Raw genomic sequence first — 567100 nt, forward strand, 5'->3', positions numbered from 1 at the left:
TTCGTCGTGGTCATCCCATGCCGTCCATTCACAGCAGGGCCCATGTGTCCTTGCCTTTACACCACCGGGTCCCCCCGTCCTTGCAGGCGGACATGGCACGGCCTCACAGAGATGCACCGACATTACCCATTCACTGCACACTCGCTGGCTGGCCAACGCAATACTTCAAGGAGCCAAGCGCACAAGAAAAGAGCCCTGTTTCCCCCCCCCCCCTCCATCTTTGATTTGTAAATACCTCCGTTTGCAGTGCAACAACTTCCCGGCTTGTATCTTATGACCATCAAACATTTACATGAGAAAGTTGACAAAGGCTGAAACAGCGGAGGAGGCCTCGCAACAAAGAGGCCCATTTATAGAGTACAGTCGTGGAGAGACACGGAGAGGGAGGGTAGGAGGAGAAGCTGGGAGGAGAGTTGAATTAATGAATTAAAAATGTCGTGAAACAGCGGCTGTGTGAATACTTTTGGGTTTATATAGAGAGGCGTGCAGGGGGGTCCTGGAGGAGTGGACAGCGCAGGCTTCTTTAACTTCTCTCTGTCCGGACACACAGGGCTCCCTCTCAGCTTCACGTGCAGGAAGAAGGGCAAAACTGTGCTCATCTGATTACATAATGACCCAGTAACTGTGAGCCAGAACCGGTACGACCAGTACCAGTGTGCTGGGAGACACCGACTGACCGCTGGTTAATCCTCACCCCTTTTCTTGTTTCATGCTTTTTTTTCTTTATTTTTTTTTGTTAAATATATAGGATGACCACGACGTAGAGGGACCGCGGAAGAAAACAAACAATGTGATGTCAAAGTGAGAGGTGATGTAAGACATGGTTGAGCTGTCAACAAGTGCGCGTCGTTCAAAACCGTGAACTTTCTTTTTTCTTTTTGTCAATCTTTTTTTTCCCCCCTCCAAGACAGATTGAGTTGTCTGGCTTTTTCACATGTCTGCTGGACAGTGAAATTAATCAAATCTTCAAGTTTCAAAGCTGTGGTCCGAGTGAACTTCTGAACAACAGAAAGGTAAGAGGCACAAAAATGAGTCATTCAGTGTTATTTTTTGTCGCTAATTCTTCCTTTTCTTATCAAGACATGTACACAACTAAAAGTACTTATAGTGTGTCTGTCTTAGTGGACTTTTAAAGATTTATCTTATCTTCTATTTAGTTTTTTTTTTTATTTTCCTGTGATATTCCTCTAACATCACTTGTTTTTGGCTGTGATATTTTTCTCGAGTCCTTATCTTATTGATAGTTTTCCTATAAGTGTTAATCATAATCAGAGGAAACATACTGTTGAACTGTTTGAGGTTAACATTCAAACAGGTGCTCAGTCTCGCTGCATCTACTGTGTTGTGTTTACAGCGCGGAGGGATCTTAGTAGTGACAATAGAGAAGGTTCCACTGTCAAATCTGGACCACTAACTCTGACTGCTACACAGAACTATATGGGTCTATATTATTATATTAGTAGCATTAATGGTCTTATTGATAACATTTTATGTCGACGAATAATAATAATAAATACATAAATAAATTAAATAACAATACAGCCACAGAGCTTTTAGAAAGGTGCCGAATAAATGTATTTAAAGAAGCTTTTCCATAAAATAATATCATAATTGGGAATTTATTAGGGCTGTCTATCGATTAAAATATTTAATCCCGATTAATCGCATGAATGTCCATGATTAATTACAAATGTACCTTAAAAGGGAGATTGTCAAGTATTTAATACTCTTATCAACATGGGCAAATATGCTTGCTTTATGCAAATGTATGAATATATTTATTATTGGAAATCAATTAACAACCCAAAACAATGACAAATATTATCCAGAAACCCTCACAGGTACTGCATTTAACATAAAAAAATATGCTCAATTCATAACATGGCAAACTGCAGCCCAACAGGCAACAACAGCTGTCAGTGTGTCAGTGTGCTGACTTGACTATGACTTGCCCCAAACTGCATGTGATTATCATAAAGTGGGCATGTCTGTAAAGGGGAGACTCGTGGGTACCCATAGAACCCATTTTCATTCACATATATTGAGGTCAGAGGTCAATAGACCCCTTTGAAAATGGACATGACAGTTTCTCCTCGCCAAAATTAGTAGTGTAAGTGTAAGTTTGAAGCGTTATTTAACCTCCTTTGCGATAAACTAGTATGACATGGTTGGTACCAATGGATTCCTTAGGTTTCCTAGTTTCATATGATACCAGTATCTTCACTCTAGCTTTAAAACGGACTTTTAACTGGTGTTAAAAGGAATTTAGGTTATTATCACGTTAACTTTGACCGCCCTATAAAGAATACATCCCCAGAGCTTTAGAAAGATGCCAAATAATGGTATCTAAAGAAGCTTTTCCTTAAAAAAGTATTAGAATTGAGAATTAATCATTTAAAAAACTGTACTGGGTGCAACAGTGTTTTGCAGTCAAAGATAATTCAGCGTTAAATGAAACGCTTAGCTAAAGTCTCCACATCCTGCACCTGTTCTGCATGGATACCCATGATTAATAAATATAGTTTTCATAACAGTTGACTGTAAATATTTAGATGCAAAAGAGATTAAAAGTTAGGTGTCGAAGTTCATGAGATAATAATGCGTTAATGCAAATGTGTTTTAACGCCACTAATATCTAATTAACACAGTCGTTCTTTCGGAGGATGTAGCGGGATCAATTTTAAAGCTAGAGTGAATATACTGGTAATATGTGAAACTAAAAAACCTAAGGACTCCATTGGTACCAACCATGTCATACTAGCTTATCGCAAAGGAGGTTAAATAACGCTCCAAACGTATGCATGGCCATTTTCAAAGGGGTCCCTTGACCTCTGACTTCAAGATATATGAATGAAAATGGGTTCTATGGGTACCCACGAGTCTCCCCTTTACAGACATGCCCACTTTATGATAATCACATGCAGTTTGGGGCAAGTCATAGTCAAGTCAGCACACTGACACACTGACAGCTGTTGTTGCCTGTTGGGCTGCAGTTTGCCATGTTATGATTTGAGCATATTATTATATGCTAAATGCAGTACCTGAGAGGGTTTCTGGACAATATCTGTCATTGTTTTGTGTTGTTAATTGATTTCCAATAATAAATATATGCATACATTTGCATAAAGCAGCATATTTGCCCACTCCCATGTTGATAAGAGTATTAAATATTTGACAAATCTCCCTTTAAGGTACATTTTGAATAAGTACAATTCATTTGGCATTAATTGTGATTAAATATTTTAATCGATTGACAGCCCTAATTAAAACATATTTGGGCTTCTGCTGAACAATAGAAATTGTAGCACATTACTCATAGTAGTGGAAAATATTAAAAGTCTTGTAGAAAACATCATGGAAAGAACAGGTGGGATGGTGTTTCCTTGGCTCGGAAACTTTCAGTCACAACACATCACCATTGAGGGGTCCTCATCAGCACCACAACAGTAGTAGAGCAGTCAGATTTACAGCAGAGAGACGGACCGTTGGCTACTACAGACTGGCACGAAGATGGTAAAAGTCAGTCCTAACAGCCCGGTGGCCGAGAGCTGCTCTCTGTTGTTTAACCTGGGTCAATGTCGTAACTCCTCAGCTACTAATTCTGGGCCGAGGAAGTGGTTTAGATTTAGATGGTGGGTTGGACAGACAGACACATTGAGACAAACGTCTGATCACCATGGCAACTGATTACATTTGCCTCCTGTTGTTAATTTAGACATGAAGGTAAATTAACATGGAATACAGACGATGTAGTGGCCAAAATACAAATTCAAGTTGAAGTTGCACCTGTATATAAAGCTACTGTTCCTTTACATGAGCAAGTAAATTTAGGGGGAAACTTGATTGCATTTTCCCCCCACGTATCAGATGGAATACAGGAGGAACTGGAGGTGTCAGTGTGCTTCAACCAAGGTGTGTGTCAGATGGTCAAACAGCATCTGAAACCATCTCCCCCTCAGCAGAAACAGTGTTTTTTGGACCACCAGGGGCCTTTAAGGGGCTTCCACAGGGTCCTTGTGTAAAAGTCAAAATGACGAAAAGGAAAGCATTTACATTGTATCCTAGAAGTAGCCACAATTAACACCAAACAATTGATATCTATAAATATCTATATAAATAAAAATGATATGTATGTTGGTAGTTGGTTAGGTTAGTTTTTTTAAGGGGTGATAAGTCTTGTAAAGCTTTGTATTTCCAGATAAAGTGATTTTCATTTCATTTTAGCTTAAATTAAAGGCCGTCCAGTGTAATCTGTGACTCTCCAAATGTGGTTATTTTGAATTTTTCAGATAAACTGAAGAAGAAAGTGTTCATTAATGGGCCGTGAAAAGTCTCCTACCTCTTAAGATAAACTATTTAAAAACGCATTGGATCATCTGAAAAAGCATTGTTACAAAGCTAAAAAGAGGGCCATTTTGCGCCGACTCTGGCTCCAAATGACGTAATAATCTCAACATAGTAGCACACGTCGTCCATCTTTAAATACAGTCTATGACCTTGACCAACTAGGAAGTGCTCCGACTCATAATTTTGTGGTCGTGTCTAGAAGGTAATCTACAAACTTGCATTATTTCTAATAGCCAGCAGGGGGCGACTCCTCTGGTTGCAAAAAGAAGTCTGATTGTATATAAGTTTATGAGAAAATGAGTCTACTTCTCACTTGATTTATTACCTCAGTAAACATTGTAAACATGAGTTTATGGTCTCAGTCGCTAGTTTCAAGTCTTCTTCAATACAGCATGATGTTCATTTAGTAAATTATGGTCCTATTTAGAGTCAAATAGACCATAAAGCAGGGGATGCTTTAGGGCGTGACTACCTTGTGACTGACAGGTCGCTACCACGGCGTTGTCCGGTCTGGGAGTTGTCCGTGTTTTCGTCTTAGAACTTTAACCCTTTCACAGTGTGTTTTCAGTTCGTGAAAGTTAAATGTAACATTTTGGTCGCCTAAAAATGTCTTATTCAGCGTTCGGTTATACTTAGCGCCACCCTTTTGTGTCACTTCTGGTTGCAAAAAAAACAAGACGGTTACGGCCAAATTGCCGAACTCGAAGCCTCAGAACTGTTGTCCACAAACAAATGGATGACGTCACGGTGACTACGTCCACTTCTTATATACAGTCTATGGCTGCCAAAAGCTATTTCAGCTATTTGTAAGCTAGTTAATGCTGTAACTTTGTGTCTTTTTTAATGTGATATCTGTGGTGAATGTGGCTTTGAGAAATCTATAGTAAGCTGTGTGAACCAATCAGGACTGCGACTTATTACTTGTATATACTATAATAACAACCGGAAAAGAAGAGACAAAACAGGAAATGGAACAAATGCAAAAAAAGGTACAGCTAAAGAAGACTTAACGAGACTGTCTGAAATCATTCACTGAATATATAAAGACACGTTGACACAACAGCAGCTCATTTGTATGGCGATGTGCGGCAGTTTGCCTCCAGTGGTTTTGTGGTTTTAATGTCTTGTGTTGGCTGAGTAGATGCCTTCTTGGCATGGCCTGTGTTGATGTTTCGACAGTCCTTTCAGTGCGGTGCAGAGGCTGCTGTGGCATGGACAGTGGTCACAGCCATTCAGCTTGTGTTGTATTGAGTCTTTTCAGTGCAGTGTACTGGCTGCTAGGGGTTCTTTATGGCCGTGGACACTGGACAGGGGCACTGAGTGGAAGGGATTACTCTCTCCTCTGGAATACTAATGACCGTCTTTTGTCACCGATCTGTTTCCTCCACCTTCGCTCCACATACCCCTTTTTCCTCTCTCTCCTTCACCATCCATTTCCCTCCCTCTTCCTCTTTCACTCTCTTTGGTCACCCGATGCTCAATTCTCTCTCAATCCTCCCTTCAAAACCAATTATTCTCTCCCTTCTTCCCCCCCATATCTGCCCCCTCACAATGTCAAGCACTGCATACTCACACATGATCAAACACACTCACACACACACACTTTAACCCTCCGTACCGCTCTCCTCTCCCCGTCTAACTTGCTCTCTCTTTCACTCACTCGCTCACCCAGTCGTATTTTTCAATGGTGGCTTTTGTCCCTTTCATCTCCTCGAAAACAAAGGATTCTTGTGCACACAGGACAGAGGGAAGGAGAGGGACGGAGAGAGGAAGAGATCCTAACCTTGAATGTGGAAAAAGTCATTTTTGCAAGAAAGGGAATCCGACAGTATCGCTGTCAGCGAGACTGATACACTTCCCAAATATTGTTTTGTCTCTACTAGTATTGATATAACTTGCTTGGTACATTTTTATAAAACTAGTGACTGTAAATACTGATAAAGGATGAGGGGGTGGTGATATTCTGTATTTATCTTATTATAAAATAACCTCAGTCAGGCTGTTATCATACACCATTTGTAGTATTAACTACAGGAAAAGTAATGCACTGTAATCCTTACATATCCCACAAAATCATTTTGTATGTAATCCATTTAATCGTGAACCAGGAAGTATAAAGACCGACAAACGCAGCGTAGGTGGGAGTTTGGGGTGGATGGGTGGGTCAAAAGACACCGGACTTTTGCCCAGGAGACTGGTGTTCGTACCCTGTGTCAAACCAGAAGTCTACGTTGATTTATTTGCCTCCCAAACCACGATCTTTTCGGATGTGGTGTTGTTGCCTAAACCTAACCAAATTGTTTCCTGTGAAGACAGAAGATTATTTTGAAAAGTCTGTATGCATATAACGAGCAGTAATTGACACGTGTTGCTGGACATTCGTAGGAAAAAGCAGGAAAAATTTGGAATAACTTTTAGTAGGATACGTTGCCCATAAAAAGACCAACACCAACAATGAATCAAACCTCCAAACAATTATTGTCAGTTTCACAGCCTCTCAAAAAAAAAGCTCCACTAATCAATATTTCAACGTGATCTCATCCCTACTCGTCATATTTAGCCGCTTGGGCAGAAGCTGTCCCCATAATGGCAGCCTTTTATGTAGTATCTTGACGCTGAAGGTTTGTACATGTTGTGAAACGGTGGCGGATAAGTTTGGTAACAAAACCACCTAGTTAGAGTTACAAAAAACATCATGGTTTGGCTTAAAATAAGTACGCATGTAACGTAACGTAATAAACAGACGTAGCGTCACGTGACATAATGGTGTCTATAAAAATCCCTCAACTTTGGTTTCACACGTCACATGAACATACAGCATGATGTTCATTTAGTAAATTATGGTCCCATTTAGAGTCAAATAGAAAGCAGGGTATGCTTTGGGGCGTGGCTACCTTGTGATTGACAGGTCGCTACCACGGCGTTGTCCGTTCTGGGAGTTGTCCGTGCGACGGCCAAAACCATGATGGCGATAGCCAAAGACCAAGATGGGGACAGCCAAAATGCCAAACTCAAGGTTACAAAACCGTAGTCCACAAACCAACGGGTGACTTCGCGGTGACTACGTCCACTTCTTATATACAGTCTATGGTGGAGACCAAAACAGAGCTAAAAGGAGATTGAATATTGGATCATCAGGTGGCCAGAAGCATGACTCGAAAGAAATGCTAATGTTACTGTGTGTGTAAATAGGCAACAAGTTTGCCATAACAACTTTATATGGTGATCATTGTTGTGTTTACACCCTGTGGTGGTTCCCCCAAGTGGCCAAAAAGATCAGTTAATACTACAGTACTTAACAATTTTATGTGCTATTGCTCGTTGCTGCATTATTGTGAGTTAAGTCCTGGCAAACATTCCTTTGGACAATCAATGGTATTGTGTTCTAACTGTTCAAAAGGTCTATATGTCCAATACACGAGTGTGTGTGTTTACTGTATGTGTAGGCAGGAGCTACGCAGGGTTCAGAGTTCAGCTAGAGACGGACACGGCCAATCACATGGGCCTCCTCTTGACCCCGCCTCCCTCCCCTCTCTCCCCCTCCACAGCTTAGTATTCAGAGCACAGACATCAACACAGATCTCTATTCATTCACTCAGTGTGAGCTCCAGCATGGCGAGGGGAGAGAGAAGGGTCAGAAAGGACAGGAAAGGACAGAGCGTATCAGATCGTCGTGTTTCTTAGGCTTTTGTTTGTGTTGTTTTGTTTTTGGTCTTGTTGTATTCGCTCCGGAAAGCAGAGGCAGTTTGAGACAAAAGTCCCATTTAGTGAACAGTGAGAGAGAGAGAAGGAAAGAAAAAAGAGGATGTGGAGAAACTGCAACCCAGATGAGGGTAAAACTGTTAAGTGTCTACAGGGGAGACCCATAGAGTGACAATAAGTGTCCATGGCACCCGGGGGTGGGGGACTTCCCATTATGTCTGACACTTTGAAACCCACAGACACTTATATCTGATCCATCCCATCACATTACACCACCATTGTCTGACAGGCATTCACTTAGCACTTGTTAAATGACAACAAGCACTTAGCTTGAGTAATGAGTGATGTTGTAGTCATAAGGGGAATACAACTACATGAGTCATAGCCAAGGTTTTCTACATTTTACATCAGTGTTATATAAGTGCCACCTAAACCGAGACCAAGTCATGACTAATACCAGGGTGTATTGAGACAAGACCAAGATTTTGAGGGGTTGAGACCAAGTCAAGACCAAGGCCAGACCAAGGACAGACCACTACAAGTCCTAGTACTGTTGTTAGATTACCGAATATTTGGCTGACATCTCCTAAATTTTAGCAAGGAAAAACTGTCATGGCCATTTTCAAAAGGGGTCCCTTGACTTCTGACCTCAAGATATGTGAATGAAAATGGGTTCTATGGGTACCAACGAGTCTCCCCTTTACAGACATGCCCACTTTATGATAATCACATGCAGTTTGGGGCAAGTCATAGTCAAGTCAGCACACTGACACACTGACAGCTGTTGTTGCCTGTTGGGCTGCAGTTTGCCATGTTATGATTGTACCTATAAGGGTTTCTGGACAATATTTGTCATTGTTTTGTGTTGTTAATTGATTTGCAATAATAAATATGTACATACGTTTGCATAAAGCAAGCATATTTTTCCACTCCCATGTTGATAAGAGTATTAAATACTTGACAAATCTCCCTTAAAGGTACATTTTGAAAAGATAAAAAATTTGCAAAATTTGTGATTAATCGCGATTAATCATGGACAATCATACGATTAATCGCAATTAAATATTTTAATCCATTGACAGACCCACAAATAGTCTTGAAATAAAATCCTGAGTCCTCTTTGTCCGAGACCAAGACAAGACCGAGTAAAAATGCAATCAATTCCGAGACGAGACCGAGACCTTCAAAACGTGGTCTTGAGACCGCTCTCAAGACCACGACTGATCTCGATTATTACAACACTGTTATATAAAGATTTTGGAACCTGACTGCAGGGATTTGCTTCCATTTATTCACAAGAGAATCAATGAGGTCGCCAATGATGTTGGGTGTTAAGAACAGTCAGCGTTCCAGTTCATCGTAAAGGTGTTGGAAGAGATTGAGATCGGGGCTCGGTGCAGTTCAGTTTTCCACACTAAACTGGGAAAACCATTTCATTATGACCCTTGCCTTGTGCTCATATCATTTTATATACTGTATGCGGTTTCCCAGAAGTGGAGCTAAGGGGCCAAGCCAAACCATGACAAACAGCCCCATACCAAAAATACACAAAAGTCAGCTTTTGTACAGTTCTCTACAGCCAGATCTGACTCTAATGCACATCTGCCTGTCACATCTGCTGCATAATTAAAGTCTCTATTCAAGTAAAAACAGACCCATAAGTGAAGGGTTGTGTATAAAAACAGCTTTCAGAAAAATGGAAGAGGGTGGTTAAAGACTCTGTTTCTTAATGTTACTGGTGTCTCCTCATCTCGATTCAGTAGCAGTCTTGTGCAGCTCACACGTGAATGAGCCTGCACTATCACGCTTTTAATGTGAAAGAGCAGCTGTGCCTTCACACTGAAAGGAGGCTTTTATTTTGACAAGGCCAGCTGCCTCCATTGAAAGGAAACAGGGGGCTTAAATGGACCACCGTGGATAGCCACAACACTGTCCAGTTGAAAAATGTGCTTCTAATCCCCTTCTTCATTTTCTTCATCGTCATCCTCCCAAATGTTTCACTCCGTCATCTTTCTCATTCCCGTGGTTATCGAATGTTCTCTCTTTTTCTCCTTTCTCACACATCCTGCACCTTTTCATTTGGACTCACCTGCTGTTCTTGCTTCCCATACGACCTTTGCCCTTTTTTCCTCGCAGTCTTACCTCTCTGTCTTTTCATGTAAACCCTCTTTACCCACCTTTCTTCTTCTCTCTGTCTCCAACCCCCTGTAGCGCCGACCATGACCTCAGCCACCCCCCCCTCCTCTGAAAGCTCCTCCCCTCAGAAAGTATGCCACTCCCAGACGCAGACCGACATCACCAAGCCCCTGCTGGGCTCCACAGCGGGGGCTGGAGGTGCTGGTGCAGGTGCAGCAGGAACAGGAAATGGAGGGCCCAACGCTCTACGAAGGAGGCGCCGCGTCCTCTCAAAAGACGGACGAAGCAACGTGCGCATCGAGCACGTGAGCGGGCGAGGGGCGCTGTACCTCCGCGACCTCTGGACGACTTTCCTGGACATGCAATGGCGCTACAAGTTCTTCCTTTTCTCAGCCACCTTCGCCGGGACCTGGTTCGTGTTCGGAGTGCTTTGGTACCTGGTGGCACTTGTGCATGGAGATCTACTGGGTAAGGAGAAGGGAGGGATGGTGGAGCTTTGTAGAGCAGAATAAGAGGAGAGCTGCACGCTGTGATATGTGGTGAGCGCAACTCAAACCACCTTGTGTCACGAGCGGTCACAAGCATATATATCTATGTATCTATGGTCGCGAGCAGCTCTCTTCCACCAGGAAACGACATTTGGTGTCCCTCTATTGTCGTCCTGGAAACAGTCGGGCTTATATACGCTGTACAGTGCCAGAAACTGATTGAGATAATGAAAAGAAAAAAAAAAGGTGTGACAATTTACCACAAATCTGGAGAAATTTGGGAGAATTGTGACCCCGGGAGGAAACCGGGAGAGGGCAATGAAAAACGTGAGTCTCCCGTGAAAATCGGGAAGGTTGGCAAGACACTATTGGATAGATTTCCATGAAATTTGGTACAGATGCTCATATCCCCCTCAGGATGAATCATATTAACTTTGGTGACCCACTTAACTTTTCATCCAGCACCATCAAGTCAAGAGTGTGCAAGTAGCTTTGGGCGATATGTAAAAATTTTCCAGCCAGCCACCGTCAGCCCAACAAGCGGTGACTGTCGGTATTTTCGTGCAGGTCTGAGTATGCGATCAGGGTGCACATACAGTTTTGTAGTCTAGTTGTCAAATATGATTTATGAATTGACGTTGCTTTTCAGCACCAGTCGGACAGCAACCACTAAATACGTCCACTGCCCTGCTTTGCGAAAGACTCATCGGAAATCAGTGCAACAAGAACGTGCATAAAATGGCCCAACTGTAACTGCCAGTTCTTGTTCGTGCACGCTTTGAGTCACGCTTTACAGGTTAATTATTTAGAGTCAAATTCACAAGGACGACAAAATCGTCCCCTCTTAATCAAGTGACAGCCCTAAAATCTTGCTTATTGTCCCTTTAACCACATACATCTGAAATAAGAAAGTATTTATCCATGTCCTCTGGCTTTCTGTAAAAAAAAAAAGGAGTTAACAATGAAGAAAGACACATACGGTTTTACATTGCAGAAAGGGCATGAGAAAGATCCGGCAGGTCACTGAGAGAGGGAACAAAATGTTCCTTGATAATTTGTTTACACCCCCCAAACCTAAGATCCTCTGTTCATCCTGCCTTCCTCCAGAGTTTGACCCCCCCTCCAACCATACTCCATGTGTAATGGAGGTGAAGACCCTGACGGGAGCCTTCCTCTTCTCTCTGGAGTCTCAGACCACAATTGGCTACGGTTTCCGGTGCATCACCGAGGAGTGTCCCGCTGCCATTATCCTGCTCATCTTTCAGCTGGTCATCACCATGGTGATGGAGATTTTCATCACCGGCACTTTCCTTGCAAAGGTAGTCAGATGTAGTTTTTAGTTTGAAGTTTATTTCACACAAAACATCTGATATGTTCTTCCTTTAAAGTGTTTTTAAAGCAGTGTTATCTCCTATATACAGTATGTCCCTGTAATTTCACTCACATATCTTACCATATGTCTGGTTATCTTGAGCAGAGAAAGAGGAAATCAGGATCCCTGTAGATGATTACTGAAGATTATATGTGAAGAGTTTACAGTACGTAGTAACATGAATCATTATGTATCCATTTTGATCAACCGTGACATGTTTTCTATCATTTTCTTGTAGGTCGCTCGTCCCAAGAAGAGAGGCGAGACGGTGAAGTTTAGTCAACATGCTGTCGTATCCAATCACGAGGGTCGGCCCTGCCTCATGATCCGAGTGGCAAACATGCGCAAAAGCCTGCTGCTGGGATGCCAGGTATTGCTAGTTGCTTTTGGGTATTATTCATTTGAAGTTTTGTGCCTCTCATCAGAAGTAATTACAACCCCAAATGTCAACTGTTTTTGATGCACCTGATGTCTATGGAGGAGGGAACCTGCCAAAGATAAATCAATAAATCAATAAATTACTTGATAAATAAATAAACATATTGTTAAATGTAGTAAAAATAATATTAAAAATAAATGTATGATTTAATTAATTGATAAAATGTGACATAAATTGATATTTCTGTTTTAATTTGCTTCTTTATTTATTAATTTTTGTATTAATTCCCTTATTTATTTACTCTTCTGTTTAATTTTCCCTTTCATTTATTTTTAAATGTATTTATTTATGCATTTATTTATTAATTTATTTATTAATTTATGCATTAATTTTATATTTATTTTTAAATATATATTTTTTTGTTTATTTATTTATTTATGCACAATTTTCCCTTTGCATTTCACCCCTTACTTATTTGTCCGTCTTGTATCTCTGTTTATGCTTTTGAAGAGCTGTATTATTGTATTCAATACAATCCCATGATGGATATGAACCCCCTGACCCTGACACACAGTTTTTCCTGGAAGCCCATGAAGTGGAGCAAAATAACAGAAAAGAACCACAAGCTCTTTAAAGTTTAGTGCTTGCTTAACAGTAATAATCTGAAATGTAGTTAAAGACGCATTCAGTGACTGAGCATGTCAAGGACGCATCGATATTGTCCGTTGCAGGTATTAAACCTGGGGCCTTTTTGGTTACAGGATGCCTTCTGCAACTTTACATTTACTGACTCCATCTTGGCTCCCAGGTGACGGGGAAGCTGCTCAAGACGTCCCTGACGAAGGAGGGCGAGACGGTGCGGCTGGACCAGCGCAACGTGCCTTTCCAGGTGGACACTTCCAGCGACAGCCCCTTCCTCATCATCCCCCTGACTTTCTACCACTTCATCGACGACAACAGCCCCCTCAGGGCCTGGGCAGCAAAAGGTAGGCCATGGCTCTAACGTCAAGAAGAAACGCTACTTTTGTCTCTAGAGAATATGTACTGTACATTCAGTGTGTATGTGTACTGTATGTAGGTGTATTGGTATTTACGGTCATGTGCTGCGTGCTTGGCTGCCTCTAGCTGTCCAGAGTTGGGCTGGTTTGGCACCGGAGGAGAGGGTTTCTTTGGCTGGAATGTGTGCGAGAGAGATCGGCAGAGACACCCCTCATTAGAGCACAATGCTGTACAGTCTGGGGTGCTGACACGAAGCCCGCACGGATCCACTTACAGCAGACCTCTCAGCACCAGTGCTGACAAACTCTGATCGCTCACACTCATTTACTGTAGATGGCTTAACTTCCTTGGCCTCACTTGACACACTTGATTTTTTTATTATGTTACTATGAGTTTCCTTATGTCCTCTAATTACTGCACCTTTATGCTCTGCACATAAACTTTCATTTCTGCATGTTTTCTTTTAGTCATCATTACTTCCCCTTCAGCAGTTATTTTAATGTAGCCATATTTAAAGGATTATATTACAGCATACAGTACTACAGTAATCCGAACAGTGTCTACTGTAACAGTAGACCGTTTTTGTTGCCAGGTCCCCAGTGTTGCTTCATCTGGGTTGTTTCCTTGTTACATTAATCCAGTAAGTGGAGCTTAAAAGTGCCTATAACATAAAAAAAGTAAAGTCATAAAGCATAATGCTAATATGTTATTATTTTGGGACAATATGATGCTGCTTTTTTACTGAACTATTTGATCAGTATATATTGCAGACCGCTGTTTGTAGTTGCTGGTAGTTAAACTACATTCATATTTTCATAGTGATTCAAGTAGTTAAAGCTGCAGTAGGTGGGATCGGAGCAAATATGATTAAAAAAAGTTATTTTTATAAAACAATCACTATATCCTGACAGTAGAGCATGAGATAGCTAATCTGAAAAAAATCATGTTCCTCTGTGTCCTCCGGTGCTCCTAATGACATCTGCAAGATTTCACAGACCGGAGGAAAACAACCAATCAAAGCCGAGCTGGAGCCTTTCCGTCTCTGAGCAGCTGTCAATGACTCGCAAACTCTGATCAAACGGTCAAACTAGGCAGCACTGATCAAATATGAATCAATATTCTGATACTGTATTATCTATTTCTCTCCTCAAATGTTTTCAGAAACATCTTATAGTGTACTGTTTAGCTGTAAAAGGAGAAAGTTTGCTCCGGCTGGTGACTGACTAAACACTTTTAAGCCAACAATATCCGGGACCAGCTGTTTATTCATATTACAATAAATACAGTTATTTATGAAAATAAAAATCTTAATTTTTGTCTTAAAACCATTGTGATGTCTGATGTGTGTTGCGGTTTAATGGACATTTTAAAAAGTCTGCAGTTCAAAGACATACTTTCATGATGATCCTCATCACTGAGCATGCTTCTGTGCTAAACAGAGTGTTAGAGCTCCCTGCAAAGCTTGCTTTATGTTCGCAACATGTACTGACTTTAAGGGGTCTACTGCAGGGAACTGCTCTTGTAAACTGTCTTCCAGTGCGACAGTGTGTGAATCTTGTTGGCATTATGTGACTATGAGTCATTGAATGAGGAGAGCAGGACACTGTGGAGACGGTCTATAGGAGAGGCGTCATGTCCATCCAAACCACTGAGCTGGAATATCAGAACATTCCTCTTAGCCAGGTCTATACACTGACTGTACCACACAAGGCTGATGGTGAAGTGTGTGTGCAGTGCACACTGCGGGAAACAACATCGATGACTCATTCAATGACTTTTTATTTCCTGTAGAGCTGAGAGATCACAACACTCTGCTGTGGCTGGTGATAAAAACAATAAACCATGTTGGTTAAGAAAGGTGCATACGCTGGGACAGGATGTCAAATATCAAGGCTTTGTCTCGGCTGTGCAAGGCACCCTTTAGCACCAATATGAGGCGCACCGGGCTTTCCGGAAACTACAATGTAAACCGCGGCAACAGTAAACACTCAGAGAATCAGAAATACTTTGTTGATATTAATTGGGGCGTTACAGTTATTGTTATATAAAAATAAAGAAATGTAAGAAAATAGAAATAAAGGAGTATGTAACTTGTAAATTATGTACATAATGCAACAATATATAACACAATACATGTAGAGACATATAAGTAAATACTAAAAATAAGAATAAGAAATGAGAATATAAGAAATATGTACAAATATGTGCATTAAAGACATACAATATATAACATATAACCACAGTGCAAATAATTAAATTGCTGAGAAGTGAGATCTATGAAGTGTGTTAAATATAAATGCAAGAATGCTATAAATAAGAATTAAATAAGAGAATTTCTTCTATTTCTTTATTAATGACAGAGAACTGCACGGTTGAATTGTTGCACAATTTATTGTACAGTTAAGTCAGTGTTGTATATCACAGCTGGTGGGTGAAATAAGTCCAGTGCGCCAGGAGTGTGGTGACGTAGTATAAAGATCGAAAAGACACACATGGTGGATGGGTCCCCAAACACAGGGCTTCCATCCAGGAGACCGCTGTTTGTGTTCACAACATTCAGTTTCACTTTCACTGTACAAACGTAGTAGTTTTAAGCCCAATCATGTAGTTTTTCCTAGACCTAACTAAGTGGTTTTGTTGCCTAAACCTAACGTGACGCCAAGGGGCGTGACAAAGCGGCAGTACGTGACGAGTTGGGATGAGAACGTGTTGGCTGGAACACTAAATGTAACATCAGGGCTGGCTTTTGGTGCCCTAGATGGGTTAGTGTTCAACCCCTCAGAACCCTAACCCTAGCCCCGTAAACCACAACACACATCAGACATCACAATGGTTTTAAGACAAAAATGAAGACTTTTATTTTCATAAATAACTGTATTTATTATAATATAAATAAACAATTGGTCCCTGATATTGTTGGCTTAAAAGTGTTTAGTCAGTTTCACTACAACGAGAGTTTTGCAGGTATATGATCACATTACTGGATACATTTTGATTTTGACCTAATATTGGCGTTACATAAAAAGTAAGAGGATCACCAAAGTTATTACAGTTCATCCTGAGGTGGACCACAGATGTCTGTACCAACCCATGCAGCAGTAGCATCCCTATTATGCTGCTAAGATTGCTCCATAAATGCAGATGGACCGCCCACAACAGGCCAATGAAGAGAATCCCTCAACCAAGTTTGTCGCAGTGAATACAAGCGGTTGCGAAACCTGGTGTTTTTTCCCTGGTGGGAGCGATACTGGGTCTGGGTTAGGGTAAGGACTGTTTAGACAGATGACAGAGTCTGCATTCTGAGTGAGGCCTGTTGATGCAGGTGTGTGCTCGTTTGAGCGCATATGTCTTCCAGTGTGTCCTTTGTGCTTTGGGTTTGTGTGTCCATGAATGAGAAGTATATTCTGCTTTTAAAATATGAATGAAATGAAACATTTATGATTGGAGTGTTTCCAACAGGCGGTTTTGCTTTGTGTGTGTGTGTGTGTGTGTTGAAATGTCAGGAATAAGCTCTGTATATGTGTGTGTGTGAGGTCCGGTCAAGTGTTTTGGGAATCACGCAGTAAGTGGGGAGTTTTTCTGTTTTGGAAATTTCCGGATGTGCTTGTGTGTGTGCATGTTCGTGTGTCTTTTCTTCGCCACATACAGTACATGACTGTTTTTGTACAGAATGAATGAATCTGTGAACTATAGGTTTGCATTCTTTTAAATCAACCTAAAAATACAATGCATCACCTCATTGACAATCACATGAGTCAACTAACAGCCAAATCATGTTCGCCCAAATTGATGCTACTTAAAGGGATAGTTCTGGTGTTTTGAAGTGGGGTTGTATGAGGTACTTCATAATCAGTGTATTACCTACAGTAGATGACGGTCGTCACGGCCCCAGTTTGGAGAAACAGACAGGAGTTACCGCACGGAAGCAATGTACTGCTGTGGACGGGGGCAGCAGCAAAACGTATTTTAGCCACCTAAAAGAAATCAATATCAGTTCAAGTGTACGCTATACTTTGAATATTTTCGCCGCTTTATCTTGCCGTCAGACAGCCCTTTCTGACAGGGAACTGAAGCCGTCGTATCCATCTATGCTCTCGCCAAAGCCACTAGACTCCATTGAAAAAAACTGTAATTTTACCTCGTAGAACACAAGGGTTGCTGGTCTAACGATGCCTCGATCGGTTAGTTTGTTTGTGCTATTATGTGATCTTAGTGAATCCGAACTAACCAAAGTCACATAATAACACAAACTAACTAACAAATCAAGGCAGCGCTAGACCAACAGCTCTCGTGTTCTGCGAGGTCAAATTACAGAGTCTGGTGGCCTTGGCAAGAGCGTAGATAACGGTTTCAGGTCCCCATCGGAAACATAGACTATATAGCTGTCTCACAGCAAGGTAAACTGGTGAATATATTCTAAATATAGCGTACACTTTAACTGATTTTTTTAAGTGGGCCTTTCTTTTAGGTGATTAAAATGCGTTTTGCTGTTGCCCCCGTCCACAGCAGTACATTGCTTTGCCTCCATCCTGTCTGCTTCTCCAAACTGGGCGCGTGGCAGCCATCATCTACTCTAAGTAATACACTGACTATATAAGTATCTCATACAACCCCACTTCAAAACACCCAAATAACCCTGGGACACCCTTTAATAATGCTGTTTTCCATGTATGACAATGGCTTAAGTAACTGAAACTGTACATCCCCGGTCTTTTCAGTTCCCCTCAGCTCTAAGGAGCGTGTCAAGCTTATTTTAGCTCATTGTTATGGTTTACTGCACCGCAACTGTGTTCTCATCAACCCCGTTTCCAGCTGCATCAGCCAGATGTTTTCACCGGAAAAGCTCTAATAAACCCACTGTGCTCTCTCTGCCCGGCGCCAAACGTCAGACAGGCAAATTAAAGACTAACTGGTGAACTTAGTGGAGAATGTAGCAGCTACAGAACAGGATTTAGGAGTTAGTAGAGACCAAAACAAACTAATGGGACATGTCCGCCATAACTACTTTATAAGTTCATAATTCAGTATACCATATTGTGTTTACTGCTAATACCAAAAATTTGGAAAATGGTAGTGTTTTAGTTTGTTGTTTAACCTCAGGTCTGCTCCGTCCTCTAGGTGGCGGCTGGACAGACCCGGACCTGGCTGACTTTGAGCTGCTGGTGATCATGAGCGCCACGGTTGAGCCGACCTCCGCTACCTGTCAGGTCCGAACATCCTACCTTCCCGATGAGATCCTCTGGGGCTACGAGTTCCCCCCCGTCGTCTCCCTATCCCCCTCTGGGAAATACGTGGCCGATTTTGCCTTCTTTGACAAGGTGGCCAAAACCAAAACCCCACCCCTCTTCAAGCAGGCCCTGCCACCGAGCCCGCCATCGCAGGCGTCCTGCTACCACGGCGACAAGGAGGCTGGGACGGACCCGGAGAAGGTGCGACTGGAGGAGAACTACAGGGGGGAGGAGAAGGGGCGAGAAAGAGGCCGCATCAGAGATAGCAGCCCACTGAGTGTGCGCATTAGTAATGTGTGATCAAAGAGAGAGACAGGTGTCGGAAGTGGTAACTGAAAGTCGAAGTGAAACTGAGATACGGTAAAGCTGCTCACAAAAACATCTCCCCACACTCCGCCTACGCATATGAGAAGAGATACTGAAGATATCTGTGTCTTCAACCACCTTCAAATGGAACAAATCCAACATGTATAAAATGTACAGCACAACATCAAGTCATCCACAGAGGCCTTTTCTACACTTATATTCATTTTTCTTTTTTGGAAAGGACTTGATTTACTGTAACTGGAGGATACATCAGAACGGCAATACATCATCCAGAGTAGGCTCGCATGACCACGCCCCCTTTTGGGGGAAAACAAATCTGGTAACAGCGTAAAGAGAAGAAGTTGAAACATGTCTCCAAACTTCTACTTTAAACAAACGTAATATCGAAGAGTTGCTGTGTAGCTGGTTGCACCAATAATCCCCTGTCCTAAAAAATATATAATAGAGGGTCTTTGAAACACTTTGAGATGTCGGGAGACTAGAAAAGCGCTATATAAATGCAAGTCCATTTACCAAGTCTATTTAACTTAATCTCAGCCCATATATCAAACAGTTAAGAGGTTGGTTATTTACAGACAACATTTAGCCTAACGGGATTCAATCAAATATTTATAGAGGTCTGGACAAGCAATATCCATCCACTGCGTTGGACGGGGGAAGACTGCGATGAACCTTAATTTATTAAGGTATCTCAAACTCTCAGGTTCAGGCAAGATCGCAAAATAAATATTAGACAAGTGTCTAAAACAAACGTTTGTATAACAAGAGATGAATGCATACAAATTTGTCAAAATTACAATCCAAATATACGTCAAATTGCATTGAAGTCTATGGGATCTTCAGTTTTCTTTCTCCCAAAAGGGGGCGTGGCCTTGACCTTTTGCGAAGTACCCGTATGTACCGGTCTGATGTATACTCAAACACTGCAAAAAATCCTTCATCTTATGAGGTCATTTCTGTCTATAGTTTTGCCCTGGTGTTGTAGGAATAACTCAATCTGATTCCGATAGAAATCAACATATTTCAAAATGTTTCTAGAGCTGAGTGTTTCCTCCTTAAATAGTACATATATATAAAATAAGAACCCAACTATAGACGAATTGACTTGATAAGATGATTTTTTCTCAGTGTTTGGTATGGTTGTTAATCACTGAATCACAGTACTGTTTATTTTTATTATTTTTTTTTTAAATTAACATACCTGCAAAAGGTGGCGGAAATACTGGAACCATATTATTTTTTTAACGAAAGATTTTAAAGGAATGTATCATATTTTATGTACCCAATAGTTTCTAACAACATTGTTGCACCTGAAAATATTGTGCTCTTTGAATGTCTTTTTCTTGTTTATTGGGGGTAAATATGTTTAGTAATATTACTAAAAGCACTTTAACTTGAAAGAAAAGTGGCATTTCACATAACTGAACTAACTCTGATACTTAATGCACTGTAATAAATGATTAAATCTTGTGGTTATGTTTGGGGTTTGTGAGTGTACATCGATATGCTTGAAAATGGGTCATTTTGTGAGCGTTTATATGAACCTTTTTGTGAACGGTCTTAAATGTCATGTACAGTATGTGTGTTTGTGTGTTAATGTGCCTCTGTACAGTGTATAAAATATTTTTTCCTACATTCTTCATATCTTTATGTCCTGACATTTGATACACAAATCTGCATTTTCTGTAAAGTACAGGACGCCCATCTTTTTACTGCTGTCATTTTTTCTATACATTGGTTATGAAAGTGTTTTGTGGATTCTGCCAATGTGTGTCTAATCAACTGCATTTTTGTATTAGATAATTATTTGGATAAAAATGTAATTTTTCTCTTTTTACTCTACATGGAAATGGCGACAGACGCATCAAAATTAAATCAAATTATAGTACATGTTCAAGGGGACTAGTTAACTTATTGGTGAGCAAAAAAATATGTTTTAATTAAAGGAACAGTGTGTAACATTTCGGTGGATCTATTAGCAGAAATGGAATTTTATATTCATAAATATGTTTTCATTTGTGTATAATCACCTGAAACTAAGAATCGTGTTCTCGTTAGCTTATAATGAGCCGTGAAACTGTGGTAACATGAGCCGCAGAGTGCAAAACCGTGGTACCGCTAGACGCCGTCTGACTTCCGTTGCTCCTAAAGTAGTGTAATTATGGTAAGGATGGCCTCTGAGTGAGGTGAACACCGTTACCGCAGTTTTGCACGGCGGCTCACAAGGGAGGAGTGAGGTAAGGGATATCCAGTTGGTTGCAAACTGCAACCACACTACTAGATGTCACCAAATCCTACACACTGTACCTTTAAAGGAATGATACATCAAAAAGACAGTTTGCGAGGAACTTTTTCTACTCTTATTATAGTTTTTGTTTGAATGGCCAACAAAGCATGTTATTAAAAATAAGTAATATATAATATACATGATGATCTGTTTTAAATTTTGAGATCAAGTGCCACTTTTCAATTGAAATCCTCTGCTGCTCCAGACAAGCCCGATGAAAAGAATATTCAAAATAACTGAAAATATTTCAATATCAGTGCCTGGTGAGAGGTTGTGCTTGTTTATACTGTAAAGCCCGTATACTGTATATGGATCACTCACATTGGTCTAACTTTTTAAGTAAGCACTTTTTAAGTGGCTGTTTTAATAAATGTATTATTTACAATATGTCTACAGTATATGTGTGTGCATGAAAGCTGAACCAAATGATTCCTGTTTGAATTGCCTCCATATGTTACATTATGAAAGTTAAAAGTCACAAAACATCACTGACATGTTTTTCACTATCATCTCATCACTTTACATATTGATGGTGACTTCTGAATTATGGAGTATTTCATTTTATGAAGTTTTCAATTGCATTAAATGCACTTTAACAGGCTAGTGTTATAGACTACAGATATTTGTATCACAGGGATAAATTGTAACAGGGATAATTCTGTTATGAAAGAGCCGTGTTGGCGTGTGAAACTTAATGGTTACAGGATTAATTTGACTTTGAATTCTGTATGTGCTTTCATTGTGTAGAAATAATGGATTCAAGTAATTTAATTCCAAATGAAGTAAACTAAAACAACTAAGAGATGCATTCAAGTAATTTAGTTTTAAATAAATGTCCTACGTAAATAGGACTCAAATAAATAATAATAACTCAGTTCTTAATAAACATCAGAGGGGAATAAAAACACAGATGACACCTTTAGTTTCAACTCTCCGTTCTGATTGGTCCTTATCGCTGTCAGTTAGTGACAGCTGCTGTGATTGGCTGAGGTGAGGAAGAGAAGCATGGAGGGCGGGGCTTAGCGAGAGGGCTGCTAATTAGGTGTATTACTAGCATTAGCTAACAGTAGTAGCTTGTGTAACTGGGCAGAAGAAGAAACGAAATGCAGTTAAAACAAACACGAGCAGCAGGTTACAACTTTTCCCTACCTAACTTCAGTTAATAAGGCTGTGCAGAAGTGAAGGAGTCAAGTGTGAGCTTGGACCCCACGTTGTATTTAAGGTCAGACAGACCCCTGATGAAGACATGTGGGCGGTTCACGTGTTACAAGGTCAGCTACAGCCATGCTGCTGTCCTTTTCCCTGTCAGGAAACATATCTGTAAGTTAAACTTAATTTTCTTTTCCCTGTTTAAATGTTAGATGACTGTACAGCCACCAGAGCTACATTAAAGCCTGCAGCATGTTTTTATTTGGTGTGGATGTGTGTGCCCACTTGTTGTATGTTTATACCACAGTGAAGTGATGGTTTAGCTTTCTTTTGTTTTGCCAATTGGTGATGTTTATTGATATGTGTGAGTATTAATATTAATTTTAAAGGGATTGTTTGTATCTTCTTACACGTATAAATCACCCTGGTCGGTGTCTCATGCGCGCTCGCGTGTGGTTACGCTGTTCAGACTCAGACTCCAACACAAACTACACCAAGCACCAAAACCGCAAAGTTATATCTAGTGAAGTCCGTCTTGCAAAACAGTGTCGACCGCGGAGGAGACCGTAGCTTTGGTCTCCAGGGCCGGAGTCTCTGCTGTACTCTGCTCCTCTGCCTGCCTTCCTGCCTTCACTTACACACCGCGCGCGTTCTCGCTATTTTGCTCAACTCTCACGTGCATGCGCGCACACTACACACTGCAAAAGAGTTAGTTTAGCTCTGAGAATATCTAGTGAATGTACAGTGGAGGTTTGTGCAGAAGTAAATGCTGCAGCTCCTCCAGACCAACAGAGGTTTTCTGTGTCTTGTGAAGTGACGGAGCTCTGCAGCGAGAAAACGTTATCGTCTCCGACCGGGTGCCGGTGTCTCCCTCCGACCGCGGTCGGGAGGCTGAAGCAGGAAAAGCCAACACTATGTTTCAGCATTGATTCATGGAGAGACCTTCGTCTGGTCAGCTAACATTACTGCCAAGCAGGTGAAATATAGAGTGATATTGTGGTTTTAGCTGACATTGTCAGCTGATATTGTGTGTCGCCTCACTTTTTTGAGCGATGCTCGTTCATGTCTATTTAGAGCGAGCACAAGCGCGAGCACAAGCGCGAGCCCGACGCTGACTTTCGTTGACTTAACGGCCACAGGTGTCGCTGTTGACAAGCATTTTTGATTCTTACAAACAGTCCCTTTTTAAAGGAGTATTGTTGTTTTAAAGGGACCTTATAGACGGGTTTCTGTGCAATGTCATCACAGAGATGTGTGTGCAGCTAGGGGGCAAAAAGCACGGCATGTCTAGCAGAGCCAAGCTACAAAGCAGAAATGAAAAGGAGCTGTTATGCAGTAAACTGTACCAACCGCAGAAAATATGGATTGGATTGTTAAAGGGACTGTAAGTGAATAGGCTTGAATTTAAGTTGTGCATTGATTTTTGTCAGCAGGTTGTAATAATTCCACTTTTAAAAGGTAAAGCTTGTGGTAGCTACCTTGAGTAACAAACTAAAAAGCCACCACCATTCTAGTAAAGTCAGTCCAAAGAGTCTTAGACACAGCGTTGGGTGGTTGGGTACTACAATTGGTTGAGTTTATTATTTAAAAAAGGCAGTGGTGCACTAGAAATAATAGAGGACCAATTTCACAAGCTCGAAAGGTTTTGACAATTTTTGCCAGGATGAAACATTGCAAAGATAAGAACATGTAAGCTGACCACACATTTTACACGCAGTATTCAGAAAAATGGAAACAGTTCACTATACTAGAATGCAACCCTGCCATAAATCTGATCAACTTTGTCAGATGTTAAATTTTTATTGAGGCTTTGTCAGTGACATATTGATTCCACTTTATGGTCATTTTTGAGGGTATAGTTTGTGATAGTGGTTTATTATAAATACAGTCTACTTGCTGGGTGGTGAAACAATTTGACAAATGACACATTTATTACATTGTCATGTTTGCTGTAGTAAAGATGTGCAGGAAGTGACAGATTACAAGTTGGAAGTGAGTCAGTGTTAATCAGTAGACACTGTTCCAGAGGGTTGCCTGTTTTAATAACTTGCAAATTCGCATATGAGAATGACGTTGTTAAAACAGTCTTTTATTTGTTATTTCTCCAGGATACAACTCTAGAAAAATGGCTTGCAGGGATGCTGAAGTCAGATGGTCGGATGAGGTAAGGCGTTTTTTTCCCCCTCTGGTTAGAGATGTCCCGGGAAGGAAATATTCCCACCTGTTATTAAACTTAGCCTACCTCTGGTACATTTTAAAATTGGTTTTATGTTGTAGTCATCCCATCTTCAGTTAATCATGTCAAAGGGGTTTATTGTAACACATAGCCTATATTGTTAGTAAAAGTTTTAGAGATACACCAGAAATGCCTTTGCATTCTGTTTAGATGCCAAGGCAACATAAACAAACTTGCGATGGGAACTGTGACTTACAAAAGGACAAACTGTGTTTTGTTAGTGGTGGTATTTCTGTTGTACAACACTGTGGAAAAAAACGCAGCCATCTTATTCATTTGAATGGGATGAATGCGTTGCCACAGTGGATGTTTAGACAAAAAAGCACATGGCGAAAAAAGATGAATCTGGCTCAACTATTGCTGCAGCATCATCCGGTAAGGTGTTGTGTTGGCCAAGCAAATGTGTGCAAGTGCACATTCCTGGTAGATGACTTTGCAATGTGAGCGGCGTCATTTTGCTGCTTACCTCACAATCGTCGCGTCAAAAGAAAAAAATGTTCCCTGCCGTGATAACTTAATCAGAGTTGTAAAATCCTGTCAAATATAAAACCGCCGTGCAGTGTTGTTGTCTGATAAGCCTTCAAACTTGTGGATCTGCTACTTAAACTGGACTTCCTGGATCGTATTGTCTCACCCGCTAAGGACCATACTATTTAGCATCTAATCTGACTGATGGTGTCGTGCAGGTAAGTCTTTAAGCTTTTTATAGGTGACAGCTGACGAACCGATAGCTAGCTAGCCTGCAAACGGATGACAGCAGCTTCTTCACGGTTTGTTTGGTAGCTAGAAAGCTAATTTGCATTGCAGTCAAAGCTATAAATCTTTCTGTGCCCGTCTCATTCATAGTAAGTGTCAGCCAATAATGAAATGTGATGTTTTTTTTATTTATGCAATTGCAGCTTAAAATGAAATTGGATTAGCTGTACGAAAAGACGCTCTCTGCCTTCGAGAACCAAGAGTATTGAAAATGTACAAGCATGATTTATTTTTTCCCTTTTGAACACTGCTTTTCTCGCTCAAAAGAGAGCACAGGAAATGTAATTTGCAAATCAATAATGTATGCTGTATCAGAAAAAAACATGCAATATAAATAGAGTTGATCTTTACAGTTACAGGTATGTTTTTGTGTTTTCGGATTTGATTTAGGTAACTTTACATGTACTGGTAATTATGTTCATGGCATTGCAATTTAGCACAATGCTAGTTTTCCATAGTGCTAGATAAGGGTAATTTGGTCACCTTGATGGTACATTAGTGTAGTACATGCAAAATCTACCAGGGTTTTGTTCGACTGTATTTCAAAATTCCCACTGATCACATCTTCAGCAGGCAGTTTTTTGACCCATATTGCAGCCTTTGTAATGCACTTCAGTATGTATTGACATACTGTTGGTGAAAGGCAATTAGGATGTTCATACTTCGTCTCTGTGCAAGACTGACAATTAGATTGACTGCTCCATTTCCTACGCAAACCACATGAACAACCACAGTCACGTTGTTAGTTTGCGCCGTGCATTCCAAAACCAACCAAACGTACAGGTAATATGCTAACATCAACACATGCACAACCACGCGCTCCCTAAGACGGGGAGAGAAGAAATAAAGGAATTGTTAGGACATATCTCAGGAGTTGTAGCATTTATTTACCGACAAATAAAATGTACACATAATGCACTGCTACCTTCTCAGGTATAACATACTCACTGTCACAAACATGGCGGGCCGCCGGGCTTGCAATTCACTCAGGGAAACCCTGACAGAGTATGCCAGGTAGACACAGTTGACAACCTTGCAGATAAACTATGATACTTGCTGGAAAAGTGTTTGCATGTGTCCATAACAATGCACTTAACATCATGGCTGCTAACTCTCATGGACGGGTACCTGTTTTGCGCCAATCACAGCAACCCTGCATGCAAGACCGTATGCTTCCGGCTGTTTGCTTTGCTCTTTGATTTCTGGCACCTGCTACATTCATGGTTCGTTGCATCCATCAAACAGGAAACAGAGTTTTACATGGGTTCAACAGTTCCACAATCATTGACATTCGTTGAATTTTGAGTAGATTGAAAATGCTGCTTCTTCTGAGTTGTTGGATTATTGCAGGTAAGATGAATAACAATTGTATTAACATTTGCATGTTCATTGTCAGAACCAGTTAATCTATTTTTGTAACTATTTATATGAGGTTTCATAAATAAACAGGCTGTACAACTTTGTTCAGGGCAGTAAAGTATGATGTCACTTATGCAGTAGGGAGTGTTAAGTTAATATAAGAAATGTATTCGTTTTGGAGTTTTGACAAAGTTGCACTTAAGTGATTAAATTAATTAACTTGGCCTTTGTGCTACGCTTCTCATGCCACATTACAAAAACATTTTGCATAGAGAGCATTTTATTTAATCTGCTGAAATTTTACTCCTACAAATAGTGTAGGTGCCTCACAGTGTGCCCTACAAAATGTCCTTAACTGCATAACATACAGTTGTTTGCTCATCATTTTAATGGTTTAGGAACTCGAAAGTAACATCAGTGTCTGTTTTATTTTACATCCATGCTTATGACATGTATTTTAGGATATTTTTAGTCACATTATTGCCTCCAATAACATGTTTAAGTTAATATGCTGTAATGTATTTCAAGACAATTTCTTTTTACAATATTATCTACTGTTTCCTGTCAGGGATTACAGCAGAGGACCCGCCACCGAGGCACTACCAGGAAAACAGCTCATTATGTCTAAAAGTTAGAAATTCACCACCATATCCTAGTTGTTGGTGGAGTTTTAACGAGAATATAATTGTTAGGAATAGAAACATCGCATCCAAGTACGCAGACAAAGTGGAATATAATTCAACGGACCACTCCTTGTGCATCAAGAAACTCACTGAGGCAGACACTGGCATCTATACATTTTCATTTTTTATTTCTGACGTTCTGAAAACTGAAAACCACAGACTAATTTTTGAAGGTAAGTTCAAAATAGTTTTTTTTAAGTCGGTTAAGTTACGATAATACGATACGATAATACTTTATTGTCAGACAGGTCTGAAATTTGTTTTGCATAACAGCAGCTCCATTTGCAACATCACAAAAAGGACAAAGACAAGAAACAAGGAAACAAACATTTAAACATTACAATCACAGAAGACGATATTCTGTGATTGTAATCAGTTCTGGTTCTTCTTGGTCTCAAGATTTCATAATTTGAATTTCTATGGTAGTCTTAAAGATACATATGTTTACCTGGCAGTATTTATCTGTATCTATATTTTGTCAAACCTTTCATGGCATGAACAGGATGTATGTAATCACCCTCACCTACCCGTTTTAAATGCATACATTTGTTTTTAGGCTGTCAAAGTTACGCAAGTAACGCAAATTTGTTTTAACGTGCAATTTTTAAGTTGTGCAGGCTCAGCTTTAAAGCTAGAGTGAAGATACTGGCATCATATGAAACTAGAAAACATAAGGAATCCATTGGTACCAACCATGTCAAACTGGCGAGGGAGGCTAAATAACGCTCCAAACTTGCGCTAAATTTTGGCGAGGAAAAGCTGGCATGGCCATTTTCAAAGGGGTCCTTTGACCTCTGACCTCAAGATATGTGAATGAAAATGGGTTCTATTGGTACTCACGAGTTTCCCCTTTACGGACATGCCCACTTTATGATAATCACATGCAGTTTTGGGGCAAGTCATAGTCAAGTCAGCACACTGACAGCCTGTTGGGCTTGAGTTTGCCATGTTATGATTTTGAGCATATTTTTATGCTAAATGCATAAAATGCATAAAAGGCATTTTTCATTGTGACTTAAAAAAAAAAAGTCTACAGTTCAGTTTACAAATAAAGATCTCATAAAGATCCAAGTAAAATACACTGTAAGCATTTAACATTGTTGGTATCCTCTAGCCTTTGTACATCCCTGTTTATTGTCATATTAGTAAGTCATACAATATGTTTTTCCTCATATTTCCCTGTGTTTTCCTACAGTATGATTACAGTTTTAAGGCTTACCTTTTAAATGTCTGATAAAGAGCATGTGGCCCAAACCTTTATGGTGTTATCAGAGCCAGCAGCTGATATAGACCGTATAGGCAAATGTTAGGGATTCTGGGGTACTGTAGGGGCACACAGTGGACAGTAAATACATTAATACATTATGAAAAAACCCAATGCAGTTATATACATATAGTGGATGTGCACTTAATGTTTTGTATGAATGATGTTGTGATTCTTACTATTTGCCACCAGAGGGTGCCAACAAATTACCTAATGCCTTTAATGTATCTGCTTGGGCGGGTGTTGCAGAAACTGTTCCCAAACCTGTCATTAGGATGTCAGCACTGCACTCCAACCTGTCTGCTGGACTGTGCAACTTCACAGTCAACTGCTCCATCCAGGATGACTGGTTGTCGTCTGTCTGTGATGAAGATGGTTGCAGAACATCTCAGAAATCACTCAGGAAGGTCAACATCACCATCTTCACTGACAACAAATCTATTGTCTGCAGTGGCAACAACCACGTCAGCACAAGCAATGTGTCTGAAAGCATAGAGGCAACGTGTAAGTATGTGGTGTGATGATTTATTTATTTATTGCTCACTCAAAGACAGATAAACTTCACATCCAGAAAATCTATATTTTAGGAAAAACTGGCATTTTCAAAGGGGTCCCTTGACCTCTGACCTCAAGAAATGTGAATGTAAATGGGTTCTATGGGTACCCACGAGTCTCCCTTTTACAGACATGCCCACTTTATGATAATCTCGTGCAGTTTGGGGCAAGTCATTGTCAAGTCAGCACACTGACACACTGACAGCTGTTGTTGCCTGTAGGGCTTGAGTTTGCCATGTTATGATTTGAGCATATTTTTATGCTGCATGCAGTACCTGTGAGGGTTTCTGGACAATATTCGTCATTGTTTTGTGTTGTTAATTGATTTCCAATAATAAATATATACATACATTTGTACAAAGCAGCATATTTGCCCACTCCCATGTTGATAAGAGTATTAAATACTTGACAAATCTCCCTTTAAGGTACATTTTGAACAGATAAAAAATGTGTGATTAATCACGGTTAACTATAGACAATCATGCAATTAATCTTGATTAAGTATGTTAATCAGTTGACAGCCCTAATATATTCATTTCTTTCTTTAATTTTTGGGCCAACCCCTCATCATTTTGATAATTCAGTTGTTGCGGGTACTATCTGCTAAAATGTGTTTCCATGTCTTTCCAGGTTTTAGAAAATCTAATCCTGAACATGAAGAGACATCAGAATCACCCACTGTAATAGTAATAGTAATAGTAATAGTAATAGTTATAGTGTGTGTATCCCTCTGTGCTTTTACTTTCTGTGTGGCTAAGAGACTCTTTTCAACAGAAGACAATCGCTATCAGGTAAGCTTGATTTACTAAGCAATATTTAAATAGATCTTTGTGATATAACTTTAAAGGTACTATCTGTAACTTTCAGGAAATCCTCGTTATTAATGACACCTGTGGCCGTTAACTGCAGTCGGCATCCTGACATCCTTCCACATTGTCCATTAATTCCTGACAATGGACACCTCGTCGTGCATTATCCCTTACATAATGTTCTGTAATCTTCCCATATTTTATTTGGACCATTGACTCCATGATACTAACTAGCTTGCAGTTTGCAAATTACTTTATTAACTTATGTTACGAAGCAACCAACTGCAGATCCATGCCATGTAGCAAAGTTACAGCAAACTGGCTAACCTTAGCGTAAACACTCAAGACAGTATTTTGTTACGTTAGCTACACACTGTTAGAACTGTAGCTGAAGAGAGGCAAGGCACTCTGGAGCGCGCATAAACGTCATATTCTTTGGATTTTCCCGGCAAAACAATCCCAAGTCCTTTACATAGAAATCAGTCCACAGGCTGTTATAGGCAACCGAGAAAGTCGGGTTGCGTTACAATATGTTCACGTATTGGAAATACAAAGTGATTAATACATGTAAATTGTTACATATAGAACCTTTAAGGATGTAAAGATGAACGTGTATTTTTTGAAAAAAATGTTTTCAGATGAGTGCAACCAGTGTTTCCCACACACAGACTTTACTTTGGCGAGCCGCCCAGGTATATTAACGGCTGCACAAGTTTATTTGGCGATCCATTTTAGCATTTTTTTATTGCAATTTTTTTTTTATCCGTCCAAGAGAACGACGTCATTCGCGATCGATTAACTAGTGGTGTCAGGACGCCGCCGGGGAGCAGAGGGAGAGCTCCGGTCTCCCGGTGCAGCCTCGGGTCTTGCTGACTCATCTGTCGTGCTGCTGCACTCCGCACTTTGTTCCCACACAGAGCCCGCAGTGATTTTTTTAACAAATCTTGTAAGCAACTCTTTTACGGCTTAATCTTTCATTTAACGTAAGAAAGTAGAGATAAGTAGACAAGTGTAAAATAACATGACGCAGTCTTATTTAATTGCAGTACTGCACGCAGCAATTGATTCGCTTTGCGCAGCCCCTCCTTGCCTCTCTTATACACCCTTCCCCTGCCCCCCCGCCCCGTCAACGATAACCATAGGTAGAATTAAATTCTGTGGGAAACACTGAGTGCAACTAAAACCATTCTTCAAGATGGGAAATTGAGTTTTACTTTAATGCTAGGAGATGTCTTGTCATGTTCTTTTACAAGACTGAAAACCCATTTTACTGCATTATTTCTAGGCAGAGACCTCTACTGCTCAGATAATACAAAGCCAGCCAGTGGAGGCACAACCACAGTCTGTGCAGAGAGTCTCTTCCTCTTCTTCCAGTCAAGCTGAGGCCTTTTATGAAAACGTGGATGCCACACAGCCCTGCCAGACCATCAGCCCAACCATCAGCTCAAGAGAGGACTTGGAGTCCAAGCAAAGTCAGAAAGTAGATAGTGTCTACAGCGTTTTACAGGTACCAAAGGTGACTTCCTCTCTAGGCAAGAAGACACAAGAGGCATCGACTTCACAGTGTGTCACCCTGCATGAGTCAGAGCACCCTGGGCAGATTGACACACTCTACAGTGTGTTGCATAGTCCAAAAAATCTGAAGTCACAGCAACACCAATAGGTCAACAACAAGATTTTCAGAAGCGAAAGAGATGAAGATGAGAAGCGAAAGAAGCCCGTTACACTCTGTGTAAGCCAGAATGATGATATGGACAATAGAGGACACACCTTTGTGGATTATGCAGTTATTTTGTACAGTGTTTTGGTATTGTATTTGTTTTCTTTCAGAATAAATATGTGGCTTAATTATATATATTCTTTATAAAAAATTCATAAAACATGGATTATCTGTATTTTCTTCAATAATAATAACCACTTTCTATTATCATATGAATTTATGTACTGTGTTCATTGCAAGCAGATTAACCAAATTAACTTAAAACATGATGGAATTTCTAATGTGCTTGCATTTAGCAACTGAACTGAATTGAACTTGTCGTTCATTAATGACCCACCATCATAACATCATGTACTGTAACATCCAGTGTTGTCAATGGCAGCAGCTGAAAGCTACAGACTGTCAGCTAAACAATGCAGCTTTCTACTTTGTCACAAATATTTCAAACTCAATGAGGACCTAATGAAAATGTTTACCTTAACTAGCTGCTTGCACTGTAAACCAAGAATTAAAGTCTGGTTAGGAAAGCAGAAAACGTATTTCAAACAGAGCTTAACAGAGGCATTCAAATTTAAAATGGGTCACTCTTTCCATAAAACCTTATTTGGATTTGTTTTAGGTTGGTTCTGCTTGTGTACAGACTAGAGATGCATCCTTGCTGATTCAAATAAGCCTGTTACACTAATCACTAAAGGACTTACATTTTAGCATCTTACGTGATTTCAAAAGTTGAATATACAGTACAGGATTCCAATATGAGGATGTTTTTATTGAGTATGTTTTATTGTTTGACTTGTTAGACCCCAGTCACTGTGCAGTTAAAAAAGAAATGTCCATAAAGGACCACAGGGGGGTGTCAAACTACCCTGACTGATACCTACAGGAAGCAAGTACTCCTTTCTAAGCCTGGGACTAGGACTGCTGTAGTTATGTCCCAGGATGCCATGTCAAGGTGACTCATAATGAGCCACATTCTCAAAATGCTGTAGCACTCCATAACTTAACTTTTTTAACTCTTTCAATTTAAACTCGTCATATTGTTTGACTTATTTGACAGCTAAAAATATTATCCTGCTTTGCTCAGTTCCTGGGATCATTCCTGGTAGCAGTGTTCACATCCTTAGCACTGCACTAATGCATGGAGCTGGTTGATCCATCTGACAGACCGACCGACCGACTGATCTTGACAACGTCTATAATTAGAAACATGACATTAATACAAAATCAATGAATTTACTTGGACCTGCAGTATAAAAAATGAGGAAAAGCACAGTGGGAACCTTTATGTCAGATTTTCACAAACTCAACCTTCTGGTTTTGCCTTTTGTCTTCTTATGATACATATTGAGAAATATTGACCACTCACTTCAGACACCGTTGTATTCAAAACATTGTTATAAAAATTGTGCTTTAATTGCTATATTATCTATTACTGATGCATTGCACTTGACTACATTTCTACCACTTAAAACAACCTCATTCTACATCCTGTACAGCATAGGACCCCTCCTCCTTTCTGTGTAAAGAAACCACAAGCTCTGGTGTGAATGTGATGAAACCTGTGCATTTCTTGTTATCGTAGCAACACATCTTTTATGTGTGAAGAGGAACTGGAAAGTCAGACTCATGCTGAGAAGCATTGGCTTGGCTTGTTTCTTCTCAGGCTCCAGTTGCTATAAAGTAATCTTTATAGCACAATGGAACAAAACACATGCAACGGTTAATTTAGTGTTTTGTTCATTTGATTTCCTTAATTTCCTTTTTCTGTTTATATCTGAAGTTATTGAGGCAACATGAGGTAAAAACAAAGGCATCTCATATTACAGATATGTTTACTCCATCTTACAATGTAGCATCCCACAAAGTCTTCAAAATGAAAAGTTGGTATTAAAGTTTGGTGAGTCAAAAACACTCATCATTATTACTCTGTATCTACTATATATACAGTATCTACTTTTTAATTTCCACAAGTGCTCTCTTGTAGGGGTGTGACGATTCACTCAGCTCATGATACGATACGATACACGATATTGGGTTCACGATCTCAATACAATATTATAACAATAATGGCTTTGTGTCAGCCAGCTGATCAGTTTACCAGTAAGATACATGTCAAACTAATAATAATAATACATTTTATTAGGTGGCGCCTTTCAGGACACCTTACAAAGATTAAATTAAACATAGACAGATAGAACAACTGGACATGACAGAGACCCATTTATGTAGACACGTATGATGAACTGATGGACACTACAGAGAGTAGGCCAGTTTGAACAGGTGGGTTTTGAGGAGGGATTTGAATGATGCAATAGTGTCAGACTGCCGGATATGTGGGGGGAGTGAGTTCCAGAGCCTGGGAGCAGTGCGGCTGAACGCACTAGCACCCATGGTGCTGAGGCGTGAGGTGGGGATGGTCAGAAGACCAGCTGATGATGAGCGGAGGGAATGGTAGGGGGTATACTCCTGAAGGAGGTCAGTGAGGTAGGTGGGGGCAAGGTCGTGGAGGGCTTTGTAGGCGAGCAGAAGGTTTTTGAAGTTGGATGAGAATGGGGGGTGATGTGGTCGGAGAATCTGATGCGGGGCATGATCCGGGCGGCAGAGTTCTGAATGATTTGAAGTCTGTTGAGCAGTTTGGTGGGAAGGCCAGAGAGGACAGCGTTGCAGTAGTCAATCCGGGATGTGACAAATGCGTGGACCAAGATTTCTGTGCTGGAGTGAGACAGGGATGGGCGGAGTCTGGAGATGTTGTGTAGGTGGAAGAAAGCAGTCCGGGTGACGTTTTTTATGTGCGGTGCAAAGGAGAGGGTGCTGTCTTGACGTGGGTTAACCTAAACAGTAGGATTACACAGCCTACTGCCAGCTTTAGTCATTTAAAATCATTCACAACTCAACTAAATAACTTACACGTGTTTATAGTTAGCTGTTAGCCGCCAATGACGTTGCTTTCCTTCATGTTTTATCCGTTTCATTGTGAATTCAGTGTTTACTTGCTGAACAGGTGTAATAACGTATCTTGGCTTTACAGTTGCAAAGTTTTATTGCACTTACTAACAGCAATGAGGGTAGCGTCACCGTGGCCTCTCTGATCAGCTGTTCACTGGCTGCACTGTGTATGTTGATGTGTGTGGAGCTCCGACAAGGCCTATTAAAGAAGGCTGGGTCATGGGCGGACATGGCTCAAGGGGTATGACACATGCGCAGTGTAACTGAAGATATGACTTGTACTCAGCTTCCTTCCATAGGCCTTGAACAGCAGAAAGGAAGAGGCTGCAGCTGCCCGGAGCCCGTATGTACGTAGTACCTATTATGCCCTGATATCGAGATTCAGTTTTTCGTCTCGAGGATGCATATCGTTACGTTTTTATATCGCGATATTTCGTGGCACGATATTTCGTCACACCCCTGCCTAATATGTACCCATATATACACATACAACACAAACAATACAGGCAGTATATGCCCACAACATGTACTAAATAAACACAATAAAATGTTAGGTATGTATATGATGTGATATGATTAAATTAAATGTTTCATGGATGTGCAATACGTAAGTATGGATGTTTTAAATGTTTTTAGGTACCAGGCACAAACCTTTGCACAAAAGACAGGCTAATATATCTTTGCAGTGGGCAGGAAGTGTAAACTGCCAAACTATTCTGCGGTTAAAGCCACTAGAAGTGTCTCAGCTTTGTGCAAAAGGGAAGTTGGACAAAACCTTTGCTCTCATATTTTATACTATATATGAAATTGAACTTCTCTCTTTCTGTTGCATTACTGTTAATGCAAAGTAGAATAATTTCTCAGCAGAGCAGAGCGTGTCGGTGCTGGATGTGAGGATGGGGCACACTTTGCTCTGTGTGCTGGGCCTACTCTGTGAGTACATCACTGACTTTACAATTGTTTGATTTTCAAAGGCAGAATTGTGTTTTTTTTATCAACATGGTAGTTTTGTAGAGATTATCTTGGTTGCAAATTTGGCTTGGTTCAGACTGAAGGGCCGTGTTAAATACACCACTGAACTAGTAATTTGTACAATGCATGTATAGCATATGGTCCAAGGTATTGTTATGTATATAGCTTTTGAATTTAATTTATTGCTATTTATTGTATTTTATATATTTCATTTTAAAGATTTTTTTTTTATTTGTGCCAATTTACAGAATATCATCACAGAAATGGATGATACTGATGATTGATAAGCAACAGTTAATATTAATAATAATAATTACTGATTATAAATGCCTTTGTTTTTGTCTAATGAAGTTTTAATCTTTATTTTAGTGCTGAATACACCCCTCTACGGACAACATAAAGGTGACAATTTTTTTAATATTAATTTTATATAGATATTATAGGATATATATATTTTTGTTTAATATTTACTCACTCAATATTTATCTCTTATTTATCACATGCTGTATCACTCTTTGTCACAACCCTTTTTATGTTTTGCCACGTATGTATCAGTTTACTGTATGTATCAATACTGATTATTAAATGTCTAGATTAGTGCCCAAGAAATTGTATTTTCCTCACACATTTTTTCCAGTAATTACCTTTTCTATTTACTCTTTTTGAAATTGTGCAGTTTATTTATGTAGGGAGACCTGATGCTGTGCTGACCTTAATATCAAGCTGTCCGTAGAGTCTGTTACCTGTTTTTCACGCATTCATTTGATCATCTTAACAGATCAGAATGATGAGTCAGTTACAACAGTCTGCCCAAAGATATCAATAACAACGAGTTATGTAATCAATAATTACACTGAGGGCAGTTGAGTGTCGGCATGCTGTTCAAATGATCTCACTCAATTTGAATAGTGACATGGTGCGCTGGCTGCCTCAGTGGGGTTTTGTATCGACAGTGAGATTGTTTGGATACAAAAATCCTTCAGAACAGTTTCAATGCTCTATTGCATTGATTCTCTATTGGAGTGAAATGTGGTTACTTTTACATGATTTTCGTACTCACTCAGTGAGCCCATTGGGTTTCTACTAGAACATATTTACATGCTTTAATGTTAAAAAAACATTATTTTTCTCATCCTGTCTGTCTGGATATACCTGTATTCACGCTCTGTCTGAAACGCTCCGTTTTAGCGCATTTCAACGGAATGGCAACAGAATTGCGTTGCTAGGAAACAGCTTGGGTCCATGTTTACTTCCTGTCAGCTGATGTCATTCACATACACTGCAACAGGAAATAAACTGAGACACATTTAGTATGTTTACATTTAAAACTGTGAAATGGTCTAAATATTATAGATTTGTGACATCACAAATGGACAGAAATCCTAACGGCTTGTTTCAAACGCACAGTTTCTGAATACGGGCTGTGTGTATTTCTCCGTGTATTGAGTGTTTTGATACTTTCACAGTATTTATATATCACTTAAACCTGCTTTATAATATAAAAGACATGAAAATCTCACTTTTGAGGTCACAATATGGGACCTTTAAGGCTTTAGCATGTTCGTTCTGCTTCGATCTGATCTCAAACTCACAACCTCAGACACCAAGGGCAAGTCACTATCTTGGTGAGCTTACTGTCTGGGGGAACCTACTGGACACTGTAACTTCATACTGTGACTTAGGCAATTGCCAGGGTAGCATGTAAAGGTAGATTTAAAACTAGTGTCAAAAATTCAGTTTTTGAAACAAAGACATAAATATGAATTGCTCCATAAGTGACAAACTGATGTTTAAAAATGCTTGATTTTCATTGACTGCAGTGGTTTACATGAGGATAGAATTCAAAATACTGTCAAAAATAGTTTTTGAGATGAAATTCTGAAATTTACCACTGTGCAATTAGGCAGCGTTGATCAAATAAGAATTAAGATTCTGTTACTGTAATGCCTATTTCTTTCCTCAAATATTTTCAGAAACATATTTTAGTCTGCTGTTTAGCTGTAATAAAAGAAAGTTTGCTCTGACCGTTGGGCGGTGCTTGATTTTAGCTTGACTGTTTTAAACATCGTGGCCGGGTCACAAACTTTCTCATTTTACAGCTAAACAATACACTAAAATATGTTTCTGAAAACATTTGAGGGGAGAAATAGGCATTATAGTAACAGAATATTGAATCATATTTGATCAGCGCTGCCTAGTTTGACCGTTTGATGATGTTTTGACTTTGAGAGCAGTGATTGACAGCGTCGTTAGACAAATCCCCGGCTCTGATTGGTTGTTTGGCCTTAAGACGCAGTGGAATCTTGCAAATGCCATAAGGATCCCTAAAAGGAGACAGAGGAACTTGATTTTTTTCAGGTTATCTGTCTCATGTACAGGATATAGTGGCAGCAAATATAACAAAAAGTCATACTAGCTTCAGTGTCAAATCACAGCATGTTTATATTTTATCAATATTTTAAGTTGCACAAACTTAAACTCCAACCTGCATGGTAAACTAGACATTAGACACAAGACATAGGCACTGTTCAGACCTGGCATTAACATGCGTCTCGGGTGATCGATCACAAGTGAACAGCTTCATATATGTCTCTTCACACCTGGCATTAGAATGCATCTCCACATGCGTCTTGAGTGACCACTTGTGATCGGATGTGACTTCCCCACTCTATATGCAAATTCTAAAAAATAGGGTTAATGTCTACCAGCGGTCCCCGGGGACCTCCGTGCTGCCGTCATCGCCGCCTTTGAGCTTCAGAGAGCCGGGGATGACTGCGAGCGGAAGGGCAGGCGAGCGGATGTCAGCTCATCGACAGTATGATAATAATGCACTTTGTGTGCCTAGTCTGATAGTCTGAAGATATGTAGCCAACAAATAAGATATATTTTAATGAAATACAGTTGTACTGACAGGATACAACAGATCCGTTGCCATGCCGCAAGGCAGACAAGTGCTCGCGTCTGCTTGTATTCACATGAGACCCCGTGGATCCAAGCAGGACGTCAGTAGATTAGGCGGTCCTTAATGTGGCCCAGGACACATTCACGTACACACTGCTAAAAGAATGTGGCCATATGTGGCCTAGACCATCTCTGAATGTAGTCTGAGCGATCGGATCTCAATGTGACCTCAATGCATCTTGAGTGCGTTCACACCTGTACTTAGAGCTGTCCACTTGTGATCCGATCACTGAGGACACATGTTAATACCAGGTCTGAACAGGGCCTTACTTAATGTTCTTCCATATTGTTGGGGTCAAACTGTCTAGTCTCTGTACTAAATGCATCCTGTGGAAGGCTACTAGTATTTGTGGACTGTTGTGAGCCTCTGTAAACTCTTTTATCCTTGAGCAGCTGCTAGTACTGTTATAAAACTGCTTGGTACTTAACTGACCTTTGAGCAGTTTTTTTTACACAATTTGCATCATTATAATTGTTGTGTTATAGCTGTTGAGTTTATTTTGCTGCAGAATAGAACAGCATGCATTCACATCATTTACAGCAGAAATAAACAAGGATTGTAGAACACTGTTTAATTTTTAATCCTGTTTGTATCTTAACTGGGTATTTTTAATGTGAACAGTTCCCATCACGGCCACTGTGACCCTTCAACCCAACAGGCTTCAGATATACAGCAGTGAGAAGATCACTCTCCGATGTGAGATCCCAGGAGGTGGAGACACTGGCTGGACGTATGAATGGAAATCACCAGGCTCAAACACTCCTACAACACACGAGGAATACATTATTAGCAGTGCTACTATGTCCCACAGTGGAGAATACAGTTGCAGGGGTAGAAGGGACTATACCTTAACACAGTGGAGTTACACCAAGACATTGACAGTATCAGGTAAGTCTTTTATTCATACGTAACACTACTGTATTATTGAACAAAGAATGTGTCACTCACATGCTCTGTTTATAATGACTTTGTTATTGTTCAGAATGTGAGTATAAGTATTTAGTCTGTGATGAAATAAAAACACTTGAGTTGAGTGTCTTGCATTAGTTAGACCATATTTAATCCATCATGAAAATATTATCCAAATAAGGCAACAGAAAACACTTCTTTCATCAACAATTATGTAGCTCTCTTCAGGTCACGCACTAACAAATTCAGTTTTTTACTGAAAAGGAGCCAGTAATAAGAGAACTACAGCTTCTGAGATATAATAATTCACAGGGAAATGTACTGGACTGAATATCAAGACTATAAAGTAACTTATAGGTGGAACGATGGTACAGTTTAGCAGGTTAGGTTAATCATTGGTAAGGTTACTTTACATTAATCGCCTAATTGGCTAGTCTACATTGCCTGTAGGCGTTAAGCCTCCGTTATGCTTTCCGCAAGGACGGCCGCACAGACATGAGCAGACGTGGAATCGTGATGAGGAAATGTTTTGATCTTTTATTCTCCGTGTGGCTTTCTCCTCGCGGCAAACAGCTCAGTGTTCAATTTGGCTCTTCATCACAATTACCAATCAAATGCACCGATAAAATTATATTCTCCAAATTTTCTGAATCTGTCCAAACATCTCCTGTAATTCGGCAAACACATAATCCACCAAAGAGCAAGAGATAAAGTATTATTTTACCGTGTGTCAGTAACGTGAATGGACGCAGAGGAAAAGCAGTCCGGTGAGAGTGACTCTATTTTAATGAATATATTTTTACATTTAAACATTTTTAATTAATAAAAAAATAATAATTAAGTTCCATGTTCTGTCATCTATTATTCCATTACTTTCCCTGATGTTTTAGATTTTTAACGTGGTATCTCAGTATCTGTATCGAGCTATTTAGGCAGGGTATCGTATCAAAGTCAGAATTATGGTATCGTGACAACACTAGGTCTCAGTGATTAAAAGAGTATTTTCTGTGGCCATGTGACAGTTAGTTTTATGACAACCGCCAAGAATGGGTGAAATTCATTATGTATTCATTTTCATCAAGGTATTTTGATCAGGTTCATTCACAGGAACACTAATGACCTTTTTATTTCTCTGTTCTAAACTGAACAGCAAATAAACCAAAGGCTGTACTGAGTGCTGACAACAGAGACATTCCTGTAGGGGGCAGTGTGACCCTGACCTGCTCTGTGAACCCATCATCATCATCATCATCATCATCATCATCATCATCATCTGGTTGGGAATACTTCTGGTACAGAGGAGAAACATCGTCTAATCCCCTGACCACACAAGATGATGTTTTCCTGTTAACTGGACAATTCAGTGTCTCACAGGGAGGACTCTACTGGTGCAGAGGAGGGAGAGGAGAGCCAGTTTACTACACAGACTACAGTGATTCAATCCGTATCACCAAAAATGGTGAGTTTAGCATTTATCTCTGAAATGGAATTAAAGAACTGTTTTTATTCATAATAATTGATGGATAAAAAGGCTAAAGACATTATGTTTTGATATAGATTTAATGTTTCGTCATGTTTTGTAATGTTTCTGGAAATTCTTGAACATGAACAGTTGCAAAAGAGGCTGTTGTGACTCTGCACCCCATCTGGTCTAAAATATATAAAGGAGAGACGATCACTCTCAGATGTGAGGTCAAGAACGGATGAGACACTGAGTGGGAGTACGAATGGAAAACAACCAGCTCAGACAAACCTTCAAATCAAAATGAACACAGTATTAGAAATGTTTCTGCATCCCACAGTGGAACCTACAGGTGTAAGGGCAGAATGAAAAGTGCAGAGCAGTCTTCAACAGCTTGGAGTGAGGCCATCACATTGACAGTATACAGTGAGTCACAACACTATTCTTTCAAAGTGAATATTATACAATTCATTTAAGAGTTGTTTTGATTCATATATATTTTAATGTTTGTGTGTACTGATTGAACAGGATGCATTTGATTCATTATCATTACATGTCTTCATTCTGAAAAATCTATTTCCAACAGATAAACCTCAACCTGTCCTCACTGTGTCTCCATTATGGCTGAGTCCTGGAGACTCAGTAACTCTGAACTGCAGTGTAACAGATCCATCTGCAGGATGGAGGTTCTACTGGTATAAGGCTGTTCCCAAACCAGCAGACTACTACTACAGCTATGAGCTGCTACCTGGCAGCAACAGTGGGACTGAACAGGATTCCTACATCGTTCATGGACAGACGCACACAGCAGGATATGTGTGCAGAGCTGGAAGAGGAGATCCAGTGTATTACACTCTGTACAGCGAACATAAGTTTGCCTGGTCTGGAGGTAGGTCTGTTTCCGTCTGTCCTTTAGTCAAGAAGCAGATGTTATGTCATCACTTTGGTTCATCATTTTTTTGTCTGTGACCAACATATAATATCTTGAAAACTAATTCCTATATTGACAATTAATTAACTGTGATGATCTTTCATCACATCTTTACTCTCTCGCTAGCATCAAACCAAACTTTCTGCTTTCCACCTTACTGGGTGATTTTATTGGACTTGGAATTTCCTGGTTTCCTTCTGTTCTTACCTTTCCCTTTTTTAATTAATCTGATAGCATAAAACACCAAAAAGAGAGATATGAGGTTTTCGCTTAAACTTGCTGGTTATACTTAATATTTTTACTCATACAACATGCAGGTGTGTATAGTTAGAAGACACTATAATTTAAGAACTCTTTTAATGTATTAATTTATGTTTTATTTATTTATTATTATTTGTTATATTAATATTATTTTGCCTATAGGAGTTTGATTTGTGGAAGAAAAAGTGACAATGTTCATGTAAAAAAATCAATAAAATACTAATTATATAAAAAAGATAAACTAGATAATAAGATAACCTTTAACTTGTGACTTAGAGAAATGTGAATGAAAATGGGTTCTATGGGTACCCACGAGTCTCCCCGTTACAGACATGCCCACTTTATGATAATCACATGCAGTTTGGGGCAAGTCATAGTCAAGTCAGCACACTGACACACTGACAGCTGTTGTCGCCTGTTGGGCTTGAGTTGTTCATGCTAAATGCAGTACCTGTGAGGGTTTCTGGACAATATTTGTCATTGTTTTGTGTTGTTAATTGATTTACAATAATACATATAGTATATACATACATTTGCATAAAGCAACCATTTTTGCCCACTCTCATGTTGATAAGAGTATTAATCTCCCTTTACGGGGATTGTCTCTCCTGCGATTAATTTGCGGGTAATTGTGATTAAGTATGGACAATCATGCAATTAATCATGATTAAATATTTTAATCGATTGACGCCCTAGTTTGCACTAATCCTCAGCAAAAACAATTAGAGCACAGGAATATTTGTATTGTGGCAATTTTAATTTTAAGTTCCCTGTGCTTGGTTTGACTGCTTATTACATGTTGTTTTTCAGATGTTCATTCACCAGCATCTCTCACAGTGAGTCCTGACAGAGTGCAACACTTCTACTCTGACTCTGTGTCACTGATCTGTGAAAGAAACTCTACTGAGTGGAGAGTGAAGAAGTTTACTGAGCAGAGCTACCTATCCTCCTGCTCCTACTGGGGGACAATGAATGGATCCACATGCAACATAGGCAGTATCTGGCCTAGGGATACCAGTGTGTACTGGTGTGAGTCTGGATCAGGAGAGTTCAGCAACGCAGTCAACATCACTATACGGGGTATGGTTTCATTGCATTTTCTTTTTCTTTTATAAAGTAAGGCACACTGACATTTTAAGAGTTTGGCACATTACTTTGCTACATGGTATTATAAGTAATTGTAGGTGACTAACATTAACCAAAATATTTTTTTCTATACTCTATAGATTTAGCCTAAGTAGGTTCATCTTACCTATCTTATGATAATTAAATGTTAGTCTTGTTCATTAGTAAATGTCATCAACATTTAGCAGCACGTTTGTACACAAACTACTGCCAGAAAAAAATAACCTGTCTTTGAAAGTCTTGCTTTCTTTAACCGTCCACTCATAAAGCTCAAGAGCATTGTTTTATTTGGTCAAAGTTCACTTGTATAGTAAGTTACATAAGTTCTATGTACACAATCACTGATCACTCTGTAAAATAACAACAACGAAAAACTCAAAGTGTGATCTCTTCTTATCATTAAACATCCACTCAGTCTGGAGTTCTGCACCAGCTGATCTCTGACTGAAGCCTCATATTCTTTGACTGTTTTACAGAACAACACATTATCCTGGTGAGCCCCGTGTATCCTGTGACTGAGGGAGATGCTGTTAGTCTGAGCTGCAAATTGAGAAGGCAACAATTTGCTTCCAACGTGTTTTTCTATCGAAATGATGAACTCATCCAAAATGACACCAGATGGGAGCTAAATATCTCTGCAGTGTCAAAGTCAGATGAAGGCTTCTACAGGTGTCAATACTCACGACAAGTGTCACCAGAGAGTTGGATGTCAGTTAAAGGTGAGTAGGAATAAAACAAATGCTGCATTTTCTTTTATGCAAAACATAGTTCTGTCTGAGAAAGAAATATTGTCAAATGCTTGAATTTGAAGTAGCTTTAGTTTCAGACTGTTTCACCTGTTGGATTCAGAAAAAAAAAAATATGTTTCCTTTTAAGCTGCATCAGTGGTTGTGATAGTCACAAGTTATTATGAATGGCTAACACTAACACTCTAGTCCAACATGTGTATGTATATATTGTTTCGCTAGTGTTTACTTGTGTATGAAAATATGCATGGCATTGAAACAGGGATTTTTGTTGTGCATGTACATGCATGTGTGTTGTTTATACCTCTGGACTTGTAAATGTATGCTTTTGTATTCATGTGTATGTGTTGTAGATTTTTTTTGTATGTTTGTATGTATGGATTTTTGTCTTTACTGTATTATCTTTATTAAATCACTCTGTAAATTCAGTTGAAGAAAAGTGCTATATAATTTTATTAACAGTTATCATTCATTATAGCAGGGTCCAGGTCCAGGCCTGAAGGCTCGTCATTTCCTGTAGAGTTCGTTATTAGGCTGATGTGTGGAATCATACTTCTTCCTCTTCTGCTCCTTTTGTATTGCTACAAACCGTCCAAAGGTGAGACCTATTTCTTCTGTTATTAGATGTTTTGTGCATTCATTTCTCAAATACACAGATATATTCTGATCTCATGAAATCGAATGGCAGTATAACAACTTACAATACAAAACCATGTAACAGCAAATATCTTTTTTCACAGATTCATGCTTCATCAGGTTGGTACAACGCTCGTCTCCTTTTGAACATAAGAGAAAAAACATTCCATGTTCCTTTTTTGAATGTATTTGCTACACTTTGTAGGCCGATCTGTTCTGATAGCACCGATCGGGGCTCCACCACAAGTCACTTGGTCAACCAGAATGAGGCTGAACCCAATGAATGTTCCTCTCCTCTCGATGGTAAGCACAGGCTTGATTTATATACTGTATATATAAATCCATCCATCCATTATCTGTAACCGCCTATCCTATTCAGGGTCGCGGGGGGCTGGAGCCGATCCCAGCTGACATTGGGCGAAGGCGGGGTACACCCTGGACAGGTCGCCAGACTATCACAGGGCTGACACATAGAGACAGACAACCATTCATGCACATATTCACACCTATGGGCAATTTAGAGTCAACAATTAACCTAACCTGCATGCGTGTTGGACTGTGGGGGGAAACCGGAGCCTCTGAACTGACCTGTGATTGGTCAAAGACTTCTGTCAGGGCTAGATTTTTTAAAGCCTGAAAACAGAGCCATGAGGAGGAGCAGAAGTCTCGTTTTCTCTCAGAACACTTGAATTATAATATGCTGATGGTTATTATAGAATTTTTGCCCAATGATTCCAAAAAATGATGCCCACTGAAGCTTTAAGGGGATTGATAACAAGTGATTTATATAAAATCCTGTAACTAAATAACATGCGTATTTCAGATGCAGCTGATTCCCAGGATGTCACCTATTCTTTTATTGAACTGAAAGACATTGGAAAGAAGCGTGAGTACTCCCAATACATGCAATAAATAGAGAATACTTTAGAGATGTTTTGGCCTGAAGTGAATTTATTTTATTTTATGGATTCATCTGATCATTTAACAGGGAAGCAGCATGAACCAGAGGAGAGCGTTGATTACTCTGATGTGACGACAGAAACTGCAGGTACATCAGTCATGCTCGAAGTTTGTATTGAAATGTGTTATATCATTACACTCAAGGGAATTATGAGTTAGCAGTTCAATTAATCCAAGTCACCTCGGGTAGCTACTACGTGCTACTTGGCAGCCACCAGTGTTTTAAATTGTCAAATCTCACAGTATCTAGGGCCTTTTGCTCTTGTGTGTATTTCTATGTTTGTGTTTTTCACATACAGTATGTGAGTGTTTGTGTGTTATTTGATTTTAATATATCCACATCTCACAGGTAAGTCATACAGCTGAATTGTTTTTCTGTTATTGTTTTACTCATCATGCCGTTGCCTCTCCACCTTCTCCATTCCGTCTTGTACATTTTTTGCCACCAAATTGTGCTTTCTTTATGGTTGCACATACAGTTTTGTTTGTTTGTATTGCACAATATAACAAAAAAAAAAAAAAAATATGTCTGACGCTGCTGTACAGTCGTGAAAAAACACACCGTAATCCCACATTTCCATCCAGCTGTACAGAACAGAATATGTCTGCTGTACAGCAAACAAATCCTGAGATCTGGCTTTTGTGTTAGACAACAATCTGATGTATGCCCAAATCAACTGCTGTCAACTGTTTATTCTGAATTTAAACCAGGACCAGCTCTTGGTAATAATGCTGCCATATGATGTTTACACTTTAATGATTTATTTTCCAGATCATTAAATGGGTCTGAGTCAGAATTACATGTCAGAAAGCATCCTTGCTATATGAATAACGACATGTCTTTGTTTTTTCTGATTCTCTTCCAGGTCTGTAAAGAGAGCCGTATCGACAAATGGTTGAGAGCATTTCATGAAAGTCTTGTGTGCACCCCAGCTATCCAAATATTAGACATGCTCAGTATGTTGTACAGTTAAATGTGTTAGTAAGTTATATCAAATAATCACATCATGTGGATTTAATTACTCTCAGCACAAGCACAAGACTACTGAAGCATATTCTCAGTTAGTATTTATGCTCTGCAGTATTATTAATAATGATATGCTTCATTTTGTTATTTTTTTTTTTAAGTTGTTGTAGGAATTTGAGCTTTAGTAACCAGCTGTGCAGCTTTAAAGTCGGCATCGTTTTCAGTGTTGGATGAGAAAGATCCAGAACATCAGTGCTTACTTTAATATATGTAATAATCTGCTATCAAACAACAGATATTACTTGTAAATGTTTTCCTCTATCTATTTAAAAATGTATTGATAGCTACTATATGTATTTTATTTTTATCTGAACAAATTGTATATTTTTTGTGTTTTGTGTAAATCTTTTTGAGCATTTTATGCATAAATAAACTATGTAAGATGTCAGATGTGTTTTTAATTGTTTGACTGGACAGCCTAACTGGATAAGCACATTCCAAAGTATCCTGCTGACACTATAAAGCTTTGCAAAAGCCTTGAAGTGGACCTGGTATTGACGTTCAGGATCCAAGATCCAATCAGAACTGTTCACTGGAGACATTTGCTCTGGACATGCTATTGGATTCCTTTAACTAAAAAGCAATTGAACTTCTATTGTATTGGGGTAAAGGCAGAAATCTCAGAGCCAAATGCATACAAACCTAGTGGTATCTCATCATGAAAACTTTTACATGTGATGCTGACACATGCATCATGGGGTGGATGATAGAGAGAGGATTCCATGCACAGAGCACAGTGGGCATTTTCATTTCCCTACATTATTATAAAGAGGCAGAGTCCCTCCCCTTCGGGTGGACCCAATGGGACCTTATTTCAGAAACAATATGTACAGTAGTCAACGTTGAGAGACAAATATTTTTTTGATCCAGTTTGAATTGCGTCATGAATCACACATATGGTGTTATTGAGAAGGAGGCTAAAATAACGCTCCAAACTTGTGCTATATTTTAGCGAGGAAAAACTGTCATTTTTCAAAGGGGTCCTTTGACCTCTGACCTCAAGAAATGTGAATGAAAACGGGTTCTATGGGTACCCACGAGTCTCCCCTTTACAGACATGCCCACTTTATGATAATCACGTGCAGTTTTGAGCAAGTCATAGTCAAGTCAGCACACTGACACACTGACAGCTGTTGTTGCCTGTTGGGCTTGAGTTTGCCATGTTATGATTTGAGCATATTTTTTATGCTAAATGCAGTACCTGTGAGGGTTTCTGGACAATATTTGTCATCGTTTTGTGTTGTTAATTGATTTTCAATAATAAATATATAAAACTGGGGAAAAAAAGTTCAGAAACTTGTGTTTGGTGGATTATTTCTCTGTTGTTACAATGCTAATTGTCATTGTATTTTACATCTTTGGAAATCTGTTTATTTACCTTCACAATGATGTCCAACTTGTAAGGATCATGCATTTGTGGGATGAGCAGCACAGCTGATTATGTGGGTAGCGCCCAAGAAAATTTTTCCAAAATGCTCTGCCAATGGTAAACAGTGTTGCTGCAGTCCGCTCATCGGCGTATGGGCAACGGACTGCTGCACAGGCTGCATGACATGGAGGATGTTCTGTACTGGGTGCTTCGTCACCCCTCATTGGACTGACTTTTAGTGACACATTACGCACACACGACATTTGTTCCCACACAGAGCCCGCGGTGATTTATTTAACAAGTCTTGTAAGCCACTGTTTTACTGCTTAATCTTTCATTTAACATAAGAAAGTAGAGATAAGTAGACAAGTGTAAAAACTGAAGTCACAGCACCACCAATAGGTCAACAACAAGATTTTCAGAAGCCAAAGACTGTGAAAGCCAGAATGATGACATTCATGCAGTATTTACTTGAAACTGGAGGACACATCTTATTGGATTATGCAGTTATTCTGTACATTATTATTTTGTATTTTTTTTCTTTTAGAAGAAATATGGGGCTCAATTATATATATTCTTCATAAAATATAAAAATTTAATTTTCTATTATCATATGCATTTATGTGCTGTGTTCATAGCAAGCAGATTAACCAAATTTACCCTTACTAGCTGCTTGCACTGTAAACCAAGAATTAAAGTCTGTTTAGGAAAGCAGAAAACGTATTTCAAACAGAGATTAACAGAGGCATTCAAATTTAAAATGGGTCACTCTTTCCATAAAACCTTATTTGGACTTGTTTTAGGTTGGTTCTGCTAGTGTACAGACTAGCGAGAGAGATGGTTCCTTGCTGATTCAAATAAGCCTACTAAACTAATCATTAAAGGACTTACATTTTAGCATCTTATGTGATTTTAAAAGTTGAATATACAGTACAGGATTCCAATATACTGTATGTATAGAGCTGGAAGAGGAGGCACTACATTGCACTCACTACAGCAAACCTAAGTTTGTCTAATTTGTAGGTGAGGATGTTTTTTATTGAGTATGTTTTATTGTTTGACTTGTTAGACCCCAGTCACTGTGCAGTTAAAAAAGAAATGTCCATAAAGGACCACAGGGGGGTGTCAAACTACCCTTACTGATACCTACAGGAAGCAAGTACTCCTTTTTAAGCCTGGGACTAGGACTGCTGTAGTCATGTCCCAGGATGCCATGTCAAGGTGACTCATAATGAGCCACATTCTCAAAATGCTGTAGTACTCCATAACTTAACATTTTGAACTCTTTCAATTTAAACTCGTCATGTCCTTTGACTTATTTGACAGCTAAAAATATTATCCTGCTTTGCTTTGCTTAGTTCCTGGGGTCAAATTCCTGGTAGCACTGCACTAATGCATGGAACTGGTTGATCCATCCGACAGACCGACCGACTGACTGATCTTGACAACGTCTTTAATTAGAAACATGACATTAATACAAAATCATTCTGTAAATTGTCCAACCTATCAATGAATTTACTTGGACCTGCAGTACAAAAAATGAAGAAAAGCACAGTGGGAACCTTTATGTCAGATTTTCACAAACTCAACCTTCTGGTTTTGCCTTTTGTCTTCTTATGATACATATTGAGAAATATTGACCACTCACTTCAGACACCGTTGTATTCAAAACATTGTTATAAAAATTGTGCTTTAATTGCTATATTATCTATTACTGATGCATTGCACTTGACTACATTTCTACCACTTAAAACAACCTCATTCTACATCCTGTACAGCATAGGACCCCTCCTCCTTTCTGTGCAAAAAAACCACAAGCTCTGGTGTGAATATGATGAAACCTGTGCATTTCTTGTTATCGTAGCAACACATGTTCTATTTGTGATGAGGAACTAGAAAGTCAAACTCATGCTGAGAAGCATTGGCTTGGCTTGTTTTTTCTCAGGCTCCATTGCTACAGTATAAAGTAATCTGTATAGCACAATGGAACCAAACACATGCAACGGTTAATTTAGTGTTTTGTTCATTTGATTTCCTTTATTTCTGTTTATATCTGAAGTTATTGTAGCAACATGAGGTAAAAACAAAGGCATCTCATATTACAGATATGCTTACTCCATCTTACAATGTAGCATCCCACAAAGTCTTCAAAATGAAAAGTTGGTATTAAAGTTTGGTGAGTCAAAAACACTCATCATTATTACTCTGTATCTACTATATATATATATATACTTTTTAATTTCCACAAGTGCTCTTATGTGTTCTAAGCTATTATATTATCATCAAAATTGTCATTGCACTTTTAAGTGATAAGGAAAGCCTGTTTATTGACCTTCACAATGATGTCCAACTTGTAAGGATCATGCATTTGTGGGATGAGCAGCACAGCTGATTCTGTGGGTAGCGCCCAAGAAAAATTTGCCAAAATTCTTTAAAAATGGAAAACAGTGTATTCTCCTGTTGGTATTGACTCTTGTTTTGAGCACCTGTGTACATGGGGCCTGCTGGGTGCTGCGCCCTACTAAAGTGATCATTTGGTGTCTGCTCCAAGCATCGGCATGCCATGTTTATCTAATCTGGATAAGGCCCGTGCGATAGGGCAAGTTGAAGCTGGTGTTCCGCAAAACCAAGTTGCAGCATTATTTGGAGTCAGCCCTGGTACCATCTCCAAACTGAAGGCCAAGTTTCGTGAAACCGGTGATGTAGAAGACAGACCGCGAAGTGGGCGTCCCAGGAAGACAACACCCCAGGAAGACCGGTTCATCACCCTTACAGCACTGAGGTACCGTAGGCTGTCTTCTAGAGATTTGCAGGCAAGGTTTGCAGGACGTTATGGCATACAGATCTCTGATCAGCAATCAGGAACAGACTGCACACAGCCAATCTCAGAGCTCATAAGGCTACCAGGAAGCCTGCAATGATTGCCCCTCACCGTCAGGCCCGTTTGCGCTGGTGTCGACAACACAGACAATGGAACCTGAACATGTGGGGGAATGTCATGTTCAGTGATGAGTCCAGGTTCTGTCTGCGAAAGTTGGATGGCAGGGTCAAAGTATGGAGACGACGCGGAGAACGCTATGCTGATTGTTGCACCGATGGAGTAACAGCTTTTGGTGAGGGCAGTGTCATGGTGAGGGGCGGCATCTCCCTCACTGGCAAAACAAGGCTTGTCATCATTGAAGGCCATCTCAATGCAGTGAGATATCTGGAGGAGATTCTGCAGCCAGTGGCGATCCCATATCTCCACAATCTGGGACCTAACTTCATCCTCCAAGATGACAACGCTCGCCCCCACAGAGCCAGGGTTATCACAGACTACCTCCACAATGTGGGAGTAGAGAGAATGGAACGGCCTGCCAAGAGTCCAGACCTCAACCCCATTCAACCCTTGTAGGATCAGCTTGGGCGTGCTGTACGTGTTAGAGTGACCAACACAACCACGCTGGCTGACCTGCAACGAATCCTGGTTGAGGAATGGAACGCCATCCCACAGCAACGTGTGACCAGGTTGATGACCAGCATGAGGAGGAGGTGCCAGGCGGTTGTGTCTGCGTATGGATCTTCCACCGCTACTGAGGCTCCTGAAGGTGTATTAAATGAATAAAGTGTAAAATAGCCAATATATCTTGTTTGTTCCTTGTTACTGATAGAGAGTTCAATCATCCAATCCACCAAACAACTCACAACAAGAGTCAACTCCAACAGGAGAATACACTGTTTACCATTGGCAGAGAATTTTGGCAAATTTTTCTTGGGCGCTACCCACATAATCAGCTGTGCTGCTCATCCCACAAATGCATGATCCTTACAAGTTGGACATCATGGTGAAGGTCAATAAACAGGCTTTCCAATGATGTAAAATACAATGGCAATTAGCATTGTAACAACAGAGAAATAATCCACCAAAGACAAGTTTCAAAACTTTTTTTCCCCAGTTTATATACACATACAACACAAACCTCATCACAATATAGGCAGTATATGCCCACAACATGCACTAAATAACACACAAAATGTTAGGTATGTATATGATGTGATATGATTAAATTAAATGTTTCATGGATGTGCAATAAGTAGTTGTTAATGCCAATGTTTGAAACGTTTTTTAGGTACCAGGCACAAACCTTTGCACAAAAGGCAGGCTAATATATCTTTGCAGTGGGCAGGAAGTGTAACCTGTCAAACTATTCTGCGGTTAAAGCCACTAGAAGTTTCTCAGCTTCGGCAAAAGGGAAGTTGGACACAACCTTAGCTCTCATGTTCTATTCTATATGTGAAATTTAACTTCTCTCTTTCTGTTGCATTACTATTAAAAGTAGAAGAATTTCTCAGCAGAGCAGAGAGTGTCGGTGCTGGATGTGAGGATGGGGCACACTTTGCTCTGTGTGCTGGGCCTACTCTGTGAGTACATCACTGACTTTACAACTGTTTGATTTTCAAAGGCAGAATCGTGTTTTTTTTATCAACATGGTAGTTTTGTAGCGATTATCTTAGTTTATCTTAGTTGCGGATATGGCTTGGTTCAGACTGGAGGGCCGTGTTAAGTACACCACTGGACTAGTAATTTTCACAATGCATGTATAGCATATGGTCCAAGGTATTGTTATGTATATAGCTTTTGAATCTAATTTATTGCTATTTATTGTATTTTATGTATTTAATTTTAAAGAGTTCTTTTTTTTATTTGTGACAACTTACAGAATATCATCACAGAAATGCATGATACTGATGATTGATAAGCAACAGTTAAAGGAACTGTTTGTAACTTTTTAAGTGTATAAATGTACCGGTTCGGGACACATGCGTGCTCGCGTGTGGCCGGAGCCCCTCCTCCTCTGTCTGCTTGCCTTCACTCACACAGTTCGCGTTCGCTCGTACTCGCTCCACCTCTAGACGTGAACACGCGCACACTACACACTGCAGAAGAGTTAGTTTAGCTCTGAGAATATCTAGTGAATGTACAATGGACGTTTGTGCAGAAATAAATGCTGCAGCTCCTCCAGACCAACAGAGGTTTCCCGTGTCTTGTGAAGTGACGGGTGATATTGTGGTTTTAGCTGACGTGTGTCGCCTCACTCTTTTGAGCGATGCTAGTTCATGTCTATTTAGAGCGAGCAAGCGTGAGCCCGACGCTGACTTTCATTGACTTAACGGCCACAGGTGTTGCTGTTAAGAAGCATTTCTGAAAGTTACAAATAGTCCTTTTAATATTAATAATAATAATTACTGATTATAATTGCCACTGGTACTACTCCAGCTGGATTTTAAATGCCTTTTTTTTTGTCTAATGAAGTTTTAATCTTTATTTTAGTGCTGAATACACCCCTCTACGGACAAAATGAAGGTGACAATTTATTAAATATAAATTTTATATAGGTATTATAGGATATATATATATATATTTTTTTGTTTAATATTTACTCACTCAATATATATCCTATTTATCACATGCTGTATCACTCTTTGTCACAACTTCCTTTTGTGTTTTGCCACGTAGGTGTCATTTTACTGTATGTATCAATACTAATTATTAAATGTCTAGATTAGTGCCCAAGAGTGTGAAAGAACTTGTATTTTCCTCACACATTTTTTCCAGTAATTACTCTTTTTGAAATTGTGCAGTTTATTTATGTAGGGAGATCTGATGCTGTGCTGACCTTGATATCAAACTGTCTGTAGAGTCTGTTACCTGTTTTTCACGCATTCATTTGATCATCTTAACAGATCAGAATGATGAGCAAGAGGAGGGTGCTAAGGACTCTGGTGAGGAGACGAGACCAACAGGTCGTACAATCAGTTACAACAGTCTGCACAAAGATTTCAATAAAAATGAGTTATGTAATCAATAATTACACTGAGGGCAGTTGAGTGTCGGCATGCTGTTCAAATGATCTCACTCAATTTGAATAGTGACACGGTGCGCTGGCTGCCTCAGTGGGGTTCTGTATCGACAGCGAGATTGTTGGGATACAAAAATCCTCCAGAACAGTTTCAATGCTCCATTGCATTGATTGAACCTATGACTTCACACTGTGACTTAGGCAATTGCCAGGGTTGCATGTAAAGGCAGATTTAAAACTAGAGTCAAAAATTCAGTTTTTGAAACAAAGACATAAAGATGAATTGCTCCATAAGTGACAAACTGATGTTTAAAAATGCTTGATTTTCATTGACTGCAGTGGTTCACGAGGATAGAATTCAAAATACTGTCAAAAATAGTTTTTGAGATGAAATTCTGAAATTTACCACAGTACATCTACCATGACCTCAAAATGTTGTCATTTATTTTCATGAACATTGGGAGTTTTATTTAGTGAGAATTTGCAGTAGCTGTGTACAATACTGTTTACACTAAAACGTTTTGATGCAGTGTGGGCTCAGTTTTTGATAATGTAAAAATCTGGCTGGATCGTTTATGGAGGACTGACTGAAGATGCAGCGTAGCAAATTTGGTATCAATTGAGCAAAAAATGTGGGATAGGGTTAATAAGTTTTACAGTTTTTGAGAAAAACAAAGTGATGGACTTCATAATTCTTGCTAGTTTGAAGCATATAAACATTTCTGCACTCTTGGGCCTGTATACATTTTGGTGGAAATTGCATACTGTAGCTGCCCGGCCCCTAAAAAGAAGGGCAGAGTTGAGCTGTTCACATAAAGAGGTTCATATAAATTATAGGTTTGCTTTCACAACAAACCATCTGATGAATGTTTCTTTGTGAAAGTTGAATACAGGACTAAAAATTAAACCCATCCTCTGTGTCCTGCAAAAGCAATATTCTTCTTATAATTATTACAGTAATGTAGCAAACAGGGAGGGGGACTATAGAGCTGTAAGACATGGGTACATGTGCTTATTTAGTAAACATATTAAGTGTGACTTCTACAGCTTCTTCTAAATCCAACTTAATGTTTTGTGTTTGAATGTTCATGACAGTTTACAGATATTATATTCATCAATGATATCATATCACACTGCTAAATCACTTACATGTCAGATGAAGTGTATGTTCATTTGATTGAGTTTATCAATAAACTGATGCTCTACCTCTGTTACATAGGTGCTAAGGCAATCCTGGAAAGTCCTGCATTCACTTTGTTTGAAGGAGACTCGGTGATTCTGCGCTGTAAGCATCCTACTACAAGAAATGAGGCGAAAGCTACATTTTTCAAAGGCAGATCAACCCTTCAAAAGGACCCAAACCATCAGCCAGCAGAAATGGCTATTTTTCCAGTATCCGTGTCACATAAGGGCTGGTACAAGTGTAAGTTCGATGAGGGGGCAGAATCCGAATCAAGACAACTGAAAGTGAAAGGTAAGTAGCTGTCAAATTGTGATAAAAAACATTAATATTTATAGTGTTACACCAACAATCCCAAAAATAGGTTACAAAATAATCTAAGACGTCTAAAGCATCCACTTGATGTATTTCCTGAGCTTTAAGTTGTAGTTCACTGTCTATATTTAGCAAAAAAAATGTTTAATCTTACAATAAATGCTACATAAAGTAAGCAAGTTCTGAACAAGTGAATATTTTTTCTGCATTCACCCAACCAATCACTAAACAGACAGAAGTCTTCAAGTTCAACAGATTCTGTCACAAGGGGCCCAGAGAGCTCAATGCACTGACACTTAAGAAAATGCTGCAAATACATAAAGTATTGTATTGTATTGTATTGTACACAACACAGTGGAAGTTTCCAGGGAAATCATACGACTAATGAATACCTTAACCATTTGTCAACAATTTTGGAAAGCAAGCTAATTCTAGATTTCACATTCTGATTGCATGATTTCATTATTGGATATATTGGATACACCTAGCATCAGACGTTTATTGACTACTTGTGTCTCCCCTAGAAATTTCTTTTGTATTTAAACTTATGTTGCTGTGTACTACTCTTCTCTATTTTCTTGTGTTTTCTGTATTTGCAGCCGTGTACGTGTTGTCAAACTATGTCTCTTAACTTGCTTTTGTTCTGTCTGTGTTTTTTTCTTAAGCTGCAGTTTGTCGAACTTTCTCTGCCACCAATCAAGGGGCTCCAGACATGTACATGTAGAATTCCCTAGTGTCTGGAGATCTATTATGTACAGAAAAGTGCAAACAAATCGGTTCATTTAAACAATAATAATAATAATGTGAAACAAAAGTGTTTCCTTTGTGTTATGTAAACATGTAAATACATTTTTGATGCTATGTCCATTACAGTAATTTCCTTGTTTTACTGTTTTTCTAAACTAAACAGAACGTAGACGTCAGGTCACACTGACAGCAGACAAGACAATCATACCAGAGGGAGGCGATGTGAAACTGACCTGCTCTTTGGAGGACCCTACTGACTTAAATTATGAATGGTTCAGACGTACTTCAGACTCTTCTGACAAACTTTCTCTTCAGACTGAAAATGTTAATGAACCAGACAGAACCATCTCAGCGGGAGGCAATTACACCTGCAGAGGATGGAGAAGGGAACCAGATGTCTCCACACCTGAAAGTAATGCAGTCATCATTCAGGAAATTGGTGAGTTTATTAATTTCCTGCTGAATAAAACAACCGACAATTTTAATGTTCTTAAACAATTCTTGAGGCGTGGAAGAATTGTTGTTTAGAAGAAAAAGAAGAATGAATAAATTATGTTAACTGAGAAAAGTTCCTTCATCATGGCAAGAATGGGCCATCTATTTGGACTTCTTCATTTTGTATAGACACAATAGAGGGATTGGGGGCTTCCTTAAGTCTGTTCAGTTTTATTTCTAAATATCTGGAATCCGTTAAGACATCACTTGACATTGAACACCATTCTGCTGATTTTTGTTACAGTAGTTGAAATGGTTTTGTCTTGTTTTATTCTAGATTTGAAATAGGTTGGATGGCTCCTATTTTGGATTGTTTAAATATATTTGAAGTTGAGTGAAGTTCGAGTCTATAATGTCAAATCAACATATCCCTGCTAAAAATATATTTTTGTCATATTTGACAGTAGCACATCCATGACACAGTTAATATGTGAACAAATCAGCTTCCTTTGCCTCCTTTTAGTGCTCATTATGGCATTTCCAAGGTTCCCCTGTGCCTGAGTGAAAACAACCAATCAGAGCCGAGGATTCGTCTAATGCAGCTCACAAACTGCGACCAAACTGTGAAATTAGGCAGCGTTGATCAAATAAGAATTAAGATTCTGTTACTGTAATGCCTATTTCTTGCCTCAAATATTTTCAGAAACATATTTTAGTGTACTGTGTGGCTGTAATATAAGAAAGTTTGCTCCGACCGGTGGGCGGTGCTTGATTTTAGCTTGACTGTTTTAAACATCGTGGCCGGGTCACAAACTTTCTCATTTTACAGCTAAACAGTACTCTAAAATATGTTTCTGAAAACATTTGAGGGGAGAAATAGACATTATAGTAACAGAATATTGAATCATATTTGATCAGTGCTGCCTAGTTTGACCGTTTGATGATGATTTGACTTTGCGAGCAGTGATTGACAGCTGTGTGAGACAAATCCTTGGCTCTGATTGGTTTTTTTGCCTTAAGGCGCAGTGAAATGCCATAAGGAGTCCTAAAAGGGAACCTGATTTTTTTTCAGGTTATCTGTCTCATGTACAGGATATAGTGGCAGCAAATATGACAAAAAGTCATACTTGCTTTAATGTCAAATCACAACATGTTTTTTATTTTATCAAGATTTTAAGTTGCACAAACGATCGGATCTCAATGCGTCCTCAATGCGTCTTGAGTGCGTTCACACCTGTACTTAGAGCTGTTCACTTGTGATCCGATCACTGAGGACGCATGTTAATACCAGGTCTGAACAGGGCTTTACTTAATGTTCTTCCATATTGTTGGGATCAAACTGTCTAGTCTCTGTACTAAATGCATCCTGTGGAAGGCTACTAGTATTTTTGGACTGTTGTGAGCCTCTGTAAACTCTTTTATCCTTGAGCAGCTGCTAGTACTGTTATTAAACTGCTTGGTACTTAACTGGCCTTTGAGCAGTTTCTTTTACACAATTTGCATCATTATAATTGTTGTGTTATAGCTGATGAGTTTATTTTGCTGCAGAATAGAACAGCATGCATTCACATCATTTACAGCAGAAATAAACAAGGATTGTAGAACACTGTTTAATTTTGAATCCTGTTTTTATCCTAACTGGGTATTTTTGATGTGAACAGTTCCAAACACGGCCACTGTGACCCTTCAACCCAACTGGCCTCAGATATACAGCAGTGAGAAGATCACTCTCCGATGTGATATTGAGGGAGGTGGAAACACTGGCTGGACGTATGAATGGAGAACACCCAGAACAAACACTCTTACAACACACGAGGAATACATTATTAGTGAGTCCCACAGTGGAGAATACCGTTGCATGGGTAGAAGGGGCTATACCTTTACACAGTGGAGTGATGCCAAGACATTGACAGTATCAGGTAAGTCTTTTATTCATACGTAACACTACTGTAATATTGAACAAAGAATGTGTCACTCACATGCTCTGTTTATAATGACTTTGTTATTGTTCAGAATGTGAGTATAAGTATTTAGTCTGTGATGAAATAAAAACACTTGAGTTGAGTGTCTCGCATTAGTTAGACCATATTTAATCCATCAAGAAAATATTATCCAAATAAGGCAACAGAAAACACTTCTTTCATCAACAATTATGTAGCTCTCTTCAGGTCACGCACTAATAAATTATTTTTTTTTACTGAAAAGGAGCCAGTAATTAGAGTACTGCAGCTTCTGAAATATAATAATTCACCGGGAAATGTACTGGACTGAATATCAAGACTATAAAGTAACTTATAGGTGGAACGATGGTACAGTTTAGCAGGTTAGGTTAATCATTGGTAAGGTTAGTTTACATTAATCGCCTAATTGGCTAGTCTAAATTGCCTGTAGGCGTTAAGCTTCCGTTATGCTTTCCGCAAGGACGGCCGCACGGACATGAGTAGACGTGTAATCGTGATGAGGAAACGTTTGGATCTTCTGTTCTCCGTGTGGATTTCTCCTTGCGGCAAACAGCTCCTCAAAGCTCTCCATTTTCTCTGCCCATCCGCATCCATGTAGTTAGAAAAATGTAGATGTGTGTGGACAGGTGAAAACCCCTGCAAAGGGCCGTGTCTGATGGTGTGACATCACTTTGGCTGTGCGGACACTCGCGACTCTGCGGCAAGCATAAATCAAGCTTTAGTGTGAATGTTATGTTATATATTAGCCCTGTGATAGACTAACAACCTGACCCGGGTGTACCCTTGCTCTTGCACAATGAGAGCTGGGATAGGCTCCAGCTTTCTGTGAGCCTGCAAAGGATAAGTGGGTACAGATTATGAATTAATTGATAGTTTGCATTATACAGTTGTCTTCCAAAAAAGGAAAAAACAGTGAAAGTGTTCAATTTGGCTCTTCATCACAATAATTACCAATCAAATGCACCGATAAAATTAGATTCACCAAATTTTCTGAATCTATTCAAACATCTCCTGTAATTCGGCAAAAACATAATCCACCAAAGAGCACGAGTTAAAGTATTATTTTACCGTGTGTCTCAGTAACGTGAATGGACGAAGAGGAAAAGCAGTCCGGTGAGAGTGACTCTATTTTAATGAATATCTTTTTACATTTAAACATTTTTAATTAATAAAAAAAAAAAAATTAAGTTCCATGTTCTGTCATCTATTATTCCATTACTTTACCTGATGTTTTAGATTTTTAACGTGATATCTCAGTATCGGTATCGAGCTATTTAGGCAGGGTATCGTATAGAAGTCAGAATTGTGGTATCGTGACAACACTAGGTCTCAGTGATTAAAAGAGTATTTTCTGTGGCCATGTGACAGTTAGTTTTATGACAACCTCAAAGAATGGATGAAATTCATTGTGTATTCTTTTTCATCAAGGTATTTTGATCTGGTTCATTCACAGGAACACTAATGACCTTTTTATGTCTCTGTTCTAAACTGAACAGCAAATAAACCAAAGGCTGTACTGAGAGCTGACAACAAAGACATTCCTGTAGGGGGCAGTGTGACCCTGACCTGCTCTGTGGACCCATCATCATCATCATCATCATCATCATCTGGGTGGAAATACTACGTCTGGTACAGAGGAGAGACATCCTCTAAACCCCTGACCACACAAGGTGATCAATTCAGTGTCTCACAGGGAGGAGTCTACTGGTGCAGAGGAGAGAGAGGAGAGACAGTTTACTACACAGACTACAGTGATCAAATCTATATCACCGAAAATAGTGAGTTTAGCATTTGTCTCTGAAACGGAATTAAAAAACAGTTTTGTATTCATAATAATTGATGGATAAAAGGCTAAAGACATTATGTTTTGATGTAGATTTAATGTTTTGTCTTAATTTTTGTATCCTTTCTGGAAATTCTTGAACACGAACAGTTGCAGAAGAGGCTGTTGTGACTCTGCACCCCATCTGGTCTGAAATATATAAAGGAGAGACGATCACTCTCAGATGTGAGGTCAAGAACGGAGGAGACACTGAGTGGGAGTACGAATGGAGAACAACACCCAGCTCAAACAAGCTATCAAATCAAAAAGAACACAGTATTAGAAATGTTTATTCATCCCACAGTGGAACCTACCAGTGTAAGGGCAGAATGAAAAGTGCAGAGTGGTCTTCAACAGATTGGAGTAAAGCCATCACATTGACAGTACCATACAGTGAGTCACAACACTATTCTTTCAAAGTGAATATTATACAATTCATTTAAGAGTTGTTTTGGTTCATATATATTTTAATGTTTGTGTGTACTGATTGTACAGGATGCATTTGATTCACTATCATTACATGTCTTCATTCTGAAAAATCCATTTCCAACAGATAAACCTCAGCCTGTCCTCACTGTGTCTCCATTATGGCTGAGTCCTGGAGACTCAGTAACTCTGTACTGCAGTGTGACAGATCCATCTGCAGGATGGAGGTTCTACTGGTATAAGGCTGTTCCCAAACCAGCAGGCAACTCCTACAGTTATGAGCTGCTACCTGGCAGCAACAGTGGGACTGAACAGGATTCCTACATCGTTCATGGACAGACACGCACAGCAGGATATGTGTGCAGAGCTGGAAGAGGAGATCCAGTGTATTACACTCTGAACAGCGAACATAAGTTTGCCTGGTCTGGAGGTAGGTCTGTTTACGTCTGTCCTTTTGTCAAGAAGCAGATGTTATGTCATCACCTTGGCTCATCAATTTTTTTTTGTCTGTGACCAACATACAGTATCTTGAAAACAAATTCCTATATTGACAATTAATTAACTGTGATGATCTTTCATCACATCTTTCCTCTCTCGCTAGCATCAAACCAAACTTTCTGCTTTCCACCTTACTGGGTGATTTCACATATTGGACTTATCTTTTCCTTTTTTAATTAATCTGATAGCATAAAACACCAAAAAGAGATATATGAGATTTTCGCTTAAACTTGCTGGTTATAATTATTATTTTTACTCATACAACATGCAGGCGTGTATAGTTAGAAGACACTATAATTTAAGAACTTTTTTAATGTATTAATTTATGTCTTTTATTTATTTATTATTATTTGTTATATTAATATTATTTTGCCTATAGGAGTTTGATTTGTGGAAGAAAATGTGACAATGTTCATGTAAAAAAATCAATAAAATACTAATTATATAAAAAGATAAACTAGATAATAAGATAACCTTTGACTTGTGACTTAGAGATATGTGAATGAAAATGGGTTTTATGGGTACCCACGAGTCTCCCCTTTACAGACATGCCCACGTTATGATAATCGCATGCAGTTTTGGGGCAAGTCATAGTCAAGTCAGCACACTGACACACTGACAGCTGTTGTTGCCTGTTGGGCTTGAGTTGTTTATGCTAAATGCAGTACCTGTGAGGGTTTCTGGACAATATTTGTCATTGTTTTGTGTTGTTAATTGATTTCCAATAATAGATATATACATACATTTGCATAACGCAAGCATTTTTGCCCACTCCCATGTTGATAAGAGTATTAAATACTTGACAAATCTCCCTTTACGGTACATTTTGAAAAGATAAAAAATGTGCGATTAATTTGCGATTAATCATGATTAAATATTTTAATTGATTGACCGCCCTAGTTTGCACTAATCCTCAGCAAAAACAATAAGAGCAAAGGAATATTTGTATTGTGGCAATTTTAATCTTAAATTCCCTGTGCTTGGTTTGACCGCTTATTACATGTTGTTTTTCAGATGTTCATTCATCAGCGTCTCTCAAAGTGAGTCCTGACAGAGGACAACACTTCCACTCTGACTCTGATTCACTGAACTGTGAAGGAAACTCTACTAAGTGGAGAGTGAGGAAGCTTACTGAGCAGAGCTACCTATCCTCCTGCTCCTACAGGGGGACAATTAGTGGATCCACATGCAACATACGCAGTATCTGGCCTAGGGATACCGGTGTGTACTGGTGTGAGTCTGGATCAGGAGAGTTCAGCAACGCAGTCAACATCACTATACAGGGTATGGTTTCATTGCATTTTCTTTTTCTTTTATAAAGTAAGGTTCACTGACATTTTAAGAGTTTGGCCCATTACTTTGCTACATGGTATTATAAGTAATTGTAGGTGACTAACATTAACCAAAATATGTTTTTCTATACTCTATAGATTTAGCCTAAGTAGGTTCATCTTACCTATATTATGATAATTCAATGTTAGTCTTGTTCATTAGTAAATGTCATCAACATTTAGCAGCACGTTTGTACACAAACTACTGCCAGAACAAAATCGCCTGTCTTTGAAAGTTTTGCTTTCTTTAACCGTCCACTCATAAAGCTCAACAGCATTTTTGTATTTGGTAAAAGTTCACTTGTATAGTAAGTTACATAAGTTGTATGTACACAATCACTGATCACTCTGTAAAATAACAACAACGAAAAACTCAAAGTGTGATCTCTTCTTATCATTAAACATCCACTCAGTCTGAAGTTCTGCACCAGCTGATCTCTGACTGAAGCCTCATATTCTTTGACTGTTTTACAGAACAACACATTATCCTGGCGAGCCCCGTGTATCCTGTGACTGAGGGAGATTCTGTTAGTCTGAGCTGCAAATTGAGAAGGCAACAATTTGCTTCCAATGTGTTTTTCTATCGAAATGGCGAACTCATCCAAAATGACACCAGATGGGAGCTAAATATCTCTGCAGTGTCAAAGTCAGATGAAGGCTTCTACAAGTGTCAATACTCACAAGAAGTGTCACCAGAGAGTTGGATGTCAGTTAAAGGTGAGTAGGAATAAAACGGATGCTGCATTTTCATTTATGCAAAACGTGGTTCTTTCTGAGAAAGAAATATTGTCAAATGCTTGAATTTGAAGTAGCTTTAGTTTCAGACTGTTTCACCTGTTGGATTCAGTAAAAAAAATGTTTCCTTTGAGCTGCATCAGTGGTTGTGATAGTCACGAGTTATTATGAATGGCTAATTTTACACTGTAGTCCATCCTGTGTATGTATATATTGTTTCGCAAGTGTTAACTTGTGTATCACAATATCTATGTCACTGAAACAGGGATTTTTGTTGTGCATGTACATGCATGTGTGCTGTTTATACCTCTGGACCTGTAAATGTATGCTTTTGTATTTATGTGTATGTGTTGTAGATTTTTTTTTATATTTATGGATCTTTGTCTTTACTGTAATATTTATTATCTTTATTAAATCACTCTGTAAATTCAGTCAAAGAAAAGTGCTTTATAAGTTTATTAACAGTTATCATTTATTATAGCAGGGTCCAGGTCCAGGCTTGAAGGCTCGTCATCTCCTGTCGCGTTGATTATTGGGCTGGTTTGTGGAATCATACTTCTTCTTCTTCTTCTGCTCCTTTTGTATCGCTACAGACCGTCCAAAGGTGAGACCTATTTATTCTATTATTAGATGTTTTGTGCATTCATTTCTCAAATACACAGATGTATTCTGATCTCATGAAATGGAATGGCAGTATAACAACTTACAATTCAAAACCATGTAACAACAAATATCTTTTTTCACAGATTCATGCTTTATCAGGTTGGTACAACGCTCGTCTCCTTTTGAACATAAGAGCAAAAACATTCCATGTTCCTTTTTTGAATGTATTTGCTACACTTTGTAGGGCGATCCGGTCTGAGAGCACCGATCGGGGCTCCGCCACAAGTCACGTGGTCAACCAGAATGAGGCTCAACCCAATGAACATTCTTCTCCTCTCGATGGTAAGCACAAGCTTGATTTATATATATAACCATCCAGCCATTAACTGTAACCGCTTTGCTATTCAGGGTCGCGGGGGGCGGGGGGATGGGGGGGCTGGAGCCGATCCCAGCTGACATTGGGTGAAGGCGGGGTACACCCTGGACAGGTCACCAGACTATCACAGGGCTGACACATAGAGACAGATAACCTTTCATGCACATATTCACACCTACGGGCAATTTAGAGTCAACAAATAACCTGCATGTCTTTGGACTGTGGGGGGAAACCGGAGCACCCGGAGAAAACCCACGCTAACACGGGGAGAACATGCAAACTCCACCCAGAAGGGCCCCAACCCGGGTTTGACCCTGCGACCCTCTTGCTGTGAGGCAACAGTGCTAACCACTGCATATACTGTATATATATACAGTATATATAAGATTCACGATTTTAAAATAAGTACCAGAAGTCTCAAAACAAGATCAAATTACTTAAATTGAGATTTGTGCTATTCTTGTTTTTAGATAAGAAAACGTAACAAATATGATAATTAAGACAAGGCAAAGGACATTTACTTGAATTAATATCAAACAGCCTTGTATAGTCAGTACCATGTAATCCAATCCATTCTCAAATCAAGTCATACTAGAAACTTAAATCAAAATATAAACAAGCTCTCCAAGATTGTTAATATTTCAGGGAGGGTGATTAGCAAGTCACAGAAACAACATTGCAATATACTGTATTTGACAGTGGTGTACACAGGAAGGCTGAACTTATAGCTGCAAATTCCTCACAACCATTACACTCAGAGTTCCAGGTGCTTCCGTCTGGCCATCGATTTAGGGTCCCAAGGTCTGGCCGGAACATATATAAGAAGTCTTTTATTCCCTAATCCATATAAGCAATGAACACGTCTGTCTATCTGTCTGTCTGTCTGTAGCTGTAGCTCACTGACCTAGAAATCGTTTTTGCAGCGGCAGTTAGAAATGCAACAACTGCTCGATTTGATGGGATCGATAACGAGTGATTTATATAAAATCCTGTAACTAAATAACATGCCTATTTCAGATGCAGCTGATCCCCAGGATGTCACCTATTCTTTTATTGAACTTAAAAAGATTGGAAAGAAGCGTGAGTACTCCCAATACATGCAATAAATAGAGAATAGAGATGTTTTGGCCTGAAGTGAATTTTTTTTAATTTTATTAATTCATCTGATCATTTAACAGGGAAGCAGCATGAACCAGAGGAGAGCGTTGTTTACGCTGATGTGAGGACAGGAACTGCAGGTACATCAGTCACCTCGGGTGGCTACTGCGTACAACCACTAGGCGTCACCAGAGTTTTAAACTGTCAGATCTTACACATACAGTATCTAGGGCCTTTTGCTCTTGTGTGTATTTCTGAGTTTGTGTTTTTCACATACAGTATGTGAGTGTTTGTGTGTCATTTGATTCTAATATAGCCACATCTCTTTTGATATGTGTTGTGCATTGTTTGCCACCAAATTGTGCCTTCTTTATAGTTGCACAATAAGTTTTGTTTGTTTGTATTGCACAATAATATTGCACAAAATATGTCTGACGCCGCTGTACAGTCGTGAAAAACACACAGGCATCCTAAATTTCCATCCAGCTGTATAGCACAGAATACGTCGGCTGAGCAAACAAATCCTGAGATCTGTCTTTTGTTTCAGACAATCTGATGTATGCCCAAGTCAACTGCCACAGTAAAGGGAAAGCCAAGAAAAACAAAAGTAAGTAAAGTCTGTGTTCACCTGCATTTGTTATTGCCCAACAGGTTGGCCTTGGAAAATTTACAGTATGTAATGTGTTCAATACTTTTTTCAATCATAGATGTTTATAATTGTTTTTTTTATTCATAATTCTTATTCAGCTTCTTGTTAGCAATGCATATTTATTTAATATTGTGTATGTATGCACGGCTTAGGAACAGTTTACATGCATTAGTAAATTCTGTAAAACATTATCATCAATAATTATTACATATTATGTGTATACTGTTTTATTAATTAAACTGAACATCTCTCTATTCTTAGGAAAATCAACTCCTAAAGCAACTGATGAAACGCTTTATTCTGAAATTAAACCAGGAACAGCTCTTGGTAATAATGCTGCCATATGATGTTCACACTTTAATGATTTATTCTCCAGATCATTAAATGGGTCTGAGTCAGAATTACATGTCAGAAAGCATCGTTGCATCATGAATAACAACATGTCTTTGTTGAGAGCCGTATCGACAAATGGTAGAGAGCATTTCATGAAAGTCTTGTGTGCACCCCAGCTATCCAAATATTAGTCATGCTCAGTATGTTGTACAGTTAAATGTGTTAGTAAATTATATCAAATAATCACATCATGTGGATTGAGGCATATTCTCAGTTAGTATTTATGCTCTGCAGTATTATTAATAATGATATGCATCATTTTGTTATTTCTTTTTAAGTTGTTGTAGGAATTTGAGCTTTAGTAACCAGCTGTGCAGCTTTAAAGTCGGCATCGTTTTCTGTGTTGGATGAGAAAGATCCAGAACATCAGTGTTTACTTTAATATATGTAATAATCTGCTATCAAACAACAGATATTACTTGTAAATGTTTTCTTCTATCTTTTTGAAAATGTATTGATATACTATATGTATTTTATTTTTATCTGAACAGATTGTATATTTTTTGTGTTTTGTGTAAATCTTTTTGAGCATTTTATGCATCAATAAACTTTTTTTTCAGCAGTAAGATGTCAGTTGTGTTTTTAATTGTTTATTTGACTGGACAGCCTAACTGGATAAGCACATTCCAAAGAATCCTTTTGACACTATAAAACTTGGCAAAAGCCTTGAGGTGGACCTGGTATTGACATTCAGGGACTATTTCTTTGGTTAAAACAAGATCCAATCAGAACTGTTCACTGGAGACATTTGCTCTGGACATGCTATTGGATTCCTTTAACTAAAATTCAAATGAACTTCTATCGTATTGGGGTGAAGGCAGAAATCTCAGAGCCAAATGCATACAAACCTAGCGGTATCTCATCATGAAAACTTTTACATGTGATGCTGAGGCAGAGGCACAAAGAGGCAGAGTGCCTCCCCTTCGGGTGGACCCAATGGGACCTTATTTCAGAAACAATATGTACAGTAGTCAACGTTGAGAGACAAATATTTTTTTGATCCAGTTTGAATTGCGTCATGAATCACACATATGGTGTTATTGAGAAGGAGGCTAAAATAACGCTCCAAACTTGTGCTATATTTTAGCGAGGAAAAACTGTCATTTTTCAAAGGGGTCCTTTGACCTCTGACCTCAAGAAATGTGAATGAAAACGGGTTCTATGGGTACCCACGAGTCTCCCCTTTACAGACATGCCCACGTTATGATAATCACATGCAGTTTTGAGCAAGTCAGAGTCAAGTCAGCACACTGACACACTGACAGCTGTTGTTGCCTGTTGGGCTTGAGTTTGCCATGTTATGATTTGAGCATTGTTTTTATGCTAAATGCAGTACCTGTGAGGGTTTCTGGACAATATTTGTCATTGTTTTGTATTGTTAATTGATTTTCAATAATAAATATATAAAACTGGGGAAAAAAAGTTCAGAAACTTGTGTTTGGTGGATTATTTCTCTGTTACAATGCTAATTGGCATTTTATTTTACATCATTGGAAAGCCTGTTTATTAACCTTCACAATGATGTCCAACTTGTAAGGATAATGCATTTGTGGGATGAGCAGCACAGCTGATTATGTGGGTAGCGGGCAAGTAAAATTTGCCAAAATGCTCTTCCAATGGTAAACAGTGTTGCTGCAGTCCGCTCATCGCCGTATGGGCAACAGACTGCTGCACAGGCTGCATGACATGGAGGATGTTCTGTACTGGGTGCTGCGTCACCCCTCATTGGACTGACTTTTAGTGACACATTACGCACACACGACATTTGTTCCCACGCAGAGCCCGCGGTGATTTATTTAACAAGTCTTGTAAGCCACTGTTTTACTGCTTAATCTTTCATTTAATATAAGAAAGTAGAGATAAGTAGACAAGTGTAAAATCTGAAGTCACAGCACCACCAATAGGTCAACAAGAAGATTTTCAGAAGCCAAAGACTGTGAAAGCCAGAATGATGACATTCATGCAGTATTTACTTGAAACTGGAGGACACATCTTATTGGATTACGCAGTCATTTTGTACATTATTATTTTGTATTTTATTTCTTTTAGAAGAAATATGGGGCTCAAATATATATATTCTTCATAAAATATAAAAATTTAATTTTCTTTTATGATATGCATTTATGTGCTGTGTTCATTGCAAGCAGATTAACCAAATTTACCTTTACTAGCTGCTTCCAGTTGAGGTGGTTCGGGCATCTAGCACGGATGCCTCCTGGGCGCCTCCCTTGGGAGGTGTTCCAGGCACGACCAGCTGGGAGGAGACCACGGGGAAGACCCAGGACTAGGTGGAGAGATTATATCTCTACTCTGGCCTGGGAACGCCTCGGGATCCCCCAGTCAGAGCTGGTTAATGTGGCCCGGGAAAGGGAAGTTTGGGGTCCCCTGCTGGAGCTGTTGCCCCCGCGACCCGATCCCGGATAAGCGGTTGAAGATGGATGGATGGATAGCTGCTTGCAATGTAAACCAAGAATTAAAGTCTGGTTAGGAAAGCAGAAAATGTATTTCAAACAGAGCTTAACAGAGGCATTCAAATTTAAAATTGGTCACTCTTTCCATAAAACCTTATTTGGACTTGTTTTAGGTTGGTTCTGCTAGTGTACAGACTAGCGAGAGAGATGCATCCTTGCTGATTCAAATAAGCCTATTACACTAATCACTAAAGGACTTACATTTTAGCATCTTATGTAATTTTAAAAGTTGAATATACAGTACAGGATTCCAATATACTGTATGTATAGAGCTGGAAGAGGAGGCACTACATTGCACTCACTACAGCAAACCTAAGTTTGTCTAATTTGTAGGTGAGGATGTTTTTATTGAGTATGTTTTATTGTTTGACTTGTTAGACCCCAGTCACTGTGCAGTTAAAAAAGAAATGTCCATAAAGGACCACAGGGGGGTGTCAAACTACCCTTACTGATACCTACAGGAAGCAAGTACTCCTTTTTAAGCCTGGGACTAGGACTGCTTATGTCCCAGGATGCCATGTCAAGGTGACTCATAATGAGCCACATTCTCCAAATGCTGTAGTACTCCATAACTTAACTTTTTGAACTCTTTCAATTTAAACTCGTCATTTCCTTTGACTTATTTGACAGCTAAAAATATTATCCTGCTTTGCTCAGTTCCTGGGGTCAAATTCCTGGTAGCACTGCACTAATGCATGGAACTGGTTGATCCATCTGACAGACCGACCGACTGATCTTGACAACGTCTTTAATTAGAAACATGACATTAATACAAAATCAATGAATTTACTTGGACCTGCAGTACAAATAATGAGGAAAAGCAGTGGGAACCTTTATGTCAGATTTTCACAAACTCAACCTTCTGGTTTTGCCTTTTGTCTTCTTATGTTACATATTGAGAAATATTGACCACTCACTTCAGACACCGTTGTATTCAAAACATTGTTATAAAATGTGTGCTTTAATTGCTATATTATCTATTACTGATGCATTGCACTTGACTAAATTTCTACCACTTAAAACAACCTCATTCTACATCCTGTACAGCATAGGACCCCTCCTCTTTTCTGTGTAAAGAAACCACAAGCTCTGGTGTGAATGTGATGAAACCTGTGCATTTCTTGTTATCGTAGCAACACATCTTCTATGTGTGAAGAGGAACTAGAAAGTCACACTCATGCTGAGAAGCATTGGCTTGGCTTGTTTCTTCTCAGGCTCCAGTTGCTACAGTATAAAGTAATCTGTATAGCACAATGGAACAAAACACATGCAACGGTTAATTTAGTGTTTGTTCATTTGATTTCCTTTATTTCTGTTTATATCTGAAGTTATTGTAGCAACATGAGGTAAAAACAAAGGCATCTCATATTACAGATATGCTTACTCCATCTTACAATGTAGCATCCCACAAAGTCTTCAAAATGAAAAGTTGGTATTAAAGTTTGGTGAGTCAAAAACACTCATTATTACTCTGTATCTACTATATATATATATATATACTTTTTAATTTCCACAAGTGCACTTTTGTGTTCTAAGCTATTATATTATCACCACAATTGTTACTGCTCTTTTAAGTGATAAGGAAAGCCTGTTTATTGACCTTCACAATGATGTCCAACTTGTAAGGATCATGCATTTGTGGGATGAGCAGCACAGCTGATTCTGTGGGTAGCGCCCAAGAAAAATTTGCCGAAATGCTCTGCAAATGGTAAACAGTGTATTCTCCTGTTGGTATTAACTCTTGTTTTGAGCACCTGTTTGCGTTGGGCATGCTGGGTGCTGTGCCCTACTAAAGGGATAATTTTGTGTCTGCTCCAAGCATCGGCATGCCACGTTTATCTAATCTGGATAAGGCCCGTGCGATAGGGCAAGTTGAAGCTGGTGTTCCGCAAAACCAAGTTGCAGCATTATTTGGAGTCAGCCCTGGTACCATCTCCAAAGTGAAGGCCAAGATCCGTGAAACCGGTGATGTAAAAGACAGACCGCGAAGTGGGCGTCCCAGGAAGACAACACCCGAGGAAGACCGGTTCATCACCCTTAACAGCACTGAGGAACCGTAGGCTGTCTTCTAGAGATTTGCAGGCAAGGTTTGCAGGACGTTATGGCATACAGATCTCTGATCAGCAATCAGGAACAGACTGCACACAGCCAATCTCAGAGCTCATAAGGCTACCAGGAAGTCTGCAATGACTGCCCCTCACCGTCAGGCCCGTTTGCGCTGGTGTCAACAACACAGACAATGGAACCTGAACATGTGGGGGAATGTCATGTTCAGTGATGAGTCCAGGTTCTGTCTGCGAAAGTTGGATGGCAGGTCAAAGTATGGAGACGACGCAGAGAACGCTATGCTGATTGTTGCACCGATGGAGTAACAGCTTTTGGTGGGGGCTGTGTCATGGTGTGGGGCGGCATCTCCCTCACTGGCAAAACAAGGCTTGTCATCATTGAAGGCCATCTCAATGCAGTGAGATATCTGTTGGAGATTCTGCAGCCAGTGGCGATCCCATATCTCCACAATCTGGGACCTAACTTCATCCTCCAAGATGACAACGCTCGCCCCCACAGAGCCAGGGTTATCACACACTACCTCCACAATGTGGGAGTAGAGAGAATGGAACGGCCTGCCAAGAGTCCAGACCTCAACCCAATTCAACCCTTGTGGGATCAGCTTGGGCGTGCTGTACGTGTTAGAGTGACCAACACAACCACGCTGGCTGACCTGCAATGAATCCTGGTTGAGGAATGGAACGCCATCCCACAGCAACGTGTGACCAGGTTGGTGACCAGCATGAGGAGGAGGTGCCAGGCGGTTGTGGCTGCGTATGGATCTTCCACCGCTACTGAGGCTCCTGACGGTGTATTAAATGAATAAAGTGTAAAATAGCCAATATATCTTGTTTGTTCCTTGTTACTGATAGAGAGTTCAATCATCCAATCCACCAAACAACTCACAACAAGAGTCAACTCCAAACCTCATCACAATATAGGCAGTATATGCCCACAACATGCACTAAATAACACACAAAATGTTAGGTATGTATATGATGTGATATGATTAAATTAAATGTTTCATGGATGTGCAATAAGTACTTGTTAATGCCAATGTTTTAAACGTGTTTTAGGTACCAGGCACAAACCTTTGCACAAAAGGCAGGCTAATATATCTTTGCAGTGGGCAGGAAGTGTAAACTGCCAAACTATGCTGCGGTTAAAGCCACTAGGAGTTTCTCAGCTTCGGCAAAAGGGAAGTTGGACAAAACCTTTGCTCTCATGTTCTATTCTATATATGAAATTTAACTTCTCTCTTTTTGTTGCATTACTATTAATGCAAAGTAGAAGAATTTCTCAGCAGAGCAGAGAGTGTCGGTGCTGGATGTGAGGATGGGGCACACTTTGCTCTGTGTGCTGGGCCTACTCTGTGAGTACATCACTAACTTTACAATTGTTTGATTTTCAAAGGCAGAATCGTGTTTTTTTTATCAACATGGTAGTTTTGTAGCGATTATCTTAGTTGCGGATATGGCTTGGTTCAGACTGGAGGGCCGTGTTAAGTACACCACTGGACTAGTAATTTTCACAATGCATGTATAGCATATGGTCCAAGGTATTGTTATGTATATAGCTTTTGAATCTAATTTATTGCTATTTATTGTATTTTATGTATTTCATTTTAAAGAGTTATTTTTTTTATTTGTGACAACTTACAGAATATAATCACAGAAATGCATGATACTGATGATTGATAAGCAACAGTTAAAGGGACTGTTTGTAACTTTTTAAGCGTATAAATGTACCTGTTCGGGACACATGCGTGCTCGCGTGTGGCCGGAGCCCCTCCTCCTCTGTCTGCTTGCCTTCACTCACACAGTTCGCGTTCGCTCGTACTCGCTCCACCTCTAGACGTGAACACGCGCACACTACACACTGCAGAAGAGTTAGTTTAGCTCTGACAATATCTAGTGAATGTACAGTGGACTTTTGTGCAGAAATAAATGCTGCAGCTCCTCCAGACCAACAGAGGTTTCCCGTGTCTTGTGAAGTGACGGGTGATATTGTGGTTTTAGCTGACGTGTGTCGCCTCACTCTTTTGAGCGATGCTAGTTCATGTCTATTTAGAGCGAGCAAGCGTGAGCCCGACGCTGACTTTCATTGACTTAACGGCCACAGGTGTTGCTGTTAAGAAGCATTTCTGAAAGTTACAAATAGTCCTTTTAATATTAATAATAATAATTACTGATTATAATTGCCACTGGTACTACTCCAGCTGGATTTTAAATGCCTTTTTTTTTGTCTAATGAAGTTTTAATCTTTATTTTAGTGCTGAATACACCCCTCTACGGACAAAATGAAGGTGACAATTTATTAAATATAAATTTTATATAGGTATTATAGGATATATATATATATTTTTTTTTGTTTAATATTTACTCACTCAATATATATCTCCTATTTATCACATGCTGTATCACTCTTTGTCACAACTTCCTTTTGTGTTTTGCCACGCATGTGTCATTTTACTGTATGTATCAATACTAATTATTAAATGTCTAGATTAGTGCCCAAGAGTGTGAAAGAACTTGTATTTTCCTCACACATTTTTTCCAGTAATTACTCTTTTTGAAATTGTGCAGTTTATTTATGTAGGGAGATCTGATGCTGTGCTGACCTTGATATCAAACTGTCTGTAGAGTCTGTTACCTGTTTTTCACGCATTCATTTGATCATCTTAACAGATCAGAATGATGAGCAAGAGGAGGGTGCTAAGGACTCTGGTGAGGAGACGAGACCAACAGGTCGTACAATCAGTTACAACAGTCTGCACAAAGATTTCAATAAAAATGAGTTATGTAATCAATAATTACACTGAGGGCAGTTGAGTGTCGGCATGCTGTTCAAATGATCTCACTCAATTTGAATAGTGACACGGTGCGCTGGCTGCCTCAGTGGGGTTCTGTATCGACAGCGAGATTGTTGGGATACAAAAATCCTCCAGAACAGTTTCAATGCTCCATTGCATTGATTGAACCTATGACTTCACACTGTGACTTAGGCAATTGCCAGGGTTGCATGTAAAGGCAGATTTAAAACTAGAGTCAAAAATTCAGTTTTTGAAACAAAGACATAAAGATGAATTGCTCCATAAGTGACAAACTGATGTTTAAAAATGCTTGATTTTCATTGACTGCAGTGGTTCACGAGGATAGAATTCAAAATACTGTCAAAAATAGTTTTTGAGATGAAATTCTGAAATTTACCACAGTACATCTACCATGACCTCAAAATGTTGTCATTTATTTTCATGAACATTGGGAGTTTTATTTAGTGAGAATTTGCAGTAGCTGTGTACAATACTGTTTACACCAAAATGTGTTGATGCAGTGTGGGCTCAGTTTTTGATAATGTAAAAATCTGGCTGGATCGTTTATGGAGGACTGACTGAAGATGCAGTGTAGCAAATTTGGTATCAATTGAGCAAAAAATGTGGGATAGGGTTAATAAGTTTTACAGTTTTTGAGAAAAACAAAGTGATGGACTTCATAATTCTTGCTAGTTTGAAGCATATAAACATTTCTGCACTCTTGGGCCTGTATACATTTTGGTGGAAATTGCATACTGTAGCTGCCCGGCCCCTAAAAAGAAGGGCAGAGTTGAGCTGTTCACATAAAGAGGTTCATATAAATTATAGGTTTGCTTTCACAACAAACCATCTGATAAATGTTTCTTTGTGAAAGTTGAATACAGGACTAAAAATTAAACCCATCCTCTGTGTCCTGCAAAAACAATATTCTTCTTATAATTATTACAGTAATGTAGCAAACAGGGAGGGGGACTATGGAGCTGTAAGACATGGGTACATGTGCTTATTTAGTAAACATATTAAGTGTGACTTCTACAGCTTCTTCTAAATCCAACTTAATGTTTTGTGTTTGAATGTTCATGACAGTTTACAGATATTATATTCATCAATGATATCATATCACACTGCTAAATCACTTACATGTCAGATGAAGTGTATGTTCATTTGATTGAGTTTATCAATAAACTGATGCTCTACCTCTGTTACATAGGTGCTAAGGCAATCCTGGAAAGTCCTGCATTCACTTTGTTTGAAGGAGACTCGGTGATTCTGCGCTGTAAGCATGCTACTACAAGAAATGAGGCGAAAGCTACATTTTTCAAAGGCAGATCAACCCTTCAAAAGGACCCAAACCATCAGCCAGCAGAAATGGCTATTAATCCAGTATCCGTGTCACATAAGGGCTGGTACAAGTGTAAGTTTGATGAGGGGGCAGAATCCGAATCAAGACAACTGAAAGTGAAAGGTAAGTAGCTGTCAAATTGTGATAAAAAACATTAATATTTATAGTGTTACACCAACAATCCCAAAAATAGGTTACAAAATAATCTAAGACGTCTAAAGCATCCACTTGATGTATTTCCTGAGCTTTAAGTTGTAGTTCACTGTCTATATTTAGCAAAAAAAATGTTTAATCTTACAATAAATGCTACATAAAGTAAGCAAGTTCTGAACAAGTGAATATTTTTTCTGCATTCACCCAACCAATCACTAAACAGACAGAAGTCTTCAAGTTCAACAGATTCTGTCACAAGGGGCCCAGAGAGCTCAATGCACTGACACTTAAGAAAATGCTGCAAATACATAAAGTATTGTATTGTATTGTATTGTACACAACACAGTGGAAGTTTCCAGGGAAATCATACGACTAATGAATACCTTAACCATTTGTCAACAATTTTGGAAAGCAAGCTAATTCTAGATTTCACATTCTGATTGCATGATTTCATTATTGGATATATTGGATACACCTAGCATCAGACGTTTATTGACTACTTGTGTCTCCCCTAGAAATTTCTTTTGTATTTAAACTTATGTTGCTGTGTACTACTCTTCTCTATTTTCTTGTGTTTTCTGTATTTGCAGCCGTGTACGTGTTGTCAAACTATGTCTCTTAACTTGCTTTTGTTCTGTCTGTGTTTTTTTCTTAAGCTGCAGTTTGTCGAACTTTCTCTGCCACCAATCAAGGGGCTCCAGACATGTACATGTAGAATTCCCTAGTGTCTGGAGATCTATTATGTACATACAAGTGCAAACAAATCGGTTCATTTAAACAATAATAATAATAATGTGAAACAAAAGTGTTTCCTTTGTGTTATGTAAACATGTAAATACATTTTTGATGCTATGTCCATTACAGTAATTTCCTTGTTTTACTGTTTTTCTAAACTAAACAGAACGTAGACGTCAGGTCACACTGACAGCAGACAAGACAATCATACCAGAGGGAGGCGATGTGAAACTGACCTGCTCTTTGGAGGACCCTACTGACTTAAATTATGAATGGTTCAGACGTACTTCAGACTCTTCTGACAAACTTTCTCTTCAGACTGAAAATGTTAATGAACCAGACAGAACCATCTCAGCGGGAGGCAATTACACCTGCAGAGGATGGAGATTGAAACCAGATGTCTTCACACCAGAAAGTGATGCAGTCACCATTCAGGAAATTGGTGAGTTTATTAATTTCCTGCTGAATAAAACAACCGACAATTTTAATGTTCTTAAACAATTCTTGAGGCGTGGAAGAATTGTTGTTTAGAAGAAAAAGAAGAATGAATAAATTATGTTAACTGAGAAAAGTTCCTTCATCATGGCAAGAATGGGCCATCTATTTGGACTTCTTCAATTTGTATAGACACAATAGAGGAATTGGGGGCTTCCTTAAGTCTGTTCAGTTTTATTTCTAAATATCTGGAATCCGTTAAGACATCACTTGACATTAAACACCATTCTGCTGATTTTTGTTACAGTAGTTGAAATGGTTTTGTCTTGTTTTATTCTAGATTTGAAATAGGTTGGGTGGTTCCTATTTTGGATTGTTTAAATATATTTGAAGTTGAGTGAAGTTCGAGTCTATAATGTCAAATCAACATATCCCTGCTAAAAATATATTTTTGTCATATTTGACAGTAGCACATCCATGACACAGTTAATCTGTGAACAAATCAGCTTCCTTTGCCTCCTTTTAGTGCTCATTATGGCATTTCCAAGATCCCACTGCGCCTGAGTGAAAACAACCAATCGGAGCCGAGGATTCGTCTAATGCAGCTCACAAACTGCGACCAAACTGTGAAATTAGGCAGCGTTGATCAAATAAGAATTAAGATTCTGTTACTGTAATGCCTATTTCTTGCCTCAAATATTTTCAGAAACATATTTTAGTGTACTGTGTGGCTGTAATATAAGAAAGTTTGCTCCGACCGGTGGGCGGTGCTTGATTTTAGCTTGACTGTTTTAAACATGGTGGCCGGGTCACAAACTTTCTCATTTTACAGCTAAACAGTACTCTAAAATATGTTTCTGAAAACATTTGAGGGGAGAAATAGACATTATAGTAACAGAATATTGAATCATATTTGATCAGTGCTGCCTAGTTTGACCGTTTGATGATGATTTGACTTTGCGAGCAGTGATTGACAGCTGTGTGAGACAAATCCTTGGCTCTGATTGGTTGTTTTGCCTTAAGGCGCAGTGAAATGCCATAAGGAGTCCTAAAAGGGAACCTGATTTTTTTTCAGGTTATCTGTCTCATGTACAGGATATAGTGGCAGCAAATATGACAAAAAGTCATACTTGCTTTAATGTCAAATCACAACATGTTTTTTATTTTATCAAGATTTTAAGTTGCACAAACGATCGGATCTCAATGCGTCCTCAATGCGTCTTGAGTGCGTTCACACCTGTACTTAGAGCTGTTCACTTGTGATCCGATCACTGAGGACGCATGTTAATACCAGGTCTGAACAGGGCTTTACTTAGAGTTCTTCCATATTGTTGGGATCAAACTGTCTAGTCTCTGTACTAAATGCATCCTGTGGAAGGCTTCTAGTATTTTTGGACTGTTGTGAGCCTCTGTAAACTCTTTTATCCTTGAGCAGCTGCTAGTACTGTTATTAAACTGCTTGGTACTTAACTGACCTTTGAGCAGTTTCTTTTACACAATCTGCATCATTATAATTGTTGTGTTATAGCTGATGAGTTTATTTTGCTGCAGAATAGAACAGCATGCATTCACATCATTTACAGCAGAAATAAACAAGGATTGTAGAACACTGTTTAATTTTGAATCCTGTTTTTATCCTAACTGGGTATTTTTGATGTGAACAGTTCCAAACACGGCCACTGTGACCCTTCACCCCAACTGGCCTCAGATATACAGCAGTGAGAAGATCACTCTCCGATGTGATATTGAGGGAGGTGGAAACACTGGCTGGACGTATGAATGGAGAACACCCAGAACAAACACTCTTACAACACACGAGGAATACATTATTAGTGAGTCCCACAGTGGAGAATACCGTTGCATGGGTAGAAGGGGCTATACCTTTACACAGTGGAGTGATGCCAAGACATTGACAGTATCAGGTAAGTCTTTTATTCATACGTAACACTACTGTATTATTGAACAAAGAATGTGTCACTCACATGCTCTGTTTATAATGACTTTGTTATTGTTCAGAATGTGAGTATAAGTATTTAGTCTGTGATGAAATAAAAACACTTGAGTTGAGTGTCTCGCATTAGTTAGACCATATTTAATCCATCAAGAAAATATTATCCAAATAAGGCAACAGAAAACACTTCTTTCATCAACAATTATGTAGCTCTCTTCAGGTCACGCACTAACAAATTCAGTTTTTTACTGAAAAGGAGCCAGTAATTAGAGTACTGCAGCTTCTGAAATATAATAATTCACAGGGAAATGTACTGGACTGAATATCAAGAATATAAAGTAACTTATAGGGTGGAACGATGGTACAGTTTAGCAGGTTAGGTTAATCATTGGTAAGGTTAGTTTTCATTAATCGCCTAATTGGCTAGTTTCTCCTCGCGGCAAACAGCTCCTCAAAGCTCTCCATTTTCTCTGCCCATCCGCATCCATGTAGTTAGAAAAATGTGGATGTGTGCGGACAGGCGAAAACCCCTGCAAAGGGCCGTGTCTGATTGTGTGACGTCACTTTGGCCCCTGCGGTCACTTGCGACTCTGCGGCAAGCATAAATCAAGCTTTAGTGTGAATGTTATGTTATATATTAGCCCTGTGATAGACTAACAACCTGACCCGGGTGTACCCTTGCTCTCGCCCAATGTGAGCTGGGATAGGCTCCAGCTTTCTGTGAGCCTGCAAAGGATAAGTGGGTACAGATTATGAATTAATAGATAGTATGCATTATACAGTTGTCTTCCAAAAAAGGAAAAAACAGTGAAAGTGTTCAATTTGGCTCTTCATCACAATAATTACCAATTAAAATGCACCGATAAAATTAGATTCACCAAATTTTCTGAATCTGTCCAAACATCTCCTGTAATTCGGCAAACACATAATCCACCAAAAAGCATGAGATAAAGTATTTTACCGTGGGTCTCAGTAACGTGAATGGACGCAGAGGAAAAGCAGTCCGGTGAGAGTGACTCTATATAAGCATAGATAAATTAAAAGAAAAATAGAAATAAGAATACCAATGAAATGTAAATATGTGTGCATTATCAAAAATAAATGCAAATATAAAATGAACTATCAGTCACATAATCACATAAACTTAAATACAGGGGATTTAAGATTGCTGCATACCATTTCATTTTTTTAATGAATATATTTTTACATTTTAACATTTTTAATTAATAAAAAAATAACAATTAAGTTTCATGTTCTGTCATCTATTATTCCATTACTTTCCCTGATGTTTTAGATTTTTAACGTGGTATCTCAGTATCTTTATCGAGCTATTTAGGCAGGGTATCGTACAGAAGTCAGAATTTTAGTACCATGATAACACTAGGTCGCAGTGATTAAAAGAGTATTTTCTGTGGCCATGTGACAGTTAGTTTTATGACAACCTCCAAGAATGGGTGAAATTCATTGTGTATTCTTTTTCATCAAGGTATTTTGATCAGGTTCATTCACAGGAACACTAATGACCTTTTTATGTCTCTGTTCTAAACTGAACAGCAAATAAACCAAATGCTGTACTGAGTCCTGACAACAAAGACATTCCTGTAGGGGGCAGTGTGACCCTGACCTGCTCTGTGAACCCATCACCATCATCTGGTTGGAAATACTTCTGGTACAGAGGAGAGACATCCTCTAAACCCCTGACCACACAAGGTGATCAAATCAGTGTCTCACAGGGAGGAGTCTACTGGTGCATAGGAGGGAGAGGAGAGCCGGTTTACTACACAGATTACAGTGATCAAATCTATATCACCGAAAATAGTGAGTTTAGCATTTGTCTCTGAAACAGAATTAAACAACTGTTTTGTATTCATAATAATTGATGGATAAAAAGGCTAAAGACATTATGTTTTGATGTAGATTTAATGTTTTGTCTTAATTTTTGTATCCTTTCTGGAAATTCTTGAACACGAACAGTTGCAAAAGAGGCTGTTGTGACTCTGCACCCCATCTGGACTGAAATATATAAAGGAGAGACGATCACTCTCAGATGTGAGGTCAAGAACGGAGGAGACACTGAGTGGGAGTACGAATGGAAAACAACACCCAGCTCAAACAAACTATCAAATCAAAAAGAACACAGTATTAGAAATGTTTATTCATCCCACAGTGGAACCTACAGGTGTAAGGGCAGAATGAAAAGTGCAGAGCAGTCTTCAACAGATTGGAGTGATGCCATCACATTGACAGTACCATACAGTGAGTCACAACACTATTCTTTCAAAGTGAATATTATACAATTCATTTAAGAGTTGTTTTGGTTCATATATATTTTAATGTTTGTGTGTACTGATTGTACATGATGCATTTGATTCACTATCATTACATGTCTTCATTCTGAAAAATCCATTTCCAACAGATAAACCTCAGCCTGTCCTCACTGTGTCTCCATTATGGCTGAGTCCTGGAGACTCAGTAACTCTGACCTGCAATGTTAAACATCCATCTGCAGGATGGAGGTTCTACTGGTATAAGGCTGTTCCTAAACTAGCAGGCAACTCTTACAGTTATGAGCTGCTACCTGGCAGCATCAGTGGGACTGAACAGGATTCCTACATCGTTCATGGACAGACACACACAGCAGGATATAGGTGCAGAGCTGGAAGAGGAGATCCAGTGTTTTACACTCTGAACAGCGAACATAAGTTTGCCTGGTCTGGAGGTAGGTCTGTTTCCGTCTGTCCTTTAGTCAAGAAGCAGATGTTATGTCATCACCTTGGCTCATCAATTTTTTTGTCCGTGACCAACATACAGTATCTTGAAAACAAATTCCTATATTGACAATTAATTAACTGTGATAATCGTTTGATCTTTACTCTCTCGCAAGCATAAAACCAAACTTTCTGCTTTCCACCTTACTGGGTGATTTTATTGGACTTGGAATTTCCTGGTTTCCTTCTGTTCTTACCTTTCCCTTTTTTAATTAATCTGATAGCATAAAACACCAAAAAGAGAGATATGAGATTTTCGCTTAAACTTGCTGGTTATACTTAATATTTTTACTCATACAACATGCAGGTGTGTATAGTTAGAAGACACTATCATTTAAGATAAACTCTGGAGATTTTTTTTAATGTATTCATTTATGTCTTTTATTTATTTATTATTATTTGTTATATTAATATTATTTTGCCTATAGGAGTTTGATTTTTTTGGAACAAAATGTGACAGTGTTCATGTAAAAAATCAATAAAATACTAATTATATAAAAAAGTTAAACTAGATAATAAGATAACCTTTAACTTGTGACTTAGAGATATGTGAATGAAAATGGGTTCTATGGGTACCCACGAGTCTCCCCTTTACAGACATGCCCACTTTATGATAATCACACAATACAGTTTTGGGGCAAGTCATAGTCAAGTCAGCACACTGACACACTGACAGCTGTTGTTGCCTGTTGGGCTTGAGTTGTTTATGCTAAATGCAGTACCTGTGAGGGTTTCTGGACAATATTTGTCATTTTTTGTGTTGTTAATTGATTTCTAATAATAAATACAGTATATAAATATATTTGCATAAAGCAAGCATTTTTTCCCACTCCCTTGTTGATAAGAGTATTAAATACTTGACAAATCTCCCTTTACGGTACATTTTGAACAGATACAAAATGTGCGATTCATTTGCGATTAATTGTGATTAACTATGGACAATCATTCAATTAATCATGATTAAATATTTTAATTGATTGACCGCCCTAGTTTGTACCAATCCTCAGCAAAAACAATTAGATTAAAGGAATATATGTATTGTGGCAATTTTAATCTTAAGTTCCCTGTGCTTGGTTTGACCGCTTATTACATGTTGTTTTTCAGATGTTCATTCATCAGCGTCTCTCACAGTGAGTCCTGACAGAGTGCAACAATTCACCTCTGACTCTGTGTCACTGAACTGTAAAGGAAACTCTACTAAGTGGAGAGTGAGGAAGTTTACTGAGCAGAGCTACCTATCCTCCTGCTCCTACAGGGGGACAATTAGTGGATCCACATGCAACATACGCAGTATCTGGCCTAGGGATACCGGTGTGTACTGGTGTGAGTCTGGATCAGGAGAGTTCAGCAACGCAGTCAACATCACTATACAGGGTATGGTTTCATTGCATTTTCTTTTTCTTTTATAAAGTAAGGTTCACTGACATTTTAAGAGTTTAGCCCATTACTTTGCTACATGGTATTATAAGTAATTGTAGGTGACTAACATTAACCAAAATATGTTTTTCTATACTCTATAGATTTAGCCTAAGTAGGTTCATCTTACCTATATTATGATAATTCAATGTTAGTCTTGTTCATTAGTAAATGTCATCAACATTTAGCAGCACGTTTGTACACAAACTACTGCCAGAACAAAATCGCCTGTCTTTGAAAGTTTTGCTTTCTTTAACCGTCCACTCATAAAGCTCAACAGCATTTTTGTATTTGGTAAAAGTTCACTTGTATAGTAAGTTACATAAGTTGTATGTACACAATCACTGATCACTCTGTAAAATAACAACAACGAAACACTCAAAGTGTGATCTCTTCTCATCATTATACATCCACTCAGTCTGAAGTTCTGCACCAGCTGATCTCTGACTGAAGCCTCATATTCTTTGACTGTTTTACAGAACAACACATTATCCTGGCGAGCCCCGTGTATCCTGTGACTGAGGGAGATTCTGTTAGTCTGAGCTGCAAATTGAGAAGGCAACAATTTGCTTCCAATGTGTTTTTCTATCGAAATGATGAACTCATCCAAAATGACACCAGATGGGAGCTAAATATCTCTGCAGTGTCAAAGTCAGATGAAGGCTTCTACAAGTGTCAATACTCACAACAAGTGTCACCAGAGAGTTGGATGTCAGTTAAAGGTGAGTAGGAATAAAACGGATGCTGCATTTTCATTTATGCAAAACATGGTTCTGTCTGAGAAAGAAATATTGTCAAATGCTTGAATTTGAAGTAGCTTTAGTTTCAGACTATTTCACTTGTTGGATTCAGAAAAAAAAATATGTTTCCTTTTGAGCTGCATCAGTGGTTGTGATAGTCACAAGTTATTATGAATGGCTAACACTAACACTGTAGTTCATCATGTGTATGTATATATTGTTTCGCAAGTGTTTACTTGTGTATCAAAATATGCATGGCATTGAAACAGGGATTTTTGTTGTGCATGTGTGTTGTTTATACCTCTGGACTTGTAAATGTATGCTTTTGTATACAGTATATGTGTATGTGTTGTAGATTTTGTTTGTATGTTTGTATTTATGGATTTTTGTCTTTACTGTATTATCTTTATTAAATCACTCTGTAAATTCAGTTGAAGAAAAGTGCTTTATAAGTTTATTAACAGTTATCATTTATTATAGCAGGGTCCAGGCCTGAAGGCTCGTCATTTCCTGTAGAGTTCATTATTAGGCTGGTGTGTGGAATCATACTTCTTCTTCTTCTGCTCCTTTTGTATCGCTACAAACCGTCCAAAGGTGAGACCTATTTCTTCTGTTATTAGATGTTTTGTGCATTCATTTCTCAAATACACAGATATATTCTGATCTCATGAAATGGAATGGCAGTATAACAACTTACAATACAAAACCATGTAACAACAAATGTCTTTTTCACAGATTCATGCTTCATCAGGTTGGTACAACGCTCGTCTTCTTTTGAACATAAGAGAAAAAACATTCCATGTTCCTTTTTTGAATGTATTTGCTACACTTTGTAGGCCGATCCGGTCTGAGAGCACCGATCGGGGCTCCACCACAAGTCACTTGGTCAACCAGAATGAGGCTGAACCCAATGAATGTTCCTCTCCTCTCGATGGTAAGCACAGGCTTGATTTATATACTGTATATATAAATCCATCCATCCATTATCTGTAACCGCTTATCCTATTCAGGGTCGCGGGGGGCTGGAGCCGATCCCAGCTGACATTGGGCGAAGGCGAGGTACACCCTGGACAGGTCACCAGACTATCACAGGGCTGACACATAGAGACAGACAACCATTCATGCACATATTCACACCTATGGGCAATTTAGAGTCAACAATTAACCTAACCTGCATGCGTGTTGGACTGTGGGGGGAAACCGGAGCCTCTGAACTGACCTGTGATTGGTCAAAGACTTCTGTCAGGGCTAGATTTTTTAAAGCCTGAAAACAGAGCCATGAGGAGGTGCAGAAGTCTCGTTTTCTCTCAGAACACTTGAATTACAATATGTTGAAAGGTCATTATGGAATTTTTGCCCAATGATGCCAAAAAATGATGCCCACTGAAGCTTTAAGGGGATTGATAACGAGTGATTTATATAAAATCCTGTAACTAAATAACATGCATATTTCAGATGCAGCTGATTCCCAGGATGTCACCTATTCTTTTATTGAACTGAAAGACATTGGAAAGAAGCGTGAGTACTCCCAATACATGCAATAAATAGAGAATACTTTAGAGATGTTTTGGCCTGAAGTGAATTTATTTTATTTTATGGATTCATCTGATCATTTAACAGGGAAGCAGCATGAACCAGAGGAGAGCGTTGATTACTCTGATGTGACGACAGAAACTGCAGGTACATCAGTCATGCTCGAAGTTTGTATTGAAATGTGTTATATCATTACACTCAAGGGAATTATGAGTTAGCAGTTCAATTAATCCAAGTCACCTCGGGTAGCTACTACGTGCTACTTGGCAGCCACCAGTGTTTTAAATTGTCAAATCTCACAGTATCTAGGGCCTTTTGCTCTTGTGTGTATTTCTAAGTTTGTGTTTTTCACATACAGTATGTGAGTGTTTGTGTGTTATTTGATTTTAATATATCCACATCTCACAGGTAAGTCATACAGCTGAATTGTTTTTCTGTTATTGTTTTACTCATCATGCCGTTGCCTCTCCACCTTCTCCATTCCGTCTTGTACATTTTTTGCCACCAAATTGTGCTTTCTTTATGGTTGCACATAACGTTTTGTTTGTTTGTATTGCACAATATAACAAAAAAAAAAAAAAAATATGTCTGACGCTGCTGTACAGTCGTGAAAAAACACACAGTAATCCCACATTTCCATCCAGCTGTACAGAACAGAATATGTCTGCTGTACAGCAAACAAATCCTGAGATCTGGCTTTTGTGTTAGACAACAATCTGATGTATGCCCAAATCAACTGCTGTCAACTGTTTATTCTGAATTTAAACCAGGACCAGCTCTTGGTAATAATGCTGCCATATGATGTTTACACTTTAATGATTTATTTTCCAGATCATTAAATGGGTCTGAGTCAGAATTACATGTCAGAAAGCATCCTTGCATCATGAATAACGACATGTCTTTGTTTTTTCTGATTCTCTTCCAGGTCTGTAAAGAGAGCCGTATCGACAAATGGTTGAGAGCATTTCATGAAAGTCTTGTGTGCACCCCAGCTATCCACATATTAGACATGCTCAGTATGTTGTACAGTTAAATGTGTTAGTAAATTATATCAAATAATCACATCATGTGGATTTAATTACTCTCAGCACAAGCACAAGACTACTGAAGCATATTCTCAGTTAGTATTTATGCTCTGCAGTATTATTAATAATGATATGCATCATTTTGTTATTTCTTTTTAAGTTGTTGTCGGAATTTGAGCTTTAGTAACCAGCTGTGCAGCTTTAAAGTCGGCATCGTTTTCTGTGTTGGATGAGAAAGATCCAGAACATCAGTGTTTACTTTAATATATGTAATAATCTATCAAACAACAGATATTACTTGTAAATGTTTTCCTCTATCTTTTTAAAAATGTATTGATATACTATATGTATTTTATTTTTATCTGAACAGATTGTATATTTTTTGTGTTTTTGTGTAAATCTTTTTGAGCATTTTATGCATCAATAAACTTTTATTTCAGCAGTAAGATGTCAGTTGTGTTTTTAATAGTTTGTTTGACTGGACAGCCTAACTGGATAAGCACATTCTAAAGTATCCGTCTGACACTATAAGGCTTGGCAAAAGCCTTGAAGTGGACCTGGTATTGACGTTCAGGGACTATTTCTTTGGTAAAAACAAGATCCAATCAGAACTGTTCACTGGAGATATTTGCTCTGGACATGCTATTGGATTCCTTTAACTAAAAATCAATTGAACTTCTATTGTATTGTGGTGAAGGCAGAAATCTCAGAGCCAAATGCATACAAACCTAGTGGTATATCATCATGAAGACTTTTACATGTGATGCTGACACATGCATCATGGGGTGGATAATCGAGAGGGGATTCCATGCACAGAGCACAGTGGGAATTTTCATTTCCCTACATTATTATAAAGAGGCAGAGTGCCTCCCCTTCGGGTGGACCCAATGGGACCTTATTTCAGAAACAATATGTACAGTAGTCAACGTTGAGAGTCAAATATTTTTTTGATCCAGTTTGAATTGCGTCATGAATCACACATATGGTGTTGTTGAGAAGGAGGCTAAAATAACGCTCCAAACTTGTGCTATATTTTAGCGAGGAAAAACTGTAATTTTTCAAAGGGGTCCTTTGACCTCTGACCTCAAGAAATGTGAATGAAAATGGGTTCTATGGGTACCCACGAGTCTCCCCTTTACAGACATGCCCACTTTATGATAATCACATGCAGTTTTGAGCAAGTCAGAGTCAAGTCATCACACTGACACACTGACAGCTGTTGTTGTCTGTTGGGCTGCAGTTTGCCATGTTATGATTTGAGCATTGTTTTTATGCTAAATGCAGTACCTGTGAGGGTTTCTGGATAATATTTTTCATTGTTTTGTGTTGTTAATTGATTTTCGATAATAAATATATAAAACTGGGGAAAAAAAGTTCAGAAACTTGTGTTTGGTGGATTATTTCTCTGTTACAATGCTAATTGGCATTTTATTTTACATCATTGGAAAGCCTGTTTATTTACCTTCACAATGATGTCCAACTTGTAAGGATAATGCATTTATGGGATGAGCAGCACAGCTGATTATGTGGTTAGCGGGCAAGTAAAATTTGCCAAAATGCTCTGCCAATGGTAAACAGTGTTGCTGCAGTCCGCTCATCGCCGTATGGGCAACGGACTGCTGCACAGGCTGCATGACATGGAGGATGTTCTGTACTGGGTGCTGCGTCACCCCTCATTGGACTGACTTTTAGTGACACATTACGCACACACGAGATTTGTTCCCACACAGAGCCCGCAGCGATTTTTTTAACAAATCTTGTAAGCCACTGTTTTACTGCTTAATCTTTCATTTAACATAAGAAAGTAGAGATAAGTAGACAAGTGTAAAATCTGAAGTCACAGCACCACCAAGAGGTCAACAAGAAGATTTTCAGAAGCCAAAGACTGTGAAAGCCAGAATGATGACATTCATGCAGTATTTACTTGAAACTGGAGGACACATCTTTGTGGATTATGCAGTTATTCTGTACATTGTTATTCTGTATTTTTTTTCATTTAGAAGAAATATGGGGCTCAAATATATATATTCTTCATAAAATATAAAAATGTAATTTTCTATTATCATATGCATTTATGTGCTGTGTTCATAGCAAGCAGATTAACCAAATTTACCTTTACTAGCTGCTTGCACTGTAAACCAAGAATTAAAGTCTGGTTAGGAAAGCAGAAAACGTATTTCAAACAGAGATTAACAGAGGCATTCAAATTTAAAATGGGTCACTCTTTCCATAAAACCTTATTTGGACTTGTTTTAGGTTGGTTCTGCTAGTGTACAGACTAGTGAGAGAGATGCATCCTTGCTGATTCAAATAAGCCTATTACACTAATCACTAAAGGACTTACATTTTAGCATCTTATGTGATTTTAAAAGTTGAATATACAGTACAGGATTCCAATATACTGTATGTATAGAGCTGGAAGAGGAGGCACTACATTGCACTCACTACAGCAAACCTAAGTTTGTCTAATTTGTAGGTGAGGATGTTTTTATTGAGTATGTTTTATTGTTTGACTTGTTAGACCCCAGTCACTGTGCAGTTAAAAAAGAAATGTCCATAAAGGACCACAGGGGGGTGTCAAACTACCCTAACTGATACCTACAGGAAGCAAGTACTCCTTTTTTAGCCTGGGACTAGGACTGCTTATGTCCCAGGATGCCATGTCAAGGTGACTCATAATGAGCCACATTCTCCAAATGCTGTAGCACTCCATAACTTAACTTTTTGAACTCTTTCAATTTAAACTCGTCATTTCCTTTGACTTATTTGACAGCTAAAAATATTATCCTGCTTTGCTCAGTTCCTGGGGTCAAATTCCTGGTAGCACTGCACTAATGCATGGAACTGGTTGATCCATCCGACAGACCGACCGACTGATCTTGACAACGTCTTTAATTAGAAACATGACATTAATACAAAATCAATGAATTTACTTGGACCTGCAGTACAAATAATGAAGAAAAGCAGTGGGAACCTTTATGTCAGATTTTCACAAACTCAACCTTCTGGTTTTGCCTTTTGTCGTCTTATGATACATATTGAGAAATATTGACCACTCACTTCAGACACCGTTGTATTCAAAACATTGTTATAAAAATTGTGCTTTAATTGCTATATTATCTATTACTGATGCATTGCACTTGACTACATTTCTACCACTTAAAACAACCTCATTCTACATCCTGTACAGCATAGGACCCCTCCTCCTTTCTGTGCAAAAAAACCACAAGCTCTGGTGTGAATATGATGAAACCTGTGCATTTCTTGTTATCGTAGCAACACATGTTCTATTTGTGATGAGGAACTAGAAAGTCAAACTCATGCTGAGAAGCATTGGCTTGGCTTGTTTTTTCTCAGGCTCCATTGCTACAGTATAAAGTAATCTGTATAGCACAATGGAACCAAACACATGCAACGGTTAATTTAGTGTTTGTTCATTTGATTTCCTTTATTTCTGTTTATATCTGAAGTTATTGTAGCAACATGAGGTAAAAACAAAGGCATCTCATATTACAGATATGCTTACTCCATCTTACAATGTAGCATCCCACAAAGTCTTCAAAATGAAAAGTTGGTATTAAAGTTTGGTGAGTCAAAAACACTCATTATTACTCTGTATCTACTATATATATATATATACTTTTTAATTTCCACAAGTGCTCTTATGTGTTCTAAGCTATTATATTATCATCAAAATTGTCATTGCACTTTTAAGTGATAAGGAAAGCCTGTTTATTGACCTTCACAATGATGTCCAACTTGTAAGGATCATGCATTTGTGGGATGAGCAGCACAGCTGATTCTGTGGGTAGTGCCCAAGAAAAATTTGCCAAAATTCTTTAAAAATGGAAAACAGTGTATTCTCCTGTTGGTATTGACTCTTGTTTTGAGCACCTGTGTACATGGGGCCTGCTGGGTGCTGCGCCCTACTAAAGTGATCATTTGGTGTCTGCTCCAAGCATCGGCATGCCATGTTTATCTAATCTGGATAAGGCCCGTGCGATAGGGCAAGTTGAAGCTGGTGTTCCGCAAAACCAAGTTGCAGCATTATTTGGAGTCAGCCCTGGTACCATTTCCAAACTGAAGGCCAAGTTTCGTGAAACCGGTGATGTAGAAGACAGACCGCGAAGTGGGCGTCCCAGGAAGACAACACCCCAGGAAGACCGGTTCATCACCCTTACAGCACTGAGGTACCGTAGGCTGTCTTCTAGAGATTTGCAGGCAAGGTTTGCAGGACGTTATGGCATACAGATCTCTGATCAGCAATCAGGAACAGACTGCACACAGCCAATCTCAGAGCTCATAAGGCTACCAGGAAGCCTGCAATGATTGCCCCTCACCGTCAGGCCCGTTTGCGCTGGTGTCGACAACACAGACAATGGAACCTGAACATGTGGGGGAATGTCATGTTCAGTGATGAGTCCAGGTTCTGTCTGCGAAAGTTGGATGGCAGGGTCAAAGTATGGAGACGACGCGGAGAACGCTATGCTGATTGTTGCACCGATGGAGTAACAGCTTTTGGTGAGGGCAGTGTCATGGTGTGGGGCGGCATCTCCCTCACTGGCAAAACAAGGCTTGTCATCATTGAAGGCCATCTCAATGCAGTGAGATATCTGGAGGAGATTCTGCAGCCAGTGGCGATCCCATATCTCCACAATCTGGGACCTAACTTCATCCTCCAAGATGACAACGCTCGCCCCCACAGAGCCAGGGTTATCACAGACTACCTCCACAATGTGGGAGTAGAGAGAATGGAACGGCCTGCCAAGAGTCCAGACCTCAACCCCATTCAACCCTTGTAGGATCAGCTTGGGCGTGCTGTACGTGTTAGAGTGACCAACACAACCACGCTGGCTGACCTGCAACGAATCCTGGTTGAGGAATGGAACGCCATCCCACAGCAACGTGTGACCAGGTTGATGACCAGCATGAGGAGGAGGTGCCAGGCGGTTGTGTCTGCGTATGGATCTTCCACCGCTACTGAGGCTCCTGACGGTGTATTAAATGAATAAAGTGTAAAATAGCCAATATATCTTGTTTGTTCCTTGTTACTGATAGAGAGTTCAATCATCCAATCCACCAAACAACTCACAACAAGAGTCAACTCCAAACCTCATCACAATATAGGCAGTATATGCCCACAACATGCACTAAATAACACACAAAATGTTAGGTATGTATATGATGTGATATGATTAAATTAAATGTTTCATGGATGTGCAATAAGTAGTTGTTAATGCCAATGTTTGAAACGTTTTTTAGGTACCAGGCACAAACCTTTGCACAAAAGGCAGGCTAATATATCTTTGCAGTGGGCAGGAAGTGTAACCTGTCAAACTATTCTGCGGTTAAAGCCACTAGAAGTTTCTCAGCTTCGGCAAAAGGGAAGTTGGACACAACCTTAGCTCTCATGTTCTATTCTATATGTGAAATTTAACTTCTCTCTTTCTGTTGCATTACTATTAAAAGTAGAAGAATTTCTCAGCAGAGCAGAGCGTGTCGGTGCTGGATGTGAGGATGGGGCACACTTTGCTCTGTGTGCTGGGCCTACTCTGTGAGTACATCACTGACTTTACAACTGTTTGATTTTCAAAGGCAGAATCGTGTTTTTTTTATCAACATGGTAGTTTTGTAGCGATTATCTTAGTTTATCTTAGTTGCGGATATGGCTTGGTTCAGACTGGAGGGCCGTGTTAAGTACACCACTGGACTAGTAATTTTCACAATGCATGTATAGCATATGGTCCAAGGTATTGTTATGTATATAGCTTTTGAATCTAATTTATTGCTATTTATTGTATTTTATGTATTTAATTTTAAAGAGTTCTTTTTTTTATTTGTGACAACTTACAGAATATCATCACAGAAATGCATGATACTGATGATTGATAAGCAACAGTTAAAGGGACTGTTTGTAACTTTTTAAGCGTATAAATGTACCTATTCGGGACACATGCATGCTCGCGTGTGGCCGGAGCCCCTCCTCCTCTGTCTGCTTGCCTTCACTCAGACAGTTCGCGTTCGCTCGTACTCGCTCCACCTCTAGACGTGAACACGCGCACACTACACACTGCAGAAGAGTTAGTTTAGCTCTGAGAATATCTAGTGAATGTACAGTGGACGTTTGTGCAGAAATAAATGCTGCAGCTCCTCCAGACCAACAGAGGTTTCCCGTGTCTTGTGAAGTGATGGGTGATATTGTGGTTTTAGCTGACGTGTGTCGCCTCACTGTTTTGAGCGATGCTAGTTCATGTCTATTTAGAGCGAGCAAGCACGAGCCCGACGCTGACTTTCATTGACTTAACGGCCACAGGTGTTGCTGTTAAGAAGCATTTCTGAAAGTTACAAATAGTCCCTTTAATATTAATAATAATAATTACTGATTATAATTGCCACTGGTACTACTCCAGCTGGATTTTAAATGCCTTTGTTTTTGTCTAATGAAGTTTTAATCTTTATTTTAGTGCTGAATACACCCCTCTACGGACAAGATAAAGGTGACAATTTTTTAAATATACATTTTATATAGATATTATAGGATATATGTATATATATTTTTGTTTAATATTTACTCACTCAATATATATCTCTTATTTATCACATGCTGTATCACTCTTTGTCACAACCCTTTTTGTGTTTTGCCACGTATGTATCATTTTACTGTATGTATCAATACTGATTATTAAATGTCTAGATTAGTGCTCAAGAAATTGTATTCTCCTCACACATTTTTTCCAGTAATTACCTTTTTTATTTACTCTTTTTGAAATTGTGCAGTTTATTTATGAAGGGAGACCTGATGCTGTGCTGACCTTGATATCAAACTGTCCGTAGAGTCTGTTACCTGTTTTTCACGTATTCATTTGATCATCTTAACAGATCAGAATGATGAGTCAGTTACAACAGTCTGCCCAAAGATTTCAATAACAACGAGTTATGTAATCAATAATTACACTGAGGGCAGTTGAGTGTCGACATGCTTTTCAAATGATCTCACTCAATTTGGATAGTGACATGGTGCGCTGGCTGCCCCAGTGTGGTTCTGGTATCGACAGTGAGATTATTGGGATACAAAAATCCTTCAGAACAGTTTCAATGCTCCATTGCATTGATTCTCTATTGGAGTGAAATGTGGTTACTTTTACATCATTTTCTTACTCATTCAGTGAGCCCATGTGCCCTGTTTGGAAGCATTTGCATTGTTTCCGAGTTATTGTGACTACCACCAAGTTTAGCTTCAATAATGTTACTTATTTATTAGCCATGTTGGTATGAATATAAATATAAATTAAATCTTATTTTTAGGTTTAGAAACTTAAAACTTGACCAACTTAAGCTGTATTTCTTGTTGGTTTCTCTCACAGAAAGCATGTGGTATGAAGCTTATTACACATTATAATCTGGAGTGGTGTGCTTTAAATGACCGACTATCACATATATAATCATGAGAAAGAAAATAAAAAAAAAGAAGAGTATAGCTGCTACGCAGCTGTGGTTTGGGGCCGGGCATTTAGAGGAGGAAGATGAAAAAAGGAAGAGGAAGACAAAAGAGAAGTAGAGGACGGTCCATCATCATTAATCCTTTAAAGGGGACATGTCATGCTTATTTTGAGGTTCATACTTGTATTTTGGGTTTCTACTAGAACATATTTACATGCTTTAATGTTCAAAAAACACATTATTTTTCTCATCCTGTCTGAATATACCTGTATTCACGCTCTGTCTGAAACGCTCCGTTTTAGTGCATTTCAACAGAATGGCAACGGAATTGCGTTGCTAGGAAACAGCTTGGGTCCATGTTTACTTCCTGTCAGCTGATGTCATTCACATACACGGCAACAGGAAATAAACTGAGACACATTTAGTATGTTTACATTTAAAACCCCTTTTTATTAAATTCACTGAAAGACAAGTTGTTACGTTGGTTTGTGTCTTGTTTTAACAGAAACTGCCACCACAACAGTTTATGAGAAAAACAAAGTGATGGACTTCATAGTTCCTGCTAGTTTGAAGCATATAAACATTTCTGCAGTCTTGGGCCTGTATACATTTTGGTGGAAATTGCATACTGTAGCTGCCCGGCCCCTAAAAAGAAGGGCAGAGTTGAGCTGTTCACATAAAGAGGTTCATATAAATTATAGGTTTGCTTTCACAACAAACCATCTGATAAATGTTTCTTTGTGAAAGTTGAATACAGGACTAGACACTGTAAAATTTAACCCATCCTCTGTGTCCTGCAAAAGCAATATTCTTCTTATAATTATTACAGTAATGTAGCAAACAGTGAAGGGGACTATGGAGCTGTAAGAAATGGGTAAATGTGCTTATTTAGTAAACATATTAAGTGTGACTTCTACAGCTTCTTCTAAATCCAACTTAATGTTTTGTGTTTGAATGTTCATGACAGTTTACAGATATTATATTCACCAGTGATATCATATCACACTGCTAAATCACTTACATGTCAGATGAAGTGTATGTTCATTTGAGAGAGTTTATCAATAAACTGACGCTCTTCTTCTGTTACATAGGTGTTAAGGCAATCCTGGAAAGTCCTGCATTCACTTTGTTTGAAGGAGACTCAGTGATTCTGCGCTGTAAGCATCCTACTCCAAGAAATGAGGCGAAAGCTACATTTTTCAAAGACGGATCACCCTTTCAAATGGACCCAAACCATCAGCCAGCAGAAATGGCTATTAATCCAGTATCCGTGTCAGATAGGGGCAAGTACACGTGTAAGTTTGATGAGTGGGCAGAATCCGAATCAAGACAACTGAATGTGAAAGGTAAGTAGCTGTCAAATTGTGATAAAAAAACATTAATATTTATAGTGTTACACCAACAATCCAAAAAATAGGTCACAAAATAATCTAAGACGTCTAAAGCATCCACTTGATGTATTTCCTGAGCTTTAAGTTGTAGTTCATGTCTATATTCAGCAAAAAAAATTTTTATCTTACAATAAATGCTACATAAAGTAAGCAAGTTCTGAACAAGTGAATATTTTTTCTGCATTCACCCAACCAACCACTAAATAGACAGAAGTCTTCAAGTTCAACAGATTTTGTCACAAGGGGCCCAGAGAGCTCAATGCACTGACACTTAAGAAAATGCTGCAAATACATGAGGCATTGTAGTTGTATTGTATTGTATTGTACACAACACAGTGCAAGTTTCCAGGGAAAACGCAAGACTAATGAATACCTTAACCATTTGTTAACGATATTGGAAAGCCAGCTAATGTTAGATTTCACATTCTGATTGCATGATTTCATTATTGGATATATTGGATACACCTAGCATCAGCCGTTTACTGACTACTTGTGTCTCCCCTAGAAATTTCATTTGTATTTAAACTTATGTTGCTGTGTACGACTCTTCTATATTTTCTTGTGTTTTCTGTATTTGCAGCCGTGTACGTGTTGTCAAACTATGTCTCTTAACTTGCTTGTGCTCCGTCTGTGTTTTCTTAAGCTGCAGTTTGTCGAACTTTCTCTGCCACCAATCAAGGGGCTCCAGACATGTACATGTAGAATTCCCTAGTGTCTGGAGATCTATTATGTACAGAAAAGTGCAAACAAATCGGTTCATTTAAACAATAATAATAATAATGTGAAACAAAAGTGTTTCCTTTGTGTTATGTAAACATGTAAATACATTTTTGATGCTATGTCCATTACAGTAATTTCCTTGTTTTACTGTTTTTCTAAACTAAACAGAACGTAGACGTCAGGTCACACTGACAGCAGACAAGACAATCATACCAGAGGGAGGCGATGTGAAACTGACCTGCTCTTTGGAGGACCCTACTGACTTAAATTATGAATGGTTCAGACGTACTTCAGACTCTTCTGACAAACTTTCTCTTCAGACTGAAAATGTTAATGAACCAGACAGAACCATCTCAGCGGGAGGCAATTACACCTGCAGAGGATGGAGAAGGGAACCAGATGTCTCCACACCTGAAAGTAATGCAGTCATCATTCAGGAAATTGGTGAGTTTATTAATTTCCTGCTGAATAAAACAACCGACAATTTTAATGTTCTTAAACAATTCTTGAGGCGTGGAAGAATTGTTGTTTAGAAGAAAAAGAAGAATGAATAAATTATGTTAACTGAGAAAAGTTCCTTCATCATGGCAAGAATGGGCCATCTATTTGGACTTCTTCATTTTGTATAGACACAATAGAGGGATTGGGGGCTTCCTTAAGTCTGTTCAGTTTTATTTCTAAATATCTGGAATCCGTTAAGACATCACTTGACATTGAACACCATTCTGCTGATTTTTGTTACAGTAGTTGAAATGGTTTTGTCTTGTTTTATTCTAGATTTGAAATAGGTTGGATGGCTCCTATTTTGGATTGTTTAAATATATTTGAAGTTGAGTGAAGTTCGAGTCTATAATGTCAAATCAACATATCCCTGCTAAAAATATATTTTTGTCATATTTGACAGTAGCACATCCATGACACAGTTAATATGTGAACAAATCAGCTTCCTTTGCCTCCTTTTAGTGCTCATTATGGCATTTCCAAGGTTCCCCTGTGCCTGAGTGAAAACAACCAATCAGAGCCGAGGATTCGTCTAATGCAGCTCACAAACTGCGACCAAACTGTGAAATTAGGCAGCGTTGATCAAATAAGAATTAAGATTCTGTTACTGTAATGCCTATTTCTTGCCTCAAATATTTTCAGAAACATATTTTAGTGTACTGTGTGGCTGTAATATAAGAAAGTTTGCTCCGACCGGTGGGCGGTGCTTGATTTTAGCTTGACTGTTTTAAACATCGTGGCCGGGTCACAAACTTTCTCATTTTACAGCTAAACAGTACTCTAAAATATGTTTCTGAAAACATTTGAGGGGAGAAATAGACATTATAGTAACAGAATATTGAATCATATTTGATCAGTGCTGCCTAGTTTGACCGTTTGATGATGATTTGACTTTGCGAGCAGTGATTGACAGCTGTGTGAGACAAATCCTTGGCTCTGATTGGTTGTTTTGCCTTAAGGCGCAGTGAAATGCCATAAGGAGTCCTAAAAGGGAACCTGATTTTTTTTCAGGTTATCTGTCTCATGTACAGGATATAGTGGCAGCAAATATGACAAAAAGTCATACTTGCTTTAATGTCAAATCACAACATGTTTTTTATTTTATCAAGATTTTAAGTTGCACAAACGATCGGATCTCAATGCGTCCTCAATGCGTCTTGAGTGCGTTCACACCTGTACTTAGAGCTGTTCACTTGTGATCCGATCACTGAGGACGCATGTTAATACCAGGTCTGAACAGGGCTTTACTTAATGTTCTTCCATATTGTTGGGATCAAACTGTCTAGTCTCTGTACTAAATGCATCCTGTGGAAGGCTACTAGTATTTTTGGACTGTTGTGAGCCTCTGTAAACTCTTTTATCCTTGAGCAGCTGCTAGTACTGTTATTAAACTGCTTGGTACTTAACTGGCCTTTGAGCAGTTTCTTTTACACAATTTGCATCATTATAATTGTTGTGTTATAGCTGATGAGTTTATTTTGCTGCAGAATAGAACAGCATGCATTCACATCATTTACAGCAGAAATAAACAAGGATTGTAGAACACTGTTTAATTTTGAATCCTGTTTTTATCCTAACTGGGTATTTTTGATGTGAACAGTTCCAAACACGGCCACTGTGACCCTTCAACCCAACTGGCCTCAGATATACAGCAGTGAGAAGATCACTCTCCGATGTGATATTGAGGGAGGTGGAAACACTGGCTGGACGTATGAATGGAGAACACCCAGAACAAACACTCTTACAACACACGAGGAATACATTATTAGTGAGTCCCACAGTGGAGAATACCGTTGCATGGGTAGAAGGGGCTATACCTTTACACAGTGGAGTGATGCCAAGACATTGACAGTATCAGGTAAGTCTTTTATTCATACGGAACACTACTGTAATATTGAACAAAGAATGTGTCACTCACATGCTCTGTTTATAATGACTTTGTTATTGTTCAGAATGTGAGTATAAGTATTTAGTCTGTGATGAAATAAAAACACTTGAGTTGAGTGTCTCGCATTAGTTAGACCATATTTAATCCATCAAGAAAATATTATCCAAATAAGGCAACAGAAAACACTTCTTTCATCAACAATTATGTAGCTCTCTTCAGGTCACGCACTAATAAATTATTTTTTTTTACTGAAAAGGAGCCAGTAATTAGAGTACTGCAGCTTCTGAAATATAATAATTCACCGGGAAATGTACTGGACTGAATATCAAGACTATAAAGTAACTTATAGGTGGAACGATGGTACAGTTTAGCAGGTTAGGTTAATCATTGGTAAGGTTAGTTTACATTAATCGCCTAATTGGCTAGTCTAAATTGCCTGTAGGCGTTAAGCTTCCGTTATGCTTTCCGCAAGGACGGCCGCACGGACATGAGTAGACGTGTAATCGTGATGAGGAAACGTTTGGATCTTCTGTTCTCCGTGTGGATTTCTCCTTGCGGCAAACAGCTCCTCAAAGCTCTCCATTTTCTCTGCCCATCCGCATCCATGTAGTTAGAAAAATGTAGATGTGTGTGGACAGGTGAAAACCCCTGCAAAGGGCCGTGTCTGATGGTGTGACATCACTTTGGCTGTGCGGACACTCGCGACTCTGCGGCAAGCATAAATCAAGCTTTAGTGTGAATGTTATGTTATATATTAGCCCTGTGATAGACTAACAACCTGACCCGGGTGTACCCTTGCTCTTGCACAATGAGAGCTGGGATAGGCTCCAGCTTTCTGTGAGCCTGCAAAGGATAAGTGGGTACAGATTATGAATTAATTGATAGTTTGCATTATACAGTTGTCTTCCAAAAAAGGAAAAAACAGTGAAAGTGTTCAATTTGGCTCTTCATCACAATAATTACCAATCAAATGCACCGATAAAATTAGATTCACCAAATTTTCTGAATCTATTCAAACATCTCCTGTAATTCGGCAAAAACATAATCCACCAAAGAGCACGAGTTAAAGTATTATTTTACCGTGTGTCTCAGTAACGTGAATGGACGAAGAGGAAAAGCAGTCCGGTGAGAGTGACTCTATTTTAATGAATATCTTTTTACATTTAAACATTTTTAATTAATAAAAAAAAAAAAATTAAGTTCCATGTTCTGTCATCTATTATTCCATTACTTTACCTGATGTTTTAGATTTTTAACGTGATATCTCAGTATCGGTATCGAGCTATTTAGGCAGGGTATCGTATAGAAGTCAGAATTGTGGTATCGTGACAACACTAGGTCGCAGTGATTAAAAGAGTATTTTCTGTGGCCATGTGACAGTTAGTTTTATGACAACCTCAAAGAATGGATGAAATTCATTGTGTATTCTTTTTCATCAAGGTATTTTGATCTGGTTCATTCACAGGAACACTAATGACCTTTTTATGTCTCTGTTCTAAACTGAACAGCAAATAAACCAAAGGCTGTACTGAGAGCTGACAACAAAGACATTCCTGTAGGGGGCAGTGTGACCCTGACCTGCTCTGTGGACCCATCATCATCATCATCATCATCATCATCTGGGTGGAAATACTACGTCTGGTACAGAGGAGAGACATCCTCTAAACCCCTGACCACACAAGGTGATCAATTCAGTGTCTCACAGGGAGGAGTCTACTGGTGCAGAGGAGAGAGAGGAGAGACAGTTTACTACACAGACTACAGTGATCAAATCTATATCACCGAAAATAGTGAGTTTAGCATTTGTCTCTGAAACGGAATTAAAAAACAGTTTTGTATTCATAATAATTGATGGATAAAAGGCTAAAGACATTATGTTTTGATGTAGATTTAATGTTTTGTCTTAATTTTTGTATCCTTTCTGGAAATTCTTGAACACGAACAGTTGCAGAAGAGGCTGTTGTGACTCTGCACCCCATCTGGTCTGAAATATATAAAGGAGAGACGATCACTCTCAGATGTGAGGTCAAGAACGGAGGAGACACTGAGTGGGAGTACGAATGGAGAACAACACCCAGCTCAAACAAGCTATCAAATCAAAAAGAACACAGTATTAGAAATGTTTATTCATCCCACAGTGGAACCTACCAGTGTAAGGGCAGAATGAAAAGTGCAGAGTGGTCTTCAACAGATTGGAGTAAAGCCATCACATTGACAGTATCATACAGTGAGTCACAACACTATTCTTTCAAAGTGAATATTATACAATTCATTTAAGAGTTGTTTTGGTTCATATATATTTTAATGTTTGTGTGTACTGATTGTACAGGATGCATTTGATTCACTATCATTACATGTCTTCATTCTGAAAAATCCATTTCCAACAGATAAACCTCAGCCTGTCCTCACTGTGTCTCCATTATGGCTGAGTCCTGGAGACTCAGTAACTCTGTACTGCAGTGTGACAGATCCATCTGCAGGATGGAGGTTCTACTGGTATAAGGCTGTTCCCAAACCAGCAGGCAACTCCTACAGTTATGAGCTGCTACCTGGCAGCAACAGTGGGACTGAACAGGATTCCTACATCGTTCATGGACAGACACGCACAGCAGGATATGTGTGCAGAGCTGGAAGAGGAGATCCAGTGTATTACACTCTGAACAGCGAACATAAGTTTGCCTGGTCTGGAGGTAGGTCTGTTTACGTCTGTCCTTTTGTCAAGAAGCAGATGTTATGTCATCACCTTGGCTCATCAATTTTTTTTTGTCTGTGACCAACATACAGTATCTTGAAAACAAATTCCTATATTGACAATTAATTAACTGTGATGATCTTTCATCACATCTTTCCTCTCTCGCTAGCATCAAACCAAACTTTCTGCTTTCCACCTTACTGGGTGATTTCACATATTGGACTTATCTTTTCCTTTTTTAATTAATCTGATAGCATAAAACACCAAAAAGAGATATATGAGATTTTCGCTTAAACTTGCTGGTTATAATTATTATTTTTACTCATACAACATGCAGGCGTGTATAGTTAGAAGACACTATAATTTAAGAACTTTTTTAATGTATTAATTTATGTCTTTTATTTATTTATTATTATTTGTTATATTAATATTATTTTGCCTATAGGAGTTTGATTTGTGGAAGAAAATGTGACAATGTTCATGTAAAAAAATCAATAAAATACTAATTATATAAAAAGATAAACTAGATAATAAGATAACCTTTGACTTGTGACTTAGAGATATGTGAATGAAAATGGGTTTTATGGGTACCCACGAGTCTCCCCTTTACAGACATGCCCACGTTATGATAATCGCATGCAGTTTTGGGGCAAGTCATAGTCAAGTCAGCACACTGACACACTGACAGCTGTTGTTGCCTGTTGGGCTTGAGTTGTTTATGCTAAATGCAGTACCTGTGAGGGTTTCTGGACAATATTTGTCATTGTTTTGTGTTGTTAATTGATTTCCAATAATAGATATATACATACATTTGCATAACGCAAGCATTTTTGCCCACTCCCATGTTGATAAGAGTATTAAATACTTGACAAATCTCCCTTTACGGTACATTTTGAAAAGATAAAAAATGTGCGATTAATTTGCGATTAATCATGATTAAATATTTTAATTGATTGACCGCCCTAGTTTGCACTAATCCTCAGCAAAAACAATAAGAGCAAAGGAATATTTGTATTGTGGCAATTTTAATCTTAAATTCCCTGTGCTTGGTTTGACCGCTTATTACATGTTGTTTTTCAGATGTTCATTCATCAGCGTCTCTCAAAGTGAGTCCTGACAGAGGACAACACTTCCACTCTGACTCTGATTCACTGAACTGTGAAGGAAACTCTACTAAGTGGAGAGTGAGGAAGCTTACTGAGCAGAGCTACCTATCCTCCTGCTCCTACAGGGGGACAATTAGTGGATCCACATGCAACATACGCAGTATCTGGCCTAGGGATACCGGTGTGTACTGGTGTGAGTCTGGATCAGGAGAGTTCAGCAACGCAGTCAACATCACTATACAGGGTATGGTTTCATTGCATTTTCTTTTTCTTTTATAAAGTAAGGTTCACTGACATTTTAAGAGTTTGGCCCATTACTTTGCTACATGGTATTATAAGTAATTGTAGGTGACTAACATTAACCAAAATATGTTTTTCTATACTCTATAGATTTAGCCTAAGTAGGTTCATCTTACCTATATTATGATAATTCAATGTTAGTCTTGTTCATTAGTAAATGTCATCAACATTTAGCAGCACGTTTGTACACAAACTACTGCCAGAACAAAATCGCCTGTCTTTGAAAGTTTTGCTTTCTTTAACCGTCCACTCATAAAGCTCAACAGCATTTTTGTATTTGGTAAAAGTTCACTTGTATAGTAAGTTACATAAGTTGTATGTACACAATCACTGATCACTCTGTAAAATAACAACAACGAAAAACTCAAAGTGTGATCTCTTCTTATCATTAAACATCCACTCAGTCTGAAGTTCTGCACCAGCTGATCTCTGACTGAAGCCTCATATTCTTTGACTGTTTTACAGAACAACACATTATCCTGGCGAGCCCCGTGTATCCTGTGACTGAGGGAGATTCTGTTAGTCTGAGCTGCAAATTGAGAAGGCAACAATTTGCTTCCAATGTGTTTTTCTATCGAAATGGCGAACTCATCCAAAATGACACCAGATGGGAGCTAAATATCTCTGCAGTGTCGAAGTCAGATGAAGGCTTCTACAAGTGTCAATACTCACAAGAAGTGTCACCAGAGAGTTGGATGTCAGTTAAAGGTGAGTAGGAATAAAACGGATGCTGCATTTTCATTTATGCAAAACGTGGTTCTTTCTGAGAAAGAAATATTGTCAAATGCTTGAATTTGAAGTAGCTTTAGTTTCAGACTGTTTCACCTGTTGGATTCAGTAAAAAAAATGTTTCCTTTGAGCTGCATCAGTGGTTGTGATAGTCACGAGTTATTATGAATGGCTAATTTTACACTGTAGTCCATCCTGTGTATGTATATATTGTTTCGCAAGTGTTAACTTGTGTATCACAATAACTATGTCACTGAAACAGGGATTTTTGTTGTGCATGTACATGCATGTGTGCTGTTTATACCTCTGGACCTGTAAATGTATGCTTTTGTATTTATGTGTATGTGTTGTAGATTTTTTTTTATATTTATGGATCTTTGTCTTTACTGTAATATTTATTATCTTTATTAAATCACTCTGTAAATTCAGTCAAAGAAAAGTGCTTTATAAGTTTATTAACAGTTATCATTTATTATAGCAGGGTCCAGGTCCAGGCTTGAAGGCTCGTCATCTCCTGTCGCGTTGATTATTGGGCTGGTTTGTGGAATCATACTTCTTCTTCTTCTTCTGCTCCTTTTGTATCGCTACAGACCGTCCAAAGGTGAGACCTATTTATTCTATTATTAGATGTTTTGTGCATTCATTTCTCAAATACACAGATGTATTCTGATCTCATGAAATGGAATGGCAGTATAACAACTTACAATTCAAAACCATGTAACAACAAATATCTTTTTTCACAGATTCATGCTTTATCAGGTTGGTACAACGCTCGTCTCCTTTTGAACATAAGAGCAAAAACATTCCATGTTCCTTTTTTGAATGTATTTGCTACACTTTGTAGGGCGATCCGGTCTGAGAGCACCGATCGGGGCTCCGCCACAAGTCACGTGGTCAACCAGAATGAGGCTCAACCCAATGAACATTCTTCTCCTCTCGATGGTAAGCACAAGCTTGATTTATATATATAACCATCCAGCCATTAACTGTAACCGCTTTGCTATTCAGGGTCGCGGGGGGCGGGGGGATAGGGGGGCTGGAGCCGATCCCAGCTGACATTGGGTGAAGGCGGGGTACACCCTGGACAGGTCACCAGACTATCACAGGGCTGACACATAGAGACAGATAACCTTTCATGCACATATTCACACCTACGGGCAATTTAGAGTCAACAAATAACCTGCATGTCTTTGGACTGTGGGGGGAAACCGGAGCACCCGGAGAAAACCCACGCTAACACGGGGAGAACATGCAAACTCCACCCAGAAGGGCCCCAACCCGGGTTTGACCCTGCGACCCTCTTGCTGTGAGGCAACAGTGCTAACCACTGCATATACTGTATATATATACAGTATATATAAGATTCACGATTTTAAAATAAGTACCAGAAGTCTCAAAACAAGATCAAATTACTTAAATTGAGATTTGTGCTATTCTTGTTTTTAGATAAGAAAACGTAACAAATATGATAATTAAGACAAGGCAAAGGACATTTACTTGAATTAATATCAAACAGCCTTGTATAGTCAGTACCATGTAATCCAATCCATTCTCAAAGCAAGTCATACTAGAAACTTAAATCAAAATATAAACAAGCTCTCCAAGATTGTTAATATTTCAGGGAGGGTGATTAGCAAGTCACAGAAACAACATTGCAATATACTGTATTTGACAGTGGTGTACACAGGAAGGCTGAACTTATAGCTGCAAATTCCTCACAACCATTACACTCTAGAGTTCCAGGTGCTTCCGTCTGGCCATCGATTTAGGGTCCCAAGGTCTGGCCGGAACATATATAAGAAGTCTTTTATTCCCTAATCCATATAAGCAATGAACACGTCTGTCTATCTGTCTGTCTGTCTGTAGCTGTAGCTCACTGACCTAGAAATCGTTTTTGCAGCGGCAGTTAGAAATGCAACAACTGCTCGATTTGATGGGATCGATAACGAGTGATTTATATAAAATCCTGTAACTAAATAACATGCCTATTTCAGATGCAGCTGATCCCCAGGATGTCACCTATTCTTTTATTGAACTTAAAAAGATTGGAAAGAAGCGTGAGTACTCCCAATACATGCAATAAATAGAGAATAGAGATGTTTTGGCCTGAAGTGAATTTTTTTTAATTTTATTAATTCATCTGATCATTTAACAGGGAAGCAGCATGAACCAGAGGAGAGCGTTGTTTACGCTGATGTGAGGACAGGAACTGCAGGTACATCAGTCACCTCGGGTGGCTACTGCGTACAACCACTAGGCGTCACCAGAGTTTTAAACTGTCAGATCTTACACATACAGTATCTAGGGCCTTTTGCTCTTGTGTGTATTTCTGAGTTTGTGTTTTTCACATACAGTATGTGAGTGTTTGTGTGTCATTTGATTCTAATATAGCCACATCTCTTTTGATATGTGTTGTGCATTGTTTGCCACCAAATTGTGCCTTCTTTATAGTTGCACAATAAGTTTTGTTTGTTTGTATTGCACAATAATATTGCACAAAATATGTCTGACGCCGCTGTACAGTCGTGAAAAACACACAGGCATCCTAAATTTCCATCCAGCTGTATAGCACAGAATACGTCGGCTGAGCAAACAAATCCTGAGATCTGTCTTTTGTTTCAGACAATCTGATGTATGCCCAAGTCAACTGCCACAGTAAAGGGAAAGCCAAGAAAAACAAAAGTAAGTAAAGTCTGTGTTCACCTGCATTTGTTATTGCCCAACAGGTTGGCCTTGGAAAATTTACAGTATGTAATGTGTTCAATACTTTTTTCAATCATAGATGTTTATAATTGTTTTTTTTATTCATAATTCTTATTCAGCTTCTTGTTAGCAATGCATATTTATTTAATATTGTGTATGTATGCACGGCTTAGGAACAGTTTACATGCATTAGTAAATTCTGTAAAACATTATCATCAATAATTATTACATATTATGTGTATACTGTTTTATTAATTAAACTGAACATCTCTCTATTCTTAGGAAAATCAACTCCTAAAGCAACTGATGAAACGCTTTATTCTGAAATTAAACCAGGAACAGCTCTTGGTAATAATGCTGCCATATGATGTTCACACTTTAATGATTTATTCTCCAGATCATTAAATGGGTCTGAGTCAGAATTACATGTCAGAAAGCATCGTTGCATCATGAATAACAACATGTCTTTGTTGAGAGCCGTATCGACAAATGGTAGAGAGCATTTCATGAAAGTCTTGTGTGCACCCCAGCTATCCAAATATTAGTCATGCTCAGTATGTTGTACAGTTAAATGTGTTAGTAAATTATATCAAATAATCACATCATGTGGATTGAGGCATATTCTCAGTTAGTATTTATGCTCTGCAGTATTATTAATAATGATATGCATCATTTTGTTATTTCTTTTTAAGTTGTTGTAGGAATTTGAGCTTTAGTAACCAGCTGTGCAGCTTTAAAGTCGGCATCGTTTTCTGTGTTGGATGAGAAAGATCCAGAACATCAGTGTTTACTTTAATATATGTAATAATCTGCTATCAAACAACAGATATTACTTGTAAATGTTTTCTTCTATCTTTTTGAAAATGTATTGATATACTATATGTATTTTATTTTTATCTGAACAGATTGTATATTTTTTGTGTTTTGTGTAAATCTTTTTGAGCATTTTATGCATCAATAAACTTTTTTTTCAGCAGTAAGATGTCAGTTGTGTTTTTAATTGTTTATTTGACTGGACAGCCTAACTGGATAAGCACATTCCAAAGAATCCTTTTGACACTATAAAACTTGGCAAAAGCCTTGAGGTGGACCTGGTATTGACATTCAGGGACTATTTCTTTGGTTAAAACAAGATCCAATCAGAACTGTTCACTGGAGACATTTGCTCTGGACATGCTATTGGATTCCTTTAACTAAAATTCAAATGAACTTCTATCGTATTGGGGTGAAGGCAGAAATCTCAGAGCCAAATGCATACAAACCTAGCGGTATCTCATCATGAAAACTTTTACATGTGATGCTGAGGCAGAGGCACAAAGAGGCAGAGTGCCTCCCCTTCGGGTGGACCCAATGGGACCTTATTTCAGAAACAATATGTACAGTAGTCAACGTTGAGAGACAAATATTTTTTTGATCCAGTTTGAATTGCGTCATGAATCACACATATGGTGTTATTGAGAAGGAGGCTAAAATAACGCTCCAAACTTGTGCTATATTTTAGCGAGGAAAAACTGTCATTTTTCAAAGGGGTCCTTTGACCTCTGACCTCAAGAAATGTGAATGAAAACGGGTTCTATGGGTACCCACGAGTCTCCCCTTTACAGACATGCCCACGTTATGATAATCACATGCAGTTTTGAGCAAGTCAGAGTCAAGTCAGCACACTGACACACTGACAGCTGTTGTTGCCTGTTGGGCTTGAGTTTGCCATGTTATGATTTGAGCATTGTTTTTATGCTAAATGCAGTACCTGTGAGGGTTTCTGGACAATATTTGTCATTGTTTTGTATTGTTAATTGATTTTCAATAATAAATATATAAAACTGGGGAAAAAAAGTTCAGAAACTTGTGTTTGGTGGATTATTTCTCTGTTACAATGCTAATTGGCATTTTATTTTACATCATTGGAAAGCCTGTTTATTAACCTTCACAATGATGTCCAACTTGTAAGGATAATGCATTTGTGGGATGAGCAGCACAGCTGATTATGTGGGTAGCGGGCAAGTAAAATTTGCCAAAATGCTCTTCCAATGGTAAACAGTGTTGCTGCACTCTGCTCATCGCCGTATGGGCAACAGACTGCTGCACAGGCTGCATGACATGGAGGATGTTCTGTACTGGGTGCTGCGTCACCCCTCATTGGACTGACTTTTAGTGACACATTACGCACACACGACATTTGTTCCCACGCAGAGCCCGCGGTGATTTATTTAACAAGTCTTGTAAGCCACTGTTTTACTGCTTAATCTTTCATTTAATATAAGAAAGTAGAGATAAGTAGACAAGTGTAAAATCTGAAGTCACAGCACCACCAATAGGTCAACAAGAAGATTTTCAGAAGCCAAAGACTGTGAAAGCCAGAATGATGACATTCATGCAGTATTTACTTGAAACTGGAGGACACATCTTATTGGATTACGCAGTCATTTTGTACATTATTATTTTGTATTTTATTTCTTTTAGAAGAAATATGGGGCTCAAATATATATATTCTTCATAAAATATAAAAATTTAATTTTCTTTTATGATATGCATTTATGTGCTGTGTTCATTGCAAGCAGATTAACCAAATTTACCTTTACTAGCTGCTTCCAGTTGAGGTGGTTCGGGCATCTAGCACGGATGCCTCCTGGGCGCCTCCCTTGGGAGGTGTTCCAGGCACGACCAGCTGGGAGGAGACCACGGGGAAGACCCAGGACTAGGTGGAGAGATTATATCTCTACTCTGGCCTGGGAACGCCTCGGGATCCCCCAGTCAGAGCTGGTTAATGTGGCCCGGGAAAGGGAAGTTTGGGGTCCCCTGCTGGAGCTGTTGCCCCCGCGACCCGATCCCGGATAAGCGGTTGAAGATGGATGGATGGATAGCTGCTTGCAATGTAAACCAAGAATTAAAGTCTGGTTAGGAAAGCAGAAAATGTATTTCAAACAGAGCTTAACAGAGGCATTCAAATTTAAAATTGGTCACTCTTTCCATAAAACCTTATTTGGACTTGTTTTAGGTTGGTTCTGCTAGTGTACAGACTAGCGAGAGAGATGCATCCTTGCTGATTCAAATAAGCCTATTACACTAATCACTAAAGGACTTACATTTTAGCATCTTATGTAATTTTAAAAGTTGAATATACAGTACAGGATTCCAATATACTGTATGTATAGAGCTGGAAGAGGAGGCACTACATTGCACTCACTACAGCAAACCTAAGTTTGTCTAATTTGTAGGTGAGGATGTTTTTATTGAGTATGTTTTATTGTTTGACTTGTTAGACCCCAGTCACTGTGCAGTTAAAAAAGAAATGTCCATAAAGGACCACAGGGGGGTGTCAAACTACCCTTACTGATACCTACAGGAAGCAAGTACTCCTTTTTAAGCCTGGGACTAGGACTGCTTATGTCCCAGGATGCCATGTCAAGGTGACTCATAATGAGCCACATTCTCCAAATGCTGTAGTACTCCATAACTTAACTTTTTGAACTCTTTCAATTTAAACTCGTCATTTCCTTTGACTTATTTGACAGCTAAAAATATTATCCTGCTTTGCTCAGTTCCTGGGGTCAAATTCCTGGTAGCACTGCACTAATGCATGGAACTGGTTGATCCATCTGACAGACCGACCGACTGATCTTGACAACGTCTTTAATTAGAAACATGACATTAATACAAAATCAATGAATTTACTTGGACCTGCAGTACAAATAATGAGGAAAAGCAGTGGGAACCTTTATGTCAGATTTTCACAAACTCAACCTTCTGGTTTTGCCTTTTGTCTTCTTATGTTACATATTGAGAAATATTGACCACTCACTTCAGACACCGTTGTATTCAAAACATTGTTATAAAATGTGTGCTTTAATTGCTATATTATCTATTACTGATGCATTGCACTTGACTAAATTTCTACCACTTAAAACAACCTCATTCTACATCCTGTACAGCATAGGGCCCTTCCTCTTTTCTGTGTAAAGAAACCACAAGCTCTGGTGTGAATGTGATGAAACCTGTGCATTTCTTGTTATCGTAGCAACACATCTTCTATGTGTGAAGAGGAACTAGAAAGTCACACTCATGCTGAGAAGCATTGGCTTGGCTTGTTTCTTCTCAGGCTCCAGTTGCTACAGTATAAAGTAATCTGTATAGCACAATGGAACAAAACACATGCAACGGTTAATTTAGTGTTTGTTCATTTGATTTCCTTTATTTCTGTTTATATCTGAAGTTATTGTAGCAACATGAGGTAAAAACAAAGGCATCTCATATTACAGATATGCTTACTCCATCTTACAATGTAGCATCCCACAAAGTCTTCAAAATGAAAAGTTGGTATTAAAGTTTGGTGAGTCAAAAACACTCATTATTACTCTGTATCTACTATATATATATATATACTTTTTAATTTCCACAAGTGCACTTTTGTGTTCTAAGCTATTATATTATCACCACAATTGTTACTGCTCTTTTAAGTGATAAGGAAAGCCTGTTTATTGACCTTCACAATGATGTCCAACTTGTAAGGATCATGCATTTGTGGGATGAGCAGCACAGCTGATTCTGTGGGTAGCGCCCAAGAAAAATTTGCCGAAATGCTCTGCAAATGGTAAACAGTGTATTCTCCTGTTGGTATTAACTCTTGTTTTGAGCACCTGTTTGCGTTGGGCATGCTGGGTGCTGTGCCCTACTAAAGGGATAATTTTGTGTCTGCTCCAAGCATCGGCATGCCACGTTTATCTAATCTGGATAAGGCCCGTGCGATAGGGCAAGTTGAAGCTGGTGTTCCGCAAAACCAAGTTGCAGCATTATTTGGAGTCAGCCCTGGTACCATCTCCAAAGTGAAGGCCAAGATCCGTGAAACCGGTGATGTAAAAGACAGACCGCGAAGTGGGCGTCCCAGGAAGACAACACCCGAGGAAGACCGGTTCATCACCCTTAACAGCACTGAGGAACCGTAGGCTGTCTTCTAGAGATTTGCAGGCAAGGTTTGCAGGACGTTATGGCATACAGATCTCTGATCAGCAATCAGGAACAGACTGCACACAGCCAATCTCAGAGCTCATAAGGCTACCAGGAAGTCTGCAATGACTGCCCCTCACCGTCAGGCCCGTTTGCGCTGGTGTCAACAACACAGACAATGGAACCTGAACATGTGGGGGAATGTCATGTTCAGTGATGAGTCCAGGTTCTGTCTGCGAAAGTTGGATGGCAGGTCAAAGTATGGAGACGACGCAGAGAACGCTATGCTGATTGTTGCACCGATGGAGTAACAGCTTTTGGTGGGGGCTGTGTCATGGTGTGGGGCGGCATCTCCCTCACTGGCAAAACAAGGCTTGTCATCATTGAAGGCCATCTCAATGCAGTGAGATATCTGTTGGAGATTCTGCAGCCAGTGGCGATCCCATATCTCCACAATCTGGGACCTAACTTCATCCTCCAAGATGACAACGCTCGCCCCCACAGAGCCAGGGTTATCACACACTACCTCCACAATGTGGGAGTAGAGAGAATGGAACGGCCTGCCAAGAGTCCAGACCTCAACCCAATTCAACCCTTGTGGGATCAGCTTGGGCGTGCTGTACGTGTTAGAGTGACCAACACAACCACGCTGGCTGACCTGCAATGAATCCTGGTTGAGGAATGGAACGCCATCCCACAGCAACGTGTGACCAGGTTGGTGACCAGCATGAGGAGGAGGTGCCAGGCGGTTGTGGCTGCGTATGGATCTTCCACCGCTACTGAGGCTCCTGACGGTGTATTAAATGAATAAAGTGTAAAATAGCCAATATATCTTGTTTGTTCCTTGTTACTGATAGAGAGTTCAATCATCCAATCCACCAAACAACTCACAACAAGAGTCAACTCCAAACCTCATCACAATATAGGCAGTATATGCCCACAACATGCACTAAATAACACACAAAATGTTAGGTATGTATATGATGTGATATGATTAAATTAAATGTTTCATGGATGTGCAATAAGTACTTGTTAATGCCAATGTTTTAAACGTGTTTTAGGTACCAGGCACAAACCTTTGCACAAAAGGCAGGCTAATATATCTTTGCAGTGGGCAGGAAGTGTAAACTGCCAAACTATGCTGCGGTTAAAGCCACTAGGAGTTTCTCAGCTTCGGCAAAAGGGAAGTTGGACAAAACCTTTGCTCTCATGTTCTATTCTATATATGAAATTTAACTTCTCTCTTTTTGTTGCATTACTATTAATGCAAAGTAGAAGAATTTCTCAGCAGAGCAGAGAGTGTCGGTGCTGGATGTGAGGATGGGGCACACTTTGCTCTGTGTGCTGGGCCTACTCTGTGAGTACATCACTAACTTTACAATTGTTTGATTTTCAAAGGCAGAATCGTGTTTTTTTTATCAACATGGTAGTTTTGTAGCGATTATCTTAGTTGCGGATATGGCTTGGTTCAGACTGGAGGGCCGTGTTAAGTACACCACTGGACTAGTAATTTTCACAATGCATGTATAGCATATGGTCCAAGGTATTGTTATGTATATAGCTTTTGAATCTAATTTATTGCTATTTATTGTATTTTATGTATTTCATTTTAAAGAGTTATTTTTTTTATTTGTGACAACTTACAGAATATAATCACAGAAATGCATGATACTGATGATTGATAAGCAACAGTTAAAGGGACTGTTTGTAACTTTTTAAGCGTATAAATGTACCTGTTCGGGACACATGCGTGCTCGCGTGTGGCCGGAGCCCCTCCTCCTCTGTCTGCTTGCCTTCACTCACACAGTTCGCGTTCGCTCGTACTCGCTCCACCTCTAGACGTGAACACGCGCACACTACACACTGCAGAAGAGTTAGTTTAGCTCTGACAATATCTAGTGAATGTACAGTGGACTTTTGTGCAGAAATAAATGCTGCAGCTCCTCCAGACCAACAGAGGTTTCCCGTGTCTTGTGAAGTGACGGGTGATATTGTGGTTTTAGCTGACGTGTGTCGCCTCACTCTTTTGAGCGATGCTAGTTCATGTCTATTTAGAGCGAGCAAGCGTGAGCCCGACGCTGACTTTCATTGACTTAACGGCCACAGGTGTTGCTGTTAAGAAGCATTTCTGAAAGTTACAAATAGTCCTTTTAATATTAATAATAATAATTACTGATTATAATTGCCACTGGTACTACTCCAGCTGGATTTTAAATGCCTTTTTTTTTGTCTAATGAAGTTTTAATCTTTATTTTAGTGCTGAATACACCCCTCTACGGACAAAATGAAGGTGACAATTTATTAAATATAAATTTTATATAGGTATTATAGGATATATATATATATTTTTTTTTGTTTAATATTTACTCACTCAATATATATCTCCTATTTATCACATGCTGTATCACTCTTTGTCACAACTTCCTTTTGTGTTTTGCCACGCATGTGTCATTTTACTGTATGTATCAATACTAATTATTAAATGTCTAGATTAGTGCCCAAGAGTGTGAAAGAACTTGTATTTTCCTCACACATTTTTTCCAGTAATTACTCTTTTTGAAATTGTGCAGTTTATTTATGTAGGGAGATCTGATGCTGTGCTGACCTTGATATCAAACTGTCTGTAGAGTCTGTTACCTGTTTTTCACGCATTCATTTGATCATCTTAACAGATCAGAATGATGAGCAAGAGGAGGGTGCTAAGGACTCTGGTGAGGAGACGAGACCAACAGGTCGTACAATCAGTTACAACAGTCTGCACAAAGATTTCAATAAAAATGAGTTATGTAATCAATAATTACACTGAGGGCAGTTGAGTGTCGGCATGCTGTTCAAATGATCTCACTCAATTTGAATAGTGACACGGTGCGCTGGCTGCCTCAGTGGGGTTCTGTATCGACAGCGAGATTGTTGGGATACAAAAATCCTCCAGAACAGTTTCAATGCTCCATTGCATTGATTGAACCTATGACTTCACACTGTGACTTAGGCAATTGCCAGGGTTGCATGTAAAGGCAGATTTAAAACTAGAGTCAAAAATTCAGTTTTTGAAACAAAGACATAAAGATGAATTGCTCCATAAGTGACAAACTGATGTTTAAAAATGCTTGATTTTCATTGACTGCAGTGGTTCACCAGGATAGAATTCAAAATACTGTCAAAAATAGTTTTTGAGATGAAATTCTGAAATTTACCACAGTACATCTACCATGACCTCAAAATGTTGTCATTTATTTTCATGAACATTGGGAGTTTTATTTAGTGAGAATTTGCAGTAGCTGTGTACAATACTGTTTACACCAAAATGTGTTGATGCAGTGTGGGCTCAGTTTTTGATAATGTAAAAATCTGGCTGGATCGTTTATGGAGGACTGACTGAAGATGCAGTGTAGCAAATTTGGTATCAATTGAGCAAAAAATGTGGGATAGGGTTAATAAGTTTTACAGTTTTTGAGAAAAACAAAGTGATGGACTTCATAATTCTTGCTAGTTTGAAGCATATAAACATTTCTGCACTCTTGGGCCTGTATACATTTTGGTGGAAATTGCATACTGTAGCTGCCCGGCCCCTAAAAAGAAGGGCAGAGTTGAGCTGTTCACATAAAGAGGTTCATATAAATTATAGGTTTGCTTTCACAACAAACCATCTGATAAATGTTTCTTTGTGAAAGTTGAATACAGGACTAAAAATTTAACCCATCCTCTGTGTCCTGCAAAAACAATATTCTTCTTATAATTATTACAGTAATGTAGCAAACAGGGAGGGGGACTATGGAGCTGTAAGACATGGGTACATGTGCTTATTTAGTAAACATATTAAGTGTGACTTCTACAGCTTCTTCTAAATCCAACTTAATGTTTTGTGTTTGAATGTTCATGACAGTTTACAGATATTATATTCATCAATGATATCATATCACACTGCTAAATCACTTACATGTCAGATGAAGTGTATGTTCATTTGATTGAGTTTATCAATAAACTGATGCTCTACCTCTGTTACATAGGTGCTAAGGCAATCCTGGAAAGTCCTGCATTCACTTTGTTTGAAGGAGACTCGGTGATTCTGCGCTGTAAGCATGCTACTACAAGAAATGAGGCGAAAGCTACATTTTTCAAAGGCAGATCAACCCTTCAAAAGGACCCAAACCATCAGCCAGCAGAAATGGCTATTAATCCAGTATCCGTGTCACATAAGGGCTGGTACAAGTGTAAGTTTGATGAGGGGGCAGAATCCGAATCAAGACAACTGAATGTGAAAGGTAAGTAGCTGTCAAATTGTGATAAAAAACATTAATATTTATAGTGTTACACCAACAATCCCAAAAATAGGTTACAAAATAATCTAAGACGTCTAAAGCATCCACTTGATGTATTTCCTGAGCTTTAAGTTGTAGTTCACTGTCTATATTTAGCAAAAAAAATGTTTAATCTTACAATAAATGCTACATAAAGTAAGCAAGTTCTGAACAAGTGAATATTTTTTCTGCATTCACCCAACCAATCACTAAACAGACAGAAGTCTTCAAGTTCAACAGATTCTGTCACCAGGGGCCCAGAGAGCTCAATGCACTGACACTTAAGAAAATGCTGCAAATACATAAAGTATTGTATTGTATTGTATTGTACACAACACAGTGGAAGTTTCCAGGGAAATCATACGACTAATGAATACCTTAACCATTTGTCAACAATTTTGGAAAGCAAGCTAATTCTAGATTTCACATTCTGATTGCATGATTTCATTATTGGATATATTGGATACACCTAGCATCAGACGTTTATTGACTACTTGTGTCTCCCCTAGAAATTTCTTTTGTATTTAAACTTATGTTGCTGTGTACTACTCTTCTCTATTTTCTTGTGTTTTCTGTATTTGCAGCCGTGTACGTGTTGTCAAACTATGTCTCTTAACTTGCTTTTGTTCTGTCTGTGTTTTTTTCTTAAGCTGCAGTTTGTCGAACTTTCTCTGCCCCCAATCAAGGGGCTCCAGACATGTACATGTAGAATTCCCTAGTGTCTGGAGATCTATTATGTACATACAAGTGCAAACAAATCGGTTCATTTAAACAATAATAATAATAATGTGAAACAAAAGTGTTTCCTTTGTGTTATGTAAACATGTAAATACATTTTTGATGCTATGTCCATTACAGTAATTTCCTTGTTTTACTGTTTTTCTAAACTAAACAGAACGTAGACGTCAGGTCACACTGAAAGCAGATGAGACAATCATACCAGAGGGAGGCGATGTGAAACTGACCTGCTCTTTGGAGGACCCTACTGACTTAAATTATGAATGGTTCAGACGTACTTCAGACTCTTCTGACAAACTTTCTCTTCAGACTGAAAATGTTAATGAACCAGACAGAACCATCTCAGCGGGAGGCAATTACACCTGCAGAGGATGGAGATTGAAACCAGATGTCTTCACACCAGAAAGTGATGCAGTCATCATTCAGGAATTTGGTGAGTTTATTAATTTCCTGCTGAATAAAACAACCGACAATTTTAATGTTCTTAAACAATTCTTGAGGCGTGGAAGAATTGTTGTTTAGAAGAAAAAGAAGAATGAATAAATTATGTTAACTGAGAAAAGTTCCTTCATCATGGCAAGAATGGGCCATCTATTTGGACTTCTTCAATTTGTATAGACACAATAGAGGAATTGGGGGCTTCCTTAAGTCTGTTCAGTTTTATTTCTAAATATCTGGAATCCGTTAAGACATCACTTGACATTAAACACCATTCTGCTGATTTTTGTTACAGTAGTTGAAATGGTTTTGTCTTGTTTTATTCTAGATTTGAAATAGGTTGGGTGGTTCCTATTTTGGATTGTTTAAATATATTTGAAGTTGAGTGAAGTTCGAGTCTATAATGTCAAATCAACATATCCCTGCTAAAAATATATTTTTGTCATATTTGACAGTAGCACATCCATGACACAGTTAATCTGTGAACAAATCAGCTTCCTTTGCCTCCTTTTAGTGCTCATTATGGCATTTCCAAGATCCCACTGCGCCTGAGTGAAAACAACCAATCAGAGCCGAGGATTCGTCTAATGCAGCTCACAAACTGCGACCAAACTGTGAAATTAGGCAGCGTTGATCAAATAAGAATTAAGATTCTGTTACTGTAATGCCTATTTCTTGCCTCAAATATTTTCAGAAACATATTTTAGTGTACTGTGTGGCTGTAATATAAGAAAGTTTGCTCCGACCGGTGGGCGGTGCTTGATTTTAGCTTGACTGTTTTAAACATGGTGGCCGGGTCACAAACTTTCTCATTTTACAGCTAAACAGTACTCTAAAATATGTTTCTGAAAACATTTGAGGGGAGAAATAGACATTATAGTAACAGAATATTGAATCATATTTGATCAGTGCTGCCTAGTTTGACCGTTTGATGATGATTTGACTTTGCGAGCAGTGATTGACAGCTGTGTGAGACAAATCCTTGGCTCTGATTGGTTGTTTTGCCTTAAGGCGCAGTGAAATGCCATAAGGAGTCCTAAAAGGGAACCTGATTTTTTTTCAGGTTATCTGTCTCATGTACAGGATATAGTGGCAGCAAATATGACAAAAAGTCATACTTGCTTTAATGTCAAATCACAACATGTTTTTTATTTTATCAAGATTTTAAGTTGCACAAACGATCGGATCTCAATGCGTCCTCAATGCGTCTTGAGTGCGTTCACACCTGTACTTAGAGCTGTTCACTTGTGATCCGATCACTGAGGACGCATGTTAATACCAGGTCTGAACAGGGCTTTACTTAATGTTCTTCCATATTGTTGGGATCAAACTGTCTAGTCTCTGTACTAAATGCATCCTGTGGAAGGCTTCTAGTATTTTTGGAGACTGTTGTGAGCCTCTGTAAACTCTTTTATCCTTGAGCAGCTGCTAGTACTGTTATTAAACTGCTTGGTACTTAACTGGCCTTTGAGCAGTTTCTTTTACACAATTTGCATCATTATAATTGTTGTGTTATAGCTGATGAGTTTATTTTGCTGCAGAATAGAACAGCATGCATTCACATCATTTACAGCAGAAATAAACAAGGATTGTAGAACACTGTTTAATTTTGAATCCTGTTTTTATCCTAACTGGGTATTTTTGATGTGAACAGTTCCAAACACGGCCACTGTGACCCTTCACCCCAACTGGCCTCAGATATACAGCAGTGAGAAGATCACTCTCCGATGTGATATTGAGGGAGGTGGAAACACTGGCTGGACGTATGAATGGAGAACACCCAGAACAAACACTCTTACAACACACGAGGAATACATTATTAGTGAGTCCCACAGTGGAGAATACCGTTGCATGGGTAGAAGGGGCTATACCTTTACACAGTGGAGTGATGCCAAGACATTGACAGTATCAGGTAAGTCTTTTATTCATACGTAACACTACTGTATTATTGAACAAAGAATGTGTCACTCACATGCTCTGTTTATAATGACTTTGTTATTGTGCAGAATGTGAGTATAAGTATTTAGTCTGTGATGAAATAAAAACACTTGAGTTGAGTGTCTCGCATTAGTTAGACCATATTTAATCCATCAAGAAAATATTATCCAAATAAGGCAACAGAAAACACTTCTTTCATCAACAATTATGTAGCTCTCTTCAGGTCACGTACTAATAAATTCAGTTTTTTACTGAAAAGGAGCCAGTAATTAGAGTACTGCAGCTTCTGAAATATAATAATTCACAGGGAAATGTACTGGACTGAATATCAAGAATATAAAGTAACTTATAGGGTGGAACGATGGTACAGTTTAGCAGGTTAGGTTAATCATTGGTAAGGTTAGTTTTCATTAATCGCCTAATTGGCTAGTTTCTCCTCGCGGCAAACAGCTCCTCAAAGCTCCTCAAAGCTCTCCATTTTCTCTGCCCATCCGCATCCATGTAGTTAGAAAAATGTGGATGTGTGCGGACAGGCGAAAACCCCTGCAAAGGGCCGTGTCTGATTGTGTGACGTCACTTTGGCCCCTGCGGTCACTTGCGACTCTGCGGCAAGCATAAATCAAGCTTTAGTGTGAATGTTATGTTATATATTAGCCCTGTGATAGACTAACAACCTGACCCGGGTGTACCCTTGCTCTCGCCCAATGTGAGCTGGGATAGGCTCCAGCTTTCTGTGAGCCTGCAAAGGATAAGTGGGTACAGATTATGAATTAATAGATAGTATGCATTATACAGTTGTCTTCCAAAAAAGGAAAAAACAGTGAAAGTGTTCAATTTGGCTCTTCATCACAATAATTACCAATTAAAATGCACCGATAAAATTAGATTCACCAAATTTTCTGAATCTGTCCAAACATCTCCTGTAATTCGGCAAACACATAATCCACCAAAAAGCATGAGATAAAGTATTTTACCGTGGGTCTCAGTAACGTGAATGGACGCAGAGGAAAAGCAGTCCGGTGAGAGTGACTCTATATAAGCATAGATAAATTAAAAGAAAAATAGAAATAAGAATACCAATGAAATGTAAATATGTGTGCATTATCAAAAATAAATGCAAATATAAAATGAACTATCAGTCACATAATCACATAAACTTAAATACAGGGGATTTAAGATTGCTGCATACCATTTCATTTTTTTAATGAATATATTTTTACATTTTAACATTTTTAATTAATAAAAAAATAACAATTAAGTTTCATGTTCTGTCATCTATTATTCCATTACTTTCCCTGATGTTTTAGATTTTTAACGTGGTATCTCAGTATCTGTATCGAGCTATTTAGGCAGGGTATCGTACAGAAGTCAGAATTTTAGTACCATGATAACACTAGGTCGCAGTGATTAAAAGAGTATTTTCTGTGGCCATGTGACAGTTAGTTTTATGACAACCTCCAAGAATGGGTGAAATTCATTGTGTATTCTTTTTCATCAAGGTATTTTGATCAGGTTCATTCACAGGAACACTAATGACCTTTTTATGTCTCTGTTCTAAACTGAACAGCAAATAAACCAAATGCTGTACTGAGTCCTGACAACAAAGACATTCCTGTAGGGGGCAGTGTGACCCTGACCTGCTCTGTGAACCCATCACCATCATCATCATCATCATCATCATCATCTGGTTGGAAATACTTCTGGTACAGAGGAGAGACATCCTCTAAACCCCTGACCACACAAGGTGATCAAATCAGTGTCTCACAGGGAGGAGTCTACTGGTGCATAGGAGGGAGAGGAGAGCCGGTTTACTACACAGACTACAGTGATCAAATCTATATCACCGAAAATAGTGAGTTTAGCATTTGTCTCTGAAACAGAATTAAAAAACTTTTTTGTATTCATAATAATTGATGGATAAAAGGCTAAAGACATTATGTTTTGATGTAGATTTAATGTTTTGTCTTAATTTTTGTATCCTTTCTGGAAATTCTTGAACATGAACAGTTGCAAAAGAGGCTGTTGTGACTCTGCACCCCATCTGGACTGAAATATATAAAGGAGAGACGATCACTCTCAGATGTGAGGTCAAGAACGGAGGAGACACTGAGTGGGAGTACGAATGGACAACAACACCCAGCTCAGACAAACTATCAAATCAAAAAGAACACAGTATTAGAAATGTTTCTGCATCCCACAGTGGAACCTACAGTTGTAAGGGCAGAATGAAAAGTGCAGAGCGGTCTTCAACAGATTGGAGTGATGCCATCACATTGACAGTACCATACAGTGAGTCACAACACTATTCTTTCAAAGTGAATATTATACAATTCATTTAAGAGTTGTTTTGGTTCATATATATTTTAATGTTTGTGTGTACTGATTGAACAGGATGCATTTGATTCACTATCATTACATGTCTTCATTCTGAAAAATCCATTTCCAACAGATAAACCTCAGCCTGTCCTCACTGTGTCTCCATTATGGCTGAGTCCTGGAGACTCAGTAACTCTGACCTGCAATGTTAAACATCCATCTGCAGGATGGAGGTTCTACTGGTATAAGGCTGTTCCTAAACTAGCAGGCAACTCTTACAGTTATGAGCTGCTACCTGGCAGCATCAGTGGGACTGAACAGGATTCCTACATCGTTCATGGACAGACACACACAGCAGGATATAGGTGCAGAGCTGGAAGAGGAGATCCAGTGTTTTACACTCTGAACAGCGAACATAAGTTTGCCTGGTCTGGAGGTAGGTCTGTTTCCGTCTGTCCTTTAGTCAAGAAGCAGATGTTATGTCATCACCTTGGCTCATCAATTTTTTTGTCCGTGACCAACATACAGTATCTTGAAAACAAATTCCTATATTGACAATTAACTGTGATAATCGTTTGATCTTTACTCTCTCGCAAGCATAAAACCAAACTTTCTGCTTTCCACCTTACTGGGTGATTTTATTGGACTTGGAATTTCCTGGTTTCCTTTTGTTCTTACTTTTCCCTTTTTTAATTAATCTGATAGCATAAAACACCAAAAAGAGAGATATGAGATTTTCGCTTAAACTTGCTGGTTATACTTAATAGATTTACTCATACAACATTCAGGTGTGTATAGTTAGAAGACACTATCATTTAAGATAAACTCTGGAGATTTTTTTTAATGTATTCATTTATGTCTTTTATTTATTTATTATTATTTGTTATATTAATATTATTTTGCATATAGGAGTTTGATTTTTTTGGAACAAAATGTGACAATGTTCATGTAAAAAAATCAATAAAATACTAATTATATAAAAAAGATAAACTAGATAATAAGATAACCTTTAACTTGTGACTTGATATGTGACTGAAAATGGGTTCTATGGGTACCCACGAGTCTCCCCTTTACAGACATGCCCACTTTATGATAATCACATGCAGTTTGGAGACACGTCTTAGTCGAGTCAGCACACTGACACACTGACAGCTGTTGTTGCCTGTTGGGCTTGAGTTGTTTATGCTAAATGCAGTACCTGCGAGGGTTTCTGGACAATATTTGTCATTTTGTGTTGTTAATTGATTTCTAATAATACATACAGTATATAAATATATTTGCATAAAGCAAGCATTTTTTCCCACTCCCTTGTTGATAAGAGTATTAAATACTTGACAAATCTCCCTTTACGGTACATTTTGAACAGATAAAAAATGTGCGATTAATTGTGATTAATCGTGATTAAATATTTTAATTGATTGACCGCCCTAGTTTGCACTAATCCTCAGCAAAAACAATAAGAGCAAAGGAATATTTGTATTGTGGCAATTTTAATCTTAAGTTCCCTGTGCTTGGTTTGACTGCTTATTACATGTTGTTTTTCAGATGTTCATTCATCAGCGTCTCTCACAGTGAGTCCTGACAGAGGACAACACTTCACCTCTGACTCTGTGTCACTGAACTGTAAAGGAAACTCTACTAAGTGGAGAGTGATGAGGTTTACTGAACAGAGCTACCTATACTCCTGCTCCTACTGGGGGACAATGACTGGATCCACATGCAACATAGGCAGTATCTGGCCTAGGGATACCAGTGTGTACTGGTGTGAGTCTGGATCAGGAGAGTTCAGCAACGCAGTCAACATCACTATACAGGGTATGGTTTCATTGCATTTTCTTTTTCTTTTATAAAGTAAGGTTCACGGACATTTTAAGAGTTTGGCACATTACTTTGCTACATGGTATTATAAGTAATTGTAAGTGACTAACATTAACCAAAATATTTTGTTCTATACTCTATAGATTTAGCCTAAGTAGGTTCATCTTACCTATATTATGATAACTAAATGTTAGTCTTGTTCATTAGTAAATGTCATCAACATTTAGCAGCACGTTTGTACACAAACTACTGCCAGACAAAAATCTCCTGTCTTTGAAAGTCTTGCTTTCTTTAACCATCCACTCATAAAGCTCAACAGCATTGTTTTATTTGGTCAAAGTTCACTTGTATAGTAAGTTACATAAGTTCTATGTACACAATCACTGATCACTCTGTAAAATAACAACAACAAAAAACTCAAAGTGTGATCTCTTCTCATCATTATACATCCACTCAGTCTGGAGTTCTGCACCAGCTGATCTCTGACTGAAGCCTCATATTCTTTGACTGTTTCACAGAACAACACATTATCCTGGCGAGCCCCGTGTATCCTGTGACTGAGGGAGATTCTGTTAGTCTGAGCTGCAAATTGAGAAGGCAACAATTTGCTTCCAATGTGTTTTTCTATCGAAATGGCAAACTCATCCAAAATGACACCAGATGGGAGCTAAATATCTCTGCAGTGTCGAAGTCAGATGAAGGCTTCTACAAGTGTCAATACTCACAAGAAGAGTCACCACAGAGTTGGATGTCAGTTAAAGGTGAGTAAAACTAAAACAAATGCTGCTTTTTCATTTATGCAAAACGTGGTTCTGTCTGAGAAGGAAATATTGTCAAATGCTTGAATTTGAAGTAGCTTTAGTTTCAGACTGTTTCACCTGTTGGATTCAGTAAACATTTTTTTTCCTTTTGAGCTGCATCAGTGGTTGTGATAGTCACCAGTTATTATGAATGGCTAATACTAACATTGTAGTCCATCCTGTGTATGTATATATTGTACTGCAAGTGTTATGTTGTGTATCACAATAACTATGTCACTGAAACAGGGATTTTTGTTGTGCATGTACATGCATGTGTGTTGTTTATACCTCTGGACCTGTAAATGTATGCTTTTGTATTTATGTGTATGTGTTTTTATATTTATGAATTTTTGTCTTTACTGTAATATTTATTATCTTTATTAAATCACTCTGTAAATTCAGTCAAAGAAAAGTGCTTTATAAGTTTATTAACAGTTATTATTTATTATAGCAGGGTCCAGGCTTGAAGGCTCGTCATCTCCTGTCCCGTTGATTATTGGGCTGGTGTGTGGAATCATACTTCTTCTTCTTCTTCTGCTCCTTTTGTATCGCTACAGACCGTCCAAAGGTGAGACCTATTTCTTCTATTATTAGATGTTTTGTGCTTTAATTATTCAAATACACAGATGTATTCTGATCTCATGAAATTGAATGGCAGTATAACAACTTACAATACAAAACCATGTAACAACAAATGTCTTTTTTCACAGATTCATGCTTCATCAGGTTGGTACAACGCTCGTCTCATTTTGAACATAGGAGCAAAAACATTCCATGTTCCTTTTTTGAATGTATTTGCTACACTTTGTAGGCCGATCCGGTCTGAGAGCACCGATCGGGGCTCCGCCACAAGTCACGTGGTCAACCAGAATGAGGCTCAACCCAATGAATATTCCTCTCCTCTCGATGGTAAGCACAAGCTTGATTTATACATATAACCATCCATCCATTAACTGTAACCGCTTATACTATTCAGGGTCCCGGGGGTGCTGGAGCCGATCCCAGCTGACATTGGGTGAAGGCACCGTACACCCTGGACAGGTCGCCAGACTATCACAGGCTGACACATAGAGACAGACAACCATTCACACTCACATTCACACCTACGGGCAATTTAGAGTCAACAAATAACCTGCATGTCTTTGGACTGTGGGGGGAAACCGGAGCACCCGGAGAAAACCCACGCTAACACGGGGAGAACATGCAAACTCCACCCAGAAGGGCCCCAAGCCGGGTTTGAACCTGCGACCCTCTTGCTGTGAGGCAAAACAATTTACGTTTTTAAAATAAGTACCAGATGTCTCAAAACAAGATCAAATTACTTAAATTAAGATTTGTGCTATTCTTGTTTTTAGATAACAAAACGTAACAAATATGATAATTAACTTGACATTTTGACATTTACTTGAATTAATATCAAACAGCCTTGTATAGTCAGTACCATGTAATCCATTCCATACTCAAATCAAGTCATACTAGAAATTTAAATCAAAACATAAACAAGCTCTCCAAGATTGTTAATATTTCAGGAAGGGTGATTAGCAAGTCACAGAAAACAACATTGCAATATACTGTATTTGACAGTGGTGTACACAGGAAGGCTGAACTTAGAGCTGCAAATTCCTCACAACCATTACACTCTAGAGTTCCAGGTGCTTCCGTCTGGCCATCGATTTAGGGTCCCAAGGCCAGGGTCTGGCCGGAACATATATAAGAAGTCTTTTATTCCCTAATCCATATAAGCAATGAACACGTCTGTCTATCTGTCTGTCTGTCTGTAGCTGTAGCTCACTGACCTAGAAATCGTTTTTGCAGCGGCAGTTAGAAATGCAACAACTGCTCGATTTGATGGGATCGATAACGAGTGATTTATATAATATCCTGTAACTAAATAACATGCCTATTTCAGATGCAGCTGATTCCCAGGATGTCACCTATTCTTTTATTGAACTTAAAAAGATTGGAAAGAAGCGTGAGTACTCCCAATACATGCAATAAATAGAGAATAGAGATGTTTTGGCCTGAAGTGAATTTTTTTTAATTTTATTAATTCATCTGATCATTTAACAGGGAAGCAGCATGAACCAGAGGAGAGCGTTGTTTACGCTGATGTGAGGACAGGAACTGCAGGTACATCAGTCACCTCGGGTGGCTACTGCGTACAACCACTAGGGGTCACCAGAGTTTTAAACTGTCAAATCTTACACATACAGTATCTAGGGCCTTTTGCTCTTGTGTGTATTTCTAAGTTTTTGTTTTTCACATACAGCATGTGAGTGTTTGTGTGTCATTTGATTCTAATATATCCACATCTCTTTTGATATGTGTTGTGCATTTTTTGCCACCAAATTGTGCCTTCTTTATGGTTGCACAATAAGTTTTGTTTGTTTGTATTGCACAATAATATTGCACAAAATATGTCTGACGCTGCTGTACAGTCGTGAAAAACACACAGGCATCCTAAATTTCCATCCAGCTGTATAGCACAGAATATGTCTGCTGAGCAAACAAATCATGAGATCTGTCTTTTGTTTCAGACAATCTGATGTATGCCCAAGTCAACTGCCAGAGTAAAGGGAAAGCCAAGAAAAACAAAAGTAAGTAAAGTCTGTGTTCACCTGCATTTGTTATTGCTCAACAGGTTGGCCTTGGACAATTTACAGTATGTAATGTGTTCAATACTTTTTTTCAATCATAGATGTTTATAATTGTTTTTTTAATTCACATTTCTTATTCAGCTTATTGTTAGCAATGCATATTTATTTAATATTGTGTATGTATGCACGGCTTAGGAACAGTTTACATGCATTAGTAAATTCTGTAAAACATTATCATCAATAATTATTACATATTATGTGTATACTGTTAAATTAAACTGAACATCTCTCTATTCTTAGGAAAATCAACTCCTGAAGCAACTGATGAAACGCTTTATTCTGAAATCAAACCAGGACCAGCTCTTGGTAATAATGCTGCCATATGATGTTCACACTTTAATAATTTATTCTCCAGATCATTAAATGGGTCTGAGTCAGAATTACATGTCAGAAAGCATCCTTGCATCATGAATAACGACACGTCTTTTGTTTTTTCTGATTCTCTTCCAGGTCTGTAAAGAGAGCCGCATCGACAAATGGTTGAGAGCATTTCATGAAAGTCTTGCGTGCACCCCAGCTATCCAAATATTAGTCATGCTCAGTATGTTGTACAGTTAAATGTGTTAGTAAATTATATAAAATAATCACATCATGTGGATTTAATTACTCTCAGCACAAGCACAAGACTACTGAAGCATATTCTCATTTAGTATTTATGCTCTGCAGTATTATTAATAATGATATGCATCATTTTGTTATTCTTTTTTTAAGTTGTTGTAGGAATTTGAGCTTTAGTAACCAGCTGTGCAGCTTTAAAGTCGGCATCGTTTTCTGTGTTGCATGAGAAAGATCCAGAACATCAGTGTTTACTTTAATACATGTAATAATCTGCTATCAAAAAACGTATATTACTTGTTCTTCTCTGTTTTCCAAAATGTATTGATAGCTATTATATGTATTTTATTTTTATCTGAACAGATTGTATATTTTTTGTGTTTTTAAAATCTTTTTGAGCATTTTATGCATCAATAAACTTTTATTTCAGCAGTAAGATGTCAGTTGTGTTTTTAATAGTTTGTTTGACTGGACAGCCTAACTGGATAAGCACATTCCAAAGTATCCGTCTGACACTATAAGGCTTGGCAAAAGCCTTAGGTGGACCTGGTATTGATGTTCAGAGACTATTTCTTTGGTAAAAACAACATCCAATCAGAACTGTTCACTGGAGACATTTGCTCTGGACATGCTATTGGATTCCTTTAACTAAAAAGCAATTGAACTTCTATTGTATTGGGGTGAAGGCAGAAATCTCAGACCCAAATGCATACAAACCTAGCGGTATCTCATCATGAAAACTTTTACATGTGAGGCTGACACATGCATCATGGGGTGGATAATCGAGAGGGGATTCCAGGCACAGAGCACAGTGGGCATTTTCATTTCCCTACATTATTATAAAGAGGCAGAGTCCCTCCCCTTCAGGTGGACCCAATGGGACCTTATTTCAGAAACAAGTCATCACACTGACACACTGACAGCTGTTGTTGCCTGTTGGGCTGCAGTTTGCCATGTTATGATTTGAGCATATTTGTTATGCTAAATGCAGTACCTGTGAGGGTTTCTGGACAATATTTGTCATTGTTTTGTGTTGTTAATTGATTTTCAATAATAAATATATAAAACTGGGAAAAAAAAGTTCAGAAACTTGTGTTTGGTTGATTATTTCTCTGTTGTTACAATGCTAATTGGCATTGTATTTTACATCGTTGGAAAGCTTGTTTATTTACCTTCATAATGATATCCAACTTGTAAGGATCATGCATTTGTGGGATGAGCAGCACAGCTGATTATGTGGGTAGCGCCCAAGAAAAATGTTCCAAAATGCTCTGCCAATGGTAAACAGTGTATTCTCCTGTTGGAATTGACTCTTGTTTTGAGCTCCAGGTGCTGCCGATCAGGCATCTGATCGGCAGCACCTGTGTACATGGGGCCTGCTGGGTGCTGTGCCCTTCTAAAGTGATCATTTGGTGTCTGCTCCAGGCATCGACATGCCGCGTTTATCTAATCTGGATAAGGCCCGTGCGATAGGGCAAGTTGAAGCTGGTGTTGCGCAAAACCAAGTTGCAGCATTATTTGGAGTCTGCCCTGGTACCATCTCCAAACTGAAGGCCAAGTTCCGTGAAACCGGTGATGTAAAAGACAGACCGCGAAGTAGGCGTCCCAGGAAGACAACACCCCAGGAAGACCGATTCATCACCCTTAACAGCACTGAGGAACCGTAGGCTGTCTTCTAGAGATTTGCAGGCAAGGTTTGCAGGACGTTATGGCATACAGATCTCTGATCAGACGGTCAGGAACAGACTGCACACAGCCAATCTCAGAGCTCATGAGGCTACCAGGAAGCCTGCAATGACTGCCTTTCACCATCAGGCCCGTTTGCGCTGGTGTCGACAACACAGACAATGGAACCTGAACATGTGGGGGAATGTCATGTTCAGCGGTGAGTCCAGGTTCTGTCTGCGAAAGTTGGATGGCAGGGTCAAAGTATGGAGACGACGCGGAGAACGCTATGCTGATTGTTGCACCGATGGAGTAACAGCTTTTGGTGGGGGCAGTGTCATGGTGTGGGGCGGCATCTCCCTCACTGGCAAAACAAGGCTTGTCATCATTGAAGGCCATCTCAATGCAGGGAGATATCGGGATGAGATTCTGCAGCCAGTGGCGATCTCATATCTCCACAATCTGGGATCTAACTTCCTCCTCCAAGAAACAACGCTCACCCCCACAGAGCCAGGGTTATCACAGGGTTATCACAGACTACCTCCACAATGTGGGAGTAGAGAGAATGGAACTGCCTGCCAAGAGTCCAGACCTCAACCCAATTCAACCCTTGTGGGATCAGCTTGGGCGTGCTGTACGTGTTAGAGTGACCAACACAACCACGCTGGCTGACCTGCAACGAATCCTGGTTGAGGAATGGAACGCCATCCCACAGCAACGTGTGACCAGGTTGATGACCAGCATGAGGAGGAGGTGCCAGGCTGTTGTGGCTGCGTATGGATCTTCCACCCGCTACTGAGGCTCCTGACGGTGTATTAAATGAATAAAGTGTAAAATAGCCAATATATCTTGTTTGTTCCTTGTTACTGATAGAGAGTTCAATCATCCAATCCACCAAACAACTCACAACAAGAGTCAACTCCAAACCTCATCACAATATAGGCAGTATATGCCCACAACATGCACTAAATAACACACAAAATGTTAGGTATGTATATGATGTGATATGATTAAATTAAATGTTTCATGGATGTGCAATAAGTAGTTGTTAATGCCAATGTTTTAAACGTGTTTTAGGTACCAGGCACAAACCTTTGCACAAAAGGCAGGCTAATATATCTTTGCAGTGGGCAGGAAGTGTAAACTGCCAAACTATGCTGCGGTTAAAGCCACTAGAAGTTTCTCAGCTTCGGCAAAAGGGAAGTTGGACAAAACCTTAGCTCTCATGTTCTATTCTATATATGAAATTTAACTTCTCTCTTTCTGTTGCATTACTATTAATGCAAAGTAGAAGAATTTCTCAGCAGAGCAGAGAGTGTCGGTGCTGGATGTGAGGATGGGGCACACTTTGCTCTGTGTGCTGGGCCTACTCTGTGAGTACATCACTGACTTTACAATTGTTTGATTTTCAAAGGCAGAATCGTGTTTTTTTTATCAACATGGTAGTTTTGTAGAGATTATCTTGGTTGCGGATATGGCTTGGTTCAGACTGGAGGGCCGTGTTAAGTACACCACTGGACTAGTAATTTTCACAATGCATGTATAGCATATGGTCCAAGGTATTGTTATGTATATAGCTTTTGAATCTAATTTATTGCTATTTATTGTATTTTATGTATTTCATTTTAAAGAGTTATTTTTTTTATTTGTGACAACTTACAGAATATCATCACAGAAATGCATGATACTGATGATTGATAAGCAACAGTTAAAGGGACTGTTTGTAACTTTTTAAGCGTATAAATGTACCTGTTCGGGACACATGCGTGCTCGCGTGTGGCCAGAGCCCCTCCTCCTCTGTCTGCTTGCCTTCACTCAGACAGTTCGCGTTTGCTCGTACTCGCTCCACCTCTAGACGTGAACACGCGCACACTACACACTGCAGAAGAGTTAGTTTAGCTCTGACAATATCTAGTGAATGTACAGTGGACTTTTGTGCAGAAATAAATGCTGCAGCTCCTCCAGACCAACAGAAGTTTCCCGTGTCTTGTGAAGTGACGGGATATATTGTGGTTTTAGCTGACGTATGTCGCCTCACTGTTTTGAGCGATGCTCGTTCATGTCTATTTAGAGCGAGCAAGCACGAGCCCGACGCTGACTTTCATTGACTAACAAGCATTTCTGAAAGTTACAAATAGTCCCTTTAATATTAATAATAATTATTACTGATTATAATTGCCACTGGTACTACTCCAGCTGGATTTTAAATGCCTTTGTTTTTGTCTAATGAAGTTTTAATCTTTATTTTAGTGCTGAATACACTCCTCTACGGATATGGTGAAGGTGACAATTTTTTAAATACAAGTTTTTTATAGATAATATTATAGGATATATATATTTTTTAAAAATATTTTCTCACTCAATATTTATCTCCTATCTATCACTCTTTGTCACAACCTCTTTTTGTTTTTTGCCACGTATGTATCATTTTACTGTATGTATCAATACTAATTATTAAATGTCTAGATTAGTGCCCAAGAGAAAGAAATTGTATATTCCTCACACATTTTTCCAGTAATTACCTTTTTTTATTTACTCTTTTTTAAATTGTGCAGTTTATTTATGTAGGGAGACCTGATGCTGTGCTGACCTTGATATCAAACTGTCTGTTACCTGTTTTTCACACATTCATTTGATCATCTTAACAGATAAGAACGGTGTGCCAGAGAGGAGCACTGAGGGCTCTGGTCAGGAGACGAGACCAACAGCTGGTACAGTCAGTACCAACAGTCTGCCCAAAGATTTCAAGAAAAGTGAGTTATGTTATCAATAATTACACTGGAGGCAATTGAGTGTCAGCATGTTGTTCAAATGATCTCACTCAATTTGGATAGTGACATGGTGCGCTGGCTGCCTCAGTGGGGTTCTGTATCGACAGTGAGATTGTTTGGATACAAAAATCCTTCAGAACAGTTTCAATGCTCCATTACATTGATTCTCTATTGGAGTGAAATGTGGTTACTTTTACATAATTTTCTTACTCATTCAGTGAGCCCATGTGCCCTGTTTGGAAGCATTTGAATTGTTTCTGAGTTATTGTGACTACCACCAAGTTTAGCTTCAATAATTTTACTTATTTATTAGCCATGTTGGTATGAATATAAATACAAATTAAATCTTATTTTTAGGTTTAGAAACTTAAAACTTGACCAACTTAAGCTGTATTTCTTGTTGGTTTCTCTCACAGAAAGCATGTGGTATGAAGCTTATTACACATTATAATCTGGAGTAGTGTGCTTTAAATGAGCGACTATCACATATATAAAATCATGAGAAGGAAAATTAAAAAAAAGAAGATTATAGCTGCTGCGCAGCTGTGGTTTGGGGCCGGGCATTTAGAGGAGGAAGATGAAAAAAGGAAGAGGAAGACAAAAGAGAAGTACAGGACGGTCCATCATCATTAAACCTTTAAAGGGGACATATGCTCATTTTCAGGTTCATACTTGTATTTTGGGTTTCTACTAGAACATATTTACATGCTTTAATGTTCAAAAAACACATTATTTTTCTCATCCTGTCTGTCTGAATATACCTGTATTCACGCTCTGTCTGAAACGCTCCATTTTAGCGCATTTCAACGGAATAGCAACGGAATTGCGTTGCTAGGAAACAGCTTGGGTCCATGTTTACTTCCTGTCAGCTGATGTCATTCACATACACTGCAACAGGAAAGAACCTGAGACACATTTAGTATGTTTACATTTAAAACTGTGAAATGGTCTAAATATTATAGATTTGTGACATCACAAATGGACATAAATCCTAACGGCTCGTTTCAAACGCACAGTATCTGAATACGGGCTGTGTGTATTTTTCCTTGGATTGAGTGTTTTGATACTTTCACAGTATTTATATATCATTTAAACCTGCTATATAATATAAAAGACATGAAAATCTCACTTTTGAGGTCACAATATGGGACCTTTAAGGCTTTAGCATGTTCGTTCTGCTTCGATCTGGTCTCAAACTCACAACCTTAGACACCAAGGGCAAGTCACTATCTTGGTGAGCTTACTGTCTGGGGGAACCTATGACTTCACACTGTGACTTAGGCAATTGCCAGGGTTGCATGTAAAGGCAGATTTAAAACTAGTGTCAAAAATTCTGTTTTTGAAACAAAGACATAAAGATGAATTGCTCCATAAGTGACAAACTGATGTTTAAAAATGCTTGATTTTCATTGACTGCAGTGGTTCACATGAGGATAGAAATAAAAATACTGTCAAAAATAGTTTTTAAGATGAAATTCTGAAATTTACCACAGTACATCTACCATGACCTCAAAATGTTGTCATTTATTTTCATGAACATTGGAGTTTTATTTAGCGAGAATTTGCAGTAGCTGTGTACAATACTGTTTACACTAAAACGTTTTGATGCAGTGTGGGCTCAATTTTTTAAAATGTAAAAATCTGGCTGGATCGTTTGTGGAGGAATGACTGAAGCTGCAGCGTAGCAAATTTGGTATCAATTGAGCAAAAAATGTGGGATAGGTTTAATAAGTTTTACAGTTTTTGAGAAAAACAAAGTGATGGACTTCATAATTCCTGTCGGTTTGAAGCATATAAACATTTCTGCACTCTTGGGCCTGTATACATTTTGGTGGAAATTGCATACTGTAGCTGCCCGGCCCCTAAAAAGAAGGGCAGAGTTGAGCTGTTCACATAAAGAGGTTCATATAAATTATAGGTTTGCTTTCACAACAAACCATCTGATAAATGTTTCTTTGTGAAAGTTGATTACAGGACTAAACACTGTAAAATTTAACCCATCCTCTGTGTCCTGCAAAAGCAATATTCTTCTTATAATTATTACAGTAATGTAGCAAACAGGGAAGAGGACTATGGAGCTGTAAGACATGGGTACATGTGCTTATTTAGTAAACATATTAAGTAAGTGTGACTTCTACAGCTTCTTCTAAATCCAACTTAATGTTTTGTGTTTGAATGTTCATGACAGTTTACAGATATTATATTCATCAATGATATCATATCACACTGCTAAATCACTTACATGTCAGATGAAATGTATGTTCATTTGATTGAGTTTATCAATAAACTGACGCTCTACCTCTGTTACATAGGTGTTGATCCAATCCTGGAAAGTCCTGAATTCACTTTGTTTGAAGGAGACTTAGTGATTCTGCGCTGTAAGCATCCTACTACAAGAAATGAGACGAAAGCTAAATTTTTCAAAGACGGATCACCTCTTAAAATGGACACAAACCCTCAGTCAACAAAAACATTGTATCCAGTGTCCGTGTCAGATAGGGGCTGGTACACGTGTAAGTTCGATGAGGGGGCAGAATCCGAATCAAGACAACTGAAAGTGAAAGGTAAGTAGCTGTCAAATTGTGATAAAAAACATTAATATTTATAGTGTTACACCAACAATCCAAAAAATAGGTCACAAAATAATCTAAGATGTCTAAAGCATCCACTTGATGTATTTCCTGAGCTTTAAGTTGTAGTTCATGTCTATATTCAGCAAAAAAAAAGTTTCATCTTACAATAAATGCTACATAAAGTAAGCAAGTTCTGAACAAGTGAATATTTTTTCTGCATTCACCCAACCAATCACTAAATAGACAGAAGTCTTCAAGTTCAACAGATTCTGTCACAAGGGGCCCAGAGAGCTCAATGCACTGACACTTAAGAAAATGCTGCAAATACATAAAGTATTGTATTGTATTGTATTGTACACAACACAGTGGAAGTTTCCAGGGAAATCATACGACTAATGAATACCTTAACCATTTGTCAACAATTTTGGAAAGCAAGCTAATTCTAGATTTCACATTCTGATTGCATGATTTCATTATTGGATATATTGGATACACCTAGCATCAGACGTTTATTGACTACTTGTGTCTCCCCTAGAAATTTCTTTTGTATTTAAACTTATGTTGCTGTGTACGACTCTTCTCTATTTTCTTGTGTTTTCTGTATTTGCAGCCGTGTACGTGTTGTCAAGCTATGTCTCTTAACTTGCTTGTGCTCCGTCTGTGTTTTATTAAGCTGCAGTTTGTCGAACTTTCTCTGCCCCCAATCAAGGGGCTCCAGACATGTACATGTAGAATTCCCTAGTGTCTGGAGATCTATTATGTACATACAAGTGCAAACAAATCAGTTCATTTAAACAATAATAATAATAATGTGAAACAAAAGTGTTTCCTTTGTGTTATGTAAACATGTAAATACATTTTTGATGCTATGTCCATTACAGTAATTTCCTTGTTTTACTGTTTTTCTAAACTAAACAGAACGTAGACGTCAGGTCACACTGAAAGCAGATGAGACAATCATACCAGAGGGAGGCGATGTGAAACTGACCTGCTCTTTGGAGGACCCTACTGACTTAAATTATGAATGGTTCAGACGTACTTCAGACTCTTCTGACAAACTTTCTCTTCAGACTGAAAATGTTAATGAACCAGACAGAACCATCTCAGCGGGAGGCAATTACACCTGCAGAGGATGGAGATTGAAACCAGATGTCTTCACACCAGAAAGTGATGCAGTCACCATTCAGGAAATTGGTGAGTTTATTAATTTCCTGCTGAATAAAACAACCGACAATTTTAATGTTCTTAAACAATTCTTGAGGCGTGGAAGAATTGTTGTTTAGAAGAAAAAGAAGAATGAATAAATTATGTTAACTGAGAAAAGTTCCTTCATCATGGCAAGAATGGGCCATTTGTTTGGACTTCTTCATTTTGTATAGACACAATAGAGGGATTGGGGGCTTCCTTAAGTCTGTTCAGTTTTATTTCTAAATATCTGGAATCCGTTAAAACACATCCCCTGACATTGAACACCATTCTGCTGATTTTTTTTTACAGTAGTTGAAATGGTTTTGTCTTGTTTTATTCTAGATTTTAATTAGGTTGGATGGCTCCTATTATGGATTGTTTAAATATATTTGAAGTTGAGTGAAGTTCGAGTCTCTAATGTCAAATCAACATCTCCCTGCTAAAAATATCTTTTTGTCATATTTGACAGTAGCACATGCATGAGACAGTTAATCTGTGAACCAATCAGCTTCCTTTGCCTCCTTTTAGTGCTCATTATGGCATTTCCAAGATTCCACTGCGCCTGAGTGAAAACAACCAATCAGAGCTGAGGATTCGTCTAATGCAGCTCACAAACTGCGGTCAAACTGTCAAATTAGGCAGCGTTGATCAAATAAGAATTAAGATTATGTTACTGTAATGCCTATTTCTTGCCTCAATTATTTTCAGAAATATATTTTAGTGTACTGTGTAGCTATAGTATAAGAAAGTTTGCTCCGACCGGTTACAGCTAAACAGTACACTAAAATATGTTTCTGAAAACATTTGAGGGGAGAAATAGGCATAAGAGTAACAGAATATTGATTCATATTTGATCAGCGCTGCCTAGTTTGACCGTTTGATGATGTTTTGACTTTGCGAGCAGTGATTGACAGCTGCGTTAGACAAATCCCCGGCTCTGATTGGTTGTTTGGCCTTAAGACACAGTGGAATCTTGCAAATGCCATAAGGAGCCCTAAAAGGAGGCAGAGGAACTTGATTTTTTTCAGGTTATCTGTCTCATGTACAGGATATAGTGGCAGCAAATATAACAAGTCATACTAGCTTCAGTGTCAAATCACAACATGTTTTTATTTTATCAAGATTTTAAGTTGCACAAACTTAAAATCCAACCTGCATGGTACACTAGACATTAGACACAAGACATAGGCACTGTTCAGACCTGGCATTTACATGCGTATCCTGTGATCGATCCCAAGTAGACAGCTTTAAGTACGTCTGTTCACACCTGGCATTAGAATGCATCTCCACATGCGTCTTGAGTGACCACTTGTGATCGGATGTGTGTTCCCCACTCTATATGCAAATACTAAAATATAGGGTTAATGTCTACCAGCGACCTCCGTGCTGCCGACACCGCCACCTTTGCCAGGTTCAGACAGCTGGGGATGAGAGAGAGAGTGGGCGGGTGGGTGTCAGCTCCGTACAAATCACCGAAACAAAAAACACTGACACATCATCGACAGTATGATAATAATGCACTTTCCGTGCCTAGTCTGATAGTCTGAAGATATGTAGCCTATATATAAGATATATTTTAATAAAATACAATTGTACCGACAGGATATAGTAGTTTCGTTGCCATGCCACAAGGCAGACAAGCGCTCACGTCTGTTTGTATTCACACGAGGAGCGTAGTGAGACCCCGTGGATCCAAGCAGGACGTCAGTAGATTAGGCAGTCCTTAATGTGGCCCAGGACACATTTGCGTACACACTGCTAAAAGAATGTGGCCATATGTGGCCTAGACCATCTCTGAATGTGGTCTGAGCGATCGGATCTCAATGCGTCCTCAATGCGTCTTGAGTGCGTTCACACCTGTACTTAGAGCTGTCCACTTGTGATCGGATCACTGAGGACACATGTTAATACCAGGTCTGAACAGGGCTTTACTTAATGTTCTTCCATATTGTTGGGGTCAAACTGTCTAGTCTCTGTACTAAAGGCATCCTGTGGAAGGCTACTAGTATTTTTGGACTGTTGTGAGCCTCTGTAAACTCTTTTATCCTTGAGCAGCTGCTAGTAATGTATTAAAACGGCTTGGTACTTAACTGGCCTTTGAGCAGTTTCTTTTACACAATTTGCAACATTATAATATTTGTGTTATAGATGTTGATTTTATTTTGCTGCAGAATAGAACAGCATGCATTCACATCATTTACAGCAGAAATAAACAAGTTTAATTTTTAATCCTGTTTGTATCCTAACTGGGTATTTTTGATGTGAACAGTTCCCAACACGCCCATTGTGACCCTTCACCCCAACTGGCCTCAGATATACATCAGTGAGAAGATCACTCTCAGATGTGAGATCCAGGGAGGTGGAGACACTGACTGGACGTATGAATGGAGAACACCCAGCCCAAACACTCCTACAACACACAAGGAATACAGTATTAGCAGTGCAACTGAGTCCCACAGTGGAGAATACAGTTGCAGGGGTAGAAGTGACTATAACTTAACACAGTGGAGTGATGCCAAGACATTGACAGTATTAGGTAAGTCTTTTATCCATTAGGAACACTACTGTATTATCGAACAAAGAGTCATGTGTCACATCACATGCTCTGTTTATAATGACTGTTATTGTTCAGAATGTGAGTATAAGTCTTTTGTCTGTTATGAGGGAAATTCTATTCCAGACATTTACATGTTGTTTTTTCCCCTCTAACTGAACAGTGGAAAAACCTAAGCCCAGCCTGACCTTTGACCCTACACCTCGGACACTGACCTGTTCTGTGAAGGGCTCTGCTGACTGGGAATACGACTGGTTCAGACAAACATCAGATTCTTCTATAGCTCGCCCCATGAGGGTTGGTGTACCAAACAAAGTCATCAGTGTCTCAGAAGCAGGTCTCTACCACTGCAGAGGAGGAAGAGGAGATCCAAGGATCTTCACAGAGGACAGCGATGCAGTCGCCATTCACCAAACTCGTGAGTTTAGTAATTTGTGCTGAAATAATACACCATGCATTATTTATCAGTTGTGAAGAAAATACTCATGTTGGTAGTGTAGCAAAAAAAACATTAACAGAAAATGCTTATAGGTCTGTATTCGGGGTGGGACAGACCTATTGGCAGAAGGTGGGTGGAGACAGTATGATAATAATGCACTTCCCCTGCCTAGTCTGATAATCTGTAAATATGTAGCCTATAGATAAGATACATTTGAATAAAATACAGTTGTACCGACAGGATACAGTGGAGCACAGATCCGTTGCCATGCTGCAAGGCAGAGAAGAACTTGCGTCTGCTTGTATTTACGTGAGGGGCGCAGTGAGACCCCGTTGATCCAAGCAGGAAATCAGTAGATAAAGTGGTCCTTAATGTGGCCCAGGACACATTGACGTACACACTGCTAAAAGAATGTGGCCATATGTGGCCTAGACCATCTCCGAATGTGGTCTGAGCGATCGGATCTCAATGTGACCTCAATGCGTCTTGAGTGCGTTCACACCTGTACTTAGAGCTGTCCACTTGTGATCGGATCACCCAGAACGCATGTTAATACCAGGTCTGAACAGGGCTTTACTTAATGTTCTTCCATATTGTTGGGGTTAAACTGTCTAGTCTCTGTACTAAATGCATCCTGTGGAAGGCTACTAGTATTTTTGGACTGTTGTAAGCCTCTGTAAACTCTTTTATCCTTGAGCAGCTGCTAGTACTGTTAGAAAACTGCTTGGTACTTAACTGGCGTTTGAGCAGTTTCTTTTACACAATCTGCATCATTATAATTGTTGTGTTATAGCTGTTGAGTTTATTTTGCTGCAGAATAGAACAGCATGCATTCACATCATTTACAGCAGAAATAAACAAGGATTGTAGAACACTGTTTAATTTTTAATCCTGTTTGTATCCTAACTGGGTATTTTTGATGTGAACAGTTGCCATCAAGGCCACTGTGACCCTTCAACCCAACTGGCCTCTGATATACATCAGTGAGAAGATCACTCTCAGATGTGCGAGCCAGGGAGATGGAAACACTGGCTGGACGTATGAATGGAAATCACCAGGCTCAAACACTCTCACAACACACGAGGAATACGTTATTAGCAGTGCTACTATGTCCCACAGTGGAGGATACAGCTGCAGGGGTAGAAGGGACTATTCCTTAACACAGTGGAGTTACACCAAGACATTGAGAGTATTAGGTAAGTCTTTTATTCATACGGAACACTACTGTATTATTGAACAAAGAATGTGTCACTCACATGCTCTGTTTATAATGACTTTGTTATTGTTCAGAATGTGAGTATAAGTATTTATTCTGTTATGAAATAAAAACACTTGAGTTGAGTGTCTCGCATTAGTTAGACCATATTTAATCCATCATGAAAATATGATCCAAATAAGGCAACAGAAAACACTTCTTTCATCAACAATTATGTAGCTCTCTTCAGGTCACGCACTAACAAATTCAGTTTTATACTGAAAAGGAGCCAGTAATTAGAGAACTGCAGCTTCTGAAATATAATAATTCACAGGGAAATGTACTGGACTGAATATCAAGAATATAAAGTAACTTATAGGGTGGAACGATGGTACAGTTTAGCAGGTTAGGTTGATCATTGGTAAGGTTAGTTTACATTAATCGCCTAATTGGCTAGTTTCTCCTCGCGGCAAACAGCTCCTCAAAGCTCCTCAAAGCTCTCCATTTTCTCTGCCCGTCCGCATCCATGTAGTTAGAAAAATGTGGATGTGCGCGGACTGGGGAAAACCCCTGCAAAGGGCCGTGTCTGATGGTGTGACGTCACTTTGGCCGTGCGGACACTCGCGACTCTGCGGCAAGCATAAATCAAGCTTTAGTGTAAATGTTATGTGTTATTTGTTAGCCCTGTGATAGACTAACAACCTGACCCGGGTGTACCCTTGCTGGGTACAGATTATGAATTAATAGATAGTATGCATTATTCAGTTGTCTTCCAAAAAAGGAAAAAACAGTGAGTGTGTTCAATTTGGCTCTTCATCACAATAATTACCAATCAAATGCTCCGATAAAATTAGAATCACCAAATTTTCTGAATCTTTCCAAACATCTCCTGTAATTTGGCAAACACATAATCCACCAAAGAGCACGAGTTAAAGTATTTTACCGTTTGTGTCAGTAACGTGAATGGACGCAGAGGAAAAGCAGTCCGGTGAGAGTGACTCTATTTTAATGAATATCTTTTTACATTTAAACATTTTTAATTAATAAAAAAATAATAATTAAGTTTCATGTTCTGTCATCTATTATTCCATTACTTTCCCTGATGTTTTAGATTTTTAACGTGATATCTCAGTATCTGTATCGAGCTATTTAGGCAGGGTATCGTATCGAAGTCCGAATTGTGGTATCGTGATAACACTAGGTCGCAGTGATTAAAAGAGTATTTTCTGTGGCCATGTGACAGTTAGTTTTATGACAACCTCCAAGAATGGGTGAAATTCATTATGTTTTCATTTTCATTAAGGTATTTTGATCTGGTTCATTCACAGGAACTCTAATGACCTTTATATGTCTCTGTTCTAAACTGAACAGCAAATAAACCAAAGGCTGTACTGAGAGCTGACAACAGAGACATTCCTGTAGGGGGCAGTGTGACCCTGACCTGCTCTGTGAACCCATCATCATCATCTGGTTGGAAATACTTCTGGTACAGAGGAGAGACATCCTCTAAACCCCTGACCACACAAGGTGATGTTCTCCGGTTAACTAGGCAATTCAGAGTCTCACAGGGAGGACTCTACCGGTGCAGAGGAGAGAGAGGAGAGCCAGTTTACTACACAGACTACAGTGATTCAATCCATATCACCAAATCTGGTGAGTTTAGCATTTGTGTCTGAAACGGAATTAAAAAACTGTTTTGTATTCATATTAATTGATGGATAAAAGGCTAAAGACATTATGTTTTGATGTAGATTTAATGTTTTGTCTTAATTTTTGTATCCTTTCTGGAAATTCTTGAACATGAACAGATGTAAAAGAGGCTGTTGTGACTCTGCACCCCATCTGGACTGAAATATATAAAGGAGAGACGATCACTCTCAGATGTGAGGTCAAGAACGGAGGAGACACTGAGTGGGAGTACGAATGGAAAACAACCAGCTCAGACAAACCTTCAAAGCAAAATGAACACAGTATTAGATATGTTTCTGCATCCCACAGTGGAACCTACCAGTGTAAGGGCAGAATGAAAAGTGCACAGCGGTCATCAACAGATTGGAGTGAAGCCATCACATTGACAGTACCATACAGTGAGTCACAACAGTATTCTTTCAAAGTGAATATTATACAATTCATTTAAGAGTTGTTTTGGTTCATATATATTTTAACGTTTGTGTGTACTGATTGTACAGGATGCATTTGATTCATTATCATTACATGTCTTCATTCTGAAAAATCTATTTCCAACAGATAAACCTCAACCTGTCCTCACTGTGTCTCCATTATGGCTGAGTCCTGGAGACTCAGTAACTCTGACCTGCAGTGTGACAGATCCATCTGCAGGATGGAGGTTCTACTGGTATAAGGCTGTTCCCAAACAGTCAGTCTACTCCTACAGTTATGAGCTGCTACCTGGCAGCACCAATGGGACTGAACAGGATTCCTACATCGTTCATGGACAGACGCACACAGCAGGATATGTGTGCAGAGCTGGAAGAGGAGATCCAGTGTTTTACACTCTGTACAGTGAACCTAAGTTTGCCTGGTCTGGAGGTAGGTCTGTTTCCATCTGTCCTTTAGTCAAGAAGCAGATGTTATGTCATCACATTGGTTCATCAATTTTTTTGTCTGTGACCAACATATAATATCTTGTAAACTAATTCCTATATTGACAATTAATTAACTGTGATGATCTTTCATCACATCTTTCCTCTCTCGCTAGCATCAAACCAAACTTTCTGCTTTCCACCTTACTGGGTGATTTTATTGGACTTGGAATTTCCTGGTTTCCTTTTGTTCTTACCTTTCCCTTTTTTAATTAATCTGATAGCATAAAACACCAAAAAGAGAGATATGAGATTTTCGCTTAAACTTGCTGGTTATACTTAATATTTTTACTCATACAACATTCAGGTGTGTATAGTTAGAAGACACTATCATTTAAGATAAACTCTGGAGATTTTTTTTTATGTATTAATTTATGTCTTTTATTTATTTATTATTATATGTTATATTAATGTTATTTTGCATATAGGAGTTTGATTTTTTTGGAACAAAATGTGACAATGTTCATGTAAAAAAATCAATAAAATACTAATTATATAAAAAAGATAAACTAGATAATAAGATAACCTTTAACTTGTGACTTGATATGTGACTGAAAATGGGTTCTATTGGTACCCACGAGTCTCCCCTTTACAGACATGCCCACTTTATGATAATCACATGCAGTTTGGAGACACGTCTTAGTCGAGTCAGCACACTGACACACTGACAGCTGTTGTTGCCTGTTGGGCTTGAGTTGTTTATGCTAAATGCAGTACCTGTGAGGGTTTCTGGACAATATTTGTCATTTTGTGTTGTTAATTGATTTCTAATAATACATACAGTATATAAATATATTTGCATAAAGCAAGCATTTTTTCCCACTCCCTTGTTGATAAGAGTATTAAATACTTGACAAATCTCCCTTTACGGTACATTTTGAACAGATAAAAATGTGCGATTAATTTGCGGTTAATTGTGATTAAGTATGGGCAATCATGTGATTAATCGTGATTAAATATTTTAATCGATTGACCGCCCTAGTTTGTACTAATCCTCAGCAAAAACAATAAGAGCAAAGGAATATTTGTATTGTGGCAATTTTAATCTTAAGTTCTCTGTGTTTGGTTTGACCGCTTATTACATGTTGTTTTTCAGATGTTCATTCATCAGCGTCTCTCACAGTGAGTCCTGACAGAGTGCAACACTTCTACTCTGACTCTGTGTCACTGAACTGTAAAGGAAACTCTACTAAGTGGAGAGTGAAGAGGTTTACTGAACAGAGCTACCTATCCTCCTGCTCCAACTGGGGGACAATGACTGGATCCACATGCAACATCGGCAGTATCCGGCCTAGGGATACCAGTGTGTACTGGTGTGAGTCTGGATCAGGAGAGTTCAGCAACGCAGTCAACATCACTATACGGGGTATGGTTTCATTGCATTTTCTTTTTCCTTTATAAAGTAAGGTACACTGACATTTTAGGAGTTTGGCCCATTACTTTGCTCCATTGTATTATAAGTAATTGTAGGTGACTAACATTAACCAAAATATTTTTTTCTATACTCTATAGATTTAGCCTAAGTAGGTTCATCTTACCTATCTTATGATAATTCAATGTTAGTGTTGATCATTAGTAAATGCCTCAACATTTAGCAGCACGTTTGTACACAAACTACTGCCAGACAAAAATCTCCTGTCTTTGAAAGTCTTGCTTTCTTTAACCATCCACTCATAAAGATCAAGAGAATTGTTTTATTTGGTAAAAGTTCACTTGTATAGTAAGTTACATAAGTTGTATGTACACAATCACTGATCACTCTGTAAAATAACAACAACGAAAAACTCAAAGTGTGATCTCTTCTTATCATTAAACATCCACTCAGTCTGAAGTTCTGCACCAGCTGATCTCTGACTGAAGCCTCATATTCTTTGACTGTTTTACAGAACAACACATTATCCTGGCGAGCCCCGTGTATCCTGTGACTGAGGGAGATGCTGTTAGTCTGAGCTGCAAATTGAGAAGGCAACAATTTGCTTCCAATGTGTTTTTCTATCGAAATGGCGAACTCATCCAAAATGACACCAGATGGGAGCTAAATATCTCTGCAGTGTCAAAGTCAGATGAAGGCTTCTACAAGTGTCAATACTCACAACAAGTGTCACCACAGAGTTGGATGTCAGTTAAAGGTGAGTAGGAATAAAACAAATGCTGCTTTTTCATTTATGCAAAACGTGGTTCTGTCTGAGAAGGAAATATTGTCAGATGCTTGAATTTGAAGTAGCTTTAGTTTCAGACTATTTTAGCTGTTAGATTCAGTAAAAAAAATGTTCCTTTTAAGCTGCATCAGTGGTTGTGATAGTCACCAGTTATTATGAATGGCTAATACTAACATTGTAGTCCATCCTGTGTATGTATATATTGTACTGCAAGTGTTAACTTGTGTATCACAATATCTGTCATTGAAACAGGAATGTTTGTTGTGCATGTGTGTTGTTTATACCTCTGGACCTGTAAATGTATGCTTCTGTATACAGTATATGTGTATGTGTTGTAGATTTTTTTTTTATTTATGGATTTTTGTCTTTACTGTAATATTTATTATCTTTATTAAATCACTCTGTAAATTCAGTCAAAGAAAAGTGCTATATAATTTTAATAACAGTTATTATTTATTGTAGCAGGGTCCAGGCCTGGAGGTTTGTCATTTCCTGTCCCGTTGATTATTGGGCTGGTGTGTGGAATCATACTTATTCTTCTTCTGCTCCTTTTGTATCGCTACAGACCGTCCAAAGGTGAGACCTATTTCTTCTGTTATTAGATGTTTTGTGCTTTAATTATTCAAATACACAGATGTATTCTGATCTCATGAAATCGAATGGCAGTATAACAACTTACAATACAAAACCATGTAACAACAAATGTCTTTTTTCACAGATTCATGCTTCATCAGGTTGGTACAACGCTCGTCTCATTTTGAACATAAGAGCAAAAACATTCCATGTTCCTTTTTTGAATGTATTTGCTACACTTTGTAGGCCGATCCGGTCTGAGAGCACCGATCGGGGCTCCGCCACAAGTCACGTGGTCTACCAGAATGAGGCTCAACCCAATGAATATTCCTCTCCTCTCAATGGTAAGCACAAGGTTGATTTATATACATATAACCATCCATCCATTAACTGTAACCGCTTGTACTATTCAGGGTCCCGGGGGTGCTGGAGCCGATCCCAGCTGACATTGGGTGAAGGCACCGTACACCCTGGACAGGTCGCCAGACTATCACAGGGCTGACACATAGAGACAGACAACCATTCACACTCACATTCACACCTACGGGCAATTTAGAGTCAACAAATAACCTGCATGTCTTTGGACTGTGGAGGGAAACCGGAGCACCCGGAGAAAACCCACGCTAACACGGGGAGAACATGCAAACTCCACCCAGAAGGGCCCCAAGCCGGGTTTGAACCTGCGACCCTCTTGCTGTGAGGCAACAGTGCTAACCACTGCATATACTGTATATATAAAATTTACGTTTTTAAAATAAGTACCAGACGTCTCAAAACAAGATCAAATTACTTAAATTAAGTTTTGTGCTATTCTTGTTTTTAGATAACAAAACGTAACAATTATGATAATTAAGACAAGGCAAAGGACATTTACTTGAATTAATATCAAACAGCCTTGTATAGTCAGTACCATGTAATCCATTCCATACTCAAAGCAAGTCATACTAGAAATTTAAATCCAAATATAAACAAGCTCTCCAAGATTGTTAATATTTCAGGAAGGGTGATTAGCAAGTCACAGAAACAACATTGCAATATACTGTATTTGACAGTGGTGTACACAGGAAGGCTGAACTTAGAGCTGCAAATTCCTCACAACCATTACACTCTAGAGTTCCAGGTGCTTCCGTCTGGCCATCGATTTAGGGTCCCAAGGTCTGGCCGGAACATATATAAGAAGTCTTTTATTCCCTAATCCATATAAGCAATGAACACGTCTGTCTATCTGTCTGTCTGTCTGTAGCTGTAGCTCACTGACCTAGAAATCGTTTTTGCAGCGGCAGTTAGAAATGCAACAACTGCTCGATTTGATGGGATCGATAACGAGTGATTTATATAATATCCTGTAACTAAATAACATGCCTATTTCAGATGCAGCTGATTCCCAGGATGTCACCTATTCTTTTATTGAACTTAAAAAGATTGGAAAGAAGCGTGAGTACTCCCAATACATCTAATAAATAGAGAATACTTTAGAGATGTTTTGGCCTGAAGTGATTTATTTTTATTTTATGGATTCATCTGATCATTTAACAGGGAAGCAGCATGAACCAGAGGAGAGCGTTGTTTACGCTGATGTGAGGACAGGAACTGCAGGTACATCAGTCACCTCGGGTGGCTACTGCGTACAACCACTAGGCGTCACCAGAGTTTTAAACTGTCAAATCTTACACATACAGTATCTAGGGCCTTTTGCTCTTGTGTGTATTTCTAAGTTTTTGTTTTTCACATACAGCATGTGAGTGTTTGTGTGTCATTTGATTCTAATATATCCACATCTCTTTTGATATGTGTTGTGCATTTTTTGCCACCAAATTGTGCCTTCTTTATGGTTGCACATTAAGTTTTGTTTGTTTGTATTGCACAATAATATTGCACAAAATAAGTCTGACGCTACTGTACAGTCGTGAAAAACACACAGGCATCCTAAATTTCCATCCAGCTGTACAGCACAGAATATGTCTGCTGAGCAAACAAATCATGAGATCTGTCTTTTGTTTCAGACAATCTGATGTATGCCCAAGTCAACTGCCACAGTAAAGGGAAAGCCAAGAAAAACAAAAGTAAGTAAAGTCTGTGTTCACCTGCATTTGTTATTGCCCAACACATTGGCCTTGGACAATTTACAGTATGTAATGTGTTCAATACTTTTTTTCAATCATAGATGTTTATAATTGTTTTTTTAATTCACATTTCTTATTCAGCTTCTTGTTAGCAATGCATATTTATTTAATATTGTGTATGTATGCACGGCTTAGGAACAGTATACATGCATTAGTAAATTCTGTAAAACATTATCATCAATAATTATTACATATTATGTGTATACTATTAAATTAAACTGAACATCTCTCTATTCTTAGGAAAATCAACTCCTAAAGCAACTGATGAAACGCTTTATTCTGAAATCAAACCAGGACCAGCTCTTGGTAATAATGCTGCCATATGATGTTCACACTTTAATAATTTATTCTCCAGATCATTAAATGGGTCTGAGTCAGAATTACATGTCAGAAAGCATCCTTGCATCATGAATAACAACACGTCTTTTGTTTTTTCTGATTCTCTTCCAGGTCTGTAAAGAGAGCCGCATCGACAAATGGTTGAGAGCATTTCATGAAAGTCTTGTGTGCACCCCAGCTATCCACATATTAGACATGCTCAGTATGTTGTACAGTTAAATGTGTTAGTAAGTTATATCAAATAATCACATCATGTGGATTTAATTACTCTCAGCACAAGCACAAGACTACTGAAGCATATTCTCATTTAGTATTTATGCTCTGCAGTATTAGTAATAATGATATGCATCATTTTGTTATTCTTTTTTTAAGTTGTTGTAGGAATTTGAGCTTTAGTAACCAGCTGTGCAGCTTTAAAGTCGGCATCGTTTTCAATGTTGGATGAGAAAGATCCAGAACATCAGTGTTTACTTTGATATATGTAATAATCTGCTATCAAACAACAGATATTACTTGTAAATGTTTTCCTCTATCTTTTTGAAAATGTATTGATATACTATATGTATTTTATTTTTATCTGAACAGATTCTATATTTTTTGTGTTTTTTAAAATCTTTTTGAGCATTTTATGCATCAATAAACATTATTTCAGCATTATAGCTGTCAGTTGTGTTTTTAATAGTTTGTTTGACTGGACAGCCTAACTGGATAAGCACATTCTAAAGTATCCTTCTGACACTATAAGGCTTGGCAAAAGCCTTGAGGTGGACCTGGTATTGATGTTCAGGGACTATTTCTTTGGTAAAAACAAGATCCAATCAGAACTGTTCACTGGAGACATTTGCTCTGGACATGCTATTGGATTCCTTTAACTAAAAATCAATTGAACTTCTATTGTATTGGGGTGAAGGCAGAAATCTCAGAGCCAAATGCATACAAACCTAGTGGTATCTCATCATGAAAACTTTTACATGTGATGCTGACACATGCATCATGGGGTGGATAATCGAGAGGGGATTCCATGCACAGAGCACAGTGGGCATTTTCATTTCCCTACATTATTATAAAGAGGCAGAGTCCCTCCCCTTCGGCAGGACCCAATGGGACCTTATTTCAGAAACAATATGTACAGTAGTCAACGTTGAGAGACAAATGTTTTTTTGATTCAGTTTGAATTGCGTCATGAATCACACATATGGTGTTGTCGAGAAGCAGGCTAAAATAACGCTCCAAACTTCTGCTATATTTTAGCGAGGAAAAACTGGCATTTTCAAAGGGGTCACTTGACCAAAAAAAATTGCCAAAATGCTCTGCCAATGGTAAACAGTGTATTCTCCTGTTGGAATTGACTCTTGTTTTGAGCTCCTGTGTACATGGGGCCTGCTGGGTGCTGTGCCCTACTAAAGGGATAATTTGGTGTCTGCTCCAAGCATCGGCATGCCACGTTTATCTAATCTGGATAAGGCCCGTGCGATAGGGCAAGTTGAAGCTGGTGTTGCGCAAAACCAAGTTGCAGCATTATTTGGAGTCTGCCCTGGTACCATCTCCAAACTGAAGGCCAAGTTCCGTGAAACCGGTGATGTAAAAGACAGACCGCGAAGTGGGCGTCCCAGGAAGGCAACACCCCAGGAAGACCGATTCATCACCCTTAACAGCACTGAGGAACCGTAGGCTGTCTTCTAGAGATTTGCAGGCAAGGTTTGCAGGACGTTATGGCATACAGATCTCTGATCAGACGGTCAGGAACAGACTGCACACAGCCAATCTCAGAGCTCATGAGGCTACCAGGAAGCCTGCAATGACTGCCTTTCACCATCAGGCCCGTTTGCGCTGGTGTCGACAACACAGACAATGGAACCTGAACATGTGGGGGAATGTCATGTTCAGTGATGAGTCCAGGTTCTGTCTGCGAAAGTTGGATGGCAGGGTCAAAGTATGGAGACGACGCGGAGAACGCTATGCTGATTGTTGCACCGATGGAGTAACAGCTTTTGGTGGGGGCAGTGTCATGGTGTGGGGCGGCATCTCCCTCACTGGCAAAACAAGGCTTGTCATCATTGAAGGCCATCTCAATGCAGTGAGATATCGGGATGAGATTCTGCAGCCAGTGGCGATCTCATATCTCCACAATCTGGGATCTAACTTCCTCCTCCAAGAAACAACGCTCACCCCCACAGAGCCAGGGTTATCACAGGGTTATCACAGACTACCTCCACAATGTGGGAGTAGAGAGAATGGAACGGCCTGCCAAGAGTCCAGACCTCAACCCAATTGAATACTTGTGGGATCAGCTTGGGCGTGCTGTACGTGTTAGAGTGACCAACACAACCACGCTGGCTGACCTGCAACGAATCCTGGTTGAGGAATGGAACGCCATCCCATAGCAACGTGTGACCAGGTTGGTGACCAGCATGAGGAGGAGGTGCCAGGCTGTTGTGGCTGCGTATGGATCTTCCACCGCTACTGAGGCTCCTGACGGTGTATTAAATTAATAAAGTGTAAAATAGCCAATATATCTTGTTTGTTCCTTGTTACTGATACAGAGTTTAATCATCAAATCCACCAAACAACTCACAACAAGAGTCAATACCAACAGGAGAATACACTGTTTACCATTGACGGAGCATTTTGGAAACATTTTCTGGGGCGCTACCCACATAATCAGCTGTGCTGCTCATCCCACAAATGCATGATCCTTACAAGTTGGACCTCATGGTGAAGGTCAATAAACAGGCTTTCCAATGATGTGAAATACAATGGCAATTAGCATTGTAACAACAGAAATAATCCACCAAAGACAAGTTTCAAAACTTTTTTTTCCCAGTTTATTTACACATACAACACAAACCTCATCACTATACAGGCAGTATATGCCCACAACATGCACTAAATAACACACAAAATGTTAGGTATGTATATGATGTGATATGATTAAATTAAATGTTTCATGAATGTGCAATAAGTACATGTTAATGCCAATGTTTTAAGGTAGGTACCAGGCACAAACCTTTGCACAAAAGAAGGGCGAATATATCTTTGCAGTGGGCAGGAAGTGTAAACTGTCAAACTATGCTGCGGTTAAAGCCACTATAAGTGTCTCAGCATTGTGCAAGAGGGAAGTTGGACAAAACCTTTGCTCTCATATTTTATTCTATATATGAAATTTAACTTCTCTCTTTCTGTTGCATTACTATTAATGCAAAGTAGAAGAATTTCTCAGCAGAGCAGAGAGTGTCGGTGCTGGATGTGAGGATGGGGCACACTTTGCTCTGTGTGCTGGGCCTACTCTGTGAGTACATCACTAACTTTACAATTGTTTGATTTTCAAAGACAGAATCGTGTTTTTTTTTATCAACATGGTAGTTTTGTAGAGATTATCTTAGTTGCGGATATGGCTTGGTTCAGACTGGAGGGCCGTGTTAAGTACACCACTGGACTAGTAATTTGCACAATGCATGTATAGCACATGGTCCAAGGTATTGTTATGTATATAGCTTTTGAATCTATTTAAATCTTATTGATATTTATTGTATTTTATAGATTTAATTTTAAAGAGTTTTTTTTAATTTGTGCCAATTTACAGAATATCATCACAGAAATGCATGATACTGATGATTGATAAGCAACAGTTAATATTAATAATACTAATTACTGATTATAATTGCCACTGGTACTACTCCAGCTGGATTTTAAATGCCTTTGTTTTTGTCTAATGAAGTTTTAATCTTTATTTTAGTGCTGAATACACCCCTCTACGGACAAGATAAAGGTGACAATTTTTTAAATATACATTTTATATAGATATTATAGGATATATGTATATATATTTTTGTTTAATATTTACTCACTCAATATATATCTCCTATTTATCACATGCTGTATCACTCCTTGTCACAACTTCCTTTTGTGTTTTGCCACGTAGGTGTCATTTTACTGTATGTATCAATACTAATTATTAAATGTCTAGATTAGTGCCCAAGAGTGTGAAAGAACTTGTATTTTCCTCACACATTTTTTCCAGTAATTACCTTTTTTATTTACTCTTTTTGAAATTGTGCAGTTTATTTATGTAGGGAAACCTGATGCTGTCCTGACCTTGATATCAAACTGTCCGTAGAGTCTGTTACCTGTTTTTTACGCATTCATTTGATCATCTTAACAGATCAGAATGGTGAGCAAGAGGAGGTTGCTAACAGGTCGTACAGTCAGTTACAACAGTCTGCACAAAGATTTCAATAACAATGAGTTATGTAATCAATAGTTACACTGAGGGCAGTTGAGTGTCGGCATGCTGTTCAAATGATCTCACTCAATTTGAATAGTGACATGGTGCGCTGGCTGCCTCAGTGTGGTTCTGGTGTCGAGAGTGTCTGAGGAGATTATTGGGATACAAAAATCCTCCAGAACAGTTTCAATGCTCCATTGCATTGATTCTCTATTGGAGTGAAATGTGGTTACTTCTACATCATTTTCCTACTCATTCAGTAAGCCCATGTGCCCTGTTTGGAAGCATTTGAATTGTTTCCGAGTTATTGTGACTACCACCAAGTTTAGCTTCAATAATGTTACTTATTTATTAGCAATGTTGGTATGAATATAAATATAATCTTATTTTTAGGTTTAGAAACTTAAAACTTATGCTGTATTTTTTGGCGGTTTCTCTCACAGAAAGCATGTGGTATGAAGCTTATTACACATTATAATCTGGAGTGGTGTGCTTTAAATGACCGACTATCACATATATATAATCATGAGAAGGAAAATAAAAAAAAGAAGATTATAGCTGCTGCGCAGCTGTGGTTTGGGGCCGGGCATTTTGAGGAAGAAGATGAAAAAAGATAGAGGAAGACAAAAGAGAAGTACAGGACGGTCCATCATCATTAAACTTTTAAAGGGGAAATATCATGCTTATTTTGAGGTTCATACTTGTATTTTGGGTTTCTACTAGAACATATTAAATGCTTTAATGTTCAAAAAACATATTATTTTTGTCATACTGTCTGTCTGAAAATACCTGTATTCACGCTCTGTCTGAAACGCTCTGTTTTAGCGCATTTCAACGGAATGGCAACGGAATTGCGTTGCTAGGAAACAGCTTGGGTCCATGTTTACTTCCTGTCAGCTGATGTCATTCACATACACTGCAACAGGAAATAAACTGAGACACATTTAGTATGTTTATATTTAAAACTGTGAAATGGTCTAAATATTGTAGATTTGTGACATCACAAATGGACAGAAATCCTAACGGCTCGTTTCAAACGCACAGTTTCTGAATACGGGCTGTGTGTATTTCTCTGTGGATTGAGTGTTTTGATACTTTCACAGTATTTATATATCACTTAAACCTGCTTTATAATATAAAAGACATGAAAATCTCACTTTTGCGGTCACAATATGGGACCTTTAAGGCTTTAGCATGTTCGTTCTGCTTCGATCTGGTCTCAAACTCACAACCTCAGACACCAAGGGCAATTCACTATCTTGGTGAGCTTACTGTCTGGGGGAACCTACTGGACACTGACTTCATACTGTGACTTAGGCAATTGCCAGGGTTGCATGTAAAGGTAGATTTAAAACTATTGTCAAAAATTCTGTTTTTGAAACAAAGACATAAAGATGAATTGCTCCATAAGTGACAAACTGATGTTTAAAAATGCTTGATTTTCATTGACTGCAGTGGTTTACATGAGGATAGAATTCAAAATACTGTCAAAAATAGTTTTTGAGATGAAATTCTGATATTTACAACAGTACATCTACCATGACCTCAAAATTATCATTTATTTTCATGAACATTGGAGTTTTATTTAGTGAGAATTTACCTTAGCTGTGTACAATACTGTTTACACCAAAACGTTTTGATGCAGTGTGGGCTCAATTTTTGATAATGTAAAAATCTGGCTGGATCGTTTGTGGAGGACTGACTGAAGATACATTGAGCAAATTTGGTATGAATTGAGCAAAGAATGTGGGATAGGTTTAATAAGTTTTACAGTTTATGAGAAAAACAAAGTGATGGACTTCATAGTTCCTGCCAGTTTGAAGCATATAAAAATATCTGCATTCTTGGGCCTACATTTTGGTGGAAATTGCATACTGTAGCTGCCCGGCCCCTAAAAAGAAGGGCAGAGTTGAGCTGTTCACATAAAGAGGCTCATATAAATTATAGGTCTGCTTTCACAACAAACCATCTGATGATAGATATTTCTTTGTGAAAGTTGAATACAGGACTAAACACTGTAAAATTTAACCCATCCTCTGTGTCCTGCAAAAGCAATATTCTTCTTATAATTATTACAGTAATGTAGCAAACAGGGAAGGGGACTACGGAGCTGTAAGACATGGGTACATGTGCTTATTTAGTAAGCATATTAAGTAAGTGTGACTTCTACAGCTTCTTCTAAATCCAACTTAATGTTGAATGTTTGAATGTTCATGTCAGTTTACAGATATTATATTCATCAATGATATCATATCACACTGCTAAATCACTTACATGTCAGATGAAGTGTATGTTCATTTGATAGAGCTTATCAATAAACTGATGCTCTACCTCTGTTACATAGGTGTTGATCCAATCCTGGAAAGTCCTGCATTCCCTTTGTTTGAATGAGACTTAGTGATTCTGCGCTGTAAGCATCCTACTCCAAGAAATGAGACGAAAGCTACATTTTTCAAAGACGGATTACCTCTTAAAATTGACACAAACCATCAGTCAGCAGAAATTGTTGTGCAAACTTAAAATCCAACCTGGCATTAACATGCGTCTTGGGTGATCGATCACAAGTGGACAGCTTTAAGTACGTCTCTTCACACCTGGCATTAGAATGCATCTCCACATGCGTCTCGAGTGACCACTTGTGATCGGATGTCACTTCCTATATGCAAATACTAAAATATAGGGTTAATGTCTACCAGCGGTCCCCGGGGACCTTCGTGCTGCCGACACCGCCGCCTTTGCCAGACAACAGCAAGGTACAGAGGTTCAGAGAGCCGGGGATGAGAGAGAGCGGGCGGGCGGGTGTCAGCTCCGTGCAAATCACCGGAACAAAAACACTGACACATCATCGACAGTATGACAATAATGCATTTCCGGTACTAGTCTGATAGTCTTTAAATATGTTACCTATAGATAAGATATATTTTAATAAAATACAGTTGTACCGACAGGATACAGTAGAGCACAGATCCGTTGCCATGCTGCAAGGCAGACAAGAACTTGCGTCTGCTTGTATTCACATGAGGGGCGCAGTGAGACCCCGTGGATCCAAGCAGGACGTCAGTAGATAAAGTGGTCCTTAATGTGGCCCAGGACACATTCACGTACACACTGCTAAAAGAATGTGGCCATATGTGTCCTAGACCACCTCTGAATGTGGTCTGAAAGATCGGATCTTAATGCGTCCTCAATGCGTCTTGAGTGCGTTCACACCTGTACTTAGAGCTGTTCACTTGTGATCGCATCACCCAGAACGCATGTTAAAACCGGGTTTGAACAGGGCTTTACTTAATGTTCTCCCATATTGTTGGGGTCAAACTGTCTAGTCTCTGTACTAAATGCATCCTGTGGAAGGCTACTAGTATTTTTGGACTGTTGTGAGCCTCTGTAAACTCTTTTATCCTTGAGCAGCTGCTAGTACTGTTATAAAACTGCTTGGTACTTAACTGGCCTTTGAGCAGTTTCTTTTACACAATTTGCATCATTATAATTGTTGTGTTATAGCTGTTGAGTTTATTTTGCTGCAGAATAGAACAGCATGCATTCACATCATTTACAGCAGAAATAAACAAGGATTGTAGAACACTGTTTAATTTTTAATCCTGTTTGTATCTTAACTGGGTATTTTTGATGTGAACAGTTCCCAACAGGGCCACTGTGACCCTTCAACCCAACTGGCCTCTGATATACAGAAGTGAGAAGATCACTCTCCGATGTGAGATCCAGGGAGGTGGAGACACTGACTGGACGTATGAATGGAGAGCACCCAGAACAAACACTCCTACAACACAGAAGGAATTCAGTATTAGAAGTGCAACTATGTCCCACAGTGGAGAATACAGTTGCATGGGTAGAAGGGACTATTCCTTAACACAGTGGAGTGTTGCCAAGACATTGACAGTATTAGGTAAGTCTTTTATTCATACGGAACACTACTGTATTATTGAACAAAGAATGTGTCACTCACATGCTCTGTTTATAATGACTTTGTTATTGTGCAGAATGTGAGTATAAGTATTTAGTCTGTTATGAAATAAAAACACTTGAGTTGAGTGTCTCGCATTAGTTAGACCATATTTAATCCATCATGAAAATATGATCCAAATAAGGCAACAGAAAACACTTCTTTCATCAACAATTATGTAGCTCTCTTCAGGTCACGCACTAACAAATTCAGTTTTTTATTGAAAAGGAGCCAGTAATTAGAGTACTGCAGCTTCTGAAATATAATAATTCACAGGGAAATGTACTGGACTGAATATCAAGAATATAAAGTAACTTATAGGGTGGAACGATGGTACAGTTTAGCAGGTTAGGTTAATCATTGGTAAGGTTAGTTTACATTAATCGCCTAATTGGCTAGTCTACATTGCCTGTAGGCGATAAGCTTCCGTTATGCTTTCCGCAAGGACGGCCGCACGGACATGAGTAGACGTGTAATCGTGACGAGGACACTTTGGCCTTGCGGAAACTCGCGACTCTGCGGCAAGCATAAATCAAGCTTTAGTGTGAATGTTATGTGTTATTTGTTAGCCCTGTGACAGACTAACAATCTGACCCGGGTGTACCCTTGCTCTCTCCCAATGTGAGATGGGATAGGCTCCAGCTTTCTGTGAGTCTGCAAAGGATAAGTGGGTACAGATTATGAATTAATAGATAGTATGCATTATACAGTTGTCTTCCAAAAAAGGACAAAATAGTGAAAGTGTTCAATTTGGCTCTTCATCACAATAATTACCAATCAAATGCACCGATAAAATTAGATTCTCCAAATTTTCTGAATCTTTCCAAACATCTCCTGTAATTCGGCAAACACATAATCCACCACAAAGCATGTGTTAAAGTATTATTTTACCGTGTGTCTCGTAACGTAACGTGAATGGATGCAGAGGAAAAGCAGTCTGGTGAGAGTGACTCTTTATAAACATAGATAAGTTAAAAGAAAAATAGAAATAAGAATACAGATGAAATGTAAATATGTGTGCATTATCAAAAATAAATGCAAATATAAAATAAACTATCAAAGAAATCACATAAACTTAAATACAGGGGATTTAAGATTACTGCATACCATTTAATTTTTTAATGAATATATTTTTACATTTAAACATTATTAATTAATAAAAATAAAAAATGTAAGTTCCAAATTTCCCTGATGTTTTAGATTTTTAACGTGGTATCTCAGTATCTGTATCGAGCTATTTAGGCAGGGTATCGTATCAAAGTCCGAATTGTGGTATCGTGATAACACTAGGTCTCAGTGATTAAAAGAGTATTTTCTGTGGCCATGTGACAGTTAGTTTTATGACAACCTCCAAGAATGGGTGAAATTCATTATGTATTCATTTTCATTAAGGTATTTTTATCTGGTTCATTCACAGGAACACTAATGATCTTTTTATGTCTCTGTTCTAAACTGAACAGCATATAAACCAGAGGCTGTACTGAGTGCTGACAACAGAGACATTCCTGTAGAGGGCAGTGTGACCCTAACCTGCTCTGTGTACCCATCATCATCATCATCATCATCATCATCATCATCTGGTTGGAAATACTACTTCTGGTACAGAGGAGAGACACCCTCTGAAACCATGACCACACAAGGTGATCAATTCAGTGTCTCACAGGGAGGACTCTACCGGTGCAGAGGAGGGAGAGGAGGGAGAGGATGGCCAGTTTACTACACAGACTACAGTGATCCAATCCATATCACCAAAAATAGTGAGTTTAGCATTTGTCTATGAAACGGAATTAAAAAACTGTTTTGTATTCATAATAATTGATGGATAAAAGGCTAAAGACATTATGTTTTGATGTAGATTTAATGTTTTGTCTTAATTTTTGTATTCTTTCTGGAAATTCTTGAACATGAACAGTTGCAAAAGAGGCTGTTGTGACTCTGCACCCCATCTGGTCTGTGTATTCACAAGAGACCCCGTGGATCCAAGCAGGATGTCAGTAGATTAGGCGGTCCTTAATGTGGCCCAGGACACATTCACGTACACACTGCTAAAAGAATGTGGCCATACAGTATGTGGCCTAGACCATCTCTGAATGTGGTCTGAGCGATCGGACCTCAATGCGTCCTCAATGCGTCTTGAGTGCGTTCACACCTGTACATAGAGCTGTCCACTTGTGATCCGATCACTGAGGACGCATGTTAATACCAGGTCTGAACAGGGCTTTACTTTAATGTTCTCCCATATTGTTGGGGTCAAACTGTCTAGTCTCTGTACTAAATGCATCCTGTGGAAGGCTACTAGTATTTGTGGACTGTTGTGAGCCTCTGTAAACTCTTTTATCCCTTGAGCCGCTGCTAGTAATGTATTAAAACTGCTTGGTACTTAACTGGCCTTTGAGCAGTTCCTTTTACACAATTTGCATCATTATAATTGTTGTGTTATAGCTGTTGACTTTATTTTGCTGCAGAATAGAACAGCATGCATTCACATCATTTACAGCAGAAATAAACAAGGATTGTAGAACACTGTTTAATTTTTAATCCTGTTTGTATCTTAACTGGGTATTTTTGATGTGAACAGTTCCCAACAGGCCCACCGTGACCCTTCAACCCAACAGGCTTCAGATATACAGCAGTGAGAAGATCACTCTCCGATGTGATATCCAGGGAGGTGGAAACACTGAGTGGACGTATGAATGGAGAGCACCCAGCCCAAACACTCGTACAACACACAGGGAATACATTATTAGCAGTGCTACTCTGTCCCATGGTGGAGAATACAGTTGCATGGGTAGGAGTGACTATTCCTTAACACAGTGGAGTGATGCCAAGACATTGACAGTAATAGGTAAGTCTTTTATTCATACGTAACACTACTGTATTATTGAACAAAGAATGTGTCACTCACATGCTCTGTTTATAATGACTTTGTTATTGTTCAGAATGTGAGTATAAGTATTTAGTCTGTGATGAAATAAAAACACTTGAGTTGAGTGTCTCGCATTAGTTAGACCATATTTAATCCATCATGAAAATATTATCCAAATAAGGCAACAGAAAACACTTCTTTCATCAACAATTATGTAGCTCTCTTCAGGTCACGCACTAACAAATTCAGTTTTTTACTGAAAAGGAGCCAGTAATTAGAGAACTGCAGCTTCTGAAATATAATAATTCACAGGGAAATGTACTGGACTGAATATCAAGAATATAAAGTAACTTATAGGGTGGAACGATGGTACAGTTTAGCAGGTTAGGCTGATCATTGGTAAGGTTAGTTTACATTAATCGCCTAATTGGTTAGTTTCTCCTCGCGGCAAACAGCTCCTCAAAGCTCCTCAAAGCTCTCCATTTTCTCTGCCCATCCACATCCATGTAGTTAGAAAAATGTGGATGTGTGTGGACAGGCGAAAACCCCTGCAAAGGGCCGTGTCTGATGGTGTGACGTCACTTTGGCCTTGCGGACACTCGCGACTCTGTGGCAAGCATAAATCAAGCTTTAGTGTAAATGTTATGTGTTATTTGTTAGCCCTGTGATAGACTAACAACCTGACCCGGGTGTAACGTTGCTCTCACCCAATGTGAGCTGGGATAGGCTCCAGCTTTCTGTGAGCCTGCAAAGGATAAGTGGGTACAGATTATGAATTAATAGATAGTATGCATTATACAGTTGTCTTCCAAAAAAGGAAAAAACTGTGAAAGTGTTCAATTTGGCTCTTCATCACAATAATTACCAATCAAATGCACCGATAAAATTAGATTCACCAAATTTTGTGAATCTTTCCAAACATCTCCTGTAATTCGGCAAACATATAATCCACCATAGAGCACGAGATAAAGTATTATTTTACCGTGTTTCTCAGTGAGACCCCGTGGAACCAAGCAGGACGTCAGTAGATTAGGCGACACATTCACTTACACACTGCTAAAAGAATGTGGCCATATGTTGCCCAGACCATTTCCGAATGTGGTCTCAGCGATTGGATCTCAATGCGTCCTCAATGCGTCTTTAGTGCGTTCACACCTGTACTTAGGTCTGTCCACTTGTAATCAGATCACGTTAATGCCCTGTTCAGACCTGGTTTCTGAACAGGGCCTTACTTAATGTTCTTCCATATTGTTGGGGTCAAACTGTCTAGTCTCTGTACTAAATGCATCCTGTGGAAGGCTTCTAGTATTTTGGGAGACTGTTGTGAGCCTCTGTAAACTCTTTTATCCTTGAGCAGCTGCTAGTACTGTTATAAAACTGCTTGGTACTTAACTGACCTTTGAGCAGTTCCTTTTACACAATTTGCATCATTATAATTGTTGTGTTATAGCTGTTGATTTTATTTTGCTGCAGAATAGAACAGCATGCATTCACATCATTTACAGCAGAAATAAACAAGGATTGTAGAACACTGTTTAATTTTTAATCCTGTTTGTATCCTAACTGGGTATTTTTGATGTGAACAGTTCCCAACAAGGCCACTGTGACCCTTCAACCCAACTGGCCTCAGATATACAGCAGTGAGAAGATCACTCTCAGATGTGCGATCCAGGGAGTTGAAGACACTGGCTGGACGTATGAATGGATAACACCAGGCTCAAACACTCCTACAACACACGAGGAATACATTATTAGCAGTGCTACTATGTCCCACAGTGGAGGATACAGTTGCATGGGTAGAAGGGACTATTCCTTAACACATTGGAGTTACACCAAGACATTGACAGTATCAGGTAAGTCTTTTATTCATACAGAACACTACTGTATTATTGAACAAAGAATGTGTCACTCACATGCTCTGTTTATAATGACTTTGTTATTGTTCAGAATGTGAGTATAAGTATTTATTCTGTTATGAAATAAAAACACTTGAGTTGAGTGTCTCGCATTAGTTAGACCATATTTAATCCATCATGAAAATATGATCCAAATAAGGCAACAGAAAACACTTCTTTCATCAACAATTATGTAGCTCTCTTCAGGTCACGCACAAACAAATTCAGTTTTTTACTGAAAAGGAGCCAGTAATGAGAGAACTGCAGCTTCTGAAATATAATAATTCACAGGGAAATGTACTGGACTGAATATCAAGAATATAAAGTAACTTATAGGGTGGAACGATGGTACAGTTTAGCAGGTTAGGTTAATCATTGGTAAGGTTAATTTACATTAATCGCTTAATTGTCTAGTTTCTCCTCGCGGCAAACAGCTCCTCAAAGCTCTCCATTTTCTCTGCCCATCCGCATCCATGTAGTTAGAAAAATGTGGATGTGCGCGGACCGGCGAAAACCCCTGCAAAGGGCCGTGTCTGATGGTGTGACGTCACTTTGGCCATGCGGACACTCGCGACTCTGCGGCAAGCATAAATCAAGCTTTAGTGTAAATGTTATGTGTTATATGTTTGCCCTGTGATAGACTAACAACTTGACCCGGGTGTACCTTTGCTCTCTCCCAATGTGAGCTGGGATAGGCTCCAGCTTTCTGTGAGTCTGCAAAGGATAAGTGGGTACAGATTATGAATTAATTGATAGTTTGCATTATACAGTTGTCTTCCAAAAAGGAAAAAACAGTGAAAGTGTTAATTTGGCTCTTCATCACAATAATTACCAATTAAAATGCCCCGATAAAATTAGATTCCCCACTTTTTTGATTCTTTCTAAACATCTCCTGTAATTCGGCAAACACATAATCCACCAAAGAGCACGAGTTAAAGTATTATTTTACCGTGTGTCTCTGTACCGTGAATGGACACAGAGGAAAAGCAGTCCGGTGAGAGTGACTCTATTTTAATGAATATATTTTTAAATTTAAACATTTTTAATTAATAAAAAAAATAAAATTAAGTTCCATGTTCTGTCATCTATTATTCCATTACTTTCCCTGATGTTTTAGATTTTTAACGTGGTATCTCAGTATCGGTATCGAGCTATTTAGGCAGGGTATCGTATAGAAGTCTGAATTGTGGTATCGTGATAACACTAGGTCGCAGTGATTAAGAGAGTATTTTCTGTGGCCATGTTACAGTTAGTTTTATGACAACCTCAATGAATGGGTGGAATTCAATATGTATCAATTTTCATTAAGGTATTTTGATCAGGTTCATTCACAGGAACACTAATGACCTTTTTATTTCTCTGTTCTAAATTGAACAGCATATAAACCAAAGGCTGTTCTGAGAGCTGACAACAGAGACATTCCTGTAGGGGGCAGTGTGACCCTGACCTGCTCTGTGAACCCATCATCATCATCTGGTTGGAAATACTTCTGGTACAGAGGAGAGACATCCTCTAAACCCCTGACCACACAAGATGTTGTTCTTCTGTTAAATGGGCAAATCAGAGTTTCACAGGGAGGACTCTACCGGTGCAGAGGAGAGAGAGGAGAGACAGTTTACTACACAGACTACAGTTATCCAATCCATATCACCAAAAAAAGTGAGTTTAGCATTCGTCTCTGAAACAGAATTAAACAACTGATTTGTATTCATAATAATTGACGGATAAAAAGGCTAAAGACATTATGTTTTGATGTAGATTTAATGTTTTGTCTTAATTTTTGTATCCTTTCTGGAAATTCTTGAACACGAACAGATGCAAAAGAGGCTGTTGTGACTCTGCACCCCATCTGGACTGAAATATATAAAGGAGAGACGATCACTCTCAGATGTGAGGTCAAGAACGGAGGAGACACTGAGTGGGAGTACGAATGGACAACAACAGCCAGCTCAGACAAACTATCAAAGCAAAATGAACACATTATTAGAAAAGTTTCTGCATCCCACAGTGGAACCTACAGGTGTAAGGGCAGAATGAAAAGTGCAGAGTGGTCTTCAACAGCTTGGAGTGAGGCCATCAGATTGACAGTATACAGTGAGTCACAACACTATTCTTTCAAAGTGAATATTATACAATTCATTTAAGAGTTGTTTTGGTTCATCTATGTTTTAACGTTTTTGTGTACCGATTGTACATGATGCATTTGATTCACTATCATTACATGTCTTCATCCTGAAAAATCCATTTCCAACAGATAATCCCAAACCTGTCCTCACTGTGTTTCCATTATGGCTGAGTCCTGGAGACTCAGTAACTCTGAACTGCAGTGTTAGAGATCCATCTGCAGGATGGAGGTTCTACTGGTATAAGGCTGTTCCCAAACTGTCAGACAACTCCTACAGTTATGAGCTGCTACCTGGCAGCACCAATGGGACTGAACAGGATTCCTACATCGTTCATGGACAGACACGCACAGCAGGATATGTGTGCAGAGCTGGAAGAGGAGATCCAGTGTTTTACACTCCGTACAGCGAACATAAGTTTGCCTGGTCTGGAGGTAGGTCTGTTTCCGTCTCTCCTTTTTTGTCAAGAAGCAGATGTTATGTCATCACCTTCGTTCATCAATTTTTGTTGTCCGTGACCAACATACAATATCTTGAAAACAAATTCCTATATTGACAATTCATTAACTGTGATGATCTTTCATCACATCTTTACTCTCTCGCTAGCATCAAACCAAACTTTCTGCTTTCAACCTTACTGGGTGATTTTACATATTTGACTTGGAATTTCCTGGTTTCTTTCTGTTCTTACTTTTCCCTTTTTTAATTAATGTGATGGCATAAAACACCAAAAAGAGATATATGAGATTTCATATATGTTATACTTATTATTTTTACTTATGCAACAGGCAGGCGTGTATTAGGGATGAGTTATGATTTTAGCTTTTTCCAATAGTCGTTATTGAATAGTTTATGCAACTATTCGTCCCATCTTAAAAAATATATATTTCCCTTGATTGACAGTGATTTTTTAATAGTATTTTTGCTTGGAATGCACATCCCTAGCATGTATAGTTAGAAGACACTATCATTTAAGATAAACTCTGGAGAATTTTTTAATGAATTAATTTATGTCTTTTATTTACTTATTTTTATTTTTTGTATTCATATTATTTTGCATATAAGAGTTTGATTTGTGGTACAAAATGTGACAATGTTCATGTAAAAAAAATCAATAAAAATATTAATTATAAAAAAAAGATAAACTCAGGAGGTAGCAAGTTTTCAAGTTTTACCAAAACACTGCAGCGTGTTGAAATGTTTGCTTTAGGGCTGTCAAAGTCAACGCGTTAACACAAAATCGCTTTAACGCCACTAATTTCTTTAACGCATTAACGCAATCAATCTTTTGGAGGTTGTTACTGGCAGTTTTAAAGCTAGAGTGAAGATGCATATGAAACTAGAAAACCTAAGGAATCCATTGGTACCAACCATGTCAAACTAGCCTGTCCCAAAAGAGGCTAAATAATGGTTCAAACAAAACTGTCATGGCCATTTTCAAAGGGGTCCCTTAACTTGTGACTTCAAGATATGTGAATGAAAATGGGTTCTATGGGTACCCACGAGTCTCCCCTTTACAGACATGCCCACTTTATGATAATCACATGCAGTTTGGGGCAAATCATAGTCAAGTCAGCACACTGACACACTGACAGCTGTTGTTGCCTGTTGGGCTGCAGTTGTTTATGCTAAATGCAGTACCTATTTATATTATTATTATATTATATTATAGTATTTGCCCACTCCCATATTGATAAGAGTATTGAATACTTGACAAATCTCCCTTTAAGGCACATTTTGAACAGATACAAAATGTGCGATTCATTTGCGATTAATCGTGATTAAATATTTTAATCGATTGACAGCCCTAGTTTGCACTAATCCTCAGCAAAAACAATAAGAGCAAAGGAATATTTGTATTATGGCAATCTTAAGCTCCCTGTGCTTGGTTTGACCGCTTATTACATTTTATTTTTCAGATGTTCATTCATCAGCGTCTCTCACAGTGAGTCCTGACAGAGTGCAACACTTCACCTCTGACTCTGTGTCACTGAACTGTGAAGGAAACTCTACTAAGTGGAGAGTGAGGAAGTTTACTGAGCAGAGCTACCTAACCTCCTGCTCCAACTGGGGGACAATGACTGGATCCACATGCAACATAGGCAGTATCCGGCCTAGGGATACCAGTGTGTACTGGTGTGAGTCTGGATCAGGAGAGTTCAGCAACGCAGTCAACATCACTACACAGGGTATGGTTTCATTGCATTTTCTTTTTCCTTTATAAAGTAAGGCACACTGACATTTTAAGAGTTTAGCCCATTACTTTGCTACATGGTATTATAAGTAATTGTAGGTGACTAACATTAACCAAATTATTTTGTTCTATACTCTATAGATTTAGCCTAAGTAGGTTCATCTTACCTATCTTATGATAATTCAATGTTAGTCTTGTTCATTAGTAAATGCCTCAACATTTAGCAGTACGTTTGTACACAAACTACTGCCAGACAAAAATCTCCTGTCTTTGAAAGTCTTGCTTTCTTTAACCATCCACTCATAAAGCTCAAGAGCATTGTTTTATTTGGTCAAAGTTCACTTGTATAGTAAGTTACATAAGTTCTATGTACACAATCACTGATCACTCTGTAAAATAACAACAACGAAAAACTCAAAGTGTGATCTCTTCTCATCATTAAACATCCACTCAGTCTGAAGTTCTGCACCAGCTGATCTCTGACTGAAGCCTCATATTCTTTGACTGTTTTACAGGACAACACATTATCCTGGCGAGCCCCGTGTATCCTGTGACTGAGGGAGATTCTGTTAGTCTGAGCTGCAAATTGAGATGGGACAAATTTGCTTCCAATGTGTTTTTCTATCGAAATGGCGAACTCATCCAAAATGACACCAGATGGGAGCTAAATATCTCTGCAGTGTCGAAGTCAGATGAAGGCTTCTACAAGTGTCAATGCTCACAACAAGTGTCACCAGAGAGTTGGATGTCAGTTAAAGGTGAGTAGGAATAAAACAAATGCTGCTTTTTCATTTATGCAAAACGTGGTTCTGTCTGAGAAGGAAATATTGTCAGATGCTTGAATTTGAAGTAGCTTTAGTTTCAGACTGTTTCACCTGTTGGATTCAGTAAACATTTTTTTCCTTTTAAGCTGCATCAGTGGTTGTGATAGTCACCAGTTATTATGAATGGCTATTTTCACACTGTAGTCCATCCTGTGTATGTATATATTGTACTGCAAGTGTTAACTTGTGTATCACAATATCTGTCATTGAAACAGGAATGTTTGTTGTGCATGTGTGTTGTTTATACCTCTGGACCTGTAAATGTATGCTTCTGTATACAGTATATGTGTATGTGTTGTAGATTTTTTTTGTATTTATGGATTTTTGTCTTTACTGTAATATTTATTATCTTTATTAAATCACTCTGTAAATTCAGTCAAAGAAAAGTGCTATATAATTTTAATAACAGTTATTATTTATTGTAGCAGGGTCCAGGCCTGGAGGTTTGTCATTTCCTGTCCCGTTGATTATTGGGCTGGTGTGTGGAATCATACTTCTTCTTCTTCTGCTCCTTTTGTATCGCTACAAACCGTCCAAAGGTGAGACCTATTTCTTCTATTATTAGATATTTTGTGCTTTAATTATTCAAATACACAGATATATTCTGATCTCATGAAATGGAATGGCAGTATAACAACTTACAATACAAAACCATGTAACAACAAATGTCTTTTTTCACAGATTCATGCTTCATCAGGTTGGTACAACGCTCGTCTCATTTTGAACATAAAAGCAAAAACATTCCATGTTCCTTTTTTGAATGTATTTGCTACACTTTGTAGGCCGATCCGGTCTGAGAGCACCGATCGGGGCTCCGCCACAAGTCACGTGGTCTACCAGAATGAGGCTGAAGGCAATGAATGTTCCTCTCCTCTCGATGGTAAGCACAAGCTTGATATATATATATAACCATCCATTCATCAACTCAGCTGGAGCCGATCCCAGCTGACATTGGGCGAAGGCGGGGTACCCCCTGGACAGGTCACCAGACTATCACAGGGCTGACACATAGAGACAGATAACCATTCACACTCACATTCACACCTACGGGCAATTTAGAGTCAACAATTAACCTAACTTGCATGTTTTTGGACTGTGGGAGGAAACCAGAGCACCCGGAGAAAACCCACGCTAACACGGGGAGAACATGCAAACTCCACCCAGAAGGGCCCCAAGCCGGGTTTGAACCTGCGATCCTCATGCTTTAAGGCAACAGTGCTAACCACTGCATATACTGTGTATATACACAGTATATATAAAATTTCCAATTTTAAAACAAGTACCAGAAGTCTCAAAACAAGATCAAATTACTTAAATTAAGATTTGTGCTATTCTTGTTTTTAGATAACAAAACGTAACAAATATGATAATTAAGACAAGGCAAAGGACATTTACTTGAATTAATATCAAACAGCCTTGTATAGTCAGTAACATGTAATCCATTCCATACTCAAAGCAAGTCATGCTAGAAATTTAAATCAAAATATTAACAATCTCTCCAAGATTGTTAATATTTCAGGAAGGGTGATTAGCAAGTCACAGAAAACAACATTGCAATATACTGTATTTGATAGTGGTGTACACAGGAAGGCTAAACTTATAGCTGCAAATTCCTCACAACCATTACACTCAGAGTTTCAGGTGCTTCTGTGCATTTATATAAAATCCTGTAACTAAATAACATGCCTATTTCAGATGGAGCTGATCCCCAGGAAGTTATCTATTCTTTGATTGAATTTAAAAACATTGGAAAGAAGCGTGAGTACTCCCAATACATGCAATAAATAGAAAATACTTTAGAGATGTTTTGGCCTGAAGTGAATTTTTTTTTATTTTATTAATTCATCTGATCATTTAACAGGGAAGCAGCATGAACCAGAGGAGAGCGTTATTTACTCTGATGTGAGGACAGGAACTGCAGGTACATCAGTCCCCTCGGGTAGCTACTACGTACTACCACTAGGGGTCACCAGAGTTTTAAACTGTCAGATCTTACACATACAGTATCTAGGGCCTTTTGCTCTTGTGTGTATTTCTGAGTTTTTGTTTTTCACATACAGTATGTGAGTGTTTGTGTGTCATTTGATTCTAATATAGCCACATCTCTGTTGATATGTGTTGTGCATTTTTTGCCACCAAATTGTGCCTTCTTTATAGTTGCACAATAAGTTTTGTTTGTTTGTATTGCACAATAATATTGCACAAAATATGTCTGACGCCGCTGTACAGTTGTGAAAAAACACACAGGCATCCTAAATTTCCATCCAGCTGTACAGCACAGAATATGTCTGCTGAGCAAACAAATCATGAGATCTGTCTTTTGTTTTACAGAATATGTCTGCTGAGCAAACAAATCATGAGATCTGTCTTTTGTTTTAGACAATCTGATGTATGCCCAAGTCAACTGCCACAGTAAAGGGAAAGCCAAGAAAAACAATGGTAAGTAAAGTCTGTGTTCACCTGCATTTGTTATTGCCCAACAGGTTGGCCTTGGAAAATTTACAGTATGTAATGTGTTCAATACTTTTTTTCAATCATAGATGTTTATAATTGTTTTTTTAATTCACATTTCTTATTCAGCTTCTTGTTAACAATGCATATTTATTTAATATTGTGTATGTATGCACGGCTTAGGAACAGTTTACATGCATTAGTAAATTCTGTAAAACATTATCATCAATAATTATTACATATTATGTGTATACTGTTTTATTAATTAAACTGAATATCTCTCTATTCTTAGGAAAATCAACTCCTGAAGCAACTGATGAAACGCTTTATTCTGAATTTAAACCAGGACCAGCTCTTGGTAATAATGCTGCCATATGATGTTCACACTTTAATAATTTATTCTCCAGATCATTAAATGGGTCTGAGTCAGAATTACATGTCAGAAAGCATCCTTGCATCATGAATAATGACATGTCTTTGTTTTTTCTGATTCTCTTCCAGGTCTGTAAAGAGAGCCGCATCGACAAATGGTTGAGAGCATTTCATGAAAGTCTTGTGTGCACCCCAGCTATCCACATATTAGACATGTTATAAAATAGACATTATATAAAATAATTACATCATGTGGATTTATTTACTCTCAGCACAAGCACAAGACTACTGAAGCATATTCTCATTTAGTATTTATGCTCTGCAGTATTATTAATAATGATATGCATCATTTTGTTATTTTTTTTTCAAGTTGTTGTAGGAATTTGAGCTTTAGTAACCAGCTGTGCAGCTTTAAAGTCGGCATCATTTTCTGTGTTGGATGAGAAAGATCCAGAACATCAGTGTTTACTTTAATACATGTAATAATCTGCTATCAAAAAACATATATTACTTGTTCTTCTCTGTTTTTCAAAATGTATTGATAGCTATTATATGTATTTTATTTTTATCTTAACAGATTGTATATTTTTTGTGTTTTTAAAATCTTTTTGAGCATTTTATGCATCAATAAACTTTTATTTCAGCAGTAAGATGTCAGTTGTGTTTTTAATTGTTTGTTTGACTGGACAGCCTAACTGGATAAGCACATTCTTAAGTATCCTTTTGACACTATACAACTTGTCAAAAGCCTTGATGTGGACCTGGTATTGACATTCAGGGACTATTTCTTTGGTAAAAAACAAGATCCAATCAGAACTGTTCACTGGAGATATTTGCTCTGGACATGCTATTGGATTCCTTTAACTAAAAATCAATTGAACTTCTATTGTATTGGGGTGAAGGCAGAAATCTCAGAGCCAAATGCATACAAACCTAGTGGTATCTCATGAAGACTTTTACATGTGAGGCTGACACATGCATCAGAAACAATATGTACAGTAGTCAACGTTGAGAGACAAATATTTTTTTGATCTAGTTTGAATTGCGTCATGAATCACACATATGGTGTTTGTTAATTTAAATGCTAATTTTGCAAGTTAAGAAAGTCTCAGTTTGTCGTAAATATGTCGTAGTATCATTTAGTTTTGTGTGAAAGCGCTCAGTGAACTACATCTCTCGTCTCACACAATATACGTCACCAACACTATAGCTACATATGAAACGTTATCTTACCAGATGTGTTTTATCCAGCGACTCCCGGTCTTTCTATCAGCCGGGAAGCGAAAGAAAGAGCAAAAACTGTCGCTCTGGTTTGTACATCCCAGTACGAAACACATCGTAGCTTCAGCGAAAGAGACGTCATTTGCTTTGGTTGTGTAGTCTTTCTAATGCGTGTTTTCAGTCTTATCCATCAAGAGTTTTACAACAATCTACGTCTTTCTTGACTTGCATAATTATCTTTTAAATTGACAAACATCATATGTGTGATTCACGGAGCAATTCACAAGCGGGATCAAAGAATTATTTGTCTCCTGCTGTTAACTACCGTACATCTTTTTTCCGGTCCCATGGTTGTCCACCGGAAGAGGAGGGACTTCGCCTCTCTATAAAAAGATTCAGGTTGAAATTGGATGAAGTTTTTATATATATATATTTGAGTTTGTCTCTACATAAAGTATTTTATGTATGTCTTAGTTTTTGTCCCAGCTCTTACTGATCTTTTTTACTGTTTTCAAATTTGGAAATCAATTTTGGTCATCCAAAATAGATGTCAGTCACAAATTACAGCTGTTTTAATGGTTATACTACCTATTTGTGTGCTCTGTGAATGTGTCTGTATGAACTTCTGCTACTTCTCTAACTCATAGGCCACATCAAGTGTAAAACAAAGAGTAAAAAAATGGAAAACATTTGTTAGAGCTACTAATATGGTCATTATTGCGAAATGAACCCTGACAGGGTGAACAGGTCTTGAATCATCCTGAAGGGGTTTAATTTCGCAATAATGACCCGCTCGCAGGACATTATCCTGCTTATTACACAGCTACTTACTAAAGAAATCAATAATTTGACACAAAACATTGATTTAAAAATAACTATTAATTTAAAAATGATTTCATTTCTTCCGCTAAAAAAAAAAAGTCCCTTCGATGTGTACGGAGATCAGAACTGCGTCCGTAGCAACGGTCTGTTTATTTATAGCAGCAGTCTGGTATAGAGAAATGACAGACCGTTGAATGCCGACCAATCAGAATCGAGTATTCGACAGAGCTGCGTAATAACAAAGGTTTCGTAACATGGCTGTTTAGCAAATGAGTCCTGAGCATTGCTTCATGTTTTAGATGTGATGTGACTCACATTACCCACCACAATAAAGGTCAAGCCAAGAATGGAGTTGCTGTTGTGTAACATATGGCTGTTGGAGTTAAATATGACTTTGATGGTTATTATATAGATAATGAAATGAGTTATATATTAACTAAAATTGAATTGCATTGTCTTTGGTCTACTACAGCATACATATATGTTTCATATCTGCTGCTCTGCTGCTCTGTAAATCACTTGTCTTTCTCTTAGAGGGTTCTTTAATCAGTCTTTCTGAAAAGCTAGAACATGTTACTGTTAGGGCTGTCAACCGATTCAAATATTTAATCGTGATTAATCGCATGATTGTCCACATTTTTTATTTACTCAAAATACATCTTAAAGGGAGATTTGTCAAATATTTAATACTCTTATCAACATGGGGGTAGTCAAATATGCTGCTTTATGCAAATGTATGTATATATTTATTATTTAAAATCAATCAACAACACAAAAATATGTTGAATATTGTCCAGAAACCCTCACAGGTACTGCATTTAGCATAAAAAATATGCTCAAATCATAACATGGCAAACTGAAGCCCAACAGGCAACAACAGCTGATAGTGTGTCAGTGTACTGACTTGACTGTGACTTGCCCCAAACTGCATGTGATTATCATAAAGTGGGCATGTCTGTAAAGGGGAGACTCGTGGGTACCCATAGAACCCATTTTCATTCACATATCTTGAGGTCAGAGGTCAAGGGACCCCTTTGAAAATGGCCATGACAATTTTTCCTTGCCGAAATTTAGCGCAAGTTTGGAGTGTTATTTAACAAACTTGACAAACTGACATGTTTGACATGACACAAGTATGACATCGTTGGTACCAATGGTACCTTTGTTTTTTTAGTTTCATATGATACCAGTATCAGTAGTTCTCCATAGGAATGCATGGAAAATCAACGTGAAGAGTGCTTAAAAACACTCCTCTTTGGGGCCATACAGATACACCATACTTTTACGTAGAAACATGATTAAAAGTTTAAACGGGTCACGAGACTTGGGACTTTATTTGGTCAAATGGAAATTTTTTGATAGCTGGCACGGTTTTCACGAAATCGCAGTTTACGTTTTGTGAAATATTCAGACCGTTTCAGATTTTATAATGGGTGTGTATTGCGTGTGTCGTTAAGGGCTAGAGTGTGTGACATCAGAGCTAGAGTGGAGCAGAGCTTTAAAATCTTTTGAAAATTTTTCCGAACAAATTGCTCCTTAGCCCACAACGTCCACTCCTCATGCACAATTAATACATCAAAACGTAGGTATTTTTGTGCCGGTCGCAGTCATGTAGCTATGGAATCAGTCGGATTTACACATTTGGCAACACATGCCTGAACGTGAGAGCAACTGCAGGCTCTGCTCCCATGGGGCCTCATAATAAATTTCACAGAATTTTTGGGATCAGAGAAAAAAGTTAATACTTTTTGAAACTGCCGCCGAGGTCACATTTTTGCCACTACAGACCCAAATGTCGCACCATTTGTTCATCAGAGACTCCTAACTGGTCTCATGAACAATCTAAGCGATAGGAGTCACGGTTTCTGTCGTAGAAGCACTTTTATGACATGTACGTCTCTGGTTAACTCCTATTATAAAATGCCCCACTGCAGCAGTGGCCAATCACCATGGCAACTTTTGATTGCTGCTAGACAGCTGATTCACATTAGCCAATCAGTGCAGGCTGACAAACACACACACACACACACACACACACACACACACACACACACACACACACACACACACACACACACACACACCAATTTACTGTATCACGCCATTTCAGTGAGCCAGCATGCTCTAAACCAGGTCTTCAATGGATCAGGGACATAATTAATGTTATTAATTAAACCTGTGATTAAAAGCCCCCAACTCTCATTGTATGATAACAGGAAACTAGGTATTCGCCTACTTTTCAAAATAAAAGCCCTCAACTCTTACTGTATGTTAACAGGAAACTAAACACTCCTCACGGCCCCCCAATCACCATGGCAACCACTGACAGACGAAAGGGCCTACAGTGATGACCTCTCTATGGACCTCAGGCAGTCTGAATCTGCCCCCCCTTGCGAAAGTAACTCTAGCTTTAAAACTGAGCCCGCTACAACTTAAAAACCACATGTTGCGTTAATGTGTTTAAAATGTTATCACGTTAACTTTGACAGCCCTAGTTCCTGTATATGTTTTAAAGTAAATGTGCATTTACTATTTAGCATTCAACAACATATCACAGTCTTAGCCACTTGCACACTGTGTAGTTATTGGAAGCTAAAAAAATATATTTTATTCTCTATGACAAAACCTTTAGAGTCACAGCTAATAATAACTAACTGAGTCTAGCTGGGAGCGGATGCAGGACTTTGGCTTTCTTCATGTTCACTTCTGTTAATGACACAATTTCTGTTACTTCCTGTGGTTGAAGGCGTGACAAACCCAGAATTTCTACATAAAGTGCGGACATGTAAAGATTCTGTGATGGGATACTTTTCTCTACGGTGCTGCTGTTCAACATGATTTAAGCTGAAGAAGGAACATATTTTCATATAAAGATTTTCCGATTTGGATAAGAAAGCCCATGGATTAAAAAGTGAGTATGACACCATATGCTTCATATGTTTATTCTGTCCCTTTTAAACTGTGTGTTGTACAGTAGATATGTAGGCAGTTATTAATCCTAGAAGGAAACACTTGACTTTAAGCAGCAGTCTTTACAATAGTGTCAAGAATTTCTGAGCCTTTGTGCTGCAGCAGTAGCCTGGATGATTATATCTATGCAGGAAAGAAATTTAAATATATATATATATCCATTATCAGATGAATTCAATTCGATGGTTTTGTGTCTTTTAAATTTATAAGCACAAAAAATATGCTTGGTTTAAGTCAGTCTAATTGTGTGAGCTTTGTTAAAAGGGAAGGAAGCACAGATCATGTAAATTCAGAAGCAGAAGTTAGAGAAAACCTCCCTTGTAATATTTATAGGTAATGCATCTTATGTTTTCTCCGCAGTTCCTGATTCCTCCTTTTGCTTCGTAAGTTTCAAGCTTTCTCTTCACACAAGCATTTCTCAGAAACAGTTACCGAGCGTCGGTGCTGGATGTGAGGATGGGACACACTTTGCTCAGTGTGCTGGGGTTTCTCTGTGAGTACTTCCTCTCTTTAAATCATACTTGCCATTGATATAACTGTTTTAAAGGCCGGAGGTTATTAGTTTCTGTCAGTTTGATAATGTCTGATGAAGTTTCAAACTTTATTTTAGCTCTTAATATCCTCCTCCACTGTGGACACGCTCAAGGTAATTATACAATTATCTTGTTTTATATATTCACTCAAGACGAATCTCCACCAACTGTATCACTCTTCTCCACATCCTATTTCTGTGTGCTCTGTTTTGTTAATGTACGATAAATACATTGACAAAAAACGAAAAAACACATTTCATCTCTGCATCTTGTGTTGGTTTCTAGATGCTGTGCTGACCATTGAGCCAAACTGGTCCACTTTCTTTACCAGAGAGTCTGTTACCTTCATATGTGACATGAGGGACAGAAAAGACGACGATTGGTATTACGCAATCTGGAAGGATGGTCAGGAATTTCTCTGCTACAACTCAGATAAGAGACGTACATTACAACCTCTAGATACAGGAGACAGTGGTGAATACCAGTGCCGTGGTTATCTCAAGAGTCATCCAGATTCTAGAAAAGAAAGTAATAAAGTCTCTCTAACTGTATCAGGTAAGTGATCAAAGTTTTACCATCATGACCAAGTTCACTAAAAGCATTTATTCATTTATGAGCCACTAGGGGTGTAACGATTCATCTACTACATCGATGTATCGATTTATATTCCTACGATCCAGCTACATCGATAGGTACTCGGCAAGTTGTCCTTCACGGGGGACGTATATCGATCTAAAATCCATTTGCAAGGTAAATAATCGATTGTATCGATACTAAGAATTTGTATTTAGGCACCACAAACGTTACATGGATGTATTTTTAGCACTTTTATTTGTAAAGAAATGTTAAACGTTAAACGTCATCGACATGCGCCAGATTGCCGGCTCTGCAGCGTGAGCGTGCATGCAGATGAACGGCGCCTCTTTGCCGAGACTCCTCGCTCTCTCACCCGGTAGCGGCGTGGAGGGAGACGGGCACCGGTCTGCATGAGCTGCTGGCGTTGCGGTGCAGAGGAGCCGGTCGGCAGAGTTTACGTGACAAAGTGTTATCAATCCACTTGACGAGGGCGGCTTCACCCACAGGTGCTTTCCCCGTGCGCATTTGTGTTTTATTCAGAGAAAATGACCCTTTACCCGTTATGATATCAATGTGCATCACGCAGCATCAGCCTCACGTATCCAGCCGGAAAGCAGACGGTCCGCGAGGCAAAGCATCACGCGAGTAAAGTAAAAAACAAAACAGAAATTCAACTAACGCTAGTCTAACATAGTTTTAAAAATGTTTTTACATGAGTTTTCATGTATGAAAAGATCCCAAATGAACACTGTAGGCGGACTACTTCATTACTATAAGCAGATTATTTAAACAGCGTTTGTATAGGACTGATTCTGTTCCAAGCTGATTGATCACTATCAGCGTTGATCACTGTATTATTGCTCTACTGTTTATATTGAAAATGAGAACAGAAGAAGCAGATTAAACCACTGTTCATTTAACTTGAATAGAAGTTGGTTTATTCTATTTTTGGTTAAATATTGCACTGCCTTGTATCTTGAGAACTGAATCAGCAGGTCCTGAAGTTGCACTTTTTATATTTTTCAAATAAATAGTGTATGTATTTGCCATCAATCGTTGTTTACTTGTTTATATCCATAATGAATTTATCCCTGATTCCCTTACAAGAAAGACTTTGAGGAATCCTGACCTGCCCTGTCCAGTATCAGCTATTTATTTCACAGTCACACTGATTTAATTTTTGGCAAAAAAAAAGAGTTAATATAACGATTTCAAGTCATTGAATCGTATTGCATCACTCTAGATGAGCCAAATATCGTCCTTGAATTGTATCGGATCGTTGTAAAAAATCGTTACACCCCTATGAGCCACGTTGATATGATCACCCTGTTAATATTTCATGTTTAAATGTTGTTAATCTAATGTAAAAACTAGTTTTGTTACTAATTCTCATTATTAGTGATAACAGTAATGTATCAAACAGGGCAGGTGAGTGTGGAGCCTCCTCCAGGGGAAATGTACTCATTCATTACTTAATGAACCATGAGAATCATTATTTATTACAGTAAGAATGACTTTGGCAAACTTCTCCTGTCTCAAACTTAATGTTGAATTCTAATTATGTTAAAAACTAGTATAATAACACGTTAACGCAAATTCGCTTAAATGCCACTAATTTCTTTAACGCATTAATGTAACTTGCGATTTTTAGGTTGTAGAGGGCTCAGTTTTAAACCTAGATACTGAAGATACTGAGATCTTATGAAACTAGAAAACCTAATGAATCCATGGGTTCTATGGGTACCCACGAGTCTCCCCTTTACAGACATGCCCACTTTATGATAATCACATGCAGTTTGGGGCAAGTCATAGTCAAGTCAGCACACTGACACACTGACAGCTGTTGTTGCCTGTTTGGGCTTGAGTTTGAGCATATTTGTTATGCTAAATGCAGTACCTGTGAGGGTTTCTGGACAATATCTGTCATTGTTTTGTGTTATTAATTGATTTATAATAATGAATATATATATACATTTGCATAAAGCAGCATATTTGTCCACTCCCGTGTTGATAAGAGTATTAAATACTTGACAAATCTCCCTTTAAGGTACATTTTGAACAGATTAAAAAAATGTGTGATTAATTTGCGATTAATCGTGATTAAATATTTTAATCGATTGACAGCCCTATTGAGAACATAGATCACTGATACATTTTAACATTTGGTCATATGTTCCTTTAATTTAACTGATTTACTAAAACAAGGTATGACCTGTGTTACACAGGCAAAGATGTGATCCTACAAACTCCTGCATCCACCTTGTTTGAAGGAGAATCAGTGACTCTTCGCTGTCGGCATCGTGATCAGACAAAGAAGAAGAATGCTGCCTTCCACAAAGACGGATCGCCTATGGAAATTGACACAAACCATCAGTCACCGATGATATCAAATAACACAGTTCAAATAATGTCAGATGGGAGTTCTTACACGTGTAAATTTGATGAGGACGAAGAATCAGATTCAATAAAACTGAAACGTAAGTAGTTTTCATACTAAGGAGGAGCAGACATGTAGCATTCCCAGAGTGAAGCAGAGTGATGATTTCTCTGAACTATCTTAGGGACACTAAACACTTAACAAAGGGAAACAAAAGAAGGCTGTGTTAAAACTCATCCATTTTCACAGTGTGTTTGTACTCACTTTAATCCATGTTAGGTTAACTTAAACAACAACTTCAGTGGTTAATAAGTGTGAAACATGAGCATAGTTTCTATTGATCTTCATGAGTTTACTATACTTTAATAATATATACATTTAAAACAGTGATTCATTATTTTCCATATTATTATCTACAATTAGTTATAGCACCAAGAATGCTGGATGAGATTATATTATTATTCATTTTAATAATCTTTCAAACTGGACTAATTCACAGAGACAATAATTACCTTGTTTATGTCTTTGTTCTAAATTAAACAGCAAAACCAAAGGCCCAACTGAGTGCTGACAGGAGAGACATTCTAGCAGGAGGCAATGTGACCTTGACCTGCTCTGTGAGACCGTCATCATCTGGTTGGAAATACTTCTGGTACAGAGGCAACAAAACCTCTGAACCCCTGACCACACAAGATGATGATCTCCTCTCAAATGGACAAATCCGTGTCTCACAAAGAGGACTCTACAGGTGCAGAGGAGGAAGAGGAGATCCTGTTTACTACACAGAGTACAGTGATCCAGTCGGTAAAGAAGAAAATTGGCTTGTTGATATGGAATACAAAACAACAAATACATAGTGTACTTATGAATAAGATTGAAGACTAACCTTTTCTATCTTTTGTATTTGGGGCCTGTTGATCATGAACAGTCACTAACAGGGCTGTTGTGATCCCGCAACCCAACTGGCCTGAGATATACTCTGGAGAGACGATCACTCTCACATGTGAAATTAAGGATGGAGGAGACGCTGAGTGGGAGTATGAATGGTTAACACCCAACTCAAATACACCTCGAAATCCAAGTGAACACATGATTAGATCATCACATGGTGGAGACTACAGCTGTAAGGGCACAATGAAAAGTGAAAAGTCTTCAACAGAGTGGAGTAACCCTTTGAGAGTATCTTCCAGTAAGTCATCATTTTAATTTTGCTGAATGTAAAAAAAATATTTTAAATGATAGTTTGGTTGATATAGTTTAGGACAGTGCACTTTCACACCTGAAATATTTATTGTATTATATATATACCTTTTTTAGGACACAAGCAGTGCATGTTATCTACCATGATTCATGTCTTCATTCCGTGAAATCTCTCTCCAACAGATAGTCCTCAGTCTGTCCTCACTGTGTCTCCATTATGGCTGAGTCCTGGAGACTCTGTCACTCTGAACTGCAATGTTACACATCCATCTGCAGGATGGAGGTTCTACTGGTATAAGGCTGTTTTAAAACCAGCAGGCTACTCCTACAGCTATGAGCTGCTACCTGGCAGCACCAGTGGGACTGAACAGGATTCCTACATCGTTCATGGACAGACACACACAGCAGGATATTACTGCAGAGCTGGAAGAGGAGATCCAGTGTTTCACTCTGACTACAGTGAACCTAAGTTTGTCTGGTCTGGAGGTAGGTCTGTTTTGACTTTTCCATTATTGCACAATGGATGAAATGTACTTATAGTGGTGACATTCAGCACATCCGACAACCTCGCAGCTAAACCAATTGATGCGGTGCAGACTTTTACTGGGAAAGTGGCTGCATGTGTCCATTTGAACAATATTCATCTTCACACGTAATTTGTTGTTCATATTTGTTCAAACCTTTTAAATTAATCCAATATTGTAAGGCTACTACATTACATTTTTAATTTCATAGCTTGAATGTTGTTGTTTTTATCTTAAAGGCACATTTACTTAAATATGTACTGTAGTATACTGTAAGGTCGAGGCATTGGTACTTTATATATTTTGTTTTTGTTCTTTCCTTCCATCCACTCCTTTCTCCCTTTCCTCTGTCATTTTCTAATTAGTTTTCATTTCTTTTCTTTCTTCCTTCTATCTATGTTTCATCTTTTCCTTCTCTCTTTCCCCCAAACCTTCAAATGGAGGACTTTTAGTTGTAATTGAGTATTTATCTATTTTGATAATGCTACTTTACATAAAGGTACCCTATGGTAGCACAACACAGAATCTTTTACATTCAACAATTCTCTCCAAAATGCATTGATAACATAAATTACACTCTCGCCTTTTATGCTTGCTCTCTTCTTCGTGTCTTCTTTTTGGGATTCAAGTGGATGTTATACACCCAGAGGTCAGTAATGCAATTAGTGCATGCTTGCATTAATGCCTTCTTTGAACTGCTGATTCCTGTGTAGTTTGCATACATGTCATCCCTGCACTAATTGCATAAATGTGCACTGTGTTACACTGTTAGACAATTCAGAGCCGTTTAAGCCTCAACAATGAAAATGATTAAATCCACAATAAACCTAAAGGATTATTTTTATTGTGGTCTTTTTAATCTTAATTTGTTGTGCTTTGTTTTTCCCATCATTGTGTGGTGTTTTTCAGATGTTCATTCAGCAGCGTCTCTCACAGTGAGTCCTGACAGAGCACAGCACTTTGACAAACAGTCAGTGTCACTGAGCTGTGAGGGAAACTCCACCAAGTGGAGAGTGATGTGGTTTTCTGGATCTGGCTATCTGAATTCCTGTACTTCTTGGGGGACAATGACTGGATCCACATGCAACATAGACCGTTCCTGGCATAGTGGAGTGTACTGGTGTGAGTCTGAAACAGGACAGTTCAGCAATGCAGTCAACATCACTATACAGTGTGAGTTTTGATTAACATATTTTTGTTTCTGAAGTATTTCAACTTTCTATCATATAGATTGAAATCTGTAGGTGACTAATATTAACCAACATTATTTTCAAAATGAGTAACTTGATATCTCTTTTAACAAACCATTAAACAAACTTAGTTTCTTCCAGTGTAATGTTTTCCAAGAAAATGTCATATGGATTTTATTGCCCACTGACGTTTTTATGACTATATCCATCCACCATTTATTTTATACTCGAGGTAGCTGTAGAGTTATCTGACTCTAGATTGGCTCCTCAGTTACACCCACAATCAAAATAGATTAGTAGACTATTCTGTAGCACACTGCCACAAAGTTCACATTGAATATATTTAGTCTTCAATATAATTGTAATAATGTACATCACCAAAGTGCCACCTCTTCCATCATTCAATGCCAGGTATTTGGGGAGCTACTATATGCATCTGTATTATAAATTCAAAAATATCAAATGCATTCTCATCATTGTACGTCAACTTGTTCAACCTGCACCAGCTGATCTTTCTGACCTAAACTTCTTATTCTTTTTTTTTTTTTTTACAGATTTTGATACTATCCTGGTGAGCCCTGTCCATCCTGTAGCTGAGGGACATCCTGTCACTCTTGGCTGCAAGTTGAAGACAGAAAAGGTTCTTCATGATGTGGATTTCTATAAAAATGACAAACTCATCAAAAATCATACCAATGGGGAGCTGATTATCACTGCAGTCTCAAAGTCAGATGAAGGCTTTTATAAATGTAAAGGAAAAGAGTCACCAGAAGGTCGGTGGAGTTGGACGTCACAAGAGAGTTGGATGTCAGTAAAACGTGAGTTTGATTAAAAACTGTTTATTTTTTTGTTAGCTGTGTTACAGTCTGAGATATAAACATTATAATTGAATTAGAATTTGGCTTTGTTTCATGTGATTTAAACTGTTTGTCTATGACAGATTGTTTTATACATTTGGGTATTCACTAATGAAACATAAAAATACAAATGTGAATACATGACTAGCAGTGAAAGGTGTTTATGCAAGTGTATTTGAGTGTATGTGTTCGAGTTAGGGCTGTCAAAGTTAACGCGCTAATAACGCGTTAACGCAAATTCGTTTTAACGCCACACATTTCTTTACCGCATTAACACAATCAACCTTTCAGAGGTTGTTGTGGGCTCAGTTTTAAAGCTAGACTGAAGATATTGGTATCATATGAAACTATATTTAAATCTTAGTCAGTATATATTGTGGTCATATTGTTGTCATAATATATTTGTCCACTCTCATGTTTATAAGAGTATTAAGTACTTGACAAATCTCCCTTTAAGTTACATTTTGAACAGATAAAAAGTGTGCATTTAATTAGCAATTTTTTGCATGACTTATGTGTATTTGTATTTGTGTGAAGATTCTAAAGATGTACCAGTGTCCGAGCCTGAAAAGAGCTCTCCATTTCCTGTGCTGTTGATTGTTGGACTGGTTTGTGGAGTTTTACTGATTATTCTCCTGCTGCTGTTTCTGTACTGCTACAGAAAGTCAAATGGTGAGATCTTTTCCTTCTGATAATAGACTGATTCTGATGTATTTACATGTACTGTAGTAACAATAGAACAATTTACAATACAAAACCATGTTATAGCAAATGTACTTTTTTCTTTTTTTACAGATTCATGCTTTAAGAGGTTGGTACAACACTCTCTTCTCTCATTCTGAACATAACAGCAGTATATTACATGTTCCTTATTAAATCCACTGTATTTACTTCCTGTTTTGGGCCCACCAGGTCTCAGAGCACCAATCAGGGTCCTGCTACAGACCACATGATCAACCAGGATGAAGCTCAAAGCAGAGTATATGCTTCTCTTCTCCATGGTCAGCCTTAATCCTGATATTTTTTTCATTATTTATCGTTAACTCTAAACCTAACTTTTCTTTTTCTGCTTACCTGTTTGAGAAGATTATGGAATTCATCTAAAGGAATTGAAATGATTGATTTGACCGTGGCTTGATTTTCACTGCTCTGTAGGTCCTGCTCGTCTCTATGAAACAATCAAAGGCGCTGCAGAACCTGAAAATGGTACAGTATATACTTTGTCTCTAACATGGAGCAGTGGGAAATACTAGAAAATTATGATTTAAGGTAAATGTACAATCTCTTAAATTTAATCAAATATATTTTTTATTTCAGATGAATCCGGGGATGTCACATATTCTGTGGTTGAGCTTAAAAACATTGCTAAGAAAGGTGAGTGCTTTATTTCATCTAGTGAGAATTACATGCAGTAGTTGAGACGAAGGCCAGCAGAGCCTAAACAAAGTACAGGATTGTCTTTTCATGCATTCATCTGATCCTTTTAACAGGGAAGAATGAACCAGAGGAGAGCACTGTTTACTCCGATGTGAAGATGGCTTCAGCTGCTGGTATGGTCAAGTACAACAGACGTTCCTAAAGTCTTTGTGTACATTTCTACTTTTTTAATATTACCACTAGGTGTCGCCAATGTCAGCAATGGCCAAATACTACACATAAAAAGTTTTAGACTTTTTGTAAATTATATTTCATTTCATTTTCTGTTTATACACTACTATGCAGTTATGAAATAAACATAAAGACATACCATATTTCATATATCTTTATTTATCCATTACTCCACATATAACTGTTGTGGCTTCTGTTTTAGACGACAATGTGATGTATGCCCAGGTACACTCCCACACTAAAGTCAAGAAAGACAAAGGTAAGTTAAGTCTACATCCACGTGCAGTAGGGATGTTAATAATTATTGGACATTAAGAAGTTTGACCAATTAATGCTATCAGTTAGATGGTTAAAAGAAATATTACAAATTAAACAAAAAGCTGAGCAAAACTCAGAGGAGTGGCTTGTAACTTAAAGGAGAATAGCTGGTCCACTTTAACAGTTTAAAACTTTAAGTGAGCCTGAGCCAGAGTTGTTGCAGGTGGCAGGCAAGACACGGGAACTTGGATCGGGTCTTGAGGAGTTGTAGTTTTATTCACCGATATCATGTTTCAATATTTGTAAAATCCTTGCTGTTTGTAATTTCCTATCATTTTTTTTTTTTTTTTTACATATACTTAAATCATTACTTGCAATTCCGACTTTCAACTATCATTATAACCTACTCTGCCTAATATTATAACCTTGTATTGTAAAAACGTATATCAGTACATTACCATTGTTAACTGGGGCACTACTGGATAAGATTTTAAAAAATAATAATAATCTCTCCATTCATAGGAAAATCCAGTCCTGCAGAAGCGGAAGAGGCTGTTTACTCTGAAGTCAAACCAGGAACAGCTCGTGGTAATAATCCAGCCATAATGCAGCAATTTATTTTACAGATAGTTAAATGGGAGTAAAATGTCATAAAACACCGTTAAGCAATTCTTAAATAACCATCAATCTTTTTTTCCTTTGGTTTTCTTCCAGATCAATAAAGACATCTGTCTGGACAAAACCGATGGAGTGGATGACAACATGAAAACAAAATCTGTGTTTTAACAGTATTTGGAGCTTTTATGTAACCATTTTGTGCATCTCTGCTATCCTCGCATCATACAGTATTTTGTACAGTTAATTTAATGGCAGATAATTTAAAAGAAAGAAAAAAAAAAAAAGACATATACCTTCAATTTTCTGTATTTTTAAATGTTTGGTTGACCATTTTATGCATCAATAAACTTTTATTCCAGCAGCACGCTGTCAGCAGTGTTTTTAATTGCTTTACATGACTTTCTTTACACAAGCAATTTAATTTGATTCATAATCTTCCCTCTGATTTTGGTGATTCAGTAAAGTCTTGATTTGGGGACAGAAGGGATGTAGAAGTGCAAGAGCTGAGATGTGAATTGTTGTCGGAAGACACCGGTGAAAACATCAGTGAGAGTTGTAGAGAGTAGTGTCAGTGTTTGTTGTATTGGAGTACAGAAAGCGTAGCTTAGTGTTATCTAAAAGATTTTCAACGTCATGGCTGAATATTTAGCTGATTCCTACAATGTGGATGAGGCCTAACCCTCTCGGGAGATTTCAGAATGAAACTTCTCCTTGAGTGAGATGTTGTTAGACACAATAAAAAACAGATCGGATCAAGCGAAAGGTAAGAAATGTAGGGTCCTTTCTATAATGTTGTCAGAATGTGTCTGTGTCTGAGCCTGTCAGTGGCAAAAACAAGCACTTTTAATTGACGTACATTGATGACGCGGAATTGCCCCAAGTGATTACATTGCTGCCCATTTCGCGGTCATTTTAGAGTATAGAGCTGCTTTTAAAAATGTAGAAATGTACTTATTTAGTCAATATATAATTCATTATAAAGGATGACTTCTGCAGCTTCTTTTAAAGGGGACATATCATGAAAAAACTCACTTTTTCAGTGCGTGTGCTTGTTGTACACATACATTTGGGTATCTGGAGTGCGTACCAACCCACAAACTGTGAAATAAGACAACCCAGTCAGTTTTTTTGTGGGCTGTCATTCAGATTTGGCTCCCATTTCTGTCACATGCAGGCTCATTAGAATATATCACCCTTGAGTTTTTTGAACATTAAGAATGTACCCCCAAAAAATAAGTATGAAAATAAGTATGAACTTGAAAATGAGCATGATGTGTCTCCATTAAATGCAACATAATGGCAATAGAGATGCAGGTGCTTTTATACTTTAAAAACATCATATTTAGCAGTGGTTTGTTACCACCCAGTTTGCACATAAGATCTATTTATTCAATTGATCGAGCCGGCTGAGTTAAACAAGGCACTATCTCTATAGATAGATAGATCCAGATGTGATCCAGGAGGCTATTGGTTTCACAACGTGTACCTCAAGTATGTTTTACATTTTTGGAGGAAGTGATTTAAGTATTAAATGTGCAGGATCTAATCATTACACCACTAACAAAACTAGACTTTACATTACAACATGTTTTCATTCTGTGAAATCCCTTTCCTACAGATAATCCAAAACCTGTCCTCACTGTGTCTCCATTATGGCTGAGTCCTGGAGACTCAGTAACTCTGAACTGCAATGTTACAGATCCATCTGCAGGATGGAGGTTCTACTGGTATAAGGCTGTTCCCAAACAATCAAACAACTCCTACAGTTATGAGCTGCTACCTGGCAGCATCAATGGGACTGAACAGGATTCCTACATCGTTCATGGACAGACGCACACAGCAGGATATGTGTGCAGAGCTGGAGGAGGAGATGCAATGCGTTACACTCGGTATAGCAAACTTAGGTTTGTCTGGTCTGGAGGTCAGTATGTTGTTAATTTATTTCCCTTTTTTCCTGTCTTGCATCACCATTGGGCTAATTTTTCACCACATTTTTAGATCCCATTTGTTCTCGTCTAAATTGTGATATAAAGCAGAAAGAATTTGAACCTGTCGACATAGCAGGCATAACAGGCTTAGTTAAAGGATACTTTACTTTGTGGTCAGAGAGGTGTACAGACAGGCAACAAAAAAACAAAGATGTCAGGAGGCAAATGTGGCGTTGGTAATAAAAAACAGGCAGGTAGACAGTCTAGAGATCATTTCCACCGTGTTGTTCTTAATGTCATTTTTCGTTTTTCAGATTCTCATTCAGCATCAGTCAAAGTGAGTCCTGACAGAGTGCAGCACTTTTCCTCCACTAGTCTGTCTCACTGAGCTGCGAGGGAAACTTTGCTAAGTGGAGAGTGATGAGATTTACTGGAGCAGGCCATCTGTCAAGCTGCTCTGACTGGGGGACAGTGAATGGACCCACATGCAACATCCACAGACTTAAAAACAAGACAGCAGTGTTCTGGTGTGAATCTGGATCAGGTCAATTCAGCAATGCAGTCAACATCACTGGACAAAGTCATTACATGTTTTGTTATTTTCCAATTCCGTTACTGGATTTAACATCTTATATTTGAATTGCATAATCAGTGTAGCGGAGCAGGGGCGAAAAAAAATGTGCACAGTTTTCTAGCTTGTAAGGCAGCCTATGGCACTGCATCATGTTTTATCCAGTGGAAAGCACTCTAGAGGGCACTTTATCATGTTTTCTCCAGTGGAAGGGTACTCTAGAGGACACTCAATCATGTTTTCTCCAGTGGAAAGCACTCTAGAGGGCACTTTATCATGTTTTCTCCAGTGGAAAGCACTCTAGAGTACACTCAATCATGTTTTCTCCAGTGGAAAGCACTCTAGAGGGCACTTTATCATGTTTTCTCCAGTGGAAGGGCACTCTAGAGGACACTTTATCATGTTTTCTCCAGTGGAAGGGTACTCTAAAGGGCACTTTATCATGTTTTCTCCAGTGGAAGGGTACTCTAGAGGACACTCAATCATGTTTTCTCCAGTGGAAAGCACTCTAGAGGGCACTTTATCATGTTTTCTCCAATGGAAGGGCACTCTAGAGGGCACTTTATCATGTTTTCTCCAGTGGAAGGGCACTCTAGAGGGCACTTTATCATGTTTTCTCCAGTGGAAGGGCATTTTATCATGTTTTCTCCAGTGGAAAGCACTCTAGAGGACACTCAATCATGTTTTCTCCAGTGGAAGGCACTCTAGAGCAGGGGTTCTCAACCTTTTGCAACTGAAGGCCCACTTGTGATTGTCAAAACATTTCCGAGGACCACCTTCCCAAATAAATGAGTAAAAAACCTAACATGTTTATACAACAAATAATAAACTGGGATGTAGATATGTGTTATGCCACTGTCAGCTGTAATGACCAAAATACATATTCTGCTTACCCTCAGTGAGACACTTGGGCTTGCCTCTGGGAAATAATGAGATCAAGTCGTGGTGGGATGGTTGAGAGGCTGACACGCAGAGTAGCATTCAAAGTTGCTTTCAGTTTGTTCCTTGCCTTTGATTTTGTGACATTACAATGGAAAACCCTGACTCACATATTAGGTGGTGGTGAAAGGCAACAGAAATTTGATTGCCCGTTTTGGCAGAGAGGGATATTGACTGGCAGCCAGTATCCAGAATGAAGCAAGGTCTACTTGTGTGAGCTGAAGCTTCAGGCTGCTGTCTGCTGATAGTTCCATCAGTTCATTTTCCAACACAGTGGAGAGAGCTATGTCTTCTGAAGCAGGATCCACAGAGAAAGGGTCCAAAATCCAAAGGTTTCCATCTCGTGCATCTTCTGGGAAGTAGCCTGCAAACTTTCCCGACAACTGAGTCAAATGCTGGGTTATAACACTGGACATGTTGACATGAGGAGTGGCTTCCAAAGTTTCACTTAGGAGTGAAAACACGTCAAATCGTCCCTCCTTGACTCTTCTGTTTCACAGAATAAGTTTTTTCTTGAAGCCCTCAATTTTGTCTGAAACCAAAAACACTGTGCTGTTTCTGCCTTGCATTGATATATTGAGCTGATTTAACTGGTCAAATATATCTGATAAGTAGGCCAGTTTTGCACAAAAGTTACCATCAGTGTAATGCTCAGCAAGAGGGGAGTGCTGCTCTTCCAGAAATATGTGCACTTCTTCTCTCAGTTCAAAAAGGCGATTAAGCACAAATCCTAATTTAATGTATTCAGGGTCATATTTCCTCACCACACGCTTCGGAGCTTTTACTGGCGCAGGGTTGTCTCCCACATCACTTTTTCGCTTTAAAAACCGATCCATTTTGTCTCACTGCATCCGAGAACGTTAGCTAGCTAACAGTGGCAAACACGTTTGTCTCTACCTGATGATGTTTGGTGTTTTTACACAAGGCCTATTGAAGGAGGTTGGGTCACACTTAATCAACGCGCCTTCGGGGTACCGCACATGCGCAGTAATATCTGCTCTGCACTCGCCGAAATTGAGCCGATCGCAACGCGCGACCGCAGCTCCAGTTACACTGCGCATGTGTTATACCCAATACAAGACCCGTGTCCGCCCGTGTCTCAGCCTCCTTCAATAGGCTTTGGTTTTACGGCAGCTGGCATCTTACCTCCTTTAGGTTTTACCTGTTCACTTTGCTAAATAATAATTAAAAAAATAATCTAGTACCACTGCCTCCGCGGCACACTGGATGGCGCTCTGCGGCACACCGGTGGGCCGCGGCACACTGGTTGAGAATGGCTGATCTAAGCGATAGGAGTCACGGTGTCTGTCGTAGAAGCACTTTTATGACATGTACGTCTCTGGTTAACTCCTATTATAAACTGCCCCACTGCAGCAGTGGCCAATCACCATGGCAACTTTTGATTGCTGCTAGACAGCTGATTCACTTTAGCCAATCAGAGCAGGCTGACTAACACACACACACACACACACACACACACACACACACACACACACACTATTTACTGTATCACGCCATTTCAGTGAGCCAGCATGCTCTAAACCAGGTCTTCAATGGATCAGGCACATAATTAATGTTATTAATTACACCTGTGATTAAAAGCCCCCAACTCTCATTGTATGATAACAGGAAACTAGGTGTTCGCCTACTTTTCAAAATAAAATCCCTCAACTCTTAATGTATGTTAACAGGAAACTAAACACTCCTCACGGCCCCCCAATCACCATGGCAACCACTGACAGACACGCACGCAGCGAAAGGGCCTACAGTGATGACCTCACTATGGACCTCAGGCAGTCTGAATCTGCCCCCCCCTCCACACACACACCACCCCTAGCCCCCACCCATCCCCCCAGCACCAGGCACACTGGTCAAAATTTCTTGCGAAAGTAACTCTAGCTTTAAAACTGAGCCCGCTACAACTTAAAAACCACATGTTGCGTTAATGTGTTTAAAATGTTATCACGTTAACTTTGACAGCCCTAGTTCCTGTATATGTTTTAAAGTAAATGTGCATTTACTATTTAGCATTCAATAACATATCACAGTCTTAGCCACTTGTACACTGTGTAGTTATTGGAAGCTAAAAAAATATATTTTATTCTCTATGACAAAACCTTTAGAGTCACAGCTAATAATAACTAACTGAGTCTAGCTGGGAGCGGATGCAGGGCTTTGGCTTTCTTCATGTTCACTTCTGTTAATGACACAATTTCTGTTACTTCCTGTGGTTGAAGGCGTGACAAACCCAGAATTTCTACATAAAGTGCGGACATGTAAAGATTCTGTGATGGGATACTTTTCTCTACGGTGCTGCTGTTCAACATGATTTAAGCTGAAGAAGGAACATATTTTCATATAAAGATTTTCCGATTTGGATAAGAAAGCCCATGGATTAAAAAGTGAGTATGACACCATATGCTTCATATGTTTATTCTGTCCCTTTTAAACTGTATTACAGTAGATATGTAGGCAGTTATTCATTCTAGAAGGAAACACTTGACTTTAAGCAGCAGCCTTTACAATAGTGTCAAGAATTTCTGAGCCTTTGTGCTGCAGCAGTAGCCTGGATGATTATATCTATGCAGGAAAGAAATTTAAATATATATATATATACATTATCAGATGACTTCAATTCGATGGTTTTGTGTCTTATAAATTTATAAGCACAACAAATATGCTTGGTTTAAGTCAGTCTAATTGTGTGAGCTTTGTTAAAAGGGAAGGAAGCACAGATCATGTAAATTCAGAAGCAGAAGTTAGAGAAAACTTCCCTTCTAATATTTATAGGTAATGCATCTTATGTTTTCTCCGCAGTTCCTGATTCCTCCTTTTGCTTCGTAAGTTTCAAGCTTTCTCTTCACACAAGCATTTCTCAGAAACAGTAACCGAGCGTCGGTGCTGGATGTGAGGATGGGACACACTTTGCTCTGTGTGCTGGGGTTTCTCTGTGAGTACTTCCTCTCTGTAAATCATACTTGCCATTGATATAACTGTTTTAAAGACCGGAGGTTATTAGTTTCTGTCAGTTTGATAATGTCTGATGAAGTTTCAAACTTTATTTTAGCTCTTAATATCCTCCTCCACTGTGGACAGGCTCAAGGTAATTATACAATTGTCTCGTTTTATATATTCACTAAAGACGAATCTCCACCAACTGTATCACTCTTCTCCACATCCTATTTCTGTGTGCTCTGTTTTGTTCATGTACGATAAATACATTGACAAAAAACAAAAACACATTTCACTCAATGCATCTTGTGTTGGTTTCTAGATGCTGTGCTGACCATTGAGCCAAACTGGTCCACTTTCTTTACTGGAGAGTCTGTTACCTTCATATGTGACATGAGGGAAAGAGAAGACACCGATTGGTATTACGCAATCTGGAGGGATGGTCAAGAATGTGTCGCCTACAACAGAGAAGAGAACCATACATTACATCTAGATACAGGCTACAGTGGGGAATACCAGTGCCTTGCTCACATCAAGGGCTCCATGAAAAAAAGTAATAAAGTCTCTCTAACTGTATCAGGTAAGTGATCAAAGTTTTATCATCATGATCAAGTTCACTAAAAGCACTCACTGTAAAACTGCAATTAATAGCCCAGGTTTTTATATGCTTCAATCACTTAACTCAACTGGCGTATATTTGGGACAGGCATCTCCTGTATATGGGACGGGCCTTTAATTCCACACAAAACTAGACAAAAAGAAATACTATCAAATTGATTATTTAAATCAGCATGAAGCTATCGAATAACATATCAATTATGAATCATTCATTTGATCTAGCAACAACGCTCGTTTTACAGCACCCATACCGACACAACATCTCTCTTTATCCTGTTAAAACCCAGCTGCCCGTCAGCAAAGAACTGGCCTGCCGAAACGGAAAAGGGGTGAAAACTAAACAGAGAAAGGTGGGGACACCTGTATTTCTTTGGGGATTTCACATGACAATATTCACAACTTGGGTAATTTTTTATGAAAACATTCTTTGATTCTTTTGATCGGTGAACCCTTACGGACTAAAGGAATATGAATAATCAAGGAATGGACACATATTTGGACTTTATGATCGCTTCAAAGGTAAAAAGTCACCCCATTTATCGTCTCTCTTGTTTACCAATGTACCGCATAGTTTGAAGCTTAATAAAGTTGACATAACACCATCATGTGTAGTTGTTCGGCAGATTAAATGATCAACGGCCAAAATGTCCATTGGGAAATATGCCAAATAAATAAATTAATAGCATATTAAATAACCTAATATTGTAAAAAAAAGTTGAAATGCCTACGCTCCGCTGTGATTCTAATCCAATAATACGCTTTTTTTGTCAAATTAAGTGCATATCTCTTCTCAGTACACTGGCTGTCCGTACTGTGTGGGAAAAAGCTGGTCTTCTTACCGAACCAGCTGACCAGCTTTGTAAATACGAAACAAACCAAAGGTTTACTAGTGTAAACCCTGAAAGGGAGGCACGTACCCAACGGGGCGGTCAGCAATCAGCAGCACCATAAATCTGAATGAATTATACTTTGATGCTCATGGTTTCCATAAAATGAATTGGAAGATTGAAATGTGGAGAATATAACCGATCTAACAATGTGTAAAATGTCCATATTGACAAAAGTTAACCTGCCGTTTAATTGAGACCTGTGTTTATTCATCAAAATGTGTCGCCACACCGATGAAAAGTACTCGGCGTCCAATTGAGGCTTTTAATATAAGTTTTACGGTATTTATTTATGAGCCATGTTGATGTGATCACCGTCTTTGACAAAGTGCTAATATATAATGTATAAATGTTGTTAATCTAGTGTAAAATCTAATTTGGCCACTAATGCTGTATAGGCAGCTGTATAACCATTCAATCCTGTGATTTGTGTAAAGGACAAATTATCACATAATCATGACCATAAAAATAAGAACAAGAAAGATGGACAGGGTTCAGCTGTTCACATAAAGGCATTTATATAATGATAATAAGTGTTTACCAACAAACCATCTAATATTTTATCCCTTGTGAGAAATGAACACAGGACAATACATTCTAGAAATTAACCCACCTCAATGTGCAATTTTTTCCTTATTAGTGATAACAGTAATGTATCAAACAGGGCAGGTGAGTGTGGAGCCTCCTCCAGGGGAAATGTACTCATTAATTACTTAGTAAAGAGTGACTGTCTACAACTTATTGTTAAATTCTGATTATGTTAAAAACATAAATCACTGATTTGTTTTATCATTTATTCATGTTAATGATATGTTCATTTAATTTAACTGACTTACTAAAACAAGGTATGACCTGTGTTACACAGACAAAGATGTGATCCTACAAACTCCTGCATCCACCTTGTTTGAAGGAGAATCAGTGACTCTTCGCTGTCGGCATCGTGATCAGATAAAGAAGAAGAATGCTGCCTTCTACAAAGACGGATCGCCTATTGAAATTGACACAAACCATCAGTCACCGATGATATCAAAAAACACAGTTCAACTAATGTCAGATGGGACTTCTTACACGTGTAAATTTGATGAGGACGAAGAATCGGATCCAATAAAACTGAAACTGAAACGTAAGTAGTTTTCATACTAAGGAGCAGCAGACATGTAGCATTCCCAGAGTGAAGCAGAGTGATGATTTCTCTGATTATCTTCGAGACACTAAACACTTAACAAAGGGAAACAAGAGAAGGCTGTGTTAAAACTGTCATTCATTTTCACAGTGTGTTTGTACTCACTTTAATCCATGTTAGGTTAACTTAAACAACAACTTCAGTGGTTAATAAGTGTGAAACATGAGCATAGTTTCTATTGATCTTCATGAGTTTACTATACTTTAACAATATACACAGATTTATTCATTATTTTCTATATTATTTTCTACAATTAGTTGTAGCACCAAGAATGCTGGATGAGATTATATTATTCATTGTAATTATCATTAAAACTGGACTAATTCACAGAGACAATAATTATCTTTTTTATGTCTTTGTTCTAAATTAAACAGCAAAACCAAAGGCCCAACTGAGCGCTGACAGGGAAGCCATTCCAGCAGGGGGAAATGTGACCTTGACCTGCTCTGTGAGACCGTCATCATCATCTGGTTGGAAATACTTCTGGTACAGAGGCAACAAAACCTCTGAACCCCTGACCACACAAGATGATGATCTCCTCTCAAATGGACAAATCCGTGTCTCACAAGGAGGACTCTACTGGTGCAGAGGAGGAAGAGGAGATCCTGTTTACTACACAGAGTACAGTGATCCAGTGGGTAAGAAAAAAATTGGCTAGTTGATATGGAATACAAAACACAAAAAATAGGTTCTGTACTTATGAATAAGATTAAAGACTAACCCAAAAAATGTATTTTTATTCTTTTCTATCTTTTCTATTTGGGGCCTGTTGATCATGAACAGTCACAAACAGGGCTGTTGTGACCCGGCAACCCAACTGGCCTGAGATATACTCTGGAGAGACGATCACTCTCACATGTGAAATTAAGGATGGAGGAGACGCTGAGTGGGAGTATGAATGGACACCACCTAACTCAAATACACCTCAAAATCCAAGTGAATACATGATTAGAACATTGTATGGTGAAAACTACTTCTACAGGTGTATCGGCACAATGAAAAAGGAAAGGTCTTCAACAGAATCGAGTAATACATTCACATTGAAAGTATCTTTCGGTTAGTTATCATTTTTATTTTGCTGAATTTAAACAAAATATTTTAAATGTTAGTTTGGTTAATATATACTGGGAAAAAAAGGTTCAGAAACTTGTGTTTGGTGGATTATTTCTCTGTTGTTACAATGCTAATTGGCATTGTATTTTACATCGTTGGAAAGCCTGTTTCTTTACCTTCACCATGATGTCCAACTTGTAAGGATCATGCATTTGTGGGATGAGCAGCACAGCTGATTATGTGGGTAGCACCCAAGAAGAATTTTCCAAAATACTCTGCAAATGGTAAACAGTGTGTTCTCCTGTTGGTACTGACTCTTGTTTTGAGTTGTTTGGTGGATTGGATGATTGAACTCTCTATCAGTAACAAGGAACAAACAAGACATATTGGCTATTTTACACTTTATTCATTTAATACACCGTCAGGAGCCTCAGTAGCGGTGGAAGATCCATACGCAGCCACAACAGCCTGGCACCTCCTCCTCATGCTGGTCACCAACCTGGTCACACGTTGCTGTGGGATGGCGTTCCATTCCTCAACCAGGATTCGTTGCAGGTCAGCCAGTGTGGTTGTGTTGGTCACTCTTACACGTACAGCACGCCCAAGCTGATCCCACAAGTGTTCAATTGGGTTGAGGTCTGGACTCTTGGCAGGCCGTTCCATTCTCTCTACTCCCACATTGTGGAGGTAGTCTGTGATAACCCTGGCTCTGTGGGGGCGAGCGTTGTCATCTTGGAGGATGAAATTAGGTCCCAGATTGTGGAGATATGAGATCACCACTGGCTGCAGAATCTCATCCCGATATCTCACTGCATTGAGATGGCCTTCAATGATGACAAGCCTTGTTTTGCCAGTGAGGGAGATGCCGACCACCAAAAGCTGTTACTCCATCGGTGCAACAATCAGCATAGCGTTCTCCGCGTCGTCTCCATACTTTGACCCTACCATCCAACTTTGGCAGACAGAATCTGGACTCATCACTGAACATGACATTCCCCCACATGTTCAGGTTCCATTGTCAGTGTTGTCGACACCAGCGCAAACGGACCTTACGGTGAAGGGCAGTCATTGCAGGCTTCCTGGTAGCCTTATGAGAATACACTGTTTACCATTGACAGAGCATTTTGGCAAATTTTTTCTTGGGCGCTCTCTACATAATCAGCTGTGCTCCTCATCCCACAAATGCATGATCCCTACAAGGTGGACATCATTGTGAAGGTAAATAAACAGGCTTTCCAACGATGTAAAATACAATGCCAATTAGCATTGTAACAACAGAAAAATAATCCACCAAACACAAGTTTCTGAACTTTTTTTCCCCAATTTATTTTAAAGGTCACCTATTATGCAAAATACACGTTTCCATGTCTTTTAAACATCAATATCTGTCCCCAGTGTGTCTACAAGTCACCATAGTATCATAAAAGACCATCCTCTCTCTTTTTCTCCTGCTCCGTTTGTCCGGAAATGGGTGTCGAAACAACGCTGCGCAGCTTTTCTTTTCTTCTGATGTCGTTAGAGAATTAGCCATATAAGGGTTTCCTGGTCGAACCAGAGCAGAACCTTCAGTAGCTGACCCCGCCCCACAGCGCGTCACTGTCTCTCCTCCTCAACCGAACTTGAGCAAAGTAGCTCCTACAGTTAGTCTGCAAGAACCAGCAGAACAGGCTTCATGTACTCCCATCATCTAGATATAACATGTTCTTTCACAAAGGCTTTATGTAATTACACTGTTTAAACAGATGATATTTATATATTATATATATTTGATGTCATGCATGTAGCAGAGTACAGGTAGTAAATAGTGACTTGTAAGCAACACAACACATTTCTGTTTCACAGTCAAACTTTATTTGAGTAGACAGATGACAATATTAATTATTCACAGCATTTGTAATCATCTCACCTGTTAGTTAGTTATGTTAACATGGTACAGGAGAAAGTCTTCAGCTCTGGTAAACTATGGTAAGCTAAGCTCCGGTGGTCTGTAGTCATGGTAACACAGAGACAGCTACTACTGTAAATAATATACCATTACTCTGATCTTCCATACATTTATCTTTTAGCAGAAATAATGAACTGACTACTGTTTCACATCTTCTATTTTCCACCCTGATGGTCGCTGTGTTTACACACCGTGTCATAGCGGTAGCATGTAGCTAACCCGTTAGCATGTAGCTACATGCTAACGGGTTAGCTACATGCTAACGGGTTAGCTCTGTATCTCCATGTAAACAGTCTGCTCTCCTCTGGGATGATTCTGTCGGTCATTTCTCACAGATGGATCTGTAAAGACAGACGTAAAACAGAGTGTATGTTTACGGTTTACAGAGTTGATGCATGAGGTAAACACTGAGCTAACTAACAGAGCTATAAACAGCATTATTTACCTGAGAGAAACCGTCAGGAAAACCTGGAATCTGGACCGCAGATGTTCATCATGTGTCGCCGATTTCTGATCAGATTCCTCCGGTAACGTGCGCTGGGTGAAGTTTCTGGTTTATAAACTTTAAAGTGGTTTATAAACTTTATTCTAGCTCCTCTCGAGAGGGAGGGAGATAGTGACACTGTGTTGTTGAGGACGTTTGATTGACAGAAAACGCTGACCAATCAGAGCAGAGTGGGAGGAGACAGGCTGTGAATCAGGGGTTTTCAGACAGAGGCTGAATTAGGCTCTGAGGCAGGCAGACTCAGGCTGCAGTATGAGAAGAATAAAGGGTTTTTTGAACATTGCAGCATGTAAACATGTTCTAGTGCAACATTAAAATACATCTATGAACCTGGAAATGAGCATAATATGAGACCTACAGAGCTACAGACACAGAAATCAGCACTTTTGGAAATGGGCTGAAACAGAGGTTATAGAGACATGCTGGAATGCATGATCTGATTGTTTTTTTGAAAAAAAAACTTCAGAGACATGGTTTGGAGGTGTCTGAGACCTATAATAACTAGTTTAAATGGAGTATAATATGTGACCTTTAAGACAGTACACCTTCACACCTGTATTACACATTTGTAGATAGAGGTTTTTTTTAGGACGCAAGCATGCATGTAAACTACCAACGATCCATCACAAAATGTCTTCATTCTGTGAAATCCCTTTCTTACAGATAAACCTGAACCTGTCCTCACTGTGTCTCCATTATGGCTGAGTCCTGGAGACTCAGTAACTCTGAACTGCAATGTTACACATCCATCTGCAGGCTGGAGGTTCTACTGGTATAAGGCTGTTCCCAAACCAGCAGACTACTCCTACAGTTATGAGCTGCTACCTGGCAGCACCAATGGGACTGAACAGGATTCCTACATCGTTCATGGACAGACACACACAGCAGGATATGTGTGCAGAGCTGGAAGAGGAGATCCAGTGTTTCACTCTGACTACAGTAAACCTAAGTTTGTCTTGTCTGGAGGTAGGTTTGTTTTGATATTCTTGCACAATGGATGACATATACTTATTGAGGTGACCTTTGCCCTGACACCAGTATCAGATCAAATGTTGAGTATTCCTCTCTAAAACAGAATAATGTTGTTGTCTGATTCTTCTGCTGGTCTGGACTAAATTTTCACGAGTGAATCTCCTGACCCCCTTTTCATCTTCACACATAATTTGTTTTGCGCATTTGTTCAAATTTTGCCTTTGTAATTCCATAACCCAATATTATAAGGTTACTACTGGAGATTACATTTTTAATTACATAGGGGTTTCATTTTTTATTTCAGTTTGCAGTATGTCTTAAGATTCTATTTCATCTCATGATTATTTTTTCACAATTCATAGCCATTTAAGCCTCAACAAGGAAAATAATTAAATCCACAATAAACCTGAAGTATTACTTTCATTTTGGTGGTCTAATCTTAATTTATTGTGTTTTGTTTTTTCCATCATTGTGTGTTGTTTTACAGATGTTCATTCAGCAGCGTCTCTCACAGTGAGTCCTGACAGAGCGCAGTACTTCGACAAAGAGTTAGTGTCACTGAGCTGTGAGGGAAACTCCACCAAGTGGAGAGTGAGCAGGTTTTCTGAATCTGGCTCCCCGATAGACTGTACTATCTGGGGGACAATGACTGGATCCACATGCACCATAGACCGTTACTGGAATAGTGGAGTGTACTGGTGTGAGTCAGAAACAGGACAGTTCAGCAATGCAGTCAACATCACTATACTGTGTGAGTTTTGATTAAAAGATTTTTGTTTCTGAAGTATTTCAACTTTCTATCATATAGTTTGAAATCTGTAGGTGACTAGTATTAACCAAAATTCTTTTCAAAATGAGTAACTTGATATCTCTTTTAACAAACCATTAAACAAACTTAGTTTGTTCCAGTGTAATGTTTATAGGAAAATGTCATATGGATTTTATTGCCCACTAATGTTTTTATGACTATATCCATCCACCATTTATTTTAAACTCGAGGTATCTGTAGAGTTATCTGACTCTATATTGGTTCCTCAGTTACACCCACAATCAAAATAAGTTACTAGACTATTCTGTAGCACACTGCCACAGAATTCACATTGATATTGATATTGAACATATTTAGTATTCAATATAATTGTAACAATGTACATCACCAAAGTGCCACCTCTTCCATCATTCAATGCCAGGTATTTGGGGAGCTATTATATGCATCTGTATAATAAATTCAAAAATATTACTTTTATTCTCATCATTGTACGTCAACTTGTTCAACCTGCACCAGCTGATCTTTCTGACCTAAACGTCATATTCTTTAATCTTTTAACAGATGGAGATATTATCCTGGTGAGCCCTGTCCATCCTGTAGCTGAGGGACATCCTGTCACTCTTGGCTGCAAGCTGAAGACAGAAAAGGTTCTTCATGATGTAGATTTCTATAAAAATGGCAAACTCATCAAAAATCATACCAGTGGGGAGCTGATTATCTCTGCAGTCTCAAAGTCAGATGAAGGCTTTTATAAATGTAAAGGTAAAGAGTCACCACCAGGTTCGCGGAGCTGGACGTCAAAAGAGAGTTGGATGTCAGTTAAACGTGAGTTTGATTAAAAAACGTTTATTTTTTTGTTAGCTGTGTTACAGTCTGCAATATAAACATTATAATTGAATTAGAAGTTTGCTTTGTTTCATGTGATTGAAACTTTGTTTGTCTAAGATTGATTGTTTTATATATTTGGGTATTCACTAATGAAACATAAAAATACAAATGTGAATACATGACTAGCAGTGAAAGATGTGATATTTTATATCAAGGGTTTATGCAAATGTATTTGAGTGTATGTGTTAGAATTACGACTGTTGAAGTTAACGCGTTAATAACGTGTTAACGCAAATTCGTTTTAACGCCACACATTTCTTTACCGCATTAACGCAATCAACCTTTCAGAGGTTGTTGTGTAGTCAGTTTTAAAGCTAGACTGAAGATATTGGTATCATATGAAACTATATTTAAATCTTAGTCAGTATATATTGTGGTCATATTGTTGTCATAATATATTTGTCCACTCTCATGTTTATAAGAGTATTAAGTTCTTGACAAATCTCCCTTTAAGTTACATTTTGAACAGATAAAAAGTGTGCATTTAATTAGCAATTTTTTGCATGATTTATGTGTATTTGTATTTGTATTTGTGTGTATATTCTAAAGATGTACCAGTGTCCGAGCCTGAAAAGAGCTCTCCATTTCCTGTGCTGTTGATTGTTGGACTGGTTTGTGGAGTTTTACTGATTATTCTCCTGCTGCTGTTTCTGTACTGCTACAGAAAGTCAAATGGTGAGATCTTTTCCTTCTGATAATAGACTGATTCTGATGTATTTACATGTACTGTAGTAACAATAGAACAATTTACAATACAAAACCATGTTATAGCAAATGTACTTTTTTCTTTTTTTACAGATTCATGCTTTAAGAGGTTGGTACAACACTCTCTTCTCTCATTCTGAACATAACAGCAGTATATTACATGTTCCTTATTAAATCCACTGTATTTACTTCCTGTTTTGGGCCCACCAGGTCTCAGAGCACCAATCAGGGTCCTGCTACAGACCACATGATCAACCAGGATGAAACTCAAAACGGAGAATATGCTTCTCCTCTCCATGGTCAGCCTTAATCCTGATATTTTTTTCATTATTTATCGTTAACTCTAAACCTAACATTTCTTTTTCCGGTTACCTGTTTGAGAAGATTATGGAATTCATATAAAGGAATCGAAATGATTTATTTGACCGTGGCTTGATTTTCACTGCTCTGTAGGTCCTGCTCGTCTCTATGAAACAATCAAAGGCGCTGCAGAACCTGAAAATGGTACAGTATATACTTCGTCTCTAACATGGAGCAGTGGGAAATACTAGAATATTATGATTTAAGATAAATGTACAATCTCTTAAATTTGAACAAATATATTTTTTATTTCAGATGAATCCGGGGATGTCACATATTCTGTGGTTGAGCTTAAAAACATTGCTAAGAAAGGTGAGTGCTTTATTTCATCTAGTAAATATTACATGCAGTATTTGAGACGAAGGCCAGCAGAGCCTAAACAAAGTACAGGATTGTCTTTTCATGCATTCATCTGATCCTTTTAACAGGGAAGAATGAACCAGAGGAGAGCACTGTTTACTCCGATGTGAAGATGGCTTCAGCTGCTGGTACGGTCAAGTACAACAGACGTTCCTAAAGTCTTTGTGTACATTTCTACTTTTTTAATACTACCACTAGGTGTCGCCAATGTCAGCAATGGCCAAATACTACACATAAAAAGTTTTAGACTTTTTGTAAATTATATTCATTTAATTTCTGTTTATGCATTATTATGCAGTTATGAAATAAACATAAAGACATACCACATTTCATATATCTTCATTTATCCATCAATCCACATATAACTGTTGTGGCTTCTGTTTTAGACGACAATGTGATGTATGCCCAGGTACACTCCCACACTAAAGTCAAGAAAGACAAAGGTAAGTTAAGTCTACATCCACGTGCAGTAGGGATGTTAATAATTAACCGACATTAAGAATTTAGACAAATTAATGCTTTAAGTTAAATGGTTAAAAGAAATATTACAAATTAAACAAAAAGCTGAGCAAAACTCAGAGGAGTGGCTTGTAACTTAAAGGAGAATAGCTGGTCCACTTTAACAGTTTAAAACTTTAAGTGAGCCTGAGCCAGAGTTGTTGCAGGTGGCAGGCAAGACACGGGAACTTGGATCGGGTCTTGAGGAGTTGTAGTTTTATTCACCGATATCATGTTTCAATATTTGGAAAATCCTTGCTGTTTGTAATTTCCTATCATTTCTTTTTTTTTTTTTACATATACTTAAATCATTACTTGCAATTCCGACTTTCAACTATCATTATAACCAACTCTGCCTAATATTATAACCTTGTATTGTAAAAACGTATATCAGTACATTACCATTGTTAACTGGGGCACTACTGGATAAGATTTAAAAACATAATAATAATCTCTCCATTCATAGGAAAATCCAGTCCTGCAGAAGCGGAAGAGGCTGTTTACTCTGAAGTCAAACCAGGAACAGCTCGTGGTAATAATGCAGCCATAATGCAGCAATTTATTTTACAGATAGTTAAATGGGAGTAAAATGTCATAAAACACCGTTAAGCAATTCTTAAATAACCGTCAATCTTTTTTTCCTTTGGTTTTCTTCCAGATCAATAAAGACATCTGTCTGGACAAAACCGATGGAGTGGATGACAACATGAAAACAAAATCTTTGTTTTAACAGTATTTGGAGCTTTTATGTAACCATTTTGTGCATCTCTGCTATCCTCGCATCAGACAGTATTTTGTACAGTTAATTTAATGTCAGATAATTTAAAAGAAAGAAAAGGAAAAAAAGACATATACCTTCAATTTTATGTATTTTTAAATGTTTGGTTGACCATTTTATGCATCAATAAACTTTTATTCCAGCAGCACACTGTCAGCAGTGTTTTTAATTGCTTTACATGACTTTCTTTACACAAGCAATTTAATTTGATTCATAATCTTCCCTCTGATTTTGGTGATTCAGTAAAGTCTTGATTTGGGGACAGAAGGGATGTAGAAGTGCAAGAGCTGAGATGTGACTTGTTGTCGGAAGACACCGGTGAAAACATCAGTGAGAGTTGTAGAGAGTAGTGTCAGTGTTTGTTGTATTGGAGTACAGAAAGCGTAGCTTAGTGTTATCTAAAAGATTTTCAACGTCATGGCTGAATATTTAGCTGATTCCTACAATGTGGATGAGGCCTAACCCTCTCGGGAGATTTCAGAATGAAACTTCTCCTTGAGTGAGATGTTGTTAGACACAATAAAAAACAGATCGGATCAAGCGAAAGGTAAGAAATGTAGGGTCCTTTCTATAATGTTGTCAGAATGTGTCTGTGTCTGAGCCTGTCAGTGGCAAAAACAAGCACTTTTAATTGACGTACATTGATGACACGGAATTGCCCCAAGTGATTACATTGCAGCCCGTTTCGCGGTCATTTTAGAGTATAGAGCTGCTTTTAAAAATATAGAAATGTACTTATTTAGTCAATATATAATTAATTATAAAGGATGACTTCTGCAGCTTCTTTTAAAGGGGACATATCATGAAAAAACTCACTTTTTCAGTGCGTGTGCTACACATACATTTGGATATCTTGAGTGCTTACCAACCCACAAACTGTGAAATAAGACAACCCAATCAGTTTTTTTGTGGGCTGTCATTCAGATTTGGCTCCCATTTCTGTCACATGCAGGCTCATTAGAATATATCACCCTTGAGTTTTTTGAACATTAAGAATGTACCCCCAAAAAATAAGTATGAAAATAAGTATGAAAATAAGTATGAACTTGAAAATGAGCATGATGTGTCTCCATTAAATGCAACATAATGGCAATAGAGATGCAGGTGCTTTTATACTTTAAAAACATCATATTTAGCAGTGGTTTGTTACCACCCAGTTTGCACATAAGATCTATTTATTCAATTGATCGAGCCGGCTGAGTTAAACAAGGCACTATCTCTATAGATAGATAGATCCAGATGTGATCCAGGAGGCTATTGGTTTCACAACGTGTACCTCAAGTATGTTTTACATTTTTGGAGGAAGTGATTTAAGTATTAAATGTGCAGGATCTAATCACTACACCACTAACAAAACTAGACTTTACATTACAACATGTTTTCATTCTGTGAAATCCCTTTCCTACAGATAATCCAAAACCTGTCCTCACTGTGTCTCCATTATGGCTGAGTCCTGGAGACTCAGTAACTCTGAACTGCAGTGTTACAGATCCGTCTGCAGGATGGAGGTTCTACTGGTATAAGGCTGTTCCCAAACAATCAAACAACTCCTACAGTTATGAGCTGCTACCTGGCAGCATCAATGGGACTGAACAGGATTCCTACATCGTTCATGGACAGACGCACACAGCAGGATATTACTGCAGAGCTGGAGGAGGAGATGCAATGCGTTACACTCGGTATAGCAAACTTAAGTTTGTCTGGTCTGGAGGTCAGTATGTTGTTAATTTATTTCCCTTTTTTCCTGTCTTGCATCACCATTAGGCCAACTTTTCACCACATTTTTAGATCCCATTTGTTCTCGTCTAAATGTGATATAAAGCAGAAAGAATTTGAACCTGTCGACATAGCAGGCATAACAGGCTTAGTTAAAGGATACTTTACTTTGTGGTCAGAGAGGTGTACAGACAGGCAACAAAAAAACAAAGATGTCAGGAGGCAAATGTGGCGTTGGTAATAAAAAACAGGCAGGTAGACAGTCTAGAGATCATTTCCACCGTGTTGTTCTTAATGTCATTTTTCGTTTTTCAGATTCTCATTCAGCATCAGTCAAAGTGAGTCCTGACAGAGTGCAGCACTTTTCCTCCACTAGTCTGTCTCACTGAGCTGTGAGGGAAACTTTGCTAAGTGGAGAGTGATGAGATTCACTGGAGCAGGCCATCTGTCCAGCTGCTCTGACTGGGGGACAGTGAATGGACCCACATGCAACATCCACAGACTTAAAAACAAGACAGCAGTGTTCTGGTGTGAATCTGGATCAGGTCAATTCAGCAATGCAGTCAACATCACTGGACAAAGTAATTACATGTTTTGTTATTTTCCAATTCCGTTACTGGATTTAACATCTTATATTTGAATTGCATAATCAGTGTAGCGGAGCAGGGGCGAAAAAAAATGTGCATAAAGTTTTCTAGCTTGTAGGAAAGCGTATGGCACCGCATCATGTTTTCTCCAGTGGAAGGGCACTGTAGAGGGCACTTTATCATGTTTTCTCCAGTGGAAGGGCACTCTAGAGGGCACTTTATCATGTTTTCTCCAGTGGAAGGCACTCTAGAGCAGGGGTTCTCAACCTTTTGTAACTGAAGGCCCACTTGTGATTGTCAAAACATTTCCGAGGACCACCTTCCCAAATAAATGAGTAAAAAACCTAACATGTTTATACAACAAATAATAAACTGGGATGTAGATATGTGTTGTGCCACTGTCAGCTGTAATGACCAAAATACATATTCTGCTTACCCTCAGTGAGACACTTGGGCTTGCCTCTGGGAAATAATGAGATCAAGTCGTGGTGGGATGGGTGAGAGGCTGACACGCAGAGTAGCATTCAAAGTTGCTTTCAGTTTGTTCCTTGCCTTTGATTTTGTGACATTACAATGGAAAACCCTGACTCACATAAATAGGTGGTGGTGAAAGGCAACAGAAATTTGATTGCCCGTTTTGACAGAGAGGGATATTGACTGGCAGCCAGTATCCAGAATGAAGCAAGGTCAACTTGTGTGAGCTGAAGCTTCAGGCTGCTGTCTGCTGATAGTTCCATCAGTTCATTTTCCAACACAGTGGAGAGAGCTATGTCTTCTGAAGCAGGATCCACAGAGAAAGGGTCCAAAATCCAAAGGTTTCCATCTCGTGCATCTTCTGGGAAGTAGCCTGCAAACTTTCCCGACAACTGAGTCAAATGCTGGGTTATAACACTGGATATGTTGACATGAGGAGTGGCTTCCAAAGTTTCACTTAGGAGTGAAAACACGTCAAATCGTCCCTCCTTGACTCTTCTGTTCCACAGAATAAGTTTTTTCTTGAAGCCCTCAATTTTGTCTGAAACCAAAAACACTGTGCTGTTTCTGCCTTGCATTGATATATTGAGCTGATTTAACTGGTCAAATATATCTGATAAGTAGGCCAGTTTTGCACAAAAGTTACCATCAGTGCTCAGCAAGAGGGGAGTGCTGCTCTTCCAGAAATGTGTGCACTTCTTCTCTCAGTTCAAAAAGGCGATTAAGCACGAATCCTAATTTAATGTATTCAGGGTCATATTTCCTCACCACACGCTTCGGAGCTTTTACTGGCGCAGGGTTGTCTCCCACATCACTTTTTCGCTTTAAAAACCGATCCATTTTGTCTCACTGCATCCGAGAACGTTAGCTAGCTCACAGTGGCAAACACGTTTGTCTCTACCTGATGATGTTTGGTGTTTTTACACAAGGCCTATTGAAGGAGGTTGGGTCACACTTAATCAACGCGCCTTCGGGGTACCGCACATGCGCAGTAATATCTGCTCTGCACTCGCCGAAATTGAGCCGATCGCAACGCACGACCGCAGCTCCAGTTACACTGCGCATGTGTTATACCCAATACAAGACCCGTGTCCGCCCGTGTCTCAGCCTCCTTCAATAGGCTTTGGTTTTACGGCAGCTGGCATCTTACCTCCTTTAGGTTTTACCTGTTCACTTTGCTAAATAATAATTAAAAAAATAATCTAGTACCACTGCCTCCGCGGCACACTGGATGGCGCTCTGCGGCACACCGGTGGGCCGCGGCACACTGGTTGAGAATGGCTGATCTAAGCGATAGGAGTCACGGTGTCTGTCGTAGAAGCACTTTTATGACATGTACGTCTCTGGTTAACTCCTATTATAAACTGCCCCACTGCAGCAGTGGCCAATCACCACGGCAACTTTTGATTGCTGCTAGACAGCTGATTCACATTAGCCAATCAGAGCAGGCTGACTAACACACACACACACACACACACACACACACACACACACACACACACACACACACACCAATTTACTGTATCACGCCATTTCAGTGAGCCAGCATGCTCTAAACCAGGTCTTCAATGGATCAGGGACATAATTAATGTTATTAATTAAACCTGTGATTAAAAGCCCCCAACTCTCATTGTATGATAACAGGAAACTAGGTATTCGCCTACTTTTCAAAATAAAAGCCCTCAACTCTTACTGTATGTTAACAGGAAACTAAACACTCCTCACGGCCCCCCAATCACCATGGCAACCACTGACAGACGAAAGGGCCTACAGTGATGACCTCTCTATGGACCTCAGGCGGTCTGAATCTGCCCCCCCTTGCGAAAGTAACTCTAGCTTTAAAACTGAGCCCGCTACAACTTAAAAACCACATGTTGCGTTAATGTGTTTAAAATTTTATCGCGTTAACTTTGACAGCCCTAGTTCCTGTATATGTTTTAAAGTAAATGTGCATTTACTATTTAGCATTCAACAACATATCACAGTCTTAGCCACTTGTACACTGTGTAGTTATTGGAAGCTAAAAAAATATATTTAATTCTCTATGACAAAACCTTTAGAGTCACAGCTAATAATAACTAACTGAGTCTAGCTGGGAGCGGATGCAGGACTTTGGCTTTCTTCATGTTCACTTCTGTTAATGACACAATTTCTGTTACTTCCTGTGGTTGAAGGCGTGACAAAAACCCAGAATTTCTACATAACGTGCGGACATGTAAAGATTCTGTGATGGGATACTTTTCTCTACGGTGCTGCTGTTCAACATGATTTAAGCTGAAGAAGGAACATATTTTCATATAAAGATTTTCCGATTTGGATAAGAAAGCCCATGGATTAAAAAGTGAGTATGACACCATATGCTTCATATGTTTATTCTGTCCCTTTTAAACTGTATGTTGTACAGAAGATATGTAGGCAGTTATTAATCCTAGAAGGAAACACTTGACTTTAAGAAGCAGCCTTTACAATAGTGTCAAGAATTTCTGAGCCTTTGTGCTGCAGCAGTAGCCTGGATGATTATATCTATGCAGGAAAGAAATTTAAATATACATATATATACATTATCAGATGACTTCAATTCGATGGTTTTGTGTCTTATAAATTTATAAGCACACAAAATATGCTTGGTTTAAGTCAGTCTAATTGTGTGAGCTTTGTTAAAAGGGAAGGAAGCACAGATCATGTAAATTCAGAAGCAGAAGTTAGAGAAAACCTCCCTTGTAATATTTATAGGTAATGCATCTTATGTTTTCTCCGCAGTTCCTGATTCCTCCTTTTGCTTCGTAAGTTTCAAACTTTCTCTTCACACAAGCATTTCTCAGAAACAGTAACCGAGTGTCGGTGCTGGATGTGAGGATGGGACACACTTTGCTCAGTGTGCTGGGGTTTCTCTGTGAGTACTTCCTCTCTTTAAATCATACTTGCCATTGATATAACTGTTTTAAATGCCGGAGGTTATTAAATTCTGTCAGTTTGATAATGTCTGATGAAGTTTCAAACTTTATTTTAGCTCTTAATATCCTCCTCCACTGTGGACACGCTCAAGGTAATTATACAATTCTCTTGTTTTATATATTCACTCAAGACGAATCTCCACCAACTGTATCACTCTTCACCACATCCTATTTCTGTGTGCTCTGTTTTGTTAATGTACGATAAATACATTGACAAAAAACGAAAACACATTTCACTAAAGGCATCTTGTGTTGGTTTCTAGATGCTGTGCTGACCATTGAGCCAAACTGGTCCACTTTATTTATCGGAGAGTCTGTTACCTTCATATGTGACATGAGGGAAAGAGAAGACACCGATTGGTGGTACAGCATCAGGAGGGATGGTCATGCATTTTTCCAATACGACTTGGATAAGAGATATACATTAACATTTCACTATACAGGCCACAGTGGTGAATTCCAGTGCTTTGGTTCTCTCAAGAGTCATCCACATTTTAAAAGAGAAAGTAATAAAGTCTCTCTAACTGTATCAGGTAAGTGATCAAAGTTTTACCACCATGACCAAGTTCACTAAAAGCATTTATTCATTTATGAGCCACTAGGGGTGTAACGATTCATCTACTACATCGATGTATCGATTTATATTCCTACGATCCAACTACATCGATAGGTACTCGGCAAGTTGTCCTTCACAGGGGACGTATATCGATCTAAAATCCATTTGCAAGGTAAATAATAGATTGTATCGATACTAAGAATTTGTATTTAGGCACCACAAATGTTACATGGATGTATTTTTAGCACTTTTATTTGTAAAGAAATGTTAAACGTTAAACGTCATCGACATGCGCCAGATTGCCAGATTGCCGGCTCTGCCCGCTCTGTCGGCTCTGCAGCGTGAGCGTGCATGCAGATGAACGGCGCCTCTTTGCCGAGACTCCTCGCTCTCTCACCCGGTAGCGGCGTGGAGGGAGACGGGCACCGGTCTGCATGAGCTGCTGGCGTTGCGATGCAGAGGAGCCGGTTGGCAGAGTTTACGTGACAAAGTGTTATCAATCCACTTGACGAGGGCGGCTTCACCCACAGGTGCTTTCCCCGTGCGCATTTGTGTTTTATTCAGAGAAAATGACCCTTTACCCGTTATGATATCAATGTGCATCACGCAGCATCAGCCTCACGTATCCAGCCGGAAAGCAGACGGTCCGCGAGGCAAAGCATCACGCGAGTAAAGTAAAAAACAAAACAGAAATTCAACTAACGCTAGTCTAACATAGTTTTAAAATGTTTTTACATATGTTTTCATGTATGAAAAGATCCCAGATGATCTCTGTAAGCGGACTACTTCATTACTATAAGCAGATTATTTAAACAGCGTTTGTATAGGACTGATTCTGTTCCAAGCTGATTGATCACTATCAGCGTTGATCACTGTATTATTGCTCTACAGTTTATATTGAAAATGAGAACAGAAGCAGCAGGTTAAACCACTGTTCATTTAACTTGAATAGAAGTTGGTTTATTCTATTTTTTGTTAAATATTGCACTGCCTTGTATCTTGAGAACTGAATCAGCAGGTCCTGAAGTTGCACTTTTTTATAATTTTCAAATAAAAGGTGTATGTATTTGCCATTAATCGTTGTTTATATCCATAATTCAATTATCCCTGATTCCCTTACAAGAAAAACTTTGAGGAATCCTGAGCTGCACTGTCCAGTATCAGCTATTTATTTCACAGTCACACTGATTGAATTTTGGCAAAACACAGTTACTGTATCGATTTCAAGTCTTTGAATCGTATCGTAACCATGGAAATTGATATCGTTACACCCCTATGAGCCACGTTGATATGATCACCCTGTTTAGCAAAGTGCTAATATTTCATGTTGAAATGTTGTTAATCTAATGTAAAAACTAGTTTGGATGCTAATTCTCCTCATTAGTGATAACAGTAATGTATCAAACAGGGCAGGTGAGTGTGGAGCCTCCTCCAGTGGAAATGTACTCATTCATTACTGAATGAACCATGAGAATCATTATTTATTACAGTAAGAATGACTTTGGCAACTTCTCCTGTCTCCAACTTAATGTTGGATTTTAATTATATTAAAAACTAGGGCTGTCAAAGTTAACGCAATAATAACACGTTAACGCAAACTCGCTTTAACGCCACTAATTTCTTTAACGCATTTACACAACTTGCGATTTTTAGGTTGTAGAGGGCTCAGTTTTAAAGCTAAATACTGAAGATACTGGGATCATTTAAAACAAGAAAGCCTAATGAATCCATTGGTAACAACCATGTCATACCAGCTTGTTGAGAAGGAGGTTAAATAACGCTCCAAACTTGTGCAAAATCTTCACGAGGAAAAACTGGCATGGCCATTTTCAAACGGGTCCTTTGACCTCTGACCTCAAGATATGTGAATGAAAATGGGTTCTATGGGTACCCACGAGTCTCCCCTTTACAGATATGCCCACTTTATGATAATCACATGCAGTTTGGGGAAAGTCATAGTCAAGTCAGCACACTGACACACTGACAGCTGTTGTTGCCTGTTGGGCTGCAGTTTGCCATGTTATGATTTGAGCATATGTTTTATGCTAAATGCAGTACCTGTGAGGGTTTCTGGACAATATTTGTCATTGTTTTGTGTTGTTAATTTATTTCTAATAATAAAATATATACTTACATTTGCATAAAGCAGCATATTTGTCCACTCCAATGTTGATAAGAGTATTAAATACTTGACAAATCTCCCTTTAAGGTACATTTTGAACAGATAAAAAAATGTGTGATTAATTTGCGATTAACTATGGACAATCATGCAACTAATCGTGATTAAATATTTTAATCGATTGACAGCCCTATTAAGAACATAGATCACTGATACATTTTAACATTTGGTCATATGTTCCTTTAATTTAACTGATTTACTAAAACAAGGTATGACCTGTGTTACACAGACAAAGATGTGATCCTACAAACTCCTGCATCCACCTTGTTTGAAGGAGAATCAGTGACTCTTCGCTGTCGGCATCGTGATCAGATAAAGAAGAAGAATGCTGCCTTCTACAAAGACGGATCGCCTATTGAAATTGACCCAAACCATCAGTCACCGATGATATCAAATAACACAGTTCAACTAATATCAGATGGGAGTTCTTACACGTGTAAATTTGATGAGGACGAAGAATCGGATCCAATAAAACTGAGAATGGAACGTAAGTAGTTTTTATACTGAGGAGCAGCAGAGTGATGATTTCTCTGATTTATCTGAGAGACACTAAACACTTAACAAAGGGAAACAAGAGAAGGCTGTGTTAAAACTGTCATCCATTTTCACAGTGTGTTTGTACTCACTTTAATCCATGTTAGGTTAACTTAAACAACAACTTCAGTGGTTAATAAGTGTGAAACATGAGCATAGTTTCTACTGATCTTCATGAGTTTACTATACCTTAATAATATATACACATTTAAAACAGTGATTCATTATTATCTATATTATTTTCTGCAATTAGTTGTAGCACCAAGAATGCTGGATGAGATTATATTATTCATTGTAATTATCTTTCAAACTGGACTAATTCACAGGGACAATAATAACCTTTTTTATGTCTTTGTTCTAAATTAAACAGCAAAACCAAAGGCCCAACTGAGCGCTGACTGGAGAGACATTCTAGCAGGGAGCAATGTGATCTTGACCTGCTCTGTGAGACCGTCATCATCATCTGGTTGGAAATACTTCTGGTACAGAGGCAACAAAACCTCTGAACCCCTGACCACACAAGATGATGATCTCCTCTCAAAAGGACAAATCCGTGTCTCACAAAGAGGACTCTACTGGTGCAGAGGAGGAAGAGGAGATCCTGTTTACTACACAGAGTACAGTGATCCAGTCGGTAAGAAAATATTGGCTTGTTGATAATTCATAATGTATTTATGAATAAGATTTAAGACTAACCCCCAAAAATTGATGTTTAACCTTTTCTATCTTTTGTATTTGGGGCTTGTTGATCATGAACAGTCACTAACAGGGCTGTTGTGAACCCGCGACCCAACTGGCCTGAGATATACTCTGGAGAGACGATCACTCTCTCATGTGAAATTGAGGATGGAGGAGATGCTGAGTGGGAGTATAAATGGTTAACACCCAACTCATACACACCTCAAAATCCAAGTGAACATATGATTAAATCGTCACACAGTGGAGACTACAGGTGTTACGGCACAATGAAAAGTGAAAAGTCTTTAACAGAGTGGAGTAACACTTTCACATTGACAGTATCTTCCAGTAAGTCATAATTTTTATTTTGCTGAGTGTAAATAAAATATTTTAAATGTTAGTTTGGTTAATATATTTTAAAACAGTACACCTTCACACCTGTATTCACATTTGGAGATAAATATTTTTTTTTAGGACATAAACAGTTCATGTAAACTACCAGCGATCCATCACAACATGTCTTCATTCTGTGAAATCCCTTTCTTACAGAGAAACCTCAGCCTGTCCTCACCGTGTCTCCATTATGGCTGAGTCCTGGAGACTCAGTAACTCTGAACTGCAATGTTACAGATCCATCTGCAGGATGGAGGTTCTACTGGTATAAGGCTGTTCCCAAACCAGCAGGCTACTACTACTACAGCTATGAGCTGCTACCTGGCAGCACCAATGGGACTGAACAGGATTCCTACATCGTTCATGGACAGACACACACAGCAGGATATGTGTGCAGAGCTGGAAGAGGAGATCCAGTGTTTCACTCTGACTACAGTGAACCTAAGTTTGTCTGGTCTGGAGGTAGGTCTGTTTTGACTTTTACATTATTGCACAATGGATGAAATGTACTTGTTGTGATGACATTTTCCCACACACCAGCATCAGGTCATACATGCCATCCCTGCACTAATTGCATAATTGTGCACTGTGTTACACTGTTAGACAATTCAGAGCCATTTAAGTCTCAACAATGAAAATGATTACTCTCGCCTTTTATGCTTGCTCTCTTCTTTGTGTCTTCTTTTTGGGATTCAAGTGGATGTTATACACCCAGAGGTCAGTAATGCAATTAGTGCATGCTTGCATTAATGCCTTCTTTGAACTGCTGATTCCTGTGCAGTTTGCAAACATGTCATCCCTGCACTAATTGCAAAAATGTGCACTGTGTTACACTGTTAAACAATTCAGAGCCGTTGAAGCCTCAACAATGAAAATGATTAAATCCACAATAAAACTAAAGGATTATTTTTATTGTGGTCTTTTTAATCTTAATTTGTTGTGCTTTGTTTTTCCCATCATTGTGTGTTTTTCAGATTTTCATTCAGCAGCGTCTCTCACAGTGAGTCCTGACAGAGTGCAGCACTTCGACAAACAGTCAGTGTCACTGACCTGTGAGGGAAACTCCACCAAGTGGAGAGTGATGAGGTTATCTGAATACGGCTCCCTGATAGACTGTACTACCTGGGGGACAATGACTGGATCCACATGCAACATAGACCGTTCCTGGCTAAGTGGAGTGTACTGGTGTGAGTCTGAAACAGGACAGTTCAGCAATGCAGTCAACATCACTATACCGTGTGAGTTTTGATTAACAGATTTTTGTTTCTGAAGTATTTCAACTTTCTATCATATAGTTTGAAATCTGTAGGTGACTAGTATTAACCAAAATGATTTTCAAAATGAGTAACTTGATATCTCTTTTAACAAACCATCAAACAAACTTAGTTTGTTCCAGTGTAATGTTTTCCAAGAAAATGTCATATGGATTTTATTGCCCACTGACGTTTTTATGACTAAATCCATCCATCATTTATTTTATACTCGAGGTAGCTGTAGAGTTATCTGACTCTAGATTGGCTCCTCAGTTACACCCACAATCAAAATAAGTTAGTAGACTATTCTGTAGCACACTGCCACAAAGTTCACATTGAACATATTTAGTATTCAATATAATTGTAACAATGTACATCACCAAAGTGCCACCTCTTCCATCATTCAATGCCAGGTATTTGGGGAGCTACTACATGCATCTGTATAATAAATTCAAAAATATCAAATGCATTCTCATCATTATACGTCAACTTGTTCAACCTGCACCAGCTGATCTTTCTGACCTAAACTTCATATTCTTTGATCTTTTTACAGACGAGGATATTATCCTGGTGAGCCCTGTCCATCCTGTAGCTGAGGGACATCCTGTCACTCTTGGCTGCAAGCTGAACACAGAAAAGGTTCTTCATGATGTGGATTTCTATAAAAATGACAAACTCATCAAAAATCATACCAATGGGGAGCTGATTATCACTGCAGTCTCAAAGTCAGATGAAGGCTTTTATAGATGTAAAGGAAAAGAGTCACCACCAGGTTCGCGGAGTTGGACGTCACAAGAGAGTTGGATGTCAGTTAAATGTGAGTTTGATTTTGATTTAGTTTCTATAAAATTAATTTACAGGTTCCACAAGCTTTATGAAGTGCATTGTGAATCTGAATGAATATGAATTTTATAGTTTTTGTCTATGAAATAAGCATGTGACCTGTTATGACCCCCTCAAAGATTCTGATTCAAGAACCGTTAAGAACCAGAATCTGAATTGTTAAAATCCAAACGGTACCCAACCCTAATCGAGGGTTTATGCAAGTGTATTTGAGTGTATGTGTTTTAATACTATCTATTCATGATTTATGTGTATTTGTATTTGTGTGTATATTCTAAAGATGTACCAGCGTCCGAGCCTGAAAAGAGCTCTCCATTTCCTGTGCTGTTTATTGTTGGGCTGGTTTGTGGAGTTTTACTGATTATTCTCCTGCTGCTGTTTCTGTATGGCTACAGAAAGTCAAAAGGTGAGATCTTTTCCTTCTGATAATAGACTGATTCTGATGTATTTACATGTACTGTAGTAACAATAGAACAAGTAACAGCAAACGTTTTCTTTCTTTTTTTACAGATTCATGCTTTAAGAGGTTGGTACAACACTCTCTTCTCTCATTCTGAACATAACAGCAGTATATTACACGTTCCTTATTAAATCCACTGTATTAACTTCCTGTTTTGGGCCCACCAGGTCTCAGAGCACCAATCAGGGTCCTGCTACAGACCACATGATCAACCAGGATGAAACTCAAAACGGAGAATATGCTTCTCCTCTCCGTGGTCAGCCTTAATCCTGATATTTTTTCAATATTTATCGTTAACTCTAAAAATAACATTTCTTTTTCCGGTTACCTGTTTGAGAAGATTATGGAATTCATATAAAGGAACTGAAATGATTTATTTGACCGTGGCTTGATTTTCACTGCTCTGTAGGTCCTGCTCGTCTCTACGAAACAATCAAAGGCGCTGCAGAACCTGAAAATGGTACAGTATATACTTTGTCTCTAACATGGAGCAGTGGGAAATACTAGAATATTATGATTTAAGATAAATGTACAATCTCTTAAATTTGAACAAATATATTTTTATTTCAGATGAATCCGGGGATGTCACATATTCTGTGGTTGAGCTTAAAAACATTGCTAAGAAAGGTGAGTGCTTTATTTCATCTAGTGAGAATTACATGCAGTAGTTGAGACGAAGGCCAGCAGAGCCTTAACAAAGTACAGGATTGTCTTTTCATGCATTCATCTGATCCTTTTAACAGGGAAGAATGAACCAGAGGAGAGCACTGTTTACTCCGATGTGAAGATGGCTTCAGCTGCTGGTACGGTCAAGTACAACAGACTTTCCTAAAGTCTTTGTGTACATTTCTACTTTTTGAATACTACCACTAGGTGTCGCCAATGTCAGCAATGGCCAAATACTACACATAAAAAGTTTTAGACTTTTTGTAAATTACATTTCATTTAATTTTCTGTTTATGCACTATTATGCAGTTATGAAATAAACATAAAGACATACCACATTTCATATATCTTCATTTATCCATCAATCCACATATAACTGTTGTGGCTTCTGTTTTAGACGACAATGTGATGTATGCCCAGGTACACTCCCACACTAAAGTCAAGAAAGACAAAGGTAAGTTAAGTCTACATCCACGTGCAGTAAGGATGTTAATAATTAACCGACATTAAGAATTTAGACTGATTAATGCTTTCAGTTAAATGGTTAAAAGAAATATTAAACATTAAATAAAAAGCTGAGCAAAACTCAGAGGAGTGGCTTGTAACTTAAAGGAGAATAGCTGGTCCACTTTATCAGCCCTTCTTAAGTGAGCCTGAGCCAGAGTTGTTGTAGGTGGCAAGCAAGACACGGGAACTTGGATCGGGTCTTGAGGAGTTGTAGTTTTATTCACCGATATCATGTTTCAATATTTGGAAAATCCTTGCTGTTTGTAATTTCCTATCATTATTTTTTTTTTTTTTTTTACATATACTTAAATCATTACTTGCAATTCCGACTTTCAACTATCATTATAACCTACTCTGCCTAATATTATAACCTTGTATTGTAAAAACGTATATCAGTACATTACCATTGTTAACTGGGGCACTACTGGCTAAGATTTTAAAAAATAATAATAATCTCTCCATTCATAGGAAAATCCAGTCCTGCAGAAGCGGAAGAGACTGTTTACTCTGAAGTCAAACCAGGAACAGCTCGTGGTAATAATGCAGCCATAATGCAGCAATTTATTTTACAGATAGTTAAATGGGAGTAAAATGTCATAAAACACCGTTAAGCAATTCTTTAATAACCGTCAATCTTTTTTTCCTTTGGTTTTCTTCCAGATCAATAAAGACATCTGTCTGGACAAAACCGATGGAGTGGATGACAACATGAAAACAAAATCTTTGTTTTAACAGTATTTGGAGCTTTTATGTAACCATTTTGTGCATCTCTGCTATCCTCGCATCAGACAGTATTTTGTACAGTTAATTTAATGGCAGATAATTTAAAAGAAAGAAAAAAAAAAAAAGACATATACCTTAAATTTTATGTATTTTTAAATGTTTGGTTGACCATTTTATGCATCAATAAACTTTTATTCCAGCAGCACGCTGTCAGCAGTGTTTTTAATTGCTTTACATGACTTTCTTTACACAAGCAATTTTAATTTGTTTCATAATCTTCCCTCTGATTTTGGTGATTCAGTAAAGTCTTGCTTTGGGGACAGAAGGGATGTAGAAGTGCAAGAGCTGAGATGTGACTTGTTGCCGGAAGACAACGGTGAAAACGGAGAGAGTAGTGTCAGTGTTTGTTGTATTGGAGTACAGAAAGCGTAGCTTAGTGTTATCTAAAAAAATTTCAATGTCATGGCTGATTATTTAGCTAATTCTTACAATGTGGATGAGGCCTTTCAGAATGAAACTTCTCCTTGAGCGAGACTTTGTTAGACACAACAAAAAACAGATTGGATCAAGCAAAAGGTAAGAAAAAGGTTTTAGTTCTCTGTAGCGTCCTTTCTATAATGTCAGACACTTATAATAACAATCTGAGCCTGTCAGTGGCAAAAACAAGAACTTTTATTGGACGTACATTGATGGTGCGGAATTGTGTTTTATTGTCGAGCACATTCAAAACATATTTCCATACCATTTAGCACATGTTGTATGTCATCAGAGGTAGTTGTATTCATAACCACAGTATCATTAATGGTTATGTTATCTATTGGTATACTTTGCAGACTTGTCTCTCTGGATTTCTGCCACTTCTGCCACACATAAGCTCTGGTGTCCGTGTGATGTTGACACTGTTTAAATTCATGCTATCACAGCAACACATCTTTAAATGGGTGAAGAGGAACTGGCACAGTCATGCTGACAAGTTCTGTCATGGCTTATTTCTTCTGTGGTTGCACAGTAGTTGCGAAAATAATCTTTGCAACATAAAGGGGCAAAACACGCAGAAGGGATTTTCCATTAATGAATTTATGCATCTGAGCTACTGTAGGTCCATGAAGTAGAGAAGTAGGCATCACACATTTAAAACACTTCTCAATCTAACACAGTAGTGCAAATATTTTACTCCACAGATCATTAAAAGTCCTGAAAATGAGTAATTGTTAAATAATAGAACATATTAATCACAGGTAATATCAAAGGTTTATAACATGGCTTTTTTACAAACCAATCCTGACATTCTTCTGTTGTTTTAGATGAATATGTGATGTATGCTCAGATTAACCATCGAAATAAAAGTCAGGCCAAGAATGAGATCGAAGGTAAAACCTAAATCCTCCAACAGCACCGTAACAACTGCAGGAGTTAAACTTCTGAGCATGTCCAACACAAATATGATGCTACCATACAGCAAATGTAGCTTGATATGATATGTGCAAATTAACTCACTATATTTAGGCAGGGCCCTTGTGCAAGATTCAAGTTGAATTGTATCTGCAATGCCTGAGCAGGAAGCGAACATGTCACAGTAAAACAGGAAGGAAAGAGAGATAGGCTATTCTTAGGAAAAATATTTGTAGACAATATATGAGCTCATATTCATATGAGATGTAACTTCGTGCTCATATACTTTAAAGTGGAATACTTGTGTCAGTGCTGGATGTGAAGATGGGACACACTTTGTTCTGTGTGCTGGGGCTACTCTGTGAGTACATCACTGACTTTCTCTGTTTGAATAGTAGGGATGCACCGATCTGACTTTTATCCGACTGTTTAATTAGTTAATAAGCCGTATGCCTCACTGTGCGGAAGCGACTGGGATCATTCTTTTATGTGTAAGGCAACATCAGGCTCGCCTTCAACATTGCTTTCTTAATTTTGCAAAACAAAATTTGATAAATACATACATTTATATGAATTTATTGAATTGTTATTTATTATTAAAATAACAACTTGTACACCAGCAACTTGGTAAAAAAACTTTTAGAACCGTTTTTAATGCAGAAAAAAATGGTCAAAACTTAAACAGAAATTAAAATCCCAGTATATAATGTACGTTTATACTGTAGTATATAAAGATAGAACTGAATTGAATAAGTTGTCTCAGATATCCGATCCAGCTAATTGAATCAGAATCGGCCCGATATCCGATCCGGTATCGGTGCATCCCTGTTGAATAGTAAGAACAAAGTCCATATTCTCTTAACCCCTTAAAACTAGAGTGAAGATACTGGTATCATATGAAACAAGAATAATAAGGAATCCATTGGTACCATGTCATGCTAGCTTGTTGGTAAGATCGCTAAATAACGCTAAGAAGTTATGCTAAATTTTGGCGTGGAAAACCTTCCATGGTGATTTTCAAAAGGGTCCCTTGACCTCTGACCTCAAGATATGTGAATGAAAATAGGTTCTATGGGTACCCACAAGTCTCCCCTTTACAGACATGTCCACTTTATGATAAATGTAGTTTTTTGAATACAGTATAATTCTGTTAATTTCGCCTATTCTAAAAATGGTTTATTTGAGTATTTCTGCAGACTGGGGTCTCTAAACAGTCTTAGAATTACATAAATTGGATATTACTGTAAAGCTGAGACTCTTGTGGATCCAATGAACCCAACTGTATTCATGTGTGATGATGTTAGGCCCAATAATAGCCATTTCATTGTGGTGAAACCATTTTTTGAAACGTGACCTCACTGTATAAAATGACCTGTGGTGACCTCTAGGATGATCACAGCCTCATGAAACTTTACACAAACTAGAGACCTAGAGCATTCAGAGGATGGATGGCTTTCCTAGGTAGATTGACAATAATGGTGTTTCTGAGCAGTTTCATCAGCAATGATGATATGATACTGTATTTATACTTTACCATCTTTATGTGTTTTATATTGTTTAAAGCAGGATCTTGGCGGGTAAGTTACTTTAGAGTGGAGGACTACAGTATGTTGTGATAATGTTGATGGATATGCAGTAATGACTTGATATTTATACATCATCCAAGCAGAGTTCGCCATTCGTGAAACGTACAGCTGTTTTTTTAAATGCTTTTGTTTATTCTCATTTTGGCAGCTTCTCTGTTAGTTTGATAATAACTGATGAAGTCTCTATCTTTATTTTAGTGCTGAATACACTCCTCCGCCGTGGGCGTGCTGAAGGTGATTGCACAATCTTCCTTGTTTTCCGTTCTATTTATACACTCCAGATGACTCTACGATCATTGCAACACTCTTTATTGCATCATCTTTCGTGGTTAATGCTATGACTAACAAGTGCTTGAGAGTGGTAACTTTAGTCTAGTTTCTTCTTTTTCTTCTAATTGTATACTGTATGTATGTCTGTGTTGGGTTCTAGGTGCTGTATTGACCCTTAAGCCAAAACGGTCCACTTTATTCATTTTAGAGTATAGAGCTGCTTTTAAAAATGTAGAAATGTACTTATTTAGTCAATATATAATTAATTATAAAGGATGACTTCTGCAGCTTCTTTTAAAGGGGACATATCATGAAAAAACTCACTTTTTTAGTGCTTGTTGTACACATACATTTGGGTATCTGGAGTGCGTACCAACCCACAAACTGTGAAATAGGACAACCCAGTCAGTTTTTTGTGGGCTGTCATTTAGATTTGGCTCCCATTTCTGTCACATGCAGGCTCATTAGAATATATCACCCTTGAGTTTTTTGAACATTAAGAATGTACCCCCAAAAAATAAGTATGAAAATAAGTATGAACTTGAAAATGAGCATGATGTGTCTCCATTAAATGCAACATAATGGCAATAGAGATGCAGGTGCTTTTATACTTTAAAAACATCATATTTAGCAGTGGTTTGTTACCACCCAGTTTGCACATAAGATCTATTTATTCAATTGATCGAGCCGGCTGAGTTAAACAAGGCACTATCTCTATAGATAGATAGATCCAGATGTGATCCAGGAGGCTATTTGTTTCACAACGTGTACCTCAAGTATGTTTTACATTTTTGGAGGAAGTGATTTAAAAAAAAAAAAAGTATTAAATGTGCAGGATCTAATCATTACACCACTAACAAAACTAGACTTTACATTACAACATGTTTTCATTCTGTGAAATCCCTTTCCTACAGATAATCCAAAACCTGTCCTCACTGTGTCTCCATTATGGCTGAGTCCTGGAGACTCAGTAACTCTGAACTGCAGTGTTACAGATCCATCTGCAGGATGGAGGTTCTACTGGTATAAGGCTGTTCCCAAACAATCAAACAACTCCTACAGTTATGAGCTGCTACCTGGCAGCATCAATGGGACTGAACAGGATTCCTACATCGTTCATGGACAGACGCACACAGCAGGATATTACTGCAGAGCCGGAGGAGGAGATCCAATGCGTTACACTCGGTATAGCAAACTTAGGTTTGTCTGGTCTGGAGGTCAGTATGTTGTTAATTTATTTCCCTTTTTTCCTGTCTTGCACCACCATTAGGCCAAATTTTCACCACATTTTTAGATCCCATTTGTTCTCGTCTAAATTGTGATATAAAGCAGAAAGAATTTGAACCTGCCGACATAGCAGGCATAACAGGCTTAGTTAAAGGATACTTTACTTTGTGGTCAGAGAGGTGTACAGACAGGCAACAAAAATATAAAGATGTCAGGAGGCAAATGTGGCGTTGGTAATAAAAAACAGGCAGGTAGACAGTCTAGAGATCATTTCCACCGTGCTGTTCTTAATCTCATTTTTCGTTTTTCAGATTCTCATTCAGCATCAGTCAAAGTGAGTCCTGACAGAGTGCAGCACTTTTCCTCGGAGTCAGTCTCACTGAGCTGCGAGGGAAACTTTGCTAAGTGGAGAGTGATGAGATTTACTGGAGCAGGCCATCTGTCCAGCTGCTCTGACTGGGGGACAGTGAATGGACCCACATGCAACATCCACAGACTTAAAAACAAGACAGCAGTGTTCTGGTGTGAATCTGGATCAGGTCAATTCAGCAATGCAGTCAACATCACTGGACAAAGTAATTACATGTTTTGTTATTTTCACAATTCCGTTACTGGATTTAACATCTTGTATTTGAATTGCATAATCAGTGTAGTGGAGCAGGGGCTAAAACAAATTTGCATAAAGTTTTCTAGCTTGTAGGAAAGCGTATGGCACCGCATCATGTTTTTTTTTTTTTTTTACAGTGGAAGGGCACCCTGTAGGGCACTCAATCATGTTTTCTCCAGTGGAGGGGCTCTGTAGAGGGCACTTTATCATGTTTTCTCCAGTGGAAGGGCACTCTAGAGGGCACTTTATCATGTTTTCTCCAGTGGAAGGGCACTTAATCATGTTTTCTCCAGTGGAAGGGCACTTAATCATGTTTTCTCCAGTGGAAGGGCACTTAATCATGTTTTCTCCAGTGGAAGGGCACTTAATCATGTTTTCTCCAGTGGAAGGGCACTATAGAGGGCACTTTATCATGTTTTCTCCAGTGGAAGGGCACTCAATCATGTTTTCTCCAGTGGAAGGGCACTATAGAGGGCACTTTATCATGTTTTCTCCAGTGGAAGGGCACTCTAGAGGGCACTTTATCATGTTTTCTCCAGTGGAAGGGCACTTAATCATGTTTTCTCCAGTGGAAGGGCACTTAATCATGTTTTCTCCAGTGGAAGGGCACTATAGAGGGCACTTTATCATGTTTTCTCCAGTGGAAGGGCACTCAATCATGTTTTCTCCAGTGGAAGGGCACTCTAGAGGGCACTTTATCATGTTTTCTCCAGTGGAAGGGCACTCAATCATGTTTTCTCCAGTGGAAGGGCACTATAGAGGGCACTTTATCATGTTTTCTCCAGTGGAAGGGCACTTAATCATGTTTTCTCCAGTGGAAGGGCACTCTAGAAGGCACTTAATCATGTTTTCTCCAGTGGAAGGGCACTCTAGAGGGCACTGCATCATGTTTTCTCCAGTGGAAGGGTGCCCTAGGGCACTTCCTCCAGGGCTTTTACTAACTTTTTTCACCATCCTCCCAAAATCGTCCCAAAATACAACCTAAGCCGCCCCGAAATGAATGTGGACCGTCCCGAATTTAAAATCTTTGTTCTTCTGCATTATCATTAGTTAATCGTTTTAAGTAACCTTAATATAAATCGAACATCAATAGTGTTTTTTTGTTTTTTTTTATAAATTCACAATTTATCCAAAACATTTTCTTTTTTTATTTTAAAAAGTAATTTATCGGGGTTTTTTATTTATAATTTGCATGCTTATTTTGATGTTAACAATGCAGCTAAGTTAAATTAAAAATATTTTTTTATGTGTAAAAAGTAGTATTTGGTCAAAAAACAAGATTTTGCTTATTGTCCCCCAAAAAGCTAAAACCAGCCCTGCTAGCTGGTGCGTCTTAAAGTTGTAGGAACTGCTGGACAAGATGCTCCTGTCATGGGGAAAGACGCAGCATTGCATCATGTTTTATCCAGTAGAAGTGCACCCTAGAGGCCACTGAATCATGTTTACATGCACATTGAGCCACCGTTTTATTTAACATAGGTTGCTGAGTTTTTGTTAAAACTCTGCAAAAGTCCAGAGTCCACCAGTGCTAAAGGGGTTTGGGTAATGTAAAAGTAACATCAGAATCTAAGTGTATGTGCGGTGTAAAGGTCTGCAGCAGCTGATCTCTTGACTGAAACTTGAGTATTCTTTGACTGTTTTACAGATAAAGATATCATCCTGGTGAGCCCTGTCCATCCTGTGACGGAGGGAGGTTCTTTTACCCTTGGCTGCAAATTGAAAAAAGGAACATTCGATTCTAATGTGCATTTCTATCGAGATGATGATCTCATCCAAAATAATGACAGAGCGGAGCTGAACATTTCTTCACTGTCAAAGTCAGACGAAGGCCTCTACAAGTGTCAATGCTCTGGAAAAGCGTCACCACGGAGTTGGATGTCCGTAAAATGTGAGTAATTATTACCGTTTCTCCTGAACTTCCTTTTACATAAACTGTTGCAATCTGAGATTTAAAAAATTTTGTGAAATACTTCACTTAAGGTGAGGAACCCTAGGCAAAAACTTTGTTTTTCATGCACTTTTCAATTTTTATTTTTTTTTCTGAGATTTTGGGCTATTTTGCTTCCATAACATGTCTTCTTTCAGACTAGCGGAAAGAAAACATCCAACTTGTAATACAAAAAATAATTGTCTTAATGTAAGTAATCATGGTGATATCTATTAGTTAAACATTTTTACCCTATTCACCTGTAGTGTCTTGCAAAATGTATGGAATTTGAAGGGCTGTTTTCACAAAATGAGTTTTTTTCACATACTTTGAGCCAGAAATCTCCACTTCCGTAGCACTTACATCCACCAAGCCTTCCAGTTTCATTCCTCTCTATATTCTGAAGGTTCTTTTAGAAGGGTTTGTTCATATATCATTCACAGCCAGAATTATATAACATTTTATTCCTAAAAACATGACAAAAGTTGATTATTTTTATGGCTGTTGACAGTATTTCATGAGTTATGGAGTGATACAAAGATATCCAAAATCCCCTCTGTATAAACCTTTGACTCTAATATGTCAACAAAATGAAACAAGACTTTTGAACCTGGATTCATCCCATAATCTGATTTCTGTTCTGGAAATGTATGCAAATGAGCACATATTTAATAAGAGAATACCTCATTTGCATATTTTAACATACATTTTCTGCAAACTTGCAATACAAAAAAAACTATTGTCTTACTGTAACTAATCAAGTAGGGAAGGCTTAATTAGAAATAGCTATGGATAGGTTTTTAGCATCAAAAAGAGGATGTAAAAAATCATTCATTCAGTCATTTACTGTGAATGTTGTAGTCTTTTGTTGTTTCCCCCGAATATTAACTGCTCTGCTTTTGAACATGGGGCCACATATTGTGTAATCTTTTCTTCCATTTTGCTTTTACTTGCCTGTGACCTGTCATATCTATGTAAGTACTCTGCACAATCTAAAATAACAATTGTTATTTTACTTTTTTATTACAGCAGTGTCCAGGCGTGAAAGCTCTTCATTTCTTCTGCCGTTGATCATTGGGTTGGTTTGTGGAATTCCACTGATTAGTCTCCTGCTGCTGTTGTGTTGCTACAGAAAGTCAAAGGGTGAGACCGTTTCCTTCTGATCTTTCATGGACCTGATCTGATCGGAAATAGCAGTGCATCATGTTCCAATATAAAGCAATGTAACATAAAATGTCTTCTTTTACAGACTCATGCTGTGACAGGTCAGTACAACACTCTCTTGAACTTAAAAGCAATGCATGTTCCTTATTACATTGACTCTATTTACGATATTTTTTCATTTGTTGTTGTTTTTTTTACTATTTTAGGATCACACAGTCTCAGAGAACCAATCAGGACTCTGCTCCAGATCGAGTGGTTAATCAGAACGAAACTCAACCTCAATTGCAGTCCTCTTATATCCACGGTCAGCCTTAAAAATAATCAAGATTCATTTCACACGCTATATTTTTCTGGTACTTTCTGGTCGGCTGATTATAGAAATAAGAAGATATATGAATCAAAAGCCACAATCAATAAGACGGGAACCAAAATCAACTAAACAGTTATTTCATGAGCTGGAAAATGTTAATAGTAGGATGCTAATTTTTAATTTTTTTTCTAACCTACCCTCGTTAACGGATTATTAACTGTTAACTGACAAGATTAGTGTGTTGCATGCTGCGGTGCTATTTTTTAATGCCTATAAAGGCCGCCCAGCTGCAACGATAAACTGATGCACAGTTTGTGGCTGCGGTGAGTGTGGGGTGGTTGGTGTTGTTGTAGCTGTGAACGTAGCAGTGCAGTGTGTGAGTTTATTTGATGGTGAATAAATGCTACAACTCCTCCAAGCCAAATTCCTGTGTCTGCAACTCCAGCTCAGACTCACTTAAAAAAGCAGCTTAGTTGGTATCATGAAATTGAAATGATCAATTTTACCTAGACTTGCTTGTCTCTACAAATCAATCAAAGGCCCCAAAAACAATCAATCAAAAATGATTTATTTTTTGACATTATTAGAAATACTAGAATAGAATGATTTAAGATGTTTAATTATAATTTAATTGACAATTACCTAACTTAAGGAACATGTTTATTTCAGATGCAGATGAATCCAGCGATGTCACATACTCTTTGATTCAGTTTAAAAACATTAGAAAGAAGGGTGAGTACTCAAGATACCAGTAATAAATACTAAAGCTAAGAGATATTTTTCAGTCAGCGATGCCTAAATAAAAGGAGGTTGTGATTTACTTTTCATGCATCTGATCATCTTAACAGGGCAGCGTAATGAACCAGAGGTGAGCTGTGTTTATTCGGATGTGAAGCAGCTGCAGGTACAGTCACTTACAAAACTTCATCCAATATTTTGTGTTGAAAGTGTTCATTGAAAATGACTCTGGAGCTTATTATGGGTCAGTGTGTAGCTCTAATAACCTCAGTCATCTCAGGTAGCTTCCCCAAACCACCACCAGGATTCGTCAAAATCAGAAATACTTCACTGATGTAGGGGATTTCAATTTTTTGATGGTTTCTTACTAGCGAGTAATTCAAATATGTGTATATATATATATATGTGTGTGTAATATAAAAGTGAATTGTACCTGATCTTTTCTGACTGTATGCGGACTTGTTATGCAGATTAGAAATACAATGACATCTTTTCTTACACAAAGAAATGAGCACAACCAGATATTTATACTCAAAAAATACAGTCACTGACACGGTTTTATCTGTGAAATTATATTAATAATGTGTGTCACTCCCCTAAAAAGAAAATAGATTAAAAAACATCTGTATTTATATAACAATATATGAAGTTAACTCATGTTGTAGCTTTGTTTGTTCTCTGACTCTAAATATTTTAAATGATCTTTACAACACATTTCTCACATTTCTTATTTTTTTTCTATTTTTAGTAATTCTTATTAAACTTGTAACTTGTTTCCTCATTCTCCAATTATTTTTTATGTATGCATATTCTTATGTATATTGTCTGTATACTGTATATGCATTACTGAAGAAAACATATATCAGCAAATAATGTAAAAGCCATAATATTTTACTCTGCTATGTAATTGTTTTTTTGCACAATGGGCTTTACAATACTGTCATTTATCCTTCACCCAGATAATGTGTCTGTCAATTATACATGTATTTATGTAATCTGGTACAACATTTCAAACTAATCATCTCTCTGTTCATAGAAAAATCACATCCTGCAGTAACAAGAGAAGCTGGAACAGCTCTAGGTAATCATTCAGCCATGTAATGTGCATGTTGTGATTTGTGTCTTTAATTATAAGCAACTACATCTTAAATAACCTTTTATCTCTGCTTTTTTTTTCTTCTCCAGGTCCATAAAGAGATTTGTATTACTTTTTCATATATAAGGAACTTTCCGTTGCCTTTTAAACATGGATTGGTACTCAATCTACTTTTTTTTTTTTACCTTACTTTTGCACTTTTTCTTTGACCTTTTTATACAACTTTTTTTGCAAGAGGCTGCAAGTCATGATTTTAATCTCTTTTATGTAATGTTCATGCAATATCGCCACACAGTTTTGTGCCTCAGCTGCACAGCTGGAAAAAGATCAACCAATAATGACATAAAACCTGAAATGTTGTGGAAAACCTAAAATGAAGTATTAAATCTTTGGAAGAATGTTTGCTTTGATCAGTTTCCAAATGTTGAATACTGTGTCCCAATTTCATACTATGTACTAATGGTAACAGTATGTCCTACATACTAATCTTTATAGTATCCTGTTTTTGCATTTACTGTAGTAGGCAGGATATCAACCCACTTAACTGATAACAGGAAATACAATAATTAAGCCATCAGATGTTAATCAACTTCAACTTTTAATTGCTGATGCCAATTACACTTAAAGCTGCAGTAGGTAGGATTGGAGCAAATATAATTTAAAAAAAAAGTTATTTTTATAAAACGGTCACTATATCCTGACAGGAGTGAATGAGGCAGGTAATCTGAGAAAGAAAAAAAAACATTTTCCTCCGTGTCCTCCAGTGCTCCTTATGGCATTTGCAAGATATCACAGACCGGAAGAAAACAACCAATCAGAGTCGAGCTTGAGCACCGCCCACTAGCCATAGCAAACTTTCTCATTTTACAGCTAAACAGTGCACTACAAGATGTTTCTAGTTCGCTAGTGATTGACAGCTGCCTCCGTTGAATGAATAGCCAATAAGAACGCTCTCTGTAAAATGACCTGTGATTGACCCAGTTTCACTACTGAGAGAGATGTCGGTTAATACCTGAGTTAAATGAGAGCACATTCTGAGAGATGTGGTTGTGTGGTGTGTGAATGTAGCTCATGCCCTTGATGCTGACAGGAAACCAGACTTTGGTTTGCTTTTTTTACCTCTTTGGTTTGACAGTGTGCATACCATGCATGCCTAAGAGTTGGTTCTCACTCTTAATAAAGTTAAACCATCCTGGGTGCTACTGTATATCACTGTATATCACTTATAGTTGATACACTGGCTTGAGATGAGGGAATATGAACAGAAAAAACTTATTAGACTACAAACCTGAAATATATTAATGCATTCTTTCATTAATGTTGGTACTGGAGGCCCATGTTCGACAGAGCTTCCTGTTAGTATAAATGGTGAGTAAATTAATTTATTGTATACTACAGTTAGTGTGAAACAAGTTTACTATGAAGATTAGTATGTTTTACAGTAATATAATGTACTGTAATATGGAATATGGCCACAGCTAAGTCTCTCCCTGCTTCTAGCCCAATGCATGCTGGGATAGGCTCCACTCTGAAGTGTAGTAAGCACTTATAGACATATAGATCGACATAAATATGAAGTTCATTTTATTATCTTGCTTATTGTTGGTAATCTAATAAACATCATCATCATTATCGTTGCATTCAGTCAAAGTACATGTGCATAAGTTTCAGGTTCGTGCCAGCTGAAACAGTTTCTCAGAAGCAGAGTCGGAGTGTCAGTGCTGGACGGGACGCACTTTGCTCGGTGTGCTGAGGTTATTCTGTGAGTACATGTGAATTTTTCTTTGTTTGAATGGTAAAGATTAAGGAAAAATATCGTAGTGAGCACAAAGCATCAGTAGTTTGTCAAGTTATTTTGTATTTCGTTCTTTACAATTGTTTAAGTTTTTAGATTTAATCTAAAATCTGTTTTTAGAGAAAGAAATGACAATTAGAAACACTGCTGACAGCTTCGTGCTGGAAGTTTATTGATCCATAAAATGGTCAAACATAACAGAACATACTAAATTCATCCAGGTGAAACTAAAATACATACAGTATCAATCAAACGATTTTTAAAAAGACAGACGGAAACTTGATATGTTGTCTGATAACAGATTAAATATTATAAATGTGTAAAGCTTTTCATCAAAAATGAAAGAGATGCTGATTTTATAGCTGAACTATCACCAAGGTACTGAAACTCAAATATTTTAAAAACAATTGATTTTTGCTGATTTTTGAACCAGCCTGCATTAAAAAACAAAGTGATATTACACTGTACCGATGAAGAAATACATGACATAAACACTAAATACATTTAATTATTATATGTAATAATCTGTAGTCTTGTACCAAGAACAACAGAATATCAAAGCCATATGATGCATTTCCTTTAAATGATCTGCTACTAGGTTAACTGTACAAAATACTGGCCTATAGGAAAGCAGAAGTGCAAACAATAATTACACAAAAGCTGCAAATACTGTTTAAACAAGGATGTGGTTTTTCATGTTGTCATCTATTTCCATTGGTTTTGTCCATACATATGTCATTATTGATCTGGAAGAAAAACAATTTAGGGTTATGTAAGAATTAAAGGTGCTTTATGACATTTTACTCATGTCATTGAGTATTTTTGAATACAAATATCTATGGTGGTGTCAATAGTGTCAGGCAGGCAGCACAACACACAATAAAAACTTTCATTATATAGAATATTTATATGTAGTACAAAGTATTTTCTACTTGACTGTACCTGCAGCTGATCTTGTCGTCACATTTTCGTAAACGCTCTCCTCTGGTTCATTATTCTTCCCTGTTGGAAGGATCACATGAATGCATGACAAGACAATTATCTACTTTATTTGAGTACAAAAGCATCTCAACTATTGTAATTGTCACTACATGAAATCTTTTCTCTACATCTTTTTATCGTAGTATTTCAAACTGCTCCATGTTAAACACAAAGTATATACTGTACCATTTTCAGGTTCTGCAGCGCCTCGGATTGTTTCATAGAGACACAAATCACCTACAGAGCAGTGAGAATCAAGCCAAGGTCATTTTAATCACTTGAATCAAATAATATGAATTGTACTATCTTCTAAAACAGATAACCAGAAATAGAAATGTGAGATTTAGAGTCAACAATATAAAAAATAAAACATTATCAGGATTAAGGCTGACCATGGAGAAGAGAAGCATATACTCTGCTTTGAGTTTCATCCTGGTTGATCATGTGGTCTGTAGCAGGACCCTGATTGGTGCTCTGAGACCTGGTGGGCCCAAAACAGGAAGTAAATACAGTGGATTTAATAAGGAACGTGTAATTTACTGCTGTTATGTTCAGAATGAGAGAAGAGAGTGTTGTACAAACCTCTTAAAGCATGAATCTGTAAAAAAAACAAGAAAAAAAAACGTTTTGTATTGTAAATTGTTCTATTGTTACTACAGTACATGTAAATACATCAGAATCAGTCTGTTATCAGAAGGATAAGATCTCACCTTTTGACTTTCTGTAGTGATACAGAAACAGCAGCAGGACAATAATCAGTGAAACTCCACAAACCAGTCCAACAATCAACAGCACAGGAAATGGAGAGGTCTTTTCAGGCCCGGACGCTGGTACATCTTTAAAATATACACACAAATACAAATACACTTACACATAAATCATGAATAGATAGTATTAAAACACATACACTCAAATACACTTGTATAAACCCTTGATTAGGGTTGGGTATCGTTTGGATTTTAACAGTTCATATTCTGGTTTCTAAACGGTTTTTGAATCAGATTATTTGAGGGGGTCATAACAGGTCACATGCTTATTTCAAAGAAAATAACTATAAAATTCATATTCATTCAGATTCACAATGCACTTCATAAAGCTTGTGGAACCTGTAAATGAATTTTGTAGAAACTAAATCAAAATCAAACTCACATTTTACTGACATCCAACTCTCTTGTGACGTCCAACTCTCTTTTGACATCCAACTCCACGAATCTTCTGGAGACTCTTTACCTTCACATCTATAAAAGCCTTCATCTGACTTTGAGACTGCAGTGATAATCAGCTCCCCATTGGTATGATATTTGATGAGTTTGTCATTTTTATAGAAATCCACATCATGAAGAACCTTTTCTGTCCTTGACCTGCAGCCAAAAGTGACAGGATGTCCCTCAGCTACAGGATGGACAGGGCTCACCAGGATAATATTGTCTGTGAAAAGATTAAAGAATATGAAGTTTAGGTCAGAAAGATCAGCTGGTGCAGGTTGAACAAGTTGACGTACAATGATGAGAATACATTTGATATTTTTGAATTTATTATACAGATGCATATAGTAGCTCCCCAAATACCTGGCATTGAATGATGGAAGAGGTGGCACTTTGGTGATGTACATTGTTACAATTATATTGAATACTAAATATATTCAATGTGAACTTTGTGGCAGTGTGCTACAGAATAGTCTACTAACCTATTTTGATTGTGGGTGTAACTGAGGAGCCAATCTAGAGTCAGATAACTCTACAGCTACCTCGAGTATAAAATAAATGGTGGATGGATTTTGTCATAAAAACGTCAGTGGGCAATAAAATCCATATGACATTTTCCTATAAACATTACACTGGAACAAACTAAGTTTGTTTAATGGTTTCTTAAAAGAGATATTAAGTTACTCATTTTGAAAATAATTTTGGTTAACACTAGTCACCTACAGATTTCAAACTATATGATAGAAAGTTGAAATACTTCAGAAACAAAAATCTTTTAATCAAAACTCACACTGTTTAGTGATGTTGACTGCATTGCTGAACTGTCCTGTTTCAGACTCACACCAGTGCACTCCACTTATCCAGATACGGTTTATGTTGCATGTGGATCCAGTCATTGTCCCCCAGATAGTACAGTCTCTCAGGGAGCCAGATTCATAAAACATCATCACTCTCCACTTGGTGGAGTTTCCCTCACAGCTCAGTGACACTAACTGATTGATGAAGTGCTGTGCTCTGTCAGGACTCACTGTGAGAGACGCTGCTGAATGAACATCTGAAAAACAACACACAATGATGGGAAAAACAAAGCACAACAAATTAAGATTAAAATGACCACAATAAAAATAATCCTTTAGGTTTATTGTGGATTTAATAATTTTCATTGTTGAGACTTAAATGGCTCTGAATTGTCTAACAGTGTAACACAGTGCACAATTATGCAATTAGTGCAAGGATGGCATGTATGCAAACTGCACAGGAATCAGCAGTTCAAGGAGGCATTAATGCAAGCATGCACTAATTGCTTTACTGCCCTCTGGGTATATAACATCCACTTGAATCCCAAAAAGAAGACACGAAGAAGAGAGCAAGCAGAAAAGGCGAGAGTATAATTTATGTATATAATGCATTTTGGAGAGAATTGTTAAATAAATAAAGAATCTGTGTTGTTGGTACCATGCCGTTGTTGGTGGGCTGTTAAGATGGACCAGCTATTCTCCTTTAAGTGACAGGCCACTCCTCTGAGAGTCGCTCAGCTTTTAATTAAATCTTTTTAATTAAAGGGACTATTTGTAACTTTGTACGCGCATAAATGTAGCGGGTCGTCACACATGCGCGCTCACATATGCGCGTTCGCGTGTGGCTGCTGCCTCTCCAACTCTGCCTGCCTACCTTCGCTCAGCTCGCGCGCACGTTCTCAGCTCGCTCCACCTCTAGAAGTGAACGCGCGCTCACTCCACACTGCAGAAGAGTTAGTTTAGCTCTGAGAATATCTAGTGAATGCACAGGGGACGTTTGTGCAGAAAAAAAAAAATGCAGCTCCTCCAGACCAACAGAGGTTTCCCGTGTCTTGTGAAGTGATGGAGCTCCTTAGCTAGTAACGTTACCCTCTCGTTACCGACTGGGTGCTGGTGTCTCCTCTGCTCTCCGGCTGCGGGAGGAGAGAGCAGGGAGACACGCTGCAGAGCCCCGCTGCTTCAGCCTGCACTTAGGCAGGAAAAGCCAACACTAGGATCAGATCTAAATCATGTTCATGGAGAGACCTTCGTCTGGTCAGCTAACATTACTGCCAAGCAGCTGAAATATAGAGTGATATTATGGTTTTAGCTGACTTGTGTCGCCTCACTGTTTTGAGTGATGCTCGTTCAGGTATATTGAGAGCGAGCAAGCGCGAGCCCGACGCTGACTTTCGTTGATTTCACGGCCACAGGTGTCGCTGTTAAGAAGCATTTCTGAAAGTTACAAATAGTCCCTTTAACTATTAATTATTAACATCCCTAGTCCAGACTAGCAGACGAATCAGCCAACAACATCATTCTATTTTAGAGAGTAATAATCAACATTTGACCTGATGCTGGTGTGTGGGAAAATGTCACCACAATAAGTACATTTCATCCATTGTGCAATAATGTAAAAGTCAAAACAGACCTACCTCCAGACCAGACAAACTTAGGTTTACTGTAGTCAGTGTAAAACACTGGATCTCCTCTTCCAGCTCTGCACCTATATCCTGCTGTGTGTGTCTGTCCATGAACGATGTAGGAATCCTGTTCAGTCCCACTGGTGCTGCCAGGTAGCCGCTCATAACTGTAGGAGTTGTCTCCTGGTTTGGGAACAGCCTTATACCAGTAGAACCTCCATCCTGCAGATGGATGTGTAACATTGCAGTTCAGAGTTACAGAGTCTCCAGGACTCAGCCATAATGGAGACACAGTGAGGACAGGCTGAGGTTCATCTGTAAGAAAGGGATTTCACAGAATGAAGACATGTTGTGATGGATCGTTGGTAGTTTACATTAACTACTTGTGTCCTACATATTTTATCTCCAAATGTGTAATACAGGTGTGAAGGTGTACTGCCTCAAAATATATTAACCAAACTAACATTTAAAATATTTTGTTTACATTCAGCAAAATTAAAATGATGACTTACTGGAAGATACTCTCAATGTGAAAGTGTTACTCCACTCTGTCGAAGACTTTTCACTTTTCATTGTGCCCTTACAGCTGTAGTATCCACTGTGTGATGATCTAATCATGTGTTCACTTGGATTTTGAGGTGTGTATGAGTTGGGTGGTGTCCATTCATACTCCCACTCAGCGTCTCCTCCATCCTCAATTTCACATGTGAGAGTGATCGTCTCTCCAGAGTATATCTCAGGCCAGTTGGGTTGCGGGATCACAACAGCCCTGTTAGTGACTGTTCATGATTCAACAGGCCCCAAAAAGAAAAGATAGAAAAGAATAAACATAAATTTTTGGGGGGTTAGTCTTGAATCGTATTAATAAATACACTATGAATTATCAACTAGACCATTTTTTTCTTACCGACTGGATCACTGTACTCTGTGTAGTAAACAGGATCTCCTCTTCCTCCTCTGCACCTGTAGAGTCCTCTTTGTGAGACACGGATTTGTCCATTTGAGAGGAGATCATCATCTTGTGTGGTCAGGGGTTCAGAGGTTTTGTTGCCTCTGTACCAGAAGTATTTCCAACCAGATGCTGATGACGGTCTCACAGAGCAGGTCAAGTTCACATTGCCCCCTGCTAGAATGTCTGTCCTGTCAGCGCTCAGTTGGGCCTTTGGTTTTGCTGTTTAATTTAGAACAAACACATAAAAAAGGTCATTATTGTCCCTGAGAATTAGTCCAGTTTGAAAGATAATTAAAATGAATAATATAATCTCATCCTTCCTTCTTGGTGCTACAGATAATTGTAGATAATAATATGGAAAATAATGAATCACTTTTTTAAATCTTTGTATATTATTAAGGTATAGTAAACTCATGAAGATCAATAGAAACTATGCTCATGTTTCACACTTATTAACCACTGAAGTTGTTGTTTAAGTTAACCTAACATGGATTAAAGTGAGTACAAACACACTGTGAAAATGAATGACAGTTTTAACACAGCCTTCTCTTGTTTCCCTTTGTTAAGTGTTTAGTGTCTCGAAGATAATCAGAGAAATCATCACTCTGCTTCACTCTGGGAATGCTACATGTCTGCTGCTCCTTAGTATGAAAACTACTTAAGTTCCATTCTCAGTTTTATTGGATCCGATTCTTCGTCCTCATCAAATTTACACGTGTACAAGTCATACCTTGTTTTAGTAAATCAGTTAAATTAAAGGAACATATGACCAAATGTTAAAATGTATCAGTGATCTATGTTCTCAATAGGGCTGTCAATCGATTAAAATACTTAATCACGATTAATCGCAAATTAATCACACATTTTTTTAATCTGTTCAAAATGTACCTTAAAGGGAGATTTGTCAAGTATTTAATACTCATATCAACATGGGAGTGGGCAAATATGCTGCTTTATGCAAATGTAAGTATATATTTATTATTAGAGATCAGTTAATAACACAAAACAATGACAGATATTGTCCAGAAACCCTCACAGGTACTGCATTAAGCAATAAAAAATAATATGCTCAAATCATAACATGGCAAACTGCAGCCCAACAGGCAACAACAGCTGTCAGTGTGTCAGTGTGCTGACTTGACTTTGACTTGCTTCAAACTGCATGTGATTATCATAAAGTGGGCATGTCTGTAAAGGGGAGACTCGTGGGTACCCATAGAACCCATTTTCATTCACATATCTTGAGGTCAGAGGTCAACGGACCCCTTTGAAAATGGCCATGACTGTTTTTCCTCGCCAAAATTTCTTAGGTTTTCTTGGTCACAAGTTGTATTAATGCGTGAAAGAAATAAGTGCCGTTAAAACAAGTTTGCGTTAAAGTGTTATTATTGCGTTAACTTTGACAGCCCTAGTTTTTAACATAATTAGAATCCAACATCAAGTTGGAGACAGAAGAAGTTTGCCAAAGTCACTCTTACTGTAGTAAATAATGACTCTCATGGTTCATGAAGTAATGAATGAGTACATTTCTCCTGGAGGAGGCTCCACACAGGGTGATCATATCAACGTGGCTCATAGGGGTGTAACATTACTTCTTTACAACGATACGATACATATCAATTTCTATGATTCCGCTACGATTCAAAGACGATATTTGGCTCATCTAGAGCGATACAATACGATACGATTCCATGACTTGTTTTCATTCATGAAAACTATATTACACTAACGTTAGTTGAATTTCTGTTTTGTTTTTTTACTTTACTCCCGTGATGCTTTGCCTCACGGACCGTCTGCTTTCCGGCTGGATACGTGAGGCTGAGGCTGCGTGCACATTGATATCATAACGTGAAAAAGGTTATTTTGTCTGAATAAAAAACGAATGCGCACGTGGAAAGGGTGAAGCCGCCCTCGCCAAGTGGATTGATAACACTTTGTCACGTAAACTCTTCCGACCGGCTCGTCTGCACCGCATCCTCAGCAGCTCATGCAGACCGGTGCCCGTCTCCCTCCACGCTGCTCCCGGATGAGTGAGCGAGGAGTCTCGGCAAAAGGGCGCCGTTATTCTGCATGCAAGCTCACGCTGCAGAGCTGGCAATCTGGCGCATGTCGATGACGTTATACACAGGGAACATGAACCGCAGTAACGTTTAACATTTCTTTACTAATAAAAGTGCTAAATACATCCATATAAAATACAAATTCTTAGTATCGAAACAAGCGATTATTTACTTTGCAAATGGATTCTAGATCGATATACCGTCCCCCGTGAAGGACAACTTGCCGAGTACCTATCATGTAGTTGGATCGTAGGAATATAAATCGATACATCGATGTAGTAGATGAATCATTACACCCCTAGTGGCTCATAAATGAATAAGTGCTTTTAGTGAACTTGGTTATGGTGGTAAAACTTTGATCACTTACCTGATAGAGTTAGAGAGACTTTATTACTTTCTCTTTTAACATCTGGTTGACTCTTGAGATAACCACGGCACTGGTATTGACCACTGTGGCCTGTAACTAGAGGTTGTAATGTATATCTCTTATTTGGGTTGTAGCGGAGAAATTCCTGACCATCCTTCCAGATTGCGTAATACCAATTGTCGTCTTTTCCTGCCCAAATGTCACATATGAAGGTAACAGACTCTCCAGTAAAGAAAGTGGACCAGTTTGACTCAATGGTCAGCACAGCATCTAGAAACCAACACAAGATGCAGAGAGTGAAATGTGTTTTCGTTTTTTGTCAATGTATTTATCGTACATTAACAAAACAGAGCACACAGAAATAGGATGTGGTGAAGAGTGATACAGTTGGTGGAGATTCATCTTGAGTGAATATATAAAACAAGACAATTGTATAATTACCTTGAGCGTGTCCACAGTGGAGGAGGATATTAAGAGCTAAAATAAAATTAGAAACTTTATCAGACATTATCAAACTGACAGAAACAAATCAAATAATAATAATAATAATAATTCACATTCAAACAGAAATATAAAATCAACAGAGAAAACTTTACGGTAGGGCTGTCAAAGTTAACGCGATAATGATGCATTAACGCAAATTCATTTTAACGCCACTAATTTCTTTAACTTATTAATGCAACTTGTGATAAGGTGCTCAGTTTTAAAGCTAGAAGATACTGGCATCATATGAAACTAGAAAAAACCTAAGGAATCCAGTGGTACTAATCATGTCATACTAGCTTGTCATGAAGGAGGTTAAATAACGCACCAAAGTTATGTTAATTGTTGGAGAGGAAAAACTGGCATGACCATTTTCAAAGGGGTCCCTTGACCTCTGACCTCAAGATATGTGAATGAAAATGGGTTCTATGGGTACCCACGAGTCTCCCCTTTACAGACACTTTATGATAATCACATGCAGTTTTGGACAAGTCATAGTCAAGTCAGCACACTGACACACTGACAGCTGTTGTTGCCGGCTGGGCTTGAGTTTGCCATGTTCTGGTTTGTGTAAATGTCTATGTGGTCAAACCCAGCGAAGTGGTGTGATGGCTAAACTTAGAAAAAGTCACTGATGTACTCACAGAAAAGCCTCAGCACGCAGAGCAAAGTATGCCCATCCTCAGCTCCAGCACTGACACTGTTACTCTGCTTCTGAGAAATGCTTCTACTTTGTGTATCATTTTGTGTATTATGTGCTCCTGCAACCATGTGTCATGTCACGTGTACGTATCTTTGTAAGCATGTACAGAACATCCTGTTTGTGTCTCTAACACCCTCCTGAGTAAATGTGATATGATAAGTGGTCCCATAATAACCTTTCAGCATATTGTAATTCAAGTGTTCTGAGAGAAAACTAGATTTCTGCACCTCCTCATGGCTCTGTTTTCAGGCTTTAAAAAGTCTAGCCTGTGAAGGGAGACTTTGGCCAATCACAGGTCATTTCAGAGAGAGAGCGTTCCTATTGGCTGTTCATTCAACGGAAGCAGCTGTCAATCACTCACGAACTCCGATCAAACGGTCAAACAAGGGAGCGCTGATCAATTATGAATCAATATGTTGTTACTGTAATGCCTATTTCTCATCTCAAATGTTTTCAGAATCATCTTGTAGTGTACTGTTTAGCTGTAAAATGATAAGGTTTGTGACCCGGCCGTCATGTTGGGATCAGTTGAGGAGATACCAAGCACCGTCCGCCAGCCTGGGCAAACTTTCTCAGTGTGTATGTTTTACAGTTATATAATGTATTGTAATATGGAATATGGCCACAGCTAAGTCTCTCCATACCTCTAGCCCAATGCATGCTGGGAAAGGCTCCACTCTGAAGAGCAGTAAGCAGATAAAGACATAAATATGAAGTTAATTGTATTATCTTGCTTATTGTTGGTAATCTAATAAACATAATCATCATTATCGTTCTGTCAGAGTACGCAATATATTCCTGGTCACATTTTTTCTGTTATTAATTATGAAGTGTATTACATTAAATAAGTATCAAATGCATGTTTATATGCAGTACATTATACATACTGAATGTGTGTATATATGTAAATGTTTGATATTCAGTATTGCATTTTCTGTGCCATCAAATAACAAATGAACGTCGACTTACACTTGTTTTGTGACAGAGGAAGGAAGAAGAGGTCAAAATGTATAAAAGCTGAGCCCAAATTGGTGTTAAAACATACTTGTTTTTTGTCTCATGTGCAGAAGTTTCAGATTCGTGCCAGCTGAAACAGTTACTCAGAAGCAGAGTCGGAGTGTCAGTGCTGGACGGGACGCACTTTGCTCGGTGTGCTGAGGTTATTCTGTGAGTACATGTGAATCTTTCTTTGTTTGAATGGTAAAGATTAAGTAAAAATGTTGTAGTGAGCACAAAGCATCAGTAGTTTGTCAAGTTATTTTTTTGTTTCTCTCTAGTTTACAATTGTTGAAAATTTTAGATTTCATCTAAAATCAGTTTTTAGAGAAAGAAATGACAATTAGAAACTCTGCTGACAGCTTTGTGCTGGAAGTTTATTGATGCATAAAATGGTCAAACATAAAAAAAACATACTAAATTCATCCAGGTGAAACTAAAATACATACAGTATCAATCAAATGATTTTTAAAAAAGACAGACGGAAACTTGATATGTTGTCTGATAACAGATTAAATGTTATAAATGTGTAAAGCTTTTTCATCAAAAATGAAAGAGATGCTGATTTTATAGCTGAACTATCACCAAGGTACTGAAACTCAAATATTTCAAACAAGTTCCTTTTGCTGATTTTTGAACCAGCCTGTATTAAAAAACAAAAGGACGTTAATCTGTACCGACGAAGAAATACAGGACATAAACACTAAATACATTTAATTATTATATGTAATAATCTGTAGTCTTGTACCAAGAACAACAGAATATCAAAGCCATATGATGCATTTCCTTTAAATGATCTGCTACTAGGTTAACTGTACAAAATACTGGCTTAAAGGAAAGCAGAAGTGCAAACAATAATTACACAAAAGCTGCAAATACTGTTTAAACAAGGATGTGGTTTTTCATGTTGTCATCTATTTCCATTGGTTTTGTTCATACAGATCTCTTCATTGATCTGGAAGAAAAACAATTTAGGGTTATGTAAGAATTAAAGGTGCTTTATGACACTTTACTCATGTCACTGAGTATTTTTGAATGCAAATATCTATGGTGGTGTCAATAGTGTCAGGCAGGCAGCACAACACACAATAAAAACTTTCATTATATAGAATATTTATATGTAGCACAAAGTCTTTTGTACTTGACTGTACCTGCAGCTGATCTTGTCGTCACATTTGTGTAAACTCTCTCCTCTGGTTCATTATTCTCCCCTGTTGGAAGGATCAGATGAATGCATGACAAGACAATCATATACTTTATTTAAGTACAAAAGCATCTCAACTATTACAATTCTCACTACATAAAATAAAGCACTCACCTTTCTTAGCAATCAATGATTTAAGCTCAGTCAAAGAACATATGACATCACTGGATTCACTTAAAATATAGACATTTTTAAACTCAATGGATTATCAATCAATCACTTAATCTATTTATCCTAGTATTTCAAACTGCTCCATGTTAAACACAAAGTATATACTGTACCATTTCCAGGTTCTTCAACGCCTTGGATTGTTGCATAGAGACACACATCACCTACAGAGCAGTGAGAATCAAACCAAGGTCATTTTAATCACTTGAATCCAATAATATGAATTCTACTATCTTCTAAAACAGATAACCACAAATAGAAATGAGTTAACGATAAATGATAAAAATGAATCAGGGTTAAGGCTGACCATGGAGAAGAGAAGCATATACTCTGCTTTGAGTTTCATCCTGGTTGATCATGTGGTCTGTAGCAGGACCCTGATTGGTGCTCTGAGACCTGGTGGGCCCAAAACAGGAAGTAAATACAGTGGATTTAATAAGGAACGTGTAATTTACTGCTGTTATGTTCAGAATGAGAGAAGAGAGTGTTGTACCAACCTCTTAAAGCATGAATCTGTAAAAAAGACACAAAAAAAAAAACATTTGCTGTTACATGGTTTTGTATTGTAAATTGTTCTATTGTTACTACAGTACATGTAAATACATCAGAATCAGTCTATTATCAGAAGGAAAAGATCTCACCTTTTGACTTTCTGTAGCGATACAGAAACAGCAGCAGGACAATAATCAGTAAAACTCCACAAACCAGCCCAACAATCAACAGCACAGGAAATGGAGAGGTCTTTTCAGGCTCGGACGCTGGTACATCTTTAGAATATACACACAAATACAAAATACACATAAATCATGAATAGATAGTATTAAAACACATACACTCAAATACACTTGTATAAACCCTCGATTAGGGTTGAGTATCGTTTGGATTTTAACAATTCAGATTCTGGTTCATAACGGTTCTTGAATCAGATTCTTTGAGGGGGTCATAACAGGTCACATGCTTATTTCATAGAAAAAAACTATAAAATTCATATTTATTTATATTCAAAATGCACTTTATAAAGCTTATGGAACCTGTAAATGAATTTTGTAGAAACTAAATCAAAATCAAACTCACATTTAACTGACATCCAACTCTCTTTTGACGTCCAATTCCGCGAACCTGGTGGTGACTCTTTTCCTTTACATCTATAAAAGCCTTCATCTGACGTTGAGACTGCAGAGATAATCAGCTCCCCATTGGTATGGTTTTTGATGAGTTTGTCGTTTCTATAGAAATCCACATCATGAAGAACCTTTTCTGTCTTCAGCTTGCAGCCAAAAGTGACAGGATGTCCCTCAGCTACAGGATGGACAGGGCTCACCAGGATAATACCATCGTCTGTTAAAAATTGAATGATGGAAAAGGTGGCACTTTGGTGATGTACATTGTTACAATTATATTGAATACTAAATATGTTCAATGTGAACTTTGTGGCAGTGTGCTACAGAATAGTCTACTAACCTATTTTGATTGTGGGTGTAACTGAGGAGCCAATCTAGAGTCAGATAACTCTACAGCTACCTCGAGTATAAAATAAATGGTGGATGGATTTTGGCATAAAAACGTCAGTGGGCAATAAAATCCATATGACATTTTCCTATAAACATTACACTGGAACAAACTAAGTTTGTTTAATGGTTTGTTAAAAGAGATATCAAGTTATTCATTTTGAAAATAATTTTGGTTAATACTAGTCACCTACAGATTTCAAACTATATGATAGAAAGTTGAAATACTTCAGAAACAAAAATATGTTAATCAAAACTCACACTGTATAGTGATGTTGACTGCATTGCTGAACTGTCCTGTTTCAGACTCACACCAGTACACTCCACTTATCCAGTAACGGTTTATGGTGCATGTGGATCCAGTCATTGTCCCCCAGATAGTACAGTCTATCAGGGAGCCAGATTCATAAAACCACATCACTCTCCACTTGGTGGAGTTTCCCTCACAGCTCAGTGACACTAACTGATTGATGAAGTGCTGTGCTCTGTCAGGACTCACTGTGAGAGACGCTGCTGAATGAACATCTGAAAAACACACAATGATGGGAAAAACAAAACACAACAAATTAAGATTAAAAAGACCACAATAAAAATAATCCTTTAGGTTTATTGTGGATTTAATAATTTTCATTGTTGAGGCTTAAACGGCTCTGAATTGTCTAACAGTGTAACACAGTGCACATTTATGCAATTAGTGCAGGGATGACATGTATGCAAACTACACAGGAATCAGCAGTTCAAAGAAGGCATTAATGCAAGCATGCACTAATTGCATTACTGCCCTCTGGGTGTATAACATCCACTTGAATCCCAAAAAGAAGACGCGAAGAAGAGAGCAAGCAGAAAAGGCGAGAGTATAATTTATGTATACAATGCATTTTGGAGAGAATTGTTAAATAAATAAAGAATCTGTGTTGTTGGTACCATGCCGTTGTTGGTGGGCTGTTAAGATGGACCAGCTATTCTCCTTTAAGTGACAGGCCACTCCTCTGAGAGTCGCTCAGCTTTTAATTAAATCTTTTTAATTAACTATTAATTATTAACATCCCTAGTCCAGACTAGCAGATGAATCAGCCAACAACATCATTCTATTTTAGAGAGTAATACTCAACATTTGACCTGATGCTGGTGTGTGGGAAAATGTCACCACAACAAGTACATTTCATCCATTGTGCAATAATAGAAAAGTCAAAACAGACCTACCTCCAGACCAGACAAACGTAGGTTTACTGTAGTCAGAGTGAAACACTGGATCTCCTCTTCCAGCTCTGCACACATATCCTGCTGTGTGTGTTTGTCCATGAACGATGTAGGAATCCTGTTCAGTCCCACTGGTGCTGCCAGGTAGCAGATCATAACTGTAGTGGTAGTAGCCTGCTGGTTTGGGAACAGCCTTATACCAGTAGAACCTCCATCCTGCAGACGGATCTTTAACATTGCAGTTCAGAGTTACTGAGTCTCCAGGACTCAGCCATAATGGAGACACAGTGAGGACAGGCTGAGGTTTCTCTGTAAGAAAGGGATTTCACAGAATGAAGACATGTTGTGATGGATCGTTGGTAGTTTACATGCACTGCTTGTGTCATAGTAACTTTTTTTGCCAAAAATTCAATCAGTGTGACTGTAAAATAAATAGCTGATACGGGACAGGGCAGGTCAGGATTCCTCAAAGTCTTTCTTGTAAGGGAATCAGGGATAAATTAATTATGGATTTAAACAAGTAAACAACGATTAATGGCAAATACATACACCTTTTATTTGAAAATAATAAAAAGTGCAATTTTAGGACCTGCTGATTCAGTTCTCAAGATACAAGGCAGTGCAATATTTAACAAAAAATAAAATAAACCAGCTTCTATTCAAGTTAAATGAACAGTGGTTTAATCTGCTGCTTCTGTTCTCATTTTCAATATAAACAGTAGAGCAATAATACAGTGATCAACGCTGATAGTGATCAATCAGCTTGGAACAGAATCAGTCCTATACAAACGCTGTTTAAATAATTTGCTTATAGTGATCAAGTAGACCACCTACAGTGTTCATTTGGGATCTTTTCATAAATGAAAACATGCTTTCCCGCTGGATAGGTGAGGCTGATGCTGCCTGCACATTGATATCATAACGGGAAAAAGGTCATTTTCTCTGAATAAAAAATTAGTGCGCACGTGGAAAGGGTGAGTCACCCTCGTCAAGTGGATTGATAACACCTCGTCAGGTAACGCATCTAAAGTGAAACTCTGCCGACCGGCTCCTCTGCACCGCAACGCCAGCAGCTCATGCAGACCGGTGCCCGTCTCCCTCCACGCCGCTACCGGGTGAGAAAGTGAGGAGTCTCGGCAAAGGGGCGCCGTTCATCTGCATCTTCGTTTAACATTTCTTTACTAATAAAAGTGCTAAAAGATACAAACACACTGTGAAAATGAATGATATTTTAACACAGCCTTCTCTTGTTTCCCTTTGTTAAGTGTTTAGTGTCTCTAAGATAGTTCAGAGAAATCATCACTCTGCTTCACTCTGGGAATGCTACATGTCTGCTGCTCCTTAGTATGAAAACTACTTACGTTCCATTCTCAGTTTTATTGGATCCGATTCTTCGTCCTCATCAAATTTACACGTGTAAGAACTCCCATCTGATATTATTTGAACTGTGTTTTTTGATATCATCGGTGACTGATGGTTTGTGTCAATTTCCATAGGCGATCCGTCTTTGTAGAAGGCAGCATTCTTCTTTGTCTGATCACGATGCCGACAGCGAAGAGTCACTGATTCTCCTTCAAACAAGGTGGATGCAGCAGTTTGTAGGATCACATCTTTGCCTGTGTAACACAGGTCATACCTTGTTTTAGTAAATCAGTTAAATTAAAGGAACATTATGACCAATTGTTAAAATGTATCAGTGATCTATGTTCTCAATAGGGCTGTCAATCCATTAAAATATTGAATCGCAATTAGTTGCATGATTGTCCATAGTTAATCGCAAATTAATCGCACACACATATTTTTAATCTGTTCAAAATGTACCTTAAAGGGAGATCTGTCAAGTATTTAATACTCTTATCAACATGGGAGTGGGCATATATGCTTGTTTTATGAAAATGTATGTATATATTTATTATTAGAAATAAATTAATAACACAAAACAATGACAAATATTGTCCAGAAACCCTCACAGGTACTGCATTTAGCATAAAAAATATGCTCAAATCATAACATGGCAAACTGCAGCCCAACAGGCAACAACAGCTGTCAGTGTGTCAGTGTGCTGATTTGACTATGACTTGCCTCAAACTGCACGTGATTCAGTTCTCAAGATACAAGGCAGTGCAATATTTAACAAAAAATAGAATAAACCAGCTTCTATTCAAGTTAAATGAACAGTGGTTTAACCTGCTGCTTCTGTTCTCATTTTCAATATAAACTGTAGAGCAATAATACAGTGATCAACGCTTATAGTGATCAATCAGCTTGGAACAGAATCAGTCCTATACAAACGCTGTTTAAATAATTTGCTTATAGTCATCAAGTAGACCACCTACAGTGTTCATTTGAGGATCTTTTCATAAATGAAAACTCATGTAAAAACATTTTTAAAACTATGTTAGACTAGCGTTAGTTGAATTTCTGTTTTGTTTTTTACTTTACTCGCGTGATGCTTTGCCTCGCGGACCGTCTGCTTTCCGGCTGGATACGTGAGGCTGATGCTGCGTGATGCACATTGATATCATAACGGGTAAAGGGTCATTTTCTCTGAATAAAACACAAATGCGCACGGGGAAAGCACCCTGTGGGTGAAGCCGCCCTCGTCAAGTGGATTGATAACACTTTGTCACGTAAACTCTGCCGACCGGCTCCTCTGCATCGCAACGCCAGCAGCTCATGCAGACCGGTGCCCGTCTCCCTCCACGCCGCTACCGGGTGAGAGAGCGAGGAGTCTCGGCAAAGAGGCGCCGTTCATCTGCATGCACGCTCACGCTGCAGAGCCGGCAATCTGGCGCATGTCGATGACGTTTAACGTTTAACATTTCTTTACAAATAAAAGTTCTAAATACATCCATGTAACGTTTGTGGTGCCTAAATACAAATTCTTAGTATCGATACAATCGATTATTTAACTTGCAAATGGATTTTAGATCGATATACGTCCCCCGTGAAGGACAACTTGCCGAGTACCTATCGATGTAGTTGGATCGTAGGAATATAAATCGATACATCGATGTAGTAGATGAATCGTTACACCCCTAGTGGCTCATAAATGAATAAATGCTTTTAGTGAACTTGGTCATGATGGTAAAACTTTGATCACTTACCTGATACAGTTAGAGAGACTTTAGTACTTTCTTTTCTAGAATCTGGTTGACTCTTGAGAGAACCACGGCACTGGTATTCACCACTGTGGCCTGTATATAGAGGTTGTAATGTACGTCTCTTATCTGAGTTGTAGCGGAGAAATTCCTGACCATCCTTCCAGATTGCGTACGACCAATCGGTGTCTTTTCCTTCCCTTATGTCACATATGAAGGTAACAGACTCTCCAGTAAAGAAAGTGGACCAGTTTGGCTCAATGGTCAGCACAGCATCTAGAAACCAACACAAGATGCAGAGAGTGAAATGTGTTTTCCTTTTTTGTCAATGTATTTATCGTACATTAACAAAACAGAGCACACAGAAATAGGATGTGGTGAAGAGTGATACAGTTGGTGGAGATTTGTCTTGAGTGAATATATAAAACAAGACAATTGTATAATTACCTTGAGCGTGTCCACAGTGGAGGAGGATATTAAGAGCTAAAATAAAATTAGAAACTTTATCAGAGATTATCAAACTGACAGAAACAAATCAAATAATAATAATAATAATTCACATTTAAACAGAAATATAAAATAAACAGAGAGAACTTTACGGTATGGCTGTCAAAGTTAATGCGATAATGATGCATTAACGCAAATTAATTTTAACGCCACTAATTTCTTTAACTTATTAATGCAACTTGTGATTTTTAGGTTGTAACGGGCTCAGTTTTAAAGCTAAAAGATACTGGCATCATATGAAACTAGAAAAACAAACCTAAGGAATCCATTGGTACTAATCATGTCATACTAGCTTGTCATGAAGGAGGTTAAATAACGCTACAAAGTTACGTTAATTGTTGGCGAGGAAAAACTGGCATGACCATTTTCAAAGGGATCCCTTGACCTCTGACCTCAAGATATGTAAATGAAAATGGAATAACATGTATGAATTTTGAAAATGGGAGTAGTTCCCCTTTACAGGAACAGTGTGCAGCATTTAGGGGGAGCTATTAACAAAAATGAAATATAATATTCATAACCATGTTTTCATTAGTGTTTAATCATCTGAAACCGTTGCTCCCAAAGTAGTGTTATTATGGTAAGAATGGCCTCTGAGCGAGGCGAACAGCGTTACAACAGTTTTGCACTCTGTGTCTCACGTTACCACAGTCTTGGAAAGGGAGGAGTGAACGGAGGCGTACTCAGTTGGTTGCAATCTGCAAACACAACATTAGATGTTACTAAATCCTACACACTGTCCCTTTAAAGCTCAAACCTGTAATTTAATGTTTGTCTGATATTTGAATAGCATAGAAAGCAATCCAGTTGTCTTGTTGCTGATAAGACTGCTTAAACATGAATAAAGTGTTTTAATGTTGTCATCGGTGCCTCTCTTGTTTTGTTTATGATGCACTTCTCTTCATGGACCGAGAACAAAATCACAACAAATAAGAAATATGAGGATGTAAGCACTCTATTTCACATTTTACATAATTTATATTTCATACAGTGTATTTCATAAAGCAGCATTGATAATATTTTATCATCAAGGTTGTTTACAGTTAACCCCTGAATGAACAGTTACTGTATCTTTAGTTTCCTCAAATTGTTTTTAAACAAGTTCGAAATTTGAAACACAAATGCAACAGAACGCAAGATCAGATGCTCAAAAATGCTCATCATAGAAACCCCTTAAACAAACTATTCTGTGAGTTTGCCCAGGTGTGTAACTGATGTCAATTAGAGTTAGAGCAGTAACAAGCCAATACACTGCTTGTCAGCGTGAGTTACATAAACTTAACTTCAGTTCCTCTTCACACATACAGAGAAGTGTTGCGGTGATGGCCACATTCAGAGTGTTGTCATCACAGTAATAAGTTCTCACTCTACAGTTGTGAAGAATGCTGGGTACCAAAAAGTTTTTGAGGTGGCAGAAACTGATAAAAACAAGTTTACAGCATGCTGTATGTCTCTAGTTCACAATCTGCATAATTTAATATATAAAGAATAGGGCTGTAAAAGTTAAAAAAATAATAACATGTTAATGCAAATTTGTTTTAATGCCACTAATTTCTTTAATGCATTAATGCAAACGATCTTTCGGAGGTTGTAGTGGGCTCAGTTTTAAAGCTTGAATAAAGATACTGGTCATACTGCGGCATGGATTGTCGCAAAAGAAGCTAAATAACGCTCCAATCCTGCGCTACATTTTGGCGAGGATAATCTGGCCCGGCCATTTTCAAAGAGGTCCGTTGACCTCTGACCTCAAGATATGTGAATGAAAATGGGTTCTATGGGTACCCACGAGTCTCCCCTTTACAGACATGATAATCACATGCAGTTTTGGACAAGTCATAGTCAAGTCAGCACACTGACACACTGACAGCTGTTGTTGCCGGTTGGGCTTGAGTTTGCCATGTTGTGGTTTGAGCATATTTTTATACTAAATGCAGTACCTGTGAGGGTTTCTGGATAATATTTGTCACGGTTTGTGTTGTTAATTGATTTCCAATAATAAATATATACATACATGTGCATAAATCAAGCATAGTTTTTTTCACTCCAATGTTGATAAGACTATTAAATACTTGACAGATCTCCCTTTAAGGTACATTTTGAACAGATAAAAGATGTGACCGTGATTAACTATGGAATATCATGCGATTAATCACGATTAAATATTTGAATCGATTGACAGCCCTAAATATATCCTAACCTCAGGCATTTAAAAAGTTTTATCAATGGCAACAAAACAGAAAAAGTCACTGATGTACTCACAGAAAAGCCCCAGCACGCAGAGCAAAGTGTGTTCCATCCTCACCTCCAGCACTGACACTGTTACTGTGCCTCTGAGAAATGCTTTTACTTTGTGTATCGTAAAGCATGAAAAGGTAGCTTTGGGGCGTTTTCTTTAACTTCCTCTCTGAGTCTGTGCTTCCTACCTTTTACACAAAGCTCACATAACTAGACTGGGTTTGACCACAGCATAATTTTTGCAATCCACATCATCTCAGGTTCTGCTGTGTTCCAAAATGGGAAGTCATCTTCATCTTTAAAAGTAATTTTTACACCAAAAGCTCTGATAATACTGTGAATTTGGATTATAGTAGATAGTTCATTATATCATTTCCATTATTGCTCTTTTGTGATATGTGAACAAAACACCACTGTGATAGATATTATACAATGCAAAATGTCCAACAATTATTTATTATAATAATTATTTACTACTTAATGCAATCCTAACCCTGCATGCCATCTGCAGTGGCTGGGCAGGAAGTGTAAATGTGTCAAAATGTCAATGTGGTCAAACCCAGCGAAGTGGTGTGATGGCTAAACTTAGAAAAAGTCACTGATGTACTCACAGAAAAGCCTCAGCACGCAGAGCAAAGTGTGTCCATCCTCACCTCCTGCACTGACACTGTTACTCTGCCTCTGAGAAATGCTTCTACTTTGTGTATCATTTTGTGTATTATGTGCTCCTGCAACCATGTGTCATGTCACGTGTACGTATCTTTGTAAGCATGTACAGAACATCCTGTTTGTGTCTCTAACACCCTCCTGAGTAAATGTGATATAATATGTGGTTCCATAATAACCTTTCAGCATATTGTAATTCAAGTGTTCTGAGAGAAAACTAGATTTCTGCACCTCCTCATGGCTCTGTTTTCAGGCTTTAAAAAGTCTAGCCTGTGACGGGAGACTTTGGCCAATCACAGGTCATTTCAGAGAGAGAGCGTTCCTATTGGCTGTTCATTCAACGGAGGCAGCTGTCAATCACTCACGAACTCCGATCAAACGGTCAAACTAGGGAGCGCTGATCAAATATGAATCAATATGTTGTTACTGTAATGCCTATTTCTCATCTCAAATGTTTTCAGAATCATCTTGTAGTGTACTGTTCAGCTGTAAAATGATAAGGTTTGTGACCCGGCTGTCATGTTGGGATCAGTTGAGGAGATACCAAGCACCGTCCACCAGCCTGGGCAAACTTTCTCAGTGTGTATGTTTTACAGTTATATAATGTATTGTAATATGGAATATGGCCACAGCTAAGTCTCTCCATACCTCTAGCCCAATGCATGCTGGGAAAGGCTCCACTCTGAAGAGCAGTAAGCAGATAAAGACATAAATATGAAGTTAATTGTATTATCTTGCTTATTGTTGGTAATCTAATAAACATAATCATCATTATCGTTCTGTCAGAGTACGCAATATATTCCTGGTCACATTTTTTCTGTTATTAATTATGAAGTGTATTACATTAAATAAGTATCAAATGCATGTTTATATGCAGTACAGTATACGTACTGAATGTGTGTATATATGTATATGTTTGATATTCAGTATTTACATGCATTTTCTGTGCCATCAAATAACAAATGAACGTCGACTTACACTTGTTTTGTGACAGAGGAAGGAAGAAGAGGTCAAAATGTATAAAAGCCGGAACCCAAATTGGTGTTAAAACATACTTGTTTTTTGTCTCATGTGCATAAGTTTCAGATTCCTGCCAGCTGAAACAGTTTCTCAGAAGCAGAGTCCGAGTGTCAGTGCTGGACGGGACGCACTTTGCTCGGTGTGCTGAGGTTATTCTGTGAGTACATGTGAATCTTTCTGTGTTTGAATGGTAAAGATTAAGGAAAAATGTTGTAGTGAGCACAAAGCATCAGTAGTTTGTCAAGTTATTTTTTTGTTTCTCTCTAGTTTACAATTGTTGAAAATTTTAGATTTTATCTAAAATCAGTTTTTAGAGAAAGAAATGACAATTAGAAACACTGCTGACAGCTTCGTGCTGGAAGTTTATTGATGCATAAAATGGTCAAACATAACAAAACATACTAAATTCATCCAGGTGAAACTAAAATACATACAGTATCAATCAAACGATTTTTAAAAAAGACAGACGGAAACTTGATATGTTGTCTGATAACAGATTAAATGTTATAAATGTGTAAAGCTTTTTCATCAAAAATGAAAGAGATGCTGATTTTATAGCTGAACTATCACCAAGGTACTGAAACTCAAATATTTTAAAAACAATTGATTTTTGCTGATTTTTGAACCAGCCTGCATTCAAAAACAAAGTGTGCTGTACTGATGAAGAAATACAGGACATAAACACTAAATAGAAATATTTTAATTATTATATATAATAATCTGTAGTCTTGTACCAAGTACAACAGAATATCAAAGCCATATGATGCATTTCCTTTAAATGATCTGCTACTAGGTTAACTGTACAAAATACTGGCTTATAGGAAAGCAGAAGTGCAAACAATAATTACACAAAATACTGTTTAAACAAGGATGTGGTTTTTCATGTTGCCATCTATTTCCATTGGTTTTGTCCATACAGATGTCTTCATTGATCTGGAAGAAAAAGAATTTAGGGTTATGTAAGAATTAAAGGTGCTTTATGACACTTTACTCATGTCACTGAATGTTTTTTAATACAATTATCTATGGTGGTGTCAATAGTGTCAGGCAGGCAGCACAACACCCAATAAAAACTTTCATTACATAGAATATTTATATGTAGAACAAAGTCTTTTCTACTTGACTGTACCTGCAGCTGATCTTGTCGTCACATTTTCGTAAACGCTCTCCTCTGGTTCATTATTCTCCCCTGTTGGAAGGATCAGATGAATGCATGACAAGACAATTATCTACTTTATTTAAGTACAAAAGCATCTCAACTATTGTAATTCTCACTACATGAAATAAAGCACTCACCTTTCTTAGCAATCAATGATTTAAGCTCAGTCAAAGTATATATGACATCACTGGATTCACTTAAAATATAGATATTTTTAAATTTAAGGGATTATCAATCAATCACTTAAACTATTTATCCTAGTATTTCAAACTGCTCCATGTTAAACACAAAGTATATACTGTACCATTTTCAGGTTCTTCAGCACCTTGGATTGTTTCATAGAGACACAAATCACCTACAGAGCAGTGAGAATCAAGCCAAGGTCATTTTAATCACTTGAATCAAATAATATAAATTCTACTATCTTCTAAAACAGATAACCAGAAAAAGAAATGTTAGGTTTACAGTTAACAATATAAAAAATAAAACATTATCAGGGTTAAGGCTGACCATGGAGAAGAGAAGCATATACTCTGCTTTGAGTTTCATCCTGGTTGATCATGTGGTCTGTAGCAGGACCCTGATTGGTGCTCTGAGACCTGGTGGGCCCAAAACAGGAAGTAAATACAGTGGATTTAATAAGGAACGTGTAATTTACTGTTGTTATGTTCAGAATGAGAGAAGAGAGTGTTGTACCAACCTCTTAAAGCATGAATCTGTAAAAAAGACACAAAAAAAAAAACATTTGCTGTTACATGGTTTTGTATTGTAAATTGTTCTATTGTTACTACAGTACATGTAAATACATCAGAATCAGTCTATTATCAGAAGGAAAAGATCTCACCTTTTGACTTTATGTAGTGATACAGAAACAGCAGCAGGACAATAATCAGTAAAACTCCACAAACCAGTATAACATTCAACAGCACAGGTAATGGAGAGCTCTTTTTAGGCCTGGACGCTGGTACATCTTTAGAATATACACACAAATACAAATACACATAAATCATGAATAGATAGTATTAAAACACATACACTCAAATACACTTGCATAAACCCTCGATTAGGGTTGGGTACCTTTGGATTTTAACAATTCAGATTCTGGTACTTAATGGTTCTTGAATCAGATTATTTGAATCTAGATTGGCTCCTCAGTTAGACCCACAATCAAAATAAGTTAGTAGACTATTCTGTAGCACACTGCCACAAAGTTCACATTGGACATATTTAGTATTCAATATAATTGTAACAATGTACATCACCAAAGTGCCACCTCTTCCATCATTCAATGCCAGGTATTTGGGGAGCTACTATATGCATCTGTATTATAAATTAAAAAATATCAAATGCATTCTCATCATTGTACGTCAACTTGTTCAACCTGCACCAGCTGATCTTTCTGACCTAAACTTCATATTATTTAATCTTTTAACAGATGGAGATATTATCCTGGTGAGCCCTGTCCATCCTGTAGCTGAGGGACATCATGTCACTCTTGGCTGCAAGTTGAACACAGAAAAGGTTCTTCATGATGTGGATTTTTATAAAAATGACGAACTCATCAAATATCATACCAATGGGGAGCTGATTATCACTGCAGTCTCAAAGTCAGATGAAGGCTTTTATAGATGTGAAGGTAAAGAGTCACCAGAAGGTTTGTGGAGTTGGACGTCACAAGAGAGTTGGATGTCAGTTAAATGTGAGTTTGATTTTGATTTAGTTTCTACAAAACTAATTTACAGGTTCCACAAGCTTTATGAAGTGCATTGTGAATCTGAATGAATATGAATTTTACAGTTTTTTTCTATGAAAAGTCATGTGACCTGTTACGGTTATCACTAATGAGGAGAATTAGCAACCAAACTATTTTTTTTACATTAGATTAACAACATTTAAACATGAAATATTAACACTTTGCTAAACAGGTTGATCACATAAACGTGGCTCATAGGGGTGTAACGATACCTTTTTACAACGAAACGATACATATCAATTTCCATGGTTCCGGTACGATTCAAGGACGATATTTGGCTCATCCAGAGCAATACGATACGATTCAATGACTAGAAATCGATACAGTAACTTTTTTTTCAAAAAATTCAATCGTTGTGACTGTAAAATAATTAGCTGGATACCGGACAGTGCAGGTCAGGATTCCTCAAAGTCTTTCTTGTAAGGGAATCGGGGATAAATTCATTATGGATATAAACATTAAACAACAATTAATGGCAAATACATTCACCCTTTATTGGAAAATAATTTTAAAAAATGCAACTTCAGGACCTGCTGATTCAGTTCTCAAGATACAAGGCAGTGCAATATTTAACAAAAAATAAAATAAACCAACTTCTATTCAAGTTAAATGAACAGTGCTTTAACCTGCGTCTTCTGTTCTCATTTTCAATATAAACGGTAGAGCAATAACACAGTGATCCACCACTGATAGTGATCAATCAGCTTGGAACAGAATCATTCCTATACAAACGCTGTTTAAATAATTTGCTTATAGTGTTGTGCTAAAAAATACATCCATGTAACGTTTGTGGTGACTAAAAACAATTTTTAGAATTGATACAATCGATTATTTACCTTGCGAATCGAATTTAGATCGATATACGTCCCCCGTGAAGGACAATTTGCGCGAGTACCTATCGATGTAGTTGGATCGTAGGAATATAAATCGATACATCGATGTAGTAGATGAATCGTTACACCCCTAGTGGCTCATAAATGAATAAGTGCTTTTAGTGAACTTGGTCATGATGGTAAAACTTTGATCACTTACCTGATACAGTTAGAGAGACTTTATTACTTTCTCTTTTAACATCTGGTTGACTCTTGAGATCACCACGGCACTGATATTCACCACTGTAGCTTGTATAGTGAAATGTTGATGTATATCTCTTAGTCAAGTCGTATTGGATAATTTCATGACCATCCCTCTCAATTCTGTACTACCAATCGGTGTCTTTTCTGTCCCTCATGTCACATATGAAGGTAACAGACTCTCCGGTAAAGAAAGTGGACCAGTTTGGCTCAATGGTTGGTACCATACCGTTGTTGGTGGGCTGTTAAGATGGACCAGCTATTCTCCTTTAAGTGAAAAGCCACTCCTCTGAGATTCGCTCAGCTTTTAATTAAATCTTTTTAATTAACTATTAATTATTAACATCCCTAGTCCAGACTAGCAGATTAATCAGCCAATAACATCATTCTATTTTAGAGAGTAATACTCAACATTTGACCTGATGCTGGTGTGTGGGAAAATGTCACCACAACAAGTAAATTTCATCCATTGTGCAATAATAGAAAAGTCAAAACAGACCTACCTCCAGACCAGACATACTTAGGTTCACTGTAGTCAGAGTGAAACACTGGATCTCCTCTTCCAGCTCTGCACACATATCCTTCTGTGTGTGTCTGTCCATGAACGATGTAGGAATCCTGTTCAGTCCCATTGGTGCTGCCAGGTAGCAGCTCATAGCTGTAGGAGTTGCCTGACAGTTTGGGAACAGCATTATACCAGTAGAACCTCCATCCTGCAGATGGATCTCTAACATTGCAGTTCAGAGTGACAGAGTCTCCAGGACTCAGCCATAATGGAGACACGGTGAGGACAGGCTGAGGTTTCTCTGTAAGAAAGGGATTTCACAGAATGAAGACATATTCTGATGGATCGTTGGTAGTTTACATGCACTGTTTGTGTCATAGTAACTTTGTTTTGCCAAAAATTCAATCAGTGTGACTGTGAAATAATTAGCTGGATACTGGACAGTGCATGTCAGGATTCCTCAAAGTCTTTCTTGTAAAGGAATCAGGGATAAACTAATTATGGATATAAACAAGTAAACAATGATTAATTGTAAATACATACAACTTTTATTTGAAAATAATAAAAAGTGCAACTTCAGGACCCGCTGATTCAGTTCACAAGATACATGCATGCTCACGCTGCACAGCCGGCAGAGCTGGCAAGCTGGCGCATGTCGATGACGTTATACACAGGGAACATGAACCAGAGTAACGTTTAACATTTCTTTACAAATAAAAGTGCTAAATACATCCATATAACATTTGTGGTGCCTAAATACAAATTCTTAGTATCGAAACAAGCGATTATTTACTTTGCAAATGGATTTTAGATCAATATACGTCCCCGTGAAGGATAACTTGCCGAGTACTTATCTATGTAGTTGGATCGTAGGAATATAAATCGATACATCGATGTAGTAGATGAATCATTACACCCCTAGTGGCTCATAAATGAATAAATGCTTTTAGTGAACTTGGTCATGATGGTAAAACTTTGATCACTTACCTGATACAGTTAGAGAGACTTTATTACTTTCTTTTCTAAAATGTAGTTGATTCTTGAGATTACCAAAGCACTGGTATTCACCACTGTAGCCTGTAACTAGAGATTGTAATGTATATCTCTTATCTGAGTTGTAGCAGAGAAATTCATGACCATCCTCCATGAATGTGTAATACCAATCGGTGTCTTTTTTGTCCCTCATGTCACATATGAAGGTAACAGACTCTCCAGTTAAGAAAGTGGACCAGTTTGACTCAATGGTCAGCACAGCATGTAGAAACCAACACAAGATAGAGTGAAATGTGTTTTCGTTTTTTGTCGATGTATTTATCGTACATTAACAAAACAGAGCACACAGAAATAGGATGTGGTGAAGAGTGATACAGTTGGTGGAGATTCGTCTTGAGTGAATATATAAAACAAGACAATTGTATAATTACCTTGAGCCTGTCCACAGTGGAGGAGGATATTAAGAGCTAAAATAAAAATAGAAACTTAATCAGAGATTATCAAACTGACAGAAACAAATCAAATAATAATAATAATAATTCACATTCAAACAGAAATATAAAATCAACAGAGAAAATTTTATGGTAGGGCTGTCAAAGTTAACGCGATAATGATGCATTAATGCAAATTCATTTTAACGCCACTAATTTCTTTAACTTATTAATGCAATTTGTGATTTTTAGGTTGTAACGGGCTCAGTTTTAAAGCTAGAAGATACTGGCATCATATGAAACTAGAAAAAACCTAAGGAATCCAGTGGTACTAACCATGTCATACTAGCTTGTCATGAAGGAGGTTAAATAACGCTACAAAGTTACATTAATTGTTGGCAAAGAAAAACTGGCATGACCATTTTCAAAGGGGTCCCTTGACCTTTGACCTCAAGATATGTAAATGAAATAACATGTATGAATTTTGAAAATGGGAGTAGTTCCCCTTTAAAGGAACAGTGTGCAGCATTTAGGGGGATCTATTAACACAAATGAAATATAATATTCATAACTATGTTTTCATTAGTGTTATATCATCTGAAACCGTTGCTCCTAAAGTAGTGTTATTATGGTAAGGATGGCGTCTGAGCATGGCGAACGGCATTACAACAGTTTTGCACTCGGTGTCTCACGTTACCGCAGTCTTAGAAAGGGAGCAGCATTGATAATATAATATTATCAAGGTTGTTTACAGTTAGACCCCTGAATGAACAGTTACTGTATCTTTAGTTTCCTCAAATTGTTTTTAAACAAGTTTGAAATTTGAGACACAAATGCAACAGAAAGCAAGATCAGATGCTGATCATAGAAACCCCTGAAACAAACTATTCTGTGAGTTTGCCCGGGTGTGTAACTGATGTCAATTAGAGTTAGAGCAGTAACAAGCCAATACACTGCTGGACAGCGTGAGTTACATAAACTTAACTTCAGTTCCTCTTCACACATACAGAGAAGTGTTGCGGTGATGGCCACATTCAGAGTGTTGTCATCACAGTAATAAGTTCTCACTCTACAGTTGGGAAGAATGCTGGGTACCAAAAAGTTTTTGAGGCAGCAGAAACTGATAAAAACAAGTTTACAGCATGCTGTATGTCTCTAGTTCACAATCTGCATCATTTAGTATATAAAGAATAGGGCTGTAAAAGTTAAAAAAATAACAACATGTTAATGCAAATTTGTTTTAATGCCACTAATTTCTTTAATGCATTAATGCAAACGATCTTTCGGAGGTTGTAGTGGGCTCAGTTTTAAAGCTTGAATAAAGATACTGGTCATACTGCGGCGTAGATTGTCGCAAAAGAAGCTAAATAACGCTCCAACCCTGCGCTACATTTTGGTGAGGATAATCTGGCCCGGCCATTTTCAAAGAGGTCCGTTGACCTCTGACCTCAAGATATGTGAATGAAAATGGGTTCTATGGGTACCCACGAGTCTCCCCTTTACAGACATGATAATCACATGCAGTTTTGGACAAGTCATAGTCAAGTCAGCACACTGACACACTGACAGCTGTTGTTGCCGGTTGGGCTTGAGTTTGCCATGTTGTGGTTTGAGCATATTTTTATACTAAATGCAGTACCTGTGAGGGTTTCTGGATAATATTTGTCACGGTTTGTGTTGTTAATTGATTTCCAATAATAAATATATACATACATGTGCATAAAGCAAGCATAGTTTTTTTCACTCCAATGTTGATAAGACTATTAAATACTTGACAGATCTCCCTTTAAGGTACATTTTGAACAGATAAAAGATGTGACCGTGATTAACTATGGAATATCATGCGATTAATCACGATTAAATATTTGAATCGATTGACAGCCCTAAATATATCCTAACCTCAGGCATTTAAAAAGTTTTATCAATGGCAACAAAACAGAAAAAGTCACTGATGTACTCACAGAAAAGCCCCAGCATGCAGAGCAAAGTGTGTCCCATCCTCACCTCCAGCACTGACACTGTTACTGTGCCTCTGAGAAATGCTTCTACTTTGTGTATCGTAAAGCATGAAAAGGTAGCTTTGGGGCGTTTTCTTTAACTTCCTCTCTGAGTCTGTGCTTCCTATCTTTTACACAAAGCTCACATAACTAGACTGGGTTTGACCACAGCATAATTTGTGCAATCCACATCATCTCAGGTTCTGCTGTGTTCCAAAATGGGAAGTCATCTTCATCTTTAAAAGTAATTTTTACACCAAAAGCTCTGATAATACAGTGAATTTGGATTATAGTAGATAGTTCATTATATCATTTCCATTATTGCTCTTTTGTGATATGTGAACAAAACACCACTGTGATAGATATTATACAATGCAAAATATCCAACAATTATTTATTATGATAATTATTTACTACTTAATGCAATCCTAACCCTGCATGCCGTCTGCAGTGGCTGGGCAGGAAGTGTAAATGTGTCAAAATGTCAATGTGGTCAAACCCAGCAAAGTGGTGTGAGGGCTTAACTCAGAAAAAGTCACTGATGTACTCACAGAAAAGCCTCAGCACGCAGAGCAAAGTGTGTCCATCCTCACCTCCTGCACTGACACTGTTACTCTGCTTCTGAGAAATGCTTCTACTTTGTGTATCATTTTGTGTATTATGTGCTCCTGCAACCATGTGTCATGTCACGTGTACGTATCTTTGTAAGCATGTACAGAACATCCTGTTTGTGTCTCTAACACCCTCCTGAGTAAATGTGATATGATAAGTGGTCCCATAATAACCTTTCAGCATATTGTAATTCAAGTGTTCTGAGAGAAAACTAGATTTCTGCACCTCCTCATGGCTCTGTTTTCAGGCTTTAAAAAGTGACGGGAGACTTTGGCCAATCACAGGTCATTTCAGAGAGAGAGCGTTCCTATTGGCTGTTCATTCAACGGAGGCAGCTGTCAATCACTCACGAACTCCGATCAAACGGTCAAACTAGGGAGCGCTGATCAAATATGAATCAATATGTTGTTACTGTAATGCCTATTTCTCATCTCAAATGTTTTCAGAATCATCTTGTAGTGTACTTTTCAGCTGTAAAATGATAAGGTTTGTGACCCGGCCGTCATGTTGGGATCAGTTGAGGAGATACCAAGCACCGTCCACCAGCCTGGGCAAACTTTCTCAGTGTGTATGTTTTACAGTTATATAATGTATTGTAATATGGAATATGGCCACAGCTAAGTCTCTCCATACCTCTAGCCCAATGCATGCTGGGAAAGGCTCCACTCTGAAGAGCAGTAAGCAGATAAAGACATAAATATGAAGTTAATTGTATTATCTTGCTTATTGTTGGTAATCTAATAAACATAATCATCATTATCGTTCTGTCAGAGTACGCAATATATTCCTGGTCACATTTTTTCTGTTATTAATTATGAAGTGTATTACATTAAATAAGTATCAAATGCATGTTTATATGCAGTACATTATACGTACTGAATGTGTGTATATATGTATATGTTTGATATTCAGTATTTACATGCATTTTCTGTGCCATCAAATAACAAATGAACGTCGACTTACACTTGTTTTGTGACAGAGGAAGGAAGAAGAGGTCAAAATGTATAAAAGCCGGAACCCAAATTGGTGTTAAAACATACTTGTTTTTTGTCTCATGTGCATAAGTTTCAGATTCCTGCCAGCTGAAACAGTTTCTCAGAAGCAGAGTCCGAGTGTCAGTGCTGGACGGGACGCACTTTGCTCGGTGTGCTGAGGTTATTCTGTGAGTACATGTGAATCTTTCTGTGTTTGAATGGTAAAGATTAAGGAAAAATGTTGTAGTGAGCACAAAGCATCAGTAGTTTGTCAAGTTATTTTTTTGTTTCTCTCTAGTTTACAATTGTTGAAAATTTTAGATTTTATCTAAAATCAGTTTTTAGAGAAAGAAATGACAATTAGAAACTCTGCTGACAGCTTTGTGCTGGAAGTTTATTGATGCATAAAATGGTCAAACATAAAAAAAACATACTAAATTCATCCAGGTGAAACTAAAATACATACAGTATCAATCAAACGATTTTTAAAAAAGACAGACGGAAACTTGATATGTTGTCTGATAACAGATTAAATGTTATAAATGTGTAAAGCTTTTTTATCAAAAATGAAAGAGATGCTGATTTTATAGCTGAACTATCACCAAGGTACTGAAGCTCAAATATTTCAAACAAGTTCCTTTTGCTGATTTTTGAACCAGCCTGTATTAAAAAACAAAAGGACGTTAATCTGTACCGACGAAGAAATACAGGACATAAACACTAAATACATTTAATTATTATATGTAATAATCTGTAGTCTTGTACCAAGAACAACAGAATATCAAAGCCATATGATGCATTTCCTTTAAATGATCTGCTACTAGGTTAACTGTACAAAATACTGGCTTAAAGGAAAGCAGAAGTGCAAACAATAATTACACAAAAGCTGCAAATACTGTTTAAACAAGGATGTGGTTTTTCATGTTGTCATCTATTTCCATTGGTTTTGTTCATACAGATGTCTTTATTGATCTGGAAGAAAAACAATTTAGGGTTATGTAAGAATTAAATGTGCTTTATGACATTTTACTCATGTCATTGAGTATTTTTGAATATAATTATCTATGGTGGTGTCAATAGTGTCAGGCAGGCAGCACAACACAAAATAAAACTGTCATTATATAGAATATTTATATGTAGAACAAAGTATTTTGTACTTGACTGTACCTGCAGCTGATCTTGTCGTCACATTTGTGTAAACGCTCTCCTCTGGTTCATTATTCTCCCCTGTTGGAAGGATCAGATGAATGCATGACAAGACAATCATATACTTTATTTAAGTACAAAAGCATCTCAACTATTACAATTCTCACTACATGAAATAAAGCACTCACCTTTCTTAGCAATCAATGATTTAAGCTCAGTCAAAGAACATATGACATCACTGGATTCACTTAAAATATAGACATTTTTAAACTTAATGGATTATCAATCAATCACTTAATCTATTTATCGTAGTATTTCAAACTGCTCCATGTTAAACACAAAGTATATACTGTACCATTTCCAGGTTCTTCAACGCCTTGGATTGTTGCATAGAGACACACATCACCTACAGAGCAGTGAGAATCAAACCAAGGTCATTTTAATCACTTGAATCCAATAATATGAATTCTACTATCTTCTAAAACAGATAACCACAAATAGAAATGAGTTAACGATAAATGATAAAAATGAATCAGGGTTAAGGCTGACCATGGAGAAGAGACGCATATACTCTGCTTTGAGTTTCATCCTGGTTGATCATGTGGTCTGTAGCAGGACCCTGATTGGTGCTCTGAGACCTGGTGGGCCCAAAACAGGAAGTAAATACAGTGGATTTAATAAGGAACGTGTAATTTACTGCTGTTATGTTCAGAATGAGAGAAGAGAGTGTTGTACCAACCTCTTAAAGCATGAATCTGTAAAAAAGACACAAAAAAAAAAACATTTGCTGTTACATGGTTTTGTATTGTAAATTGTTCTATTGTTACTACAGTACATGTAAATACATCAGAATCAGTCTATTATCAGAAGGAAAAGATCTCACCTTTTGACTTTCTGTAGCGATACAGAAACAGCAGCAGGACAATAATCAGTAAAACTCCACAAACCAGTCCAACAATCAACAGCACAGGAAATGGAGAGGTCTTTTCAGGCTCGGACGCTGGTACATCTTTAGAATATACACACAAATACAAAATACACATAAATCATGAATAGATAGTATTAAAACACATACACTCAAATACACTTGTATAAACCCTCGATTAGGGTTGAGTATCGTTTGGATTTTAACAATTCAGATTCTGGTTCATAACGGTTCTTGAATCAGATTCTTTGAGGGGGTCATAACAGGTCACATGCTTATTTCATAGAAAAAAACTATAAAATTCATATTTATTTATATTCAAAATGCACTTTATAAAGCTTATGGAACCTGTAAATGAATTTTGTAGAAACTAAATCAAAATCAAACTCACATTTAACTGACATCCAACTCTCTTTTGACGTCCAATTCCGCGAACCTTCTGGTGACTCTTTACCTTCACATCTATAAAAGCCTTCATCTGACGTTGAGACTGCAGTGATAATCAGCTCCCCATTGGTATGGTTTTTGATGAGTTTGTCGTTTCTATAGAAATCCACATCATGAAGAACCTTTTCTGTGTTCAGCTTGCAGCCAAAAGTGACAGGATGTCCCTCAGCTACAGGATGGACAGGGCTCACCAGGATAATACCATCGTCTGTTAAAAATTGAATGATGGAAGAGGTGGCACTTTGGTGATGTACATTGTTACAATTATATTGAATACTAAATATGTTCAATGTGAACTTTGTGGCAGTGTGCTACAGAATAGTCTACTAACCTATTTTGATTGTGGGTGTAACTGAGGAGCCAATCTAGAGTCAGATAACTCTACAGCTACCTCGAGTATAAAATAAATGATGGATGGATTTTGTCATAAAAACGCCAGTGGGCAATAAAATCCATATGACATTCTCTTGGAAAACATTACACTGGAACAAACTAAGTTTGTTTAATGGTTTGTTAAAAGAGATATCAAGTTACTCATTTTGAAAATAATGTTGGTTAATATTAGTCACCTACAGATTTCAATCTATATGATAGAAAGTTAAAATACTTCAGAAACAAAAATCTTTTAATCAAAACTCACCCTGCATAGTGATGTTGACTGCATTGCTGAACTGTCCTGTTTCAGACTCACACCAGTACACTCCACTATTCCAGTAACGGTCTATGTTGCATGTGGATCCAGTCATTGTCCCCAAGATAGTACAGTCTATCAGGGAGCCAGATTCATAAAACCTCATCACTCTCCACTTGGTGGAGTTTCCCTCACAGCTCAGTGACACTAACTGATTGATGAAGTGCTGTGCTCTGTCAGGACTCACTGTGAGAGACGCTGCTGAATGAACATCTGAAAAACAACACACAATGATGGGAAAAACAAAGCACAACAAATTAAGATTAAAAAGACCACAATAAAAATAATCCTTTAGGTTTATTGTGGATTTAATAATTTTCATTGTTGAGGCTTAAATGGCTCTGAATTGTCTAACAGTGTAACACAGTGCACATATATGCAATTAGTGCAAGGATGGCATGTATGCAGACTACACAGGAATCAGCAGTTCAAAGAAGGCATTAATGCAAGCGTGCACAAACTGCATTACTGCCCTCTGGGTGTATAACATCCACTTGAATCCCAAAAAGAAGACGCGAAGAAGAGAGCAAGCATAAAAGGCGAGAGTATAATTTATGTATACAATGCATTTTGGAGAGAATTGTTAAATAAATAAAGAATCTGTGTTGTTGGTACCATACCGTTGTTGGTGGGCTGTTAAGATGGACCAGCTATTCTCCTTTAAGTGACAGGCCACTCCTCTGAGAGTCGCTCAGCTTTTAATTAAATCTTTTTAATTAACTATTAATTATTAACATCCCTAGTCCAGACTAGCAGATTAATCAGCCAACAACATCATTCTATTTTAGAGAGTAATACTCAACATTTGACCTGATGCTGGTGTGTGGGAAAATGTCACCACAACAAGTACATTTCATCCATTGTGCAATAATGGAAAAGTCAAAACAGACCTACCTCCAGACCAGACAAACGTAGGTTTACTGTAGTCAGAGTGAAACACTGGATCTCCTCTTCCAGCTCTGCAGTAATATCCTGCTGTGTGCGTCTGTCCATGAACGATGTAGGAATCCTGTTCAGTCCCATTGGTGCTGCCAGGTAGCAGATCATAACTGTAGTAGTAGTAGTCTGCTGGTTTGTGAACAGCCTTATACCAGTAGAACCTCCATCCTGCAGACGGATCTCTTACATTGCAGTTCAGAGTGACAGAGTCTCCAGGACTCAGCCATAATGGAGACACAGTGAGGACAGGCTGAGGTTTCTCTGTAAGAAAGGGATTTCACAGAATGAAGACATGTTGTGATGGATCATTGGTAGTTTACATGCACTGCTTGTGTCATAGTAACTTTTTTTGCCAAAAATTCAATCAGTGTGACTGTAAAATAAAGGATTCCTCAAAGTCTTTCTTGTAAGGGAATCAGGGATAAACTAATTATGGATTTAAACAAGTAAACAACGATTAATGGCAAATACATACACCTTTTATTTGAAAATAATAAAAAGTGCAATTTTAGGACCTGCTGATTCAGTTCTCAAGATACAAGGCAGTGCAATATTTAATAAAAAATAAAATAAACCAGCTTCTATTCAAGTTAAATGAACAGTGCTTTAATCTGCTGCTTCTGTTCTCATTTTCAATATAAACAGTAGAGCAATAATACAGTGATCAACGCTGATAGTGATCAATCAGCTTGGAACAGAATCAGTCCTATACAAACGCTTTTTAAATAATTTGCTTATAGTGATCAAGTAGACCACCTACAGTGTTCATTTGGGATCTTTTCATAAATGAAAACATGCTTTCCCGCTGGATAGGTGAGGCTGATGCTGTCTGCACATTGATATCATAACGGGAAAAAGGTCATTTTCTCTGAATAAAAAATTAGTGCGCACGTGGAAAGGGTGAGTCACCCTCGTCAAGTGGATTGATAACACCTCGTCAGGTAACGCATCTAAAGTGAAACTCTGCCGACCGGCTCCTCTGCACCGCAACGCCAGCAGCTCATGCAGACCGGTGCCCGTCTCCCTCCACGCCGCTACCGGGTGAGAAAGTGAGGAGTCTCGGCAAAGGGGCGCCGTTCATCTGCATCTTCGTTTAACATTTCTTTACTAATAAAAGTGCTAAAAGATACAAACACACTGTGAAAATGAATGATATTTTAACACAGCCTTCTCTTGTTTCCCTTTGTTAAGTGTTTAGTGTCTCGAAGATAGTTCAGAGAAATCATCACTCTGCTTCACTCTGGGAATGCTACATGTCTGCTGCTCCTTAGTATGAAAACTACTTACGTTTCAGTTTTATTGGATCCGATTCTTCGTCCTCATCAAATTTACACGTATAAGAACTCCCATCTGATATTATTTGAACTGTGTTTTTTGATATCATCGGTGACTGATGGTTTGTGTCAATTTCCATAGGCGATCCGTCTTTGTGGAAGGCAGCATTCTTCTTTGTCTGATCACGATGCCGACAGCGAAGAGTCACTGATTCTCCTTCAAACAAGGTGGATGCAGCAGTTTGTAGGATCACATCTTTGCCTGTGTAACACAGGTCATACCTTGTTTTAGTAAATCAGTTAAATTAAAGGAACATATGACCAAATGTTAAAATGTATCAGTGATCTATGTTCTCAATAGGGCTGTCAATCGATTAAAATATTGAATCACGATTAATCGCAAATTAATCACACATTTTTGTATCTGTTCAAAATGTACCTTAAAGGGAGATTTGTCATGTATTTAATACTCATATCAACATGGGAGTGGGCAAATATGCTGCTTTATGCAAATGTAAGTATATATTTGTTATTAGAGATCAGTTAATAACACAAAACAATGACAGATATTGTCCAGAAACCCTCACAGGTACTGCATTTAGCAATAAAAAATAATATGCTCAAATCATAACATGGCAAACTGCAGCCCAACAGACAACAACAGCTGTCAGTGTGTCAGTGTGATGACTTGACTATGACTTGCCTCAAACTGCATGTGATTATCATAAAGTGGGCATGTCTGTAAAGGGGAGACTCGTGGGTACCCATAGAACCCATTTTCATTCACATATCTTGAGGTCAGAGGTCAAAGGACCCCTTTGAAAATGGCCATGCCAGTTTTTCCCCCAAAATTTAGCGAAAGTTTGGAGCGTTATTTAACCTCCTTCTCAGGAGGCTAGTATGACATGGTTGAAACCGATGGATTCATTAGGTTTTCTTGGTGATGATCCCAGTATCTTCTGTTTCTAGCTTTAAAACTGAGCCCTCTACAACCTAAAAATCACAAGTTGTGTTAATGCTTTAAAGAAATTAGTGGCGTTAAAACAAATTTGCGTTAACGTGTTATTATTGCGTTAACTTTAACAGCCCTAGTTTTTAACATAATTAGAATTCAACATTACGTTGGAGACAGACGAAGTTGCCAAAGTCACTTTCTGAAATAAATAGTGACTCTCATGGTTCATTAAGTAATGAATGAGTACATTTCCCCTGGAGGAGGCTTCATACAGGGTGATCATATCAACGTGGCTCATAGGGGTGTAACGATACTTCTTTACAACGATACGATAAGTATCAATTTCTATGATCCCGATAAAATTTCAAGGACGATATTTGGCTCATCCAGAGCAATACAATACGATTCAATGATTTGAAATCGATATAGTAACTTTTTTTGCCAAAAATTCAATCAGTGTGACTGAAATAAATAGCTGATACGGGACAGTGCAGCTCAGGATTCCTCAAAGTTTTTCTTGTAAGGGAATCAGGGATAATTGAATTATGGATATAAACAACGATTAATGGCAAATACATACACCTTTTATTTGAAAATTATAAAAAAGTGCAACTTCAGGACCTGCTGATTCAGTTCTCAAGATACAAGGCAGTGCAATATTTAACAAAAATAGAATAAACCAGCTTCTATTCAAGTTAAATGAACAGTGGTTTAATCTGCTTCTTCTGTTCTCATTTTCAATATAAACAGTAGAGCAATAATACAGTGATCAACGCTGATAGTGATCAATCAGCTTGGAACAGAATCAGTCCTATACAAACGCTGTTTAAATCATTTGCTTATAGTAATGAAGTAGTCCGCTTACAGAGATCATCTGGGATCTTTTCATACATGAAAACTCATGTAAAAACATTTTTAAAACTATGTTAGACTAGCGTTAGTTGAATTTCTGTTTTGTTTTTTACTTTACTCGCGTGATGCTTTGCCTTGCGGACCGTCTGCTTTCCGGCTGGATACGTGAGGCTGATGCTGCGTGATGCACATTGATATCATAACGGGTAAAGGGTCATTTTCTCTGAATAAAACACAAATGCGCACGGGGAAAGCACCCTGTGGGTGAAGCCGCCCTCATCAAGTGGATTGATAACACTTTGTCACGTAAACTCTGCCGACCGGCTCCTCTGCACCGCAACGCCAGCAGCTCATGCAGACCGGTGCCCGTCTCCCTCCACGCCGCTACCGGGTGAGAGAGCGAGGAGTCTCTGCAAAGAGGCGCCGTTCATCTGCATGCACGCTCACGCTGCAGAGCCGGCAATCTGGCGCATGTCGATGACGTTTAACGTTTAACATTTCTTTACAAATAAAAGTGCTAAATACATCCATGTAACGTTTGTGGTGCCTAAATACAAATTCTTAGTATCGATACAATCGATTATTTAACTTGCAAATGGATTTTAGATCGATATACGTCCCCTGTGAAGGATAACTTGCCGAGTACCTATCGATGTAGTTGGATCGTAGGAATATAAATCGATACATCGATGTAGTAGATGAATCATTACACCCCTAGTGGCTCATAAATGAATAAGTGCTTTTAGTGAACTTGGTCATGATGGTAAAACTTTGATCACTTACCTGATACAGTTAGAGAGACTTTATTACTTTCTCTTTTAACATCTGGTTGACTCTTGAGATTACCACGGCACTGGTATTCACCACTGTTTCCTGTATATAGAGGTTGTAATGTATATCTCTTATGTGGGTTGTAGTGGAGAAATTCACGACCATCCTTCATGAATCTGTAATACCAATCGGTCTCTTTTCCTTCCCTCATGTCACATATGACGGTAACAGACTCTCCGGTAAAGAAAGTGGACCAGTTTGGCTCAATGGTCAGCACAGCATCTAGAAACCAACACAAGATGCAGAGAGTGAAATGTGTTTTCGTTTTTGTCAATGTATTTATCGTACATTAACAAAACAGAGCACACAGAAATTGGATGTGGTGAAGAGTGATACAGTTGGTTGAGATTTGTCTTGAGTGAATATATAAAACAAGACAATTGTATAATTACCTTGAGCGTGTCCACAGTGGAGGAGGATATTAAGAGCTAAAATAAAATTAGAAACTTTATCAGAGATTATCAAACTGACAGAAACAAATCAAATAATAATAATAATAATTCACATTCAAACAGAAATATAAAATCAACAGAGAAAACTTTATGGTAGGGCTGTCAAAGTTAACGCGATAATGATGCATTAACGCAAATTCATTTTAACGCCACTAATTTCTTTAACTTATTAATGCAACTTGTGATTTTTGGGTTGTAGGGGGCTCAGTTTTAAAGCTAAAAGATACTGGCATCATATGAAACTAGAAAACAAATCTAAGGAATCTATTTGTATCAACTATGTCATACTAGCTTGTCATGAAGGAGGTTAAATAACGCTACAAAGTTACATTAATTGTTGGCGGGGAAAAACTGGCATGACCATTTTCAAAGGGGTCCCTTGACCTCTGACCTCAAGATATGTAAATGAAAATGGAATAATATGTATGAATTTTGAAAATGGGAGTAGTTCCCCTTTAAAGGAACAGTGTGCAGCATTTAGGGGGAGCTATTAACAAAAATGAAATATAATATTCATAACCATGTTTTCATTAGTGTTTAATCATCTGAAACCGTTGCTCCCAAAGTAGTGTTATTATGGTAAGGATGGCCTCTGAGCATGGCGAACGGCATTACAACAGTTTTGCACTCTGTGTCTCACGTTACCACAGTCTTAGAAAGGGAGAAGTGAACGGAGGCGTACTCAGTTGGTTGCAATCTGCAAACACAACATTAGATGTTACTAAATCCTACACACTACAGTTACTGTATCTTTAGTTTCCTCAAATTGTTTTTAAACATGTTCAAAATTTTAAACACAAATGTAACAGAACACAAGATCAGATGCTCAAAAATGCTCATCATAGAAACCCCTGAAACAAACTATTCTGTGAGTTTGCCCGGGTGCGTAACTGATGTCAATTAGAGTTAGAGCAGTAACAAGCCAATACACTGCTGGACAGCGTGAGTTACATAAACTTAACTTCAGTTCCTCTTCACACATACAGAGAAGTGTTGCGGTGATGGCCACATTCAGAGTGTTGTCATCACAGTAATAAGTTCTCACTCTACAGTTGGGAAGAATGCTGGGTACCAAAAAGTTTTTGAGGCAGCAGAAACTGATAAAAACAAGTTTACAGCATGCTGTATGTCTCTAGTTCACAATCTGCATCATTTAGTATATAAAGAATAGGGCTGTAAAAGTTAAAAAAATAACAACATGTTAATGCAAATTTGTTTTAATGCCACTAATTTCTTTAATGCATTAATGCAAACGATCTTTCGGAGGTTGTAGTGGGCTCAGTTTTAAAGCTTGAATAAAGATACTGGTCATACTGCGGCGTAGATTGTCGCAAAAGAAGCTAAATAACGCTCCAACCCTGCGCTACATTTTGGTGAGGATAATCTGGCCCGGCCATTTTCAAAGAGGTCCGTTGACCTCTGACCTCAAGATATGTGAATGAAAATGGGTTCTATGGGTACCCACGAGTCTCCCCTTTACAGACATGATAATCACATGCAGTTTTGGACAAGTCATAGTCAAGTCAGCACACTGACACACTGACAGCTGTTGTTGCCGGTTGGGCTTGAGTTTGCCATGTTGTGGTTTGAGCATATTTTTATACTAAATGCAGTACCTGTGAGGGTTTCTGGATAATATTTGTCACGGTTTGTGTTGTTAATTGATTTCCAATAATAAATATATACATACATGTGCATAAAGCAAGCATAGTTTTTTTCACTCCAATGTTGATAAGACTATTAAATACTTGACAGATCTCCCTTTAAGGTACATTTTGAACAGATAAAAGATGTGACCGTGATTAACTATGGAATATCATGCGATTAATCACGATTAAATATTTGAATCGATTGACAGCCCTAAATATATCCTAACCTCAGGCATTTAAAAAGTTTTATCAATGGCAACAAAACAGAAAAAGTCACTGATGTACTCACAGAAAAGCCCCAGCATGCAGAGCAAAGTGTGTCCCATCCTCACCTCCAGCACTGACACTGTTACTGTGCCTCTGAGAAATGCTTCTACTTTGTGTATCGTAAAGCATGAAAAGGTAGCTTTGGGGCGTTTTCTTTAACTTCCTCTCTGAGTCTGTGCTTCCTATCTTTTACACAAAGCTCACATAACTAGACTGGGTTTGACCACAGCATAATTTGTGCAATCCACATCATCTCAGGTTCTGCTGTGTTCCAAAATGGGAAGTCATCTTCATCTTTAAAAGTAATTTTTACACCAAAAGCTCTGATAATACAGTGAATTTGGATTATAGTAGATAGTTCATTATATCATTTCCATTATTGCTCTTTTGTGATATGTGAACAAAACACCACTGTGATAGATATTATACAATGCAAAATATCCAACAATTATTTATTATGATAATTATTTACTACTTAATGCAATCCTAACCCTGCATGCCGTCTGCAGTGGCTGGGCAGGAAGTGTAAGTTTGTCAAAATGTCAATGTGGTCAAACCCAGCGAAGTGGTGTGAGGGCTTAACTCAGAAAAAGTCACTGATGTACTCACAGAAAAGCCTCAGCACGCAGAGCAAAGTGTGTCCATCCTCAGCTCCTGCACTGACACTGTTACTCTGCTTCTGAGAAATGCTTCTACTTTGTGTATCATTTTGTGTATTATGTGCTCCTGCAACCATGTGTCATGTCACGTGTACGTATCTTTGTAAGCATGTACAGAACATCCTGTTTGTGTCTCTAACACCCTCCTGAGTAAATGTGATATGATAAGTGGTCCCATAATAACCTTTCAGCATATTGTAATTCAAGTGTTCTGAGAGAAAACTAGATTTCTGCACCTCCTCATGGCTCTGTTTTCAGGCTTTAAAAAGTGACGGGAGACTTTGGCCAATCACAGGTCATTTCAGAGAGAGAGCGTTCCTATTGGCTGTTCATTCAACGGAGGCAGCTGTCAATCACTCACGAACTCCGATCAAACGGTCAAACTAGGGAGCGCTGATCAAATATGAATCAATATGTTGTTACTGTAATGCCTATTTCTCATCTCAAATGTTTTCAGAATCATCTTGTAGTGTACTTTTCAGCTGTAAAATGATAAGGTTTGTGACCCGGCCGTCATGTTGGGATCAGTTGAGGAGATACCAAGCACCGTCCACCAGCCTGGGCAAACTTTCTCAGTGTGTATGTTTTACAGTTATATAATGTATTGTAATATGGAATATGGCCACAGCTAAGTCTCTCCATACCTCTAGCCCAATGCATGCTGGGAAAGGCTCCACTCTGAAGAGCAGTAAGCAGATAAAGACATAAATATGAAGTTAATTGTATTATCTTGCTTATTGTTGGTAATCTAATAAACATAATCATCATTATCGTTCTGTCAGAGTACGCAATATATTCCTGGTCACATTTTTTCTGTTATTAATTATGAAGTGTATTACATTAAATAAGTATCAAATGCATGTTTATATGCAGTACATTATACATACTGAATGTGTGTATATATGTAAATGTTTGATATTCAGTATTGCATTTTCTGTGCCATCAAATAACAAATGAACGTCGACTTACACTTGTTTTGTGACAGAGGAAGGAAGAAGAGGTCAAAATGTATAAAAGCCGGAACCCAAATTGGTGTTAAAACATACTTGTTTTTTGTCTCATGTGCAGAAGTTTCAGATTCCTGCCAGCTGAAACAGTTTCTCAGAAGCAGAGTCGGAGTGTCAGTGCTGGACGGGACGCACTTTGCTCGGTGTGCTGAGGTTATTCTGTGAGTACATGTGAATCTTTCTTTGTTTGAATGGTAAAGATTAAGTAAAAATGTTGTAGTGAGCACAAAGCATCAGTAGTTTGTCAAGTTATTTTTTTGTTTCTCTCTAGTTTACAATTGTTGAAAATTTTAGATTTCATCTAAAATCAGTTTTTAGAGAAAGAAATGACAATTAGAAACTCTGCTGACAGCTTCGTGCTGGAAGTTTATTGATGCATAAAATGGTCAAACATAAAAAAAACATACTAAATTCATCCAGGTGAAACTAAAATACATACAGTATCAATCAAACGATTTTTAAAAAAGACAGACGGAAACTTGATATGTTGTCTGATAACAGATTAAATGTTATAAATGTGTAAAGCTTTTTCATCAAAAATGAAAGAGATGCTGATTTTATAGCTGAACTATCACCAAGGTACTGAAACTCAAATATTTCAAACAAGTTCCTTTTGCTGATTTTTGAACCAGCCTGTATTAAAAAACAAAAGGACGTTAATCTGTACCGACGAAGAAATACAGGACATAAACACTAAATACATTTAATTATTATATGTAATAATCTGTAGTCTTGTACCAAGAACAACAGAATATCAAAGCCATATGATGCATTTCCTTTAAATGATCTGCTACTAGGTTAACTGTACAAAATACTGGCTTAAAGGAAAGCAGAAGTGCAAACAATAATTACACAAAAGCTGCAAATACTGTTTAAACAAGGATGTGGTTTTTCATGTTGTCATCTATTTCCATTGGTTTTGTTCATACAGATCTCTTCATTGATCTGGAAGAAAAACAATTTAGGGTTATGTAAGAATTAAAGGTGCTTTATGACACTTTACTCATGTCACTGAGTATTTTTGAATGCAATTATCTATGGTGGTGTCAATAGTGTCAGGCAGGCAGCACAACACACAATAAAAACTTTCATTATATAGAATATTTATATGTAGCACAAAGTCTTTTGTACTTGACTGTACCTGCAGCTGATCTTGTCGTCACATTTGTGTAAACTCTCTCCTCTGGTTCATTATTCTCCCCTGTTGGAAGGATCAGATGAATGCATGACAAGACAATCATATACTTTATTTAAGTACAAAAGCATCTCAACTATTACAATTCTCACTACATAAAATAAAGCACTCACCTTTCTTAGCAATCAATGATTTAAGCTCAGTCAAAGAACATATGACATCACTGGATTCACTTAAAATATAGACATTTTTAAACTCAATGGATTATCAATCAATCACTTAATCTATTTATCCTAGTATTTCAAACTGCTCCATGTTAAACACAAAGTATATACTGTACCATTTCCAGGTTCTTCAACGCCTTGGATTGTTGCATAGAGACACACATCACCTACAGAGCAGTGAGAATCAAACCAAGGTCATTTTAATCACTTGAATCCAATAATATGAATTCTACTATCTTCTAAAACAGATAACCACAAATAGAAATGAGTTAACGATAAATGATAAAAATGAATCAGGATTAAGGCTGACCATGGAGAAGAGACGCATATACTCTGCTTTGAGTTTCATCCTGGTTGATCATGTGGTCTGTAGCAGGACCCTGATTGGTGCTCTGAGACCTGGTGGGCCCAAAACAGGAAGTAAATACAGTGGATTTAATAAGGAACGTGTAATTTACTGCTGTTATGTTCAGAATGAGAGAAGAGAGTGTTGTACCAACCTCTTAAAGCATGAATCTGTAAAAAAGACACAAAAAAAAAAACATTTGCTGTTACATGGTTTTGTATTGTAAATTGTTCTATTGTTACTACAGTACATGTAAATACATCAGAATCAGTCTATTATCAGAAGGAAAAGATCTCACCTTTTGACTTTCTGTAGCGATACAGAAACAGCAGCAGGACAATAATCAGTAAAACTCCACAAACCAGCCCAACAATCAACAGCACAGGAAATGGAGAGGTCTTTTCAGGCTCGGACGCTGGTACATCTTTAGAATATACACACAAATACAAAATACACATAAATCATGAATAGATAGTATTAAAACACATACACTCAAATACACTTGTATAAACCCTCGATTAGGGTTGAGTATCGTTTGGATTTTAACAATTCAGATTCTGGTTCATAACGGTTCTTGAATCAGATTCTTTGAGGGGGTCATAACAGGTCACATGCTTATTTCATAGAAAAAAACTATAAAATTCATATTTATTTATATTCAAAATGCACTTTATAAAGCTTATGGAACCTGTAAATGAATTTTGTAGAAACTAAATCAAAATCAAACTCACATTTAACTGACATCCAACTCTCTTTTGACGTCCAATTCCGCGAACCTGGTGGTGACTCTTTTCCTTTACATCTATAAAAGCCTTCATCTGACGTTGAGACTGCAGAGATAATCAGCTCCCCATTGGTATGGTTTTTGATGAGTTTGTCGTTTCTATAGAAATCCACATCATGAAGAACCTTTTCTGTGTTCAGCTTGCAGCCAAAAGTGACAGGATGTCCCTCAGCTACAGGATGGACAGGGCTCACCAGGATAATACCATCGTCTGTTAAAAATTGAATGATGGAAAAGGTGGCACTTTGGTGATGTACATTGTTACAATTATATTGAATACTAAATATGTTCAATGTGAACTTTGTGGCAGTGTGCTACAGAATAGTCTACTAACCTATTTTGATTGTGGGTGTAACTGAGGAGCCAATCTAGAGTCAGATAACTCTACAGCTACCTCGAGTATAAAATAAATGGTGGATGGATTTTGGCATAAAAACGTCAGTGGGCAATAAAATCCATATGACATTTTCCTATAAACATTACACTGGAACAAACTAAGTTTGTTTAATGGTTTGTTAAAAGAGATATCAAGTTATTCATTTTGAAAATAATTTTGGTTAATACTAGTCACCTACAGATTTCAAACTATATGATAGAAAGTTGAAATACTTCAGAAACAAAAATATGTTAATCAAAACTCACACTGTATAGTGATGTTGACTGCATTGCTGAACTGTCCTGTTTCAGACTCACACCAGTACACTCCACTTATCCAGTAACGGTTTATGGTGCATGTGGATCCAGTCATTGTCCCCCAGATAGTACAGTCTATCAGGGAGCCAGATTCATAAAACCACATCACTCTCCACTTGGTGGAGTTTCCCTCACAGCTCAGTGACACTAACTGATTGATGAAGTGCTGTGCTCTGTCAGGACTCACTGTGAGAGACGCTGCTGAATGAACATCTGAAAAACACACAATGATGGGAAAAACAAAACACAACAAATTAAGATTAAAAAGACCACAATAAAAATAATCCTTTAGGTTTATTGTGGATTTAATAATTTTCATTGTTGAGGCTTAAACGGCTCTGAATTGTCTAACAGTGTAACACAGTGCACATTTATGCAATTAGTGCAGGGATGACATGTATGCAAACTACACAGGAATCAGCAGTTCAAAGAAGGCATTAATGCAAGCATGCACTAATTGCATTACTGCCCTCTGGGTGTATAACATCCACTTGAATCCCAAAAAGAAGACGCGAAGAAGAGAGCAAGCAGAAAAGGCGAGAGTATAATTTATGTATACAATGCATTTTGGAGAGAATTGTTAAATAAATAAAGAATCTGTGTTGTTGGTACCATGCCGTTGTTGGTGGGCTGTTAAGATGGACCAGCTATTCTCCTTATAGTGACAGGCCACTCCTCTGAGAGTCGCTCAGCTTTTAATTAAATCTTTTTAATTAACTATTAATTATTAACATCCCTAGTCCAGACTAGCAGATGAATCAGCCAACAACATCATTCTATTTTAGAGAGTAATACTCAACATTTGACCTGATGCTGGTGTGTGGGAAAATGTCACCACAACAAGTACATTTCATCCATTGTGCAATAATAGAAAAGTCAAAACAGACCTACCTCCAGACCAGACAAACGTAGGTTTACTGTAGTCAGAGTGAAACACTGGATCTCCTCTTCCAGCTCTGCAGTAATATCCTGCTGTGTGTGTTTGTCCATGAACGATGTAGGAATCCTGTTCAGTCCCATTGGTGCTGCCAGGTAGCAGATCATAACTGTAGTAGTAGTAGCCTGCTGGTTTGGGAACAGCCTTATACCAGTAGAACCTCCATCCTGCAGACGGATCTTTAACATTGCAGTTCAGAGTTACTGAGTCTCCAGGACTCAGCCATAATGGAGACACAGTGAGGACAGGCTGAGGTTTCTCTGTAAGAAAGGGATTTCACAGAATGAAGACATGTTGTGATGGATCGTTGGTAGTTTACATGCACTGCTTGTGTCATAGTAACTTTTTTTGCCAAAAATTCAATCAGTGTGACTGTAAAATAAATAGCTGATACGGGACAGGGCAGGTCAGGATTCCTCAAAGTCTTTCTTGTAAGGGAATCAGGGATAAATTAATTATGGATTTAAACAAGTAAACAACGATTAATGGCAAATACATACACCTTTTATTTGAAAATAATAAAAAGTGCAATTTTAGGACCTGCTGATTCAGTTCTCAAGATACAAGGCAGTGCAATATTTAACAAAAAATAAAATAAACCAGCTTCTATTCAAGTTAAATGAACAGTGGTTTAATCTGCTGCTTCTGTTCTCATTTTCAATATAAACAGTAGAGCAATAATACAGTGATCAACGCTTATAGTGATCAATCAGCTTGGAACAGAATCAGTCCTATACAAACGCTTTTTAAATAATTTGCTTATAGTGATCAAGTAGACCACCTACAGTGTTCATTTGGGATCTTTTCATAAATGAAAACATGCTTTCCCGCTGGATAGGTGAGGCTGATGCTGCCTGCACATTGATATCATAACGGGAAAAAGGTCATTTTCTCTGAATAAAAAATTAGTGCGCACGTGGAAAGGGTGAGTCACCCTCGTCAAGTGGATTGATAACACCTCGTCAGGTAACGCATCTAAAGTGAAACTCTGCCGACCGGCTCCTCTGCACCGCAACGCCAGCAGCTCATGCAGACCGGTGCCCGTCTCCCTCCACGCCGCTACCGGGTGAGAAAGTGAGGAGTCTCGGCAAAGGGGCGCCGTTCATCTGCATCTTCGTTTAACATTTCTTTACTAATAAAAGTGCTAAAAGATACAAACACACTGTGAAAATGAATGATATTTTAACACAGCCTTCTCTTGTTTCCCTTTGTTAAGTGTTTAGTGTCTCTAAGATAGTTCAGAGAAATCATCACTCTGCTTCACTCTGGGAATGCTACATGTCTGCTGCTCCTTAGTATGAAAACTACTTACGTTCCATTCTCAGTTTTATTGGATCCGATTCTTCGTCCTCATCAAATTTACACGTATAAGAACTCCCATCTGATATTATTTGAACTGTGTTTTTTGATATCATCGGTGACTGATGGTTTGTGTCAATTTCCATAGGCGATCCGTCTTTGTAGAAGGCAGCATTCTTCTTTGTCTGATCACGATGCCGACAGCGAAGAGTCACTGATTCTCCTTCAAACAAGGTGGATGCAGCAGTTTGTAGGATCACATCTTTGCCTGTGTAACACAGGTCATACCTTGTTTTAGTAAATCAGTTAAATTAAAGGAACATTATGACCAATTGTTAAAATGTATCAGTGATCTATGTTCTCAATAGGGCTGTCAATCCATTAAAATATTGAATCGCAATTAGTTGCATGATTGTCCATAGTTAATCGCAAATTAATCGCACACACATATTTTTAATCTGTTCAAAATGTACCTTAAAGGGAGATCTGTCAAGTATTTAATACTCTTATCAACATGGGAGTGGGCATATATGCTTGTTTTATGAAAATGTATGTATATATTTATTATTAGAAATAAATTAATAACACAAAACAATGACAAATATTGTCCAGAAACCCTCACAGGTACTGCATTTAGCATAAAAAATATGCTCAAATCATAACATGGCAAACTGCAGCCCAACAGGCAACAACAGCTGTCAGTGTGTCAGTGTGCTGATTTGACTATGACTTGCCTCAAACTGCACGTGATTCAGTTCTCAAGATACAAGGCAGTGCAATATTTAACAAAAAATAGAATAAACCAGCTTCTATTCAAGTTAAATGAACAGTGGTTTAACCTGCTGCTTCTGTTCTCATTTTCAATATAAACTGTAGAGCAATAATACAGTGATCAACGCTTATAGTGATCAATCAGCTTGGAACAGAATCAGTCCTATACAAACGCTGTTTAAATAATTTGCTTATAGTCATCAAGTAGACCACCTACAGTGTTCATTTGAGGATCTTTTCATAAATGAAAACTCATGTAAAAACATTTTTAAAACTATGTTAGACTAGCGTTAGTTGAATTTCTGTTTTGTTTTTTACTTTACTCGCGTGATGCTTTGCCTCGCGGACCGTCTGCTTTCCGGCTGGATACGTGAGGCTGATGCTGCGTGATGCACATTGATATCATAACGGGTAAAGGGTCATTTTCTCTGAATAAAACACAAATGCGCACGGGGAAAGCACCCTGTGGGTGAAGCCGCCCTCATCAAGTGGATTGATAACACTTTGTCACGTAAACTCTGCCGACCGGCTCCTCTGCATCGCAACGCCAGCAGCTCATGCAGACCGGTGCCCGTCTCCCTCCACGCCGCTACCGGGTGAGAGAGCGAGGAGTCTCGGCAAAGAGGCGCCGTTCATCTGCATGCACGCTCACGCTGCAGAGCCGGCAATCTGGCGCATGTCGATGACGTATAACGTTTAACATTTCTTTACAAATAAAAGTTCTAAATACATCCATGTAACGTTTGTGGTGCCTAAATACAAATTCTTAGTATCGATACAATCGATTATTTAACTTGCAAATGGATTTTAGATCGATATACGTCCCCCGTGAAGGACAACTTGCCGAGTACCTATCGATGTAGTTGGATCGTAGGAATATAAATCGATACATCGATGTAGTAGATGAATCATTACACCCCTAATGGCTCATAAATGAATAAGTGCTTTTAGTGAACTTGGTCATGATGGTAAAACTTTGATCACTTACCTGATACAGTTAGAGAGACTTTAGTACTTTCTTTTCTAGAATCTGGTTGACTCTTGAGAGAACCACGGCACTGGTATTCACCACTGTCTCCTGTATCTAGAGGTTGTAATGTACGTCTCTTATCTGAGTTGTAGCGGAGAAATTCATGACCATCCTTCCAGATTGCGTACGACCAATCGGTGTCTTTTCTGTCCCTCATGTCACATATGAAGGTAACAGACTCTCCAGTAAAGAAAGTGGACCAGTTTGGCTCAATGGTCAGCACAGCATCTAGAAACCAACACAAGATGCAGAGAGTGAAATGTGTTTTCCTTTTTTGTCAATGTATTTATCGTACATTAACAAAACAGAGCACACAGAAATAGGATGTGGTGAAGAGTGATACAGTTGGTGGAGATTTGTCTTGAGTGAATATATAAAACAAGACAATTGTATAATTACCTTGAGCGTGTCCACAGTGGAGGAGGATATTAAGAGCTAAAATAAAATTAGAAACTTTATCAGAGATTATCAAACTGACAGAAACAAATCAAATAATAATAATAATAATTCACATTTAAACAGAAATATAAAATAAACAGAGAGAACTTTACGGTATGGCTGTCAAAGTTAATGCGATAATGATGCATTAACGCAAATTAATTTTAACGCCACTAATTTCTTTAACTTATTAATGCAACTTGTGATTTTTAGGTTGTAACGGGCTCAGTTTTAAAGCTAAAAGATACTGGCATCATATGAAACTAGAAAAACAAACCTAAGGAATCCATTGGTACTAATCATGTCATACTAGCTTGTCATGAAGGAGGTTAAATAACGCTACAAAGTTACGTTAATTGTTGGCGAGGAAAAACTGGCATGACCATTTTCAAAGGGATCCCTTGACCTCTGACCTCAAGATATGTAAATGAAAATGGAATAACATGTATGAATTTTGAAAATGGGAGTAGTTCCCCTTTACAGGAACAGTGTGCAGCATTTAGGGGGAGCTATTAACAAAAATGAAATATAATATTCATAACCATGTTTTCATTAGTGTTTAATCATCTGAAACCGTTGCTCCCAAAGTAGTGTTATTATGGTAAGAATGGCCTCTGAGCGAGGCGAACAGCGTTACAACAGTTTTGCACTCTGTGTCTCACGTTACCACAGTCTTGGAAAGGGAGGAGTGAACGGAGGCGTACTCAGTTGGTTGCAATCTGCAAACACAACATTAGATGTTACTAAATCCTACACACTGTCCCTTTAAAGCTCAAACCTGTAATTTAATGTTTGTCTGATATTTGAATAGCATAGAAAGCAATCCAGTTGTCTTGTTGCTGATAAGACTGCTTAAACATGAATAAAGTGTTTTAATGTTGTCATCGGTGCCTCTCTTGTTTTGTTTATGATGCACTTCTCTTCATGGACCGAGAACAAAATCACAACAAATAAGAAATATGAGGATGTAAGCACTCTATTTCACATTTTACATAATTTATATTTCATACAGTGTATTTCATAAAGCAGCATTGATAATATTTTATCATCAAGGTTGTTTACAGTTAACCCCTGAATGAACAGTTACTGTATCTTTAGTTTCCTCAAATTGTTTTTAAACAAGTTCGAAATTTGAAACACAAATGCAACAGAACGCAAGATCAGATGCTCAAAAATGCTCATCATAGAAACCCCTTAAACAAACTATTCTGTGAGTTTGCCCAGGTGTGTAACTGATGTCAATTAGAGTTAGAGCAGTAACAAGCCAATACACTGCTTGTCAGCGTGAGTTACATAAACTTAACTTCAGTTCCTCTTCACACATACAGAGAAGTGTTGCGGTGATGGCCACATTCAGAGTGTTGTCATCACAGTAATAAGTTCTCACTCTACAGTTGTGAAGAATGCTGGGTACCAAAAAGTTTTTGAGGTGGCAGAAACTGATAAAAACAAGTTTACAGCATGCTGTATGTCTCTAGTTCACAATCTGCATAATTTAATATATAAAGAATAGGGCTGTAAAAGTTAAAAAAATAATAACATGTTAATGCAAATTTGTTTTAATGCCACTAATTTCTTTAATGCATTAATGCAAACGATCTTTCGGAGGTTGTAGTGGGCTCAGTTTTAAAGCTTGAATAAAGATACTGGTCATACTGCGGCATGGATTGTCGCAAAAGAAGCTAAATAACGCTCCAATCCTGCGCTACATTTTGGCGAGGATAATCTGGCCCGGCCATTTTCAAAGAGGTCCGTTGACCTCTGACCTCAAGATATGTGAATGAAAATGGGTTCTATGGGTACCCACGAGTCTCCCCTTTACAGACATGATAATCACATGCAGTTTTGGACAAGTCATAGTCAAGTCAGCACACTGACACACTGACAGCTGTTGTTGCCGGTTGGGCTTGAGTTTGCCATGTTGTGGTTTGAGCATATTTTTATACTAAATGCAGTACCTGTGAGGGTTTCTGGATAATATTTGTCACGGTTTGTGTTGTTAATTGATTTCCAATAATAAATATATACATACATGTGCATAAATCAAGCATAGTTTTTTTCACTCCAATGTTGATAAGACTATTAAATACTTGACAGATCTCCCTTTAAGGTACATTTTGAACAGATAAAAGATGTGACCGTGATTAACTATGGAATATCATGCGATTAATCACGATTAAATATTTGAATCGATTGACAGCCCTAAATATATCCTAACCTCAGGCATTTAAAAAGTTTTATCAATGGCAACAAAACAGAAAAAGTCACTGATGTACTCACAGAAAAGCCCCAGCACGCAGAGCAAAGTGTGTCCCATCCTCACCTCCAGCACTGACACTGTTACTGTGCCTCTGAGAAATGCTTTTACTTTGTGTATCGTAAAGCATGAAAAGGTAGCTTTGGGGCGTTTTCTTTAACTTCCTCTCTGAGTCTGTGCTTCCTACCTTTTACACAAAGCTCACATAACTAGACTGGGTTTGACCACAGCATAATTTTTGCAATCCACATCATCTCAGGTTCTGCTGTGTTCCAAAATGGGAAGTCATCTTCATCTTTAAAAGTAATTTTTACACCAAAAGCTCTGATAATACTGTGAATTTGGATTATAGTAGATAGTTCATTATATCATTTCCATTATTGCTCTTTTGTGATATGTGAACAAAACACCACTGTGATAGATATTATACAATGCAAAATGTCCAACAATTATTTATTATAATAATTATTTACTACTTAATGCAATCCTAACCCTGCATGCCATCTGCAGTGGCTGGGCAGGAAGTGTAAATGTGTCAAAATGTCAATGTGGTCAAACCCAGCGAAGTGGTGTGATGGCTAAACTTAGAAAAAGTCACTGATGTACTCACAGAAAAGCCTCAGCACGCAGAGCAAAGTGTGTCCATCCTCACCTCCTGCACTGACACTGTTACTCTGCCTCTGAGAAATGCTTCTACTTTGTGTATCATTTTGTGTATTATGTGCTCCTGCAACCATGTGTCATGTCACGTGTACGTATCTTTGTAAGCATGTACAGAACATCCTGTTTGTGTCTCTAACACCCTCCTGAGTAAATGTGATATAATATGTGGTTCCATAATAACCTTTCAGCATATTGTAATTCAAGTGTTCTGAGAGAAAACTAGATTTCTGCACCTCCTCATGGCTCTGTTTTCAGGCTTTAAAAAGTCTAGCCTGTGACGGGAGACTTTGGCCAATCACAGGTCATTTCAGAGAGAGAGCGTTCCTATTGGCTGTTCATTCAACGGAGGCAGCTGTCAATCACTCACGAACTCCGATCAAACGGTCAAACTAGGGAGCGCTGATCAAATATGAATCAATATGTTGTTACTGTAATGCCTATTTCTCATCTCAAATGTTTTCAGAATCATCTTGTAGTGTACTGTTCAGCTGTAAAATGATAAGGTTTGTGACCCGGCTGTCATGTTGGGATCAGTTGAGGAGATACCAAGCACCGTCCACCAGCCTGGGCAAACTTTCTCAGTGTGTATGTTTTACAGTTATATAATGTATTGTAATATGGAATATGGCCACAGCTAAGTCTCTCCATACCTCTAGCCCAATGCATGCTGGGAAAGGCTCCACTCTGAAGAGCAGTAAGCAGATAAAGACATAAATATGAAGTTAATTGTATTATCTTGCTTATTGTTGGTAATCTAATAAACATAATCATCATTATCGTTCTGTCAGAGTACGCAATATATTCCTGGTCACATTTTTTCTGTTATTAATTATGAAGTGTATTACATTAAATAAGTATCAAATGCATGTTTATATGCAGTACAGTATACGTACTGAATGTGTGTATATATGTATATGTTTGATATTCAGTATTTACATGCATTTTCTGTGCCATCAAATAACAAATGAACGTCGACTTACACTTGTTTTGTGACAGAGGAAGGAAGAAGAGGTCAAAATGTATAAAAGCCGGAACCCAAATTGGTGTTAAAACATACTTGTTTTTTGTCTCATGTGCATAAGTTTCAGATTCCTGCCAGCTGAAACAGTTTCTCAGAAGCAGAGTCCGAGTGTCAGTGCTGGACGGGACGCACTTTGCTCGGTGTGCTGAGGTTATTCTGTGAGTACATGTGAATCTTTCTGTGTTTGAATGGTAAAGATTAAGGAAAAATGTTGTAGTGAGCACAAAGCATCAGTAGTTTGTCAAGTTATTTTTTTGTTTCTCTCTAGTTTACAATTGTTGAAAATTTTAGATTTTATCTAAAATCAGTTTTTAGAGAAAGAAATGACAATTAGAAACACTGCTGACAGCTTCGTGCTGGAAGTTTATTGATGCATAAAATGGTCAAACATAACAAAACATACTAAATTCATCCAGGTGAAACTAAAATACATACAGTATCAATCAAACGATTTTTAAAAAAGACAGACGGAAACTTGATATGTTGTCTGATAACAGATTAAATGTTATAAATGTGTAAAGCTTTTTCATCAAAAATGAAAGAGATGCTGATTTTATAGCTGAACTATCACCAAGGTACTGAAACTCAAATATTTTAAAAACAATTGATTTTTGCTGATTTTTGAACCAGCCTGCATTCAAAAACAAAGTGTGCTGTACTGATGAAGAAATACAGGACATAAACACTAAATAGAAATATTTTAATTATTATATATAATAATCTGTAGTCTTGTACCAAGTACAACAGAATATCAAAGCCATATGATGCATTTCCTTTAAATGATCTGCTACTAGGTTAACTGTACAAAATACTGGCTTATAGGAAAGCAGAAGTGCAAACAATAATTACACAAAATACTGTTTAAACAAGGATGTGGTTTTTCATGTTGCCATCTATTTCCATTGGTTTTGTCCATACAGATGTCTTCATTGATCTGGAAGAAAAAGAATTTAGGGTTATGTAAGAATTAAAGGTGCTTTATGACACTTTACTCATGTCACTGAATGTTTTTTAATACAATTATCTATGGTGGTGTCAATAGTGTCAGGCAGGCAGCACAACACCCAATAAAAACTTTCATTACATAGAATATTTATATGTAGAACAAAGTCTTTTCTACTTGACTGTACCTGCAGCTGATCTTGTCGTCACATTTTCGTAAACGCTCTCCTCTGGTTCATTATTCTCCCCTGTTGGAAGGATCAGATGAATGCATGACAAGACAATTATCTACTTTATTTAAGTACAAAAGCATCTCAACTATTGTAATTCTCACTACATGAAATAAAGCACTCACCTTTCTTAGCAATCAATGATTTAAGCTCAGTCAAAGTATATATGACATCACTGGATTCACTTAAAATATAGATATTTTTAAATTTAAGGGATTATCAATCAATCACTTAAACTATTTATCCTAGTATTTCAAACTGCTCCATGTTAAACACAAAGTATATACTGTACCATTTTCAGGTTCTTCAGCACCTTGGATTGTTTCATAGAGACACAAATCACCTACAGAGCAGTGAGAATCAAGCCAAGGTCATTTTAATCACTTGAATCAAATAATATAAATTCTACTATCTTCTAAAACAGATAACCAGAAAAAGAAATGTTAGGTTTACAGTTAACAATATAAAAAATAAAACATTATCAGGGTTAAGGCTGACCATGGAGAAGAGAAGCATATACTCTGCTTTGAGTTTCATCCTGGTTGATCATGTGGTCTGTAGCAGGACCCTGATTGGTGCTCTGAGACCTGGTGGGCCCAAAACAGGAAGTAAATACAGTGGATTTAATAAGGAACGTGTAATTTACTGTTGTTATGTTCAGAATGAGAGAAGAGAGTGTTGTACCAACCTCTTAAAGCATGAATCTGTAAAAAAGACACAAAAAAAAAAACATTTGCTGTTACATGGTTTTGTATTGTAAATTGTTCTATTGTTACTACAGTACATGTAAATACATCAGAATCAGTCTATTATCAGAAGGAAAAGATCTCACCTTTTGACTTTATGTAGTGATACAGAAACAGCAGCAGGACAATAATCAGTAAAACTCCACAAACCAGTATAACATTCAACAGCACAGGTAATGGAGAGCTCTTTTTAGGCCTGGACGCTGGTACATCTTTAGAATATACACACAAATACAAATACACATAAATCATGAATAGATAGTATTAAAACACATACACTCAAATACACTTGCATAAACCCTCGATTAGGGTTGGGTACCTTTGGATTTTAACAATTCAGATTCTGGTACTTAATGGTTCTTGAATCAGATTATTTGAATCTAGATTGGCTCCTCAGTTAGACCCACAATCAAAATAAGTTAGTAGACTATTCTGTAGCACACTGCCACAAAGTTCACATTGGACATATTTAGTATTCAATATAATTGTAACAATGTACATCACCAAAGTGCCACCTCTTCCATCATTCAATGCCAGGTATTTGGGGAGCTACTATATGCATCTGTATTATAAATTAAAAAATATCAAATGCATTCTCATCATTGTACGTCAACTTGTTCAACCTGCACCAGCTGATCTTTCTGACCTAAACTTCATATTATTTAATCTTTTAACAGATGGAGATATTATCCTGGTGAGCCCTGTCCATCCTGTAGCTGAGGGACATCATGTCACTCTTGGCTGCAAGTTGAACACAGAAAAGGTTCTTCATGATGTGGATTTTTATAAAAATGACGAACTCATCAAATATCATACCAATGGGGAGCTGATTATCACTGCAGTCTCAAAGTCAGATGAAGGCTTTTATAGATGTGAAGGTAAAGAGTCACCAGAAGGTTTGTGGAGTTGGACGTCACAAGAGAGTTGGATGTCAGTTAAATGTGAGTTTGATTTTGATTTAGTTTCTACAAAACTAATTTACAGGTTCCACAAGCTTTATGAAGTGCATTGTGAATCTGAATGAATATGAATTTTACAGTTTTTTTCTATGAAAAGTCATGTGACCTGTTACGGTTATCACTAATGAGGAGAATTAGCAACCAAACTATTTTTTTTACATTAGATTAACAACATTTAAACATGAAATATTAACACTTTGCTAAACAGGTTGATCACATAAACGTGGCTCATAGGGGTGTAACGATACCTTTTTACAACGAAACGATACATATCAATTTCCATGGTTCCGGTACGATTCAAGGACGATATTTGGCTCATCCAGAGCAATACGATACGATTCAATGACTAGAAATCGATACAGTAACTTTTTTTTCAAAAAATTCAATCGTTGTGACTGTAAAATAATTAGCTGGATACCGTACAGTGCAGGTCAGGATTCCTCAAAGTCTTTCTTGTAAGGGAATCGGGGATAAATTCATTATGGATATAAACATTAAACAACAATTAATGGCAAATACATTCACCCTTTATTGGAAAATAATTTTAAAAAATGCAACTTCAGGACCTGCTGATTCAGTTCTCAAGATACAAGGCAGTGCAATATTTAACAAAAAATAAAATAAACCAACTTCTATTCAAGTTAAATGAACAGTGCTTTAACCTGCGTCTTCTGTTCTCATTTTCAATATAAACGGTAGAGCAATAACACAGTGATCCACCACTGATAGTGATCAATCAGCTTGGAACAGAATCATTCCTATACAAACGCTGTTTAAATAATTTGCTTATAGTGTTGTGCTAAAAAATACATCCATGTAACGTTTGTGGTGACTAAAAACAATTTTTAGAATTGATACAATCGATTATTTACCTTGCGAATCGAATTTAGATCGATATACGTCCCCCGTGAAGGACAATTTGCGCGAGTACCTATCGATGTAGTTGGATCGTAGGAATATAAATCGATACATCGATGTAGTAGATGAATCGTTACACCCCTAGTGGCTCATAAATGAATAAGTGCTTTTAGTGAACTTGGTCATGATGGTAAAACTTTGATCACTTACCTGATACAGTTAGAGAGACTTTATTACTTTCTCTTTTAACATCTGGTTGACTCTTGAGATCACCACGGCACTGATATTCACCACTGTAGCTTGTATAGTGAAATGTTGATGTATATCTCTTAGTCAAGTCGTATTGGATAATTTCATGACCATCCCTCTCAATTCTGTACTACCAATCGGTGTCTTTTCTGTCCCTCATGTCACATATGAAGGTAACAGACTCTCCGGTAAAGAAAGTGGACCAGTTTGGCTCAATGGTTGGTACCATACCGTTGTTGGTGGGCTGTTAAGATGGACCAGCTATTCTCCTTTAAGTGAAAAGCCACTCCTCTGAGATTCGCTCAGCTTTTAATTAAATCTTTTTAATTAACTATTAATTATTAACATCCCTAGTCCAGACTAGCAGATTAATCAGCCAATAACATCATTCTATTTTAGAGAGTAATACTCAACATTTGACCTGATGCTGGTGTGTGGGAAAATGTCACCACAACAAGTAAATTTCATCCATTGTGCAATAATAGAAAAGTCAAAACAGACCTACCTCCAGACCAGACATACTTAGGTTCACTGTAGTCAGAGTGAAACACTGGATCTCCTCTTCCAGCTCTGCACACATATCCTTCTGTGTGTGTCTGTCCATGAACGATGTAGGAATCCTGTTCAGTCCCATTGGTGCTGCCAGGTAGCAGCTCATAGCTGTAGGAGTTGCCTGACAGTTTGGGAACAGCATTATACCAGTAGAACCTCCATCCTGCAGATGGATCTCTAACATTGCAGTTCAGAGTGACAGAGTCTCCAGGACTCAGCCATAATGGAGACACGGTGAGGACAGGCTGAGGTTTCTCTGTAAGAAAGGGATTTCACAGAATGAAGACATATTCTGATGGATCGTTGGTAGTTTACATGCACTGTTTGTGTCATAGTAACTTTGTTTTGCCAAAAATTCAATCAGTGTGACTGTGAAATAATTAGCTGGATACTGGACAGTGCATGTCAGGATTCCTCAAAGTCTTTCTTGTAAAGGAATCAGGGATAAACTAATTATGGATATAAACAAGTAAACAATGATTAATTGTAAATACATACAACTTTTATTTGAAAATAATAAAAAGTGCAACTTCAGGACCCGCTGATTCAGTTCACAAGATACATGCATGCTCACGCTGCACAGCCGGCAGAGCTGGCAAGCTGGCGCATGTCGATGACGTTATACACAGGGAACATGAACCAGAGTAACGTTTAACATTTCTTTACAAATAAAAGTGCTAAATACATCCATATAACATTTGTGGTGCCTAAATACAAATTCTTAGTATCGAAACAAGCGATTATTTACTTTGCAAATGGATTTTAGATCAATATACGTCCCCGTGAAGGATAACTTGCCGAGTACTTATCTATGTAGTTGGATCGTAGGAATATAAATCGATACATCGATGTAGTAGATGAATCATTACACCCCTAGTGGCTCATAAATGAATAAATGCTTTTAGTGAACTTGGTCATGATGGTAAAACTTTGATCACTTACCTGATACAGTTAGAGAGACTTTATTACTTTCTTTTCTAAAATGTAGTTGATTCTTGAGATTACCAAAGCACTGGTATTCACCACTGTAGCCTGTAACTAGAGATTGTAATGTATATCTCTTATCTGAGTTGTAGCAGAGAAATTCATGACCATCCTCCATGAATGTGTAATACCAATCGGTGTCTTTTTTGTCCCTCATGTCACATATGAAGGTAACAGACTCTCCAGTTAAGAAAGTGGACCAGTTTGACTCAATGGTCAGCACAGCATGTAGAAACCAACACAAGATAGAGTGAAATGTGTTTTCGTTTTTTGTCGATGTATTTATCGTACATTAACAAAACAGAGCACACAGAAATAGGATGTGGTGAAGAGTGATACAGTTGGTGGAGATTCGTCTTGAGTGAATATATAAAACAAGACAATTGTATAATTACCTTGAGCCTGTCCACAGTGGAGGAGGATATTAAGAGCTAAAATAAAAATAGAAACTTAATCAGAGATTATCAAACTGACAGAAACAAATCAAATAATAATAATAATAATTCACATTCAAACAGAAATATAAAATCAACAGAGAAAATTTTATGGTAGGGCTGTCAAAGTTAACGCGATAATGATGCATTAATGCAAATTCATTTTAACGCCACTAATTTCTTTAACTTATTAATGCAATTTGTGATTTTTAGGTTGTAACGGGCTCAGTTTTAAAGCTAGAAGATACTGGCATCATATGAAACTAGAAAAAACCTAAGGAATCCAGTGGTACTAACCATGTCATACTAGCTTGTCATGAAGGAGGTTAAATAACGCTACAAAGTTACATTAATTGTTGGCAAAGAAAAACTGGCATGACCATTTTCAAAGGGGTCCCTTGACCTTTGACCTCAAGATATGTAAATGAAATAACATGTATGAATTTTGAAAATGGGAGTAGTTCCCCTTTAAAGGAACAGTGTGCAGCATTTAGGGGGATCTATTAACACAAATGAAATATAATATTCATAACTATGTTTTCATTAGTGTTATATCATCTGAAACCGTTGCTCCTAAAGTAGTGTTATTATGGTAAGGATGGCGTCTGAGCATGGCGAACGGCATTACAACAGTTTTGCACTCGGTGTCTCACGTTACCGCAGTCTTAGAAAGGGAGCAGCATTGATAATATAATATTATCAAGGTTGTTTACAGTTAGACCCCTGAATGAACAGTTACTGTATCTTTAGTTTCCTCAAATTGTTTTTAAACAAGTTTGAAATTTGAGACACAAATGCAACAGAAAGCAAGATCAGATGCTCAAAAATGCTCATCATAGAAACCCCTGAAACAAACTATTCTGTGAGTTTGCCCGGGTGTGTAACTGATGTCAATTAGAGTTAGAGCAGTAACAAGCCAATACACTGCTGGACAGCGTGAGTTACATAAACTTAACTTCAGTTCCTCTTCACACATACAGAGAAGTGTTGCGGTGATGGCCACATTCAGAGTGTTGTCATCACAGTAATAAGTTCTCACTCTACAGTTGGGAAGAATGCTGGGTACCAAAAAGTTTTTGAGGCAGCAGAAACTGATAAAAACAAGTTTACAGCATGCTGTATGTCTCTAGTTCACAATCTGCATCATTTAGTATATAAAGAATAGGGCTGTAAAAGTTAAAAAAATAACAACATGTTAATGCAAATTTGTTTTAATGCCACTAATTTCTTTAATGCATTAATGCAAACGATCTTTCGGAGGTTGTAGTGGGCTCAGTTTTAAAGCTTGAATAAAGATACTGGTCATACTGCGGCGTAGATTGTCGCAAAAGAAGCTAAATAACGCTCCAATCCTGCGCTACATTTTGGTGAGGATAATCTGGCCCGGCCATTTTCAAAGAGGTCCGTTGACCTCTGACCTCAAGATATGTGAATGAAAATGGGTTCTATGGGTACCCACGAGTCTCCCCTTTACAGACATGATAATCACATGCAGTTTTGGACAAGTCATAGTCAAGTCAGCACACTGACACACTGACAGCTGTTGTTGCCGGTTGGGCTTGAGTTTGCCATGTTGTGGTTTGAGCATATTTTTATACTAAATGCAGTACCTGTGAGGGTTTCTGGATAATATTTGTCACGGTTTGTGTTGTTAATTGATTTCCAATAATAAATATATACATACATGTGCATAAAGCAAGCATAGTTTTTTTCACTCCAATGTTGATAAGACTATTAAATACTTGACAGATCTCCCTTTAAGGTACATTTTGAACAGATAAAAGATGTGACCGTGATTAACTATGGAATATCATGCGATTAATCACGATTAAATATTTGAATCGATTGACAGCCCTAAATATATCCTAACCTCAGGCATTTAAAAAGTTTTATCAATGGCAACAAAACAGAAAAAGTCACTGATGTACTCACAGAAAAGCCCCAGCATGCAGAGCAAAGTGTGTCCCATCCTCACCTCCAGCACTGACACTGTTACTGTGCCTCTGAGAAATGCTTCTACTTTGTGTATCGTAAAGCATGAAAAGGTAGCTTTGGGGCGTTTTCTTTAACTTCCTCTCTGAGTCTGTGCTTCCTATCTTTTACACAAAGCTCACATAACTAGACTGGGTTTGACCACAGCATAATTTGTGCAATCCACATCATCTCAGGTTCTGCTGTGTTCCAAAATGGGAAGTCATCTTCATCTTTAAAAGTAATTTTTACACCAAAAGCTCTGATAATACAGTGAATTTGGATTATAGTAGATAGTTCATTATATCATTTCCATTATTGCTCTTTTGTGATATGTGAACAAAACACCACTGTGATAGATATTATACAATGCAAAATATCCAACAATTATTTATTATGATAATTATTTACTACTTAATGCAATCCTAACCCTGCATGCCGTCTGCAGTGGCTGGGCAGGAAGTGTAAATGTGTCAAAATGTCAATGTGGTCAAACCCAGCAAAGTGGTGTGAGGGCTTAACTCAGAAAAAGTCACTGATGTACTCACAGAAAAGCCTCAGCACGCAGAGCAAAGTGTGTCCATCCTCACCTCCTGCACTGACACTGTTACTCTGCTTCTGAGAAATGCTTCTACTTTGTGTATCATTTTGTGTATTATGTGCTCCTGCAACCATGTGTCATGTCACGTGTACGTATCTTTGTAAGCATGTACAGAACATCCTGTTTGTGTCTCTAACACCCTCCTGAGTAAATGTGATATGATAAGTGGTCCCATAATAACCTTTCAGCATATTGTAATTCAAGTGTTCTGAGAGAAAACTAGATTTCTGCACCTCCTCATGGCTCTGTTTTCAGGCTTTAAAAAGTGACGGGAGACTTTGGCCAATCACAGGTCATTTCAGAGAGAGAGCGTTCCTATTGGCTGTTCATTCAACGGAGGCAGCTGTCAATCACTCACGAACTCCGATCAAACGGTCAAACTAGGGAGCGCTGATCAAATATGAATCAATATGTTGTTACTGTAATGCCTATTTCTCATCTCAAATGTTTTCAGAATCATCTTGTAGTGTACTTTTCAGCTGTAAAATGATAAGGTTTGTGACCCGGCCGTCATGTTGGGATCAGTTGAGGAGATACCAAGCACCGTCCACCAGCCTGGGCAAACTTTCTCAGTGTGTATGTTTTACAGTTATATAATGTATTGTAATATGGAATATGGCCACAGCTAAGTCTCTCCATACCTCTAGCCCAATGCATGCTGGGAAAGGCTCCACTCTGAAGAGCAGTAAGCAGATAAAGACATAAATATGAAGTTAATTGTATTATCTTGCTTATTGTTGGTAATCTAATAAACATAATCATCATTATCGTTCTGTCAGAGTACGCAATATATTCCTGGTCACATTTTTTCTGTTATTAATTATGAAGTGTATTACATTAAATAAGTATCAAATGCATGTTTATATGCAGTACATTATACGTACTGAATGTGTGTATATATGTATATGTTTGATATTCAGTATTTACATGCATTTTCTGTGCCATCAAATAACAAATGAACGTCGACTTACACTTGTTTTGTGACAGAGGAAGGAAGAAGAGGTCAAAATGTATAAAAGCCGGAACCCAAATTGGTGTTAAAACATACTTGTTTTTTGTCTCATGTGCATAAGTTTCAGATTCCTGCCAGCTGAAACAGTTTCTCAGAAGCAGAGTCCGAGTGTCAGTGCTGGACGGGACGCACTTTGCTCGGTGTGCTGAGGTTATTCTGTGAGTACATGTGAATCTTTCTGTGTTTGAATGGTAAAGATTAAGGAAAAATGTTGTAGTGAGCACAAAGCATCAGTAGTTTGTCAAGTTATTTTTTTGTTTCTCTCTAGTTTACAATTGTTGAAAATTTTAGATTTTATCTAAAATCAGTTTTTAGAGAAAGAAATGACAATTAGAAACTCTGCTGACAGCTTTGTGCTGGAAGTTTATTGATGCATAAAATGGTCAAACATAAAAAAAACATACTAAATTCATCCAGGTGAAACTAAAATACATACAGTATCAATCAAACGATTTTTAAAAAAGACAGACGGAAACTTGATATGTTGTCTGATAACAGATTAAATGTTATAAATGTGTAAAGCTTTTTTATCAAAAATGAAAGAGATGCTGATTTTATAGCTGAACTATCACCAAGGTACTGAAGCTCAAATATTTCAAACAAGTTCCTTTTGCTGATTTTTGAACCAGCCTGTATTAAAAAACAAAAGGACGTTAATCTGTACCGACGAAGAAATACAGGACATAAACACTAAATACATTTAATTATTATATGTAATAATCTGTAGTCTTGTACCAAGAACAACAAAATATCAAAGCCATATGATGCATTTCCTTTAAATGATCTGCTACTAGGTTAACTGTACAAAATACTGGCTTAAAGGAAAGCAGAAGTGCAAACAATAATTACACAAAAGCTGCAAATACTGTTTAAACAAGGATGTGGTTTTTCATGTTGTCATCTATTTCCATTGGTTTTGTTCATACAGATGTCTTTATTGATCTGGAAGAAAAACAATTTAGGGTTATGTAAGAATTAAATGTGCTTTATGACATTTTACTCATGTCATTGAGTATTTTTGAATATAATTATCTATGGTGGTGTCAATAGTGTCAGGCAGGCAGCACAACACAAAATAAAACTGTCATTATATAGAATATTTATATGTAGAACAAAGTATTTTGTACTTGACTGTACCTGCAGCTGATCTTGTCGTCACATTTGTGTAAACGCTCTCCTCTGGTTCATTATTCTCCCCTGTTGGAAGGATCAGATGAATGCATGACAAGACAATCATATACTTTATTTAAGTACAAAAGCATCTCAACTATTACAATTCTCACTACATGAAATAAAGCACTCACCTTTCTTAGCAATCAATGATTTAAGCTCAGTCAAAGAACATATGACATCACTGGATTCACTTAAAATATAGACATTTTTAAACTTAATGGATTATCAATCAATCACTTAATCTATTTATCGTAGTATTTCAAACTGCTCCATGTTAAACACAAAGTATATACTGTACCATTTCCAGGTTCTTCAACGCCTTGGATTGTTGCATAGAGACACACATCACCTACAGAGCAGTGAGAATCAAACCAAGGTCATTTTAATCACTTGAATCCAATAATATGAATTCTACTATCTTCTAAAACAGATAACCACAAATAGAAATGAGTTAACGATAAATGATAAAAATGAATCAGGGTTAAGGCTGACCATGGAGAAGAGACGCATATACTCTGCTTTGAGTTTCATCCTGGTTGATCATGTGGTCTGTAGCAGGACCCTGATTGGTGCTCTGAGACCTGGTGGGCCCAAAACAGGAAGTAAATACAGTGGATTTAATAAGGAACGTGTAATTTACTGCTGTTATGTTCAGAATGAGAGAAGAGAGTGTTGTACCAACCTCTTAAAGCATGAATCTGTAAAAAAGACACAAAAAAAAAAACATTTGCTGTTACATGGTTTTGTATTGTAAATTGTTCTATTGTTACTACAGTACATGTAAATACATCAGAATCAGTCTATTATCAGAAGGAAAAGATCTCACCTTTTGACTTTCTGTAGCGATACAGAAACAGCAGCAGGACAATAATCAGTAAAACTCCACAAACCAGTCCAACAATCAACAGCACAGGAAATGGAGAGGTCTTTTCAGGCTCGGACGCTGGTACATCTTTAGAATATACACACAAATACAAAATACACATAAATCATGAATAGATAGTATTAAAACACATACACTCAAATACACTTGTATAAACCCTCGATTAGGGTTGAGTATCGTTTGGATTTTAACAATTCAGATTCTGGTTCATAACGGTTCTTGAATCAGATTCTTTGAGGGGGTCATAACAGGTCACATGCTTATTTCATAGAAAAAAACTATAAAATTCATATTTATTTATATTCAAAATGCACTTTATAAAGCTTATGGAACCTGTAAATGAATTTTGTAGAAACTAAATCAAAATCAAACTCACATTTAACTGACATCCAACTCTCTTTTGACGTCCAATTCCGCGAACCTTCTGGTGACTCTTTACCTTCACATCTATAAAAGCCTTCATCTGACGTTGAGACTGCAGTGATAATCAGCTCCCCATTGGTATGGTTTTTGATGAGTTTGTCGTTTCTATAGAAATCCACATCATGAAGAACCTTTTCTGTGTTCAGCTTGCAGCCAAAAGTGACAGGATGTCCCTCAGCTACAGGATGGACAGGGCTCACCAGGATAATACCATCGTCTGTTAAAAATTGAATGATGGAAGAGGTGGCACTTTGGTGATGTACATTGTTACAATTATATTGAATACTAAATATGTTCAATGTGAACTTTGTGGCAGTGTGCTACAGAATAGTCTACTAACCTATTTTGATTGTGGGTGTAACTGAGGAGCCAATCTAGAGTCAGATAACTCTACAGCTACCTCGAGTATAAAATAAATGATGGATGGATTTTGTCATAAAAACGCCAGTGGGCAATAAAATCCATATGACATTCTCTTGGAAAACATTACACTGGAACAAACTAAGTTTGTTTAATGGTTTGTTAAAAGAGATATCAAGTTACTCATTTTGAAAATAATGTTGGTTAATATTAGTCACCTACAGATTTCAATCTATATGATAGAAAGTTAAAATACTTCAGAAACAAAAATCTTTTAATCAAAACTCACCCTGCATAGTGATGTTGACTGCATTGCTGAACTGTCCTGTTTCAGACTCACACCAGTACACTCCACTATTCCAGTAACGGTCTATGTTGCATGTGGATCCAGTCATTGTCCCCAAGATAGTACAGTCTATCAGGGAGCCAGATTCATAAAACCTCATCACTCTCCACTTGGTGGAGTTTCCCTCACAGCTCAGTGACACTAACTGATTGATGAAGTGCTGTGCTCTGTCAGGACTCACTGTGAGAGACGCTGCTGAATGAACATCTGAAAAACAACACACAATGATGGGAAAAACAAAGCACAACAAATTAAGATTAAAAAGACCACAATAAAAATAATCCTTTAGGTTTATTGTGGATTTAATAATTTTCATTGTTGAGGCTTAAATGGCTCTGAATTGTCTAACAGTGTAACACAGTGCACATATATGCAATTAGTGCAAGGATGGCATGTATGCAGACTACACAGGAATCAGCAGTTCAAAGAAGGCATTAATGCAAGCGTGCACAAACTGCATTACTGCCCTCTGGGTGTATAACATCCACTTGAATCCCAAAAAGAAGACGCGAAGAAGAGAGCAAGCATAAAAGGCGAGAGTATAATTTATGTATACAATGCATTTTGGAGAGAATTGTTAAATAAATAAAGAATCTGTGTTGTTGGTACCATACCGTTGTTGGTGGGCTGTTAAGATGGACCAGCTATTCTCCTTTAAGTGACAGGCCACTCCTCTGAGAGTCGCTCAGCTTTTAATTAAATCTTTTTAATTAACTATTAATTATTAACATCCCTAGTCCAGACTAGCAGATTAATCAGCCAACAACATCATTCTATTTTAGAGAGTAATACTCAACATTTGACCTGATGCTGGTGTGTGGGAAAATGTCACCACAACAAGTACATTTCATCCATTGTGCAATAATGGAAAAGTCAAAACAGACCTACCTCCAGACCAGACAAACGTAGGTTTACTGTAGTCAGAGTGAAACACTGGATCTCCTCTTCCAGCTCTGCAGTAATATCCTGCTGTGTGCGTCTGTCCATGAACGATGTAGGAATCCTGTTCAGTCCCATTGGTGCTGCCAGGTAGCAGATCATAACTGTAGTAGTAGTAGTCTGCTGGTTTGTGAACAGCCTTATACCAGTAGAACCTCCATCCTGCAGACGGATCTCTTACATTGCAGTTCAGAGTGACAGAGTCTCCAGGACTCAGCCATAATGGAGACACAGTGAGGACAGGCTGAGGTTTCTCTGTAAGAAAGGGATTTCACAGAATGAAGACATGTTGTGATGGATCATTGGTAGTTTACATGCACTGCTTGTGTCATAGTAACTTTTTTTGCCAAAAATTCAATCAGTGTGACTGTAAAATAAAGGATTCCTCAAAGTCTTTCTTGTAAGGGAATCAGGGATAAACTAATTATGGATTTAAACAAGTAAACAACGATTAATGGCAAATACATACACCTTTTATTTGAAAATAATAAAAAGTGCAATTTTAGGACCTGCTGATTCAGTTCTCAAGATACAAGGCAGTGCAATATTTAACAAAAAATAAAATAAACCAGCTTCTATTCAAGTTAAATGAACAGTGGTTTAATCTGCTGCTTCTGTTCTCATTTTCAATATAAACAGTAGAGCAATAATACAGTGATCAACGCTTATAGTGATCAATCAGCTTGGAACAGAATCAGTCCTATACAAACGCTTTTTAAATAATTTGCTTATAGTGATCAAGTAGACCACCTACAGTGTTCATTTGGGATCTTTTCATAAATGAAAACATGCTTTCCCGCTGGATAGGTGAGGCTGATGCTGCCTGCACATTGATATCATAACGGGAAAAAGGTAATTTTCTCTGAATAAAAAATTAGTGCGCACGTGGAAAGGGTGAGTCGCCCTCGTCAAGTGGATTGATAACACCTCGTCAGGTAACGCATCTAAAGTGAAACTCTGCCGACCGGCTCCTCTGCACCGCAACGCCAGCAGCTCATGCAGACCGGTGCCCGTCTCCCTCCACGCCGCTACCGGGTGAGAAAGTGAGGAGTCTCGGCAAAGGGGCGCCGTTCATCTGCATCTTCGTTTAACATTTCTTTACTAATAAAAGTGCTAAAAGATACAAACACACTGTGAAAATGAATGATATTTTAACACAGCCTTCTCTTGTTTCCCTTTGTTAAGTGTTTAGTGTCTCGAAGATAGTTCAGAGAAATCATCACTCTGCTTCACTCTGGGAATGCTACATGTCTGCTGCTCCTTAGTATGAAAACTACTTACGTTTCAGTTTTATTGGATCCGATTCTTCGTCCTCATCAAATTTACACGTGTAAGAACTCCCATCTGACATTATTTGAACTGTGTTTTTTGATATCATCGGTGACTGATGGTTTGTGTCAATTTCCATAGGCGATCCGTCTTTGTGGAAGGCAGCATTCTTCTTTGTCTGATTACGATGCCGACAGCGAAGAGTCACTGATTCTCCTTCAAACAAGGTGGATGCAGCAGTTTGTAGGATCACATCTTTGCCTGTGTAACACAGGTCATACCTTGTTTTAGTAAATCAGTTAAATTAAAGGAACATATGACCAAATGTTAAAATGTATCAGTGATCTATGTTCTCAATAGGGCTGTCAATCGATTAAAATATTGAATCACGATTAATCGCAAATTAATCACACATTTTTGTATCTGTTCAAAATGTACCTTAAAGGGAGATTTGTCATGTATTTAATACTCATATCAACATGGGAGTGGGCAAATATGCTGCTTTATGCAAATGTAAGTATATATTTGTTATTAGAGATCAGTTAATAACACAAAACAATGACAGATATTGTCCAGAAACCCTCACAGGTACTGCATTTAGCAATAAAAAATAATATGCTCAAATCATAACATGGCAAACTGCAGCCCAACAGACAACAACAGCTGTCAGTGTGTCAGTGTGATGACTTGACTATGACTTGCCTCAAACTGCATGTGATTATCATAAAGTGGGCATGTCTGTAAAGGGGAGACTCGTGGGTACCCATAGAACCCATTTTCATTCACATATCTTGAGGTCAGAGGTCAAAGGACCCCTTTGAAAATGGCCATGCCAGTTTTTCCCCCAAAATTTAGCGAAAGTTTGGAGCGTTATTTAACCTCCTTCTCAGGAGGCTAGTATGACATGGTTGAAACCGATGGATTCATTAGGTTTTCTTGGTGATGATCCCAGTATCTTCTGTTTCTAGCTTTAAAACTGAGCCCTCTACAACCTAAAAATCACAAGTTGTGTTAATGCTTTAAAGAAATTAGTGGCGTTAAAACAAATTTGCGTTAACGTGTTATTATTGCGTTAACTTTAACAGCCCTAGTTTTTAACATAATTAGAATTCAACATTACGTTGGAGACAGACGAAGTTGCCAAAGTCACTTTCTGAAATAAATAGTGACTCTCATGGTTCATTAAGTAATGAATGAGTACATTTCCCCTGGAGGAGGCTTCATACAGGGTGATCATATCAACGTGGCTCATAGGGGTGTAACGATACTTCTTTACAACGATACGATAAGTATCAATTTCTATGATCCCGATAAAATTTCAAGGACGATATTTGGCTCATCCAGAGCAATACAATACGATTCAATGATTTGAAATCGATATAGTAACTTTTTTTGCCAAAAATTCAATCAGTGTGACTGAAATAAATAGCTGATACGGGACAGTGCAGCTCAGGATTCCTCAAAGTTTTTCTTGTAAGGGAATCAGGGATAATTGAATTATGGATATAAACAACGATTAATGGCAAATACATACACCTTTTATTTGAAAATTATAAAAAAGTGCAACTTCAGGACCTGCTGATTCAGTTCTCAAGATACAAGGCAGTGCAATATTTAACAAAAATAGAATAAACCAGCTTCTATTCAAGTTAAATGAACAGTGGTTTAATCTGCTTCTTCTGTTCTCATTTTCAATATAAACAGTAGAGCAATAATACAGTGATCAACGCTGATAGTGATCAATCAGCTTGGAACAGAATCAGTCCTATACAAACGCTGTTTAAATCATTTGCTTATAGTAATGAAGTAGTCCGCTTACAGAGATCATCTGGGATCTTTTCATACATGAAAACTCATGTAAAAACATTTTTAAAACTATGTTAGACTAGCGTTAGTTGAATTTCTGTTTTGTTTTTTACTTTACTCGCGTGATGCTTTGCCTCGCGGACCGTCTGCTTTCCGGCTGGATACGTGAGGCTGATGCTGCGTGATGCACATTGATATCATAACGGGTAAAGGGTCATTTTCTCTGAATAAAACACAAATGCGCACGGGGAAAGCACCCTGTGGGTGAAGCCGCCCTCATCAAGTGGATTGATAACACTTTGTCACGTAAACTCTGCCGACCGGCTCCTCTGCACCGCAACGCCAGCAGCTCATGCAGACCGGTGCCCGTCTCCCTCCACGCCGCTACCGGGTGAGAGAGCGAGGAGTCTCTGCAAAGAGGCGCCGTTCATCTGCATGCACGCTCACGCTGCAGAGCCGGCAATCTGGCGCATGTCGATGACGTTTAACGTTTAACATTTCTTTACAAATAAAAGTGCTAAATACATCCATGTAACGTTTGTGGTGCCTAAATACAAATTCTTAGTATCGATACAATCGATTATTTAACTTGCAAATGGATTTTAGATCGATATACGTCCCCTGTGAAGGATAACTTGCCGAGTACCTATCGATGTAGTTGGATCGTAGGAATATAAATCGATACATCGATGTAGTAGATGAATCATTACACCCCTAGTGGCTCATAAATGAATAAGTGCTTTTAGTGAACTTGGTCATGATGGTAAAACTTTGATCACTTACCTGATACAGTTAGAGAGACTTTATTACTTTCTCTTTTAACATCTGGTTGACTCTTGAGATTACCACGGCACTGGTATTCACCACTGTTTCCTGTATATAGAGGTTGTAATGTATATCTCTTATGTGGGTTGTAGTGGAGAAATTCACGACCATCCTTCATGAATCTGTAATACCAATCGGTCTCTTTTCCTTCCCTCATGTCACATATGACGGTAACAGACTCTCCGGTAAAGAAAGTGGACCAGTTTGGCTCAATGGTCAGCACAGCATCTAGAAACCAACACAAGATGCAGAGAGTGAAATGTGTTTTCGTTTTTGTCAATGTATTTATCGTACATTAACAAAACAGAGCACACAGAAATTGGATGTGGTGAAGAGTGATACAGTTGGTTGAGATTTGTCTTGAGTGAATATATAAAACAAGACAATTGTATAATTACCTTGAGCGTGTCCACAGTGGAGGAGGATATTAAGAGCTAAAATAAAATTAGAAACTTTATCAGAGATTATCAAACTGACAGAAACAAATCAAATAATAATAATAATAATTCACATTCAAACAGAAATATAAAATCAACAGAGAAAACTTTATGGTAGGGCTGTCAAAGTTAACGCGATAATGATGCATTAACGCAAATTCATTTTAACGCCACTAATTTCTTTAACTTATTAATGCAACTTGTGATTTTTGGGTTGTAGGGGGCTCAGTTTTAAAGCTAAAAGATACTGGCATCATATGAAACTAGAAAACAAATCTAAGGAATCTATTTGTATCAACTATGTCATACTAGCTTGTCATGAAGGAGGTTAAATAACGCTACAAAGTTACATTAATTGTTGGCGGGGAAAAACTGGCATGACCATTTTCAAAGGGGTCCCTTGACCTCTGACCTCAAGATATGTAAATGAAAATGGAATAATATGTATGAATTTTGAAAATGGGAGTAGTTCCCCTTTAAAGGAACAGTGTGCAGCATTTAGGGGGAGCTATTAACAAAAATGAAATATAATATTCATAACCATGTTTTCATTAGTGTTTAATCATCTGAAACCGTTGCTCCCAAAGTAGTGTTATTATGGTAAGGATGGCCTCTGAGCATGGCGAACGGCATTACAACAGTTTTGCACTCTGTGTCTCACGTTACCGCAGTCTTAGAAAGGGAGAAGTGAACGGAGGCGTACTCAGTTGGTTGCAATCTGCAAACACAACATTAGATGTTACTAAATCCTACACACTACAGTTACTGTATCTTTAGTTTCCTCAAATTGTTTTTAAACATGTTCAAAATTTTAAACACAAATGTAACAGAACACAAGATCAGATGCTCAAAAATGCTCATCATAGAAACCCCTGAAACAAACTATTCTGTGAGTTTGCCCGGGTGCGTAACTGATGTCAATTAGAGTTAGAGCAGTAACAAGCCAATACACTGCTGGACAGCGTGAGTTACATAAACTTAACTTCAGTTCCTCTTCACACATACAGAGAAGTGTTGCAGTGATGGAGACATTCAGAGTGTTGTCATCACAGTAATAAGTTCTCACTCTACAGTTGGGAAGAATGCTGGGTACCAAAAAGTTTTTGAGGCAGCAGAAACTGATAAAAACAAGTTTACAGCATGCTGTATGTCTCTAGTTCACAATCTGCATCATTTAGTATATAAAGAATAGGGCTGTAAAAGTTAAAAAAATAACAACATGTTAATGCAAATTTGTTTTAATGCCACTAATTTCTTTAATGCATTAATGCAAACGATCTTTCGGAGGTTGTAGTGGGCTCAGTTTTAAAGCTTGAATAAAGATACTGGTCATACTGCGGCGTAGATTGTCGCAAAAGAAGCTAAATAACGCTCCAATCCTGCGCTACATTTTGGTGAGGATAATCTGGCCCGGCCATTTTCAAAGAGGTCCGTTGACCTCTGACCTCAAGATATGTGAATGAAAATGGGTTCTATGGGTACCCACGAGTCTCCCCTTTACAGACATGATAATCACATGCAGTTTTGGACAAGTCATAGTCAAGTCAGCACACTGACACACTGACAGCTGTTGTTGCCGGTTGGGCTTGAGTTTGCCATGTTGTGGTTTGAGCATATTTTTATACTAAATGCAGTACCTGTGAGGGTTTCTGGATAATATTTGTCACGGTTTGTGTTGTTAATTGATTTCCAATAATAAATATATACATACATGTGCATAAAGCAAGCATAGTTTTTTTCACTCCAATGTTGATAAGACTATTAAATACTTGACAGATCTCCCTTTAAGGTACATTTTGAACAGATAAAAGATGTGACCGTGATTAACTATGGAATATCATGCGATTAATCACGATTAAATATTTGAATCGATTGACAGCCCTAAATATATCCTAACCTCAGGCATTTAAAAAGTTTTATCAATGGCAACAAAACAGAAAAAGTCACTGATGTACTCACAGAAAAGCCCCAGCATGCAGAGCAAAGTGTGTCCCATCCTCACCTCCAGCACTGACACTGTTACTGTGCCTCTGAGAAATGCTTCTACTTTGTGTATCGTAAAGCATGAAAAGGTAGCTTTGGGGCGTTTTCTTTAACTTCCTCTCTGAGTCTGTGCTTCCTATCTTTTACACAAAGCTCACATAACTAGACTGGGTTTGACCACAGCATAATTTGTGCAATCCACATCATCTCAGGTTCTGCTGTGTTCCAAAATGGGAAGTCATCTTCATCTTTAAAAGTAATTTTTACACCAAAAGCTCTGATAATACAGTGAATTTGGATTATAGTAGATAGTTCATTATATCATTTCCATTATTGCTCTTTTGTGATATGTGAACAAAACACCACTGTGATAGATATTATACAATGCAAAATATCCAACAATTATTTATTATGATAATTATTTACTACTTAATGCAATCCTAACCCTGCATGCCGTCTGCAGTGGCTGGGCAGGAAGTGTAAGTTTGTCAAAATGTCAATGTGGTCAAACCCAGCGAAGTGGTGTGAGGGCTTAACTCAGAAAAAGTCACTGATGTACTCACAGAAAAGCCTCAGCACGCAGAGCAAAGTGTGTCCATCCTCAGCTCCTGCACTGACACTGTTACTCTGCTTCTGAGAAATGCTTCTACTTTGTGTATCATTTTGTGTATTATGTGCTCCTGCAACCATGTGTCATGTCACGTGTACGTATCTTTGTAAGCATGTACAGAACATCCTGTTTGTGTCTCTAACACCCTCCTGAGTAAATGTGATATGATAAGTGGTCCCATAATAACCTTTCAGCATATTGTAATTCAAGTGTTCTGAGAGAAAACTAGATTTCTGCACCTCCTCATGGCTCTGTTTTCAGGCTTTAAAAAATCTAGCCCGTGACGGGAGACTTTGGCCAATCACAGGTCATTTCAGAGAGAGAGCGTTCCTATTGGCTGTTCATTCAACGGAAGCAGCTGTCAATCACTCACGAACTCCGATCAAACGGTCAAACAAGGGAGCGCTGATCAATTATGAATCAATATGTTGTTACTGTAATGCCTATTTCTCATCTCAAATGTTTTCAGAATCATCTTGTAGTGTACTGTTCAGCTGTAAAATGATAAGGTTTGTGACCCGGCCGTCATGTTGGGATCAGTTGAGGAGATACCAAGCACCGTCCACCAGCCTGGGCAAACTTTCTCAGTGTGTATGTTTTACAGTTATATAATGTATTGTAATATGGAATATGGCCACAGCTAAGTCTCTCCATACCTCTAGCCCAATGCATGCTGGGAAAGGCTCCACTCTGAAGAGCAGTAAGCAGATAAAGACATAAATATGAAGTTAATTGTATTATCTTGCTTATTGTTGGTAATCTAATAAACATAATCATCATTATCGTTCTGTCAGAGTACGCAATATATTCCTGGTCACATTTTTTCTGTTATTAATTATGAAGTGTATTACATTAAATAAGTATCAAATGCATGTTTATATGCAGTACAGTATACGTACTGAATGTGTGTATATATGTATATGTTTGATATTCAGTATTTACATGCATTTTCTGTGCCATCAAATAACAAATGAACGTCGACTTACACTTGTTTTGTGACAGAGGAAGGAAGAAGAGGTCAAAATGTATAAAAGCCGGAACCCAAATTGGTGTTAAAACATACTTGTTTTTTGTCTCATGTGCATAAGTTTCAGATTCCTGCCAGCTGAAACAGTTTCTCAGAAGCAGAGTCCGAGTGTCAGTGCTGGACGGGACGCACTTTGCTCGGTGTGCTGAGGTTATTCTGTGAGTACATGTGAATCTTTCTGTGTTTGAATGGTAAAGATTAAGTAAAAATGTTGTAGTGAGCACAAAGCATCAGTAGTTTGTCAAGTTATTTTTTTGTTTCTCTCTAGTTTACAATTGTTGAAAATTTTAGATTTTATCTAAAATCAGTTTTTAGAGAAAGAAATGACAATTAGAAACTCTGCTGACAGCTTTGTGCTGGAAGTTTATTGATGCATAAAATGGTCAAACATAAAAAAAACATACTAAATTCATCCAGGTGAAACTAAAATACATACAGTATCAATCAAACGATTTTTAAAAAAGACAGACGGAAATTTGATATGTTGTCTGATAACAGATTAAATGTTATAAATGTGTAAAGCTTTTTCATCAAAAATGAAAGAGATGCTGATTTTATAGCTGAACTATCACCAAGGTACTGAAACTCAAATATTTCAAACAAGTTCTTTTTGCTGATTTTTGAACCAGCCAGTATTAAAAAACAAAATTACGTTAATCTGTACCGACGAAGAAATACAGGACATAAACACTAAATACATTTAATTATTATATGTAATAATCTGTAGTCTTGTACCAAGTACAACAAAATATCAAAGCCATATGATGCATTTCCTTTAAATGATCTGCTACTAGGTTAACTGTACAAAATACTGGCTTAAAGGAAAGCAGAAGTGCAAACAATAATTACACAAAAGCTGCAAATACTGTTTAAACAAGGATGTGGTTTTTCATGTTGTCATCTATTTCCATTGGTTTTGTTCATACAGATGTCTTCATTGATCTGGAAGAAAAACAATTTAGGGTTATGTAAGAATTAAATGTGCTTTATGACATTTTACTCATGTCACTGAGTGTTTTTGAATACAAATATCTATGGTGGTGTCAATAGTGTCAGGCAGGCAGCACAACGCAAAATAAAACTGTCATTATATAGAATATTTATATGTAGTACAAAGTATTTTGTACTTGACTGTACCTGCAGCTGATCTTGTCGTCACATTTGTGTAAACGCTCTCCTCTGGTTCATTATTCTCCCCTGTTGGAAGGATCAGATGAATGCATGACAAGACAATTATCTACTTTATTTAAGTACAAAAGCATCTCAACTATTGTACTTCTCACTACATGAAATAAAGCACTCACCTTTCTTAGCAATCAATGATTTAAGCTCAGTCAAAGAACATATGACATCACTGGATTCACTTAAAATATAGACATTTTTAAACTTAATGGATTATCAATCAATCACTTAAACTATTTATCATAGTATTTCAAACTGCTCCATGTTAAACACAAAGTATATACAGTACCACTTTCAGGTTCTGCAGCGCCTTGGATTGTTTCATAGAGACACACATCACCTACAGAGCAGTGAGAATCAAGCCACGGTCATTTTAATCACTTGAATCCAATAATATGAATTCTACTATCTTCTAAAACAGATAACCAGAAATAGAAATGAGTTAACGATAAATGATAAAAATGAATCAGGATTAAGGCTGACCATGGAGAAGAGAAGCATATACTCTGCTTTGAGCTTCATCCTGGTTGATCATGTGGTCTGTAGCAGGACCCTGATTGGTGCTCTGAGACCTGGTGGGCCCAAAACAGGAAGTAAATACAGTGGATTTAATAAGGAACGTGTAATTTACTGCTGTTATGTTCAGAATGAGAGAAGAGAGTGTTGTACAAACCTCTTAAAGCATGAATCTGTAAAAAAGACACAAAAAAAAAACATTTGCTGTTACATGGTTTTGTATTGTAAATTGTTCTATTGTTACTACAGTACATGTAAATACATCAGAATCAGTCTATTATCAGAAGGATAAGATCTCACCTTTTGACTTTCTGTAGTGATACAGAAACAGCAGCAGGACAATAATCAGTAAAACTCCACAAACCAGCCCAACAATCAACAGCACAGGAAATGGAGAGCTCTTTTCAGGCCCGGACGCTGGTACATCTTTAGAATCTACACACAAATACAAATACACTTACACATAAATCATGAATAGATAGTATTAAAACACATACACTCAAATACACTTGCATAAACCCTCGATTAGGGTTGGGTACCGTTTGGATTTTAACAGTTCAGATTCTGGTTTCTTAACGGTTCTTGAATCAGATTATTTGAGGGGGTCATAACAGGTCACATGCTTATTTCATAGAAAATAACTATACAATTCATAGTCATTCAGATTCACAATGCACTTCATAAAGCTTGTGGAACCTGTAAATTAATTTTGTAGAAACTAAATCAAAATCAAACTCACATTTTACTGACATCCAACTCTCTTGTGACGTCCAACTCCGCCGACCTGACTCTTTACCTTTACATTTATAAAAGCCTTCATCTGACTTTGAGACTGCAGTGATAATCAGCTCCCCATTGGTATGATTTTTGATCAGTTTGTCATTTTTAAAGAAATCTACATCATGAAGAACCTTTTCTGTCTTCAGCTTGCAGCCAAGAGTGACAGGATGTCCCTCAGCTACAGGATGGACAGGGCTCACCAGGATAATATCATCGTCTGTGAAAAGATCAAAGAATATGAAGTTTAGGTCAGAAAGATCAGCTGGTGCAGGTTGAACAAGTTGACGTATAATGATGAGAATACATTTGATATTTTTGAATTTATTATACAGATGCATGTAGTAGCTCCCCAAATACCTGGCATTGAATGATGGAAGAGGTGGCACTTTGGTGATGTACATTGTTACAATTATATTGAATACTAAATATATTCAATGTGAACTTTGTGGCAGTGTGCTACAGAATGGTCTACTAACATATTATGATTGTGGGTGTAACTGAGGAGCCAATCTAGAGTCAGATAACTCTACAGCTACCTCGAGTATATAATAAATGATGGATGGATTTTGGCATAAAAACGTCAGTGGGCAATAAAATCCATATGACATTTTCCTATAAACATTACACTGGAACAAACTAAGTTTGTTTAATGGTTTGTTAAAAGAGATATCAAGTTATTCATTTTGAAAATAATTTTGGTTAATACTAGTCACCTACAGATTTCAAACTATATGATAGAAAGTTGAAATACTTCAGAAACAAAAATATGTTAATCAAAACTCACACTGTATAGTGATGTTGACTGCATTGCTGAACTGTCCTGTTTCAGACTCACACCAGTACACTCCACTTATCCAGTAACGGTTTATGGTGCATGTGGATCCAGTCATTGTCCCCCAGATAGTACAGTCTCTCAGGGAGCCAGATTCATAAAACCACATCACTCTCCACTTGGTGGAGTTTCCCTCACAGCTCAGTGACACTAACTCTTTGTCGAAGTGCAGCACTCTGTCAGGACTCACTGTGAGAGACGCTGCCGAACTAGAATCTGAAAAACACACAATGATGGGAAAAACAAAACACAACAAATTAAGATTAAAAAGACCACAATAAAAATAATCCTTTAGGTTTATTGTGGATTTAATAATTTTCATTGTTGAGGCTTAAACGGCTCTGAATTGTCTAACAGTGTAACACAGTGCACATTTATGCAATTAGTGCAGGGATGACATGTATGCAAACTGTACAGGAATCAGCAGTTCAAAGAAGGCATTAATGCAAGCATGCACTAATTGCTTTACTGCTCTCTGGGTGTATAACATCCACTTGAATCCCAAAAAGAAGACGCGAAGAAGAGAGCAAGCAGAAAAGGCGAGAGTATAATTTATGTATATAATGCATTTTGGAGAGAATTGTTAAATAAATAAAGAATCTGTGTTGTTGGTACCATGCCGTTGTTGGTGGGCTGTTAAGATGGACCAGCTATTCTCCTTATAGTGACAGGCCACTCCTCTGAGATTCGCTCAGCTTTTAATTAAATCTTTTTAATTAACTATTATTTATTAACATCCCTAGTCCAGACTAGCAGACGAATCAGCCAACAACATCATTCTATTTTAGAGAGTAATACTCAACATTTGACCTGATGCTGGTGTTTTGGAAAATGTCACCACAATCAGTACATTTCTTTCATTGTGCAATAATGGAAAAGTCAAAACAAACCTACCTCCAGACCAGACAAACTTAGGTTTACTGTAGTCAGAGTGAAACACTGGATCTCCTCTTCCAGCTCTGCAGTAATATCCTGCTGTGTGCGTCTGTCCATGAACGATGTAGGAATCCTGTTCAGTCCCATTGGTGCTGCCAGGTAGCAGATCATAACTGTAGGAGTAGCCTGCTGGTTTGGGAACAGCCTTATACCAGTAGAACCTCCATCCTGCAGATGGATGTTTAATACTGCAGTTCAGAGTTACTGAGTCTCCAGGACTCAGCCATAATGGAGACACAGTGAGGACAGGCTGAGGTCTATCTGTAAGAAAGGGATTTCACAGAATGACACATGTTGTGATGGATCGTTGGTAGTTTACATGCACTGTTTGTGTCCTACATATTTTTTCTCCAAATGTGTAATACAGGTGTGAAGGTGTACTTTCCACTGCCTTCAAATATATTAACCAAACTAACATTTAAAATATTTTGTTTACATTCAGATAAAAATGATGACTTACAGGAAGATACTCTCAAAGTGAAAGTGTTACTCCACTCTGTTGAAGACTTTTCACTTTTCATTGTGCCCTTACAGCTGTAGTATCCACTGTGTGATGGTCTAATCATGTGTTCACTTGGATTTTGAGGTGTGTATGAGTTGGGTGTTAACCATTCATACTCCCACTCAGCGTCTCCTCCGTCCTCAATTTCACATGTGAGAGTGATCGTCTCTCCAGAGTATATCTCAGGCCAGTTGGGTTGCGGGATCACAACAGCCCTGTTAGTGACTGTTCATGATTCAACAGGCCCCAAATAGAAAAGACAGAAAAGGTTAAACATCAATTTTTGGGGGGTTAGTCTTAAATCTTATTCATAAGTACTCTATGAATTATCAACAAGCCAATTTTTTTCTTACCGACTGGATCACTGTACTCTGTGTAGTAAACAGGATCTCCTCTTCCTCCTCTGCACCTGTAGAGTCCTCCTTGTGGGACACGGATTTGTCCATTTGAGAGGAGATCATCATCTTGTGTGGTCAGGGGTTCAGAGGTTTTGTTGCCTCTGTACCAGAAGTATTTCCAACCAGATGATGATGACGGTCTCACAGAGCAGGTCAAGGTCACATTGACCCCTGCTAGAATGTCTCTCCTGTCAGCGCTCAGTTGGGCCTTTGGTTTTGCTGTTTAATTTAAAACAAACACATAAAAAAGGTCATTATTGTCCCTGTGAATTAGTCCAGTTTGAAAGATAATTAAAATGAATAATATAATCTCATCCAGCATTCTTGGTGCTACAGATAATTGTAGATAATAATATGGAAAATAACTAAATCACTGTTTTAAATGTATATATTATTAAGGTATAGTAAACTCATGAAGATCAATAGAAACTATGCTCATGTTTCACACTTATTAACCACTGAAGTTGTTGTTTAAGTTAACCTAACATGGATTAAAGTGAGTACAAACACACTGTGAAAATGAATGATATTTTAACACAGCCTTCTCTTGTTTCCCTTTGTTAAGTGTTTAGTGTCTCTAAGATAGTTCAGAGAAATCATCACTCTGCTTCACTCTGGGAATGCTACATGTCTGCTGCTCCTTAGTATGAAAACTACTTAAGTTCCATTCTCAGTTTTATTGGATCCGATTCTTCGTCCTCATCAAATTTACACGTATAAGAACTCCCATCTGACATTAGTTGAACTGTGTTATTTGATATCATCGGTGATTGATGGTTTGTGTCAATTTCAATAGGCGATCCGTCTTTGTAGAAGGCAGCATTCTTCTTCTTTGTCTGATTACGATGCCGACAGCGAAGAGTCACTGATTCTCCTTCAAACAAGGTGGATGCAGGAGTTTGTAGGATCACATCTTTGACTGTGTAACACAGGTCATACCTTGTTTTAGTAAATCAGTTAAATTAAAGGAACATTATGACCAATTGTTAAAATGTATCAGTGATCTATGTTCTTAATAGGGCTGTCAATCCATTAAAATATTGAATCGCAATTAGTTGCATGATTGTCCATAGTTAATCGCAAATTAATCGCACACACATATTTTTAATCTGTTCAAAATGTACCTTAAAGGGAGATCTGTCAAGTATTTAATACTCTTATCAACATGGGAGTGGGCATATATGCTTGTTTTATGAAAATGTATGTATATATTTATTATTAGAAATAAATTAATAACACAAAACAATGACAAATATTGTCCAGAAACCCTCACAGGTACTGCATTTAGCATAAAAAATATGCTCAAATCATAACATGGCAAACTGCAGCCCAACAGGCAACAACAGCTGTCAGTGTGTCAGTGTGCTGATTTGACTATGACTTGCCTCAAACTGCACGTGATTCAGTTCTCAAGATACAAGGCAGTGCAATATTTAACAAAAAATAGAATAAACCAGCTTCTATTCAAGTTAAATGAACAGTGGTTTAATCTGCTGCTTCTGTTCTCATTTTCAATATAAACTGTAGAGCAATAATACAGTGATCAACGCTGATAGTGATCAATCAGCTTGGAACAGAATCAGTCCTATACAAACGCTGTTTAAATCATTTGCTTATAGTAATGAAGTAGTCCGCTTACAGAGATCATCTGGGATCTTTTCATACATGAAAACTCATGTAAAAACATTTTTAAAACTATGTTAGACTAGCGTTAGTTGAATTTCTGTTTTGTTTTTTACTTTACTCGCGTGATGCTTTGCCTCGCGGACCGTCTGCTTTCCGGCTGGATACGTGAGGCTGATGCTGCGTGATGCACATTGATATCATAACGGGTAAAGGGTCATTTTCTCTGAATAAAACACAAATGCGCACGGGGAAAGCACCCTGTGGGTGAAGCCGCCCTCGTCAAGTGGATTGATAACACTTTGTCACGTAAACTCTGCTGACCGGCTCCTCTGCATCGCAACGCCAGCAGCTCATGCAGACCGGTGCCCGTCTCCCTCCACGCCGCTACCGGGTGAGAGAGCGAGGAGTCTCGGCAAAGAGGCGCCGTTCATCTGCATGCACGCTCACGCTGCAGAGCCGGCAATCTGGCGCATGTCGATGACGTTTAACGTTTAACATTTCTTTACAAATAAAAGTGCTAAATACATCCATGTAACGTTTGTGGTGCCTAAATACAAATTCTTAGTATCGATACAATCGATTATTTAACTTGCAAATGGATTTTAGATCGATATACGTCCCCCGTGAAGGACAACTTGCCGAGTACCTATCGATGTAGTTGGATCGTAGGAATATAAATCGATACATCGATGTAGTAGATGAATCGTAACACCCCTAGTGGCTCATAAATGAATAAGTGCTTTTAGTGAACTTGGTCATGATGGTAAAACTTTGATCACTTACCTGATACAGTTAGAGAGACTTTATTACTTTCTTTTCTAGAATCTGGTTGACTCTTGAGAGAACCACGGCACTGGTATTCACCACTGTCTCCTGTATCTAGAGGTTGTAATGTATATCTCTTATCTGAGTTGAAGGGGAGAAATTCATGACCATCCTTCCAGATTGCGTACGACCAATCGGTGTCTTTTCTGTCCCTCATGTCACATATGAAGGTAACAGACTCTCTGGTAAAGAAAGTGGACCAGTTTGGCTCAATGGTCAGCACAGCATCTAGAAACCAACACAAGATAGAGTGAAATGTGTTTTCCTTTTTTGTCAATGTATTTATCGTACATTAACAAAACAGAGCACACAGAAATAGGATGTGGTGAAGAGTGATACAGTTGGTGGAGATTCGTCTTGAGTGAATATATAAAACAAGACAATTGTATAATTACCTTGAGCGTGTCCACAGTGGAGGAGGATATTAAGAGCTAAAATAAAATTAGAAACTTTATCAGAGATTATCAAACTGACAGAAACAAATCAAATAATAATAATAATAATAATTCACATTCAAACAGAAATATAAAATCAACAGAGAAAACTTTATGGTAGGGCTGTCAAAGTTAACGCGATAATGATGCATTAACGCAAATTCATTTTAACGCCACTAATTTCTTTAACTTATTAATGCAACTTGTGATTTTTGGGTTGTAGGGGGCTCAGTTTTAAAGCTAAAACATACTGGCATCATATGAAACTAGAAAACAAATCTAAGGAATCTATTTGTATCAACTATGTCATACTAGCTTGTCATGAAGGAGGTTAAATAACGCTACAAAGTTATGTTAATTGTTGGAGAGGAAAAACTGGCATGACCATTTTCAAAGGGGTCCCTTGACCTCTAACCTCAAGATATGTAAATGAAAATGGAATAACATGGATGAATTTTGAAAATGGGAGTAGTTCTCCTTTAAAGGAACAGTGTGTCATTAGTGTTAAATCATCTGAAACCGTTGCTCATAAAGTAGTGTTATTACTGTAAGGATGGCCTCTGAGCATTGCGAACGGCATTACAACAGTTTTGAACTCTGTGTCTCACGTTACCACAGTCTTGGAAAGGGAGGAGTGAACGGAGGCGTACTCAGTTGGTTGCAATCTGCAAACACAACATTAGATGTTACTAAATCCTACACACTGTCCCTTTAAAGCTCAAACCTGTAATTTAATGTTTGTCTGATATTTGAATAGCATAGAAAGCAATCCAGTTGTCTTGTTGCTGATAAGACTGCTTAAACATGAATAAAGTGTTTTAATGTTGTCATCGGTGCCTCTCTTGTTTTGTTTATGATGCACTTCTCTTCATGGACCGAGAACAAAATCACAACAAATAAGAAATATGAGGATGTAAGCACTCTATTTCACATTTTACATAATTTATATTTCATACAGTGTATTTCATAAAGCAGCATTGATAATATTTTATCATCAAGGTTGTTTACAGTTAACCCCTGAATGAACAGTTACTGTATCTTTAGTTTCCTCAAATTGTTTTTAAACAAGTCCGAAATTTTAAACACAAATGCAACAGAACGCAAGATCAGATGCTCATAAATGCTGATCATAGAAACCCCTGAAACAAACTATTCTGCGAGTTTGCCCAGGTGTGTAACTGATGTCAATTAGAGTTAGAGCAGTAACAAGCCAATACACTGCTTGTCAGCGTGAGTTGACATAAACTAAACTTCAGTTCCTCTTCAGACATACAGAGAAGTGTTGCGGTGATGGCCACATTCAGAGTGTTGTCATCACAGTAATAAGTTCTCACTCTACAGTTGGGAATAATGCTGGGTACCAAAAAGTTTTTGAGGCAGCAGAAACTGATAAAAACAAGTTTACAGCATGCTGTATGTCTCTAGTTCACAATCTGCATCATTTAGTATATAAAGAATAGGGCTGTAAAAGTTAACGCGATAATAACATGTTAATGCAAATTCATTTTAATGCCACTAATTTTTTTAACAAATTAACGCAAAACATCTTTCGGAGGTTGTAGTGGGCTCAGTTTTAAAGCTTGAATAAAGATACTGGTCATACTGCGGCATGGATTGTCGCAAAAGAAGGAAAAGAACGCTCCAACCCTGCGCTACATTTTGGCGAGGATAAACTGGCAAGGACATTTTCAAAGGGGTCCCTTGACCTCTGACCTCAAGATATGTGAATGAAAACGGGTTCTATTGGTACCCACGAGTCTCCCCTTTATAGACATGCCCACTTTATGATAATCATATGAAGTTTTGGGGCAAGTCATAGTCAAGTCAGCACAATGACACACTGACAGCTGTTGTTGCCTGTTGGGCTGCAGTTTGCCATGTTATGATTTGAGCATATTTTTATACTAAATGCAGTACCTGTGAGGGTTTCTGGACAATATTTGTCATTGTTTTGTGTTGGTTATTGATTTCCAATAATAAATATATACATACATGTGCATAAATCAAGCATAGTTTTTTCACTCCTATGTTGATAAGACTATTAAATACTTGACAGATCTCCCTTTAAGGTACATTTTGAACAGATAAAAGATGTGACCGTGATTAACTATGGACAATCATACAATTAATTACGATTAAATATTTGAATCGATTGACAGCCCTAAATATATCCTAACCTCAGGCATTTAAAAAGTTTTATCAATGGCAACAAAACAGAAAAAGTCACTGATGTACTCACAGAAAAGCCCCAGCACGCAGAGCAAAGTGTGTCCCATCCTCACCTCCAGCACTGACACTGTTACTGTGCCTCTGAGAAATGCTTCTACTTTGTGTATCGTAAAGCATGAAAATGTAGCTTTGGGGCGTTTTCTTTAACTTCCTCTCTGAGTCTGTGCTTCCTATCTTTTACACAAAGCTCACATAACTAGACTGGGTTTGACATCTTATTTAATATTGTATTCTTTTTTTATTGCAAACACTTTCATATCATGATCATTTTAAACATGATGATCCAGTGGAGAGCTCTGACTATTATAATTACAAGTAATCATTAGTTACAAACATTAATGCATAACCCTAGATGTTATACGAATTTAATTAAAACTACATATGTCTCTCCTCATGTATAATGTATTTCCCTGAGTGTCATTCTGATTAAAATATTGTCATACCATTAATTTATATGTAAAAAAAACATGGAAGTGGAATAATATGCTTTCTTTATCCAAATATCCAAATGTATGTATATATGTATTATTAGAAATCAATTAACAACAAAAAACAACGACAAATATTGTCCAGAAACCCTCACAGGTACTGCATTTAGCATAAAAAATACGCTCAAATCATAACATGGCAAACTGCAGCCCAACAGGCAACAACAGCTGTCAGTGTGTCAGTGTGCTGACTTGACTATGACTTGCCCCAAACTGCATGTGATTATCATAAAGTGGGCATGTCTGTAAAGGGGAGACTCGTGGGTACCTAAAGAAACCATTTTCATTCACATATCTTGAGGTCAGAGGTCAAGGGACCCCTTTTGAAAATGGCCATGCAAGTTCTCGCCAATATGGAGTGTTATTTAGCTTCTTTTGCAACAAGCTGCGTCGTAGTATGACATGATTAGTACCAATGGATTCCTTAAGTTTTTAGGTTCATATGATAGCAGTATCTTCACTCTATCTTCAAAACTGAGCCCACTACAACCTCCGAAAGATCGTTTGCATTAATGCGTTAAAGGAATTAGTAGCATTGAAACAAATTTGCGTTAACGTGTTATTATCGAGTTAACTTTGACAGCCCTATTCTTTATATACTAAATCATGCAGATTGTGAACTAGAGACATACAGCATACTGTAAACTTGTTTTTGTCAGTTTCTGCCACCTCAAAACCCTTTTGGTACCCAGCATTCTTCACAACTGTAGTGTGAAAACTTTTTACTGTGATGTCAACTGTCTAAATTTGTCCATCCCCGCAACACATCTCTGTAAGTGTGAAGAGGAAGTGAGTTTATGTCCGCTCACGCTGACCAGCAGTGTATTGGCTCGTTGCTTCTCTAACACGCGAGCAAACTCGCACGCACAATAGTTTGTTTCAGGGGTTTTTATGATCATTATCTGATCTTGCGTTCTGTTTTATTTGTGTCTCAAATTTCAAACTTCTTTAAAAACAATTTGAGGAAACTAAAGATACAGTAACTGTTCATTCAGGGGTCTAACTGTAAACAACCTTGATGATAATGTACTCTCAATGCTGCTTAATGAAGTACACTGTATGAAATATAAATTATGTTAAATGTGAAATAGAGTGCTTACATCTTCATATTTTGTTCTCGGTCCATGAAGAGAAGTGCATCATCAACAAAACAAGAGAGGCACCGATGACAACATTAAAACACTTTATTCATTTTTTAGCAGTCTTAGCAGCAACAAGACAACTGGATTGATTCAGTCTGCTATTCAAAAATCAGACAAACATTACATTACAGGTTTGAGCTTTAAAGGGACAGTGTGTAGGATTTGGCGGCACCTAGTGGTGTGGTTGCAGATTGAAACCAACTGAGTACCCCTCCACTCACTCCTCTTTTTCCAACTGTGATAACGTGAGACACCGAGCGCAAAACTATTGTAACGCTGTTCGCCTCGCTCAGAGGCCATCCTTACCGTAATAACACTACTTTAGGAGCAACGGTTTCAGATGATTTAACACTAATGAAAACATAGTTATGAATATGATATTCCATTTTTGTTAATAAATCCCCCAAAATGCTTCACACTGCTCCTTTAAAAAGGGAACTACGTCCGTTTCCAAAATTCATACATGTTATTCCTATGGTCTAACACCGTGTCCTAACTGGATGCGAGCGTCCGACTATCGCGCAGCATTGCGTAGCATCGGACGCTCTCTGTCCACACTGAATCATAGTAAACATGAACAACTCTTTCCCAAATCCAAAAACTAGAGTGCTAAAATTAAAACTTGTGATGTCATAGTGTATTAAGTGGAACTGCTCCATAGACAATGAAATGGGAGAGATGTTATAGGTGACACTGAGAGCACCCAGGGAAATGTTCTGAGTAGATGGGGACATTTTCTGTTTCATCAACACGACAATAGAATGAAGCTCATTTGGGTATAAAATGAGAGATTACAAATAATCTGTGGTTCCACAAAATCAGCCTCCCATTCATTGTCTATTAAGTTTAAGTGGATCTTTTACATAATTTTTCTTACATCTGTTTCTGTGTAAATGTTGAATCATAGTCTTTCAAGTCCATATTGTTGTATAATCTTGCGACAAGAAATACAAGTTTTCTCACAATGCTTGACATTGTGAAATCGATGTTGGCCATCCTCTTCCTCATTTTCTGAAACGAGCACCACCAGGGATAGTTGCGTTCAAAACCACAATAATGACAGCTATTTCTTATTGCTAAGTTATATATTGATAAGAATTGTAACTTGCAGGATAATATTTTTATTGCACAGCATTCCTTTATGCAATATTTCTAAAGTAATTTGTTACTGAGTGTAGAAAGCTCTGGTATTAATGGGATGAGGACGCTGTCTAAACTTGTACCCAGAAACACATCTTGTTGGTGTGAAAAGGAAGTGAAGGTTGTTTGTCATACTGATAAGCGGTGCCTTGGCTTGTTTTTTCTCCGGCTCTAGTTGGAGCAAGAAATAGCATTTTCAAAATAACATTTTGTACTCAGATGATAACTGTATATTTTATGATGTTTATGGCAAAGTTACAAGAGAGAAACATAAGATCTTATGTTGTCTGGACAGAGCGCTTGTTCACTTCTGCTTAGGACAAAATTTATATTTAGCTTAAAATTAAATTTGACACTTCCTGTGCGTGTAGTTTCGAAGAATTTCAGTATAACATGAGAACTTCCACAGACGATGTGGTGACGGGATGATTTTCATTGCTCTCTGTTCCATGCATCACACTAATGTTGTAATGTTACAATCCTACATTGTTTTCACAGTTTTCTTTCTATTTTAGGTAAAAATACATCTTTAAAATTACAACTTGCTCCTTTTAATTTCCTCCTTTGAGCTGGATTGTGACAACTATGTGATCTAAGCTGGTGAAAGAGGTGCATTGTCTGATACAATCTTGACAGCAACACTTGTCAACAACCATCGTGTTTTATTTTAATCTCAATGAATTTGGCCAACACACAAATCTGAGATAATTACCTGCAGGAGAAAAAGCAAATAACTTTTAACCAGTAAAGAACTGGTTACATTTTGGGGCTATAGTCCACCATAAGCAGCATTGTACACTATGTTTTTTGGTTTGTTTTTAATTATGAAGTGTATTACATTAAATAAGTATCAAATGCATGTTTATATGCTGTACATTTTACGTACTGAATGTGTATATATATGTTTATGTTCAGTATTTACATGCATTTTCTGTGCCATCAAATAGCAAAAAGTATGAATGCCGACTTACACTTGTTCTGTGAAAGAGGAAGGAAGAAGAGGTCAAAATGTATAAAAGCTGAGCCCAAATTGTTATTAAAACTATTTTTTTTGTTTTTTGTCTCATGTGCAGAAGTTTCACGTTCGTGCCAGTTGAAACAGTTTCTCAGAAGCAGAATCCGAGTGTCAGTGCTGGACGGGACGCACTTTGCTCGGTGTGCTGAGGTTATTCTGTGAGTGCATGTGAATCTTTCTTTCTTTGAATGGTAAAGATTAAGTAAAAATGTCGTAGTGAGCACAAAGCATTAGTAGTTTGTCAAGTTATTTTGTGCTTCTCTCTAGTTTACAATTGTTGAAGTTTTTAGAGAAAGAAATGACAATTAGAAACACTGCTGACAGCTTCGTACTGGAAGTTTATTGATCCATAAAATGGTCAAACATAACAAAACATACTAAATTCATCCAGGTGAAACTAAAACACATACAGTATCAATCAAACGATTTTTAAAAAGACAGACGGAAACTTGATATGTTGTCTGATAACAGATTAAATGTTATAAATGTGTAAAGCTTTTTCATCAAAAATGAAAGAGATGCTGATTTTATAGCTGAACTATCACCAAGGTACTGAAGCTCAAATATTTCAAACAATTTCTTTTTGCTTATTTTTGAACCAGCCTTCATTAAAAAAGAAAATTACGTTGATCTGTACCGATGAAGAAATACAGGACATAAACACTAAATACATTTAATTATTATATGTAATAATCTGTAGTCTTGTACCAAGTACAACAGAATATCAAAGCCATATGATGCATTTCCTTTAAATGATCTGCTACTAGGTTAACTGTACAAAATACTGGCTTATAGGAAAGCAGAAGTGCAAACAATAATTACACAAAAGCTGCAAATACTGTTTAAACAAGGATGTGGTTTTTCATGTTGTCATCTATTTCCATTGGTTTTGTTCATACAGATGTCTTCATTGATCTGGAAGAAAAACAATTTAGGGTTATGTAAGAATTAAATGTGCTTTATGACATTTTACTCATGTCACTGAGTATTTTTGAATAAAAATATCTATGGTGGTGTCAATAGTGTCAGGCAGGCAGCACAACACACAATAAAAACTTTCATTATATAGAATATTTATATGTAGCACAAAGTCTTTTGTACTTGACTGTACCTGCAGCTGATCTTGTCGTCACATTTTCGTAAACGGTCTCCTCTGGTTCATTAGTCTCTCCTGTTGGAAGGATCAGATGAATGCATGACAAGACAATTATCTACTTTATTTGAGTACAAAAGCATCTCAACTATTGTAATTGTCACTACATGAAATCTTTTCTCTAAATCTTTTTATCGTAGTATTTCAAACTGCTCCATGTTAAACACAAAGTATATACTGTACCATTTCCAGGTTCTTCAGCGCCTTGGATTGTTTCATAGAGACACAAATCACCTACAGAGCAGTGAGAATCAAACCAAGGTCATTTTAATCACTTGAATCCAATAATATGAATTCTACTATGATTCTAAAACAGATAACCAGAAAAAGAAATGTTAGATTTAGGGTCAACAATATAAAAAATAAAACATTATCAGGATTAAGGCTGACCATGGAGAAGAGAAGCATATACTCTGCTTTGAGTTTCATCCTGGTTGATCATGTGGTCTGTAGCAGGACCCTGATTGGTGCTCTGAGACCTGGTGGGCCCAAAACAGGAAGTAAATACAGTGGATTTAATAAGGAATGTGTAATTTACTGCTGTTATGTTCAGAATGAGAGAAGAGAGTGTTGTACCAACCTCTTAAAGCATGAATCTGTAAAAAAAACAAGAAAAAAAAACTTTTGCTGTTACATGGTTTTGTATTGTAAATTGTTCTATTGTTACTACAGCACATGTAAATACATCAGAATCAGTCTATTGTCAGAAGGAAAAGATCTCACCTTTTGACTTCATGTAGCCATACAGAAACAGCAGCAGGACAATAATCAGTAAAACTCCACAAACCAGCCCAACAATCAACAGCACAGGAAATGGAGAGCTCTTTTCAGGCCCGGACGCTGGTACATCTTTAGAATATACACACAAATACAAAATACACTTACACATAAATCATGAATAGATAGTATTAAAACACATACACTCAAATACACTTGCATAAACCCTCGATTAGGGTTGGGTATCGTTTGGATTTTAACAATTCAGATTCTGGTTTCTTAACGGTTCTTGAATCAGATTCTTTGAGGGGGTCATAACAGGTCACATGCCTATTTCATAGAAAATAACTATACAATTCATATTCATTCAGATTCACAATGCACTTCATAAAGCTTGTGGAACCTGTAAATGAATTTTGTAGAAACTAAATCAAAATCAAACTCACATTTTACTGACATCCAACTCTCTTGTGACGTCCAATTCCGCCGACCTTCTGGTGACTCTTTTCCTTTACATTTATAAAAGCCTTCATCTGACTTTGAGACTGCAGTGATAATCAGCTCCCCACTGGTATGATTTTTGATCAGTTTGTCGTTTTTATAGAAATCCACATCATGAAGAACCTTTTCTGTCTTCAACTTGCAGCCAAGAGTGACATGATGTCCCTCAGCTACAGGATGGACAGGGCTCACCAGGATAATATCATCGTCTATAAAAAGATCAAAGAATATGAAGTTTAGGTCAGAAAGATCAGCTGGTGCAGGTTGAACAAGTTGACGTATAATGATGAGAATGCATTTGATATTTTTGAATTTATTATACAGATGCATATAGTAGCTCCCCAAATACCTGGCATTGAATGATGGAAGAGGTGGCACTTTGGTGATGTACATTGTTACAATTATATTGAATACTAAATATATTCAATATGAACTTTGTGGCAGTGTGCTACAGAATGGTCTACTAACCTATTTTGATTGTGGGTGTAACTGAGGAGCCAATCTAGAGTCAGATAACTCTACAGCTACCTCGAGTATATAATAAATGATGGATGGATTTTGGCATAAAAATGTCAGTGGGCAATAAAATCCATATGACATTCTCTTGGAAAACATTACACTGGAACAAACTAAGTTTGTTTAATGGTTTGTTAAAAGAGATATCAAGTTATTCATTTTGAAAATAATGTTGGTTAATACTAGTCACCTACAGATTTTAAACTATATGATAGAAAGTTGAAATACTTCAGAAACAAAAATCTTTTAATCAAAACTCACACTGTTTAGTGATGTTGACTGCATTGCTGAACTGTCCTGTTTCAGACTCACACCAGTACACTCCACTATTCCAGTAACGGTCTATGTTGCATGTGGATCCAGTCATTGTCCCCCAGATAGTACAGTCTATCAGGGAGCCAGATTCAGAAAACATCATCACTCTCCACTTGGTGGAGTTTCCCTCACAGCTCAGTGACACTGACTGTTTGTCAAAGTGCTGCGCTCTGTCAGGACTCACTGTGAGAGACGCTGCCGAACTAGAATCTGAAAAACACACAATGATGGGAAAAACAAAGCACAAAAAATGAAGATTAAAAAGACCACAATAAAAATAATCCTTAAGGTTTATTGCGGATTTAATCATTTTCATTGTTGAGGCTTCAACGGCTCTGAATTGTTTAACAGTGTAACACAGTGCACATTTATGCAATTAGTGCAGGGATGACATGTATGCAAACTGTACAGGAATCAGCAGTTCAAAGAAGGCATTAATGCAAGCATGCACTAATTGCATTACTGCCCTCTGGGTGTATAACATCCACTTGAATCCCAAAAAGAAGACACGAAGAAGAGAGCAAGCATAAAAGGCGAGAGTGTAATTTATGTTATCAATGCATTTTGGAGAGAATTGTTGAATGTAAAAAAATCTGTGTTGTTGGTACCATAGGGTACCTTTATGTAAAAGTAGCATCATCAAAATAGATAAATACTCAATTACAACTAAAAGTCCTCCATTTGAAGGCTTGGGGGAAAGAGAGAAGGAAAAGATGAAGCATAGAAGGAAGGAAGAAAAGAAATGAAAACTAACTAGAAAATGACAGAGGAAGGGGAGAAAGGAGTGGATGGAAGGAAAGAAGAAAAACAAAATAGAAAGTACCAATGCCTCGACCTTACTGTATACTACAGTACATATTTAAGTAAATGTACCTTTAAGATAAAAACAACAACATTTAAGCTATGTAATTAAAAATGTAATGTAGTAGCCTTACAATATTGGATTAATTTAAAAGGTTTGAACAAATGCGCACAACAAATTACGTGTGAAGATGAATATTGTTAAAATTCAGTCCAGACTAGAGATGCTAATTTTATCTTTGTAACTGATAGCCAAACCTCGTTAACCAATTATTAACCGTTAACCGAAAAGATTAGTGCGTTTCATGCAGCGGTGTTGTGGTTTTAGTGTCTAACAAGCCACCCAGCTGCAACGATAAGCCGATGCACAAACAGGTTAAATCCATCATTTATCACCAGCTGCAGTGTATCAGCAAAACAGACAATTGAGTCCCCACTTCACCCGTCCGGCAGCCACGATGCTGCGTGTATTGTCGTGGACACATGCAGCCACTTTCTCAGTAAAAGTCTGCACCGCATCAATTGGTTTAGCTGCGAGGTTGTCGGATGTGCTGAATGTCACCACAATAAGTACATTTCTTCCATTGTGCAATAATGTAAAAGTCAAAACAAACCTACCTCCAGACCAGACAAACTTAGGTTTACTGTAATGAGTATAAAACACTGGATCTCCTCTTCCAGCTCTGCACACATATCTTGCTGTGTGTGTCTGTCCATGAACGATGTAGGAATCCTGTTCAGTCCCACTGGTGCTGCCAGGTAGCAGCTCATAACTGTAGTAGTAGTAGCCTGCTAGTTTGTGAACAGCCTTATACCAGTAGAACCTCCATCCTGCAGATAGATCTGTAACATTGCAGTTCAGAGTTACTGAGTCTCCAGGACTCAGCCATAATGGAGACACAGTGAGGACAGGCTGAGGTTTCTCTGTAAGAAAGGGATTTCACAGAATGAAGACATGTTGTGATGGATCGTTGGTAGTTTACATGCACTGCTTGTGTCCTAAAAACAAATTATTTATCTCCAAATGTGTAATACAGGTGTGAAGGTGTACTGCCTTAAAATATATTAACCAAACTAACATTTAAAATATTTTTTTTACATTCAGCAAAATAAAAATGATGACTTACTGGAAGATACTCTCAATGTGAAAGGATTACTCCACTCTGTTGAAGACTTTTCACTTTTCATTGTGCCCTTACAGCTGTAGTCTCCACTGTGTGATGGTCTAATCATGTGTTCACTTGGATTTTGAGATGTGTATGAGTTGGGTGTTAACCATTCATACTCCCACTCAGCGTCTCCTCCATCCTTAACTTCACATGTGAGAGTGATCGTCTCTCCAGAGTATATCTCAGCCCAGTTGGGTTGCCGGGTCATAACAGCCCTGTTAGTGACTGTTCATGATCAACAGGCCCCAAATACAAAAGATAGAAAAGAATAAACATAAATTTTTGGGGGGTTAGTCTTGAATCGTATTAATAAATACACTATGAATTATCAACTAGACCATTTTTTTCTTACCGACTGGATCACTGTACTCTGTGTAGTAAACAGGATCTCCTCTTCCTCCTCTGCACCAGTAGAGTCCTCTTTGTGAGACACGGATTTGTCCATTTGAGAGGAGATCATCATCTTGTGTGGTCAGGGGTTCAGAGGTTTTGTTGCCTCTGTACCAGAAGTATTTCCAACCAGATGATGATGACGGTCTCACAGAGCAGGTCAAGGTCACACTGCCCCCTGCTAGAATGTCTCTCCTGTCAGCGCTCAGTTGGGCCTTTGGTTTTGCTGTTTAATTTAAAACAAACACATAAAAAAGGTCATTATTGTCCCTGTGAATTAGTCCAGTTTGAAAGATAATTAAAATGAATAATATAATCTCATCCAGCATTCTTGGTGCTACAGATAATTGTAGATAATAATATGGAAAATAATGAATCACTGTTTTAAATGTATATATTATTAAGGTATAGTAAACTCATGAAGATCAATAGAAACTATGCTCATGTTTCACACTTATTAACCACTGAAGTTGTTGTTTAAGTTAACCTAACATGGATTAAAGTGAGTACAAACACACTGTGAAAATGAATGATATTTTAACACAGCCTTCTCTTGTTTCTCTTTGTTAAGTGTTTAGTGTCTCGAAGATAATCAGAGAAATCATCACTCTGCTTCACTCTGGGAATGCTACATGTCTGCTGCTCCTTAGTATGAAAACTACTTACGTTTCAGTTTTATTGGATCCGATTCTTCGTCCTCATCAAATTTACACGTATAAGAACTCCCATCTGACATTAGTTGAACTGTGTTTTTTGATATCATCGGTGACTGATGGTTTGTGTCAATTTCCATAGGCGATCCGTCTTTGTAGAAGGCAGCATTCTTCTTCTTTGTCTGATTACGATGCCGACAGCGAAGAGTCACTGATTCTCCTTCAAACAAGGTGGATGCAGGAGTTTGTAGGATCACATCTTTGACTGTGTAACACAGGTCATACCTTGTTTTAGTAAATCAGTTAAATTAAAGGAACATATGACCAAATGTTAAAATGTATCAGTGATCTATGTTCTTAATAGGGCTGTCAATCCATTCAAATATTGAATCGCAATTAGTTGCATGATTGTCCATAGTTAATCGCAAATTAATCGCACACACATATTTTTAATCTGTTCAAAATGTACCTTAAAGGGAGATCTGTCAAGTATTTAATACTCTTATCAACATGGGAGTGGGCATATATGCTTGTTTTATGAAAATGTATGTATATATTTATTATTAGAAATAAATTAATAACACAAAACAATGACAAATATTGTCCAGAAACCCTCACAGGTACTGCATTTAGCATAAAAAATATGCTCAAATCATAACATGGCAAACTGCAGCCCAACAGGCAACAACAGCTGTCAGTGTGTCAGTGTGCTGACTTGACTATGACTTGCCTCAAACTGCACGTGATTCAGTTCTCAAGATACAAGGCAGTGCAATATTTAACAAAAAATAGAATAAACCAGCTTCTATTCAAGTTAAATGAACAGTGGTTTAATCTGCTGCTTCTGTTCTCATTTTCAATATAAACTGTAGAGCAATAATACAGTGATCAACGCTGATAGTGATCAATCAGCTTGGAACAGAATCAGTCCTATACAAACGCTGTTTAAATAATCTGCTTATAGTAATGAAGTAGTCCGCTTACAGAGATCATCTGGGATCTTTTCATACATGAAAACTCATGTAAAAACATTTTTAAAACTATGTTAGACTAGCGTTAGTTGAATTTCTGTTTTGTTTTTTACTTTACTCGCGTGATGCTTTGCCTCGCGGACCGTCTGCTTTCCGGCTGGATACGTGAGGCTGATGCTGCGTGATGCACATTGATATCATAACGGGTAAAGGGTCATTTTCTCTGAATAAAACACAAATGCGCACGGGGAAAGCACCTGTGGGTGAAGCCGCCCTCGTCAAGTGGATTGATAACACTTTGTCACGTAAACTCTGCTGACCGGCTCCTCTGCATCGCAACGCCAGCAGCTCACGCAGACCGGTGCCCGTCTCCCTCCACGCCGCTACCGGGTGAGAGAGCGAGGAGTCTCGGCAAAGAGGCGCCGTTCATCTGCATGCACGCTCACGCTGCAGAGCCGGCAATCTGGCGCATGTCGATGACGTTTAACGTTTAACATTTCTTTACAAATAAAAGTTCTAAATACATCCATGTAACGTTTGTGGTGCCTAAATACAAATTCTTAGTATCGATACAATCGATTATTTAACTTGCAAATGGATTTTAGATCGATATACGTCCCCTGTGAAGGACAACTTGCCGAGTACCTATCGATGTAGTTGGATCGTAGGAATATAAATCGATACATCGATGTAGTAGATGAATCGTTACACCCCTAGTGGCTCATAAATGAATAAATGCTTTTAGTGAACTTGGTCATGATGGTAAAACTTTGATCACTTACCTGATACAGTTAGAGAGACTTTATTACTTTCTTTTCTAGAATCTGGTTGACTCTTGAGAGAACCACGGCACTGGTATTCACCACTGTCTCCTGTATCTAGAGGTTGTAATGTATATCTCTTATCTGAGTTGTAGCGGAGAAATTCATGACCATCCTTCCAGAATGCGTACGACCAATCGGTGTCTTTTCTGTCCCTCATGTCACATATGAAGGTAACAGACTCTCTGGTAAAGAAAGTGGACCAGTTTGGCTCAATGGTCAGCACAGCATCTAGAAACCAACACAAGATGCAGAGAGTGAAATGTGTTTTCCTTTTTTGTCAATGTATTTATCGTACATTAACAAAACAGAGCACACAGAAATAGGATGTGGTGAAGAGTGATACAGTTGGTGGAGATTCGTCTTGAGTGAATATATAAAACAAGACAATTGTATAATTACCTTGAGCGTGTCCACAGTGGAGGAGTATATTAAGAGCTAAAATAAAATTAGAAACTTTATCAGAGATTATCAAACTGACAGAAACAAATCAAATAATAATAATAATAATAATTCACATTCAAACAGAAATATAAAATCAACAGAGAAAACTTTATGGTAGGGCTGTCAAAGTTAACGCGATAATGATGCATTAACGCAAATTCATTTTAACGCCACTAATTTCTTTAACTTATTAATGCAACTTGTGATTTTTGGGTTGTAGGGGGCTCAGTTTTAAAGCTAAAACATACTGGCATCATATGAAACTAGAAAACAAATCTAAGGAATCTATTTGTATCAACTATGTCATACTAGCTTGTCATGAAGGAGGTTAAATAACGCTACAAAGTTATGTTAATTGTTGGAGAGGAAAAACTGGCATGACCATTTTCAAAGGGGTCCCTTGACCTCTAACCTCAAGATATGTAAATGAAAATGGAATAACATGGATGAATTTTGAAAATGGGAGTAGTTCTCCTTTAAAGGAACAGTGTGTCATTAGTGTTAAATCATCTGAAACCGTTGCTCATAAAGTAGTGTTATTACTGTAAGGATGGCCTCTGAGCATTGCGAACGGCATTACAACAGTTTTGCACTCTGTGTCTCACGTTACCACAGTCTTGGAAAGGGAGGAGTGAACGGAGGCGTACTCAGTTGGTTGCAATCTGCAAACACAACATTAGATGTTACTAAATCCTACACACTGTCCCTTTAAAGCTCAAACCTGTAATTTAATGTTTGTCTGATATTTGAATAGCATAGAAAGCAATCCAGTTGTCTTGTTGCTGATAAGACTGCTTAAACATGAATAAAGTGTTTTAATGTTGTCATCGGTGCCTCTCTTGTTTTGTTTATGATGCACTTCTCTTCATGGACCGAGAACAAAATCACAACAAATAAGAAATATGAGGATGTAAGCACTCTATTTCACATTTTACATAATTTATATTTCATACAGTGTATTTCATAAAGCAGCATTGATAATATTTTATCATCAAGGTTGTTTACAGTTAACCCCTGAATGAACAGTTACTGTATCTTTAGTTTCCTCAAATTGTTTTTAAACAAGTCCGAAATTTTAAACACAAATGCAACAGAACGCAAGATCAGATGCTCATAAATGCTGATCATAGAAACCCCTGAAACAAACTATTCTGCGAGTTTGCCCAGGTGTGTAACTGATGTCAATTAGAGTTAGAGCAGTAACAAGCCAATACACTGCTTGTCAGCGTGAGTTGACATAAACTAAACTTCAGTTCCTCTTCAGACATACAGAGAAGTGTTGCGGTGATGGCCACATTCAGAGTGTTGTCATCACAGTAATAAGTTCTCACTCTACAGTTGTGAAGAATGCTGGGTACCAAAAAGTTTTTGAGGCAGCAGAAACTGATAAAAACAAGTTTACAGCATGCTGTATGTCTCTAGTTCACAATCTGCATCATTTAGTATATAAAGAATAGGGCTGTAAAAGTTAACGCGATAATAACATGTTAATGCAAATTCATTTTAATGCCACTAATTTTTTTAACAAATTAACGCAAAACATCTTTCGGAGGTTGTAGTGGGCTCAGTTTTAAAGCTTGAATAAAGATACTGGTCATACTGCGGCATGGATTGTCGCAAAAGAAGGAAAAGAACGCTCCAACCCTGCGCTACATTTTGGCGAGGATAAACTGGCAAGGACATTTTCAAAGGGGTCCCTTGACCTCTGACCTCAAGATATGTGAATGAAAACGGGTTCTATTGGTACCCACGAGTCTCCCCTTTATAGACATGTCCACTTTATGATAATCATATGAAGTTTTGGGGCAAGTCATAGTCAAGTCAGCACAATGACACACTGGCAGCTGTTGTTGCCTGTTGGGCTGCAGTTTGCCATGTTATGATTTGAGCATATTTTTATACTAAATGCAGTACCTGTGAGGGTTTCTGGACAATATTTGTCATTGTTTTGTGTTGGTTATTGATTTCCAATAATAAATATATACATACATGTGCATAAATCAAGCATAGTTTTTTCACTCCTATGTTGATAAGACTATTAAATACTTGACAGATCTCCCTTTAAGGTACATTTTGAACAGATAAAAGATGTGACCGTGATTAACTATGGACAATCATACAATTAATTACGATTAAATATTTGAATCGATTGACAGCCCTAAATATATCCTAACCTCAGGCATTTAAAAAGTTTTATCAATGGCAACAAAACAGAAAAAGTCACTGATGTACTCACAGAAAAGCCCCAGCACGCAGAGCAAAGTGTGTCCCATCCTCACCTCCAGCACTGACACTGTTACTGTGCCTCTGAGAAATGCTTCTACTTTGTGTATCGTAAAGCATGAAAATGTAGCTTTGGGGCGTTTTCTTTAACTTCCTCTCTGAGTCTGTGCTTCCTACCTTTTACACAAAGCTCACATAACTAGACTGGGTTTGACATCTTATTTAATATTGTATTCTTTTTTTATTGCAAACACTTTCATATCATGATCATTTTAAACATGATGATCCAGTGGAGAGCTCTGACTATTATAATTACAAGTAATCATTAGTTACAAACATTAATGCATAACCCTAGATGTTATACGAATTTAATTAAAACTACATATGTCTCTCCTCATGTATAATGTATTTCCCTGAGTGTCATTCTGATTAAAATATTGTCATACCATTAATTTATATGTAAAAAAAACATGGAAGTGGAATAATATGCTTTCTTTATCCAAATATCCAAATGTATGTATATATGTATTATTAGAAATCAATTAACAACAAAAAACAACGACAAATATTGTCCAGAAACCCTCACATGTACTGCATTTAGCATAAAAAATACGCTCAAATCATAACATGGCAAACTGCAGCCCAACAGGCAACAACAGCTGTCAGTGTGTCAGTGTGCTGACTTGACTATGACTTGCCCCAAACTGCATGTGATTATCATAAAGTGGGCATGTCTGTAAAGGGGAGACTCGTGGGTACCTAGAGAACCCATTTTCATTCACATATCTTGAGGTCAGAGGTCAAGGGACCCCTTTTGAAAATAGCCATGCAAGTTCTCGCCAATATGGAGTGTTATTTAGCTTCTTTTGCAACAAGCTGCGTCGTAGTATGACATGTTTAGTACCAATGGATTCCTTAAGTTTTTAGGTTCATATGATAGCAGTATCTTCACTCCATCTTCAAAACTGAGCCCACTACAACCTCCGAAAGATAGTTTGCATTAATGCATTAAAGGAATTAGTGGCATTAAAACAAATTTGCGTTAACGTGTTATTATCGCGTTAACTTTGACAGCCCTATTCTTTATATACTAAATCATGCAGATTGTGAACTAGAGACATACAGCATGCTGTAAACTTGTTTTTGTCAGTTTCTGCCACCTCAAAAACCTTTTGGTACCCAGCATTCTTCACAACTGTAGTGTGAAAACGTATTACTGTGATGTCAACTGTCTAAATTTGTCCATCCCCGCAACACATCTCTGTAAGTGTGAAGAGGAAGTGAGTTTATGTCCGCTCACGCTGACCAGCAGTGTATTGGCTCGTTGCTTCTCTAACACGCGAGCAAACTCGCACGCACAATAGTTTGTTTCAGGGGTTTTTATGATCATTATCTGATCTTGCGTTCTGTTTTATTTGTGTCTCAAATTTCAAACTTCGTTAAAAACAATTTGAGGAAACTAAAGATACAGTAACTGTTCATTCAGGGGTCTAACTGTAAACAACCTTGATGATAATGTACTCTCAATGCTGCTTAATGAAGTACACTGTATGAAATATAAATTATGTTAAATGTGAAATAGAGTGCTTACATCTTCATATTTTGTTCTCGGTCCATGAAGAGAAGTGCATCATCAACAAAACAAGAGAGGCACCGATGACAACATTAAAACACTTTATTCATTTTTTAGCAGTCTTAGCAGCAACAAGACAACTGGATTGATTCAGTCTGCTATTCAAAAATCAGACAAACATTACATTACAGGTTTGAGCTTTAAAGGGACAGTGTGTAGGATTTGGCGGCACCTAGTGGTGTGGTTGCAGATTGAAACCAACTGAGTACCCCTCCACTCACTCCTCTTTTTCCAACTGTGATAACGTGAGACACCGAGCGCAAAACTATTGTAACGCTGTTCGCCTCGCTCAGAGGCCATCCTTACCGTAATAACACTACTTTAGGAGCAACGGTTTCAGATGATTTAACACTAATGAAAACATAGTTATGAATATGATATTCCATTTTTGTTAATAAATCCCCCAAAATGCTTCACACTGCTCCTTTAAAAAGGGAACTACGTCCGTTTCCAAAATTCATACATGTTATTCCTATGGTCTAACACCGTGTCCTAACTGGATGCGAGCGTCTGACTATCGCGCAGCATTGCGTAGCATCGGACGCTCTCTGTCCACACTGAATCATAGTAAACATGAACAACTCTTTCCCAAATCCAAAAACTAGAGTGCTAAAATTCAAACTTGTGATGTCATAGTGTATTAAGTGGAACTGCTCCATAGACAATGAAATGGGAGAGATGTTATAGGTGACACTGAGAGCACCCAGGGAAATGTTCTGAGTAGATGGGGACATTTTCTGTTTCATCAACACGACAATAGAATGAAGCTCATTTGGGTATAAAATGAGAGATTACAAATAATCTGTGGTTCCACAAAATCAGCCTCCCATTCATTGTCTATTAAGTTTAAGTGGATCTTTTACATCATTTTTCTTACATCTGATTCTGTGTAAATGTTGAATCATAGTCGTTCAAGTCCATATTGTTGTATAATCTTGCGACAAGAAATACAAGTTTTCTCACAATGCTTGACATTGTGAAATCGATGTTGGCCTTCCTCTTCCTCATTTTCTGAAACGGGCACCACCAGAGATAGTTGCGTTCAAAACCACAATAATGACAGCTATTCTTATTGCTAAGTTATCTATTGATAAGAATTGTAACTTGCAGGATAATATTTTTATTGCACAGCATTCCTTTATGCAATATTTCTAAAGTAATTTGTTGCTGAGTGTAGAAAGCTGTGGTATTAATGGGATGAGGACGCTGTCTAAACTTGTACCCAGAAACACATCTTGTTGGTGTGAAAAGGAAGTGAAGGTTGATTCTCATACTGATAAGCGGTGCCTTGGCTTGTTTTTTCTCCGGCTCTAGTTGGAGCAAGAAATAGCATTTTCAAAATAACATTTTGTACTCAGATGATAACTGTATATTTTATGATGTTTATGGCAAAGTTACAAGAGAGAAACATAAGATCTTATGTTGTCTGGACAGAGCGCTTGTTCACTTCTGCTTAGGACACAATTTATATTTAGCTTAAAATTAAATTTGACACTTCCTGTGCGTGTAGTTTCGAAGAATTTCAGTATAACATGAGAACTTCCACAGACGATGTGGTGACGGGATGATTTTCATTGCTCTCTGTTCCATGCATCACACTAATGTTGTAATGTTACAATCCTACATTGTTTTCACAGTTTTCTTTCTATTTTAGGTAAAATACATCTTTAAAATTACAACTTGCTCCTTTTAATTTCCTCCTTTGAGCTGGATTGTGACAGCTATGTGATCTAAGCTGGTGAAAGAGGTGCATTGTCTGATACAATCTTGACAGCAACACTTTTCAACAACCATCGTGATTTGTTTAAATCTCAATGAATTTGGCCAACATACAAATCTGAGATAATTACCTGCAGGAGAAAAAGCAAACACCTTTTAACCAGTAAAGAACTGGTTACATTTTGGGGCTAGTCCACCATAAGCAGTATTGTACACTATGTTTTTTTTGTTTGTTTTTAAAAGTCCAAAATGGGAAGTCATCTTCATCTTTAAAAGTAATTTTTACACCAAAAGCTCTGATAACACATTGATAGTTCATTATATCATTTCCATTATTGCTCTTTTGTGATATGTGAACAAAACACCACTGTGATAGATATTATACAATGCAAAATGTCCAACAATTATTTATTATAACAATTATTTACTACTTAATTCAATCCTGCCATCTGCAGTGGCTGAGCAGGAAGTGTACGTCTGTCAAAATGTCAATGTGGTCAAACCAAGCGAAGTGGTTAAACTCAGAAAAAGATGTAGAAAACATCTGGTAACTTGAAATGTAACTTATTTTCCCCACAGTTCTCTATTTCTCTTCCTGCTCTAGTCTCAGTCTTACTGTTTTTCAGAAGCAGAGTTACATTTCAGATGTGAGAATGGGGCTCACTTTGTTCTGTGTGCTGTCATTGTTCTGTGAGTACATCAGTGACTTTTTTTGTTTGAATGGTAAAGATTAATGAAAATGTAGTAAGAAGAAGAGAGTATCAGATGTTTTTTCTAACTCCTGCTGCTTTTAAATGCTTTTGTTTATTATGTAATTGACAGTTCAGCCAGTTTGATAATGTCTGATGAAGTATCTATCTTTATTATAGTGCTGAATACACTCCTCTACTCTGGACACGCTCAAGGTGATTGATCAATTTTCTGTCTTTTCTGTTTTGGCGTCTATTCACTAAAGATTCTGCAAATCACGGGATACGTTGAATGTCAACGTTTATGAAACCAAAAAAAAAGTGTCATAAATACATTTCTTAACAGCCTTGCATCACGCTTACAGGAACGCACAGTGGTTAACATTATGAAACGATTGGTTAGGCTTAGGCAACAAAACTACTTGGTTAAAGTTAGAAAAGAGATCATGGCTTGTGTTAAAATAGTAACGTAACAACTAGGTCTGTCAAAGTTAATGCAAATTTGTTTTAACGCCACTAATTTCTATAACGCAATTTGTGGTTTTTAGGCTGTGGTGGGCTCAGTTTTAAAGTTAGACTGAAGATACTGGTATCATATGAAACAAGAAAATGTAATCCATTGGTATCAACAATGTCATTCTAGCTTGTCACGAAGGAGGCTAAATAACGCTCCAAACTTGCGCTAAATTTCGGCGAAGAAAACTGGCATGGCCATGTTCAAAAGGGTCCCTTAACTTCTGACCTTAAGAAATGTGAATGAAAATGGGTTCTCTGGGTACCAATGAGTCTCCCCTTTACAGACATGCCAACTTTATGATAATCACATGCAGTTTGGGGCAAGTCATAGTCAAGTCAGCACACTGACACACTGACAGCTGTTGTTGCCTGTTGGGCTGCAGTTTTCCATGTTATGATTTGAGCATATGTTTTATGCTAAATGCAGTACCTGTGAGGGTTTCTGGACAATTCTTGTCATTATTTTGTGTTGTTAATTGATTTCCAATAATAAATATATACTAACATTTGCATAAAGCAATCATATTTGTCCACTCCCATTTTGATAAGAGTAATAAATACTTGACAAATCTCCCTTTAAGGTACATTTTGTACAGATACAAATGTGCCATTAATCATGATTATCTATGAACAATCATGGGATTAATCGCAATTTAATATTTTAATCGATTGATAGCCCTAGTAACAACGTAACTACCATAAATAAACAACAAATGCCTTTAGCAGACTTTCTTAAGTCACGTTACGTAAAAAGCATAAAGTCAATGTTTGCTTTTGGTTTAACACGGGACACAAACAGCGGACTCTTGATTGAAAGTCCTTTATTTGCTTGACCCCTCACACCAGCCCTTAGTGGACTTTCTTGCTTGTTATACTCCTTATTATACCACATAGCCTTCATAACACTTAACTTTCAATAACGGTCAATGGATATACTACGTCACTTGCTCTGACCGAAAGCAAAAACATCGACATTCAACGTATCCGTGGTTTGCAGAAACGTGAGTTTTTTTCCTGGTGTCCGGGCTGCATCTCCACCTACTGTCATCTCTACTATTTTTATGTTTTATCAATGTATTTATCATTTACATTTCATGTAGCAATACATTATGATAAAGGTGTCTCAATGCTTATTCCTCAAACATTGTTTAGGTTTGGACATTTTACTCTATGTATCTAACTGTTGTGTTTATGTTTGTGTTGGGTTCTAGATGCTGAGCTGACCTTTGAACCCAACTCAACGTATTTATTTACTGGAGAATTTGTTACGTTCAAATGTGACATGAGAGAAGGAAAGGACACTGACTGGTTTTACACATTTAACAGGAACGGTCAACAAATTGTCTCCTTCGATTCAAGCAACTCGTACTCACTTAAGCTAACGGCCGACTTGAGCGGTGATTATCAGTGCATTGGTCGTCACAAGGGCTCAACAAATGTGAAAAAAAAGGATACAAATTTGACCAAGCAGAGTAATAATGTCACTCTATCTGCATCAGGTAAGATATCATATGTATTGTCACTGCCATCAAGTTTAGCATCATTTGTAGCACAGCCATGTTGAGATAATCAAAGCCCTGTCAAAGAGATAATAATCAAGAACATAATGTAATGTAACAGCGTAAAATAACGTAACGTAACAATGTAACGTAACAGCGTAACGTAACAGCGTAACGTAACAGCGTACGTAACAGCGCAACGTAACAGCGTAACGTAACAGCGCAACGTAACAGCGCAACGTAACAGTGCAACATAGCAACGTAACGTAGCAACGTAACGTAGCAATGTAACGTAGCAACGCAACGTAGGAACGTAACAACGCAGGAATGTTTCAACGCAGCGTAAAAACGCACCGTAACAACGCAGCGTAACAACGCAGCGTAACAACGTAGCGTAACAACGTAACAACGTAACAACGTAACAACGTTAATATGTAACGTAACAATGTAACAACGTAACAACATAACGTAACAACATAACGTAACAATGGAACGTAACAACGTAACCTAACAACAGAACGTAACAACGGAAGTATCGTGAATAAACAACAAACACCCTTAGAGGACTTTCTTACGTAACGTTACGTAACAAGCATAACACTGTTATGTAAAGTCAATGTTTCCTTTTGTTTCAAACGGGACACAAACAACGGATTCCTGGGTGAATGTCCTGTCTGTTTGACCCGTCTACCACTCGTCCCGCCCACCTTTAGAGTACTTTCTCGCTTGTTATACTTCTTAATATACCACGTAACTTTGAATAATGGTCACTTGATATACCACGTTACTTGCTCTGCGCATCGCCCGTTGTACTACGTAACTTGCTCTGACCGAATGCAAAAACGCCCACATTCAACATATCCATGATTTGCAGGAATGTACAATGTCAGCATTTTTTTTTTCCTGGCGACTGGGCTGGTGGCTTCATCTCTCATGATGCGACAATTAAACTAATTACGAGATAGCTAGAGCCAGCTAGCTAATTGGAGTTATGAAAGTCTCGTAAACTGTGTAGTGTGTGCATAGCAGTACAGTTTATGTCATGACTCAAGGCTAATGTAGCCAGCTATCATCTACATTACAGTTGATTAAAAGTTACCTTTTTGTGCATGGTTTACTTGAGTTGTCTGCCTGAAGTAGCTCACAGGCCTCGATTCTTTTAAACTATCTCATATGTGTTCTACATGGGCAGTATTTCAAATCATTACAGTAGTGTAGCAAGCTAATAAGTGATTTAAAAGATGTATTTATTAGAAATATATTAGAAAATGATATGTAATTAATCATAAAAAATGTGTTCTAAACCAAACAGCACAAAGACCCATGGCCACTCTGAGAGCAGACAGGATAACTATACCAGTAGGGGGCTCTGTGACGCTGACCTGTTCTGTGGAAGGCTCTGCTGGCTGGAAATATCAATGGTTCAGACGTACCTCCGATTCCCCTGAAGCTATGATCGTTAGGAATGGCGTACAAAACTTCATCAGCATCTCACAAGTAGGCATCTACCGGTGCCGGGGAGGAAGAGGAAACCCAGTTTTCCTCACAGACTACAGTGATGCACGTCGCATTGAGATAACTTGTAAGTTATGTAACTTTTTTTCTCAATGAACAGCATGCATTCATGATTACCAGGAGTAGTACTGGACACTATAAAGTAGGGCTGTCAATCGAAATAAAATACAATATATTAAAATATTTAATTACGATTAATCACATGATTGTCCATAGTTAATCATGATTAATCGCCCAATTTGTTTTCTGTTCAAAATGTACCTTAAAGGGAGAGAAAATGTAGCTTTGGATCGGACATTTCTCCAACTTCCTCTTTGAGTCTGTGCTTCCTTCCCTTTTACACAAATCTCACATACAGTAACTAGACTGGGTTTGACCAGAGCATACTTTTTGCAAACCACATCTTCTCCTAAACATACAGTACCTACCTGTATTACTTAATTTTGCATTTATTTGTGCATGTAATATTTTATATACCTACCGCTCTTGCAACCATGTGTCATGTCATGTCTATATATCTTTGTAAGCATGTACAGAACATCCTATTTGTGTCTCTAACACCCTCCTGAGTAAATGTGATATGTGATCTGGTCAAAACGTGTACAAGACTGTTCAAAATGTACCTTAAAAAGAAATGTGTCAAGTATTTAATACTCTTATCAACATGAGAGTGGGCAAATATGCTTGTTTTATGCAAATGTATGTATATATTTATCATTGGAAATCAGTTAACAACACAAAACAATGACAAATATTGTCCAGAAACCCTCACAGGTACTGCATTTAGCATAAAAAATATGCTCAAATCTTAACATGGCAAACCCGAGCCTAACAGGCAAAAATTTAGTGTATGTTTGGAGCGTTATTTAGTGTCCTTCGCGACAAGCCAGTATGACACGGTTGGTACCAATGGATTCAGAATCTTCCCTCTAAAACTCGCAAGTTAATGCGTTAAAAAATGAGTGCCGTTAAAACAAATTTTTGACAGCCCTACTATAAAGTTTTCTCTGTTGATTTTATATTTCTGTTTGAATGTTAACCGTGTGTTTTTGGTATGAACAGTGTCCAACAAAATGGTTGTGACGCCGCAACACAACTGGACTCAGATATTCAGTGGTGAGACGATCGCTGTCACATGCGAGATCAAAGGAGGCACCGAGTGGGAGTACGAATGGCGAACAACCGGCTCAAACACACCTCCAACACACAGTGAATACAGCATCAGCAGTGCCTCCGTTTCCCACAGTGGACGCTACTGGTGTAAGGGTAGAAGGGACTCGTATTCCTCAACAGAGTGGAGTAATTCCTTCCAACTGATAGTATTATGTAAGTCACATTATCTTTCATTCAGACTGTGCTTTTTGTATCTGTCAGAAATTATAGCTTTTTTTTTCTCTCACAAATATGAACAGCAAATAAACCCAAGCCCAAAGTTATGGCAGATAGGAGAACCATACCACTTGGGGGCAAAGAAACACTGAACTGTTCTGTGGAGGACTCCGCTGAGTGGATATACTACTGGTTCAGACGGGCCTCTGTGTTTTCTGAAAGTCAGATCATTAGAGATGGTGACCCAAATAGAGTCATCAGCATCTCACAAGGAGGCATCTACCACTGCAGAGGAGGGAGAGGAAACCCAGTTTTCTTCACAGAGGACAGTGATCCAGTCACTATTGAGAAGAGAGGTGAGTGTTAGTGCTTTAGTTTGGAGTAATACAGCATGCAGAATAAGAGCTCAAAATGAATTAATTTTCTGTTTCTATTTTGAACAGTTTCCAACGAGGTTGTTGTGTCGCTGCAACCCAACTGGCCTCTGATATTCACTGGTGAAACAATCACTGTTAGTTGTGGTATTTATAGAGGTGGATATAGGGAATACACTGAGTGGGAGTATGAATGGAGCAAACCCAACTCAAACCCAATTCCAACACACAATGGATACAGGATTAGCAGTGCTACTGTGTCCGACAGTGGAAACTACAGGTGCATGGGTAAACAACAATGGGACTCAACGGAGTGGAGCGATGTCATCACATTGACAGTTTCATGTAAGTTGTTTTGTTTCTTCTGCATTATCCCACCTATATTATTGACATTTACCCCCAAAAAATAGAGAAGGCTTTATTTAAATCGTCATGCATTTTTAAAGTGTGTTTAAATTCAGTTGTGTTTTGCCACTTCAATTCAGTCCAGTGGTTAGGAGGAGTGACACGTAGAAGTTACCCACAGTACAGTACTGTATACCTTGCACAGTATTGAGAAAAGTAATTAATGCAGCAGTAGGTAGAATTGGAGCTGATTGGAGCTGAAATCTGATTAAAAAAAGTATTTTTTATAAAATATAAAAGTCACTATATAATGACAGTAGTGCATGAGACAGGTAATCTGAAAAAAATCATGTCCCTCTGTGTCCTCCGGTGTCCTCCGGTGCTCTTAATGGCATCTGCAAGATTTCACAGACCGGAGGAAACCAACCAATCAGAGCTCAGATCAAACAGTCAAACTATGCAGCGCTGATCAAATATGAATCAATATTCTGTTACTGTAATGCCTATTACTTGCTTAAAATGTTTTCAGAAACATCTTGTAGTGTAGTGTTTAGCTGTAAAATGTGAAAGTTTATTACCCGGCAGCCATGTTGAGATCAGCTGAGGAATTACCAAACACCGCCCACCAGCCGGAGCAGACTTTCTCATTTTACAGCTAAACAGTACTCTACAAGATGTTTCCGAACACATTTGAGTCGAGAAATAAGCATTATAGTAACAGAATATTAATTAATATTTAATCAGCGCTGTCTAGTTTGCCGTTTGATCGGAGTTTGCGAGTGATTGACAGCTGCCTCCGTTGAATGAACAGCCAGTAGGAACTCTCTCTCTCTGAAATGACCTGTGATTGGCCAAAGTCTCTCGTCCCAGGCTAGATTTTTTAAAGCCTGAAAACAGAGTAATGAGGAGGTGCAGAAGTATAGTTTTCTCTCAGAACACTTGAATTACAATATGCTGAATGGTTATTATGAAATATTTGCCCAATGATGCAAAAAAATATTCTGCCTGCTGCAGGTTTAAATGGATTTCTTTTTTGGTCCACAAGTGTTTTAGTGTTGCAGAAGATAGAGGTAGATTCATTACTTGCCAATTCTCTTAAGTGGTTTGAATTAGACTAATTCACAGGGACAGTAATGACCGTTTTATGTTTGTTTTGTTCTGAACTCAACAGCACACAGACCAAAGGCTAACCTGAGTGCTGACAACAGAGCCTTTCCAGCAGGGGGCAGTGTGCTCCTGACCTGCTCTGTGAACCAATCATCATCATCTGGTTGGAAATACTTGTGGTACAGAGGAGAGACATTCTCTATACCCCTGACCCGACAAGATGCTGTTTTCCTCTCTACTGGACAAATCAGTGTCTCACAGGAAGGACTCTACTGGTGCATAGGACAAAGAGGAGACCCTGTTTACTACACAGAGTACAGTGATTCAATCAATATTCACAAAATTGGTGAGTGTGGCATTGGAATTATCAGTAACACTTTCTATGACGCCGATGTCTATAATGCATTATAATCTCCTTATAGCACTGTATAATCATATATATATGTCATTATAAGCACTCATGAATATTCATAATGCTTTATAACAATAATCACAACACATTATAAAGCATTTTATCATAATACTTAAGCAAGTATAATAAAGCAAGTATCATAATACTTCATAATTGGCTATAGGATCATAGTGTATTATAATTTACATAGTTGTAATACATGATAGTCTTTTTATAATGCATTATAATCGCTCTTATAATGCATAATAATGGGATTATAAATCTTTCTAAGTAGTCATTTGCTTTAAGTATATAAAAAATAGTTTTAAAGTGTTGTACAATGTAATGTGTTGTTCGTGCATATATTTAATGATATTTTTTCACTTTACTTAAAGCAAACAATGACCACTTAGAGTATCTTATAATCACATTATAATGCATTATACTTTTATAATGCATGATCATCACATTATAATGCATTATACTTTTATAATCCATTATAATCACTGTTATAATGCATTATAATGGGATTATAAATCAGTCTAAGTAGTCATTAGCTTTAAGTAAATAAAAAAATAGTTTTTTGTTGTTTTTGCATAGATTTAATGATATTTTTTTCTCACTTTAGTTAAAGCAAACAACGACCACTTAGAGTAACTTATAATCACATGATAATGCATTATACTATTATAAAGCATTATTATCACATTATAATGCATTATGATTTTATAATGGGATTATAAATCAGTCTAAGTAGTCATTTGCTTTAAGTAAATTAAAAAAATATTTGTACAATGTAGTACAATGTAGTGTGTTGTTCTTGCATAGATTTAAGGATACTTTTTCACTTAAAGCAAACAATGACCACTTAGAGTAACTTATAATCACATTATAATACATTATACTTTTATAATACATTATTGTTACTGTAATAATGCATTATACTTTTATAATCCATTATAAACACTGTTATAGTGCATTATAATGGGATTATAAATCAGCCTAAGTAGTCATTGCTTGCTTTAATTACTTAAAAATTAGTTGTACAATGTAGTGCAATGTAGTGCATTGTTCTTGCATAGATTTAATGATAATTTTTCACTTTACTTAAAGCAAACAATGACCACTTAGGTTAACTTATAATCACATTATAAGTAGAATAAGTGTTACCACAGTGGTACCATGTTACCACTTATTCTACTCTGTATGCATGATTGCTGATTGAGATCTGGTTGATGTTTATGTAATCTTCATCAATTGTCATTTTTTTTTTTTGGGTGATTTGTGAACATGAACAGTCACAAACAGGCCTGTTGTGAGCCTTCAGCCCAACTGGCCTGAGATATACTCTGGAGAGACGATCACTCTCACATGTGAGATCCAGGGAGGAGACACTGAGTGGGAGTACGAATGGATGACAACTAGCTCATACAAACCTCCAAACCAAAATGAATACAGGATTAGTTCTGCTTCAGCATCCCACAATGGAGACTACTGGTGCAAGGGCAGACTGAAAAGAGCCCAACAGAATTCAACAGGGTGGAGTATCTCCTTCAAATTGACAGCATCTTATTGTAAGTCAGTTTATATTTTATTCAAACTGAAAATTCATAAAAGCTTTCAAGTTAAGGCTAAATATTTGTAGATTTTTGTCGATGCATTTTTATGTGTTAAATGTATAGTAATCGAGCATTGCATGTAATCCACAAACAAATCCAGACTTTGCATCATTCTCCAACAGACACACCCAAGCCTGTCCTCACTGTTTCTCCATTATGGCTGAGTCCTGGAGACTCAGTAACTCTGAACTGCAGTGTTACAGCTCCATCTGCAGGATGGAGGTTCTACTGGTATAAGGCTGTCCCCAAACCAGCAGACAAACATGACATGACACACATGTATATCCCCCGCCACTACGGTTGGATGGATTATCATGGCGTTCAAAACTCCTACAGCTACGAGCTGCTACCTGGCAGCACCAGTGGGACTGAACAGGATTCCTACATCGTCCGTGGACAGACGCACACAGCAGGATATGTGTGCAGAGCCGGAAGAGGAGACCCGGTTTATTACACTGAGTATAGTAAACCAAAATTTGTCTGGTCTGGAGGTCAGTATGTTTTTTACTTCCTTCCTCCGCTCAAAAAGCAAATGTTATGCTATACCTTTGATTCCCACTTTGGCTTGTAATTGGATGTGCACACACTTGCCCCCCAGTAGAAGAAATGTGTTGATTGTGGGGCTTGAATCAAAATAATTGCAGCTGAAGTTCTGTGTGGCTTAACAACTTGGATAGTTTAGCTACTTAATGTTTTTAATTTGAATTATTGAAGTACAAATGTATTGATAATGTAATGTAAGAGACAAATAGGAGACTTTTTGTTGAGTTCCCTCGACAAAAAGTCTACGGGACTTTTCTATTGGGTTTTGGATTATTTCAGAAAGATACTACATTTAGCATAACAAATATGCTCAAATCATAACATGGCAAACTGCAGCCCAACAGGCAACAACAGCTGTCAGTGTGTCAGTGTGCTGACTTTACTATGACTTGCCCCAAACTGCATGTGATTATCATAAAGTGGGAAAGTCTGTAAAGGGGAGACTCGTGGGTACCCATAGAACCCATTTTCATTCACATATCTTGAGGTCAGAGGTCAAGGGACCCCTTTGAAAATGGACATGACAGTTTTTCCTCGCCAAAAGTTAGCGTGGGTTTGGAGTGTTATTTAACCTCATATGATGCCAGTATCTTCACTCTAGCTTTAAAACTGAGCCCGCTACAACCTAAAAATCGCAAGTTGCGTTAATGCGTTAAAGAAATTAGTGGCGTTAAAACAGATTTGCATTAATGCTTTATTATTGCGTTAACTTTGACAGCCCTAATTAAAACAAAATAAAACCAAAGTATTAGTTGTACCTTATAATTTTTTTTTTTTTTTTTTTTTCTCAATGTTGTGTTTCAGATGTTCATCCATCAGCGTCTCTCACAGTGAGTCCTGACAGAGCGCAGCATTTAACCTCTGACTCTGTGTCACTGAGCTGTGAGGGAAATTCTTCTGAGTGGAGTGTGAATAGGTTTTCTGAGGATGGCTACCCGTCATACTGCTTTTACTGGGGGACAATGACTGGATCCACATGCTACATAGACGACCACTGGTCCCATAATGGTGTGTACTGGTGTGAGTCTGGATCAGGAGAGTTCAGCAATGCAGTCAACATCACTGCAGATTGTAGGTTTTTATTACATTTCTTGTTTCATGTTTTGAACGTTTCGTTATGTGATTTAACATTTGATATTTTATAATTATATTGTATTCATATGCATTGGACATACTGAGGAGTTCACTTGTCCATCTGTTAGTTACTTGAGGAATGTATGTGACAAGCATTGACCAAACTCCACCACTCTATTAACTTGCACGCATACAAGCTGATTCATCAGGCATGTCATATTTATAATATTAAACGGTTTTACAGATTTTATTATCCTGGTGAGCCCTGTCCATCCTGTGACTGAGGGACATTCTGTTACTCTCGGCTGCATACGGAGGACTGAAACAATACTTTCCAATGTCACTTTCTACAAAAATGACAAACTCATCCAGAATGATACCAGAGGGGAGCTGAAAATCTCTGCAGTGTCAAAGTCAGACGAAGGCTTCTACAGGTGTGAAGACTCTGCAGATGTTTCACCAGAGAGTTGGATGTCAGTAAAATGTGAGTATGATTAATGCAGCCTGTCTTCATTTGTTTATGTGTGCTGCAATAGCCATATCTTCAGCAGATGTCACCCAACAGGCCTTTTTCAAAAGCACAGGTGTTACTGATAACATTAACAATGGCTTCGATATATTCAACTATCCCACTAAGCTATGACAGTGAGGCCCTGTTCAGACTTGGCATTAACATGCGTTCTGAGTGATCCGATCACAAGTGGACAGCTCTAAGTACAGGTGTGAACGCACTCAAGACGCATTGAGATCTGATCGCTCAGACCACATTCAGAGGTGGTCTGGGCCACATATGGCCACATTGTTTTAGCAGTGTGTACGGGAATGCGTCCTGGGCCACATTAAGGTCCGCCTACTCAACTGACCTCCCGCTGGGATCCGTGAGATCACTGCGCTCCTCAGGTGAATAAACAGGCAGACACAAGCACTTATCTGCTTCCCAGAATGGAAACGGCTTCTGTGTTCGACTGCATTCTGTTGGTACAACTGTATTTTACTAAAATATATCTTATCTATAAGCTACATACATCTACAGACTATCAGACTAGACACGCAAAGTGCATTATTCTCAAACTGTCGGAGATGTGTCAGTGTTTTTGTTGCGGTGCTTTGCACAGAGCTGACACCCGCCAGCCTGCTGGCTCTCATTCCCGGCTCTCTGAAGCTCTGTACCCCGCTGTTGCCTGGCAAAGGTAATGGTGTCAGTGGCCTGGAGGTCCTCTGGGACCGCCAGTAGACAATAACCTTATATTTTGGTGTTAATAAAATGTACCCGAATTCACGAATATGTATAATATTACTACAGACATTCCTGTAATATTACGTCACAACATCTGCTGTAGTAGCCATGTGTTTACTACGTGTTTGTTTGCATATAGAGCGGGGAGGTGAGATCCGATCACAAGTGGTCACTCAAGACGCATTCTAATGCCAGGTGTGACCAGATGTACTTAAAGCTATCCACTTGTGATCAGATCACTCAGGATGCATGTTAATATCTGGTCTGAATAGGGCCTTTGACAGTGAGCCAATGCCAGGACCCTGACCCTTCCATTAATAAAGGTTTAACTGTGCAGTTATGCGGTAGTTGGCTACATTCCACAAAAATTCAGTATGCATGTTAAAAAATGGTCCTCTCCAAGTAAAGTAAATGAATCATCATTATCATTATGGAGATAGAAGTTAACAATGGGAAGAAAACATAAATTAGCTGCTGCTGACAGGTATCTCTTGGCCCTGACACAAGTTGTCCAATTTCGGGCCTTCGGTGAGCGTCTGTTGCCCTAGTTTTTGCGATGTGTCCCCCATCATCAGAGCTCGTCGGTGAGAGAAATCGCTCTGATTGGCTGTTCAGATTAAATGAATCAGTGCACGAGAAGAGAAATGGAAGTGAGAAAAGCAAGTGAGTAAAGCCAAGAGGAAAAACACAGAAGGCTCTTCTCATTTTTCATCTTCATCTCATTTGATCATTCCAATACACGGATATTTTCACAGCAACATGGCCATCTGGAATGAAGCTGAGTGGTGAGTGACAGTGGTGTGAAAATGGTCGGCAAACGCTGGTTTATTTCATGTACGTATCATAACAACGGCTTGTATATCCGCAGTCCTCCCTCTTACGGTTTCCTGATTTGATTGACGAATACAGACTACCGCCGACTGCTGGTTTGGAGAGTTACTTCCTTTCACGCAGGCGCGGAACATATGTGGTAGTTGACCACCGGCCGTAGTCTTTGCAGTGTGTTAACTTTTTGACCAAGGGATGAGATCGCAACAGTCAGCCTTCATCGCCGCTAGTTCTTTACTGTCTGTTTGGTTTGTCTGGGCCTTAAATCACTGATCTGTTTTTGGTCATGCTGTCAACTAGATAAGGTTAATTAATGCCTACTTTTTATTATCGCAGCGTCCAGTTCTCCATTTCCTGTGCTGTTGATCGCTGGGCTGGTTGGTGGTATCCTACTGATAGTTCTCTTGCCTCTGGTACTGCTGTGTTGGTACAAAAAGACAAAGGGTAAACCGTTTTCCCATTTATTTTAGGTCAATTAGACTTCGCTTATTAAACTATCACTGAGGAATTCTGATGTCACGACATGTAGCGGTGGTTCAGTTTGCAAAACAAAATCATGTAATGTATTAATTCTGTCTTTTTCGCAGATACATGTTGTCACAGGTTGGTACAAAAGTCTCTTGTCTCATCTTTAACATAACTTATTCATGCTTTACTATTACTAGTTTTTACATATTACTACTTATATACAATGTTTTACTTCATGTCTCAGGCTCATCCAGCCTCAGGGAACCAATCAGAGCTCCGCTACAGTCCAAACTGTCAACCAAGATGAAAATCAACAGCAACTATACTCCTCCCTTCTCCATGGTCAGCTCACACTCTTATCCAGTTATTATATTTATTATAACAACAGCATTCCCTGTGCTGCAGATCTGCCACTGTTAAACCAAATCAACGACTATGGCATCAATATTTTTCTGGCCTGTAGGTGATCTTGGTGTCTATGATACTATTGTTGGCTCTGGGAACACAGGACGTGGTACAGTATAAACTCTAGCAGTCCAAAATGATATGATTTTAACTGAGTGATTAAACTTGAAGGCAGTAAAAACTTTCTAATTTCAGGTGTACAGGCAGACGGTTACAGATCTGTCGTATCTCAGATTCAGATCAATGATCTTGGAAAGATGAGTGAGTACACAAAATATGAAATATCAAAAATAGATTGTTAATACCCAAATATTAAAAGTACAGTATGTGGGAAGCCGAATATCAAACCCATACATGTGAAATTGCCAAAAGTTCAGTTTGGCATTGTCATACTTTGTGTGTAGTAAACAACAGCTTCATTATTTATTTGTAATCATATTTTTTAACAGGAATACATGATGATGCAGCGGAGAGCTCCGACTACAGCAATGTGAATCCAGGTTCAACTGCAGGTACAAATTATAACACTAGCTATTTACCTACTGGGTCATTTGCATTTGAATTACATTTTTACTAAATATGTGTCATGATCATTATTAGATACACTACAGGTACATATAACTGTAGGTCAGTATGCAGTTAAAATTACAGTCAATATATGCGTCTAAAATTTCTAATGAATTTAAAAACAATTTGAGGAAAATTAATATTTCATTGATTCTTCAGTATAACTGGCAACAGCTTTGATAACATTAGAGGGTTAAAGTGCATATTTTTCAGTTGTATTTCTGATTTTGTTCCAGGTCTATAAAGAGAGGTGCATCATCAGCAAAATAAGGGAAGCGTGGACGACAACGTGAAAAACAACATTCTTGTTTAAACAGTCACCCGATTCGACTGTTATCAGGCTATGAAATATGTGTTATCAGTTGCTATAAGCACCATAGATGTGGGTCATTAGGGGCCTTCTACACCTACTACATTGTGAAAGTGAAACTTAAAAGCAACACGTTTTAACATGTTGTAAAACTGAATGAAACGTTTTGAACACAAACAAAAAGGCTTCTTTAGGCTTAGACAACAAAACTACAATTTCTTTAGGTTTAGGCAACTAAAAAACAGTAAGGTTAAGGCAACAAAACTACAACTTCTTTAGGTTTAGGCAACAAAACTACAACTTCTTCAATCCATTTTCAATCACATATCTTCAGGTCAGAGGTCAAGGGACTCTTTTGAAAATGGCCATGCCAGTTTTTCCCCGCCACAATTTAGCGCAAGTTTGGAGCGTTATTTAGCCTCCTTTGCAACAAGCTAGTATAACATGGTTGGTAACAATGGATTCCTTAGGTTTTCTAGTTTCATATGATACCAGTATATTCATTCTAGCTTTAAAAACTAGGCCCGCTACAACCTCCGGAATATCGGTTGCAGAAATCGATAGAAAGAAATTAGTGTCGTTAAAATAAACTAATTAAAATTAACGTATACGCCAATTGGACAAGGTGGAGATTAATATGATTGATGGACTTGTTTTCCTACACAAATATGTACAAGATAAACATTCAAGTTCTGACAACTTTATATTTCTATTTATAACTTGAGAGACTTCATGTGGTGGTTGTATAGTTGTAAATATTACAGATTCTATCTATTTTCCAGTACATAGTACAGCATATTGCTTTTTTTTTCTATTTGTGTTTTTTTTTATTAATGTATTCTATGGGCTATGGTTCTGTAATAAAGTGAATTAAATGTGTTTCTTCTACAAATGTAGACTAGTGCATCTTCGCTCTAGTGAGCACCTTAATTTAATTCAAAGGCCAGAGATGAACTGTCTGATTCTGGAGCAGCAGATTGTATTGCAGGTGCAACATAATGCATGTGAGTGGTAGTGACTGTTCTCTATGTTTAAATAATGCAAATATGTATGATTTCTTCTATTTAATTAATCAAAGCAGATACTTATGAGTATCATACTTACTCAGTACTTTGAGATTCATTTTTAGGTTAAGAAATCATTGAGGTAATAGCAATAACTCTCACTTTGTAGAAATATTATTGTCAAATAAAAAGATACACTTTTAAATTAATGTTTTGAGAGTGTTTTTTAAAGAATATGGGTCAGTGTGCCATTCAGCATGCCTGTTCTATGATTTGACAAGTCTTATTTTTACTGGATGTCTTCTTCTTTCAAAAGAAATTTCAGCAAGTGTCATTGTGTTACACTTTCTTGGCTTCACCGAGTCTTTCCGGTCAGCTGATCAGCTGAATGTCTAAGGGGACAACTTTAAAGTCAACATCAACCAATCGCAAAGTCATGTTTAAAATATAAAAATAAAGAAGAGAGAGCACAGACCACTTCTGCAGAGGTATGTGCTTTAACAGAAAACACGTCGATAGTAACTTGGAATTAAATGACTTGCAGGAATGTAGGAATATCTAAAACTACAGGAAGTGGTAAAGTTCATCTTGCTCAAAGGTTAGAAAATGTGGACCATAACCATGACACCTCACACATTTAGATCACGTGTTTCTTTGCAGTAGTCTATAGAACGTCAAACAGCTTTCTGTAATCGTGCCAAAGATCTAATGGTTTCTTATTCAACATTAATTTGTACACATTTTTTATCAGGCCCGGCCAGACTACTTGCTGTCCGGCTTTCCGCCCATCAATCTTTTTGTCTTTACTCATCACCACAGAGTCTGATAGGCCAGAAGAGGAAGCAGGCGTTGTTCCTTTCCCCCAGAGAAGGCTGGTCGCCTCCAATGCTTGAGCTACTTCTTTGCATACAGCGCTCTGTTCCTCGTTGGGATCTGCCTCCATGGTACGTACGCCTCTGTTCAGTATATATATTTGTTTACCTGATGCACGCTGACGTTCTTAGAATAGCCGAAGTGAAGTATACATCAGACCGGCACATACGGGTAGTTTGCAAAAAGTCAAGGCCACGCCCTCTTTTGGGGGAAAGAAAACCAAAGATCTCATAGATTTCAGTGCAATTTGACGTATGTTTGGACGTATTTTGACAAATTTGTATGCATTCATCTCTTGTTTTACAAACATTTGTTTTATACATATGTCTAATAATTATTTTGTGATCTTGCCTGAACCTAAGCGTTCGCAATACCTTAATAAATTAAGGTTGATCACAGTCATGTCCCTTCAGTCTTCCCCCGTCCAACACAGTGGCCAGATATTGCATATCCAGTCATATTTGATTGAATCCCGTTAAACTGTTCATAACCAACGTGTTAATACCCAATCGTTTGATCTATAGGCTGAGATTTAGTTGGAGACAACAGTTCTGTTTCTCTTCATTCGCTGCAGTTTCAGTGCTGGATGTGAGGATGAGGCGCACTTCGTTCTGCGTGCTGGAGTTATTCTGTGAGTACATGATACCTTTCTGTGTAAGAGTGGCTCAGATTAAGGAAAATGATTGTAGTGAGATGAACAAAGTGACAGAGAGCAGCTCATGGTTTTTATCAGAATGATTTCTGTAGATCTCGGCTGGTGGCTTGGCTCAACTTACAGTGGAGCACTGTGATAAATTATCACCAACTGGAGTTGCCAATGCATGTGTTTATCTCTTTAATATTTCAGTCAGTTTAATAATGTCTAATTAAAGTATTGATCTTTATTTTAGTGCTGAATACACTCCTCTACTTTGGACACGCTAAAGGTAATTGCACAATTTCCTTTCTTTATTGTTTTTCTCTTCATTTACTTAATTAATATGAATCTCTACCCACCAAATTACTCAAAATCACAACTGAAATTTAATCATATATTATAAAAAGCAAAAGGGATTTGCTTAAACCTCTGAATAGACCCGTTCTTGTCTTTTTTAGGGGGGTAAAGGGAGTCTTTAGAGGAGATGGCAGGTCAACAGTAGATGTCACATACAGTGGTGTACATCTGAAAGCTGGGAACCTGAAGATTCATTTGAGATGAAGCCCAGCACTATATGTCAAAAATTGTTCTCGTCATGAATCAAAAATAAACATTAATTAATTAATTATTCAAAATAAATTGTGAAAGTATATAAGGGCTTAGAACATTATGATAGAAATATATGATGGCCATTCCCATGCAAAACACAGCATGGCTTTTTCTATGGTATTCCTCAAGGTCTTGATGTCTTAATTTGGTGTTTTGGAGGCATTATTGAGCATGAGAATGGCCATCACAAACTTATATCAATATGTTCCACGCACTTATACAATTTCACAATTTATTTTAATTGATTAATAATTTATTAATTGATGTTTATTTCTTATTAATGATTAGAACAACTTGGCACACAGTGCTGAGCTGCATCTCAAATTAATCTTCAGGTTCCCAGCTTTCAGATGATGTACACCGCTTCTATGTGGCATCTACTGTTGAATATTTATCTAACCCTGAACATCCCTTGTCTCCCACTGCAACCCCTCTAAAAAAAGAGGGCGGAATGGTAAGGGGTTAAAGGTGACTGGGCCTTTGCATCATTAGTGTCTTTTAAATCCCATCTTAAAACCTTCTTTTATGGGAAAATGTTCATGAATATTTAATATATTGACGGGTTTAATCATCCCACTCTTGCCATTTTACATTTTTTTAATGTACGATTCCTGTGTTGTTTTTATTTGTTTTTTGCTGTAAAGCACTTCGGAACATTGTTAAAAATAATGCTACATAAATAAAGTTTATTATTATTCAATATGAACAGAGGCAAACAGGGCTGTCGTGACCATACAACCCAACTGGCCGAAGATATACACAAAAGAGACGATCGCCCTCAGATGTGAGATTAAGAACGGGGGAGACACTGAGTGGAAGTACGAATGGAGAACAACCAGCTTGATAAAACCTCCAAATGAAAATGAATATAGGATTAGTGCTACTGTAGACCACAGTGGATCCTACAAATGTGCTGGCAGAAACAAAATCAAACAACAGTTTTCAACAGGATGGAGTGATGCCTACAATTTGGAAGTATATAGCTGTGAGTTACTTTAAATTAAAATTTGCACACAAAATGTGAATGATTAATTAAAATATATATTTTTTATTGTTATATATGTATATATATTGTTTATTATATATATATGATAGCATTTTAAGAAGAGAAAAAAAATATTAATTTCAGCAAAAAAAATGCTGAAAGTACACCCTAACATGTTTTCATTGTAAAAAAAACACTTCCCAACAGATAAACCTAAGCCTGTCCTCACTGTGTCTCCATTATGGCTGAGTCCTGAAGACTCAGTAACTCTGAACTGTGAGGTGCTACATCCATCTGCAGGATGGAGGTTCTACTGGTTTGAAGCTGTTCCTGAACAATCAGAAAGGATCTATAGACGAAGGCACCTACCTGGCAGCACAAGTGGTACTGAACAAGATTCCTACATCGTTGATGGACAGACGCACACCTCAGGATATTTCTGCAGAGCTGGAAGAGGAGATCCAGTGTTTTACACTCAGTATAGCGAACCTCAGTTTGTCTGGTCTGGAGGTCAGTATGTTTGTTTGTTGATTTGTTTATCTCACAAAACGTATTTATTCAGAATGAACTGAGACCAATCATGCAAGGTATTGACTTTGGTAACCCCATGACCTCTCTACTCATGCCAGCACAGGATATTTTTTTTTCAAAACCCACTCGGAAGATAGAATGATGGCGATCAATCATTCTGCATAACGGTTTTCAAAAGTATAATATGCAAGAATTAAAGATGCATTAGGCAGAATATTTTTGGCATCATTGAGAAAAAATTCAATAATCTTTCAGCATATTGTAATTCAAGTGTTCTGAGAGAAAACTAGACTTCTGCACCTCCTCATGGCTCTGTTTTCAGGCTTTAAAAAATCTGATGAGCCACTTTGACCAATCACGGGTCATTTCAGAGAGAGCGTTCCTATTGGCTGTTCATTCAACAAAGGCAGCTGTCAATCACTCGCAAACTCCGATCAAACGGTCAAACTAGGCAGCGCTGATCAAATATGAATCAATATTCTGATACTGTAATGCTTATTTCTCTCCTCAGATGTTTTCAGAAACATCTTGTAGTGTACTGTTCAGCTGTAAAATGAGAAAGTTTACTCCGGCTGGTGGGCGGTGCTTGGTATTTCCTCAACTGATCTCAACATGGTTGCCGGGCCACAAACTTGAAGCAAGAAATAGGCATTACAGTAATAGAATATTGATTCATATTTGATAAGCGCTGCCTAGTTTGACCGTTTGATCAGAGGTCGTGAGTGATTGACAGCTGCCTCCGTTGAATGAACAGCCAATAGGAACGCTCTCTCTCTGAAATGACCTGTGATTGGCTATATTTTTTAAAGCCTGAAAACAGAGCCATGAGGAGGTGCAGAAGTTTAGTTTTCTCTCAGAACACTTGAATTACAACATGCTGAAAGGTTATTATGGAATTTTTGCCCAATGATGCCAAAAATATATTGTCTACTGCACCTTTAATTGTAATTCAAAAAATATACTTTTGCTTGGTTTGATACATTATTGTTTTGTTTTTTTCAGATTTACACACAGCAAGGTCTCTCACAGTGAATCCTGACAGAGTGCAACACTTCACCTTTGACTCTGTGTCACTGAACTGTGAGGGAAACTCCTCTGAGTGGAGAGTGAAGAGGTTTACTGAAACATGCCTTGTGTCAAACTGTGATGGCTGGGGAACGATGACTGGATCCACATGCAACATCCACAACTTACAATACAGTGATGCAGTGTACTGGTGTGAGTCTGGATCAGGAGAGTTCAGCAACGCTGTCAACATCACTGTACACAGTACGTTTAATTACACAGTTCTGCAAGGCTTCATATTTCTTAGCATTTCATGGCAAAGTCCATCATGTGGATGTATGAAAAGTTCCCAGAATGCTACAGACATACCTATTCATATTAGGGAATTAAGGGTTTTGGGATTTTCAGATTAATCAAAAACAGTGAACAACATTCAGAATTACAATGTTCTCATAAAGCAGAAGTGGGTACAACTGAAGCAAATATGATTTCAAAAAGTTATTCTCATAAAACGGTCACTATATCCTGACAGTAGTGCATGAGACAGGTAATTTGAAAAACATTATGTGCGTCTGTGTCCTCCGGTGTCTTCCGGTGCTCCTAATAGCATCTGCAAGATTTCACAAACCGGAGGAAAACAACCAATCAGAGCCGAGCTGGAGCCTTACATCTCTGAGCAGCTGTCAGTCACTTGTGAACTCCGATCAAACGGTCAAACTAGGCAGCGCTGATCAAATATGAATCAATACTCTGTTACTGTAATGCCTATTTCTCGCCTCAAATGTTTTCAGAAACATCTTATAGTGTACTGTTTAGCTGTAAAATGAGAAAGTTTGTGATCCGGCCGCCATGTTGAGATCAGTTGAGGAAATACCAAGCACCGCCCACCAGCCGGAGCACAGCCAATAGGAACGCTCTCTCTCTGAAATGACCTGTGATTGGTCGAAGTCTCCCGTCACGGGCTCGATTTTTTAAAGCCTGAAAACAGAGCCTTGAGGAGGTGCAGAAGTCTAGTTTTCTCTCAGACCACTTGAATTACAATATGCTGAATGGTTATTATGAAATCTTTGCCCAATGATGCTAAAAGCGTCCTGCCTACTGCACGTTTAAGTACAAGATTTAAAATCACTCAACACATTAGCATTAGGTAAATTCACTCTCTTCAGCTGCAGTCAGTGAAATGCATTATTTTTTTTTAAACTGTGAAATCAGTAATTTATGTGTTATGGGTTGCATTGTATTTTAGTAATACAGTTTCTTTCTGCAGTGTCTAGGTCTGAAAGCAGTCCATCTCTTGTGTTGCTGCTCTCTTGGGTCCTCAATGGAGCTTTATTGATTATTCTCCTGCTCTTGATGTATTGCTTCATAAAGTCCAAAGGTGAGAATAAAATAACTGAGGAATTCTTAAGTCGTTACACTGAAGAGAACAACATTTTGCAATGTAATAAAACAATAACAATAAATGTCTTCTTTTACAGATCCATGCAGTGACAGGTTGGTGCAACACTCTTCTCTCACTTTAAACCTAACAGCAATACTTTTAATTTTTCCTGCTAATTTGACTGCAATTCCCACATGCCATAGACCCGAGCAGTCTCAGAGCACCAATCAGGATGAACGGGTCAACAGGATGAACAGTCAGGATGAACCTCAAGAGCACATATACACCTCTCCTCTTCAAGGTCAGTCTTCCTGAAGTCTCTCACAAGTGTTTCTGGTCTAGTTTCTAGTCATCCTTTGATATGAAAGTTTCATTTTGTATCACAGAGATGAAGTGGCTAATTTGTCTTGATTTCCACTGACCTGTAGGTGATGTTTCTTTCTACGAGTCAATCGGTAGTTGTAAAGACACTGGAAATGGTACAGTATGTTTTTAATTAAAAAATAATGGAACCATTTTTTATAACGGATTGATTGATATTGAAAACATTTATATTTTTAGATGGACAAGCTAAAGAATGCGGTGAAGCCACATTTCATTCGATTCAGCTGAAAGGTCTTGACGAGAGGAGTGAGCGTGAAGATCCAGTGAAGAACTCAAACTACTATAACGTCAATCCACGTTTAACCACAGGTACATTAACTCAAGCTCTTCATCTGCTGAGTCTAAAATGACATTTTGATTTCAAATCTATCATCACCTTTGATGATTACACTAGAGTAGGGATGCTAATATTGACTTCTAACCAATAGCCAACCCTCGTTAACTGATTATTAACCGTTAACCGACAAGATTAGTGCAAGTCTCCACCGCATCTTTTAGTTTAGCTGCGAGGTTGTCAGCTGTGTGTCTGCCTGGCATACTCTGTCAACCCAGCGTAATGTTAGTGAGTGTCCGACAGACCGCGCGTGTGTGATGACGGTGAGTAGGAAGTTATCAGTAATGTTATAGCTGTGACCGTAGCAGTGCAGTGTGTGTGCAGTTTATTTGTCGGTGAATAAATTATACAACTCCTCAAGACCCGAGCCAAGCTCCCGTATCTCGCAACACTGACTCAGGCTCACTTAAGGTGGGCTGTTAAGGTGGACTAGCTTTTCTTCTTTAAGTGACAAGCCTCTCCTCTGAGTTTTGCTCAGCTTTTTATTTCATTTCATTTCATTTCATTTTTAATTTTAATTATTTTTTTTATATTTCTTTAACTGTTTAACCGATAGCATTTATCGGTCAAAATTCCTGATGTCGGTTAACGGTTAAACGGTTAATTATTAACATCCCTACACTAGAGGTAACTGTATGCAGTTCAATTTGTGCCACCTCAAAAATAACTGGTGCACAAGATTTGTCTAATTTGTAGGGTGTAAACATATTAGCTGTGGTTTCACCACTGTCTAAATTTGGCTATAATAGTAATGCATCTCTATCAGAGGAACAGTAAACTGAGTTCTCATGCTGACCTCGTTCATGTTACAATTGAGACCAAAACACATACTATTTTTTTAGAACCAAACTGAATTAAATTTCATCTGATCATCTAATTCTGGATTATATAGCTACTCTATTTAGTAAAAAAAAAAAATTGGCATCACAAATGTCAAACACATATAAAACAATCATTCTAAAGTCTAATTTATTGATAACATTATTGGATTAATGTTGCTTTATCAAGTAAATATCTTAATGATTTTATGGTAATCAAATTAAAATGCATTTTTCATTTCTTTTATTGTGACTTCGTTCCAGGTCCATGAAGAGAAATGCATCATCAAAACAAGTGAAGCAGAGATGACAACTTGAAAAATGTCTCAGTTCTTGCAGTAATAGAACTGCCCTTCGGATTTCTTAGTACTTTCCGGTTTCTTAGTACATTGTGCTGTTCGATAGGAGATTATATGAAATAATTCAACCCCCTGTTGGTCTCAGTTTAAATTGCAGGACTGTTGAGGCATTTTGCTTTTGGATTCATTGATAGATTTCCTTCATCATTTTCTTGTCACTTAAGCTGTAAAGCTGCATTAGCCTGCTTACAACTTTGTTGCTCCGAGGTGTAACGGTAACAATCACAAGGTGGATCCTTTATGGTTTGCGATGCTACATGCAAAAAGGACTAAGGCCCAATTCTAATCCTATCCCTACACCCTCCCACTCCGTGATGGAGTGAACTTCGTTTGTATTCACACTCACAGCTCAATGAAGCACCCTTCTTTAAGGTGGAAAGTATAAATACAGTGGCAGAAAATGTAATATTGAGTTACATTTCATTCCCAATCTAGAATATAAACTATATATATATATATATTAAGAAAATATAAATAACAAATATACCCATCGATTGGTACCAACCATGTCATACAAGCTTGTCGCGAAGGAGGTTAAATAACATTGCAAAGGAAAAACTGGCATGGCCATTTTCAAAGGGGTCCCTTGACCTGGACAATATATTTGTAATTGTTTTGTGTTGTTAATTGATTTTTCTAATAGTAAATATATACATACATTTGCATAAAGCAAGCATATTTGCCCACTCATATGTTGATAGGAGCATTATTAAATACTTGACAAATCTCCCTTTAAGGTACATTTTGCACAGATAAAAAATGTGTGTGATGAATCGCGATTACATATTTTAATCAATTGACAGCCCTAATTATAAGACATGTATGTAAATCATTCATCTGTACTTTAACATGGAGGGAAATTGTCTTTTCCTTTCTACATTTTTAAGTTTGGTATTTCAGAGTGTAATATGCAGCAAGAATAAGTAAACTTTGAACCAAGCTGTGAGTATCGTTTCTACACTTTCTCATCTCTGCAGGTTTACATTATAATAATAATAATAATAATAATAATATATTAGATTTATATAGCGCTTTATAATATTCTCAAAGACGCTTTAACATAGTCGGGGGGGGAAACGGTGTGAGACAGACAGACAGGAGACGAACGACAAAAAGCGACATACACAGGCACAATCACATCCAGACACACGGACTGATGGGGAGGGGAGGGAGGGGGCTACGGGTAAGCAGATGAAAAAAAGATGTGTTTTGAGGCGGGACTGGAATGTGGTGAGGGAATCAGAGTCTCTGATGAGATTGGGGAGTGAGTTCCAGAGCTTGGGAGCTGCCCTGGAGAATGCTCTGTCCCCAAAGCTGCGGAGTTTGGACGTGGGGGTGGAGAGTAAACCAGCTGAGGTGGATCTGAGGGACCGTTGAGGTTGGTAGGGGGAGAGGAGTTCAGAGAGATAGGGGGGTGCAAGTTGGTGGAGGGCTTTGTAGGTAAGGGTCAGGATTTTGTAGGAGATCCGGTAGGAGACGGGGAGCCAGTGAAGGTCTTTCAGGACTGGGGTGATATGATGCCATGATTTGGTGTGGGTGAGGAGTCGGGCAGCTGCATTCTGGACCAGTTGTAATTTATTTATGGAGGTGTTGCTGATGCCATAGAGGAGTGAGTTGCAATAGTCAAGGCGGGAGGAGATGAAGGCGTGGATGAGTTTCTCTGCTGTAGGGGGTGTGAGGGACGGACGGATTTTTGCGATATTGCGAAGGTGGAAGAAGGATATTTTGACCAGTTGGCGGATGTGGGGCTCAAGGGAGAGGGTGGAGTCGAAGATCATGCCAAGGTTACGTGCCTGGGGGGAGGGGGAAACAGAAGTGCCATCGATGTTGAGTGTGAGGTTGTTGGTTTTGGTGAGGGTGGATTTGGAGCCGATGAGGAGGAGTTGTGTTTTGTCGCTGTTGAGTTTTAAAAAGTTCTGTTGCATCCAGGCTTTAATTGCAGAGAGGCAGGAGTTGATGTGGGAGAGCGGTGGGTTGTGAGGGGTGTTGGTGCTGAGGTAGATCTGAGTGTCGTCAGCATAGCAGTGGAAGTCCAGGTTGAAGTGGCGTAGGATCTGACCGAGGGGGAATAAGTAGATTATGAACAGGAGTGGACTGAGTACAGAGCCTTGGGGGACACCTTGTGTGACTGTGGATGTGGCAAAGGAGTTGTTGTGAAGGGAGATGAAGTGCGATCTGTTGGTGAGGTATGACTGGAGCCAGCTGAGTGCAGTACCTTCGATACCGAGGTCTTGGAGTCTGGTGAGAAGAATGTTGTGACTCACGGTATCGAAGGCTGCACTCAGGTCCAGGAGGATGAGGATGTTGAGGGCTCCGGTGTCAGCAGAGGTGAGGAGGTTATTGAGGACTTGGAGGAGTGCAGTTTCTGTGCTGTGGAGGGGGCGAAAGCCAGATTGGAGGGGTTCAAGCAGGTTGTTGGAATGCAGGTGGGATTGGAGCTGGGTGGAGACGAGGCGTTCGAGGGTTTTGGAGAGGAAGGGGAGGTTGGAGATAGGGCGGTAATGATTGAGACAGGAGGGGTCCAGACCAGGTTTCTTGAGTGTGGGGGTGACAGCAGCAGTTTTGAAGGCTGAGGGGACAGTTCCATGGGACAGTGAGGAGTTGAAGAGGTCGGTGAGGTAGGGGCATAGGACAGGGAGGCAGGACTTCAGCAGGGGGGTCGGGAGGGGGTCCAGGGAGCAGGTGGTGGGTTTGGATGTGCTGATGAGTTTGGCAATGGTTGCTGAGTCAACAGGGTCGAACCGGGAGAGGCGGTGCTGGGGGGGAGGGGTCAGGGGATCCAGAGGGATGGAGAGAAAAGGGGTCGGTGTGGTTGCTGCTGGGTCAGACATGGGGAGCAGTGAGTTGTTGATGGTGGTGATTTTGTCGCTGAAGAACTGAAGGAATGAGTTACATAGATCGGGTGAGGGGTCAGAGAGGGTGTTGGCACGAGGCTTGAGGAGAGTGTTGACAGTGGAGAAGAGGGTTCGGGGGTTACGGGTGGGGTCATTGATGATGGTGGAGAAGTAGTCAGATTTGGCAGCAGTGATGGCGTCTTTGTAGGTGATGAGGTGAGATTTGTAGGCTTCGAGGTGAACAGTGAGTGATGATTTTCTCCAGAGGCGTTCAAGTTGGCGGCCGGTCTGTTTGAGTTTTCTGAGGTGGGGTGTGAACCAGGGGGAGGAGGTGTTGAATGAAACAGTTTTGGTTCTCAGGGGGGCCAGTGAGTTGAGGGAGGCAGACAGGGTGGCGTTGAGGTGGTTGGTGAGGTCATCGGGCGAGGTGGGGGGTGGGTCCAGGTGGAGGGCAGCAGATAGCAGGTCGGAGAGATGGAGGGGATCAATGGACTTGATGTTGCGGAATGAGATGACTCTGGGGAGTTTCAGACGGGGTGATGGGGAAGGGATTGTGAATTGGATGAGTTTGTGATCAGATAGGGGAAAGGGGGATGGTTGGATGTTCAGAACCGGGACGTTGGCAGAGCAGACGAGATCCAGAATATGGCCTTTATTGTGTGTGGGGAAGGTGATGTGCTGGGTGAGGTTGAAGTTGTCCAGTAGAGTGGAGAAATCAGAGGCAAGTTTACAGGTGGGGGAGTCCATGTGGATGTTGAAGTCGCCCAGTAGCAGTAGGGGTAAGGGGAGGGATGATGCTAGGATGAGGAGTTCAGACAGATCGGAGAGGAAGGATGAATTTGGTTTAGGTGGGCGGTAAATGAGAATGACTGTGTTGGAGCAGGTTTTGAAGGCGAGGGATTCGAATGATGTGACTGTAGGGAAAGTGAGTTCGGTGGTCCTGAGGTTCTTGTTGAATAAGACTGCGAGGCCCCCTCCACGCCGGGAGGGGCGGGGTTTGCAGAGGTAGCCGAAGTTGGGGGGGGATGCTTGGTTGAGGGAGAAGAAGTCATTGGGTTGTTGCCAGGTTTCAGTGAGCAGGAGGAAGTCCAGTGAATTGTCCAGGATGAGTTCATGGAGGATGGGGGCTTTGTTGTTAAGTGAACGGGTGTTGAGGAGGGCAAAGTTGGATGGTGCCCTGCAGCTTTGCTTTCAGTCTCTTTACAGATGCAAAGGTAGGTAGGCTCTCCAGATTCCCAAATGTAAGCGCACACTAAAAAAGTGAGTTTTATATGTCCCGAAAGCCTTTAAATAGTAGTCATAGCTCTCACTTTCTCATGTAGAAATATTATTGTCAAATAAAAAGATACACACTGAATTAATCTGGTTTATTCATCAGAGCTTTTATAAAGAATACGAAGGGCCAGGTCAGGTAGTGGATCTCTGCTCCTTTCGAAAGACATTTCAGCAAACATGGTAAAGTTATACTTTCTTGGCTTCACCAAGTCTTACCAGTCAGCTGATCAGCTGTAAACATCTTAGAGAACACTTGACTTATACGTAGACGTTTATTCTATTTTTATTGTTGATCCTCTGTGATTTTTATATATACCTAAATGATATTTATATACACCTGTTTTCACATACTTGTGTGCATAATAGTCCTGGCTATTATTTACCTCTATTGTTCCAGCTTTGTTGTCCTTGCTCCTAGCTGTTATATTTATTTGTGTACATTAGAGGGCACAAGAGAGCAATGCAAAAAAACGGACTCATATTCCTTGTATGTGTACACATACTTGGCCAGTAAAAGTGTTCAGGAATACAATTCCCAGTGTAGTGGTGCAGCAAATCGAACATTAACTGTTTGTCACCTGCCAATACATGACTGTAATTTTGCAAAGGATTTCACTAATGATGTCATATTCAACTGTAATTTAACTTTGTTTGTTTTATCAGGCCCGGCCAGACTGCATGTTCAGCTTGCTGTCCCACTTTTTTTCTCTTAACTCGTCTCAGCAGAGTTTGGTAGACCAGAAGAGGAAACGGATGCAGTTCCTCTCTCCACTGATATGGCTGGTGGTCGCCTCAGATACCCGATCTTCTTTACATACAGCGCTCTTCTGCTGCTTGGGAACTCCCTCCATGGTATGTATATCTCTGCACTCTGCAGTTTTACTGTTAATAGAGATATTTGTTTGGCTGATGCACTCTGGCATCATTTTAGAATCGCACAGCTGTACGTAGAGTATGGTAGGTCAAGCTGAAGGTATTTCCTGGATGTCCGCATATCATCTGTATCTTGTGTGTTTTCATTGCATGAAAGCTAATTTAAATAAAGTTTCCTTTTTATTATATTTTCAAATTTTTTATCTACGGCTGTCGATTGATCGAAATATTTAATCGCGATTAATCAAAAGGTAATCACACTTTATTTATCTGTCCAAAATGTACCTTAAAGGGAGATTTGCTTATATTTAATACTCTTATCAACACGGGAGTGGACAATTATGCTTGCTTTATGCAAATGTATGTATATATTTATTATTGGAAATCAATTAACAACACAAAACAATGACAAATATTGTCCAGAAACCCTCACAGGTACTGCATTTAGCATGAAAAAATGCTCTAATCATGACATCGTAAACCCAAGCCCAACAATATGCTGAAAAGTTATCATGGAATTTTTGCCCAATGATGCCAAAAACTTGCCTACTGAAGCTTTAAGAAACTAATTTGACAGTGGTGATCTGTTGTGTGTTTATGTGTTTCAGATGTGGAGGCTTCCAGGTGTCAACATGTCATCCATAAAAAAGTTGGAGACACTGTGGAGTTTTCATCATGCTTACCAACTGAAGGGGTCACCGTGGCACTCTGGGAATATGGAGGGTTATTAATTGCAGACAAAGATGGGGATGTTCCTGAAAATCCTCAGTTCAAGGGCAGAGTAGACCTAAACCCCACAAACTTTAGTTTAACAGTGAGAAGACTGACTCTCCAAGATTCTGGTGATTTCCAGTTTGTCTCGGACGCGAATGACAAACAGAGGGAAACAGTCACCATCACCCTGCAAGTTCATGGTAAGATTTCACTGTATTGTTGTTTGCAAATGTTGCAAAGTCCTATTTGCTAATTTAAAAACATTAAAACGATATCAGTAATTTATTCCCAAACTAAGAGTCTGTCAAAACTGAAATACCACTGTCCTTCCTACTTTTTCATTGTTACACATAACTTTTCACTCCAACAAGCATGTGGGTTTTGTCACTTTTTTACTCCACCACTGTCTTCACTCTCTAGAGCCCATAACTAAAGAGCCCACCATCATTTCCAGTTCCACCTGGCACACCTTGAACGAATCGTGTACAGTTTTGCTGGAGTGCAACGCAAACACTGACAGCAGTGTCAGCTACAACTGGGCCGTGAGGAACCAAACCATACGTGGTTCCAGGCTGCAATACATCATCGAACGTCAGGACGAAGACACCAAATTCACCTGCACAATTTCCAATTTTGTCAGTGAGATGTCAAGAATCAAAACAGTGAAGTGTAACAACATTACGTCTGGCGCACCAGAAATGGGTATGTGCAGAGAAGTGATTGTAGTTTATTAGAGCATTTTAATAATCTTTTTATGAATCATACTGGTGATGATGCAGAGGATAAAGAAGCACAGGAGGCATGGTAATATTTGACATTTAAATGGTTTCACTTAACTATCAGCATTCAAGACAGTGAAGTGTACCAGCGACCGATCAGGTACTTGCAGATAAAAGAAAAAATGATTTGCTTTACTTTTGAACCTGTATATTAAAGACATTTACAATATATCACATCTTATACCTTTAACAGTTGTCTGTTGCTGTTTGTAAAAACACAGCATTCAAAGTTGGCCACAGCTCCACAGCTTAACGAGCTGAGAGGGAGAGAGAGAGCAGCGGTGGTCGAGTGAGCTATAGAGTGCCTGAAGAGAGAGAGCGGCGTTAGTGAGAACAAAGCAGCGATTCAGAGAAATAAAACGTTATTTTCTGATTGTTACCTGGCTGTTACGTTCTAAAGCGCACAACTAACTTCGCACAACTCTGCGGGCAGGTGCTGAGTTGCCAGATTTTGAATGAATGGAGGCTTCCTGTCTGCTGGCTGTGGCTCAGCGCTGCTCTCGTCAAACTACAGACACACACCGATCATAGCTGCACTCACAGCACAGAGAGGGGGATCACTGGAACACATGCACATAATAACACAACCTCGGTATCAGAAACTGAGAGGTGTGACAAAGCGGCAATATTTGACCACCTGAACGGGCTGCACACCCCGCGCTGTTATTGGTTGCGGTTTACACCCCCACGTGAGACCCAAAGGCTGTTTGCCGACGCCCAGAAGCGTCCAGAGTAAAGCAAAATAAGAAGAAAAGCGAAAATCCAAGCAGAGGGCTGCAGGGTCTCTGCAGAAACAGACACCACCACACACTTCTTGTGGGTCATAAGTGATGGTTGAGAGGGATTATTTTTTGTACCAGTCCGTACATTGTTTTTAGTTAAGTCTTGGATATTACACCTTTAAGGAAATTGTAATTTAAGATTATTCATATACTTATTTATTATTGCAGTGTCCAGCTCCTCATCTCTTGTACCGTGGATTATTGGGCCAGTTATTGGAATTCTACTGATTATTCTCCCGCTGATCTTGCTGCTTTTCTACACCAGGTCAAAGGGTAAGACCTCCTCTTGCTGATATTAAATGGGCAACACTCTGATTATCCAAAATGTACTGAATGTCAGTGGTTTAATTTTCCACAAAAAAAAGTAACGTTTTTATTTTTCGCAGATCCGTGCTGTAACAGGTTGGGAAACCTTTCATTTACGACTTTACAGCAGTAATATATAATGCATGTTTTTATTGATTTTATTAGCTTTTATAAATTACTGCGGATATGTATTTTTCAGGGTCACCCAGTCTCAAACGGTCAACAAAGATGAACCTCAACAGCAAGTGTACTCCTCTCTTCTCCATGGTGAGTCTTCCATCCACTTCTGTTTGCTTTCACAACTATTTAAAACCCTTTAACACTCGTTCTAAACATTCATTAGTACGACCTTACCTTGATTATCTCTGACCTGTAGGTGATGGTAGTGTCTATGAAACAGTTAGAGGCTCTGCAGATGCTGGAACAGGTACAGTATAAACTTTTAAGCTTTTTAATAACTCGGTGGTTAAAATTTGAGTAATTAAAAACAATCTTATTTCAAGTGGATCACCAAATCAATACAGTAGTGTCACATCTCCATCAGTATCTCACTGAAATGTGAAAATAGGGGGTATTGAGGGTACAAAATTGTGCCAACTAAAAAATATGGGTGCACAGCCTTCGTGCAAACTGTAACATTTGAACATAGCGTATACGCTGTGGTGTTAACAATGTCTAAATGTGGATATGACAGCAACACTTCTCTGTAAGAGGAAGTATGAAGATGACTTGCACCGACTCTGCAACTGCCAAAGTCTAGAGATGCAAAATGCACACAAGATCATTTCTTTCATAGTTTTATTTAATTAAAGAAACCTAAAAAGCGAGTAACGCACCTCACAACTCACCTCTGACCACACCCAGCTCCACTGATGGAAATGTGTTCTGTTGTAACTGTAACCACACCCAACAGTGATGTCATGGGGTCCTGGAGTACACCTGTGCATCACTGCAGCAAGGTGAGAGGTTAAACCCCTGTAGGTCAGCAAAAACAAGATTTTCATGGGGTGTTAAGTTAAAACAATCAGAGGAAACCTAAGATATATGTTAAGTCTAATTAGGAACAACCCTTGATAACATTGCAGTGTTCATTTTTTGAAAGAAAACTATGATGAAATATGTTCGTCAACAACCTTTTTTTTCCACGACTAAGACGAGACGGTGATGATATCAAACATGCAGTATCGTTGACAAAAAAAGACCAGACTAAAATGTAGTTTAAAAACATAATAACTTTAACTTCCACTTTTTCCTCCCCTCTCTCGGTCTCAAACTCACCCACAACGCGCTGCCGCGCTTGCTCAGTCCGTCTCTGTCCTTCTTGTCTCAGTCCTCAGTCCTGACAATTGTGCTATGATAATGCATAAAGTTGGCGGTTTGGTCCAGGTGGTTGAGTAACGCATATTTTTACATGTTGGGTTGGCTGATTGGCTCTCATAACGGACTGGTGGGTGTGACTGAACCATGCATCATTAATGAGCTCAGTCAGGAGGACTCGGAGTAACTGTCTGCAAAGCTGTATTCTTAAGCATTCAACGTGTGTTTTTCATCATATAATTATAACTAGGGCTGTCAATCGATTCAAATATTTAATTGCGAATAATCACATGATTTTCCATGATTAATCGCAAATTAATCCCACATTTTTTATCCGTTCAAAACGTACCTTAAAGGGAGATTTGTCGAGTATTTAATACTCATATCAACATGGGAGTGGACAAATATGCTGCTTAAAACAGGACTAAGGTTAAATTAAAAAAAATAGCTGACAAAATAAAGAGAGAAAACATTTAGACTAAACAGTAAGGACTTTTCGGTGACTAAAACGTTTTGAGTTGTCATCGACTTAAACTAGACTAAAACTATGGAAGATGAAAATGACTAAAATGTGACTAAAACTAATGTGCATTTTTGTTTTAAAGACTAAATCTAAAATAGCTGCCAAAATGAACACTGTAACATAGTAGGGTTAATGCCACTTTTAAAGGTTTGAAATGGTACCACAGATGTGACGTGTTTAATATGACCTTTATATCTGGCCTGTAGGTGATGAATGTACCTATGAGAATTTAGAGACTCGGAAGATGCTGTAAATGGTACAGTACACCCCCCTCTTTATTATCGCTTTTTTTCCACCAATATCTTCCTGTATTTCTCATTCAGTTGTTTCCTCTGATTTGGTTCCAGATTCATAAAGAAAACTGCACCATCAACAAAACAAGAGAAGCAAAGATGAAAACATGAAAAGGCACGTTGAGGCAGTTTTTACACAAGTTATAATGTATGTGCATTAAGCGGAACTCAGATAGTCGGCTCTATAACATGGAGGAAAAAGTGTTTCATTTTATATCTTTTAAAGTTATTTTACAGTGTTATACGCAGCAAGAAGTACATTTTAAAGAATGCTGTCAGTAATGTTTTTCACATGGATAAAAATGTTCTCATGCAGGTCTATATTTTTAGCCACTTGATGGTACAGTGTGGTTGTTCCTTCCAGTTCCTCACTGGGTAGTGGTTCTTGTGGTTGAATAGCATTGTAGATGCATCAGTGAGTGCATGCACGATGCAGAACTTAATGCATGAGCACATTTAACTATTTAATATCTTTGGATAAGAGTGTTTTGCAGATTATTTTCAACTATTTAAAATGTTTAATTCAAAATACTTTTTCCTCCATTTGGGCAAATTCCATGTTGAGTACTTAAATATTATATTGTATGTATGTTGTAACTATTTGTCTTATCTTGTATTTTTTTGGCCAATACTTTTATTACATTGAGATTATTTTTATGTCAGTAAACTAGTTTTATGTCAGAAATGATTGCCTTAACTTGGTAGAAATAGTATTGTGAAATAAACAATCTACACTTTCGAGCTCATCTGGTTTGTGTTTCAGAGTTTTTCTAAAAGTTGTGAAGGGTCAGGGTGTGACGATAAAAATATCTGTCATATCTTAGTTCTGTTTCTTTAATGACTCACTGGCCGGTGTCATTTAACTGTCACTGTATCACTTCTCCTTTCAAAAGAAATGTCCACAAACATGTTACTGTTACACTTTAAGGTTTTACCAAGTAAATAGTCAGCTGATCCTAAGGGACGACTTGAAAATGAATGTCATCTAAATGGAAAAGCGTGTTTGAAATATAAAACATTGTGATCGAGAGGAGAATGGGAGTGCATGAAAAGTTCTTAAAATAGAAGTTGACACTTTTAATCCACTCGACGGCTCATAAAAAAAGGAAATGACTTAACGGAACAGTGTGTAACATTTTGGGGGATCTATTAGCAGAAATTGAATATAATATTCACAACTATGATCTATCATTAGTGTATAATCACCTGAAACTAAGAATCGTTGTGTTTTGGTTAGCTTAGAATGAGCCCTTCGTATCTACAGAGGGAGCGGGTCCTCTTCACAGAGTCCACCATGTTGCTCTGCCATGTTTCTACAGTAGCCCAGAACGGACAAACCAAACACTGGCTCTAGAGAGAGCCTTGCACGTTTGTACGTTACCTGAAGGCCACCGTAGTTCTACGACACACTTGTGAAGCTGCGGTAACGTGAGTCGCAGAGTGCAAAACCGTGCTACCGCCGGATGCCGTCTGACTTCTGTCGCTCCTAAAGTAGTGTTATTATGGTAAGGAAAATAAAGTTTTGCTTAATTGTCAGAAAATACAGGATTGCACAATTAAGTGCAGTTATATACAATAATTTTTGGTCATGAAGAAATTGTAGGGCTGTCAGTCGATTGCATGATTGTCCATAGTTAACCGCGATTAATCGCAAATGAATCGTACATTTTTTATCTGGTCAAAATGTACCTTAAAGGGAGATTTGTCAAGTATTCAATTCTCATCAACATAAGAGTGGACGAATATGCTGCTTTATGGAAATGTATGTAGATATTTACTATTGGAAATCAATTAACAACACAAAACAATGACAAGTATTGTCCAGAAACCCTCACAGGTACTGCATTTCGCATAAAAAATTAGCTCAAATCATAACATGGCAAACTCAAGCCCAACAGGCAACAACAGCTGTCAGTGTGTCAGTGTTTTCATTCACATATCTTGAGGTCAGAGGTCACAGGACCCCTTTGAAAAGGACCATGAGTGCCTGTACAAAATCTCATGACAATCCATCCAGTAGTTGTTGAGATATTTCAGTCTGGACCAAAGTGGTGGAAAGACTGACCAACTTACAAACCGACCAATATTGGTGATTTCATGAAAATTGAAATGATGCTAAGTTTATAAGTTTTGTAAATTTACTTAAAACTTATAGATTTAAAAAAACAGTGACAGACATGACACATTGCTCTGTGAAGTGGTACTGACAGACTTGGAGGTGAGATTTCATAATCATACATTGTTCACCAGTCATATGAAATGTGTGAATATTATAGAGAAGTAACACGAGCGTGACTGAAACTTAGATGTGTGAAGTATCAAACACAGTGTAGGTGGCTACTCTTTAGGTGGGCAGCATCCTTACTGCTTCAGTTTAACCTTGTGGGTTTCACATCAGGGTTTAACTGTGAGCAGGCCTTAAAGTTCATAGGAAATCAAGTTAGGTTGCAGTGCACAGACCACCTCTGCAGAAACACCACAGTGAGTTGCAGTTTATTGCATAGTGACGTTGTTCGGCTACCAGTAATCTCTCTACATATTTTTTTTTGTTGAGACCAATAAAACCACAGTCTTTCATTGCCGGCTCTGCAGTAGCGACAGGGGTTATGGTTCTTGCTGAAGAGACCCCTCATGACATCATTTTCCTTATCCACTCACATGATTCCAACCGATTCTTGGATTTGAGCATTTGAACTTGATCTATCTTAGTTTTTTTGCTACGTCTCCTCATCTGGAACGGACATTAATCCTCCATTACACAAGCATCGTCATGTGTCAGTGATCAGCCAGAGAGATGGCCTTTATCTTTACACTGGGTAGTTCACTTCCTTGTAAGTTCACAGGTGCTTGAGGCTGCACACAGACCTCAAGTTCTGCTTAAGATGCATGCTATTGTGGGCCTCATCATGCAAGCACAGACGGACACACTGCAGCTTAAACAGCAGATAGAAAAATGCTGTTTTTTATGTACATATTGTGTAGAGAAAATAGTGCTTAAAGGAACAGATTGTAACATTTTGGGGGATCAATTAGCAGAAATGGAATATAATATTCATCACTATGTTTTCATTAGTGTATAATCCCCTGAAACTAAGAATCTTTGTGTTTTCGTTAGCTACAGTAGCCCAGTGAACACTGGCTCTAGAGAGAGCCTTTTGCGTTTTTACGTTACCTGAAGGCCACCGTAGTTCTCCGAGATGCTTGTGAAACTGCAGTAACTTGAGCACACATCGTGGTACCACGGTTTTGCATTCGGCGACTCGCGTTACCGCAGTCTTGGAAAGGGAGGAGTGAGTGGAGGGGTATTCAGTTGGTTGCAATCTGCAACCGCACCACTAGATATCGCCGAATCCTACACACTGTACCTTTAATAAAATGCTGGTGAAGCAAATATAAATGCAGTATCTTGAAAATATCCGCTTCTCACGGGCCAAAATAGGGTAAAGTTCCCGTCATCCTTGCATCTTATGTCTAATTTACACCAGCAGCACTCTAATTTGCTGTCTCTCATTTCCCCCCTAATTCCGCCTGTACAATATAAGGAGTATTTGGCCCTTCCCTACTGACTTATCCAGGCACTCATCATGTCCATCAAACCTCTCCCGACTACTGAAACTCCCTCCTTGCTGGAGCTGCTGCGTCTTCCAACAGACCTCTGCAGCCAGTCCAGAATGCCGTTGCCTTCATGGTGTTCAACCTCACCAAAGATATCCCACACTATTCCACTTCTCTGTTGTTTACAGTAGCTCCCTGTTGCAGTGTTAATTCAGTTCAAAGCTCTGAACATTTTACAGCTAAGCAGTACACTACAAGATGTGAAATAATCATTACAGTAACAGAATATTGATTCATATTTGATCAGCGCTGCCTAGTTTGACCGTTTGATCAGAGTTCACGAGTGATTGACAGCTTCTCAGAGACCGCAAGCTCCAGCTCGGCTCTGATTGGCTGTTTTCTTCTGGTCTATGAAATCTTACAGATGCCGTTAGGAGCACCGTAGGACACCGGAAGACACAGAGGCACATCATTTTTTACAGATTACCTGTCTCATGCACTACTGTCAGGATATAGTGACCGTTTTATATGTCGGTGTTTTATAAAAACAACTTTTTTAAATCATATTTACTCCATTTCTACTCACTGCAGCTTTAAGTCAAGACAGCAGAGTCACTGCCTATCTCTTGCTGCAGAAAGAAAACCCACCTTTTAAGACTGCACCTCAACAATCCTCCAAGCACTATTGCATGTTCTAAGTTGTTGTTCTTTTATGACATTTACTCTTGGCCTTGGTGAAACAGTAATCACTTCAGCATCTCCTCATCTAGGAATATCTGATGACAGGATGTGGCTTAGTTCTTCCTGCTTAGGGGTTTTCAGATGTGGACTTTTACCTTCAATATTCACACATCTAGCTCAGATACGGCTGCTTGCGGAAGTCTGTATGTATATATATATATAGTTTATTTATCTTTTTTAACTTTTTGTACCTAATAATTTTGTCACCTAACAGAAACAAGCAGTAATAATATGCTACAACCTAATGCATAACAGCTGTGATTTACAAAAATATCTGACCAATGATCTCTTATTCAATTCTCACTTTTACTACTTTCCACTACTTTAATCTTGCAGTCTATCAGGCCAAACCGCTTCTTCTTCTTCTGCTTCTGTGTCGACAAAGACCTCCTCCACTCTCCACCCTCTCTATTTTTTTTAAACTTTTTTTTAGTACTGAGTTGTCACGGCACAGTTTGATAGACCAGAAGAGGAAACAGACATTGTTCCTCTCCCCACAGAGATGGCTGGTGGTTGCCTGAGCAGCTTCTTCAAATACATTTCTGTGCTACTTGTTGGGGTTTGCCTCCATGGTATGTACATCTCTGCTCTTAAGTTTATGGATTTTTACTGTCATAAGTATTCATTCGTTTGCCTGATGCACTCTGTCGTGTGCTTAGAATAGAGCAGTTAGTTTAAGATTGCATAATTTACTGGAGGTGTGTATTTCATAACGGAAAATGACGTGTATTCCTTGGAAGATGCCTACCGTTTCTGTGCGTTTGCAACTGCAAGACGTTTAAAAAGCACCTTTGAGAAATGCAGCTGTGGTCTGAAAGCTATACCAGTCAAATAATGATTTAAGTACTGGCACATCCAAATTGAAGAAATTAATTCAAGGCACCAACTGTGTATGTTTTAAGATGTTTAAAAAGTATTAATTTCTCTCTCCTGATAAGAAAAAGTCATAATGTGCTCATTGTGCTCAACATTTGGCCTCCAGACGTCTTTGTTTGTAGTTTCATGAATAGGCAAACTACTGCATCACGTGGTATTTATATATACCGATATGCTCTGCATTTGTTGGTACACTGTGTCAGCAAATTTCCTGCTGCATCTGCTTGGCTACAAACTTAAACATCTTTACGCAACTCAGGGAAGGGGTCATGCCTTCTGTTACTCTTGCTTCCTCTTTGTTTTTTCTTTAGGAGGATTGGTTATATTGTTACACCCAATGGTGAAAGAAGTATTCAGATATTTCACTTGAATAAAAGTAGCAGTATAAAAATACTCCGTTAAGTAAAAGACCTGCATTCAAAATCTTACTTAAGTAAAATTACAAAAGTTTGGGCATCAAAATATACTTAAAGTACCAAAAGTACTCATTATGCAGAATGGCCCATTTCAGCATAATGTATTTATTATATTTCTGGATTACAAATGTCGATGTATTAATGTGTTCATCACTTTGACGTTGCAGCTGGTAAAGGTGGAGCTAATTTAAACTACTTTATACACTGCTGAGTAGTTTATTCTATTGTAATACGTATTAGTTGATTTATATTTTGTATCAATAATCCGAATCTGCAAAGTAACTAAAACTAAAAATGTATAGAGTATAAGTATAAAGTTGAAATAAATGGAAATACTCAAGTAAAGTACAAGTACCTCAATGCCGAAGTGCAAAATGAGCCTACTTCTCACATGATTTATTACCTCAGTAAACATTGTAAACATGAGTTTATAGTCTCAATCACTAGTTTCAAGTCTTCTTTAATACAGCATGATGTTCATTTAGTAAATTATGGTCCCATTTAGAGTCAAACAGACCATAAAGCAGGGTATGCTTTAGTGCGGGGCTACCTTGTGATTGACAGGTCGCTACCACGCCGTTGTCCGTGTTTTCGTCTTACAACTTTAATCCTTTCATGGTGTGTTTTCAGTGCATGAAAGTTAATTATCTTTTTGGTCGCCTGAAAATGTCTTATTCAGAGTTCGGTTGCACTTAGCTCCACCCTCTAGTGTCACTTCTGGTTGCAAAAAAACAAGATGGCGACGGCCAAAATGCAGAACTCGCGGCTTCAAAACGGCAGTCCACAAACCAATGGGTGACGTCACGGTGACTACGTACACTTCTTATTTACAGGCTATGATCTGTACTTAAGTACAGTACTTGAGGTAATGTGAATACTTTTTACACCTAAATATATACTTCTGATAAATCAAAATTGGTCACACAGTATATACAGTAATTGCTTTAACAGAAACAAGGAGGTCTGAACCTTCTCAGAATATATATGCAGAAGTAGGGGAGTACATGGAAGTGTAAAAAAAAACTTGCTATTTACAGTTTACAGATACAAGCCATCAATGTTCCCATATATTGTATTAATATTTAGCTAGTAGCAAGCACATAGTAGCTGTTTTTGTATGGAAGAAGCTTGTGATCTTGTTGTTAGATTCTCACTCATGACAGCATATGAGGTGTCCATTTCCTGAGAACGCCCAGCAGCAGCAGCAGCAGCAGCAGCAGCAGCACTGACCGAAGTGTTACTTTGTCACTGAGGTCAGAGTCTGTGGTTGCACTGCTTCGTTCGACGGAAATGAGGCCAAGATAACCTAGCCAGTACTGAAGACTATTGTGCTAAAGTATTAACTAGTGTCAGCTGCTCACAGCCACAATAATGGCTTTATACCACTAATATTTTATTTCCAAATTTTCAGTAGTCAATCTGAAAATAAAGTCATTTTTCTAAATGACAAAATAGGCTGTTTGTCCGTACAGCTCCCAAAACCAATATGACAATTAAAAATATGATTCATATGAGCTTTTTCCAATCCAACCTCATTAAAATAACGGTTAAGTCATGTAACTAAAAATAGTTAAGGTTAGGGAAAGTCACTATGGTGGTTAAAGGAAACCAGTGATGACTGTTGACAGGAAACAGGACAGAAATAAATGCTGAAGGAAGACATTTTGTTTGCTGGTGGCGTGTCATGCCATGATGTCATCCATGTAATGTTGTCACGCTATGCAATTCTATGCCATTTTGTGTCATGTTATGTCTGTTGGTTAAAGGTGTATTTTTTTATGTCATTCTATGCTGCTTAATGTGAAGTACATTGACATGCACTATTGCACTTTGCATACTTTGGTCCTTTTTTGCACTTGCTCTATGAACATCGAATACGGTCTCTCCTAATGTTAAAGCTTCAGTGGGTAGAATTGGAGCAAATATGATGATAAAAAGTTATTTTTATAGAACGGTCACTATATCCTGACAGTAGTGCATGAGACAGGTAATCTGAAATCTGAATCCTCCGGTGCTCCTAATGGCATCTGCAAGATTTCACAGACCAGAGGAAAACAACCAATCAGAGCCGATCTGGAGTCTGCCGCCCAGCTGCCGTATATGAGAGCCACGAGTCAATCTCTCGCAAACTCCGATCAAACGGTCAAACTAGGCAGCACTGATCAAATATGAATCAATATTCTGTTACTGTAATGCCTATTTCTGGCCTCAAATGTTTTCAGAAACATCTTGTAGTGTACTGTTTAGCTGAAATGACCTGTGATTGGTCAAAGTCACCCGTCACGGGCTGGATTTTTTAAAGCCTGAAAACAGAGGCATGAGGAGGCGCAGAAGTCTAGTTTTCTCTCAGAAGACTTGAATACAATATGCTGAAAAGTTATTATTGAATTTTTTGCCCAATGATGCCAAAAACTTGTTGCCTACTGAAGCTTTAAGAAACTAATTTGACAATCTGTTGTGTGTTTATGTGTTTCAGATGTGGAGGCTGCCAGGTGTCAACATGTCATCAATAAAAAAGTTGGAGACACTGTGGAGTTTTCATCATGCTTACCAACTGAAGGGGTCACCGTGGCACTCTGGGAATATGGAGGGTTATTAATTGCAGACAAAGATGGGGATGTTCCTGAAAATCCTCAGTTCAAGGGCAGAGTAGACCTAAACCCCACAAACTTTAGTTTAACAGTGAGAAGACTGACTCTCCAAGATTCTGGTGATTTCCAGTTTGTCTCGGATGGGAATGACAAACAGAGGGATACAGTCACCATCACCCTCCAAGTTCATGGTAAGGCGTAGCCAAGTAACTAAAGTAATTTATTACTAATATATTAGTTGGTTTTCTTTATTTGCTTGTGTTTTCTTTGCTCTTTCGACCACCATTACTATTAATGTTAAATGCTGGTGGTGTCTTATACTAAAGCTTATTATGACAATATAATTGGATATAATGGGATGAACAATTGCTTCTATAGAAAAAATCTGTGTCCTTTTCCCAAACTATGCATCTGAAATGTTTCATTATTATACACAACTGTTTACCTTCGTCATATATCATTAGTGATGTCAAAGTTAACACGATAATAACGCGTTAAATTAAATTAGTTTTAACTCTACTAATTTCTCTTACACATAAACGCATTTTGCGATTTTTAGGTTGTAGCGGGTTCAGTTTTAAAGAGTGAAGATACTGGTATCATATGAAACTAAAAAACCTAAGGAATCCATTGGTACCAGCCATGACATCATGATAAACTGTCATGGCCATTTTCAAAGGGGTCCCTTGATCTCTGACCTCAAGATATGTGAATGAAAATGGGTTTTATGGGTACCCACGAGTCTCCCCTTTACAGACATGCCCACTTTATGATAATCACATGCAGTTTGGGGCAAGTCATAGTCAAGTCATCACACTGACACACTGACAGCTGTTGTTGCCTGCCCACTCCCATGTTGATAAGAGTATTAAATACTTGACAAATCTCCCTTAGAGGTACATTTTGAACGGATAAAAATGTGTGATTAATTTGTGATTAATTGCGATTAACTATGGACAATCATGCAATTAATCGCAATTAAATATTTTAATCGATTGACATCCCTATATATCATATATCAATAGTTTGTCAATCTGTCACTCCAGCATTGTTACCAGTAACAGTAACTTTTTGTATGTCTCTCTCTGTCTTTCAATGATCTTTATTTACTTTAGAGGTTAATAATAACAAATATTATTACTATTAATAATAATAATTGACTTATCTCACAGTTTGTGGGTTGGTAGGCCTTCCAGATACTCAAATGTATGAGCACAAGCACTGAAAAAGTTTAAGCTGCAATGTCTAACTAGAACTGTCTTTTTATTTATTTTTCCCAACTGTCTCATTAGAGCCCATAACTAAAGAGCCCAACATCATTTCCAGTTACAAATGGCACGACTTGAACGAATCGTGTACATTTTTGCTGGAGTGCAACGCAACCACTGACAGCAATGTCAGCTACAACTGGACCGTGAGAAACCAAACCATAAATGGCTCCAGGCTGCAATACATCATCGAACGCCAGGACGAAGACACCGAATTCACCTGCACAATTTCCAATTTTGTCAGTGAGATGTCGACAATCAAAACAGTGGAGTGCAACAACATTACGTCTGTTGCAACACCAATAGGTATGTGCAAAGAAGTGACTGTAGTTTATTAGTGTATTTCATTAATGTCTTTATGAATCATAATGGTGATGATGCAGAGGACAAAGAAGCACAGGAGGCATGGTAATATTTGACATTTAAATGGTTTCACTTAACTATCTGTACGTATCTGAAAGATATCCACAAATGCATTTTTTATTTTATTTTATTGAATTTATTGAATTTAAGACAGTGCACATTAATCAACATAATCAGCAATACGCATCAATGCAAATATGTCGGAATTAGTACAATAGCTCAGTTTCATCCGTAGTCCTATGGCAGGTTCTTACAAAACATAAAACTACTTTTACAATTACAGGACATCTCACAGGACAGTCCAGTTTAACATACAAAATGGACACATTAATTACAATACGAATAACAGACCGACATACAATGAGCTGGTTAAAATGCAAGATGAGCCCGAAGCCCCCGGGGGTGAGGAGGAAACAGATATTATGCATGAGTATATGATTGGTTTGTTTTTAGCCAATGTTTGAGTTTTTTTTATTTCCATTAAGTTGTGTGAAGCAGTTTTGAATATCTCATTCTCATAGGTGAATTCCAGATGTTTCCATTAAAACTATGACTAGTCGAAACTCAAATTTACGATATATCAAATGTGGTTCTGACTAGTCGTCTTTCAAAAAAAAGATGCATTTACTCCCTCATGATTAAAGTAAAATGCATTCAAACGGCCCAAATGGAGCTGAACATGGATTTATAAAGAGAATGAAGAGTTAGCGAACTCTAACTTGGTGAAGTTAGCCGAAGTATGCATGTGTGACTACGTCTGGTTTTCAAAATAAAGTGTGGTCAAGTGTTAAAAAAGTTAACAAAAATTGCAATAAATTGTAATATTGAATCTCAAAACTAAAAATTGCATTATATATAGAATCGGTACCCAAGAATGGTGATTATATCGACAGACAATGTAATAATTGAAATATCTCTGATTGTGTAGTACGACTGAAGTTACTTTTTCCATTAAGTTGTGTGAAGCAGTTTCAAATTAAAGATTTTTTTCCTTTTTTTTTTAAAGCCAAGATAATACAATATAGAGTTATGACAAGTAGCTAGTAGAGCCTGCACACTGAGGAAGGCATTAAAGGTGCTATTGATAACATTGATAACATTCAGCTACTAGATGTCACATTCTCCCTCCTCCGTTCCATTGCATGTACTTCACAACAAGTTGTTGCCAGGCACTTACCGTCAATCTGAGACATTTATCCGACCCAGAGATACCACGTGATACCAACGTCGTTTTACTATTGGCTCACAGGCCTTGTTAGAAGTGGGAACCAAACGTCTTACATCTTCCACAGAGATAAACAAAAAATACATTTTGGACCCGCCAACATTTTTTAAATAATTAATTCACAGGCATGATTGTTTTTCAGGAAAAGCCATACTTTTATCCGGCACCTTTTCAATAAAGGCTCTGTGGATGTATTATTTTTTTTAAATATTAATCGACATAAAAATGTCATCAATAAGACCTTTGACTAAAATGCTGTACTTGGCATTTTTAAACATTGTAAACAACAAATGAGATTTCTAAAACTCTACATTTTGAGTGCGACCCAGTTTGCTTCTTTTTAGATTATTTTAAATGAGTGATTTCTTACATTTGGGTTATTACCAGTCAGAAATCTTGTTGCAATATCCGTCATGTGAACACTGTTCAGCTGATGAATGAGAGAACGGCTTGCCATACAGGATAGTGACAAGTACAGTTTCTGTATTTTACTGATGATCTGTTTTTGCACGCATTGTTGTAGTTGTATTCATTCTTAGTTTATTTATTCCCTTTTATTTTATCTTGCACACATGTGATCACTATTACTGTTACTCAATCATAATAACAGTGATAATAACATAATTTGCAGACCCAAACCTTATCGTTTACCTGAGTGCAGCCGGAGGAGGATTATTTCTGATCATTGTCGTGATAGTTGGTGTAGTGGTGTGTGTTTGTCGCCGCAAACAGAGTCAAGAAGGTAAGAAACATTATTTTAACACTTTCTCCCATGCTTTTTTTTTTATGATTGTCATTTCACAGTTTTTATTTTTTACATTGTTTCTTCATTAAAATCTGCCACCAGGCAGTGACTCAAACGACCTCACCGTGTATGCTGATATCACTGAAGTTGCAATTGAGGATGTAAGTATGCACACGTATTTCCTGTGTAAATTGCTTTGCGCAATTCAGTTTTTAAATAGAAATTGACTGCTTATTTTTGAGGATGAAATGCATGTTTTACCCACTTTGTTTCCTCTCTCTGTGATGCATGCACATTTAATCTTCCAGAGGACTTCATCTACTATGAAGAATTGCACACTGTATGAAACCATTGATAAGAGAGTCGAGGCAGTCGCACCTGGGGTAAGAGCAAAACCGTTATCTTTGACCTACTTGCAGATGAGAATGAATTTGAGTTTACAATATACTAAAGCATGTAACTACTTTGTACTTTTTCCTCACTTATATTGACATTTTTATGATTTTATGCCTTTTTTTAGGATAAATACATTATAATTAAAGAAATCTGGTTCAATATAAAATAGCCACCCTGGTAAAAAAGTAACTCTTGTACTAATGAATGACCACTGACACAAATATCAGAATATTTCATATGTACAAAAAGCTTAGAGCTAGCCTTATGTAATGTTCACTGAACAGCAGCAACTGTGGCCATAAGTGGCAACTACATGATGATAGTTAATGTGAACATATTTTGATGTACTGTTTAGCTGTAAAATGAGAATGTTTGCTTACAATATGCTGAAAGGTTATTATGGACTTTTTGCCCAATGATGCCAAAAACATTCTGCCTACTGCAGGTTTAATAGTGAGCAACAGGAATTCATGATACATCCTGCATTAGTCCATGCATTAAATCATCATGAGTCATGCATTAGTTGAGCATTTGTACCCTTTTTTTATAAAGAGTTGTGTTTTTGTATTAAAATGAGTCTTGCATCTAATTTTTTTCTTCTTTTCTCATACATATAGCCCCAGACTGTGTACGACGAGATCCGGTTAAGTCGCTTGAGGAAGGCCTCGGTGTCGCCCTACCAAGACGTTTCCTAGAAGGTCACACCAGATGTAAAAAAAAAAAGTAAACCAAGTTGCTCGGAACAACATTTGGGAAAGGCTTATAAAGGCAAAAATATTTAACAGTAATATCATAAATGAAACGTGCAACACTTGGCATAAAACAAAGAATAAGAAGGCTGTGTCATACTTTTGTACATTTTCTATCTTTGGCCTTGAGAGACTACTGCCCCATTCCCTTTATCATACTGTATATATATATATATATAAAAAACTGTTAACAGTGTTGTAAATTCTGTAAATACAGAGATAATATTTGTATTTATACTGTACTATGTAAATCTTTTGTGCATGTCCCTCCTTGATTTCCAATAATAAATATGTAAATACATTTGTATATTTGCCCACTCACATGTTGATAAGAGTATTAAATACTGAACAAATCTCCCTTAAAGGTACATTTTCAACAGATACTTTTTTTTTTGATTAATCGCAATTAATCATGGACAATCATGCGATTATTCACGATTAAATATTTTAATCGATTGACAGCCCTAACGTCAATTTGTTACCATGGAATTAGTAATATTACCAGTACTAGTATTATTTCCTTGTATTTATTTTTGATATTTACCATATTTACAGTTGGCTACTTTGAAAACATCACAGAAATGGTGAAAAATCATAGTTATTACAGAAAAACATTAAATATATGATTGTGAATGTTCACAAGTTTTTGTAAAAATTGTAAAATTATTATCTTAGCATCACTACTTTACCAGTAAAGGACAATTCAACCGTTTGGTAAAGCATATTTTTAGACAGTAAAAAAAAATCACACCTATTAAATTATTTCAGCATGTATGTGTTATGGATTAATAATAAATGTATCATATTAACAACAATGCATGATCAAAAGTTTTTTTTATTTAGTAATAAATAGTAAATTTTAATAACATCGTTTAGCTTTACTACCTTTACCATAAAAGGACAATTGAACGTGGTAGAGCATGTTTTTAGGAATTATTTTGCCCCTTATTAGCCTTTTTTGGTTTCACATTACACATTTCAAAAATTGCTGTACCTAATAGTCGAGCAGGACATTAAAGGGTTAAAAAAATACTTACTTGGTATAAAGACACATTAAAGGTACAGTGTGAAGGATTTGATGGCATCTAGTGGTGTGGTTGCACATTGCAACCAACTGAGTACCCCTTCACTCACTACTTCCTTTCCAAGACTGCGGTAACGTGAGCCGCCGAGCGCAAAACCGTGGTAACGCCGTTCACGTGGCTGAGAGGCCATCCATACCATAATAACACTACTTTAGTAGCAACGGAAGTCAGACGGCGGCTGGCGGTACCACGGTTTCACAAGCGTGACAGAGGACTACGGTGGCCATCAGGTAAAAACGCAAAAGGCTCTCTCTAGAGCCAGTGTTTGTTTTTTTTGTTCTGGGCTACTGTAGAAAGATGGCGGAGAAACATGGCGGACTCCGTAGACTCTATGTAGATACAAAGAACGTGTATTGCCAAGTGAAAGTCAATTGTTTGTTCCATTGTAACATCAGCTCCCAGCAGCAAAGTTATGCTTCCGCCATTTTGGACTGAAAGCGACTACCGGCACTAATAAAACGTCTGCCTAAAAAGTGCTGTACAAAAGTAAAACAAAATTAATATTGTCATTTTCAACCGAAATGGCCTGCGTTGAACAATAAAATATCATAAATACAAAAAGCATTTTTAGTCCAAAATGGCGGCAGCAGAGTTTCGTCTCTTTGCTCTATACTCTTTGGTAGCTATGAAGGGTTCATTCTAAGTTAACACAACAATTCTTCAATGTTACACACTGTTCCTTTTAAAATTAACATTTTTATATTAATGAACGAATGTAAGGACCTTAACACTCTTAAATTTCCAAAGTTAAAACGTGTTTTTAAAGAATAAAAGAGAAAGGCAGACAAGACATGAGAACCAGAGAAAACGAAAAAGAAAAAAGGTGATGGTTTTGCATCACAGATGCATAAAATGAGGCGTACTCCATATCATTAACACCTGTACAATAAAATGTCATCACTATCATTGTGAATCTGTTGGTTCTCTGAATTTTGTAAGCAGTAGTTTGTGGACTTGTTTTTAGTGGTTTGCATTAGATTGTACAGGTCTTAATTATATTGTGTACAGATTCTCTCAAAAATACATTAATTTCTTTCATTCATGTGTTACACTTCTCTGTAAAAGGGTATTATAAATACTGACAGTAAAAATAACTGGCTGAACACATAAATAAGACCATCTCTTCCCCTGTTCTGATTATCCGGGTGTGGAGGCTGAGGCTTGTCATCTGAAACAACATGAGAGAAGACAACAACATAATTAAGAGAAAACATCTAAAATAAGATTCTCAGAACCACACTGCCATGCAGTTCATCATATCATATCACGTTTTCTCATTGTGACCTTACCATCACACTTTAGAGTGACATTGGTTGAGGCCTTCTCCGTATTCTTGCTGGAGGTGCAGGTGAAATTAGCACTGTCCTGTGTGGTTTTGAGAAATGCTAAAAGAACTGCAGAGTTGCCATCAAGATTAGGCCTGTTGAAGACGGTCACACCGGGAGCTTCACCCTGCCAGGACACGTCGGCACCATTATCCGTGGAGGAACAAAGCAGCCACAACCTGCAGCCTCCTACTTCAGATTCGTAGGTCTTGTTCAAAGTTGGTTTCTGGAGTCGTTCTGCAGAGGGTTCAAATTGGAATTGTTGATTAGACGTGAGGATATATTCGACAGGGGTCAGCTGCATATCCCTATCAAGACAGAAGTCCTACATCACAATATTCATATGTCTTTTCTTTGAGCACGAGGTGATTGGCATTTGATGAATCAATGTAACTTCAGGGTTAGTGTTCAAAATCTCAAGCCTCCAGTCAGTCCTGTGAGACCAGGTAGAGGGAGCAGTTTCACCTTAATCGCCAGAGGAGGAGTCTAGAGAAGGGGAGGCTATATAAAGGCTGGGTGTGTTCTGTTCACATCCCTTTTGACTGATGGTACGTGTCCACAGGGGCGTTTTTTATCGCGAGGGGACGCGACGCTTCCCAACATTGGACGCTTGGTGTGCTGTCCCTAGAAACAAGGCACTCGGCCCCAAATTGGACGAACGCTTTCCCGCCGTTGGCTGCTGCTCCCAGCTTTCAAACCGGAACCAGTATGGAGGCTCGTTTGGAAACTTTCTTCTCTTATTTCACGTAAATAGTTCACTGAAATGTGTTTCTGAAAACATTAGAGGCGAGAAATAACCCATGCAGTTGCTGAATCTGTCTTTATTTTGGCTCGACAACGTTTAGTTTAAAAGATTATCGGGAGTTTCGAGAGGCGGCGAGTCGCGTCGGACGCCCGTGATTTGCATAAAGTAACCAGGACCTCAACTTTATGCAAATAAGGAGCGGGCGTCGTGACGCCTAGTCTCTCGAATCGCGACGCCACGCTACCGGAATGCATTGCGCGGCTGCTTGCAGATTGAGTAAGTAAGGCAACCTGTTAATTTTGGGAAGGAAGTGTTTGTATATTTTGTTAAATTGTATTAACTTATATTTGTTATAATTAGGTTCCAGATGGAAAACGTTCACCTTCAAGAAGCCGATGCATTAATAACATAAGATAACTACGTACCTCTTATTCTGTATTACTGATTGTGGTAAGCATGGTAATATATTGATTTCATTTGTTTATTGTGCAGAAAAATCATCAACATCCATATCTTCATCCCTTATCCATCCTTCAACCTGCACCCATTAACCTCTCTGAATAAATGGTTAACTGGCTCTTGGATCCTGGTGTTTAATGTGCATCCCAGCTAGAAGTTCAATAGTCCAGCATTAATACTCTCAAACAAGGCAACAATGATCTAACTTAGGCCTAGATTAATATAACTTTTTTTCAGTTAGTTATAGCAGGCCTTTTACCAAACAGGCCAGAAACCAACACACCATATCTTGAAGTTGTATATCGTTGTAAAGCTTAGATTATAATCTATCCATCGGTCACATTGTCATGATGTTGAGGTCAAGACAATTTGACCTTTGACCTCTAATGCTGCAATTGGGCAAATTCGTAATGCCACTGCAAATACCCCTATAACTATCTTCATATTGATCTGATGTGCCCAATATTTTTCGCTGACAAAACCTAAATTTATGTCAGTCTTGAACGCTAGTCACACTTACGTCTCACTATGAGCATAGTCTTGTCTCCGCTGTTCTGTCTCTCCGTATTGATGAGGTGTACGGTGTATTCCATGTTATCCTCTGTGGCCAAATTCTTGATCGTCAAGTCACCTAATGAATAAGAGAAACATTGCAAATCCTTCATTTTTTACCTCACAGAATGCAGGAGTATACATACAATCCCACTTAAAAAACACAGCTAACTTTGACTCAGCTAGTGCTAGCGTTCACATTATTCATAACCTAATTGATTAGCTTACTGTGGTAATCGGAACAGAACAGAACACAGATGGACCCGCCCTTTAAGTACAAAATGAACATAAGAGAAATTGAAGTTAAGTGAAATTATAGAGAAATAAATATAGCCCTAGCCTATATCGCCATTTTAAACGATATATAGAAACATATTTAGGCAACGATATATATCGTCATATTGCCCAGCCCTAGTTCCCTTACATTGACAGGTGATAGATTTGCCTTTTACCTGAGGAGATGTTGAGTTTGAGTCGCCCTTTATACCGATCGACCCGTTTGATGTTTGTCTTATTGTTGCGATGGGTGGCAATCCAAGTGTTGTTTGAGAATATTGACCACTCGATTGAGGAAAGTTTCCATGATGGGTCGGCTCCTGAGCGCAAGATGACGATATCCCCAGGGTACCCAGAGACTTCCCTGCGGGATTCAACTAGTGCCACTGTAAAACAATTAAAAAAAGATTCAGCATTTCAAAAGATTTTTCTGAAAAAAAAGTCAGTGTCGAAAACTTTCATGCAAAAAAGTCATAGTATAATATGTTGAAAAATGTTATTAAAAAAAATTAATCATAGTATAGTACGTCAAAAAATTTCATGAAAAAAGTCAGCATTGTATGTCGAAAAAATGTCATGAAAAAATACGTAGTATAGTACGCCTAACATTTTTATGAAGAAAAGTCATACTATAGTATGTCGAAAAAATTAAAAGGTCAAAGTATAGTATGTCGATAAAATTTCATGGAAAGAACTCATAGTATAATATGTTTAAAAATTTCATTGAAAAAAGTCATATCAAAGTATGTCGAAAAATGTCACCATAAAGTCATAATATAGTATGTCGAAAACATTTTTATGGAAAAAAGTCATAGTGTAGTCTGTTGAAAAATTTCACAATAAAAAGTCATAATATAGTGTGTCGAAAAATGTCATGAAAAAAAGTCATAGTATAGTATGTTGAAAAAGTCATAGCACAGTATTTTGAAAAATGTCATGAAAAAAAGTCATAGTCGTGTCGAAAAATTTCACCATAAAGTCATAATATAGTATGTCGAACATTTTTATGAAAGAGAAGTCATAGTATAGCATGTTGAAAAATGTCATGAAAAGAAGTCACAGTATAATATGGTGAAAAATGTTATTAAAAAAAATGAATCATAGTATAGTATGTCTAACATTTTTATGAAGAAAAGTCATACTATAGTATGTCGAAAAAATTAAAATGTCACAGTATAGTATGTCGATAAAATTTCATGAAAAGAAGTCATAGTATAGTATGTTGGAAATTTTTATGAAAAAAAGTCCTGGTATAGTATGTCGAAAAAAAATCATAGTATAGTACGTCGAAAAAAAAGTCATAGTATAGTATGTCGAAAATGTTTATGAAAAAAGTCATAATACAGTATGTCGAAAAAGTCATAGCACAGTATTTTGAAAAATGTCATGAAAAAAAAGTCATAGTATAGTATGTCGAAAAATTTCATGAAAAGTTATTGTATAGTATGTCGAAAAATGTCACCATAAAGTCATAATATAGTATGTCGAACATTTTTATGAAAAAAAAGTCATAGTATAGTATATCGAAAAATGTCATGAAAAGAAGTCATAGCATAATATGGTGAAACATTTTATTAAAAAAAAATAATCATAGTATAGTATGTCGAAAAATGTCATGAAAAAAGTCATATAGTATGTCGAAAAAAATTTAAGTCATTGTATATTTTGTCGAAAAATTTCATGAAAAAGTCATAGTATAGTATGTCGAAAAAAATCATAGCACAGTATTTTGAAAAATGTCATGAAAAAAAATCATAGTATAGTATGTCGAAAAAATCATTGCACAGTATTTTGAAAAATGTCATGAAAAAAAATCATAGTATAGTATGTCGAAAAATGTCACCATAAAGTCATAATATAGTATGTCGAACATTTTTATGAAAAAAAAGTCATAGTATAGTATGTCGAAAAATTTCACGATTAAAAAGTCATAGTATGTAGTAGTTATGGAGAAGTGAGTCACCTTTGTTAGCTGGTTGGCCGACTTTTCTCTCACTGAAATGTATAACTCCGGTAGAGCTTTCTCCGCAAAAAAATTGTTCGTATTCTGGATCAAGTGTCTAAATGAGCCTTTTGAATCCGGGATTTTAAACTACGCTGACCGGTGTTGCGATGTTGTTGGTTACCACGGCCGTGATTTCTTTCCATTTTGCACTTTGGAAAGCGAGGAAGCCAGAGTCATTCTGGTTCTGGGCTGGTACTGGTTGCTTTGGTTGTGTTCTCGCTACCGTACTCGCTTTGCCGCTACAGTTCTTTCGCTTTCTCCGGGCTCCTTCTCGCTTCGCTGCGAAACGTTGTCGTATTGCGGTAACGTGCGGTCAAGCCAGTCGTCACTTGTATCACTGTGGTCAAATCAGCCAACGCTACAACTGTAGAGCACCTATATACTGACATTTATGTTAAATGCATTCAAACAATTTTACACAAATATCTGATGGGACAAAATGATGAAGTAATGACATTTCAGACAGATATGGATGTAAACTGCAACTTGACTGGTTGGCGGAGGCACACAACCGCGAGGCAGTAATTCTAGTTTACACACTGTATGACTTTTACTAAACTTTTTATGACATACTATAGATGCATTTGTTTCTGATATTTTTATAGAATACCATGACATTTCTTAGGGGTTATTCAAGTTTTGATGACTGAGTGCCAATTTAGGGAGCCAGGAACGCCCGGGAAAAGTGCCTTTTCCATCTCACTTCCACATTAAACTGCGGCATTGTCCACTAAAATCGATATCTTTAGCTAACTAGCACTTGTATTGACGACAGAACGTAACTCCTGCAACACTCACAAGGTGCCAACCAGTAGCTTTCTGCAAGTTGTCATTCCTAACTTGACAGACACTTGTTAGGGGGGGCACAGTTTGATACAGTAGCGTTCGAGTAAGTGTATCGATTTATTCAAAGTGTTAGTATTGAAAGGGACCAAGGATGATTAAAATATAATGCAATCACAAAATGTTTCAGAGGGCTGCCATTGGGCCACGGGCTGCACCTTGAGAAACTATACACTGGAGGAAAAAGTCTGAATCGCTAAAGTCCGTATGAGTCCTCTAGGGACCACAGTCTGTACAAAATTTCATGGCAATCCAATAAACCAGATATACAGGTTGGACCAACAGAAAGACCAATGTTGCCTTGTGAGTTTCACAGAGGGATTAAACATAATGTTAATCATGTTTTTACACCACTTATATACTTCCTGCTTTTGTTTGTCCGAAATAAACAATATGCTATACTTCCCCTTCCTTTTGACATTAAACATTTAAGCAAACCTGAGAATCGTTCAAACTGACGAGTGGTTAAAAATGTATTGGCAGACGGACATACTGTAGATTTAAATATATTCAGAGTAGCCCGGACACAGAGTTTCTGCCTCAGGAAGTCAGGAAGTGACTTAATCCGTTCTGAATCATCATTTTAAATATTTCAAAGTTTTTGAAAATTTAACCCATAAGCTGCTGCTCAGTGATATTTTCAGTAAATAAACACAGGACTTACCTTGGAGGATTAGAATTAGGAGCATTTTCTTCATCTACAATACACAGACGCGGAGCGCCAACACTCTGTTACTTCCGCTTTATCACATGCTGCATGATAAAATGCAAAACCACACACGCACATATACACGTATTTACTCCCACACGTAAGTGTTACTTCCTGAAAAAGAAAAATTGTCTAACTTGTGACTCACATGGGACAAACAACTTCCTTTATCATGAAGATCATTTATTAAAAACCATTTACATAAATTCAGTCCTAAAAAAAAAAGTAACAGTAAATAATCTTTTTTGCTTTTAAAAGACAATGTTCTTCAGAGACAATTGTTAGGAGCTTAGATCGAGTACAACAAAGTGATACAAAAAAACAGGAAAAAATACAACCTTAGAATACTGCACCAAAATGTACACATAAACTGCTCTCTTGTGGCGCGACAATCTTTATCTGTAGTAAAAAAAAAAAAAAAAAGGTCATCTGAGTGACAAAAGACACAAACGTGCACATGTATCAACCGTAGCCGGATTAACCTGCTGGGGGGGGGCACCTGTTGACCCCTATATACAGCACCGACTAGTACAGAAGTGGAACGATTAGTCTATTAACCAGTTAATAAACAGACAATTAAACCGCAACTATTAATTTTTTTTAAAAGCAAATGCAAAAACAAAATCACTGGTTCTGGCTTTACATATGTGAATTGATTTTCTATGCTGGATAATAAACGGAATATCTATGTGTTTGGGACCGTTTCTGTGTCAATTACCTTGAAGCACAACAATGCATATGACCACAATATAAACTTGAGGCTAGCAGTGTTATGGCTAGAAAGCATACGTCTTGTGTAAATATGATGTCATGGTTCATGTGTTGTAATCAGAGCGACTCTATGGCTACCTTCACGTTACAGGGCTTAATGCTCAATTCCGATTTTTTGCCCAGATCTGATCTGTGAACGTCATTGACATCAATGTGAACAGATCTCTGTCCTGAAACGCCTCACATGCAACCAATAACGTCACACACATGAAGGACTGCCATCCGACACCCCATTGTTCCGAAAAATACCCATTGGACTGGAGCAGTCCGGTGACTGCCAGACTCTGTTAACATATTGCTCAATTTAATAGATCTGGTTTTGCCGTTACACAGATGTTACTCCTAAATAATAACGTATAACTTTGTATGACTCGTAAAGAAAGACGTTTCATTTTGGCTGATATTTATCGTTAACAAGTCTTCCGTGAAATAAGTTAAATAAACTAAAGTACGTTACTGTTCTGACATCCTGAAACACCACTAGTCAGCACGTCCACGCAGTTTTTATAGCACGTTATTTCATTAAATCAGACTTCTGCTTTGTGAAACTTGACAAATTTATCAAAAGAACTGAGTGAATTGTGAAAAGTCGGTGTGATACGTTTAAATTTTAAATGACTGACTAGGCAAATAAAGTCAACTGTTTCCTAGTTACCTCTGTTGATATTGTTAAATTTAACCGTGCCAAGCTTTCCGGTAAACATCTACTCCTTAGAAGATAATTTATGATTTCTTACGACACCAACTCATTCGGTGAACATGATTTAACATAATTCGGTACTGCATTAATTTAAGTTCCATGTAAAGTGATGTTTCCCAGATAATACTCGTCTGTAAAATCAGAAAAATCAGTAAAATATTAGGTTTTCTAAAGGGACTCTGGTGCTCGGAAACACTACCGCTTTTACCCACAGGGACGGTCAAAATCAACACAAAATTAAAGTTCCTCGTAACTTTAAGATAATAAAAAATAACTTGTTTCATGACTTCATTACATTAGTAGAACCTTAATCCAAAACAAATTAGCATGTTAACATGTCACACAGAACTGCAAATACAACCCTCCTACAAGTGTAGAGATACACGATTACTCAAGGACTGCAGAACGTAAACGCGTGAACACGAACTCTCGCAAGAGTTTTACACAAGAGGGATCCTTTCTAGCCATAACTGGGGATAGGTAACGAACGACCCATCTTAATTTGTGTTGTACATTAACTGTGAAAAATCCTAAATAGAAAACATTTGAATTAATCAAATTACCCCATGTGGAGGGAACCCGGGGGATTTTGGGTCGCAGTTGCCCACTTTGTCTGGTTGGCGATGCAGCCACGCACAACCACACACACATATTCATACACTCTCTTTGCAAAATATCAAAGACAGTAATTAACATCCAGCTGCCAAAAAGAAGAAGCACATTGGAGGAACAGACCCTTTTATGGTTTGCAAACAATGATGACGTATGCAGGCGTGAGCATGCCGTTTGGCAACGGAAGTATGGCGGAGTGCAATAGCTTGTCGAACTATGTGAGGGCATTAACCACCAAAGATCGCGAATGCAACCTAAATAAATTGACTTTCCAGATCCGTGTGCTGAGTGAGTTGAAGACATTACAAGTGGCCAGATATATACATGTATTTGGTGGATATTGTTAGCAGATGGTGGACAGCACAGTCCTGCTTGGCTAAATAACAGAGTTACCAGAGGTTGCATTATGATGAGTTCAAGCTCTATTCAGTAAAAATGAGTATTGAATTATCACGTTATCATGATGTGTCCAAATGTAATCTTGTAAAATGTAGTTTTTGGTGCGAAACTTGAATAAATCCAGTTGTTTCAAGGAGATGTTTTCAGAGCAATATAAAATAGATAATAGAGAAAAATAAGACATGTTTAACTTTAATCAAAGAAAATATTTAAATAGAAATACAGTCATTTATTTTCCTAATCATTTGAATTGTGTTTTTATGCAAATAGCAACTACAGTATAAATGATAATAACAAAGTAAAAGGATAACATTTGGAGTTTTTGACAGTTACAATTTAGCACAACATGGAAGCGAAAGCAGCGCTCTGTTTATTTAAATGTGACATTGCAATAAAAAAATTTAAATTTTTAAACAATCGTGATCTCTACATTTATCAAAATAATCGTGATTGGCATTTAGGCCGTAATCGCGCAGCCCTAATTTACATTTACGCAAGTTACTACGAGCAACCACAGACGTATTCGGCGGAGAGTCACCAGTTAACACGGTCACTCGTTAAACCGAAACACCCGTTGCTCTGAAACGGTCGTAATCCTGTCAGAAATTTGTACAACTTGAGTCCGCTGTTGCAATATCGATTCTTACAACCGAACACGCAACAACCAGACATTTTGATGACGGTAATTGTTTTTAATTCAATGTTTAAAGCTAGCGAACTTGTCTGGATGACAAAACAACACTTCCGTTGCCAACATGCGGGCGCTCATCAAGTCCAATTCAAACCTCGCACATGTAGAGGTGAAAACATCCGCTATCAGTGTGTTACTGAACTGGTCCTGTATTGTACCTACATTGTGCTTAGAAAAGTTATTTCTTCTCAGTGCAGTAGTGCATTTCTGTAAATTCTCCAGAAATGAGAAGTGATCCCACAAAACCTGAGCAGGAAATAATACAAAACAATGCACTCATGAAAAAAACGCTCAGTGCATCAAGTCCATCCAGTGTTTCTTACTTCATATTTTCAGTATGCGTGTCCACCTTTCTTACTGGTCAACTATTCAGTGGAATCCAAAATAGACGAAGCAGCTCAAAAAGCAGTTTCGACTCCCTTTGATTCAGTCAGAGAATCGAGAGTATGTCCAAAAGGTGAGAAAAGACCAGGGGACCTTTTAAGTAAAAAGCCTGATTCAGCCCGTTTGTAGTCGCTAAAGGCTAAATTCGACAGCAAACAAGAAGTTCAAGTAAAAGGGGAACAGAGGAGTGAGAATAGCTGTGAGAAAGATTGAGCTGCACTACTACTTCATGGAAACTGGAAGCAGTCTGACGTATCAGAAGTGTACAGTCAGCACTTAAGTGTCTATTTTTATGTTTGTTTGAGGAACAGAAAAAGGTCAGAGATGATTTGTCGCCTTTTCTTCACTCTAACTTCATTATGTTTAAGCCACGTCATTTGGGTGTCACCCTTGTCAACAAATGTAATCGTGAAAAATAACTAAAAGATAGCACTAATCACCCTCCTACACAGACGTCTCTGACTGGAGCTTCATGACAAACTTGTGCTTTTTGGGGTCGATGAACTCCTCACCCAGGCGCAGGAAGGGGAGAGGCGTCACCGTGACGACCAGGGAGAAGTCGAGGCGTCTCAGGGAGAAGACTTGTCCTTGACGCAGGGCTGTAGTCACCGGCTCCTCGCTCACTAGTGTCCAGTGGCGCCCCCTGCTGGTGTCCAGGTACTGGAGGGTGGGACCGGGGCTGAGGTAACGCTCAAGGAAAGCCTGGGAAGGAAAAGTATGCTCAAATCAGTTTATAAATAGTTGCACTGACTCAAGTTGAAAATTTGGCATGACTTTTAGAGCTGCAGATAAAACAGATTTTCAACCCAATTGGATATTTCCACGGTTTTAAAATATATGTTTACTGCTCTAAGAGGACACTTTTCATCACAGTTTACAGCGAACGGCGTCAACTCAGGCGAGACGATTGTTTATCATATACTTTGGATTATTAAAAATGAAGGAAAAAATGGGTGTAAATGCTATAAAAGCTTCATAAATGCAGACAACGAACCAGTTTTTTTAAAGTAACTGATAACAATACAGGGAAAAAAATAAAAGGTCATGTTGATAACATTTTTATATAGACAAATAATAAGAAAAATTACATCCACAGAGCTTTTAGAAAGGTGCCAAATAAAAGTAAGGCTTTTCCTAAAAAAAAAAGTTTTGTTTATATCTGCGGACGTTTGGTTCCCACTTCTAACAAGGCAAGTAAGCCAATAGTAAAACAACGTTGGTATTATGTGGTATCTCTGTCATTGAACACTAAGTTGCCAGTTAGTGTGGACAACACGGATAAATGACTGAGTTCGACGCTGGTGTCTCCATCAGGCTGCAGAATAAGTGAACATTATTGTCATCCTGTTTTTTTATTTATTACACACAACTAATGTAGGTCTATAGCTACAGGTTGCAAAATTAATTGTACTCTACCAGAAAAGATTCATTCCATTCAACCATAAAATATGCAGGTTGTGCAACGAACTGACAACCATTTGTTGTGAAGATGCAATGTAACGAGGGAAGGGAGAATGCGACATCTAGTGGCTTATATTATCAATAGCACCTTTAAACTAAAAGCTAGAAAAATCTAAAAAAAGTGATGAGATAAAAAGAGAGAATTAAAATTTAAAAAAAATAAGGGCTGTCAATCGATTAAAATATTGAATTGCAATTAATCTCAAATTAATCCCGCATTTTTTAACTGTTCAAAATGTACCTTAAAAGAGAGATTTGTCAAGTATTTAATACTTTTAGCAACATGGGAGTGGGCAAATATGCTTAATTTATGCAAATGTATGTATATATTTATTATTGGAAATCTATTATTACGCCTCCTTCGTGACAAGCTAGCATGACACCGTGGATTCTTTAGGTTTTCTAGTTTCATATGATGCCAATATCTTCACTCTAGCTTTAAAACTGAGCCCGCTACAACCTCAAAAATTGCAAGTTCCGTTAATGCGTTAAAGAAATTAGTGGTTTTAAAATGAATTTGCAATTATTATTTTTATTTTATTTAAAAAGGGACCATGTACAGTTTATTACGCAATATTATCGTGTTAACTTTGACAGCCCTAAAAAAAAAATACGATAAATGAAACAGAATAGAAGTGATGTCAATTTCAAATATAAAATAAAACCAATAAAACCCCTTGAAGCTCCCCTCCTTACCCTGGGGGTCATGTTGTGTGTGACGCAGAACTGCAGGTGGTTGATGATGCTCTCCATGCTGTGGTAGGCCTGCTGCCTGGTGGCGCGGAGGTACTTCTGCATGGCCCTCGCCATGGGGGCAAAGATGGCCTGGGCCGCCTCCCTGGGGTCCATCACCTCCCGCGGGTGTTTGGGGGAGGACGCGGTCGCGTCGTCGGCCTGGTGACGCTTGATGTGGGTGAAGGCTTCTTCTACTGCCACCACCAGTCTGGGAGGAGAAACGGCAGAGTGAGTGAGACACCGACTTCAATTTAAAAGAGCTCTCTCTCTCAATATGTACTCTATATATCAACAATGGGTCAAATAACAACACATAATGTGAAAAGGGACTCTTGATGAAATATATATCAATACATTTTAATACTCGGTTGTCATCTTATTAGGCCTAACCTTTACTCAATTGACTCATGGAGATCATTTACAGTCCATCACATCCTTTATATTCAATCTGTGTACTGTATGTGCTTTCTATGTATAGCCGGGATTCCACCAAAAGTGACCTTTCAAGGAACTAAAAGGTTCCTTCGGCCCATTGCTGTCTGCGTTTTAGGCAAATTAGTCCGCTGAAGTATGAAAAGGCAACATGGTTAGGTTTTGTCTCACTACGACGATATTTACTGATACACTGATCCATGTAATGGAAGAAAATGACACTAAGAGCATCCGTCTCCACAGTAAAGCATCTGTTGAGGGTTTTGATGGTTATTTATTTGTGATTAGAACATAACCGGCGCGAAACACTCAGAAAATTACGTTTTCCTTTCATTCACAGCCTCGCCCCGCTGTCTGTTTCTCTTTTTTTTAATGAGTCTGGACGGCGACAGCAAAAGAGAAATGCTCTCCCCTCATCCTAAAATGGTCATCGTTTATGAATGAAGCGGTACACGAGTTGAAGCCATTGCAGCAGAGACGCTGTGTTTGTGCGTTTGACCAATCAGCGACGGTCATCCATGCAAACCCCACCCCGAAAGTTCCTGTACTTTCAGAAAGTACAACCCTCCAACCAGGGCCTTTTTAGAGGGTAAAATGTCCCCGGAACTTAATTTAGACCCTGATCTAGTTCATCAAAAGGTTCCTAGTTCTGGAGAAAAAGTTCCTGCGGTGGCTTATGTGTTTTATATATTTGTGTGGCTGTGTCCCCACCTGGCTTTACGTTTTCGGACCCTCCGCTCCACCTCCGCCTCCTCGTAGTAGTACTCGTTGTGGGAGTTGTCTCTTCTCCGAGCGGCGGCTGCAACCATGGTTCTGGACTGACCCGTAGAGTTACTGGTGCTGTTCTCTGTCGACAGAAACAACTAAATTAACTTTGCGAGCAGAGCAATGCAGAACGTTTTAGGAAGTAAGGCTCACATGTATCATTATATTATTGTTAACGTAGTGTGATGTCTCATTGCTTGTTCAAAGGAACAGGTTAAAGATGAAATACTCTTCCACAAGATCCTGTTTACCTTCCCCCAGGTTGTAGACCTTGAAGGCAGACATCTTCTTGGAGAGGATGGACTTGGGCAGGTTGAGCAGAGCCGGGTTGTAGACCGGGAAGTCACTGTAGTATTGGTCCAGAACCCACACCGCCGCCCGCTGAATACTGTGTCACAAGAGTCAGAGGGAGAAAAAGAAAGTTCCTCTTTTTAACCGGCATATTTCAAAAACAATGCGCCGTTATTATCGGTGCACATCACCCGTTACAACCTGACAGATTCATGATGATAACATGCAGAGGAAGTGGTGAAAGTCACTCCCACTGGGCTGCACGCATGACAAGAAAAAGACTCTAGTTTGAGGTAAAAGTTGACCTGCAGGGAATGATCTGCTTGTGAGATGAAATATATATTTTTTGAATTGACAGGACGATCGGCGGTCCGATTCCCCGGCTCCTCCAGGCCACATGTCGAAGCGTCCTTGATGAAAGCATCATATCTCAAAGACTTGACGGCACTCAAAAGAGAGCAACTTCTGCCAATGCTGCACAATCTGTCTGTATTTGTTCTTTTAATGTTTGGAAATGTTAATTATCCTGCATGGGAATATTGTCAATGTGTATGAGGATAAAATTGTGCAAACTTCAAAGTGATTCAGGCACATGACTACTGAATTATGTCCATTGTGTTTGCTGTAGACAAAAAGCACATTTTGCAGGATCATTTGAAAGTTATTAGTCATTATGTGTCACCTAAATATGGTTGTTCAAAGTGCGGTCAACAGTTAGCATAGCAGCTGCTATGTCGGACTAATTTATGTCAACAAGTGAACAGCTTTAAGTACGTCTGTTCACACCGGGCATTGTGGATGTGTGTAAAAACAGAAGAAAATAGACCTGAAGTGTAAAAATAGTCGCGTTTATGCACGTTTAGCTCCGTTATGTGGAGACGGCTGGATTGATTAGAACAGAAGCACGCACGGATGACTGAACAATGCGTCTCAGAATATTCTTGATTTTGATGTTTGTTTTTGCACGCATGTGTATTAGATGCTGTATTCTTGATTTGATTTAGATGTTTGCTTTGCGTGTGCATTTATTAATTGCTGTGCTTTAATCATTTTTGATTATCTTTTGAGATCCATTTGGCAGTTCTTGAGATATCCTGTTAATAAACAGACAAATAATCAACTGCCCGATTGCCGATTTATTACACTGCTGCTTTGTTGAGTACTCGATTCCGATTGGTCAATCACGGCGTTCTACGGTCTGTTATTTCTTTATAGCAGACTGTTGCTATGTATAACAGACCGTTGCTATGAGGCGCAGATCTAACTGTTTTTGTGTCAAATTATTGATTTCTTAAGTAAGTAGCCGCGTAATAAGCGGCATAATTTAGAGCTGGCGGGTCATTGTTGTGAAATAAACCCCTTGCATCGCCTCGTTGGGGTTTATTTCACAACAATGACCGGCTCGCTGTTCATTATCCCTTACATAACAACCCTGCTGCAAAGATAACGCCTTGATGATGGCAATGAGATATCCACAAGGAAAATGTTAAATAAAAAAATCCAACAAATTCAAATCTAAAATGAAAACAAATTGAAAATGGACAAATAACATAATTTAAAAATAACAAAAGACGCACTAACCTGAGGTGACCCACGTTGTAGAAGCGACTAGCTCCATCTGTGGTCCTCACGACCTTCAGACAGAAAGCCGGCTGCAGGTGTCGGACCTCCAGCAGCACCAGCGCCAGGTATTGAATGAACAGCAGCGCGTCCACCAGAGACGCCGCGTATCCCACAATCCCCCTGTAGTCCGTCTCTCTGGGCTCCAGCACCCGCACCCCGTAGAAGAGCCAATAGGACGCCACGAAGAGGAAGACCAACGCCAGCAGCAGACAGCGGAAGATGAAGAAGCGCGGCAGAGTGGCTCGGGGCGGGCGGAGAAACAGCGCCCACGTGGAGATGAGGAGGATCAGGAGCTTGAAGGCCAGAGAAATGTAAAGGCCCTCGCATGGCGTGCCGCAAGGCTCCAGCGAATCCCGCCAAAGGAGCTGTGGGAGGGCCAAGAAGGCCAGAGGAGTAACCAGAGCGAAGAGTCCCAGAACGGCGCCCAACGCCGGACTGAGGTAACGGCGGCACTCCAACGGCGAAGAATCCTCTATTTCCTTAGTCATCCGCGTCAGGTCCTCGTTGGAGATGCTGTCCACGGAGGTGCCGGTGACCACCGTGGTCGTCTCGCCCCAGTTGTCATCCTGAGGAGAGAGCAGAGAGGAGCGTTGGAGATAAACGGAAGCAGAACGCAGCTGAAGAGAAAAGGATTAAAATCTAACTCTGACCCTGTCGTCTCCTCTGGTGGACTCGGCGTCCAGCAGCGGCTCTCCGGGAGCCTGGATGGTCACCGATTTGTCTGCACGGATGCTGTTGTCGCGACTCTTCGAGCGATGACGCTCCCGTCTATCCCTAGAGAAAAGAAGTCAGGGATGGTTTATTATCCACATAGATATACAATGATTATTGCAAAACTGCCTGTCCTGGCAGGTTATGTATAATCTAGAGCTGAAACTAATTAACTAACTAATTAATTTTAATTTTTCACTATTTTCTGACATTTTATAGACGAAACATTGAATCAGATTAACCGATAATGAAAATAATCATCAGCTGCAGCCCTGCTTACAGTACAGTACAACCTGTGGTCCTCTACCTGTGTTTGCGGGAGCTTCGCGAGTGGGACGACTTGTAGGAGTAGCCCGAGTACATCGACTCGTTGTCCATGTCGGAGGCCGGCGGTGGGCGGGGTTTCCAGGCACCTCCTCCTCTCCCCGAGCCGCCGCCGCCGCCGCTGCCTTTCTCCCAGACCACGCCCAGCTGGCTCTTCCGGCTGCTGATGGACTTGGTGGAGAGGGCCAGAGGGAGGCGCAGCAAGTCCACTTTACTCCTGAGGGAATCTATCTTGGAGGCCTGGGAAAAAAGACGGAGAGGAAGACGGGGTGAGAGAGAAGAAGATAAATGACAGAAATGGCGAGTTTTGGAAAAAGGCAAAAGCCAATGTGAGAGAGAGAGAGAGAGAGAGAGAGAGAGAGTGAACAGACGGGAGGCAGAAAGAGGAATGAGGAGAGAGAGGGGGATCATTTGTCATATCAGACAGGAATAAAAGCATCTCAGTCTCTCAAGGAGAGAGACATTGTTAAATGTTGGCACTCGGAGGTGTGTGAAAGTCTTCATTCTTCCTCTTTTGAGGGAGTTTTTATGAGCGAGTGATTTGGCCCCGAGTGTGTTCTCAGCCAATAAAGGGCAATTATGCCACCTTCTATTCTGGGCTACGAGTCTCCAGAGTGCACGACATGCAGGAGCGGAGAGCAGCTCCAACATGTTCCAGTTTCATACGTGAATAACTCAACATATCTGAAACATGTATGACCGCCGAGTCTCTTTTATACAAATGCATTTTGTTTATCTTTTGTTTTGGGTCCATGTGTGATACATACTCGGCCCAGACGCCACATTCCCCAACTGTCCCCCGTGGTCTCCAAGGGCAACAGAGCTTAGCTACTACAATGGGGATGAATGGGAGGCTAGGGGTGAGAAAAGACAGGAGGGGGGTTGTTGCCACAGCAACCAGAACATCAACCCTGCACCAACCCCCTCCTCCTCTCATTCTCCCCTCAAATACACACCTCAGAAGACACTGATCATTTACCCGGCTACGATTCATCCGTTTCTGTCCTCCATTTTAAGTGTTCAGCTTGACCGTACACAAACGGGCCTCATGCAACAACCACAGATTCGTTCTGAAAAAACAATTTTATTTAATAGTATTTTGAATTTTCTCTTAGATGCGAACATAATTTACGAGTTTTACGGTCCAGACCTGTCGTAGAAGTCATGTGCTATTATCCAAACCAACGTTTTTCACTGATGGATTGTACATTTCATTACATTTACACATTTTGTATCTGTTCTAAATGTACCTAAAAGGGAAATTTGTCAAGTATTTAATACTCTTATCAACATGGGAGTGGAATAATATGCTGCTTTATGAAAATGTATGTATATATTTATTATTGGAAATCAATTAACACAAAACAATGACACATATTGTCCAGAAACCCTCACAGGTACTGCATCTAGCATAAAAAATATGCTCAAATCATAACATGGCAAACTGCAGCCCAACAGGCAACAACAGCTGTCAGTGTGTCAGTGTGCTGACTTGACTATGACTTGCTCCAAACTGCATGTGATTATCATAAAGTGGGCATGTCTGTAAATAGGAGACTCGTGGGTACCCATAGAAACCATTTTCATTCACATATCTTGAGGTCAGAGGTCAAGGGACCTCTTTGAAAAAGGCCATGACAGTTTTTCCTCGCCTGTATATAATAAGGTTAACAGGAAGTGTAACCAGGCACGTCATGGCTGGCTGATGGTACGTGTCCACTCGGGCGTTTTTTATCGCGAGGGATAGCCTCGCTTCCCAGCATTGGAAGCTTGATGGGCTGCCGCTAGACACGCGACACCTGATTGGACAAGCGCTTTTCCTCGTGGGCTGCTGCTCCCGGCTCGTTTGGAAACTTTCTTCTCTTATATCACGAAAATAGTTCACCGAAATGTGTTTCTGTAAACATTTTAGGCATTTGCTGAATCTGTCTTTATATTAAATCGACGACAGTTAGTTTAAAAGTTTCTCAGGAGTTAACGGAGGCGGTGAATCGCGTTGGATTTGCATAAAGTAGCCTAGACCTCAACAGGAGCGGCCAACGTGACGACCCGTCTCATGAATCACGCCGCCACGACTGCTTACATAGACAATGAATGGAAAGCGTGGAAAGGACGGAGCCTGTGGACTCGTACCATCACTTCTTTCGGAGCACGTCACGCCATTAGAAGAGAGCGTGTCTTTAGACGGCGTGCTGATATATTGGCATTGGCAGAATGACTATCGCAACAACACATCATCAGTGGGTAACCTGTCTCACGACGGTCTAATCACATCACACGCTCCCTATTAGTGGGTGAGCAATCCACCGCTCGGTGAATTCTGCTTCACAGTGATAGGAAGAGCCGACATCGAAGGATCAAATAGTGACACGGTAATAAACATTTGGCCGCCAGAAGCCAGTTATATAGAGACTGATAGATCATGTTTACGCAGGCCATTTACACGGTTATCTGAAGTTAGGAGCGTTTGCTGAATCTGATATGGAACACTCGTACGAGCCCACGGTACAAAGAAAGTTGCATGAAGTCCTGTGATTTTTGACAAACAGGTACTTTCCGAATTCCCCCTAGAAAAAACACACTCTTAATGTGATAGCAAAGCTCCTCACGCTCTCAATTTGTGCCACGACCTCCTGCGTCCGTCTCCCACAGTGGACAGTGTCCACTCCACTAATGGCTTTCATGTGATTCACACATGGACTTCTCAGCTGGGACAGATCTATAAGTAGGCACACGAGGCTGCGCTGAAAATGCATTTCAATTCCAAGGATCTACAATACTTCACACACAGTTTCTCATTCCTGGTGTCGAGTAGAACCGCTACTAATGATTATATTCATTGTCGATTATTTTCTCGATTAAGCGATTAGTTGTTTGGTCGATAAAATGTCAGAAAATTGTGAATATTTCTTCCCAAAGCTCAAGATGACGTCCTCAAATGTCTTGTTTTGTCCACAACTCAAAGATATTCAGTTTACTGTCATAGAGGAGTAAAGAAACCAGAAAATATTCACATTTAAGAAGCTGGGATCAGAGAAGAGTCATTTTTTATGCAAAAATAGCAGAAAATGCTGTTTTCAGCCTCTCAAATAAGGAGATTTTCTGCTTTTCTCTGTTTTTGGACCTAGGATGGACATTTTTCACTCATTTAAAAGACATAACGATTGATTGATTAATCTATAAAATAATGGTCAGATTAATCGATAATGAAAGTAACCGTGAGTTGCATTGAAAAATATATAATAGCGATTATTTTGACTGACATTGCGATACGATATTAGAGGGAATGATCACTTTTTCAGAATTATTCTCATTTTCAATTGAAAAACTTATTGAAATGATTATGGTGTAATTTTTGCAGGGATCTGTACCAAACAAAGATGTTTTCTTAAGTCTGTAGATTATGACGTGTAGGCCGGGACATCTCTGCACACAACGATAATTAATTTAAAATGGTATTTTGCAATTTGAAAATTGCAGTAGGCCATATTGTGATTTCGATAAAATTTAAATTAATTGTGCAGCTCTAGGAGATTTGAAGACTGATGCATCGACAAAAAAACTCATATAGCATCTACATTTGACCAGAAAGCATGTGGAGTCTCTAAAGTCAGCTGGAACGAGGTTCTAGATGTGATGAAACCAAAACTGAGCTGTTTGGCCATCAGACTAAACCTGTTATTTGATAAGCTGAATGGTGCACAACATCCTAAACATATTATCTGTACCAGCATCATACTGTGGGGATGCATCATCCTCTGTAAGGCTTGTGAAGGGTAGAGGGGAAATGAGTGCAGCTAAATATGGAGAAGGAAAACCTGATGCAGCCGGCAAGAAAACGGCCACCTGGGAGACGAGTTGTTTTCCAGCAAGAAAATGAGCCCGAGCGTGAAAAACAACGTTAATGTCCCGAGCGTGGCCGGAGAGACAATGAAACATTAAAAACACTTCTCAAAAACATCTTTCTCTACGGGCAGCTGTGGCTCAGAGGGTAGAGCAGGTTGTCCACCAATCGGAAGGTCGCTGGTTCGATCCTCGGCTGCTCCGGGTCACATGTCGATGTGTCCTTGAGCAAGACACTTAACCCCAAATTGCTCCCGAAGGCATAGCCATCTGAGTATTTAGATTAGATCCTGATGGGCAATGTTGGCACCTTAGCAGCCTCTGACATCAGTGTGTGAATGGGTGAATCGGAGTTTGCAAGTGATTGACAGCTGCCTCCGTTCAATGAACAGCCAATAGGAACGCTCTCTCTGAAACAACCTGTGATTGGCCAAAGTCTTCCGTCACGGGCTACTTTTCAAAGCCTGAAAACAGAGCCATGAGGAGCTTCAGAAGTCTGGACTTTTTGCCCAATGATGCCAAAAATATTCTGCTTACTGCCACTTTAACGGTTCGCCAGAGTGGCCTTTAACAATGTGCGAGACACGCAACAGATGTTATCCTGGCCGGTCATACTGTAGGCCACAGAACAGCACATTACCCATTGTAAATAAATAGAACATTTTCCAATGATCTATAAATAATCCATCAAATCACACTACAGGATGTTCTCTTACAAATTATTAAATTTGGAGTGATAAGCATACTTGCCAACCTTGAAAAATGAAAGTTTCAGAGACTTTGTTTCCTTCATTCTGGTGGACTTTAAAAGAGTGAAAATAACTAAAGTACACTGCCACAGCATTTTAATGTCAAACTTTTGATTTTACCTTTAACTTCCAGGAATGAAAACGGAATAATTCGCCCATCTGGTGTGAACTTAGCGTGTGAATCTCTGGCATAAACTAATATTCATCAGTTTTTATTTATATTAGCTCATGCTTGAGTGTTTCTTTCTCTTAGTACTTTCCATTTCTCACTCACTGAGGGTCCTTTCAGACGCAACGCGACAACATCACCACTGCGCTCTGAAACCCGTTATTTCTAACGGCTTGCGTATTTCCACGACGGCTTTCCGCTGCATCGAGGAAAGCCCAACTTTGGGCGCCGCACACTGTGGCGAGCGTAGAAGATAACGAAAAGGAAAAAAAGTGTGAAAATTTGCTATAAATTGAGAGAAATATGGGAGAATTATGACACTAAATAAACACTGATTTATTAAGCGTATGCAAAAGTAGCCAACAAGGCTGCTGCAGAAGTAAAGATGATATCGGCCAATAATCAACTGCTCAAAACTATCGGTATTATATCGGCCTTTAAAAAATCCACTATCGGTAGACATCTGGTATTATTGTGCCATAAACATAAACAAAAGCAGCTCTGCTTCTCTCCCACCCAGCCTGAGATGGTCAATCCCATCGATCACACTGACGAACCTCTCCCACTGTAATCAATCCACCTGATTGATTAACACTGGACTCCACAGTGCAGGGTGGAAACACACTGGCCAGGTCAAAAACTGCTACCACACTGTAAAAAATGTCAAATAATGTGTCCAGAAGGTGATTGTCATAAAATATTTCAAGTTTCAAGTGTATTTGTCATATGCATTTAAAAGTACAGTGTGTATATATGCTGGATGACTTGTGTCCTGCATGATACAAAGTGCTTTCTTCCTGCAGCAAGTGGTGTAAATGTCCTGTAACTGTAGTTAATGGTGATCCAATCATTTTAGATGCTGTTTTCATGGTCCTCATCAGGAGTTTGTGGTCATATGATGTAATGTTGCCATCCAGTTAAAGGGACTGTTTGTAACTTTTTACACGTATAAATCTACCGGGTCGGGATCCCATGCGCGCTCGCATGTGGCCGCAGTCTCTGCTCTGCTGCCTGCCTGCTTGCCTTCACTCACCGCGCGCGTTCTCGCTGTCTCGCTCCACCTCTACACGTGCATGCGCGCTCACTCCACACTGCAGAAGAGTTAGTTTAGCTCTGAGAAGATCTAGTGAATGTAGAGTGGACGTTTGTGCAGAAAGAACTGCTGCAGCTCCTCCAGACCAACAAAGGTTTCCCGTGTCTTGTGAAGTGACGGGGCTCCGCAGAGAGAAACATTATCGTCTCTGACCGGGTGCCGGTGTCTCCCTCCGGCCGCGGTCATGAGGCTGAAGCAGGAAAAGCCAACACTAGGATCAGCAGTGATTCATGGAGAGACCTCCGTCTGGTCAGCTAACATTACTGCCAAGCAGGTGAAATATAGAGTGATATTGTGGTTTTAGCTGTCGTGTGCCGCCTCACTGTTTTGAGCGATGCTCGTTCATGTCTATTTAGAGCGAGCAAGCGCGAGCCCGACGCTGACTTTCGTTGACTTAACGGCCACAGGTGTCGCTGTTAACAAGCAGTTCTGAAAGTTACAAATAGTCCCTTTAAGATGCTTTCTCTTGTGGAACGGTCGAAGTTGATGAGTGTTTTTGTGGACATACCATGTTTCTTTAAACACCTAAAAAAAAAGTATTTGCCATATGAGGTTTATCAAGTTTAAACAAGTCACTAAACTTGTATTATTACATTTCATCTGACTGTATTATTGTTGACCTCCCTGCAGCCTCAGGCTAAATAAAACCCCCATGTGTGTCTCCAGGGGGCCTCCAGGCCTCAGGGTGGCAGTGGGGCCTGTGAGGCGTGGCTGCAGCCTCAATAACACACTCCTTAAAAAGCAAGCCGAGCTGCAGGCTTCGAGGCCTTCTCCTTTTACAAACACACACACACACTCAGCATGAATGAATCAAGTGTTAAAGACGATTTAACACCAAAGTGGAAACGCAGCGAGGTCTCTGAGACAAAGCAGAACACACCCTGGATCAAGTGATGATGCGCAACAGTGATATATAAACCATGGCTGTGCGTAAAAGTGCAACATGGATAAAGTGCATGGATCAAATTAATATATAGGAATGGGTGAATGTGCCAAAGTGACTGTAGAAATCAGGTGGACGCGTTCACACTGGTGGTGAAAATACAGCTTTTAGTGAATCTTTTTTTTTTTTTTTTGCCAGCTCACCAGTTCCCAACAGACACCAAACAAGAAATAACATTTGTGGGAAAAAAAAGAGGTGCAGATGTTAAAGTTTTTTCATCATGTTATCATGCAAAATGCTCACACACTTAACAGCGCATTGTATACCCATAATGCATGCAGGAATGTCTTACCTTTCTATCCCAAAAAGGGTGAAAGCTGCAGCACAAAGAGCCGAGCAGCAGAGCAACAAAAAGTGCCTCCAAAATTCACTTTCTCCAGACTCTCATCTGTTTCCACGAGTATTCATCACCGGGAGTGTAACTAAGCTTCCTTTTTTTAGTGAAAGCACTTTGTTTTGTTTGGTTTTTCGGTTGTTAAATCGCATCTTAAACCCGAAAAGCAACACAAAAGGCTCGTAGCTCCACCAACCGGCTCCGCATCTGCTGTTGTGTGGCGGAGCCCCGCTGAGCTGAGCGGCTCTGTGAGCTCATGCAGCACCGGCTGAAAGACACACACCGTCAAGTTACAGACAGTACATCAACAACTTCCGGTTTTGATTTTCAAAATAAAACAGACATTTTACGTTTTTTTTTCAAAATAAAACAGCCATTTCACGAGGGATTTTCAAAATAAAACAAACATTTTACGGGGGGATTTTCAAAATAAAACAGACATTTTACGGGGGGATTTTCAAAATAAAACTGACATTTTACGGGCGTGATTTTCAAAATAATACTGACATTTTACGGGGGTGATTTTCAAAATAAAACAGACATTTTACGGGGGGATTTTCAAAATAACGTGACATTTTACGGGGGTAATTTTCAAAATAAAACAGACATTTTACGGGGGGGGGATTTTCAAAATAAAACTGACATTTTACAGGGGGGATTATTAAAATAAAACCGACATTTTACAGGAGGGATTTTCAAAATAAAACTGACATTTTACGGGGGGTGATTTTCAAAATAAAACAGACATTTTACAAGGGGATTTTCAAAATAACGTGACATTTTACGGGGGTAATTTTCAAAATAAAACAGACATTTTACGGGGGGGATTTTCAAAATAAAACTGACATTTTACAGGGGGGATTATTAAAATAAAACCGACATTTTACAGGAGGGATTTTCAAAATAAAACTGACATTTTACGGGGGGTGATTTTCAAAATAAAACATTTTACGGGTTGGATTTTCAAAATAAAACTAATTTTACAAACTACACCTAATTTCAGGCAAAAGGTGGTTTCTCAGTCGATTAATTGAGAAAATGACTGGCTGATAATCAATATAATTGTTGTAGTCCTAGAATAAACGCATAGAAACAAGGAGGACAGTGGTTGTATCAAAAAAGGCAGAGAATAATTTAAAAGATATATTAATCACATAAAAATGAACCCATAGTGCTAAAATACTGACTCATTTCTAGGTTTTAGGACTCATTCCTGCAGCACTCTATAGCCTTAATTCGTACAGCTTGTTTTTATCAGCTGCCCTTAAATATTACATGAAGTGGTTAAACCTATTAATAATTAATGTGACAACAGACTGAGAGACAAAAGCAACTTCTGAATGATTTTCTCTGCTAACAATTGAATTCAGTTGTTTAAAACATTTGCAATATTTTCTCCTTAACACGATGTGAAAATGGGCTTTCAAGATTTGACATAGCCGTTATATTATATCAAAACAATTCCTCTTGAAAAACTGTTTTCTTGCAGCATTACTGATCGAGACAAACATTTAGAACAATGGCAACAAATATAACAATTAATGCAGCCTACCTAAACAATGTTGCATTGAATAAGGTGGTCTACTTTAATTAGTAGCAGTTATCATGTGGAAATACACCATTTAATCAGGTGTACAAAACACAAGGGAGTAAATGTAGACAATCACATAATATTTCATTAACTGATGAAGGTAGGTCTGTAAAGAAATCTGTTCAATATTAGATACAACTTGGTGGAATCTGTTATAAATAAATTAAATTAAATTAATTTTAACCACAAATAGCAACTATACTAATAAGTAGGTGTTCTCACTATCCACAGATTTAAAAGTGTTTGTTGCTGACATTTGTTTCTGAACAATTTCTCTTAAATTGGGCAATTTAGAAATGTGGTAGAAGTTGAAAATCCTTAATTATGGTTTAAAAAATATATATAACGATGCATATTGTAGCTACAAGTAGGAAATTTAGGCGATGACATGTTTAAATCTAAAAATAAAATAAGACTTAACATTAAATGGTGACAATTCAACTAAAAAAAAAATCACGATTCACATTTTCTTTTCTTTATCCAGTTTCTTTTTAATCTCACAAAACACATGAATCTGAGACATGAGCTCTCTTTTTCCTTCTGTGCAGCTAAACAATCTCACCAATTTTTAAAAACAAGGGAGAAGAAAATAATTTATACATCCTTTTTTTTTTTAATAATCATATCTACAAAAATAAAATCAAATACGAGGACTAAGGCTTTACAGAAAAAAAATTAACATATATAAAACAAGTGGGTCTGATCTCTCTATATTACATGAGTGAACACGTTTTTTTTTTGTTTGTTTTTTTAAAAAGGCAAAAATAAAAAGACAATGAGATGATAGTTAAAGACGTGTGTATGCATACAGTAGTTTGCACCGTGCAGGGAAGTTTGTTTGTGCAATATCTTTTTAAAAAAAGGAAAAGTTATAGCTTTTTTTTCTTTTTTCTTTTACGGCAATTACGGCTCCAACGCTGATGTCAATGTACAAGATAAATGTATGAAAAGAAGAAAGATACAAAGAAACGGAAGTGTAGAGGTAGAAATTGAAGATGAAAAATGCTGTAGTTAGAGGAGGGAGGAAATAAAGAGGAAAGAGATTTGTCGAGTAGACGACTGGGATTCAAACGGCTCAGACCATCTGGTATTTCTTGCGCCAAATTATGGACAACACATATGTTATGCATGTGATGACCGAGTGTCCACAGCGTGGCACAGAAATGTGTTAAAACAAAAGGAATCTTTTTTTTTTCGTCTGGTCTGAGATGCTTGAAAAATCAGCAGCCAAAATGTCGAGAGAAAAAAAAAAAAAAAATTCCCTTCAACACCTCTGAAGAGATATTTCACTTTGGTAGAACATTTTTACATTTTAGCACAAATTTCTTCAAGTTCATACGGGGCCAAGCTGCTACAATCAGCCGCCCAGTAGCTCTCATTTTAAGTCATTGTTTTTGTTCGTACGTGAGCCAAGTTACACTTCTCCTTCAGTGTGTGTTGGCTAAAGAGTGAAAACCTTCCACCAGGCAGTGAAATATCATTTTAAAAGTAGAATCTGGCTGGTAGTGTGTATATAAATACTGTATATACTTGGCTCCTGGTTTGTTCAGTTTGCTAGTGTATTGTCAGTTTTCGCTGGGTAACTCACTAAAGCGCTCCCTCAGTTAGTATTTGAAACCAGCTCAAATAAAATCCAGTCTAGTGTGATTCTTCCCAAAAAAACATTTAAACTGGTACACAAAAGATTTTTCTCTAGAAGAAGAAGTTCCCTCCTTTGTAACAGTTTAAATACATTTTCTGTCTAGAGTGTTTTAGAGCTCAAGATATATATGGCGTTTGAGAAATAAAAGCACTTGGCTTTAGTGTCAGTCTTTGCTGGTTACATGTGCCTCAACGAAGGCGTACGAAATAAATTCTGAACGTCAAGAATGTTAAATTACTCCTACATATGATCCAGAGATAGTTTGCTTTTTTTTGCCGAGAGTTAGATGAGATCCGCTCTCGTGTGTTTAAGTAAGTTAGCTTAGTGTAAAGACCGGAACAAGGGGGGGAAACAGCTAGCGTGGCTCTGTCTTGAAGTAACAAAATCCATCAACCAGCACCTCTAAAAGCTCACTAATGAACACGTTATATCTTATTTGTTTAATCCGCAAAAAACACTGTAACGTAAAAGCAATACGTTGAAGCGCAGTAACATGCAGAGACTAAGGGGCGGATCAAATCGAGGCGCGGAACGCTTCAAACACGCCTCTTGGCATAAGGCGAACCAGGCGATAAAATTTGTTTTTCTTAACGGGAAAATGTGTTCTCTCTCGCTCTCTATCTCTCAAAGACAGAAGCTTACATGAAACTATCACAACATGAGATATGAATTTCCCCTTCCCTCTCGCAGTCCAACAGCTAACTACCACATCTACCTGCATCAAAACAGGAAGGAAGTGGTAAAGTCTCCCTCTTGCTTGATTTGATCGGCTGCCTGGGTCAAGTTTGACAGCGACGAGCGGTGCGGCTATGCATCCGGCGCTGAGAAGTTGAGTATATTTGAACGCCGGAAAAATGCGGCGCAAGAGAGTAGCACAGGTGCGCCGTACCGTAGGAAAACAATGGTTTCGTGGGCGACACGTTTCTAGCGCTGTGTCTCGGTGTGATCGGGAACTAAGAACTAGCGAGATATAACGTGTTTGTTAGTGAGCTGTAAAGGCTGACGGTCGGCCGTCGGACAGTTTGTTGTCGTCGGTGAGCGTCCGCCTGAATAGTTTTTGCGGTGTGTCCCGCAACGTCGCCTCTAGTCTGCCCGTCTTTTGAGGTTTTTCGTCCAATTCGGCATGTTGAATCGGCGGTGGAGCCCGTCGGTGAGAGAAATCACTCTCTCAGCCTGATTGGCCGTTCAGCTTAAAAGAATCAATGCACTAGAAGAGAAACGGAAGTGAGGAAAGCGAGCCGAGTAAAGTCAAGAGGAAAAACACAGAAGGCTCTTCTCATTTTTCATCTTCATCATCTGATCATTCCTATACACGGATATTTTCGACACGGCCGTCTGGAATGAAGCGGTGAAGTGGTGAGTGAGAGTGGTGCGAAAATGGTCGGCAAACGCCGCTTTGTTTCATGTACGTATCATAACAGCGGCTTGTATATCACGCAGTCCTCGGTCTTCCGGTTTCCCTTTTTGAATGATGAATGCAGACTACCGCCGCCTGCTGGTGTGGAGAGTTATTTCACCTCACGCGGGTGCAGAACGTATGTGCTAACTGGCCGTTGGTTGTAGTGTTTGCGGTGTGTTTCCGGTGAAACTTGTTGCCCAAAACAAAGGCGACGTTAGGCGAAGCAACAGGTGGCCTTCATCGTCGAGTTGGTGTGTCCCCAACTTTAGAGATGCTGGTGGATTTTGTCGACAGAGATAAGCTGAGCTAAACTAAGCAGCTGCAGACGGAAGCTTCATATTTACCGTACATACATGAAAGTTGCATCGATCTTTGCAAATAAGTTTCCCAAAAATGTCAAACGATTCTATTAAATCATTTGTTGCTTCATTTAACAGTTGCATATACAGCAGCAATTATTGTTTTTTTAATGTTTCTTTACTTGGACCATGTGCTTGAGTTTCTCCCAATAAATATAAGTTGTTCTGTGCAGGGGGGGGGCGGGGGCTTTGGATGTGGGCTAGATGGATATAAACACCATGTATGGTACGACTGCTGGATGGGAGAAGGGAGAAGCTGCTGGTTCACAGTATTTACCGTGCTATTTACACACACATTACACTGGGGAGAGGGCTACAGGATGCCCGGTCGAACCTTTAAAGTGTAGACGGGCAATGTCAGCGGCGAGATTTTGGCAGCAATTTGATCGAGCGACAAACAGGTCTTCAGTGAAAATTCAAGTTTGAATCTGGATTTGTCCTCTTTCCTCACGCTCGTCGCCAACATTGCCCGTCTCGAACCTTTTTGCCCCCAAAACATCCTAAACATCTTTTCCAAAAAATCCCAAAAAACAGCTGTTTGAATCCACTGAGCTTCGTTTAGTTAAATCGCTGAGATCCCTGTACGCCTCTGAAGCAGCGCTGAAAATAAAAAAAAACCTGCCAGCATTTTCAGTAGTAAACAGCGCAGTAGTGTTTCCAGAACTTAAACAATGAACATCGCTTAGATATGTCAGTGTGGCTGCAACTGCTCCCGATGACAAGAACTAGTGTTTCTCCCACAGCGTTGGGGATATGACGGTCTGAGATGAATGAAATGGTTAAATGAATGTGTGTGTGTGTGTGTGATAATGGTTTCCTTACCCAGTGCAAATAACCTGAATTATATAGACACAGTCCTTCGGCCGTGGTGGCAGGTGAACTCAGTGTAAAGCAACCAGTGGATGGGGGGCGGGGACCCCCGGAGGCCATGTTGGCTCAAACGTCGGCCCCTATATATATAAAGCCAGTGGCATCTCCAGTCCCTGATGCGTCCACTGTGGAGGACATACACGACAGAGGGAAGCATTGTGGGTAAAGTGCAGGGGTGATGGGTCCCTCGGATTATTCCTTTAAATTAACATTTCAACACTTTTCTGCTCCGTTTTTTCTTCAACCAGCTTCTTTAAAGCAAGACATCCTTTTCCTTCACAAACTTTTACACTTTTCCAACTTGTTCCTCTCTCTTCTCCAGTCAACTTGTCTTATGCCTTTTTTTGTTCCTTCATACTCTTTTTCTTCGCTCCGTCCTGGACTCCCTTCGTGCCTCTGGTAGAAGTCAGAGGTTGTGCTGAAAAAACAGCTTACGGTCCTTTCCTGGGCTCTGTTCCGCTGGCCAGTGCATGCAGGGACGAGGGGGCGAGGGGGGAGGCGGGGCTGAGGTGCCCGAGTCTGACAGCGACAGGTACGTACGGGTGCGTCCAACAATCAAGATCGAGTGACCACCGCGAGTAAATCCGATCTGCGGCGACGTCAGAATCCCGTCGACTGAATCTTGGGCTCTGCCGGACTGCCCTCTTTGCCTGGTTGGGTTCAAGGAAAAAAAAGATGTTATTTGAAACTGCATCGTCGGGCATTGTTTTGTAAACGTTCAAGATTCAGTTTCGCCCTCACCGTCTCCTGAGCCGCGATCCAGAGACGGCGTCCTGGAGACGGTTGCCGAGTGACACTGTTGGTCCTCTGACTCCTGATTGACAAAGGGCTCTCTGAGGGTTTTCAAAAGCTTGTGATGGGACTTCTCTATTTCCTGTAAACGGGTGAAGATGGAGAAAATGATTACAAACAACAAAAAGCAGTCTGTTTTCAAACTATGCATGTTTCATCTCTCTCTATTTACATTTATCCTCCTAAGAAACAAATAATCCTCTCGAACTAGTAAGAAAATACAGAAGTGAAAGAAAAGAGACACTTTGTGGTCACTGTGCAGAAAAAGTTCAAATTGGTTTGACCTTTCTGTGTTTTATAATAAATCTAATAAAATAAAATAAAATAAATAAAATAAATAAAATATAATAAACCATGATACAATTACTTTGGTAAATACTGAGATCACCATTTTTTAACTCGATTACTTGTTGATTTTGGAAACACCTTGTATTAATTAAACTTCTTTGCTTTTGATTATCTTTTTAACAGTGGATTTTCTTGAACTTTGAATTTAATTCAACTGAAAAAAATAAAAATAAAATAAATGTAAATGAATGAGATACATAAAATAAATAATATATAATACTATATATATATATAGTATTATATATTATTTATTTTATGTACACAAAATTAAAAAAAATAAAATAAATATAAAAGAATGAGATAAATAAAATAAATGATATATAATACTATATACAGTATATATAGTATTATATATCATTTTTTTATGTACATACATGAAATAAAAATAATAAATAAAAATAAATAAGATCAATTAGTGCACTTCCACAATCTACTGAAAAGTACTAAACATAAATATTCAATATATAAAAATAAATTAGATCAAAATAAATGAGACCAAATATGTCATAGTGCATTGCAACAAAATGGTGAAAACTCCTAAACATATATTTAACATTTTGGTAAACTATATTCAACATTTTCCAGTCAGTAAGTCAGTGAAAACTGCCGAAAGTGGACCGCTGTAAAGAGAGGTGCACTGGATTAATAACACAAGGCAAAACGAGAGGAACATTGAGAAACGGAATGAATAATCGTTTTATCTTGATTATCCTGTTTTCATAATTGTTGGAAGCCAAAATTGAAAATAAAATTGATGCTCACGGAGGGGTCATCACCCCAGTCAGACAGCCACCTTGTTGCCACCTGAACACAAACTCACCTTCAGCTGGCGCAGCTTGCTCGTCAACCCCTCGATTGTGTGGAAAATCTCATCTACATTTTTGATCACGTGGCTCTGGTGCCCGGCCTGCGATTGGCCCGTTTCCTCCTCCTGTTCCAGTTGCATAGCCTCCGATTGGTTGGGCTCTGGACCGCAGCCGGGCGTCGTCTCCTCCTCCGGCTGCGTCTGTGGTGATGTCACTTCCTCCAGAGGCTGAGGAAAGTGGCTGGCGGTGGGGGTGGGAGGGTCGTTGAGGTCATCGGTGGCGCTCTCTCCCTGCTCGGTAGGCATTACCAAATAGAAAGTGTTCCCTAGAGGACAAGAAAGTCCCGGTGAGTGATTCATCTTAACATGTAAATCAAATAGTGTCTGCAGCACTTGACCAATTTAGTCGTCATTACCCTGCGTAGTGGCCTCGCCTCTCGGCTTGGATGATTGGTCGGAGGGGAGGGTGACATCAGCAGTGATGTCCTCAGGGACAGAAGAAGAAGAAGGACCCGCAACCACAGCTATTGCACAGAGGATAGGAAAGTGTGACAAAGAAAAGTGTGTGTGGAAGGGTGGAAAAAAGGGTGATGAGTGTGTTGTGAAGAGCAAGCCAGAGAAAAAGAGAAGTGTGTAAGACACCAAATAATGAATCAAAGAGTGCAGAGAGAACATGCAGAGGAAGGCAGCCGTTAAAGACACCCACGATTTTATCCACCGACAGACAGAAAGCAGCTGAATTCACTTTCAGTTCACTCAACGCCAAATATTCATCTCAGGCAATGAGTTGAAATAAAGGTTTTCAAATTTGAGAATTGAATGAACTCAGAGTGATCAAGAATCGCTGAAGAATTAAAGACGCTTTTCCTCCATCTGCTCCGTTACCTTTCCGTATGACCTGAACGCTGCTCGGCTGCTCTGCGTCTGGGGGCGGAGCCTCTTCTTCAGGCTCGGCCTCCCATTCGTTGATGCTGAAGTTGAGGACAGTCTCCGGGGACTCCGGCCGCTGTCTTTCGGCGAACGAGCTCCTTTCGTTGGCCGTCTCGTTGGTGGGAGTGTCGTCTGAATCGTGGCTCCAGCCGTCCTCTTCCAAATCTCGTATTATGAGCTGCCTTAGTGTTTCAACTGAAGAGACAGGAAATGACGATTGATTGTTTGTTCGTCCTCAAGGTTGATCACCGGCTGATTAGTAAGATACAGTAAAAAGGGAAATACGCTCACTTTGGAAACTTACACTCGGATTGAACTCAGGGTTCCCGTTATCTGGTAATTACCGTTTTTTTTTTTACCGGGAAAATCTGTTGATGTCTGACATATTTAAATCTCTCTGGTCATAATGTCCGCTTTGGCCAAGACAAAGGCGACGTGAGGTGACTCAACAGACAGACTTCCTCGCCGCTAGTTTTTTGATGTCGGTTAAATAATTTCTTGTCTATCGGTGGCTAAAATACATAAAAATAAATAAATAACGGATCTCCGTGGCACATACGCGACACTTACGCGCTGCTCTCTCGCTTTAACATCCAACAGTTTGTAGAAGTGATGCCCGTTTCTCACCGTCTTGTAAAGCGGCCTCTGCCACACTGACTGCTTTTCTTTCGCCACAGATGAACGCCTCCGATTGGTCCGTGGGTGTGTTTGCCGAGAGCACAATGTCGTCGTTGGAGGAATGAGTCTCCATGGAATCTGACTGCTCCGTTATGGAGTTACCTGGAAGAAACAGAACATTTCAAAGTCGATGTTGTTTCACAAACATTTGCAGACAGTTTTATATATTTGAGGCTGATGATTCATAATGTGGTTATTACCTGCATAGCCAGCTGGCACTGGGGACGCACTGCGTCTACCTGGGGAACTGTAGAAAAAGAATACGTAATGCGGTGAAAATAAATGTATAAAAATAAAAGAAGTATCTCTAACGGAATAACACACAACACGTCTTAACAGTGATTCAAGTAACCTTCTGACAAAAGGAGCCCTGACACATTCCTTTATTGATTATTCATACGCATTATATTTACTCACGATATAGGTATGGATCCGTGATTGATCAGCGGTGATGAACCGCCAGACGACAAGATGGTCTTATCAAGTAAATCTTTCCAGCTGCAAAACAAAAACACAAGTTTCTGGAGGCTGGAGAGGAACACGGATGCTCGGTGAGCCTTCCTACCAGTTACGGAAAAAGAGCTTACGTGTTTTTCTCTGATGACGTCCCAGCCACCAGCTCGTAGATCTGCCTCTCTGTGGTGCTGATGACGTAGAGGGCTTTGTTGTCTGGAGAGGAATCACAAGATTTGCAGGACAGCATTAGGGCCAGCATCTTTTTCTGGCAGAAAAGCGGCGCTTTTTTTTAACGTTTCCAAGAATATCTTGACAACATAACACCACCGTTGTATGATAGACTAGCATCGCCCGCTTCTTATTATCTATTTATCTATTTGTTTGACATTGTTTTTCACCATGAGCATCAACCTGGAGGATGCTTTCCCTCATACTTTCCCTCATACTTTGTATGCATGAGCTTGTCACTGCTCAATTTGACAGCTGTAGAACACAGGTGCACGCTTTTTCTCGAGGGCGGCCGCATTCCTCGTTGGGAACAATTGAAAAAAGATGCGGATGCTCAGAAAAAATAACCGCTATATGGACACGGTCCCTTAATGAGCTTTCCTCGGTGTGACCAAAGTCTTACCTGTAGCTACTGAGCGGACCAGCAGAGAGTCCAGCTTCACCAGAGGGCTGAAGGAGGTTTTGCTGTCTCCGCTGCCTCCTCCGCCTCCGCCCAGCCAGCGGGATGGATATCTGAGCTGCAGCCGGTCGTCCGGGCCCCTCTGGAGGAGGACCAGGCAGTCTGACAGGAGCAGCGCTTGAATCTCTGATGGAGGGATACAGAGACATGTGATTAAGAATATAGCTCCGTTCCTCTGGAACTAAGAACCTTTTGAGGAACTCATTGCGTTTCGACCTCAGAGACCAGGGTCTAAATTAAGTTCCGGGGACATTTTTTGTGGTCTTTTTACCCCACAAAAAAGGCCCTGGTCAGCGGGTTGTACTTTCTCAAAGTACAGGAACTTTCGGGGTTGTGTTTGCAGGGATGACCGTTGCTGATCGGTGAAACACGCAACAAACAACATGTTTTTTCATACATCAGCAGACTAATTTGCCTAATAAAAAGTAGTCCCGGGACTAAAATTACCAGGAACTTCTTGGTGGAAACCCGACTTATGAAACTGATGAGACTGTATCACTACAGAATGGTACTGACCTATCTGCTTATCTTTGCTGACTTTCCACGTGAGAGGACCTTCGTGAATCATTCTCTTAGTGGTGAGGTCCAGACTCTGTGAGGGAGAGGAGGAAACGAAACACGTTTAGGTAAAAAAAAAAAAGAAGGAGAGCCTTCATCACAATATGAACAAGGAAGGAAGTGAAAAAAAAACATGTTAACCAGCATAAATGATTTGACTACCTTGAATAGAGGGGCAGCGTCCAGCCTGCGTTGGTATTGGCTGAGGCGTTGCCGATGTAGCGTTTCCCCGACAAGCTCGTTAACAACCTGCAGTATCCCTCGGCAACAAGCCTGGGCGCGCTGAAGTGAGGGGAGGTCCGACGAACCGGCTAAATGAAAAAAAAAAAAGAATATCCGTCTTAAAAATCATACTTTTTTGGCATGTTTGCCTTTGTTGGTGATTATTATACGATGTGTCTCTCGACTCCTCCTCACCCTCTGTGTGTTTGATGATGTTGTCCAGCAGCAGCGGGTACTTGGTGAGTCTCTGCATCTCCGACACCAGCAGGTCTTTGAGCTGCAGCCTCCGACAGTGAGGACTCGCTTCACACTCCTGGACAAATGTCAAACACGTAAAGCACACGGCTGCACGACTATGACGGCTAGGACAGACGTTAGACAAAGAGGAATCTACGGAGATACAGCTGTCTTTCAATTTTAATCGTATCGCCTAATTCTTGCCAATACACAGCCATACAGGAGCACGCATGTGTTGAGTTAGGCATGGAAGAGAAAGCGTGTGTGTGTGTGTACCTGGATAATGTGAGCGAAGCGAGGGTCTTTGCGTTTCTTGTTCTTGATGAGCTCCAGAGCCTGAGACTGTTGGCTGCACAGCTGCGACGCTTGTTCCTGAAACTCTTCTCCAGCTGCACCTTCAAACTGGAAACACACACCACTGTGTTAACATACTGAATACACTGCACATAAACACCTTTCACATTATAAGATAACGAGTGACTTATGCAGTGATTATTTAACTCACCCTGGCCAGCATAACGTCCCCGATGTCCTGAACGATGGGAGCTTCTCTTCTCTTCTTCATCGCCTCGCACAGACTTGCTGCAAAGAAGAGATACAGATGCAACGTTAGAAGAACCTCAATTTTAGTCAGTTAAATTATTTCAAATACTACCAACAAGATAATCCATAAATCTAGTGCTAAATGCTAGTCTAGTATGGCAACTATATCACACCATATACTTCCCTGTTGGCTCTTAATTAAAGCCCAGAACACATATTGACTCAGTAAAGCTGCAGATTACACTGAACAGTCACAACCTTCGCTTTGCACTTGCTTCACTTATTATTATTTACCTAGCAACAAACAGCCCTGAATACACGCTGACTCAAAGTACAAACCCGCTTTATTGTGCAAACAGAAGAAGCAGAAAGCAGTGACACTCTTACGAGAGGACAGGAAGGTTTTAAACGGTAAATTCACATTTTTGTATTTGAAAAAGAAATTCATAACATGTAGATTATTATGCACACCTGAGGGTAAGAAAAGCTAAGATGTAGTGAGCAAAGATGGGTGATTAAATATTACATAACTCTGACCTGACCACTATCGTTAACATAACAAAAACAAAGAACAGTTCAGACTCTTCAAATGTTCTTTTCTAGTAAAGTACAAAAGAAATTGTCAGCTGTTGTTGCCTGTTGGGCTTGATTTCGCCATACATTTGCAAATAGCAAGTATTTTTTGCCCACTCCTATGTTGATAAGATAATTAAATACTTTACAAATATCCCTTTAAGGTACATTTTGAACGGATACAAAATGTGCGATTAATTTACGATTAACTATGGACAATCGTGCAATTAATCGCGATTAAATATTTGAATCGATTTGACACACAGACTGACCGTGGAGTTCGTACACCTGAGGCAGGTTGGGGAAGATGCAGGCCAGCTCATCAGAGTTCAGCACAGACCTCATCTTCTGGAAAAAGACCTGATCCAGGACCCTCAAGGTCCGCAGGTGGGACGCCTCGGTGGTGAACAGCTCTGATGAAGAAGAGACGAGGGTAATCAACATCAGAGTTATTTCTGTGAGGTTAAATGACAATCCCATTAAAAAATATTTGCGTGTTGAATTTGACTCGTATACCGTATATGACGGCCTGTCGGTCCACCTCCCTCGGACTGAGCGTGGCGAGGAGCTGAGGGAGAACCGTGTCCTGCCAGTTCTGACCGTCAGACACCTCCTCCTCCAGCGCCGCAGCGTCCGGCAGCAGGGCCAACGGCGAGTCTACGCTCCTACAGAGTCACGCATACACGTAAACAATCATTTTTTACACTAACAAATCTCACATTATGGGGAGACTTGAAACTGAACATTTCCTCTTCAAGGTTTTTTTGCATGTGGTAAAGAAGTCAGCCATCTTTATTTCTAATTTCCTGCCAGACAATGACTTAAATCACTGATCATCTACGGGGATGACACTGAAACTCACCTGCGTCTAGACCGAGGGGTGTATGGGGGTGTAGGGTTCTCTAGAGACCTGAGTTTGAGAGAGAGAGATGGCATGAGGTGAAAACCTACACTTCCAGGGGGTAACGTCCCCGGCTGTTTGAGTTAGAGGGGTGAGTCTGGATTCTTTGAAGCTTATGTAAGTATTATAATTTATCCCCGCCTGAAGGTTGAAAAAAATATCTGCATCTTAGTGGACATCAGACCGGCACATGCGCCTTCGCAAAAAAGTTAAGGCCACGCCCCCTTTTGGGGGAAAGAAAACCGTAGATCTCATAGACTTCAATGCAATTTCACGTATGTTTGGACGCTATTTTTGACAAATTTGTACACATTCATCTCTTGTTATACAAACATTTGTTTTATACAACATGTCTAATAATTATTTTGCATCTTGCCTGAACCTGAGCGTTCGCGATACCTTAGTAAAATTAAGGTTGATCGCCGCCATGTCCCTTCAGTCTTCCCCCGTCCAACACAGTGGCCGGATATTACTCATCCAATCATATTTGATTGAATCACGTCAGGCTAAGTGTTGTCTGTAAATATCCAACCTCTTAACGGTTTGATCTATAGGCTGAGATTTAGTTGGAGACAACAGTCTGATGCTGCTATAACGTTAATGTATGACTGTATTACATTAGCTTGCCATGCCAGTAACTGTCACCAGCATCTTTTAGCCGTTTACCACACTGACGGTGAATATTAATGTATCGTTTGTGCCTCAAATCTCAGTGTGAAAGCCTCGGTTAACCCGCTACACAACAGCTTTTCATCATTTTCTCGCCATGCTGGTCTGGTCTATAGCTTGGAGCCATAAAGCCATAATTATATATTTTTTAGAACGTGGCAGGGGAACAAATCGGAGATGAGCGTTTTTGGATTTATTGTTGGTGCAACCAACTACACAGCAACTCTTCGGCATAGCGTTATTACTATTACCGGTTTGTTTAAAGTAGAAGTTTGGAGACATGTTTCAACTTCTTCTGTTTACTCTGTTACCGTCTACGAGGGACACGGGATTGTTTTCCCCCAAAAGGGGGGCGTGGTCATGCGAGCCTCCTCTGGATGCCGGTCTGATGTATCATCTTCAAGAAATCAAGTCAATAAAAACTTTGTGTGAAAACACGCTCGAGTCCGGCTTTGTGAATCTTTACCGTGCCGAGCTGCTGGACGCAGACGACGACGTGCTGTGCTGCAGCGGCCTGAGGCCCGGCCCTTCCCTCTCCTCCCCGCAGTCCTCCATGTCCACATCGCTCCGAGAGCGAGGGACGGACTCCGTCCCCGAGACAACGCCCCGCCGACGGCCTTCTCCCGAGGCCTTCAGCGACTCGCTGCGTGCCAGGCGCACTGAGACCGTCGGGCTGTAAGAGAGAGAGAGAGAGAGAGAGTGAAGAAAACAAACAGCGTTACTGAACGGATGCTTTATACTACATATATACTACAGGTGTTGGTGTAGCTGAAGAGAGCTACCTGTCCATGCTGTCTTCTCCCAGGCTGCTGGACGACAGCCTCTGGGGGTCGGCGGCGTCTCCTCCCTCCTCTTCCGTCTCTGTGTGATTCTCAAACTGCTGAATGATGTTCCTCACACTGCCAGGACGGACTGCACACACACATATCGCTTCATTATACAGTACGATAAAATAGTCCACACACACACACACTATCAGCAGAAAGGGCTGATGTGTCTAAAATGAGGTGGAACATAAGCGCTCTTCAAACAAACACACCATGAACAATAACTTAGTTTGATATAGTAGAAACAAACATAAAATGTGTACCTTCGGTGGGTGACAACGGGACATGGAATGCTACAAAAACAAAATGAACCAAAAGGAAACGATGAAAACAGAACAACGAGACAACAAAAAAATCCATAAATCAATAAATAAACCTGCAAAAACAATAAGAGGGCAAACAGAGGGCGAAAATAAATCAATAATTGTCTGACGAATACAACGAGCGAGAGCATCACATGTTTGTGTTAGCGTGCCTCTGATGTGGTGAACCAACCAGTGTACCAATATGAGTCAGCTCAGAATGACTTTTCACAGATAGACTCATATATTTGCATCTTAAATACTGACGATGTACTCACATCTTGACAATGAACTGGGTTTAGATGTCAGGTTATAATCATTTACAGTGATTTAGAGTGATACAAATATCCCTAAATGAGTCATCATTTACTGTTAATGTCTTTATTTCCTTCCCCAGTTCTACGCATGAACGTCTGTGTGTGTGTGTTTGTATTTACTGGACTGGGATGTGCTTCGGGGTTTGCCGATGTACTTCAGGATGGGATTTCTCTTTTTATCCTCTCCATCTTTCTCTTTCTTGGTACCAGTCAGCTGTGGAGAGAGGAATCATAAAGCCATGTAAAAAAAAAAATCAACTTATATACACCTTATTCTTATTTATTTATTCATTTCTTTTTTTTTTTATCTATTATTAGCCGTACCAGTACACTTTTGTTTTCACAAACTGGCTGCTCAAGAGTTACGTTTAAAATGGCACAAAGCACAAACAAACATTAAACAGTTTTGCGAGTATCGTGATAAGACATGTGATTTATTACCTTTTTTTCCAACTGCAAATTACGCAGTTTGTCAACATCTGTTTTATCTAACGAGATACAGTTTTCACTCTGTTCATCTCAGAGTTTTCATTCACATATCTTGAGGTCAGAGGTCAAGGGACCCTTTTGAAAATGACCATGCCATTTTTTTCCTCATCAAGATTTAGCATAACTTTGGGGCATTATTTAGCGTTCTTCCCATCAAGCTAGCATGACATGGTTGGTATTAATGGATCCGCTACAACCGTTACTATGCTGTATCGATTTCCCCCCCACCCCTAGGGGGTTCCTCCGGCCATTGAGGGAAGAAATAACCACTGTAACATTTTCACTGGACCCATGCTGCTTTCTACTGCCTACTAACCCTGTTTTCCGGTGTGTTCGTGACATCATACCTGACACAACAGAAAAAAACGAAATGGAACGGCTATCGCATATTTTTTGCGTATTTGCTCGCATTTAAAAACCTACATATACGTGCTAATTTTGGAGGAAAAAGGGATTATAAGGTGAAACAAAAACACCAGAACAGAGAAGTCAGACTACAGCAGCTGAGCTCTGTGGGTGTAAATAACACCTCAGTACCACAGTGATGTACGAAGTGGCACCTCAGAGCGCACACTGCAGTAGAGGACCAGACCACACAGATCAGAGCTTATACATTTGCTGATACTGTAACTGCAGTAACGAGTTCCAACACAAATCATTCTGCAAAATGCGTTCCGTTCTTGCCTAATTTAAAAAAAGAAAAACAGATGCCCATGTGTAGATTTGCAAGTACATTTACAACCTGACAACATTACTTAGATAATCATTTGCAGCATCCTTCCCTTCACTTCGATCCCTGCTTTTTTCGTTTGCCGCTTACCTTTTTCGTCTTTAAGAAAGCGAGCCACTTCTCCTTCTCGGTGCTCAGACCAGGGAAGACCTTGGAGTCTCTTAGCTTGATACCAGAATGACGCAGGTACAGGTGCACAGCCGACGCCAGAGGAGAACTGAGGGAGGGGAGCGAGGGGGCGGAGAGAGAGAGAGAGAGAGAGAGAGAAAGAGAGAGACATGACAAACATGGAAACGTGAGGAGAAATCGACCACAAGGGGAAATAAAGAAAAGGTGTCAACAAAGAAGCAACAGACAGATTGCTGTTAAATTAAATTCCACTCCAAGACACTTGTTTTACCTTCTGTCCTCTTCGTGCTTTGATCTGGAGCGGGAACAGAAAGAGAGACATAAAAAGGCTGTTAACTCGCCCCGCAACAAATAACAGGCTTTCGATGAGATATCCAGTTTAATTCCTCAACCATTCAAACAAAAGGTGTAAGAAACGGACTGTAGCGCAGCGGTCATGTGATGGGAAGTGGCCCGTGTGTGTGTATAAAGCCAGAGGAGTAAATGTCATGTGGTTTGCAGGTTTGGCTGCTGTGGGAATGACCTTTGTTATGATCGCCTGAGCTCCTTCTGTCGCTTTGTAATAACTATTTTATTGGGCCCCAAACATCTGACCCTGTTGCTAGGCGAACCTGGTTCAACAGACTGAGTGTGTGGTGGTTAATATTCACTTCATGATTACAACCACACGTTAGAAAAGGAAAACTAAACAGATCTTCTCTAGTTTGACAGATAAAGGTGAGTCAGCTTTTCCAGAAAGTGAACCCGTGCCCTCACCATGAACCTACAGATGTTGCAATTTTTGCAGTTTTTAGTGACAGGAAAAAAAATTATTTGAGTGACTCACAGTATTTCCCAGAGGGCGGTGACCTGTCTGTCGACCACCTGCCTCTCTTTCGCCGGGTCTCCATCCAGCTGCTGCAGGTCTCCTTCTCCAAACAGAGAGCCGAGGCCCATCATCTGCTTGTTCCTGTGAAGCACAAGCTTAACAGGTCAATATGAGCTTATGAAAATGGTAATTCTGTCAAAACCTAAGCAGACATCTTAAATGGCCGGTCCATCTGCGTTCCTTTTAGTTTTTGTTTTTTTTCAAATAGGAACGCCCGTTCAGCCGTTGCAAAAAGCACTTTGACCAAAACTCTAATGTTTGGATTTGAATAGATAAAAACTCCACTAAGAAGCTACAGAATGACATAAAAACCTTAAAATAAAAATAAAAATAAATAATGAACCCGCCCTTTAAGTCTTCTCAGTCTTGACTACTGTACCTGTAGTCCTGTATCTGGTCTTGGATGTCCGGCAGCACTTGCTGCTGCAGCTCAGACAGAGGTCCTCTGATGTCCTCCTGGGCATGAAGTCGACTTTCTGAAGGGACGATGGACACGACATTACGTCAGCGGGGACACTTCCTCACAAGCATATAACATTATTACAGCCATGTGGCATTAATAATATGAATGTAAAAATGCAAAACAAATTGAATGAGCCCACAACTCAATCAGCTTTTAGTCGTCTTACCTATATCTGTGAGATACTCCTCTCGTACTTTGATTTTCAGGGGCTGCAAGGAAATAAAACAAACAGCATTTTTTTCATGTTAACAATTTTTTACATGGGGAATATACATTATTATATTTTATTATATTATATATTATTTTATTATATTTGGGGAATATTTGGGTACATGGAAAAAAAAAAAGCTAAATCACTTTTAACGGAGGATTAGAAGAAAGTTTAACATTTAGGTTCTTAGATGCCAAATGCAACTGCTTTTATTTTATTGAAGAAACAGCATCAACACATTGCACATTATAGCAGCCGACACCGGGATGTAACAGATTAAAGCTGGAGTGTGGAACTTTTGGCGCCCCCCTCTGGCAGTGAGAGTAATTACCATAAGGGAGAGACCATGGCGACGGAGCAGCAGCTAGTGTGGCGAGAGTGTCCAAGAAAAGTTTCTGGAGTGGATGCTCCAGATAAAAAAAAAGAAACTCTGCGTTCAGAGGAAGGATTAAAATAAAAAAAAAATGCACGGGAAGACTTGAAGAGAGCGCTCCTGGGGGCGGCGGAGATGATGCAAGCTCACCTGCAGTCATACGGAAAGTCGCCACAGACATGAGACACCAACTCCGGTATAGTTTTTTTTTCGGCGGCGAAGGGCTTAATCAGCATTGTGTGAACTTGTTTGGCAATGAATGTAACAGACGTTCATTCATATGTAAAAGTCCCGCACTCCAGCTTTAAGGAATATAAATATGAAATCATGAAAGCATGTTGGTACATACAGCGTCTGGGTCCAGGTAATGGGAGCAGATCTGAGGTGCAAGTGCGCGGGCGTCTTTTGTGCTGGAGCTCAGGTAGGCCTCCACCGACAGGTAAAACAGCTGTTGTGGACACACGCAACCATGAATGTAAACAAGCAGATACACACATGGAAAATTTTAATTCCCAACATTCGTTTGTTTCATTACATTTGTAATCAAATCTAACGTAGACTGACCAGAGGGTTGGGGTCCAGAAGCTGGGTGAAGACGTATCTCATGAACACCGCCATGTGTGCCGGTCGGGACTTCAACAGCTCGATGTCCTGGAATGGACCGTCCATCTGAGAGGAAGACGGAGAAAAACAATAATTGCATAGATGGAGGGAACAGCAAGATGCAACCCATGAAAAAAATATTAGGGCCGTCAATCGATTCAAATATTTAATCTCGATTATTCACACATTTTTTATCTGTTCAAAATGTACCTTAAAGGGAGATTTGTCAAGTATTTAATACTCTTATCAACATGGGAGAGGGCAAATATGCTGCTTTATGCAAATGTATGAATATATGTATTATTGGAAATCAATTAACAACACAAAACAATGACAAATATTGTCCAGAAAACCTCACAGGTACTGCATTTAGTATAAAAAATATGCTCAAATCATAACATGGCAAACTCAATGACAAGTTAATATCGCGTTAACTTTGACAGCCCTAAAAATGTAGAGGCGGCGAAAGAAAGACAGCTGAAAATCCCATCAACGCGGATCGATTAGAGTCACACCAAATGTCCTTCTCACCTCATTAAAGAGATAGCCGTCATCTTCTTCGTCCTCTTCCTCGGGGCCGATGATCTGGGCCTTTCCGCCCTTTGAACACACACACACACACACACACAGATTTCAAGAAATGGAAAGCACTTAGTCACACACTCAAGGACACTGACAGCGGGGTCCAAGCACATCAGCCATTTTCATCCACATACTAAAAAGTGACATGAAGACGTGAACTGAAGGTTGCGGTGATAAATGATCTCCTCAGGCTCACTGCTCGTCTCATACATTTTAAACAGATATGCAAGTCACGGTGAGAGAAATGGAGAGGAACAGATGAAGAGGAAAGAGCTCCGTCTAATCTTAGGGAATTCATTTTTGTCCTGGAGGTTCAGGATGACACGGTGAATGATGCAGCTAGTGATGCAGGCTGTGTCTCTGCATGAACTCAAAATAGGATTAGAATTTAGTCACAATGCAGACAGTTATCATATCTGCTGTTGCTGACTCTGCAGCCCAACAAAATCTGAACAGTTAACCCTCTGAGACCCGCAATAGACGCGTTTTTGTCTTTTTTAGGGGTGGTACAGGGGGTCTTTAGGGGGAGATAGCAGGTCAACAGTAGATGTCACATAGAAGTGGTGTACATCATTGAAAGCTGGGAACCTGATGATTAATTTGAGATGCAGCTCAGCGCTGTGTGTCAAATTGTTCTAGTCATAAATCAGGAATAAACATTAACTAGTTCATTAATTAACATAAATTGTGAGTGTGTTTAAGGGCTTAGAACTTTATGATAGAAGTATATGATGGCCATTCCCATGCTCTATTATATCTCAGTAAATCTTTGGGTTGATACCATTTGTTACAGATTGCTGTGACAAATGTAACCATTTTTATCACTCGAGAATCGATAAAAATGATCAATAATGCCTCCAAAATACCACATTAAGACACCAAGACCTTGAGGAACACCATAGAAAAAGCCATGCTGTGATTTGGTTTCAAAAATGTTTGACATTTGGAGATTTCTGCGAGAATTGCATTTTTCGGCGATTGGATGGCGAGCACTTCTGTTCTGGAAACTGCTCAAAATCCCCCTTATTGTCAATCTACCTAGGAAAGCCATCCATCCTCTGAATGCTCTAGGTCTCTAGTTTGTGGCTGTAAAGTTTCATGAGGCTGTGATCATCCTAGAGGTCACCAGAGGTCATTTCATAGACGGTCAGGATCGCAGGTCTCAGGGGGTTAAAGTGTATTTTTCTGTTCAGTATACCCGTAGCAGAAGGGAGCTAGTGCTGCATGTGAGGTTCTCATCATCTATCTTAAAGTGAATGCGAGTGCGTGTGTCCATCTCACCAAATCAGACAGGGGGTGTGTGTCGGAGTTCTGCCGTCGGTGTTGTGGGGTCCTGAAGGAGGATGAAGGGGAGGAGTGGGGACTCTCACAGGCCTGGGGAGGAGGAGGGAGGGAGGGAGGGAGGACGAGGGGGGGGACGGGATGATACATCACAAACAAACACACACGTACAATCTCACCAGTTTATGAAAGACATGATATGTGCAGCCTACCTCCATGTCTCCTTCGCTTGAGTCCATCGATAGTCGACCTGCCAAAGCACACAGCAGCTTTAAACCACTTATAAAGCCTCTTAAACTTAGATTTTGAGTGTGTATGGTGTATAGTGTAAGAGGTAGTGAGAGGTACCATAACAGTTAATACTATGAATTATGAGATCTACATTTATTTGACTTATTTCTGTGTATTTTCTGCTGATATGATCAGAAACGGATTTAATTAAATCCGTAAAATATATAGGGAAACAAACCTTCTCCCGCTATGACGTAGCTCGTGGTACATTCTGATCGCGTTCCCTCCTGGAGAAGCAGAACAAAGTGTCAGTTCATTTTCACTACTGGCTGAAAATGACAATTATTTATGTCCTTGTTAAAGCTGTATTGATAAAGAGGCAGTCAATTTAGTGCATTTAAGAAAGTAGATTTGAACTGAAAAGCCTTTGAAAATGTCTAAACTAAAATTTGACATTGCAAGAATGATGCTTGTAGTTATGGCGGACAAATTTATTAAAACTGTCATGTTTTGTCTACCTAATGCAAGCAGAGAAGAACTAAAATATAGTGACATAAGAGTATTAAACACTTCACAAATCTCCCTTTGAGGTACATTTTGAACAGATGAAAAATGTGAACCTAATAAATATATAAATGGGTTTTCAGTGAATGCAGAAAGCCTGTTAGAGAACAGATAAAGCTGTCATGTTTCCTCACCAGTTCTTGCTGAATCTTGACCCTGACTTGGTGAGCTCTCCTCTTGGCACTCTCAATCCGCTCCCCCAGTGACAACGACGGGCTCCTCAACTGCTCCTCCATCAACTCCTGTCAATTAGTTATCAAGATTTTTAGCTGCAAAACTTCAATGTAACTACAACACGGGGTTATGTAGAACACTAGAGTATATATATATATATAACAATGTGAGATATTATGGATCCTTACATGGAAATTCTCTTTGCATGTACAGGAGAATGCAGTCAGGGATCAGAACTGAAGTGGGACAGCTTATTTGTTTGTGTGCGAGTGTTTGTACCTGCAGTTCAGCCTCTTCCTGTTCCAGCATTTTCCTGAGTATCTGAGTGGCGTGTTTCTGGACTTCTGGGTCCTAAAGAAAAACACATTTACGACAGAAATGTAAATCAGCAATATTTTTCTTTGCTTAAAACAAGTACCTACATATTGAAAATTTTAAAAGGGCGGGTCCATTATTTATTATCTATTTATTTAGTTTTAGGTCTTTATGTTATTCTGTAGCTTCCCAGTGGTGTTTCTTATGTATTCAAATCCAAACATTAAAATTTTGGTTTAAGTATGTATGTTTTAGTGTCAAAATGTTATTTTCCCAAGCCCTTCTAAAAACGTTTTCCCACGTGACCTGACGTAGGTTCCTGCTTGATGACGCTGCTCCATGTACAGTATATATACATCCTTATAGTCACTGTATTAACCCTACATACAGTAATTTAGATGGCAGTCGGCACGGAAGCTACGCAGTGTACTACTGTGTGGACGCCACGTTAGTTCAGAGCCGAACGTCACTCAATTACACAAACAAACTAACCGATCGATGCAGCGGTAGATCAGCAACTCACATGTTCTGAGAGGTAAAATTACTGTTTTTTGTGAATGGAGTCTGGTGACTTTGAAGACAGCGACATAACTGCCTCAGTTCGCCGTCGGAAAGGGCAAGGTAAAGCGGTGAAAATACTCTGAATATAGCGTACTCTTAAACGTCCACAGCCGCTTTTCCTCGACGTCAGGCAGCCCTTTCCTACGGGGAACTGAAGACCTTATATCGCTCTCTTCAAAGCCACCAGACTCCATTCATAAAAGCAGTAATTTTACCTCGCAGAACGCGGGAGTATACATACAACCTCACTTCAAAAAATCCAAAGTAACCCTTTCAGTTATTTCAATCAGCTAGTGCTAGCGTTCACATAACTCATAACCTTATTGATCAGCTTACTTTGGTTACCTACGTCAGTGATTTTTGCAACAGCTGAGGGGGCGTTTCCATTTGAAAAACACAGAAAAGATTGCAGATGGACCTGCACTTTAAAGCTTAACATTTGTTTCACTCAGTACTGATGCAAGACGATACCAGCTGACATCAATCATTAATATCATTTCATTCACCTGTAGTGGTTTGGGTCCAGTGATTCTTTGGGAAGGGGTGCTGCTCAGTCCAGATGGCAAGGGTGGAGGTGGAGGGGGTGGAGCCTCCCCACCGAGAGACGTCCTCTGATTGAGTGTGAGGTCGGTCGAGAGGGGCTCTAGAGGCAAGGACGAGGCTGAAGGGGTCGGGCCTTGTAGTGTCAGAGCGACGTACGTTCCAGCTACGGGACGATAAAAACAACAGTCATGGAATCAGATCAAAACAGGCAAAAGAATAGGAGATATACCAAACACACTTATTTCAAACTTACATTTGATGAGCTTTACCACCTCCTGATGGGACATGGAGGACACCAGCGAGCCGTTCACCTGAGAGAGGGAGACGGACGGAGAAATCAGCAACACTAAACAGGAAGAAACCAATAACTTTCTCATTCAGTGTCTGTGATGGAAAGCAGTAAAAACCTTTATGATTCGGTCCCCTTCGTGGACGCCGGCCTTGACTGCTGCCCCACCTGTAAAGAGGAGTAAAGGCATAAACAGGGAAGCTCATGTAGAGAGAGAAAATACAGTTTTAACTGTTGTGTGCTACTACAGTACTACTAAGTTGTCACGGCCCATGTCGTCTGGGTCAAATTACGGTATATTTGCAAAATAATCTCCAAAATAATAAGGATTTTTTTTTTAAATAGTTGTGAATTTTGTCAATTCAATCACAAAATCTGTCAATTTGAATATTTAATGTCGTGAAAAACAAGTTTGCTGGAGCATCTGTGTGTAAAATAACAGATTATGATAACATCAACACGTCAGCTGGACACGTGTCTTACCTGGTCGGACATTCTGCACTAGCTTGACTCTCTCTCCACACACTGTGAAGCCGAAGCCGAGCTGGTCCTTCTGCACGACCACACATCTCTGGACAAGACCAGTACCTGGGAGAGGAGGACAGACGGATGTTAAGGGTGTTTGGGAGATATTAACCCTTTAAGAAACAGAGATCGTTTTTTGCATAATCATGTTTAAATCAATGTAAAATAAAAACTATAATAGCTAGAGCTTTCATTATTTTTGCAGTAGAAAGCTAAGGCTCCTGTCTTTTGCGTCACCAAGTTGTACGCTTGTGATGACGTCATTACTTTACGTTAAACTATCAAAACGCCTTCGCACTTGATTTGCTCATAAAAATGTGCAAACTTCAATTAACTTCAAGAAATATTTTGTTCATGTTTCAACATTTAGAAATCTGTTGGATCGATATGTTTTGTGTGTGTATATTTAATAACATTGAACTAACATTGCACTTTTTTTTTATTTATTTATGACACAATTTCAATCCTTTAGTCAATTATGATGGTTTATTGACTTACATAACCTTTTAGCTTAGGTTGTACAGATTTAAGGGATGTGAAGCATTTGAAGATACTCTGAGAAATGACATCACAATAAACAAAAATACTAGGGCTGTCAAAGTTAACGCAAAAATAACGTTTTAACGCAAATTCATCATAACGCCACTAATTTCTTTAAAACATTAACGCAATCGATCTTTCGGAGGTTGTAGCGGGCTCACTAAAGCTAGAGTGAAACTAGAAAAACTTAAGGAATCCATTGGTACCAGCCATGTCATACCAGCTTGTCGTGAAGGAGGCTAAATAACGCTCCAAACCTGCACTAAATGTTGGCGAGGAAGAGTTGTCATGCTCATTTTCAAAAGGGGTCCCTTGACCTCTGACCTGATATATGAATGAAAATGGGTTCTATGGGTACCCACGAGTCTCCCCTTTACAGACATGCCCACTTTGTGATAATCACATGCAGTTTGGGGCAAGTCAAAGTCAAGACAGCACACTGACACACTGACAGCTGTTGTTGCCTGTTGGGCTGCAGTTTGGCATGTTATGATTTGTGCATATGTTTTATGCTAAATGCAGTACCTGTGAGGGTTTCTGCACAATATCTGTCATTGTTTTGTGTTGTTAATTGATTTCCAGTAATAATTATACACATGCATTTGCATAAAGCAGCATATTTGTCCACTCCCATGTTGATAAGAGTATTAAATATTTAACAAATCTCCCTTTAAGGAACATTTAGAACAGATAAAAAATGTGCGATTACTTGCGATTAACTATTTTAATCGATTGACAACCCTAAAAAATAATAATGTAGGCACTAGCAGACCATTTCTATAGCAGAGTTCAAAGGGTTAAATGATATTATATATAGGGAGATTTTAAATCGATCTCGAAACAGAAACTTCAACCAGCGTGGGAAGTCGCACTTACCCGTACTCTCAGCAGGGATGTCCACCGATGGCTCCCTCTGATGGGTGGCAGAGGATTTGCGCTCCGAGTCCCCGATGGTCAGACTGCTGAGCCTGGGTTTGAGAGATGAGAGGAAGCGACGCTTAGCGTGAAACAATAAAACAGAGTGATTTACATGCTCTGGGAGGGCTGGTTGCACTGGGAGAGGGGAGATCTGAAGGGAATGAATGAAGAGAGGGAGAATGGAGATACATAGAAAAGTGATGGAACAGGCCAAAGAGAAAGAGCTTTCAATTAGAAACAGAGTGACAAGAGAGGAGAGAGGGATGTCAGAGGCAGAAGATTCAAGGGTTTCAAGCACATGGTCAGATATGTGGGGTATCGTATATGAGAAAAATGCACGAGAAGCAACAAGAAAGCGGTCGAAGGGTAAACTCACCAAGCAGCAAAAGGGCTGAAAGCGAAGCATGACAGAAAAGAGGGGGAAAGGCAGATAAAGGGGGGAAAAAGAGAGAGAAGAAATTCAGCGTGAAGACCAATCTTGAAGGTAAAGGACACAGAGTTCACATCATCCCCACGCTCTTTATACTCTTACAGACTGTAAACACTGAGAGCAGCATTGACTTCCAAGAATATATTTATTTAAGAGTGTATGACGCAAAGGCACACGGTGTAAACACTGAAGGGATTATTCCAGAGTGGTTGGACTATACGGGACAATTTACAATTTAACCATGTTATTAAACCATCTAGATAGTTTTAGGGCACTTTCACAAGCTATAGTCAGTTTTGGCTAGTCCAAATCAGAGTGAAATTGATACTTTTGGTTAGTTTTGTTTTTAGTCTGGTTTGATTTTCATCTTGAGAGCTGCCACTTCAATGCAGGGAATCGCGTACTTTGAGATATTGCTGTCGAAGTTTTTTCTCTTTGACTCGGCACTGATCTACTATGCACACAAATCCCGTCTCCTCCAGTTTATCTTGAATTACGTTATAAGCGTCACTATTTTTGTGGACCGTATTCATCATATTCTGTATGTTCTCTTCCAGATGTCAAGCAAACATCGGACTTCTGCTGAAGTCCAGTCAGTCCTCCACCACTCATTTTAACCTGTCGTTAACCTGTGTCCATCTCAAAAAATTGGTGGGGCAGCTAAGCTGAAATATCCATAACAATTGTGCATTTTGCGATAGCACCTATTTTTTTTTTTTTAAATGACTGCCAAATTAGTAGTGCCCCGATATCTATATCTTTTCATAACATATAAACCTACATCTGTGGCCAAATGTGTTGCTTCTATCGCAAAAATGCACAGTTGTTGTGCTTAACTGCCCCGCTGAATGCCCCCACCGGCAGCCTGGTTCGCTTGGAAGCGGTCCGAGATCGCTTGCGAGAGGTTGTTTTGGTCCGCACCGGAGTACGATTACTGCGGTCAAAACCGTCCAAATGAACCGCACCAGAGTTTGATTAAAACAGACTAAATGTTGGCTTGTGAAAGCGCCCTTATTGTCTGTTTACTAAGACCTGGAGATATTTAGCTACTAGTGTTCAAACAATAAGTCAACTAATCAACAACAAATAAGATACTTGAGTAATCTCTTTTGTCAATTGTCAAGGAAAAACTTCCATTGCTTCTAGAGCTGCTTTACATATTTAGTACTTTTGGGGTTTGGACTTTTTGTTAAAAAAATATATATATATATATATATATATATATATGAATATATATAATAAAAAGCAATATGTAGACTTGACCTCAGATTCTGGGAAACTAAAGGCCCTGACACACCAAGCCGACGGTGGGCCGTTGGACAGTTTGGAGCCGTTGGTGAGCGTCTGCCGGCCTAGTTTTTGCGGTGTGTGCCGGCTTTAGTCTGCCCATGTCTGGGTTTTTTCAGCCAATTCAGCATGTTTCTGTCTGGGTCTTAATCTAAAAATGAATGATGCATGGGGGCATTAATTGATAATGAAAAGGATCATTAGATAGGGCAGGGCAATATATATTATATATAGGTATTAGGTAAAAAAAAACAATCTCCAAAAAATCTCCATACCGCCCAGCCCTACCTGTAGCCCTGACATAACAAGAGCAGCCACGGAGAGTTCTGCTGCCACAGCTGTACAATCTGAAGTTGTCATTAACCCCAAACCCTGATTTAAGCTCTCACTGGACAGCTGTCCTACCTGAACGGGTGGGCGTTTCTCTTATTGGCTGCCCGGCTGTCACATGACACACACAGACACAGAGGTAGGCAGTGGCACGTGCACAAGAACACACACACACACACACACAGGAAAAGGTTGACAGCAGGAGAAACAGTAAAGACAAATGACCAAGACAAAGATGCATCTAACAGGTGATCACAGAAACACAGTGTAGGGCTACATGGTGAATGTGGTGACGACTGACAGTAACAAACAAGTGTTTTTTAGCAGTGGCAAAGCTAAACACAGCAGGTGAAGAGTCACAACACGACATTCAAGCAACAAATAGACACTGAAACTCACGATGAACAAAAGAGGTGGGAATCTTTGGGAATCCTACGATTTGATTCAGATTCTCGGCGCCACGATTCGATTCAAAACCGATTCTCGATTGATTGAATAAATAGAAAGAGGTATTTTCAGGCTCTGACTACACTGAAATGCAAAAGGGATTTTTCCACCGGTTTATAAACTTGTGACAACACCGGTGTTCCCGATTCCACCAGACATTTTACAAGAAAAGATGACGCTCAATATCGCTCCGTCCTCCACACAGCGATTGCCTCACTAAACGTTATGGTTCCCTTATAGCATTGACTTTAAATCTGAAATATTGCCAAATAGGCGCTTTTGCTTTTCGCTTCGACACCAAATCCTTCGCTATCATCTTGTCGGTCAATTCTCTCTCTTGTCCCGTGTGTTAAATCTGACTCCTGCTGCTCTGTGCTGAGACTCCGTATGGAGCAGACACTTTCACTTTCAGTTTGTAGTAGTCCAACTATGTATTGATGACACGGTGCTGATAAGCAAAAATTAACTTAATGGGTTTTATTTCTGTAAAAAAAAGCAAAACGACAGTGGGAGCGGAGGTTCCGTAATGTAATCGGTGTGTGCCAGACCACCGTGTAACAACGGGAACACGGACTATCGCGGCAAGCCTAAAATGCAATATTAAACATGACATGAAAATGCAAATGCAAAGGAAAGTGTGAGTATGCAGCCTTTTTTTAAATTTAAAAGAAGTTAACTGCATTAATTTGGAGGCATGTTACAGTCATCTGCCTTAACACATTGTGCGTGCCCGCAACAGAAATTTTCTAAATCGGTCAAACCATTATCCTGAAAACCGAGTTTTGTTTATCATACCACCGGAATGGTGGACCCACATGGGACCTTATTTCGGAAAAAATATATACAGCAGTCAACAGTGAGAGACAAATAGTTTTTTTTATTCCATTTGAATTGCACCATGAAAATTTAAAAGATAATTTTGCAAGTCCAATCCAGTTTTTATCAGCCAGAAAGAGAAAGAACGAGCGAGACCCGTTGCTGGTGTGAGTACATCAAAGTACGAAACACACAGGTATCGTAGCTTCAGCGAGAGCAATGGGACTTACGCAAGTTTTGGGTGTGTAGTCTTTCTAATTAAGTATTTTCAGTGTTGTACTTCAACAGTTTCACAAAAAAACGGCAACTTTCTTGACTAAATTATGTTTTGAATTGACAAACATATCTGTGATTCATGGCGCAATTCAAACTGGATCAAAAAAATATTTGTCTCTCGCCGTTAACTACCGCTCATATTTTTTCCAAAATAAGGTCCCATGGTGGTCCACCGGAAGGGGCGGGACTTCGGCTCTCTATGAGCCTGGGTTAGAGGTGGGAACCAAACATCTGATCTCTTTCACAAAGGTAAACAAAACATTCATTTCAGACCCGCCAACATTTTAAAAATGATTAATTCAGTGTCAATTTTTTCAGGAAAAGCCATACTTTTATTCTGCACCTTTCTAAAGGCTATATGGATGTATTTTCTATGTTCGTCTACATACAATGTTATCAATAAGACCTTTTAGTTTCTCAGGCTTCTGCTATTGTCATGCATACAGTATTTTGCCCCCCTTTTCTTTGTTTGAGAGAGCAGTTTTATCACCTCCCAGTTAACAGCCTGTCTGACTGTTTTTTCCAGAGTGGACCTTAGTCAGATAAAGAAATATGTCAATAGGCTGATCTGGGAGCACTAGCAAGGCGTTGAGATATATCCCTAACCACAGAAACAGAAACTGTCTGGGTGTAGTGGGTGTGAGTAGGGATGTCACAAGAACCGATACTTCGGTACCTGGTCGTTGCCAAAATTCTTAAAAAGTGAGGGTACTCTTTTTCTACAGTACCCGACGGTACCGTACGATGCCTGTAATGGTCGTTGGTAGGGATGTGACAGTGAGGAAAATTTTCCCACCGGTATATAAACCTGTGACAACACCGGTGTTACCGATTACACCGGACATTTTACAAGAAAAATGACAGTCAACATGTGCAGAGCGCTGACTCTGATCTTTACTGTTGGGTGGCGCTTTTGCTGCGGGGCTCCGCTGCGAGGGTCTACCTGGCGCCGCTGCTCCGTGCACACCTTATGGTTCCCTTATGGCATTGAGAATAAACGTGAAATATTGCCAAATAGGTGCGCTTGCTTTTCGCTCCGACAACAAATCCTCTGCCTCCTACTACTCTGAGCAGATGGACCAGGTGCATTCAAGGTCAGTATGTAGTGTCCGTCCGCTGACTATGGATTGATAACATGCCGCTGATACGCCAAAATGATCAAAATGGGTCAATCATTTTTATTTATTACTTAAAGGCTACATGCCTGTTTTTTTGTAATGTTCAAATGTTTTTAATAAAAGAGTACGTGTTGAATTACAGGGGATTTATTGTTGTTGGTTTTTTTTACCGTGGTATCGAATTTGGTATCGAGAATCGTGGAAATTCACTGGTAATGGTATCGACTACTAGATTTTCTGGTACCGTGACATCCCTAGGTGTGAGGCTCGTACCTGTCCAGTGTAGAGGAGGGCTGGCGGAGACTCATGTCTGCAGCCTTTGTGACACTCCTCTGGCTTCCTGGTGCGGGGTGGGGTGGGGGATCAACACTGTCACTGGGCCTCTTTTATCATCATCCCCATCATCATCATCATCATCTTCAGTTTTCCAGTCCACACAATGGGGCTCTCTGTTGTGTGCTTTTGATCAGATCTTCAAGCTACTGTGGAGGCTGGTTCAGATCAGACAGAGTGCTCCTCATGTTCCCATACTTAAAACAAAAAAGAAAATGCTGCAACACTCAAATCTCCTCAGTATCCCATTAGTGGTTAACAACACACACTACAAGAAAGTTGGTGGCTTGATGCAGTGGGATAAAGGACAGTCTGCTCCTCTTCAAAAAGGTCATCAATCATGAATGAATGGGCTGATATGTCTCAGTATGCTTCCAGGTGGCCTTTTTTGGTGTCTTGTGTGTGTCCAGCTAATTCTTGTGCAAGATAAGCTCAAAGAAAACTGCTTTAATATGCAACCAAGATAACAGCAAAAGCATCACCTATGATTGCAATGGAGCAACACCTTTTGCAATGAAAGCACCCAAAAACCTTACTTCAGGTGGACTCCCATGCCTTTTCTGGTGTCTGTGTCCAGCTAATTCTTGTGCAAGATAAGCTCAAAGAAAACTGCTTTAATATGCAACCCAGATAACAGCTAAAGCATCACCTATGATTGCAATGGAGCAACACCTTTGCAAGGAAAACCATACTTGTTTACATGTGTGTGTCCTTTTCAACAGCTGTGCACAACCTAAATACTCCCATAAACACTTCCTTTAGGGTTATCTCAGTCATATGCTATAAGTATAAAGACAGCAGCACTCTAAACACTCCTCCAAAGCTAGATGTAATGTAAAATATACATGATAGCACACTGTAAACAACAAGCAACCCAGATGCTAACAGTTAGCTTACTAGCCAGCTAAGCTAGCTAATTAGCAGATTACCCGGCATGCATTAACTAGTTGGGCTTATAAAAAACACCGTGCAAGATGAGAGTTAAAGGTGCTTTTTGAGTTATCTAAGTAGCTGAATATGTTGTGATAACGACCATCTGAAGCTAGGGGTAGCTACCTGAAGTTAGCTCTACCGGATAGGCTGGTTTCAATCCGCGGCATCGCGTTGGTTGCCAGGCCGACCGGAAGCGACGTGTGTTCGGCTTCCAGCTGCGCCAACGAGTCGGTCCCTTTTTCTTTGGAGGGTAGATGGCTAACCAGCTATTTCTGCAAGCATGACTCCTTTTATCCACAAAAACAAGTCACAGTGGTGGTAATATCCGGATTTGCTTCTGTCTTGTGGTCTGCCAGAAGACTCAGAAGTTGCATATAATGTATTGTCCTTTTATAAATCCCCAGTTCTTGAAATATAATGATCTCTTGCTGTGTTTGTTATCCTGCTGTCTTGACTGGCTGCTGATCCACCACCATGTTCTCAAAGATCACCCTGTCTGGCTGGACTGTGGTACTGCAGGTGGTGTAGCTGCAGTAAACTGGAATGCAAACAAATATTTATCCTTAGTATTTAATACTCTTATCATCATGGGAGTGGGCATGTATGCTGAGTTATGCAAATGCATGCATATATTTATTATTATAAATCAATAAACAAACACAAAACAATGACAAATATTGTCCAGAAACCCTCACAGGTACAGCATTTAGCATAAAAAATATGTTCAAATCATAACACACATAACTTCTTTAGGTCTAGGCAACAAAACTACAACTTCTTTAGGTTTAGGCAACAAAACTACAACTTCTTAGGTTTAGGCAACAAAACTACAACTTCTTTAGGTTTAGGCAACAAATCTACAACTTCTTAGGTTTAGGCAACAAAACTATAACTTTTTTACGTTTAGGCAACAAAACTACAACTTCTTTAGGTTTAGGCAAAAAAATCGACAACTTCTTAAGTTTAGGCAACAAAAAGATGACAAATATTTTCCAGAAACCCTCACAGGTACTGCGTTTAGCATAAAAAATATGCTCAGAACATAAGACAGATAACTTCTTTAGGTTTAGGCAACAAAACTACAACTTCTTTAGGTTTAGGCAACAAAACTACAACTTCTTAGGTTTAGGCAACAAAACTACAACTTCTTTAGGTTTAGGCAACAAATCTACAACTTCTTAGGTTTAGGCAACAAAACTACAACTTCTTTAGGTTTAGGCAACAAATCTACAACTTCTTAGGTTTAGGCAACAAAACTAACTTTTTTACGTTTAGGCAACAAAACTACAACTTCTTTAGGTTTAGGCAAAAAAATCGACAACTTCTTAAGTTTAGGCAACAAAAAGATGACAAATATTTTCCAGAAACCCTCACAGGTACTGCGTTTAGCATAAAAAATATGCTCAGAACATAAGACAGATAACTTCTTTAGGTTTAGGCAACAAAACTACAACTTCTTTAGGTTTAGGCAACAAAACTACAACTTCTTAGGTTTAGGCAACAAAACTACAACTTCTTAGGTTTAGGCAACAAAACTACAACTTCTTTAGGTTTAGGCAACAAAACTACAACTTCTTTAGGTTTAGGCAACAAATCTACAACTTCTTAGGTTTAGGCAACAAAACTATAACTTTTTTACGTTTAGGCAACAAAACTACAACTTCTTTAGGTTTAGGCAAAAAAATCGACAACTTCTTAAGTTTAGGCAACAAAAAGATGACAAATATTTTCCAGAAACCCTCACAGGTACTGCGTTTAGCATAAAAAATATGTTCAGAACATAAGACAGATAACTTCTTTAGGTTTAGGCAACAAAACTACAACTTCTTTAGGTATAGGCAACACATCTACAACTTCTTAGGTTTAGGCAACAAAACTACAACTTCTTAGGTTTAGGCAACAAAACTACAAATTATTTAGGTTTAGGCAACACAAATATGACAAATATTGTCCAGAAACCCTCACAGGTACTGCATTTAGCATAATGTATATTCTAGGGCTGTCAATCGATTAAAATATTTAATCGCGATTAATTGCATGATTGTCCATAGTTAATCGTGATTTATCGTACATGAATCGCACATTTTGTATCTGTTCAAAATGTACCTTAAAGGGAGATTTGTCAAGTATTTAATACTCTTATCAACGTGGGAGTTGGCATATATGCTTGTTTTAATGCAAATTTATGCATTTATTTATTATTATAAATCAATTAACAAACACAAAACAATGACAAATATTGTCCAGAAACCCTCACAGGTACTGCATTTAGCATAAGATAAGATAAGATAAGATAAGATAAGATAAGGTAGAACTTTATTAATCCCGAAGGAAATTCCTGTGCTCAAAAATACAACAAAATTACAACAAGTTCAACTGTATAAAATACAAGTGTATAAAATAAAAAAGTACTATTTCTAGCACCAGTGCCCAATAGAATAACAATTAAGTAAGATACATTTAGTAAAATGAGTAAATAAGATAAGTAAAATAAAAAAGGTAAAGTAAGCTAAAAAACAGAAAAATAAGTAATATTGCACATGTTGGACAGTGATATTGCACATGATGTGTCTGCAAGCATGACAGTGGTAATATCCAGATTTGCTTCTCTCTCTCTCTTGTGGTCTGCCAGAAGGCTCATTGCATATATGTATTGCCCTTTTTATAAATCCCCAGTTCTTGATATATAATGATCTCTTGCTGTGTTTGTTATCCTGCTGTCTTGACTGGCTGCTGATCCACCACCATGTTCTCAAAGATCATACAGAGCAAAACAGCCCCCTGTCTGGGTGGACTGGCTGCAGTAAACTGGAATGAAAAACATTTTTTATCCTAAAAACTAACATTATAAGAAATATAAGCAACAAAATGTGTTTTTAAAAGAGAAAGTTCTGCAGTTTTTTTTTAGAGGAAATGTAAAAGTTTCAACCTTCTTTCAGTCTTTGTTTTTAAATGTTACCAAATAGGCTATATGGCATGAATTTTTCAGACTATATAAAGACTCCAGTAAACCCTGTTGATGTTTTGCATCAAATACTACTACTACTGTTAAAATATAATACTGTTTATGTACTTTTCATATTATGTAAGTCTTATTACCATAGACCAGTGGTTCTCAACCAGGGGTCTGGGGGCCACCAGGGGTCCCTGAGGGAGCTCCAGAGGGTCCCCAGAAAAGTGTGGAATAGTTAAATTTCACTATTTAATTCACTGTAGAATGAGCCCATTGTGAGTAAGAGGTAGTAACAGGTAATCTGAAAAAATCATGTGCCTCTGGTGTCCTCCGGTGTCCTCCGGTGTCCTCCGGTGTCCTCCGGTGCTCCTAATGGCATCTGCAGGATTTCACAGACCAGAGGAAAACAACCAATCAGAGCCGAGCTGGAGCCTGCCATCTCTGAGCAGCTGTCAATCACTCATGAACTCTGATCAAACGGTCAAACTAGGCAGCGCTGATCATATGAATCAATATTCTGTTACTGTAATATCTATTTCTCACCTCAAATGTTTTCAGAAACATCTTGTAGTGTACTGTTTAGCTGTAAAATTAGAAAGTTTACTCCGGCTGGTGGGCGGTGCACAAACTTTCACATTTTACAGCTAAACAGTACACTACAAGATGTTTCTGAAAACATTTGAGGCGAGACATAGGCATTACAGTAACGGAATATTAATTCATATTTGATCAGCGTTGCCTAGTTTGACCGTTTGGTCGGAGTTCGCGAGTGATTGACAGCTGCCTCCGTTGAATGAACAGCCAATAGGAACGCTCTCTCTCTGAAAGGACCTGTGATTGGCTAAAGTCTCCAGTCACAGGGTACATTTTTAAAGCCTGAAAACAGAGCGATGAGGAGGCGCAGAAATCTAGTTTTCTTTCAGAACACTTGCATTATGATATGCTGAAAGGTTATTATGGAATTTTTGCCCAATGATGCCAAAATATTCAGCCTACTGCAGCTTTAATCACTTTAGGACTCAAGCCTGATATACAGCTCTTTTTCAGCTGCAGTTGTCAGATGATAGTACAAAAAACAACTCTTCTTTAACACAAGCTTTAATCCGTTATGTTTAACTTTCTGGTGAAATCTGTGAGTTGCTAGTCATGCTTGGTCACCCAGATCCACTACTGAGAGAGATGTTGGTTAATACCTGAGTTAAATGAGAGAGATGTGGTTGTGTGGTGTGTGTGTGTATCTCATGCCCCACTGCTGACAGGAAACCAGACTTTGGTTTGCTTTTTTTTACCTCTTCGGTTTGATAGCATGCATACCATGCATGCCTAAGAGTTGGTTCTCACTCTTAATATAGTTAAACCATCCTGGGTGCTACTTTATATCACTGTATATTGCTTATAGTTGATACACTGGCTTGAGATGAGGGAATATGAACAGAAAAAAAGCTTCTTAAAACTACAAACCTGACATATTTATGCATTCTTTTAAATACTCTTTTAACAGAATCCAGACATAACAGCATTATAATGAAACCAGAGGAGATACTTTTGCGCTTAAGGGTGAAATAGACCCATTATAACAGGCACATTAAAGAGCTTTTCCATCCCAAATAGCGGACATACCGCGCCCTGAAGCGCTGGTGCCATTGTAATCAGCGCTTTGTCGATTGAATTACAATATGCTGAAAGGTTCTCATGGAAATGTTTGCCCAATAATACCCAAAATATTCAGTCTACTGCAGGTTTAATAGACAATACTTAGTGAATGTAACTTTAATGCAACAGTTGTTTTCTGCAAACTCCTTGCAGAAATATGAGAAAAGCATTGCAATTAATTCACAACTACACCTAAGAAGAAAAAAACAATACAGTCGGCTACTCCTCTTCTGAGGCCTATATACAAGCAGATGTGGGGACACCAAATGCGTTCAGTATCCCAGAGTGATGGGCATTTAACACACACTCACGGCTATTTTCCTTCTTCTACACTGTAAACAATTGCTGTTACTTTACAGCAGGATTTCAACAGTATTAACCCTCGTATTGCTAAAAACAGTGCTTTACTGTTAATACAAAAGAAAACCTGTTAAATTACGCTCATAGGCCGTTTTTTAACTGAACTATAGTGCATTCTTAAAAAACAGCACTTTACTGCTGATCAACTGTCTAAAGTATCATCAGTAACAGTTTCATGCAGTATTTTTTTTAATTCTGGGACCTGATCTGCACATGTGAGGCTTGCACATTGTACATGATTGTAAAATCAGTGAATTAGCTTTATTGGTCTTCACTCACATGTTGTTATGGTTTGCATTCTGTGGCAGCATAGCCTTATTCCTAACAAGTGTCTTTAATTGTATTTAGTGTGACTATTCCTATGTCTGTAACCTGCTAAGTCTATTCATCTAGGCAAAAAATAATGTTTATTATGTATGTAAAAAATAAATAGTGCATTAAAACAAATCAGTAAGATAATGTAAAAGAAAGGTGAAAAACAGCTGTATAATGTATCTTTAAACAGTAAAATACTGTGAAATTAATAAAAAAAAAACCAGTTCAAACTGTATTTTTCATTAACAGTACAAAGCTGTAAATTTCAGTTACAGTATAATAATGTTAATTTTACAGTAACATAAAGGCAACCCTGCTGCCATCAGTTCTTTACTGTTATTTTACTGGGAAATTCTTTACAGTGTATATATATATATATAACTGACGCAATATGAATCACTTGAGAAGAGGAATTGCGATGACCTTACAGAGGCCTGGGGAAGGTTTCAACACTTTACCAAATATGGTCCTCGCTGGGCGTGGGATCCATTCTGCTGCGAGCTGGAGGAGGAGAGCATGCAGGAGATGCGTCTTCAAGTACGCGCGTTGCTACAGGAACTTTAAGCTTTAAGACAAAACAAAAACAATATGAAACTCCGAGCAAAGAAAACGGTAAGTTCAAATGTTCAAACTTATGTTGTTGTTTTTTTTGTTCTCAGACAGTTTATGTAGAAGTTAGCAGCGTTTATCTTGGTCTATTTTTGGAACAGCGACAAAAGAGCAGCAGGGCGCGGTATGTGTCCGCTATTTGGGACGGAAAACCTCTTTAATGTGTCCGTTATAATGTCTATTTTACCCTTAAAAGCAAAAGTATCTCCTCTGGTTTCATTATAATGCTGTTATGTGTGTATTCTGTTAAAAGAGTATTTAAAAGAATGCATAAATATGTCAGTTTTGTAGTTTTAAGAAGCTTTTTTTCTGTTCATATTCCCTCATCTCAAGCCAGTGTATCAACTATAAGCAATATACAGTTATATACAGTAGCACCCAGGATGGTTTAACTATATTAAGAATGAGAACCAACTCTGCATGCTATCAACTCAAAGAGGTAAAAAAAAAGCAGACCAAAGTCTAGTTTCCTGTCAGCAGTGAGGCATGAGCTACACCCACACCACACAATCACATCTCTCAGAATGTGCTCTAATTTATCTCAGGTATTAACCAACATCTCTCTCAGTAGTGGATCTGGGTGACCAAGCATGACTAGCAACTCACAGATTTCACCAGAAAGTTAAACATAACGGATTAAAGCTTGTGTTAAAGAAGAGTTGTTTTTTGTACTATCAACTGAGATCTGCAGCTGAAAAAGAGCTGTATATCAGGCTTGATTCCTAAAGTGATTAAAGCTGCAGTAGGCTGAATAGTTTTGGCATCATTGGGCACAAATTTCCTAATAACCTTTCAGTGTATTGTAATTCAAGTGTTCTGAGAGAAAACTAGACTTCTGCACCTCCTCATGGCTCTGTTGTCAGGCTTTAAAAAAATTAGCACGTGACGGGAGACTTTGGCCAATCACAGGTCATTTCATTGAGAGAGAGCGTTCCTATTGGCTGTTCTTTTGGCTGGTGGGCGGTGCTTGGTATTTCCTCAACTGATCTCAACATGGCTGCCGGGTCACAAACGTTCTCATTTTACAGCTAAAACTTACACTACAAGATGTTTCTGAAAACATTTTAGGCGACAAATAAGCATTACAGTAACAGAATATAGATTCATATTTGATCAGTGCTGCATAGTTTGACCGTTTGATCGGAGTTTGCGAGTGATTGACAGCTGCTCCTCCGGTCTGTGAAGTCCTGCAGATGCCATTAGGAGCAACAGAGGACACAGAGGCACATGATATTTTTCAGATGACCATTCTCATGCACTACTGTCAGGATATAGTGGCCGTTATATACAAATATTTTTTAAAAATCACATTTGCTCCAGTTCTACGTACTGCAGCTGTAAGTGCTCATTTGATTTGTGTTGCTATCGTCTTCCTGCATACGTGCCATTAGCTCTTCAGAGCTGCTTCCTGTGTACGCCTCTCATTACACAGAACAGGAAGCTTAGCATTGGAGTTAATGGCTAAAAGACAAATTAGATTAGCAATTTTCAGGGTTTGCATTGGTAGAATGAAGGAGTGTTTTTCTCCAGAAATAATGCACATCCTTGGACCTGTAGAGTAGCAGTCATGTCTTATTGGCATCTACATATACAGCACACCAGACCATTATCAGTTTGTCAGACACTAGATATTTAAAATGCATCAATTCTGCATGTTTGGACAGGGGGCATGTGACAAAAGGTACTTTGCCTCACTTCTAGGGCTCTCCCGAATACCATTTTTTGGGCTTCGAAGCTGAGAGAAATGCGTTCGCAGGCTGACATGTTCTTCTGTCTGTCTCCATCTCCCCCATTTCAGTGCCCAGGACAGTGCCTCACTACTCTACACACATGCACCTCTACACACAATAAAACAGCGATATCTGTCTGAGAATAACTGATAACAGTTCATGTTGAATATGAATAATGAATAATATTGTGGGATTATTGATTTATACTTTATTATTACATAGTTATATATAATAAAATAAGATTTAAAAAAAACAAAAAACATTTGAATACTGATTTGGAGGTCTATTTCCATGGCAATGGTCAAAGCTTTGAAGCATTTGGCTCAGCCCTATACACACTTCAATATATTCTGTGAAAGCAAACATAATTGGTACCATGTGTTACGAGTTTTCCCTTATTTCACCATATTTTATAAATACCTGGGAATTTAGAGCAGTACAATTTCGAAACAGCATTTGGAACAAAACATAAAATGTGTTTCTTATATTGGAACAAAACATGTTTCTGTCTCAAGGACGGGAAAATGATTGTACAGTCATCCATCATGTGTGCATATGGAGATATCCTTTATTCTCATGCTGCTCGCTCTACAGTAAAACAACCTGATGCAGTTTATTATTGTGTTACAGGAGATACATATCATACTCCTCACTAGCCACAAGAAGAGAACTACATTATATATATATATATATTTTTATTTATTTATTTATAAAGATCTCCTGCAAAAGCTGTCTCAGTATATCACTTCTCAAATTTAAAACCACTGTTTAGAGCAGATCTCAAGCATGTTTAACTTTAATTACCACCAAGTTAAATCTAATTTAATATGATGTGATTATTATATACATATTATATGTGTGAATATGTGATTGTGCTCTTGTTATGTCTGGTTATATCTGTTTTCTTTTGTATTTGACTATTATTTGTTATTTTTATCTGCTGTTGTCTCTTGCAAAAGAGATCTCGATCTCAATGGAATTACCTAATTAAATTAGGTTATACGTTTGTTTCAAGGGTCTATAGGGGGTCATATCTTGTACGTATATTATAAAGCTCTCTGTGGCAAAAACCTTCACTAAAACCAACAGCAGTTTGGACACTAGAGGGCACCAGTATCACACTGTTTTGTACTCTCTGGAGTTAGAAATGTACAACTTGTACTTCCGTTTTAGACTTGAGGGACTTTCCAACTCCCTCAAGTTTAAGCAGACACACTTCCACTTCCTGTATACCTACCCTGCACAGGTCACAGCATGAACAGGTTCCTCACACATTCCTCAGTCTTTACACAGCTTTAGTTTGAGCCTAGACATGTCAGTCAGGGATGCACAACTTATTAATTATTACATTAGCAGCTTTAATGTTTATTCACCATGACATTGCAGTTTTGTTTGTAATCTTCTCAATATGTTAGGGTTTAATTAGCCTACAGACAAACAAGGCTGTTGAGAACATAAAGCAAAATATGTGGAATCAATATATCATGTTTTTGACAGAAAATAAACTGCAATTGAGACTGTACAACTGAGCGTTTCTTCTTTATGGGCTGTTCAGATTTGAAAGGATGCACCATTAAGTTACGGCTACAGCATTAATAAGAGAGCAATATGAGTTGAAATCTTGTTGAACAAACTGCAGCAAAAGTGCCCTCTTGGATGCCCATATGGTAGATAAAACATGAGAAAGTGCCCTCTAGGGTGCCCTAGATTGTGATAAAGCGCCATAAGGTGCCCTTAAATGAAGAAAACATGATAAACTGCCCTATAGGGTGCCCTTCCAGTGGAGAAAACGTGATAAACTGCCCTCTAGGGTGCCCTTCCAGTGGAGAAAATGTGATAAACTGCCCTCTAGGGTGCCCTTCCAGTAGAGAAAGTGCAATGAAGTGCCCTCTAGGGTGGCCTTGAAATGGAGAAAACATGGTGCCCTACCGCTTGCAGCTGGTGCCCTTTACATTTTTTTCGCCCCTGCCCCTCAGACATCCTGAGTCCGCCACTGCACCAAACAATGTTTGTATTTCACTGATATACTGTACAGTATTACTATTTTGCATCTACATATGTCAAAATCAAACTTTGCTTCTGCTTATTCTGATTCCTCTCTTCTTTTATTGTCTTTCTGCAGAATATGTGACAAACATCGACAGAGAGTGTGAAAAGCAGCCAGCACAAGATCTCACATTAAAGACTGACCTTAACCCTCACTGGTCTACAGAAGCCACTTTCAACTCCTGACTGATTGTGACATCCCATCATGCCACTGATCGTGTTACCCACCTCCAGGCTGCTATGGGTGCGCGTAGCTGCCCTGCTGTTCACCTGCGTGGCGTTCAGCGTCGCAGCACATGGAGCCCGTCTATACGGAGGCATGGCTGACTGGTGCATCTTCTGCTGGGCGTTCAGCTTCGCCTGCACCTTGCTGGTCCTGCTGGTGGAGATGTTCGGCCTCCAGACCCGAGCCCCAGTGTCCTGGTCAAACTTCCCCATCACTGTTGCCTGCTACGCCTCCCTCCTCTGCCTCTCCGCCTCCATCATCTTCCCACTTTTTTTCCTCAAGGACCAGCAGTTCTATGGCGACATTCGCGACTATCGCATCGCCTCCACCGTCTTCTCCTGCCTGGCAGCGGTAGCCTACATGGGGGAGGTGAGCCTGACCAAAGCGAGGCCAGGAGAGGTGGCGGGTTACATGGCTACAGCTCCAGGCCTGTTGAAGGTGTGCCAGACATTCGTGGCCTGTATTATCTTCATCCTGGTCAGCGACCCTGTGTCGTATGACCACCATCCGGCTATCAAGTGGTGCATGGCCGTGTACTGCATCTGCTTCATCCTCTCCATGGCTGTGGTGGTGCTGTGTGTGGCCGAGTTAACCGGCTGTCTGCCCATCCCCTTCTCCAAGTTCCTGTCAGTTTACGGGCTCCTGGCGGTCATCATGTACTTGACGGCTACCATCATCTGGCCAGTGTTCCAGTTTGACAAACAGTACCATGGTGGAAGCCGAGCGTCGTCAAAACTGATCGCGGTGGCAGTGCTCACTGCCCTCAACTTCCTGCTTTACCTCGCTGACCTGGCCTACACGGCCAGACTGGTGTTTGTCACCGTCTGAGAGGAAATGACATGAAGGAGGGAGACATATTGAGTGTTCAAGAACAGAAATAAAGGACCCAAGAGCTTGAGTGGCTTTGCAGAAAAATGTAGCTGTTGATGAATTTCTGACAAAAAAACGTTTCCCTTTTGGTGTCTCGTTGTAAAATGCTGAAATGAGATTTCCTGTTGATACGAGGAAAAAGTCCCAATCTCACTTACAGTGTGTATGTACATGTTTTTATACCATGGTCTGGGTGAATACTCGTTTCTGATTGGCTTCAGGGTGTCCATTAATTCCTGATAACGTACACCTACTAAGTAGTTCCAGTTAAACTGTCTGTTCACCGTTCTAAATTAATGCACTGGCTACAAAAAAATCACTCAAAACTGAGTGTAACGTTAGTCCTTCAGTGCAAGAAGTAAGTTGCTCTACATAAGCACTCATCTCGCATCCCATTCGCTATTCAACTCGCTATTTAAGGTTGCGGCCGACAGTACATGGCGTCTTATTTGTATGTGAAACTTCTCGTATTGATTTGGGGACAATGTCACGGCTGGCTAGCTATTCTTGTTGTTAAGCATACTGTCAAGTTATATTTACTGTTTTTCAACCGTATGTTATTGACTTTGAATCTTGCTAGCGTAACGTTCTCTCCTAGCAAACGACTAGAAATATCTCCCGTTGCCAAGTCGTATAGCTAAGGTTTGACCTATTTACTGGAGTAATGAACAACGTTTCCATTGCATAAGAACCTTTTGGGACGGTAAGGATTTTTCCAGGTATTAGCAAACCCTGCCAGAGAAACGGGAGTTATGGCTTGTGAGAAACTTAACATTTTGGTTGCAAAATAATTCATATAAATTAATGGTCTTTTTTTCTGTGGCAAGTGACCATGGCATAAGCGGGATAATGCCCTTCGAGGTGTCCATAATCAGGAATTAATGGCCTTCACGTCGTCCATTAATTCCTGATAATGGGCACCTCGTCGGGCATTATTCCTTACATATATGCCCAGACAACTGCAATGACAGCGTTTTTAATGTGAACTGACTGTTGCTTAACATAAGTATAATGTGAACAATGTAAAAGTGGGATTTTACATGATGATGTGACAAAAACAAAGTCATCTGTTAATGCTGATTAAAATCCAATGAAGTCAACACACTGGAACAGCAGAGGAGATGTTTTTTAAGGGAGAAGAAATGTATTTACTGTATCTGAGACACACAAGCTCTCTGGTTGCTGATGATGAGGAAGCCTCTTGTGGAATCAAAGAGCGCTTTCTTCACATCCTTACAAAGATTTGTTCAATAAATGATGTTCAATATATAGATTTATGTCTTATCTTTTGTCAATAAGGGTTTGGAAAAATAATACTTCAGCTGTCCTTCTGTCTTGATAACAAAGTATCAGTATTGAAACGTGAAATAATCTAATTTGAGCAAATAAAGTTTTTAGTTTACCCAATAAATATATTATTTGAAAGCATGTAAGTGTAATGTGGCATGTGCTGTGATTGTGATTACACTATCTGTTGTGGGTTTCATAATGCGGTGACAAAGACAGTTGCAACATGCCTTTGCTTACCTCTTATCCTTTAAAAGTATCACCACAAAGAGAGTAGGTATTCTGAATCACACGTTTTGGCCTTGCTATACTTAACATGGATGCCAAAATGTTTTTGTTCAAGATTGTGATTAGTATATGAATAGTGACATTTTTAAACTCAAAACTCATATCTAAATTATCCGGTGTCATGATATCATCTTGGCAGCCTAGTTTTTCCCTTGTGTTTCCTCTGTTTCCCTGCCCTTTTGTCTCCTGTGTGTTTTTCCCTGTTTGTCTAGTCTGTCAGTGTGTTGGGAGGTGTGGCCTTCCTCCTCCCCCTCCTCCTGGGCAGGCACTGCTGGAGCAGCTGACAGCAATCAAGCAATCAACCAATCATCACACACACCTGCAGTATATCTACCCCGGTCTTCCTGCCACTCATCGCCAGATCGTTCCGTCACCCACAGTGGTACATGACATATTCAGGCTCCCTTGTATTTTGGCTTTTGGACTTGCTCATGCTCGTGTTTTTGGATTTGTGGATTCAACCTGTTTTGTCCTCTGTTCAGGTCTGTTCACCTGTCAGCTGTTGCTGCTTCCTGGTACCAACCTACCTGCTCACTCCTACACGCTGCTCCTCCTCGACCTGGATCCTTACCTCCAGGAACTCCAGCCCTGTTCACAGTTCCTTCTATATTAGTGTAATAAATTATATTTGTTACACCTTCAAAAGACTTGTGTTTTGTGCCTGCAATTGAGTCCACGCTTTTTTGGTGAACAAGATCATAACATCCGGAGAACATTCCGTTCACGTACAGATGAAACAACCACTTATTGTCAACATGTGAATGGTGTCAGGAAAATGTTATTAAGTCGGAGCTTTGCTTGGTTTGGCAAAGAGAGTTTGATTTATTTACAGCATAAGATAAAACAGCTGAACCGTGAAGCAGCTAAACCATCAAGATTAAACGGGTGTGTCAAGGTAAAAAAACAAAAACAAAAAAACTGGTAATACAGGAAGATACAGGTAGCATAATCACATACACTTTGGCAGTCGTGTCACTCTGACTAATAGTCGCTCCACAGTAACTTCACTTTGACAACATGGACGGTAAGTTCATTTCTTTGTTATTTCTGTTAGGACTGAACATTGCACATTAAAGTGGCAATTTCAGTCTTGGTTGACTTGAGTGGAAACAATGTGCCTAAGCTTCATTCACACGAGCGGCACAGCAACAGGCTACAGGTCATTTTCAATGGAAGCCTGAGACATGAAACTACAAACTGATACACGATACTCATCGCTGTTTCACCCTGTTCCGCTCCATCTAAAAAAATTGAGTTAGCCAGTTCCCAGTGCTATTTAATGATGTTACTACTACAACGAGCGCTTGAGCAACACTTAGACAGAGACTCGCCAACAATGTAGCTTGCCATGCTTGGCCGTTTTGTTGCTTTTGTCACTCGTAGTGTGAACATAGTAGCAGTCTGGAGTCTTTTTGTTGATACATGAACTTCAAGTTTTCAGAATTGTGCGCACAGTTCCATTTTTTGTTTGTATACAACGGAGAAAAACTGTAATACAGTAATGGTCTTCATTTTTTTTTTCTTTGGCAAGTGACCATGTTATAAGCGGGATAATGCCCTTCGAGGTGTCCATAATCAGGAATTAATGGCCTTCACGTCGTTCATTAATTCCTGATATCTGCAATGACAGCGTTTTTAATGTGAACTGACCGTTGCTTAAAGGTCTCATATTATGCTCATTTCCAGGTTCATAGATGTATTTTAATGTTGCACTAGAACATGTTTACATGCTGCAATGTTCAAAAAAAAATTTATTCTTCTCATAGTGTCTCTCTCACTCAGCCTGCATTTAGCCTCTGTCTGAGAGCTCCTCCCACTATGTTGTTATTTTAATTCTTTAAAAGTCACCAGAATGCAGGAAACAAACTCTCCAAAACTCAAATTTTTCTGTGAGAAAACCCCCAGACCCCTCTTTGTTTTGAAATCCTTGCTATTTTTGAGGTCTCAAGGTTGGCAAGCATGGCTACCGGGGTGCCCCAACAGAACTATTTTTAAACTCAAAACTCATATCTAAATTATCCAGAGAATGTTCCCTTCACATACAGATGATGTCTTGGTTTGGCAAAGAGAGGTGGATTTATTCAATTTTTCTAAAATTCACTGCAAGAGCAGCAGCTGGTTAGTATTAGGAACAGTTAGACATAGCTTCTTTGTGGTTAGATCAGATTTGATTGTTAGCGGCAACATAAGATAACAGTCCCTAAAGTGTCATCAGACTTTGATTCAAATATTGCTACGTTTCGTTTGGTGCAGTAGTACATGACATCACCCTTTTCCGATGAAGCCCTGCCCAGATTTGTGTTCATGTAGGAACGCGTAACTTTTTTTTCACAACCCAGGACTAAGTAGCTGGACTAATTGGAAAAAGTTCATCTAAATTTACAGCTGAACTATTTACTGTTTGACCGAGTGGAATATTTGTGTATATTTAGTGTTTGAACTGACAGTTTCTGCTGTAGAATTAAGACCTTAATTTGTATCATTCAAAGAGAGGGAACCACATCGAGGACTGGGAGGAGGGCAGGAACTGTCTGTGAAGTTTCTGAGGAATGTGGTAGAGCTACTGCTGAAACCGTCAAGGTTAAACAGGCTTGTCAAGGCAAAAAAATGTCTCTCTATATATAAAAGAAAGATACAGGAAATATATTCACATACACAGGCAGTCTTGCCACTCTGACTAATAGTCGCTCCACAGTTACTTCACTTTTGACAAAATGGACGGTGAGTTCATTTCTTTCAGTTATTTCTGTCAGGACTGAACACTGCACATTATTTTGCAAGATGCAGAAATTTAAATAATAGCTGTGTTTTGTTTTAAATACGTTTTTACAGTGTGCAGGTGTTACACTTAGATGGCTGTCTCTTTTTCCATCTTTATTTCATAACTGGTTTCCTTTTTATTGTGACTTTTGACCAATTAGGATTTTTATTGTAATTTAGCCCATGTGTATCTCATATGAAAACTGCCAAAAGACAAATGTTCAGTGTTATTGATGGACATTATTCTCTTTCAGTGTCAAACACAACGAGAATTGTCATCGTAGGAAAAACTGGAACTGGGAAAAGCAGCCTGGCTAATACCATATTTGGAGAGGAATTGTTCACGATCGGCCACACTCTAAACTCTGAGACAAGAGAATGTCGAGCAGAAACCAAATCTGCGAATGGAAGAAGCATCACTTTGATCGACACTCCTGGTTTCTTCGACACAGATAGATCTGAGGAGGAGCTGAAGCCTGAGATAGTGAGGTGTATCACAGAGTGCGCTCCTGGGCCTCATGTTTTCCTCATTGTGCTTAAAGTGGAGAAATTCACCAAGCAGGAGCAGGCTGTCATCACAGCAATAAACCAATCCTTTTCTGAAGAATTTTTCAAATATGCAACAGTTGTCTTCACTCATGGTGACCAGCTCTCTAAAGGACAGACAATTGAAGATGTTGTATGCAATAATACGATTATGAGTGATCTGATGGAGAAGTGTGGAGGCCGCTGCCAAGTCGTTGATAATAAATACTGGAAGAACAACCAGCAGGATGAATACAGGAACAACCAGTTCCAGGTGAAGGAGCTACTTAAAACAATAGACACGATGATTGAGGCAAACAAAGGAAGCTGCTACACCAATGAGATGCTACAAGCAGTGGAGGAAGAAATACAACAAGAGGAGGAGCTCATTAGACAGTCATCAGGAAACATGTCAGAAGAAGAGATCAGAGAGCAGGCTAAAGGCAGCATATTTGAAAGGCTTTTGATCAAACTGGCAGGTATTACGACAGGTGCATTGTTGGGAGCCCTTTTTGGTGTAGTATCGATGGTTGGAGAAGTTGTCAAAGTTTTAAAGAATCCTCTGTCAGAGCCAGGACAAGTCATAAAAAGTATAACAGCTTTTTCAACAATATTAGGGTCAATAGGAGGAACAGCAGCAGGAGCACTTGGAACATCATTAAGCATAACTGCAGGATTATTTGTTGTTACGGGAGCGGTACAAGGAGGTTCAACAGGATACCATGCAGCTGAGGGAGCAAACACAGCTCAGGAAGCAGCAAAGAGGACAGCAAAGGCTGTCATGGATGAAGCACTGTCTCCCTTTAAAGCACTTTGTAAAGCCAAAGATAAAACAGAGTCAAAACCTTTATTGAGCCCTGACTCTTAAAGAAGGGGGAAATAATTGATCATTAAAGTCATATCTCTCTGTAGATGCATGCAAATCTTGTCCAAGTCAATCTTTAACCATTGAGCTTATAATTTTAATTCATATTCTACATATGGAATAGGTTGTACTCCTTTTCTGAGCTTCAAACTACAGAGTTGATATTGTACATACATATCTGTTTTATGATCCATACTAGTAAACTGTATTTGCACTGTATATATTTTGGATTTGCACCTTAGTGTTATTGTATATTTGCAGTCTTTCCTAATTTGTGCTACAACTGCTGCAGAGCAAATTCCCTCGGTTACAAAAAAGTACTATCTTACAGTACCTTGTCTTATCTTAACCACTGAGTGTCTGATGTGTTGTTTAGTGCATGTACTGTCAACTGTAGCCACAAGCCACACATATAAAATCGTTTTAATATCTTTCATTGATAAGATCTTTAAAAATGTTTTAATCAAACAAATGTACATTGGTGGCTGTATTTCTGTCTCTGTTGAAACATTGCTCGCTGTTTCCTGTTGCAAAAGCGAACCAGGAGATGTCACTTAATGTATGTACAACATCATTTTGTTAGACATAAGTTGTGGTTCTTTGTGGATTGAAATGTATCAAGACAAATATGAATGATGAATAAATTGAAATATGAAGAAATGTTATTTGAGAAAAAAAGTTTTTACTTAACACCCCCACCACGCACTAACGCACGCGCGCACGCACGCACACGCACACGCACACACACACACAGTTACAGCAAGTAAGAGTGAAACTAAAATAAAAACAGTCAGAGCACAGGAGAAAAGACACAGAGGAAAGAAATGTTTTTGCTCTTCACTGATTTCTCTTCTTTCTACGGAGTATTAGGGCCACATTGAGGAAAAAAAATAAATCTGAGATTTCGAGAATAAAGTCATAATATTACAAAAATAAAGTCATAAGTTTAAGAGAAAAAAGTCGTTGTAATATGAGAATAAATTCATAATATCATAAAGTAGTAATTTTACGTGTTATTTTAGAGGGGAAATAGAGCAGCGTGCCGCCTGTGTGAAAATGAGGAGCATTCACGTCGTCCATTAATTCCTGATATTTGACAACTCGTTGGGCATTATTCCTTACATATATGCCCAGATATCTGCAATGACAGCATTTTTATTGTGAACTGACCGTTGCTTAACGTTGCTTAACGTTGCTTAACGTTGCGTAACGTTGCGTAACGTTGCGTAAGTATAATGTGAACAATGTAAAAGTGGGAAGTCAACACACTGGAACAGCAGAGGAGATGTATTTTAAGGGAAAAGAAATGAAATACATTCTATCATTTATATTTGTAAAGCTCTCCAGAGCAGATCTCAGGCCTGTTTAGCTTGAGTAGCCTACATCCGTTTTAGACTGAGGGGACTTTCCAACTTCCTCAAGTTTAAGCAGTCAACCAACCACTTCCCGTATATCTACACTGCACAGATCACAGCCAGGCCAATAAATAACCAATAAATATTTTATTTTACAATTTTTCTCATTGGCTTTGGCTCATTTTTCGAAACAGTCTTAACATTCTCTAAACTGTAGGTGCAGTTGTCACAACTGTTTGATGGGACATCACAACTCTATTGCATGTCTGCAAAAGGTAGTAACTCAGCCAAAACACTTCATTCATGCTTCAAAACCTAGTTGTTGTGTCAGTAAATTGGGCAATGACACCAAAATGAAAAGTTCTTTTGTTATCATGTGAGCCGTACTGGTCAACATGTTTAGATGTTTTTCACCATGGCAGTAAACCATGGAAATGTTTCTGATATACAAATCTCTGTGGTTTGCTCCACTTCTTTGTTTACACTGACTGCTTACTATAGTATACAAGACTGTCAGTTTCCTCTAGCTGAATGCATATGAGGCAGGTGATAGAGCTACTGGCGAAACTTCCAGAGGTTAACAGGCGTGTCAAGGAAAGAAAAACTGTCGATAAAAGAAGATACAGGAAATGCATTCATACACACTCTGGTAGTCTTATCACTCTAACTAACTGTCACTTCACAGTGAATTCAATTATGGCCGGTAAGTTAATTTTTTTCAGTTATTCTGTCCGGACTGAACACTGGACAAGATGCAGAAATTTAAATAATAGCTGTTTTGTTTTAAATAATTGTTTTTACAGTGTGCAGGTGTTACACTAAGATGGCTTTTTCATATTGCTGGATAATGATTGGTACTGTTACAAGAGATTAAATACATAATATGTTCTTGATGCTCGTGAGCCACTCTTTATTTATACTTCATTCTATTATTATGATAATGCAGTTATTTTATAAGTAAAGTACTAACTGCTTTCCCTTTTCATTGTGACTTTTGAACAATTAAGATTAGCTCATGTGTATCTTACATGAAAATAACCAAAATACATTATTCTCTTTCAGTGTCAAACACAACGAGAATTGTCATGTTGGGGAAAACTGAAACTGTGAAAAGCTGCCTGGCTAACACCATATTTGTAGAGAAACTGTTCACGATCGGGTACACTCTAAACTCTGAAACAAGAGAATGTCGAGCAGAAACCAAATCCGTCAATGGAAGAAGCATCACTTTGATTGACACTCCTGGTTTCTTCAACACAGATAGACCTGAGGAGGAGATTAAGCATGACATAGTGAGGTGTATCACAGAGTGCGCTCCTGGGCCTCATGCTTTTCTCATTGTGCTTAAAGTGGAGAAATTCACAGAGCACGAGCAGGCTGTCATCACAGAACTAAACCAATACTTTTCTGAAGAAGTCTTCAAATATGCAACAGTTCTCTTCACTCATGGTGACCAGCTCGATGAAGGGAAGACAATTGAGGATTTTGTTCACCAGAATAAGTTAACGAGTGAGCTGGTGAATAAGTGTGGAGGCCGCTGCCACGTTGTTGATAATAAATACTGGAAGAACAACCAGCAGGATGAATACAGGAACAACAAGTTCCAGGTGGAGCAGCTACTCAAGTCAATAGACAAGACATTGGAAGCAAATGAAGGAAGATACTACACCAATGAGATGCTACAAGCAGTGGAGGATCAATTACAACAAGAGGAAGCGCGCATTAGACAGTCATCAGGACACATGTCAGAGAAAGAGATCAGAGAGCAGGCTAAAGACAGAGTATCTAAGGATCTTTCGATCAAACTGGCAGGTATTGCAACAGGTGCATTGTTGGGAGCTCTTCTCGGTGTAGTATTTGTTGTTGGACAAGTTGTCACAGTTTTAAAGAAATCTCTGTCAGAGCCACGATAAGCCTTTACCAAAATAGCAGCAGTTACAGCATTAGGAGGGGCAATAGGAGGAACAGCAGCAGTAGCAGAGGTAATAGGAGGAACAGCAGTAGTAGGAGGGGCAATAGGAGGAACAGCAGCAGGAGAGGTAATTGTAGTAGCAGCAGGAGGAATAACAGTAGGAATAACAGCAGGAGCAGCAATAGGCATAGCTGTAGGGGTATGTACTGCTGCAGGAGCAGTGACAGGAGGTTTAACAGGATACCATGCAGCTGAGGGAGCAAACACACCTCAGGAAGCAGCAAAGAGGGCAGCAAAGGCTGTCATGGATGAAGCACTGTCTCCCTTTAAAGCACTTTGTAAAGCCAAAGATAAAACAGAGTCAAAACCTTTAATGAGCCCTGACTCTTAAAGAAGGGGGAAATAATTGATCATTAAAGTCATATCTCTCTGTAGATGCATGCAAATCTTGTCCTAGTCAATCTTTAACCATTGAGCTTATAATTTTAATTCATATTCTACATATGGAATAGGTTGTACTCCTTTTCTGAGCTTCAAACTACAGAGTTGATATTGTACATACATATCTGTTTTATGATCCATACTAGTAACCTGTTTTGGCACTGTATATATTTTGGATTTGCACCTTAGTGTTATTGTATATTTGCAGTCTTTCCTAATTTGTGTTGCAACTGCTGCAGAGCAAATTCCCTTGGTTACAAAAAAGTACTATCTTACAGTACCTTGTCTTATCTTTACCACTGAGTGTCTGATGTGTTGTTTAGTGCATGTTCTGTCAACTGTAGCCACAAGCCACGAGTATAAAATCGTTTTAATATCTTTCATAGATAAGACCTTTAAAAATGTTTTAATCAAACAAGTGTACATTGTTGGCTGTATTTCTGTCTCTGTTGAAACATTGCTCGTTGTTTCCTGTTGCAAAAGCGAACCAGGAAATGTCACTTAATGTATGTACAACATCATTTGTTGTGGTTCTTTGCGGATTGCAATGTATCAAGACAAATATGAACGATGAATAAATTGAAATATGAAGAAATGTTATTTGAGAAAAAAAGTTCTTACTTAACACCCCCACCACACACACACACACACACACACACACACACACACACACACACACACACACACACACACACAATTTAATTTAATTTATGCCCTCAAGTCAGTAACTCGTTCACTCGAGGGAATTTTTAATGCGAAAAATATTCAATAACTTCAGTAATGTACAGTGTAGTACCATCAAAATGACTTCACACATCAATGATCTCCTCATGGTTGTACTACAACATTTAGTTGGGAAGAAATATGATTCTGAATAATTCTTTTGAATTTTTAATGGGAAAAATATTCAACAACTTCCGTATTATGCAGTGTAGTACCATCAAAATCACTTCACACATCAATGGTCTCTTCCTGATTATACTTTTTAAACTAATTAAGACATTTTGATGCACTACACTTTATAAAAGTGAAGTTATTGAATATTTGTTTTTAAAAATTCACCAAAATTATGCAAAAGCGTATTTTTCCAAACTAAGTGTTATAGTACAACTATGAAGAGACCATTGATGTGTGAAGTAATTTTGGTGGTACTACACTGTATAACAGTGAAGTTATTGAATATTTTTATAGCATCTCTTTTCGGCATTGCACTTTGTAGACGGTCCCCGACCACATGGTTAGAAAGAGTTGTTGTTCGTGTTTTAACAATGTTTTGGTTATGAGTTATTGATCCGGGAAGTTCGAATCTGTCAATATCTTTCCATCTTTACCAAAGTACATCATGTAGGGGGGCTCCATGCATCAGCAATGTGTGGACTCTCAGGAATGACTGGAGGAAGTGCTCTATGAAGTAACTCGAGGGAGCGACTTACTAACTTGAGGGCACAAATTCATAAAAATGTTCTCCTAGGGATCTAGGGGGGCTTCGTACTCTTCTAACATCATGGACAGTAAGTAAATGTACTTCTTTCAGTTATTATTATTTGTTAATACTGCTCACTGTACATTTATCTATGACATTCTGGAAAGTCATATTTTGAATAAATGATCATTAGAATGATAACACTTAAAACATTCTGTAGGCTAACTATTGTAATCAAGTCAAAAAGCCAAGCATGCAGCCTCCTGTGTGAGAGGATGAGTCACATGTTTGGTATTTGTGACGCACCGACCATTGTGGCCAGTAATATTTCAGCAGAGTAGTCTATGTCATCTATATCTGACCAGACTGTTGCTGAGAGTTTTGTCAGCTGCTATAAAGTATTTCTCAGGTAATAAAAGTAAAGTTAAAGTAAAGTAAAGAGGGAGGGTGAGAGAGTGTGACTAAAGAGAAACTGAAACTCTAGATGGCAGCAAAGAGAAACACTGGAGTAGAGGTTTTGGCCACATTAGGTTTAAATCCAATATTATCTCCCCTTCACCAACTGATGAGAGTAGAGAGAAGGAAGTTCAGCTGCAGGCATGAAGGCGGTACAATCTATGATGTAGAGGTTTAGAGGTAGAGGAGAACCCCATCCAAGAATATCAATGTTTTACTTTCAACCATGCTCACTACTCCTTCATGGAAGTACAACTTTGACCTTATACTGGTGCTTAGGCTAATGTTTAACTTGCTAAGGTTATATATATATAAATATATTTATTTAGTATATATATATAGTATATATGTGTATATATACTGCATATTTATATTACAGCTGTCAATCAATTAAAATATTTAATTTAAGAACAAAATATGCTCAAATCATAACATGACAAACTGCAGCCCAACAGGCAACAACAGCTGTCAGTGTGTCAGTGTGCTGACTTGACTATGACTTTCCCAAAACTGCATGTGATTATCATAAAGTGCCCGTCTGTAAAGGGGAGACTCGTGGGTACCCAGAGAACCCATTTTCATTCACATATCTTGAGGTCAGAGGTCAAGGGACCCCTTTGAAAATGGCCATGCCAGTTTTTCCTCGCCAAAATTTAGCATAAGTTTGAAACGTTATTTAGCCTCCTTTGAGACAAATAGTATGCTAGTATGACATGATTGGTACCAATGGTTTCTTTAGGTTTCCTAGTTTCATATGATGCCAGTACCTTCACTCTAGCTTTTAAACTGAGCCTGCTGCAACGAACAAAGTTTGCTTAAGTTAACTTAATATCACATCAGTAATTTAAGCTTATCAATGTAATAGTTTAAAATAAAGACCTCCAGTATTTGGATAAAGTAGCTTGTGAAAAATGAGGTGTGCCAAATGTAGTAGTCTAAAGCTGTTATTTCAATGTGTCAGATACACATTTAATCTAAATTTAGGTAAATGTAAGTATCAGATCGGACTCTGTGCCTGATACCCAATATTAAAGGATTCAGATCAGGATCAGGACCACAAAGACTTGATGATCCCTATTTAAAGCTGTTTACAAAATAATCCTCAGTGTTCTTTACCACAATATCTGATCTTATATTGCTGAACAGTGATTGTTAGAAGAGATTAGATATATGAGATGTTCGTGATGCTCACTGGCCTCATTTCATGTATTGACACCATTCTTCATTTTCTTTTAATACTAATGCAGCTATTTAAGTTCCAACTGATTTCTGACCAATGAGGATTGTTATTGTAATTGAGCTCATGTGTATCTTCTTGTATATTAAAACAGCTAAAAGACAGATTATGTTTGTACATTATTATTGATGGACATTATTCTCTTTCAGTGTCAAACACAAGGAGAATCTAAATCAAACTAGTGTACACTGCTGGCTGTATTTCTGTCTGCGTTGAAACATTGCTCGCTGTTTCCTGTTGCAGAAGCTTACCAGGAAATGTCATTTAATGTATGTACAGCATAATTTTAATAGTTATGTTTTTTTGTGGATTGCAATGTGTCACCGATACAAATATGACCATCGAATAAATTGAAACCTATGAAAAGTTGTTATTTGAGCAAAGAAAGTTTTTACTTGGTAAGGTAAACTCCCCCTCCCCCCACCACATGCACACACATACTTGCAGCAAGTGAAAGTGAAAATAACATAAAAGCAGTCAGAGCACAAGAGAAAAGACACACAGGACCGCCATCTGGTAGATCCAAATGTTTTTTACTCTTCACTGGTTTCTCTTCTAACATCATGGACAGTAAGTAAATGTTACTTCTTTCAGTTAATAGTATTTGTTAATACTGCTTACTCTACATTTCTCTCTGAATGAAAGTCAAGGAAGGAAGGAAAGTCATATTTTGAATAAATGGTCATTAGAATGACGGCACTTAAAACATTCTGTAGGCTAACTATTGTAATCAAGCCAAAAAGCCACGCATGCAGTCTCCTGTGTGAGAGGATGAGTCAACTGTTTGGTATTTGTGACGCACCGACCATTGTGGCCAGTAACATTTCAGCAGAGTAGTCTATTGTCATCTATATCTGAGCAGAGTGTTTCTAAGAGTTTTGTCAGCTGCTATAAAGTATTTATCAGGTAATAAAAGCAAAGTTTCACTTTTTTTATTTTTTCGAGAAAGGGTAAGAGAGTGCAACTAAATAGGAACTGAAACTTAAACCAACTAAACACTCCAAGCTGTGACACAGCATTGTACTATATTTCAGCCTGTAGATGGCAGCACAGATCACCATTTGGGTAGAGATTTTGGCCAACTGATGAGAGTAGAGAGAAGGAAATGCAGCTGCAGGCATGAGGGCGGTACAATCTATGATGTAGAGGTTTAGAGGTAGAGGAGAACCCCATCCAAGAGTATCAATGATTTATTTACAACCATGCTCAATACTCCTTCATGGAAGTAAGGATTTTTATTCAGCATAGTGATGAAAAGTTTACAAACACAAGAAGTTGAGGCTAATAGAAATGTCTTTAGCTTTTCAGGTATTTGGTCCTGAACCAAAGTATTGAACAAATTCAAACTTTGACCTTATAGTGGCGCTAGACGAAAAGTCAGAGGATCAGGAGGAAAACAAAAGAAAATCGCTTGGCTCTTTTGTGATGTTGTAAAATCAAACTTTAACACTTTTTTCTATAACGTTTGAAACTTACAGTGTAGAAATTATAGTTTAGCGTAAGGTGTAACCAACTCATTGTCGTGGCACTGCCACACAACCCAGTCACCAGAATAAAACAGCATTGTACATTTCTGCAAACCACGGATAAAAACAAAAAATACATTTCACATCAACATTTCTAGATACGCGTATATCAATGTTATAGTGTTTTAACTGCTCGTAGCTGATTGCCGTTCTCGGCATTCTCAATTATGTTTAGGTTTAGGCAACACAACTACCTGGATAGGTTTAGTAAAAGATCATGGTTTGGGTTAAAATAAGTACGTTACTTTTGGTTTCACACAGGACGCAAACACCAGTCTCCTCGGTCAAAGTCCAGTGTTTGACCCACCATCCAGCCCGACCTGCTCCCTACGCTGACTAGAAATTGACGCCAAAATTGCAAATTGACCTTTCGTTACCTTTCTACCCCCGCTGTTTTGGTAGCATGTCATAACTGTGAAATACGTGAAATACTGTATAGGTTCTGTAGAATATCAAGAGACATAATTTTCCCAAACTTCGGTCCCTTCTTTCTCCTCTCTCTTTCTAATGAACAAAGATCTGTGTAAGATCAGCGTAAGATGTTCTGACAGATTATTTCAAGTAAGACAGCACGGCTTCTTACTTGCCTCATAAAAGAGTAAGAAGGGAAGGCCGAGTGAATCAACAGCTACTTGTTATGTATTGATACCTTTCTTAATTTCCTTATTATGCTAATGCAGCTATTTTTAAGTACTAATTGATTTCTGACCAATGGGGATTTTTATTTTAATTTAACAGTTAAAAGACTAATGTTCAGTATTATTGATGGACGTTATTCTCTTCCAGTGTCAAACACAAGGAGAATTGTCATCTTGGGAAAAACTGGAGCTGGAAAAAGCAGCCTGGGAAACACCATACTTGGAGAGAAACTGTTCAGGGTCGACCACACTGTGAACTCTGAAACAAGAGAATGTCGAGCAGAAACCAAATCTGTCAACGGAAGAAACATCACTTTGATCGACACCCCTGGTTTCTTCGACACAGATAGACCTGAGGAGGAGATTAAGCGTGACATAGCGAGGTGTATCACAGAGTGCGCTCCTGGGCCTCATGCTTTTCTTATTGTGCTTAAAGTGGATAGAGTCAAAGAGCAAGAGAAAGCTGTCATCAAACAAATAAGGAAATATTTTTCTGAAGAATGTTTCAAACATGCAACAGTTCTCTTCACTCATGGTGACCAGCTCTCTAAAGGGCAGAAAATTGAGGATTTTGTACGCAATAATAAGATCATGAGTGATCTGATGGAGAAGTGCGGAGGCCGCTGCCACGTCATTGATAATAAACACTGGAACAACAACCAGCAGGATGACTACAGGACCAACCAGTTCCAGGTGGAGGAGCTACTTAAAACAATAGACACGATAATTGAAGCAAACGAGGGAAGCTGCTACACCAATGAGATGCTACAAGCAGTGGAGGAAGAAATACAACAAGAGAAGGAGCTCATTAGACAGTTATCAGGACACATGTCAGAGGAAGAAGTCAGAGAGCAGGCTGAGGGCAGAGTATCTATCAAACTGGCAGGTGCTGCAACAGGTGCATTGTTGGGAGCTTTTTTTGGTGTACTAGTGATGGTTAGAGTAGTTGTCGCAGCTTTAAAGGCGGGGCTAGCTATACTAGTCACAGCAGGAGTAGCAGCAGCAAAAGGAATAGGAACAGCAGCAGGAGGATTAGGAGCAGAAGTAGCAGGAGGAATAGGAGCCGAAGTAGCAGGAGGAATAGGAGCAGCAGCAGGAGGAACATCAATGGTGGGAGTAGCTGGAACATCATTAATCGGTGTTACAGTGGCATCTGCTGTAACAGGAGCGTTGGTAGGAGTTGTTACAGGATATTTTGCAGCTGAGGAAGCAGACACACTATTGGAAGCAGTAGAGAGGGCAGCAAAGGTTGTCAAGAATGGCTATACATTTATTTCAGATGAAGTAAATGATGTTAATAAGAGTTAACACCTACAATGAGCTGTGACTCCTGAAGACAGGGGGAGTATAATTTAAAAATCACACCTCCCTGTAAATTGCATGAAAATGTTGTTCTAAACAATATTTAACCACTTGGATGAATATCTTTATTCGTAAGTAATATGTAGTGGGTTGTAATTATTGTCTGAGGTTCAAACTTTAGTTACTTATTCGTGTCTCACAAGCTAACCACAGTGTCTGTTTGACAGTCTTATTTAGTGCATGCGTACTGTAAACTGTAGCCACAAAGATAAAACATTTTTAACAGCATTCATAGATTAAATCTTTAAAATTGTTTAAATCAAAGTAGTGTACACTGCTGGCTGTATTTCTGTCTGCGTTGAAACATTGCTCGCTGTTTCCTGTTGCAGAAGCTTACCAGGAAATGTCATTTAATGTATGTACAGCATAATTTTAATAGTTATGTTTTTTTGTGGATTGCAATGTGTCACCGATACAAATATGACCATCGAATAAATTGAAACCTATGAAAAGTTGTTATTTGAGCAAAGAAAGTTTTTACTTGGTAAGGTAAACTCCCCCTCCCCCCACCACATGCACACACATACTTGCAGCAAGTGAAAGTGAAAATAACATAAAAGCAGTCAGAGCACAAGAGAAAAGACAAACAGGACACAGCACTCTTCACTGATTTCTCTTCTAACATCATGGACAGTAAGTAAATGTTACTTCTTTCAGTTAATATTATTTGTTAATACTGCTTACTCTACATTTCTCTCTGAATAAAAGTCAGGGAAGGAAGGAAAGTCATATTTTGAATAAATGGTCATTAGAATGACGGCACTTAAAACATTCTGTAGGCTAACTATTGTAATCAAGCCAAAAAGCCACGCATGCAGCCTCCTGTGTGAGAGGATGAGTCAACTGTTTGGTATTTGTGACGCACCGACCATTGTGGCCAGTAACATTTCAGCAGAGTAGTCTATTGTCATCTATATCTGAGCAGAGTGTTTCTAAGAGTTTTGTCAGCTGCTATAAAGTAGCAGGTGATATCAGGTAATAAAAGCAAAGTTTCACTTTTTTTATTTTTTCGAGAAAGGGTAAGAGAGTGCAACTCAATAGGAACTGAAACTTAAACCAACTAAACACTCCAAGCTGTGATGCAGCATTGTACTATATTTCAGCCTGTAGATGGCAGCACAGATCACCATTTGGGTAGAGATTTTGGCCAACTGATGAGAGTAGAGAGAAGGAAATGCAGCTGCAGGCATGAAGGCGGTACAATCTATGATTGTAGAGGTTTAGAGGTAGAGGAGAACCCCATCCAAGAGTATCAATGATTTATTTACAACCATGCTCACTACTCCTTCATGGAAGTAAGGATTTGTATTCAGCATAGCGATGAAAAGTTTACAAACATAAGAAGTTGAGGCTAATAGAAATCTATTTAGCTTTGCAGGTATTTGGTCCTGAACCAAAGTATTGAACACATTAAAACTTAAACCTTATAGTGGCGCCAGATGAAAAGTTATAGGATCAGTTATTGTAATTCAGCCTGAGGGGAACATAGATGCATGTACCAAATTTCATGGCAATCCATTCAATAGTTGTGAGATATTTCACTCAAAATCCTGAATATAAACCTCACGGTGTAGCAAGAGGAAAAGTGTTCTCTGGGTACCATGAATGTCTGTACTAAACTTTGAAGCAATCCATTCAGTAGTTGTATTTCAGTATGGACCAAAGTGGTGGACCAAACAACCTACCTACCTATCCTAGAAAGAATACTAGAGCAAATCAAAATTTGCATACTGTATATTGTGATACAGTTTCTGTTATGTAGGCTAGCATTTATTATTGGAAGGTTATTGTGATTGTTGCTAGCCTACTTAAGCTGGCAAAAAGTGTATGTCTGAAAACAAAAGCAATATGTGTTGCTCAAACACGGAGACATCGAGAAATATATCCCTATATAAATATATTTTGATCTCTGAGCTTTTGGTCATGCTTTGTCAAGCAAACATCACAAACAGTATGAAGACAAACACTCATTACTTAAGTGGCTGCAATCTGTGTACTGTAAGTCGGCACAAAATCACAATATCCAGTGTGAAGTTTCTGTGTGAAGTAAATGCCTAAAGTTTGTTTTGTGTTACTTACTCCTCGTCATTTAGAGAATAATTGCACTTTGCATAGTATTTCTTGCAACACCACAACTAAATAGAACTAGAGACCATCTTGCGTTGGGATCACACCAGCCGCGACGCCAAATCAGCCCGGGGGCGTAAAGGCCCCCTTGCTCGGACCACGCCCATCTTCGACCTCGGCCTTCATTTTGATCTGAACTACACACCTGTAAAGTTTTGTGACTGCATCTTGTTATATATAAAATATGTCCACACACAAACAGACCAAAATATAAACACCTGGCAGAGTACACAAAACCTCTTCTGTGGTAGTTCTCGCCACAGTAGGTGTCTCCAGGACCACAGTTTGCCATGATGACACACACACAGACTCACAAGGTGAAAAACAAAACCAGCGTCACTGTCACGGCCGGTAAAAACATCATTCAGACACAAATGTACAGCACTAACTTTACATTGCCATTTGTCTCCTCTAGTGCTGACAACAACGAGGATAGTTCTGCTGGGAAAACAAGGAGCAGGGAAAAGCAGCCTAGCTAACACCCTATTTGGAGAGGATGTGTTCGAGATAAAGCATACGTCCATCTGTGGAACAAGTGAATGTCAAGCAGGGTCCAAATCTGTTCATGGAAGAAGAATCACTGTGGTCGACACTCCTGGTCCCTTTGGCGCAGATAGACCTGAGGAGGACATAGTGAGGTGCATCACAGAGTACGCTCCTGGGCCTCATGCTTTTTTCATTGTGCTTAAAGTGGAGAAATTTACCAAACAGGAGCAGGCTGTCATCACTAAAATATGCCAATACTTTTCTGAAGAAGTCTTCAAATATGCAACAGTTGTCTTCACTCATGGTGACCAGCTCGATGAAGGACAGACAATTGAGGATTTTGTCCGCCAGAATACGCTTGTGAGTGACCTGGTGAAGAAGTGCGGAGACCGGTGCCACGTCGTTGATAATAAATACTGGAAGAACAACCAGCAGGATGAATACAGGAGCAACAAGTTCCAGGTGGCAGAGCTGCTCAACACAACGGACAAGATAGTGCTGGAAAACAAAGGAGGCTGCTACACCAAGAAGATGCTGCAAGCAGTGAGGAGAAAAGTAGAGGAAGAGGGCAACAGAACATCAGCTGGAAAAATGCCACGAGGAGGCACCAGCAGTAAGACTAACAGCACTGTCTCTAAGAATGTGTGGATCAAATTAACAGGTCCTGCAGCAGAATCATTGGAGGAAGCTTCCTTTGGGACAGCTGTTGTAGTGTTGCCGGAAACAGGGGGCAATGTAGCGGAGGAAGTAGAAGCAGCAACCAAAGAGGCAGAAGACGTAGCAACAGAAACAAAAGCAGAAAAAGGAGGGCGAGCAACAGCAGGTGGTGGATTAAAAAAGTTCACAGGTAGTCTATTTTGGATCTTTTCTGGGATAACAACAGTAGCGGGCGGATTAAGAAACTTTATAGGTAGTCTATTTAGGATCCTTTCCAGGTTAGAAGCAGCAACAGTAGAGGCAGTAAGTGCAGCAATATTGGGATTTAGGTAGCTGCAGCAACAGCAATTGTAGCAGTAGAGGCAGTAGCTGGAGCAGTATGGGGTTTCATGGTAGTAGCTGCAGCAGTAGGGGCAGTAGTTACAGCTGTAGGAGGAGCAGCAGCAACAATGATAGCAACGTTAAACCTGGGAGGACTAATAGCAGGAGGAGCAGGAGGCATATTAAGAAAGTTTATAGGAGGTCTATTTTGGCTCATGTCTGTGATGGGAGCATTGGTAGTATGCAGAGGAAGAGGAAGAGCAATGACATGGCTAGACTTGAATATGTGTCCATTTAGAGCTTGTTTTGAGCGACGTCGTGGACTCATATTGCTGATGCTTGTCTTGTTCTATTTGCTACTGTTATGTTATGTCAAAGTATGAATCGAATCGTAGGGATCCTGTTGTTATTGTTCTTATATTTGTTGTTAAGGCCCAGACACACCAAATCGACCTAAGAGAACTAGCGGCGCCGAAGGCCACCTGTTGTGTCGCCTCACGTCGCCTGAGTCTTGGCCAAAAAGTTGCACTTGAGCACACCGCAAAGACTACAGCCAACGGCCAACTACCACGTACGTCCTGCACTTGTGTGAGGTGAAATAACTCTTCACAGCAGCAGGCGGCGGTAGTCTGTATTCGTCATTCAAAAAGAGAAACCGGAAGACCGAGGACTGCGGATATACAAGTCGTTGTTATGATGCGTACATGAAACAAAGCGGCATTTGCCGACCATTTTCACACCACTTAGCTTCACTCCAGATGGCCATGTCGTTGTGAAAATATCCGTGTATTAGAACGATCAGATGAGATGAAGATGAAAAATGGAAAGAACATACTGAATCGGCCAAAAAAAACTCCAATATGGGCAGACTAGAAGCGACGATGCGGGACACACCGCAAAACCTAGGTCGACACGCGCTCACCGACGGCTCGAAACTGGCCGACGGCCAACCGTCGGCTTGGTGTGTCAGGGCCTTTAGTGTTATTATTCTTGGTATTATAAAAATATGTACCTATAAGATTTATAACAACCCAACTTATGTGAATGGCAAAGTTTCAGCAATTACTTTAGGAGGAAAACAAAAGAAAATCGCTTGGCTCGATAGTGATGTTGCAAAATCAAACTTTATCACTTTTTTCTATAACGTTTGAAACTTACAGTGTAGAAATTATAGTTTAGCGTAAGGTGTAACCAACTCATTGTCGTGGAACTGCCACACAACCCAGTCACCAGAATAAAACAGCATTGTACATTTCTGCAAACCACGGATAAAAACAAAAAATACATTTCACATCAACATTTCTAGATACGCGTATATCAATGTTATAGTGTTTTAACTGCTCGTAGCTAATTGCCGTTCTCGGCATTCTCAATTATGTTTAGGTTTAGGCAACACAACTACCTGGATAGGTTTAGTAAAAGATCATGGTTTGGGTTAAAATAAATACGTTACTTTTGGTTTCACACGGGACGCAAACACCAGTCTCCTCGGTGAAAGTCCAGTGTTTGACCCATCATCCAGCCCGACCTCCTCCCTACGCTGACTAGAAATTGACGCCAAAATTGCAAATTGACCTTTCATTACCTTTCTACCCCCGCTGTTTTGGTAGCATGTCATAACTGTGAAATACGTGAATTACTGTATAGGTTCTGCAGAATATCAAGAGTTAACATAATTTTCCCAAACTTCGGTCCCTTCTTTCTCCTCTCTCTTTCTAATGAACAAAGATCTGTGTAAGATCAGCGTAAGATGTTCTGACAGACTATTTCAAGTAAGACAGCACGGCTTCTTACTTGCCTCATAAAAGAGTAAGAAGGGAAGGCCGAGTGAATCAACAGCTACTTGTTATGTATTGATACCTTTCTTAATTTCCTTATTATGCTAATGCAGCTATTTTTTAGTACTAATTGATTTCTGACCAATGGGGATTTTTATTTTAATTTAACAGTTAAAAGACTAATGTTCAGTATTATTGATGGACGTTATTCTCTTCCAGTGTCAAACACAAGGAGAATTGTCATCTTGGGAAAAACTGGAGCTGGAAAAAGCAGCCTGGGAAACACCATACTTGGAGAGAAACTGTTCAGGGTCGACCACACTGTCAACTCTGGAACAAGAGAATGTCGAGCAGAAACCAAATGTGTCAATGGAAGAAGCATCACTTTGATCGACACTCCTGGTTTCTTTGACACAGATAGATCTGAGGAGGAGCTGAAGCCTGAGATAGTGAGGTGCATCACGGAGTGCGCTCCTGGGCCTCATGTTTTTCTCATTGTGCTTAAAGTGGAAAAAGTCACAGAGCAGGAGCAGGCTGTAATCAATAAAATACACCAATACTTTTCTGAAGAAGTCTTCAAATATGCAACAGTTGTCTTTACTCATGGTGACCAGCTCCTTGAAGGACAGACAATTGAGGATTTTGTGTGCCAGAATAAGTTAACGAGGGATCTGGTGAATAAGTGTGGAGGCCGCTGCCATGTTGTTGATAATAAATACTGGGCGAACAACCAGCAGGATGAATACAGGACCAACCAGTTCCAGGTGGAGGAGCTACTTGAAAGAATAGACAAGACATTGCTGGCAAACAACAGAAGCTGCTACACCAATGAGATGCTACAAGCAGTGGAGAAAGAAATACAACAAGAGGAGGAGCGCATTACACTGTCATCAGGAGACATGTCAGAAGAAGAGATCAGAGAGCAGGCTAAGGGCAGAGTATCTAAGAGGCTTTCGACCAAACTGGCAGGTATTGCAACAGGTGTATTGGTCGGAGCTCTTCTTGGAGTAGTATTGGGTGTAGTTGTATCATCAGTGCCATTAACCGTATTTGGCGCAGTTGTGGCTGCGGGAGCTGCGATAAAATGTTTTACAAAGTACTTTAAAGCTGAGGGAGAAGACACACCTGAGGAAGCAGCAAAGATGGAAGCAGTGGCTGTCAAGTATGAAGCACAATCTGTCGAAGTTGAGGGAGATTATGTTTTGTACTGACTATCACAGCCAAACCTATAATGAGCCATGACTCTTGACTTGAAGAAGGGGGAGAGAATTCATCATTGAAAACTCACATCTCCCTGTAGATTGCGTTAAAATCTTACCCAACACTATCTTTAACCATTGAGCTGATTGTACTTATTTATGTGTAATATGTATTTTGTAATTGCCAAAACGTATCAGATAATGTCAGGCTTTCTGATGCTCCTGCAAAAATTGTTGTGGTTCTTGGTGGATTACAATGTGTCACCATGGCAAATATGACTGATACATTTAAACAAAACAAAAAATGTTATTTGAGGAAATAACGTGTTATTTGGTAAAGTAATCAATTTATGAATGGTACATTGGGATAATTACATAACAGAGGAAGTCAAACATGTTTGTCAAAGATAACTGTATAGTAGCCATGTAGGCACAACTAATGCATGCTAAAATGCTCATAATAACGATGCTAACATGCTGATGTTTAGTAGGTGTAATATAACCATGTTCATCATCTCAGTTTAGCGTGTTAGCATTTGATAATTACCACAAAACACAAAGAACAGTTGAGGCTCATTAGTTTTGCAGGTATTTGATGATAAACCAAAGAAACTTTGACCTGCTGGTGGCGCTAGAGCAAAAGTCAAGGGATCACCAAAGTCTAGTCTAGTAATTATCCTCTGGGCACCATTGATATCTTTTTAAAATGTGATGACATCCCATTAAATAATTATCAAGCTATTTCACTAAAGGCCCAAAATATCAACCTCATAGTGGCACTAGATGTAAAAGTCAGATGATTACCAAAGTCAGTAGGATTCATTGTCTGGGAAGCATGAATGTCTGTACAAAATGTCATGGAAATCCATCAGATAGAACAACTTTGCCATCCTTAGAGTCTTGCCACTAGCATGGCTAAACAGCATCCCTTCATCATCACAGGAAATGAGAGCTAAGCAGCCATCACTAAACTGTGGCCAACCCAAAGGATATAAGCTTGTAAATCTATTAATCAGCTATCCAGCAGGCCACTCTTTATACTTTTTTCTTGTACAATATTTGTTTTATTCTAATGTGACATGTAACATAACTCTAAGCCATAATGAATCCATAGTTCCATCATGTTTTGTTGCTCTGCTGTGTGTAGCTGTCCACACTTTTCCTTGAATAAAAGTTGATTGTAAATTTGAACACATTTTGTTGGTCCTTTTTTTATATAACTGTCAGCATGAAAACAATGCTGTGCAACGCTCTGAAAAAATATCTTGTAATATTCATACCATGTTTGGAGGCCTGATAGCAGTCTCATGTTAATTCTTGTTTACCATCCCAAACATTGCTCTCTCATGCTCGAGTCGTGCTGCTTGTAGTTGATGGTCATTGTCAGCTGTTGAGATGGATGTGATGGCCTTTGCAAATGCTTCAAGTGCTGTGTCAAAGTTGGATTTTTTTCTCCGGCTGCTTCCAGCACTGCCTCCTATTATTTGGACACACACACATTACAGTAATGACCGGAATCCCTATGAAAGTAGTATTTGCTGCTGATATACTTGGCAGAAAGTAAACTATGAAATTAATGAAATTAGGTACAAAAACTGTTTCAAAAGTAAAAAGAATACAGAATAATTTACCTGCTTCTTTTGCAGGGGGTCTCTTGCTTTGGAATGTGGGCTGAATGAAAAGGTGACACACAGGGGTTGTGGATGGACCATTGTCCTCTTCAACTCCTTTCTTCTGATGTGTTGAGAGAGTCCTCTAAGCCACTGGTTCTCGACACAATAGGGGTCGCCAAAGCTTCATGGGAGGTCGCAAGGTCTTCTTGATTTTAAGGGGTATAAGAAAACCTTTTTTTTTAAATATACAGTTGGATATATCTCATTTCATTATTTTTTTTAAAAAAAAAAAAAAAAATGAAATTGTTATTTTTAAAGTTTGAATTATTATTGAAGATATAAACAGTATAGGGGCACAGTGAAGACCTGAACACAAATTATATTCACAGAGCCATCCTTCGTCCTGCATTAGAAAAGTAAAAAGTTAAAACAACCAAAGAGCTGATGGAACAATGGCCAAGCGTCAGGGAGAACAAAACTCTGAACTTGTGAAAAAAGAATCCTATTAAGTATGTATGATTGTTAAAAAATACGTAACAAACAACAGAGGATTGTATTAGAAGTTCCTAAAAATAATAGGAAAACTCGTCTCTGATGCAACATTCACAGGAAATAATTTGCTCAAAATTCACCAAAATACAAAATGTGTTGTGCTTTACTGTTATTGTTATGCATTGAATATAATATGAAACATCCATAAAATATTTAACTCAGTCAGGGGTCGTCAGTTTGCTCAAAGCAATGATAATAAGAAGTGTCCCATAATCTCAAAGCAGAACCTATTGTCAAGTTCAAAGCGTTTTTTAATCAGCTATTTGTTTTTCTTACTGTACATTAGCTAACACTAGATATAATGTTATTAGCAACTTGATATTGTCATGACAATAGCCCAATTAGATTTTAATGTTAGCGTTAGAAGGATTACATACTCACCTTTACGTTGGACGTCGGATGGTATCTTTGGACGTCGGATGGCAAATTGTCCTTGAACGCCCGCTTTCGTCCTCCATTTGTTTTGAAATGTCTTCGTAAATCGACATATTTCTGAGGAACTGTCCAGTTTTGCTTGGACAGCGCTGTCACCCCATAAAGCTAATAAGCATCTCGTTTCCTGGTGGCTCCAGGGACGTGAATTTTCCATTTCTACCACGCTGTATCTACTTTCTTTAACTTTCCATCAGGTTAGCTAACTTCTGATGCGAGGAGTTTTTCGTGCGGTCGTGTAATGATGACGTATGGACGGATGCGTTAACACCTACCTTAGATCCGAACACAATGTGGGCCCAGACTACCTCCAGATGTGGCCAGGCAGATCCGATCACATTACGATCACGACGCATTTACATCTTGCATTAACATGTGTTTTTCCTTACCTGGATAATGTGTCCGGATACATATGCATTTTAATACCAGGTATAAATGGGGTGAGAGTGCGCTCTCTAAGTATAATGTATGTTCGAGCTGGTACCAATCCAGGTGACTGGCACGATCCTACCACAAAGCAGAGGGTTCATCCGGCTGTTTCTGTGGCCGTGTAGATCCGGGTTCCTGGAAACCAAGCTGGGAGGCTCGCCATCTACTGGAGGTGTTGGATCTTCTTCTCTGGATCTTCTCAGTCAAAAAAGACCATGACCTGCATTTACAAACAGGATTACAGTCTCTGTTCTGCTTTCAACAATAACACCATCAAAGTAAGCGCTGACTGATTGCAGAATCAAATAAAAAACAACAAGAGTGGTTGACATTGACATATAAATTGTTGCAATCCCATACAGCTCATGTAAAATTATTATCAGTCCTTGTGTCTGTGCTTTAAACTTTGTAAATAAACAGTAAATGGAACAATATTCAGAAAATGTATCAAAAATGGAAATACATGTGTAAAAGAATGATCAGTTTAACCAATTATCTTAAATCCATAAGTGGTTGTTGGGTCATGAACTCTCCGTGACTTTGGCTGTTTTAAATAGGGATGCACCGATACCAATACTGGATTTGATGTCGGGCCAATACTGACTCAAATAGCAGGATAAGGTATCGGTGACAATGGGGCTGGTCTATTCAATTCAATTCTATGTTTATATACTATATATAATATATACTGGAATTTTATTTTAATTTAAAATAGTGAAAAAGTTTTACACTTGAATTGTAATTCCTGTTTTTATTTTATTTTAATCTTAAAGATTTTTTTAACAAGTTGCTGTACGATTTATTATTTTAATAATAAAGAACAATTCAGTAAATTTATATATATATATATATATATATATGTATACATTTGGTACATTTTATTTTACAAAGTTGAGAAAGCAATGTCAAGCCTGATGTTGCCTTAAACATAGAAGAATAATCCCAGTCACTTCCACACAGTGAGGCATACAGCTTATTAATAAAAGACTGGTATCGGATCGGTACTTGGTATCGGCCAAAAGCACAGGTGTCGGTATTTGTATCGGGACTGAAAAAGTTAGATTGGTGCATCCCTAGTTTTAAAGAGGCATGTCAAAAAAAATTGTACACATGTAATTCAGCTTATTAGGCTTGAGGAGCATTACTCAAGCTGCACAAAACAGCCGTATTGTATCTTCTGCAGCTCTAACAGAGGTTTCTAAAGTTTGAAAAAATATAATTGTTTATTCTTAGTATGAGACAAACTGAAGGTGGGAGTTTTAAATCAGTGGACATTTAGAGATCAAGGTGGGTCTATAATAAAAGACGCTCGAGGTACATTATGAGAATTTTGAGATCCAGAAATTGACACATACTACAGACTAAAAGTCAGAATATCTCAGCCTCTGCTTTTATTTTGATTTTTTTGTATCTTTCTCTTGTGAGTCTCTTGTCTTTATGGGAGTGAAATACTAAATCACAGGTGTACCCTTTAATGGTGATGATTTTCTATTCTTTATATTTATTTTCTGTTAACATGTGTCGCTTTGTTATAAATATATTATATAACAATAAAACAGCTGATTGGTCACGTCTTTTCAGTTTTTTTTTTCTTTTTTGTGTATTAAAGACCAGAATAATCTTTAACCCATTTCTACAGTTACAAGAAAGAAGTAACAAAAAACTTCTGCTTGTCAACTATAGTTGACCAAATAAACACTTTGAGTCTTAATGGTCTCATCTAGGATTAACTACAGTACTTTAAAAAACTGTAAATGTACAGTTAAAATTTACTGTAAACTGTAAATGCTACAATTGACTCACCTGCCCACTAGAGAGCAGTTTAATATAATGATTTGGGGCAATAACATTTGGCGGTTGAAACAGATGGTCATATGATTTTAACATGACGTTCACACTTCCTGATAAAGAAACACGACTTAAACATTGCAACTAATATATATGAGAACATTTATTTTAAATATACAGTATTTTATCTAAGTAGCTACACCCTAAATGTTATTATTTGATAACCACAATACAGACATTTATTCACTCTTTTTTAAAGATAAAAAATAAAGAGCAAGTATTGTAGTACTTATGTTCGCTACTTGGTATTGGATAAGATTGTGCTTTTTAATATGACAAATCAATAACAGTGTTAGTCTGACTTGCCAAAAACAACTAAATTAAAAGTATTGTTTACATTGAAAAACAAACAAACTGTTTGACTCTGATTACTATACAGGAAAAAAGCATTGGTTAATTTTGAAATTTATATTTCGAACTTTGCTTTGTTTTTGTGGGTTTATTTATTATTTATTATTACATATTATTATTTTTATTATTAGTAGTAGAAGTATCTATTTTATTATTATTTTAATTTACAATTTAATTTTTTATGTTTTACTAATGTTTGTTTATAATTATAACATTTTTGTTATTAATTTCCGTTGCATGTCTTGAAAATCAATAAAAAAAATGATCACAAAACAAAAATTTCAACTGTGAATATCTGCTGCATAAATGTAATGACATTTGTTTGTGTTGAGGAAAAGATGTGACAAGATTTGACAAGTGATAGCAGCAGGTTAGAAGTTGTAAATCACCTAAATTCCTCAGTACCTTAATGATGAATGTTAGTTATCAGTGTTTGGTATGTAACAACTGTATATGGTTAGTATGGAGGTTGAGAAAAAAACATAATTGAAAAAATTACATGCCCAGAGCTTCAGTGGGTTACTTATGTAAAGCTATGTGACTGACATTTTGAGAATTTGCATGCTTCTGTAGCTTTTTGACATGCAACAGAGCTGATGCTTATTATTAATGCGTACACTTATAAATAGAAGTGTACTGTGTGATATGCTCATACCAAGAAACAAGTCAAACAGGTGGCAAAACAAAGTGAAAGGCAAAAGTAAAGACACACAGTCACAACATCCTCGGGATCCGAGTCATTTTTAACTCTGCACTGATTCCTGCTTTTTCAAAGCATGAGCGGTAAGTTATGGCTACTTATTCTCAGTTATTCTATACACACACACACACACACACACACACACACGCAAACACACACACAGACGCACACACACGCACACACAGACACAAACGCACACACACACACACACACACACACACACACACACACACACACACAATTCAGTATTTTCACTGTACATTTTTAAACTGTCATAATAAATGACATTAGGACTGAGTGTTTTTGTTTAAAGTTGTATAATGTTTAAATTGATTTACATGAATATTGTTATGAATATTGTACAATAAGAGGGTAAAGAGCCATCTCATAGAGTTGCCTATTAACCAAGTGACAGCAAATGGTCAATTTTATCCACTGCACTAAACTAAAATGAGTTACTATAAAGATCAGGTTCATTTTGAAAAGTACCTGTATTTCATATAATCAAAGCTGTAAGTGCATTGTATATGTAACAGAGAAAAATCTCACTATGGCAATGAAAAATGCATTGAGTTTGGCTGCTGATCATGTAGTTATTTCATAAAACTCTTCCATGAGATTTTACTCCTCCCCTTAGCAACCTCTGACCAATCACACGCAATACAATGCAACTGGTGAGGAACAGTGATAGGCTTATAGAGGTGAGTTAAAAGGTATACGTACAAGCGTACCTCATGGATTTTAATTTTGTCATACATGATTTTGTGTAAAAACTAGGCAATCCATAATCAAAGATAAAACAGCATTCTACTCATCCCCACAAAAATACAAACAAAAATACATGCATACCTATTAGGGTTGGGCAATTGGACGAATATATCAGCTATCAGCGATTGGCTTAGTACAGTTTTTTTGGGGCAATTTTTGTCATTTTATTTCGCTAATTTAATTTAATGATCTGCCTCCAAAGAACGAGAGCCACTCAGCCGCTGCTCAGCAAACACAGTCTCACGGACAAAATTTAATCTATTTGATTTGTGTACATACACACGAATTTCCCTTTTCTTCGTGATGCTCAGCACGACTTTCAACAACGTATTTTAAGTGCGTTTTCCTACGACTGTCCAGCAACACTTGACGTACGTGTCAATTTCAGGTCCAGTCTTTTCAAAATAAAACTACTTAGTTAGGTTTAGGCATAGATCGACTTGGTTAGGCTTAGGCAATAAAACTACTTAGTTAGGTTTAGGAATAGATCGACTTGGTTAGGCTTAGGCAACAAAACTACTTAGTTAGGTTAAGGAATAGATCAACTTGTTTAGGCTTAGTTAATAAAACTACTTAGTTATGTTTAAGAAAAGATCACGGTTTGGGTTAAAATAACACCGGAGGTGGCATCAATTCAGTATGGAAGATACGTGACAAAAACGACTTAGTTTGCTTTTGGAAAAGATCACGGTTTGGGTCGAAATAACTGGAAACTGTGTTGGAAACTGGTCTCCTGAACTAAAGTCTTATGTTTTTTGACCCCCGCCCATCCACCACAACCTCCAGCGAGGGGAAACAACATGCAGAGCCAGCATGATTTCACATCTAACTTGGTGAAATAAGGGTTTATTTCGACCAAACCACAGTAAGAGATTATTGGAAAGACTAACCAAGATGGTTTTGGTGAGCTTTATTTTGTTTCTCTCGAGTTTAAATGAAGTGTGCTTTGCGATGCTCCGCCGCCAGAAAAGCTGACCTCCCAGCTGAAACTACAGCAGCGGGGGATGGGGGCCGTGCACACACACACACCTGCGCGAATATATCTGTAATTGCCGGTTGTTGGGCTGATGATGGCTGGTTGGAAAATTTCATCATATCGCCCAACCCTAATATCCATGTCCAAATAAGTAGATTTAAGATTAATCTGAACACAGATATAGTTAAATTAGCAATCTGATATTAGCAGCAAAGCGTCACTACTTTTGAGCTACTTTTCTCACTGTATATCTCATGCAACTCCAGAAACAAACTAAAGTAATATATATCATTGACACTGAGTCATTATTCTCTTCTAGTATCAACAAGAAGGATCGTGATCTTGGGGAAAACTGGAGCTGGGAAAAGCAGCCTCGCCAACACCATATTTGGAGAAACTGTGTTCGAGGTAGACGATTCACCCAATTCTGGAACAAGTGAATGTAAAGCAGAAACCAAATGCGTCAATGAGAGAAGCATTAAATGGATCGACACCCCTGGGTTTTTTGACACAGAAAGGTCTGAGGAAAAGATCAAGCCTGAGATAGTGAGGTGTATCACAGAGTGCGCTCCTGGGCCTCATGCATTTCTCATTGTGCTTAAAGTGGAGAAATTTACAGAGCAAGAGAAGGACGTCATCAAAAAACTGCACCAATGTTTCTCTGAAGAAGCTTTAAAATATGCCATAGTTCTCTTTACCCATGGTGACCAGCTCTCCGAGACAATGAGGATCGAGCAGTGGGTCGATAAGAATGCAGATCTGAGTGATCTGGTGAAGAAGTGCGGGAGCCGCTGCCACGTCATTGATAATAAATACTGGAAGAACAACCGGCAGGATGAATACAGGAGCAACCAGTTCCAGGTGACAGAGATACTCAAGACAATAGATAAGATGATTGAGGCAAACCAAGGAAGCTGCTACACCAATGAGATGCTACAAGCATGTGAGAGACATATACAACAAGAGGAAGAGCACATTAGAGAGTCATCTGCAAACATGTCGCAGGAAGAGATCAGAGCGCAGGCTAAAAGCAGTGTTCTGCAGCGTCTGATCATAGGGACGGCAGGTCTTACAACAGCAGTATTGTTGGTTCTTTTCTTTGGTGACAAATTAATGAAATATGGAAGACTAACAGTAGCATTATTTGCCAAACAGCTGGAGCTATAGGTGGTTTTATAGGAAGTGATAGAGCTGACAGCCGACTCACGGGAAAGAGGACTAAATACTAGATTTCTGAGATTCACCAAAATAATGTCTATATGATGTTCTGTTACAGCTCACATATGAATCTACTACTACAATCGATTAAAATATTTCATCGCGATTAATCGCAAACATTTTTATGTTCGAAATGTACCTTAAAGGAAGATTTTTCAAGTTTTTAATACTCTTATCAACATGGGAGTGGGCAAATATGCTTGCTTTATGCAAATGTATACATTTATTATTGGAAATCAATTAACAACACAAAACAATGATAAATATTGTCCAGAAACCCTCACAGGTGCTGCATTTAGCATAGAAAATATGCTCAAATCATAACATGGCAAACTGCAGCCCAACAGGCAACAACAGCTGTCAGTGTGTCAGTGTGCTGACTTCACTATGACTTGCCCAAACTGCATGTGATTATCATAAAGTGGGCATATCTGTAAAGGGGAGACTCGTGGGTACCCATAGAACCCATTTTCATTCACATATCTTGAGGTCAGAATTTTTTTTTAGAATTTAGCGCGAGTTAGGTGCGTTATTTAACTTTCTTCCCGACGAGCTATCAAGACATGGTTGTTACCAATGGATTCCTTAGATTTTCTGGTTTCATATGATGCCAGTATCTTCTCTAGCTTTAAAACTGAGCCTGCTACAGTCTAAAAATTGCAAGTTGTTAATGCTTTAAAAAAAATTGTGGCATTAAAACGACTTTGCGTTATTATTGCGTTAACTTTGACAGCCGTAGTAATGGGGCATTGCGACAAAAATATGTCAAATGCAAACGTTGTTGCATTTACAGAACCAGTACAATTAATAACTACAGAATTAGAATTGAGAATGATATGCATTTTATATTCTGCTGTCCATCAGACTACAGTGCACGTTTACCAGCCCAGTTGCACAAAATGGTGTATGAATGACACGGTAATTCGCAAGTCATTTTGTGTGTAATAAGAACGCCATTCTTGCTTTTGGCGTGTCGTTTGTACGCCATGTAGTCTGTACTGACTGCAATGTAAACGAATCCATGTAAATATTCTACGGTAAGAGCTAGTGAAGTATAAAAAGTGAGAAAGGCTGCATATGTTAGGTGGGAGGGGAGGTGGGAGGGGAGGTGGATGGGTCCAACAAACACAGGACTTTCAACCAGTAGATTGGTGCTTGTATCCGAAAGTGTTGTTGAGTTATTTTTAATTTACATTAGTGATATTTGTGACGTGAGTTCCGTATTTCTGTTATGTTGTTTCTACTATTTTTTTTTTGTTGCCTAAACTTAACTGCTGCAGTTACCGTAGTTTTGTTGCCTGGTGTTAAAAATGACATGAAGAGAGGCGTACAAATGACCTGTGAAAAGGCTAAAATGTATCCTCATCACCTGAGATGTCCTTGTAATGTCGTGAGATCGTGTTGTGTTTACATACAAGGCGTCTGACTTGAGAGTTTTTGTTGAAGACTTACCATGAACATATGAAAGCATTGTATGTTTTATTTGTTATACTGTATCTAACATGGTATGTTTGACACATCCAGTACCATTCATTTGCTTGCTTGCCCAAAGATTACGATGGTAAATTATCTATTTGGGCCCTCCATAATTTTAATGTAACTTTTGATTCAGTTTTCGTGGGTGTTTTCTTTGCTACAAAATTAATCATTATACAACAATAAATCGACAAATGATACAAGTGTTTCCAAGTGTCTTTTTTCATTAAACCATTCCCATTCATCCCATCAGCTGAGGGCCCTCACATTAATAAAATGGTAGAGTTTAGTCTACGTGAAATTTGGACGGCAAAATGTGAGCCTCAGCAATGCTTGAGAGGTGGTGGGATCTAATGCTGTCATTGATAACCAGACCGGTGACGGATATTGGACCATTGGGTGGATGGACAATTACTCGCAAATACGTTTGATGGGTTTTATTAACCCACATTCGGTCTTTCAACTACAATTTAGTCTTCATTTTGCCACACTGTGGGTGTGTACAGAGTCCCTTTTTGTTGGAAACCAATCTTATTTGACATATGATACTGGGTCAGGACTAATATATCAACTACATTGGTTGCAGAGGCAGTGTCATGCTAAACTGCTTTACCCTGTAAGCCTCGCCTATGCTGCCAGACCGGTTCTAGTCAGGGTTTCATATCTTGAGAAATGGAAAACAAAATGAATGAAAAAGAAAACAAAGATTGGAATATATCCTGACTTCATCATGTACAGATCAATTTATAAACATGAATGGAGATTTTTTAATAAACTACATGATTTTTTAATTGAACTTAATGCATTGTTTGTATTAAAACTGAAATAAATCCCTTTTTCCAACTATCAAACCCACATATCTATGAGTATGTTCACAAGTCTTTGTATGTATTTAAGTTTCAGTAAGCTTGTGCAAAGGATTAAGTTGGGGTGTTGATTCTACAGAATTAGCCCTTGTTAATTATGCATTATACTGTGACAGTAAAATCAAAGATTTAAATCAGAATTGGACATAATGTTCAGGGTGAAAGTATTATTTTCCTGGACAAGAAACTATACATATTCAACATTTGGAAGAACTGTCAGCAACTGCTAAACATTTTTGTTCTATATAATGACTTGTTATGTTACAGTTTATTGATGCCTGTATAATAATGTACTTGAATGAAAAGAAGTGCAATGTGTGTTGATCATTCCATCAGCGTGCAGCCAGGAAACAAGTCAGACAGGTAGGAAAAAATGAAGCAAGTCAAGGCAAGTCAGAGCGAGAGAGCACGAGAAAAGACTTACGGAGGTCTCGCGGATCTCATATTTTGCACAGATTTCTACTTTTCACAGCATGGATGGTAAGTTAAGCTTTTTTCTGCTCCTCTGTCAACAATGAATACCAAATACTTTTATTCAAAAAATTTTAAAAATGATTTAAAATTCTGTATGATTTGTGGTCATTCTCAAAACTCACAACTAGCCCTAAAAACAATTAAAACATATTTATTTTATATTTTAGTTTGAAGGGGTGCTTTTTTGTTTTTTTTGTTTGATTCACTATGATAAAATAAGCTCTGATAGATGTGACTTTAAACCTTATTAATCAAGATTTATCCAAACAGGATTTGTGGATTATCATGTAATGTAATTTTTTTTGTTTTATTTTTCTATATCTTTTTTTGTTTTTTTAATCTATGAGGTGTGACAGTTTCCATGAGTTAATTATCAGAATAATTAGTTAAGAGAGTTAAAGGAACAGTGTGTAACATTTCGGGGGATCTATTAGCAGAAATGGAATATAATATTCATAACTATGTTTTCATTAGTGTATAATCACCTGAAACTAAGAATTGTTGTGTTTTCGTTAGCTTAGAATGAGTCCTTCATATCTACATAGGGAGCAAGTCCTCTTCACGGAGTCCGCCATGTTGCTCCGCCATGTTTCTACTGTAACCCAGAACAGACGAACCAAACGCTGGCTCTAGAGAAAGCCTTTCGCAATTTTACGTTACCTGAAGGCCACCGTAGTTCTCTGACACGCTTGTGAAACTGCGGTAACGTGAGATGCAAAACTGTGGTATCGCGGTTTTGCATTCGGCGGCTCACATTACCGCAGTCTTGGAAAGGGAGGAGTGAATGAATGGGTACTCGGTGTGGTCCAATCCATTGGATGTCACCAAATCCTATACACTGTACCTTAAAGATGTTCCTAATGTGTACCTTTAAGGTAGCTCTAGTCTCTCACGATCCACAAAAATGAATTTATTATGAAACGTTTACTTATAAACTTTAATGAGACTTTTTGACATGTGATTTTATGTTTTTTTTTTCTGTACCTCAGCCCTTATTTTACTATGTAGTATTTATTGTAGTGCAATGGGAAATGGGAATACACAACCAAGGGGCAAGTTAAAATCTACGAGAAAAATGTACTGATTTACTGATGCAGAGTCACTTTTCTCTTTTAGTGCCAAACACAAGGAGGATCGTCCTACTGGGGAAAACTGGAGTTGGAAAGAGCAGCCTTGCTAACGTCATATTTGGAGAGGCCAAATTCAAAATAAACCATTCGAATGACTTGAAAACGCATTGTTCTCTAGCCGAAACCAAATGTGTCAATGGAAGAAGCATCACTTTGATCGACACTCCTGGTTTCTTTGACCCAGGCAGGCCTGAGGAGGAGCTGAAGCCTGAGATAGAGAGGTGTATCACAGAGTGCGCTCCTGGGCCTCATGCTTTTCTCATTGTGCTTAAAGTGGAGAAATTCACAGAGCACGAGAAGGCTGTAATCACACAAATGTGTGATTATTTCTCCGAAGATGCTCTAAAATATGCTGTGATCGTCTTCACCCATGGTGACCAGCTCCTGGAAGGATTGAAAATGGAGGAGTTCGTCGAGCAAAGTAAGGGTCTGAGTGATCTGGTGAAGAAGTGCGGAGGCCGGTGCCACGTCGTTGATAATAAATACTGGAAGAACAATGCAGAGGACGACTACAGAAGTAACCAGGTCCAGGTGGCAGAGCTACTCAACACCATAGACAAGATAGTGATAGAAAACAATGGAGGATTCTACGCTAATGAAAAGCTACAAGGGGTGGAGAGAGAAATACAGAGAGAAGAAGAGCGCATCAGACACTCATCAGGAAACATGTCACAGGAAGAGATCCGGAAGGAGGCTGTAAGCAACGTCTGTAAGAGGCAGGTGGACAATGCAGAATGGACATGGATTACAGGTTTAGTGGGTTACGCAGTCATAGCTGGATTACTTGCAACTGTCTCAGCCATGTTGATCAATTCAAAATTTGTGAAGGCATTAAAAGAAGCTTTCATGAAGAAATAACAGCACCAGCCCTGGCAGAAGTAGTGGAAGAGCAAGCTGGGACAGTTTTAGACGCCAGCCAGAAACTTAATGCTTTGTATGAAAGACAAACAAGCCTTGGAATCCATTGAATGAACAATGAAGTAGAATTAAACTAAAATTATCGCCTTGTGGTTGCAGGTCAGGTTGCAGTTTACATCCATGTCTGTCCAAAATGTCATCACTTCATAATTTTATCCTGTTAGATATTTGTGTGAATTTGTCATAATTAGCATAAGAATTCTTGAGTTATGGTCAAAAATGTGTTTGGTGAGGTAACAGTGACCCTTGACCTTCGACCAATAAATTCTAATCTGTTCATCCTTGATTCCAAGTGGACATTTTCGCCAAATTTGAAGAAATTCCCTCCAGACGTTCCTTCTGTTCACAAGAATGGGACAGACGTGAGGTCACAGTGACCTTGACCTTTGACCTTTGACCGCTAAACTTTACTGCTTTGCTTTGTATAATTGCGCTCATGCGACAGTGGTGTAGTTTGTTTATAGCCTAACGTTCGCTTTTTACTTCTGGCGATTGCATTCACACTTCAAAAATCATAAAAGTGGTGTTAATTTGTGGAGATTATCTTGCTGAACAAAACGTGTAAGTATAATGAACGTTTGTTTGCCACAGAGCTTATTTTCTGCAATAATCAAAAACCCAATGGAAAAATCACATTGGCTTTTAGTGGAGGGAGCCCAGGGCGATGCTAACTTCCTTGTTGGCCTACAAAAATACGTCATCCCTGGAGAACTCTATTGATATATTAATTAAAAAAAAAATATATTGTTATCATTCATTTGTAAATTTAGGCTTCTTACCTTATGGAAGTCCTTGTGTCTGTGCTTCAAACTTTGTGCTGGTTCCTGTCAACTGAAAAGAGAACCACTGTGATTACTTTTCTTAAAATACTGAGTGAATAAACAGTAAATGGAGTAATGGAAATACACACATATCGATTACACAGTTTAACTAATGATCTTAAATCTAAAAGTGGTTGCTGGGTCATGGACTCTCCATAACATTGGGGTATTTTAAAAGGGGCATGCCACCATTTTTACACAAGCAGTTCAGTTTACTCGCCTCGAGGAGCACGACTCAACCTGTAAAAACTGTTGTAAAATGTCTTCTGTAGCTCTGGGGGAGCTTTCCAAAAATTGAAAAAACACTGTTTTTTAATCTTTCTCTTGTGAGTCCACAAACTTTATGGGAGTGAAATACTAAATCACGGGTTTACCCTTTAATAGTGATTATTTTCTATATACTGTATATATCTTATGTTAATATGTGTCATTTTGTTATAACTGTAAAAATAAAACAGCTGATTGGTCACATGTCTTTTCAGTTTCTTTTTTTCATAGAACCATTCACATGTGCTGTCAAAAGATAAGGTTGACGATAATCATACTTTCTTATTGTCAATAAATTCAATTAAAAAGACCAAAACCAACAATGAATTGATCTTACTGATAAGTATTTTCTGCCCCGCTCTGTAATTATTAGATTTTTTTACCTACAACGGCTCTAATACGCTGTCGTCCCATAGACCTCCAAATCACAGGAGGAAAATTGTTGTGCTAAATATCCTTTCATCAGACTACAGAGTCACTTGTTAATGTACATTCTGAAGCAGATTTTAATCTGAATTTCTGAAGTTCCCCAAAACAATACAACAGCAAACAACAAAAGACCAGAATACCGGCCACACGTCACACACAAAAGCCTCATTGTCTTCAGTTTGTTTACTTGTACAGTTGAGTATCGATCGATGCTGCCAATAAAAACAGATTAAAAATTCCTTTCAGCTTGTTCCGTCTCACTCAGAGACAAAACACTCCACCCTAAAAAGGTATGAAAATGTGCAGCTGCCATCCTCCCTCTTGACACAAAGTCTACGTACAGTATTCCAATGATTATTAAGTATGATAATATTGATGCCTTTAACAAGACACCTAATGCTACAGGATATTGTGCTTTTTACTATACGGTATACATGTAAAATGCACTCATGATACTGAGTTTTTAAATCAAATTTAGGCAGTGAATGTGGCTGTGTTTGTGAGCTGCCTGGTTTCCTAAAAATTGTGTTTCCGAAAAACAAAACTGCATGGGCCCTGACACACCAAGCCGAAGGTCAGCCGTCGGACAGTTTGGGGTCGACGATGAGCCTCCGTCGGCCTAGTTTTTCCGGTGTGTCCCGTGCCGTCGGCTCTAGTCTGCCCGTGGCGGTGATCTGAGGTCAAATAGTCGGCAGACACCGTTTTATATCATGTACATATCATAAGAACGGCTTTTATATCCGCTGTCCTTGGTCTTCCGGTTTCCCTTTTTTTTCCAGACTACTGCGACCTGCTGGTGTGGAGAGTTATTTCATCTCACGCAGGCGCAGAACGTATGTGGTAGTTGGTCGTCGGCCGTCGTCTTTGCGGTGTGTTCAAGTGCAGCTTTTTTGGCCAAGACAAAGGCGACGTGAGGCAACTCACCGGATGGCCTTCGTTGCTGCTGGTTCTTTGATGTCGGCTTGGACTGTCCCCTGCTTTACAGTCGCTAAAGGGTGCCTCCGTGAGTCGGTATCTAATGTCGAGGGGCACATACCAACGGTGGTATTTGAAAAGTTGGGATAGGGTTGCCTGTTTGTTTTTGATTAATCACAAATACGTTTCTAATCATAGTCCACGGAAGTCCAAACAAACACTGGACTTTCACCCAGGAAACCGCTTTGGGTGTCCCGTGTGAAACCAAAAGTCAACGTTGACTTAATTTAATTTACGTCCGTCACGTGACAAACGTACTTATTTTAGGCCAAACCATGATGTTTTACTAAACGTAACCAAGTAGTTTTGTTGCATCTTTGTTTTGGTTCCATTTACAACATTCGTTGTCTGTTTAAAACTGCGACCGTAATCTGGAAGAAAATATGTTTCCCTCGAAACGTAACCCTAATTGAGAACACAGTTAAGTTGCATGGGAATTTGTAGGAGAGGGACCCACATCATCTTGTAGCTGCATTTACCTGTTGCCAATAGTTTTCTGTGCCCTGGGCACAATTTGTGTGAGTACGTCACAGTCAAAATCTGTCCTGGTGGGTGGAGTACCCAACTGTTGGCCACTTCAGTTAATGCCATGTTAGACTGGTTATATAGCCTGTTAATACTCTCTAGCTGAATACGACTGTTTCCATTAATAAACCGATTAAACCTGTACCTTCCCAACCACAGTCCCCACCCTAAACAGTAGGCCTGCAGAGTCAGGGTGGTGTCTACTAAGCATCACATGAGGTTCCGATTAAACCTGCTCATCTGGAAACTGTCATTCATGCATTCATGACCTTCTGTAATGCCCTATTTACCGGCATTAGGAAAACATTTCCTCCCTGTCTGAGGCTTGTTCAAAATAGTGTTACAAGGAAACATATTTCACCGATCCCTGCATCCCGACACCGGCTTACAATTGCCTTTAGAATTGATTTTAAAAATGTTTTGATGGCTGGTTATGTAAATTGAAAGTACAGTCAAGCCACAGCAAGAGAAGACAGGTGGAAAAACACCCAACAAGGACATCCAGCAGTCCGGGTGACTACATAGAGTGATTTTTCTTTTTTTTGCAACATGGCCGGTGAGTTGAGCTTGCTTCATATCAGTGCAGTGGTGGATGAAGTATTCAGATTACTGTATGAAGTAGCAACACTACACTGTAAAAGTACTTCATTACAAATATTGTGTTGAAAATGTTACATAATGAAAATAAAGATTAAACTACCCAACAATATTATATACTTACTTATACATTCATGCATCACCAATAATAATAATTTAAATAAAAAAGTGGGATTTTTTTCTACTTTAGGTACACTTTGCTGATAATACTTACATACTTTTACTTAAGCAACATTTTACTTAAGGAATATAGTAACTATATCTGTCAGAAATGCATGGTGGAGTAAAAAGTACAGTATTTTCCTCTGTATAGTAGAAGTATAAGTAGCATGAAATGGAAATACTTAATTTGTTCATTTAATTTGTGCTTAAGCAAATTGACTTTTTCAGCATTGTATCAGTGTACTTGATTCTGCCACGCACAAATTTAAAAGAAAGAAATGGAAACTTCAGTTCAAGCTTGCTGGCTGAATTATCCATAGAATACTTAACCTGACCTGACACAATGTTTTCATTATTAGAAGATTTATGGGCCAAGTTCACAGTTAATGATTGAATTGTATTCACTTTGATGATCCCTTAACTTTTCATCTGGCGCCATCATCAGGCCAAAAATATAATTTGTTCAATACTTTGGTTTATACTTGCAAAACAAATTACATTCCCATCAGCCTCAGCTGTACTATGGAAGATTTATAATGTCTAAATAAAAAACAATCAAACACAAATTTTAATATAGTACAAATTGTAAAGCTTAATAATTGTCCTTTAACATATGTATTTCATGTAAGTATAACACTGTACATGCATACATCAAAAAGGAAATACATATTACCATATGTATCGTATTTCACTTTATTTGTTTTAATTTAGGCATTTTAAATCTTCCTTATCGTACTTTTTCTTTCGTGCTAATGAGCAAATGTTAGCATGCCAACACAGTAAACTAAGACAGAGACCATGGTTGCGTCCGAAATTCCATACATGCTATTTAGTACGCTAAAACAGTATGTGAGATTTTTTTAGTGTGTCCAAAACCTTAGTATGAAACCAATAGTGCGCAAATTGCATACTATTTCTGGTGAAATATTACAGTATGCTTGTTCTCTTCTATAGTGCTGACTTCAAGGAGGATCGTATTACTGGGAAAAACTGGAGTTGGGAAAAGCAGCCTGGCTAACACCATATTGGGAGAGGATGCGTTCAAGATAAACCATTCTCCCATCTCTGAAACAAGTCTCTCTCAAGCAGAAACCAAATCTATCAACGGGAAAAGCATCACATTGATCGACACTCACAGTTTTTTTGACACATGTGGGTCTGAGACGCTTCTCAGGGCTGAGATAGTGAGATGTATCACAGAGTGCGCTCCTGGGCCTCACGCTTTTCTCATTGTGCTCAAAGTGGAGAAATTCACAGAGCAAGAGAAAGCTGTAATCGCTAAAATATGCCAGTATTTCTCAGAGGAAGCTTTAAAATATGCCGCAGTTGTCTTCACACATGGTGACCAGCTCTCTGAAAGGATGACAATCGAGGAGTTTGTCAGTCAGAATATAGATCTGAGTGATCTGGTGAAGAAGTGCGGCGGCCGGTGCCACGTCGTTGATAATAAATACTGGAAAAACGGCGAGGAGGACGACTACAGAAGTAACCGGTTCCAGGTGGCAGAGCTACTCAACACACTGGACAAGATGATTGAGGCAAACAAAGGAAGCTGCTACACCAATGAGATGCTACAAGCGGTGAAAAGAGAAATACAGAGAGAGGAAGAACTCATCAGGCAGTCGTCAGGAAACATGTCACAGGAAGAGATTAGAAACAAAGCTAAAATTAGTGTTTTTAACAGGTTATTGATCAGATTAGCAAGTACTGCAGCAGGAGCATTGTTGGGAGCTTTGCTTGGTGTGGTAGGGATGGTTGCAGATATTGTTAAAAATCTTCAGAATCTTTCCGATTTTCCAGCACTAGCAAGAGGAATGGTTGCATCGGCCGCACTAAAGGGAGTAGCAAAGGGCGTTCAGATAGGATATGATGCAGCTGAAGGAGCAGAAACTACAGGGCAAGCCATAGACAAGACAGTAAAGGCTATCTTGAAGTAATCTGGGGTTGCAGCAGATCAAAACCACACAGATAGTATTGACGATAGGAGCAGCAGCTCGATGTTTGTTATATAAAACACATAAAACAGGTTAAAAATCAACAATGGGCTAATTGTTTTATGAATATGTGAAACAGTAAAACCAGGATTTAACAATCAAGCTGCAGTTACTTCCTATTCCTTCTGTTAATTGTGAGCGTCACAGTAACAAATAATTAGTATACATTTGAGAAAATATTGATGACGACATGTTATTAAATTTTGAATGAAATCCTATGGAAAATCAGTTGTTTTAGAGAGAGTTTGAAAACATTCATTATGAATTAGGAAATTATTAGACTGTTATAAAATGATTTTTTTGAAAGATGGAAGTGATTAATAATCATGTATTTTACATTTCCCACAATGTTGCTTTAACTATTTTACTCTTTATTGAAGTGTTTTTTGTTTTGAATGATTCAACAACAGCTGCGTGTACTGTTTTTATTCTAAACTTATTCTATATATAATTGTTCTTTTTTTGCGCTTCTGGTTAGATACTAAACTGCATTTCGTTGTCTCAGTACCTGTACTCTGTGCAATGAAAATAAAGTTGAATCTAATCCAATATGTGTTGATCGTTTTTTTTCAGTCTCTCTTTTGTCTTGCCATCTACAATTAAATTTAATGACCATGAATGATAAGATTTGATTAACCCATTTGTGCCCAAAGACTGTATTTAGTATGATAAGTAAAAATGCCCTAATGGTCTAAAGTCTTGGAATTTGGTGTGGACATACTTTGGGCAGGTATCTAACAGTACAATTTTGAATTTTTTAAATTACATGAAAAATCACACTTTTATTATTATTAATAGTCAAAGTCAGGATTTTTGAAAAATGAGGAAAAACACTAACATTGTGTTCATGAAATGTTTTCCATATTAATGTTTTCCACATTGCACATGTGTGCATATCTTTGATATCCAACTTGTTATGAGTTCATAGATACCAAATACTTGATTTTGCTCCTTGTAGTTTCTGAGATACAGCCATTTTATTATCAAACTATATTTAGTCTTTGGGCACATGAGAGTAATGTTTTTTTCCTAAAATATGCTGGAGTATATTGTAAAAACAGTAGTCTCATGTGCCCAAATAATATGGTGTGATAAGAAAAAAACATATTTTACAGGTTTGACCGATTTTGACAATGTTTTTAGATTTGTGTTTAGGCTAGCCTAAAAAACACTTCACCAAAGGAAATTTGAAAAAGTCTCAGCTGCAGGCACGAATGGGTTAATTCTCACTGTGTCAATTTCAGACTTTTTTCACCTAATGTGGATTAATGTCTGCGTCCCTGAGCAATTTCTGTAATCGAAAAGCCCAAAAAACTGCTTCTCCTGTGGAAGACATTGTAAAACATATTTCACGTTTTGACCACTCTTTATTATTTATCATAATTAAATGAATTCCTGTCTTATAATGCCACTGGTTTATGTTATATAGTAATTATGGAGCTGCTTTCTAATGTGCAGAAGTGTGTCCGTATTTCAATTAAGTTGTAAAAAACATAACTGCAACAAATATTCACTCACTTCCTTTATGTTTCTATGAAATGGTACAACCTTTCTTAACATGTAAAGTTTTGAAGATAATTGATTATCGTTTAACGCTTTTAAAGCTAGTTTTAGCCATAGTTTACCCTGTTTTATATAACGTGTGCTAGTTTAAGGCTAGTTTTAACCATAGTTTACCCTGTTTTATATAACGTGTGCTAGTTTAAGGCCAGCTATAGCCATAGTTTACCCTGTTTTATATAACATGTGCTAGTTTAAGACTAGTTTTAGCAATAGTTTACTCTGTTTTATATAACGTGTGCTAGTTTATGGCTAGTTTTAACCATAGTTTACCCTGTTTTATATAACGTGTGCTAGTTTAAGGCTAGTTTTAGCCATAGTTTACCCTGTTTAAACTAACTGTCCTCCCTTTTTTGGCTAAAACTACCTATAAACTGGCACCTGTGAGTGACGTCAGTATACGCCCCTCTGTGCAAAGAATCACAAGTTTATAAAGACAAAGTGAAACTCACGAGTTTGTGGTCGTCTTCACCTCATGTTCATCAAAATGGCAGAGCAGCAGCAGCAGCAGCAGCAGGAGCCACGTGGTGTTGATTTGGACCAGAATCAGTTCTGCTGTTCAGTGTGTCTGGACCTGCTAAAAGAGCTAGTCACCATTCCCTGTGGACACACTTACTGCAGGAGCTGTATTGAGGGTTTCTGGGTCCAGGGAGAGAGGAAGGGAGACTACAGCTGTCCTCAGTGCAGAGAAACCTTCAATCAGAGGCCTGTTCTGAGGAGGAACAACATGCTGGTTGACGTGAAGTAATATATGCCACATTGGAGCATTTATATGCAGAAGAGGGTGTTTATGATCATTTGGAATATTATATAAATATAAAATAAATAAATAAATATGTACGCACAAGCCATTGTTTCTGATTGGCATTCGTCTCTTGACAGGACACTTATAGGCAGATTGTTTGCATATCAAATCTGATAAGTTCATCTTGTTTTGGTGTCTGGAGATACTTCATGTGTCAGAAATCATAAATAATTCACACTGTTGTATGTAGGGAACTACACACTTGTCTCAGATGGTAAAAAAATATATAAAATTTTGGTTTTTGGACACTACTCAGGTCGGTCAGTTACTATTACAGATACTGTTGTATAGAGAATGGGAATCGCAGAGCATTCTGGGGAGCGTTGCCATTTTCTGAGGGTAGCGTACGGAGCTACATCATCATCTGTCAGTCTATTCATCTGTCAATCGTTCATCATGAGAAATGTATAAAAGTATGTGCGAAAGACAAATAGCCATATAAAGAGAAGCTGACAGAGGCAAAGTAAAGAAAAGAGCTGATAAGCTGCTCTGTAACAGGACTTTGACACTCAGCCCGTCATAATCAGTGAGTCAGTCAGTTAAACTTGAGATAACCGTAAGCACCTCATAAATAATAATAATATATTTTATTTAATGGTGCTTTTCGTGGCACACAAGGTCACCTTACATCACATAAAATCAGTAATAAAACATTCAATAAACAACAAGTACCAGTAATAAACATCAAAGTCAATAAAATATAGTTTTATCTGTGTTAACTTTGTGTATAATTTCAAGAAATATATGCAACGTATCTATTTGATCAAATGACTGAACTCTACTGTTCTGTTTAGGTCCCTGGAGACACTGCCCTCTGCTTAGCATTGATTAATAATACTATCACGTTAATGTTGACAGCCCTAAAATTAATACATACAAATAAATGCAGAAATAAATAAGTTAAAAGATAAATGTAAAGTAAATCAAAAATAAATAAATACATTTCAAATTTAATAAAAATAAATACATAAATAATAAATGAAAGGGAAGATTAAACAGGAGACAAGATAAATAAGCATAAATAAGCAAATTAAAACAGAAATATTAATTTAAATCACATTTCATCAACTGATTAATTGCTACATTTATTTTAAATAGTATTTTTGCTATATTTAATGTAATTTCTTTATTTATCGAGTAATTTATTTATTTAATTTCTAATTTCAGTACTTTCACTTGTAACAGAGACACACTGTGGTATTACTACTTTTACAGTAGTGATAGCCCCCTCATTTGCATAATGAGGCAGAAATGCATAAAGAAATGTATAAAGAAAAGAATAAAATAAATACATTTTGGGAAATAAATACAGGGTGAAATGCAAAGGGAAAATAAATAAAATAATAAATGCAAACATAAATAAATACATTTAAAATTTATTAAAAATAAATACATAAATAAAAGGGAAAATTAAACAGAAGAGTAAATAAATAAGGGAATTAATACAAAGATAAATAAAGAAGCAAATCAAAACAGAAATATCAATTTATGTCACATGTTATCAAGTAATTAATGGCTACATTTATTTTTAATATTATCTTTGAAATAATTAGATAAATAAATGCATAAATACGTAAATAAATAATAATACTAATAGTAATAATAAATAAGGGAATTAATACAAAGATAAATAAATAAAGAAACAAATCAAAACAAATATTAATTTATGTCACATTTTATCAATTAATTAATGGCTGTGTTTATTTATTTTTTTATTTTTTTTATTTGTATTTTTTTTAATTTTTAATTTTTAATTTTTTTTTATTATTTTTTTTTATTTTGGCAGGAAGGTCCCTCCCTGTTGTGTGTTTCTCTGCTGTCTCACCACTAGGGGCTCAGTTCATCCAGCAGGAATCAGACGTGTTTACATTGTAAACACACTGCTCCCTGAACCCTGACGCTTCAGATGTTTGTCTTCATTTATCCCTTCACTAACTATGGGTGACAACTACCAGTACCCGGTTTTCTTTGAGAGCCAGAGCCTGTCAGAGGAGCAGGTGAAGAGAATAGAAAAGCATTTCCGAGTTCGTCGCAGATCTGGCGGAGGAGACTGCGGAGCTCTGAGGAGGGAGAATGATCACATCTACAGCGTTGCTTTCTCATATCAAAGAGGTAGGCCAGGCCCTAAAAACGCCATACATTCATTATAATAACTGTCATAGTAAACTAATAGTGATATTAAATAGTAATATTCAAATATTGAACGCTTAATTATGCCACAGATTCAACAGGAAATCTGTGAGATTGAAATCGAAACTGTAAAATGAAGCTTCCGAGAAAGTGAAACTTAAAAAAAGTGCTGCCAGAGATGAGGTTTGAAAGTCTTGAATAGGCTATAAGACTTGGAAATATCAATATATATATACTGTATATATATACTGTATATATATATGTATATATATATATACAGTATATATAAGGCAATTAATACAAAGTACTTTGACTTACACGAAAATAAATAAAACATTTGAAATTTAACAAAAATAAATACCAAAATAAAGGAAAGGGAAAAGTAAACAGAAGAGTAAATACATTTTTAAGTTTTTAAGTTTTAAATGCTTCAAAACTATTAGCCTTTTTTTTTGCTATATTTAATGACATTTACTTATTTATCGTGTAATTTTTTTTTTATTGTTTTCATTACTTTTACTTTCACGAAAATAAATAATAAATGCAAAAATAAATAAAACATTTGAAATTTAACAAAAAGTGAAACGTCTTCAAGAATCTAAACCAAGCACAGAACCTTCACAAACAATAAGACTATAAATAATATTAAATAATGAATAAAGACTATAGTTTTGAAGCAAGTATATATATATATATATATATTTATACATATATATATATATATCATCAATGTAGGGTGAGTTGCAGTAAAGTGGGACACTGCCAGATGTGGGACACCCAAGCCCCAGTGGGTGTAGGTCTTCCTCAAACAAATAGTCAATAAAACTATTGATATTTAATGTCTTTCTAATATGCCTAAATGCTTCAAAACTATAATCTTTATTCATTATTCATTATTTAATATCATTTATAGTCTTATTGTTTGTGAAGGTTTTCAGTCCTCCAGGTCCTGGTATCCGAGTAGCCTGGGTTAAATCAGCAGCAACTGGACTTGGTTTTGATTCTTGAAGACGTTTCACTTTTTGTTAAATTTCAAATGTTTTATTTATTTTTTGCATTTATTATTTATTTTCGTGTAAGTAAAAGTCCTGAAAACAATTAAAAAAATAAATAAATGACTCGATAAATAAATAGATATGTCATTAAATATAGCAAAAAAAAATATTAAAAATAAATGTAGTCATTAATTAATTGATAACAAGTGACAAATTTATATTTCTGTTTTCCTTCTTTATTTATTTATCTTTGTATTAATTGCCTTATTTATTTATCTTTGTATTAATTGCCTTATTTATTTACCCTTCTGTTTAATTTTCCCTTTTATTTATTTATGTATCTATTTTTATTAAATTTTAAATATATTTACTTATGTTTGCATTTATTTATTTTTGTATTTATTATTTATTTATTTTTGCATTTATTTTTATATTTAAATATACAGAATCTATTTATCTATGTATGTATACATTTCTTTATGCGATACTCTGTTACAAGTAAAATTCTGTTAAAAGACACTGTTACAGGGCCTGGGAACCCAGGAATTTAACCTCTGTGGGGTCGTTAGCAGGATGATAGAAACCACTCAGTGCAATGGTGCTCCTAGGTGTGGCGAATATAGTTATGTGTCGTTAGAGTCAGCTGATGCCAGGTGTGTATGACAGTCACATGGGTCATTGGAGTCTTTAGAGTCAGTTGATGCCAGGTGTGAAATACTCTCAGGTCCGGTCAAGTGTGAATGGTTGTTTAATCTCCTCGGCAGATATGCAAACATAAGTAAATACATTTAAAATTTAATAAAAATAAATACGTAAATAAATAAAGAGGAAAATTAAATAGAAGAGTAAATAAATGAGGCATTTAATTCAAAGATAAATAAATAAAGAAGCAAAACAGAAATATCAATTTGTCACCTGTTATCAATTATTTAATGACTCCATTCATTTTTAATATTATTTTTGCTATATTTAATGACATATTTATTATCATTTATTTTTTTTATTTTTTTTTATTGTTTTCATGACTTTTACTTACACGAAAATACATTTCATTTTTTTTTTTTAAATTTAACAAAAATAAATACAGAAATAAAGGAAAGGGAAAAGTAAACAGAAGCATATATACATTTTTAAGTTTTAAAGTTTTAAATGCATCAAAACTATTAGTCTTTATTCATTATTGTTCAATATTGTTTGTTGAAGTATTGAATTAGTACACTGACAAGTATACTACTAGTACATTGATATTAGTATACTTACTACATAAAGTATACTTTTGGGGAAATATACTTGAACTTAAGAATACTTCATAAGTATACTACTTTTTCGTAAGGGTAATGTTGCTCCACAAACATACATTCCTTATTTTCTAACAATAAGTGACAGAAAAGGAGAGTATCATCAAATAAAGAGTCTTTGTTTTTTTTTGTCAAATGAGCAGCCTGTCCTTACTCAAAACTCATTTTCTGTCTCAGATCAGCAGGCGGTCCTGGAGAGATGTGAGCATGACGTGGATGGTCTGGTGTTCACTGTCCGAGGCAGCCTGGATCCGCACACCTCCTCTCCAAGCCAGGATTTCACAGCTCCAGTACAGGTTAACACAACATTTCTGTCATCCAGTCAAAATTGTGTGTTCAAAAAATAAATTTAAATGTATAACTTCCCCATTTCATGTAGTTATATAACACCAAATAGGTTATATACTGCATCTTAAAGAGGACTTATTATGCTTTTTCCCTTTCCTTTAGTGTGTTAGTATAGTTTTCTGTGCATGTAAAAGGTCTGCAAAGTTAATAAGCCCAAAGTCCATGGCGAAGTTACACTTTCTGCCGTGTCATCACCATTCATATAAAACTAATGTGTTTATGATTAAATTGCTCACTAGAGCACAACGTTCTTTATAGATATATCCTCTTAATTTTGCTCTTAAAGTGCACTAGATTGATGCATTTAACTTTAAAATCTATAAAGTTTTCTTCTGGGTGAGCCTGCCCCCAGACCAACCTAGAAGGTCCAAGGTCCCCCACCAGTCTCACAAAATCATGAGGGAAAACACCATATTATGTCATGCAAAACTGGATGTCCCCCCCACTAGGGCTGGGCAGTATATCAATATTATATTGATATCGTGAGATGAGACTAGATATCGTCTTAGATTTTGGATATCGTAATATCGTGATATGGCATAAGTGTTGTCTTTTCCTAGTTTTAAAGGCTGCATTACAGTAGAGTGATGTGATTTGACCCTTCTAGCTGTTCTATTATTTGTCTTTACCCACTTAGTCATTATACCCACAATACTGATGATTATTTATCAAAAATGTAATAGTGTAAATATTTTTAAAAGTGCCAACCAACAATACAATATTGATATCGAAGTATTTGGCCAAAAATATTGTGATATTTGCTTTTCTCCATATCGCCCAGCCACTTCAAAACTCATTCCAGTGGCACTGCCCTCGAATTGCCTGAAACATCTTGCTTGAAATCCCTCCTTATCTTCCGTGGCGTGGTGATGTCACCAAGTAACACATTTGCATAATACCTTCCTAGCGGCTAGTTTTGCACGCCCTCAAACAAAGCTAGTTAGAGCGGAGCTGGAGCGGAGTCCGAAGCGTTTGGTTCGGTTGACCAATCACAACAGAGTGGGCCAGCTGACTAATCAAGAGCAGACTGGGCTTTTCGGGAGTGAGGGGGGCGGGAGCTCGAACAGAGCGTTTCAGACAGAGGGTGAAAAGAGGTGCTGGTATAACAGCTGGTATGAGAAAAATAAAGCGTTTTTTGAACATTAACGCATGTAACCATGTTCTAGTAGAAACCCCAAATACAAGTATGAACCTGAAAATGAGCATAATAGGTCCTCTTTAAACACTGTAAATGATCATAATATGATGGGCTTCGATGTAACAATTCAACTGTTTCTATTCATACAACACCAGTAATATGTTATCATTATTTTGATGTCTCTTTTTCAACACAGAACCCACAGTCCATTCCTGCCTCAACTCCTCCACCAAGTGGTGAAGAATATGAACTACGATCTGACTCTTACCTCCTACGTTATCTGAAGGAATGCCCCAAGGCTGGGAAAGAACTAGAGAAACAGCTCTCCTCTGTTGCCTGCTCTGCTCAGCTGTTTCCAGAGGAGGGGAGGGTTTTAGTTAGCCTTTTAGCTCAACTTGGTTCTGCAGATGAAGTTAGAAATTGGAAAGCAGAGGTAGACAAAGTCTTTGATGGCTACATGTGGCACTATGAGGCGGACCCTCACAAAGTTAAAGCTTTGCGTCAGTCCTGCAGCTCTCCTCAGACCACAGATGAGGTGAAGGTGTACAGCGAGGCTGGGCTGGTTGTTGTTGTTGGGGAGTGTTCTCAGGTGAAAGCCAGGTTGATGGATGTAGAGGGCTCGCATTTTAAACGAGGGTCTCGTTTAAGTGAGAAGCAAACCAGTGTTCGTCGACTGGGCGAGGCCAAGCTTCGCCTCCTCTGGAAAGAGATTGAGCACAGTTTGGGGCGAGATTTTCCAGGATTGAAGGTCACGCAGGGAGCTGCAGGTCAGTTAATTTTGGAAGGTTCTCTGGAGGAGAGACTTAATGCTGGAGATTGGATCTCTGATCAGGAGAAATTGGTCTTAGAAAGGACAGTTTCTGACAAGAGCACACATTTTCTGGCCTTCTTGAGAAAGGCATACGGAGGCCCAGGGGTGCTAGGTGACTTTTTAGGTGTTGGTGACAAGGTGGAAGTAGAGTTACGAGACACAGAGCTACGTTTCTTATCCCTTTCCACTGATCATCTTGATGAAGCTGAAAAGGCACTGCAAGGTGAGATCAAGGAAGTCAAGATTGATGTTCCTAACTGCTCCGCTGTGCCATCTGACCTTCGGGAACAGCTTAAGTCCAAGACAAATGAGATGAACCAAGGGCAATACAGGGCTCATGTGGTGTTTGGCTCAGACAGCACGGTGTGGCTACTGGGCCACACCAAAGAGGTTGAAGAGCTGAATGAAGCTGTCATACAGTTTATTTTGGACCAGTCCAGTGTGCAAAGCCTAATCCCTCTGCCTTTCATAGTGTCAGAACAAGTGTTGACAGAATGGCTTCAACTGCAGGGTTTTGACTATTCAGGGGTTACCTTCCATCCCTCAACATCTGCCTCTGGGCCCATTGTGGCGCTGGAAGGTCCATCCGGAAGAGTGACTGAGGTCAGAAACAGGCTGGGTCCATTTCTGGACTCCATTGTTCAGGATAGAGCCCCCATTGACCCGTTAGGGACAGTAAAATATTCCCAAAATCCCACTGGGAAAGTTGAACTCCCAAATGTTGCACATGATCTGGCATCTTTGACCTTGAGTGAAGTGAACACAACAGTTGCTACCTACAGCCTTCGCGACGGGCTCCAGGTGCTGGTGTGTCAGGGTGACATCACCAAACAGGATGCTGATGCCGTGGTGAACGCCGCCAATGAAGATCTGGACCACGGTGGAGGGGTTGCTGCTGCACTGAGCAAAGCAGGTGGCCCTGAGGTGCAGAAGGAGAGCAGAGCTTTGATAAAGCAGACCGGAAAAATCCCTACAGGTGATGTGGTGGTGACCACAGGGGGGAACTTAAAATGTAAGAAACTGCTGCATGCTGTTGGTCCTGTAGGTGGAAAATCAGGTGGCAGAGAAAGGATCTTACTGAAAAAAACTGTTCAGACTGCTCTGGATTTAGCAGAGAGGATGAAGTTCAGGTCTATAGCCATGCCCTGTATCAGCTCAGGGTCATTCGGGGTTCCTGTCACTGTGTGCTCTGAGGCTATTGTATGTGCCGTTAAGGAGTTTGGCAGTCAGGGAGGGCGCAGTCTGAGCAGAATCATCCTGATTGATAACAGAGGAGAGGTGGTGAGGGCCATGCAGGAAGCATGTGACCGGCTTCTGCAAGGGACAAGTACCGGAAACAGTGCACCAAGTGATCTGGGGTTCCAAAGAGGAGCCACATCTGGAGCTCCTGGAGGTGGTGTCCATGTAGAGATCGTTCAGGGAACCATCGAGACTCAGCAGGTGAGAAACTTTACTGAGATTTAAAGAAAATGTATCAAATCTGATCATTGGAGGCATAGGCGCTGATTTATGTTTTTGCCCTTTGGTGCCCAAATTGAACCTGTAGTAGGCAGGATGTTTTTGGCGTCATTGGGCAAACATTCCATAATAACCTTTCAGCATATTGTAATTCAAGTGTTCTGAGAGAAAACTAGATTTCTGCACCTCCTCATGGCTCTGTTTTCAAGCTTTAAAAAATCACAGGTCATTTCAGAGAGAGAGCGTTCCTATTGGCTGTTCGTTCAACGGAGACAGCTGTCAATCACTCGCGAACTCCGATCAAACGGTCAAACTAGGCAGCGCTGTCCAAATATTAATCATATTCTGTTACTTTAATGCCTATTTCTCTTCTCAAATGTTTTCAATAACATAACATCTTGAAGTGTACTGTTTAGCTATAAAATTAGAAAGTTTGCTCCGGTTGGTGGGCAGTGCTTGGTATTTCCTCAACTGATCTCAACATGGCTGCCAGGTCAAAAACTTTCTCATTTTACAGCTAAACAGTACACTACAAGATGATTCTGGAAACATTTGAGGTGAGAAATAGGCATTACAGTAACAGAATATTGATTCATATTTGATCAACTCTGCCTAGTTTGACCGTTTGATTGAAGTTTGCGAGTGATTGACAGCTGCCTCCGTTGAATAAACAGCCAATAGGAACGCTCTCTCTGAAATGACCTGTGATTGGCCAAAGTCTCCCGTCACAGGCTAATACGGGATAGGGGTAAAATATTTTTTTTTGCCGTTACCGTTACACTCCACCAGCACCGCACTGTTGTTTGCTATCGTCACGTGACAAACTACCTGCAATCAGTTCTTCTTCGCTGCTCTAAAACAGTAGTTGCCAGTGGCAGTCATGATACATCCAGGGCGACAGCACAGTGAAGGCTACTGTTTTGGAGCGGCGAAGAAGAAGTAATTTTCGGTTAAACAATCTGATATTTTTCTGGATTAATAAATTATGGTTTGGGATCGGTGCATAGACTGGCGTACTTGCTGATACCCGATACCGAATTTTAGGCAGTATCGGATGCATTTCCGATAACAACTCTATAATTTGCATAAAATGGAAGTTGAACCCTCACCACATCTCCTGCTCTCCTCTTAGGTGGATGCTCTAGTATCACCCATGGTTGGCAATGATCCCCTCTCTACCCGTGTTGGAAACACTTTGTTTAAAGTGGTTGGACCTCACCTGACTACAAAGTTTAGAAAGGAAGCAGGAGGTGACACAGTCCTGGTGGACGGCTTGTCCAAACTTCCATTTAGTGCAGTGTTCTTCCTCAACCTCCTTCCCTGGGATGATGACCCAGATGGAACTGCAGTCCAGGTGAAATATTGGAGGAGTGTTTTCAGTTTTATTCACTATAATAAAGTATTTCCTCCTTAAAAACTATCAAATTCTGACCTTTTCCAGGTTCTGAGGCTGGCCATCGACGACGTCCTAACCTACTGTGAGAATAGAAGGTTTAGATCAGTTGCTCTTCCTGTGCTCGGTGCCGGGATTGCCCTGTGTTTTCCTGACAGCGTGGTAGCCAGGGTTATAATGGAGCAAGTTCGCGTGTTTGAACAGAACCGAGCCAGCGCTAATCCATTTCGGGTCCGCATCGTCATCCACCTCAATGACAAAGAGGCTACTGAGGTAATGGAAACACAGACTAATCATGAACAAACTTCAAGTTGCAAGAAATATAGTTAGAGTTAGAAAATCTGTCTTTTCCAGATTGTTTTGGATTTTTATTTTTTTTGCAAACAATTAACTGTGTTAAAAATAACACTATTTTATGAATGCCACATCTATTTATAAAAAAAATGAATGTAAATTGTTATTATTTTATTATTATTTAAGTAATTAACCATTATAATCCATTGTATTTTAAAACCGTTAAGCAATAGACATCATTAACATTTTTTATGCATCATAAGTATATACTGGAATTGATATTAAAACCAGTACTTCCTTGTCTCTGCAGGCTTTCAAGTCTGCCCAGCAAGATTTCCAACCCACAAGATTTGTTCGCCAACCAGACCAAGGTTGGTATAGATATGATATGACAGCAAAGAATTGGAATTCAGTCCTCAGGCATCCATTCTTCATGTTTTTCTTTTCTGGTAACTAATCTAAGCATTAGTGAAAGGCAACTTTCAGTGGAGAAGTGTCTTTTGAGTGCATTCGTTACTTATTCATATTAGTTTCTGCCGATTTTGCACTGAAAAAGTACATGTATTTGATTTGGCTGTGTGACTGCTGTGATGACTAATTCATTATAATTCATTTATGCAATTAGCCATTGACATTTCCTCCTGTGGACCTAACATCGTTGTTTATTCGCCAGAAATGAGCATGCTGGTGTTATCATTAAATGGATAGTTTGAGTGTTTTGAAGTGGGGTTGTATGAGGTACTTATCCATAGTCAGTGTATTACCTACAGTAGATGCTGCTGTGGACGGGGCTGGCAGCAAAATGTATTTTAGCCACCTAAAAAATGCAATATCAGTTTGAGTGTACGCTGTATTTAGAATATTGTCACGGTTTACCTTACTGTCAGACAGCTATACAGTCTATGTTTCCGACAGGGAACTGAAGCCGTTATCCATGCTCTCGCCAAAGCCACCAGACTCCATTGAAAAAAACAGTAATTTTACGTCGCAGAACACAGTTGCTGGTCTGCCTCGATTTTTGTTTTGTTTTTTGTGTTATTGTGTGACTTTGGTGAATCCGAACTAACCAAAGTCACACAATAACACAAACAAACTAACCGATCGAGGCAGCGGTAGACCAACAACTCCCGTGTTCTGCAAGGTAAAATTACTGGTTTTTTTCAATGGAGTCTGGAGGCTTTGGCGAGAGCATAGATGGATACGACGGCTTCAGTTCCTCGTTGGAATGGGCTGGCTCACGGCAAGGTAAATCAGTGAAAATATTCTAAATATAACGTACACTCAAACTGATATTGATTTTTTTAGAATTTTTTAAAAATGCATTTTATTGCTGCCCCCGTCCACAGCAGTAAGTTGCTTTGCTCCCGTGCGGTGTTTCTCCAAACTGGGGTTGTGCCGACCGCCATCTACTGTAGGTAATACACTGACTATGGATAAGTACCTCATACAACCCAACTTCAAAACGCCTGAACTATCCCTTTAAGGAGTGCTCCTTTATTTGAGCCAAACTGTACACTATGTACTGGTTACTGTTTCCGAAAAAAGCAAGATAAAACTACTCTTAAAAGCTTAAAAAAAAAAAAAAGACACAAATGAACTTAACAGAGTCATTATTCTCTTCTAGTGTCAACTACAAGGAGGATAGTTGTGCTGGGGAAAACTGGATCTGGGAAAAGCAACCTAGCTAACACTTTATTTGGAGAGGAATTGTTCGCCACGAACCACACTCCCAGCTCTGGAACAAAAAAATGTCAAGCTGAAACCAAATCTGTCAACGGAAGAAGCGTCACTTTGATTGACACTCCTGGTTTCTTCGATGCAGGCGGATCTAAGGAGAAGCTGGAGCCTGAGATAGTGAGGTGTCTCACAGAGTGCGCTCCTGGGCCTCATGCTTTTTTCATTGTGTTTAAAGTGGAGAAATTCACAGAGCACGAGCAGGCTGTCATCACAGAAATATGCAAATATTTCTCTGAAGATGTTTTAAAATATGCTGTAATTGTCTTCACACATGGCGACCAGCTCCCTAAAGGGATGACAATCGAGAAGTTCGTCAGTGAGAATGAGAATCTGAGTGATCTGGTGAAGAAGTGCGGCGGCCGGTGCCACGTCATGGATAATAAATACTGGAAGAACAAACAGCAGAATAAATACAGGAGCAACCAGATGCAGGTGGAGGAGCTGCTCAACACAGTAGACAAGATGGTGATGGAAAACAATGGAGGCTACTACACCAATGAGGTGTTTCAAGAAATGGAGAAAGTCATACGGATAGAGGAAGAGTACATAAAACAAAACACGTCGTCGGGAAACTTGTCACCGGAAGAGATCAGAAAACAGGCAAAAGATAGAGCGTTTAAGAAGTTTTTGACGCAACTGGCAGGTACTACAACAGGAGTATTGTTAGGAGCTTTTTTTGGCATGGCAGTGATGGTTGGATTAGTTGTCACGGCTGTGAAAAACTGTTCAGCATTAATGAAACTTGTGAAAAGAGCTCCAGCATTAGGAGCTGCAGGAGCTGCAGGAGCTGCAGGAGCTGCAGGAGGTGAAGTAGCAGCGCTGTCAGCTGGCGGAGTGGTGTTAGGTGTGTCTACCACAGCCTTTGCTTTAGTAGGGGGAGTAATTGGTGGTATTACTGGACATGAGGCAGCTGAGGAAGCAGAAACACCATGGGAGGCAGCACAGATGGCCGCTAATGCAGTCACAAACAAAGGAAGAGATTTTTTAAAGCAACTTTAAAGCTGTCGTTTGAATGTTTATCCAACATTCAATCTCCTTTTATCTCGGTTTTGGTCTCCACCATCAGTGGAGGGAAATATCTGGCTCTTTAGCTGCTAAACGCTCCACTGTTTTCACCAGCAATTTCGTCTGTTTGCCATTTGGTGCTGGGCAGGTAGCGTACAGTGGGTTTATTACAGCTTTTTTTGATGAAAACAGCTGCCTGCTGCTGCTAGGGAACAAGGTGGATAAGAATTTGCAGGAAACCAAAACAAGCTTAAAGGGGTTAAAAAGGCTCCATAGAGCTGGGTCGGGTGATAATTCTTTGTGGGTTTGACACTACGGGCATGAACTTTCACTTACGCACTTTCACTTATTCCATTGATAATAAAACAAAAATGTATTAACTGGAGGGAAGAATGTTTGGGGCTCAGAACCACAATATGATCAAACAAGAGAAGCAGTGACTCTGAAAAAGGTGGAGGGAATTCAAATCTCTATAATTACTCATTTGAAAATGATGTAAAAACCATTGGGCAGTGGGCTTGTACCATCTTTATATGCTGGCAATGTATAAAATAACTGAATATGTAAATCATTGAAGCGATTGACAGTGTTTAATTATCTGACGGTGGTGGTTTGAAACTTCAATGATAATTTACTTTTTTTCCCACTGATCTGTTTCTATATTATACTATTATTTGTTTGTTATAAATCTATTTTACAACAATAAAAGCTACGATTGCACACAAGTTTTCTCATTCGTCCACTTTGTTTTACTTCGTGGCTGTACAGTAGGTTTGACTAGTTTACCCTGCACCTACAAGCTGTGATCAACAGGGGGCTCCCTAACGCAAGAATAATGCTTCATTTAATCAATTGCCACTGGAACAATGGAGACAGAAACATTTGTAGACACAGTAGACAACAAGTAAGATAGTAGATAGATAGGGGAAGTAAAACAAAGATGAGTAAATAATATTACAAAATAAATGTATAAAGAAATAAATAAGGGGTGAAATGCAATAGTGCATAAATAAATAAATGCATGAATACATAGATAAATACATACATTTAAAAATAAATATGATATAAATAAATGCAAAAATAAAAACATTTAAAATGTAATACAATAAATACATAAATAAATAAAAGGTAAAAATTAAACAGAAGAGTAAATAAATAAGGGAATCAATACATAGATAAATTAATAAAGAAGCAACTTAAAATATAAATATCATTTTATGTCACATTTTATCAATTAATGAATGCCTACATTTATTTTTAATATTGTTTGGTTATTCAATGGCATATTTATTTATTAATGGAGTCAAAGTTTAATTCATCTACTTATTTATATATTTATTTAGGCAGGTTCTGTCCTCCATAGTTATGGGTGGTTTTATAATGTAAAAGTGTTTCTGCTTCCACAAAGAGGTCAGAGGTCAAGTAACAGTGTTGATATGTAATGGTAGGGTGTCTCTGTTAAAGCTGCATCTGAAAACATGGATGTTTGTTGGTTATTTGGTGACACTTTGCATTCAGCTTCAGATATATGCTGAACCTGAACCACAACGTTATTATTTAATTCAGCAGTCCCCAGTTTCTCTTACACAGTTTAAAGATCAAAATTGGTGCAGTTGTGCAGTTTAATTGTTTTTAACCATTTGTCCTGCGTGTAGATGAAAGTTGGACTCATCCTGTATTTATGATATTGTGTGTAAAATTAAGTTTTCAAACAAGCCTTGATGCATTTAGCAGAGTTCTCCTAAACCTTTGTCACTAGTTTTCATATTTTCTTACATTTTCCTTTAGTAACTAAGGCCTAAATAGTGTTAATTTTCCTTGTGTGAACACAAGTGTAAATATTTGCCTTGCCATACATTATGTGCTAGACCTGTAATACACCGGCAACCCGCCCAGTTTGCACCCAGCCTCTCGCCCAGTATGGATGGATTGCACTGCACTACTGCTGAAAGATAACATCAAAACAACAAACCATTAAATAAAACAAAAGAATCTAAAGTTAGATCAGGAACTTTTTTTTTGTTTCACCACAGTTCGTAAAATACAGATTAAGAATTGTGTATTAATGTTAAAATGTTTAAAGGGTTAGATCACCCCAATCACATGTCAAGGACCCCTAAACGGACACAAATTAGACCCCCATTTAATAAGATTTTCTCCCAGGGCCCCCCAACAATCATGCGATTAATCGCGATTAAATATTTTAACCGTTTGACAGCCCTAATATTAGATAATGGTGTGCTTCCAACTTTGTGACAACAGTTTAGGAAATGCCCTTTCCTATTTCATTGTGACATTTCCAAAAATCGGGCAACTCTGGCTTTATCACCCAGCATTGGTGGTTGTCCTCACTGATGCTCTTAGGGCTGAATGTGAACAAATCCTTGTTGTCTGGTTCAGAAATCTTGAGGAAAGTCTTGATACAAGATTATAACTGCAGAGTCATGCCCATGGTTTATGCTCAGCAATCACATATAGGTGTAGCTACGGTACACGGTACCAGCACTTCTTCATTTTACTCCTTGGCATACCGTCACTCCTCACAAGTTGCCGGTACTCTTCTCTGCCCTCTCAGGTTCTCTGTGAAATTTGTAATGGCTATTCATAACAACGCAGCACCAGCGTTTTTTCGTCGCGCCTCACAAGCAGTATGACCATATAGGTTGAGAACGACGCTGCTGTAATTTATTTATTAATACAATGTTCACGCCCTTTTTTCAAAATAATTCGTGAACTGTTCTTCGGAACTTTTTTTCTTTGCGGACAAATATAATTAATGAAACATTATTTAAAAGTTTTCTGAATCTGCTCTTATAGGGCAAACATTTCCAGAAGGATTAAATGTTCAGACGAAGGCCATGATAAATAACAAAATAATAATTTAACTGACTGCAGACACTGCTCCTAAAACCTGAATGATACCCGACTACAGCCTACAATTAACACTTTAACTATCAACACTAAACACGCCACCTTAACCCTATAATGTTCCAGCTGGAATATTATTGGAGTATCATGGCCTAATATAGAAGATGCATAGCCCAAGTATAATAATATAACAATGATACCCCAACTGATTAGGATTGACACAGTACAACATGCTTAAAGAAATAATGAATAAATAGGAATAAGTCGCAAGAGGTTGCCGATGCCGGCCGATACAAACGCCAACATGTGAATTAGAGAGTACTGGCACTTATTTTCCACTTCAAGCACTGGGTGTAATATTTGGGTGTCCACATATTTCTGCCACTTAGAGTAGATATCTAACGTATTAACTACCACTTTGATACACTCGGGGTGAATAGAATTTAGTTTATGGATATAAAGCAGTGACCTGCATGACTAGATACCATTAGTGAAAAATGGACCAACCCTTTAAGGCGACGCTACACGGATGGAATTCCTCAGTCGACACGTGAGGATGTTGACAGACTGCCAGGGCAGAGACAGGCCAGGTAATGGGGACACACCTTCCCACATGTTCCAGCAAGCATGACAAATCAATCACAGAGAGAGAGAGAGAGAGAGAGAGAGAGAGTGGGTGGGGGGGAAACGCTCAGAGAGGAAAGGTTAAAAAGAAAAGGAAGAAAACACAACTTTAACATCAGATTCAGACTCCTTTTCCATCCCTTGGCGTCTTCTTTCCTCTGTTGGGATTTACAGTCGATGACTTGAGGTGAGCGTCTCATTTCCTCTGCCTGTCATTCATGAGTCTGTGTTGGTTTCTGTCAGCAACAACACTGCGGTTACAACTGCCAACAAAACATGGCAATCAACCGTAGTTACTGCAACCGTTTTAGGAGAAACTTGTTTTTTGGGGGGGGATTTACAGGAGTTCTGTTTTTGCTATTTGTTGCTGTGTATCTGTGAGATTCTACACTTCATGTGGTCTTGTGACATTATTGTCAGGTTCATCTGACAGCTGTGATTTGTTCACATATGAACAATGTATGTATGGTTTACTTTGTAGGCAGAAGGTATGTGTGTGAGTCACACAATACACACAAACACACCTTTTGAGTCAGGTTTTATAATCTGGGATGTGGTGACTACAAGGAGCTCTGTTTGTACAAAATGATAGTAAAAACTAAAAGATAGAGGAAGAAAGCAAAGCAATTGTAAGAAAACAAAAGGGTTACAAGAGGAACGAAAACAGAAAAGACCAACTATGGTTGGTATAGTGTCTCATTTTGGGGCCATTGCACAATATGACGCAGTTTCACTGGCTGCTGCTGCTGCTGCTTTGATGCCACTGTCAATGTGGTTTGACCGGCTTTCTGTAAACACTGCCATGTGGTTACATCTCTTTGTCACTCTCTACTTCTGAAACTGAGAAAATGCTTTTATCTAACAATATTTAATTTGAAAATTCTTGCAAGTGCATCTGCAGTAGAAGAATATAACTAAAAATGATTACATCATCAGCATAAGAAATGAGACAAGAAGATAAGATAAGATAATCTTTTATCTATATTGGCAGAATTACAGCAGCAAAGGCGACAGAGCAAACCACAAGATCAGTCAGTAAAAAATAAATAAATAAATAAATATATATATATATATATATATATATATATATAATAGTAAGTAAACAAAGATATAATAAATAAGCAAACAATAAAATATAAAATATATGAAATATAATAGTAGACAGACTGAATAAATGGCTGGGTGCACATATGAAATGTTGATATATTTTGAAGAAAAATATAAATCTTTACTTATGTATTGCTGACAATGTCTATATTTATTTAATCTTTTAGTATAAAAAGGCCACATATAGTCTTTAGCTTTTTTAGTCGCCACAATTATTATCATGACTACAGGATTGTTTTATTTTATTTGTTTTATAGCAATTTTTTATTCACTAATTTATCTATTTATTAGCTTTCCTTATCAAATTGTATGTTATTTTATTTCTCTCTAAAAACACATCTGTGCTGTAATTTTAAATAGTGTGTTATTCAGTGCAGAACCAAACAAACAAACCAAAAAAAACTCAAAACACAACAGACTATGTGCCAAATAGTTAAAAGAATTAATAATTAATTAATTGACTAATTAATTTCATAAAAAAACACCATTTTCTAAAGCAATAAGAGACAGTTCCTAAGGTCCCACCCCCTTAAATGTGATACAAATGATACCAAGAGCAGTACTTGAGGTAAATGTCTCCAATACTCAACAAATATCTGGTTGTCAAGTCGCAATCATTCCACCTCTTCTGTGTTTGTACCTGTGATATCACCTAGCGTGCACTTGCTTACCCCCACAGTCAACTACACACTGATTTGCATAGCAATGATCCATGATTACTGCACAAGTTGCAAAGAAATATCAAACAGTTTCGGTCAGCAGACGTGGGTGTGAATACGTGATTATATACACAGTACTACTGACAATGAATAGTTTGAGTGTGAGCCTTTGGGGTGTGCTCTTGAACTAATAGTCAAGATATGTCGAGCAAGTGACGACATGTTACTTCAGAAAACGTTTTTCCAGTGACATGAAACAGCTATATGTTTCTTGGCAGGAACCCAAGGGGATAAATACAAGATCTGTTGAATGAACTGTGAAATGGATCTCTAGTAATTGACTGCTGAGGGCTAAATCAGATTACAAATATTGTCCAGAAACCCTCACAGATACTGCATTTGGCATAAAAAATATGCTCAAGTCATAACATGGCAAACTCAAGCCCAACAGGCAACAACAGCTGTCAGTGTGTCAGTGTGCTGACTTGACTATCACTTGCCCCAAACTGCATGTGATTATCATAAAGTGAGCATGTCTGTAAAGGGGAGACTCGTGGGTACCCATAGAACCTATTTTCATTCACATGTCTTGAGGTCAGAGGTCAAGGGACCCCTTTAAAAATGTTGAATTTAGTGTTAATTTAGTGTAAATTTGGAGCGTTATTTAACCTCCTTCGTGGAAGCTTGTATGACATGGTTGGTACCAATTGAGTCCTTGGGTTTTGTAGTTTAATATGATGCCAATAACATCACACATCACTTTAAAACTGAGCTCTACAACCTTCAAAAGATCTATTGCGTTAATGCGTTAAAGAAATTGGTGGCGTTAAAACAAATTTAACGCATTATTATCGCGCTAACTTTGACAGCCCTAAAAGATATATATCGAGCATATATTTTAAAGTGTTGTTAGTTCATAAATCTCTTAAAGGACAAGCCTGGTGATATTTTATATTTTTTGAATTGCTTATTAACAAATCCTATAAAAAGACTGCAACCAACAACGTGTTAGTCCTGTTGGTCTGTTGCACTCATCCCCAAGCCCACTTAAATCTGTTAAAGCCAGGTACACACTACATGAGAATCAAGCCGATTTAAATTTTTTTATGGTTCTAAAGATTATCTTTCCAGATATTCCTATGGTGTGAGGTATGTTAAGAGTGTTTTTTTTGCATCCCTCGGCCCGGATATTCATCCTGACCGCACCGATTTCAAATCGTAAACATTAAGCATGTTCAGTATTTACGATCGAATATCTGTTAAATTTAACATAACATGTCGTCTGGTGTGGGGTGTCTCACATTTTCAAAATCTGTTAAGATTGGAAAAATCGTTTTCGTGTGGGCCAGCCTGAAAGTGATAACTCTTTAAAAATGTCTCACATATACAAGCTTTCATTTCTAAATAATGCCAGCTAATTTCCTCAAACAGCTGGGTATTGTAGTTTTTAGGAAGCTTTACTCAAACAGGAGTAAAAAGTTAATTTGTTGGGGACTATTTTTTAGCCGTGGATGGATACACATTTGTTGCGGTAGTCAGCACATAGAGTAGCAGGACAGTGTTTTATGGGATTCACTCAAAATAAACAACAGTGTACGTGTTCATGCTGAAGGAACATGTCGTCCAGTGCATCCGTGTGGCTCATTGATGTGTTGTAATAGTGTTTTGACAACAATGGAGTTCTATGGCTCAGAGGAATAAGATATATCAGACCTTAGGATCAATTCAACGTTGTTTTAAGTGTTTTCAGGGGATTTGCTGAATGATTAAAAAATATAGAATATGACCTGATACATCCTTTAAAGATTTACACTGGCTTCCAGTTTGGTAAAGGATGGATTATAAAGTACTGCTGACCATTTATAAACAATTTGAATATATGTCTGATACGCTTGAAAAACATAAACCTAGGTTTCTTGGATCTTAAGGAAGCAGTCAGCTAGTGGTACCTGCGTCAGAGACAAATATGATGAAGTTGCATTAACAGTAGCTGATATGCTCCTTACTGAGATGCTCCACTCGTGTCTGGTCTCGTTGTTCAGGAATTAAGAATCTCCGTTAAAACCTGTTACACTTGCGCCACACTCCCACGCTTTCCTGCAGAAATACATACTTGAGGTGTCAAACTGAGAGCTGGGCCAGATACAACATGGAGTAGGATTCAGAGGTGAGGCTCTCTATTACTCTGGAAGTCTGACTAATTAAATTTGTTAAAGTACATTTTGTTATTTTGCAGGTTGGTGCCAGGAAATGCTCCCACATTCTTGTTACTTGTTTGGGAAACTTCCCTGGAAACACTGTCTTATATCGATTCATGAAGTTATTATAACTAAGGTACAGGATCAAGACCACGCTTCTGTGGCTTGTTAATTCCCCCAATGTGTGCGTCACTGACTCAATCACTTGTGCAGACCTATATAGGTGTGTTTAAAAGCTGGCCCACACTAAAAGATTTGTCAAATCTTAACAGATTTTGAAAATGTGAGAGACCCCACACATAACGATATGTTATGTTAAATCTAACAGTTTTGTTCCTGTAGTGTGTGGTGAGCTATGATTTGGCCAAAACAGCACACACTACCAGATTCCATTCACGAACAACAAGAGTCACAACTAAAAAACTGAAATCTCGCAAAATATCTCGCGATCAAACGTGACTTTAGTGTAGGCAGGAAGAATGTCTTCGCGTTTTGCATTATTCATTATCCATTCAGTCAGCTTGGATCTCAATTGGCTATCGTTCTTTCCCACGTGACTGTGTCATCGGCTGTCCTCGGGGTTCCCCACACACAACAGAAATATCAGATCATAAATATTGAACATGTTTAATATTTACGATTTGAGATCGATTGAATCCATTGAATCCATTAAAAAAACACACTCCAATAAGTAACAAGTATGACCGCATACATTGTCAAATAAATAGTTGCGCCTCCTCTGATGTAAAATGCACCATTCCCACTTATAAATTAAGGCGGAATGCAGTTTATTCTGACTGCCCCTAAAACAAAAACGCTTGCAGCATTCATGCAATTCCAACTAGACTGCTGAAAAAACTAAGCAGTAACATAAAACCGCCAGTGGAAAAGAGAAATTATTAAAAAAAAGATGACAGTCCACGACTATAACAACTTTCTATTACCTGCTTTGCGCAAGCCACGAAATATTGGATTGTGACACAAAAATAAGATGGAATTACTAAATTAAAAAGCACTTTTAAGACCAAAATCTGAAGCTTGTAATGGGAATACTGTAAAAAAAACACTCTTAACGTACCTCACACTGCAGGAATATCCGGAAAGATAATCTTTAGAACCATCAAAACATCGGGGCTTTGCTGACAATTGTCAAGAGACCAAAAATTGTCTTGATTCTCGTTTGTCGGCATAACCCTCTTCTCTCCCATTTGTCTCAGTTCTCACATCCCTAACCCCCAAACATTCTTCTCCTCTCTCAGCAGGGCGCCACGGTGGCTCAGCGGTCGGCACCGTTGCCTCACAAAAAGGAAGTCGTGGATTTGTATCGAGTTCATCGAGGCGTTCCCCCACTCTGAGTCTTGACCCTCAGGTTCCAGACGCTCCAGCCATCTCACGACCCCGTTCGGCCTCGTTCGGCCCCATGTGATCGACCCCTGTTCTTCCTCGACTCCATCATCCCACCGTATACGACCCAGACCAACCTTCGGCTCCCGTTCAACCCCGGTAACTGCCCCCTTTTCATTCCTCTTCTCGACCCCCATTATCTCACCGAACACGACTCTCACCCAGTCATCCCACCAAACTCGACCCTCACCTGATCTTTCCCGCATCCTCCAGTCATTCCAAATAAAGCTACTTTTGTACTGTACTAATGGTGTGGTCTTTGCTAGTGAATTCATTATAAAAAGCAGACTTTTGAGGATTGCTTTGTTAGCATTTGTATTGTTTGTTAAGGGACTGTTTGTAACTTTTACATGTATAAATCTAACGGGTCGCGCGCGCATAGGCGCGCTCGCGTGTGGCCGGAGTCTCTAATCCGCTGCCTGCTTGCCTTCACTCACACACCACGCGCGTTCTCGCTGTCTCGCTCCACCTCTACACGTGCATGCGCGCTCACTCCACACTGCAGAAGAGTTAGTTTAGCTCTGAGAATATCTAATAAATGTACAGTGGACGTTTGTGCAGAAATAACTGCTGCAGCTCCTCCAGACCAACAGAGGTTTTCCGTGTCTTGTGAAGTGACAGGGCTCCGCAGCGAGAAACATTATTGTCTCCGACCGGGTGCCGGTGTCTCCCTGCGGGCGCAGTCGGGAGACGATAACGTTTCTCTTCCTGCTTCATCCCCGGCACCGACCCGCTTTGAAGCAGGATAAGCCAACACTAGGATCAGCATTGATTCATGGAGAGACCTCCGTCTGGTCAGCTAACATTACTGCCAAGCAGGTGAAATATAGAGTGATATTGTGGTTTTAGCTGACATATGTCGCCTCACTGTTTTGAGCGATGCTCGTTCATATCTATTTAGAGCGAGCACAAGCGCGTGCCCGACGCTGACTTTCGTTGACTTAACGGCCACAGGAGTCGCTGTTAACAAGCATTTCGGAAAGTTACAAACAGTCCCTTTAACAGTGATATGGCAGGAATCTCTGATATTGTTCTCTATTTTTCACTTAAAAGGTAGAAATAAATGTACTGAGTTAAACTTTAAAAAATATTCACCAATGTTCTCTCTTTGGCAGGTGACAAAAATGGCCAACAGCACCACATCCCCTGTTTCAAATAATGACAGCGTTGTGGGTTCCACAGTCAGCACCGCTATAGGCGCCACCATCCTGAGCCTCGTCTTTCTCTTGGGCTTCCCCGGCAACCTCTTCATCATCTGGAGCGTCCTGGCTCGTGCCAGGAAGCATTCCGTCACCACCCTCCTCATCCTCAACCTCGCCGTCGCCGACGGCTCTCTGATGGCTCTCACCCCGTTCTTCATCCTCTACCTGGTTTGGAAGAAGTGGGTGTTTGGGAACGTGATGTGTAAGATCATCTTCTACCTGTGTCTGGCGAACATGTACGCATCCATCTACCTCATCATGCTCATGAGCGTCTACAGAATGGTGGCGGTGCTGTGGCCGCGGCGCGTCACTCTGTTCACCGGCCGGAAGGCTGTGTTACGGGTGCTGGCGGTGGTGTGGGTCCTGGTGATGGTCGCCTCTGTTCCTGCGATGATCTTCAGAAAGGTGGCAGAAAAGAACAACACGTGCGAAGCATTCCACGTTGAAGGCAAATATGTGAGTGAATAAAAACCTGATTATCTTCATACTATCAATAACAATTAAGCACCATTCACCAAGGCTGTACATTCCTCTAAATGTGTTGGTTGAATCATAAATAGGTATAAAATGTTTTCATTATGCCTCAGGATCTGCAGCAAAATGAGTCACATGAGTCAGACTCATTACCACTTTACCGCAGTGATTAACTTCAGCATGTTGCTTTAGCGTCACCTATGGGTGAAGCAATATAACATTTTGTGGGCTCATATGTATTTCATCATCAAACACTGGTTGACATTGTCCAGTGTGTTCAAACTTAGTAAAACTAGTAAACTAGTGAAACAGAAAATGCCTACGCATAAAAGTAAAGAATGTTAGAATATTAAATTCTATTTCCTCATCTTATCTTCCATGCAGGAGGCGGTCCTCCAGTATACGCTGGAGCTCGTGTTGGGTTTTTTAATTCCCTACAGTGTCATTTTAATCAGCTACATCTGCATCTTACGGCGACTCCGACAGACCAAGTTCCGCCGGCGCATTCGTAGCGAGAAGCTCATCCTTGCCATCGTGTTGACCTTCTGTCTCTTCTGGTTGCCCTACCACCTCATCAACATGGTGCAAGTATGTCATACATCCTGTTTTTACGAGTAACACATTCTTCCAAGCATTATGGATACAGTGAAGAGCATTTAAATGTATTCAGCATGCATCCAGGTTTTAATATTATTTATAAAATAGATGCTGATCGTTTAAGTTTTCACTGTTATTAACAAAGCAATTCTTTTATTGTCCTCAGGTTACATGGGATTTGTATCCAAAGGGTCCTATAAAAACCAAGTAAGTGGCAACATTTGCGTGCATCTTATTTTGTATAGCTAATATTAAAATACAAAACACAAAACAATCATCAGTGTTATTACACGGCTTTGCTGAATACTCAATTCTGATCGGTCAATCACGGCGTTCCACGGTCTGTTATTTTTTTTTATAGCAGACCGTTGCTATGTATAACAGACCGTTGCTATGGGTTCAGTTCTAATGTCGGACTCTGGCGGACCATTTTTTATGTCAAATTATTGATTTCTTAAGTAAGTAGTCGTGGAATAAGCGGGATAATGTACAGCTAGCGGGTTATTGTTGTGAAATAAACACCTTCAGGGTGATGCATCGCTGCATCGCCCTGTTGGGGTTTATTTTACAACAATGACCCGCTAGCTGTACATTATCCATTACTTATCCACACGTTGCAGTTAATTGGACGCCCGCACCGTCTTATACAGGCGCTAAAGGGTACCTTGTGCGTTGGTATCACACGCCAAGGGGGCGTGACAAAGTGTCGGTAATTTACGCCTTGAGAATGAGAAGGTGCTGTGTTGTCACAGTTTAAATGGTTTACAGTTGGGAGTACTTTTAGAACAGCTATTCTCAACCACTGGGTCTTAGAGCACCATCTAGTGGAGGTACTACTTAATGGTTAAATAAAAAAAAAAAATTGGTAATTTACAAAGGTAGTTATTTTTAAATCTGAATGTGCTCAGGAATTTACGTAAATAAAAAGCGTCAAATTAAAATGCATAATTTCAACTACCAGTTAAATGCCAATCATGACACATCATCAGGTAGAGACAAATGTGTGAAAAACAGATGCAGTGACACAAAATGGATGGGTTTTTGAAATGAAAAAGTGATGTGGGAGACAACCTTGCGCCAGTGAAAGGCCATTAAAAACTCCTGATGAGGAAATACAACCGTGAAAACATTTTTGAGTCAAATTGAGCCGTTTAATGCATCACTGGCAATGCAACATTTTGGAAAATGTTATTTTCTTTCTTACCGAGAGTTCCAAATGAAGATTAATAGAGGTAGAAACCACTAGCCTGACTTACTTGTCATAGAATATTTGTACATTGTGGTATTCTTACTTTTACTTAAGTAAAATATCTGAGTACTTCTATACATTATGCATATTCTGTGACCCTTTTATGTACATTCTGATAAAAAAAAAAAAAAAGTCAGTCATTTGTCTCTAATGAAATGCTCTCCTCACTTCTCCACCCTCCAGACTGAATTTAATATGGCACAATTCCCGAGCTGTCACCTCCGCCATCGCCTTCATCAGCAGCTGTGCCAACCCGGTGCTCTACTTCTTCGCAGGAAAGTCCTACATCCGGCGAGAAGGGCTGGCGTTCATGGCCCGCTTGTTCGAGGGCACGGGGCTGGACTCGGCCACCAGGAAGAGCCGACAGAACAGCCAGAACAGCCGCGACAAAGACAAAGAGGCGGATGCCGTCATGCTAAAGGATAAAGATCGAGACTCCGTTACCAACTCGAACTCTAATACCAAACCGGTGAAGAATGGCAAGACTGAGCAGGCTTGAAGCTGGTGTTGTTCCTTTGAAGGGTCAAATGAATCAGGGCTCATCGTGCACAGCTGGTTCCTGCCGATCAAGAAAACATTCAGCAGCTGCTGCATAACGTCAATCCTCTTTCCAAATGAGACAAACTTTGAAAGGGATGTCACTGGACATACTGATCCTGGAACAGCCCGATGCATCCTTAAAATGAGATTGCTGTGTTTGAGTCGTTGGGTAAAACACAACTGTATATTACTCTGCTCTGGACTATTTTATAAGGAAGAACTGTGGAGTATAATCCAGGGCCAGTTAATGCCTTATGTTTACTGTACATTGTTACTGTAATGTCAAAATTCATCTGTTTTTGCAGGATTTTTCTGTGCTATTTTGTTCAAGGAATGTTTTATTCGTCCAAATCATTGACTGTATATAAAGACGGACGACGTGTCTCCACTTCCTCCCACTTTACAAAAAGTGAAGTTAAAATATTTGGGATACGGGAGCTGCCATCTTGAGATTTTGAAGTCATTTGGAGCCAGAGTCTGCCGCAGTAGTGATTGGGAAGGCTGGAGCCGCGGTATTGAGGTCCCGCCCACACACACACCCGAGCCAATCACGGGCTGAGGACGGCCGCAGCTTATCAGCGAGAGAGACTCACAGTTGCCAATCATGACACACCCCTTTTTATAGCATCAAATAACTAATTAAAAGCAAATTTACCTAAAATGACAGAAACCATCTTTGGGAAAAATTTATTTAATGTGTACTTTGACTTTTTATTCTGGCCCATGTCCTATCCACTAACATGGAGGGGGCGGGCTTTATGACCTATACTGCAGCCAGCCACCAGGGGGCAATCAAAATGTTTTGGCTTCACTTTTGTGGAGCTGTCATGTCGTCCATCTTTACGGTCAAAATGCCTGACGGAAGCACCGAAATGTCAAAATGAATTGAAACAGGGAAAATTGTTATACCTCAGTGACGAGTGCACATTGAGAGCTCAGGTTTGACGGAGTGGCACTTGATTTTGTTTTTGTAATATTCGCACTAATGTGTTCGCTTTGCGTGCTTCTCTCTTACATCTGTTTGTTTTAAAGCTGTATGAATTGATTTTCTTGGCCACTTGGGGGGCAGTGGAAAAAGCTGTAAACACAACATTGACATTTCATCACCTTATAAAGTTGATATGGTGAACGCTTTAGTAGTCAGTTTACACGTCCAGCAGACACAGAGCATCATTAGGATTCATTTGGAGCCGTGTTTCTGGCCACTTGATGAATGTAAGTCTCTCCTTTTAGCTCTGTTTTGGTCTCCTGAGAAAAATCAACCCAATCTCACGGGAAGGCGTATAAATAGCACAACATTACAAGGACATTCTGTGTGTCATGAGAATGCATTTTTGCCTTTTCGCATGTCATTTGTATGCCTCTTTTGTGTGTCATTTTCTATGCCACGCAACAAAACTACGGTAACGGCCGCAGTTTGGTTGAGGCAACAAAACCACTTAGTATGAGATAATAAAATTATAAGATGTACGGAAACAACATAACAGAAGCACGGAAAACACGTCACTAAAACAACACGCCACTAACGTCACTAACATAACTTAAAAATAACTCAACACTTTGGGACACTAACACCGGTCCCCTGGTTGAAAGTCCTGTGTTTGTTGGACCCATCCACATCACCTACTCACCCGCCTGCCATAAGCAGTCTTTCTCACATTTTTATTCTACGTCACTAGCTCTGAGCGTAGCATATTTACACAGATGTGTTTACATTGCAGTCAATACAGACTACATGGCGTACAAATGACACGCCAAAAGCGAAATGAATTGCGAATGTGTCATTCATATAGCAACACATTCTCACTCCAAACTTGTCAAATACAGCCGATTGGTCAGTGCCCTTCGTGATGGAGGCCAACACACGGGGTACCCCTCTTGCGTTACTTTTGGACAGACGTTAAAAGACTCCGTAGAGCTGATGGGAACTAGACATAGTCATTGATCTTTTGTTTATGAACATAGTTTGTGCGGTTTTAAAGAGAAAATCCTTGACTGGAATGTCTTAACATTTCACTGTGAGCAGTAAAAGATGAAATACAGAAAAATACAAAATGTGTGAAGCGTCTTTTCCTGAACAATGTGACACATTACAACTTTGTGATGCAGTTTGCGTTATGTCGAAAGTGAAATATGCTGTAAATCAGATGATGTCTTGTGCAAGAGAGCAGACACTGAAGATGACTGGCTCATGTATCAACAAGATCCTGACAGTTTACCGGAATATTCACCCCCTCACATATTCACCCTGATTATGATCTTTTTTGCTGTTCATTCCTGCTCTCCCCTGAAAATTATGTTTCACAACATTTTGTGGCTCTACATGTCATCCGCATTTTCTCTTCCATAATGAGGTGTGTGCCAATCAGCTGTAGCGTATTGTTGCTGCTCTACACACGGCAGCAGGTGCATCAACATTTTTCCATAAAGCTGTACCAGTATCATTCCACTGATCAGCAATAATAGAATAAAATGTCGAAACCCAGCAAGCTCAAGCTGACTTCCTCTTCCTCTCACTACAAGTCTCTTACGCAATATATGTACTTTTTGTTTTTTTTAATCTCAAAGTAAAGAGGGAAGCCCAGGAGTTAACAGTCGATCACGCAAGGTGTAAAATATATAGGAATTGGTTAACTTTTGGAGTGGATTTACCGTTGTGGCCTTAAAAAAGATCAGCAGTTGAAGGTCAGTATGGAAATTAAATTTATTAAACTATTCTATGAGTAAAACTTTCCTAATTTTCAAAATACATTTTCCACGGGAGATCATATAGTTTGACAAAAACATTCATATTTTTCTTTCTTTTTTTATAACAAAACCAAATAATAGTCATAATAATTCTAGTAATAATAGTAATTATACATTTTGTCACACAAGTATAAGAGAAGGAACTGAAATCTCAGTAGTAGGTTATTTAAAATGTCAAAATGAAAGTCCAAAAAACTTTATATTTAATATACTCATGGCTTTTTGTTAATTATCTTTTTTGTTTTGTAACACTAAGGCTGCAGCTTTCTGTAGAACATGAGTGTTTAGAGACTAGAAGAGTTTGATGAAAGTTTTAATTTGAAAAAAAAGAAAGGAAAGGTTTTCAGTGATCTTCTATTATTTATTATGTGGTACAAAACAGAACTGTTACACAAGTTCTAATTACTAGCCACATTCAATCGACATATATTGTGCTCCTTCACAAGCTAGAACCTAAAGAACAGTGTGTAGGATTTACTGATATCTATTAGCAGAAATAGAATAGTATATTCATAACTATGTTTTCATTAGTGTATAATCACCTGAAACTAAGAATCGTTGTGTTTTCGTTAGCTTATAATGAGTCCTTCATATCTACATAGGGCGCGGGTCCTCTTTACGGAGTCAGCCATGTTTCTACAGTAGCCCAGAACGGACGAACGAACCAAACACTGTCTCTAGAGAGTCTGCATTTTTAATATTACCTGAAGGCCACTGTAGTTTTCTGACATGCTTGGAAAGAGAGTTGTGAGTATCCAGTTGGTTGCAATCTGCAACCTCACTACTATATGGCTCTAAATCTTACACACTGCTCCTATCAAATAAAGACATTTCATCAGCTTTCCCCTCCTTCTTGGACTTATTTGGCCAAACAAATGGCAAAAAAAAGAACAAATATATGCACTAAATGCAAGAAAATTAAATATAATCAGTCTTTCACCACATGAAAATGCAATATTAGCCTACTTGCTGCACAATAGTCTTACACAATAAATGTTACCACATAGTTATTACATAGTAAGACACTAAAAGTGAGACAGTATCAAACCCTACCAATTCTAAAGAGGCAGTTCATGACCTCTCTTTTGCTTGCCTGATGATTACTGGCCACAACGTTCCAGAAATGACGTGCAGAGATACAGTAACAAAGATGAGAAAAAAATTATATTGTGCAATATTTGGCGGCATTGACACACATTCACTTAACACAACATATCCTGTTTCCTGCCTGTTTGTCCGTTATAAGGTTGTATCAGTTTGAAGCCAAACTCAGATTCTTCAGAGGCTTTCATGATGGCATCCAATATCACCAACACCACCATCTCCCAGCAGTCCTCCTCTGGCTCCATTCCCATCAGCGCCCAGGTCGGCATAGCCATCCTGACGCTGGCGTTCGTGCTGGGCTTCCCGGGGAATCTGTTTGTGATTTGGTCGGTGTTCTGTCGCGTGAAGAAGCGCTCAGTGACTTGTTTGTTAGTGCTGAATCTGGCTCTGGCGGACGCTTCCGTGCTGCTCAGCGCCCCTTTTTTCCTGCGCTACCTGGCTGGAGGCCGGGGCTGGGAGTTTGGCTCGGCAGCATGCAAGCTGGTGCATTACCTGTCGAATGTGAACATGTACGTGTCCATTTACCTCATCTGCCTGATGAGCATGGACCGCTGGATGGCCGTAACGAGGCCTTTTCTGACCCAGAGAATGAGAACCAAGCGCTCCCTGCTGGCTTTCCTGCTGGGGGTCTGGGTGTTAGCGTTCATCCTGGCAGTGCCGATGCCTTTCTACCGCAGGTGAGACTAAAATTTCCTCTATTAAGTTGAGTTTTTCATGGCTGTTGCACTGGTGAAGGGAACTACAGTCAAATCAATTGATATATGTGATATGATATATGTCAAAAAAAGTGAAGAAAAAATTTTCTGCAATCCCTTTCTAAAAGCAAAAACCCTGCAAAATTGTTGGTTCTCTGTGTTAAAGGTGTCATTTCTAGTATTAACTTGGATGGCCTTTGGAGAAATTGAGTGACAGTTCAGAACTTTATAGATCCTAGATTATAAAGATATGGCATATCTTATCAGCAAGTGAGAAAATAAAAATACTTGCCCTCTTGTCTGAATTTCTAGTTTGTTTCATAACTAAATTAAATGTAATCGGAAAGGAGGAGAACGCACAAAAAATAAGATATCATATGAACCGCTGTATGAGGAAACGTTGGGTTGCCTAATAGTTTTGTCACTAATGAACTTCCATACCTGTAGCTGAATTGTTGGTAAAACTATTTAAGAAGCTCTGTCTTTCAATTGTCACATATTTTAGTATATGCTAAGAAAAATGTTGATATATCTGTTATAAGTTAGGGGTAATAAATTCATTAATAATTATATTTTGTTACAGACCTGACAGTCTCTGGTCGCTATATCTAGTGTCACATTAACTTTCTGTTTGTGTATTTCTTCCTCCTCCTCTCTGACAGTAATCTGAAGAAGACGAACAATGCCACTGTCACCTATTGCATACCGTACCACTGGGGCAGCGTGGGTCACACGGTCTTCCAGTACCTGTTTGAGACCATCATGGGCTGCCTGGTGCCGTTCTCACTCATCAACACCTGTTACACCACCGTCATCTGCCGCCTGCAAAGCGCCAAGTTCCAGCGCAAAGGACAAGGCAGCCGCCTCATCCTGATGATCATCATTGCCTTTGCAATATTCTGGCTGCCCTATTTCATCGTCAACATCATAGAGGTGATTTTATTAAGCTTTTTGTTGAAGGGTCAGAGTTTGAATTGCATGGGCTAGAAATGGCTACTGATTCCATTAGATGCTAAAAATGTGTAAGTATTCAGACAGGTATGTGATGTTTCCCCCATGATTTTTGAGGTAAAATGCTCCCATAACAGGACATTAAAAGGTTATTGGGATTATTTTACGGTTAACAGCTCACAATGCATCTTGACCCAGAACAGTTATGACAGGTAACATTAGAGACACATTACTGTCTTTAAATCCACCAAACACCCTGTTATAATGGCCGTTTCAGACAGTGTGACCACCACATTGTCGTGATTGATAAACAGATGGGTCGGCGATAACCTTCAACCATCGTTTATCATCATCAGTCAACCAAACTACTGACGTTTTAGTAAAATGTTGAAAAAAATGCGACGCAATGCACTTTAAATAAACATTTTCTGTTTAAAATGTTCCATCATTTCAGTGCTGCTTACTTTGACATATCATTTATGATTTATGATAATCACATTGGGCTCGAGTTTGCCATGTTGTGATTTGAGCACATTTGATGTGTGATAAGAGTGTTAAATACTTGAGAAATCTCCCTTTAAGGTACCTTTAAGGTTTTGAACAGGTAAAAAATGTGTGATTAATTAGTGATTAATTGCGATTAACTATGGATAAGCATGCGATTAATCTCGGTTAAACATTTTATTGATCGATTGACAGCCCTACTAACAACAAATACTGTTCTCATTCACTATTTAATGCTGTAGATGTCATGATGCAATGAAACTCAACACTTCCTGCACAGATATTTCAACTTAAATGACTCACAGTGACTCTAAGGGCATAATTCCTCCCTTTCCTCATAGCTCCTACTGCGAAACGGCTGCAGGAAATGTTGAATTTCATGGACAGTGAGAAAGAACAGTAATCCTACTAAGAGAAAAAAACTCAGAGCTGCAGAGTGATGAGTATGACTTGGCTTTTACTGTTTCCTCCCTTCCTCTAACCTCCCTCCCCATTCTCCTTCCTCCAGGTGGTCGGTCTGTTGACGGGCAGTAAGTCAGTGACCGAGGCGGCCCTTACAGCCCGTCCAAATGTCACGGCCTTCGCTTACTTCAGCAGCGCCGTCAACCCCATTCTCTACGTGTTCGCCGGCAGCTCCCACATCCGCCAGGCCGGCCTTAGCTTCATGGGCAAGCTCTTCGAAGCCACCAACTCAGAGAGCAGGAGCACCTCTGTCTTCAGCCGCAGCGGGTCTTCACCGGATGAGACCTCTGTCCTGCGCATTCTGTCGACCAAACTGGGGAGGCCCTTTAAAAGCAAGGACAGAAGCAGCAGTGTGGCGGGCCAAGAAGTCAACGAGCCTGAACTGAAGACTCTGGCCAGTGTCGAGCAGATCGATTAAGCTATGCTCCAAACACAAGCTGTTTTCCTTGGACTACTTTTACTTTATCAATTGATTAGACACAGACTGTGTTGACTTGTAATTTGCATTATTGAGCTTTTACTTACATTACTTTTATATTTGGAAATATTTCGACAACTATTGGATGGATTTCTATAAAAAATTGGTATAAAAAGTGTGCCCTCTGAGTGTCCTCTAGGGTTCCCGTCCAGTAGAGAAAACGTGATGAAGTGCCCTCTAGGGTTCCCGTCCAATAGAGAAAACGTGATGAAGTGCCCTCTAGGGTTCCCGTCCAATAGAGAAAACGTGATGAAGTGCCCTCTAGGGTTCCCGTCCAATAGAGAAAACGTGATGAAGTGCCCTAAAGGGTTCCCGTCCAGTAGAGAAAACGTGATGAAGTGCCCTCTAGGGTTCCCGTCCAGTAGAGAAAACGTGATGAAGTGCCCTCTAGTGTCCCCGTCCAGTAGAGAAAACGTGATGAAGTGCCCTCTAGGGTTCCCGTCCAGTAGAGAAAACGTGATGACCGTCCAGTAGAGAAAACGTGATGAAGTGCCCTCTAGTGTCCCCGTCCAGTAGAGAAAACGTGATGAAGTGCCCTCTAGGGTTCCCTTCCAGTAGAGAAAACGTGATATGAATGTGTGTATATATATGGTCCTATATAATTTTGCCACCATTGGTGCAAAATTTTGTAAAAACATTCCTGGTTCCCAGATGATGATTCTCAATGACTTTGGTGATCCCAGGACTTTTCCTGTAGGGCCACCATGAGGGTGGCATTTGTGGTTTTGAATGAAATGCCTCGAAAACCATTGGATTGATTGTCATGAAATTTGGTACACGCATTAATATTTATGACCAAATAAGTGCAAGATGGTGAACATTTTGCTCAAAGCCCCACTGTGCCTAACATAGCTGCTAGCATGGCTGTGTAGAAGGAAGCAGGTAAAACCATCACCCCAAAAAAATGTTTTTACTTGTCTTTGCTTGTTTGGTTGGTCTGAAAAATTTACAAAATCATAATCATTTGTTTGTATATTTTATATGATTTCTAGTCATGGTCTTTTTTTTGTTCTAAACCTAAAAAAGAATGTTAAACTTTGTATGGCAGTAACTTGATATAATAATAATAATAATTGATGTCTATTTGGATATGTAAATTATCACATATACTTTTTGAGATATTTCAGTCGTTTGTAGTCAACAACAAAAGGTAACGTTTGTTAACTTAATAAAGCTTTTTTTATATTGAATTTTTGCTGCTGTGTATTTTTCCACAAGAGGTCCAGACGAGTACATGAAGTACTGGCTTGCAAAATTAAATGTCTTGCATGTGCAGATCATTACATAAGAAACATTTCACCAAAGCATCCTTCCTTTCACCCTATACCCTGCATCATCTCTGTCCACTATTTCATAACACCTGTGTGAAACGGCCAAGTTACAAGATTTCATGTGGTTATTCTCCTTTTCAGAGCGTGCCTCAAATTTACTCAAATGACAAAATCAAATTTAACAGGAAACGTGTGGCATATTTAAAGCTGGTGAGTCACAGTGAATGGACGTCAAGAGATCTTAGAATGACAGCATCCTAGTTGTGGTACAGGATGATGACATTATGTTGGTGGATTAGTAACAGTGTCAACACCCTACTTGTAGCAACCGATAGGCCTGATGCTGTGATAGCCACGGATGTAGCCACGTTCATCTAAAGAGGTCAACACACACTATCCTCAAATAGTTGTTATAGGCCTTCAAGGACCATGATGAATCTCAAGCTTGAAGGTTCATTCTTGACCATTTGACAACAAACTCTCAACACTTTGGACTTTGTGGTGTTTCTGATGCTTTCTGCCAGACAGTGGAGTAGTCTTTTTTGCTTAGAAAGGTTCTTAACTGAGTATCTAAGTGGTCTAAATGCTAAGGAAAGGTGCTTCAATGCTTCCTTTCTTATCTCCTTTACTATAAGATACACTGGACCATCCTTTACGAAAGAAAAGGAGATAATGCCGTTCCACAATTCCTTGCGGCAGCAACATTTAAAGCAGCGCACCATTGGGCCGTCAATAACATCCGCTGTCGCTGTTTAATTGTGAGTAAATTGAAAACTCCCATCTTAAGAGGTGTGATTCTGTTTTGGACAGGGAGCCTTACTTCTGCCTTACATTTTTTGTTATAAATAAAGTTGCTTTAAAAAAAAAAAATCCGCAATAGAGTGCTCCCGCAACAAAAAGCCAATGAGTTTTTTCCATTGGGTTTTGGATTATTGCAAACACGCGTTTATGATACTTTCACGTTTTGTTCACCGAGATAATCTTCACAAATGAACACCACTTTTTATGATTTTTGAAGCGAGAATGCAATCGGCAGAAGTAAAAAGCTAACGTTACACCACGGTCACATGAGCGTGAATATACACAACTAGGCTGTAAAGGAGGACGAGTCGGTGCGATGACGATTAGTAGTCTCATTTAGCCACTTAAAATTAAAAAAAAGAAGTTAAAATTCACGAGTAAGATATTTACTGACATATTTTATATCGTAGAACAAAACGTTAAAATCTCTTAAGCCTGTCTTAATCACAGACCTTATTTCAGGCATCTAACTAAAAACCCATTGACTACGAGATGAGGTAACCTGAAGCGCTAAATTGTTAACTCATTTCCAGGTTTACAAAGTATGCCCACAAAGGAAGAAGCAGCCGGGCAGGAAATATAAATCATTGATTATTTTCTCTAACATATCAGAGCGATGATTAGATCTGTGGTCAGGCCAAAGAGGACTCAAGAGCAACAGTATCAGTTGCCTCATTTCCTTTCTGTTTAATCTTTATCTTTTTCCCTCCATCTCTCATTGCTGATTTGATAACCGTACATGACTCTTGAGATCAAGCACGCCATTACAGTTCATATAACACCGCCTTTTGATATTCTTCTTTCAAGACGTCTGCGAATTTGAAATGGAAAATTTGGAGATGAAATAAAAGGTAAAAGGTTGTAAACCTGTAGGCCAAAAAGTTACTCAGCTACTGGCATTAGAGTATTGTCCTTTTGATGACATTGTTTCTAACAGAAAAAGGAAATGCAAGAAGATAAAGAGCCAAACAGAAGTCAGAGGATGAAGTAAATGTAATTAAAAAGATTCAACATTAGAAAACACTTTGAAGTATTGTAAAAGTTAATTTCCTTATCTTCACACACGCCTCAGTTCTAATTGTAGGCGACTGCTATCAGTGATGACAGGACTGTTATGAAAGTCCCTAGACTCAGTGTTGTGGCTTGTGTGACCTTGTTCAGCTTACTTTTGGATTGAAGCGGTTGACGGAAGTGTTGGTGGGTGAAGTGGAAAAAAATGATTTGACGTTCTTGGAATTTACATAAATGTCAGTTGGTTTACTTTGACGTTGGTAACTGCTTTGGTGCGTATAGTACTGTATGTGCCCTTGTTTTACATTTTCATGTAGTGTTATGTGGTGTTCACATTTAGACACAGGTTTTCTGATGACATCATCACGAGATCACAAAGGGTTATTTCCTCAGACCCACAAAAGACATCAAACAACTGTTTCTTACTGACTGACGAGTGTTCTATATCAAGAAAAACAACAGCGTCAGTCGTGTTTGGTGTGTCGGTGTTAGAGAGCCAAAATCAAGGTGGATGATAGCGACAAGATGTTGGACTTTAACACCAGGGACTGCTGTCCGTTACCGTGTTTGCTACTGACAGTCAGTGCACGTGTCATTTGGCCAAAGCTGTAAAAAAAAGTTTTGGTTTTAACATAGTCAAAGGGTTTTGATATCTCAATTTTGGATATCTCTTTGTATCAGTCCATAAATCAGAAAATACGGTCAACAGCCATAAACCAATCAATTTCTGCCATGTTTTTAGGAATACAATGTTCTATAAATCAGGCTATGAATGATGTATGAACAAACCCCTCTGTAAAAACCTTCAGAATATAGACAGCAATGAAACTGGGAAAATGGTGTATGTAAGTGCTGCTGAAGGGGAGATTTCTGGCTCAGAGTCTGAGAAAAATCGCAGATATGGTAAAATCCCATACATTTTGAAGACGCTACAGGTAAATAGGGTAAAAAAAAAAATCAACTAATAGATATCACCATGAAACTTCCCCAGTTGATTACTGACATTAAGACAATTATTTTTTGTATTACAAGTTTTCGGAAATTTTATGTTTAAATATGCAAATGAGGCATTAGCTAATGCTAACTTTTGGTGAATTTAGGAGAAATCTACAAACGCAAATAGACAAAGTAGTAAAGTAAACACTTGAATGTGTATTTTGGATGTTTTCTTTCCACCAGTCTGAAAGAAGACATGATATGGAGGCAAAATGGCCCAAGAAAACAAAATTGACAGTGCATGAAAAAATTATGTTTTTAGCCTGGGGTGTCTTGCCTTGACCCAATCTCAAAATTGCTCAGACTCTTGATCTTGACTACAACTCTGCTGTCGTTGAGGCTCGTTCAATGTGTTCAGAGTCTCTGATGTGCCAGATGTGATCAACATAGGGCCTGGTTGCCCTGAAGCACCTCTGGCTATGTATTAGAGTTCCTTCTTTCAACAGAATTACACCCGGAGCAAACCCACGCTGACACGGGGAGAACATGCAAAATCCACACAGAAGGGTTTGAACCTGCGACCCTCTTGCTGCAAAAGACTTCAGGAAGTGGCCCGAAACAAGCTGCTAGATGATGTATGTACGGATGTGGCACAGCCCCCAGGTTTTCCCAGCATCCCTTGCTGTGTCTGCTGAAGACCCTCCCACCACGTACAATGGTCCATCAAGCACAGTTGCCCCCGGTGACAGATGGAGGATGGAGGACCACATAATTTGATTAATCCAAGTCAGGAAAAGTGTCCACAGCATCCAGGCTATTGTCACGGTTACCACCCAGAGCGAAGACGTTACCGTCCACACACACACACAGCAGGAAAGTAGTCCCTTTGGTAGTCGTTTGAGAGCAGATGGCAGGAAATAAAACTTTATTGCAACAGAAATCAGTTTTTCCAGACAGTTTCACTGGAACTGTAGATAGTGACTGATGTTTGAACCATCTCTTTCAAGACATCAAGCCGGATGTTGCATAATCGTTGTGATTGGAAAGTTGTTGGATACTTGGCATGTCAGGCACTAATCTAAGTTTATTGTTGTAAAAAGTCTTTTAGTTTGGTAGGTTAGAACAGACCGGAGGATCAGCACACCAGGAGATGATTCTGTCTCATAATTAGTGACTGATGGGAAACACCTTGGAGAAGCCAGAATCAACAGAGGAGTAGAGTTGTGTCACACTGAGACAATCCTGAAAGGGTTTCATTTTTTAGGACTGTGTGACAATTTAGTGACTTTGACATCTACCTTTTATCCATGAAATAAAACCTGGACTGCCTAGATCAAACTACGCCAGCAGCTTTACAGGAGGATGTTGCTTAGCACCCAGGATACAGATCTAATCCTGCAACTATGGGTGAGTCAAACCTACCCCCACAGTTATTAGTCACCACCTTATTGAGTGAATAACAAAATTCTCATATTCACAAACTTGATGGATTTAAAGTTTGTTCTATAAATTGTCAAAATCAAACAGTTAAAAATCCCCAAGATATCGTGCTTCCGATGTCATAAAATGAAAGGAGATCCTCTCATTTCAGATACTAGAACCAGCAATTGCTGTCTGCCACAGGGTCATTCTTGTATGAACCACAAGATGGAGCCAAAGTGGCATATTTTCAAACCCTATGCAGAGTGGCTGGCAGAAATGCTGCTGTGCTATGGCCAACAACATAAAGATGTACTAACTGTGGACCTGTGAACAATAGTTACATTAGAAATTAGAGATCTATTGTTGAACTATTGTTTATAGCAGATACCGGCTTGCCATAACTTAAAAAAAGAAATCATTCACAGACAATATTTAACTATTATTAAACCTGCAGTTGGCAGTTTTTTTTTGGCGTCATTGGGCAAAAATTACATAATACCATTTCAGCATATCGTAATTCAAGTGTTCCGAGAGACAACTAGACTTCTGCTCCTCTTCATGGCTGTGTTTTCAGGCTTTAAAAAATCTAGCCCATTACGGGAGACTTGGACTAATCACAGGTAATTTCAGAGATAGAGAGCGTTCCTATTGGCTGTTCATTCAATGGAGGTAGCTGTCAATCACTCGCAAACTCCGATCAAATGGTCAAACTAGGCAGCGCTGATCAAATATGAATCAATATGCTGTTCCTGTAATGCCTATTTCTCACCTCAAATGTTTCCAGGAACATACTGTTCAGCTGTAAAATGAGAAATTTTACTCATTAAAGACATTACAGTAACATAATATTGATTCATATCTGATCAGCGCTGCCTAGTTTGATGTTTATTCAGAGTTAGTGAGTGATTGACAGCTGCTCAGAGACGTCAGGCTGCAGATCAGCTCTGATTGGTTGTTTTCCTCCAGTCTGTGAAATCCTGCAGATGCCATTAGGAGCACCGGAGGACACAGAGACACATGATTTCTTTTTTCAGATTACCTGTCTCATGCACTACTGTCAGGATATAGTGACCGTTTTATAAAAATAACTTTTTCAAATCATATTTGCCCCAATCTTGCCTACTGCTTTTGTAAGTTTTTTTTTTTTTTTTTTTTAAATATCACCGTATGCTCATAAAAAAGTTTGTATGATATATGATAGATAAATTTAAGTTATTCCTCCTTTTTCGTGAGTTTTCCTATACAAATGTTCAGCGACACGTGTCACTTTCCGCTCATTACACGCATACGAGATTTTCAAAATAAACTTCTGTCTTATCAGGAAACAACAACTGGTCGGTACCACGGCGTGGCCCAGTCTGGGAGTTGTCCGTGTTTTCGTCTTAGAACTTTAACCTTTTCACAGTGTGTTTACAGTTCATGAAATAATGTCTTAATGTCAAAAATGTCTCACTCAGTGTTCAGTTGTACTTCGCTCCACCCTCTCGTGTCACTTCTGGTTGCAAAAAAACAAGATGGCGATGGCCAAAATGCCAAACAAGAGGCTTCAAAACGGCATTCCATAAACCAATAGGTGATGTCACTGTGACTACTGTATGTCCGCTTCCTATATACAGTCTATGCTCCAAGCCCACATTTTTGTGGAGTCAAAAGCTACATCAGGGGTTTGACTGGCATCTTGGAAAGAGTTGCGTTTGAGTGTAAAAATGCAAGGGGGATTGTGAAGAGGGTTTGTTTTTGGTTTTGGTGGCGACCTTGGTGTTCCTTTTTGCCCAACATCATCCATATCTGTTCTACAATCTCCACCTCTTCCTCTTCTTGTTCCTCCTCCTTTTTGGTTCCTCTCCATAAATGTATTGCTGCACCCACTGATGTCTGGCCCACCTGCTTGTCACGATGCAGACGACCACACATTTCCTGTCGGAGTGCAAAAAGGGAGAGCCAAGATGAGGAAAGAACAGAGACAGTAGGGATGATCAGTCTGAATGCTGCATTCCTGGAAGTTTCACATACATACAAAGTCATTGCACTTATTTACTTCATCACCAGATCGATTGCCCTCGTGGCCCCTGAGGTGTCTTTTTCGGCTCTCTAAATGTAACCTCACCTACAAAATGATCTGTAAACAATGTCATTATGACGGACGCTCCCAAGTTCACTAGAGGTTACGACTGAGTCACTCTCTTTAGCAATGCTGCAAGAGAATGTGTCAATACACAACCGTCGCTCTGTTGCACAACCTTATACTCCACAGAGGTCAATATCAGAGTTATATCCAATTATTTCCAAAATATTTGAAAACCCCTTTGTATTTCTACACCAGCATCATGCAGTTACTATTGTAAGTGGAGTCTTCACTTTTTTTTATAAATGGTTAATATCCCATTTTGGAACAAGACTCTGCGTAGACACCTACCTTAGTGATTCCTCTACCAGTGTGGGTGTAACAAGTGACTTTGACCAGGGCACAATGGCATTGTGAGCATGTAGGGTGCAGGTTTAATAATAGCTGGGTACCGGCACTATGATGAATACACTGCAAGAAGTTTCCTACCTTAAGTAAGTCAGTCAGTATGGAGTCTAAAAGTCTGTTTTTCCTTAGACCAAAGGGTCACCCGATTTGACTGTTATCAGCTCATTAAATGTGCGTTATCAGTCATTATAAGCCCCATGGATGTGGGTCCGCAGGGGCCTACTACACCTACTACGTTGAGCTGATAGTGAAAGTGAAACTTAAAAGCAACTCGTTGTTAAACTGAATAAAACATTACGTTTTGAACTTAAACAAAACAGCTTGTTTAGGTTTAGGGAACAAGACTATACAACTTCTTTAGGTTTAGGCAACAAAAAGTTAGGGGAAAATATCGTGTTTTGCCTTAAAATAACTATGTTTGAAAAGGGAAACTTGAGGTTGTGAAGACAAAGACAACTAGATGTTGTTGGTTTCACACGGGATGCATACCCCACGTCCTGTCTTGCCCCCGACCTCCACCCCATATGGAGTTTCATGCTGTCTATACTACAGCGCCTGACTTTCGCTTTTGCTCCTGTCATAATTACAGTCACGAGAGGTCACTGTCATGTCCTTTTATTCCTTCTTTCGGTGATCGCCCATGTAAACCAGTGATAAAACCTACTAGTGGGTGTATTAGGCACCTACTGACCCACATCTAGGAGGCTGATAACGCCCATTTAATGACCTGATAACAGTCTAACCAGCTGAAAGGGTAAACAGGTTTAGACAAAGCTTTGTCTATTTTCAATGCAAATTTTAAATTAAAGAGGCTACTTTTTTTAATTAAAGGAGCAGTCAGCCATATTTCAATATATTATATTTTCAAGAAACCTACATAATCAAGTTTAAGTGTATTACAGATTTCACCTTCCCAACAATCAGATATTTCCTTTGTTTATGGACAACTATTTCTCAAATTGTAAGGTATTTATTTATTTATTTTTTATTTTATATTTGTATATATTTATTTATTTATATATATATATATTTTTTATTTACTATTAGATCCAAAAGCAGTATTTTATGTGAGTGGGGGGATGAGGAAAAAAAGGTAAACTAAATGAAAGCAAGGAGAAAATAATAATAATAATGATAATTAAATTAATGAGTGGAAAATAAAAAAGATTCCAGGAATAAAATGTATACTTAATTGAATGTGTATAAGTGTCAACATCAACAACAACATAAGCTTTCTAGACCCCCGTCTGCTACTCCTGCTGTTTCTAAGTAACACATTATTCTATTTGGCTATAATGTACAATTTTTTGCCGCATATTTTAAAGCATAAAAACTGTCTGTGTGAGTTTACATGTGAGTGGATGTTAGGAGTCCTATTGTACCTCACTATTTGTTGTGTTCACACTATGTTTAAAATGAAACAATTATTAGCTAGTTTTTGAATAGATATTGATTGACATTGTTGGGTGTCTTTAGAGAGACGTTTGACTGATGAAACGGTCTTTTAGAATGACTGAAGTCCACGCTGAAGCGTTGGCGAAGGTAAGACATACTAGAATACTATTTTTATAACACGTACTATTTTTAGTGTGCATGTTGTGAAAGTAGAGGAGGACCTGGCGTTTCCTTATTGACGTAGTAAACATTACTAGGTCATGTACTGTCACTCATTTAGAAAGAATGAAGGTTGAGTCAACAAACAAACTCTTCACCTCAGCTGTTGCCTCATCTCTAGACATTTGAAAATATGCACTATGTCATTATTGATTATTGTTGTATTTAAAAAAACTAAAACAGGGATAACATTTTTAAAAATCCTTATAAAGTCTAAATTTAAAACATTTATCTTGGAAGAAATTGGAATAATACAAAATTTACATGCATTTTTTTGAATGCCAGAATAAGTGAAAATTACACATTTTGAAAATAAATCCCAAAATAAAAAAAAACCAAACATTATAAAAATGTTCATATTCACGTCATCTAAGTGTTGCCGAATTAAATAGGTAATTATTTTGGTGGTACCGTTTTTTCTTACTGTTTTTTCTTGTCAACATTTTTGTGCTATACCATCATTAATGTGACGTTTTTGCTGTGCTTCCGAGAAAATCAGAGTTTACGGTACATAGTACATAACTTTTACGTTTTAAAATCTGTTCAGCTATGGTGTTCATCATTTACCACTCACTTGGTGGAGGTTGCCTGGGTATAGGTTGGAAAAAATATTACAAATTTTTGCATTATCACTCAATAATGTTTATTCTACTATGTGAAAAATAATAATATAATAAAATATAATTTCTGGCATGAACTTAAATGACATCAGAAAGAAGGAAAATTATCTTCTATGAAATTATCTTACATTTCTTTTAGTGTACATAATGATGAAGGTATGTGTGAGGTGAAGGGAGGAAGCTGAGGAAGATGGGAGGGGATGTCCCCTACCTCATTGATGGTATAAATATAAAGAGTCGCAGTGTGAAATAAAAGGAGCATATTTCAACAACACCTTATTCATCTGGAAAAAAGAACCTGTGTGAGTACTGTAGACTTTTGCTTTCATTTTTCTACTAAATAGTATAGTAATTGAATGTTTTTATATATCAGGGTCATTTAAAAGGTTTAATTGAATTGAATAAATGTTAGGTTACTGATGTGAGTTTAAATGAAGTGTATCACTGTCCTTTGATTTCTAACTCAACATAGAAATTTATTTAGGTAAAAATAAACCAAATGCAGAGTTATATCATTAGTTATTATAGGTTATTACAGTATTATGACCAATGCACTATGTCTCAATTACTGTATTTGCAACAATCTGTAACCTTTAATATATTTTTTTGCCTTACTGGAAAGATATATGTTTACAGAGGAAATCTCACATAATATAACCCTAACAATTTCACGATCTTTTGTCAAACTGAAGGTTGTCTAGCAGATTATAAAAGACGCGCACATTCATTATTTCTTATGCAGGTGCATCATAGATGAGCTCAGTATCTAGAAGAAAAGATGACGCCCTGACGCCCACACTGCATTCAAGACTTATATTGGATCAGTAATTAGTCAAACAGCAGTTCCCTTTAACAGTATGAATCAGTATCGGTGAAATGAAATAATGAATCCACATGGTTACAGTGGAGTATATTTACAATGTATTTAAAGTTGCACTGATCATTTTTATGAGAGGGAAACAAAGTCTGTTTACAGTTCTTCGAGTACTACTGTATATTTGATAATTTTATAAAGCCTTTTGTGGCTCCACAGGGAGCTGCACGAAGTCTGATAAATTGCCTCAGGTGATGTCACTTAAGTCAGCTGCGGTTAAGGCTGAACACTTCAAGTTTGAAAATGAAAAAAACAAACTTTACTTAACTAATGCCAGTTATGTACCAAACGTACTTATTTTAACCCAAACCAAGATCTTTTCCTAAGCCTAATGAAGTACTTCTGTTGCCTAAACCTAACCAAGTACTTTTGTTGCGTAAGTAAACCTAAAAACTAAGTAAACCTACGTCGGAAGTTTATTTTGAAAAGACATATGCGTGTAACGAGCCAACGTATTCTCATAAAAGAATGTATGATATGTTACGAAAAGTTATTCCTTCTTTTTTGTTCGTTTTCCTACAGATATCCAGCAGTACATGTCAATTTCTGCTTGTTACATGCCTACAGTCTTTTCAAAATAAACTTCCGTCGCCATAGGAAACAACTCGGTTAGGATTAGTAAACAAAACTACATAGTTAGATTTAGGAAAAGATTGTGGTTTGGCTTAAAATAACACTGGAAGTGGCGCTACTTAAACCTGCAGTAGGCAGAATATTTTTAGCATCATTGGGCAAAAATTCCATAACAAACTTTCAGTATATTGTAATTCAAGTGTTCTGAGAGAAAACTAGACTTCTGCACCTCCTCATGGCTCTGTTTTCAGGCTTTGAAATATCTAGCCTGTGACAGGAGACTTTAGCCAATCACAGGTCATTTCAGAGAGAGAGCGTTCCTATTGGCTGTTCATTCAACGGAGCCAGCTATCAATCACTTGCAAACATCAATGAAACGGTCAAACTAGGCAGCGCTGAACAAATATGAATCAATATTCTGTTACTGTAATGCCTATTTCTCGCCTCAAATGTTTTCAGAAACATCTTGTAGTGTACTGTTTAGCTGTAAATGAGAACGTTTTTTCCTCAACTGATCTCAACATGGCTGCAGAGTCACAAACTTTCTAATTTTACGGCTAAACAGTACACTACAAGATGTTTCTGAAGACATTTTATGAGAAACATTTTATTATTTTATAAGAGACCAACAGACATTTCTGACTTTTGGGTGCCCTACCAGTCTGGTCAAGATTACTAAAACCACCTTAGTTGAGTCCAAGTGAGACCAGATGACTTAGAAACAGTTATTTACAGACATGGTCACTGTTAGAGGGCCAATGTGGCATCTTTTAGGACCATCATCTCTGTAAAAAACAAGTTTCTCATGAATTGTTTATTGACTTTGCCAGCTCCTTTTTCCCCATAAAGTTGCACAGACGTGCCAATGGGGCAGTTCACATCCAAACGTGACGGGTTGGTCCCTGGCGTTCTCCCTCGTGTCCGCTTCTCGACCAATGAGGAAGGACCTCCCAGGTACTCTTCGCAAGATTTTGACGCCAGCAGCCAACAACAAAATGGTAACCTCCAAATTCCCCCAACCATCGTTGTCTCGGACGTGGATTCAAGGTTTGTGTTGTCAACTTCTAGTGTCCATTTTCACTTTCCAAATCAACTGGTATATCTTTTATTCCATATTTAAGAGTAATTAGTTTCTTACACTACAAAACGAAAGTAATCATAAAAGTAATACACAAATTAACTAATGACCTTTATAGTTTATGCTGTTCTGGGTGTGAATGTGAGCGTGAATGGTTGCCTGTCTCTATGTGTCAGTCCTGTGATATTCTGGCGAGTTAGCTGGGATCGGCTCCAGCCCAGCTGCAACCCTGGTCACATCACAATCATTTCTCAGCATCTAGCAGCATCTAGTGGCCATTAAAGGAACTGCAGCTCATGACAATTACAAATTACCTTCACCATTTACTGCTTGTTATTTTTTCCCCCCGTTTGTTTTAAACTAACACTTTTGCTTGGACCTTCTATCCAACAGTACATCAGAGCACCGGGGCTCGAGGATGGAGCTGCGGAGATCTTCCTTCTACAGCACGTTAGACCTGGTGCCACAGCTGGAGCACTATGCCAGCCCGCTGCCACACCGGCAGGCGAGGAGCCGTCCATCTCTTGAGGCTCTCCGTAGGGCATTTGAGGTAAGTTTTCCACCTCACACCTCACAGCATCTTACAGATTTAAAACATATTTTCTTTGTATAAAATGGATTTTTCTCAGGATGTAGAGTCGGACTTGGAGGTCAACACAGACTCAGGAGTTAGTAGTCTGCCAGACAGTGGAAATGAGGAGTCGCAAGCTGACCAGGAGAAAGCTCCTGTTAGATTTGGCTGGGTTACTGGAGTCATGGTGAGCAAAACTTGTGTGTATTTGAATGTTTGACTACTACAATCTTATAAAAACGTCTTACGGAGCTGTTTTTATTGAACTTTTGTCACAGGTTCGTTGCATGCTGAATATTTGGGGAGTTATCCTGTTCCTCCGCCTCTCGTGTATCATCTCTCAGGCAGGCATTTGTGAGTTCATTCCCTCCATACATAGGTCCCTTTTCAGTCCTGTGTTTTGTGGCTGTAACCTCTCATCTATGACTTTAATTGATTATAACCTTTACACATTATTTTGCATGACAATAGTGTGTGCACATTGCTGGTAGAGCTGTATCTCAGGTGCACGGTAAAACCTGAAGTCAGGGAAAAATAACAATTCCCTGCAAAACATAATGGAACCCATTTTCATTCACATATCTGGAGGTCAGAGGTCAAGGGACCCCTGTGAAAATGGCCATGCCAGTTTTTCCTAGCCAAAATTTTGCATAAGTTTGGAGAGTTATTTAGCCTTAGCCACAAGCTAGTATGACATAGTTGGTACCAATGGATTCCTTAGTCCGCTACAACCTCAGAAAGATCGATTGCGTTAATGCGTTAAAGAAATTAGTGCCGTTAAAAGGAATTTACGCGTTAACTTTGACAGCCCTAATAAATACCCAAAAATATCGATGTAGTATGGTGGTAATGTTGAATACCTTCATTCGTCTCGTCTCAGTGTTGACCTGGCTTATTATCCTGATGTCTGTGATGGTGACCTCAGTAACTGCCCTCTCCATCTCTGCCATCGCCACCAACGGGAGGGTGATCTCAGGTCAGTCAAAGTTGTTATAGATATGTGATACACTTCTAATTTTTACTTCTAAAAATAGCTGATTGGGCCTTTAAGACGGGAAACTTGTATTTGAACTAAAACAGATAGAAGACAAAAGAAATAAATATGTAATTTTATAAGATGAGAATTTATTAGGTAGTAATTTTTCCTGTCCCATTTAAAACTGCAGTATCCTATAACAACCTTGTCTCTGTGCCACTCTTTTGTGGTTGGTTGAACATCTTTTTCAGGTGGGGCGTATTTCATGATCTCCCGCTCTCTGGGCCCTGAAATTGGTGGACCAATTGGGATGGTCTTTTCCTTCGCCAACGCTCTGGCCTGTGCGCTCAACACCGTTGGCTTTGCAGAGGTGGTCCGTGATCTAATGCAGGTACTTATTATGTGTAAATGCTCTAAAAATTAGATACAGTGGCTTCAGAATGTATTTAGATCCCTTCACTTTTTGCAACTGTATGTAACTTTTAATGGATGAAATTGCCAATTTTGCCACAGTTTTAGACTAAACTGTTTTGAGGAATTTGACATCTTGAAATGAATAAATGATTATTGCAAAGTTATATACCAATATGTGAACTAAAAAATATTTTAACTGTCAAACAAAGGCCCAACGTTGACTTTTGACTGTATATACATACATTTAATGTTTGGAAAAATTTGGTTGTTTTAATGTAGGAGTTTGGTTTTGTCATGGTTGATTCAATCAATGACGTCCGTATTGTGGGCGTGATCACGGTGACTCTTCTTCTGCTCATTTCTTTGGCTGGAATGGAGTGGGAGTCCAAGGTGAGCACATCCTGACACATCTCACTTCATTTGCTAGATTTGTCCCATAAATCTCCTTATCTCTCACTAACTTTTACTCTTCGACATATGCTTTTCCTTTTTTTTCCCCTTCTCTCATTGTCTCTATCTCTTAGACCCAGATTTTGTTCTTTATAGTCCTCTTGGTCTCATTTTCCAACTATTTTGTGGGCACAATCATCCCTCCCAGTCAAGAGAAGAACGCCAAGGGCATCTTTGGATACCGCAGTAAGTTCAGGCCTCTCTGGAAAAACTACTGCCTTTTAATACAGCACGTCATCATCAGCTTTAGAGTGTATATACTTTATATTTATCAGCGAGAGTGTTTTTTGTTGCCTGTCACCAGGTGAGATCCTCATATCGAACCTGAAACCCGACTGGAGAGGACCTGAAGGCGACTTTTTCAAGATGTTTGCCATTTTCTTCCCCTCCACTATTGGCATCCTGTCTGGAGCCAACATCTCTGGAGACCTCAAAGTATGAAGAGAAAGAAGGCGGAGAGATACTTGTTACATCACAGCCACCAACAAGGAATACAAGAATGTTGACTTGTGTATTATTTCCTTTTGCAGGACCCTGCTACTGCTATCCCCAAAGGCACCCTCATGGCCATTTTCTGGACTACATTCAGCTATCTAGCTATATCTGTAACTCTTGGTAAGCTACTCATTCAACATGCTTTTATTTTGTATTAATTTGCTTCTCATTTCATGGGTGTAATTATCTGGACTGGTGGGGATTATTTGAGGTGCTAGGTAGTTTGGGGGGAGAGACAGGAGGCCTGAGGTTTTATCACTCATATTAAGGGCAGTGTCATCGGCATACTGCACAAAAAGATTTATCGGCTCAAAATGGTGGAAAAAGGAGAGACGTGACAGACTTAATGGCATAAACACTTCATGATGTAACACAGGACCCTTCAAACCTCACCACGGTGCCAATATAAAGTCCCTCTGGCAAAGAAACAAACCTCCAAAAAATCATCAAGGTTCCCAGGTTGGGTCTTAGTTACTAGGAACCTAGAGACCTGTGAAGACTTCTAGTTTGTACCTGTGAGCCATTTTCATCCCCTTACGCTGGACAATACTTTTTTCTGATTCTAAATCTGCTAAAGCTACAGTGGCAGAAAACTGTTAAGAACTTTCTGTGTTGGTTTGTACAAAGAATCATCCAAGATAAGAGAGCCAGCTACAGAAAAACAGTGCATTTACAAGCTATGTTGCCAGAAACCCAATAAAGCAATTATTGGAGTTGTATCATGACTATCATGTTTACATCTTCATCTTCCTCCAGCGTCGTGTGTGGTGCGGGACGCCTCCGGTAATATAAGTGACATTCTGAATGGAAACATCACTGACGGCTGTGTGGGTGTTGGATGTAACCTGGGCTGGAACTTCACAGAGTGCATCCAGTTGCAGTCTTGTAAATATGGTCTGGCCAACAATTTAAAGGTACCATTCAATTCAGAAGGCCTTGAACATGGAATAATGATATGTTTTTTAAAATCTCAAACTCTTTCCCTGGGTTTGTAAAATGAGCCAGTTGTCCGTACGTGTAAATGTTGTTATCTCTATTCACAAACTATTATATGAAATAATGTAAATACTCATTCTCAGTGTTGACTATTTCAACCAGGTACTGGGTCAAATTTCAGGTTATTACTACCTCATCACCGCTGGTGTCTTCGCAGCCAGCTTGTCATCTGCCCTCGGCTTCCTCGTCTCCGCCCCTAAAGTCTTTCAGGTGAGAAACCACAGTCATCTTTTCAGCTATTAAAATCTGGTACACTGTGTTTTTAAACATGGTTAATGTGTTCTTCTGTATTGTAGAGTATCCCCCAACAAAAACAGCTGTCACATTGTCTGTATATAAAGGTGCTATAAAGATATTTTCATGCTGGGATTCACATATCCAGTATAGAAAACCAGTATAGTCGGATATGTTTCACACAATTAAGACCAATTGTTTACTTTTGAGCATTAGACCCTACTGAATTTAGACATAGCCTAAGGTTTTCAAGGATTTATCACATTGTTTAACTGCCGGACCATGACCAGTGACAGAGAAGACAGGGTCGAATCTAGTCATATTCATGTAGCCTTTTATGGGAATGTCAGACTGTGAAATGTATCTATCAAAAGGGAACAACATGTGAGAAAATGTACAACAATAGAAACAGTCCATTAAATGCTTCATATCTATTCTAACGTATTTATAAATGTAGTAAAATCTAACATGATACACATATTAATAAGCTTATATTTTCTGCCTTATCTGTCAGTGTCTGTGCAGAGACAATATATACCCATACATTGGATTCTTTGCAAAGGGTTATGGGAAAAATGATGAGCCACTCCGGGCCTATATACTCTGCTACGTCATTGCCGTGGCCTTCATTCTCATAGGTGAATGTGATCTAATACTGTCGCTGTTTCGTTATTGGAATTATTGATTCACATGTTTGCTTTTATATGCTAATCTCTTCCCAAAAAAGGTGTTTTTGTTCTTTTAAATATTTCAGAAATTTCATAAGTTTGTGATTAGCTTTATCGAGCTCTGGATTCGTAATGTGTTGATTGACTGATTTCTTTCGTTACAGCTAAGCTGAACACCATCGCAGCCTTGATCTCCAACTTCTTCCTGTGTTCCTACGGCCTCATCAACTTCAGCTGCTTTCACGCTTCAATCACCAACTCCCCCGGTGAGTTACCGGTTTGTCTTCGCCTTCCAAAACGACCCACACAAGCTTTTCTGGCTTTCCAGCCTCCTTCCTAATATGTTGCACTTCATGGTCCTTAACTTCATGCCTTAAACCCCTAATCCGAATTTTGCCCAGTGCACCAAAAGGGCTAGAGCTGACTAGTCTGAAAGAAGACATGTTTGCCCAAAATCCCAAAATTGAGGTGTTATGTTCTAAGAAATCAAACTTGGTACAAGTTTTTCACTGTTTTTTTAAATGCAAAGTCATGAAAGCCATTTGCCTTCTGGCTGCTATATTGGACAGAGGTGTGGCTATGTGGATTACAAGGCCTGTGGAAGGAGGCTGGGTCACGGGCGGACATGGGTCTTGGGGTATGGGGTATAACACATGTGCAGTGTAACTGGAGCTGCGGTCGTGCGTTGCGATTGGCTCAATTTCGGCAAGTGCACACCAGATTTTAGTGCGCTGTAAATGTGTTGTACCCCAAAGATATGACGGGCTGCTGGCGCGTGACCCAGCCTCCTTCAATAGGCCTTGGTGGATTAGAGGTTATGTGTTATGAAAGTCATCCTTTTCTCATTGTCGCCCCCCTTTAGGTTGGAGGCCATCGTTCCACTACTACAGCAAATGGACAGCTTTGTTTGGAGCGGTGATCTCCGTGGTGCTGATGTTCCTGTTTACCTGGTGGGCAGCTCTCACCACCTTCTGCATCATCTTCTTCCTCTTTGGATACGTCAACTACAACAAGCCAAGTAAGTCCAAAACAGATGGTATGTTTGTGTTCTGATAAGACTAGCACGGCCAAGATTAAAGAGTGGAACAAGTCAGAACTGTATGATTGCTCTTTTGTCACCTCACTTGTGTGCGTTATGATGTCCACAGAGGTAAACTGGGGTTCGTCAGTCCAGGCGGGTACATACAACATGGCTTTGTCATACTCCGTCTCTCTGTCTGGTGTTGAGGATCATGTCAAGAATTTTAGGTGAGTGACCAAAAACCTCAGTCAGTATATAGATTTCTCTCCATAGTATTTGTCTAATCATTTTTTTTAACTGGAATTTGATCTGTATTCCTTCAGACCACAATGTCTCGTCCTGACTGGGCCACCAAACCAGCGCCCAGCCCTGGTGGACTTTGTTGGATCCTTCACCAAGCACATAAGCCTCATGATCTGTGGAGACATAATCACGGTCAGTCAATCTCGACAGTTCTGTTCCCAAAAAGGCAACGAAGAGAGATGATTCATATGTCAAAGAAACGATCCAATCCTCAACATCCTTACAGTAGCTTTTCATCATCAAATCTCCTTGTCCTCCAGGAGCAGGAGAGGCAGACTCGGCCGCAGGATGCCACAGATTGGTTGGTGAAGTGGATGAACAAGAGGAAGGTGCGCTCCTTTTATACCCCTTTTACTGCCGACAGCCTCAGAGTTGGAGCTCGACACTTGCTGCAGGTAAAACATCTGCTTGTGTTTATCTGTGGGAATCAATTCAATCGTACAAAGCCCATTTACTGGGAGTTTATCTGGCTTCAGATTCTGTTTAGGATGATGACTTGTAATTTTGTCTTTTTCGTACTTATATCTCTTCTCAATTTTTTCTTAGGACACATTGTCTATCCTGTGTTTTTATTTGTCTTTTATGAAACTTTAAATATTATTGTTTTCCTCATTTCTACATTTTTTCAAGGCTTCTGGTCTTGGCAAGCTGAAGCCAAACACTCTGGTTCTGGGTTTCAAGGCAAACTGGAGGGACAGTTCTCCTGAAAGCATTGAAGATTATATCAACACCATATAGTAAGTGTAGTTAAAGAGGACCTATTGTGCTTTTTTCCTTTCCGTTATTGTGTTATATACTTGTTTGTGCATGTAAAAGGTTTGTAAAGTTACAAAGCCCAAAGTCCACACCATAGGGAGTTACTCTCCCCCACGGAAACACTGCTCCTGAACTGCCTGAAATGTCTTGATTGAAGTCCCGCCTTTTCTTCTGTAACATGGTGATGTCACCAAGTAACACACTTTGCATAACGCCCTCAAACAAAGCTAGTTAGAACGGAGCTGGAGTGGAGTCCGAAGAGTTTGGTTCGGTCGACCAATCACAACAGTGGGCCAGCTGACCAATCAGAGCAGACTTGGCTTTTTGAGTGAAACAGAGCGTTTCAGACAGAGGGTGAAAAGAGGTGCAGCTGCACAGCCGGTATGAGAAAAATAAAGCGTTTTTTGAAGATTAAATCAAGTAAACATGTTCTTGTGGAAACCCAAAATACAAGTAAGCACCTAAAAAGAAGCATTATAGGTCCTCTTTAAAGGCAAGACAAAAAAAATGGTGTTGACTTTCTCGATTTCACTGGCATTGAAAGATTACCAAACTCTCTAAAGTGGAAATATTGCAAACTAATTACTCCAGTCTCTTTAGTTACAGATGCAATAATAATGATTGTTATTCATTTGTATCAACATTTCCACTTTAAAACTCCCATTTTAATCACCTCTTCTTCTCTTTTCTCTAGCGATACCTTCGACTCCAACTACTGTTTGTGTATCTTGAGGATGATGGATGGGCAGGATATCTCTGACCAGTTTGATTTTGAAGGTTAGAAATCCAAACTTCATCAACTCTTTGAATTTTCTCTGCTTTCATACATGACATATTTGTAGAAAACAACAACGATGGTGAAGTATGTAAAGTCTGTCCTCCAGTGAACCAGGGCTTTGAGCCCGATGAATCTGTTGAAAACGATGCCCAGCAATCTCCTGAGAGGGAATCAGGTGAGCATGCATAAATAAAGTACACAATACTCCCTCAGTCAGTCACACATACCTGACGTAATAAAGTCAGTCATCCTCTGAGTACATTTTGAGATGTACCGTAATGCCGCATGACATCAGTGGAGACACATTTTATTTTTAACGGGCTATAATCAATATTTTCAATCAAACGACCGTTCACATATTTTTATATGCATTCAACCCGTTCTCACTACCAACTCGTCGAACTAACGCTGTCACAGTTGACGACATCTCCGATAAAGGCGACAGTGATCAGATCAAGACAGTGTTTCAGAATGACCAGGGGGAGAAGACCATCGACGTCTACTGGATAGCTGACGATGGAGGTTAGTTCTGACAAAACAAGCACAATGCTTATTATTATTATTATTATTTTTTTTTTTTAAACTGTTCAACTGTATAGTTTTAGTACAATAATGGTCAGTGGACACATATTTTCTTAGCTGCAGTACTTCTTCTCTTTTAAGGTCTGACTCTGCTGGTTCCTTACCTGCTCACCAGGAGGAAACGCTGGCACCGCAGTAAGGTCCGGGTCTTCATAGTAGGAGATGAACAAAACATGGAGGAAGGCCGCAATGAGTAGGTTTTTCTCTTTTTAAACCTTCTGGGATAGGTGAATAATAATGTAATGATAATAAGTACACTTTCTGGTGAGCATGAGATAGCTTCCCATCCTGATGATTATCAAAAACACCAAAAGAGAAAAAAAAGGTCTTGGTCATGCCACTTCTCCTGAGGTACAAAATTAACTCACAATGCACCTATTTGTAATTAAACATCAACTTCATATACAGTTTAGTATTGTTGGAAAAGTAAGAAGAACATTGAGGAAATGGGCAAAGTTACAAGTAATAATGACTAAGGCTGCATTCACACAGGCGTTTCAACGATTCGCCACAGGGTTGTGCAGAGGTTTGGGCGAGACCCTTTAATGGATTATTAACGACTGACATATTTTGTTCTCTCATGTCTGGGTTGTAAAGCTCTGTATCGCTGGTTATGTGATTGGCCACCTCAGCGTGATGTTGGGGTTTTTTTCTCCAAAAGTCGATTCTGTTTCTACTTTTCATTTTTTTTGGCACCCCATGCGGCCGCCACAGCACTACCCTCATTCAAAATCAATGGAAAAGCTTGCGTTTTCGCCGCACCACCTGAGCTTGTGTGAATGCAGCCTAAATGGTTTTCCCCATGAAATACGTTACCTGTTGATTTTCAGAAGGGGCTTTGATCTGCATTTATACAATTGTATCTTTTTTTTTTTAAACCAGATAGTTTCATATTAAATCCATTTTTTTATTTAGATTAAATATATTTTTCATGCAGGTAAATTTAATTATAAACTGGTAGATTTCTGGGGTATTTTGTGCGATACATAAGCATTTCAGATTTCATGGATACGTTTGTGTTGCAGTATATAACAGGTGGTCTATGGAAAGTGATGTGCTGAAACTTTGACTCGTGTTGCTTTTAGGATGATCGCCCTGCTGAAGAGGTTTCGTTTGGATTTTAATGATGTCACAGTCATGACGGACAGCGAGAGGCGTCCACATGCCAAGAAGTATGTCCAGAAAACCTTTGAAATCATTCACTGTCACAACATACACTGAAATCTGATCAGTTGTGCTGATAAAGGAACGGATCAGTCTTTAATAACAGGCTGCCATTTTCACTATTTAGCTTTAATTTTGAACAAACAAACTACAAGACAGTCTCCATGTGCAGTATTTATTTACTCTGGCGTACCCCAGTGGTGGTTTCCAAGATGACACCCCCATGGATTGATCCACACACAAACACATGCTAAAATCACATAAAATGTTAGATTTAAGACGAACCACATTGGGCTTTTAATGCACTTTTAACCATAATTTGTGCAATTATTCAACTGGGCACCAATGCTACATTTGAACTGTTCATTTCAAGAAATATTCTTATTTAACTCATATATTATTCTTGCATTTATATTCAATACACTTAATAGATCCCACTTTTCAGCATTTTTTGTTTACTTATTTGCACTGTGGTTGTAAACTGTATGTGTTTGATGCACATATTTTTACATATTTCTTATTTGTATTATATATTTATTAGGGCTGTCAAAGTCAAATATTTTTTTATGCTAAATGTTGTACCTGTGAGGGTTTCTAGAAAATATGTGTCATTGTTTTGTATTGTTAATTGATTCCCAGTAATAAACATATACATACATTTGCATAAAGAAAGCATATTTGCCCACTCCCATGTTGATAAGAGTATTAAATACTTGACAAATGTCCCTTTTAAGGTACATTTTAACAGATAAAAAAAAAACGTGTGATTAATCTATGGACAACAAACATGGACAATCATGTGATTAAATGACCGGCAGACACTTGGCGTTTAACAAATGTTAAGAGGTCTTTGAACTTTCAAAAATCAAGACTAGATTTCTTTTTGAGTTAGAACTGTTTGTATTTCAATAAAAAAATGTTCTCTGTCCTTCATCTCACGCTGACTTCTGTCCTTCTGTTCTTGCTGCTTCTAAGCCTCAGTAGGTTTGTGGACAGTGTCGCCCTCTTCATGCTCCATGATGAACAGCAGGAAGGTGTCTCAGTTCACGAGCTGAGACAAAGCGCCCCATGGGAAATAACAGACAAAGAGTTTGAGGCCTTCAAACTTAAGGTGTGTGTTGACGGATACATCATTCATGTCCAACATGTGTAACAACATGCTGATTCTGATTCTGGTTGGTGTCATCCACTGTGTCACATGTCTCATATTCATTTCCTCCCTTCACAGTCTGAGAGAAAAGTGAGGCTGAATGAAATCATCCGGAGGAATTCACAACATGCTGCTCTTGTGCTTGTGTGAGTACACAGTTTACATTATCAGTTCAGGGTATGAAAATATTACATCAAGGCTCATCAGATTTACTGCTAACTGGGCATATTTAATGCACATAACATCCGGAGATCCTGCACCTCTGACTTCTAACTGAGGGCGGACAGTATTTTTGATATATTAAGATATATTGGAGATATATTCCCACTTTCTGTCTCAAAATTTAGTTTATTTAATAGTTTATTGGACACTATAATGTAGTTGTAAGCAGGTACGTTCACCCACTCATCCATCCATCCATCCATAGCTGACATTGGGCGAAGGCGGGTTACACCCTGGACAGGTCGCCAGACTATCACAGGGCTGACACATAGAGACAGACAACCATTCACGCTCACATGCTTTAGGACGTGGCTATCTTGTGATTGACACTTCGCTACCGCGCCGTTGTCCAGTCTGGGAGTTGTCCGTGTTTTCATAGTAGAACTTTAACCCTTTCACAGTCTGTTTTTGGTCCATGGAAGTTAATTGTAACCTTTTTGTTTGTTGTGAGTGGTCTTGTTCTTGTTCTCTTCTAGTTTAGTTTTAATATTTACACAATATACAGTAGGTGAAACATGTATACAGGCCTCTCTATCAGCATTAGGAGATGAAAACAATACATCGTCTGATGTCCACAGGGATGCAAAATTTCCCTTGCAGATAAGAGATGGGAAAGATAATGTGTCTTTGGGCTCGTGCAAACCATAGCGTGCACTTATTTGACTATAATTATCCTCACAGAGTAAGTCACATAAGAACAGTGTTTGTTCTTGCTGTGCCATTTGAATTTGTTTGTGTAAATGTGATGTTTTTTTCCAGGAGCCTTCCTGTGCCACACAGCGACTGCCCCAGTGCTCTGTACATGGCCTGGCTGGATACTCTGACCTGTGGCCTCCACTGCCCCGCGGTGCTGATACGAGGAAACCAGCAGAACGTGCTCACTTTCTACTGCCAGTGAATCCTCTCTTACAGGGACACCAAATTAGAAAAAAGTGATACAAGATGCACCCAGACTCAAAGAGAACGACTTTCATCCAGATAGTAAAGTAGTCTGAGATACCGAGTGGCTATGCAAACTGTGCTGTCCTGGGTTGTTCACAGGTTTCCAACCCTGCAACAGCCAGTATGTGTTCTTCAGCAGCTACTGACACTGCACCAAAAACCAATATGAGATTTTCTTAATGAGGTCACCATGAGCCTCCAGAACGGCTACATTGCTCTTTGGTATAAATCTCTGGAAATCTACTAAAGGGATGAACACCACTCTTCGAAAAAGACATTCCCTCATTTGGCTTCGTCTTAACACGTCGCTCCACAATCCTTCGTAAACGTTCAGATCTGGTGACTGTGAAGGCCTTAGCATTTGAGCCATAGCTTGTGTCATTCATTACATAGCTTATTAATGGAAGTATCTGTTTGTTTTGCTTCTCTAGTCGTTTATCCAAGTTTTTCCTTTAATTTGTCTCCCATCTATGTATATATACTGTACATATTGTATCATGCTGTTAACGGAATTCATCACTCCAAAATAACTCCCTATTTACTATATTCTGTATTAGGGCTGTCAAAGTTAACGCGATAATAACGCTAATTTGTTTTAACGCCACTAATTTCTTTAACGCATTAACGCAACTTGCAATTTTTAGGTTGTAGCGGGCTCAGTTTTAAAGCTAGAGTGAAGATACTGGCATTATATGAAACTACGTTGGTACATGGTACCAACCATGTCATACTAGCTTGTAGCAAACGCTCCAAACTTGCCCCAATAGAATCATATTACAGTCTGTAAGCAGCTCTCCCTCAATATTGGACCAATTTCAGAAATGGTTGTCACTGTTAGTCAGTTTGACACAAAAACATGGGAAAATAGGGTCCAGTTTGAAAAATATCAAAGTTACCCTTTGAGGTTTGTACAGGTGTCCCACAAGGGTCTATTCTTGGTCCTTTTTGTTTTGAGAAACAAGCTTCTCAAAACTTGCTAGTTTTTGTAAAGTTAGTGCTATTTACTAAGCTTGAGATGCTTATTAGTATAATTACTAAATTATATAGCATAATTAGTTTATACTGTACAATGTCCGCTATTTTATTTCAGTGCCATAGTTATGAATATGAAATGTATGCTATACAGTGCACTCGTTTACCCTGCTAGTTGCGGGTACACGAAACAAACCGGGTCCATCTCGCCTGTTAACAATTAACAAAAAGCCTGCTGTGAGTGTCTATTATCTGAGAACGAATCTGGAGAATATATATTGAAAGTTTAAGAATATTGAATGACAATCTGAGACAAAATTAATACATTTTAGCAAGAATTTCATTGCATATTTGGAATTTTGTATTTAAAAACCACTAATTGCCGTATGTGTGAACATTAAACGAAGTGTACATCATTTATTGCAAAATAAATGGCAGAAATGTAGCATAGAAATGTAACATAGATAGTAAATAACTATATTATAATATAACTTTAGCTAGTTACTGAGCCATTTGTACATGTGATATAACACTTGATTATTGTTCTAAGCATGCTGGAGTACCTTTGAGTTTTTACCAGATTTCAACTTTGGATCTTTCTGAGGAAAAGTGGTTTATACTTGTACTGTATAACCAATTTATTAATTTCTTTAAAGTGACTGTAAGAATCAGAAATGCTTGTTAACAGCAACACCTGTGGCCGTTAAGTCAACGAAAATCAGCGTCGGGTTCGCGCTTGTGCTCGCTCTAAATAGACATGAACGAGCATCGCTCAATACAGTGAGGCGACACACGTCAGCTTAAACCACAATATCACTCTTTATTTCACCTGCTTGGCAGTAATGTTAGCTGACCAGACGAAGGTCTCTCCATGAATCACTGCTGATCCTAGTGTTAGCTTTTTCTGCCTCAGCCTCCCGACCGCGGCCAGAGAGAGACACCGGCACCCGGTCGGAGACGATAAAGTTTCTCGCTGCGGAGCCCCGTCACTTCACAAGACACGGAATACCTCTGTTGGTCTGGAGGAGCTGCAGCAGTTATTTCTGCACAAACATCCACTAGATATTCTCAGGGCTAAACTAAGTCTTCTGCAGTGTGTAGTGTGCGCGCAGGCACGTGAGGTGGAGCGAAAGAGCGAGAACGAGCGCGGTGTGTGAGTGAAGGCAGTCAGGCAGTTAAGCAGAGACTCCGGCCCTGGAGACCAAAGCTACGGTCTCCCCCGCGTCCTCCGACCGCGGCCAACACTGTTTAACAGAAGGGCTTCACTAGATATAACTTTCCGGTTTTGGTGCTTCTGTGTAGTTTGTATTGGAGTCTTGAGTGTGAACAGCGTAGCCACACGCGAGCATGCATGGGACACCGACCCGGATTGATTTATTCGTGTAAGAAGTTACAAACAGTCCCTTTAAATATCAATTTTCTTTTCTTTTTTTTTTACAAATAATTGGATTCTAGCTTGATAATGTTTTGCTTTTACAGTACATCGTTCTATATGTGATATTTGATTATTTCCCTACAAAATGATGTGACATCACATAGCCTGTGAGTTATTTGTGTCGGCCATAAGCTGTGTCAGATGTGTCTGAAATTTGAATCCTAATAAAATAATTAAAAAAATAAGGAAAAATTATTGCTGGCATGAGAGAAGCATTGTCTTTGAATTTGTTTATTTAGGATCCCAAAAATCACTATCTTCAGAGCTCAAACATTGAGTCACATGTAAAGCAAATTCAATATTTTCCCAAATAAGTGGCTAGATTTTCTGACCCCTTTTCTTTCAGACATCATTAACCTGCACTATTTTTACAGGCTGCATTTTGTGAAATGTACATTTCATCTATTTAATATTGTGATACGTTTGCTTTCTATAAAACTGAATTGTCCTAAAGGATTAGGACTTATTCGTGTCAACACAGTGAACAGTTTCCTGGTAATGATAACGATCTGATACCGCCGTTATTACATATTCAAATGGTAAGCAATGTGACAAACAAGAGTACAGAACATGCACAGTGTTGTTCACCAGCACAGAACGGAGAGACATCAGAGCAGAGTGAAGCGGAGAAGAGCAGGAATCGGAAGATGTAAGTTAAGACATCACTGTATTATTTGAGTTTTAATGTTGGAGAGTATATCCAGTATATTCTATTCAACCCAGTGCATGTAAAATCTAATTTGTGCAATAATAATAATTTTGTTTATACTGAAAACAAGTTTGGCAGTCGCATGTTTGCATTCTAAAAATAATTTTAGACACAATAACTAAAACAACTGGCAATATGTTGCAATCAAATACAATGCTTTTTGGTAACACTTTATAATAACCGATAATTAATAAATGGTAAATTGTTAATTAAACTTTTGTTTAGAGTTATTTTACTGTTAACAAACAATGAAATTATAATTAATTATGTTCACTAATTATTACTAATGCTATGATTTCTGTTATTTTATCATTAGTTATGTAATACGAAATAATTACTTCATTAATTAAATATTGTGTCATAGCTGATACAAGACAATAACAATTGCATTCTGATTACATTAGTAAACTATTAACTATTTATTGTTGTACACATTATAACATTTTATATACTATGTTAAGTATGTGTTAGTGATTACCAAATGATTTTTAAACCTTTAAAAAATCGTAAAACATCTATAAACCTTTTACAGGTAGATGGACCAGAAACCAATTATTTACCATTAACAAAGTATTAATTATCTATTTAAATAATATTTATAGATGCTTTACAAAGTATTTATTACAACAACGTGTTACAAATATCTGTATGTAATGTTTACAAATGTTTTACAAACAATTTCTTAAAGGTTTACAAAACATTTAGTAATAATTAACAGATACTTAATATAGTATATAACATGTTATAATGTGTATAACAATACACTGTTAAAAAAAACTAGTTATAGCATGACTAATAATAAACATTAATCATCACTTAATTGCTTGTTAATAGTAAATTAACTATTAACTAAAGTTTATTAACTATCAATTTACCACTCGTTAATGTTGATAAAGTGTTGTCTGTGTGTTCAGTAAATACTGCCTGTTTTGTGGTGTCAGAGAGATGTTTTAAATCCTAACTATTGCTGAGCAGTTTTTTTTTTTTATGGTTGCAGTATTGTGTGACTTTGGTAAATCCGAACTAACCAAAGTCACACAATAACACAAACAAACTAATCGATTCAAGGCAGCGGTAGACCAGCAACCCCCATATTCTGCGAGGTAAAATTACTATTTTTTTTCAATGGAGTCTGGTTGCTTTGGCGAGAGTATAGATAACGGCTTCAGTCCTCCGTCGGAAACATAGACTGTATACTGTAGCTGTCTGACGCCAAGGTAAACCGGCAAAAATATGCTAAATATAGCGCACACTTAACCTGATATTGATTTTTTTTTAGGTGAGCCTTCTTATAGGTGTCTAAAATACATTTTGCTGCCCCCATCCACAGCAGTATAATCGCTTTGCTTCTGTGCGGTACCTCCTGTCTGTTTCTCCAAACTGTGGCCGTGCCGACTGGCATCTACTGTAGGTAATACACTGACTATGGATTAGTACCTCATACAACCCCACTTCAAAACATCCAAACTATCCCTTTAAACTGTTAAAATCATTGTGTTTGGTTCACTGCAAACTGAAATATCAGTTTCATCCAACAGAGCAAAGATGCAGTGGAGTCTGTTCCTGCTCATCCTGATGGGTAAGTGGATCATCTTATCAGATCTACGGCAGTGCTACTGCTGCTGTCATGAAATTATTGTTATTATTATTATGGATTCATATAACACTTGGACAGCTTGCTTCAAATAATAAGTAAAATAATCAAGAAACTCTGTTTTTAGGTCAGTGCTCCTTCTTTGTGTGTCACCTCTATGAGTACCACTTCATTGAAGAGACAAAGACCTGGGAAGAAGCCCAGAAGTACTGCAGAATGAATTACACTGACCTGGCCACAGTGTCTAACATGACAGACGTGAAGAGACTCCTTGGCAAGAATCAAAGTGAAGCCTGGATTGGGCTGTACAACCAAGCACATGCCAACAGGATGTGGCACTGGTCTCTGCCAGGAGTGGAGTTCAATAAGAGTGAGACAAGATGGGATACCAGTGAGCCGAGTACGAACCCAGAGGTTCCTGAGAACTGTGTGACGATGAAAATGGATAAATGGAAGGATTTCCCTTGTACTGATCGTTTTCTATTTATCTGCTATGGTGAGAACATGTGGCTAATAACACTATTATTATGTGTATACAGCATATCATCCTATCTAACTATAGCTTTCTATGTGGACATATACCTAATATTTTTATAAAGTAAAAACTTAGCCGATATAGTTAAAAAAATAATATATTTCAAGTCAAAAGTCAACTGATATTGCATTTTTTTTTTTTTTTTTAAGTAATATCACTTGTACATCACTCACTGATACAATTCCACTTGTTTATATACATAAATGAATTCTAATGGAGTATAGACCTACCTTTTTTTAACATTTTTATTTAGATGGATATTTAAAAAAAATTAAAATAAAAATACATCCACAGAGATTGATTGTGAATTAATCATTTAAAAAATGAATTTTTTGTTTATCTCTGTGGAAGATATCTGACGTTTGGTTCCCACTTCTAACAAGGCTTGTGAGCCAATAGTAAAACCACGTTGGTATCACGTGGTATCTGTGTGTAGTCAGTGATCTGATTTCGACAGCAAGTGCCTGGCAACCACTTGTGAAGTGAATGCAATGGAACGGGGAAGGGAAAATGCGACATCTAGTGGCTGAATGTTATCAATGTTATCAACTGTACCTTTAAGTGAAACAAATAGGGTTGTATGAGATGAAATAACTTAAAATAATGTGTGCAAAAATGTGGATTTCTTATGGTGCAAATTTTTTATTTATTCCACAGACACAAACCAAGCAACGAAATTCCATATCATTGAGTTTAAGATGAAGAAACACTGGCTCTAGATAGGGACATTCACGTTTTTGCGTCGGCCACCGTAGTTGTCCTACACGCTTGGGACACGGGCGAAGTTTCAGTTGCAATCTGCAACTTCACCGCTAGATGCCGATATGGATATGGTTAAAAAACAACAAATCTAAACAATTATTAAATCCTAGCCTTTTATTGGCTTTTTATTTTCAAGTGACATTACTGCTAACTGTGGTGATACAAAATTCCACTTGTTTATGTACATGAATGAATTCTCATTAAGTTTAAGCCTCTTTTTCTTTCATTTCACAATAAGTTCTGTGATAAACCTTATCATACCAAACACACTTTCATGTTGTGAATATGTGAAACTGCAGCGGAATCATGTTGAGTTATCTCACATTATTGTTTCATCTGTTTTCAGTAAGAAAATGGGATTTTATTATGAGACTAAATTACTTGTAAAATATGTATTTCTTAAGTTTTTTTCTGTTTATTCCACAGATACAAAGCAATCCAATAAAACATTCCATTTGATTAGGGAAGAGAAGACCTGGCCAGAGGCTCAGAAGTACTGCAGAGAATATCACACTGACCTGGTCAGTGGACTCCAACAGATAGAAGAATTCATACAAGAGACGCCGCAGTCTGATAATACCTCGTGGATCGGCCTGTTCAGAGACACCTGGAGGTGGTCAAATGGGAGCAGTTTCTCTTTCAGAAACTGGCAAAGGGACAGTTGGTCAGGCAGTGAGGAATGTGCTGTGACTAAGTCGAATGGCAAATGGATGAAAAGAAACTGCACTGAAAAGAAACCCTTCTTCTGCTATAAAGGTGAATATTTTAAATACAACATAACACCTCTACTATTTTTTGCTCCAGCACTGGCAACAGTCTGAAGATCCACCTGAATGTATTTATATTAGCATTTATGTATTTATACATGTGTTTATGTTACATTTCTTTCACTGGTGAGTACATCTTTTCCAAAAACACTCACTTCTGTCTACATGAACATCTGTTTAATGATTTTGTTTTTTTTGTTTGATTGTTTTTTTATATAATAATTGTCTTCTTTTAAGTGTCCATCTTCTACTTTGTAAAGTCCTGTTTATGTCAGAGAGCCTGTGTTGGGCTACAGGGACGGAATAGGAATAAAAATCGCCTTTACATTTTACATTTAACCCACCCAGCGACACACCGGACTATATCACACACACCTAAGATTTGATTTCTTAAATTGTAGAACAATACATATACGACGCCATATTAGGACCATTATAGGTAAAAGGAAAAAGGGGAAAAAAATCACGGAGCTGGGGGAGGGGAGAAAGCCCCGAAAGGCAAGCGAGAAAATCTTTTTTTAGACTGATTTTGCTAAGTTTCTGTCTTAGGGGAAACAGGTGAAAAAATTCAAAAACAAAAAGTAACTTAAAAAAATCAGACTAAAAAAATGTTCTCACTTGCCTTTCAGGGCTTCTGTAAATGGGTAATATTTTGAGAAAAAAACTCTGGATTTTCTAGATTAAAGTCTCAAATTTACGAGAAAAAAGTCGCTCATAGGCCACCCTTACCATAATAACACTACTTTAGGAGCACCGAAATTCAGACGGTGGCTGGCGTTACCACGGTTTAGCACTCCACTATTTTTCCGAGTTTGTTTCTCATAAATGTATGAATTTATAATCTCACATGTTTTTTAGTTTTTTTTAACTCGTAAATTTGCCACTTTAATCTCTGAGAATCCCCCGATTTGTTTTCACATAAATTTACGACTTTAATCTTGGAAATTGAGATTTTTTTTTTTCTCAGAAAATTACCCCTCTCCCCCAGCTCCGTAATTATTTATTTTTTTAACCTACAATGGCCAAAATATGCCATTATAATACATGAAATAGAAATATGAAATATGTAAAGTTATATACATAATTCTAATAATGATAATAATACATTGATATAATGTAATGTTACAGCTGTTGTTTACACTATCCCGTGTTTGTCTCCATTTCTTCCATGGCAGATAACGTGATCCTGATCAAAGAGAACAAGACCTGGGAGGAGGCCTTATATTACTGCCAAGATCACCACCATGACCTGGTCTCCATCACCAACCTTGACGAGCAGAGATGGGTCCAAGAGACAGCCAAGATGGCCAACACACCCCACGTCTGGCTGGGACTGCGCTACACCTGCACTCTGGGTTTCTGGTTCTGGATCAGTGACGAGGCAGTCAAATACAAGAACTGGAACTCACCCGGAGAGACGGATGAATGCGACATGTCTGGAGCCATGGACCGCGGAGGGCAACATAAGTGGTTCAAAAAGATTGACCACGAGGAGTTTAATTTCATCTGCTCTACGGAGTAAAACCCCCTCTACTCATTGGTAGCAGGCGTTTTATTCATTTACTCACTTTGTTTGCAGTGGTGTGACACTTATATATGTTCTCTGAATGGCATTCTGGGAAATGCAGGCATCACAACCTAAGGGGGGAGGGAGAGTGGCTACACTTAAGTCAATAATGAAGTATCACAAGATAACTGATGATGTGACCCTGTAACAGGTTTTTCTCTCTCCTTATTCTGATTCAGGAACATGCTATTTCTGAAGTTGACGTTCCATTGTCTTTCTCTTGAAGTGTGTATCTTTTATTCATCTTTTGAGGTTGTATTTTGTTTCCCCCATCTTTATGGTAGGAATAGGATTAAACCAGGCTGTTCTCATACACCGTTCGTAGCTATACCTACGTAAAATAATGCACTATAATTTGTATATATCCAACAAAATCAATTTGCAAGTAATCCATGTAATCGCGAAGCAGGAAGTGATGTGTTTGTACCCCATGTGAAACCAGAAGTCAACGTTGACTTAATTGTCACGTAACTTCCGTTCTTAAGGAACGTCCCCTCCTGTGGTTATTTTAACCCAAATTACAATCTTTTCCTAAACCTAACTAAGTAGTTTTGTTACCTAAACCTAACTAACTTTTTTCCTGTGAAAACAGAAGTTTTTTTTTAAAAGACTGTGATGTGCGGAATTTGACACGTGTTGCTGGACATTTGTAGGAAAAGCACAGAAAAATGAAGAATACGTTTTCAGATATCATACGAAACGCTGAATGACGATATGTTGCACCAATCTAAACAGCATGCTGGTTTGATTTTACTTTCATGTATTCAATATAAAACACTTTACCTTCTTTCTTTGTTTTTTTTATCAAGTTTTGGTGAATATCCGGTGGTGGTTATAGGTTATATTATGTTAAATCTTTGATGATCACAATTTTAGGGTTTTATGTAAACAGATAATTGCTTTCTCTGTGGCTCAATAAATAAACTGTTATATCAAAGAGTGATCCTGTCTTTTATTTAAACAAGAGCTTATTTTATCCCAAACTGCATAGAGTTGTCACATCATGAAACTTATTTATTTCTCAACAGTAACTTTGTATGGCACAGACAAATGATTTTAACCTACTAATAAGGGCATCAGATCAGAAAACATAGTCATATTTTGGGTCTCAAATTCCTGTTTTTTGGTGGGGTTTTTTTTTTTTTAAATGCATGCGAAATTAAGTATATGTAATTCAGTAGTTTTAGCGTACCATCCGCCTCCCCTATGCTTCCAGTCTATGAATTGGTTATAGACTTGGATGTGAGTGGCTTCACATGCTGTACTCCATCATTCCAGCAGATGGAAGCAGACTGACCACAGCAGGGAGTCCGCTCATTTCCCTTTTACTGCCTCATTTACCGTTGACCTCTGACACCACGGCCAAACATCTTCATCTGTCTTTTAAAGTAGTCCTGCTCAGTATTCCTGTCTGTTCCTACCAGGCTGCATTATCAGTTGTGTTGTGTGGAAACTGATTTACTGTGACTTAAAGCCCCCCTCCACTGTATTTTGGTATTTCTATGATATTTCATATTTATTTGCTTCATTTCCTGAATAAGTTGATAAGCCATATTGTTTGCCAAAAGATTTTTGCCAAATAACCTAATTTTGTGCTCAAAGTAAAAAAAAAAAAGAAGGTTGTTGGTAAAATGTGAATATGACGTATGACTATAGTAGGAGCTACAAGTCATACGTCACCCTCCAATCTGCAGGCGCTCTCATGCTTGTTTGTGTCTGAGCAGCAGCAAATTGAGAAATCTGTTTATCTGTCTGTCAGTTTGTCTTTCTGGTTAGTTAACTAGAACAACTTGTTGCATTAGCTAACTGTGGGTTTTCATTTTATTTTAATTTTTTCTCCCCCTTACTTTAGTGTGTTTATTTTGTTTATTTTTATGACATTTGTGTGTGTGGTGAACGGGTTCAATCAACATAGTGGATTACACAAAATCCCACTGGCAAATTTAACACAACACACCGACTGTCTCTCTCACTCGCTCTCTTCTTTACCTTCTCCTTCTAAAGGAGATAAATTAACGGAAAGCAGGCGATAAAAGAAGTTTGCCGGCCTCTAACAGGTACAAACTAGAAAACAAATTCAAAATCAAAGCGTATTTTGGGGAAAAATGGCTCCAACAGTATTTTCCCCGTCGTGCAGCACTGTGGGGATATTGATGAAATGAAAGTTTGAATCATTCAATTCTTATTCTTTTGGGGCCAAAAGTATTTCAAATGTATATTAAAGCTGCGAGCAGCGATGAACGGGCCCTCGCAGCCTCCCCGCGTGCCGGGGGTACTGGTGGGACGCCATGAAAAGGGCCGTTGATAATGTGTAGGGGGCGGGGGAAACCATACCAATGAAACAGGAACTCTCTGCTGAGTGATATGACACCTCCCACAAGACTCTTCGACAAACGGTTCATGAGTTATGAAAGGGGGCGTGGCTAACTTATTGGGGCGGGGCTATGAGTATATTTTTGCATGTTCATGTCTTCAGGACTGGACCACCATCATGCCTGAGAAATTTGGGGCTGTTCGGACTATGTACAGTTGAGTTACAACAACTTCCTGTTTCATGGCGAATGGCTCAAAATGGCCGCCACGCCATGGTCAGGTCATTCAGTGAAAACTCACCATTTTGATAAATTTTCATCCTCAAGGTCTTAAGATGGTCCTGACCAAATTTCAAGTCGATCTGATTAAATCTGTAGGAGGAGTTCGTTAAAGTACACGGCCTATAAAACGCAAAAAATGGGCGACAATCTCACAATAAATTCAAGATGGCTGACTTCCTGTTTAGTTTGGGCATACCTCCAAGAGGCTTTTTTGTGCGTCTCCACATGTTACATCTGTCTGCCAAATTGAGCCATTTTGCAACACTTGAGCCCGAGACCCTTTAAAGGGACTGTTTTTTTTAAGCGTATAAATGTACCGGGTCGGTGTCCCATGCGCGCTCGCTCGCATGTGCGCGCTCGCGTGTGGCCGGAGTCACTGCTCCTCTGCCTGCTTCCCTTCACTCACACAGCGCGCGTTCTCGCTGTCTCGCTCCACCTCTACACGTGCATGCGCGCTCACTACACACTGCAGAAGAGTTAGTTTAACTCTGAGAATATCTAGTGAATGTGCAGAATTAAATGCTGCAGCTCCTCCAGACCAACAGAGGTTTCCCTTGTCTTGTGAAGTGACGGGGCAATGCAACGAGAAATGTTATCGTGTCCGACCGGGTGCCGGTGTCTCCCTGCGGGCGCAGTCGGGAGGCGATAACGTTTCTCTTCCTGCTTCAGCCCCGGCACCGACCCGCTTTTCCTGCTGCAGCAAAAGCGGGTCGGTGCCGGAGCTGAAGCAGGAAAAGCGGGTCCGCAGCGAGTAACGTTATCGTAGGAAAAGCCAACACTAGGATCAGCAGTGATTCATGGAGAGACCTTCGTCTGGTCAGCTAATATTACTGCCAAGTAGGTGAAATATAGAGTGATATTGTGGTTTGAGCTGACGTGTGTCGCCTCACTGTTTTGAGTGATGCTCGTTCAGGTATATGTAGAGCGAGCAAGTGCGAGCCCGACGCTGACTTTCGTTGACTTACGGCCACAGCTGTCGCTGTTAACAAGCAGTTCTGAAAGTTACAAATAGTCTAATAAGTGTGCCAAGTTTACCAACTTTTTGGGCATGTCAAAGGCCTCAAAAAGGCGATTCATTTTAAGAAAAAGAATAATATTAAACATTTCAGTTTCAATAGGGCCTTCGCTGGCCCGACGTTGTCGGTGCTCGCGCCCTAATAATACATTTGGTGTCTGCATTATACTCTTTAAATAGTTATTATTGAAGGAAAGAAGAAAAACATTGATTCCAACAGATGATTTCAAACTTTTGAACGGCAGTGTAGCATTTTGAATTGATGCTTGTTAGACAGTCAGCACTCCAATGTCCACTCCTGTTTGTTTTCCATGGCACCATGTAAATGACCTCCGTCATAACTGATACAGACTTCTCCTTGTAATCTATGGTAGTGACGGAGATCTGTGTTTTAATATTCAAATACTGACAGTAAAGTGGCAACATGTAGAGCGTATGTAATATTTTATTGAGAGCAGTCTACATCAGCACGTCAACAAGAGACGTCAGAGACGAAGAGAGATGAAACCACCAGATGGAGGTTAAAACTCTGTTGAGGTTTCATATACAGTACAGTACAGTATATATATGTATCATATACTTTCTATGCTTCATCATCAATGGATCAAAGGTCTACAGTATATGAGTTGAACTGTTGATGCTGAACGGAGGCCAATTCATTTTGAGAATTTTTCATTTACCAGACTTTACCAGATTTTTATTTTTATAGTAATAGTACAAGGTATCTATGTTATCATTTGTTTTTTTGTTTTTACAAATGGTGGACACAATAACAGAAACACCTGAAAATATAATGCAATCGATTATTGAAATAAGGTCACGGTACAACGTTCAGTTTTTGATGACATTGTGTCAGAGGTGTTTTGGTAAATTTTCATGACCGATTGCATTTTGTGAGGTGTTCCTGTATCACCTAATAAATCAACATTGACCGGCCCATCCACCCGACCTCCTCCCTACATGGCGTTCGCCGCTCTTTAAATTTTCTGATTCACGATTACGTGAATTACACACAAATTGATTTTTTGGGATATACACAATCAAAGTGCATTACTTTTCGTAAGTATAGCTACAAATGGGGTATGAGACCAGCCTGCACTTTTACATTCATGACAGAAAGAATTGACAATAATTATGAGCAGCAAACACCAGAACATTACAAGCTTCTATACAGAAACATTTATTCTATGTTTCTTGTATTGCACTTTTCCTCATCCATATTTTACTCAAATAAGTAACTCACATGGGCTAAAAAAAGCAACTTCATAGATGTGCATTGTTAGTTCTGGTTTGACTATGGTTTGCATATTTCCTACCATTCCTCTTCCTTATTAGACTAGTGAGGAAGAGTGATGCTGTATAACAGGACGAACAGTCCAGAGACAGGCTGTTATAATCATTGTGTTTGGTTCACTGCACACTGAAATATCAGTTTCATCTAACAGAGCAAAGATGAAGGGGAGTCTGTTTCTGCTCATTCTGATAGGTAAGTGGATCATCTGCTACTTAAGTAACTGCACTCAGAGCCCCATTTAAATGAAGGGGTATGATGTCATTTAATAATGAGATTCTTGTTATTCTATCACCACCAATACTGAATAATATTTGTTTCTGCTTTTAGGTCAGTGCTCCTTCCTTGTGTGTCACCTCTATGAGTACCACTTCATTGAAGAGACAAAGACCTGGGAAGAAGCCCAGAAGTATTGCAGAGCGCATTACACTGACCTGGCCACAGTGTCTAACATGACAGACATGGAGAGACTCCGTGACAAGAGTCAAAGTGAAGCCTGGATTGGGCTGCGGAACCACCCAGATGCCGAAAGGACATGGCACTGGTCTCTGCCAGGAGTGGAGTTCAATGAGAGCGAGACGGGATGGTTTGACCATGAGCCGAATAATATCAGACCTCCTGAGAACTGTGTTCGGATGGACAATCACAAATGGAAGGATGTCCCTTGTACTAACGAGAATCAGGAATTTATCTGCTATGGTGAGAACATATGGCTAATAATGCTATTATTATGTGTATACAGCATATCATCCTGTCTAACTATAGCTTTCTATGTGGACACATACCTCATAATTCTATATAGAATTAAAGGCCAAGTGTGTAACATTTAGAGGGATCTATTTGCAAAAATTGTATATAATATTAATAAGTATGTTTTCTTAAGTGTATTATCACCTGAAAATAAGAATCGTTGTGTTTTCGTTACCTTAGAATGAGCCGTTTATATCTAATTTAGGGAGCGATTCCTCTTTTATGGAGTATGGAACCTGCCAAAATCAAAAATAAATGAATAAATATATAAATGACTCCATAAATAAATTAATATGTCATTAAATTTAGCGAAAATAACATTAAAAATAAATATAGCCTTTAATGAATTGATCAAATGTGACATATATTGATATTTCTTTTTTAATTTGCTTCTTTATTTATTTATCTTTGTATTTATTCCATTATGTATTTACTCTTCTGTTTAATTTTCCCTTTTATTTATTTAAATATTTATTTTTTATACATTTTTAAAGGTATTTATTAATTTTTGCATTTATTTTTTATTTAGTCATTTGTTTTTTAAATACATACATACATTTAAAAATAAATATAAAATAAGTAAGGAATAAACACAAAAATAGATACATGAATGCAAAAATGTATTTAAAATGAATCAATAAATAAAAGGAAAATTAAACAAAAGAGTATATAAATAAGGGAATTAATAATAAATAAAGAAGCAAATTAAAACATAAATATCAATTTACGTCATATTTTGTGTCAATTAATTAATGGCTACATTTATTTTTAATATTATTTTTGCTACATTTAATGACATTTATTTATTCATTGAGTCATTTATTTATTTATTAATTTATTTTGGATTTTGGCATGTTCCGTCCTCCATACTCTTCACAGAGTCGACCGCCATGTTTCTACACTATCCCAGAACTGACAAACCAAATACTGGCTCTAGATAGGGACATTCACGTTTTCACGTTTTCACGTTTTCACGTTTTCACGTTTTCACGTTTTCGCGTCAGACACCGTAGTTCTCCTATACGCTTGGGGCTCGGGAGTACTCAGTTACAATCTGCAACTTCACCGCTAGATGCCCAAACAACTATTAAATCCTAGCCTTTTATTGGCTTTTTATTTTCAAGTGACATTACTTCTAACTGTGTACATGAATGAATGCTCATTAAGTTTAAGCCTCTTTTTCTTTTATTTCACAATAAGTTCTGTGATCAACCTTATCATACCAAACACACTTTCATCTTATAAATATGTGAAACTGCAGCGGAATCATGTTGAGTTATCTCACATTATTGTTTCACCTGTTTTAAGTAAGAAAATGGGATTTTATTATGAGACTAAATGACTTGTAAAATTTGTATTTCTTAAGTTTTTTCTGTTTATTCCACAGATGCAAAGCAACCCAATGAAAAATTCCATTTGATTACGGATAAGATGAACTGGCCACAGGCTCAGAACTACTGCAGAGAACATCACACTGACCTGGCCAGTGGACTCCAACAGATTGAAGAATTCATACAAGAGGAGACGCAGTCTAATAAGAGCTTGTGGATCGGCCTGTTCAGTGACACTTGGAAGTGGTCAGATGAGAGCAATTTCTCTTTCAGAAACTGGGATCTGGAGTCTTTTGAAGATGAAGAAGTCAACAAGAAATGTGCTATGACCATGTCAGATGGAAAATGGAGCTCCGATGATTGTAACAACACCAAACCCTTCTTCTGCTACGACGGTGAGTTTTGAAAAGGTCAATCTAACAGTATTTATTAATTAAGTAATATAAAAAGAATAAATAAATAAGTATTCTTACTTATTTGGGTTGAATTTCATTCAGTGGTGAATATATTTATTCCAAAAACACAGGATTTCACATGTGGATTCTGTCTGTATTCTTAGTTCAAGCCATAAATACTAAATCTAAAAAAAAACAACAACAACCAAAATATTATGACAATTTGAATATCAGTTAATCATGTCACAGTTACATGATCTATTCATCTTCATATGTCCCTTTTATTTTGTTAATCCTGTGTATGTCGGAGACTGCGTTATAGATAGCCGAAGTCCCTCCCCTTCCGGTGGACCACAATGGGACCTTATTTCGGAAAAAATATGTACGGTAGTCAACGGTGAGAGACAGATATTTCTTTTGATCCTGTTTCAATTGCTCCATGAATCGCATATAATGATGTTTTTCAATTTAAAAGATAATTTTGCAAGTCAAGAAAGTCGCAGTTTGTATCATTTAGTTTTGTGTGAAAGCGCTCCGTGAACTACATCTCTCGTCTCGGACAATATACATTGACATATATACATATATTGACTTGCAAAATTATCTTTTAAATTGGCAAACATCATATGTGTGATTCACGGTGCAGTTCAAACAAGATAAAAACATATTTGTCTCTCGCTGTTGACTACTGTTCATATTTTTCCCGAAATAAGGTCCAATGGTGGTCCACCGGAAAGGACGGGACTTCACCTCTCTATGACACTGCTAGCTCTAAAATAAAATGTCTTAATGCATTTAAAGATATTCAACATTAGCATCAAATATAGAAACAGTGATTTAAAGCTACTACCAGGAACTTTAATTTTGTGTTGATTTTGGCGACCCCTGTGGACAAAAGAGGTAGTGTTTCCGAGCACCAGAGTCCCTTTAGAAAACCTCTCATTTTACAGCATCAGAGTCTGACAGTCTTTGGTTGAGACTTTGTTTCCTGCATCCTGGTGACTTTTAAAGAATGAAAATAACAAAATAATAAGTACAATGCCACAGCATTTTTATGTTAAATATAGGCCTACTTTTAATTTTACTTAAGGAAAGGAAACTGACTAAATTGCGCCTCTGGCGTGGACTTGCGTGGATCTCTAGCATAAACTATTATTCATCAGTTTTTATTAATTTCATCATTTTTTGCCCCCGGTTGAGTATTTCTTTCTCTACTCCATTTCTCTCTAAATCACTCACTCACTGAAGGCTTTTTCAGACACAACACAACAACGGCACAACTGCGCTCTGAAACTCGTTATTTACGATAGCTTGCGTCGCGCCACGATGGCCAACTTTGGGCACTGCAGCTGTATTGTCATCCGGGTTGAAACATTAGGGCTTATATACGCTGTACAGTGCCAGGTTGAGATGATGAAAAGGAAAAGAAGGAGTGAAAATTTGCCATAAGTTCGGAGAAATACGGGAAAGATGTGACCGGAAGTCACAAGCTCTGCAGATTTAGGCGAAATATGATGGAAACGACCACAAAGAAAAGGAGGAACAGCTAGAACAACAAAGACTGTGAAACTGCTTATAAGTATTTATAAGCCGGTGGAAGGCGATTCTCAGAGTTTTTTTTTTTTAATTTGCCAGTTATTTTCTTTTCTTTTTTTTTCAATTCATGTGAGTCTCACAAGAAACGTGCTGCTCAAAAAGAGATGTGCCGATTTATGGATGCATTCAGGCAAAACATAAAGTTGTTAAAAGATAAGGGACAGAATAGAAATGTTTATTATTTAAGGTAGATAGAGATTATATCAAAATTGCCTCTCAGCCTTGGTAACGTGTCCCACATTGTCCCACACAAACGTACCCTTTGTCCCACATTTGGTTTGTTAGGATCTGGTCACCCTACTCTCAACAACAGAGTGAACACCAATAAAGCTGCTGATGTGATCCTGTGTTTGTCTCCATTTCTACTATGACAGATAAAGTGATCCTGATCAATGAGAGCATGACGTGGATGAAAGCCTTGAATTACTGCAGAAGCAACCACCGTGACCTGGTCTCCATCACTAACCCTCACCAGCAGAGATGGGTCCAAGAGAGAGCCAAGAAGGCCAACACTCTCTTCGTCTGGCTGGGACTGCGCTACACCTGCGCTATGGATTTATGGTTCTGGGTCAATGACAACCTGGTCTGCTATGAGAACTGGGCCTCAGAGAGAGAGACTGATAAGTGTGACTGGGCTGCAGCCATGGGCAAAAAAGGACCGAATAAGTGGTTCAAAAAGCCTGACAGTGAAGTATTTGATTTCATCTGTGCTTAAAGTAAGCTTTAAACCTAAATCACTGGTGACAGACTTTATATTTCTGCTGTATTTTTCTTGACTGCAACAAGTGACACTAGACTAGTATGTATCTGTTCTCTGAATTTATTGAATGGCAATATGGCGAATATTTAGAAATCACAACCCGAAGAGGGGAGAAACAAAATGACTAACAGACTTGTTACCTGCAGATCAGACATTGAGAGAAAGAGGCTAAACTAAAGTTGTGTTTTTCTTGTCTCCTCGTCCTGATTCTGATGAGAGATAACAACAAGCGGTGATAGGTTGTTTTTTAATGAGGATGTTGTCGTTTTTTTTTTTTAAAGTGTGGGCTTTTTATGCATCTCTTGAGGTTGTATTTTGCATCCCATCAGTGTGGTAGAGTAAGAGAAAATAGGAATAAATACACCAACCTGTACTGCTTTGCTATCGTTACTCACTTTGGAATATTTTAGGTTTAAGTTTGGGTGATGTTTAAAATATGTCAAATCATATTTCTGTGATTATCATAACTTTGAGTTTTATGTAAACATTTTTTTTTTATGCTTATTAAACTGTTAAACAATCGAGCAGTCCTCTGACACTTGTTTAATGTTCAACATTTAAAGTGATTGCCTTATTTTAGAGTGTCATATGTGCTATGTCATACTAACTGGTATGGCCATTATCAAAGGGGTCACTTGACCTCTGACCTCAAGATATGTGAATGAAAATGGGTTCTATAGGTATCCACAAGTCTCCCCTTTACAGACATGCCAACTTTATGATCATCACATGCAGTTTGGGGCAAGTCATAGTCAAGTCAGCACACTGACACACTGACAGCTGTTGTTGCCTGTTGGGCTGCAGTTTTCCATGTTATGATTTGAGCATATATTTTATACTAAATGCAGTACCTGTGAGGGTTTCTGGATAATATGTGTCATTGTTTTGTGTTATTAATTGATTTCCAATCATAAATATAAATATACATTTGCATAAAACAGCATATTTGCCCACTCCCGTGTTGATAAGAGTATTAAATACTTGACAAATCTCCCTTTAAGGTACATTTTGAACAGATAAAAAAAGACGTGTGATTAATGTGTGATTAATCTATGGACAACAAACATGAACAATCATGTGATTAATCTCTATTAAATATTTTAATCGATTGACAGCCCTAATATTTATGTTACTCTACATATATTGTGTTACATATTGTAGCATTATGTACAAAATGTACATTTTTGCATACTCATTTACTCCTTTTTGTGTTATTAATTGATTTCCAATAATAAATATATACATACATTCGCATAAAGCAGCATATTTGCTTGTTGATAAGAGTATTAAATACTTGACAAATCTCCTTTTAAGGTACATTTTGAACAGATACAAAAAAAATTATTTGCGCTTAATCACGATCAAATATTTTAATGGATTCACAGCCCTAGTAAAAAACATGACAGGCTCTCTCTAGAGCCAGAAATTCAGTTTGTCCGTTCTGGACTACTGTAGAAAACATGGCGGACTCCGTGAAGAGGACCCGCTCCCTATGTAGATATAAACGTTCATTGTAAGGCAACGAAAAAACACTTCTGGTGAAAACATAGTTATGAATATTATATTTCATTTTCTGCTTGATCTCCGAAATGTCACACACTGTTCCTTTAAGAAGTAAATTTACTTTCACTTTCGCCCATGTCAGAAAGAGGCTCTGCCCCATTCCTTTTGGCTTTTTGAGTCAACAAGTAAGCCTGCAGAGAAATAGGAAGTGTTATTGTAAGTCACGGAATTTTTTTTTTGCTCTAGACGTCATCTATAAATACTGGAGCGCGCATGCACTTTAGTGATGGGAATTCCGTCTCTTTTTAGTGAGCCAGATCATTTGAGCTCAGCTCACCAAGAAGAGCCGGCTCTTTTGGCTCCAAAACGGCTCTTCGCTTTACAACTTCTGCTTTTTATAATTCAGCCAAATCTAGCGCTGTTTTGACCTATGATTAGCAGGTGTGCACATATATCACTTATAAATCTTACCGGGTTGGGATCCCATGCGCGCTCACATATACGCGCTTGCATGTGCGCGCTTGCGTGTGGCCGGAGTCTCTGCTCCTCTGCCTGCTTGCCTTCACTCACACACCGCACGCGTTCTCGCTGTCTCGCTCCGCCTCTAGACGCGCATGCACGCACAATACACACTGCAGAAGAGTTAGTATAACTCTGAGAATATCTAGTGAATGTACAGTGGATGTTTGTGCAGAAATAAATGTGGCAGCTCCTCCAGACCTGCAGAGGTTTTCTGTGTCTTGTGAAGTGACGGGGCTCTGCAGCGAGTAACATTATCGTCTCTGACGGGGTGTTGGAGGGAGACACCGGCACCCAGTCAGAGACGATAACGTTTCTCTTCCTGCTTCAGCCCCGGAGGCTAGGATCAGCATTGACACTAGGATCAGCATTGATTCATGGAGAGACCTTCGTCTGGTCAGCTAACATTACTGCCAAGCAGCTGAAATATAGAGTGATA

General features: G+C 38.6%; 29 protein-coding genes and 4 long non-coding RNA genes across 58 annotated transcripts; 26 read left to right on the plus strand and 7 right to left on the minus strand.

The window, feature by feature from the left end:
• Nucleotides 1-253: 253 nt before the first annotated feature.
• kcnj10a (potassium inwardly rectifying channel subfamily J member 10a) lies at nt 254-21650 on the plus strand. Of its 2 annotated transcripts, XM_074623101.1 has the most exons (7): nt 254-808; nt 908-1013; nt 10261-10653; nt 11781-11992; nt 12284-12415; nt 13233-13410; nt 18542-21650. In XM_074623101.1, exons 3-7 carry the CDS (start codon nt 10269-10271, stop codon nt 18949-18951), a joined length of 1317 nt encoding a protein of 438 aa, XP_074479202.1. In that variant the 5' UTR covers nt 254-808; nt 908-1013; nt 10261-10268; the 3' UTR covers nt 18952-21650. The 2 variants fall into 2 exon arrangements, with proteins under 2 accessions (XP_074479202.1, XP_074479201.1); XM_074623100.1 differs by having other exon boundaries at nt 254-1013.
• A 4953-nt stretch (nt 21651-26603) lies between these two features.
• On the plus strand, nt 26604-32012 carry LOC141760376 (uncharacterized). The gene is made up of 5 exons (XM_074623102.1): nt 26604-26756; nt 27334-27621; nt 28962-29216; nt 29898-30058; nt 31362-32012. Exons 1-5 carry the CDS (start codon nt 26723-26725, stop codon nt 31737-31739), a joined length of 1116 nt encoding a protein of 371 aa, XP_074479203.1. The 5' UTR covers nt 26604-26722; the 3' UTR covers nt 31740-32012.
• Nucleotides 32013-38647: 6635 nt separating this feature from the next.
• LOC141761197 (Fc receptor-like protein 5) lies at nt 38648-44463 on the plus strand. The gene is made up of 6 exons (XM_074624529.1): nt 38648-38720; nt 39298-39564; nt 40736-41044; nt 41634-41936; nt 43050-43319; nt 43841-44463. The coding sequence occupies exons 1-6, from the start codon at nt 38648-38650 to the stop codon at nt 44089-44091; spliced, it is 1473 nt and encodes a 490-aa protein (XP_074480630.1). The 3' UTR covers nt 44092-44463.
• Nucleotides 44464-44949: 486 nt separating this feature from the next.
• Nucleotides 44950-47119, plus strand: LOC141760377 (uncharacterized). Of its 2 annotated transcripts, XR_012592338.1 has the most exons (4): nt 44950-45049; nt 45570-45632; nt 45735-45794; nt 46573-47119. It is a non-coding gene; the product is annotated as an uncharacterized LOC141760377 (long non-coding RNA). The 2 variants fall into 2 exon arrangements; XR_012592339.1 differs by lacking the exon at nt 44950-45049 and having other exon boundaries at nt 45078-46429.
• Nucleotides 47120-52414: 5295 nt separating this feature from the next.
• On the plus strand, nt 52415-167649 carry LOC141760374 (uncharacterized). The gene is made up of 33 exons (XM_074623098.1): nt 52415-52503; nt 53414-53446; nt 53827-53865; nt 55162-55416; nt 56348-56623; nt 58281-58538; nt 60077-60358; nt 78170-78427; nt 80011-80274; nt 97591-97848; nt 99387-99668; nt 117481-117738; nt 119332-119616; nt 136377-136643; nt 136825-137079; nt 138030-138296; nt 139667-139948; nt 153955-154221; nt 155739-156035; nt 156857-157123; nt 160417-160698; nt 160855-161133; nt 161294-161596; nt 163082-163351; nt 163872-164114; nt 164609-164719; nt 164862-164877; nt 164963-165060; nt 165876-165938; nt 166042-166101; nt 166560-166619; nt 166924-166989; nt 167133-167649. The coding sequence occupies exons 1-33, from the start codon at nt 52467-52469 to the stop codon at nt 167138-167140; spliced, it is 6546 nt and encodes a 2181-aa protein (XP_074479199.1). The 5' UTR covers nt 52415-52466; the 3' UTR covers nt 167141-167649.
• On the plus strand, nt 85068-86380 carry LOC141760378 (uncharacterized). The gene is made up of 2 exons (XR_012592340.1): nt 85068-85695; nt 85839-86380. It is a non-coding gene; the product is annotated as an uncharacterized LOC141760378 (long non-coding RNA).
• Nucleotides 111504-113376, plus strand: LOC141760370 (uncharacterized). Its single transcript, XR_012592337.1, has 3 exons — nt 111504-111709; nt 112610-112642; nt 113025-113376. It is a non-coding gene; the product is annotated as an uncharacterized LOC141760370 (long non-coding RNA).
• Nucleotides 167650-171775: 4126 nt separating the features above from the next.
• Nucleotides 171776-199813, plus strand: LOC141761167 (Fc receptor-like protein 5). Of its 3 annotated transcripts, none has more exons than XM_074624475.1 (17): nt 171776-171957; nt 172377-172509; nt 172627-172662; nt 172835-173104; nt 190518-190775; nt 195002-195304; nt 195798-196061; nt 196641-196904; nt 197517-197642; nt 197766-197781; nt 197883-197971; nt 198126-198176; nt 198288-198344; nt 198461-198520; nt 198779-198835; nt 199357-199422; nt 199549-199813. In XM_074624475.1, exons 2-17 carry the CDS (start codon nt 172473-172475, stop codon nt 199554-199556), a joined length of 1962 nt encoding a protein of 653 aa, XP_074480576.1. In that variant the 5' UTR covers nt 171776-171957; nt 172377-172472; the 3' UTR covers nt 199557-199813. The 3 variants fall into 3 exon arrangements, with proteins under 3 accessions (XP_074480576.1, XP_074480577.1, XP_074480578.1); XM_074624476.1 differs by having other exon boundaries at nt 196806-196904; XM_074624477.1 differs by lacking the exon at nt 190518-190775 and having other exon boundaries at nt 171777-171957.
• LOC141761198 (Fc receptor-like protein 5) lies at nt 175533-182128 on the plus strand. The gene is made up of 15 exons (XM_074624530.1): nt 175533-175602; nt 176046-176306; nt 176431-176691; nt 176886-177188; nt 178136-178399; nt 178971-179234; nt 179820-179945; nt 180069-180084; nt 180186-180274; nt 180429-180479; nt 180591-180647; nt 180764-180823; nt 181084-181140; nt 181662-181727; nt 181854-182128. The coding sequence occupies exons 1-15, from the start codon at nt 175533-175535 to the stop codon at nt 181859-181861; spliced, it is 1953 nt and encodes a 650-aa protein (XP_074480631.1). The 3' UTR covers nt 181862-182128.
• Nucleotides 187218-188617, plus strand: LOC141761169 (uncharacterized). Of its 2 annotated transcripts, XR_012592541.1 has the most exons (4): nt 187218-187597; nt 188013-188145; nt 188263-188298; nt 188470-188617. It is a non-coding gene; the product is annotated as an uncharacterized LOC141761169 (long non-coding RNA). The 2 variants fall into 2 exon arrangements; XR_012592542.1 differs by lacking the exon at nt 188263-188298 and having other exon boundaries at nt 187269-187597; nt 188470-188616.
• A 4811-nt stretch (nt 199814-204624) lies between the features above and the next one.
• LOC141761166 (Fc receptor-like protein 5) lies at nt 204625-226338 on the plus strand. 4 transcript variants are annotated; one of them, XR_012592540.1, is made up of 18 exons: nt 204625-204786; nt 205206-205338; nt 205456-205491; nt 205663-205932; nt 208364-208621; nt 209039-209302; nt 209428-209694; nt 209896-210201; nt 210714-210977; nt 211546-211809; nt 212116-212241; nt 212463-212551; nt 212705-212755; nt 212866-212922; nt 213039-213098; nt 213359-213415; nt 213937-214002; nt 214129-214393. XR_012592540.1 is itself a non-coding variant. In XM_074624472.1 (17 exons), exons 2-16 carry the CDS (start codon nt 205302-205304, stop codon nt 224467-224469), a joined length of 2181 nt encoding a protein of 726 aa, XP_074480573.1. In that variant the 5' UTR covers nt 204625-204786; nt 205206-205301; the 3' UTR covers nt 224470-224493; nt 224598-226338. The 4 variants fall into 4 exon arrangements, 3 of the variants coding, with proteins under 3 accessions (XP_074480573.1, XP_074480572.1, XP_074480575.1); XM_074624472.1 differs by lacking the exons at nt 212463-212551; nt 212705-212755; nt 212866-212922; ... (2 more) ...; nt 213937-214002; nt 214129-214393 and adding exons at nt 212346-212361; nt 222571-222668; nt 223344-223406; ... (1 more) ...; nt 224449-224493; nt 224598-226338 and having other exon boundaries at nt 211711-211809; XM_074624471.1 differs by lacking the exons at nt 212463-212551; nt 212705-212755; nt 212866-212922; ... (2 more) ...; nt 213937-214002; nt 214129-214393 and adding exons at nt 212346-212361; nt 222571-222668; nt 223344-223406; ... (1 more) ...; nt 224449-224493; nt 224598-226332.
• A 337-nt stretch (nt 226339-226675) lies between these two features.
• LOC141761168 (Fc receptor-like protein 5) lies at nt 226676-256165 on the minus strand. 3 transcript variants are annotated; one of them, XM_074624478.1, is made up of 13 exons: nt 255954-256165; nt 244098-244133; nt 243657-243926; nt 241911-242165; nt 240553-240858; nt 239611-239874; nt 238916-239179; nt 227995-228120; nt 227867-227882; nt 227677-227765; nt 227471-227521; nt 227246-227305; nt 226676-227049 (listed from the first exon to the last, which is right to left on the minus strand). In XM_074624478.1, the coding sequence occupies exons 1-13, from the start codon at nt 255988-255990 to the stop codon at nt 227042-227044; spliced, it is 1782 nt and encodes a 593-aa protein (XP_074480579.1). In that variant the 5' UTR covers nt 255991-256165; the 3' UTR covers nt 226676-227041. The 3 variants fall into 3 exon arrangements, with proteins under 3 accessions (XP_074480579.1, XP_074480581.1, XP_074480580.1); XM_074624480.1 differs by lacking the exon at nt 241911-242165 and having other exon boundaries at nt 226680-227049; nt 255954-256162; XM_074624479.1 differs by lacking the exons at nt 226676-227049; nt 227246-227305; nt 227471-227521; ... (1 more) ...; nt 227867-227882; nt 227995-228120 and adding exons at nt 238129-238237; nt 238339-238354; nt 238483-238608 and having other exon boundaries at nt 255954-256163.
• On the minus strand, nt 228252-234839 carry LOC141761199 (sialoadhesin-like). The gene is made up of 6 exons (XM_074624531.1): nt 234729-234839; nt 234288-234557; nt 230921-231223; nt 229280-229543; nt 228452-228712; nt 228252-228265 (listed from the first exon to the last, which is right to left on the minus strand). The coding sequence occupies exons 1-6, from the start codon at nt 234793-234795 to the stop codon at nt 228252-228254; spliced, it is 1179 nt and encodes a 392-aa protein (XP_074480632.1). The 5' UTR covers nt 234796-234839.
• A 3080-nt stretch (nt 256166-259245) lies between the features above and the next one.
• On the minus strand, nt 259246-327706 carry LOC141761165 (basement membrane-specific heparan sulfate proteoglycan core protein). Its single transcript, XM_074624470.1, has 23 exons — nt 327619-327706; nt 325341-325376; nt 324900-325169; nt 323160-323411; nt 322456-322719; nt 322062-322328; nt 321553-321858; nt 320080-320343; nt 319248-319511; nt 310442-310711; nt 308694-308951; nt 307988-308251; nt 307593-307859; nt 307091-307393; nt 293934-294197; nt 293238-293501; nt 276847-277116; nt 273743-274048; nt 272801-273064; nt 272106-272369; nt 259605-259730; nt 259461-259476; nt 259246-259359 (listed from the first exon to the last, which is right to left on the minus strand). The coding sequence occupies exons 1-23, from the start codon at nt 327653-327655 to the stop codon at nt 259260-259262; spliced, it is 5196 nt and encodes a 1731-aa protein (XP_074480571.1). The 5' UTR covers nt 327656-327706; the 3' UTR covers nt 259246-259259.
• LOC141761200 (Fc receptor-like protein 4) lies at nt 296203-301443 on the minus strand. The gene is made up of 4 exons (XM_074624532.1): nt 301226-301443; nt 299228-299263; nt 298788-299057; nt 296203-296459 (listed from the first exon to the last, which is right to left on the minus strand). The coding sequence occupies exons 1-4, from the start codon at nt 301260-301262 to the stop codon at nt 296203-296205; spliced, it is 600 nt and encodes a 199-aa protein (XP_074480633.1). The 5' UTR covers nt 301263-301443.
• A 3855-nt stretch (nt 327707-331561) lies between the features above and the next one.
• On the plus strand, nt 331562-346962 carry LOC141760180 (Fc receptor-like protein 5). The gene is made up of 19 exons (XM_074622761.1): nt 331562-331647; nt 331827-331862; nt 333374-333661; nt 334974-335243; nt 336239-336502; nt 336589-336861; nt 336949-337224; nt 338396-338677; nt 340021-340296; nt 340464-340832; nt 341689-341955; nt 342203-342442; nt 344360-344467; nt 344611-344626; nt 344736-344833; nt 344955-345005; nt 345092-345157; nt 345346-345408; nt 345700-346962. The coding sequence occupies exons 1-19, from the start codon at nt 331611-331613 to the stop codon at nt 345705-345707; spliced, it is 3288 nt and encodes a 1095-aa protein (XP_074478862.1). The 5' UTR covers nt 331562-331610; the 3' UTR covers nt 345708-346962.
• LOC141761308 (uncharacterized) lies at nt 346723-355675 on the plus strand. The gene is made up of 13 exons (XM_074624641.1): nt 346723-346761; nt 347597-347721; nt 348175-348281; nt 348541-348576; nt 349606-349881; nt 350089-350391; nt 351415-351681; nt 352685-352795; nt 352896-352911; nt 353002-353099; nt 353227-353277; nt 353360-353491; nt 354599-355675. The coding sequence occupies exons 1-13, from the start codon at nt 346723-346725 to the stop codon at nt 354604-354606; spliced, it is 1569 nt and encodes a 522-aa protein (XP_074480742.1). The 3' UTR covers nt 354607-355675.
• Nucleotides 355676-359338: 3663 nt separating this feature from the next.
• On the plus strand, nt 359339-365149 carry LOC141760183 (uncharacterized). Its single transcript, XM_074622764.1, has 9 exons — nt 359339-359654; nt 360284-360589; nt 360810-361091; nt 362119-362223; nt 362337-362352; nt 362456-362523; nt 362633-362683; nt 364303-364352; nt 364444-365149. The coding sequence occupies exons 1-8, from the start codon at nt 359579-359581 to the stop codon at nt 364347-364349; spliced, it is 951 nt and encodes a 316-aa protein (XP_074478865.1). The 5' UTR covers nt 359339-359578; the 3' UTR covers nt 364350-364352; nt 364444-365149.
• Nucleotides 365150-369129: 3980 nt separating this feature from the next.
• LOC141760182 (uncharacterized) lies at nt 369130-377616 on the plus strand. Its single transcript, XM_074622763.1, has 7 exons — nt 369130-369257; nt 372454-372759; nt 373861-374142; nt 376056-376166; nt 376272-376330; nt 376478-376552; nt 377183-377616. The coding sequence occupies exons 1-7, from the start codon at nt 369188-369190 to the stop codon at nt 377258-377260; spliced, it is 981 nt and encodes a 326-aa protein (XP_074478864.1). The 5' UTR covers nt 369130-369187; the 3' UTR covers nt 377261-377616.
• A 515-nt stretch (nt 377617-378131) lies between these two features.
• Nucleotides 378132-385400, minus strand: LOC141760184 (uncharacterized). Its single transcript, XM_074622765.1, has 5 exons — nt 385269-385400; nt 381933-382142; nt 381449-381559; nt 379689-379961; nt 378132-379567 (listed from the first exon to the last, which is right to left on the minus strand). The coding sequence occupies exons 1-5, from the start codon at nt 385300-385302 to the stop codon at nt 379446-379448; spliced, it is 750 nt and encodes a 249-aa protein (XP_074478866.1). The 5' UTR covers nt 385303-385400; the 3' UTR covers nt 378132-379445.
• A 100-nt stretch (nt 385401-385500) lies between these two features.
• Nucleotides 385501-402958, minus strand: LOC141760181 (vang-like protein 2). 2 transcript variants are annotated; one of them, XR_012592290.1, is made up of 9 exons: nt 402302-402958; nt 395196-395452; nt 394828-394951; nt 394136-394743; nt 392515-392651; nt 392210-392345; nt 391028-391274; nt 388810-389572; nt 385501-385712 (listed from the first exon to the last, which is right to left on the minus strand). XR_012592290.1 is itself a non-coding variant. In XM_074622762.1 (8 exons), exons 2-8 carry the CDS (start codon nt 395264-395266, stop codon nt 389315-389317), a joined length of 1581 nt encoding a protein of 526 aa, XP_074478863.1. In that variant the 5' UTR covers nt 395267-395452; nt 402302-402958; the 3' UTR covers nt 386093-389314. The 2 variants fall into 2 exon arrangements, 1 of the variants encoding a protein (XP_074478863.1); XM_074622762.1 differs by lacking the exon at nt 385501-385712 and having other exon boundaries at nt 386093-389572.
• Nucleotides 402959-404399: 1441 nt separating this feature from the next.
• arhgef11 (Rho guanine nucleotide exchange factor (GEF) 11) lies at nt 404400-434908 on the minus strand. Of its 9 annotated transcripts, none has more exons than XM_074622767.1 (43): nt 434533-434908; nt 433417-433634; nt 428816-428830; nt 428398-428489; nt 426940-427044; nt 426575-426624; nt 426421-426478; nt 426131-426330; nt 425028-425099; nt 424709-424816; nt 424249-424297; nt 423992-424029; nt 423780-423872; nt 422448-422516; nt 421878-421982; nt 421663-421761; nt 420896-420938; nt 420646-420742; nt 420225-420347; nt 419670-419693; nt 419360-419486; nt 418171-418264; nt 417695-417724; nt 417387-417516; nt 417071-417277; nt 415897-415944; nt 415551-415699; nt 415307-415447; nt 414424-414500; nt 414195-414320; nt 413877-413994; nt 413622-413770; nt 413418-413493; nt 412845-413027; nt 412345-412426; nt 412175-412255; nt 411958-412004; nt 411707-411859; nt 411035-411274; nt 410566-410673; nt 410165-410475; nt 408946-409078; nt 404400-408854 (listed from the first exon to the last, which is right to left on the minus strand). In XM_074622767.1, the coding sequence occupies exons 2-43, from the start codon at nt 433449-433451 to the stop codon at nt 408805-408807; spliced, it is 4335 nt and encodes a 1444-aa protein (XP_074478868.1). In that variant the 5' UTR covers nt 433452-433634; nt 434533-434908; the 3' UTR covers nt 404400-408804. The 9 variants fall into 9 exon arrangements, with proteins under 9 accessions (XP_074478868.1, XP_074478867.1, XP_074478869.1 ...); XM_074622766.1 differs by having other exon boundaries at nt 433417-433673; XM_074622768.1 differs by lacking the exon at nt 428816-428830 and having other exon boundaries at nt 433417-433673.
• Nucleotides 434909-440148: 5240 nt separating this feature from the next.
• Nucleotides 440149-446442, plus strand: myadma (myeloid associated differentiation marker a). Of its 2 annotated transcripts, none has more exons than XM_074624291.1 (2): nt 440149-440302; nt 444152-446442. In XM_074624291.1, exon 2 carries the CDS (start codon nt 444281-444283, stop codon nt 445127-445129), a length of 849 nt encoding a protein of 282 aa, XP_074480392.1. In that variant the 5' UTR covers nt 440149-440302; nt 444152-444280; the 3' UTR covers nt 445130-446442. The 2 variants fall into 2 exon arrangements, with proteins under 2 accessions (XP_074480392.1, XP_074480393.1); XM_074624292.1 differs by lacking the exon at nt 440149-440302 and adding an exon at nt 440318-440423.
• Nucleotides 446443-447596: 1154 nt separating this feature from the next.
• LOC141761309 (GTPase IMAP family member 7-like) lies at nt 447597-450899 on the plus strand. The gene is made up of 2 exons (XM_074624644.1): nt 447597-447770; nt 449761-450899. The coding sequence occupies exons 1-2, from the start codon at nt 447764-447766 to the stop codon at nt 450897-450899; spliced, it is 1146 nt and encodes a 381-aa protein (XP_074480745.1). The 5' UTR covers nt 447597-447763.
• Nucleotides 450900-452768: 1869 nt separating this feature from the next.
• Nucleotides 452769-455198, plus strand: LOC141761075 (GTPase IMAP family member 7-like). 2 transcript variants are annotated; one of them, XR_012592520.1, is made up of 3 exons: nt 452769-452954; nt 453314-454233; nt 454291-455198. XR_012592520.1 is itself a non-coding variant. In XM_074624293.1 (2 exons), exons 1-2 carry the CDS (start codon nt 452783-452785, stop codon nt 454162-454164), a joined length of 1023 nt encoding a protein of 340 aa, XP_074480394.1. In that variant the 5' UTR covers nt 452770-452782; the 3' UTR covers nt 454165-455198. The 2 variants fall into 2 exon arrangements, 1 of the variants encoding a protein (XP_074480394.1); XM_074624293.1 differs by having other exon boundaries at nt 452770-452954; nt 453314-455198.
• A 2697-nt stretch (nt 455199-457895) lies between these two features.
• On the plus strand, nt 457896-487794 carry LOC141761310 (GTPase IMAP family member 8-like). The gene is made up of 4 exons (XM_074624645.1): nt 457896-458290; nt 480634-481475; nt 482565-482628; nt 486296-487794. The coding sequence occupies exons 1-4, from the start codon at nt 458284-458286 to the stop codon at nt 487276-487278; spliced, it is 1896 nt and encodes a 631-aa protein (XP_074480746.1). The 5' UTR covers nt 457896-458283; the 3' UTR covers nt 487279-487794.
• Nucleotides 461189-469005, plus strand: LOC141761076 (GTPase IMAP family member 8-like). Its single transcript, XM_074624294.1, has 3 exons — nt 461189-461879; nt 463789-464706; nt 466835-469005. The coding sequence occupies exons 1-3, from the start codon at nt 461873-461875 to the stop codon at nt 467824-467826; spliced, it is 1917 nt and encodes a 638-aa protein (XP_074480395.1). The 5' UTR covers nt 461189-461872; the 3' UTR covers nt 467827-469005.
• A 3734-nt stretch (nt 487795-491528) lies between the features above and the next one.
• On the plus strand, nt 491529-503032 carry LOC141760969 (protein mono-ADP-ribosyltransferase PARP14-like). The gene is made up of 7 exons (XM_074624111.1): nt 491529-491812; nt 494301-494419; nt 495806-497860; nt 499011-499232; nt 499320-499544; nt 499876-499936; nt 501190-503032. Exons 1-7 carry the CDS (start codon nt 491638-491640, stop codon nt 502299-502301), a joined length of 3969 nt encoding a protein of 1322 aa, XP_074480212.1. The 5' UTR covers nt 491529-491637; the 3' UTR covers nt 502302-503032.
• A 485-nt stretch (nt 503033-503517) lies between these two features.
• On the plus strand, nt 503518-517587 carry ltb4r2a (leukotriene B4 receptor 2a). 3 transcript variants are annotated; one of them, XM_074623399.1, is made up of 5 exons: nt 503518-505986; nt 512283-512825; nt 513228-513431; nt 513607-513647; nt 514873-517587. In XM_074623399.1, the coding sequence occupies exons 2-5, from the start codon at nt 512292-512294 to the stop codon at nt 515186-515188; spliced, it is 1095 nt and encodes a 364-aa protein (XP_074479500.1). In that variant the 5' UTR covers nt 503518-505986; nt 512283-512291; the 3' UTR covers nt 515189-517587. The 3 variants fall into 3 exon arrangements, with proteins under 3 accessions (XP_074479500.1, XP_074479498.1, XP_074479499.1); XM_074623397.1 differs by having other exon boundaries at nt 503519-505986; nt 511023-512825; XM_074623398.1 differs by lacking the exon at nt 503518-505986 and adding an exon at nt 510264-511266.
• Nucleotides 517588-517781: 194 nt separating this feature from the next.
• ltb4r (leukotriene B4 receptor) lies at nt 517782-523361 on the plus strand. Of its 3 annotated transcripts, none has more exons than XR_012592388.1 (5): nt 517782-517914; nt 519224-519758; nt 520439-520709; nt 521740-522636; nt 522704-523361. XR_012592388.1 is itself a non-coding variant. In XM_074623396.1 (4 exons), exons 2-4 carry the CDS (start codon nt 519268-519270, stop codon nt 522109-522111), a joined length of 1134 nt encoding a protein of 377 aa, XP_074479497.1. In that variant the 5' UTR covers nt 517792-517914; nt 519224-519267; the 3' UTR covers nt 522112-523361. The 3 variants fall into 3 exon arrangements, 1 of the variants encoding a protein (XP_074479497.1); XR_012592389.1 differs by having other exon boundaries at nt 521740-522627; nt 522690-523361; XM_074623396.1 differs by having other exon boundaries at nt 517792-517914; nt 521740-523361.
• An 11901-nt stretch (nt 523362-535262) lies between these two features.
• LOC141760331 (solute carrier family 12 member 3-like) lies at nt 535263-546981 on the plus strand. Its single transcript, XM_074623018.1, has 26 exons — nt 535263-535394; nt 535474-535602; nt 535694-535769; nt 536296-536391; nt 536643-536782; nt 537085-537195; nt 537330-537441; nt 537560-537690; nt 537786-537870; nt 538507-538664; nt 538849-538956; nt 539495-539618; nt 539813-539914; nt 540511-540666; nt 540797-540896; nt 540993-541104; nt 541233-541367; nt 541603-541709; nt 542423-542505; nt 542613-542681; nt 542924-543028; nt 543170-543281; nt 544174-544260; nt 545228-545363; nt 545481-545548; nt 546384-546981. The coding sequence occupies exons 1-26, from the start codon at nt 535263-535265 to the stop codon at nt 546520-546522; spliced, it is 2913 nt and encodes a 970-aa protein (XP_074479119.1). The 3' UTR covers nt 546523-546981.
• Nucleotides 546982-549574: 2593 nt separating this feature from the next.
• Nucleotides 549575-555815, plus strand: LOC141760756 (C-type mannose receptor 2-like). Its single transcript, XM_074623821.1, has 6 exons — nt 549575-549622; nt 551013-551093; nt 551221-551261; nt 551404-551772; nt 553000-553329; nt 554516-555815. The coding sequence occupies exons 3-6, from the start codon at nt 551228-551230 to the stop codon at nt 554860-554862; spliced, it is 1080 nt and encodes a 359-aa protein (XP_074479922.1). The 5' UTR covers nt 549575-549622; nt 551013-551093; nt 551221-551227; the 3' UTR covers nt 554863-555815.
• A 4056-nt stretch (nt 555816-559871) lies between these two features.
• Nucleotides 559872-565157, plus strand: LOC141760382 (macrophage mannose receptor 1-like). The gene is made up of 4 exons (XM_074623105.1): nt 559872-560002; nt 560138-560506; nt 561945-562283; nt 564254-565157. The coding sequence occupies exons 1-4, from the start codon at nt 559969-559971 to the stop codon at nt 564592-564594; spliced, it is 1083 nt and encodes a 360-aa protein (XP_074479206.1). The 5' UTR covers nt 559872-559968; the 3' UTR covers nt 564595-565157.
• Nucleotides 565158-567100: the final 1943 nt, after the last annotated feature.

Source organism: Sebastes fasciatus, chromosome 22 (assembly GCF_043250625.1).
Source record: "Sebastes fasciatus isolate fSebFas1 chromosome 22, fSebFas1.pri, whole genome shotgun sequence".
NCBI lineage: Eukaryota > Metazoa > Chordata > Actinopteri > Perciformes > Sebastidae > Sebastes > Sebastes fasciatus.

What these genes read in the sequence shown, in the direction of transcription:
- kcnj10a (XM_074623100.1), top strand. Translation starts at nt 10,269, where the DNA reads ATGACCTCAGCCACCCCCCCCTCCTCTGAAAGCTCCTCCCCTCAGAAA. An exon ending in CCGGCACTTTCCTTGCAAAG is followed by an intron (nt 11,993 to 12,283) that starts GTAGTCAGATGT and finishes ATTTTCTTGTAG; the next exon opens with GTCGCTCGTCCCAAGAAGAG. An exon ending in CAGGGCCTGGGCAGCAAAAG is followed by an intron (nt 13,411 to 18,541) that starts GTAGGCCATGGC and finishes TCCGTCCTCTAG; the next exon opens with GTGGCGGCTGGACAGACCCG.
- LOC141760376 (XM_074623102.1), top strand. Translation starts at nt 26,723, where the DNA reads ATGCTGCTTCTTCTGAGTTGTTGGATTATTGCAG. An exon ending in GAGTTGTTGGATTATTGCAG is followed by an intron (nt 26,757 to 27,333) that starts GTAAGATGAATA and finishes GTTTCCTGTCAG; the next exon opens with GGATTACAGCAGAGGACCCG. An exon ending in CCACAGACTAATTTTTGAAG is followed by an intron (nt 27,622 to 28,961) that starts GTAAGTTCAAAA and finishes CGGGTGTTGCAG; the next exon opens with AAACTGTTCCCAAACCTGTC.
- LOC141761197 (XM_074624529.1), top strand. Translation starts at nt 38,648, where the DNA reads ATGCCGCAAGGCAGACAAGTGCTCGCGTCTGCTTGTATTCACATGAGA. An exon ending in TGGATCCAAGCAGGACGTCA is followed by an intron (nt 38,721 to 39,297) that starts GTAGATTAGGCG and finishes TAATGTGAACAG; the next exon opens with TTCCCATCACGGCCACTGTG. An exon ending in TAAGTTTGCCTGGTCTGGAG is followed by an intron (nt 41,937 to 43,049) that starts GTAGGTCTGTTT and finishes GTTGTTTTTCAG; the next exon opens with ATGTTCATTCACCAGCATCT.
- LOC141760374 (XM_074623098.1), top strand. Translation starts at nt 52,467, where the DNA reads ATGGGGCACACTTTGCTCTGTGTGCTGGGCCTACTCT. An exon ending in AATCTATATCACCGAAAATA is followed by an intron (nt 99,669 to 117,480) that starts GTGAGTTTAGCA and finishes TGATGTGAACAG; the next exon opens with TTCCAAACACGGCCACTGTG. An exon ending in CAAGACATTGACAGTATTAG is followed by an intron (nt 154,222 to 155,738) that starts GTAAGTCTTTTA and finishes TAAACTGAACAG; the next exon opens with CATATAAACCAGAGGCTGTA.
- LOC141761167 (XM_074624475.1), top strand. Translation starts at nt 172,473, where the DNA reads ATGGGACACACTTTGCTCAGTGTGCTGGGGTTTCTCT. An exon ending in GAGTTGGATGTCAGTTAAAC is followed by an intron (nt 196,905 to 197,516) that starts GTGAGTTTGATT and finishes TATATTCTAAAG; the next exon opens with ATGTACCAGTGTCCGAGCCT. An exon ending in ATATGCTTCTCCTCTCCATG is followed by an intron (nt 197,972 to 198,125) that starts GTCAGCCTTAAT and finishes ACTGCTCTGTAG; the next exon opens with GTCCTGCTCGTCTCTATGAA.
- LOC141761198 (XM_074624530.1), top strand. Translation starts at nt 175,533, where the DNA reads ATGTCAGATGGGAGTTCTTACACGTGTAAATTTGATGAGGACGAAGAA. An exon ending in AGTCAACATCACTATACAGT is followed by an intron (nt 178,400 to 178,970) that starts GTGAGTTTTGAT and finishes TTTTTTTTACAG; the next exon opens with ATTTTGATACTATCCTGGTG. An exon ending in TAAAAACATTGCTAAGAAAG is followed by an intron (nt 180,648 to 180,763) that starts GTGAGTGCTTTA and finishes TCCTTTTAACAG; the next exon opens with GGAAGAATGAACCAGAGGAG.
- LOC141761166 (XM_074624471.1), top strand. Translation starts at nt 205,302, where the DNA reads ATGGGACACACTTTGCTCAGTGTGCTGGGGTTTCTCT. An exon ending in CCACTGTGGACACGCTCAAG is followed by an intron (nt 205,492 to 205,662) that starts GTAATTATACAA and finishes GTTGGTTTCTAG; the next exon opens with ATGCTGTGCTGACCATTGAG. An exon ending in AGTCTCTCTAACTGTATCAG is followed by an intron (nt 205,933 to 208,363) that starts GTAAGTGATCAA and finishes TGTGTTACACAG; the next exon opens with ACAAAGATGTGATCCTACAA.
- LOC141761199 (XM_074624531.1), bottom strand. Translation starts at nt 234,795, where the DNA reads ATGTCTGATAAAGTTTCTAATTTTATTTTAGCTCTTAATATCCTCCTC. An exon ending in TAAGTTTGTCTGGTCTGGAG is followed by an intron (nt 229,544 to 230,920) that starts GTAGGTCTGTTT and finishes GTTGTTTTTCAG; the next exon opens with ATGTTCATTCAGCAGCGTCT. An exon ending in AGTCAACATCACTAAACAGT is followed by an intron (nt 228,713 to 229,279) that starts GTGAGTTTTGAT and finishes ATCTTTTCACAG; the next exon opens with ACAATATTATCCTGGTGAGC.
- LOC141761168 (XM_074624478.1), bottom strand. Translation starts at nt 255,990, where the DNA reads ATGGGACACACTTTGCTCTGCATGCTGGGGCTTTTCT. An exon ending in ATATGCTTCTCTTCTCCATG is followed by an intron (nt 227,522 to 227,676) that starts GTCAGCCTTAAT and finishes ACTGCTCTGTAG; the next exon opens with GTGATTTGTGTCTCTATGAA. An exon ending in CGCTGCAGAACCTGAAAATG is followed by an intron (nt 227,306 to 227,470) that starts GTACAGTATATA and finishes TCCTTCCAACAG; the next exon opens with GGAAGAATAATGAACCAGAG.
- LOC141761200 (XM_074624532.1), bottom strand. Translation starts at nt 301,262, where the DNA reads ATGGGACACACTTTGCTCTGCATGCTGGGGCTTTTCT. An exon ending in CTGCATGCTGGGGCTTTTCT is followed by an intron (nt 299,264 to 301,225) that starts GTGAGTACATCA and finishes ATTTTATTTTAG; the next exon opens with CTCTTAATATCCTCCTCCAC. An exon ending in CCACTGTGGACACGCTCAAG is followed by an intron (nt 299,058 to 299,227) that starts GTAATTATACAA and finishes GTTGGTTTCTAG; the next exon opens with ATGCTGTGCTGACCATTGAG.
- LOC141761165 (XM_074624470.1), bottom strand. Translation starts at nt 327,655, where the DNA reads ATGGGACACACTTTGCTCTGCGTGCTGGGGCTTTTCT. An exon ending in AATAAAACTGAGAATGGAAC is followed by an intron (nt 308,252 to 308,693) that starts TTAAGTAGTTTT and finishes TAAATTAAACAG; the next exon opens with CAAAACCAAAGGCCCAACTG. An exon ending in TACGTTTGTCTGGTCTGGAG is followed by an intron (nt 273,065 to 273,742) that starts GTAGGTCTGTTT and finishes TGTGTTTTTCAG; the next exon opens with ATGTTCATTCAGCAGCGTCT.
- LOC141760180 (XM_074622761.1), top strand. Translation starts at nt 331,611, where the DNA reads ATGGGGCTCACTTTGTTCTGTGTGCTGTCATTGTTCT. An exon ending in CAAATTGACAGCATCTTATT is followed by an intron (nt 340,297 to 340,463) that starts GTAAGTCAGTTT and finishes ATTCTCCAACAG; the next exon opens with ACACACCCAAGCCTGTCCTC. An exon ending in CTCTGGGAACACAGGACGTG is followed by an intron (nt 345,006 to 345,091) that starts GTACAGTATAAA and finishes TTCTAATTTCAG; the next exon opens with GTGTACAGGCAGACGGTTAC.
- LOC141761308 (XM_074624641.1), top strand. Translation starts at nt 346,723, where the DNA reads ATGAACTGTCTGATTCTGGAGCAGCAGATTGTATTGCAG. An exon ending in CGTTGGGATCTGCCTCCATG is followed by an intron (nt 347,722 to 348,174) that starts GTACGTACGCCT and finishes TTTGATCTATAG; the next exon opens with GCTGAGATTTAGTTGGAGAC. An exon ending in TTGTAAAGACACTGGAAATG is followed by an intron (nt 353,278 to 353,359) that starts GTACAGTATGTT and finishes TTATATTTTTAG; the next exon opens with ATGGACAAGCTAAAGAATGC.
- LOC141760183 (XM_074622764.1), top strand. Translation starts at nt 359,579, where the DNA reads ATGGCTGGTGGTCGCCTCAGATACCCGATCTTCTTTACATACAGCGCT. An exon ending in GCTTGGGAACTCCCTCCATG is followed by an intron (nt 359,655 to 360,283) that starts GTATGTATATCT and finishes TATGTGTTTCAG; the next exon opens with ATGTGGAGGCTTCCAGGTGT. An exon ending in GTACTCCTCTCTTCTCCATG is followed by an intron (nt 362,524 to 362,632) that starts GTGAGTCTTCCA and finishes TCTGACCTGTAG; the next exon opens with GTGATGGTAGTGTCTATGAA.
- LOC141760182 (XM_074622763.1), top strand. Translation starts at nt 369,188, where the DNA reads ATGGCTGGTGGTTGCCTGAGCAGCTTCTTCAAATACATTTCTGTGCTA. An exon ending in TGTTGGGGTTTGCCTCCATG is followed by an intron (nt 369,258 to 372,453) that starts GTATGTACATCT and finishes TATGTGTTTCAG; the next exon opens with ATGTGGAGGCTGCCAGGTGT. An exon ending in CATCACCCTCCAAGTTCATG is followed by an intron (nt 372,760 to 373,860) that starts GTAAGGCGTAGC and finishes CTGTCTCATTAG; the next exon opens with AGCCCATAACTAAAGAGCCC.
- LOC141760184 (XM_074622765.1), bottom strand. Translation starts at nt 385,302, where the DNA reads ATGAAGAAAATGCTCCTAATTCTAATCCTCCAAG. An exon ending in CCTAATTCTAATCCTCCAAG is followed by an intron (nt 382,143 to 385,268) that starts GTAAGTCCTGTG and finishes ATTGTTTTACAG; the next exon opens with TGGCACTAGTTGAATCCCGC. An exon ending in TGTCACTCTAAAGTGTGATG is followed by an intron (nt 379,568 to 379,688) that starts GTAAGGTCACAA and finishes ATGTTGTTTCAG; the next exon opens with ATGACAAGCCTCAGCCTCCA.
- LOC141760181 (XM_074622762.1), bottom strand. Translation starts at nt 395,266, where the DNA reads ATGGACAACGAGTCGATGTACTCGGGCTACTCCTACAAGTCGTCCCAC. An exon ending in GGTCTACAACCTGGGGGAAG is followed by an intron (nt 392,346 to 392,514) that starts GTAAACAGGATC and finishes TTCTGTCGACAG; the next exon opens with AGAACAGCACCAGTAACTCT. An exon ending in GTCCGAAAACGTAAAGCCAG is followed by an intron (nt 391,275 to 392,209) that starts GTGGGGACACAG and finishes TTCTCCTCCCAG; the next exon opens with ACTGGTGGTGGCAGTAGAAG.
- arhgef11 (XM_074622767.1), bottom strand. Translation starts at nt 433,451, where the DNA reads ATGAGTCTCCGCCAGCCCTCCTCTACACTGGACAG. An exon ending in CCGAAGCACATCCCAGTCCA is followed by an intron (nt 417,725 to 418,170) that starts GTAAATACAAAC and finishes TTGTTTTTGTAG; the next exon opens with CATTCCATGTCCCGTTGTCA. An exon ending in CACGGATCCATACCTATATC is followed by an intron (nt 412,005 to 412,174) that starts GTGAGTAAATAT and finishes CTTTTTCTACAG; the next exon opens with TTCCCCAGGTAGACGCAGTG.
- myadma (XM_074624291.1), top strand. Translation starts at nt 444,281, where the DNA reads ATGCCACTGATCGTGTTACCCACCTCCAGGCTGCTATGGGTGCGCGTA.
- LOC141761075 (XM_074624293.1), top strand. Translation starts at nt 452,783, where the DNA reads ATGCATATGAGGCAGGTGATAGAGCTACTGGCGAAACTTCCAGAGGTT. An exon ending in AGTGAATTCAATTATGGCCG is followed by an intron (nt 452,955 to 453,313) that starts GTAAGTTAATTT and finishes ATTCTCTTTCAG; the next exon opens with TGTCAAACACAACGAGAATT.
- LOC141761310 (XM_074624645.1), top strand. An exon ending in TCAATTCAAAATTTGTGAAG is followed by an intron (nt 481,476 to 482,564) that starts GCATTAAAAGAA and finishes GTATTTTAAAAG; the next exon opens with GGGCATGCCACCATTTTTAC. An exon ending in CGAGGAGCACGACTCAACCT is followed by an intron (nt 482,629 to 486,295) that starts GTAAAAACTGTT and finishes TCTCTTCTATAG; the next exon opens with TGCTGACTTCAAGGAGGATC.
- LOC141761076 (XM_074624294.1), top strand. An exon ending in TGGATTAAAAAAGTTCACAG is followed by an intron (nt 464,707 to 466,834) that starts GTAGTCTATTTT and finishes ATTCTCTTCCAG; the next exon opens with TGTCAAACACAAGGAGAATT.
- LOC141760969 (XM_074624111.1), top strand. Translation starts at nt 491,638, where the DNA reads ATGGGTGACAACTACCAGTACCCGGTTTTCTTTGAGAGCCAGAGCCTG. An exon ending in CAGATGGAACTGCAGTCCAG is followed by an intron (nt 499,233 to 499,319) that starts GTGAAATATTGG and finishes GACCTTTTCCAG; the next exon opens with GTTCTGAGGCTGGCCATCGA. An exon ending in TGTTCGCCAACCAGACCAAG is followed by an intron (nt 499,937 to 501,189) that starts GTTGGTATAGAT and finishes ATTCTCTTCTAG; the next exon opens with TGTCAACTACAAGGAGGATA.
- ltb4r2a (XM_074623397.1), top strand. Translation starts at nt 512,265, where the DNA reads ATGTTCTCTCTTTGGCAGGTGACAAAAATGGCCAACAGCACCACATCC. An exon ending in ACCTCATCAACATGGTGCAA is followed by an intron (nt 513,432 to 513,606) that starts GTATGTCATACA and finishes TATTGTCCTCAG; the next exon opens with GTTACATGGGATTTGTATCC. An exon ending in AAGGGTCCTATAAAAACCAA is followed by an intron (nt 513,648 to 514,872) that starts GTAAGTGGCAAC and finishes TCCACCCTCCAG; the next exon opens with ACTGAATTTAATATGGCACA.
- ltb4r (XM_074623396.1), top strand. Translation starts at nt 519,268, where the DNA reads ATGATGGCATCCAATATCACCAACACCACCATCTCCCAGCAGTCCTCC. An exon ending in CCGATGCCTTTCTACCGCAG is followed by an intron (nt 519,759 to 520,438) that starts GTGAGACTAAAA and finishes CCTCTCTGACAG; the next exon opens with TAATCTGAAGAAGACGAACA. An exon ending in TCATCGTCAACATCATAGAG is followed by an intron (nt 520,710 to 521,739) that starts GTGATTTTATTA and finishes TCCTTCCTCCAG; the next exon opens with GTGGTCGGTCTGTTGACGGG.
- LOC141760331 (XM_074623018.1), top strand. Translation starts at nt 535,263, where the DNA reads ATGGAGCTGCGGAGATCTTCCTTCTACAGCACGTTAGACCTGGTGCCA. An exon ending in GCTGGGTTACTGGAGTCATG is followed by an intron (nt 535,603 to 535,693) that starts GTGAGCAAAACT and finishes CTTTTGTCACAG; the next exon opens with GTTCGTTGCATGCTGAATAT. An exon ending in CATGCTGCTCTTGTGCTTGT is followed by an intron (nt 545,549 to 546,383) that starts GTGAGTACACAG and finishes GTTTTTTTCCAG; the next exon opens with GAGCCTTCCTGTGCCACACA.
- LOC141760756 (XM_074623821.1), top strand. Translation starts at nt 551,228, where the DNA reads ATGCAGTGGAGTCTGTTCCTGCTCATCCTGATGG. An exon ending in GTTCCTGCTCATCCTGATGG is followed by an intron (nt 551,262 to 551,403) that starts GTAAGTGGATCA and finishes CTCTGTTTTTAG; the next exon opens with GTCAGTGCTCCTTCTTTGTG. An exon ending in TTTTCTATTTATCTGCTATG is followed by an intron (nt 551,773 to 552,999) that starts GTGAGAACATGT and finishes TTTATTCCACAG; the next exon opens with ATACAAAGCAATCCAATAAA.
- LOC141760382 (XM_074623105.1), top strand. Translation starts at nt 559,969, where the DNA reads ATGAAGGGGAGTCTGTTTCTGCTCATTCTGATAG. An exon ending in TCAGGAATTTATCTGCTATG is followed by an intron (nt 560,507 to 561,944) that starts GTGAGAACATAT and finishes TTTATTCCACAG; the next exon opens with ATGCAAAGCAACCCAATGAA. An exon ending in ACCCTTCTTCTGCTACGACG is followed by an intron (nt 562,284 to 564,253) that starts GTGAGTTTTGAA and finishes CTACTATGACAG; the next exon opens with ATAAAGTGATCCTGATCAAT.